At 38.6% G+C, this 576,716-nt stretch overlaps 3 protein-coding genes and 1 pseudogene across 17 annotated transcripts; all 4 read left to right on the top strand.

Annotated features, from left to right (window-relative positions):
* The first annotated feature begins 32,156 nt into the window (after nucleotides 1–32,156).
* On the top strand, nucleotides 32,157–32,652 carry LOC132372852 (zinc finger CCHC domain-containing protein 10-like; annotated as a pseudogene).
* A 137,627-nt stretch (nucleotides 32,653–170,279) lies between these two features.
* TMTC1 (transmembrane O-mannosyltransferase targeting cadherins 1) lies at nucleotides 170,280–431,428 on the top strand. 4 transcript variants are annotated; one of them, XM_059935562.1, is made up of 20 exons: nucleotides 170,280–170,739; nucleotides 190,352–190,529; nucleotides 199,334–199,407; nucleotides 201,926–202,102; nucleotides 206,136–206,342; nucleotides 296,161–296,242; nucleotides 297,391–297,494; nucleotides 321,348–321,537; nucleotides 348,034–348,155; nucleotides 361,909–362,076; nucleotides 369,432–369,545; nucleotides 383,429–383,572; nucleotides 401,740–401,848; nucleotides 413,093–413,195; nucleotides 415,516–415,651; nucleotides 416,253–416,397; nucleotides 417,314–417,451; nucleotides 418,839–418,961; nucleotides 425,223–425,300; nucleotides 430,051–431,428. In XM_059935562.1, the coding sequence occupies exons 1-20, from the start codon at nucleotides 170,438–170,440 to the stop codon at nucleotides 430,189–430,191; spliced, it is 2,835 nt and encodes a 944-aa protein (XP_059791545.1). In that variant the 5' UTR covers nucleotides 170,280–170,437; the 3' UTR covers nucleotides 430,192–431,428. The 4 variants fall into 4 exon arrangements, with proteins under 4 accessions (XP_059791545.1, XP_059791546.1, XP_059791548.1 ...); XM_059935564.1 differs by lacking the exon at nucleotides 170,280–170,739 and adding an exon at nucleotides 171,006–171,165; XM_059935563.1 differs by lacking the exon at nucleotides 369,432–369,545.
* A 7,534-nt stretch (nucleotides 431,429–438,962) lies between these two features.
* On the top strand, nucleotides 438,963–527,634 carry OVCH1 (ovochymase 1). 10 transcript variants are annotated; one of them, XM_059935554.1, is made up of 31 exons: nucleotides 438,963–439,386; nucleotides 440,007–440,122; nucleotides 440,402–440,499; nucleotides 441,273–441,445; nucleotides 445,606–445,701; nucleotides 446,310–446,461; nucleotides 447,966–448,152; nucleotides 450,512–450,599; nucleotides 456,538–456,671; nucleotides 457,880–458,020; nucleotides 460,125–460,277; nucleotides 461,796–461,870; nucleotides 462,977–463,157; nucleotides 469,497–469,569; nucleotides 469,998–470,193; nucleotides 473,797–473,951; nucleotides 480,821–480,977; nucleotides 481,300–481,401; nucleotides 484,015–484,239; nucleotides 495,545–495,670; nucleotides 497,101–497,236; nucleotides 497,974–498,113; nucleotides 504,311–504,436; nucleotides 508,083–508,130; nucleotides 509,482–509,706; nucleotides 517,678–517,851; nucleotides 519,619–519,886; nucleotides 521,290–521,450; nucleotides 525,035–525,133; nucleotides 526,474–526,607; nucleotides 527,285–527,634. In XM_059935554.1, the coding sequence occupies exons 1-31, from the start codon at nucleotides 439,293–439,295 to the stop codon at nucleotides 527,447–527,449; spliced, it is 4,398 nt and encodes a 1,465-aa protein (XP_059791537.1). In that variant the 5' UTR covers nucleotides 438,963–439,292; the 3' UTR covers nucleotides 527,450–527,634. The 10 variants fall into 10 exon arrangements, with proteins under 10 accessions (XP_059791537.1, XP_059791535.1, XP_059791538.1 ...); XM_059935552.1 differs by having other exon boundaries at nucleotides 441,255–441,445; nucleotides 446,313–446,461; XM_059935555.1 differs by having other exon boundaries at nucleotides 441,255–441,445; nucleotides 460,149–460,277.
* A 10,794-nt stretch (nucleotides 527,635–538,428) lies between these two features.
* On the top strand, nucleotides 538,429–574,244 carry ERGIC2 (ERGIC and golgi 2). Of its 3 annotated transcripts, none has more exons than XM_059935549.1 (14): nucleotides 538,429–538,505; nucleotides 547,446–547,588; nucleotides 549,108–549,216; nucleotides 551,103–551,149; nucleotides 551,923–551,993; nucleotides 556,918–556,958; nucleotides 561,174–561,275; nucleotides 562,263–562,358; nucleotides 564,819–564,874; nucleotides 565,775–565,873; nucleotides 569,538–569,635; nucleotides 572,234–572,396; nucleotides 573,472–573,554; nucleotides 573,745–574,244. In XM_059935549.1, exons 2-14 carry the CDS (start codon nucleotides 547,483–547,485, stop codon nucleotides 573,805–573,807), a joined length of 1,134 nt encoding a protein of 377 aa, XP_059791532.1. In that variant the 5' UTR covers nucleotides 538,429–538,505; nucleotides 547,446–547,482; the 3' UTR covers nucleotides 573,808–574,244. The 3 variants fall into 3 exon arrangements, with proteins under 3 accessions (XP_059791532.1, XP_059791533.1, XP_059791531.1); XM_059935550.1 differs by lacking the exon at nucleotides 538,429–538,505 and adding an exon at nucleotides 545,844–545,903 and having other exon boundaries at nucleotides 549,162–549,216; XM_059935548.1 differs by lacking the exon at nucleotides 538,429–538,505 and adding an exon at nucleotides 545,846–545,903.
* The last annotated feature ends 2,472 nt before the right edge of the window (nucleotides 574,245–576,716 follow it).

Below are 576,716 nucleotides of genomic sequence, written 5' to 3'. Positions count from 1 at the left end.
GATAAATTTGGGAATAAACTCAGCTGACTCTGAGCAGTCATGCAATTTTGGGAGCAGAAGTGCACAGGCTACTAGAGAATGTTTTCTAGGTTGTGGATATCCACTGATACGTTTTACAGAGGAAATAGGGAATGTTTATTAACCTGGTGACATGATGAAGCGGAGATTGTTTAAAAGAGTTTCTGCTGTAGGTGAAATATATCTATCATAGGTAAATTAGTACCAACTGTGAATTTTACTATTATTCAAACTCCCTGCATGACTTAATTATTGATGGATTAATGTGGGCTGGTCATCAAAAACCCTGCATCTAAGAATGTAAAATAGAATTCTTTATTGCGTGGTGGTTTGGAAGGTCTCAGTGCTGTCACCAGAAAATCATCCATGTTCCCTTGAATGTTTGTTCACCTAGACGCCCTTTCTCCAACCCCATTCCCATATGGCCTTGCTGCGCCCGTTGGTCTGAGGCCTGCTGATGTGTCCCAGCTGTTTGGTTACCAGCCATGTGCAGGATTCCTACCTGATAAAAGGGCTGTGATCCTCAGTTAAACTCGAAGGCCATTTTCTTCTGCCGAAGTATTGGTTTTAGCATTAAAATGTATAAATCAAACAAGATTTCTTTCCTCCCTGTTGTTTTGGACAAACAAGATATGTCGCCACGTCCTGAAGGAAACACAAATGTACTTACACAGTCATCGGACTGTGGAAATGACTGGTCAATTTTAGTAGAAACTGCAAACTGAAAAAAAAATGTGTTCAAAGAGTTTTAAGTTCTTACCTTTGTATTGGTAAACTAAAGGAAGGAATGTGCTTCTGCACAAAAGGAATCCTCACTCAATTTTTAATTTGCTAACCCAGGGGAAAGGAAAGGATTCAAAGAGTTTTGATTAAAACTCATTTAATACATAGAGACTTGTCCTGAGAATGGTATCTGCTAATATCTTATTGTGTCATCCCTCCTGTATGGAAATTTCACTAGACTCTGATAAAGGGACATTGAGTAAACAAAGTAACATATGAATGGATATTGAAGAACCACTACTGTTTGTATTGTAATGAAATCCACGAAAACATACCTAATCTCAGATATATATTTCCCTACTGTTCAATGATATCTTGTGATATCATTTAATAAGATTATTTTATTATAATTCCAAATGAAAAGTGTAGTCAATAAAATTAAAAATAAAATTAGAATTAGAATTTATTGAATATTACAAAAAAGCACACTTCTTTACATTGCTTGTTTGAAAGAACATTTAAAATAGCTCTCTCATGGTTACAGGTAGCCTTGGAGACCAACTGGCATATATTTCTGGAAGAATTAAAATACCGATGCCATTTGTTCCTTGCGTTTAATAAGTAGAGAGAGGTTCCTCTGCTGGAGTGGTGTTGCTATTTTGGGACTTTGTGATAGGGTCCCCCAAATGTCCTTTTAATATCACAATTAGAAACTTGAATTTATTTGTCTCTTCTTGTTAATAAAATTACATTCTCACTATATATGCTGTGTTAATTAAGTCAGTAAAGTAACAAATGTATGTTCATTAAATCAAAGAAATTAAATATCATTTAATTTTTAAAATGTTCAAGCATTTTAATTCATAGTGATCATACTTATAAATTAAATTTCAAAATCAAAGCACAATTTTTTTTTTATTCAAAAAGGGTTTTGTCCATAATGGAAAAGAATATGAAAAAGAATATATATATGTATAACTGACTCACTTTGCTGTACAGAAGAAATTAACACAACATTGTAAATCAACTAGACTTCAATAAAATTTAAGAAAATAAATTTTTTTTTAAAAAGTGTTTTGTTTTGTTTTGGGCTTCATTCCTCTCGTACACTTCAAAAATAGCTTAATTGATATTCTGTTCTGTAAGTCAATATGGCAGTTTGGGCAGGATATTCTTTAGACTGTTAAGATGGAGTTAGTTGAGGTACCCACCTCACAGAGTTATTGTGAGAATTAAATGAGTTAATTCATGGGTAGCTCTGGGAAGAGTCACTGGTACTAGTAAACTTTGTGCAAGTGTTAGTTATTACTATTTCCAGAATCCAGCCCCATCTCCACTGCTGCCCCCACTGGAGCCGCCAGGATCCCCTGCTGGATCACAGTATAACTTCCGCTGGTCTTCCCGCCTCCACTTTTGTCTCTGTCCCATCATTTCTCACCTGGGCAGCCTCGGGGATTCCTGGGTCCTTGGTTCAATTCACTCGTCTGCTTAGAGCCTGGCACCAGCCCCATCTCATCCAGAGTGAAAGTTGATGCCCTCACAAGGTCCAGCCCATCCTCTGTCCCCATCGCCTGTTGCTCCCTCTTGTTGCTTTAGCTGCAGCCATATTGGACTCCACAGGCCCTGCCAATCTGGGTTTTGGCGCTTAATGTTCCCACTGCCTGGCTTTTCCCTCATATCTGCATGGCTCACCACTTCCTTCTCCATGAGGCCTTCCCCTACCACCCTACAGAAATCACAACTCCCCACCCCTAGCACTTCCTCCCCTTCTTCCCTGATTTGTTATCCTCTGTAGCTCTCATCACCTTCTTATTGTTTTGTTAATTATCGGATACTTTTGTTTATATCCCAGTACATAGGACAGCATCAGGCCTACAACCAATATCTGTTGAATGAATGAATGTTGCACATTACACACATCACTAGTACTGTTTTGATTTTGTAATGTGTGAATTGTCTGAAATAAGAAGTATGTAACTGGTACACCCGGGGAATCAAAGTCATTGTAGGAGGAGATCCTCAGCTTCCTCATGGCAAATCCATAAATACACCCACCTTCATTGCTCTCCTCCCCTCCTCCCTCTTGTGCTTAGGATTCCAAGCTATGGGTTCTGGGGAGAGTGAGGGGGGCCTCACTTAGCAGTTCTACTCCCCCCTTTAAAATCGAATGGCTCCTTCCCATTAGTATTTAAATACTCTCAAGTTTCCCTCATCTTTAAATGAACGAATAAACACAGGTCTCTGCACCTCTTTCTTCCCTCCAGCTACTCCTCCACCCCCTCTCTCTTTTTCCATGTCGTGTCTACCTTTCTGGGGTGGTCAACTCTTCCTTAAGAGAGTTGCAGTGTCCTCTTCCTCTGTCCCTCTCATTGCTCAGCCACCTGCAGCCTCACTCCTGTTCCCAGCCCACCTCTGAAATGTCCCTCCAAGGGCCCCAGCTATCCCCATTGGCTGAATCCAGCTGACACTTCCCAGGAATCAGCCTCCTAACTGCTTAGCAACACCACTGACACTCTCTCCTCCTTCAAACTCCCTCTTCTCTTGGCTTAAGATACATCACAATCTACTGTTTTTTTTTTTCTTTTCCATTATAGTTTATTACAAGATATTGAATATAGTCCCCTGTGCCATACAGTAAGACCTTATTGTTTATCTATTTTATATATAGTGTTTGTATCTGCTAATCCCAAACTCTTAATTTATCCCTTTCCTACCCCTCTCCCCTTTTGTAACTATGCTTGTTTTCTATGTCTGTGAGTCTGTTTCTGTTTTGTAAATAAGTTCATTTGTATCATTTTTTAGATTCCACATATAAATGATATCATATGATATTTGTCTTTTTCTGTCTGACTTATTTCACTTAGTATGATAATCTCTAGGTCCATCCATGTTGCTGAAAATGGCATAATTTCATTCCTTTTTTATGACTGAGTAATATTCCATTATATACATCTATATCTATCTATATATACATAGATATAGATATACCACATCTTTATCCACTCACCTGTTGATGGACACTTAGGTTGCTTCCATGTCTTGGCTATTGTAAATAGTGCTACCATGAATGTTGAAGTGCATGTATCTTTTTGAGTTAGAGTTATCTCCAGATATATGCCCAGGAATGGGATCAGTGGGTTCTATGGCAACTCTATTTTGAGTTTTTTAAGGAACCTCCATACTATTTTCCATAGTGGCTGCCCCAATTTACATCCCCACCAACAGTGTAGAAGGGTTCCCTTTTCTCCACATCCTCTCCAGAATTTGTTATTTGTAGCCTTTTTAATGATGACAATTCTGACAGGTGTGAGGTAGTACCTCATTGTAGTTTTGATTTGCATTTCTCTAATAATTAACGATGTTGAGCATCTTTTCATGTGCCTATTGGCCATCTGTATGTCTTCTTCTCTCCAACTACTCTTAATCCTCTTTCTCAGTTGCTTTGTCAACTGTCTTCTCTCACTCTAAAATCCTTCTTCTCAAGCTTGCTTTTCTTGAGAGATCTCTTTAGTTTCAATAGCTTCTGTTACAATTTATGTGATGACCAACTTTCAAATCTTTATTTTCACCCCATAACTTTCCCCAAATGTCAGAGCCATGTATCCATCTAAAGTTTGCCCTCTGCACTTCAACCCAGAATATCTAAAACTAAGCTCATCATCTTCTCTCCAAAGCTTGCTTTTTGTCCTTTGTTCTCCTCACACCTACCTTGTGCCTCATCAGAGTGAAATGTTTTCAGTTGCCTGAGTTTTGCTTGGGTGTTGCTTTCTCTTTGGAAAGCATTCCTTCCTCTTCCTCCTTCTCCTTTTACTCCCTGACCCCGCCCTAGCTCCAACTCTTCTGCCTCTCCTGGTCCAGCATCATCTCCTCTGCAAAGACCTTGGTGAGTGCCTGGTCCTCCCCTGTGTTCCTCTCTCTTTCAGCCTTCATCACACTGTGTTGAAATAAATTGGTTTTCTTGTTTTTTTCCACCATGGACGCTTCTTGAGGGCAGGGACTGCATTCTTTTTTCTTCTGTGTCCTTTGCACCTAGCAGAGGCCCACCATTTTGTAGGTGCTTGATAATTGCTTGTTGAAAGAGAGACTGAATGAGCATGAATGCATAAGGGCCACATGGCCCTTAGGACAGATGACAACTTGGTAATATTAAGCAGTATCTCAATGGGAGACCTGTTGACATTTTGTGTGGAACAGCTCTTTATTTGGTAAGACTGTTCAAATCACGCCTCTGCTCAGAGCCTGGCTCCTGTCCTAAGCATTGCAGGATGGTTAACACTGCGGGCTCCTGCCCACTCTATGTTAGTCATGCCCCCAATCACTGGAAAACCAGAAATGCCCCCACACGTTTCTGGATGCTTCTTATGGAGACAGCTTGCCTTGAGCTGGGAAGCTCTGAGCTAAGATTGTACTCCAGGTGGTGGAGTGGGAATACTTGGAGAATCAAAAAGAATTAGGTCCCTCATTGAAACTATCAGATTGTATAGATCTCAACTGCTCTACTAGAAATCAGAAGGCTGATGCTTAAAGAAAAAAATGTACATCTCCACTAGAAATTGATGAGGACATTAAACTATCACAGAATCAGTTAGTTATCGGCACATATTAACTTTATGAGGTCTGGTCTCAGAAAAGGCATCTGTGATTGTGCCTTTTCTCTTCCCTGAGTCTATCCACCAACCAGAGAGCTAGCCATACTTTGAAGTATTATAACAGGGATTCCATGAGCACCTTGATCAATCACACAGGCACCTCACAGAACTTTGAATGTTACTATAACCTTAGATGTAGACATTTAGGTTGAGCAGGCCTGTAATTCTATTTGCTGTTGGCATTTCAGAGAGTCTTTAAGAAAAACCACTCAAGTGTTCATAAGATCATCCGCCCTGGATGATGAAGGATGACAAACTTTGGAGTGAGCACTCAACACGCGCTTTCTTACTGCCTTGAAATAGAGAGAGACAGTCACTCATCTTTCACAAACAAAAAGCACTTAGTAGAAGAGAAAGTTGTCTTGTGTGTCACTGGATTAGTGTTGGAGAAATAATGGATGATACCTTGACTGATGTGAGCAAGTAGAAGGTCGTTGACACCAGTGAAGAAAATGGTTTGGGGGAAAATAAATAAAGACTGGGGGAGAAGCAGAGCCAGGTGTATCAGCCTGGCACGGGCTCATCAGTGCTGTGGAGCCAGCTGAGCACCACTGCCCAGGGGTCCTGCAGTTGTCCAGGTGACACAGCCATGTGTCTTCCCCCCCACCCCGGGGGCAGGTTCAGAATGAAGACAACCACATTTAATGCACAGACTGTAAATATGTAAGAAGGAGTGGTTTTACATAAATCATTTCATTTGTTCACATAGCAGCCCAATAGGATATCATTGGCCCTATTTTTCAGGGAAAGGGTCTAAATCACAGACATAAACCCAAATCATGCAGCTATTAAGTGTCATAGTCAGAAAACTCACTTAGGGCTTCAGAATCTGAATCCAATTTCCATTTTATGTGTTTATTATGCATTTAAGTTTTCTAATGTTTTAATTAAAAGGCTTAAAATTCTCAGTGGATTAGAGATTCTTTCCATGACAACTAATTTCTTCCTTTTCCCTTCAGCACATTAAACTATATTTCTGTATTTATTTTGTCTTTTAAATGAAAATGAACTTTTTTCGACCTCAGAACTACTTAAAGCATCAAACACAGCACCGTATAATGAATTTTAAAAATTCAATTCACAGAAAAAAGTGAAAAAACAATAGCAAGAGGGTCCCCATAAACAATACAAATGTTGAATAAGACTGTAAGATGGAAAATACAGTGGCTATTCACACTGGTCTTCAAAAGAGGGCGTGAAAATCACCAGTCTGCTGCAGTTTGGTGAAGCTTATGTTGAGTTATATCAATGGGGCTCTGTTCTTTTGTGATGGGGTAGGAAATAAGTAACAGCAGGAATTTTTGTATGACACACCTATAGAAATCAAAATCAAGATGAGCTTAAATTTATTCAAAAGACATCTCTTGAATTATTCATCTTTCCAAAAGAAAATACCCTTACTTGACTCTTCTTGGAGACCTCAAGCCCTACTCCAGCTCAAACATGTTTAAAAGGGAAACACACAAAGTGTGTTTTGTTTCTGCCTGAGTCTGTGGTAAAGAAATAAATGTATATATGTATATGTTTTAAGAAAACATTATAGAAAATCAAAAAAAAGTGATACTTTTCCTAAACTGATAGTTAAGAATTATTTTAATGAAATAGAGCTTGGTTTCATAACTAATGTAATGCTTTCACATGATTAGATGAACCCCAAAGGAATTTTCACCTAATGAGATACCTGGTAAGAAGCCATTGCTTCCAGACATTTACAATTACCAGGAACAAAAAATATCTGCACTTTATCCATGTGGAGAGCTACACTTGGTAATAGAATCAGTAAGTTGCCATGAATACTAGCAATTCCATTCTTTGACACTCTGAGGCTATTGAAACAAAGTCTCTCCTTCACTGTGGCCATCCTGAAGTCCTCTCCCTGTAAATTTCATGATTCTGCAGCTGCAGAGAGAGTCTTTGTGCATAGGATACATGAAAAGCCTTCTCTGCTTTCAGAGTTTATATCTGTTTCTCTCTCCTAAAGAAAGGATCAGGCTTTAAGAAATTACTTCTGTGATGAGGGAGAAAAAGGTCCCAGGTAGGCTTGTATTACTGCTTGTCATGAAGGAAGCTGTCAGCATGGGAATAGCCTCACTGTGTTCACTGAACATTTCTTAAATCTGTCAGTGATCAGAGAGCTTAGCCTAGCTAGGTAAGTAGATTGAGATAGATAGATAGTAGATAGAGATAGATAGTTAGATAGTAGATAGATAGATGATAGATAGATAGTTAGGACAAACTTCTGAATTACATTCCTGGCTGTGCGGTGTTCTTATAAACACTTCCAAGATACAGCGAAGTAATTCTTAGACATAAGCTGTCCAGGAGAGTTTCTAGGGCAAGGCGTGGGTGGTCCAGCACCAGGGTATTTTGTGCTACAGTCATAGTTATGATATCCACTAGCCGCCTCTCAAAGACAGCACCTGGGATTTGCTGCCCCCTAGTTACTGCCTACAGTGAGATTGGGGGGATAAGAAGGCTCTTGAACTGTCTTTGTCAATTAAAGATGTCCAGAGAGAAGCAGTGGGGCCTTCTGAGGCTCAGTGTGCTTTCTTTGTCCAGCTGCCTCTTATATGTCTCTCAAAACAGTTTCCTAAGCTTTTGTGGGGACCTTTTAAGCTAATGAAACATGTCTTCCCTGACCTTTCAATAGAAACTTCTTCTGCTCCTTATTAAATTGATCTTCTTAGATGGGGCAATACAGGGGAGCAAGCTTGGCATTTAATTGTCCAGAGACTTGACAAGCACTGATCCTGTTTTTATTACTTGGTCATTGTCTGTCTTTGCTTGTCTGCATTAAAAGCCTTATTTCTAGTACCTTGAGAGAGAGAGAGATGAAGAGAAACCATTAAACGTCGAATATGTCTACACTAAATGTAGCAAAACAGCTAAGTCATGTAGGAGTGCTGATTTGGCTTTTTTATAGTTTGGAGTTAAGGAAGTAAGCTAATTCTCTTCCTTCCTTAATTGGTACAAACTTTCTTTACTGATGTACATACAACCAGTCTTCCTTTGCAACTGCTTCTGAACTTGGCGAATGTTGACCTAGTTCTGTTTCTGTTTTTATTTTTTTGGTTTTATTTTGTTTCCACATAATTGTGCATTGCTTAAATATTTTTAATAGTGTTTTGCCAGGATTTCAACGCTAAAAACTATATCATGCCAGGCAGAGTCTATTGGCAGAAGAAGAGGGAAATAAAACAAAACAGAATAGGAAATCAAGAGAAAGAACCATTTGGCAGAAATTTTGGCCATTTTCTTTTCTTCGTAAAGTACTTCCTCTACCCAAGGAATTTCCGCCATCTTGTGCAAACAGAGAGCACTGTATGAACAGGTGGCCAGCAGCCCCCAAAAGCCAGAAACTCAGAATCTGAGGACAGGAGGACTTTCTAATGAAAGAACTTGATAGTAATTTTAGCCCCAAGTGAACTAAAATTTATTTAATGCTGGTAGCTTTTGCCAAGTAGCTCCAAATCATGTATTATTGGATGGTTATTTAAAACTGTAAAATACACAGTATTTTAATACTGTGTCAATGGTTTTCTTATTGAGGGAAAATTTACCAATGTTTGATTTAGATAGTGGAATATCTGGGGACAAAAGAACAAGCAAACCATGCCTAACTTAAAGCTTTTTGTACAATCAAATGACTTACCATATTTACTTTTTCAGGGTATGTCTCCCCATGCAAGTGCCCTGAACAACCATGGACACCTTAGAGAAAAGAAGGTACCATCAGAGAGCTCCCCAGCTAGATCCATAGCACGACCAGGCCATTTAAATCTTGAAATATCCTTCAAGAAGTAGAAGGTCAAGGGGCATTGTAATTTAAACACCATTTTAGTTACGGTGCCACAGCCTCTTCCTAGGGCAGAATGATTCGGGTTTTCAAGCTTTAGGAGGATGTGATATCCGTCTGAATTTATTCTTTCCCTTGTGGATCAGCGACATTTCTCAAAATGTCTTCCTGGAAATACTAGTTTTGAGGGATATCCATAGCAGTTCTTTAGGGGGTGGAGTGGGAGGGGGGAGTTCGCTTGTCAAAGAAAGTTAGAAAATGTTGGGTTAAGCAAAGATAAGTAGATTCCTTTATTGCAGGAGCCTTTAGAGTGCTAATGAACTCTGTGAAACTTTAAGAAATAGAGACACAGGGTTTCCTGAAGAGTGATTTTTTAAAAAAATATCTTTATTGGAGTATAATTGCTTTACATTGTTGTGTTAGTTTCTGCTGTATAACAAAGTGAATCAGCCATACGTATACATACATCCCCATATCCCCTCCCTCTTGTGCCTCCCCCCCACCCTCCCTATCCCACCCCTCTAGGTGGTCACAAAGCACCGAGCTGATCTCCCTGTGCCATGTGACTGCTTCCCACTAGCTATCTGGTTTACATTTGATAGTGTATATATGTCCATGCCACTCTCTCACTTCGTCCCAGCTTACCCTTCCGCCTCCCTGTGTCCTTAAGTCCGTTCTCTATGTCTGCATCTTTATTCCTGTCCTGCCCTAGGTTCTTCAGAACCATTTTATTTTTTTAGGTTCCATATATATGTGTTAGCATATGGTATTTGTTTTTCTCTTTCTGACTTACTTCACTCTGTATGACAGATTCTAGGTCCAACCACCTCACTACAAATAACTCAATTTCATTTCTTTTTATGGCTGAGTAATATTCCATTGTATCTTCCTTATCCATTCATCTGTTGATGGACACTTAGGTTGCTTCCATGTCCTGGTTATTGTAAATAGAGCTGTAATGAACATTGTGGTACATGACTCTTTTTGAGTTATAGTTTTCTCAGGGTATATGCCCAGTAGTGGGCATACTACTGGGCTGGGTCATATGGCAGTTCTATTTTTAGTTTTGTAAGGAATCTCCATACTGTTCTCCATAGTGGCAGTATCAATTTACATACTCACCAATAGTGCAAGAGGGTTCCCTTTCCTCCACACCCTCTCCAGCATTTATTGTTTGTAGATTTTTTGAAGATGGCCATTTTGACTGGTGTGAGGTGACACCTCATTGTAGTTTTGATTTGCATTTCTCTAATGATTAGTGATGTTGAACATCCTTTCATGTGTTTGTTGACAATCTGTATATCTTCTTTGGAGAAATGTCTGTTTAGGTCTTCTGCCCATTTTTGGATTGGGTTTTTTGTTTTTTGATATTGAGCTGCATGAGCTGCTTGTATATTTTGGAGATTAATCCTTTGTCAGTTGCTTCATTTGCAAATATTTTCTCCCATTGTGAGGGTTGTCTTTTCATCTTGTTTAAGGTTTCCTTTGCTGTGCAAAAGCTTTTAAGTTTTTTTAGGTCCCATTTGTTTATTTTTGTTTTTATTTCCATTTCTCTAGGAGGTGGGTGAAAAAGGATCTTGCTGTGATTTATGTCATAGAGTGTTCTGCCTGTGTTTTCCTCTAAGAGTTTTAATACTGTCTGGCCTTACATTTAGGTCTTTAATCCATTTTGAGTTTATTTTTGTGTATGGTGTTAGGGAGTGTTCTAATTTCATTCTTTTACATGTAGCTGTCCAGTTTTCCCAGCACCACTTATTGAAGAGGCTGTCTTTTCTCCATTGTATATTCTTGCCTCATTTATCAAAGACAAGGTGACCATATGTGTGTGGGTTTATCTCTGAGCTTTCTATCCTGTTCCATAGATCTACATTTCTGTTTTAGTGCCAGTACCATACTGTCTTGATTACTGTAGCTTGGCAGTATAGTCTGAAGTCCAGGAGCCTGATTCCTCTAGCTCCATTTTTCTTTCTCAAGATTGCTTTGGGAGAGAGGTCTGGGCAAGCTGGCGGAAGAGTAAGAAGCAGAGATCACCTTCTTTCCCACAGATACATTAGAAATATATCTACACGTGGAACTGCTCCTACAGAACACCCACTGAACGCTGGCAGAAGACGTCAGACCTCCCAAAAGGCAAGAAACTCCCCACGTACTTGGGTAGGGCAAAAGAAAAAAAGAAATAACAGAGACAAAAGAATAGGGATGGGACCTGCACCAGTGGGAGGGAGATGTGAAGGAGGAAAGGTTTCCACACACTAGGAAGCCCCTTCACTGGTGGAGACGGGGGTGGGCAGGGGGGAAGCTTCAGAGCCACGGAGGAGAGCGCAGCCACAGAGGGGCAGAGGGCAAAGCGGAGAGATTCCCGCACAGAGGCTCGGTGCTGAGCAGCGCACACCAGCCGGAGAGGCTTGTCTGCTCACCCACTGGGGCGGGCGGGGCTGGGAGCTGAGGCTCGGACTTGGTCGGATCCCAGGGAGAGGACTGGGGTTGGCTGCGTGAACACAGCCTGAAGGGGTTAGAGCACCACAGCTAGCCGGGAGGGAGTCCCGGAAAAAGTCTGGAGCTGCCGAAGAGAAAAGAGACTTTATCTTGCCTCTTTGTTTCCTGGTGCGCAAGGAGAGGGGATTCAGAGTGCCGCCTAAACGAGCTCCAGAGACGGGCGCGAGCTGCGGCTATCAGCGCGGACCCCAGAGACGGGCATGAGACGCTAAGGCTGCTGCTGCCGCCACCAAGAAGCCTGTGTGCAAACACAGGTCACTCTCCACACCTCCCCTCCCAGGAGACTGTGCAGCTCGCCACTGCCAGGGTCCCGTGATCCACGGACAACTTCCCTGGGAGAACGCACGGCACGCCTCAGGCTGCTGCAACATCACGCTGCCCTCTGCCACTGCAGGCTCACCCCGCATCTGTATCCCTCTCTCCTTCCGGCCTGAGTGAGCCAGAGTCCCCGAAGCAGCTGCTCCTTTAACCCTGTCCTGTCTGAGCGAAGAACAGACGCCCTCAGGCAACCTACACGCAGAGGCGGGTCCGAATCCAAAGCTGAACCATGGGAGCTGTGCTAACAAAGAAGAGAAAAGGAAATCTCTCCCAGCAGCCTCAGGAGCAGTGGATTAAAACTCCACAAACAACTTGATGTACCTGCATCTGTTGAATACCTGAATAGACAACGAATCATCCCAAATTCAGGAGGTGGACTTTGGGAGCGGGATATATTAATTTTTCCCCTTTTCCTTTTTTTGTGAGTGTATATGTGTTTGCTTCTGGGTGAAATTTTGTCTGTATAACTTTGCTTTCACCATTTGTCATAGGGTTCGGTTCATCCGTGTTTGTTTTTGTTTTTGTTTTTGTTTTGTTTTTTTACTTAAAAAATTTTTTTCTTAATAAATTTTTTCTTAATACTTTTTGCCTTATTTTCTATTTTAAAAAATTTAAAAATTTTTTTCTTAATAATTTTTTTCTTATTTTTTATTTTAAAAAATTAATAAATTTATTTTTAAAAAAAAAAAAATATTTTCTTAATAATTTTTTTCGTAATAATTTTTTTCTTATTTTTTATTATAATAACTTTATTTTATTTTATTTTATCCTCTTTCTTTCTTTCTTTCTTTCTTTCTTTCTTTCTTTCTTTCTATTCTTTCTCCCTTTTATTCTGAGCAGTGTGGATGAAAGGCTCTTGGTGCTCCAGCCAGGCATCACGGCTGTGTCTCTGTGGTGGGAGAGCCAACTTCAGGACACTGGTCCACAAGAGACCTCCCAGCTCCACGTAATACCAAACGGCGAAAATCTCTCAGAGATCTCCATCTCAACATCAAGACCCAGCTTCACTCAACGACCAGCAAGCTACAGTGCTGAACACCCTATGCCAAACAACTAGCAAGACAGGAACAAAGCCCCATCCATTAGCAGAGAGGCTGCCTAAAATCATAATAAGGCCACAGACACCCCAAAACACACCACCAGACATGGACGTGCCCACCAGAAAGACAAGATCCAGCCTCATCCACCAGAACGCAGGCACTAGTCCCCTCCACCAGGAAGCCTACACAACCCATTGAACAAACCTTAGCCACTGGGGACAGATATCAAAAACAACGGGAACTACGAACCTGCAGCCTGTGAAAAGGAGACCCCAAACACAGTAAGATAAGCAAAATGAGATGACAGAAAAACACACAGCAGATGAAGGAACAGGGTCAAAACACACCAGACTTAACAAATGAAGAGGAAATAGGTAGTCTACCTGAAAAAGAATTCAGAATAATGGTAGTAAGGATGATCCAAAATCTGGGAAATAGAATAGACAAAATGCAAGAAACATTTAACAAGGACGTAGAAGAACTAAAGAAGAACAAAGCAACGATGAAAAACACAATAAGTGAAATTAAAAATACTCTAGAAGGGATCAATAGCAGAATAACTGAGGCAGAAAAACGGGTAAGTGACCTGGAAGATAAAATAGTGGAAATAACTACTGCAGAGCAGAATAAAGAAAAAAGACTGAAAAGAACTGAGGACAGTCTCAGAGACCTCTGGGACAACATTAAACGCACCAACATTCGAATTATAGGGGTCCCAGAAGAAGAAGAGAAAAAGAAAGGGACTGAGAAAAAATTTGAAAAGATTATAGTTGAAAACTTCCCTAATGTGGGAAAGGAAATAGTTAATCACGTCCTAGAAGCACAGAGAGTCCCATACAGGATAAATCCAAGAAGAAACAAGCCAAGACACATATTAATCAAACTATCAAAAATTAAATAGAAAGAAAACATATTAAAAGCAGCAAGGGAAAAACAACAAATAACACACAAGGGAAACCCTATAAGGTTAACAGCTGATCATTCAGCAGAAACCCTGCAAACCAGAAGGGAGTGGCAGGATATACTTAAAGTGATGAAGGAGAAAAACCTACAACCAAGATTACTCTACCCAGCAAGGATCTCATTCAGATTTGATGGAGAAATTAAAACCTTTACAGACAAGCAAAAGCTGAGAGAGTTCAGCACCACCAAACCAGCTTTACAACAAATGCTAAAGGAACTTCTCTAGGCAAGAAACACAAGAGAAGGAAAACACCTACAATAACAAAACCAAAACATTTAAGAAAATGGGAATAGGAACATACATATCAATAATTACCTTAAATGCAAATGGATTAAATGCTCCCACCAAAAGACACAGACTGGCTGAATGGATATAAAAACAAGAGATGTATATATGCTGTCTACAAGAGACCCACTTCAGACCTAGAGACACATACAGACTGAAAGTGAGGGGATGGAAAAAGATATTCCATGCAAATGGAAATCAAAAGAAAGCTGGAGTCACAATTCTCATATCAGACAAAATAGACTTTAAAATAAAGACTATTACAAGAGACAAAGAAGGACACGATATAATGATGAAGGGATCGATCCAAGAGGAAGGTATAACAATTGTAAATATTTATGAACCCAACATAGGAGCACCTCAATACATAAGGAAAATACTAACAGCCATAAAAGGGGAAATCGACAGCAACACAATCATAGTAAGGGACTTTAACACCCCACTTCCACCAATGGACAGATCATCCAAAATGAAAATAAATAAGGAAACACAAGCTTTAAATGATACATTAAACAAGATGGACTTAATTGATATTTGTAGGACATTCCACCCAAAAACAACAGAATACACATTTTTCTCACGTGCTCATGGAACATTCTCCAGGATAGATCATATCTTGGGTCACAAATCAAGCCTTGATAAATTTAAGACAATTGAAATTGTATCAAGTATTTTTCTGACCACAATGCTATGAGACTAGATATCAATTACAGCAAAAAAATCTGTAAAAAATACGAACACATGGAGGCTAAACAATACACTACTTAATAACGAAGTGATCACTGAAGAAATCAAAGGGGAAATCAAAAAATACCTAGAAACAAATGACAATGGAGACACGATGACCCAAAACCTTTCAGATGCAGCGAAAGCAGTTCTAAGAGGGAAGTTTATAGCAATACAAGCCTACCTCAAGAAACAGGAAACATCTCGAATAAACAACCTAACCTTGAACCTAAAGCAATTAGAGAAAGAAGAACAAAAAAAACCCACAGATAGCAGAAGGAAAGAAATCATAAAGATCAGATCAGAAATAAATGAAAAAGAAATGAAAAAAACAATAGCAAAGATCAATAAAACTAAAAGCTGGTTCCTTGAGAAGATAAACAAAATTGATAAACCATTAGCCAGACTCACTAAGAAAAAAAAGGAGAAGACTCAAATCACTAGAATTAGAAATGAAAAAGGAGAAGTAACAACTGACACTGCGGAAATACAAACGATCATGAGAGATTACTACAAGCAACTGTATGCCAATAAAATGGACAACCTAGAAGAAATGGACAACTTCTTAGAAATGCACAACGTGCCAAGACTGAACCAGGAAGAAATAGAAAATATGAACAGACCAATCACAAGCACTGAAATTGAAACTCTGATTAAAAACCTTCCAACAAACAAAAGCCCAGGACCAGATGGCTTCACAGGCGAATTCGATAAAACATTTAGAGAAGAGCTATCACCTATCCTTCTCAAACTCTTCCAAAATATTGCAGAGGGAGGAAAACTCCCCAACTCATTCTATGAGGCCACCACCACCCTGATACCAAAAACAGACAAAGATGTCACAAAGAAAGAAAACTATAGGCCAATATCACTGATGAACATAGATGCAAAAATCCTCAACAAAATACTAGCAAACAGAATCCAACAGCACATTAAAAGGATCATACACCATGATCAAGTGGGGTTTATCCCAGGAATGCAAGGATTCTTCAATATACGCAAATCAATCAACGTGATACACCATATTAACAAATTGAAGAAGAAAAACCATATGATCATCTCAATAGATGCAGAGAAAGCTTTCGACAAAATTCAACACCTATTTATGATAAAAGCCCTGCAGAAAGTAGGCATAGAGGGAACTTTCCTCAACATAATAAAGGCCATATATGACAAACCCACAGCCAACATCGTCCTCAATGGTGAAAAACTGAAACCATTTCCACTAAGATCAGGAACAAGACAAGGTTGCCCACTCTCACCACTAGTATTCAACATAGTTTTGGAAGTTTTAGCCACAGCAATCAGAGAAGAAAAAGAAATAAAAGGAATCCAAATCGGAAAAGAAGAAATAAAGCTGTCACTGTTTGCAGATGACATGATACTATACATAGAGAATCCTAAAGATGCTACCAGAAAACTACTAGAGCTAATCAGTGAATTTGGTAAAGTAGCAGGATACAAAATTAATGCACAGAAATCTCTTACATTCCTATACACTAATGATGAAAAATCTGAAAGAAAAATTAAGGAAACACTCCCATTTACCATTGCAACAAAAAGAATAAAATATCTAGGAATAAACCTACCTAAGGAGACAAAAGACCTGTATGCAGAAAATTATAAGACACTGATGAAAGAAATTAAAGATGATACAAATAGATGGAGAGATATACCATGTTCTTGGATTGGAAGAATCAACATTGTGAAAATGACTCTACTACTCAAAGCAATCTACAGATTCAATGCAATCCCTATCAAACTACCACTGGCATTCTTCACAGAACTAGAAAAAAAATTTCACAATTTGTATGGAAACACAAAAGACCCCGAATAGCCAAAGCTATCTTGATGAAGAAAAATGGAGCTGGTGGAATCAGGCTCCCTGACTTCAGACTATACTGCAAAGCTACAGTAATCAAGACAGTTTGGTACTGGCACAAAAACAGAAACATAGATCAATGGAACAGGATAGAAAGCCCAGAGATAAATCCATGCACATATGATCACCTTATCTTTGATAAAGGAAGCAAGCATATACAGTGGAGAAAAGACAGCCTCTTCAATAAGTGGTGCTGGGAAAACCAGACAGGTACATGTAAAAGTATGAAATTAGAACACTCCCTAACACCATACACAAAAATAAACTCAAAATGGATTAAAGACCTAAATGTAAGGCCAGACACTATCAAACTCTTAGAGGAAAACATAGGCAGAACACTCTATGACATAAATCACTGCAAGATCCTTTTTGACCCAGCTCCTAGAGAAGTGGAAATAAAAACACAAATAAACAAATGGGACCTAATGAAACTTAAAAGCTTTTGCACAGCAAAGGAAACCATAAACAAGACCAAAAGACAACCCTCAGAATGGGAGAAAATAGTTGCAAATGAAGCAACTGACAAAGGATTAATCTCCAAGACTTACAAGCAGCCCATGCAGCTCAATAACAAAAAAACAAAAAACCCAATCCAAAACTGGGCAGAAGACCTAAATAGACATTTCTCCAAAGAAGATATATAGATTGTCAACAAACACATGAAAGAATATTCAACATCACTAATCATTAGAGAAATGCATATCAAAACTACAGTGAGATATCATCTCACACCGGTCAGAATGGCCATCATCAAAAAATCTAGAAAAAATAAATGCTGGAGAGGGTGTGGAGAAAAGGGAACACTTTTGCACTGTTGGTGGGAATGTAAATTGATACAGCCACTATGGAAAACAGTATGGAGGTTCTGTAAAAAACTAAAAATAGAGCTACCATACGACCCAGCAATCCCACTACTGGGCATATACCCTGAGAAAACCATAATTCAAAAAAAGTCATGTGCCAAAATGTTCATTGCAGCTCTATTTACAATAGCCAGTACATGGAAGCAACCTAAGTGTCCATCATTGGATGAATGGATGAAGAAGATCTGGCAAATATATACAACGGAATATTACTCATCCATAAAAAGGAAATGAAATGGAGTTATTTGTAGTGATGTGGATGGAGTTAGAGTCTGTCATACAGACTGAAGTAAGTCAGAAAGAGAAAAACAACTACCGTATGCTAACACATATATATGGAATCTAAGGGAAAAAAAAAAAAAAAAAGGTCATTAAGAACCTAGTGGCAAGACAGGAATAAAGACACAGGCCTACTAGAGAATGGACTTGAGGATATGGGGAGGAGGAAGGGTAAGCTGTGACAAAGAGAGAGAGTGTCATGGGCATATATACACTACCAAACGTAAAATAGATAGCTAGTGGGAAGCAACCGCATAGCACAGGGAGATCAGCTCTGTGCTTTGTGACCACCTAGAGCGGTGGGATAGGGAGGGTGGGAGGGAGGGAGATGCAAGAGGGAAGAGATATGGGAACATATGTATATGTATAACTGATTCACTTTGTTATAAAGCAGAAACTAACACACCATTGTAAAACAACTATACTCCAATAAAGTTGTTTAAAAAACAATTGCTTTGGGGCTTCCCTGGTGGCACAGTGGTTAAGAATCTGCCTGCCAATGCAGAGGGCACGGGTTCGAGCCCTCGTCTGGGAAGATCTCACATGCCATGGAGCAACAAAGCCTGTGCGCCACAACTACTGAGCCTGTGCTCTAGAGCGTGCAAGCCACAGCTACTAAGCCCTCGTGCCACAATTACTGAAGCCCGCACACCTAGAGCTCATGCACCGCAACGAAGACCCAATGCAGCCATAAATAAATAAATAAATAAATAAATAAATAAATAAATAAATAAATATTGCTTTGGCTATTCAGGTTCTTTTGTGTTTCCATACAAATTGTAAAATTTTTCGTTCTAGTTCTGTGAAAAATGCCATTGGTAGTTTGATAGGAATTGCATTGAACCTGTAGATTGCTTTGGGTAGTAGAGTCATTTTCACAATGTTGATTCTGAAGATTGATTTTTAAGGAAAGGCATTTCTCAAGACCAGCATTCCATTTGGGGAAAATCATGCAGGATTATAACTCATTTATAATGCCTAGTTTATGCCATAAATAAGAAATAGAGTGAGCTGGGATTAATAGTGGTGACCTTTGTTCTTATGAATAATGTTTGGTTTTTGCTTACTGCCATGTTATGAGTTGGGAATGCAGTTAGGTCATTGAAGACTGGATTAGAATTGGATGAAACTTTTGTGTTTATTAATACAAACCTTAAATACATGAGTGATGTTGTTAGCGATGGAAAGGGTGGTGATGGTGTTTTACTTCAAAACTAGTCAGAATGAAAACAGCAACAAAAAATAGTAACTTTAAAAAAATGATTAGAGTCAAAGAAAGGTAATGAAATGTTTTTATATATCTTATTGAGAAGCCAAGAATTCACACAAATGATGGAATCGTTTCTGAATTTATAAACTTCTGGAGGGCAAAGAATATTCTTACTCATATTTGTACATCTTATGGTGCTTGCCCTGGTCCCTTGTATTTACTAGATAATTTATGATGCTTTTAACGGAATTAAAATATCTCATCAGTAATTCTGTCATCACACATCTTGCTATTGGAATATTCTGCTTTATCTACAAAGATGAAAAACTAAAATTAAACTTTTTTCTAAAATATTTTAAGTTTAAAGTTTCAGAAATAAAAATTAAAACATTTTGAAAGATTTTCTTTTGAAATTTGAAATTTACTAAACTAATTTTAATGAGACAATAAGATTATTTTTCATTTTTTGTTTATAATTGTTTTTGTCCCATCAGCATGAGTTATAATCCTAAACATTCTGGTTATTCTAAACAGACATAATCCTATTTTATTCTTTCTTGTAAAGTTACGGTTGCCCAGCTGAGCATATATATATATACGTTGATTGACATGGTTGCCTTCAGTTCTGTCTTTCATGAATGCTTTGTCAAGGGCTCTCTTCAAATAGCCCTTCAAGTTAAAAGGTTACTTGTGTTCTTCTAGCCTCTCTGTAATAGAACTGGGTAACTGCAGTATAATGCATCTGCCAATTTACCCTATGAATCTTGGGGTCATATTTACAGAGAGACTTGTGCCTTTTTACACATGTATGTGTGTCCATGTTTTTCTTTAATCCTATCAAATGGAAGCATTGATTTTGGTCAGTTATGGGATAATTGTAACATAGTATATGGTGATAACATTCATCATGGGTATGAAGTAAGTTGTATGCTCAGAATGACCTTAGGTCTCATGATGGAATACAAAATGAAGGGGACATACAACACAAAAAGTGAATGCCATTATTGTTTTATTGAAGAACACTTTAAAAGTAAAAATCAGTAAAAAAAAAAAATAAAAAAAAAAAATTTTAACTTAATTTGAATACCAGGTACTAATAGTTAATAGAAATTGAAAAAGATGAACGCTGAGGATAATTGAATAAGTAGATACTGAGACAGAAACGCCATTTTAGCACCATGAAGCTCCTTAAGAAAATAAAAAGAAATCAAAAAATGAAAGAAAAATGAGTGTAGTTATTATAGTATTTACTTAGAATTCAGTACTAGATGGTATTTATTATTTTATTCCACTAGTTTTGGATTTTTACGGCCACTTATTTCTTCATGTGTAGTTCTAAGGACTCATTTTTTTAAAGTTATTACTGTTTTTCAATCTGTTTTACTTAAAGCTGAAATAACAGAAAGTCTGGGAAAATTCCTTCTTATACCTTTTTGGGCCCCTGGATCATATAATACAATAAAAAACTGATTTCAAGTATCACGTAGATGTGTATTTTTTTTCTTTGCTAATTTTTTTCAAGAAAAGGAGCTTTAGTGGCCTGCCTACAAAACGATGTTTCATTCTTATGAAAGATACCCTGCAGTTATGTTATAACGTTGTGCTGAATGTGGCTCCACACGAGAAGGATGGCAAAGATTCTTTTAAATTTCATTTTCCAAGACCTAAACAAGATGTCAACACAATAATCTTCCCTTTTCAAGCCACATAAGTTTCCAGTAACTGTTTTCTTGAATTGGTACATATGAGTTCAATTTAGAAAAAAACAATCATTTTGAAGGGTGGAAATGTCTCCTTTTCACAATAAAAGGGGTTCAAGAAAAACCAACATAGGAATTCTTTTCTCCAATTCCACTGCGGTAAAGTCAACTCCTGATGACTATCCCAGCTAATGACTATGCCTTACATTTGTTTGGTACTTTGTTTTCAAAATATGGTCTTTTCTTTATTTCATGAGAACTACACAATGAGTGTGTGAAGCAGATCAGAATGAAGAGAAAGTGAAGTCCTGAGAGATGAAGTGGCTTGTAGAAGGCCACACAACTAACTGATGACAACACCTGGACTGTCACCCTGGTTTAAAGTCTGGTTTTTTGCTTGTTTGTTTGTTGCAAGCAGAATGGCTGCATTCTAGGGTAGATAATTCAATTCAGTAGTTTAAAATAATTATAATTGTTAACATCTGTATAATACCTTCCACTTTACAGCATTTGTCTTATTTAATTTTCAGGGTAACTTTAGCCATAGCTATTTTTATCATCCTCATTCCCATTTTACAGGTGAGGAAACCAAGGTTCAGAGATCTCATATGACCTTAGCCTAGGCTAGAGCAGAGCCAGGGTTGAACTCCTGCCCTTAAAACTTCTGTTCACTTTCCATTACCCATGCTGGCCAATAGCTCAGAAATCCAAAAAGTGCTTGTGTTCAAATTTAATGATTTGTGTTTCCCACATTGGAGAAAAGCACACTCCTAACTGTGTCTCTCTGAAGGAGATATTAAATTTGGTTTACATTCCTCTGAGCCAGTATCTCTAAGTGCAGAGAGGAGTGACCCAGAAAAGAGCAGGACTAATCCACATTTAGATAACTTTGAGCTTTACTTCCACTTTCCTTAAGATATTTATGTTTCTAAGTAGCAGTGGGTCAAAGTCTGGAAGCAGGGAATAATATTTTAACTTTGACTTGATTTGTTCTAGATGTGTTTTGTCTCTCTGCTTTACAACACCATACTGTTTTATTATTTTTTTAAGTATGTCCTTTAAAATCGTTGTTCTTTTTTAAAAATTTTTGAAACTTAATGTTCATTCCAAGAATCAAAGTTAACTCTTTTGATGTGAACAAATTAGATTAGATGTGGGCACCTCTACAAGGTAGAGACTGTCTTTATTCCTATTTTGTAAATAAGCAAACTATTCCCCGAGACCCCAGAAAGAAGACCTGGGAATAGAACCCAGATCTGTTCGGTCTGAGGACTCATATTCTTCACCACCTCATTCCACTGCTTCCCGGGAGCCACCTCAGAGCCGGAGTATTCCCCAGAATCCTTTATTAATGACTCTCACTGAAATAAATGTGAGATTTTTGACCATCCTAAATGCCCTAAAAATGAGAGGCTAACAGAACGTTCCATTCCTGTGGGGAAAGTGCTATAGTGCTGGGGACACACTGTATTTGAATCCTTGGACCCATAAGACAGTTCACTATGTTTGAGTCTTTTCACATCAAAAGAACTCTCTGAATCTTATCTTAGTACTTTGACTTCTTCCACAAACATTTGTGTTCTTTCATGAACCTAGAAGGTGATCAGCCAAGATTCTGTGCAGCATAGTTCCTGTGGAGAGATTGATAAGGAATAAGCTTTCATGAGATATTCTTAATTTATATTAATTACCATTAGCTTTGTTTAGAAATTTAAATATAAAGAAAAAAATTTTTTTCCTGAAAATAGGCAAAATTATAATTAGTTTTTGTAGATGAGCAGAAGTCCGTAAATGCCCAGATTAATGTAATAGAATATTGCACATTGGGATGCTAGAAAAAGTATTGTTGTGGATCCTTGGATAAAGTGTTGATGTTTGTTTTTGAAACCAAAGATGAAGAGTTCATGGTAGCATCATATCTTTCCCCATCCCTAAAACTATCTTTTCACTACATGCAATGTGGTTGTTATAATAAACCTTACAAGCAAAACTCAAAAGAAAATGTAGTAGTTTAATAATTGAAAAGTACAGGCATACCTCATTTTATTGTGCTTTGCAGATATTGAATCTTTTACAAATTGGAGTTTTGTGGCAACCCCACATCGAGCAAGTCTATTGGCACCATTTTTCCAATAGCATTTGCTCACTTCATGTCTCTGTGTCACATTTTGGTAATTCTTACAGTATATCAAACTTTTTCATTATTATTATATTTGTTACAGTGATCCGTGATCAATGATCTTTGATGTTACTATTATAATTATTTTGGGGGCACCCTGAACCGCACCCACATCTGATGGCAAACTTAATCGATTATTGTGTGTGCTCTGACTACTCCACCAACTGGCCATTCCTCTGTCTTTCTCTCCTCCCTGGGCCTCCCTATTTCCTGAGACACAACAATATTGGAATCAGGCCAGTTAATAACCCTACAATGACCTCTAAGTATTCAAGTGAAAGTAGTTGCACATCGCCCATTTTAAATCAAAAGTTAGAAATGATCAAGTTTAGTGAGGAAGACCTGTCGAAACCTGAGATAGGCTGAAAGCTAGGCCTCTTGCACCAAACAGTTAACCAAGCTGTGAATGCAAAGGAAAAGTTCTTGAAGGAAATTAAAAGTGCTATTCCAGTGAACATACAAATGATAAAAAAGTGATATTGCTGATATGGAGAAAGCTGTAGTAATCTGGATAGAAGATCAAACTCGCCACAGCATTCCCCTGAACAAAAGCCTAATCCAGAGCAAGGTCCTAACTCCCTTCAATACTATGAAGGCTGAGAGGTGAGGAAGCTGCAGAAGAAAAGTCTGAAGCTAGCAGAGGTTTGTTCATGAGGTTTAAGGAAAGAAGCCCTCTCCATAACATAAAAGTGCAAGGTGAAGAAGCAAGTGTTGATGTAGACACTGCAGCAAGTTATCCAGAAGATATGGCTCAGGTAATTATTGAAAGTGGCTATACTAAACAACAGATTTTCAATGTAGACCAAACAGCCTTCTATTGGAAGAAGATGCCATTTAGGACTTTCATAGCTAAAGAGGAGAAGTCAATGCCTGGCTTCAAAATTTCAAAAGACAGGTTGACTCTATTAGGGACTAATGCAGCTGGTGACTTGAAATTGAAGCCAAGGCTCATTTATCATTCTAAAAATCTGAGGACCTTTCAGAATTGTGCTAAATCTACTCTGCCTGTGCTCTGTAAATGGAACAACAAAGCCAGATGGCAGCACATCTGTTTACAACATGGTTTACTGAATATTTTCAGCCCACTGTTGACACCTACTGCTCAGGAAAAAAAAAATACTGCTCACTGACAATGCACCTGGTCATCCCAGAGCTCTGATGGAGATGAGATTCATGTTGTTTTCATGCCTGCTAATACAACATCCATTCTGCAGCCCATGGATCAAGGAGAAATTCTGACTTTCAAGTCTTATGATTTAAGAAATACATTTCAGTAGGCTAAAGCTACCATAGATAGTGATTCTCTGATGGACCTGGTCAAAGTAAACTGAAAACCTGGAAAGGATTCACCATTCTAGCTGCCATTTGGAACATTTGTGATTCATGGGAATAAGTCAAAATATCAACATTCACAGGAGTTTGGAAGAAGTTAATTTCAATCTTCATGGATGACTTTGAGAGGTTTAAGACTTCAGTGAAGGAAATCACTGCAGATGTGCTGGAAATATCAAGAGAAGTAGAATTAGAAGTGAAGCCTCAAGGTGAGATTGAATTGTTGTAATCTCATGATAAAATTTGAATGGATGAGAAGTTATCAATACTTCTAATGGATGAGCAAAGAAAGTGGTTTCTTGAGATGGAATCTACTCCTGGTGAAGATGCTGTTGAAATGACAACAAAGTATCTAGAATATTATTTAAACTTGGTTAATAAAGCAGTGACAGGATTTGAGAAAATTGACTCCAATTCTGAAAGAAATTCTGCTGTGGGTCAAATGCTATGAAACAGCATTGCATACTACAGAGAAATTATTCATGAAAGGAAGAGTCAATAGATGCAGCCAACTTCACTGCTGTCTTATTTTAAGAAACTGCCACAGCCACCCCAGCCTCCAGTAATCACCATTCTGATTGGTCAGCAGCCATCAACATAGAGGCAAGACCCTCCACCTGCAAAAAGATTTGTACTCGCTGAAGGCTCAGATGATGTTTAACATTTTTTAGCAATAAAGTATTTTTAAATTAAGGTATGTATGTTATTTTTTTAGACACGATGCAATTGCACATTTAATAGACTATAGTATAATGTAAACGTAACTTTTATATGCACTGGAGAACCAAAACATTGGTCTGACTCACATTATTGCCATATCCACTTTATTGCGGTGGTCTGGAGCCAAACTCGCAATATCTCTGAGGTATGCCTGTATAGAAAATTGATTTGATAATGAGCTATATTTAATGTTTCTTAATCTAATTCCTTGGCAAATTGATTTTCAAGACAAAAGATTGTGAAAAGAATGACAACCATTATATTTGGGGGAATATTTTTCTTTATAACTTTGGAACAAGCCACACAACTTTTCATTCTAAAAATGGATATTCAGAGACTCAAAATAGCAGATCTCTCTTTTCCAGCTCTCTTCCCAAAGCCCCAAAGAATCTGAAACTCCAGTCCCAACTGATATGACCACACTGTAATGTTGATGCTCCAACTAGAATCTGGGGTTGGCAAGTTATGCACACATGCCACCCCTTGATGGTAACACATTAATATTCAGGTTACCTCCTTCCTTATCCTTCATCTCACCCTCATTATGTTCTTTTCATCTCTTCCTTGTCCAAATTGTACATGGCCTTTTCCAGGGCTTTTTGCCCAAGTTTTTGAAGATTGCACCCCAAAGCACACCTACCATCCTCCTTGATGTCACCTCACAGTGTCCTGAACTTTCTCCCATATCTTACAACACTTAAGCCACAGGGCCACCATTTTCTGTTGTTATCTATCTTATGCTGTTGTCCTTGGTGACTGTCAACACTGATCCCCCAGCTCCTCTGCACCCTTCACTCTGGGGCCTTTCATTTCTATTCTTCTTCAGACACTCACCAGTATGGCCATACCACTGACCTCTTCATCACTGAGATCTTTTCTTCTTTTTTTTTTTTTTTTTTTTAAACATCTTTATTGAAGTATAATTGCCTTACAATAGTGTGTTAGCTTCTGCTTTATAACAAAGTGAATCAGTTATACATATACAATATGTTCCCATTTCTCTTCCCTCTTGCATCTCCCTCCCTCCCACCCTCCCCATCCCACCCCTCTAGGTGGTCACAAAGCACCGAGCTGATCTCCCTGTGCTATGCGGCTGCTTCCCACTAGCTATCTATTTTACATTTGGTAGTGTATATATGTCCATGACACTCTCTTACCCTGTCACATCTCACCCCACCCCCTCCCCATATCCTCAAGTCCATTCTCTAGTAGGTCTGTGTCTTTATTCCCGTCTTGCCACTAGGTTCTTCATGGCCTTTTTTTTTTCCTTAGATTCCATATATATGTGTTAGCATACTGTATTTGTTTTTCTCTTTCTGACTTACTTCACTCTGTATGACAGACTCTAACTCCATCCACCTCATTACAAATACCTCCATTTCATTTCTTTTTATGGCTGAGTAATATTCCATTGTATATATGTGCCACATCTTCTTTATCCATTCATCTAATGATGGACACTTAGATTGCTTCCAAGTCCTGGCTATTGTAAATAGAGCTGCAATGAACATTGTGGTACATGACACTTTTTGACCTATGGTTTTCTCAGGGTATATGCCCAGTAGTGGGATTGCTGGGTCGTATGGTAGTTCTATTTGTAGTTTTTTAAGGAACCTCCATACTGTGCTCCATAGTGGCTGTATCAATTTACATTCCCACCAACAGTGCAGGAGGGTTCCCTTTCCTCCACACCCTCTCCAGCATTTATTGTTTCTAGATTTTTTGATGATGGCCATTCTGACCGGTGTGAGATGATATCTCATTGTAGTTTTGATTTGCATTTCTCTAATGATTAATGATGTTGAGCATTCTTTCATGTGTCTGTAGGCCATCTGTATATCTTCTTTGGAGAAATGTCTATTTAGGTCTTCTGCCCATTTTTGGATTGGGTTGTTCGTTTTTTTGTTATTGAGCTGCATGAGCTGCTTGTAAATCTTGGAGATTAATCCTTTGTCAGTTGCTTCATTTGCAAATATTTTCTCCCATTCTAAGGGTTGTCTTTTGGTCTTGTTTATGGTTTCCTTTGCTGTGCAAAAGCTTTTAAGTTTCATTAGGTCCCATTTGTTTATTTGTGTTCTTATTTCCATTTCTCTGGGAGCTGGGTCACAAAGAATCTTGCTGTGATGTATGTCATAGAGTGTTCTGCCTATGTTTTCCTCTAAGAGTTTGATAATGTCTGCCCTTACACTTAGGTCTTTAAGCAGTTTTGAGTTTATTTTTGTGCATGGTGTCAGGGAGTGTTCTAATTTCATACTTTTACATGTACCTGTCTGGTTTTCCCAGCACCACTTATTGAAGAGGCTGTCTTTTCTCCACTGTATATGCTTGCCTCCTTTATCAAAGATAAGGTGACCCTATGTGTGTGGGTTTATCTCTGGGCTTTCTATCCTGTTCCATTGATCTATATTTCTGTTTTTGTGCCAGTACCAAACTGTCTTGATTACTGAAGCTTTGTAACCTTGTCCATAATAAGCATTGGTACTTTTCAAAAATGCACATTTAGACCTATGGTTATAACCTAAAACTGTCTTCTAGATATGGAGATACTAGCCAAGAGCCCTTCCCTTCACCCTTCCTCTTACCCCTCCTCCAGCATATCAGCGACTAAGTACAGGACTATATCTAGCTCCAAGAGGTGGATTAACATAGACGCTCCCAGAAGACACAGCCCTTCCTAAAAACCAACAAAAGGGCATTTATTAAGGGGTTATTTTACTACCTCTACTTTTAATATACTTTGGGCATTAGGACTTGCTTATTCTTTAATACACAGCAATTAACTAAAACACACAAATAGAACAATGGTTAGACAATCTGAACTTGTCTAAAGACACATGGGCACAGATCCCTTCTCTGTACTTCCTTCCCTGTCTGCTCCCTGCCTCCCCACCACCCAGTGAATAGTCAGCTTACTCTCCAAGACTCAAGTTTAACAATTTCCACTCCCCCAATACAACCATTCCTATGAATTAACAGAAAAAAAAATACTTAAAACGTGTTACTTTTAACTCTCTACTTTCAACATATGTTGTGCACTTTTACACATCTAGAAAGATTAGATGTTTCAAATACGGATTTAAGTTTGTCCACTATATATACATGTAGTAGCACTGAAGAAACTGCACACAAAGGGTATAGTCACAAAGTGTCTCCTAAACAGGAACACTCTGGCCTAGAAGCTTCCCCTTCTCATCTCTATCAACCCAGCGGACAAGAATAATAAGCATCTGTAATGCTTAGAGGGGATTTTAACAATTTTACTTCCTCCAGTTGTTTTCAGAAGTCTTTCCTATGAATTTTAACACAAAGTGTACACAATGTATTTATCGGCTATTTTTGTCATACACTGGCAACCTCTTTAACACCTAGGAAGACTAGATGTTGTAAATTTGGACCTCTGTCCTTTATGTACACTATGTACACAGCCAAGTAAAACAAAACGCAGAGACATACCGGACAACGGTTAGTCTTGGTATAAAGCCCTTTACACCTTCTTCTTTCTCCCTGAACCAGCACAAATAAAATAATGTGTACTGCTCAGAGAGGTGGTTTGATCATTTTGATCACTCCATTTCTAAAAGACAGTATTTCATATGGATTTTAACAAAGGATATATCTACAAAATATGTTACTTCACTACCTCTACTTTTAACATACTTTGTGCACTTCTAAACATCTAGAAAGACTAGATGTTTCAAATAAGGACTTAAGTTTGTCCACTATATACACAGTAGTGTTGAATAAACTACACATATGTAACAATGGTTAGATCTGGAAGTGTCTTCTACATAGGAACATTCTAATCTAGAACACTTCATTTCTCCTAGTACCTCCTTTCGGCCATCCATCCAACATTGGGCAAGTACAGGCACAGGTGTCACTTAGATGTGATTTACAATTTCACTTCCAAAGGTCCTTTTCAGAAGACGGCCTTTCAATGAATTTTAACACAAAGTGTACAAAATGTGTTAGTTTACTAACTCTACTTTTGTCATACATTGGCAACCTCTTTAATATCTAGAAACTAGATATTATAAAATTGGGACCCATTGGTCCAGTATATACAAAATATATACAGTAAAGTTAAACAAAATGCATGTCACATATAGAGCAATGCGTAAGTTGCAATGTTCTAGTAACTGCTAGCAAAACACCTTTTGCAATCTTCCCTCCCACCTCCATAAACCCAATGAACAAGCACAGAGTATACTGTTCAGAGAGGAGGTTTAACAATTCCATTTCCAAAGACAGTATTTCCCATCAGTTTTTAAAAGCTATTTACAAGAAGCATTATTCCACTAAAACTACTTTTAAATACATCAAGCACTTCTAAACATCTAGAAAGAATAGATATTTCATATAAGAACTTACTTGTCCACTATGTACACAGCACTGTTAAATAAAACTGCACACATGTAACAAGGGTTATAATCTGAGGTATCTTCTAAATATGACCATTTTGGCCTGAACCATTTCCTCCCTCACTTCCTTCTCTCCGCCGCCAATCCAGTGGACAAGTACATGCATGTGTAATGCTTAGAGATGGTTGAACAAATTCATATCCAAAAGTCATTTACAGAAGACAAGCTTTCCTATGAATTTCAATAAAGTGGACAAAATGTGCTAATTTTACTAACTACTTTGTCATACACTGGCAACCCCTTTAACATCTAGAGACTAGATGTTGCAAAATTAGGGCTCAATTTGTCCATTATATACACTATATACACAGCAAAACAAAATGAACATACAAAAAATGGTTTTGTATGAAAACGTCCAGGTATGAACACACTAGCATATTACCTTTTGCAATTCTTTCCCTCCCTCCTCCAAACCACTGAACAAGTATAGACAATAGTATACTGTTCAGAGAGGTGGTTTAACATTTAACATTCCCAAAGACAGTACTTCCTATGAATTTTAGCAAAAAGATATTTACAAAGTGATATTTTACTACCTCTATATTTAACATACGTTGGGCACTTCTAAACATCTAGATGGACTAGATGTTTCAAATAAGGACTTAATTTGTCCACTATATACAGAGCAGTATTGAACGAACTGCACACATGTAACAGTTATAATCTGAAAGTGTCTTCAAAATACCAGCATTCTAGCCATTCTAAGACCAACCCCCTTCTCTCTCTCCCCCGCCTCCAACCCAGAGGGCTATAATGCTCAAATTTTCAGAAGACAATCTTTCCTAGAAATTTTAACACAAAATGTACAAAATGTATTATTTACTAACTCTATTTTTGTCATACACTGGCAACCTCTTTAACATCTAGAAAGACTAGGTGTTGTAAATTAGGACTCATTTGTCCATTATATACACTATATACACAGCAAAGTGAAACAAAATGCAGGAACATAAAAAAGACAATGGTTAATCTTGCCTCACTATAAACACACTGGCACAGAGCTCTTTGCACTTCCTTCTCCTCTCCCCGACCTTGAACCAGTGCACAAACACAGTGCATACTGCGTACTGTTCAAAAAGGTGGTTTGGCCACCCCTCCCCCCCAAAACAACATTTCATACGAATTTTAACAAAAAGATATTTACAAAATGTCTTTTTACTACCTCTACTTTGAACATATATCAGGCACTTCAGAACATCTAGAAAGACTAGATATTTCAAAAAAGTACTTATTGTCAACTACATTACAGTAGTAAGGAATAAAATGCACACACAAAACAATGGTTCTAATATGGAAAAGTCTTCTAACTGTGACCAGTCTGGCATAGAACCTTCTTTTCTTCCTCCTCAACGTCTGCCATTCCATGTCCTCAACCCACTGGACAAACGTGGACCTCTGTGGCTCCTGATGTCGCCTCTAGAGGTGGTCAAACAACTCCATTTCGAAAAGTCATTTCCAGAAGACATTTCTTTTCTACGGTTTTTTTAAAGAAACAAATGGGCATTTACAAGACATGTGACTTTAACTCTATCATACGTCGGCAACCTCTTCACATCTAGAAGGCCTATATGTAGCGAAAAGTTTTCTTTCGAAAGGTTGAGGGGAAAGTTGAGAGCAGCTTTTTCATATTATATACACAGGCCTTCTATAAATGGCCAGTAAATCTTCCCAAAGGGTGGCGGGCACTTCCTATTGGCCGCATGTGGTACGTTATTCTACCATTTCTATCTTCCGACATCGAGGTCTTGGTAGAACGACGACCAACCGCCCGATGACCCGCTAACGTTCCACCCGTCGTCGACCGGGGCTCCGCTCACCTTCCGGGCCCGTTCAGGCCTTTGTCCGTAGTTGTCCGGACGAGGTGAGGTCTCGTCCAACTGGGACAGAGAGGTCACCTCAGGTCCCGGATCCGCGCGGGCTCCAAGGCCTAAGGGTGGCTGAGCTGGCGTCCACGCAGACCCCCCTTCCCGGGCCCTCGAAACTCTAAGGGCCCTCCGCAGCGTTCCAGTGGCCGCCATTCTTCTCGCCCTGCCACGCCCGACGCCCAAAGGCGCCACGTCCTCGGTGGCCTGCCGGAGGCTTTGCCTAACCCCTGCAGCGTGGGGTCAAGAGACCCGGCGGTGGGCGGGATCTGGGCTCCAAGGGGCCGCCGCCATTAGGTCGCGGACGTGGGGGTGGGGGAGAAGTTCGTTGCTGCTTCCAGGCTCGGGCCCTGCCAGTGGGCGGCTGCGGCGAGGGCTCTGGGACTCGGCAAGACACAGCCTGAGCCTGTCCCGGGGGCCCCCCAGTTCACCTGCCGACCGGAGGCCGGAGGGCCTGGAGGGCCCCGGGCTAGAAGGCCGCGATCCGCTTCTCACCGCGCTCTCTGCCGGAACTCTCTTTTCTTCTTTTAATACCTGAATATTGAAATGTTCCTTTTGACCATAACATCTTTTCTCTTGCACTCTTCCTTTCCTTCACTCCCTATCCCCTATCTACTCTGATCTTTGGGTCATGATTAAGATTGCATCTTCCATCAGCATGACAGGCCTCAGCCGAGCTAAGATGGTGACCCCATGCATGCCTGGAGACAAACTGAAGCAAATAAGCAATATATGTAAAATGTCAGAAATACTTGGAATTTGGACATTGGCTTTATGAGTGCACAGGAAAAAGAGTACCTACATAGGCCTTTAAGAAGAGCAGAATTAAAGAAATCTTTAAAAGAAAAAATAATAATTGTTATAACAAAGCATTAGAAAAACTAATGTAGAAAGACCAAGAAAAAAGGTCTAAGAGTATAACCATCCCCATAGCAACTGCAGTGACAGCTCACTTAGTGATTCTTCATTAGATAATGAAGAAACATCTACCTCGTTCTCCTCAGAGGGCAGTGACACCAATGAAAGCTCCTCCAGTTCATCATCTTCAGCCTCCTCCACAAGCTCTTCTTTCTCCTCTGATTCAGACTCAGATTCCAGCTCTTTCAGTAGCAGCAGCACCAGCATGGATGGCAACTCCAAGAAAAACCAACAAAGAAGAGATAGAATTACTCCATCCATATTGGACTGATGAACTGCAAACACTGATGTGATTCTTAGATGGGAATTTAGAATGTGTTAAGGCCAAATAGGTAAACTGGTCACAATTTTTAGAGTTTAAAAGTTTCTAAATTTTTGCATTGTAAGAACACAAAAAATATTAATAATGGAATATATATAAAAAAATTTTAATTGTAAGGGTGAATCTTGGTTTTCTTTTTTATCTTTAAAATGTATCTTTAGAACTTAATCAAAACTGAATTCCAGAAAACTTGTTTTGGGGATGAATTGTTATCTTTTCTCCCTGTGAATCAAATGCCATACTTTGGTATATGTTAGTGGAATGTATCAGACATGTTTCCAGGATAGTGCATCAGAATATCTGGCAGTGAATTTCTAATGAAAGATTGAAAGCTTTTCTTCTAAAATCAGTAACAAGACTAGGGTGCTCACTTTCATCACTCTTGTTCAACGTAGTGCTGGAAATCGTAGCCAGAGCAATTAGGCAAGAAAAAAATAAAGACATTCAAATCAGAAAGAAAGAAGCAAAATTGTCTGTTTGCAGATGACATGATCTTATGTATAGAAAAGTCCAAAGACACCACCAAAAAACTGTTAGAACTAGTAAACAAGTTCAGTAAGGTTGCAGGATTCAAAATCAATATACAAAAATCAGATGCGTATCTATACACGAACAACAAACTATTTGAAAAAGAAGTAAAAAAAAAAGTCCCATGTGCAATAAGATAAAAAACAATAGAAATACTTAGGAATAAATTTAACCAAGAAGATACAAGATCTGTATATTGAAACTATAGGAAAATTGATGAAAGAAATTGAAGAAAACACAAATAAATGGAAATATATCCCATGTTCATGGACTGGAAGATTTAATATTGTTCAAATGTCCATAACAACCAGAGCCATCTATAGATTCAATGCAAACCCTATCAAAATTTCACTATAGAAATAGAGAAACTGTATTAAAATTTGTATGGGACCACAGAAGACTTCAAATAGCCAAAGCAATGTTGGAAAAGAAGAACAAAGCTGGAGGCATCACACTTCTTGATTTCAAAATCTTGCAAAGCTGTAGTAATCAAAACAGTAGAGTACTAGCATAAAAACTGACACATATATCAATAGAACAGAATCAAGAGTCCCAAATAAACCCATGCATATATTGGGTTGGCCAAGAAGTTCATTCGGATTTTTCTGTAAGATGCGATGCAAAACCCAAACGAACTTTTTGGCCAACCCAATATGACCAATTAATATTTGACAAGGAAACCAAGAGTACTCAATGGGAAAAGGATAGTCTCTTCAATAAATTGTCTTGGGAAAAATGGATGTACACATTTGAAAGAATGAAACTGGACCCCATCTTAAACCATTCACAAAAGTTAACTCGAACTGGATTGAGGACTAAACATAAGACCTGAAATCACAAAACTCTTAGAAGAAAACATAGGGAAAAAGCTACTTGATATTGGTCTTGGTAATGATTTTTTTGGATATAACACCAAAAGCACAGCAACAAAAGATGTATATCTATATTTACACATCTGTATATAATGGAATACAGCCATAAAAAGGAAGGAAATCTTGCATTTGAGACAACATAGATGAAGCTTGAGGGCATTATGCTAAGTGAAATAAGTCAGACAGAGAAAGACAAATACTGTATAATCTCATTTATGTGTAGAATATAAAAAGTCAAACCTATAGAAACAAAGAGTAGAGTGGTGGTTACCAGGAGCTGGGGGGTGGGAGACTGGGGGAGATACTGGTCAATGGGTACAAACTTTCAGTCATAAGATGAATAAGTTTGGGGGAATCTAATGTAAATCAGGGTGACCATAGTTAACAATACTCTATTATATATTTGAAATTTGCTAAGAGAGTAGATTTTAAATGTTCTCACCACCCCCTCCACACACACACACAAATGGTTTAAGGAGACAAGCAAACTTCCTAGATGATTCATTTTTTCAGGAGCTACTGAAATGAAAAACAGGAGAGGGTACTAAAAAGACATACAGGAAATTTCAGGTAATCATTATGCTGTTTCTTAATATGAATGGCCTATTTACTCTGACAACAGAGATCACCCCTGAGATGGCATCAGCAATATTAAAACTTCCTAATGAATGCATTTTGACTGTGTAATAAATAATTTAGGGAAACTAGAAGCCAAGTATTGACTTCACCTCCATCTATAAAGGAGTATCATATGAACCATGTGAGCTGGATTGACAGGTATATTCAGAAAGGAAAAATAGTTAGTAAAATATAGCTTTCCCTGAATTGGCCAGGCAATTGTGGTATGTAACAAAGCGTGCATGTTGTTTTTTCATATTATATTGACGAAACCTGAAATCCCAAGGTCATTTGTGTTGAACAAATGAATAAAATAAGAATGGTTGAATCTGCTGTACAACTAGGTAACACGTCAGTACATATTCTGTCCAATTAGCCACTTTAGTCTGAAGTCAGAGAATAGAATGCTTGAGTCCCTTGTGAAAATCATGTGAAATTGAGGGCAACACAATAATGACTCTCAGAACTTCTGTTAAGGGTGTTGCAGTTGATACTGGATGGAACTAGGGAATTCTGGTTGCTGTGGTCTGAATGTTTGTGTTCCCCCAAAATTCATATGTTGATATCCTAATGCCCAATATGATGATATAAATAGATGGGGCCTTTGGGAAGTAATTAGGTCATAAATGAGATTAATCCCTTATAGAGGCCCAAGAGAGCTCCCATCCCCCTTCCACCATGTGATAAGAAGTCTGCCACCCAGAGGAGAGACCTCACCAGACCACACTATCACCCTGATCTCAGACTTTCAGCCTCCAGAACTGTGAGGAATAAAGTTCTGTGGTTTATAAGCTACCCAGTCTGTGTTGTTTTGTTATAGCAGTCTGGACTAAGTAAGATGCTGGTTAAACGAGATGAGCAGAGAAAAAATTATTCTATCGATAGGATAAAGCAGTATCATTTTCCTCTAGAAATCTGTACTTCCTTAGCCAATTGTGTAAATAAGTACTGATCTATAATTCTCTATGACCTTTCCCCTAGATCTACAGTTGTCAAATTTCAATGTCATAAGTATTACTTAGAGTACTTATTACAATTCATGGCCTCAGGCCTTTCAATGATACAGTGGGTGTGGGGCAGGGCCCCGACATCAGCATTCATAAAAAGAACCAAAGGGGATGCTGCTGGAGGTGGTATTTAGGCTACATTTTGAGAAACACTAGTATGTGGGATTTCCTGATCACTTAGTGCTTGATATCATACTAAATGTATCAAGATGGTAAGAGCAAACACATTAAAATAGATTTCCGGGGACAATTTGAGCCAAGGTCACAGCAGCTGGCTCACTTTCCATTATCATAATAACTGTGGTTACTTAGTGAGATGAGGCGGCTGGGTATGAGATGATACTGGGAAATGTTGCAATAACAGGAGAAATTTCTCTTTGCCGTAAATTTCTCTTTGTCCTGACTGTCCACTTTGACTTGGAAGCAACCAGGTCCTAGCTTTCATGTATCCAAATGTCTATCACAACCTGAATAAAAAATTTTAATGTTTTGCAAGCAAACCCTGTGACCCACCTCTACATTTCTTGCAGGAACCTCCAAAAGGTCACATCCCTCAAAGAGGGACACTGGGACCACGAACAGCTTCATCATAGATTTTTTTAGGAGGAACATTTACTAGAATTCAAAGTGTGTACATTTTCCCAAGGAACATTCACGGCTTCAAAGGGAATTTTCTCTTTGCTTATCATTACTGACACTTCTTTCTCATGTGCTAAATAAAAGCATTTGCATCATCTCAGTTGCTGGCTCTATCATAAGGACAAGAAATTTAGCAAAAGCAAATAAAGATTTTACCACATTGTTTTCAGTAATTAAGGACTTGTTAGTTTATCAATTTAGATCAACTTTTCAGCTTTCTGTCTAAAGTTTTTGAGACATTTATTTAAAGTGAAAGCAGATGCTTGTTTTGTAAAATTATTGACATTTGGGGAAAATTTAAGAAATGCCAATAAAAGAAATAAAGGGCTTTGGTGGTTCACTTAGCAGCAGCGATCCTGGTGTGCTAGGAACTCCCTTAATTACTATGCCCTGGTTGATTTTTGTTATTGTTGTTGTTGTATCTCAAAACAACATCTCTCTCAATTGAAAAAGATTATTGTTTTCTTTTGTCTGACAGGCTAAGTTATAAATAGAATGAGACATTACCACTTTTCTAAAATACCAAATTTTCAGAATTAAATTCTAAATAGTCTGACAAAGAATATCTTTCTAAAGCATCCATTTTTTTCTACGACTCGACCTCGCAGTTTGAATATGTTCTCCCGCTCAAAAAGAGGAAAATTGGATCATGTTCTGTGTAGCTTCCTTCAGGTTGAAGTTTACTGAGTGCATTTCTGGGCAATGCAATGGAAATATAGCACTTGCCCCCATTTTTCTGCTTGACTCTTTATAGAACTGTCTTGAGGACAGGTTCATGTTATGTGGCGGTGAAGACCGCAAAGCCACACTCACTATAGTTAGAATTATGAGTAGATCCCCTGCAATCCCCCCTCCCCCTCGCAGTGGGTTTGCAGGACGAGTCAGGTCACTCACCGTAGCCACAATGGGAGGCAGTCGGGTGTGGTGTGGGTGGCCTTTAACACCTCTCTCCCCAGCTGAAAGCTGAGGAAGGGAACGATGGACAGTTCTGACGCTGTCTCGTCGCACAGCTGCAGGCACGGAGACAGAGCTCACACAAAGACCTCACACAGGGGCTGGCACGGAGTAGGTCCTGAGGAAAGGTTCTGCCTGAGTCCCCTCCTCCCTTGCTCCTTTGGCTCTTGAGGTCTTCATCTGCTTGGTGAGGTCCCTGCCCTGGACCCCGGCAGCAGAACGCCTGCCCCCCACGGCCTTGCTCCTGCACCACGTGTGCATGGAGGTGGGCTGGGAGGGGTGGTGGGACGAGTCCCAAGCCAGCATCTCTTCAAAGCACACAAAATATTTATGCCAAGCTCTTCCATGATTTGAAGGAAAGCGTAGAAACAATGTCCCCATGTTGGGACCTGGAAGAGAAGGCAGTTGAGACTAGCCTGGTTTAGCCAGGATTCACCTACCCCGCAGATAAAGAGTCATTTTGATGATGCAGTGGAATGCACGTCCCTGGTTTTGGCTCAGGCGGGTTGCTGTCTGAATCCCAGCTCTGCCCTCACCAGCTGTATGACTTGGGTTAGATGTTCCACCTCCATGAGCCTCAGTGGCCGACTCTGTGAAAGGTGCACATTAATCTCTCTAGGCTCCTGTAAGGATGGAATAAACACGCACAGGCAGTGAGCTTAGCAGAGCATCAGGCACGTGGGACGATGCAGTAAATGTTAGCTCCATGTGCTCCTCCCTGCCCCTCCACCAATTCTCACCGAAAATTTCCACCAGAAGCTTCATTAGCTGATCTCCCCCCCCCCAAAAGGAGGAGCTATTACTATAAAGACAGACACTGTGAAATGCAAATGTTGCCCCTTGAAATGGGATGAATATTCCATTTTTTTCTTGTTCCTGTGCTAATAATACATAGTTAATGCTTATGGTATCTTAACTATGTTTCTGGCAACTGAGCCAAACATTTTACATCTATTCCTTTCTTTCTTTCTTTCTTTTTTGTTATATTCACTAGTTTTATTTTTTAGATTCCACATATAAGTGATATCATACAGTATTTGTCTTTCTCTATCTGATTTATTTCACTTAGCTTAAAACCCTTCAAGTCCATCCACGTTGTCGCAAATGGCAAAATTTCATCCTTTTATATGGCTGAGTAGTATTCCATTGTATGTATGTATGAGTGTGTGTGTGTGTATATATATATATATATATATATATATATATATACAGGAACATGGAATACCTTTTCATTTATTTAAGTCTTCTTTAATATATATATACACACCACATCTTCTTTATCCACTCATCTGTTGATGGACACTTAGTTTGCTTCCATATCTTGTTAATTGTAAATAATGACGCTATGAATATTGGGGTAATGTATCTTTTCCAATTAGTGTTTTCTTTTTTTTTTTTTAATATGTACCCAGGAGTGGAATTGCTAGATCATATGGTAGTTCTACTTTTAATTTTTTGAGAAACCTCCATAATGTTTTCCACAAAGGCTGCACCAACTCCAATAAAGATGTTTAAAAAAAAAAAATGGGCGGAAGACCTGAATAGAAATTTTTCCAAAGGAGACATACAGATGGCCAACAGGTACATAAAAAGATGCTCAACATCGCTAATAATCAGAGAAATGAAAATTAAAATCATAATGAGATATCACCTCACACCTGTCAAAATGGCTATCATCCATTCCTTTTTAATACTTATGAAATTTTTAGGATGCAGGCATTTTCATTATTTCCTTCTGTTTACTTTCTTTGGGCTCTATTTGCTGTACCTTTTTTATTTTCCTGAGATGAAAATTAAAATCACCAATTTTCAGTCTTTCTTCTTTTCTAATGTGCATTTAAAGCTAAAATTCCAAGCACTTCTTTAGCTGCACCTTAACAATTTTAATCTGTCAATCTTTATTTTTACTGACTTCAAAATATTTGCTAATTCCCAATGTGATTCTTATTTAAACCAACTGTGAAATTTAGATATATATGCTTAATTTCTAATCAGTTGGAGATTTCTAGTTATGAGATATCATTAACGATATCTACCTTAATTTCATTGTTATCAGAAAAAATACTCTAAGTGATGTCAATCTTTTAAAATTTGTTGATGCTTGCATTATGGCTTGGCATATGGATGGTTTTGGTAAATGTTCTATTGTGTACGTGAAAAGACTGTGTTCTGCCATTGTTGTCAGCTTGGTAAATTTGCTAATGTGTTATTCTGACTATTTGTATTCTTCCTGATTGTGTGTGTATATGCTTGTTCTATAGCAACTGAGAGAAATGTATTAAAGTCTCAAGTTGATGTGGTGTGTCTGACTTTTTCAATGTAAGCATCCTAGTGGGTATTAAGTGGTATCTCCTTATGATCTGGATTTACATTTCCTTGTTGACTAATGATTTGGGGCATTGTTTCATGTGCTTATTGGTTATTTGTACACATTCTTTGGAAAAATATCTTTTCAGCTTCCTTGCCCATTTTTAATTGTTTTTCTTAGAGTTTTGTACAGATCTTCCTTGATTTATGATGGGATTATATCCCAACAAATCCACTGTAAGTTGTAAATATCATAAGTTGAAAATGTGTTTAATACTCCTAACTTACCAAACATCATAGCTTAGGCTAGCCTACCTTAACAGTCCTCAGAACACTTACGTTAGCCTACAGTTGCGCAAAATTATGTAACACAAAGCCCACTTTATAATATAGTGCTAAGTATCTCACATAATTTGTTCAATACTGTACTGAAAGTGAGAACAGAATTGTTGTATGGGTACAGAATAGTTGTAAGTGTGTGAGTTGTTTATCCTTGAGATCTGTGGCCGACAGGGATCTATGCCTTGCTGTCCCTTCTCAGCAACATGGGGGAGTATTGCATCACTTATTATTAGCCCAGGAAGATATAAAAATTCAAAATATATTTCAACTGAATGTGTATCACTTTCTCATCATTATAAAATTGAAAATTGTTAAGTTGAATCATCATGAGTTGGGGATCATCTGTTGTTTTAGCTTTTACCTTTAAGTCTTTGATCCATTTTTGAGTTGATTTTTATATATGGTGTGAGGTAAGGGTCCAACTACATTCTTTCCTGTGTGGCTTTCCAGTTGTTTGAGCAACATTTGTTAAAAAAGATGATTGTTTCCCCATTTACTTGTCTTGGCACCTGTTGAAAATCAATTAACTGTAACATAAGGATTTATTTCCAGATTCCTTATTCTATTCCACTGATCTATATGTCTATTCTTATGCCAGTACAACACTGTCTTGATTACTATTGCTTTGAAATTAGTTTTGAAATTGGGAAGTGTGAATTCTTGAGCTTTGTTCTTCCTGTTCGTAGTTGTTTTGGTTACTTTGGATGTCTTGAATTTTCATATGAATTTTAGGTTCAGTTTGTCATTCTGTGTGAAGAATTCAGCTGAAATTTTGATAGGGTTTTCGCTAATCTGTAGATCAATTTGGAGAGTATTGCCATCTTCACAATGTTGAATCCTCTGTTACAGGAACATGGAATACCTTTTCATTTATTTAGGTCTTCTTTAATTTTCTCAACACTGTTTTGGGATTTTCAGAGTATAAGTTTAGCACTTCTTTTGTTCACTTTATTTCTAAGTATTTTATTCTTTTTTATGCCATTTCAGTGGTTTGTTTTCTTAATTTCATTTTCAGTTTTGCTCATTTCTATTGTATAGGAATACAGTTGATGTCTGTATGTTGATTTTGGTATCCTGAAAACTTGCTGAACTCATTTATTAGTTCTAATAGATTTTTAATGTACAAGATTGTCAGCTTAGTGTAGAAAAATGTATTTTATTTTCTTGCCTAATTTCCCTGGCTATCATCTTCAGTAAAAGGTTGAATAGAAGTGGTAAAAGCAGACATCCTTGTCTTGCTACTGATCGTAGGGAAAAAGCATTCAATCTCACCACCTTAGTTTTTTCTTAGCTAAATATTTGCCTTTAGTAATAATCCCACAAAATGTAGATTTACTCCCTTGATTATCCCTAAAATCTGTTCAGGGAAAAGTCAATCTGAAGACTTACTTAAATTTTCTGTAGGGTAATATGAGCTCCAATATTCTTCTTGATTTTATAAATTAATTAAGAAATATAAGTTAGGTTTTAATTGGTGATATTTAAGAATTTAAATAATAATAACAAAATTGCCTTATATATACCAGGCACTTTTCTAAGCATTTTCAACTGTTTAATTTTTAAGAATTATGTAGGCACTATTATTACCCCACTTTAGAGATGAGGAAACTGAAGCAAGTGCAAATAAAATAATTTACACAAGAATCTCAGCTAATAAGAAGTAGAGGGAGGATTTGAGTCCAAGAAGTCTGATTTTAGAGACTGTGCTTTTGATCACTAAATAGGGATAGGCAAATAAATTACTTAGTAGAGTCTGTTAGGTAGTAAATGCTCAAAAATTGGAGACGTTAACTGTTGTTATTATTATTCTAAATTAGGCTTAAGATTATTCTATTTTCTTTAGGAACATGTTTCTATGATTTGCAGTGCTACAACAATCCAGACACATGAATTATTAAAATGTTTCTCAATAGCATTCAAAAACAGGAAAACTTAGGGAGGTTTATAAAGAGCTAGAAATATACAAAATTATAACACTGTGTTTTATTTGTTTAGCAAATGTTTATTGAATTGCCACTATATGCAGATCACTGGAATAATCTTTGGATTAAAGAGGTAGATGAAATTAATATGATATGGGTCTTTCCCTTCTCAGAGTTTATAACCTAGCAAGGATCACAGATCAGTACATAACAACATAAGAGAATAAATGAAAGAAGGGGATGCTGAGTGTGGCCTACCCATAGAAATGGCAAGATGTGATGTTGCAAATGAGAACTGTGGTGCTATAGTATTTACAGAGTTAGTGTCATGCAGTGGTTGAGGAATTGGAGTCAAGTGCGCCCAGATTCAAATCCCAGCATTTTCACTGGGTAAGTAGCTGGGCTACTGGGCAAATGCTGTGACCTCCTAAACATTTTCTTTTTAATTTTAGAATGAGAATAATATTGCCAACTTCAATATGTTTAATGAGAATTAAAACATATTATGCATCATTAAGCATGATACCTGGCAAAAAGAAAATAGTCACTGAATAGGGAACTTTCTGGAGTGCTGGAAATGACTGGGGTGATGGTTACATGGATATATATATATGTGTATATATATATATATATATATATAATATATATATATATATCTCAAAGCTCATTGAACTGCACATTTAGTTGCACTTAATTGTATGTAAATTATCTAAATAATTTTGATTTTAAGATTCATCAGTTACCTCTTACAGACTTCTTGGGCTTGATGACTTCTTTTTAAAAAATTTTTATAGACTACTTTCAAAGTGGCATGGGCCAAACTTGTTAGCCTGAGTCTTCAGTACCTAATGACTCCCCAAAACCTCACAAGCAAAGATAGAGTCTTCCTGCAGTTCAGAGCCTCTGTGCCTCAGGCTCTGCATCTGGTAATACTCCTATACTGCGATGGTTAATTTTATGTGTCAACTAGGAGGGTGTTTTTGGATGAGATTAACATTTAAATTGGTGACCCTTGAGTAAAACAGATTGCTTTCCATTATGTAGTTGGGTCTCATCCAATCAGTTGAAGGCCTGAACAGAACAAAAGATGGGGCTCTCCCAAGCAAGAAGGAGTTCTCCAACAGACTGCCATCAGACATGAACTGGAATATCAGCTCTCTGGGGGCTTTAGCTAGCTGGCCCACTCTGCCAATTTTGGAGTTGCCAGTCTCACTACCACATGAGCCAATTCTCTTCCTTTATATGTGTACACGCTATTGGTTTGTTTCTCTGGAAAACACTGACTAATCCATATACTAAATTAAATTACTTGATGAGATATATTTCTTTGTGGTGGTTCAGACTTTTAGAGGTAGAGCTTCCTGTGAAAAAGCAATTTCCAATGAATGACTTTGATGACACTTTATGATTTGGCCAAAAAATGTGAAAGGGGGACCTGAAATACTTAAATTCATCATCTGTGTTTATGGCCACGTACTCTAGTGGGGTCATTACATAAAAGGTCAGTAATGGTATAAAATCAAATAAATTAAGCAGTGTTAAATCTTTACTATCAAATTGCTGTCTTTTTTTTTTTCTGCTGATTTTGAAAAGCACACAAGTATATTAATATGAAGACAATAAACCCTAGGAATTTTCAGCCTTTGTTTTCTAAGTCTACCCCTCCTTGGGGCAGATTTCCAAGGAAAAAATTGATTAAAAGTTTTCAAATACTTATGTTGGAAACTCTATTAGCCATAAAATTCATGGTCAATTTACCAACACTTTAAAAGCAATAACAACAAAATTTCATTACAAAACGATATGACCATTGAAGAATTACTTCAGGGGATATTTTAGTGTAAACGCTGAGTATGTATAAACATGCTGGATTTCTACAATGCTTTGCACACACTCTTTAAATATTTGTTGACTAAAGAAATGAACGACTCAACAAGAAAGCAACATTAAGAGAGCTGCAGATGCAATTTTATTATAAACATGCAAGTTTAAAATCAGGAATTGGCTGAATCACAAAATCAGGGATTACAGCCACCTCCCATGGGAAATCACTAGGACCTGCATCACACACAGGGCCTGGCAAAGAACAGACAACATAAATATTTGCTAAACTGAATCATGAATGTACGGTCTGCGTGGGAAATATAATTTTTCAATGTCTGTGACAGGAAACTGCTTCCTAGGTGATATCGCCCTGTAATAAGCTGCTCAGCACTTACAAACCAAAATTTATGGAGTCAAATTAGTTTTCCCTCAGCAGAACTTCACCCTGCAGAGACTGGATCCAAAGGGGTTCTGTAACAGGAGCTTATCTCCTCTGGGTTGATGATTTCTGGGGTAGTTCTGCTGAGGTCTCAGTGTGCAGACAGTCTGGGGTCTTGTTAAAATGCAGGGTTTGAGTCAGTAGGTCTGGGTGGGGCCCGAACTCTGAATTTCTAACAAGCTCCCAGGTGGTGCTGAAATGGAGTCCATGGGCCACACTTGGGCCAGCAAAGTCATAGAGGAAGGGGGGAATTTCTCAGTAGCCAGGCAGAATAAGTAGCTATGGGGTGATGGAAAGCACTGAACCTGGAGTCTGAAGGCTGGTTATATGACCCCAGAAGAATCACTTAACTTCTCTGTATCCAAATTGCCTCATGGGAAGAGGGCATCATCATAATAATAGGATGGTAATACCCACACTTTGTGGAATCTTTGTGAGAATTGATAGGTAACTTACTATAAACATGGAGAGGTGCACTCCATGCGCAGCCAGTGCTGGTTGGTAAACACGGGTTGTTTGCCGTCTGTGGTTCTAAGGGTCCTGCTCCTTGCTCTCCTCCCCACATGCCCAGGACAGTGCCTGGCACCGAGTAAGTGCTCAGGCAGCGCTTGATCAGCTCAGGTAGTAACAGAGCCACCAACACCTAGAAAGACATTACTACCTGGATGAAGTCTCCCTGTAGTGTCTTCACCGGGAAAGCAACTTTGAGGCCTTGGCTAACCTCCAGGTCCCTCTGAGCCAACAGTGGGAGACAGAACGAGCTTGTTCCAATAAAAATATGATATTAGAAGAGCTGATCTTCCACATTCTTCAACATAAATTGTGTATAAAATCAGCCACCTTTGATACATGGCCACGCCTGTCCTGGGCAGGTGGCTCAGCCACCCTGAGGCACAGCCTGCAGTGATGTGACTAGTACCTTAGAGGTCAAGTCATCCTCCAGATCACCGTGACTCTGACTCCAAGCCACCAGTATTACCCTGGACGATGTTTGCTGAAGGTCCAGTGAAGGTGTGGTGAACAACTTGTAAAGTACTGACCAAAACCCCCAAGCTGAACAGCAGGAAGGCAGATAGAAAATCCAGAGAATGACCTGCAGCTCCACTTAAATCTTAATAGCTCTTTCTAGTGAGGACTCAGAGACATAGAATCTATTGGCACCTTGAGAAAGCCTGCTTTAATCATCTTTCAGTGAAAATCTAGACTAAATGACTTAATGTTTGGTAAAAGAAATTAGATATTGAAATCTAATCAAATTATTTAGACAAAGTGTTTTTATTTATTTATTTATTTATTTTTATAAATTTATTTATTTATTTTTGGCTGCATTGGGTCTTCCTTGATGTGTGCAGGCTTTCTCTAGTTGCGGTGAGTGGGGGCTACTCTTCGTTGCGGTGCGTGGGTTTCTCATTGCGGTGGCTTCTCTTGCTGCGCTTGTTGTTAATACATATATATTTTTACATTCAGATGACTTTATAACTCAGATTGAAAATGTCAGTCAACATAAAGCTCTGTTCTTACAGTTGTTTTCTTAAATGTGAACATTTGTTAAGTTGTGTCTCATTCATACTGATATAAAACTGAAAGGACCCATACGTGTATTTAGTTTCACCATCTTGTTATCAGTCTGAAATTTTTGGTTTCCTGGAACTACTTCTTTTTTATAGCAGTAGAGTTCACTTACAATATTATATTAGTTTGAGGTGTAAAATACAGTGATTTTATTTTTTTTCAGTGTTGTATATTTTTATTACTACTTATTTTTAAATTAATTTTTTTTGAAGTATAGTTGCTTTAAAATGTTGTGTTCGTTTCTACTGTACAGCAAAATGAATCAGCTATATTTATACATATATCCCCTCCATTTTGGATTTCCTTACCATTTAGGTTACCACAGTGCATTAAGTAGAGTTCCCTGTGCTATACAGTATGTTCTCATTAGTTATCTATTTTTTACATAGTATCAATAGTGTATATGTGTCAATAACAATCTACCAATTCCTCCCGCCCCCCCACCTCCTTTTCTCCTTGGTATCCACACAGTTGTTCCCTATGGCTGAGTCTCTATTTCTGCTTTGCTAATAAGATCATCTGTACCATTTTTCTAAATTCCACATATATGAGTAAATATGCAATATTTGTTTTTCTCTTTCTGACTTACTTCACTCTGTATGACACTCTCTAGGTCCATCCACCTCTCTACAAATGACCCAATTTCTTTCCTTTTTATGGTTGACTAATATCCCATGGTATATATGTACCACATCTTCTTTAACCATTCCTCTTTGATGGAAATTTAGGTTACTTCTATGGCCTGGCTATTGTAGACAGTGCTGCTATGAACATTGGGGTGCATATATCTTTTTGAATTATGGTTTTTCTGGGTATATGCCCAGGAGTGGGATTGCTGGGTCATATGGTAGTTGTATTTTCAGTTTTTTAAGGAACCTTCATACTGTTTTCCATAGTGGCTGTATCAATTTACATTCCCACCTACAGTGCAAGAAGGTTCCCTTTTCTCCACACCCTCTCCAGCATTTATTGTTTGTAGATATTTTGATGATGACCATTCTGACTGGTGTGAGGTGATACCTCACTATAATTTTGATTTGCATTTCTCTAATAATCAGTGATGTTGAGCATCTTTTCATGTGTCTGTTGGCCATCTGTTTGTCTTCTTTGTAGAAATGTCTATTTAGGTCTTTTGCCCATTTTTCAATTGGATTGTTTGTTTTTTTGATATTGAGCTGCATGAGCTGCTTGTATGTTTTGGATATTAATCCTTTGTCAGTTGCTTCATTTGCAAATATTTTCTCCCATTGTTAGGGGTGTCTTTTCATCTTGTTTATGGTTTCCTTTGCTGTGCAAAAACTTTTAAGTTTAAATTGGTACCATTTGTTTCTTTTGGTTTTTATTTCCATTACTGTAGGAGGTTGGTCAAAAAAGGATCTTGCTGTGGTTTATATCAAAGAGTGTTCTGCTTATGTTTTCCTCTAAGAGTTTTATAGTGTCTAGCCTTACATTTACATCTTTAGTCCATTTTGAATTTATTTTTGTGTATGGTGTTAGGAAGTGTTCTAATTTGATTCTTTTACATGTAGCTGTCCAATTTTCCCAGCACCACTTATCAAAGAGGCTGTCTTTTCTCCATTGTATATTTTTGCCTCCTTCGTCATAGATTAGGTGACCATAGGTGCGTGGGTTTACATCTGGGCTTTCTATCCTCTTCCACTGATCTGTATCCCATGCTGTCTTTTTGGGTTTTTTTTTACATCTTTAATGGAGTATAATTGCTTTACAATGTTGTGTTAGTTTCTGCTGTATAACAAAGTGAATCAGCTATATGTATACATATACCCCCTATATCCCCTCCCTCTTGCACCTCCCTCCCACCCTCCCTATCCCACCCTCCATATCCCACCCCTCTAGGTGGTCACAAAGCACCAAGCTGATCTCCCTGTGCTATGCAGCTGTTTCCCACTAGCTATCTATTTTATATTTGGTGGTGCATATATGCCAATGCTATTCTCTCACTTCCTCCCAGTTTACCCTTCCCTGAGCCCCCGTGTCTTCAAGTCCATTCTCTACATCTGCTTCTTCATTCCTGTCCTGCCCCTAAGTTCATCAGAACCATTTTTTCTTAGATTCCATATATATGTTTTAGCATACAGTATTTTTTTCCTCTTTCTGACTTACTTCACTCTGTATGACAAACTCTAGATCCATCCACCTCACTACAAATATCTCAATTTTGTTTCTTTTTTATGGCTGAGTAATATTCCTTTGTATATATGTGCCGCATCTTCTTTATCCATTCATCTGTCAATGGACATTTAGGTTGCTTCCATTACCTGGCTATTGTAAATAGTGCTGTAATGAACATTGTGGTACCTGGCTTTTTGAATTACGGTTATCTCAGGGTATATGCCCAGTAGTGGAATTGCTGGGTCATATGGGAGTTCTATTTTTAGTTTTTTAAGGAACCTCCATACTGTTTTCCATAGTGGCTGTATCAATTTACATTCCCACCTACAGTGCAAGAAGGTCCCCTTTTCTCCACACCTTCTCTAGAATTTATTGTTTGTAGATTTTTTGATGATGGCCATTCTGACTGGTGTGAGGTGATACCTCATTGTAGTTTTGATTTGCATTTCTCTGATGATTAGTGATGTTGAGCATCCTTTCATGTGTTTGTTAGCATCTGTATATCTTCTTTGGAGAAATGTCTATTTAGGTCTTCCACCCATTTTTTGATTGGGTTGTTTGTTTTTTTAATATTGAGCTGCATGAGCTACTTGTATATTTGGGAGATTAATCCTTTGTCAGTTGTCTCATTTGCAAATATTTTCTCCCATTGTTAAGGTTGTCTTTTCATCTTGTTTATGCTTTCCTTTGCTGTGCAAAAGCTTTTTAGTTTCATTAGGTCCCATTTGTTTATTTTAGTTTTTATTTCCATTAGTCTAGGAGGTGGGTCAAAAAAGATCTTTCTGTGGTTTATATCAAAGAGTGTTCTGCTTATGTTTTCCTCTAAGAGTTTTATAATATCTGGCCTTACATTTAGGTCTTTAATCCATTTTGAGTTTATTTTTGTGTAGGGTGTTAGGAAGTGTTCTAATTTGATTCTTTTACATGTAGCTGTCCAGTTTTCCCAACACCACTTATCGAAGAGGTTGTCTTTTCTCCATTGTATATTCTTGCCTCCTTTGTCAAAAATAATGTGACCATATGTGTGTGAGTTAATCTTGGGGCTTTCTATCCTGTTCCATTGAGCTATGTTTCTGTTTTTGTGCCAGTACCATACAGTCGTGATTACTGTAGGTTTGTAGTATAGTCTGAAGTCAGGGAGTCTGATTCCTTCGGCTCCGTTTTTCTTTCTCAAGATTTTTTGGCTATTTGGGTCTTTTGTGTTTCCAGACAAATTGTAAAATATTTTGCTCTAGTTCTATGAAAAATGCCTTTAGTAATTTGATAGGGATTGCATTGAATCTGTAGACTGCTGTGGGTAGTATAATCATTTTCACAATACTGATTCTTCCAATCCAAGAATACAGTATAAGTCTCCATCTGTTTGTCTCGTCCTTGATTTCTTTCAAAAGTACCTTATAGTTTTCTGCAGACAGGTCTTTTGCCTCCTTAGGTAGGTTTATTCCTAGGTATTTCATTCTTTTTGTTGCAATTGTAAATGGGATTGTCTCCCTAATTTCTGTTTCAGATCTTTCATTGTTATTGTATAGAAATGAAAGAAATTTCATTATTAATTTTATATTCTGTGACTTGAGTAATTTCATTGATTAGCTCTAGTAGTTTTCTGGTGGCATCATCAGGATTTTCTATATATATAGTATCATGTGATCTGCAAACAGTGACAGTTTTACTTCTTCTTTTCCAATTTGTATTCCTTTTATTTCTTTTTCTTCTCTGATTGCTGTGGCTAGGAATTCCAAAACTATGTTGAATAATAGTGGCGAGAGTGGACATCCTTGTCTTGTTCCTGTTCTTAGAGGAAATGCTTTCAGCTTTTCACCATCGAGAATGATGATTGCTGTGGTTTTGTCATATATGGCCTTTATTATGTTGAGGTAGGTTCCCTCTATGCGTACTTGCTGGAGACTATTTATCATAAGTATGTGTTGACTTTTGTCAAAATAACCTTTTTCTGCATGTATTGAGATGATCATATGGTTTTTATTCTCAATTTGTTAATATGGTGTACCACATTTGATTGATTTGCATATATTGAAGAATCCTTGCATCCCTGGGATAAATCCCACTTTATCATGGTGTATGATCCTTTTAATGTGTTGTTGGATTTGGTTTGCTAGTATTTTGTTGAGAATTTTTGCATCTATGTTCATCAGTGATATTGGCCTGTAATTTTCTTTTTTGTGTGATATCTTTATTTGGTTTTGGTATCAAGGTGATTGTGGCCTCGTAGAATGATTTGGGGAGTATTCCACACTCTGCAATTTTTTGGAAGAGTTTGAGAAGGACAGGTGTTAGCTCTTTTCTAAATGTTTGATAGAATTCGCCTGTGAAGCCATCTGGTCCTGGACTTTTGTTTGTTGGAAGATTTTTAATCATAGTTTTAATTTCATTAACTGTGATTGGTCTGTTCATATTTCCTATTTCTTCCTGGTTCAGTCTTGGAAGTTTGTACTTTTCTACGAATTTGCCCATTGCTTCCAGGTTGTCCATTTTATTGGCATATTGTTGCTTGTAGTAGTCTCTTAAGATCCTTTGTATTTCTGTGGTGTGAGTTTTAACTTCTCCTTTTTCATCTAATTTTAATGATTTGTGTCCTCTACCTTTTTTTCTTGATGAGTCTGGCTAAAGGTTTATCAATTTTGTTTATCTTCTCAGAGAACCACCTTTTAGTTTCATTGATTTTTGCTTTTATTTTCTTCATTTCTATTTCATTTACTTCTGCTCTGGTCTTTGTGATTTATTTCCTTCTACTAACTTTGGGTTTTGTTTGTTCTTCTTTCTCTAGTTGCTTTCGGTGAAAGGTTAGATTGTTTATTTGAGAGTTTTCTTGTTTCTTGAGGTACGATTGTACTGCTATAAATTTTCCTCTTAGAACTGCTTTTGCTGCATCCCATAAGTTTGAGTCATCGTGTTTTTGTTGTCTTTTGTTTCTAGGTACTTTTTTATTTCCTCTTTGATTTCTTAAGTGATCTCTTGGTTATTTAGTAGCATATTGTTTAGCTTCCATGTGTTTGTAGTTTTTACAGTTTTTTTTCCTTTAATTGATGTCTAATCTCATAGCATTGTTGTCGGAAATATGCTTGATATGATTTCAATTCTCATAAATTTACCAAGTCTTGATTTGTGACCCAAGATGTGATCTATCCTGGAGAATGTTCCGTGAACACTTGAGAAGGAAGTGTATTCTGCTGCTTTCGGGTGGAATGTCCTATAAATATCAATTAAGTTTATTTGGACTACTGTGTCATTTAAAGCTTGTGTTTCCTTATTTATTTTCATTTTGGATGATCTGTCCATTGGTGTAAGTGGGGTGTTAAATTTCCCCACTATTATTATGTTACTGTGGATTTCCCCTTTTATGGCTGTTAGCATTTCTCTTATGTATTGTGGTGCTCCTATATTGTGTGCATAAACATTTACAATTGTTATATCTCCTTCTTGGATTGATCCCTTGATCATTATGTAGTGTCCTTCCTTGTCTCTTATAATAGTCTTTATTTTAACGTCTATCTTGCCTGATATGAGTATTGCTACTCCAGCTTTCTTTTGATCCCAATTTGCATAGAATATCTTTTTTTATCCCTTCACTTTCAGTCTGTATGTGTCCCTAGGTCTGAAGTGTGTCTCTTGTAGACAACATATATATGGGTCTTTTTTTTATATCCATTCAGCGAATATGTGTCTTTTGGTTAGAGCATTTAGTCCAGTGGTCCTCAAACTTTTTGGCACCAGGGACCAGTTTCATGGAATACAATTTTTCCAAGGACCAGGGGGGATGGTTCAGGCAGTAATGTGAGCAATGGGGGGGGGGCGATGGTCAGGTGGTAATACGAGTAATGGGGAGTGATGGGGAGTGGCAGATGAAGCTTCACTCAGTCGCTCGCCCGAAGCTCACCTCCTGCTGTGTGGCCTGGTTCCTATCAGGCTGCAGACCAGTACCTGTCTGTCTCCCGGGGCTTGGGGACACCTGATTTAGTCCATTTAAATTTAAGGTAATTATAGATATGTATGTTCCTATTTCCATTTTCTTAACTGTTTGGGGTTTGTTCTTGTAGGTCTTTTTCTTCTCTTGTGTTTCCCACCTAGAGAAGTTCCTTTAGCATTTGTTGTAAAGCTGGTTTGGTGGTGCTGAATTCTCTTAGCTTTTGCTTGTCTGTAAAACTTTTGATTTCTCCGTTGAATCTGAATGAGATCCTCGCTGGGTAGAGTAATCCTGGTTGTAGGTTTTTCCCTTTCTTCACTTTAAATATGTCCTGCCACTCCCTTCTGGCCTGCAGAGTTTCTGCTGAAAAATCAGCTGATAACCTTATGGGGATTCCCTTGTAGGTTATCTGTTGATTTTCCCTTGCTGCTTTTAATATTTTTTCTTTGTGTTTAATTTTTGTTAGTTTGATTAATATGTGTCTCGGTGTGTTTCTCCTTGGGTTTATCCTGTATGGGACTCTCTACGCTTCCTGGACTTGATTGACTATTCCTGTCCCATGTTAGGGACGTTTTCAACTATAATCTCTTCAAATATTTTCTCAGGCCCTTTCCCTTTCTCTTCTTCTTCTGGGACCCCTCTAATTCAAATGTTGGTGCATTTAATGTTGTCCCAGAGGTCTCTGAGACTGCCCTCATTTCTTTTCATTCTTTTTTCTTTATGCTGCTCCTCGGCAGTTATTTCCACCATTCTATCTTCCAGCTCACTTATCCATTCTTCCGCCTCAGTTGTTCTGCTATTGATTCCTTCTAGTGTGATTTTCATTTCAGTTATTGTGCTGTTCATCACTGATTGTTTGTTCTTTAGTTCTTCTTGGTCCTTGTTAAACATTTCTGTATCTTCTCGATCCATGCCTCCATTCTATTTCTAAGATCTTGGATCATCTTTACTGTCATTATTCTGAATTCTTTTTCAGGTAGCTTGCCTATTTCCTCTTCATGTATTTGGTCTTCTGGGATTTTACCTTGCTCCTTTGTCTGCAACATATTTCTCTGTCATCTCATTTTTTCTAACCTACTGTGTTTATGGTCTCCTTTCTGCAGGCTGCTGGGTTGTAGTTCCTCGTGCTTCTGTTGTCTGCCCCCTGGTGAGTTATGTTGGTCCAGGGGCTTGTGTAGGCTTCCTGATGGGAGGGACTGGTGCCTGTGCTCTGGTGGGTAGAGCTGAGTCTTTTCCCTCTGAAGGGCAGGGCCACATCAGGTGGTGTGTTTTGGCATGTCTGTGAGCTTAGTACGACTTTAGGCAGCCTGTATGCTGATGGGTGGGGCTGTGTTCCTTTCTTGCTTGTTTTCGGAGTGAGGTGTCCAGCACTGGAGCCTGCAGGCAGTTGTGTGGGGCCAGATCTTGGTGTTGATATGGATACCTCTGGGACTGCAAACACTGATTAATATTCCCTGGGCCCAGGCATTCTCTGGTGGTCCAGCATCCTGGACTTGGCATTCCCACACTGGAGGCCCAGGTCTGACCCCTAGCTGGGGAACCAAGATCCTGCAAACTGCACAGTGCAGCCAGAGAAAAAAGAAAGAAAAGAAAAGAAAAGAAAAGAAAACGAACAAACAAAACACAAGACAAATAGCAAAAACAACAGCAAACAAATAGCAGCAACAACAACACAACACACACACAGAAAAAAGAAAAAATAAAAGAAATAAATTTAAAAACAACTAGAGAACAAACAAAGGAATTAAAAATGAGAAAAGTCAATAAGGACTAAACTAACAAAAACTAAAAATAAAACAAAAACAGAAAGCAGGCAAACAACCAAAAAAGCAAAGAAAACATAAAATGTACACATAAAAACAATCAAAAACTAAAGAAAAAAGTAAAATAAAAACAAAAACAAGAAAAAACCACAAAACAACAAAAAAGTAAAGTAAAAATAGAAAAAATATATATATTTTAAAAATTAAAATTAAAAAAGCTAAAAAATAATAAAAGCAAAAACAACAGTAACTGAACAAAACAAACAAAAAAGAATAATAGTAATAAAAATATTTTCCTGGGGCCTTCTTCTGTCAGTGTCCTTGCTCCCACAGTGAGCTAGAGCCAATCCCCGCCTCCACAGGAAGCCTTCCAATACCTCTAGGAGGTCTCTGGACCTGCTGTGGGCACTGTGGGCCAGCTCAGACTCTGACCTGGCCCAACTTCCACATGTAATTGTCCCAAAGTCTACTGTTGCAAAGGCTAGACCCATCTCAGTTGTGGGAACACTCATTGTCTATTCAGGTATTCCACAGATGCAGGATTTACCAAGCCAATCTTGGGGATTTAATCCTTAGCTTGTGCAGCTGCATGGAATGATTTCTGTTCCTATTGCTTAGTTGTACTGCCCCTGGGGCTCAGCTTTGGTTTTGATCCCACCTCTGCATATGTGCCACCCTCAGGTGTCTGTTCCCATCCCAGGCAAGAGGGAGCGAAAGCAGCAGCTGCTTGAGGCACACTTACTCACTCAGGCCTGAGTGGGTTGTGGAAGCCAGAGTTGGGGTGTGTACGAGCTGCCTGTGATGGTGGGACTGGCAGGCAGTTGCAACAGACTGTGGTGCACTCGCTCTAGTGGGAGTCCCTCCCAGTGCCCACAGAAGCAGGAGCTGGCGTGTGCAGACAGTGGCAGCCCCTGCCCCCTGCACACCTCTCAACAATGGTTCCTCACTTTCCAGGCAGACCAGTCTTCCTCTAGGGGCATTCCCGGCCGCACATCCCCTCACTCCCGTCCCCTCTGCCATATCCACACAGACAATAGCACTCTTCTCCCTGGATCAGTTCTCCCAACCCCATGCTTCAACACTCAGCCCCTGCCAGCATTGGCAGACTCTCATCCCAGGCAGGGGTGCCCTGGGCTGATTCCCAAGGAGGCTTTGGGTTGGGTGGCACTCAGGCCCCCGGAGCCCATGCAGGTCGGAGGAGACCCCAGCCTGAGGGGCAGGAGGGCCCACTCAAATAGGAGCCCCTTCCAGTGTCCGCAGAGGCTGAAGAACCCAGAGGGTGGGGAAAGGGCTTGTAATGGCAGCTCCGCCCCTTCCACGCCCCTCAACAATGATGCCTTGTTTCTATGGTGTCCTGGGCTTTTTCCACAGACTTTCCCAGTTGTGGAGCTCCTTACTCCTGTCCCTTCAGGCTGTCTTTTCACAGCCAACTGCTCTCCCTTGCCTGGGTCCACACTCCAAACCCCACTTTCCAGCACCCAGCCCCCCTTCACAACAGGTAACTTACAACTCAGTCTGGAATGCTCAGAGCTGTGGGGTACACCATATGTGCAGTTCTTACTTTGTCCTGCCTTCCACACACCATCCACTGTGTTCTCCTTTGATCTCCCCAAAGGTCCTTTTCGGTCCCAGCTGATTTCCCCACCATGAGGGAGTTTTTCTGAGTGCGGAAACCTGCTCTCACCTTCAGCTTCCCACCAGGGTTGCTGGTGCCTTTTTTGATTCCTCTTTTCTTTTTTTCTTCTTTCTTTCATCCTACCTGGTTGTGATGGGATTTTTCTTGTCCTTTTAGGTGTCCAAAGTCTTCTGCTAATGTTCAGCAGGTGCTCTATGAGAATTGTTCCATTTGTAGATGTATTCTTGATGTACTTGTGAGGAGTGACGAATTCTGCATCCTCCTATTCTGCCATCTTGACTCCTCCCCCATAGTGATTTTATGTTTATAGATTATACTCCATATAAAGTTATTATAAAATAGTGACTATATTCCCTGTGCTGTGCATTACATCCTTGTAACTTATTTATTTTATACTTATGTACCTCTTAGTCCCCTTCACCATCTTACCCCTCTCATTATGCCTCTTCCCTCTGGTACCCCCTCATTTTATTCTGTATCAGTAAGCCTGTTTCTGTTTGTTATATGTGTCAATTTATTTTATTTTTTAGATTCCGCATACATATAAGTGAAAACATACAGTATTTTTCTTTCTCTGCCTTACTTATGTCATGAAGCATAATACCCTCCAGGTTCATTTGTGTTGTTATAAATGGCAAAATTTTATTGTTTATGGTGAGTAATATTCCATTGTATGTATGTATGTATGTGTGTATATATATATATATATATATATATATATATATATATCACAGCTTCCTTATCCATTCTTCTGTTAACAGTCACTTAGGTGGTTTCTGTATCTTAGCTATTGTAAATAATGCTGCAATGAACACTGGGGTGCATGGATCCTTTTGAACCAGTGTTTCTATTTTCCTTGGGTAGATACCCAAGAGTGGAATGGAAGTTCTAGTTTTAACTTTTTGAAGAACCTCCATACTATTTTCCATAGTGGCTGTACCAGTTTACATTCCTGCTAACAGTGTACCAGAGTTCCCTTTTCTTCACATCCTCACCAACACTTGTTATTTCTTGTCTTTTTGACAATAGCTGTTCTGACTTGTGTGAGGTGATGGTGATACCTCATTGCAGCTTCAATTTGCGTTTCCATGATGATTAGTGATGTTGTGCATCTTTTCATTGCCTGTTGGCCATCTGTATGTCTTCTTTGGAAAAATGTCTATTCTTTTCCTCTACTCAATTTTTAACTGGTTTGGTTTGTTTTTGATATTTAGTTGTATGAGTTCTTTATATATTTTGGATATTAACCCATTATCAGATATACCACTTGCAATTATTTTCTCCCAATCAGTAGGTTGCCTTTTGGTTTTGTTGATGGTATCCATCCCTGTGCAAAAGCTTTTAAGTTTTATTAGGTCCCCTTTGTTTACTTTTGCTTTGTTTCCTGGCCAGAGGAGACAGATCTGAAAAAAATATATTGCTAGGACTAGTGTCAAAGAGTGTACTGCCTATGTTTTCTTCTAGGAGTTTTATGGTTTCAGGTCTTACATTTAGGTCTTTAATCCATTTTGTGTTTATTTTTGTACATGGTGTGATAAAATGTTCAAATTTTGTTCTTTTACATGTAGCTGTCCAGTTTTTCCAACACCACTTATTAAAGAGACTGTCTTTTTCCCATTGTATATTCTTGCCTCCTTTGTTGTAGATTAATTGACCATACTTGCATGGGTTTATTTCTGGGCTCTCTATTCTGTTCCCTTGATTTCTATGTCTGTTCTTGTACCAGTACCGTACTCTTTTTGATTATGGTAGCAGTGTGATTCCTCCTGCTTTGCTCTTTTTTCTGAAGTTTGCTTCAGCTATTCAGGGTGTTTTGTGGTTCCATACAAATTTTAGGATTATTTGTTCTAGTTCTGTTAAAAATGTCATAGGTATTTTGATAGGAATTATGTCAAATCTATAGATTGCTTTGGGTAATATGGACATTTTAACAACATTATTTTTTCCAATTCATGAACACAGGGTATCATTCCATTTATTTGTATTGTTTCCAATTTCCTTCATCAATATCTTAGTTTTCAGAATATAGGTTTTTTACCTCCTTGGTTAAATTTATTCTTAGGTACTTTTTTCTTTTTGATGCAATTGTAAATGGGATTGTTTTCTTGCTTTCGCTTTCTTATATTTCATTATTAGTGTACAGAAATGCAATAGATTTCTGTATATTAATCTTGGATCCTGCAACTTTACTGCATTCATTTATTAGTTCTAATAGTTTTTCTGGTGGAGTATTTAAGGTTTTCTGTATATAGAGTATTGTGTCATCTGCAAATAGTGACAGTTTTACTATTTTCCTTCCAATTTGGATGCCTTTTATTTCTTTTTCTTGTCTGATTGCTGTGGCTAGGACCTCCAATACTGTGTTAAATGGAAGTATTGAAAGTGGACATCTTTGTCTTGTTCCTGATTTTAGAGAAAAAGCTTTCAGCATTTCTCCATTGAGTAAGATGTTAGCTATGGGTTTGTCATAAGTGGCCTTTATTATATTGAGATATGTTCCCTCTATAACAACTTTGATGAGAGTTTTTTTTCATAATTGGATGTTGAATTTTGTCAAATGCTTTTTCTGCATCTATTGAGATGCTCATGTGGCTTATATTCTTTCTTTTGTTAATGTGGTGTATCACATTGATTGATTTGCAGATATTGAACCATCCTGCATCCCTGGGATAAATCCCACTTGATCACGTTGTATGGTTCTTTTTATATAGTGCTGAATTCGGTTTGCTGATATTTTGTGAGGATTTTTGCATCTATGTTCATCAGTGATATTGGCCTGTAATTTTCTTTTATTGTAGTGTGTTTGTCTGGTTTTGGTATCACATGAATGCTGGTCTTGTAGAATGAGTTTGGAAGTGTTTCCCTCTGTTTGATTTTTTGGAATAATTTGAGAATAATAGATGTTTACTCTTCTTTAGATATTTGGTAGGCTTCTCCTGTGAAGCCATCCAGTCCCGGACTTTTGTTTGCTGGGAGGTTTTTGATATCTGATTCAATTTCAATACTAGTAATAAGTCTGTTCTGATTTTCTATTCTCCCCAATTCAGTCTTGGAAAACTATGTTTTTAGGAATTTTGTTAATTTCTTCTTGGTTGTTCAATTTCTTGACCTATAACTGTGCATAGTATTCTTAATGACTGTATTTCTGTGATATCAGTTTTAACTTCTTTTTCATTTATAATTTTGTTTATTTGGGGTCTCTTTCTTTTTTTCTTGATGAGTCTGGCTAAAGATTTGTCAGTTTTGTTTATCTTTTCAAAGAATGAGCTCTTAGTTTCATTGATCTTTTCTTTTTTTTTTTTTTTTTTGGTCTCTATTGTTATTTGTTTCCACTCTGATCTTTACTATTTCCTTCTTTCTGCTGACTTTTGGCTTTTTTTTTTGTTCTTCTGTTTTTAATTCCTTTAGATTGAAAGATAGGTTGTTTTACTTGAGATTTCTCTTGTTTCCTGAGGGAGGACTGTATCACTATAAACTTTCCTCTTATAACTGCTTTTGCTTTTTTTCCTGGGGTTTTATCTTGTTCTTTCATTTGTAACACATTCCTCTGTCTTCTCATTTTGTTTGTCTTTATGAAATTAGGCTAAACAGTTACTTATCCCAGTCTTGAAGGCATGCCCTTGTGTGGAAGCATCCCAATGCAGTGCCTAGTGACTTCGGTTGGAGAGCTGGATATGAAGTGAGCACAGGCCACATCTTCTCCCAGGTTGTGCTGGCTACCACCCCCTTGGTGGGAGGTATGGCTGGAGTCAGAGGGGCGAGACCCAGAGCCAGGTGTGAACCAGGTGTTCTCCCAGACTCAATGGCAGTTGCTGCCATGTTGTGGGGCAGGGCTGGGCCCCAAAGGGCTGGAGCAGGAGCCTGAGGTAGCTGGGATTCTCCCTGGAGTGATGTCAGTCTCTACCTTGGTTAGGGGTGGGGTCAGGGCCCCAGGGGAGAGAGAAGCATTTCTCAGCTCATTACCCTTTTCCCTGGTGCATGCATGTACACAATTGATTGTAATGGTGATCTCTATCTTAGTGGGGAGCAGTGCTGGAACAAGAGCTCAGCATGGGATGGGGTGGGATGCACTGGCAAGTCAGCCAGAACACGAGGAAATTTGCTATCTGTTGCCTCTGTGCTGGGACTGGGAGCAAGGAAGTCTGTGCATGCACCCTTTAAGAGCTGAATCTCAGTTTCTTACGGCTCTCCAGTAAACTCCACTGGTCTTCAAACCAGATAAAGGGGTTCATCTTCCTTGTGCCAGACCCCATGGCCGGGGTGCCTAATATGGGGTTTGAACTCCTCTTCCTTAGAAAGGATACCTGAGCCTGTGATATCCCCCTCCTCTTCTAGGTCACCCACTTAGGGGTGTGGGTTCTGACTAGATAACTTCTGCTCCCCTCCTACGAGACTCCATGTGTTTTTTTCTTTACAACCTTGGTAGAAGAGCAATTCTGCTAGTCTTCTGGTCATTCTCAGCAAGAGTTGCTCTATATGCAGTTGTAGTTTCGATGTGTTTGCTGGAGGAGTTGAGTTCAGGGTCTTCCTTCTCCATCATCTTGATCCCACTCATTTGGAACTTCTTGTTTTTTCTGCTTCTAATTGTCTCAGTATACTTTTCCAGGTATTTTAATTGACAAACTTGGTAAGAATGCCTTTTATATTTGTTTAAATCATTGATAAATGTGTTAAGCAATGCAGAACTAATGTTAAGCCTTGTGGTACGTCTGTAGGACCTTCTCTTCAAGTTGACTTCTCTCTCATTCAAGATTCTTGGATTCAGTTATTCCATTACCTATGAATTTACCTACTTTATTATCATCCAACTCACAGTTCTCAGTCTCATCTACAGTGATATCATGATTCTTTGTCAGGTATCTTGCTGAAAGCATTTGCCTGATCAAGGCTAATGAAATTATTAAAAATATGGTTAGTTCTGTCAATAATACCTCAATAAAGCTGAAAAAAATATATTGTTAGTTTGGAATAACATTCTTATTGTTTTACTGATCATATTTCTTATCCTTAGTGATAAGGGTGTTCTAATTCCTTCTAGTAGTTTGCCTGTGATTGATATTATGTTCACTAATCTGTTACTTCTGGAATATGACTTTCCAATTCTTAAAATTTGAAAAATATTAGTTTTAAGTTTTTTTAGATCTTTTCTATCAACTATAATTTTTTAAAATAATTATGCTATCCTATAACAATATCTTGCATAATGGCTGCATATCTTCAAATACTTTCTCCTATTGATCCTTACTAATATTTAGAAATTCCATGGAAATAAGCATCAAGAAGACCTAGAGTAAATTTTCATCAAATTGGCAGGTTTGAACAAGAGGAGTCAGACAGATGGACGGGTACATATCATGGAGGTGAACCCAGAAAATGTTGCTTAGCCAAAGTAGAGAATTTGAAATGGAGAAATTTTCAAAATAAGTTAAGAAGTTGAAGAAAGATTATATAAATGGAGTAGTAAGACCCACACTGGAGACCAAATTTGAATTAGTAGAGGACAAAAAGCAAAAGTATGTTTTGAGGAGGTAATTTTGAAGCAATATGTGAGGAATAAGACCCTTGTGGAAATATGTAGAATATGTGGAATTTATTGAATACATTCTGGTGAGAGTGGCTAAAAGTCTGGAGTTGGGCAGAAAGTGTTGAAATGGATTGAATCCATCATGAAAGATTTGGTTGCACTTGGGAACTGTTTGAATGTGAGGACAGAAAGAGTAAGAAACAGAAAATTAAGGACCCTAGGACAAAGAAGGGACTTTTAGAGGACTGAGAAGAAGTACAGCCACTGATGTCACTGATAGGGAGACTGGGGAGAGACAAGGTTTTAGGAAGCAATGAAATAAAATCAGATCAGTTTTTCATTTATACAATAATATAAAAATATAATGAAATATTTGAAAAAAGAGAAAGCAAAATAAATAAATAAATAGCCCTCCCACCAACCATAATATATATATATATACACATACAATTTATTATTTTAGTTCTTCCCTATAGAATATATGCTTGTGTACCATCATTAACCTTACCGTCTGAATCAAATTTTGCATGGGGCATTCTTCCTTCTTCCTCCCTTTGTGGGGAAATAAAGCTAGCTAGCTAATTAGTCAGGGGTTCTCCAGAGAAAGAGAACCAAGAGGATATATAGAGTGATATAGATAGATTGATTATGAAATATTGTTATAAGATATTGGCTCACACTATTGTGAAGGCTAAGTCCCAGAATCTGTCCTCTGCAAGCTGGAGATACAAGAAAGTCAGTGGTGCAGTTGGAAGGCCTGAGAGGCAGAGAGCCAATGGTGTAAATTTCAGTCCAGATCTGAAGACCTGAGAATTGAGAGCACTGAGGGCAGAGGAAATGGATGTCTTGGCTCAAGCAGTAAGGGATAGAGAGAGCAAGTCCAACCTTTCTTTGCCTTTTTGTTCTGTTCAGGTCCTCAGTGGATCAGATGATGCCCACTCACGTTGGGCATGGCCTTCTGCTTTACTCAGTCTATCTATACAAATGCTAATCTCTTCTAGAAACATCCTCACAGACACAGCCAGAAATAATGTTTAATCAGCTACCTAGACATCACTTGGCCAGTCAAGTTGACACATAAAATTAACCATCATTTATAGATAGATAGATAGATAGGTAGATAGATAGATAGATAGATAGATAGATAGATAGAAAGAATTCTAAACATGGCCCTGCTAAGGTGCCCATCCCCTGCTTATTTAGTCAAACACTAATCTAGGCACTGCCGCTGTGTAGGGATTTTGCAGATTTAATTAAAGTCCCAAGTCACTTGACCTTATGATACAGAGGTTATCTGCGTGAGCCCAATCTAATCACATGAGATCTTCAAAAGGCAGAAGGCAAAGTCAGAGAGATTTGACACGTGACAAGTATTCCATGGGTTTGAAGATGGAAGGGATCACATGAGAAGGAATGCAGCTGGTTTACAGAGAACAAGGAGATGGTGACGTTGGTCCAATAAACACAAAACCTGAATTCTGGCAAAAACCTGAATGAGTTGTAAGCAGGTCCTCTAAATAAGAACCCACACAACCAACATATTGACTTTGACCTCATGAGACTCTAAGCAGAAAACCCATTTGAGCCCCAGGCTTGTGACCTTACAACTATGAGATAAGAACTGGATTGTTTTCAGCTGCTAAATATGTGCTAGTTAGTCACAGTGCAATATAAACCAAATATTCTCTCTATATATGCAGACACATATTAAATTGTTTACAAATTTATATTCTTTTCTAGTCACTTGTCATCGTACTATATAAAATATTGCGTGCCTTTTATGTTACTACATGGCCTTCATAAATAATATCTTTGTAACTGCTTACTAGTTATTAAATTCATGTATTAGAGATTATTTAATAATCCCCCTATTGTTGATCATTTACATTCCTTTCTCTTTTTTGTGGAAATGAATATCTTCATGCATATGTTGACTGAAAAAAATACACAACCTAAAAGTTGAGAATTATGTTTTATTTGGTGAACAAAATTGAGGACTTAAGCCTGGGATGCACCCTCTCAGATAGCTCTAAGGGACTGCTCCAAAGAGGTCAGGGAGGAGCCGGGATATATAGGGGTTTTCGTAAAAAAGACCGGGTAGTCAGAACATCAAAAGATTACTGTTAATTAAAGAAAATCAGATATCTCAAGTTTAAAAATTTAACACTTTTCTATATATGGAAAGATGCAAGAGTGTGGGCTCCCTGAAATCATTCCCTTGATATGCACCTCAGCTATCTGGTGCCAGTATCCTGTGCTTTCTCATCCTGAGTCTCCTCAGGGTATACCACTGTTGGGGGGAGGGTAGTGGTTGCAGATACTGACTGCTAGATGGCAGGCATCCTGTTTCTATCCTGAGTTCCCTCAGGGCTCACCTTCTAGGCGGCTGTAATGTGATGATGGTTTGATGGCTGCAACATAATTTGTCTACTGATATGGCAGGCAACATTGTTTCATTGACACATATGATTTCTTAAAAATGGATTTGGGATAAACATGTTAAGATAGATTCCTAGTTGAATTCCTGGGTCAGAGGTAATAGGTATTTCATAGTCACCCATACCATTATATGAATGACCAGGTCAATCTAACTAATTCTTAGCTGAAGGTATCCAGGAACACAAACAGTAACTGTGCCTGAAAGTAGAATGAGGGTGAAAATGTCATGAGATGAATCTGGAGAAGTAGGAAGCTGCAATTGTATGCAAAATGCAGAAAGTTGTTTCTGTTTTTTCCCTTTTCATGGCCTCCTGACAGTGCTATAGTCTTGTGCTGCTGGCTCATGTCAAACTTTTTCTTCAGCTGTTTTTCAATAATGTTTGGCATTTCCTCTTTAAAGTGATACTTCTCGCCTGCTTAAATTGTCACAGTTTGATATTGATCACACCCTGCTAGCTGCTGAGAAAACCCCAGATTAGAAAAGAACCAACATTTGATGAGTAGGGGCATGGGGAGAATGCCAGATGAAATGATTCATTTCAGCCATATGTGAAAGATGAACTAGAGAGGAGATACAGAAACGGAGCTGCTCACGAAATGCCTGTATTGATCACAGATGAGTGTGAGAGCTATTTTGTAGAGGAAATAAATGCAAAAGTAGAGGATGCATGTCTATTGTATCATTTGAATTAATGGGTCTTGAGGGTATGTCTCTTAGAAAAATAATTTTTTAAATAAATAAACATTAATTCCCATTGGTCCTTGTTCTGGTTTCCTGTGGCTGCCACAACAAATTACTGCAAACAGTTGCTTTAGAAAAACTATAATTTATTTTCACAGACTTCTGGAGGCCAGAGTCTGAAATCAAGTGTCAACAGGGCCATACTCCCACTGGAGACTCTAGGCAAGAATCCTTCTTGCCTCTTCTAGGTTCTGATGGATCCACGCACTTGTCGGCTTCCTTGGTTGGTGGTCACATGGCTTCAATCTCTGCATCTGTCTTCACCTGAACTTCTCCTCTGTGTCTCCTTCTCTTCTGTAGCTTACAAGGATACTTATTTGATTTAGGGCTCACCCAGGTAATCCAAGATGATCTCATTCTAAATTCTTTAACCAATTACATATGCAAAGACTTTTTTTTTTCCAAATAAGGACATATTCAAAGATTCTAGGGGTTAGGATATGGATATATCTTTTGGGGGCAAAGGGGGGGGCACAGTTCAACCCACTACAGTCCTTAATTTACCAGAGGTCTACTATTTCAGAAAAGAATGTCTATGGGAGATATTTTATGACTCATCACTAACTAGAGTGAAAAATACTTCCAGAAAGTGGTTCTGCACTAGAACAACTTCCCAGTGATGGCACCCCAAGTCCATCTCCCTCTCTATAGCTCCTTCATGACTTTGAAATACCACCCCTCCTCTTCTAGGCAGGAAGCGTGTGTTACCAGAGATGATCTATTAAGCAATGCTTATATGTTAACATTTCTGGGTGTAGCATCTGCCAATATCCATGGCGTAAGCGCTCCCACCGTGGCTCATTTCAAGCCACCTGTGTGATTTCACTGAATACAAAGTTGAAAGAATATGCCGGGTTGGATCCAGCACACCGCTATAATTAGACAGTATTACTAACAGAACCAGTTTCTATGTCACATGCATTTTTAATTCAAGGTGACTTGTAAATATTTTATCTTCCTTTTCTTATGAAATCACAATGTCTGTATAGACCAAGAATGGCCATGTTTAGTTCAGGAATGTCTAACTTGGTAAGTTAAATGGAAGAAGAACTGCCTGAAATCAAGCTTCAATGCTTGATATTAGTACTATTTAGGATAAATGCACTGCCTGTACAGAGAACAAAGCAATAAATTGATTTTCAGTATATTATATATCATGTCTTTTCTTCCTGCCGTAATTTCTCTTCATATCTTTAAAAGTGGAGTCTTAATTCCTCCTTGAAATTCAGAGTTATAGGTGAAAGGAAAAGAAAGACAAACATGGAAGACGCAGAACTGCAAGACTATTCTTTGGGTCTAAGGAAGTTAGAGGTGTAGTTACACAATATTGATATGTGTGTTAATTTGAATTCCCTTGTTAATATTTTGGACTTCAAAATTTGCATCTCTAGTTAAACCTAGCTGAGTAACTCAGTAGGAGAAGTTTTAGGTGAAAAACAGTGCTCTTTTTGACGATTTCAGAGCAGCAAAAAAGTCAGGGAAGTAAAATTAATTCAGGTAGGAAAGTATTGCACTATTGTTTACTGTCATATTCTGTCTCCAGAAGTTACCTTATGAGGGAATTGATTTCAATCCTTTCAGGAAAAACACCTCCCCTGAGTTTATTTATAAGGCTGTCTTTGAGATCTAAAGTGTTCATGGATTTTTTAAAGCACGTGTTTATACTACACATGATGCTGGAATTAGTGCGCGGGAGAAAAGGGAGATGGGTCTTTGAGGAGTTTGGTGTCACCTCCGTTCCTTTCTTCTAATTGGTCTGGGCAGATGTGGGAGGTGACTGCTGGTCTCCTCCCGCTGCGAGCAGGATACAGAAGCTTTCTCCTATTTCTCTCCATCATCTCTCCTGTGAAATCCTAGTAGGGTCACTACCTTGTCCTGGTTATAAAACTGAAAAATCTCGCATCTCGGAGTCGCCTTCTGTCCCAGGTAAACCAGGAGAGGACATTTGGTCACCCTAGAGCCTGGTGGGGTTCCTGGAGGGAAATCCAGCAAGGACATGGGGCACTCCCCGTGTCTGTGGTCTCCAGAAGCACCACACTCTCCCAGCTAGCCCACACTCCGCCTTCAGCAGTTTGCTAACATTTCTGGTTTAATATTCCTACTGGTTTATATGGCGTTTGGTAGCGTCTTCCCTGACGCTGCAAGCATCCGTCTCTTGGGTTGGTTGTTTGCCCTGTGACCTCAGTCATCTGCGAGGCTCAAAAAAATTCATTAATTTGCAGTTTGTCCAGGTTTTTTCTCATTGTAACAGTGGGAGTGACGGTCTTTCCAGCTCTGCATCTTCCAGCTGAAACCGGAAGTCACCTAAGGGTTTAACTAACTAAATCTGAAGTAAACATGGATATGAATTGCAGGTATCTTTGCACAGTTAAATTGACATCAGTGCGTCCAAATATTTAAAGAGTGAATCATCATGCCTGGCATACAGTAGATGCTCTGTAAATGATAGTTCTCTTCTCATTTTACCCACACCCTCAGTGGAGATTATAATATTAAATTTTTTAATCTCTCGTGCATTTTCTTTGTTATTCTTCTTTTTTTTTTTAAAGTAATTTAAGGAAGATGAAGAAATGAATTAGGCTAAAATAAAGAATTGTCTAGGGAGCTCAGACTTTCACAGCTATGGCCTTTCTTAGTTGACACTGGCAAGGGAGATTAAGGAGAGCCTGTTGTGTTGAAATGAGATCATGCTGATCAGGTCTACCTATCAAACAAATGAAAATAACCCAAATAATGCCTCAGAAATCAAATTCATTGAGCCTGGCAGGAAGCTCAGAATGCTGACAGACATACTGAACCTTGGATCTGTGATTTCTCCAGCTCTCCAAATTCAGCTCCGTGAAATCTGCCCAGTGCTTATAATCATATCTCTAAGGAAACGTCTCCAGGCTGCAGAAAGTAGTACTGATGATTTATTGAGTAGCAGACTTCTTTTTACATCATTTATACAAGCTTTTATAAATCCACAATGAAGAAATGTTCCCCTACAGTGATACAGAAATTTCATCGACACTAGATGCAGGGTGGACACCAGCTTTCTACAGATGATCCAAGCCTCCATTATTGTTCTTTCTTTCCTTATTTAATATACATGATATAACCACATTTATAATTGACAGAATGTTCTTATATGGAGGCGCTCCGTAAAATGCTCTTACTACAGCTTATTTAAAGCAACACTGTTTGGAAAGGGATTTTTTTCCCTTTATTATCTGAGCAGGACCACAAATAATGGCATATAATGAGTACTTACAAATAATAAAAAGAAAAACTTTAGGTTTAATGCAAAAACATAACAACATTCTCCTTGCCCAGTAGACTCTGTGCCCTGCAGTATGATTCTTTTTTTAACTATTTTTCCAAACTGAAATGCACCCAGGATTTTTATTTTCTGGTAAATTTGAAACTCTCTTGTTTTCGAGAATATGTTTATATCTTGAATTTATTTAATGCTGACCTGCTTAAGAAGTTTTCTTAATTAACACTTAAAATTGTTCTATATTTCTATTCGCTGACTTGTTAGCAACATAATACAAATTAGTTGTTACACACATTAAGAAATTAATAAAAAACAGAAGAGAGTTTAGGAGGGCTTAGCCCTCTTCTACTTTATTGACAAACAACCCCCCAAACAGTCCACTAACTGCTCTACTTATCTTGCCAACAATATTCTTTGTCTTTGTGCATCCATTGAAGTTCCCCCAATTCTTCCCCTGCCACCTACTGTATATCTGTATATAGATTTGTCTCTTGTCACCTGCCAAACTTGCATTCGAAAATGGCAATCCTGATAAGATTACTATGTAGAGTAAACTTTGCATATAACTTATGAAAAGTAAACTTTTCATATAAGCCCAACATCCTCAACAAAAACTAGCAAGTTTTAAAATGGGAGTAGATGAAAGACTGTATTAGCCAACAAGTCTATCACTGCCGATGGGAATGACCCTTGGTTCCTATTAGTAGTCACCCAGTAGAGGGAGGCATCCTTATATCCAGAGAATAGTACCATAATTATTTTACCTTTTACTCTTTTCTTCATATAAACTCAAGCATCATGTTAAAGCATAGTTTCAGTCTCTAGATAGTCTCCCCAAATTTTTAATAGCTTTTAGAAATGTACTTTTTGAAAGAAAAGTATTGATTCTTAAAATTTGTTGCACTGAAGGTGGTACATAATTGGGTGATATTTTCTCTGGGAGTGCTCCACCACAGCACTAGCAGGATGAAGCAGCTTTGCAGATTTACTAGGAAGCTGCAGCACACAGGGACCTTGGTCTGGTACTGGTGAGTGGAGGGACTGCAGAAAATAAAGCTGGGGAAATGAGTAATATAGGGAGGATTTGATGAACCTCAAAGCTGGAACCAAAATGTTTACAGTGTATCTATTTACTAAATATTGAGGTGACACCAGTACTACAACCATTCACCAAAATCATAGACACCAAAATTGCTTTTTTTAATCTCAGTTTTCAGTTCCATGCACTTCCTTCTCATTAAATATACAGTCTGAATTTTTTCACCTACAAATGTGCTGTTCTCTTGAAAGCATGTGAAAGCCTTTGGTAGTGTAACTCTGGATCATGATTTGACATACTTAGTCAATTTTTTATTGAAAAGCACAAGTGATTTCTCTGAGTTTCCTTTGGGCATCATTACAGTCTCACACACACACACACACACACACACACACACACACACACACTGTAAACTGTGGTAATTCAACCCTCGCTAAGTCACAAATAGATGCTGAGCATTTTTGTTGGGAGTATTTCCTGAATGCCACTATTCAGGGATGCTTTATTTGATAAGGTGATAACCAAATGTCTTCTAAGCCAAGGTCAGTGTGGTTTTGCAGGCTCAGGTTTTGACCGTGATGGGTCAGACAAAAGAAGCTGGAAAAATGACCAATCACTTTGTGTGTCAGAGGAAACTGGATGCCTTGAATGCTATTGCCTGGTGTTTGCCATCTACAGCAAGCAGGAGCAGCACGACAAGGTAGAGAGGACACTGTCTGGAGTTGTTTGGATTCACAGGTAGAAAATGGGGTGCACCTGAACGACCCTGCAGCCTGCATGCTCACAAGGCTGAGCAGTCTTGAACATCGTCAGTTGGCATAGACTATTTTATGAGAACTTTTGACAGATACCCACTTAATTCCTTAGACTTCCATGTTGAAATAAAATTTTCTTGGCTTATTTTTGGTATAAAAATTTTATGGGTTATTATTTCAGTTTGTTTTTAGCTATTCCCATTATGAGAGATTCTCATATTTGTGTGCTTTATCTTTTGCCATGTTCCGCCTAATATACTGTCTCTTTTTTTCCTTGTAAAAGACAGATAAAACCCTTGTTAGGCAGATGAACCACCTTGTGTAGCAGCTATTATAATTATCTCCACTTTAAAAGGCACACAACCGTTAAATTCATGAAATAATTCAACAAATGTTTTTTGAACAAATGTTTTCTGCTGTGCACTAGATACTGTGAGAAGCGATAGGAATAGAGTAGCATTAACAAGAGCAACAAAACAAAAGGCACGGCACTTGTCCTCATGGAACTTACAGCCCAGATAGAGACAGTTGTCGACTAAACCATCACACCATAACTTATATAAAATTATAACTGCACTCAACCATGACATGAAGAATAATGTGGTCACAAAAGGGCAGAGACAGGGATAGAACATTCCAGGCAAAGAAAGTGTCCACACAATGGCCTGTTGGAGGAACTGAGGGTGAGAGAGGTGAGATGCGAATTCAGGGCTGGTCAGGGAGTGTGTTTGTTATCCTGGCAAAAATGGAAAGTTTAGTAGTTTTAAGAAGAGAAATGTGAGCAATTTGTGCTTTGAAGGGCTCTCTGGTTGCAGGGGGTGGGGCAGTGGGTGCTGGGGGCAAAGTGGGCACCAGGATCCCCAAGGAGGCTGCTGGAGTGGTCCAGATGGCCACATGGCCAGGGCAAGATGTCCAACCCCAGATCTGATTTTCTTTCAATTTTATAACATGACCCCGCTGTAAAGTTATCAGAGACATGTCATTGTCACTAATTTATAAATGGAAAATCTGTGAATTTGTGTCAGGACCATATTATTTCTCAAAAAGAATGTCAGGAACAGTATGAGTGCTTTGATTCTCACCTCACTGCATTTATTTCACACCATACCAACCAATTTATTTTCTATACAGGAGATTATATGTATAATATATTAGAATATATAGAGATTTCTATATTAGGATATTATATGTATAATCATATACATTATGATTAAATGTATAATATGTATAATAAATGCCCTAAACAGGACTGGAAGTTCCATGAGGAGACAGACTGCTTCTTTCTGTGTTTACATCACTGTTCTTGCATCTTGCAGCTCGGCATTCAACATATACAGCATTGAAATAAAACTCATACACAGCTTGCATGTTAATATGATATTTACAGATAAATGTAAATATTATAAAACACCATACCTTTTCTATATTTTTTCTGGTAAAGCATCTAGTTGGAGTTATTGAAGTCACAAGAGCACACAATTATGTTATATGCAAGGTAAAATTCCAAATGACAAAACTGTATCATAAAATTAATTACTGAGTTACTTTTAAAATATTATTAAAAAGAAAGTACAAAGACTTTTGGTGAAAGGGATTTAAACTTGAATGCTCAAGACAGAAAACCATGAGAGACTTGAAACAGAAATTATCTGAATATTCCTTCCCTGAAAAAATCTTTTTAACACGTGCCCATTTAAGTTATGTTCTATAACTAACAGTATAATTTTCTTTATAAATATGTATATACATACATGTATACACACATATTGCTAAGTGCATTAATACATTGATTTTGAAAACAAGGATATTAATGATCATTTTGTAGAGGACAGATATATAACGATTAGAATATTGGGTTATTAATGATAAAGTACATGTACTGTGTTTCAGGCACTATTCAAAGACTTTTACATGCATTAATTAATCTAATCTTCACAACAGTCCTATAAGATCAGTACTACTGTTAACTCCATCTTAAAGCTGAATCAACTTATACATAAAGTAACTTGTTCAAGGTCACACAATAAGTGACACAACCAAGGTTTTAATCCAGGATTTTGCCTCCTATATTCTACCCCCACCCCTGTTCAATATTAGTTAATCTGCCCGACCACGTGACACGCTGGCTGCGCACCACACGGAAGCTGGGGCCCAACACTTGCACTGGGTAACACAGATCGTGGAGCCAGATTTGCTGGGTTTGTACCCCAGCCCCAACATTTAAGCGCTCTATGGCTTTGGGCAACTCAGGTAGCATGAATCTCATCAGTACAGAGAGACAGCTTCACTGAAAACTGATTGCAGAGCAGTGGGGGAAGCCAGATTCCATGATGGCTGCAGCAGGGTTCATGGTAAGAATCATGGCTTGCAGGCCGCCCCAGGCAGTCTCGTCTTCCTGCAGCTTGTAGACCCTCAGGCTTACGAGCTGTTTCAAGCACACCACCTTGAGAGAGTAATGTGTTCTTGAGATCATCTGTACCAAATCTGCGACTGAACCCGGTGAAAACCTCGATACAAACGTTCAAGATTCGGGCAGCACATGCGGAGACCTACTCTTTTAACCACCAGCTGCTGGAGACAGCCTCGTAGACAAAGTGCTCCCAAGTAAGCCTGTTCTAGCTAAACAGCTATTGCAGACGCTCATAATCTGACTTCAGATTGGAGACCACCGCATTCACTCTCATGTAGTTGACAGGGTCTTAGTGCTCCAGCCGAGTGTCAGGCCTGAGCCTCTGAGGTGGGAGAGCTGAGTTCAGGACATTGGACCACCAGAGACCTCCTGGCCGCATATAATATCAATCAGTGGGAGCTCTCCCAGAGATCTCCATCTCAACACTAAGACCCAGCTCCACTCAACAACCAGCAAGCTACAGTGATGGACACTCTATGCCAAACAACTAGCAAGACAGGAACACAATACCACCCATTAGCAGAGAAGCTGCCTAAAATCATAATAAGGTCACAGACACCCCAAAACACACTACCAGACACAGTCCTGACTGCCAGAAAGACAAGATCCAGTCTCATCCTCCAGAACACAGGCCCTACTCCCCTCCACCAGGAAGGCTACACAACCCACTGAACCAACCTTACCCACTGGGGGCAGACACCAAAAACAACAGGAACTACGAACTTGCAGCCTGAGAAAAGGAGACCCCAAACACAGTAAGTTAAGCAAAATGAGAAGACAAAGAAACACACAGCAAATGAAGGAACAAGGTAAAAACCCACCAGACCAAACAAATGAAGAGGAAATCGGCAGTCTACCGGAAAAAGAACTCAGGATAATGATAGTAAAGATGATCCAAAATCTTGGAAATAGAATGGAGAAATACAAGAAACATTTAAAAAGGACCTAGAAGAACTAAAGAGCAAACAAACAATGATGAACAACACAATAAATGAAATTAAAAATTCTCTAGAAGGAATCAATAGCAGAATAACTGACACAGAAGAACGGGTAAGTGACCTGGAAGAAAAATAGTGGAAATAACTACTGCAGAGTAGAATCAAGAAAAAAGAATGAAAAGAATTGAGGACAGTCTCAGAGACCTCTGAGACAACAATAAACACACCAGCATTCGAATTATAGGCGTCCCAGAAGAAGAGAAAAACAAAGGTACTGAGAAAATATTTGAAGAGATTATAGTTGAAAACATCCCTAACATGGGAAAAGAAAGAGTCAATCAAGTCCAGGAAGTGCAGGGAGTCCGATACTGGATAAATCTAAGAAGAAACACGCCAATACACATATTAATCAAACTATCAAAAATTCAATACAAAGAAAAAATATTAAAAGCAGCAAGGGAAAAACAACAAATAACATACAAGGAATCCCCATAAGGTTAACAGCTGATCTTTCAGCAGAAACTCTGCAAGCCATAAGGGAGTGGAAGGACATATTTAAAGTGATGAAGGAGAAAAACCTACAACCAAGAGTACTCTACCCAACAAAGATCTCATTCAGATTCGACAGAGAAATTAAAATCTTTACAGACAAGGAAAAGCTAAGAGAATTCAACACCACAAAACCAGCTATACAACAAATGCTAAAGGAACACAAAAGAAGGAAAAAACCTACAATAACAAACCCAAAACAATCAAAAAATGGTAATAGGAACATACATATTAATAATTACCTTAAATGTAAATGGATTAAATGCTCCAACCAAAAGACATAGACTGGCTGAATGGATACAAAACAAGACCCATATACATGCTGTCTACAAGACACACATTTCAGACCCAGGGACACATACAGAATGAAAGTGAGGGGATGGAAAAAGAAATTCCAGGCAAATGGAAATCAAAAGAAAGCTGGAATAACAATTCTCATATCAGACAAAATAGACTTTAAAATAAAGACTATTACAAGAGACAAAGGAGGACATTACATAATGACCAAGGGATCAATCCAAGAAGAAGATATAACAGTTGTAAATATTTTTGCACCCAACATAGGAGCACCTCAATACATAAGGCAAATGCTAAGAACCGTAAAAGGGGAAATCGACAGTAACACAATCATAGTACGGGACTTTAACACCCCACTTTCACCAATGGACAGATCTTCCAAAATGAAAATAAATAAGGAAATACAAGCTTTAAATGATACATTAAACAAGATGGACAATTTATTTTATAAAACATTTCATCCAAAAACAACAGAATACACTTTCTTCTCAAGTGTTCATAGAACATTCTCCAGGATAGAGCATATCTTGGGTCACAAATCAAGCCTTGGTAAATTTAAGAAATTTGAAATCGTATCAAGTATCTTTTCTGACCACAACGCTATGAGACTAGATATCAATTACAGGAAAAAAAACTGTACAAAATACAAACACATGGAGGTTAAACAATATGCTACTAAATAACCAAGGGATCCCTGAAGAAATCAAAGAGGAAATCAAAAAATACATAGAAACAAATGACAATGAAAATACAATGGCCCAAAACCTATGGGATGCAGCAAAAGCAGTTCTAAGAGGAAAGTTTATAGCAATACAATCTTACCTCAAGAAACAAGAAACACCTCAAATAAACAACCTAACCTTAAATCTAAAGCAATTAGAGAAAGAACAAAAAAACCCCAAAGTTAGCAGAAGGAAAGAAATCATAAAGATCAGATCAGAAATAAATGAAAAAGAAATGAAGGAAATGGCAGCAAAGACCAATAAAACTAAAAGCTGGTTCTTTGAGAAGATAAACAAAATTGATAAAACTTCAGCCAGACTCATAAAGAAGAAAACGGAGACAACTCAAATCCATAGAATTACAAATGAAAAAGGAGAGATAACAACTGACACTGCAGAAATACAAAGGATCATGAGAGATTACTACAAGCAACAATATGCCAACAAAATGGACAACCTGGAAGAAATGGACAAATCCTTAGAAAAGTACAACCTTCCCAGACTGAACCAGGAAGAAATAGAAAATATATACAGACCAATCACAAGCACTGAAATTGAATCTGTGATTTAAAATCTTCCAACAAACAAAAGCCCAGGACCAGATGGCTTCACAGGCAAACTCTATCAAACATTTAGAGAACAGCTAAAACCTATCCTTCTTAAACTTTTCCAAAAAATTGCAGAGGGTGGAATACTACCAAATTCATTCTACGAGGTCATCATCACCCTGATACCAAAACCAGAAAGAGATACTACAAAAAAGAAAATTACAGACCAATATCACTAATGAATATAGATGCAAAAATCCTCAAAAAATACTAGCAAACAGAATCCAAAAACACATTAAAAGGATCATACACCATGATCCAGTGGAATTTATCCCAGGGATGCAAGGATTCTTCAATATACGCAAATCAAGCAATGTGATACACCACATTAACAAATTAAGGAATATAAACCATATGATCAACTCAATACATGCAGAAAAAGCTTTTGACAAAATTCAACACCCATTTATGATAAAAAGTCTCCAGAAAATGGTCATAGAGGTGACCTACCTCAAGTTAATAAAGGTCATATATGACAAACCCACAGCAAGCATCATACTCAATGGTGAAAAACTGAAAGCATTTCCACTGGGATCAGAAACAAGACAGGATGTCCACTCTTGCCACTCTTATTCAACATAGTTTTGGAAGTCCTAGCCATGGCAACCAGAGAGGAAAAAGAAATAAAAGGAATACAAACTGGAAAAGAATAAGTAAAACTGTCACTGTTTGCTGATGACATGACACTATACATAGAAAATCCTAAAGATGCTACCAGAAAACTACTGGAGCTAATCAATGAATTTGGTAAAGTAGCAGGATACAAAATTAATGCACAGAAATCTCTTGCATTCCTATACACTACTGATGAAAAATCTGAAGGAGAAATTAAGGAAACACTCCCATTTACCATTGCAAGAAAAAGAATAAAATACCAAAGAATAAACCTACCTAAGAAGACAAAAGACCTGTATGCAGAAAACTATAAGACACTGATGAAAGAAATTAAAGATGATACAAACAGATGGAGAGATATACCATGTTCTTGGATTGGAAGAATCAACATTGTGAAAATGACTCTACTACCCAAAGCAATATACAGATTCAATGCAATACCTATCAAAGTACCAATGGCATTTTTCACAGAACTAGAACAAAAAAATTCACAATTTGTATGAAAACACAAAAGATGCTGAATAGCCAAAGCAATGTTGAGAAAGAAAAATGGAGCTGGAAGAATCAGGCTCCTGGACTTCAGACTATACTACAAAGCTACAGTAATCAAGACAGTATGGTACTGGTACAAAAACAGAAATATAGATCAATGGAACAGGATAGAAAGCCCACAGATAAACCCACGCACATATGGTCAGCTTATCTTTGATAAAAGAGGCAAGAATATACAATGGAGAAAAGACAGCCTCTTCAATAAATGGTGCTGGGAAAACTGGACAGCTACATGTAAAAGAATGAAATTAGAACACTCCCTAACACCATACACAAAAATAAACTCAAAATGGATTGAAGACCTAAATGTAAGGCCAGACACTATTAAAACTCTTAGAGGAAAACATAGGCAGAACACTCTATGACATGAATCACAGCAAGATCCTTTTTGACCCACCTCCTAGAGAAATGGAAATAAAAACAAAAATAAACAAATGGGACCTAATGAAACTTAAAAGCTTTTGCACAACAAAGGAAACCATAAACAAGATGAAAGGACAACCCTCAGAATGGGAGAAAATATTTGCAAATGAAGCAACTGACAAAGGATTAATCTCCAAAATATACAAGCAGCTCATGCAGCTCAATATCAAAAAAACAAACAACCCAATCCAAAATTGGGCAGAACACCTAAATAGACATTTCTCCAAAGAAGATACACAGATTTCCAACAAACACATGGAAGGATGCTCAACATCACTAATCATTAGAGAAATGTAAATCAAAACTACAATGAGGTATCCCCTCATACCAGTCAGAATGGCCATCATCAAAAAATCTACAAACAATAAATGCTGGAGAGGGTGTGGAGAAAAGGGAACCCTCTTGCACTGTTGGTGGGAACGTAAATTGATACTGCCACTATGGAGAACTGTATGGAGGTTCCTTAAAAAACTAAATATAGAACAACCATACGACCCAGCGATCCCACTACTGGGCATATACCCTGAGAAAACCATAATTCAAAGAGTCATGTACCACAGTGTTCATTGCAGCTCTATTTACAATAGCCAGGACATGGAAGCAACCTAAATGTCCATCGACAGATGAATAGATAAAGAAGATGTGGCACATATATACAATGGAATATTACTCTGCCATAAAAAGAAACGACATTCAGTTATTTGTAGTGAGGTGGATGGACCTAGTGTCTGTAATACAGAGAAGTATGTTAGAAAGAGAAAAACAAATACCATATGCTAACACATGTACATGGAATCTAAAAAAAAAAAAAAAAGAATGGTTCTGAAGAACCTAGGGGCAGGACAGGAATAAAGAAGCAGACGTAGAGAATGGACTTGAGGACACGGAGCGGGGGAAGGGAAGCTGAGTGAAGTGAGAGTGGCATTGACATATATACACTACCAAATGTAAAATAGATAGCTAGTGGGAAGCAACCACATAGCACAGGGAGATCACCTCGGTGCTTTGTGACCACCTAGAGGGGTGGGACAGAGAGGGTGGGAGGGAAGGAGATGCAAGAGGGAGGGGATATGGGGATATATGTATACCTATAGCTGATTCACTTTGTTATACAGCAGCAACTAACACAACAATGTAAAGCAATTATACTCCAATAAAAATGTTTTTTTAAAATGTTTAAATTTAACAAAATAAAAATTAAAAAATAATGTTAATGCAAAGATACACACTCCACAATCTATTTTAACAGTTACCTTTAAGGGATTATTTTCTCATTTTGTTTTATATAAAACTGAAAGAGGATGGACCTGATTTTGTTTATTTGATGCATCTGTTCAGTTGTATTTTGATAATTAAAATAATAAAGAAGTTAAAGCATATTATTAATTTTTTTAATGTATAATCTATATTTCAATTGACAGCAACTATTAACCTTTGGCTTTAATCTGAGCTAACATGTTTATGGTGATCATGCTATTGAAATTGAACATGGTTTGAATTTCTTTACTGCAAATCAAACTATTTAAAGAAAATCCTCATAGATATTGCATTTAATATACTTCTTCTTTAGATAAAAATTTAAGTAGAAGATACCACATATTTCACACATTTGAAGATGTTTCATATGATCGGAAAAACTCATTGTATATTGCTCTAGACTAAGCAGTAAACTTTGCGTTAAAATTAAGATATTCTAGTAATTAAAACTTTCACCAGTGATTAAACAGGCTCCCAAGGAGTAAAGGGCATCCAGACGTGGAGATAATTGTGCACAGACTGGATAACCATGTCAGTGATGGTGTAAAAGGCGTGACTGCATTAAGTGCTGAGCTGGGTTAGGTAAATGCTCTAAGATTCTATGGTAATAAGAAATTTTTCTTACAAACCCCATATATAATGAAAACAGCTGAAAACCACAGTTTTCTTACAGGTCAAAGCCGGTGAGAAATGATGCACTATAATAGAAATCACCTGCATTCCCTGCAGGCATCTTCAGCCTCTTTTCATCCACAAGGTTAGCTCTGCAGGGAAATTACACATTTCAGCTTCCTCCACTTTGGAATCAGCAACTTATGCCGTATGTGGGACTTTAATAAATAATAGAAAGAAAATGGGTCATTTTGCGAGCTGGTAGTGGCTGGTTGCATGATGACGATGATTGCAATCATCATTTAAAATTTTGCATGTGAAGAGAGAGCTTTCCTCAAACCTGCAGGAATCTAGTTTTGTGGCATGATCTTCATGTATGTATGTTTTAAAATTTTTATTTCGAGCTATAAAGCAGTCACGGAAACAAATCAAGATCAAGCACAAACCTGGATGAGCATGGGTAGACTCCAACGTATCAGAGATATAAGAAAGAAATAATTTTTATATGGAATGAATTTTCTTGGTTTTTCCTTATATCCTTCTTCTCTGAAATAATTTAAAGCAATAGGTTATTTTCTCTTTGAATTATTTTGAAACAAAAAGAGAGATTTTTGAAAAGTGAATTTAGTGCGGTTTATGTTTTGCCAAGTGTTAACTAGGTACTGAATATCATGACTCCCTTGTTTTGTTTTGTTTTTAATATGTCTTTGCAAATTGGGTACCAGGGTACCATGATTTTATTGATCATAAAAAGAATTATATGTACTTATGGGAAGTATCATTTAATATCAGTTAAATGGAAGTTATTGAACTAAAGTCCTGTTTGGGCATTAATGGGGTTTTGCCCCCGAGGGAACATTTGGCAATGTTTGGAGACATTTTTGGTTGTCATACTTGGGAGTGCTAGTGGAGTCTAGTGTGTAGAGGTCAGGTATTCTGTCAAACATCTTAAATCACACAAAATACACTTATCCAGCCCCCAACCTTAATGTGGCCAAGGTTGAGAAACCAAGTGTTAGAGTCCAATGTGGTTCCTTTTCTTCACTTCTTGACTTAAGTGTCACTTCAAATATTATTTTCCCATTTCTCATGCATAGAACACTTGTTCTTTGTGGTAAACAAGCTTGCTTTATTCAATAGTAAAAGCTACACTTGACGAATCTTTCTGTCCAGGAGAACTGAAAACAGGAGGGCCACATTGGTTATATCTAATAAAAGCCAAGATTCCTAATTCATTTATTAATCCATTTATTCAACTAACGTTTATGAAAGGTATTCTAAGTGTCAAGTACTCTTCAAGGTATGGCAAATACAGAAATGAACAAAATTCTGACTTCATGGGGTTTTTATTTAATAGAAGAGGGTCCATCGATCAAAACATATGTAACATATGTGCATGCAGACAGATGTACTTATAGAGATACAGACATGAATGCTGCAGAGAGACATAAACAGAGCAGGGGGATGGGGAGTGATGGAGGTAGAGGTTGCAGTTAAAAGTAGGGTGGTCGAGGAAGGCCTCAGTGAAAAGCACATCTCAGTAAAGATTTAAAGGCCACAAGGGAGCAAGGCACTAGGCTATCTAGGAGAAGAGCATTCCAGACAAAGCGAACAGCAAGTGCAAAGGCCCTGTGTTACAGCAAAGTGCCGCATGGCTGAGGCAGAGTAAGTAAAGGGTAGAAAGTAAATCAGAGATGCAGGGGCCAGATCACTGAGGGCCCTGAAGACAATGGCTTTTATGCCGGAAGAGTTGGAGACCTTGAGAGGACTTTGAGCAGGACCTCTCTGGGTTAACCGAGCTATTGTGAGGCTTCATCTCTCTCAGCCTCTGTGCTCTTCAATCATATTCAAAAGTGTAAGCAGATGAAATGGCAGGGCAAAGATTCGAATGTCAGCCTTGGCTTGTAGCTGTGATGAATACAGTGCTCCCTGGCCGACAGGGCTTATTCATGTGCAGAAACTGGACACTCTAAAGAACACGACACAGCAAAACCCCCAGACCAGAAAGGTAATTTATAGCACTGGGGATGAGAGGGAGGCAGGTGATGTGGGTGTGACACTGTGACTGGCAGACCATGATCAAACAGAGAGCATGAGGGTGCCGGTGAGCAGAACCTTCATCACACTTGCTGAACCAGAACCCTGGTCTCAATGATAGTAAGCCTGCAGGACAGGTGCACTGCATCTGATGTGGCCCTGCTGATGCCACCAATGGATGGGAATTATTCTCACTTGACATAAAGGTTCACTGCTGTCTTGCCCCAGTCCTCAGCCTCCCTCCTTCCCTGAGACGGAACAAGGCTTAGGATGAGTTAAGGGCTGAGGAAACGAGGTGAGGGTGCAGATTGAAGTGAAGCTGAAGGTGGGGGAGCATGATGGGGAGCACTGATGTCTCTGGTTCAAAATATTTGGAAATAAAAATAAGTACTTTTACAGTTTGGGTTAGGGTTAAAAACTGGATCAAAAAAGCAACACCAACATTCTCCATGAAAAAATGATAGCATCAACCTATTCATATCATATTTTCTTCACAAAATATCCTATAGCTGTAGTAATATTACCTAGAAACAAGACTTAATTTCTTAGGACATAGGGAATAAAGATATTAAATCAAAGGTTCTGAACCTACTTTTAATGGCTTCTGTTAGGGAATTTGGGGAGAGAAAATACAAAAGGGACATTTGGGAAACTAAATAATGCCATATTCAGCCTGGATTTTGAGTGAGGGATCAGAAGAGAGAATCCTGGGGTGGCCAGAGGAGATTCCAAGGCCCCGCACTGGATCCTTCAATTCAGGGGAACTTCTTAGAAAAACAATTTGATAACCAACTGTGGCAGAAACATGTTTTGAAAATTGTCAGTTCACATGTGTGTGAACCTTAATAAATATCAGAAGCTACATGTAAGACAAATGTTTGGGTTGAAAAAAAGTAATGAAATGTGTTGTCCCAAGTTCTCACTTCTTCAGGATTTTGTTAATCCTCCTCCTTAGACTAAATATTAATAATAAGAACAAATTGTAACTGTGCTCGGTCACATAGAGAGGCTGAGGACACATAGGCTGAGGATTCACTCAATCACAAGGGCAGTTCTTTGTTCGTTCTTTCCTTCTCTCCTTTTCACCTTCTTGATGAGTGAAGCTATAAGGAACAGACACTTTGACACAGTGCCTGGGTGGTGATCATAGGACCAATGATGACCGCAGAACACTCTGTGGTCTCTGTGACTCAGGCTCTGCTCTGGCCCTTCATGTGTGGTCCCTCCTGCGGAACACAAGCTTCAGTAGATGTTAGTTCTTAGTCGCACAAAGTACTTTTACTCCAAGAGATATTTTAATCTATGATTGAAATACAGGAAGTTAACATTTCTCATCCATAGGTGAGCTTTTTTTTTGGCCACACCACGCGGCATGTGGGATCTTAGTTCCCCTACCAGGGATCAAACCCGTGCCCCTGCAGTGGAAGTGCAGAGTCCAAACCACTGGACTACCAGGGCAGTCCCCATGGGTGAGCTTTAAATAGAGAAGAAAGTGGAGGAACTCATCTTTTTGGAATAGGGAAAACTAAGAGGAAAACTTTGAGACTGTGCAGGAAATGGAGGGTGAATCAGATAAGGGAGAAAATGGAGTTACAGCTGGAAAGGGTTTGGAGAAAATTAGTAGTTGGCACTGACTGGTAATGACCTAGGGCCTGGTGGATCTGATGATGCTAGTTAGAGGGTTAGTTAGGTGGGACCAACAGAGGATAGGACAGTGTGTTTACCAGGTCAGGAGACAGACAAGTGGGGCTAGAGCACCGTGTCTTCCCTCCAGCATTAAGCATCACATAGGTATGTACTGCCCCATGTCTTGGGGACTGGGCAAATTTGCTACTGTTAGTCTTACTTATTCTGTTCATTTTAAGAAACTGAGATTTTCAATTAAACTATACCATGTAAGAGCTACTTATATGTACATAGTTTCAAGTAAGAAGCTTTAGAATAACTCCACTCACTAGGTATGATACACTTAGACTCTTTCATTAACACTCTTGTGGTTTCAGAAAACTATTTCCTTCCTTCCATCCTTCCTTCCTTCCTTCCAATAATTTGAATCTCTAGCCAAGACTCTAGCTGATGAGAACACTATGAAATTTTAGTCTAGCTGTTACTTCCAGAAGGTTCAACTGATGTCCTCATACCTTTAGTAAGCAGAATAAAAATCTGCTCCTCTGCTGTTTAACCTTGTGGTATAACTCTTTTCCTTCACATTCTCCAGCTGATCAGGGACTTAAAACTGACAATGAGTTTTTCAAGACATAAACTGGCCAGGATAACATAACTCATACAGACAGTGCTTTCTTGGTTCACCCCATTCCATTCTGAGAGCAGTCTGAGGGATGAGGATATAGCTGTTCTCTTCCTCTTCTCTCACAAGGGGACTGGGTGTCTACAAGGGCTCATTATGAGAAAATCTTACCACCGGTTTCAGATGGCAAATTACTAAAGAAAAACCTTGCCAAACTGGAATGCCTAGGAAGAAACAAAAACAGTTGGAGGAAATTCAAGAAAAGAGTCAGACATAGCAGTTCCTGTGCCCAATCCCATGAGACAAAGGGATAGAAGGTCTAATTCTGACATGGGCAAGGGCAAAAGTAATGAAGATTTCTTCTCATACTGAGTTCAGGGTGGTATATTTTGGAACATGTGCGCATAACCCTGGTGCCAAGAGATTTACATTTCCATGGCAGAGTATATAAAATGCAAGAAAAGATAAAGGATGAAGGAGGAATAAAAACAAAATGTTTTAGCATGATTTATGCTTGATTTAGCTTCTGGTTTACCATCAGACATTGTTCTGCCCTTGCAAATGGAACATGGAATTCCATTTCTGAGTAATTTATGTCCAAAAATGCGAAAGCTTACAGGGCTATGGAGGTTTGAGCCTCTACTCTTTATGGAGTAAGATATTTCAAAAATGGCAGATCCTCCAGGGATAAGGCATTTGGGAAATGCTATCAAGAGGAAGTGCATGCAATTCTCCAGCACCAGAAGTAAGGTGTCTGTAGTCTTTGTAGAACCTTTGGGATGATGTGGGGAAAGGGGATGATATTAATTGAGCCAGGAGTATATTATTAGAGCCCTGTTAAGATGTAAACTAAATTCCACTCTAACAGAAGCTTTTCCATTATCTCAATATATCAGAAGGCAACTACAAAGTCATAAATGGATGTCTTTGCCCCTAGGAAATATCAAAGAACTTGATACCACTAATTCTTTATGAAAATGTTTAAACTTATTTTAGGTTTATTACAGGTATCACTAGAATATTTTTTCTCATCTGAGGTTTTAAAAGTGCTTTTAAGATGATAAATGTTTCTCCGCCAACATATTATGTTGAAGGGAAAATAGTATAATTCTACAACAAAAATATTATACTATAAACTATACTTATAGTTATGTCTCTGATTTTGTTCCTGACACTGTTTCTTTGGACCTTCTTTGTGTTTTCAAAATTATCTTGGCAGAAGACATTAGTCTGCATTAATCTTGACTCAAAAAACTATCTTTTTTTTTTGATCCTATTGTGTAATTTTTTCCTGTTTTATTAATTTATGTTCTTATCTTCATGTCTCATTTCTTTTGAGTTAATTCTATTGTCCTCCTAACTTCTTGAGTTGGACTTTTATCTCATTAACTTTGTAGCCTTTCTTAATTTCTAATACAATCAACCTCTAATATATTAGTCTCCATTCAGGGAGTTTTAGTGTAAGGTGATGATTTTTTTCCAAAATTTATATATGAAGACGCTCATATATACATTGCTCATTGTTACAGCAGTGAAAAGATCTAACAATAAGGAAATTGCCTTGCATATTTTGTATTCACCTACTAAAGCATTATATAATCTAAAATGATCAGAAAGCCCATGTGGTAAAATGGTGAAATGATTTAATTGAAAAGTAGAGAGTATTAATTAATGTTTACCTTTATGAAAAAGAAGTTCATATGGACAAGGAATTAAAAGAACCAGAAAAATTGTCTCAATGAATAGAAATTTAATTTGGTTTTAAATCTTTTTTATTATAAATTTTAGATGAATAATTTTCAGAAATACGTGGAGAATTTTTGCCTTCAAGAGGAAATGTTAGTTATTTGGACAATCAGTTGTTATAGTCTACATCATTTTTCCAAAGACAGAGAAGTGAATTATTGTTATTCCTTTATATGGCATGAGTAGAGTGGGTAGAAGGACTTTTTATTTTGATCTTCCTCCTTTGGGTTGGCAAGACTATGTGAGACAAATGTTTCACATAAAGTTGGTTAAGCTGAATGTAATATCACTCACTGCTGGACTAAATTATAGTAACTACTCAGACGTTGAATGAAGATAAAAGAAAAGATGCAGAATGCACACACTAATAATAGGAGACTTGAAAACATCATTTGGCTAGTGGATAAAAAATAAGTATAGATATAAAACATCTTAAAAACCTAATAGGACAAATCTTTTGGATTTATATCAGACTACACCTTGACAATAGAGAATATACCTTCTTCACTGTTGGGGAAGGAAGTTACAAATACAAGAATGGGGAACACTAGAATGAACCCTTTTGAGGGCTGGGAAGAGTGACGTCCAACAATAATCTGCATGTTCTGGGAGGCACTGATCTAAATTCTTCCAATTCTGTAGCCTTAGCTTGAATTCCTTCTCCATAAGACTTCTTGTGGAACCCCTTCCTCCAAAATTTTTCTCTTTGGAGTTGATAGCTCTTATTGCCTTTACCAGTCACCTGAGGAAAAATCACCTGCTCATTATTTATTCCTGTGAAATTTGACTCTCACTCCAAACCTCTATTAAAACTCTTTTCTTGAAAATTTTCACCATCACCAAATTCAAGAGTGTTTTTCTCAGCTCTTAATCTCTTAACACCATTAGTTCTCAGGGCTCCTTGTAAAGGTGGCTAATTCCAGACTGGAGAAGTGTAAATATAAGATAGGGAATATTTTGTTATACCACAGAGTAAAGAAATATTCAATAAATTGATGGGAAATGTTGTTGAGTATAAAAGGTCCATTTTGAAGAGAATCTTGCTCACTAAATATGGTACAATTTGAACAGCAAAATAATTAGATACAGCAATGAGTTATAAACTATTAAAAAATTAAAATTCATGAGTTCATACTGATCAGAGGAGGATAGGGGAGAAGAAAGAGGCAGAGGAGGATGAGGAAGAGATGGCGAACCCTTGCTCACCTTAGAATACCATGTGTCAATGCTAAATGTGGAGAGAGTGCTAGAGCTCAAAAATCATTTTACAAATGTCATTGTAAAGCTTGGGTCAGGAAAGAATCATCAGTGAATGGTAAACCCAGGGGGAAATTTTTGATAATGAATGTAATATTTGTATAGTATTAAAGTGTCTCTCCACAGACTTCTCATTAGTTACAAGAGAGAAAAATAAGTAATTATATATTGGAGACATCCAGCAATGCTGATAGGTGATCAAATTACATCACCAATAAGGTAAATGTAGACATCATGTACCTATCCTCAGATGTGATACCTGAAAAGGACATGACATTAAAGTTACTTATGCAGTTTTCTGGGAGAGGGAATATAAAGTGAACATTTCTAGGTATATATTTTATATAGAGGATACATAAAAATGTATATTATATATATATATGGAATACATATACATATTCCATGTATTTTTCCCAGCTTTATTGAAATATAATGGACATATGACATTGCATATCTTTAAGATGTACAACATAATGATTTGATACACATATATATTGCAAGTGATTATCAGAATAAGGGTAGTTAACACACCCTTCACCTCACATGATTACCATTTTGTTGTAGTAGTGGTGAGAAAGTTTAAGATCTTCTCTCTTAGCAACTTTCAAGTATAAAATACAGTACTTTTAACTATAGTCACCATGCTATACATTAGATCCCTAGAACTTATTCATCTTATAAATGGAAGTTTTTGTACCCTTTCACCAACCTTACCTCATTTCCCCCACCCCCTGACCCGTGACAACCACGAACCTACTCTCTGTTTCTACAGGTTCAGTGTTTTTTAGATTCCACATAAAAGTGAGATCACACAGTATTTGTCTTTCTTTGTCTCACTTATTTCACTTAGCATAATTCCCTCAAGGTTTATCCATGTTGTTGCAAATGGCAGGATTTCCTTCTTTTGATGGCTAAATAATATTATACTTCATAGGTATATTACACATTTCCTTTACCCATTTATCCATGAGTGAACACTTAGGCTGTTTCCATGTCTAGACTATTGTAAGTAGCACTGCAATGAACATGGGGGTACAGATATCTCTTCCAGATAGTGATTTCATTTCCATTGGATATATATCCAGAAGTGAGATTGTTGGATCATATTCATATGGATTTATTTCTAATTTTCCAAGGAATCTTTAATGTTCTCCATTAGTGGATACACCAACTTACATTCCCACCAACAATGCACAAGGGTTTCCTTTTCTCTACATCCTGGCCAACACTTGTTGTCTTTTTGATAATAACCATTTTAACAGGTGTGGGTGATAGCACATTGTGGTTTTGATTTGTATTTCCCTGATAATTAGTGATATTGAGCACCTTTTCATGTACTTTTTAGTCTTTGGAAAAATGTCTATTCAGATTTTTTGCCCATTTTTTAATCAGATTATTTTTTTCTATTGAGTTTTATGAATTCCCTATATATTTTGCATATTAACCCTTTACCAGATATATGCTTTGCAAATATTTTCTCCCATTCCATAGGTTGCCTTTTTGTTAATTGTTTTTTGGTATTTTGTTGTTGTTGTTCTTGTGTAGAAGTTTTTAGTTTGATGTAGTCCCAGTTGTTGATTTTTGCTTTTGTTGCTTGTGCTTATGGTGTCATATCCCAAAAGTCATTGCCAAGACGAATGTTAAGGAGATTTCCCACTATATTTTTTTCTAGGAGTTTTACAGTTTCAGGTCTTATATTTCAGTCTCTAATCCATTTCAAAGTAATTTTTGTGAGTGGTGTAAGATAAGGGTCCAGTTTCATTCTTTTGCATGTGTGTATCCAGTTTTCCCAGCACCATTGATTAATGAGACTATCATTTCCCCATCAAGTATTCTTGGCTCCCTTGTCAAACATTAGTTGCCCATATGTGTGTGGGCCTGTATCTGGGCTCTCAGTTCTGTTCCATTAGTCTATGTGTTCAATGCCACTACTATGCTGCTTTGATTACTATAGCTTTATGATATAGTTTGAAATCAGGAAGTAGGATGCCTCCAGTTTTGTTCTCCTTTATCAAGATTGCTTTCACCATTCAGGGTCTTTTGCATTTCCATACAAATTTTGGATTGTGTTTCCTATTTCCCTGAAAAATGCCATTGAAATTTTACAACGATTGCATTGAGTTTATAGATGGCTTTAGGTAGTAGGAACATTTTAATAATGCTAACTCTTCTGATCCATGAACATGGGATATCTTTCCATTTATTTGTGTCTTCTTCAATTTCTTTCATCAATGTCATAGTTTTCATTATATGATTCTTTCATCTCCTTGGTCAAATTTATTCCAAAGTATTTTATTGTTTTTGATGCATGGATTGTTTTCTTTACTTTTTTTCTGATAGTTCATTGTTAGTGTATAGAGATGCAGCCAGAGGAGGAGCTTCAAGATGGTGGAAGAGTAAGACGTGGAGATCACCTTCCTCCCCACAAATACATCAGAAATACATCTACATGTGGAACAACTCCTACAGAACACCTACTGAACGCTGGCAGAAGACCTCAGACCTCCCAAAAGGCAAGAAACTCCCCACGTACCTGGGTAGGGCAAAAGATAAAAGAAAAAAGACAAAAGAATAGGGACGGGACCTGCACCAGTGGGAGGGAGCTGTGAAGGAGGAAAGGTTTCCACACACTAGGAAGCCCCTTCACGGGCAGAGACTGTGGGTGGCAGAGGGGGGAGGCTTCGGAGCCACGGGGAAGAGCCCAGCAACAGGGGTGCAGAGGGCAAAGCAGAGACATTCCCGCACAGAGGATCAGTGCCGACCAGCATTCACCAGCCCGAGAGGCTTGTCTGCTCACCCGCCGGGGCGGGTGGAGGCTGGAAGCTGAGGCTCGGGCTTCAGTCGGACCCCAGGGAGAGGACTGGTGTTGGCTGCATGAACACAGCCTGAAGGGGGCTAGTGCGCCATGGCTAGCTGGGAGCGAGTCCGGGGAAAGGTCTGGAACTGCTAAAGAGGCAAGAGACCTTTTCTTGCCTCTTTGTTTCCTGGTGTGCGAGGAGAGGGGATTAAGAGCGCTGCTTAAAGGAGCTCCAGAGACGGGCATGAGACGCTAAGGCTGCTGCTGCCACCACCAAGAAGCCTGTGTACAAGCACGGGTCACTATCCACACCTCCCCTCCTGGGAACCTGCAGCCCACCACTGCCAGGGTCCCCTGGTCCAGGGACAACTTCTCCAGGAGAACACACGGCATGCCTCAGGCTGGTGCAATGTCACGCTGGCCTCTGCCGCCACAGGCTCGCCCCGCATGCGTACCCCTCCTCTCCCCCACCCCAGGCCTGAGTGAGCCAGAGCCCCTGAAGCAGCTGCTCCTTTAACCCCATCTTATCTGAGCGAAGAACAGATGCCCTCAGGTGACCTACAGGCAGAGGCAGGGTCAAATCCAAAAATGAATCGCAGGAGCTGTGAGAACAAAGAAGAGAAGGGGAAATCTCTACCAGCAGCCTCAGGAGCAGCAGATTAAATCTCCACAGTCAACTTGATATACCCTGCATCTGTGGAATACCTGAATAGACAACAAATCATCCCAAATTGAGGAGGTGGACTTTGGGAGCAACGATATATATATTTTTTTCCCTTTTTCTCTTTTGTGAGTGTGTATACATATGCTTCTGTGTGTGATTTTGTCTGTATAGCTTGCTTTCACCATTTGTCCTAGTGTCTGTCTGTCCATTTTCTTTGGTTTAGTTTGGTTTGGTTTGGTTTTTACTATAGTTTTCAGTGCTTGTTATCGATAGTGGAATTGTTTTTTTGCATTGGTTGTTCTCTTCTTTCTTTCTATCTTTTTTTTAAATTACTTTAAAAAAAATTTTAATAATTATTTTTATTTTTTATTTTAATAAATTTTTTATCTTTTCCTTTCTTTCTTTCTTTTCTCCTCCCTTTTTGTCTGAGCCATATGGATGACAGGCTCTTGGTTCTCCAGCCAGGTGTCAGGGAAGTGCCTCTGAGGTAGGAGAGCCAAGTTCAGGACACTGGTGCACCAGAGACCTCCCAGCTCCATGTAATATCAAATGGTGAAAATCTCCCAAAGATCTCCATCTCAGTACCAAGACCCAGCTCCACTCAATGACCAGAAGGCTACAGTGCTGGACACTCTAAGCCAAACAACTGGCAAGACAGGAACACAACACCACCCATTAGCAGAGAGGCTGCCTAAAATCATAATAAGGTCACAGACAGCCCAAAACACACCACCAGACGTTGACCTGCCCACCAGAAAGAAAAGATTCAGCTTCATCCACCAGAACACAGGCAAATGTCCCCTCCACCAGGAAGCCTACACAACCCACTGAAACAACGTTAGCCACTGTGGGCAGACACCAAAAACAATGGGAACTACAAACCTGCAGCCTGCGAAAAGGAGACCCCAAACACAGTAAGTTAAGCAAAATGAGAAGACAAAGAAAGACACAGCAGATGACAGAGCAAGGTAAAAACCCACCAGACCTAACAAATGAAGAGGAAATCGGCAGTCTACCTGAAAAAGAACTCAGGATAATGATAGTAAAGATGATCCAAAATCTTGGAAATAGAATGGAGAAAATATAAGAAATGTTTAACAAGGACCCAGAAGAACTAAAGAGCAAACAAACAATGATGAACAACACAATAAATGAAATTAGAAATTCTCTAGAAGGGATCAATAGCAGAATAACTGAGGCAGAAGAACAGGTAAGTAACCTGGAAGATAAAATAGTGGAAATAACTACTGCAAAGCAGAATAAAGAAAAAAGAATGAGAAGAATTGAGGACAGCCTCAGAGACCTCTGGGACAATATTAAATGCACTAACATTCGGATTATAGGGGCCCCAGAAGAAGAAGAGAAAAAGAAAGGGACTGAGAAAATATTTGAAGAGATTATAGTTGAAAACTTCCCTAATATGGGAAAGGAAATAGTTAATCAAGTCCAGGAAGCACAGAGAGTCCAATACAGCATAAATCCAAGGAGAATCATGCCAAGACACATATTAATTAAACTATCAAAAATTAAATAAAAAGAAAAAATATTAAAAGCAGCAAGGGAAAAGCAACAAATAACATACAAGGGAATCCCCATAAGGTTAACAGCTGATCATTAGTAGAAACTCTGCAAGCCAGAAGGGAGTGACAGGACATGTTTAAAGTAATGAAAGGGAAAAACCTACAACCAAGATTACTCTATCCAGCAAGGAACTCATTCAGATTTGACGGAGAAAATAAAACCTTTACAGACAAGCAAAAGCTAAGATAAATCAGCACAACCAAACGAGCTTTACAACAAATGCTAAAGGAACTTCTCTAGGCAGGAAACACAAGAGAAGGAAAAGACCTACAATAACAAACCCAAAACAATTAAGAAAATGGTAACAGGAACATACATATCAATAATTACCTTAAATGTAAATGGATTCAATGCTCCAACCAAAAGACATAGACTGGCTGAATGGATACAAAAACAAGACCCATATATATGCTGTCTACAAGAGACCCACTTCAGACCTAGGTACACATACAGACTGAAAGTGAGGGGATGGAAAAAGATATTCCATGCAAATGGAAATCAAAAGAAAACTGGAATAGCAATTCTCATATCAGACAAAATAGACTTTAAAACAAAGACTATTACAGGAGACAAAGAAGGGCACTCCATAATGATCAAGGGATCAATCCCAGAAGAAGATATAGCAATTGTAAATATTTATGCAACCAACATAGGAGCACATCAATACATAAAGCAAATGCTAACAGCCATAAAAGGGGAAATCGACAGTAACACAATCATAGCAGGGGACTTTAACACCCAACTTTAACCAATGGACAAAAATTGGTTTTTTGGACAAAATGAAAATAAATAAGGAAACACAAATTTTAAATGATACATTAACAAGATGGACTTAACTGATATTTATAGGAAACACAAAATGAAAATAAATAAGGAAACACAAATTTTAAATGATACATTAACAAGATGGACTTAACTGATATTTATAGGACATTCCATCCAAAAACAACAGAATACACTTTCTTCTCAAGTGCTCATGGAACATACTCCAGGATAGATCATATGTTAGGTCACAAATCAAGCCTTGGTAAATTTAAGAAAATTGAAATCGTATCAAGTATCTTTTCTGACCATAATGCTATGAGACCAGATATAAATTACAGGAAAACACCTGTAAAAAATACAAACACATGGAGGCTAAACAATACACTACTTAATACCCAAGAGATCACTGCAGAAATCAAAGAGGAAATCAAAAAATACCGAGAAACAAAAGACAATGAAAACACAACGACCCAAAACCTATGGGATGCAGCAAAAGCAGTTCTAAGAGGGAAGTTTATAGCAATACAATCCTACCTTAAGAAACAACAAACATCTCAAATAAACAACCAAACTTTGTATCTAAAGCAATTAGAGAAAGAAGAACAAAAAAACCCCAAAGTTAGCCAAAGGAAAGAAATCATAAGGATCAGATAAGAAATAAATGAAAAAAGAAATGAAGGAAATGATAGCAAAGATCAATAAAACTAAAAACTGGTTCTTTGAGAAGGTAAACAAAATTGATAAACCATTAGCCAGACTCATTAAGAAAAAAAGGGAGACGACTCAAATCAACAGAATTAGAAATGAAAAGGGGGAAGTAACAACTGACACTGCAGAAATACAGAGGATCATGAGACATTACTACAAGCAACTATATGCCAATAAAATGGACAACCTGGAAGAAATGGACAAATTCTTAGAAATGCACAACCTTCCGAGACTGAACCACGAAGAAATAGAAAATATGAACAGACCAATCACAAGCACTGAAATTGAAACTGTGATTAAAAATCTTCCAACAAACAAAAGCCCAGGACCAGATGGCTTCACAGGCGATTTCTATCAAACATTTAGAGAAGAGCTAACATCTATCCTTCTCAAACTCTTCCAAAATATAGCAGAGGGAGGAACACCACCAGACTCATTCTATGAGGCCACCATCTCCCTGATACCAAAACCAGACAAAGATGTCACAAAAAAAGAAAACTACAGGCCAGTATCATTGATGAACATAGATGCAAAAATCCTGAACAAAATACTAGCAAACAGAATCCAACAGCACATTAAAAGGATCATACACCATGATCAAGTGGGGTTTATCCCAGGAATGCAAGGATTCTTCAACATTTGCAAATTAATCAATGTGATACACCATATTAACAAATTGAAGGAGAAAAACCATATGATCATCTCAATAGATGCAGGGAAAGCTTTTGACAAAATTCAACACACATTTATGATAAAAACACTCCAGAAAGTAGGCAAAGAAGGAACTTGCCTCAACATAATAAAGGCCATATATGACAAACCCACAGTCAACATCTCTCTCAATGGTGAAAAACTGAAACCATTTCTTTTAAGATCAGGAACAAGACAAGGTTGCCCATTCTCACCACTATTATTCAACATAGTTCTGGAAGTTTTAGCCACAGCAATCAGAGGAGAAAAAGAAATAAAAGGAATCCAAATCGGAAAAGAAGAAGTAAAGCTGTCATTGTTTGCAGATGACATGATACTATACGTAGAAAATCCTAAAGATGCTACCAGAAAACTACTACAGCTAATCAATGAATTTGGTAAAGTAGCAGGATACAAAATTAATGCACAGAAATCTCTTGCATTCCTATACACTACTGATGAAAAATCTGAGAAAGAAATTAAGGAAAGACTCCCATTTACCATTGCAACAAAAAGAATAAAATACTTAGGAATAAACCTACCTAGGGAGACAAAAGACCTGTATGCAGAAAACTATAAGACACTGATGAAAGAAATTAAAGATGATACCAACAGATGGAGAGATATACCATGTTCTTGGATTGGAAGAATCAACATTGTGAAAATGACTCTACTACCCAAAGCAATCTACAGATTCAATGCAATCCCCATCAAACTACCACTGGCATTTTTCACAGAACTAGAACAAAAAATTTCAAAATTTGTATGGAAACACAAAAGACCCTGAATAGCCAAAGCAATCTTGAGAAAGAAAACTGGAGCTGGAGGAATTAGGCTCCCAGACTTCAGACTCTACTACAAAGCTACAGTAATCAACACAGTATGGTACTGGCACAAAAACAGAAATATAGATCAATGGAACAGGATAGAAAGCCCACAGATAAGCCCACGCACATATGGTCACCTTATCTTTAATAAAGGAGGCAAGAATATACAATGGAGAAAAGACACCTCTTCAATAAGTGGTGCTGGGAAAACTGGACAGCTACATGTAAAAGAATGAAATTAGAACACTCCCTAATACCATACACAAAAGTAAACTCAAAATGGATTAAAGACCTAACTGTAAAGCCAGACACTATCAAACTATTAGAGGAAAACATATGCAGAACACTCTATGACATAAATCACAGCAAGATCCTTTTTGACCCACCTCCTAGAGAAATGGAAATAAAAACAAAAATAAACAAATGGAACCTAATGAAACTTAAAATCTTTTGCACAGCAAAGGAAACCATAAACAAGATGAAAAGACAACCCTTACAATGGGAGAAAATATTTGCAAATGAAGCAACTGTCAAAGGATTTATCTCCAAAATTTACAGGCAGCTCATGCAGCTCAATATCAAAAAAACTAACAACCCAATCCAAAAATGGGCAGAAGACCTAAATAGACATTTCTCCAAAGAAGATATACAGACTGCCAACAAACACATGAAAGAATGCTCAACATCATTAATCACCAGAGAAATGCAAATCAAAACTACAATGTGGTATCATCTCACACCGGTCAGAATGGCCATCATCAAAAAATCTACAAACAATAAATGCTGGCGAGGGTGTGGAGAAAAGAGAACCCTCATACACTGTTGGTGGGAATGTAAATTGATACAGCCACTATGGAGAACAGTATGGAGGTTCCTTAAAAAACTACAAATAGAACTACCATATGACCCAGCAATCCCACTACTGGGCATATACCCTGAGAAAACCATAATTCAAAAAGAGTCATGTACCACAATGTTCATTGCAGGTCTATTTACAATAGCCAGGACATGGAAGCAACCTAAGTGTCCATCAACAGATGAATGGAAAAAGAAGATGTGTCACATATATACAATGGAATATTACTCAGCCATAAAAAGAAATGAAATTGAGTTATTTGTAGTGATGTGGATGGACCTAGAGACTGTCATACAGAGTGAAATAAGTCAGAAAGAGACAAACAAATACCGTATAGTAACACTTATATATGAAATCTAAAAAAAAAAAAAAAAAAAAGGACATGAAGGACCTAAGGGCAAGACGGGAATAAAGGTGCAGACCTACTAGAGAATGGACTTGAGGACACAGGGAGGGGGAAGGGTAAGCTGGAACAAAGTGAGAGAGTGGTAGTGTATATATGGACATATATACACTACCAAATGTAAAATAGATAGCTAGTGGGAAGCAGCTTCATAGCACAGGGAGATCAGCTCGGTGTTTTGTGACCACCTAGAAGGGTGGGATAGGGAGGGTGGGAGGGAGGGAGATGCAAGAGGGAAGAGATATGGAGGTATATGTATATGTATAACTGATTCATTTTGTTATAAAGCAGAAACTAACACACCATTGTAAAGCAATTATACTCCAATAAAATTGTTAAAAAAAACCCCAGAAAACAAACAAACAAACAAAAAAACTAATCTGCCTCAAAATGAACGTCCAGGGACTTCCCTGGTTGTCCAGTGGTTAAGCCTCTGTGCTTCCACTTCAGGGGGCACGGGTTTGATCCCTGGTTGGGGAACTAAGATCCCGCATGCCAAGAGGTGCAGCCAAAAATTAAAAACAAACAAATAAAAAGGAAATGCAACCAGTTTTTGTATGTTAACTTTATATCCTGCAACTTTACTGAATTTGTTAGTTCTGACAGTTTTTTAGTGGAGTCTTTAGGATTTTTATGTATAATATTATGCCATCTGCAAACAGAGACAATTTTACTTTTCCTTTATGATTTGAAAAAATTTTATTTCTTTTTCTTGCCTGATTGCTCAATTTACATCTTTTTATATTCTGTATCCATTAACAAATTGTTGGGACTATAGTTATTTTCAATACTTCAGTCATTTAACCTTTATACTAGAGTTAAGTGACTAACAGTCCACCATATTACAGTATTGGAATATTCTAAATTTGACTATGTACTTACCCTTACCAGTATACTTTGTTTTTCATATGTATAATCCATGTCTTTATCTTCATGTTGTTGTTGTCATTTCTGGAAGATTTTCCTCAAATTTATCTTCCAGTATTATACTGAATTTTTAATTTTTGCCAGCACGTTTTTAACATCCAAAGTTTTCTTGGTCCTTTGATAATCCCTTTATATTGTCTTCTCTTGTTTCATGGATGCAATATCTATTCCTATCTGTCTGAGGACATGATAGATATTTTAAAGCTATTTTTTTCTCCCTGAACTATCTGTTTCCTCCATGAGCCTTTCGTTTGCTTGTCTTGGTCTGTATCTTTCATATTAGAGGCTTTCTTTTCTACTGTCTCAATTGTATCCCACAAAACTATCTCACTGTGAAATATTTTCAACATATTATTGAGCACCCACTCTGTGCAGTGTACCACAGAGGATATGAGAGAGAGGGAGGGACCTAATCTCTAATCTAATGCAGTAGCCTGAAACCCAAGAAAAGACACATGTAAACCATAAACCAAGAGGTTACACAGGAAACCTCCCTGCATCATATGTTTCATTTATTAAAAGGTAGAAGGAGGAGGAAGTAAAGAAAAAAGAAGAGGAAAAAGATGGAAGGAGAAGAAAAAGAGCTTTTAAAAAAGAAAAGAAAGCTAAGTATAATGTATATGTGACAAATGAGTGATAGAATATGTACTGTAGGAGTCAAAAGCTGAAAGAGAGTTTTATGGCTTGGATGATTGGGGGAAGATTAGGAAGCAAACCTGGCTTGACTTGGTCATTGAAGGACAGAAACACATCAAGGCATAGAACAAAAGGAAGGATAATACAGAACATGGGGGAAAACAAGCTTATTTACAAATATGGGATTAAAAAGTGTGTGCTATAAGATGGTGTATTCCAAACACTGGAATCACTCAGGAGGCTTTTAGATTTTGGGTGAGGCCTGAAAATGTGTATTTTAAAAATATACGTCAGATGCTTCTTAGGTAGTCAGCCAAGAATGTGTTCTTGTTAAAGAATAGAATGGAATTGGTTTGGAAAAGTAATCTGGTGACAAATTGTAGCATGCTTAAATTCTGGACTAAGGTGACCTTATGCCTTATCCAAGAGAGTATTGATTATGCTTTTCCTAAAGTTGGTGACTTTACACCCTTGTGAGTGCCCAGCAATATTATCAGGCAATTATATGCGAGAGGAGCTAAAGTGGGTAAACTCAGGAGCCAATAACGAGGAGGTTACTTTATTAATGTAGGAATGAGCCTATAAGTGTCTGCCCTAGTTTTGGAAGCATGTTTGATGGGAAGAAGCATATAGGAGAAAGACATTTTAAAAATCAAGATGAATGATTGTGGGCAGAACATTGTTGAAGATGAGAAAAGTATAGATTAGTTAACTGGGAGAATGATAGAACTAGTGATGGAAATGGGGAGAAAAGACGATTTTTTAGGTAAAATGTTGAATCTGGGCTTAAATGCGCTGAATTTCAGGTAACTAGCCAAACCAGAGTTAACTAGCATCACATTTCCATAGTGAAGAAAAAAACGAGTTTTAGACTCCTTATTGGTTGGTGCCCCAGGCCACACCTTAGTTGGCCAGCCTTATAATTGGGCTGTAGTTTACTTTATAAACCCTCCATCATTAACAGGCTGAACAACATTTCTTTTTTTTTTTTTAACATCTTTATTGGAGTATAATTGCTTTACAATGGTGTGTTAGTTTCTGCTTTATAACAAAATGAATCAGCTATACATATACATATATCCCCATATCTCCTCCCTCTTGCATCTCCCTCCCACCCTCCCTATCCCACCCCTCTAGGTGGTCATAAAGCACCAAGTTGATCTCCCTGTGCTATGCAGCTGCTTCCCACTAGCTATCTATTTTACATTTGGTAGTATATATAAGTCCATGCTACTCTCTCACTTCATCCCAGTTTACCCTTCCCCCTCCCCGTGTCCTCAAGTCCATTCTCTACATCTGCATCTTTATTCCTGCCCTGCCCCTATGTTCTTCAGAACCATTTTTTTTCTTTTTTTAGATTCCATATATATGTGTTAGTATACAGTATTTCTTTTTCTCTTTCTGACTTACTTCACTCTGGATGAAAGTCTCTAGGTCCATCCACCTCACTACAAATAACTCAGTTTCATTTCTTTTTATGGCTGAGTAATATTCCATTGTATATATGTGCCACATCTTCTTTATCCATTCATCTGTCGATGGACACTTAGGTTGCTTCCATGTCCTGGCTATTGTAAATAGAGCTGCAATGAACATTTTGGTACATGACTCTTTTTGAATTATGGTTTTCTCAGGGTATATGCCCAGTAGTGGGATTAGTGGGTCGTATGGTAGTTCTATTTTTAGTTTTTAAGGAACCTCCATACTGTTCTCCATAGTGGCTGATGAACATCATTTCTGAAGGCATAAACAAATGGACAGAGTACTTATACACTTTCATGTGTGTTCACCTAAAACCCAAGCTTTCTACCCAGAATATGGGATATCCTAAACCAGCCACAAATGAAGGTGGTGCTCTTCCCCTTACTGCTTTTTCATGATGCCACTCTCATGGTTCTCCTCACCAGTGGGTATCCTTTGTCTGGTTGCTATACTACAGACCGTGGTGAGATGGGATGTCTTGCCTTTAAATAAAGTCTGAAATACTGATTAATATACTGGACCAGATGTTCTAATTTCTGAGTCAAGATCATGTTTTGCAGCTTAAAGTGATTTACTACTACTTAAGAGCAACCACGAAAGTCACTGAAACTGCCAGAAATTTTATCCAATAGAAAGGGTTAAATAACTGTAAAGAGACCTCAGGAGATAAAATTAAAATTGCATTTTGAATATCTACCATGAGTTGTACTTGCTTAACGCACCTTTTACAATAGTATAAATAGTATCTAATGCAAAGCATCATATTGTATTTCAAATATAGCATATCATTCAAGAATTATTTATTGAGTCTCTGCTCTTTGCTAAGCACCATTTAGACACTGCAGGTACCGTTGTGAAATAAAGAGACATTGTGCCTACCCGGAAGCATTTTATCTATTCAGGGATTTCAGTTTCATAACTGCCTAAGTCCTTATCTATATTGTATAAACCAAGCATTATTATTTTTGTTTTACAGAAGCTCAGAGAAGTTATGGTACTTACATGAAATCATGCAACTAGCATGCGGTGGGAGATGACTTCAAATTTCATTGTCTTTCACTGCATCTCAGTGCATATACAGAAAATTAGGTTCACCCAGTTCAGAATGGATCTGGTCTGGTGCAGGGGGGCTAGTGCTCTGAAGTTAATGTTCAAACTGCCTCTGAGCCATGACGTCAGGGAGGGAGGAGTGAGGGTGGGGACAGAGGAGACGGTTCTCACAATCTGCAAAAATCACAGTCCCGAGGTGGAGGAATCATTCTGGCGGCACCATCTTCCGTCACCTTGTGAGACTCTGCTTCCTAGAACCAGTTTTAGAAAAACTGCTTTCTTATATTTCCCCCCATTTCCTGGAATATAAGTCTGTAGTAAACAAAATCCAAACTCCTTCAGGTATGCTTCGCCTCTGTAATTGCTGTTTATTTTTCGTTTTAGAAATGGTCTACTTTAAGGATGTCTATTCAATGTTAATGAGCTGTAGGATTTCAAGAAATACCTTATGAAATTCTGAAGCGTCAACATTTTCTTCAGGAATTTGTGGAAATGTAGAAGAAATCTGAGAGAAATATGGAGCCATCGATATTAGAAATGTAAGGAGTCAAGATTATTTTCTTTTGAAAGAGTGAAGTGTGAAAAGATCATTAGAAACAGAAATTGAACAAAAACAAATGATAAATTATAGATGTACGTATGCCTAGAGTGATTTTCATTTTGGTAGCAGTTACCTTTCTTTCCACTTGTTTGAGAATATAGAAGGGATAGCTTGCATTGCTTGAAACTGGGTCCTACTTTTTACTTAGGGTCACATAACCTCTCCTACACTTTCAAGCATAAATAACGACATACAAACCCTGAGCTATTAATAGTAGGTGTTGCCCACAGAGGAGCACCAGAGAGGGAAAGTCAGCCTCAGACGTGAAAAGGAAATAGATCATCTCCAAGGCTCCTCCCCCCTGAGATACTCTGAGAGGTTGGCCATGAAAAGTGAATGATGACTGGATTTTTCTAGAATGGTGTATCGGGTGTACTTTTAAACCATTATGCTTAAAAATAGCTATGACGTGAGACCAGTAGCTTTGGCTCAGGTTTACATCTGTTCAGCATTTGATCTCGGGGACGCTTCTTCTCCTCCACCCTTGCCACTTTTTTTTATTGTCACCTACATTTTTAACATTGAAACCTTTCTACAAGTGAGAAGGCATCATCAAATGTATACGTTATATGTATATGGTCATAAAGCCCTATTTGGAAAAACGGGTGATTCTTTTTTAAACATTTTCAGGCTTTATTGCAAGTTCACACTTGCTGATGTGCTCATTTGTAGCAGTAATAGATATGTTTGCTCGTGACTCAGTGGTCAACTCTACCACCACAGGTGACTGAATTTGATAACTGCAAACACTTGTAAATGCAGAGCAAGGGCAGTTCCTCAACAGAGTACATGGAGGCCTTGCGTTGCTGCAAAACCATTCCTCAGAATGGTTCAATAGTATTTGTGAGTCTGAACATGCCTTTCTGCCCTTGGGTTCTATTTTCAACATCTCATGTTTATATTCAACTTGAAATTTAATCTTCATAAATGCCTGGGTTTAAAATAGGCTGCAGGGTTTAAATATAAGAAAGATTTTCTGTGTAAAATAATAACCAGGCATTTGACTCCCCAGGTCTTTTACTGAGTTGTCATTTTGTGATAGTTGTTTGGTGACACCATTAATTTTATTCTGCCATTCAGAGAACCACTAAATTAGAATAATGTATTGTGCTTTCAATTAGACTCCATATAACCTTTTATCCCTTAATAACTGAATAGATGAGAAAATGCTATAAAGTATAATTCTTTACAATGGATCTATTTTCCTACTGCACACCTTCCTAAGATTATAAATGTGATCCCAAGGGAAAGTAATTCCATGACACTCTTCTAGCAAACATTAAGTATTGGATTCTGAAATCTTTGGTTACTAAACAAAAAAACATCAAGTCATAAAGGAGTATATTGGAGAAAAACCTACTTTTGCTTAACTAGCTCTCTTTTCAAATGTGCATAAATGAACAAACATCACCAGACGCAGAGATCGATTTATTAAGGAAGAACTTGCAAAAGTTATTAAATAAGAATACAGATGTGAGCTCGGCCAGCGCGGGATTCTGCCCTGTGCCCGTGTACACTGCGGGTGGGCAGGGAAGGGCCCATGTTCGCCTTCAACCTTCAGGGGCCACCTTCAGATTCTGTTACCAACCCAGGGCAGAGGAAGCTGCTTTCTTGTCCTTCAAATCTTAATGAAGTATTTTTACCGGCACATATTTCTTGTTAATCTGTAAAACTTTAGATGGGCCTCTAAATCTTGTTATATTCACTCTTGTCCATAAAAAGAAGCATATTTCTGAGGCACCATGCCACTCTAAAGGCTACTAACAGTATATTTGGAAGGCTTCAGAGTCCATCATTATCTTTTTCCCCTCCTATTTCCACTGTATCTTTGGGTGCCCCTTTTCTTCAGCTTTCTTCACTACTTGAAAATTTAGTTTGTACTAACAGACTAGCTATCTGTCCCAAACTCATTAAACACCCACTTAGATCTTGAAGATGGAAAGTTTCTTAATCTGATAAATACATTCTGAATATTTGTACTTTAGATATAAAACAAGGAAAAGATCAAGAGAGAAAAGTAAGTGTGGAAGCAAAGAGGTCATGGTGAAATTTTATGAACACACCATTAGGAAACTGAGAACAATGTCAAAATCTTTAAAGTAAAAAAAAAGAAAACAACTTAAATGGTTTCCAAAGTTCTGCAAGTTTTTGGCTCTAAAATCAGGCATGCTATGCTATATGATGACTTATCACATTGAATGTGCAGGGATTGGAAAATGATACTGATGCTGGGAATTAAATGATAAAGCACCTTGAAGATGATACATATATGTCTTCAAGATATAAATATATATATAATCTTCTCTCCTTCACCCTCTACTCCAATATTTAGTATTGAGCTGGGCACACACTCCAAGTATTTAGTCAGTACTTGCTGATTACTGAATCTTTAATTCTCTGTTTACTTTTCTCAGTAACAACAGAACACAGCCAAGAAAGTGATCATTTCTGTTTCCCTGGAGGGCATAAAAATGTAATTGGCTTCATCATCCATTTCTTATGCACATCACTCTTTTTGAAGATGAAAAGCTGGAGCGTAAACGTATGGCAGAGTTTTGTACACAACAAGCATGCCAGAACTGCTGCAGGATTTCTTTTTTATTATTAATTTAACTATTTCAGATGACAAGAAGTGTTGATGGCAACATCTTAAAAAGTCGTAAGTCAAACTGTTGTTATTCCTTTGGAAGCTCACTCTCCTCTTAACTCTACTCACTGATACAACAGAAATCAACAGAATGTGCGTGGTTTCAAATCTTAGGTGGACTCTGTAAATCAAGTTAAAAGCGATGATATAATTGCCAAAAACAATCCATTTCAAGCTTAATTTAGTTAAAAAATGAGTGAGATTACTATAATTATTGTGTAATTACACTAGAAAACGAAAGCTTTCACATTTTAAGTTCAGAATTAAGCTCTCTTTTGTACTTGATTAGGTCCTTTGTACCATTTGTGGAAGAAGCTGGTCTCAGTACAGTCAGCTCTTCCGATTCGGATGCAGAACCGCAGATACCGAGGGCCCGAGCATACTACGTCATTTTATATAAGGGACTTGAACATATGCAGGTTTTGGAATCCAAGGGGCCTCCTGGAACCAGTCCCCCCAGTGGATATGGGGACTTAAATAATGCATTTGGAATAACCTTCCCTGTAGGCCTGCTGGTTTTATCTGAACTGTTTCCCTTACTGCATAGTTTCTTATCCATCATTAACCTGTGGGTTCTCAATAAATGCCAGTTGAATGTATCTGGATGTTAAAGGCACCAAGTGAAGGAATCAGGCTAGAAATTGTCCCCCTGTCTTCTTTGTAGAATAGGTGCTCTTGGAGTAGGTGTTCATTTGACAAAATGAAATCAGGAGACACCACACCATGTGAATTTGGTTTGGTTCATTCTGACAAGAAAATTTCCAGTGATTAATCTGAGCAATATTTCTCCTTTTATGAATCATAGCTCTGATAAATGACAGTTTCTATTTATAAATGTTTTTGACCCCCTTGTTTAAGCAGTGGTGTGCTCAGAAAGAATGTTATCAAAGGTATACCATCTCAGAGTGTAGTACGTTCATCCATCTGTTAGCTTTACTAAAACTTTTCCTACTCTTGTTAGAAATTATAAAAGGCATGAATGGAAAATGTCTAATTTAGAATCAGAACCCCATAGAGGTCTAAAGAAAGAGTCCTAAATTGTTGCCAATTTTAAAAACAAAGAGTAACTCAGGGCAGGAGGATTAATCCCTTCATAATAATCTCACAGAGGTTTTATGGAGCCTAAAAAGCATGATTCATTATTCTAATTTAATGGTTCTTAGTACAGCAGAATAAATTAACAACTAAGTGCCAGGGATCGTCCTAGGCCTCGGGGCTACAGCAGGAAACAAAACAGAAAACTCCTGCCCTTTTCAAGTGTACCATCTCATACAAGGAGATAGGCAATAAACAAATAACTAAAATACCACACTTTATTTTAAGGTACACATTTTTGCACATTTTCACACCTCAGAGACTTGTTTGTCTTACAGCTGCTGTTGGCCTGGTGTTAATCAAGATGTAGCTGTTACTGCCTGTTCACATGCCTCAAAACTGATAAGAGTGAAGTTAGCATTTGGGGACAAAATCCTGGAGACACCAGCAGAGCACATTGAGAATGGTGCAACACCAAACTCCTGATGGCACAAAATGTGGTGCTGAGTGGAGAGATGCCATGTCAATGGGTCTGAGTTACATGATCCAGGGCATATTTAACTTCGTCTGAATATGATGAAGTTTTAGGAATATCTTAAATGATGTATTTTGCTGATATTTTCCTGTTTGGTTTGCACAAGAGTGATATATAATAAAACCAATGTGTAGATAAGTCTAAAACAGCTCCTTCAGGGAGTGTAAAGTAATTTTGAAGTAATAAAAAAAAGCAACATGTCAGTCTTATAGGTAGTAATTTTTAATTTAATTTATTTCATAATTAATTAAATTAACATAACATTATAGTGTTTCTTGTAACTGATGGTTTCTTTGGTGTGAGGAAATATAATATTTGTATATTACAGGGTAATAAGTGCTTTAAAGAACGCTAAGTCATGGAACAGTGAATAGATAATGTCATTGAGTGGGGCAGTTTGCAATTTTAATCAAGGTAGCCAGGGAAGCCCTTGAGAAAGTGATCTTTAAATAAGACTTGAAGAAAGACTGAGCTGTGCAGACAGCTGAGAAGAGCATTCCAGGCGGAGTAGACAACCAGTGCAAAGGCCCTAAGCAGGAGCATGCCCAGCTTATTTGAGAAATAGCAAAGAAGCCATGTGGCTGAAATGGAATGAGAAAGGGCTGAAGTGGTAGATGAGGCTGAAAGTTAAGGGGGACCAGCTCACACAGGACCCTGTAGGACACTGGAAGGAGGTACTTTTAGATATTAGGGATTTTCACATTTAACTCTAAATTATACAGGGATCCATCACAGGATTTAAAAGATCACTGAAACTGCTAGATCGAGAAACAGACTGAAGGGAGACAAAGACAGAATCAGAGAGAATGGTTAGGAGGCTATCACCATGAACCGGATGAAATATGATGGTGGCTTGGACCAGGGTGGTAGCATTGTGAAGATCATGAGAAGTAATGGAATTCTTGACTCCTTCTGAAGGTAGATCCAAAAGGTTTTGCTGATAATTTGGATAAGGAATGTGAGAAAATGAAGATTCAAGGTGACTCCAAGTTTTGTTGTCTTAGCAACTGCAAAGATGATGTTGGCATTAACTAAGATGGGGAAGACATCTAAGAAGAACAGATTTGGTGGGGATAGCAGGAGTTCATCTCTACACGTGTTCTGTTTCAGATGTCTATTAGCCATCCAAAGGAAGATGTCATAGAGACGATCAGATGTGTGAAACTGGAGTTCTCACCATCAGTCTTTTGTCAAAGTTTCCCCAGTCATCTATTCATTGGCTGCAGTGTGTCTTGTAGTTTCCTTTGAAAGAGTAATTGTTCCACTGGATACCATGTTCATATGAACAATATTCCCTGAGTTCTTACATATTCAAACTATCTGATAATACCAAGTCCTGGAGAAAATATCTTACAACAGGATCTGTCAATTGCAGCTTACAATGTAAATTGTTACAACTACTGTGGAAAGTGGTTTGGTAAAATAGTTTAAGATTGAACTTTTACAAACTCTAAGAGCCAGCAATTTCACAACAACATTTCCATCCAAGAGAAAATCTTGACAAATATATTTGAAGACAAGTGCAAAAATATTCATGATAGTATCGTTGCAGTAGCAAAACCTGGAAACAATCCAAAAGCATTCCAACAGAAGAATAGGTAAATCACAGTATATTCCCATAGTGGAATGTTATACAGCAGTCAAAATGAATTATCTACAGCTAAATCCAACAATGTGAGCCAATCAGCAATGTACCATATTTCATCTTTTCTAACACGTGCAATTTTTCTCATGACATCTCAGAAATCTTAGCTTCCTTGGCAGAACTTTTTTTTTGTTAGTGGTTGTGTCAGGTATAAAGGTGTTGTCCCGTAGCTCCAAGTTCACTCTTCTACAACCAGCCTTGTGATATAGACACTGAGAGACTGCAAAGCCCACTGCTTTCCCAGGGGTCTCCATTAAAAACTCTGTCAACAGGGGACAGTAGATGAGGCTTCAGTTCCAGGGGAGGAAGAAGGGGCTCCCTCCTCCTGTCGACTTCCCCTTTCCTGTCCCTGCCACCTCACCCCCAGCAACCCTTCTTCGCAGCAGCAGTGGCAGTTCACTCCTGAAGCAGCAGCTGAATCCAGCTTGTAGGTTTCCCATCATTTGCAGAACCGCTTTGGTAAGAGCACCTCAGCAGAGGCAACCACCCCTCCTCAGAGGCCTGGGGCCCCTCCTCCGGGCTCAGAGAGGCCTGCATCACCTGAGCCGTGCTGCCTCCTCAGAGGCCTCTGTCTCAGGCCCAGGCGACCCTTCTCTAAGTTTGTCCCTTAGTTTCCTTTGTTTTCTTAGCCATAGGGGACGGTAGCGCCTTCCTACAGTTTCTACCTCCGTGATACCTCAGGGTTCTCATTTTACCCTTTCAGTGGGAAACAACTTTATACCTGGTACCAGTGCTTTAGGTCAAATCTCTCTCATCAAATATCTGGTGTGGTTTCTGTCTGACTAATAAAATGGTATTAACTAACTGTACCCCTTATCATTCATGACATATTAGATTTGAAGTTTCAGAAGATCATATACAGCAAAATACCTTTACACAAAGTTAAAAGCAAATAAAACATCCACACACACACAATTTAGGATCGATCTTACGTCTGGTCTAAGGAGTCAGAGCTAATCTCATGTATACAGCTATGGATGCACACATGTGTAAGACAATGTATTGAACTTTGATGGGAGTATAAAAGAGCTCTGATTAATCAGATTCCCTAAAGATGACTTCAAAATAAAATAAAAATTTTCCCCTTTTTACTTAAAGTAAGGCTTGGTGGAGTTAGAATTCTTGACTCACTTTCTTTTCTTGAACATACTGTAGATGTTTCTTCACTGTTTTTCATACTGAATCTTTCTGTAACAGAAGTCTGATGCCTTCCTGCTTTTATTGCCCTCAAAAGTGAGTTCATCCTATTGTCTGGCTTCCCAAAAGGCAAGGATTCTTTCTATATCTTTAAAGGATTCTAAAAGTGCTTTGTTCTGTATCTTTAGACAACAATTTCACCAAAGTGTGACTTAATGTTGATGGTTCTGGACCATCTCTCTGTTGCTTAGTATGCCCTGAACTTTCTTTAATTATATGTTAAAATATTCATTCTGTTGCTCTCTTTTGGGTTTCTTCTTTGGAATTCCAATTAAGCATGTAGACTATGCTTTGCTTCACTTCTTCACTTCTATAGCTGTGATTTGTTGCTAATTCTGTCTCTTTATTTCTCTTTTATTTTGCTTGTTTTTCCCATTTCTATCCTCTGTGTCCTTCACTGTTGTCAAATCTCCCTCGTGCCCTTCCTAATTTTCTTGTTATTTCTGTAACTTTTTCTTTGCTTTCTTTCCTGAGTTCTGCCATTACCTTCTGTTGTCTGTTCCTCTCTTCCTTGAGTTTATCTATCTCGGCTTTGATGTTTGAGATTCATTTAATTTTGTTTTCAAATTAATGTTACAGTGTTTGGTTATGATTCTTGTCTGCTCTATGGCAATTTTTCCTGAAAACTTTTCTTTGTCTATAGAAATACCTTGCTGTTCTTTCCCATGTATTTTCTTAGAGGATTTTTGGATGACTACTATACATTCCCTATAAGTTTTGTTGTTGCTGTTGCATTGTCCTGAACCAGCTCTTGTAAGAGGTTAGAGGTGGAGGGATAGATGAGGAGGAATAAGGGCCAAGGTCACTTTCCTGGCTTAGCAACTTAGAGCGCTACCTCCTCTGTGTATGGTGAGGAATGTCTCCTTTCAACAATGACACTGTTGTGTAGCCACATCTCGTCTGCCTCCCTGAACTTACCCTGGTTCAAGGTGTCTTCTGCAGCCAGCTCTACACTCCCCTATGTTCCCTCACCAATTACTGCAACCATGACACAGAATCTGCCTTCCACTTTCCAAGGTGGTCCCCACACTTTTTGAGTGTCTATTTTGTTGACACTTTCTGAAATGTGCCAACTTTGGATCCCTCAGACACCTTGCACACCTTTCTTTCTCACCCTTTCCCAGCATTTCTAATCTCTTTGATCTAATCCCGACCTGCAGCAGTTCCCTGGTAGTGTAGAACATTCCCTTGCTGAGGAAACACTTCTCTAGAGACTTCTGAGATTCCCCTCCACTAAGCCCCCTGGATCTCCCATTCTTCCCTTGATGTGTCCCACCTGGATTCCTGTGGCTTGTACTGGTCTCAGCTGTTCTTGGCAGCTCTTTACATGTAAATGGAGTGGACAGGTTTTCTCTGGCTCCTGGCTTCATTGTAAACAAATTTTGTGACTTTTCAAAAAATTCTCTGTGTGGTCTCCAAGAGGAGTTGAAGCAAGATTCAGAATTAAGCTGGCAGCACATCCTTGACAGAAGTTCTACAACTGTGTTTAAAACAGAAAACAAAAACTGCCATTGTATTCTCTTCAAAATCTGTTTTTCGATCTTTCAAAGAAAGATGTGAAAGACAAATTTGGCCTGAGGTTTGAGGCAGACATCATGACTGACTTGTGTTCATCTCGCCAACTGTTTTTTTTTTGAGAGTTCGGGAGCAGATGGGTGTGGCAGGAATTGAGTGGGTGTGGCTAAATGGAATATTGGGAATGAATGGGCAAATGCCTTCCCAGGACCAAATTTGGTACACGATTACCATGATTTCGTGGTGATTTTCTTCAATTAAATATAGTGAGAGAAATCAAAGGAGCAGAGAAAGAGGGAACAGAGTGGAACTTTGCCACTGAGCCTGTGAAAAAGAATAGAAGTAGAAAGGTGCCTGAGGAGATTGGGTTCTGAGCCTCAATGCAGCCAGAAAAAAAAAAAAAAAAAAAAATCTCCCTCAGACAAAAACAGTTACATAAAATTTGGTTCCGAAATATAGTTTCAGAGCTGTACAGTCTTAAGGAAAATTTCACCTTAATTTTGGAAGCCTAGGTAAGTAAAATTGCAATTTTAATGTAAAGAGGTATGATGTTATTCACTTATATCTTGCTAAATGAAGTAGATCTTGCATTTACCTAGTATATCTTTTTTTTTTTAATCAAATGGTGGGAAAGGGTTAGCCACCTAGATTGTTAACCTCATGACGCCTCGGGATAGTCCAGGCTGAAATCATTGCATTACTCAATTATGTGCTTATCATATATCAGCATATATCATATGCTTAGTTCAAGCACCATCCATCTAGTGACAACCGTCAGAACTGCAAGTCTTGTGCCTTGAAGAAAGAACCAAGTCTCTTTAGCAACAGAAATGTTGAAAAGTTTGGAAAACCCTTAAGATCCAAAGGCCCATATCCTGTCAGAGGGCAGAGGATATGATTTTTGTTTAGAGACTATTTCCAGAATCTCCCAGATCACAGTTAGGTGGTCACTTTCCACCTCTAAGTCTGGCCCCTAATTATTCTGACATCCCTGGCCAGATGCACTGTTAACACATCCCAGGGGCCACTGTGAGTAGGTGTCAGTGTGACAGCAGGAAAGTGCAGCTGAAATGGATCTCCCAGTCCCAGGATCTTGTTCTGCTTTGCAAACACTGTAATGCTTGACTTTATTGTAGGGATTAAGACCTACGATTTAAGTGGTGTAACATCAACAATCCTCTGTTAATCCAATAATGATTCAACATCTGCTCTTTAGATCCTTTGATTTAGTGAAATGTAATGGGGGTGTTTTTAGATCCCTGAGTTCCAACTACATTAATTGCTATACTTAGACTGCAGCTGTCGAGCCTTTAATCCCTCTTTACTGCAATGATATCTAATGGAATTGAATTATATTAAATTACCCTGAATGTTCTAGTCATTGTTCATTTGTACTATATTAATTTTAAAATTTTTTTTATTTTGAAAGCAACCAAACTTTGAGCTACTGACCAGATTGCTGCATGTTTTCTCATATAAACCTAAAATATAGGAAATAAAATAACACACTGGTAAGGCAAATGGGGCAGTTTCTAAATATTGCTTTTTTTCAGGGAAATTTGTCGCTCCTTAATGGTAAGTCGTACTGTATGTATGCTGTATGTATGCTGCTTTTCAATAACATCTATAATCATTGAAAATTAAATAACATATCTCTCTCTTCCCTTATTAAATGAAAACTGCAACAACACATTGTGAATTGCAAAACACAAGGACAGAGAAATAGAAATAAAGACTAAAAATAAGTGCTGCTTAGAAGGCAAAAATCTAAGATAACATGAGGTAGTGAGTTTCTTTTGTGCTTAGGTAAGCGACCAAGCAAACACATCTATTTTGTAGAGCACAGCGCTATGGCAGGGCTCCTGGTTGCCCCTCAGCCTCTGGGTCACAGCCTTTCCCTCTCTGCCCCTCACTGGTCCGGGCCCTAGAGAAAAGTCCACGAGGCCATCTGCATGGCCACTCCACACCCTCTTCTGAAGAAAGCAGCTCCGGAGCTCTTTGTGCGCCAAGTTACTACAGCCTGAGCCAAGTCTGGGGAATGAAACCAGCCCTGCTCTCCTGGGCACCACTGATTGACCAGGGACTGTGCCTAAACCAGAGTCACCCACGGGGCAGGTGGGACATGAGGGAGGTCAGAAACCTCTGCTGGGCTTTGGCCAAACCCACCCTGTAGAGCACTTCCTACGGAATGAGACAGGCTGACTCAATCAGATCCTCTTTCTCCTAAAGAAGGAATTCCCAGAGTGCGCAGGGATGATGGCGATAGCCCAAAGCTCGTGGAAATACTGTTCTTCCTCCATGAGACCTGGTCTCCAGCCAAGTGCTGAAGTGTGTGTGTGACCAAGAGCGACTGCACAGCCAAGGAAGAAGTGATAACACTCCCTGCGTCTCAACCCTTATCACAAAGGTAACCCAAGTGCCTCTCTTTCTTGTGATCTTTAAAACCCCACCTTGTACACCAGAAATTAACCCTCTGTCTCAGGGCCTCTGTCAGCATCCCATTTTCCCTGCTAGACCATGGGGAGTATGAGAAAGCAGGAAGGGGACAAGCTGACATGGGCTCTATTTCTGATCTGGGGCTTACAGGTGACAGCCACTCTCAAGTCTTCTCTGAGTTTCAGATTCCGATCTCAAAAGTGGGAATAATCTACATGTGAGCAATGCTACACAGCTTTCCCTCAAATCATTTAAAATGATGACAATTTTGTAAGGTCTAAACTCATGTGCAGATATTGTTATTTCAATCCTTACCTAAACCATAAGTGTCTCTCATACTGTCACTTATTTATTTTTATCCCCTGTCCTGTGTTATAATGTTTGAGATCACCAGGTAAGTTTAATACATGCTTGTTGCATATGTCATTGTGTTCTAAACCATGATCCACAGAGGTTATTAGAGAGACTCCACATCCAAGAGGAAAAGTCCAACAGGAACTCAAACCTTCACTTATTTTCTTGAAGCAGGGAAAGCTGAAAGTTTACTCTTGCTGAAATTCCCTTCCCTTCATATGATTTCACATCCCACGTCTCCCAGTGCCTATCATCTGCCTTTCTGCTTTCATCGTCCACAACCCTTCCTAGTCGTCCCTCTGTCTCGCCCTTTCCAACCTCTACCCCAAGCTCTTCATCATCGTCATATCCCTCCACACTTTCATAGTGCCAGCTCCCCATTCTCAAGGGCCTCTGGGAAAGAAAGTCCCATGTTCCTGTTCCCTTTCACTACTGTTTCATAGGAATGGGGTGTTTATCTCTCAGCCCATTATCCTGACCAGTTCACCAATCAGTGAATCCTTCTCTGGGGGAGGTGGAGGGGACAGAAATGAGCAAAAGTGAGTGGCAAAAACAAAGCCTAATTTATTTAGCAGAGAGAAAAGCTGGGAACACTCACCTAAGCTGTCATTCTAATCCTATCCCATGTAGAAGAACTGCATGAGGAATAGGCAAGTTATTATGTTCCTACTGGGACTTGGACTCTAGTAATGACATAATAGAATTGGGTTACCTGTCCCTGTCCTTGAAAGCCTTGTGTCTTAGTGATCTGCGTAGTGCCTTATACGTGGCCCAGAAGGTGCAATATAGGCTCGAGAGAGTGATGATAATGAGGTACTTTCACAGGATCAACCTGGAAAGGGTTTTCCGGGAACAGGAGTTGCTGAGCTCACAATGATTTCTGGCAATCTTTAGAGAGTTGGCTGATGCCTGTGACAATTGCGTTTTCACTGGGGGTAAAGAGAGTCTGTCTTGTGTTTGGCAAGCAGAGAGAAGAGAAACTGATTTGGTTGAACTAAAATTCTATAAAAGTTTGGCATCTGTCCCTCTATAATTTGATGTGTAGAGAAATGTAAATGTTTTGGACCAGAAGCTGCTGAACCATCATTTTTCTGGTTCCTTTTGAATAAATTTTGCAGCTTCCTCATAGATGGTACTCAAATAGAAGTATTTAGAATTAAAGAAGAAAGTGCTAAGGGAACAAATGTCTTAGGCTGAGGACCTGTGCTGGTAGCATCCTTCAACTCAACCCGTTTTGTTGTAAATGTGTTCAAGTCAAGTAAATTCAGCTAGAACTGATGAAAGTTTCACTTTATACCCAGCACTATGGGAGATGCTGAAATAGTTTCTTCTTTATAAATTGGGGAAAATGATACTTCTCAACAATAATGTGACTGAGAGGATTAAAAGGATAATGAACATAAAATGGTAAGAACAGTACCTGATACAGAGCAGGAGCCCAGTAAGTATTTGGGGGAACTCCCTGCCAGTCCAGTGGTTAGGACTCTGCACTTTCACTGCCGAGGGCCCGGGTTGGGGAACTAAGATCCCACAAGCTGCCCAGTGTGGCCAAAATAAATAAATAAATAAAAATAAAAATAAATAGATAAATAAATAAATATTTGGGAACAAATGAATGAATGAATTATAGGAGTGGATTAACCTTATTGCTCTCTAAGCTATAAAATTTTCTGATTCTCTGAAATAAATCTGGGACTGAGGAGTCAAGAGTCATGAGTTCTGAAGTGAGATCAGCTTAGAAAAGTTGGCTTTGGACTCAGGTTTTCTGGCCTGAATCCAGGACCCAATATTTATCAGCTCTATGACCGGGGGCAAGTTACTTTATTCCTTCATCCTTCGCTCTCCTCACCTGTAAAGAGGAATAACAACAGAGCCTACCCTGTAGGATTATTGTTAAAAGCACTTGGAAGGTCTACCATAATGAAAAATCCCCTGCCCATTTGGAGCAATTACCATCCCACCCAATCACTGCTCTCTTCGTTTCCCTGTCGGGTCCAAGTGTCTTCCTCTCAATCATCAGACTTGAGCATCATGTTCCCAGTCTAACAGGACCCTCTGCTGCTGTGATATTTTGCCTGGAACACAGAGCTCTGAGCCAGTAGCCTGGCCTCAAAGGCCCTTGGTCTCTTACACTCTGGTGACCTTCACCTCTGCTCCATGTCAGCTATCCATTCCGATGGTCACACTGTGGACATTTTTATTCCCCACTCTTGCCCTCTGAAACTTTGAATTCCAGTAGTCCATCACAGTCTACCATATTTTACTCTCCAAAGTCTCTAACACCTTCCTCCCACTTCACCCACCATTTGACTTCTAACTAGTCTTAATGATCTTTTCTCCTCATTTATTCCTAGTCCCTCATTCATTTACTCTGTCTCATGCATTGAGTCCTCAATACATGTCAGGCACTGTTCTTAACACTGGGCTCTCAGAGATGAATACCATGAATGAGGCCTCTGTACTCCAGGCGTTTACATTACTAACAAGGAAAGAAAACAAATAAACAAATACAAAAATATCAAGACCTTTTCAAATAATGGTTTATGCTGTGCATACAGTAAAACTCAGAATGGTGAGGCCTAAGAGAGGAGAGAGATTTAGGGAAAGCATCGTCCAGGAAGTACAAAGGCTATGAAGTGGAATAAGCTTGATGGTTCCTAAAAATAGAAATAAGGCAAACATGTGGAGTGTGGTGGATGAGGAGGAGGGTGGTACAAGAGGAGGATGAGAGGTGACCATGATTCTGGCTTGCAGGTATCCGGGGATTAATCCTTGAGTAGTCTCTCTGACTCATCACCAACACTGAATCTACAAGTCCTGCCAATTTTACCCACATCCCCAGAAGTTCTCAGGTATGTCCCCTCTACTCCATCCCTTTGATCATTGTCCCATGTGAAGCCCTCAGCCCTCATCATCTCTAATCTAAACTCTTGGAAGGATCTCCTAAATTGCTTCTTGCTGTTAGTCTTCCCTTCTCAAATCCAATCCAATAGTCAACTGACCTTTCTAAAAAAAAAATCTGATCCTGTTACTTTCCAATATCTACAGGATATAAAATCCAACCTTCTTTTAACAATGGAAAGCTCTTCATAATCCAGTAGTAGAGTATAGTGATTAAAATTATGGGTTTTAGAAACAAATGGACCAGAATTCCAGCTCTTCTCCTTACTTGTGAGGGCTTAAGACAAATCATTTAACCACTCTGTGGCCCAATTTCTTTTTCTGATGAATAGGGACATAATAATAGTACTGTGGTGAACAGACTCTAAGATTGCTCCCACTTGTTCCCACCTCCTGGTTCTCGCACCCTTGTATAATCCACTCCCTTGGATGTAGGTGGGACCGGCAATGGTTCTAACCAATAGAATATTGTAAAGGTGACAAGATGTCATTCCATGATTACATTACATAAGATCTCAACACCAGCCTTGTTAGAGATTCTACCCCTTGCTCACTTTGAAGAGGGAAGCTGCCACTCTGGGGAGGCCCAAGTGACAAGGAACTAAGGGAGGCCTCAGTTGAACAGCCAGCAAGAAACCGAGGACCTCAGTCAAACAGTTCACCAGCAACTGGATTCTGCCAACAATCATGTGAGCTTGGAAACAGACCCTCCCCTAATCAAGCCACAGATGAAACCCCAATCCCAGCCAACACCTGGATTACAGCCTTCTGAGACTCTGAAACAGAGGATCCAGCTAAGCTGTGCTTGGACTCCTGACCCACAGCAAGTGAGATAATAAATATGGATTGTTTTGAGCCACTAGATTTGTGGTAATATTATTATGCAGTGATAAATAATTAAAATATTTGCCCAAAGCAGAGACAGTTAGTGCTCACCAGATATCCATGTGCTTCTCTGCACTTTGCAGCCTCTCTTGCGGTGAAGTTGGGGCTATGTGACTATCTCTCGCCCATTGACTGTGAGTAGAAATGACTATAAGCGGTTAGGAACGAGAGCACCTCCCTTATCTTTCTTTTCCTCTGCTGTGGTGGCCCAGGAGGCTACACGTTCCAGATGTCATGGCTACTAGAGATTAAAAAGGCTGCCTGACCCACAGTGAACCTTATGAGACGGAAAACAGACTTTTATTGTTTCCATCCAAGGAAGCAACAGCAACTGAGAGTTCAGGGTTTATATATTATGGCTGAATTAATTACCTTGACTAATAAAATTATCCCACAAATGTTATCATAGGGTTAACCATGATAATGTACAAAAGCGAATAGCATAGATCATACAAATCAACACTTAATAAATTATACTACTTTAACTTTATCCTGTCTTGTATTCTACCTGCCTGCACTTTTGAGCTGTTTTTTAGTTCTGCAAAGATACCATGTCATCTCAATCCTCCATGCTGTTCCCTCTGCCTGGAATGCCCTTCCCTGGCTGACATATTCTTCAAAATAGCATCTTTCTTGGGTTAGGTTCCCTTTTCTTTCCATAGCAGAATGTTCAGTCCACCCCTAGCACCCCTAGCACACTGTTCTCACCACCTCCCTGGACAGGTGGTGAGCACCTTGAAGGGAGGGGTCACTTCTGGGCACTTCATAAATGCTTGTTGCTTACCATGTCAGATTTATATCCTTCCTTATTACATATCTAGTTAACCTGCATTTTTTTTTAAAATTTAAACCATTCCCTTTCAGTATCTTCCTATGAACCACCCCCCAGGCACTATTCATAGGGCAAGAGTTCTTTATTCACATGAAGAGCATTAATTTCCCATTTTCTTCCATCACTCTCTACGTTAGACTGAGTTCCAATATTCCTTTTAATCTTTCTGTCATAACTTAAATTCTCAACACTATAATCATCTTTCCAAACTCTCTCCTTGTTTGTGGACACAAGAATCACACAGATTGTTCTAGAAAGGGTCGATCATGACCAGGGGAACTGGCAAGCCTATGTACTCTCTGTGACTTTTTTGTTCTTGAACTCCAGGATGCTCTCTTAGTCAGCTGCTTGCCTCTGGGGCCCCAGCACCTATCTGTCTTACATTTGTGTGCTCTTGCATCTTCTCCCTCCAACACTCCAGGCTCAAGGTCAACTTGTTGAGAAGGAAATTAATTCTTTCTATCTCTCCATTTCCTCTAAATGAGATATGTAATTTGAAATTCTAGTTCTAACCTTTAATGTGCTCCTTCCATAATGATCCTTGATAATTATGAGCAGAATCTCATAAAAAAGATTTAGCTATACTGAGCTCAGTCTCTCTGTGCCTCAATTTTGCACCTCAAAGTTGGCATAACAGTAATTGCTAACTCTTGTGTAAAACTCACAATGTTCTCAGGAGCTTGAAAAACAAGACTTGCACATGAACCTTACAAGCTTGTTAATATGTTTGCAACAGATTCAAAACAGGTAGAAGTCAAGACAGCTGTTCTGATTTTTTGCTGCATTTCATTTTGGTCTTGGCCATGACAATATTTTCTTCTTAAGATGCATTCATTTTCTTAGTCACTATTCACATCAGCTGTGCATGTGAAATAGAGTTCTCTGTAGACCTGCCATGGCCAGTGACCAGGGAAAAAAGAAAGTATCTCTCATTTAGAAAATTGCACTCCAGATGTGATAAATGACACCCAAGTATCAGTGAAGAGCTGAGATGTATCTAAAAGCACCTACATCATGCTCCAGCAGCTTAATAATGGTAGGATATTATTTTTAATAATATTAATGAAAATGATAACTTTAAATAGCATTGCCCAATTTTCCAAGCATTTTCACATTATTTCATTAGATCATTGCATAAATCCTGAGCTTAGGCATACAGTGTAATTCCTATTTTAAGATGTGGACTCAGAGAGAGGACTTCCTCATGTTCTCATAGCCAGAGCAAGTGGAGTTGAAAATATCACCCAGTATTCTCCATCCTGAAGCCACTTCTATTTTCACATAGTAGAGTATTTTTTTCACTATCTTCTCTAGTCACTAATAAAACCCTTTCCAAGTTGTGTCTGATTTTATTGCACAGGAACATCTAAGCAATGATTTCTCATTGGAGGCTTTACATTGGCCAATTATTGTGCTCAGGGCTACAAAGTGGGGGCCACCCTCAGCTTCTGGAGACTTCTCTCTGGTCCCTGCATGAGGTCCCTACACCTCAGAGCCAGCATGTTGAATCTTTCTCATTCCAGTCTCTCTGACTTACCTTCCTGACCCATCTCTTCTGACTTCTTCCAGCATGAGACTGTTCTGTGATCTTAAGAGCAGAAATTTTTCTTTGGGTAGGCTTTTCCAAGGTTTCAAAAAGAGAGCAGGGAGTATTAGCGAGTCCACTTGACTAGCAGATCCAAGCCCTGTTCTCCAATATCTACTTCACAGGTAATATGTTGCATTAATATTGTCGTCTCTTTATATTTTTAGTTTCCATCTGCCCAACTCCTATGTCTAACTTGCAATTGGCTCTGAACTCCAGTGAGGAAAAGGTTGTTATCTATTGTTTTCCCACAAATAAAACATGAACAAGACCAGTAGCTTCTTTAGAATTTTTTTGGTGATTATTTTGTTTGTTTGCTGTGCCTTCTGTATTAGATTTCTATTGCTGCTGTAACAAATTAGCTCAACCTTAGAAGTTTAAAATAACAAAAATTTTGTGGCCTACCTAAGAATTTTTTGTCTACTATGAGGTCACATATATTTTCCCATATGCTTTCTTCTAGAAGTTTTATAGTTTTCATTTTTATCTCTAGATCCATGATTCCTTTTAAGTTGACTTTCATGTATGGTATGAGGTAATGGTATGGTTTGCAAAGGACAAGGTACATTTTTATTTTCGTAATGTGTATCTAGTTGTTCTGTCACCATTTATCGAAAAGACTATTCCTTTCCTGCTGAATTACCCTGGCAGCTTGTCAAAATTCAATTGACTAAAATACAAAGGGTATGTCTAGTATGCCACCCTTTAAGTAAGAAAAAAAGGAATATGAGAAATTATACATGTACTTGCTCATTTGTACAACAGACACACAGAAAGGATAAACTGAAAACTAATGAGATTACCTTCAGGGAACAGGAAAGAATGGAGTGGAAAAATTGAGGAAATGGGAACAGGGCAGTAGGGACTAGGGAGAGAGGCCTTTCTAATCAGGAGTTTCTACATAGCTCTGACTCTTAGAACCATGACCGTGTTTCACATACATAATGAAAACGTAAGTAATTAAAAAGCAAAGAGGATATAGGAGAACTCAAAATGGAATACAAACAGTAAAAACTCAAACTTAACTGCATTACAAATGAATAACATAATTACACTAAGGGGGATAGGGAAAAAACCTAAGCAACTTTGAGAAACAGTATTTTGACTGTTTACTGTAAAGCCAAAATCAAAAAGAACAGGAACTGTACACAAATATTGAAAGAAGTGACAGATTAAAAAATGTAAGACCCCATGGTGTAGGATTAGAATTACAGATGTCAGAATGTGAGTTCATGGTTTTTAATATACACACATACAGAAAGATATAGAAATAAATATATGTATGTATGTCTTAGTATGTGTACATGTGTTTGTGTCTATATGTATGTATATATATGTGTATGGGTGTACATACGTACGTGTGTGTGTGTGTGTACACTTCTGGAAGAGGACAGGATTGGGATTGGGATTTGCACCTGGCCCTCTCACTGCAGGCCCCACTCCCTCCCTCTATTGCCCTGCACCCCACTATCTGCCTGCACCTTACCCTGCTTTGTGTCTTCTACCATGTCCTTGGTGATGTGAACAGATCTCCCAGACTCAAATGCTAAAGAAACAAGGGTGGAGGGTGTTATGGTGGGGGGGATCTTTTGCCGTGTTTTTGGAGTAAACTCTGTTTTTCCTTAGATTGATTAGCTGTGAGTTGAAAAGTTCCAAATATAATTGCCTTTAAAAATTGGTTAAATCTGGAAGGGGGTGGGAGTCTTCAGCAGTCTGGCAGTTGTTTGCAGATTGTTTGACTTCAATATATTTAAAGAAGCTGTGTCTGTCACCAGGCCTGTGGGAACGCTTGTACTATTTAAAATATAAATTAGAAAAATATGCTGATGTACTTGTCTGCCCTAAGGAATTTTCCCCTAATCACAGCCTTCATGCCAATGTAAAACACCCCACTTGGCTGTTCCTCTCTAGACAAGTTGGAGTACGCAGATGAAACTCAAAAGTTAGCTTATGCATGAAATTCTTTGTCCCAACACAAGTTCATTTCAGACTAGAGCTCCCAATAGACAGCATCGCCATCCTTCCTTCTGCTTCTGCTTTTCCCCAACCAGGAGCCGGACGCTCCGCCCACTCCCCTTCCCCACCTGCAGGCATCTGTGGCTTTGCTGTGCTGTCCCCCTTTGGAGTCTTCAGTGGCTCCTCCTGCCCACCCCTGAGGCCATAAGACCCCGTCAGGATCTGGATCCAGCCAACTGCTGGCCTCCTGTCGTCCCCTCCTCCCCTAGGCCCCCCCTGGTCCCCCCACATTTGCGTCTGCATTGTCCCAGATCCACCGCACTGCCTTCCCGGGTTTGGTGAGGACTCGATGGAACCCCTGTCAGAGGTCACCTGTTCTGCTTCACGAAGCCTGAGGTACTTTATCTGTAAGATCGGGGTCCTTTTATAGCGTCCTCGCTATTATGGATGCACGTTGTTTATATTCCCTGCTAACCCAAAACTCTAGGAGAGCACAGAGTCTGAGACAACAGAGGTAAAGCGCCTGGCACCCCACCTGGCAGGCCCACAAAAGGCTTTTGATAAATAGCAGTTTTCACTTCTTTCGCCTTCTACATTAAAAAAAAAAAACAGTTACCCACAATGTCTGGCTTTTAGTAGATGATCAATAAATATTTTTAAATAAAGAATGTGTTGTGGCAGAAGTTACTAGAGAGAAATTTGAAACAAGTATTTAAAAAACATCTCTGGACTCAGATTTTCCATTTGGGGAGTCCAGAACCTGGATATGAGACCAGGACTCTTCTCAACACAGCAGTCGTTCAATGCTGTTAAAATCACAATTTTAGGCAAATCACAATTGAGTTTGAACCCCAGGACACACCAGTGGCTATACATCCTTACATTGCCTACAGACCCCACGTGATTTGGTCCCCTACCCTCTCCAACCTCATCTCCTACTTGTTGCCCTCTTTCCCAGTCTGCCCCAGCCATTCTGCCTCTTTGATGTTCTTTTAACCTGTTAGGCATGGTTCTGCCTCAGGGCCTTTGCACATCCTACTTTCTACCCATAAGAAGATATTTACGTGGCTCTTTCCCTTCCCTCAGTTCAGTCTTCTCTCAATGTTACCTCCTAGTGAGGTCTTTCGTGATTTTTCTATTTAAATTTGCACACACACATTCACACACACACACACATTCCTTATCCTCCTTCCATGCTTTTCTCCCTAATGCCTTTATTTTCTTCTAATATACTACATAATATATTTGCATTGCATATTTTTTCTTTCCTTTCACTTCTATGAAGGCTCTCTAAGAGCAGTGATTTTTTTTTTCGCTTTATTATCTTCTACATCCCTAAGCTAAAACAGGACCTGCAATGTGGCAGGTCACCCATAAATATGTATTTATTCCATATATATGAATGAAAGGGATGAAAGCAATCAAGTAGAATACCAATTTCCCCTAGTCCTCTAAAGAGATACCCCTGTCATTTATGGCCGTCTCTGTTTGACTACTGTAGTCTCCCAAACACATTGGCTAATGAGCAGCATTTGCATTGCATTAAGATAAATCACTTTAAATGAATTAATTATTTTAAATTAATTTATTTTACATAAATTAAAATAAATACTTTCTCACCTCCCTGTGTCTGAACATTGTTGCCCAACTTTATTGTTACAATCATAAGAGTTGAAATAGAAGTCTGGAAAATACCAAAATTATAGAAAAAGTTATCATTTCAAGGAAGGCTATAAACACATAAAGCAGAATAAAATGTGTACTATAGACCACTTTAATTCATCAGTTCAAAAAGTATTTACAGAGAGTCCATCATGGTCCAGCGCCAGTTCTGGCTGGAGTCTCAGCGGTGAACATAGCAAGTCCCGTCCTCGTGGAGCTATGTCCACAGACAGTGAACCAATGTGATTCAGGTCAAGGTGAATGCTGGAAATAAAATTAATGTGACATAAGAAGATAGAGGGTGATGGGATCTATTTTGTACAGGCAGGTCAGGAAAGGGAGAATAGAGAGAATTTGAGCAGAGATCTGAATGAAGTGAGGCAGAAAGTCATGTGATGATAAAGATAGAGTTGTTTTGTTTTGTTTTGCTTTTTATGGCTAAAGGAGCAGCAAGTACCAGTTCCTGAGGCAGGAATGAGCTTGATGCATTTGCCAACCTCATCTCATTCACTGCTACCAGGAGTTTTGTGAGGTAGGCACAAAAGGTTAAGGGACCTGCCCATCTTCAGGGTAGAAAATGAGCTGGTCTCAGCCCCTCATCTTTAAATAGATGAAATCAGTGCCTTTCTAATGCAGTCCTAGGACTTGCAGCATCAGGAAGACCTGAGAGCTTGTTGTAAAACAAATGTTGGGGCCACACTCCATACTTAACTGAATCAGAAATTGTGGCGATAGAGCTTTTTTTTTAAAAATTTAAGTACGGTTTCCATGTGATTCTGATGCATCAAAGTTTGAGGAGTTTTGAAATAGATAATCTCAAATATCTAAGTTTCAATGTTTTTATTAAAACGAAGCAAAGAGGAAAAGCTAGATTGAGGCAACCTCCATGCTAGGATGGCAGAGAGAAAGATGTGGAAGGCACTGTTAATTCCCAGCTAACATTTCTCTGCCCCTCTTCTCAAGAAGCATCCTGCAAATCGTTTCTAGCCAGGCACTTCCAGTGCTGTCCTTTTAGAAAACCTCTCTAAATGCACAAATTACACAAAGATCCTAAATGCAATGAGCAGCTTTAGGAAATGAACAAAACTTAAAGGGTCAGAGAAAGTGGTATCTGTGGAATCAGCTGCCCTCTTGAATAATCCTTGGCATATACCTAACCTTTCATATCCTAGAGGTTCTGTCTTGTTTTGTTCATTTGGGTCCATGGTGGTTCAGGAACATGATAAGCTCCTTGAAATTTTGGGCAAAATGGTGTGTGTATGTTCATTTTTCACAGGAGAGGGTCAACAGTTTTCATAAAATTTTCAAAAGTGTCCATGACTCAAAAAAGATTAAAAACCACTGTATAAAAAGGGTGGTTACTGAACTCTGGCCAAATTGTAAATACGACTTGAAAACCAAAAAGATTGGCTTTCTTATCCCAGAGCTTCTCAGCTTAAACTCAGACATGGAAAAGAATCACCTCTGTGGGTGGCATTTTTCTTTGTATATACCGTATATCCTTTCAGGACTTATAACCTCATAAATAGCAATTTCATGCCTGTCAGTATTGTTTTGGCTTAAGAGGGTGGGGCTACAAATTCTGCTGGCCTCATTCCAGACCCATCATCTTGTTTCCAAGGCTTTTGTAGATAACAATAGGCTTTAGAATCCACCTTTTAAAAAATTCAATGTAAGGACACACAGGCACACAAAAATTATAAGTTCTTTTGGTCATAAATGCTCCTTTCTTTTTTTTTTCCTCCATATATAAACCCCCTTCCTTCTTTTATTCCACTGGCTTCCCTCTGTTCTAATTCTGCTCATAGCATTTCAGAGTTTTCACCCTAAAATCCAAGTGTCATAAGCAGGCTTGGTGCTGCCATGTGGTCATATAAGAATTCTTTTTTAGGTCATAGAGTCAGGCCACCAGAGATGGAGTTATTGGAAAAATAGTAGTAACCTTTTAAGGGGATGATCTGTACTGTTTGTGGTCTGATCCAAATAGCTCTCATTTAATGTCTTAACTGGGCAGATTTCGTGCCTTATTCTTCTGTCAAATTCTTCTAGATTTCTGGGAAGACAAACATGGTCAGGCTATCAGTTATGGGTTTTTATTGTAGAAAAGAACAAGGAAAAAATGCAAGCTGCTGCATACATAGGAAGCAGAACCTCATTCATAGTTGTTTATTTGTTTACTTGCAAAGATCTAATGGTCCAACAACCAATTTGGGGCAGGTGTTGGGGGTGGAAAGTAGCCAGCCCAAGGTATCGAAGTCCACTGTATCTCTGATGAGTTCTTGGGTCTCTGGCCCTCCATCTCCTGCTTTGCCTTTCTTCTGGACTACCTGTACCTACCCACTCTTCTCTCAAACTCATGGCTTCTGTTTACTGCCTTCATTCCTTGTACCTCCACATCTTCACCACTCTACTAACAGGCCATCTTCTTTGTGTGTCTGCAGTTCAAGCACCTCAAAGGACAGGATTTGATTGGCTTGACCTCTCTCCCTCTTGAATACAATGTCTCCACTGGGAAGGCCTCTAGAAGCAGTCCTTTGGATGGACAATCATTGAGTCAAGAGGCCCATTCCTAGGTGAGTGTGGCTACATTTATCACAATTAAAACACCTGTGAATACTTTTATAGTCCCAAGAAAGAAGTTATGAATGGGACTAAGTGCATGGCAAGCTATGATAGAACAATGTCCCCCAAAGATATCCATGTCCTAATTCCCTGAACAATGAATATATTGCCTTAAGGGGCAAAAGGGACCTTGCAGATTTGATTAGGTTAAGGATCTTGAGATGGGGATATTAGGCTAGATTATCTGAGTGAGCCCATTAAGAGAGAGATTTAAAAATGCTGCCCTTCTGGTTTTGAAGATGGAGGAAGGGGCCATGAGTCAAGGAATGCAAGCAACTTCTAAAAGCTGGAAAAGACAGTGTCCCAAAGGAATACAATCCAGTGAGACTGTCAGACTTCTGATCTCCAGAACTGTGAGATAATAAATTTGTGTTCTTTTAAACCACTAAGTTTTTGGTAATTTGTTACAGAAGCATTAAGAAACTAACAGAGAGACCCTCAAAACATTCTCTCTAAAAAAATTTGCGTTTATAAAAAGCAGCTTCCAAGGGAATTATAGATGAATACATCTTCATTCCATATTGGACATAGCTTATCTGCCACTTTCCTGCCTATCTACACAGACTTTTCCATTATCTTTTCTCATCTATTGTCTTGGTTCTTACCCAGTGGGGAAACTTTGGAGTCACTTGAAGTTTGGCTGGGGCCGACACTGCCTTCCCCTCCCATTTTCCTGTTCCTGCAGGGAGTGGGCATATATCCCAAACTTGGCCATAATTGTTGACCCAGGGATAAACACAGAACACAAGCAGCAGTTTCTCTGACAGAGCCATGGCAGAAGATGTTCTCTTTAAGTTAGTTGGTGACATATGCGCCATCAGTGTAGGGCTTTATGTGAAATCATGCCTGTGGTGTACAATGAGCCATCTGAGAAATGAAGAAGGATGGAGCCCTGACTTTATTGTTTTAGCCCCTGGACTGAGCTATGCCTGATGTCTGTCCTATTCCTGGTGTTTCTAATTACACAGTTCCACATTTAATGCATCAACACATCTTGTTAGTTTTATTTTCAAGATATATCCACTTGTCACCACTATGACGCTATTCCCTAGCCCAGCTCACCATCGTCTCCCTGGGTCACTGCAGCCTATTACCTGGACTTCCTGCTCTGCCATTGCCCCTCTTCACTCCATTCTCGGCCCAGCAGCCAGGAAGATATTCTAAAATGTAACTCAGATCACATCACTCCACCATCATGTCCCCTTTTTACTCAGGGTCAAAGTCCTTGCAGTGTCCACAGGACCCCATGTCATCAGCACTCCCCTGCCTCTTACCTCTCTGACTTCACATCCTTCCAGTCTTTACTCAGAGGCCATGTTGCTCATGCTTTAACTTTCTTTACAGTTCTCTAATGATCTAACACACTCTATATTTTATTCTTTTGTCTTAAAAGACATATTTGGTGTCTTGCTGCAAATTACAAAACAGTGACCTTTCCTCCAATCCAACAATGCAGCCCACTGGAATTCAAGGTGTGACTGTGGAGCTCAGATCTGATTTCAGCCCCGCTTTCCCTCTCATCTGAGTCCTCTACTGGGCATCATGCAAACTGTATAATGTGTAGTCATGGATATAGAGCTAGAGATAGACATAGATGTCGACAAATATATCAGCCTGTATCTTTTTTTATTATCTGTTTCCCTACTAGAATGTATACTCCATGAAATCAGAGATATTTGAATTTTCTGTGTGCTTTGTTAACTACTGTAGCCCCAGTATTTAGAACAGGGCCTGATACATGGTAGGAACTCAAGAAATGCTTGCTAAAATAATATGTTTGTAAGTTTTCTTTTTTGCTTGAGCTAGCCTGAATTGGTTTTCTGTCACAACCAAAAGAGTCCTAGTATACCCGTGAAATACTCAAATATTTATGTTGAACAGCAGTAGTGACATAAATTGCTGTCCTCCTGAACAACTCATTTCATGTTTCAATATTTATGCTTCTTTGAAAATTCTTTCTGGTTTTGAACTGAAATCTACCTCCCTGAAAATTCCACACATTTCTTTCTTACAGATTAGGCAACACAGAAGAAATTTAATTCTTCTACTACATGACAACCCCTCCAAAATTTGAAGGAACCCCTTCAATATTTGAAGGCAACTATTATCACTTTTGTATCTTCTCTTTCCTTGATTAAAAAACCCCCAGTTCCTTCAGCTATTTCCCCTACAATGTTGTTTTAAGAAATTTCACTCTCCTTATTAACTGTCTTTGAATGTCTCAGGTTTTTTTTTAATTCCTCCAAATCAGAACTGAATGTAATACTCTGAGTTGGATTCGACCACTATAGCAAAGAAGAACAGAATTATCACCTCTGATCTTGAAGATATTCTGCTTTGATTAATGCAGTCTATGATTGAATTAACATTTTTGAAAGTCAAAACATAATAATAATTCATGTTGAGCTTACCATGAATTAAAACCCCAAAGTCTTTGTCAAGAAGGCTATTGTTAAGCCATGCTACATCACATGATTGAACAATTGACACTTTGGACCAGAACTGTCTGCACTCAGGTGCTTGAGTTTCTCTCCTTTGCAGCTTTCTGTCAGCTTCATATGTTATAAAATCCTTCTATTATCTTCATCCAAATCCCTTCCCCCCTCTTCTTCTGACCATCTTTCTTTCACTTGACGGTTCTGAGGCAGAAGGCACCTAAGCTGTTCCAAGCTCACATTCTGGAGCTGGATGGCAAGTCACTCTTACCTGTTCTCTCCCTCATGTCCACCTCATGTCCAAGGCCCAGTATCCTCCATGCAGCACAAGTTACTTGTTTTCTGCCTTGGTTCTATTTTCTGTTCCATGAATTTGCCTAGAGCCTCAGTCTTCTCCTGCCTGTCTTGCTATGACCTTTCTGGGGGTATTGGAGCCTTTCTGCTGATCCTCCTTTTGATGAAAGAAAGACCTAGTACACAATGGTAAACCATAAGATGCCAGCACCTGCTTGCCAAGACTTGTGAACATTAGCCAACCCCAATGCCCCACAATGATATTCTGTCTTCCTATTGGAATACTTGATATTTCTACTGAGAACTATATTCAAACCATAATTAGAAATTATTATTCTTATATAAAACATGTTAAAAATATGAGTAAATGGAAAAGACAGAAGAAGGCCCAATTAAAAAGGTAGGAAGATAGATTACATCCAAGAGAGAAAACCGTTTTAAACAGAAAATTGTCAGCAATGCCAAATGTTGCAGAAAGACCAGAGAATTTAAGCACCATGAAACAGAACTGTGTTTGGTAGAGTGTCTCTGATAACTGCAGAGAGAAGTGTTAATCCCAGTCTTCAGTACAATGGGGCACAATCATCACACATCTTGAATACCAGTTCAAAGTTGTCACCTTTGTTGGATTGAATGGATCTGTCCTTGGTACACAGCTACAGTGACCCATCCCAGGCCATGCAGGTCTCCAATAGCAAGAGACTGAAATAGAAAACTAGAATTATTATTCATACTGACTACCTGCAGTTGACAGAATGAGTAGAATCCATTGCTTGCAGGAGACAGAAAATACTCAGAATCTCTTAGTCTTATCCAACAGAATTAGTACAGTCATGAGACTGTGAGAGATATAGAGGCTCCTCAGGACTTCTCAGATCTATGCACAAAGGAAAAGGCAGAGAAAGAGCTACTTACTAGAGGTTTGGCATGATAAGCGCTGTTCTCTGGGAGATGCCTCTGGAAACAGGCTGTAGTGTGTATTTATCACTTTCCTGCTGTGCAGCATCTAGTCTTTGATTTTAATAACACTAACAGTCTTTAAAAGTGCCCTGCCCTCATCTAGCCAAGGGTGGAAGAGTGACTCATACAAAACAGTTTGATTTTTTTTCCTGGAATTTTGAATCTTAAATGCAGTGCAGCAAAGATTGAAACAAACAAACAAACAAAAACAGCTGATGTTCAGTCACTGCTGTGATAGACTTCTGGTGTTGTCCTGGCTCCTGACCCTTCTTAAGGCTCCCTCTCTACCCTCTCTGGTTATCCCAGAGTTACCTACTGTCCTACTAATATAGTTCCTACATGATAGTCAGAGTTGGTTCTGTTGCTTGCAACCAAAGAACGCTGATTGACCCAAACACCACACCGAGAAGCAGACCAGCTCCTTTTTCAACCCCCAAACTCCAACCTGTACTTCTCTTAGGGAAGCCTGTAGAATAGAAAATCCTGAGCACATGCTCCCTCTTTCCTCTGATGGTAGAATTAAAGCAATTGTTCCTCCTCTAACATTGTTTCTCTTCAAGCCACTCACTACCCACACTCTTTTCTCACATGTTGTGGCTTAAGCCACAGCAGAAAACAGAAAGCCTGAAAATCATTTAAACGTAAATTGAATTGAATTTGTAAATGAGACAAAATTAGACATACACACATGCTATATACAAAAGTTGGTAATGAAATAAGAACAGACCACATAAGACAAAAACAGTATAGTGTGTCCCAGAAAGAAATGAGGTCATTGTTTTGCCAGAAAACCCCAGCTATAAGGAGGACCTCTTTATTATCACTTTTCTAGCCACACCAGAGTTTGAAGGAATGTTATATAGAATATATTACATTACTTTCTCTTTGTATTTTAGTCTGACATTGTTTCTGTTTACAATTATATTTTTGGCTGGCCTTATTAATTAGCACTGCCAAAACCAATCATGTAACCCCAAATCTGATCAAGTTACAGTCTACAATTGTGGTAGGTCCTGGGACATGCTGACTTTCCATCCAAGTTACCCTAAACTTAAATGGCATCTGTTTGATCAGTGAACATCCGGAGGGCATACCCAATGCTCAAGTTAATTAATGTTTGTATGTTTCATTTTTCCAACAAATTTGTAAGTTTTGAGAAGACAAGAACCAGTGTAGTGGAAAAAGCATAGACTTAGGAGACAGACCTGAATGTGAGTCTGTGCTCCGTGCTCTGCCACTTATCACCTGTGTTAAACTCAGGCAGGTTACTTAACCATCTGAGCCTGTGTTTCTTCATCAGGAAATGGAGAAAACAGTCACTACATGGTTGTCAGATATGTTACTGTATGTTAATCCCAATCCTGTTTCTTCTGTTTTCTTATCACAATGCCTGATGTAGTGTTCTGCATACAATGGACACTAAGTAAATATCAGGCATCATCCATTCAGCATTTATTGAATACTTTGTTCCAGGAACTGCAGTTGGTCTTGGGGACACATCCATGAAAATAGCAGCCTTTGATCAGCCTACATTCTCTCTCCATCATTGGGAAACATGGCTGCTGCTGGCTTGTGGCACATGGCCTTACATAACATTACAGTCAGAATGGACTGAAACTTGTTCTCTATGGTAAGATTCAAAATATCCAAGAACGGGACTTCCCTGGTGATCCAGTGGGTAAGACTTTGTGCTCCCAATGCAAGCATCCGGGGTTCAATCCCTCGTTGGGGAACTAGATCCCACATGCAAGCTGCAACTAAAAGACCCTGCATGTCGCAACTAAGACCTGACGCAGCCTAAATAAATAAATAAATCTTAAAAAAAAATCCAAGAGCACAAACTGATCAAATTTAAGTAGCGTTTCCACCCGGTTCCAATTAACAGTGGCTAGAGATTTCAGCTTCTTTACTGACTGTCCCAACTTGGATCTGTTCTGTACTCCAGAGATAATTAGTGTCTGTGAAAGAGCAGGTTCCATAAGAAAGCGATGCCTCCATTTGATTCGTTCAGTGGGTAAAGGGACATGTCCCAGAAGAAAGGGTGTGCATGAGGAGAATATTATTCTAGGCTGATAATACAGCACATGTCCATGTCAGCATTTCTTAACAGTAGGATCTTTGTCTTGCTGATCTTATTCATCTACATTCATCTATACCCAGCACAATGACACATGCATATGTGGATTTGTAAGCGTATGTGGAATGGAAGAATATTAAAAAACCAGAGAAGAATTAATTGCTAAATTACAGGGTGATGGTTGTAACTGCAATGCAAGCTCAGAGAAAGGAAGAACAGTGTGGGGTTGGACAGATCGAAGATGGGGTAGGACTTTAATTGGGCCTCCAAGAACAATTTAAGTAAGATTTGATTAAGTGGGCATGAAGGAGAAAGACAAATATCATATATTAATGCATATATGTGGAATCTAGAAAAATGGTATAGATGATATGTTTGCAAGGCAGAAATAGAGACACAGATGTAGAGAACAAACATATGGATACCAAGGAGGAAGGGGACATTGGGATGAATTGGGAGATTGTGATTGACATATATACACTACTATGTATAAAATAGATAACGAATGAGAACCTGCTGTATAGCACAGGAAACTCTACTCCGTGCTCTGTGGTGATCTAAATGAGAAGGAAATCTAAAAAAGAGGGGATATATGTATACGTATGGCTGATTCACTTTACTGTACAGTAGAAACTGACACAGCAGTGTAAAGCAACTATACTCCAATTTAAAAAAAAAAGTGGGGATGAAAGGAGAAGGCATTATAGAAATAAGCACAGCATACATGTTTACTATTTCCTCACTGTTCCAGTAAGGCCCATCTGCACCATGATTGCTTTCCCACAACAATCATGGTGCAGATGGGCCTTACTGGAACAGTGAGAAAATAGTGAATAAAGATGAAGAAATTGTTGGAGACAGACTATGGGAACCCCAAGAAACAGGCAGAGGCTTCTGCTCTGAATGTATTAGTGAAGAGACAGCCATGTAGGTTCTTAAGCAAGGGAGGGACACATAAACAAATTTAGGAGGAATTACAGTTGCAATGGTGAGGAGATTGGTCACAGAGACATTTATCTGGGAAGTTAACAATTGAGCCCTGAGGTGAGGCCCTGAAACAATTACTGAATTTGGGACAGATTGTATGTCTATAGTAGATGTTCTATTATTTCAGCAAAGGGAAACTCAAAAATAAGTACAAGGTTTCTATAATAAACATGATACCATGGGAATGAGTTGGATGGTACGGAAGGGAGCCATCTGGTGTGGGTTGGTGGGAGTAACAAACTTCACTTTTGACATGCTGAGCTCTAGGAGGTGACAGAGCATCTGAATGGAGAAGATCAGTAGATAGCTGGAAATTCTACCCTGAATTTCAGTTAAAACCTGAAGGTTTATTTTAGGAAGCCAAAATTATTTTGATAATTTTTTCTTTTTTTTTTTTTTTTTTGGTTGCACAGCGTGGCATGCAGGATCTTAGTTCCCCAACTAAGGATCAAACCCGTGCCCCCTGCAGTGGAAGCACAGAGTCTTAACCACTGGACCACCAGGGAAGTCCCTTGATAATTTTATTTAACAAAGATGCATTGAGTCTTTACTAAATGGAAACTTCTGGACTAGGTGTCCTGTCAATACAAGAGGGTACAATCTCTGCCTTTTAGCCACTTCCCTTCAGTGGGGGCGATGTGACCAGAAAATGCATCACCACAATACTAATAAGCCTTTGGCTTTAGGCGTAGGTTTGTGCTTCTTAATATTTTTTAACTGAAATGTGGGATTCTACACTTAAGACAACATTAGAAAGTGTTCCTAAAAACAATGGGGCAGCAACATTTGTTTTCATTAGTTGCCATGGCAATTGCACTTAGCATTTCCTGGGAAAATGTGTACTTAAGACTCTGAGCTAGGCAATATTAAAAAACAAACAACCCAATCAAAAAATGGGCAGAAGACCTAAATAGACATTTCTCCAAAGAAGACATACAGATGGCCAAGAGATACATGAAAAGCTGCTCAACATCACTAATTATTAGAGAAATGCAAATCAAAACTGCAATGAGGTATCACATCACACCAGTCAGAATGGCCATCATTAGAAAATCTACAAACAACAAATGCTGGAGAGAATGTGGAGAAAAGGGAACCGTCTTGCACTGTTGGTGGGAATGTAAATTGATACAGCCACTATGGAGAACAGTATGGAGATTCTTGAAAAAAATAAAAATAGAACTACCATATGACCCAGCAATCCCACTACTGGGCATATACCCAGAGAAAACCACAATTCAAAAAGACACATGCACCCCAATGTTCACTGCAGCACTATTTACAATAGCCAGGTCATGGAAGCAACCTAAATGCCCATCGACAGACAAATGGATAAAGAAGATGTGGTACATATATACAACGGAATATTAGTCAGCCATAAAAAGGAATGAAATTGGGTCATTTGTAGAGACATGGATGGACCTAGAGACTGTCATACAGAGTGAAGTAAGTCAGAAAGAGAAAAACAAGTATCGTATATTAACGCATATATGTGGAATCTAGAAAAATGGTACAGATGAACCGGTTTGTAAGGCAGAAATAGAGACACAGATGTAGAGAACAAAGGTATGAACACCAAAGGGGGAAATGTGGGGGGGGGGATGAACTGGGAGATTAAGATTAACATATATACACTAATATGTATAAAATAGATAACTAATAAGAACCTGCTGTATTAAAAAATAAAGTTTAAAAAAAAAGACTCTGAGCTAGGGCATTCTGAGGTGGCCTTTGTTTGGCTCCAATGATTTCTTAGATTTGCTATTATCTTTCACATCATGACCCCAAGTATGTGAGCTACTCTGATAAAGACAGCTTCCATTTATTAAGCTTGTGATTTTTGGAGCTATACACTCTATGTACATTATCTCTTTTAATTCTTGGAATAGCCCACACAAAGTCTCAAAGTGATGAGTAGCTAGGTTTAGATTACACAGATAACCTTTCATTCATCCACTCACTCAGAAGATATATATTAAGCACCCACTCCCACCCAGGCACTGTATTAGGCCCTAGGGTTAGACGGTCCCTGCCCTTACAGGGCTTACACTCTCAAGGGGAATGAAGATACTAAAAAAAATTATTTACAGTATTTGTCATACTGGGAACATATATGTTCCAGGGAGCTATGGGAATATATATCAGGGGCAGAAAAAGACTTGCTGAAGAAATAAGTAATCTTTAAGCTGAGACTTGAAGGAGAAGTGGTATTAGCTCAGCTCAGAGGGGACAGAAAGAGTATTCCAGGCAAATACATTGAAAAACATGTCTGCAAGCTTGGATGTGAGAAAGGACCTGGCTGATTAAAGGAAATGAAAAAAGTTCTGTGTATTTGATCTTAGCATTGGAGGGACACAGTGGGCCCAGCTGAGCCAAAAAGTTACTGAGCCAAGATGAGAATTCAGTCCTGATGGACACCAGTGCCTGCTTTGGACACCTCTCCCCTAAGCCCATTGAAGCTTATAAAGAATCTGGATTAAACTGCCATTTTCAGATATCCCCAAAGCCCGAAAGAAATGGATTTCTCATTTCAGGATCACAGTGTAGCCCCACTGTTCAGGTCTGAAGTTCTGAAAAGCAAGAATGGGTTTTTAAATAATGCTTACTCTGGTAAGTTAGGACTTTCCACAAGCAACCATGCTTTAAGATTCAAACAAAAGTCCAGTGGGTTGTAAGAAAATTCAGAGGGGAAATGTCCAGTGTTTTCTCTGGTTGATCATTTGAAACAACTTGCTGTCAATGTTCACTATATAAATGACTATATTAAGACTGAAGTTCTAGTTAATATTTTTTTCCCTGTGAAAATTATTCTCATTTTCAGAATGGTCCCTCTAAGAACTGATACTCTATATCAGACGCCATTATGGTGTCTTTAACCTAGAGAGGGGGTTTAATTTGTAATGTTAATATGATACTTTTCACAAGCAATGTTTTTATCTCAAAAATATAGGTAAAATGTTTGTGTACCATATAGAACTGTTTCATGTATTATCATTAAAAACTGATTAAACTGAGATTTCATTTTTGTTTTGCTCTTATAGTAAATGAATAAGCCTAATACTGCAAATTCTCAAGGCAACTTCGGGGAAGACAAGGAAAGTTCAGTCATTAATCATATTGTGAAACTAGACATAGCAGAAAAAGAATTGAAACAAAACTCACTGGACCAAAAATAATCCATATTGGAATGTGTAGGTTTGCCTAGTCAGATGTGAGCATCAAGTAATATTTGTTTTTCTGAACCATCTCCTGATCTAAAATAGATAGCCATGGTGCACAAAACATTATACATTTCCTTTCTGGGCCCAGTAAGTTGGGAAATAAAAAAACATGCCTCTTAAATTGGAAGCACTTCTTCAAAACTTCTTATAAAATTCAGCAGTTTAAGGTTAAGGTGAAGTGATCATTCATATTGGCAGAATTAAATATTATGAGGATTAAATAAAAGCAAAGATTTATACTCTGAGTTTATATATAATATAAATATAAAGTGATGGATAAAATCTGAGATTACTGAAATTATTAAACATAATAAATGGATTCTTCAGAGATTTTCATCAACAATGAGCTTTAGAAATTTTATCTTTAAAATTGCTGGAAAGGATTTCTAGATAAAAGTTTGGGTTATTTTAGGAACATGGTAAATGTAGAAGAGCTTGATAAAACTGGGGCTTGCCATGAGTAGATTTCTTTTGAAATTCCTAATAGTTAAGGTGCTCAAGAAATAATACATCAAGACCTATTTGCTTTGCTCCCTCCTCAGTGATGGTCCCTAAGACTCATGAGATCATGGTGAATGGTTCCATTTCCCTTTTCTTTTTCTTTTTTTTTTTTTTAAACATCTTTATTGAAGTATAATTGCCTTACAATGGTGTGTTAGCTTCTGCTTTATAACAAAGTGAATCAGTTATACATATACAATATGTTCCCATTTCTCTTCCCTCTTGCATCTCCCTCCCTCCTACCCTCCCCATCCCACCCTTCTAGGTGGTCACAAAGCACCGAGCTGATCTCCCTGTGCTATGGGCATTTCCCTTTTCTTTTCATTCAGCCCTTCCCCAAACCCCTGAATTGTCTCCCAGAGAATGCTTCTGGCTTGAGTCTCCTTGTCAAACCGCACAGCCCTGGCCGCTCGCATCAGCCCGACACTGGAGGGCAGTCCCCATCCCTCCCTCCTCCCTCTTTGCCAGTGCGTTCTACGCTAAACTTCTGGAACTACTTTTTCTCAGACAGTTTTTATCATGTCATTTCCTGGCTCAGTCTCCGCTATTTATTTTCTCTCTCTCTCTCTCCCCCCTACTCCCCTCTCTCCCACCCAACCCCCGGCTTTGTTTCACCAACAATCAGTTCTCTGACATGGATGGACTCCAGTACACTTTTCACGCGTTCATTTAGCAAATATTTATTGAGGGATTGGCGACATCAGACTCGTCTTTTGGAAGAGACACTCTGGCTGCAGTGTGAAAGTTGCCTTGGAGGGGGGTGAGGCAAGGGACCCCATGGGGTTGTCTGCTGGGGGCCAGTGCAAGAGCCCCGGCAGGAGGTGATGATGGCTTGAAGCGGGGTCTCAGTAGTGGAGATGGAGTGAAACAATTGGTTTTGCAATCTGTTTAGGGGGTGTGCATCCCTTATTCCTACTGAATGTGACTTTCCAGACATTCAGTAGTTGTGTCCCAAAATGTTTACCTCCAAGCTCCACTTGCTACTAGATGCATGACCCACTATTCTGTGTATTCTACGGAGAGGACTTTAACCCTCCATACCTAGTTTCTTTATCTGTAAAGTGAACCTAACAACAGAACCCGCTTCATAGAACTGTTTTAAGGCTTAAATGAGATGCTTTTAAAGTATTACGCTCAGTGTTAAGCCCATAGTAAGAGCACAATCGGTGTTAGTCTCTGTGTTACCACTGTAGCCATTCTTTCCTGATTAATCCCCAACATCCTCAACACTTTTTTTTTAATGCCTTCAGCTATATTTACTCTATATTAATTCGTGTTCGTAAAACATAAAATAAAGCAACTTGGAGGTGTGGCCCCTCTTCTGGTGGTTGGTTCCGGGCTCAGCCAGAAACCCACACGTATCTACTGCCCAAATGGTAATGTGGAAATGAATTCTGATGCCTTATGCTACAAATTAGGTTAAACGGATTTAGGGGCTAAGACATTTTCAATTCCTGCTCACCTTATAATGAGAGAGATTAAAGCACCCTAAACGATGAATACTTTGTCTAATGACCATCTTACTAGGAGTTCAAAGTCTTCTTAAAATAATCATCTAACACTCTCAGAATTGAACTATTCCTTGGGCAATTCTAGAACTGAGATAATACTGTTAAGGTATTCTGTGTACTCAGACCAGCACTTCCAAACGGGCTCTTCCTGCTCACTGGGGAGAATCCGGCTTCTGTCTTTTCTTTGGCGAAGCCCCTGTGGAACCAGAGTCATCACAAAACACAGACGCACGTCCCACTGCGCTGGGGCAGAGGCTGCTTTCTAATGCGCTTAACTGTTCAGCTTCTTCTAACTTGTCTGGAGTGTCTTTTCAGAAGTTTCAGAAGGAACCCAGTGGCAGGATTCCTCCTTTTGGAACTTTTGTTTTTCTAACATAGTGTGTTCTTCTTCTTTGGCTTTTGTAACCACACAAAACGTTCCTCTTAAGTGGCCTAATTGGAATCTTAGAATGTTTACTTTCCCAATGACCACAGACCAGGAGGTGAACTTCACTGGCTCAGTTACCTAAGACTCAGCAACACTGCGTTCATGGTTTTGAAACTCTTGGTGAAGAAATAAATATAATTACAAAGTCTTCTTGGAACACCTGTAGACCACAGTTCACTACATAAATTTTTTATATTATCATGTATCTGTTTTGACCCCCTCACCCATCTTTCTTTCTTACTCTCAGTTTCTCAGTTTTTAACTTAATTTTTTTTTACTTTTTTACTTTTTCCTCACCTTTTTTTAACAATTTACCCTGATGAAACTTTGTTGTTAAGAAATTCCCTACTACCTCCAAAATTACAATACCAACTAAAAGAGGAAAATAAAAGTATCATCATCTTATTCTTATAATACGTGACTCAGGGAATGTCCATTTACTTAGAATAATAGAATTTTAGAACAGGAAAGAGCCCTAGAAAATTTGACAATTAAAATACAATTTGGGATAACTAGAATGTTTTATGAATAGCTCATTTTAATTCAGTGAAGAAGTTTTATTTCATTTGTCAGAAAAGTTGTCAAAGCCTTGGAAATGGGCAAGAGAGATGACTGAGGTGTCCATGAAGTGCTTATGGAATTGCCTAGCACAATTTCCAGGGATTATCTGATTCTATGGGGTGTGGACCTTTGATTGTCTTTGACCAGGCTCTTCACAAATCTGTACTGATAGAGTTTTCCTTGGATAGAAAACTGATGATAAGGCAAGTATTTCTTGTCCATAGCAAAGCAAAAGATTGCTATTCCTAGTGACGCACATGAATTTTATCCAGTAGAGAATATAAATATCTGTAAGCTAATTTCTCATTTGACTCAGTTTTAATATCTTACTGCTTTCCTCATTTATCAATGAATTGAATAAAATATTTAAAGAAGCTCATTTTGTACTTATATGAGAATGATGATTTGGCCATTTTGAAAGTTATGCTTTAACACAATTTGTTCCAAATAAGTATACGCTTTAAGATTTTTAAGGATTTTGCAATGTTTCAGGGTTTTCATGATAGACACCAGTTTGCAGCTACCTAGGAGAAACAGTACAGTGTAATCTCTGGTTAAAATCCGGACTCTGCCCCTTAACAGCTGCTCTCTGGCCAGTTGCTTAGCCACTTTTTGTTCCAGTTTCCTTATCTTTAATATAAATTTGGTGTGAAAATTAAATATACGTAAAACACTTGGGACAATCATACACTATTTTATTGTGATCTGTATTAAGTCACTGTCGAAAACAGTGGAGTCTTACCAAGCATCGTAGATGTTTTTAACTTCTGAATGCTCAATCCTGTAATCAGCAGAGAGAAAACCATTTTTACGATGTGGGCGATTCTTGCCTACCCAGGAGTGTGTGAACAAATGTGTCTGACCAGAATCAGGGGTCAGTGATCTGGCAGCCCTTGGGTTCTCACCCTGAGCTACATTCCAACTTGGCCTCTGAGATAGCTTTGCAATGTGTTCACTTGGCTTCCATGAAATACATATCCAAGGATTCTTCTTGTGTATTTCTGGATAAGGAAGGTCCCAGGGGAGAAGCTTGTAAGATTTTTAGCAGGCAGAAGGGAAGCTGCAGCCATTTGTAGTTAACACACATGGTTGCTGATCTGCTGACTCCCCTCACTCAAGAGAGACAGTTTCTGGGCCTGTAGAGGCTCTACCTTCCCCTGAATCCTCCTTCAGTTTTCCTGAAGGTGTATGTGTTCAGTTCTATGACAAAAGACCCCACCTTCTGCAGGATACACTCATCACCAAGGAGAGGCAACAAGAACAGACAAAGGCTTCAGTTCATCCTTGTGGGATCCCAGCCTACTGATGAATGGCCCTTTCTGACTGTCTATCTTGTGAACTTAAACTCCAGCCCCAGTTCGGGGTTGTTTAAACAGTCTCTGTAAGGCTGCATGCCTGTTTAAACAAGGCTTGGAATAGCATAAGCCAATCCCCTGTAACAAATCCCCTTATTTATAGTATATAGATGACAGATGGATGGATAGATAGATAGATAGATAGATAGATAGATAGATAGATAGATATAGTTGGATAGATATATCCTACTGATTCTACCTTTCTTGTTGAATTGTGACTCATGCAGAATTTGGTACTGGGAATAGGAAAGCCAAGAGGAGCTCATTCAATTATTTATCTATTCACTTAAAAATGGAGTCATGCTATACATATACATACATTACACCTTTTTCACCTAAAAATGTATCATGAACATTTTGTTCTGTGTAAGTACCTCATCAATTTTTAATGGTCAGATAATCCCTTGAAAATAGGTACCATAATTTACTTAATAAAGTACCACTTCCTGAAACATTCAGTTTGCTTTTAATGACAATATCACAACAAACAATTCTATATATCTATCTCTGTATATTTTTCTGATTATACTCTTAGAATAAATTCCTAGAAGAGAAATTATGTAGTAAAATGATGTGCACAGTTCAGGTTTTGATACATTTGATCAGAATAGTTGTTTCAATTTACTCTTCTGTCAGCTGTGTATAAAAGGACCTAATTCTTCAGAACATCCTTGGTATTTTAAATCAGGGTATCCCCCAGTGAATTTCAATGGTTTGTTTTGCGGACTAAGCTGGATTTGCTGGTGCTTTTAGAGATCTCTAATTGTCAAAAGCTCTCTATCAAGCCAATTGCCTGCTTTCCCACTCAGGTGACACCTCCATAACCAATCTTTGAACTCTCCAGGTCAGCGAAGGAAGCCAGACCCACTCCAGTTCCGGTTCTCCTGCCCACCTACGGGAACCTCCATCAAGGCCACCTCTGAGCCTTCAAGACTGTGCTCATAGTGAGCAATAGCCCATTGCTAGCTGAAAATGTTTGCTGAAAGCAGCTTACTTGGGGTAGTGCTGATGTGCTTTCATTCACCAGTGTTTGCAAAGTTCTAAAGTAATTGGAGATCTTTAGCAGAAAATTCTTGCTGACTGAGAGAGGTGGAACTGCTGAAATCCTCTAAACTTCCACAGCACTTACTCAGAAGCATCCAAATGCATTTAAAGTATTTTTAGAGGATGCTAAGAGGAGTTTGAAAGTTGTCACCAGAGTCTACCCAGATGGCAGTGCTCACACAACTGTTTGTTTTCCATCCTGTTCAAAAGGATGTTCTCACACTGCAGGTTTAGAGGAGGCAAGGGGGTCTCAATATGACATAATCCATTTTAACTGTAAGCCATAAATATCCATTAAAATCTTATCTCACCCATACTCTTTTCCTTTCCAAATGTCAAAGGAAACAAGCCTCCTCTTTAAAAAGAAATCACTGTGAAACTTACTCCACAATAAGTACAGCAGTTGAAATGGCTTTACACCATAATCCATGGCCTTTTCTCCTCAATCTTTCTTCCCTGATTCTTGATTCAGGTGAAGAAACTTCATATCCTTTCTACAGACAGCCACATACAGAAGAACTTCGCATGGATAATGGCAGTATTTCAATGAGTAACGGCTTAAGGAAGTACTGGTTATCCCATGAGTACAATTAAGTGATTAGTCACCAGTATCAGTGTTAATATTAGATGAATAGATTTAAGAGGTTTTATATCTGGCTTGGAGACCAGGAAGGATACTGGAACTGGTAGACTAGGGGACTGAAAAGTAATTAAAATAATGGCTATATGACAAAGATACAGTAGCATTTTTTATTTCAGAAATGTGAAACCGAAAGTCTTAGCAAGTGAGATTTATTTAAGAGACCTGGGAAGTGTCCTACTCCTAAGTGGCTTCTTGGATGTAAGCTTGCTGTCTACTTATTAAGAAAAATGTTAGGGCGTAAAACACTGTGTGTTTGCATGTTGGCAGCCAGTTAGGTGAATGTGCCTCTGCTTATCAACAAGGAAAGCTCCTCCATCATTTGGAATCACCTGAAACATTTTTTGGTTTCCTTAAAAATTTCTGATCTCTGTTACCCAAGTGATCCAGAAATGACGTTCTTTTTCTCCTAACAGCTTCCCTACTGAGGAGCTCCTTTACAAGCTGCCATCTCTCAACAATATCAATTATTTTTAAGAAAGAAACTTTTTGTCTATAGAAATAAAGGGGGTCCTTCATGCTCAGATATGCTGTGCCTGGCAGCTGGTGGTCATCTCTGGAGACAAAGCAGCTTCTCATTGTCTTGGTGTCCTGCTTGTTAATAGGTAATAATCATTAGGATATTTCAGGATCTGGATCCAGTAATATTTTAAGAAGGAGAGTTGGGCAGGAAGAAGGAAATGGGTTGAGAAGAGGGGACTTTAGTTTTTTTTTTTTTTTAACTTAGGAGTTTAGCTAACTTGATCAATCTGAAGGCAACTTAGGATGCCTAGGATGAGTACTTGAAACAGATGTCTAACTCTGTTAGCAAATTTTAGAGGCCACTCTAGTTCAATTCCCTCATTTTATAGATAAGTTATGGAAGTGAGGACTTTGACATTCTATTCATCTATAAGTTTTGCCTGTTCACTCAGTAGGTGTTCAGCAAATACATGTGCAGTGAATGAGGACACAGATGGAGAAATTGGCTGGATGATGGAACAAAAGAAATACAGAAAAATGTGTCAGGCCTGGCTATAGGAAGTACTCAAGTTAATGAAATTGTTTTCTCAGAGAGTGCTGCCCTGTTCCAAGAATACACAAAAGTGAGCAGTGGAAATAATTTGCACTCTTCTGGTTTGAGGAGGCAGTGTGATTGTGTAATCCTTCAGCACATTTGTGAACATCCATCGTCACTCTACTGGTGGAGCTCTGCAAGTGTCATTGGAGATATTTCTGCTACATAGGATGTGGGGTCAGAGTTAACTATCAAACCAGAGCATTGCCCTTTAGGAGCTGACCAACTAAGGCAGGTGACCTCAGTAGAACCATTTATTCAGGGTGTGTAAACATAGGCCTTCAGGTCTGCTGCCAATGACATGGACTCACTGTTTAAGCAGGAAACATGTTCTACTAAGGCACCTTCAATTTCTGACCTGGTGCCATCTGCAAGATGGTACTGAATGGTGGAGTGAGCACAGCCTGTGACTTTGGGACAGAGTGTCCCTATTTGCAGAACAAAGTAGGGAACAAAGCCATAGTCCTGATCTCTAAACAACAATGCTCTAACCTCATGATCGCCAAACTTTTTTTGATCATGTACCCTTATCATGCCTTTTTAGCATGAACCCTGATGTATGTACATTTATCTACTTAGAAATTATAGGTGTCTTGTTTTACTAATACATAATATGCTTCCAAAGCAGAAGTTTAAAAAGATAAGATAAAAATAAATATAAATATATATCTAATGCTTTCTTCCTGCACACAGTGGGGTGGGTAAAATCCATGCTGTAAATAATTTCCAGTTATCTCTGAAGAACATTAATTATACCTCACTTTCAACCCCTATCACATCTATATATTCTGTTTCCTAAATATTAAATCATAGATTTAACCTTCAATAAAACATATTAAATAATAAGGAAAAGAAAGACAAAGAACGATAAAATAGGTAATATACACACACACAACAACAGCAAGCAAAGAAGAAACTATGTGAAGCTACTACATTTCTGTAACTCACCACGGGCTGTGGCTGATATTTATAACTTCCTTCTTCCATTACATAGCTCATGTTTCCTTCTCCACCAGTCAGGACATCAGCTGGTCAGTGTTCTTTACCTAAAAGTCTGAATCGTCAGTGGCTCTTTCCTTTATTGGTTGATGTAGTTTTCAGTTAACTTTTACTATAGGAAATCATGGTACTAAGAGTTATCACAGAGAATCCCCCTGGGTTCCAGAAATGGTCCTCTCTGTTCACATTTTCTGGTATCAGTTGAATTTCCTCTTGGTAATCAGGATCAACTACCTCGCAGATCAACTCCTTTCTTAGCCTGTTGGTGTAGTGGTAAGAGGAACTCAAAAAGATACAATAGCAGAGCCAAACTCCAGTTCCACAGAACCACTGTTCTAAGGGTTTCTCTTTTAGAAACCAAGACCTCCAAATCTCAGAAATGAAATTGTATTATAGTTATGGATGTAAAAGCTCTGCAAAGTGGGTTATTTGGTGTGATAATGAAAGGAGCCATTCCCTCTTCAACGCACTGATTCCTGGACAATCCATGTATTCTCACTGAGCAAGACAGCACTCCTGATTGTTCCCTGATCAAAAGTATGTACAGAATCCTATATGACAGAATCATAACACCTCAGGGTTTTGGGGGGTTTGATGCTATTATATATGGAAGTCTTAAATTTTATTTTCATGTTGTTTGCTGCAGTATATAAAGATAAAACTGATTTTAGTATACTAACGTCCATCCTGTGACTTTGACAAGTTCATTTGTTAGTTCCAGTAGTTGTTTTATAGATTCTTAGGAATTTCTATAGAAGCAATCACATTATTTACAGAGAGAGAGAGTTTTACTTCTCCCTTCTTGATCATTTTTCTTTTGTATTCCTTTTATTTCTTTTTTATGTTTTGCCTTATTGCAATGGCCAAGACCTCCAAGATGATGTTGAAGAGAAGTGGGGAGAGTGAGCATGCTCAGTTGGGTCTGGATCTCTGAGCTCAGAGAAGGGGTCTGGGACCCAGACCCATAAGGAGGGTGGGTGCTGATTGGCTGGCACAGGTGTCTCCAAAGGGTCTTATGAATTTGGATCTGCAAGTGTTACAAACTTACAAGAGGAAACTGCCACCGCTAAGGTCAAGCATTTGGAGGGTGATACAGGAACAGGAAAACTGGTGGGAAGCAGACAGAAAGGAGCAATCCTTTCTTCCTCTTCAACCTTTCATCTCCCTCTGGTGCCCCCTGCTGGCAAACAGAGCCTATCATGTAATCAGCCAGCAAAACAGAGGTGTGGTTTGCAGAGTCCCCGACCCAACATCACAAGGCAACTACAGACAGGTGGATTTGAGGCCAAGAGACAATACTTTAAAAACAGGCACCCAAAAAGTACACCTATGGGGCTTCCCATGGGGTGGCGCAGTGGTTAAGAATCCGCCTGCCAATGCAGGGGACACGGGTTCGAGCCCTGGTCCGGGAAGATCCCACATGCCGCGGAGCAACTAAGCCCGTGCACAACAACTACTGAAGCGTGCGCACCTAGACCCCGCAAGCCACAGCTACTGAGCCCGTGCGCCACAACGACTGAAGCCTGTGCACCTAGAGCCCGTGCTCCGCAACAAGAGAAGCCACTGCAATGAGAAGCCCACGCACCGCAATGAAGAGTAGCCCCCGCTCGCCGCAACTAGAGAGAGCCCGCGCGCAGCAACGAAGACCCAAAGCAGCTAAAAACAAATAAATAAATAAATTTATAAAAAAAAAAAAAAAAAGTACACCTATGGGTTGTTTAGATTCAAGCATGCCTTCTCTTCCATCCCAGAGTGAGTCCCAAGAGTCATTAGAACTTTACCTCTGTTGTTTTGTTTTCCTTATTCCGAAATTTGTTTGAGAAAGCCTATCATGCCTGCGATTAATGTGGTTTCATTCAGCCCCAAGATCTGCCTCCTAATGAGATGCGGGGAGCTGGTGCTGTGGATTTGAGCTGGCCACCTGAAACCTCCATCCAGTTTCACTGCTAATCTAAACTCAGCACCTCCCAAGTCTTCTCCTTTATTTTCCCCACACTTTCCCTGACTCATTGTAACTCCCTTTCATTATTCTTGGCCCAGAAAAATGAAAACATTCTTTTAGCAATTCCTGTGTTAAATAGTATGTTCCATTCAATATACTATTAGGGCGGCCATTCCACCCCTCCCTACTTCTCACATATGTGTGCATACACATTCACGTACATCTCAAGTGTACACACACCTGGGAACATCAGTATATAAAGCTTGACAGGTTTTGTTCAAAGAGGTTAAGCGAATTTCTCACAGTCACACAAGTACAGGGAGGCAGAGTTGATATCCAGCCTCCAGACTGATACTTAAGCTCTTACCCTTCCCGTTTCCTTACACTGTCTCTCTTCTTTTCTTTCTAATACTAAAAATAATAACTCCACTTACATCATTTCATTTTTTGAAGTGTTTTCACATATCTTCCTGTCTGTGATAATCACAACTCCTCTGGAAAGTAGGACAGGTCATATTATTTTGTCTATGTTACAATATAGGAAACTTGGCTTATAACATTTCTCAATAGAAAAAGGAAAACATTTCTGAAAGGAAACATCCAAGTAGCTGTTGATTCTGTCTCCATTTCAATGCACTTTTCCTTAAAGCTCATTTAAAATTTTAAAAAGTTAATCCTACTTTTATAATACCTGTAGTCTCTTTTACTTTCACTGCTTGTATACTATTGACCACTGTTTGTATTTTTATAGATGGTTTTATTTTCAGGGGTGGGGGTGCATGTGTAGGATGTGAATATATTTGCTGAGCTCTTCTGAGTCTGAAACATATTAGTCCAGGCAAAATCATTATCAGTAGTAAAGTCAGAATGAAATTTGTGTTGAGTTTACTAGTAGAAAACTTTAGCATTGTAAAAGTTTGTTGTCCATAGTATTAATCAGTGCATTTATATTTTTATTCTGGTACTCTGTTCTCTACTTGCACTATTTGGGGGCATATCTTTTGGAATATCTTTTTGGTTGTTCACTTTGTGAATGGTTTGGAAGAGAAAAATACAAAATGAAGAGTATGCACTTATTTCTTACTATGGTGTTGGCCTTGCATTACTCCAGAGCTAGGAGAGTGCAGCTATTTATCATTGATGAATCATCCTAAAAACCTCCTCTTTTTCTTATTGAAGTACAGTTGATTTACAATATTATATTAGTTTCAGCTGTACAACATAGTTGTTCAATATTTTTATAGATTATACTCCATTTAAAGTTATTACGAAATAGATATATTTCCCCATACTGTACAATATATTCTTGTTGCTTATTTATTTTATACATAGTAGTTTATATCTCTTAATCCCCTACCCCAACTTGCCCCTCCCCCCTTCTGTTCCCCACTGGTAACAGCTAGTTTGTTCTCCATATTTGTGAGTCTGTTTCTGTTTTGTTGTATTCATTTGTTTGCTAAAAATCCTCTCTTTTGTTTTACATTAGTGAGAGTTTGTAGTCCCAAATCCTTCCAGGGTCTTTTGTTTTTCTTTGTGAAATAAGGTAGTTAACTTGCTGGTTTACAAACAACTCTAGTCTTAAGCAGTAAATTGGCCATCACTCCACCTTGTCTTAGCCATATACCAGCTGATCCTTATCAGAAACTTTCAGCCAAAAAAAAACTTCTCTTAAAATCAGCAGTGTTACCCTCATTCCTTATGCCACTGGGATACATAAAATAATGAGAATTTTGTATTGAATGCTTATTACTCTCTGCCTCTCCCTCTTTGCAAATCTTACCTCACTGTGAAGGTTCATTTTAATTTGTCAACTTGGCTGGGCCACAGTGCCCATATATTTGTTCAGTCTTCTGGATGTTTCTGCGAAAGTGGGTGTTTTTTTTTGTATGAAATTTTAAAATTTGTACATTTTGAGTAAAGCAGATTACCCTCCATAATGTGAGTGCGCCTCATTCAATCAGTTGGCAGCCTTAATAGAACAAAAATTGACCTCTCCCAATAAAGAAGGAATTCTGTCAGAAGATTGCCTTTGTATTTGAACCGTAACTCTTCTCTGAGTCACCAGCTTACTGGCCCACCCTTTCAGATTTTGGTCTCTCTCTCTGTATGTACATATATACACACATATATGTATACATGTCTATATATACATATATATGTCTATATATACACACACACATATATATATTCTCTCTCTGTATATCTATATATACATATATACAAATATATATGTATATTTCTCTCTATATATATAGATATGTATATATAGATACAGATACAAATATTCCTGTTTCTTTGGAGAATTCTAATACACTCACATAATTCTTAAAATTGGTAGGTATTATTATCACATTTTCATACAGTGAAACTGAGGCTCAAAGAGATTATATAAATATTCCCAAGATCATACAAGTAATACGTGGCAGGACCAAGATTTAAACCTATGCTGTTTTCAAAGTCAGTGTTCCAACTATTACTCTATATATTTGTTCTATGATGCTATGCTATGCTATATTACAATACTAAATCAAATAATCCTCACTAAAACTTGGAAGTGCATCCAAAGATCCACTGGCATCTTACCTTCCAGAATAGTTTTTGAGTTACATGATACAACCCACATGCTATTTGGCATAAAGTGATTAAACAGTAATATCAGAGATCCTGTTGCCCGAAAATGCTTAATGGTGTTGTTCAGGAAATGCCACATCACTTGGCTAATGGGAGATCCACTTTCAGCTTAGACTCCAAACAGAAAGAAATGAATTCCCCAAAGATTTTAAACATCACTCTTCCTCACAGCTTTGAAAATACACTTATTACCCTCTGTATATAAGAGTATACTACACATTACATCATACTAATCATACTAAACAAAATTATAATAACAGAGAGAAAAATTTTGCCACTCTAACAAAACAAACATTTCATTTTATGGTTTTCTTTTCAGTGTGCCTCCATAAACATTGTTTGCAAGTTATAGTGATAGTAGTGATATAATTTTATATTCTCCTTTTATCAAAAAAAGTATCTCAGTAGTGGGAAGAAAAATGTTTCTCTTTTCCTGAATTTCAGAAAGAAATTCCAAGGCAAAAATGAAAAAGTTGGTGTTGAAACTTGGATACTCTGTGTAACTAGGCATCTAAGGATAACAATAAAAACAAATTGACCTCATTTTCTTTGATTTAGTTCACATAATTAGAACTTGATTTACACTGGGAGTGGGTAAAGAAAAGTCAGGAAACCCCAGGAAACAATACCTGCTCTACAAGCCATTGAGAACTTCATCTTCTCTAAAGTTAAATTTTAGCCACTTATGCAAGCTTCACAGCCATCCAGTAACCTACTTACTTGCATAAAGCTTCCTAATGCTAACCAAGTAGATGAACTGAAATTAGAAGCTTCTGTCAAATTGATTCACTTTACTGTACATCTGAAACTAATACAACATTGTAAATCAACCATACTCCAATAAAAATTAATTTTTAACAAAAGAAGCTTCTGCCAAATAGAAAAGGTAAATCAATGGAAAATTGTGATGCTGGAAAGGCATAAAAGGCGTATAGGATTATAGCAGAAGGATATAATCCTTCTGTTCTTCCAGAGACAAAAGTGAATGGATAAATGAGCCTGCTCTCTCTGATTAGTGGGGGCTGAGATTTTGTGGCTGTGTGTATTGTGCTGTATCATGTGGCCATCTGTTCTGATTCTATGAAAATTAGGAGTTCCTTGGGAAAGCATTAATTTTTACAACATCCTAAGTGTTTCTTGCAAAATAAGTTTAAATTGGTTTGGAATAATGAAGGCACCTATATGAGAGTGATGAATGTCTCCCCGGGGAGCTCTCAGAGAAGCCAGCATTGAACCTGGTATTAGGTCCAGTCAAAAGCTGACATCTTCACTAATGATATGGAAGAGGGAGTCAATGGCTCATTAATGAAATCCACAGTTGAAGTGAAATGATTGATTGGATGCAAGAAAGCAAAGAAAGTAGTTATGTTGGTCAAATGAGATGCATCTTATGGAAATTCTCGTTCATCCTTTAAGCAGAAAATCACCATCTGAAACTCATTTAATGGGACTAATCAGTCCAGAAAGCACCACTTCCAGCAGAGGCCTGGAGGTGATGCCAGGAAGAAGATTAGACAGGATATGGGAGGCTAAGCCAGCACAATCGGAGCTTCTCTCTGGAAAGACCTCAAGATATTTGGCCAGTGTCCACATGCTTCCCACAGCTCCTGACATCGAGCCACAGCCTCCAAAGTCCACTCTGCTGCTGCCTGGTGGCCAGCAGGTCCTCTGCCTTCTAGCTCTGGCTGGAAAAAATGGCTCCAGATGGGCCTTCTAGCATTGCATTCAACAAGGCAAAGTTGACCGTGTCCAACACTTTGTTCCTTTGAGGGTAATGACTGGGCCAAGGCCAGAGGTGTGGGTCCAGCAACAGAATGGAAAACTGGCTAGTGTTGCAGTTTGGATTGGGAATTGTCGTCTTCATCTCTGGCCCATCCTCCATTCTAAGACGGGTGTGTGTTCTATTACAGTCCTTCTTCTCATGGCCTTTGCTGCTTCCAAGCTCCCAAGGTTCGGGCACTGTGAGTTCATTGCCCTGGATTCATGTGCACCCCTTCACTGTCCTGTGACCTTCTGAGGCAATGTGTGGGATTGAAGAATGTAAGTGTCCATCAGTGAAAACCTATGAGTTTGAAAGGCCTGGTGTCAATCATCTGTTTCCTCCAGTCTCAGGAGAACCCAGTTCTGTCCTCGGGACTGGCTTTGCCCCTCCCTCTCGTCTCCTTGCTCCTTCCGCATCTTGAGTGTGAGTTTAACACAGGCTCCTAACCTTGTCCTGAGGTAAAGGGAGCTCAGGCCTCCTGGATTAATAGCCCTTTTTCCATCTTTAATAATGTCTCCACCCCATGTAGGGTTAGGCGCAGCAAATTTCTCTATCACATCACAGCATCATATAAGTTAATCTCATATTAGGTTTTTAAATCATGAAAATATAGGTTGTTTCCTCGTGAGAGCCAAAAATCCATTAAAGGAGACTTTTCCAACATTATTTTTTGGGGCCATCCAGAGACTTTATTTAAGTTTATATCAATAGCTATTTAACATTTGGAATAGTTACGGATTACTGGCTGAAACTTGGAAGTAAACTATTACATGATTGTTAGGTTACCAAAGAAGAAATAGCAATGGTAGGCAGAATTTTCATCATTTGATGCATTTAAAATCAGACAGTATCCGATGGGCTGTGGATTTGGATGGGGGACCCAGAATCTAGGTTCTTCAGGGTTACAGTTAATTGATTACTGTTACAAAACTGTCTTGGGAGACCAAAATCTCACTTTTAACCCCTCACATCACTTTGGTCTAGATTTCCTTAGCATGAATCTCTCTTTAGGGCACTTAGTCCAGGATGCACATCCCTTCTTGTAACATAAAGAGACCCAGTTTCGAGGCACAGGCCCCTGAGAATGCAGTAGAGTGATAACGCCCAATACACATTTCAGTCTGGCTCAGCTGTGATGGGCTTAACTGGGGAGGACCCTTCCCTTGGTTTGTAGCTGCTACTGGAGCTAGAACCATTGCTTGTCAAATCATGACTGGATGACCCCATCCAGCTTTTAAGAGAAAAGATCTGACATTTCCCAACCCTTGCAGCCTTTGCTTCTGTTGTTCATGACACGAAGCCTCCACTCTGGCCAGACCGGAGCCCAGTTCTCTGATTCCTGCTCCAGTGGTCTTTCCCTCGGAGCCATCACAGCGGCTGCTGCTGAGATTACATTTAATGTCACCCTCAATTAACGTGACAGGATCCAGTCCTGCCAAACCCCTCCTGGACTGAGAGAAAAGAAGAGGTTTTGAGTGGGAAACTGAAAAAGGCTCTTGTGTTCCTGGCTCCTTTGCAGGTATATCTCTCAGAAAATTGCTGTTTTATTGTTTCTAGGCCCTGAGCTCACATTATACCAACTGACGCCTGGAAGGATCTGTCAGGCTATCCATCAGCTTTTACGGGGTGAAGACCTTTGAGAAACATGGAAAGCACTCAACAAGTTGGAAATGTTAATGACATAGTCCAAGTAAATACCAGATCTTCATGTCTGGATATTACCTTCCAATTTCTTCTTTCAGATAAAAATATCATGGAACTCTAATGCAACAGAAACAAACAGGATAGTGTCAGAGCCAAATGCATGCGGAATTTTCCAAAGGAAATTAAAATGTAGTTCCTGTCAACGTTTTTCAGAGAAGCCATTCTTTCCTCTCTGGAAGTTGGATCATATGCAATCCAGAATCATTACAGTCTTTACTGAAGTAATGGGGTATTGGATATTTCATCATACACAAATGAGTTTTTTACTTAATTACTTACTTTTTATCCATACAACGAGTAACATTTGTTATCCAGAAAATGACATCAACAATATAACTGAAATATAAGAAAGGAACCCTGCTAGTTTGTTCAACCCCCTTTTAATTTAGGAATACATTAAGTTTATTTTACAAAATCCCTGATGGATTATGAACTATTATTTCACTGAATTAAATTAATCATTACAAGAGCAAGAGATAGAGTTGATGGATAAAGCAAATAAAAATACAGAGCCCCCAGTTAATTCTGCCTTTCAGATAAGTAACAAAGACTTTTTAGTACAATAAACAAATATTGCATGGGATATACTTATAGTAAAAAAATTTATCTGAAATGCGAATTTAACTGGTCATACTGTATTTTACAATCCTACAATGGCAATCCTACAATGTATTTTACCTGGCAATCCTACAAGAAACCAATTTCATCAGAAATGCTTCTAGTGTATCAAATACACTGGATTGCCTTTTAGAAAGTAACCACTCTTTGACAATAAATCTAACTACTTGGATGTCAGCAAGGAAAATATTAAGAAGGAATTTAAAAAGAGCAAAGGCTGACTATGTAGTCATTGTTTTCCAGGCTGTCACAGTCAATTTACTTCTCTTAATTCTTTATTCTATTTTTATAATAATGCACCTTGATAGTTTTTTTCCCAGAAGGATTTCTTGACCACAGTAAAAAAGTAGAAACATGAGCACAAAAGGACAAAACAACATGAAAAATGAGAATTTCATGCGGATATTTGAAATTGACTACATTGACTGCATTGTTGTAATTTTGTCTGAAAATCTGGTTTCAAATGAGGCAAGTAACATTGTTTCACTTGCTGTCAACAAGGGTACCTTAAATTTGATTTTTAAATGCTTTTTATAACTCTTGTTAAGAAGTTTTCTGAAGATTGTTTTCATCCAAAGAAATTAGTATTTCTAGTTTTCTACTAAGGAAAAAATAAAAATATATTTTGACTTGTAAAATTATGGTTTTAAACCATCTTCTGACATAATCTTGATGGTATTATGTTTGTTGAGTTAAATTGCAGAAGGTGGGGCTATATCACTCCGTTAGAGTTGATCAGAAGTAACTAGGTATGAGAGATCCTAAAACTTACAATAAAAATAGCATTTAATGATTTTTTTCTTATCAGTTCCAGTTACTCATCAAAAATAGTGCACCTCCAGCAGTGATTCTTAAAGGAGGGGTCCATATACTTGTCATTTTTAGAAAGTCTCCCTATTGTGACACAAATATTACTTATGATAAAAATATCTTTAAAAATTCAATTTGAATTAATCGTAGATAATTTCTTCATTCATTCATAAACTAGATTGTACTATCTGTTAAGTTGTTTTATAGGTCAAAATTAGCTATCTGGAATTTTCACATGGTTCAGCCAAATAGCTGATTATTTTTAAAACTAACTTTATTGAGATATGTTACCTAGTATACAATGCACCCATTTTAAGAATACAGTTCAAAGACAAATGTACACATCTGTGTAACTATCACTACAATCAAGATATAAAACGTTTGCATTACTTTCATTACAATCAAGATACAATTCATTTCATTAAAAATTTCTTTATGCCCCTTTCCAATTAATCCCTACTTCCCACTCCCTTGCCTAGCAAGCACTGATTTATTTTTCAATCACTATAGATTAGGTTTGTCATTTCTAAAATTTTATATAAATTGAATAATAAAGTATGTATTTTTGTGTCTAGCTTCTTTTAATCAGACTAACTTATCGATAGACATTAGGATTGCTTCCAGTTTCGGTCTGTTACAAAGCTGCTATGAATATTTGTGTACAAATCTTTACGTGCATATATATTTTTATTTCACTTGGGTAAATACCTACGAGTGGAATTTCTCAGTCATAATTTTCATAAGAAACTGTCAAACTATTTTCCAAAATCATTTGTACCATTTTACAATCCCATCAGCAGTATATGAGAGTTTTACATACTCTATATTCTTGCCACACTTGATAAAACACTTCTTAATTTCAGCCCTTCTAGTTTTTAGTGAATGTGTTGTGGTATCTCATTGTGTTTTTAATTTGCGCTTTCCAATGAATCAGTGATTTTAAGTACTTTTCCATGTGCTTACTGGCCACTCATAACACTTTCTGTGAAGTGTGCTAAAATCTTTTTGCCAACTTTTAATTGGATTATCTTGTTATTATAACTTCCTTATATATCTTATAAAGGAGAACTTGCTCAATATGTGTATTAAAAATGTTTTCTCCCAGTTGTAAGTGGTCTTTTCATTTTTATAATGGTGTCTTTGAATGAGTAAGAGTTCTTAATTTTGATGAAATCTAATTTATCAACTTCTTTTCTTTTTATAGTTCTTTATTTAATGTTCTAAGAAATCTTTGCATAACCCAAGGTCACAAAGATTTTCTCTTTTATTTTTCTCCTAGACTTCTATAATTTTTGCTTTATGTTTAGGTCTATGATCCATTTGAAATTGATTTTTGTATGTGGTGTAAAGTAAGAGTTGATGTTCATTTTTCTTCCCTATGCATATCAAATTCTTCCAGCATCATTTGTTGAAAAGACTATCTTTTCTCATTAAATTACTTTAGCACTTTTTTCAAAGATCTGTTGACCATATATGTGGGGGCCTATTTCTGGACTCTGATCTACATATTTATCTATAGGTCAATATGACACTGCATTGCATCTTTTTAACTGTTGCCTTATGATAAGTCTTGAATTCAGATAGTAAAATTCCTACAGCTTTGTTTATCTTTTTCAAAATTGTTTGATTTTTCTAAGTCCTTTATATTTCCATGTAAATTTTAGAGTCAGTTTGTCAAACCTACCCCTCCCCCAAAATACTGTCTTCTGGTGGTTTGACTGGAATTGTGTTGAATCTATTGATTAATTTGTGAAGAATTAGTATATTAGTCATATCAATCCATGAGCATGAATATGATCTATATCTCCATTTATTTAGGTCTTTAATTTCCTCAGCAATATTTTCTGGGTCTGTTTTTTAATTTGTTTTTACAAATCTGGATTATACTGTGTTAAATTGATCCCTATTCCGTGTTTTTGGGATATCACTGAAACGTATTTTTCTTCTTAACTTACTTTCTAATTTTTGTTGCTAATATTTAGAAATATATATATTTTTTAATTTGGGTTTGTGTAATGTGATCTTGCTAAATTTACTTATTATTTCTAGTAGATTTTTCTAACTTCCTAAGGACTTTCTGTATGCAAAAACATGTAATCTGCTTATAAAGACACTTTACTTCTTCCTTTCCAATGCATATTTATGTTACTTCATTTTGTTGCCTCATTACCCTAGAGAGGAGGATTATGTTAAATAGAAGCCATCAAGAGTCAGCATCCATGAGTTGTGCCCAGTCTTAGGAAGGAAATGGTCAATCATTAGTCAGTGAATGTGATGATTGTAGTTTTTATATAGGCACACTTTGTCAAGTTGAGGGAGTTTCCTTCTATTCCTGATTTATTGAGAATTTCTTACATTTGAGATGGTCAATTTTTTTTCTTCTTTTATTTTAATCTAGTGAATTACATTAATTGCATGATTGATTTCTAATGTTAAGCCCACCTTGCACTCTGGAATAAACATTACATGATCAGGATATTTTACTTTCTTATACATAGATAAAATTGACTTAAAAACATTTTATTCAATATTTTGCACTTGTGTATATGTGGAATTTTGGTCTCTGGTTTTCTTTTCATGTAATATCTCTCTGGTTTTGACAATAGTATTAGTCTAGACTTAAAAAAAAACTAAGTGTTCCTTCCTCTTCTACTTTCTGAAAGACTTTACAGTGTTGCTATTATGTCACCCATAAGTATTTATACAGTTCAATAGTAAAATCCTCTGGCCCTTGAGTTTTCTTTATGGAAATGTTTTATATTATGTATTCATTCAATTAATTTGATTTATTTTGATCTATTTCATTAATTTCTGCTACTATCTTTATTATTTCTTTCTATCTACTAACTTAGGGCTTAATTTGTTTATGGGTTTAGTTGAGAAGTTTTCAGGGCAGGATAGCAGAAACTGGCTGAGTCTTCTTAATTTTGGGTGATTTCTTAAGGCAAGGATTAAGGCAGGCAAGATGAGGTTCTGAGTGAAGAAGGAAGTGTTATGTGAATCACAAGACATTCTGAGATTGCAATTGCACAACTAATAGAGATGGTACTGTAGTTCTTAGAGCCCTCTTTTAGCCATTCTCCGACTAGTCCAGAGCTTGGCCACAAAAACAATCTCGCTCCAGATCTATGTTATTGTCAGAAACTCTAGATGATTCTGCATCTCAAAATAAGAGTTTGGTAGTAGAATGGGATCTGGCCTTGTTGATCTTTTTGTCAAGTGACAGTAACTGCATGGTAGCACTTAAAACTCTGGGGCTCTATGCTAGGGAATTGTAATATACATGAAGAATACGGGCAGGAGAATGATTAGCCTTTGTAGAATGCCTTGAAGACACAATCCCAAACTAGTGAACCCAAGCCAAGAACACTTCTCCCAGTGTCCATTTGGGTTTCACCTTGGAGATCCAGACACCATCTCCCTTAGTTTAGAGGTGATTGTTCTATATGACCAGTGCATCACAAATTGTTAGCAAAGGTACAGATGCTGCCTAGATTAGCTAATAAGAAGTCAAAAGCAATTGGATTATCCAATACTATGTGTTCAGCTGCGAAGTATCTTTTATAACTTTGGCCAAGTTAAATAATATATTTCTGACAACTTTTCCAATTGTATCAACCCTAATGTAGAATTGTGTATAAAAAGTTGGTAAATCTCTAGAGTATATAGTTCATTCTTCATTTTGTAAGTTACTGGATACACACTTCAATGAGATATGGTCCAGAGAAGGTGGAGGCATCTGGAATATGCAAAAGTCTCCAAAAATTACCTCACAGTCATAAATCAGATTTGTGTGTAGTAAACAAGTAAAGACTTAGTGTCCACATAAGAATAGTAGTCTAGAGGGGTATAGGTACTGTGGGGGTTAGAGGTGTTGTTTAAGGTGATTGAAATTTGCCAGCTAGACAGACGTCCCTCGAAGAGAGCAGAATTCTTGGTAAAGCTGAAAAACTCTCTGAGGATAACAAGTGGAGAAAAGATAGTCTCAATATGTATTCCTTACTTCTGTGTTGTCCCTAGCTCTAGAAATAGTACTGTAATTATTTTTGCAGTATTTTGCTGTTTGGGGCCAGGGTCCAGTATTCATATGTTTGGAGTGTAGTGTTAATAATATGGAGTCAGGAGTGTCTGAGGACAGTTACAGACACCTACCATTGTGGTCTTTGATTGATTTTGAGGGTGAACATAGCAGTTGGGTTTATTATCAGCAGTGTAACACTTATAAGAAAACTGTGAGTTTGACCTTAATAGTTTAAGAGAAAAAATTAAAGTCAGGTGCCACATAACTGAATTTACAAAGCCATTACCTCATTTTGCTTTTGTTCTAAGAACATCTCAAAGTGTTTGGTCAAATCTGGTGGGTATATTAGAGAAGCAATTTCCAATTCTAGCCCTTGCTTGTATACGAAATTCCCTATTTCTAGCTAGAGGCTATGCACAAAATTGAGGGTAATGCAGCAGAAGCAACTGCCTGTGGATCTATCTAGAATGGTGTCAGAGAGAAGTGAAAAGATGTTTTTCAAAATTTCCCACGGATTTACCCTTTCTTTGCTTATAAAGTAGGTTAATATCAACTTAGTCTTTACTGAAAATGCAACAAGTATGGCCCTAGTAAATAAGCCTTGTCCCTCATCTTATGTTTTTATTGTTTTTATTCTGTTAGAAGAAACCAGGAGTAGCTAGATCCTTTTCTGAGCCTTTCAGTCCACATTTTAGAGCCAGATGTTAGAATCTCAAGAACCTACTAATGCATTCCAGTTGATTTAGTTCAGGAGGCTGGTATTCTTAGTTTCCAGTAGTGTAGAATCTTGTCTTTTCTCTTGGGACTTGAGGAAAGCCTTTTGCTTAAAATCTACCTGTTCCTCATCCTATTTTGGTGGACTTATTTTTAGAAGAACTTGTACTATGGGGATGGAAACACAGCAGAAGTATATGTTAGGATAGCGGGCTTTGGGGGAAAGGGAAAAGCATCCTGGAAGAAGTGAGAAATAGAAGGAGTTGACAGCTGGGGGCAGTATTCAAAGGAAGAAGAGTTAGGGTGGGGTTAGGAAATGACAAGATTTTAGTGGAATCAAAATGTCTTAAGTTTTTCCACATTTTTTGTTATCTTTGTACAAAAAAAATTCTTTAATGAAGTTATATTGAAGTCAGAATTTTGGTTAGAAGCTTTTTACCACTAAAAAAAGGCAATGCAGTGAACACTAGAAATTGTCTTGCCCTTTTGCTCTAAGTTATGTTTAAGATGAACAATTTTGATTATATTAAAAGTTCCCCAAAGTGGCCACTTACATTCCAAATTATCTTCAGTGAAATTGCTCCATTTTGTAAGATATGCACAAAAATTTAGGTTATCATGAGAATACATATCTGATGAAGACATTTGGCCTGAGAGGTGTTAATATGTCATGAGATAATTCCATTAGACTCAACAGAGATTAGTTGCAGGTGTCACCTCTTCGCCCCTGTGTCGGGCCCCCATCAGTCTTCAGCCATCTCTGACATCAGACCTGACAACTGTCAGCCTCCAGTAGGTGGAGTTTTTGGAAATTTTATCTCTCAAATCAACTCTCAGGAACACAAAGATGGGTCAGAAAGACAAATAGAACTTGTAAGGTTTCCAGATAGTGACCCAGAACAAAGTTTATTAAGGGATGCTGGCTTGACAAAACCTTGAAATGGTCAGTTATCACAACAAGTACTGAAAAATAGTGACTGGTGTCCATATCACTGAGTTTTGGTTGGGACTTAACTAGAGGGACTTGTGAGAGTTCTCTCTTTTTTTTTGTAGTTGATATACTGATGCTGCAGATATGTAGTGTGGTCAGGTGGGTTAGGGCTGGACTAGAATAGAGTTGGCAAACCCATGGCACTTATTATTGCCACTACCCTTTCCCTACCCGTGGAGTGCACTGCTAGTCAATCACTGTCATTTTTTTTTCTGGTCTGGACAGTGTTCCAGATAACCACTATCAATAGATAATATTGGCTAAACTGAGCCCTTACTATGTGCCAGACAGTCTTATAAGCACTTTACAGGAATTAACTCCTGTAATCCTCACCTCAATGCTCTTTACAGATTATGTAACCCTGCCCAGAGTCACACAGCTAGTAAATGGCAGGTCTGGGGTTCAATCCCCAGCGAGCTGTAACCAGAGCTGATGTTATCAGGGTGCATTGTAAAACAGGTTGTTAAAATATTTAAATACTTCCATAAGGTATTATAAATAGCGTTCCTCTGCTGCCTTAGCCTGGCCCCTTTCTTCTGACCTCCTCTCCTAACTCTCTAACAATAAGGAGTTAATGCCCAGCACAGAGGAGGGCTTCCAGAAGCCAGATCCAGAACCAAGGCTGGGTTCTGTTCTGGTTGGACAGTGTTGGCCACTGTCCATGTCTCAAGAGTCATTAAAGATGGAATTTTAAATATCATCTCTGGGTGTGACCCTTTCAGATTTTGCCTGATACAATGTCAGTATTACTTACATAAAATATTTTTAAAGTAACATTAATTCACACATCATACTATAGTAAATAAAACCATAGCAAAATATAGAAAAAAATTAAGTAAACATATGATAACAACATTACTCTTTTCTAATGAACCCTTAATTATGTTTTTCTAAACCCCTTTTCTCATCACTAGCCAAAGCTCCTTTTCCATTGATGATATCATTCTAGTCACAAGAATGATAAAATCAGGCACTTTTTCTTAATTTTTTTTAAAACCAACCATCTGATTCCATATTCCTCAGTGGAATGAAATCTCACTTTTATGACTCATTTCTGGTGCAGACTTTCCTGTTCAGAACAATTTCCCCATCTATCTCTGAGCTGTGTCTTATTGCTTATCAGAAGCTGCTGGGTATCTTTGAAATGCCCCAGGACCAGAGTCCTTGCACAGACCTGGCAGGTCAGTGAAGGTCGGTCTCACCACAGCCCCGGGGAGGCGAGGTATATCCTCGGGGTGGCAGGTATTGGAGTTCCCTCTGTATTTGTCTTTCTGCACAAACACCCAACTCCTTTTCTATTCCAACATTCCACTTCTTTCCAGGACTCTGATTTTCTGGCTCCTACATTGAAATAACCACTGGCATTTCCCCCTGTGAACCTTGGCTGTGAACCCATTCTCTGTCTCAATTCCTCCATTCCTCTCTCTGCTGAAGACCCCACCTCATGGCAGCTCCCACCACTGACCCAACCAGGCCTGGACTCCATTTTTGCCAAGCCCCGTGAGGCAGAACTGGCATTCTTTGAGTTAGTTTCTTCTGAGATATAATTTAGATACAGTAAAGCTTCTACTGAGTTCAAACTCCTCAAGTTGAAGCTGAGCTGACTACTTGGTAAAATTGAATTTTACAGGGACCAAGTTCATTTTGACATTCAAGCAACATTGTTAAATAAGCAGAGAACCACTTAACAATAACTAGGAAAACAACAAAAAAAATGTATATTAGAAATTGTTCTCTTTTCACACTTGAAGAGTAATGAGAAATGGTCTTAAATTGTAGACATCGATTAATGTTAAAATTTCTCTTCTGTAAGTTTTTCTTTTGAGTAAGAAATTGTGAACTTTCCTTCTTTGGAGGTCTTAGAACATTTGCAGTCGGTTTAGGCAAGGCTGTCTGGAGGAAGAGCACTGACCTTGGGAGATTCCTTCCAAAAAGCAAGTAGAAGTGGTTCTAAATCAGAAGTCAGGATTTACATCACTTAGAAGAAGTAACAATGTAGAAATCGAATTGCATTTCTAGTGATAACTGTTGCCTACCTCCAGAGTGTGAATCAATTCAATTTCACTTAGAAATTTATAAAATTCTATAAATGTGTCACTTTTGGTTTTTTTAAGCTTTGAAGACATTTATAGTATACATTGCAATTAAAAAAAAAAGTAAATTTCCCTCCTTCCTCCAGAAAACCCTAAACATCCAGCTTCAGAATATCCTGTCTTCTATCCATTTATGAATGCATTCAAACATTTAGCCATTCCATCAATTAACAAATATCTGATTTGTTACTGTGTGCAGGCAATTTATTAAGCTCCAGGGGCAGACAGAACAGAGCTGGTCCACCCTCTTGCACTGTTGGTGGGAATGTAAATTGATACAGCCACTATGGAGAACAGTATTGAGGTTCCTTAAAAAAATAAAAATAGGATTACCATATGACCCAGCAATCCCACTGTTGGGCATATACCCAGAGAAAAGCAAAATTCAAAAACATACATACACCCCAATATTCACTGCAACACTATTTACAATAGCCAGGTCATGGAAACAACCTAAATACCCATCAACAAACGAATGGATAAAGAAAATGTGGTACATATATACAATGGTATATTACTCAGCCATAAAAAGGAACGAAATTGGGTCATATGTAGAGACATGGATGGACCTAGAGACTGTCATACAGAGTGAAGTAATCAGAAAAGAGAGAAACATAACATATACTAATGTATATATGTGGAATCTAGAAAAATGGTACAGATGAACCGGTTTGCAAGGCAGAAATAGAGACACAGATGTAGAGAACAAAAGTATGGACACAAAGGGGGGAAAGCAGGGCGGGGGTGTGGTGGTGGGATGAATTGGGAGATTGGGATTGACATATATACACTAATATGCATAAAATCGATAACTAATAAGAACCTGCTGTATAAATAAATAAATAAATAAATAAAATGAAATTCAAAAAACAAAAAAAACAGTGCTGGTCCAGCTTTTGGTAATTAAAAGCCAGTGAAAATGGTTTACAACAGTAAAACATTTATAAAACGGTTAAATATTTGTGAAGTCCTAGCCTTCCTACTGTAAGTTAGTTGTATCATTTAAGACTTATTTTTTCATTGTCTGGGGTGATCTGTATCTACTGTTTACTAAATTTATTCATACTGTACTGCTGCCTTACATATACCATTTTAGGCAGAAAACAGGAAAATTTTATCTTTCCACTCTGCCTGGAATCCACATCACTGTTTTGTTAGGGCTTCTTTAAGAAGGAACTGACTGGAAAACTGGACCGTTTGTTAGTATTAACCCCTTCAGCTCAGTTGCCTCTCATTCTTTTCAAAAAAATGTGTGTGTGTGTGTGCTGTGTGTGTGTGTGTGATATGACATGACACTCCTATAGAATGAGAATAAAATATAATTGTAAAGCCTAATGACTAATTCCTAATTTACCCTCTTTCCAGACAATTCAATGCTCTCAGAACACTTCAAGTCCATGTACCCCTCTTACTTTACATGCTATTGATGGCATACATTTTGTCTTCTTTTTGTTTAAAAAAAAAGTTTCATTGAGAGATAATTTACATACCATAAAATTCACCATTTTAAAGTGTAAAACTCGATGGATTTTAGTGTACCCTCAGAATTGTGCATCACCACAATATAATTTTAGAACATTTTCATGACTCTAAAAAGAAATCCTGTGCTCATTAGCAGTCACTCCCCATTAACCCATTCCCCAGCCCCTGGCAACTGGTAATCTACTCTCTGTCTCTATAGATTTGTAAGCAGGTAATTTTCAACTAGATTTAATCACATAGTACCACATTTACCATTTAGATTGCATTCTTGTTCTTCCTCTGTCTCTGTACTTTCATCTGGAATTATTTTCATTCTGCTAGAAGACCACCCATTAGTGTTTCCTTTAATACTGGTCTTCTGGTGATAAACTCTTCCTGGTTTTGTTAGTAAAAATTTTTCTTTCACCTTTACTGAGATGATCAAGATCCTTGGAAGCTAGACTGGAGTTAGAAGTGGTGGTGGACTTCCAGTTCCTCTTATTTCTAGGGTGCCTTCTACAGGGCCCCACCCCTATGCCTAGCTGGGGTCACCTTATACCTATTCTCGGTGGAAACTGAACTCCTTCTTGGTCCCCAGAGGGTGTCAATGCTGGGCTCTGCCTCTCACTCATCCCTGGGACAAAAAGGGCCCCAGGTGCTGGGCTCATCCTTTATCTTCTCCTGGCACTTCTCTACTCCTAAAAATCTGCTGTTATGAGGCAAGTGTTGTTGCTTAGTCTGATTTTCTATGTATCCTTGGATCTAGTCCTCCACTATAGGGAGGAAAAGTCTATGGTTTTTTATACCTATGACACTCCTACTTTCTCCAGGCTTAGTACAAGGATATCGGTTCACTGTCTCCTACCTCAGAGTTACAACAAATAGAGCAAAGGAGTGCAAGTTCCAGACCTGCAACTTTAAAGGAAAGAAACCCAAGACTTCCTTGAAAATCCTAGGAAATGAATATCCTGGGAAAAATAGATCTTTTCAATACATTCCTATTTTTTCGCTAGTTCATTTTCACTATAAACTCACCTTCCAAGGATTTAAAAAAATGTTTTAAGCAGATTGAAGAAAGGGATACGCGTTAGTGATAAATTGGCCAAATAGTTTTGCTAGTGATTCCTTTGTAACCATGGGGAAATCTAAAAAGTTTCCTATGAAGTAATTGTTAAAAATTTATGTCCTGTGATGTTAAAGATTAAAGTTTTGGAAAGAAGAATGATTAAAGTTTCCTTGGGAAGCAATTTGATCCTGGCAGTCAAATTACAAAAAAACAGAACAGCTGGGTGACTCATTGGTGATGGAGGCATTCTCTGGCACCAGGAATAGAGAAGCTTCATAATCTTGATCCCATGACTGCAGTGAGGCAGATAGCCTATGGTTGTCCAGAGTAAATCCAAGTTAGCTGATAGCCACATTCTCGGAATGAATGAATGAATGAATGAATAGCTGCTTAACAGCAGATTTTCTATTTTTCCATAATGGAGAAAAATAGAAGTAGCAAGATATTACTGAGAGAAAAGAGAGAGAGAAAAATCACCACCACCATTATCATAATCTTTCATCATAGCTAACTTCTACTGAGCACACTTACTATGTGTCACTATGTCAGGCACTTGGCAAAGCTCTTAACTGAGCTCATTCAATCTTCACAGTCACCCTCTGAGGCATTTTCACAGGCTAGGAAGACGGAACCCTGTACAGTACTGGTCAGACAGAGAAAGGCCCAGTTTTCTGTGCACATCCTGACTTTAAACCATTCGAAGCAAAATAGATTGATTCGTTCAAGAGCAAGTGTGAGTAGTTGGAGCATCAAAACTTTGCTACTTCTAGGGAACACAGATTAAATGGAATCCTCCTTTATTCAAAAACAAGTACTTTTCAATTTGGGGGCAGACAATAAAACTCAGGATTAGACTTAGTGATGATAAATTATAACTAAAACTGTATTAGCCATTAAGGCACTTATCTGTGCCTAAATTATTGACTTCCTTTATAAATGGCTCTAAATAGCATTTTTTCATGGATTTTTCACATTTTCTAGCCATCTTATTCATAGAAATACTTGAATATGGCAATTTAATTCTTGTGTGGTAATTTTCACTTATTTGGGAATTTACTTTCAGAATGGTGAAAATTCTTATGGGAGTCTCCTAAAAAACACCCCAAAATACAAGAAGTATAATCTTCCTAGACCTACTTAAAAATTAAGCAGAAATACATTTATTCATATAGAAGTCTTAACATCTAAAGCTAAAAAATTATATATATTTATTTCATGTATGAGATTATATATACTATAAAACATATTCATATATTTATATCTGTATATAAATTGAAAATGCTTTGTAATGCCAAACTTTTATTTTTATGCTTTCGCATTATTGCTTTAGTTTCCATGCCTCCCGGCAGACATATTCCACTGGCTCAGGGATAATAGACAGGCCGACCTATCCACAGAGTGGCAATCTGGAGGGTTGTCTTGAGAAGCATTCTAAGACTGCATCTGGAGTTCACATGCAAAGCTATCACAATTGATTAGTCACACTTTTTCATGAGCGTAGAAGGGAGGAGGATTTATGGCAAGTTTCCTAGGTTCGGCATCACTGTCACTCGTGCTACCACCTCCCAGTAGCTGTTATCTGAATTTTGGGCCACGTATGAAAGGAAAAAAAACAGCATTTGGGTGTTTCCGTAAATACAAATCGGTCGGCAATTCAGCATTACCACGACACTCTGATTCTTAGCTGGTAGATGTAATTCTCATTCTCTTAAAAAAAGTTTGTCAGATGGATAAAACACTCTCCTAATCCCTCCAACTGCATAAGAGGGAAAGAATGAAATCACTGAACAAATGGGAAATGAAAGTGACATGGTTTGTGAAACAGATTGCGAAGCAAGAATCTCCTGCCTTGTCTTCTGTCTGACCGGCCAGGCTACAGCACTCATCCAAGAGGTACAAAGAAGATTTAAAATTATTTAAAACTCCACCACCACCACCACAACGACCGCTGGTTATCTCATTCATAGAAACAAGGCCAACAATAAAATCCAAAGGACAGTTTTCATTTTTTCTGTAAGCTGCGGTGGGGCCTGAAAAGATTCATTCATATCTCTCTTGATAAATTCACATGTGGAAAAATAGGCCAAGAAATAAGACTTAGCAGCACAGTGAGGAAAGATGGGAGGTTGTTATTTCTCAAGGGAAATTGTTTATCTCCAGACAAAATCTTTACTTCTTGACAAAAAAAAAAAAAAAAAAAAATTGGCTTGGTAGGTTCTCCAACTTCTTTAATAATATAGGATGCAAGCAGAGTCATTGCCTTTTGCAGGTATTTTATCAAGTCCCTTGTGCCCTGAAATTATTAATTTTGGCTGTGCCCAGACCCTCTAAAGAGAGGGGTGGGGAGTGGACCTCAGCACCATCTGTGAGATGGGGAATTTCCTAGCAAAATAATTCTACAATTTAATAAAATATAAATAAATGTTACACATTAAACACATTAAAACAAAATGTTACTGTACTACATAGAACATAAAACACTTAATATTGATGGCTAATAAATATTTCATATAGACCAGGCAACATTCAGATTCTTCACGTTATTTGTTCTCCTTTTTTGAAAATAGTCGTTAATTTTGAGCCTCAACCCCTACAAACTGACAATCACACGTGAGTTCCTGAATTTAATCCCCCAGCAGCATTTATGCAGTGGATCTAGGTTTTTATGGTTTTCTTTATTCATTCATCTCCCTCCCTTCTTTCCTTCCTTCCTTCTTTTTGTTTTGTTTTGATTTATTCTTATAGCCTTTAAAGATTTTAAGTGGGCGGAAAAAAGAGAGTTTAACATTACAGCTTTGGGGGTGCCTATTCTTTCTTACATTCTTCTTGGCTGACAGCTATTACGATTTTTAAAGGAAAAAATTTTGCATTAAAGAAAAAATTTTAAAGTAGAAAAATAGTATTAAGGGGCATTTGGGCCAGTCTTCACAGAAATGCCCTCACTTCTGATACCAATTGCAAGTTTGGGGGGTTCCCAAAACCACCCCCAATTTCAATAGTTTGTGAGAAAGATTCATAGAACTCACTGAAAACTGTTATACTCAACAGTTCTGGATTATTACAGGGAAAGGATACAGATGGATATAAGCAAAGAAAGAAGCGAACAGGACAGAGTCCAGGAGAAACACCAAATGGAGCTCCTGTTGTCTTCTCTCCATGAAGCCAGGACACGTCACACTCCTGGAATTAATGTGTGACAATATGCACGTCGACTGCCAACCAGGGAAGCTCACTCAAGCCTTTGGTACCCAGAGTTTTTATTGGGGATCATCACATACTGCCTGTATGGCTGACCTATAGGCATCAGCCCCTCACAGAGGTCAGGCTAATATCTTCGAGGTCTGAACTGATACTGCGTGACCCAAGCTCCCATCATAAACTGCATTGTTTGGCTGTCTGGTGCCCAAAGCCCCCAGCAAAGATCCTCCTGTCAGGCAGGATATTCCAGGGTCCTAAAAATTATCTCCTAGTAGCCTAGGGTAAAGGCCAGACCTCTCTTTAGGTAAGGTTAATTCCTCACTACACAAGTATAAATGACCTCCCTGCCCTTGCCCGTACTTATCACTGAAATTTAAAATAATAATACCAATAGTGGCCAATCTTATTTCATCTGAAAGTGTGCCAGAGTCAGTTCATACTAGTTCACAAAAACTGATTGTTAAATATTTAGGAATTTTGTAAGCTGGTTGTTAAACACAGCCATTATAAAAAGTTTAGTTTTATAAACTTATATAAATTAAACACAAAGATAATAAATGTTCAAAACTCACCATTTTCTTATTATTTTACTATTAATATACTCTTGATCCCATCTACATCTACTGTATCTGTATGGTGAAAATTCTATAGAATGTCATGCATCTCTTCCCATCTCTGTATTCAGTGATGGTAGCATGAAATCGACTGTGGTTAGAATATTTACACTGTGAAATTCAGCAAATGCTGTGAATCAAGACTTTTTTGGATACTCTTTAATTTTGAGAAGCATCTTTCTGTTGATCCAACTATTACTAGAGCTGTTAAGAATAGTTTATAGGCTGTGACAACATTGGGATAAATTTCTGATAAATTATTTCAAAATATAGTATTTCTAGAGCTGATGATTCTGATAGAATAATTTTTCTAAAAAAATTAACTCTTCATGCAAATCAGTTTATTGTAAGTCTGAATTTAATTTTAAATGTAAATTTATACAATGGCATTTTAGTGTTTCCTCTGACATTTCCTGTAAATTGTGGAAGTTGTACAAGAAACTAAAAGTGACTTTTTGATTTGTATATAATTAAAATGTAAAATAAAAATGTATGCAATTAAAATTTCATTCATATGAAAATATTGTTTTTCTGTTGTGTACAATAATCTTACATTTTAATATCCTTTTCTAAGACCGTGGATATATGCTTTGCAATGTTGTGGCAGTTTTCAAAACTAGGGATTCTAGACTCTGAAGTCTAGTAAGTACTTCATGTGCTTTATTGCAATGTACCTGTGTATGCTTTTGTCTTGTAGTAATTTGTTGACAAAATTTATTGCCTGAGAGCCAGAAATTGCAAGATCACAGGTAATGTTTTATATTCTTTCGTTTTAATTCTGTGCACATGCCACAGAGACGAGTTCTGGGGATGAAAGGGAAAGCCGGTTTACCCTCACTAGGAGCCAGCCCCTCCTCTCCCCTGAGGCTGCTGCCACCAGTCAGGGCCCAGGTCTGGGCGCAGCCATTGCTCAGATCACGTGGCACCCCAGACTCCAATATTTGCCCTGCCAGGTGCTGGGTCAGCTTCTTAGAATGCATGTTGCCTGTCTTGCCATGGCCCAAGGGGTGGAGTGGTAGGTATATTTCAATTTCCTTTTTTTCCCCCCTATTTTTCTGTATTTTCTTTAAGAACAGGTAATAGTTAAATAATTAGACAAAGAATTTATTTTTTGATGTAAATTATGTTATTAGCACTTTTCCTGAATTTCTGTCTTGTAACATTGCATTTGTCCTGCCAACTAAAGAATGTTGCCCACCACCCAGTTCTACAGAAAAATCAAGTCATTAGCCACTATAGTCTCTGACCTACAATTCACCTTGAGAGGAATTCAGGGTGAAGCTCAGGATGAGGCACTCTGTGTTCTGGGAAAACTGGCAGAACAAGCCCTCAGAAAGTTAGATATTTTCAGGAGAACATTCAGTGAACCAAGATTCTTGCCTCTCTCCATACTTGGAAAAGCACTAAAAACTTTAACTGAGATATCTGTTTCTGTGACTAGCAGTAACCGTCTACAAAGATCTGTGCTTGATTGCACGTACTCTTTTTTTTTTTTTAATTGATGCCTTTTAATTTTTATTTTTTTCTAATTTTATTGAAATATAGTATTGATTTACAATGCTTTGTTAGCTTCTGCTGTACAGCAAAGTGAGTCAGTTAAACATACACATATATCTTCTCTTTTTTAGATTCAATTCCCATATAGGTCATTACAGAGTATTGAATAGAGTTCCCTGTGCTGTTCAGTATGTTCTTATTAGTTAAGTATTCTACATATAGTAGTGTGTGTACGTCAATCCCAATATCCCAGTTTATCCCTCCACGCCCCCCTTTCCTCCCTGGTAACCACAAGTTTGTTTTCTACATCTCAACCTCTGTTTTGTAAATAGGTTCATTTGTACCATTTCTTTAGATTCCACATATAAGCAATATGATATGATATTTGTCTTTCTCTGTCTGACTCACTTCAGCACATACCTCTTTGCCAAAATCACATGTATGCAGACCTCCCCACCAGCTCTTCCGAACAATTCCTCAGAACTATCTGAGAGGCTATAGTCCTCAGCAAGTCCCCAAATAAAACTAAAACCCACAGCTCTCACATTGTGAGTTTTTACTTTAGTCAACAGTTTCTTTATATCCCGGTACCTGAACAGGGTGTATTGGGCTGAAACTGCAGTGGGCAGTAATTTGAAATTTGTTTTATTAAATTATCTACTTGCCCTTGATTTATTTTTAGTTGTGTCCTAATTTCTTTCAGAGTTATGGTCCATGTTAATTTGTATGAGCCTCAGAGAAGCCCTTCATAATAATTTATGTTTTAAATTGCTCTGAGGGGACAAAAGGTGTCTTAGAAGGTAGTATTGTTCTAATTATAAATCCTTTAAAAATAATCAGAGACAAAGTAACAAGAATTAACTTTATTTGCTTTTGGGCCTCTTTGTTAGGCAAGGTGAGTGCTTTACACCTTAAGCAGAGGGATGATGAGGTGGCATATCAGTGTAGACCTTCTCTCTCTGACATCAATACTTTTACACTATTTTTCTGTAACACAGAACCGTATTGGATCAGGAAATGATGGGGCTGCAAAGGAACTGTTTATTTTTATTTTTTTATTATTTTTTTTAACATCTTTACTGGAGTATAATTGCATTACAATGCTGTGTTAGTTTCTGCTTTATAACTACGTGAATCAGCTATAGGTATACATATATCCCCATATCCCCTCCCCCTTGCGTCTCCCTCCCACCCTCCCTATCCCACCCCTCTAGCTGGTCACAAAGCACCAAGCTGATCTCCCTGTGCTAGGCAGCTGCTTCCCACTAGCTATCTATTTTACATTTGGTAGTGTATATATGTCAATGCTACACTCTCACTTTGCCCCAGCTTAGCCTTCCCCCCACTTCCCATGTCCTCAAGTCCATTCTCTACACCTGCGTCTTTATTCCTGTCCTGCCCCTAGGTTCATCAGAACCATTTTTCTTTTTAGATTCCATATATATATGTTAGCATACATATATAGTATTTGTTAGTATTTGTTTTCTCGTTCTGACTTACTTCACTCTGTATGACAGACTCTAGGTCCATCCACCTCACTACAAATAACTCAATTTCGTTTGTTTTTATGGCTGTTTTTATATACAATATTCCATTGTATATATGTGTCACATCTTCTTTATCCATTCATCTGTCGATGGACACTTAGGTTGTTTCCATGTCCTGGCTATTGTAAATAGAGCTGCAATGAACATTGTGGTACATGACTCTTTTTGAGTTATGGTTCTCTCAGGGTATATGCCCAGTAGTGGGATTGCTGGGTCATATGGTAGGAACTGTTTACTTTTAAAAAGTATTTACTTATTACTTTATCCTTGAGAGGACTTGAGGTATCTCATTATTTTAAAGTTCATTCATCCCAAATTCATCATCCGAACTAAATAGAATGGAAATGCCAGTCAATCTACAGCAAATCTTGATGAAACTCTCTGTGCTCAGAAACCTGGAATCCCACTAGAGGTTTCCTTCATCTTTTCTCCCTTTTATTGTCTTTTTGGAGTCCGGCTTTGTCCTTCTTCATTTCTCTCAATTATCATGGAGAATTCTGATAAGTGTTTTCTTCTAAAAAAGTTAACAACTCAGAAAAGAACGGGGAGGGCAAGCTGTGCCTCCTACAAGGGTGATTCAACGGTGAAAAGGCCTGCCCTCTTTAAAAATCTACAAATAGAGGTACTCTTTGGGAGTAAGATATTGTCTCAAGAAAGCCTCTATTAATTGTAGGTAAGGACTGATACATTGGCTTATTACACCTACTATCATTTCAGCAAGGACAAATTCACTGTCTTAGTCAGCTGTTAACTCAGAAGGTTGTTAGACTTTTATGGTATTAATCTTACACACACACACTTACACACATACACAATTTGAGCAGCTTTGGTCATCCAGCCCAGTACTTAGCATATTGTAGCACAACATATACTTTCGTATATTTTTATTAAGTTAATGGGCAGGTGAAGAAGAAAGGCTGTAGTGTGTTCTGTGGGGAGATGGTTGACTTAGGTGTGTGTAGGGTCTGGATATGAAAGCTACCCAGGGTTAAAAAGTTTTGATGCAAGGATGAATACATTTCTCAGTCACTAATTTCCAAGTCACTAAAAAACAAAGTGAAATGGATAAAAACATCCTGACTTGGAATATATTCGTCTTAATTCACTGAGTTTTCAACTGCTCGGATATATCTTAAATTTTTTAAGAAATAAATTGGTGTCCTAAAGAGTCACACAAACATTCAGTCAGTATAAGAGCAATTTCTGCCTTTTTTTCTACTTTTTTTTTTTAGATCATCGAAACTCTTAAGGATTTTGGAAGGATGATAGTAATATGGCGAATTTTGTATATATTTTAAGTTTCTCTATCTGGATGCATCATTTTCCAGGTAACTTCAATAACACACAGCAATAGAAATTTACAAGGGCCTCAAAGAGTTAACAGATTTTTCAAACCTGGACAAATTCTACTCATCCTCATCTTAATGGTATACTTAGCTTATTTACATATTATAATTAGTATTTTTTAAAAAAGAAAACAACTGTTCGGAAAAACGGGAAGATGGGGAGCCAAAGCCAGAGGCCTTAAAGCAGTTTGGTTTTTGTTTTAAATCGTATTGACTTAGCAGTAAGAGTTCGAACACGCTCACAGCGTAGGAAATAATCAGACCCAAGTGACCCACTTAGATGGGAAGAAAAAGTAATTTGCTTGGCATCTCCCAGATTGTTTTAAGAACCGTAGTAAAAAAACAAAACGAGGAGGAATGTTTCAGAAGCCAATTCGGAGCCCAAACCCAAACCAAAAATAGAACCTGAGACTTTATAAGGGCGAGCAGAGCAATGGGCGGTAAAGGAAAACAGCCGATGGCTCCTCAGAACAAACCGGGGCAGGGCGGGCAGGAAGCCCCCGCCAGGGAGACCCACGCTCGGTTTTCAGAAAGATGTTTCAGAAGCTCCATTTCCCTGCGGTTTCCATCCCCGGAGGCTGCAACCTCTGGTCGCGGGGCGGTGGGGACCGAAAGCCCGGGAAGGAGACTGCGGAGGGGACGACGGGACGCGAGCGCGAAGCGGGACGGGAGAGCGTGGCCCGCGGGCCGCCCCTGCTGTTGTCCGGGGTGCTGAAAAGCCGGGGACGTCCCGGGCGGCGGCAGCCACTGCTCCCTCCCGGAGGGCGGTGGGGGGGGGGGTTCAGGCTGAGCACCTGCTAAGCCCGTCCTGGCCCGGGGCCTGGAGGTGCCCACCAGGAGGCCCTCCCCGGACCCTGTTGGGGTACATGCTGGGAGGAGGAGAGCATCTCGGGCACAGCGGACAGGACCCCGGATGCCACTTCCCCGCCGCTCCGGGTAGCCCCGCGCCGCGACCCCGCTCCACCTGCTCGCTGACTCTCGCCGCCCGGGGCCGGGGCGCCCGCGGGCTGAGCGCGCGACCAGCCGGGGCGCGGGCGGAGGGTGCGGGGCATGGTGGGGAAAGCGGCGCCGGTCCCGGGATTGGGGGGATGGAGGCGATTGCGAGCGGGGCATGCGCAGTGGGGCGGAGGAGGTGGCGATGGCCAGGGGAGGCGGGGGGACTGCTGTTTATTTGCAGCTGGGCCAACTCGGCGGCGCAGGCGGCGGCGGAGCGCGGGGCGCTAGCGGCCGGTCCAGCTGCCGCCGACTATGCCCGAGCCCACCTCCGGGCAGCCGCCGCGCGCCGCCCGGCCCCCGGCTGGGGACGATGCCAGACGCCCGGGAGAGGCCAGGGCAGCGGCAGCGGCGCGATGGTAGTGACAAGCTCTGCCCGAGGCGGCGGCGGGGACCGCGCGCCCTCCAGGCGGCGGGGCTGCGGACTCTCGGCGACCGGGGCCGCGGCGCTGCTGGCCGGGGCGAGCTGCCTGTGCTACGGCCGCTCCCTGCAGGGCGAGTTCGTGCACGACGACGTGTGGGCGATCGTCAACAACCCCGACGTGCGGCCCGGCGCCCCGCTGCGCTGGGGCATCTTCTCCAACGACTTCTGGGGCAAGGGCATGGCGGAGAACACCAGCCACAAGTCCTACCGGCCGCTCTGCGTCCTCACCTTCAAGTGAGTCCCTCACCCCTTGCTCGCGGCCGCCACCGTTTCTCCTCACCCCCAACCCGGGCTGGGAGAAGTTGCGGGACTGGCTTGGGGGCCGTTTCTTTTCTCGCCGCCCCTTCCCCTCCACGCCTCCCTCCTCTCCAGGCTGCCCCCGCCCCTCTGCTCCGTGATCCTCGTCCCGGCTGCTTGGCGCTCCCGGGGCGGTTCAGGAGGCGCGGGCTGGGACTTGGGATTGAGTTTCTCTAGAGTCTGCGCTCTGGGCGGGCGGGTCTCTGGGGCCAGGGCTGGGAGGGGGCTGGTGGAGCCCACCCGCCTCCGCCCATCTCACCCCCGTGGTACGGTGGCCAAGTGAGACCAGCGCGGGCCGACGAGCTCCGGGCAGTTGGCTGTGGTGGTGAAGCTTCGAAGTTGGGGGTTTCTCGGCGGCAGCTGGTGAGCTGTGCAGACGGGGAGTGTGTCAGCTCCTTGGGAGTCGTGAGCTGCCAGGGCTTAAGTGGGTTTGGGGAGCAGCAGCACGGCGGGCAGAGGCGCTCTCCCGACCTGCAGACTTGGCTGCTCCTGGAGCCTCGCCGATCTGCGGGAAGGGCTCCAGATTTCGACTTTAAAAGGTGCACAGCAAAGGAAGGCAGAAAAGCGTGGGATCCTCTGGGGGTTCTGGCGTCCCAGTTGAAGTAGTTTTTCTTTTACAATCTCGGAGTCATGATTCAGCATTTCAAGTGTGAATAAGGTGCAGAGGGAATCGGGAGAACGCCAGGGTTTTGCGGGCTGGAGTATATTCTTGAATTTAAAAGAGGGCTAGCTTCAGGTGGAAGGGGAGAACGGCTGATGCCAGGGAAGTGCTGGCTCGCGCGTCATGAGCTTGACTCAGCTCCTTACAATTTGGCTCAGCATTTAAGCTTATAATGTGCCGGACAGAACTGTTGAAATAATATTGGTTCAGTAACATCAGCGTTTTAATCATTTTCCAGCGGGTGTAATATGAACCCTTCTTTGTGGTACTGGTCATTCGAGACAGGGTAAACAGCTTGAAAAGCCTGCCCAGGCCGGGAGGCCGAGGTCTCTTGACAGGTGGCTGATGAGTTAGAGAAGGAAACCAGAGCGATTGTACTTAATTCTTCAACTGAAAGTTGAATGTTTTAAGGCGGGTGAGGAAATAGCACATTTGACTCTGAAGAGAGTATTTTATAAACATTTATCCTTTTGGAAAGCGGTTTTGTTTTTCAGCTGAAAGATAATCTCAGCTACTAAGTTGCTCAGTCCTTTTCTTCCCTAAATGTTTTTTAAAATGGCACATTCTTAGATGGCACGATATGTGTGTAACTTCTAAATTGACCTGCTTTTTCATTTATTACAGAGAGGTTTGTTGGTTAGTTTAAGGTGTGGTAGCTCACAGCATGAGGTGTGCTGGGCTTATAACAGCCACGGAGACCATCTAGGTCCCTCCTCTGAGCTTTTTCCGTGTACAAAGATCAGGGTCAAATGCCTGTGTCCACTTGGTGGAGGGTGGGGAAGAGTGTCTTCACTTCTTGACTTTGTAAAAAAAATTTTTTTTTAATCCGTGCAGGAGGTGGCAGGGACAGAAGAGAGAGAAGGGGAGGAAAGGAGTAGACAGTGAGGCAAGGCCACTGATGAAGAGGAAAGCAGGCATTGTGCAGAACAGGGGCAAAGGAGAAGGAGAATTGAGGGGGCAGGGGGCAGCTCTTCATTTATGATGCTCACTGGTTATAAAAAGCAGCCTGGTTGCTAAGATGCATTGCTCTTTGTAGAGTGTGTCTTACTGGCTGTGTAAGATATACCTTTTTTTTTTGAGAAGATTGAGTTACAAGTCTAGAGTGCACTAACTGGAAAGCAATAGTGCCTCTTCAGAAAGAGAAATTTAACTAACCTTTCTGTACTCACAGGCATTGATTTGAATAAGACGTGGAGGCTTTCTCATCACAGTCACCTGAGGTGAAACTGCATCGTCCAGTGCAATAGCGTGAGGCTGGGCATGTATAAGGGACGACATTAATGATGTTAGGCCCACACAACTCTGAAGATTGTTGCAAGGAAAGAGAGAAAATCACATTTATTAACTATTCAGTGTGAACCAAGCATTGGCCTAGGAACTTTACATAGATCATGACTTTAATGATTTTTATTTTAGGCAATCGGTGAAAACACAAAGTGGTCTTTGAAATATACTCAAACTATCTTAACTGTATCTTAAGCCTGTTCGAGCAAAAATTTTGAGAATTGAAAACCATTCAATTAATTAATGATTAATTTTGTTGTAAGAACACCTAACATGAGATCTACCATCTTAAATTGTTAAGTGCACAGTACAGTATTGTCAGCTATAATGTTGTACAGCAGCTCTCTAGCACTTATTCCTCCAGTATAATTGAAACTATATACATGTTGAACAGTAACTCTTGGTGCCCCTCTCCTCTCACCCTGCCCTTGGCAACCACCATTTTACTATCTATTTCTATGAGTTTGACTACTTTAGGTACCTCACATAAGTGGACTTCTGTGACTGGCTTATTTCACGTAGCATAATGCTCTCCAAGTTCTTCCATGTTGGTGCACATTGCAGGATTTCCTCCTTTTTAAGGCTGAATAATATTACATCATGTATATATATCACTTTTCTTTATCCATTCATCTGACGATAGACAGGTTGTTTTTATATCTTGGTTATTGTGAATAATGCAGTGAACACGGGAGTGCATATATCTCTTCAAGATCCCGATTTCAATTCTTCTGGATATATACCCAGAAGTAGGATTGCTGAATCATATGGTAATTGTATTTTTAATTTTTTGAGAAACCTCTATCCTGTTTTCCATAGTGGCTGCACCATTTTACTTTCTAGCCAATAGTGTACCAGGGTTCCAAATTCTTCACATCCTTGCCAGTGCTTACCTTTTTTTTTCATAAAAGCCAACCTAACATGAGTGAGGTGATAACTCATTGTGGTTTTGATTTGCATGATTAGTGCATGATTTGCATGATTAGATTTTGATGACTAGTGATGTAAGCATCTTTCCAAGTATCTATTGGCCATTTGTATGTCTTCTTTGGAAAAATGTCTATTCAAGTTCTTTGCCCATTTTAAAATCAGGTTATTTAATTTCTTCTGCTTTAAGTTGTAGGAATTCCTTATGTATTTTAGATATTAACAACATATCAGATATTTGGTTTGCACATATTTTCTCCTCTTCTGTAGGTTGCCTTTTCACTCTGTTGATTTGTTTCCTTTGCTGTGCAAAGGCTTTTTGGTTTGATGTAGTCCCACTTGTCTAATTTTGCTTTTATTGTTTGTACTTTTGTTATCGTATCTAAGAAACCACTGCCAAGCCTAACATCATGAAGTTTTTCCCCTATGTTTTTCTTCTAGGAGTTTCAGGTCTTACATTTAAATTTTTGATACATTTTTGGGTTGATTTTTGTGTACGTTGTAAGATAAGGGTCTAATTTTGTTCTTTTGCATGTGGATAACCAGTTTTCCCAATACCATTTATTGAAGAGACTGTACTTTCCCCATTGTGTATTCTTGGAACCCTTGTTAAAGATCATTTGACCATATATATGTGGGTTAATTTCTCTATTCTTTTCCATTGGTCTATATGTCTGTTTTTATGCCAGTACTGTACTGTTTTAATTACTGTAACATTGGAATATATTTTGCAGTCAGGAAGTGTGGTACCTTTAGCTTTGTTCTTCTTGATCTATTCAGGTTCTTTTGTGGTCAGTATGAAATTTATGATTTTTTTCTTTTTCTGTAAAAAATGCCTTGGGATTTTGATAGGGATTACATTGAATCTGTAGATGGCTTTGGGTGATATGGACATTTTAACAATATTAAGTCTTCCCATTCATGAACATCGGATGTCTTTCCATTTATTTGTGCCTTTAATTTCTCTCATCAGTGATTTCTAGTTGTAAGTGTATACGTTTTTCATCTCTTTGGTTAAGTTTATTCCTAAGTATTTTATTCTTTTTGATGCTATAGTAAATGAGATTGTTTTCTTAATTTTGGATAGTTCATTCTTAGTGTATAGAAATACGGCTGATGTTTGTACGCTGATTTTTGTATTCTGCAACTTTACTGAATTTGTGTATTAGTTCTGATAGATTTTTGGTGGCATCTTTAGGGTTTCTACATATAAGATCATGTCATCTGTAAACAGTGATAATTCTACTTCTTCCTTTCTGATTTAGATGTCTTTTATTTCTTTTCCTTGCCTAATTGTTCTACCTAGGACTTCCAGTTCTATGCTGAATAGAAATGACAAGCGTGGGCATTCATGCCTTGTTCCTGATCTTAGCAGGAAAGTTTTCAGTTTTTCACTGTTGAGTATGATGTTAGCTGTGGCCTATTCATAAATGTTCTGTATTATGTTGAGGTAAATTCCCTATAAACCTAGTTTGTTGAGAGTTTTTTACCATTAAAGTGTGTTGAATTTAATCAAATGTTTTTTTCTGCGTCTATTTACGATGATCATGTGATTTTTATTGTTCACTTTGTTAATGTAGTGTATCACATTAACTGACTTGTGTGTGTTGAGCCATCTTGGCATCCCAGTGATAAAACCCGCTTGTTCATGGTGTATGATTTTTTTAATGTGTTGTTGAATTTGGTTTGCTAGTATTTTGTTGTGGATTTTTGCATCTGTGTTCATCAGGGAAGTTGGCCTATACTTTTCTTCTCTTGTAGTGTCTTTATCTGGCTTTGCAAACCCATTTTTTAAAAAACACGTTGAATTTTGAGATAATTGTACATTCCCATCCAACTGTAAGTAATAGTATAGAAATCTCTCATATCATTTATCCATTTTCCCTGGTGGTAACATCTTGCATAGCTATAGTACACAGTCACAACCAGGGGGTTGACATTGATACAATCACAGTTTTTATTCAGGTTTCATCAATTTTACATATATTCTTTTTCTTTTTCTTTTTGTTGAATGTATATTTAGTCTATGCAGTTTAATCACGTGAGCCTACCATCACAGTCAAGATATAGAACAGTTCTATCACAAAGAGCCTTCATGTTTTTCTATCATAGCTATAGACACCTAATCGATAACAACTATTAATATGTACTCCATCTCTATGCAATTTTGTCATTTCAAGAATGTTCCATTTAGAACCATACAGGGTGTAAACTTTGAGATTTTTTTTGCACTCGGAATAATTCTCTGGAGTTTATTCAGATTGTTGCATGTATCAATAGTTCATTCCTTTTTTTTGCTCAGTAATATTCCATTGAATGGATGTATCACAGTGTGTTTAGTTATTCACCTGTTAAAGGACATCTGGGTTGTTTCCAGGTTTTAGCTATTACAAATAGTGCCACTACAAACATTCATTTACAGGTTTTTATGTGAACATAAGTAGTTGTTTCTCTGGGATAAATGTTCAGGAGTACAATTGCTGGGTCATATGGTAGTTGCATGTTTAGTTTTTTAAGAAACTGACAAACTGTTTTCCATCCATCCTATCAGCAGTGTATGTTTCTCTGCTTCCTCACCAGGTTTGGTATTGTCACTGTTTTTTATTGTAGCCGTTCTGGTAGGTGTGAAGTTGTGGCTTTAATTAACATTTCCCTAATGGCTGATGGTGTTAAATATTTTTTCATGTGTCTATTTGCCTTCTGTATGTCCTCTTTGTTAAACTTTCTCTTCATATTTTTTGTCGATTTTCTAAATGGATCTTTTTTTAAATGTTGAGTTTTGCGGTTTCTTTATACATACTAGATATAAATCCTTTGTCAGATATGTGGTTGGTAAATATTTCCTTCTACTCTATAGGTTGTCTTTTGAGCTTCTTAACAGGGTTTTTCCCTGTGCAAAACTCAAACTGATTTTTTAATTAAAAGTATTATCTTTGATTTAGTGAATGAATGTCACACATACTAACGGCTAGAAATTCCCTTAAGAATAAACAATAAAAAATTTATTTATTTATTTATAAAGATGTGTAATGCTTTTTTTTTCTTCTTTATAATTTTTTGGCCGCACCAAAGATCCGCACTGGGGATCTTAGTTCCCTGACCAGGGATCAAACCTTTGCCCCCTGCAGTGGAGTCTTAGCCACAGGACCACCAGGGAAGTCCCTGTAATGCTTGTTATTATAAAGGTACTTACCTGTGTGGAAAGAGACTATTCACAGTTTTTCTCACATAAGAAATGGGCAGAAGTTGAAGTGAGGAAATGGATTATTAGAATGTCTCCTTTTACCAGTTTGGAGGGCAGGGCACAATGGAAAATGAAGGCAGCTTATGAGGATGCAGTGACTTTGTATCATATCAATTTAGCTAACTGGAACTGCGACTTAGAAATTCCTTTCCTGTGTTGTACGGGGCAAGAGTTGGACAGGAGAAATTTCTTGGAGGTTTGGAAAGTGAAAGTGAAGTTGTTACCGAGCAGGATTCTTGGCCTCCTTAATCAATAGAAATTGAACTGAGGCCAGACAAATTCAGGCAAGGCTTTATTGGGGCCCCTGCTGCAGCAGGGGGCAGTGAGAACAAGCAACAGTTTCCCTTGCCTGTTCTCGCTTCCTGAGGGGGGCGAGCTTGTTCCTTACATGGGGTGAGGGTAGGAGTGTGTCCAGGGGTCAGGCCAGAGGGGGTGGCTTAGGTGGTTTGCCCGCCCATTAGGTGGTGTTGGGTGCAGGGGGCCTGTGCAGTGTCCTGCTTTTGCTCAGGGCCCTTCAGAAGTGGCAGTTGGGTTTTTGGTCTCTTTGAATGTTTTATCCAGAATTTGCCCCAACTGGGCATGCAAGCAGTTATTTTTAGTCCCATATAGTTTCTTTGTATTTTGTTGCTCAAGGAGAGGTTTGTCCAGGTGCCAGCATTGCAGCACTGTGGCAAAGGGTCTTGGGTCCCAGCCTGTCTCAAAGTGGCCGTGTTCCCCAAAGTGCATTCCCACTGCTCACCGCTGGAAAGCCAATACTTGAGAGGAAAGGTTGGTGGAAAAGAAAGTTTGCTTATTTCGGAGGCGACAACTGGGGGAGAAGATGGACCCATGTCCAAAGGCCAACTCCCCACTGACAATCAGCGGGCAAGAGCTCTTAAAGGGGTGTTTCAGGGATGTATAGGCGGAGAGAGGGGGCTGTGTGCGGGAACAGCACAGTCAGCTCTGACAGTCATCTTGAACTTGGTCACGGGTGGTGGTCTGATCAGCATCATCCTGATTGTTTTAAACACAGGGTCGGTTCCAGGGTCGGTTTGTGCCCATTTCTTTGAGGCCATTTCTTTGAGGCCAGTTCTTGGAATTGTGGCAGCTTATGTGATGGCTACAGTCTGGTCATCACGTAGTTCACTTCTTCCGCCTGATGTGGGTTTCAGTATTTACGAAGCAGCTCAAAAGATATGGCTCAGGATATTATCTATAGCCCTTGAGAAGGAACTAAGAGTCCTTGACTTTGCTTAATGACGAAACTATTTAGTCTTGTTTGACTGCTTTCCTTTGCTTCTGCATTTTCTCACTTCTCTGATTAAATTTTTTCTTTGACTAAAGTTTTTCTGCAGACGAAAGGCAGGCGGAGGACATGGGGTCGGGGCGGGGTGGGGTCTGTCCTGGGAAGGCCGCACAGGGTCCTGCTCTGTTTCAGCCATGTACCCACTCAGAAGGTGTGTGTAGGTTTTGGTGTGTCGCAGCTCATGCCGGTTGCCCCAGGCTTGCTGAGTAACCTGCTCTGGTGTGCAACAGCAGTTAATTCTGCAGCACCTCCGGAAGTCTCCAGGTCTCCTTTAGCTGTTTGGAATCACGGTGCAGGTGTGTGTGCAGCTCTGTGGAGACTGCTGGCCTGTTTGCAAGCCACTCCCATAGTTAAAGGCGGAGCCTAGGAGGCTGCAAGAAACAGAAGTGTATTCCAGTTCATCTTTGTGGGTTCCAGTCCCTCCTTCCTTTCCCCTCCTTCAAGTCCATCCTTCCTTCTCGAATGCCTGCCCTGCTGGCGTTCCACTTGTTACAGACACAGTAGCAGCAGCAGCCTTGCATAGGCTATGTAAGGAGTCCCCGTGACTGTGAAAGGTCAAATCTCTGCAGCAAACTCCTTCTGCTGTGTCATTCCTGATAGTTCTGCTTCTCTGGTCAAACTTTAACTGATACAAATAATCATTTCTTTGTGTTGCTTGAAGTGAATTTAGAATTCTAATGAATTTCTGTCTCTAGTCAAATCTTCTATTCAGTCTTTTCATAATCTCGTTTCCAAGGGCACACAGGAATATTTTTGGACTGTTGTAGAGCAGAATCAAAACATCTGTGAAAACTTAATCTGCAGCAGTAACCTTTTTTATTTTTCTTCTTTATCCTTCACTGGCCATGACGTGTTTTTAACTGTGGAATCAGGAGAAGCACATTAAGTCACTTTGTAGACACTGAATTGACACAGAACCAAACCTCATAATGCCCATGACGCCCGCCTTGAAAAATGGTCCTGATTGATATAAAAGGTGCTTAGCTTTTTAAATTTTATTTCCTCTCTACCCCCCCCCCCTTTCTCTTGAGGAGAAGCTCCTGCTGGATTGTTAGCGGTACCATTCCATATCAAGAAGCAAGGAGAAGCTTCCTTCAACAAGAAAGAACCAGTGGTTTTTCCATGTTAAAGATGGGGAAGCGAAGGCAAATTAAATGACCTCAATTCTCTTTCCATGTTTAGGCTGTTAAATCATAGTATTCTACTAGTTTGCTATAAAGTTTTATTTTATTGAGGGCTCTGATGGTAATACAAACCAGATGAGTGAAAGTGGCTGGTTTAAAATGTCAGAGTTAAAAAATAGAATATCTTAATATATGCAGCTGTAAGGATTTGCAACATTTTAATGTTTGGATCTTGAGAGTTTTTTGCATCAGTTTGCATCTTTTAGTCACAAATGATATGCCAACCATGAAAATCAGCTCTAACCACTGTGCCCAAAACCTAAAAGAAATGGTGGCATGTTCCTTTTGGTTCTGTTCCTTTTGATTTGACCTCTGTGGGAATTCATTTTGAGATAGTCTATTTCTACAAGACATAATTTTGTTTTCTAAGTCTGTGATAGGAGACAAGTGAAGACTGTTTAGGATGTTTGACTAGATTGTCTAGGATGTTCAGTGATGGATGTAGTTAAGGAAAAATGTGATTGGAGGCAATAAAGATTTTATAGAGAAACATGAAAAAAAAAAAAGTCCTCTGAAAATTTCATGCCAAACTCAGGTTATCTTAGAAACCCCAAGAGGAGGAGGTCAGCATCCTTGACTGTTAGGATATGCTTTAGACATAAGATAGCCTTTAGACTACAGTCTGTCTGGTGGTGTAGGAGGAATAGAAAATGAGAGGAATATATTTCTGTATCATGAGGGTTTTTATAGATGAGTTCCTCAAACCAAGAAGGCTTGGAAAACATCTTCTGAAGCAGTCTTATTTTTTAAAATTAAGAATGTCTTTTCTATCATCCTTTGGAGCTACATTCATGTTTTTCCTAAGTTTGACTATATTATCACCCCACTTAAAAGGGAGGATGAGGAATGCTTGATCATGCCTCAGTAATGGCAGTGTTCCTTTTCCAAATGTTGAGATGGTTTCTGGTGTAAGAGGCCCTGTTCGATCTGACCTCCGCCACCTCTCTGACCTCTAGTCTGTCCGTCTCTACCTCATTCTGTCTGTGTCAGCATTCTAGAGTGTGTATTCCTGGTACAGGCCAAACCTGCTGCTACCAAGGGCCTTTGCACTTGCTTCTTCTTCCTGGAATGCTCTTCCCCCAGATCTGTGCATTGCTTCCTCTCTCACCACCCTCAGTCTCTGCTCAAATGTCACTACATCACAGTGGCCTGCCCTGGCCACCCGATCTAAAAATAGCGGCTGCTCCTCCATGTTTCATCCTTACTCTCCTACTCTCTTACCTTCTTTGCCTTGGTAGCCCTCATTGTTATCTGGCATCATATATTTATTGTTGCCTTTTATCTCTTCTCACTACTGTGTGAGCTCCATGAGGTGTATCTTAAGCACCTGGAACAGTGCCTGGTATGCAGCATAGGGGCTCAATAAATTACTGTTTAAAGAATGAATGAATCAATCCTGTTTGTGAATGCCTGACTTCTTCAGGTAAATATTTAGGTAGGGGTACACCCTTATAATGTAGAGGGAAAAGTCTGCTGAACTTATTTCTTGGCTTATGTATCTTTTCTCTTCCTCTATCAAAGAGAAAAGTGGAAGCAGACAAGGAATTTGCTGGACACACACAGAGAGTTCCAGTGGGTCCTGCTTACTGGGAGGTTAAGGGGCAGCTTTGATTCTGAAAGGGGCAGCGTGGCTCTGTTGTAACCGGCTGAGACTGTGACCCTCTGTGGAGAATGAGATCTTCAGCACTTTTGGATCATGCTCTTCTTGTGTGGTGTATTGAAGTGTAATGGTTGGGGGGGTGCTTGCTGTAAACTTTAAGGCTGGACACAGCAGCTGTACCTTCTGAGGCAAACCCCAGAATTATATGGGGTTCTCTCTACACCCTGCTCTCAGGGGACCAAAGTTCCTCCATGCCAGTTTCCTGCTGTCTGTAAAGAAAGGTCAATGACACAGACGTGAAATATCTGGAAATGTTGGATTAAATGGAGTATAAGGACCTGAAAATACTTTCTCAAGGGAATTATGGTGACAGTGACTTCCTCTCCCCAAGTGCAAGAGAGAATTTGGTCTTTTCCCAGGTTCCTGGGAGGGAGCTTCTAAACCATTCAAGTTTCCCAAGTGATAGGAGTGGCTCTGTTGTTCATGGGGTTCCCTGGGACCACACCAGAGTTTATGCTAAGGCGGAGGGGACTCATGGTGGGCCTCCAGATAGTTTCAGAATAGGGCTGGCGCTGCTGGAGGGACCAGTCAGTCATATGATTAAAGAGTTGGGACTTGGAGCCAGGTGATTTTTATTACCAAGCCAGGCTTGCTGATAACAATACCATGGCACCAGCTTTTGAGAAAAGGACTTTATTGTGAGGTTGACCAGCAAGGAGACAGGAGACAGGGTTCAAATCTGTCGCCGCGCTCTGGGGTTTGGTCAAGCTTTTCTGAGTTAGGGGAGGAGGGTTGGTGTGCAGAAGTGTTGGCGGGCGGGTCTGATTGGAGGGCTTTGGAACTTGGACGTTTGTGTAAGGTGTGGTGAAGGGGCTTCACACCAGGTCTACCTGGACAACGGACGCCTCGCTTCTGAAAGGGTTCCGGCATTCACGTTCCAGCCTTCACGTTCCAGCCTTGTTCCTGTCCTTAGTTCCATGTTGGGGGCAGGGGGTGTGGTGTGCGGGGAGAGAAACTTGGGTTCTGGGCGTAATTTGAGGTCAAAATGTTCTCCTCTGCGCATGCCTCAGCTACATAACTTGCGGTTTTGTTCTGTTGTCTCTGAAAACCAACTCAGTTTTTTGTTAAAAACAGGATGGCACCAGTTTGTGTTGGTTCTGCGGTTACAGTGTCTAGGAAGACCCTACCTTCCAACCTCTGGGAAGGGAAAGGGGTACCGGAGATGGCCAGTAATGGGATCAATTAGCTTCCCTCACGAAGCCCCAACTAAACTCGACACTGAAGCTTGGTTGTGCTACCCTGGTCGGTAATCATACATCAGTGTGCCGAGGGGCTGATGTGTCCTGAAGACACGGAAGTTTGTGTTTAGGACCCTTTTGGACCTGGCCCCATGCATCTTTTCTTTTGACTAGTTTTGGTTCATAGTTTTGATAATAAAACTGTAATCATAAGTATCATGCTTTCCTGAATTCTGTGAGTCGTTGTTGCAAATTGTTGATTCTGAGGGAATTGTGCAAACTCCCAAATTTGTGGCTAGTTGGTCAGAAGTGCAGGTGGCCTGGGGACCATCGAACTTGTAGCTGGTGTCTGAAGTGAGGGGAGTCTTGTGCAGGACTTTGTCAGGTAGTCAGTGTTGGAGTTGCATTGCACTGCATCCAGGAACTCCACCAAACATACATATCTTTGAAAGATAAAAACATTTGCTAAAAACTGACAGCTCAGTTATAGGTATAACTAACTATATTGTATTTGGTGTTGATCTGTTAATTTTTATTATTTACTGACTCTCTTCTGGAAGATTTTTCTTCGGGGACTTGCTTCCTCCTGTGGTCAGTGATCTTCCTGCCCTCAGCTTCCTCACCCTTTCTTTGATGCAGTCGCTACTCTCAGTACTATGTGACAGTAGGGACTGTAATGACCTCCTCCTGACCGGCTCCCCTTTGCCTGACCCCTCCCTACAGCTTCCTCAGAGCCAGCTGAGGATGAGTTTTGCTTTGGCCTCAGGGCACCATCTCCCCGCTGCACTTTTGTTTACATTGGTGCCTTCGAACCACATCCTTTGGTTCTTCATATACACGAAGTGATGATGATTTGCTGATTTATTCCTGGTACTGGAGGGAATGCGAAAGAAGAGCAACCAAAATGATTAAGGGCCTAAGGGATTCTCCTTAGAGGAAAAACCGAGAAGAACCAGATATTGTTGTTTATTGGCTGAATGATCTAAGACAATGGAAAACATTTAAAAGTATGAGAGTTGGGCTTCCCTGGTGGCACAGTGGTTAAGAATCCACCTGCCAATGCAGGGGACACTGGTTCGAGCCCTGGTCTGGGAAGATCCCACAGGCCATGGAGCAACTAAGCCCGTGTGCCACAACTACTGAGCCTGTGCTCTAGAGCCCGTGAGCCATAACTACTGAAGCCTGCGTGCCTAGAGCCCGTGCTCCGCAACAAGAGAAGCCACTGTCAATTAGGACCCAGCGCAGCCAAAAAATTTAAAAAAAAAAAAAAAAAAAAAGTATGAGAGCTGTAATGAAGGCAGGAGGTAAGAAGAAGAAAACTGAACGGTGATATAGGAAGACAGGAGAATAAGAACTGGGCTGTGGGAAGTCACCAGGAAGGTGTTGGAGAACCCATCATTTGAGACACCAAAAACAGAAGATGAGGAGTACATTTAATTTTTTCTTTTCCCCGGTTTATAGTCTTACTGGAAAAGAATGTATGTTGTGTTATTGCTGAGAAAACTGGATTTTTTTCTGGTAAGCATGGCAACCATATGCAGCCTTACCTTAAGCTTTGAGACCTGTGTATTGTTGTCCTGAGTATCACCTGTCTTGAATCACTGGGTTGCTTAGGGCAGACCTCTGGGCCCCATCTCAGATCTACTGGCTTAGAATATCTTGGGATGGGATCAGGGAATCAGCAGTTGCAACTAGCACACTGGTGACTGAGAATCCTGGGAACCACTGGGACTCAATGGAAGTCTACGCTTAATGAGGTTGAGATGCCAAAATCTCCCTGGCATGGTAGAGAAAGGAATCCAGAAGCTCGTTGATATAGGAATGTTGGGGTGCATTTATCACTTCGTCTGCACACCTCACTCCCACCCTCTACTGCATTCCCTGAGAGGGCCAGGTGCTTCTGCCTTCATTGAGACATTGAGAAATACATTAGTGAGGGAGTGCCTGCGAGGTTGGGAAGCTCTGTGTTGGCTCTTTTCTGTAGGCCGAGTGTGATGAGGGAGATGCTGCCACTGAGGTGGGCTTTCCTACTCCACTGGGGGTGATGGGATCCTGGAGTTCCAGAGACCAAGTGGCAGAGCTTAGATGCCAAAGACTAGGTGAGAGCATTTGCTATGACAGGCATGGGGATGTGGTGATAATCAGAATATTTTGACCCACAGGGATCATTGGTGGTGGCATGAAGTAGATGGGCGGCCCTCTTAAATGTTACTTGATCTATATACCAGGGAAATTCCAGGTTCAGGGCCCAGAACTAGACATGAGTCACGGCGATGGAGCGTCATGACCTCTCACGCAGTTTCCAGACCCCTGCCAGTTCATTGACGTACGGCTGTTTGACTGAAATAGAGTTGGGGTCCCCTTGAGGAGGGACCCTAGTATATTCCCTAGTAGAAGTCTCTTGCAGAGATACAGGCTGTTTTTATTTTTTTCCTAAACCAGAGGTATTTTTCAAAGAAGAAAACTAAAAGAGAGTAACGGGCTTTATCTAGAGCTCTAGGCTGTGAGGTGTGCGTTGCTGGGTGAGGGGCAACCAATGACTTTCTTCTCCGCTCCTACCCCTCCTCCTATGGCTGCTTGATGCCAAACTGTGTGACCCTGTGACCTTTCCTGGGAACAGGTGCCTTCCGATTGCTGTGAGCTCAGTATGCCCCCCCCCCCTTTCTGGGCACTTTTACAAAGAGGCCAAGGATTTCAGACAGAGAAGGGGCTATTTACGTTCTATTTGCCAAAATCTGGAAGGCTTTCAGCCAGTAGGCATGACTATTAAGATTATTTTAGAAAAAAACATTGTTTTACTTCCTATTGCTTGGCCTACCTTTAAATGAGAAAGGAAAGCTAAATCAAATAAAGTTAGAGATTCTTTGAATAGAAAAAGATGATCTTTTCCAACTTCCAACTTCATGTAAGTTTGTTCGTTCAGTAAACCTTCACTTAGAATCTACTGTGTGCTAAGTGAGATGGATACAGTGACAAAAAATTAATCTCTAAAAATGTATGAAAATGCTCATAACATTTGAGGAGTGTAGTAAAAGAGTTTTAAAAAACTGATTAAATCCTATAATGGAAGTACGTTCAGGGTGATGTGGAACCTGAGAGACTGTCCTCTCTAGATGGTGTTTAAGGTAGGCTGTTATCGTGTCTCTGTGTGGACATTTCTGGTTATCCCAAACACTGATTCTAGTTTTAGATCTTACATCTTTCTCTGAGCTGAAGTCTGCCTCTCAGTAGTTAGTTGGCAGGCCCGGTGGCAAACTGTGAGTACTTGAACCACCTAAGTGGGCACCCAGGTATGTCCATGCAGCCATGGAAGCCCAGAGTTGCCAGGTCTTCTAATATTTGAAGAGAAGCTGGAAATTTTTATATGAAATCACCTGTTTTATCGTGTGACGAGCATGCACCAGGCACTGTGCTAAACACTGGGGATGTAGCCATGAATATGCCAGAGAGCCTTTCCCCTGGAGAACTTGGTATCATTACTGTCTGAATATGCCAGAGAGCCTTTCCCCTGGAGAACTTGGTATCATTACTGTCTGAATATGCCAGAGAGCCTTTCCCCTGGAGAACTTGGTATCATTTCTGTCTGCCATCTTTCTCCAGGCTGAGTGTCCCCCATTTTCTCAAACCTATCTCCCTGAGACATCACTTAGAGACCCTTCCCCCAGCATCCTGGAGCTGTCCTGTGAAGGTGCTCTGGCGTTGAAGTAGCACCCTGAGGGGCTGCTGCCCCACATTGGATACCACCCACGTTCCCTTTCCCACTTGCACGGAGAACGCCTCCCTCTTCCTTATCTCTGTACCTGGTAGGTTCTCCTACTGCTAGAATTCTCTCACTTTTAATCATCCTTCTCTGTTTCTCCTCTCTTTCTCCTACTGTGCTGTTAACTCTTCAGTAGCCAATGCTGTGTCTTCTCTTTGTATCTCTGGACCCCACATTATACCTGGTATCTAGCAGTTGCTCAATAAATATCTGTTGGAGTGAACTGAAATGAAAAATATTGACTTAGGCAGTTCCCTAACTGTCTATTGGTGGTTTGGTCTGTTTCAGTAACCAGGACACAGTAAATCTGAGCTTAGGATAGACTAACAGCCCTTGGACATACCATGTGTAGAGTTTTAATCTGGATTGCGAATATCTTGTTCTCTTTTATACCCAAATGTGGGTCTTTACTGTTACCCATATTCTGTTGAATCCTGTTAGAATTAAGTAACAATTTCAAGTGTTTAAATTCTTTGTGAAGCTCAGTCTCCCAGTACAGTAACTAACTCTCCTTCCCAGATACAGGCCTTCTGCAGGCTTGGTTAGCATACACTAATAGATTCATTTAAGATTTTGGTAAAAATATTGGACAACCCAGAGATATTATCAGAACCCTGGAGGTCTCCATCCAAGGAGACATTGATTTATTATTCACCACTCTTTGTGTTTGATCAAACCTGTCTTATTCTATCTTGTGTGCAAGGAGATCCTGAGAGATTCTGATAAATGTCTTTGTTAAAATAAAGATGTGATGCATCTATCACATCGCCTCTCCTATTAACATGTGAGATTAGTCAGTTAACTCCCTTTTTGTGAACCCCTATTGGCTCCCAGAATCAGAGATTCTTTTTCCAGTGCTCACAAATAGAATAAGTTCTAAAATTTTGTCATCATTTCGTCTTAAGCTCACTTGTCTATAATTTGGAGAGTTCTTTCTCCATCTTTTAGACATTTAGAAAACTCTCCTAATTCTAGATTTTTGGTGACTTCTCAAAGCTTAGATTCACTAGTGTCAGGTACCATGTGAGGCTTTCACACTGCTACTTCATCACTGCAGTGGTTCCCCATTCAGCAATTAAAAAAAATATTTTGGCATCTACTTGAATTCACTTAAAACACCAAGCACTGTGTCCTAACCAATTTCCAGAAATAATCTATATGGATAATATCTGCACATTTTCAGATATGATACATATGGACACAAAGGTGACTCATACCTACTATTTTGTATCATTTTGGAAGGGGAAAGGAATGTATGTTAAGTACCTCATAAAAGTGTGGTAATATAGTAATATGGTCGGTCGTCTTCAGTGATGCTTTTTACTTTCCAAGTGGTTGAATAAAAAATAAATTAGAAAAATAATAGGTCTTTTGTCTTCTTTTTAGAAACAGCGCTATTATTTGTAATCCAGAGTTATGATCTAAAGTATAAGATGTGCGGGAATAGTCAAATCCATAAGGGTTTTGGTTTATTAGGTGTCCTTCCTTCTCTGTATTGCCGTTTTTGTAATTAACACAGTGAGCTGCATCTTTTAGATTGACAGGGACATTCCCCTCTCTTCCTCTACTCACACTCACAAGACTTCTTGTGGGAGTTTACTCCCACACCAAGCAATTCTCCGACACCTGCTGGGTGTCCTAGAATTCGATTCAGTCCTGACACTCCCTACCTGGAGTTAGCATCAGATCCGCCCGGGTAAGGGCTTGGTTCTACAAGATTGCCCCACTTCAGACACCAGTCTCAAGTACTGGGTCCCCAGGTTACCCCCATTTATGTCTGCCCTGGCTACAAGTTGGGGGTTCCCAGAACCCCCTCCTCAGCTTTGATAATTTTATGTAACGGCTCACAGAACTCAGAGAAACACTTATGTTTACCAGTTTATTACATAAAGAAGGGTATGATAAAGTGTACAGATAAACAGCCAGGTGAAGTGATGCACAGACTAAGGTCTGGAGGGTCCTGAGTGCAGGAGCTTCTGTCCCTGTGGAGTTGGGCTGCATCACTCTCTGGGCATGTTGATGTGTTCACCAAGCTGGAAGCCCTCCGAACCCCATAGTTCAGGGAATTTTATGGAAGCTTCATCACGTAGGCATGATCGATTATTAACTCAGCCTCCCTCACCTATGCCCTCCCTGAGGATGGGGGTGGGGCTGAAAGTTCCAAGCTTATAATCGCGCGTGATCTTTCTCGTGACCAGCCCCCATCCTGAAGCCATCCAGGAGCCCAGGAATAGTCGGAATAGTCACCTCATTAGAACAAAAGACACTCCTATCTCCCAGGGAATCCAAGGGATTTAGGAGCTCTGTGTCAGGAACCAGGGCCAAAGACCAAGTATTAGAACAAAAGGTGCTCCCAGTGCTCTTATCACGTAGGAAATTGCAAGGAATTTACGAGCCCAGTGCCAGGAACTTGGGGGCAGAGGCCAAATATTAAAACAAAAGATGTTCCTAGCACGTTTATCACTTCGGAAATTACAAAGGTTTTAGGGTCTCTGACCAGGAGTTGGGATGAAGATCAAAATATATATTTCTTACCATATCACAATATCACATATATATGTATATATATTTTTGAACACTTTTCTGGTTATTTCCTTACAGAAAATTCCTAGAAGTGGAATTTTGGGCCAAAAGTTGTGTAATTTTTAAAGCCTTTGATACATGTCGACAACCTAGAGACCTTTCAGTTTGGGCACCCACCTACCACATGTGAGATTGCCTGTTTTCTCTCATTGAGATGGGTGTGAATGAATTTTAAATGAATGGCTTAGCTGGTCTGGAAAACTCAGCCTGATGAAGTGAGAAACAGTGTAAAATCAACCTCAGGGGGACGGGCTGTCAAGGAACTGCACCCCCGTTCCCCGAGGATAGGGACTTGGTCTTGTCCTTCTCACAGCTCCGCCGTCCTGAGCTTTCTGATTTCCGGCAGCTCTGTCGGCCTGTGGGCGTCCTCTTGTACTGGAATGGGAGGGATGCTGTTCTCCCTTCTTTAGCTGGACCTGCCATTCCCCTAGTTCACTGCCCTTTCCTCTTTCTTTCTGAATGAGCTATTTCACACCGGGCTCCTATCTTAAGGACCTTGGGGTGTGTGCAGACTCATGGGTCTGTCAACACAGCTGTCTGGAATCTTGCATTGGAACCCTGGAGTTGGATCCCTCATAGCAATTCATTTTTCTAGGCTTAGGACCATGATTATTTCAGTGGGAATGAAAATTGAGTTGATTAAGTGACTATGACATTTAGATTCATATGTCCAAATAAAGCCTGAGATGTTTAAAATTCTGTAGGTTAAAGCTGTGTATGAATCAAGTCAAGTGTTTAGAATATGCATATACCATCGCTAAAGTTGACTTTTAGATTCTCAATTGTTTTTGGCAAACAGGAGGTGTTTGTGTAGGAGAAGCAGATCAGGAGGGTGAGAATAAAGATGTGGTATTACTGTTTTGGTGAACTGGGCTGGAGTCTAGACAACTGTAGGCAGTACCGCTTAGGGTGTGTATGCTCTCCCAAGAGAACCATTCCCTATACAATTGTATCTTTTCTATAACCCTACAGACTCAGTTGGGGACATTCTGTCCTGTTTTTAAATTAAAGGTTACCTTCAAAGTCTCTCTGTTGTGCATTTCTGTCTTAGGAAAGTGTTTTTTAAGAAGTTGAACAATTAATTTCCCTTCTCTTTGTGGTTCTCTTTTTAGTTTCTTTGTTGTAATCCTAGAATTCAGATTCTGAGATCTATAGGAATTTATGTTAGAAAACATTTAATACAAATTCTGAAATGCTATGTTCTTTCTCATCCTTATGATTTCCGCTACAGCTGGTAATTGTGGATAGGTGCCCTGAAGATCCCTTGTGAAGTGGTAATTAACGATGATTCCTTGTGTGTAATCTGAAAATTTGGCTCCTGGTGGCACCGTGGGTGAGAGAACACAGTCATGCCTGGTTTGTCTCAACCTTGACCACAGCCGCAGTTTCCTGGTCTCTTTCTCATCTGTGGTGGCCATGGCTCTGACCCACAACACTGTGGACTTGCCTCTAACACTCAGCTGCTTAGGAAGAGGTGGCCGTGATACTGGGGGGTGTTTGCATCAGCCAGGGAGTGAGGGAAAAAGGGGTTGCATGCCTGTCTGCCTGCCTTCTCAGTGAGGCCACAGTTTTCTGAAGTAATATTGTAGTGCATTTGCAGTGATTTCTGCAGATAGCAAAATTTTTAGATAGGAAAAAAATTATACTCAAATGTACAGAATCATCTGATATTGGGAATCATTTAAAAATAATTAATTGAATAACGTCTTTTAAAATGATGGATTCCCTTTGCTTGTGCTTATGTTCTGTTTGTAGCTAATTCAGTTTTTGTGTGTTTTTACAGGCTAAACATCTTTTTGACTGGCATGAACCCATTCTACTTTCATGCAGTAAATGTCATTTTACACTGCCTAGTGACCCTTGTGCTGATGTACACCTGTGACAAAACTGTCTTCAAGAATCGTGGACTTGCTTTCCTTACAGCATTGCTTTTTGCTGTGCATCCTGTTCACACAGAGGCGGTGAGTGTCATTGGAACTCAATGAAATAATGAAGCAAAAAAGTAATCCTTTTCCCCTTTCGAAACCATGTGAATTTAAAGCTCTACTAAAGTGTTTATATATAAATCATTCTGCTTGACAACTTTTCTTTCTGAATGTTCAAATGGCCTTTACTGAACCTTCAGGATTTCACTGCTTTTCTAAATAACCACTGTTATTATTACAGGTGGTAATAAATGACCACAGTTCTTTATTTGCAGAAAATTTAAGTCCTAATGTGTTTTAAACAGCAAGGGCCATTTTGAGATACTTGCTGAGTCATTGTTCATGCTCTACAATTTTTTAACCTTTTCTCACTCTGCTTTATGTTTATAACATTCATGATGCAGAACTGTAAGTGCTAGGCGGGAGACTATAAAAAGTTGAACTAACATTCTTCAAGTTAGACGCATTTAGGAGACTTACCAACAGTTTTCCAAGTTATTTAGTATGAATTGTAGTTATTTGGTGGATAATGAGAAATTTATTTAGAAAATATAGATAGTTTAGATCTGTGTTCTTATTTAAAATATGGACTTAATCATGCACCAAGATGGCGTCATCCAGCTACCTTGTTTCACATCTCAATAACCACAGTTGGTTTATTTCATGTGTATTGCTAGGGGTGGATGAAGACTTTCCAAGGGGTATGTGGGTACCACAGTTTTAAAAGAATTGTTTCCAGAGGCTCAGATTGCATCCGGACACTTTCCTACCGTTCACATCCGGGTCTGAGTGCACATCTGGGGGAAAGGTGTCAAGTTGATTCTCCTCTCCCTGTTCCCCTTTCAGTTGCCTTTTTCTTAAAGAAAAATAAGGAATGTCTTGCATACATTTACTATGCCCCAGGGGTACAAACAGGCACCTTACAATGAAACAATTTGATATATTGGTGTCAGCCAAGTCTCCTCTAATTAAGGCGTCATAAACCCAAAGTAGGGCTTCCTGTCTTTTTCTGTCTATACATATTTCTGTGAGGAATGCGGCATGGCATTAGAAGTAGGCTATGGTGGCCTGTGAGATTCTGGTTGTCATGGGGATGCATAATATGTTCATTTGATCTGACACAAGAAGTCTGATTTGGCCAATTGGTTTGATAATGAGGAATGGTTAGGCCATATGATGGACGTTTGCCACAAATAAAATTCTAAATCTGTAAGCTCAAGGTTTTGACACAAGTGAGAGTAATAAAGAGCGAGTGATAAAGAAGAAAATTATTTTATAAAAAATTACTTTCTTAAGGGTAGTTTTCCCAGCCCTTTCTGGGTATTTTGGACTGAAAAAGGTACCTGTAAGTGGAAGACTATTAAGTATAAGTCATAGTCCTTTGTAAAGTCTCGGTCAAGCCTTTTTGCTGTACTTCTGAGAAACTGTGAAAGCAAACGAATCTAATAACAGGTAACTCTAATGATGGGTACACTTCATTTATTTGCTTTCAGCCAGATTAAAGGAGAACCTGATAGAATTGTCAGCTGGTAGATCATTAAACATTATGCAAGATGATAGATCACTACGATTTTGCAGATAACTTGGGTGTTCAAAGAATTAAGTCACTGTATAACATGGCTACTTCTGTCCTCATTTATGTGAGCAGTGTTTAAATACAAAAGCTACGGATAGAACTGATGCCGCATGCTTTCTTATTCTAACAAAAAATAATATTCAGTCATAGATAACTGAATTTATTAAAAAGAAAGCTGCTGCAACTGTATTATTAAGAGGTGTATTTTTTATATTTAATAATTATTTATCATTTTTTCTAACTTACGATGTATTTAATAATTGAAAATAATAGTAATTTGGCTAATAATACAAAATTGAAAATTCAGCACTTAGGTGTTTTGATCACAGGAAATTTAAAAAATAAATTTAATTGCATATGTATTTTTACTACAGAGAGATAATAAATAGAATATTTAAAAATGTAACTATAACACATTAGGAAAAAATGCTGAGGGGGAAGTAAAATGGAAATATGAGTTTAAGGGGAAAGGGTGTAAAATGTCTATCATTTAAGAGCCTAGGGGTGGGATAGGGAGGGTGGGAGGGAGGGAGATGCAAGAGGGAAGAGATATGGGAACATATGTGTATGTATAACTGATTCACTTTGTTATAAAGCAGAAACTAGCACACCATTGTAAAGCAGTTATACTCCAACAAAGATGTTAAAAAAAATAAAAATAAATAAAATTTAAAAAAATAAACAAAAATAAAGAAGAGCCTGTTCATATTTGTGTAAGGGGGGAACATGACGAGCTTCAAATTGCTGTGGTATGTTTCAGGTGCATTTGGTACATTTAAAGGAGTAACATTATGGCATTATTTTAAAATGTCAGTTTCTAAAATGCGCAGGAAGTTAGATCCTTTGAATTATTTAAAATCATGATGAAACATTTTAGATGTGAATTTTAAAAGATGAGAGCAATGCATAAGTTTTCAATATGATTGTTAGATGAAGAGAAATAATCAAGGACCACTACTCCTAGCCGTATAGAATATATGACACCAGGTCAGTGGCAATGTTTTAATCTAAGCCCATCGACAATATTATGTTTCTGACAAATAATTTCTTAAGTAGAGTTAAAAATTCGTGCTTAGAGTGTCTTGGAGACAATGTTTGTAGGAAAGAACAAATGCGTAGAATAAGAACAGACCTAATTCTGTGCTTGCAGAGAGGGAGAGCATAAAATGCAGGTATCTCAGGCAGTGTGATCATGAGCTAGCTGGAGTTCTAAGAAAAAAGGAAAATCCTGTTAGCAAAATGACCTTTAAGAAAGGGTTTCAGGGCTTCCCTGGTGGCGCAGTGGTTGAGAATCTGCCTGCCAATGCAGGGGACACGGGTTCGAGCCCTGGTCTGGGAAGATCCCACATGCCGCGGAGCAACTAGGCCCGTGAGCCACAATTGCTGAGCCTGCGCGTCTGGAGCCTGTGCTCCGCAACAAGAGAGGCCAATAGTGAAAGGTCCGCGCACCGCGATGAAGAGTGGCCCCCACTTGCAACAACTAGAGAAAGCCCTCGCACAGAAATGAAGACCCAACACAGCCATAAATAAATAAATAAAAATTTAAAAAAAAAAAAAAAAAAAAAAAAAGAAAGGGTTTCACAAATACCGTATGCTAGCACATATATATGGAATCTAAGAAAAAATAATGGTTCTGAAGAACCTAGGGGCAGGACAGAAATAAAGACACAGACATAGAGAATGGACTTGAGGACATGGGGAGGGGGAAGGGGAAACCGGGACGAAGTGAGAGAGTAGCATTGACATATGTACACTACCAAATGTAAAATAGATAGCTAGTGGGAAGCAGCTGCATGGCACAGGGAGATCAGCTTGGTGGTTTGTGACCAGCTAGAGGGGTGGGATAGGGAAGGTGGGATAAGAAGGGTGGGAGGGAGGTGCAAGAGGGAAGGGATATGGGGATATATGTATATGTATAGCTGATTCACTTTGTTATACAGCAGAAACTCACACACCATTGTAAAGCAGTTATGCTCCAATAAAGATGTTAAAAAAAAAAAAAAAAAAAGGTTTCAAGCAGCTTTTGTACTAATCGGAAAAAAAAAATCCATGGTAACACAATTATGGGGACAAAGGAGCCTGAGAGCTAGACATTTATTTAGGGGAAAATGTTAAAGAAACTATTTGCATTCACAAGGAGATGGGGGAGGCATAAGAAGGCAAAGAAATTTGACCTATATAATAAACTATACTGGAAAGTAAAATCAAGAGACTGTTATTTAATTATAGATATTAGTTCAGGCTTCTAGAAAGGAGGGCAGAGAAATAGAGAAAAAGAAATGTGTGTTATGAAAACATAGTGATACATTATTTAAGAAAAAGAAAAACAGACCATAGTGGGATGAAAGAGGGAGTTAGTAGGATGTGTCTCCTCTTTGTTGTTAAACTAGAACAAGAATGAGACCATAAATTACAGCAGGAAGGATGGAGGGCTTAAACTGGGGGGGAGGGTTTAGTGTAAACATGTTGATATGATTAAGGATTTGCTTTCTTAATTACATAACCAACAAATTGTTAAAGGAGTGCTTGCTTAGTGCAGGCCCTCTGCTAGGTGCCAAGCGGGTATGTGGGTGGGCAGTGGGGTCCCTACCCACGGTTTGTTCATAAGCTCCTAGAAAAGGCAAAGAGCATACACATAAATACGTACAAGACAAAGCAATATGTTGTAATAAAACTGAAATTCCAGTGAAGGGAAAAATTATTTCCACTTTAAGTAGAGAGGAATAAATTCATTTATTTATGTAATTTTTCAACAAAAATTTGAGTGACTATAATACAGTCAATCAGTGCAGGGCTATAGCAGTGAATAAGGTAGACCTAGAGCTTTCCTCATTGAAGGCCTTGTGATTCTTGGGTTTCCTGACAGTATATTTCTTGGGAAATTTATGTTTTTCTGAATCCCGAATCATGAGAAAAATCAGTAGAGAAATTGGGAAAATGGGGAAATCATTGTAATTCTCCTATGAGAATTAAAACTTAACAATCATCATAGAGGCATTACTGTTTGAAGGAATGCACTTATGTCAAGTCAAAAGCAAGAGCAGGAAATGCTGACACACGGAGTTGAAGGTTAGGGTTGACGTTTCCACCGCTGGGACAAGAGTACTTAGGAGAAAATTGGTCATGATCTAATCAGCCAGTTAGGCTTTCAGCTGTTACCGTGTGTTAAGTGTGTGTTCCTGGCTCAGTCTGCCACCAATAGAACTCATTTTGCAGGTAAGATAATTAATAAATATAATATAATAGCGATAGTCCAAGAAATAACAAGTTTTGGGGGCAAATTAAGTCCTTACTTGGAAGTTTCCACATGTGGTTCTGTTAAGCCTGCTAGGAGATCTGAATGTTACATTATTTGAATTCTACTCAATTATGTTCACTGATTTTTTTCAAATGTTTGAATATTTGTTAAAGGAATACAGTTCCCAGGTTACAGCTACCTGCTTGGTGATGGAAACCTGAAGCTTAAGGGAAGAAATACGTGCTCTCCATCTCTTTGTATTTTTGACCAAGTCCTTTTGTACTTCCTTTGTAGGTTCAGCCTACACTGTCACGGGATCAAGCCCAAGGGGTGCCAACTTGATGTTCCATCTTTGCTTCCTGTTGCCCACTCCCACCCGCTTTTCATTTATTCCATGCTCTCATCACTTTAACCTCCCCTTCCAGGAACACCCAGTATGCTTTCAGGACTCTCTTTCCTCTGCCTGGAATGCTTCTGCATTCCCTCTCTGGCCCAGGATTCACATCCCGCTGTCTTGAGTTTCCTGAAGTCCTCCTTGCTTGACCTTTAAGTCTCAGTGAATAAGTCCAGCCTTTCCACGAAGCCTTCCCAGATCCTGCAGTCCAAATTAATGCCTTCAGTCTTCTCATGGCAGTAATTTCTCCTCTTTACAATACATGCAGTTCCCTTGTAACCTCTTAATACCCTCTTTGACTCCTCACCAGATGTTAACTGCTTGGGGCAGGTTTTATCCCTCCAGCTGGCATAATACCTGGCAAATAGGAGGCACTTGTTAAATGTTTGTTGACCGGTGTGAAACATGCAATTACTGAACAAGATGATGTTGACGAATTGACTCACTGTGTGGCTGGTCTGGACATATAGTAGTTGATGACAAGCACCTTGTTTTTAAGACACTAACCCCCTTGCCCCAGAGACCCCAGCTTAACAGGGATATAGAGTAGGTGTTCAGTGACTGCTTGGTGGTTTAGAGCTGGCAGCAGAGTCTCTCAGTGTTAGCACTGACATTTCAACACCCCCTCTGAGCTTCTGCTCCAAGGGACACTCCATTCTTCACATCTGGGCACGTCCAGCTGGCACACGCTGCTGTTTCCCGGCAGAGCTAACTGCCTACAGTTTGAGAAGCAGGGCTTCAGACTCCTTGAAGGCATTAGTTATGCTTGCCTAGCTTGTGATTGCCTCATTCCAGCTTGCCACACCCAATATCAGCTTGCGAGTCTTGCTGTTGTCTGAGTTGGCCACAGCAGTTGTGCTGTGATGGGTGTCCCCGTGGGCCCAGACGCCTGGGCCTGATCCCAGGACTTTGTTGCTGGCGAGCTGGGCTCTCTGTTTAACCTCCCAGAGGCCTTGCTGGTGATGCTGAGCTCAGTGCTCAAAGGCGCGGTGCTGTAGCCTGAGCAGACCTGGGCTTCACAAGTGAACCGTGTGCAGTTGTTGCTTTACGTACTGTGAGTCTGAGCTGGGCCTTGACACTGAGGTGAAACCACACTGTCACTAATAGACATATTAGATTATCTAATAGAGTTAACATAAAATATCATACATGTAAACCTTAAAGTAAAACGATGGTTTCCATACATCACGCAGAAAAACCCGTCTCATTGTTAAGAGTCTCACCCCCTTTCTCTGCAGGGAAAAAGAAAAAAGAAGGGCATCAACAATGAGCGGGCACTTTGTATATGTAACGTGACTTAGGGGGTGTAATACTCATTTTAAAGATAACAAAACCAAATCTCAGAACTTAAAGATAACAAAGTTGAATCTCCCTCAGATGGTTAGAGGAGCCTGTATTCAAGCCTTGGATGGTCTAGCTCAGCGGTCCCCAACCTTTTTGGCACCAGGGACTGGTTTCGTGGAAGACAATTTTTCCACGGACCAGGGGTGGGGGTGGGGGGATGGTTTCGGGATGATTCAAGCGCATTACATTTACTGTGCACTTTATTTCTATTGTTATTCTGTTGTAATATATTATGAAATAATTATGCAACTCACCATCATGCAGAATCAGTGGGAGCCCTGAGCTTTTGGTTGCTACTCACTGATAGGGTTCTGATATGAGTCTGCAAGCAATTGATTTATTATGGTCTCTGTGCAGTCAAACCTCTCTGCTAATGATGATCTGTATTTGCAGCCGCTCCCCAGCGCTAGCATCACTGCCTGAGCTCCACCTCAGAGCGTCAGGCATTAGATTCTCATAAGGAGCGCGCAACCTAGAACCCTCGCATGCGCTTGCACAGTAGGGTTTGCGCTCCTATGAGAATCTAATGCCACCACTGATCTGACAGGGGGCGGAGCTCAGGCGGTAACATGAGCGATGGGGAGTGGCTGTAAATACAGATGAAGCTTCATTCACTTGCCCACTGCTCACCTCCTGCTGTGCGGCCCGGTTCCTAACAGGACACAGACCACTACCATCCATGGCCCGGGGATTGGGGACCCCTGGTCTAGCTCCATGTGTGTGTCATTGCCTCTCCTTTATGACTGCAAAATTTGCTTATTATATGAAGATATTTATAGGTATATTTCCCAGAAATCTATTTTCCACTATTAATTGTTGATTGATTCTCCAACACACCATGGGCTTCAGGTCTTCTGTGATTTGGGTAAGGCTGTTTTCTGTGCCTGAATGTCAAGTCTGTTCATTTCCCTTGCGAATTCTTCCTCATATGTGACCTTTCCTTTGAAGCATTCTTTGAACCATACCCCGTTTTTTTCCTTTACAGTTTTATTTCCTGGATTTCAAAAAATTAAGAGAAATGTACACATGTTTTGAGTAGTGAAATAATACAAAGATTTATAAATAGCCATCTGTCCCCACCCTTCTTCCATTTCAGTCCCTATCTGAAGTAACAGAATAAAAAAAATAATTTCAAGCTTAAAAAATGTAGTGACCGATATACTCTTTATCCAGTCACCAATTTTTAACATTTTGCAGCATATGTTTTATCATCCTTCCACTCTTTCTCCTTCAATATATAAAAATATTACTTGTTTTCTGAAGCATTTGAGAGTAGGTTGCATAATTCATGCTCCTTTACACCTTAATAATTTCGTTGTATATTTTCTAAAACCAAGGCCATTAGTCACTGTTTCTTTTTAGCCTCCTTTAGTCTTAAGTTTGGAACAGCCACCAGTCTTCAGTGTCTTTCTATTTTATTAGTTATATCTTTAAATGTAATTTAAAATTTATATTAGGATTATATATAATATACAGTGTTATTAATATATTTGTCTTAATACTGTAACTGACAATGGTTTATCATTTATTGCTGTCCTTATTTATTATGATGTTCAAATTGTTGCATATTTGGTCAGTGGGAGCCCATTGTTACTGGCTTCTGTGTCCTATTGACATGCACCTGTCATTTTTTGAGCACTTACTTTCTAACATGAGAAGATGATCCAAGTCTTCTTGTATCTCCTGAGTCTCAACCCTGGAATCAGCTGCTTCTCCAAAGGGCCCATGTTCTCTTTAGTGGAACAATGGCCTGTGGTTAGTGCCAGGATGGCTCTTCGCTACTGGGGTATTTTGCTTTCAGACCCTTTTGGTGATGTTGCTAAGAAACACAGAGGCATGCACGTACACTCACACATAGCGATGATGAGTTCATACTCCTTCCCATTCTTGTCTTATTTTTTTCCTGGTGCCCTGTAAGCATCCTCTGTTCCATTAGCACTCTGGTGCCCAAAGACTAGTACAGTGTCCAGCACTCAGTCATTGCGCAAAAAAATGTTTTTGAAAAAAACCAGTAAATGAATATACTTTGATGCTGTGAATTCATCTTCAATAGAAGAAAGGTTAAAAATGAAGTTAAGCATGAAAATCTTGCCCCTTCCTTCCTCTTTATCTCCTTCTTTAAAATTATTGTTAAATATAACCAGAAGTGGTTAGTCGTATATCAGAATTTAAAGAATAATGTGTTTTCTAATTTATTATTCCTTTCATTCCTCTGAAAACAAATAACACTTCTGTAATGGGTTTCTGAAAGTGGTTTTCTGAGGTTTTTATTTTTTCACACTTTCTAGGTGGCCGGAATTGTTGGCAGAGCTGACGTGTTGGCATGCTTGCTGTTTCTGTTAGCCTTTCTCTCCTACAGTAGGTATGTACGGCTAAGAATGCCCTTATCTGTTTACAGTCATGCCGTCCCCTGGGAGTTTCTGCTGTGTGTGTGTGTGTGTGTGTGTGTGTGTGTGTGTGTGTGTGTGTGTGTGTTGACTCTCAGCTCCTGCCTGAGAGAGGAGGGAGGCTTCTTGGCAGTGAACTGCCCAGTGAGCTTCTTGGAGACCTGGGATAGGAAACCCTCTCCTTACCAAAAGCTAGGCTGTTCTCTCTTCCAGCCACATTCTGAACCATGTCATAGCCTTTTAAAAGGACTGCTCTCCCAGTGCTGGGAAGATAAGCTCTTGCTTCTTGATTTCTCTTACTTGTAGTTTCTCACTGAGAATGGAATTTGAAATCTTAGCTCTGAGCCAAAATATACTGGGTCTAGTCCTCTCTTCTATTTAACTATGATTTGTTTAATTTCTCCTTTTCATTTTGGTCCTACGTTTTGTTTTGTTTTTTTCCTCTTTATTATCCTCATTAAAGTAGCTCAAAGCTTAAAATAACAAGGCTGAATTGAAAGTAGTATTTTCCAATTTGCACATCCTTTCATCAAAATACGGAAGCTTCTTGCTTTGGTAGACTGAAAAACAATAAAACAATTTCCCATTATATTGCCCCTTCCCCCCTAACTGATCAGATTCTCACCTGAGTCGTGACATATCCACATAGGGAAAGGGGTGGGTAAAAAATGAATGTAATGGGGGCAGGTGACTCAGAGGGTGGCCCAGGAGTAAGGGGGCCAGTGAGCCACATTGCCCTGCTTCGTGGAGGGATGCCTGGTTAAGGATTTGTGAACCTTGATCTCTGGGTCAGTTCATTGGCCTATAATCTTATAAAACCCAGTGACTCCAAGGAACTCTGTTCTAAACCAGTGGTTCTCAACAGGGGGCAAATTTGCCCACCTTGCCCCAGGGGGACATTTGCAATGTCTGGAGATACTTTTGCTTGTCACAACTGGAGAGGCACAGCTGGCACGTGAGTAGAGGCCAAGGATTCTACAGTGTGCAGGACAGCCCTTGTAACAAAGAATCATCTTCCCTAAAATACCAGTAGTGCTGAAACTGAGAAACCTTGTTGTAAACCAGTTTAGACCTTGGGTCAAAGATGGACTGAATTAAGCTTTATGAAGTTTTGCTTTAAGAGCAGAGTCTCTTCTTAATATAGTACCAGGCTTCTAGTCCTGGCTTTGTAATCTCCCACTGCATTGCTAGGTATATAAAAGAGTGTTGTGAAAATATTAAAAATATAAACCCAAATTCAACAGTTGTTTCCTATTTGCTCTGGTGTGAGAACAAGATTAATAATCGCTTTTGAGTTTGAACTTGATCTCTCAGGCTTCTTCTCTGTGTTGATAAATTTGGGAGCATGAGTGGGCCCGCAGCATATCCATATCTGGGTGATAATAAGCCACACTGTTACAGCTTTCTGTTGTGCAGGCCATTCGCACTTTGAGTAATTTTAAGCTATAAACCAGCTTCGGAGAAAAAGCCTGTCTCCTACAAATTTGGCATATAATTTAGGTGATTGTTCCGAGACATAACAGTAAGGGTAAGACGTCACCACTTCAGATATATTGGCCTTCAAAAGAGTAGGAGCAAATTGGTGTGCCACCTGCGGAAGGAACAGTGGAATTTCTTGGTGTGGGGCTGACTCTGTTTTGTAAGGTGAAAAAAGACTTTACAGCAACTGGAGGGTTTTAGAAAATCCCTGCTGGAAATTATGCTGAGAAAAAAAAAAAGCTTTACCTAATACATTCTCATGAAAAATAAATTTAAAACTACAGTTTAGAAACTAATACAACATTGTAAATCAGCTGTACCTCAATTTAAAAAAAAAAAAAAAAAACAAAACAGATTAGCCAGAAGAAAAGAAAAAGACTAAAACACAGAAATGATGATTGTGTTTTGGTATATATCCACTGATTTCTTTGTACAGAAGCATATAAAACACCTTCACAGAAATAATAATAATGATAAACACTTAACATGTAATAAGTCATTTACTGAATCTTCCCTACAACCCTGTGATCCCATTTCACACATGAGGGAACTGAGGCACAGGGAGGCAACTGACCTGCCCCATGTTACCCTGTTAGTTAACAGCAGAGCTGTGATTTGAGCCCAGGGAACCTGGCTCCAGAGTTCATGCATGTGGGTTAGTAACCTGTAGTATTCACTTAAAATATATTCACCTAAACATCTTTCCATGTCACTAAATACATCTCTATGGTAGCATTTTAAATGGCTTTTTAGTGTTCCTTTGTTATATGCCATAATTTACCAGAATTTATATATGCCTTAATTTAAGTACCAAATTCAGCATTGTTGGACATTTACTTTTTTCCATCTTTGCAAATTTTAAATAATACTGTGATGAACATTCTTGAAGAAATCTTTGCTCACCTACTTACTTAGAACACAAGGAAATTGGTGCTAGATCTTACCTTTAAAAGGTGGTTATTTCTTAGCGACCCACATTTCTTAGAGTAAAAGCAACTCAACCTTGTTTTTCAGGAGTGTGGACCAGTGCTGTGTTGGGGAATGTGTCCCTCCCACGGCTTCTCCCTTCTTCCTGCTGCTCAGTCTGTTTCTGGGGACCTGCGCGATGCTGGTGAAAGAGACAGGCATCACGGTGTTCGGCGTGTGCTTGGTTTATGATCTCTTTTCTTTATCCCACAATCATGATAAATCGTAAGTCATTTTAAAGTTTTGCTGTCAAGCAGTCCATGATGTGCAGAGAAGAGTTGCTTAAATCAATAGTTTGCAAACTCTCATTAAAAAAATAGAGGTATAACATTTTGTTAAATGTAACCTCATCTTAGACTATCATATAGTAAGGCTTATTTCCTTAGGATAAATGCATTATGTATGTTTAAACTCTTCACACTTTTATGATAATCCATGAAAACTATAAGTTTTTGTGAGCCCCAAATTTGGAATTGAAAAGTATCAATGCTAATTGCAAGTTTATTTATTTATTTTTTAATTGCAAGTTTATATCACCAGATTGTTTTGGTTGCATACTACTGAGAAATCTTGATTCACACAGGGGAGTAGTTACAAATGGTAACAGTTTGTTAACAGCTTGACTTGAATCTCTGCCTTCAAATGCTAAATTAGAGTCTGTTTACTTGCTCTAGGGATGATGCTTTTACCTAAGAGTTTTGGAAGGGGCCTTTTGGAATTCCACAGAGGGCCAGTCTAAACCATACAGGAATAATTACATGTCATATTCAAGTTAAAGAACAAGTTTATTTAGTAGCCTATTTTCATTTAAAAAAAATTAAGGCATATTCATATTATCCTGTGGATTATAGATGATAAGAGTGACTAAGGCATATTAAAAGTTCAAGTACATGCTATAATTTTCTTCCTCTATCAAATCCATAATTACTAACAATTTGACATGCAGACACTATTTTTCACTAATTATAAGGCCCTTACATTTGAACTTTTAATAAATGTAACTGATTTACTCTCCGGCCTTGTCCGATGAAGAATTTTATCTTAAAAAAAAAAAATCCTGTCCTTTCAGCCCATTCCCTACCTCTTTACACTTGTTGACATAAAGATAAGAGCAGTGCTAGTGAGTGGCAACAAGCTGAGATGAGTCAGTAAATTCTGATCACCTTCCTGCCTGGGCGTACTTGGAGATAATTTAAATAGATTTTAGTGCTCTGCTGGCTCTCTGTAAATCTCAGAGGCGTGTAAAAGGAAGGAGCCCAGGTATCATTTTGATCCAAGCTCAAGCCAAGAAAGCTGTGAGCCAAAGCACCTCCCCTAGGCTTATATGAGAATGCCTTTCCTCTGTATCCTCTCCACCCGTGGCAGTAATTGCATTGCTGGCCTTACTATTTAGAGAGCAGCCTATCCACCCCTCTGGCTTTCCACTTTCTTCTGGCATCCTCTCTGTATCTGCCTCCCATCGTCTTTCTGCTTCGCTCTACTGACAGCAGAAGATGTGGCAAGTGCCTGCAGACACTCGCCTTTGGTTCAGTCCAGAGATATTTTAACCTCATATCGAAGGAAATAAAACACACAACTTGTGGGTTGAGAATTATGTTTTATTTGGGGACATTGCTAAAGACTATAGCCTGGGAAGGCAGCCTCTCAGATAGCTCTGAGGGACTGTTCCAAAGAGGTAAGGGAGGAGCCGGGATGTATGAGTTTTTGCTGAAGAAAAATAAAAAAGCAACTATATAGTCGAAACTCAAAAGATTAGTGCTAATCACAAAAAAATCAGGCATGTCAAGTTAATGATTTCAGTGCTTTTCTATATATGGGAAGATGCAAGAGTCTGGGCTCATTAAAATTGTTCCTTTGATATGCATCTCAACTCTCTAGGGTCAGTATCCTATTTTTCTCCATCCTGAATTCCCCTCAGGGCGCACCTTCCAGGCCCGCTGCAGAGGCTGATAACATGATGGCAGGCAGCATTCTTGTTTACGCTCATCTTTGAAGTCATATCTCCTCTGGTCTTAGGTCTCTCCAGCCCATGGTTGCTACACTCCTTTTTTCTTCATCTGGTCACTGTTGAGCTAGGCTTTTTTCAAAGAGAATAATTGTCTTTTTTATTCCTTTAATAATTGTTCTTGGCCTTCATTATACCAAACTGCTAGAAGTTCTATTCTATGAAAAAAACAATACTGCTGATATGTAGCTTGGATGTTGCATAGCTCATAGTCTGTGGAGTTTCTTTGTTTGTTTGTTTTAGTAACTTTTAGCCCTCACCACCACCAGAATCTCTGCATAGGTGGAGGTGCTCATTCTTTCCGCCCACTTAACACATTCTCATTCTGTGCCTGGCCAAGAATAAGACAGTTAAGATTCCTTCCCTCAAAGAGCAATACTGGGGAAAACAGACGTTACATAAGTTATCACGTGAGTAACTGAGTACAGTTGTGAAAGTGGTGAGAAGGAACTGAGAGCAGGTAATAGGGAGACCTGGTCGATAACAGTTTCTCTTGAGTGCAGGCCATGTGCCAGGCACTGGGCCACGCCATTTACAGGTATGAAGTCACTGATTGCTCACAACAACTTTTACCCTCGTTTTACACAGGAGAGAATTCAGGCAGGCATAGAAAGTAACCTCTCCAGAGTCACCCATCCCCTCTTGGAATTCTGTCTGTGTGACTCCAGAGCCACAGGGTTACCCCTGAGCCTCCATGGAGCACACAGGACAGGGATTTGGAGACCCCCCAGGGCATCTGCAGCTCAGAGCCTGGGCTCACATTCTTACCAGGAGACCAGCTCAGAGGATCTGTGTGTATTGTGGGGTCCTGACCCCTTTGAGAATCTCACAGAATCGTGTCCCCTTTTCCCAGAATAACGTACACGCAAATTCTTATCTGCTCATTTAGAATAAACATCTCGGTACTAGGTTGTTCTTGAGGTCTTTTCATTGTGTGATTCAGGCAACAGGAAAGAAATAACAGAAACAAGTGTTGGAAGCCCTCTCCTACATGAAGAGCAATTTATTCCTATATTTTAAGATTGGGTCACACGAACAGAGTTAGATTTCTTTTACTTGACATCACCTTTAGGAAGAAACATTTTCAGTAAAAGATCAGCTCCTGAAAGTTAAATTTCTTTCTTTTTAAAAAATTAGCATATAATTGCCAACACGCAGAGGATAACGTTCCCTGACCCCAGTCCCTACCCTCTGGCTAGAAATAACCATGATCCCGAATTTGGCATTTTTCATTTCTAGGATGGTTTGCTTGTTATTACTTCATAAGTATATACCACTGAATATCAAATAGCATTGTTTACATACTTGCAGACTTTATATAAATGGTGTCACTTGCTTTTCTTTTCATTTAACATTGGATTTTGAGATGCATCAATGTGGATACATGTGGCTCTAGTTCATTCATTTTAAGTGTTGTGTAGTATTTAATTATCACAATTTATCCATCCTTCTGGATTTTGAATTTAGGTTATTTTTACATTTTTGGCTATTATATAGCATGCTGCAGGCAACCTTTGTGTGCACGTACCTCCTGGGGCATAACCACAGAAGTGTTGCTGGGGCCACAGATGGATACACGTTCACTGTGTTGATCTCACTGTGAACTATGATTTCACTTGTTCACTGCGAGCCAGAGACATTGCTTTTGAAATGACTGGACTGCAGCAGTGGATGAGAATCCCCTTTGTTCCACATTCTCCCCATCACTTGGTAGTATCAGACTTTAAAATTTTTGCCCAGCTAGTGGTTATGAATTATATCATCTCAGAAGATTCATGAAGGAAAATGTGAGAATACATTGGGGTGGATCAGCTGTGAACAACATTTCACAAGATGATAATAATGTAAATCCCGAATATCACTTCAACTGAGTTATGAGAATTCAAATTATATTTATTATGAGAGAAATATATGTGGAAGATGAGAAGAGAAGAGGGTGGTTGTGAACGTGCGTGCATGCGTGCGTGTGTGTGTGTGTGTGTGTGTGTATTGGTGACCGCATAAAAGGGACTGAGTCCTCATCTTCTATGGTAGCAAGTCAATAAGACAAGTTCTAAAATTAGAAATAATATTATAATTTAATCATATTTTAAAAATATTGTGATGAATACCAGAAACAGAAGTGCTAAAAGACTTGTGGACGGTTGCTTCCATGGAACAGGGCTTGGCGATGGGACAAGGGATTGCTGTTCCTTGTTGCAAGTCTTGTCATTCTGTCTGACTTTGTTTCCCCTCCATTCCGTGCACAATTAGGAGCAATGGGGTCGTCCATCAGCGCAGCCCACAGCGGCCCGGGAGCTCCCTGCCCACCGCACCGCCAGCACACCCTCTCCGGGAGAATGGGAAGCAGCAGCGGTTCCCTCACAAAGGAGCTTGGGGTGGCTGCCACACTCCATTGCCGCCTGAACCCAAGAGCAGCGGATTCCCTGTGCCTCCTCGAGCTGTGTGGTCCTTGATGAGGTACTGGGCTGGGCTCCTTGACCTTGCGTGTTTTCACCATCCAGCATCACCTGTTGCAGGGGGATCGCTGGAGAAGTGAAGCGCCGAGTGGGTTCTTTGTGACACCCGCCCACACTTGTTTCCCTCCTTCTTTCTTTTTCCTTCCCCATCTCCCTTCCTCCTGCCTCCTTCCTTCTCTTCTTCTTTCCCTTCCTCCCTTATATTAGATCAGATGAGAAAGGAGTAGCTGGAAGAAGCAAGTAGAAGCCCTGCTGTCTGCTGTTATTTGGAAGAAGGGGGTGAGGCTCTGAAGTCTCCATTAAGAAGTGCAGACATATTGCTGCTTCCCTGGTGGAAGAGCCCTGGGCATCAGAGAGCAGGCCCCTCGGTTTTCTGGGGGAGGAGAGCTCTACCTTCTGCTGCTCTGTCTCTCCCTGCTCTTGGTGTGTGATAGGAACTTATTACAGCACAAGTATGGGAGGAAGCCCAGGGGACACTGCCTCTCAGAAATGTTTTTGAGGGTACAAGAAAATCTTTTTTTTTTTTTAAACATCTTTATTGGAGGATAATTGCTTTACAATGGTATGTTAGTTTCTGCTTTATACCAAAGTGAATCAGTTTTACATATACATATGTTCCCATATCTCCTCCCTCTTGCGTCTCCTTCCCAATCTCCCTATCCCACCCCTCTAGGTGGTCACAAAGCACTGAGCTGATCTCCCAGGGTACAGGAAAAACTTTAAAGCACAGGATTTTCTCTCTTTTTTTGAATCTTTTGACCTAGCCATGAAAATTAACATAGATTTATCAGAACTCATTAAATTAGCTTGCCTCTAAAATAGCTCAAGCCATGGGCAAGTCAGAATTTAATAAAGATGGAAATTTGACTCATACTATTAGCAGTTAAACAGCAGATTGCTATTCTTATTCTTCTGTGCCGTCCCAGAAAACTCCCTCTTTTCTCGGTCTTTGTTTCCGATTATTCCTGTGGAAACCTGTCTTTTGGATCGTGCTCCATTTATTCATTCATCAACAAAGATCTACTGTCTACCATGTGCCTGGCATGTTCCAGGCACCAGGGATGTCCTGGTGAATAAGGAAGACAGGGTCCTTGGCCCTGTGTAGCTTCCCTTCCAGTAGAGGAGGACACACACTAAATAACCAACAAAGAATGAACAGTGTGGTGGAGAGTGGTGGCTGGGCCTGGCTGGGGCAAATTCATGTTGGTTGGTCAAGGAAGGCCCACAGAATCCTCACGGAGGAACTAGCCCTGCTCAGATCTGGGCACAGGGTCCCAGACTTGGGGTAACGAGCAAGTGGGGTTTGGAAGGGGCGAGCTCAGGGCGTGGGCAGGCCCAGATGGTGAAGGGTGTGTTGGCCATGGAAGTGAGTTTGGATTTTATTTTGAGTGGAAAAGGGAGACTTTAGAGGGTTCTGTTTGTTATTGTTGTTGTTTGTTTAATGCGGAGGAAAATGGTTATATTAAGAATGTTCACACTGGCTTCTTGTAGTGGATGATTAAGGGGCAAGAGTAAAGCAGGGAGACTTTCATACAGACTGAGGGGAAAAGAAAGGGTCTTGGCCGAGGGTGATAGAGACTGAGGTGGAGGGGATATGGTGGATTTGGGATAAGTTTTGGGTACACATCTAACAGGACTTGCTGATGTTTGGGGTGAAGGGGTGAGGGAAAAGCAGGAAACAAGGATGTTTGCATTTCTGGCTTCAGTAGTTGGGTGCGTGGTGGTGTCAGTTACTGAGATGGAAAGGCTAGAGGAAAAATAAGTTTGGGGAAAGGATAAAATCACAGTAATGCTTGAAATTCCTGAGCAAGAAAGCAGAGAGATAAATAGTCAAAACCTTGAGGATATCTTGACTTTTTCTGTAACAGGGCATGAAGGAAAAGAAGACAGAATATTTGGGGAAATTATAAATTTTTTTAAGGAAGGCAAAGGAGGAGAAAAAACAAGAATTAATAGCGCATTATAGACTTTCAAGGAAGGACATAAGTCAGGCTGCAGTGTGACTGAGTTTCATCAGGGCAGGGACCGTGTCGGCTTCAGATCACATTTGTATCCCCAGTTCCTTTCATAGTGTCTGGCTAAGAGTAGTTGCTCAAATATTTGTGAAATGAATAAATTAATGAGTAGGTGGTAAGAAAGTATTGGAATTAAGCATAAATAGAATATTTTCAGTGAATTTGGTAATGAAGGAATGGGGCAAAGGATGTTAACTCCAGGGGTGTTAGGTTTTTGTTTTCATTTTTATTTTCAGTTTAATGGGTGTGTGTATGTAGATAGATAACTTGTGGAGAGTAGAGATGGAAGGTGCAGGAGCAGAAAGGAATAAGATGAAGTATGAATACCAGGGGTGCACTGGTAAATGCTTAATAACTGGCTCTCCAGAGAAAGTAAATCCTGACTGGTGTTGGCCAATTTCCATGTAAATACTCTTACCATGGCTGATTTGAAGCTACAGATGTGACATTGCTGAACGTGGAGCTGGGAGAGGTGTGCCATAGCTCACCATCATGAAGCGTTTCCACTGCTCAATGGACAATAGACGTAGTAACCTCAAGAGCATAGATAACAGTAAAATGAAGGAAACGAATTAGGAAGTGATGAGCCTTGAGTACTTATTACCTTTGTTTTTAGCATGATTTAAGTTTATATCATTTATTTTAAGATATATATTATATATTAATATAAATATATACAGTATGTTTACATACATAGGGTTTATTATAGTTATATAATTTAATTTTCAATAATGTCTGTATTTAATAACTGGCCTGCAAAATTTCTGAAAATTTAATAGTCATCTCTTGCAAGCCAGTGTGAGTCAGCTCCAGCACTCCAGTGAAGAAGGTCTTTCAGGAGGGGAAGAAAACTTTATGTCTGTGATCCATCCGCTATGTACCAGGAGGTGGGCTGGCATTTCCCACATGCTGTCCCACGCAGCCATCACAACTTTCGTTTAGGGTAGATCTTAGAGTTTGCATTATCAGGTGGAAATGGAAGAAGTTAAATGGTCATTTAAAACATTTGCATAGTTAGTAAGTGGTAACGTCAGGATTGGAACTCAGGCTGTTTGACCCCTAATCCTTTGCTTTTGCCTGTTTGTTATGCTCTGAAGTCCAGCTTCCCAGGTGAGGACTTGGCTTTGGGAAGGAGGCAGGACACTTGTTTCATGCTCTGTGGAGCTGGCCCCCCTTTTGAACTCTCGGGGGTAGAAGATTCTTGCAGCCGTCCTTGGGTCAACAAATGAGGCACCTTTTGACTTGCTTTGATATAGGGTGTTGGTGCTAATACATTGAATTAAATGACATGCTTTTTTTTTTTTTTTAAACTCCGAGCACCAGCCTGTTTTAGAAAGAATTATGTCTGGAGAGCAGTACATAGGACAACTGGAACTGGGTCAGGGTCTTAGTAAGTTAACATGTTTGTGGGCAAGAAAGACCGTTATCCTTTCTTGGAGAGGAAAGTTGTCATGTATTTTCCTTCTTTGGAAAGGAAAGGTGTCATATATTTGACTATAAATTTGATTAGTATCAAAATTATTTCTAAAAACTGTGTGTGTCCTTTTGTCAGAAGGTGATCAGGTAAAGAAAATAAAAGTTCAAAAAGGCAATGTTATCTTAGTTCTGAAGATCTCTGCAGACAGTGTTTAAATCATGGCTCCTTCACTTACTTGATCCTGGACAAGTTATTTTATCTCTGTGAGCCTCAGTTTTCTCATCTCCAAAAGGCAGAACTAATCATGGCACCTTACTCTCAGATTGCTTGTCAGGACTCAAAGCTATAGCCTGCATAATAAACATGTAAATAGGTGCCTGGTACACAGTGGCCATTCAGTGTGGCAGCCCACAGCATCATTAGTAGTAGCTTAGTATAATGAATATTATTATTCCTGTGTGGGTTTCTAAACACCAGGATGTATCCTGAAACTGGTGAACCTGTAGTGTGTAGGCAAGGGATAAGTTTGTGTGAGATTTTTTTTTTTTTTTTTTGCTTGAACTTCGAAACTATTTGCTAGTATGTATTTACATTGCATGCATGGCATTAGGCTGTCAAAAAATTGGACTAAATACTATCAGGTAAAATATTTTCTATAGTTACCAAACACAGGAGAATTCCAAAATCTTACTGCAAGTCATTTATTTAGTTTCCTGTTTTTCTGTGTGACTTAGTGATTGGCTTATGGGTAGCAAGTGCAATGAAGAACCTAGGACTTAGAGTATACACTCTGGAATCAGATGAAATTTCAGTTGATACCACCTTTTACTCAGTTGTTCCATGTGAAATGAGAAATGTTTTGTATGTAAACCTTCCTTCTCCCTACCCTCTTCATTATATCCAGTTCATTCACGCATGGACACATTTTCCCTTTCACCTTAGAAAACTCAGTGAATTCTACCTGAACTCTTATCCTTGTAACTCATACCTATATCTGTAACTATATGTAGTCATTTTCCATATATATAGACTTGATTGATTTCACATTTAAATGACAGTGATTATGATTGGTGTTGAAGACAGTTCTTGGCTGAATAAATTCTTGCTCTTTTCCTCTTCTGTTGCTCTGCAGCATCTGTCATGAATCATTCATTTGTCAGTATTTACTGAATGCCTCCTGTGTGCCAAGTAATGTTTTAGGTGCTGGGAATACATGGTAGTGAAGTAAACAGAGCTCTGCCCTCATGGAACTTAGCTGGATGATGATCATGATATTTTTACTTAAAATGGGCTCGTTTCCTACCTTTGTGGGTAAGACAGCGGTTATATTTTTCACTTCAGTGTGTCTTAAAAGTTTTTCTTGTATGCCTTGCACGGAGGCATGCAAATCAAGAAACTAAGACAGGTTTAGGATTAGAGAACAGGTTGGCACTAAAGTGAAACTGTTAGATAATTAACTTAAATTCAGAGGACTTAAGGAAGCGTGTAAATATTTTGACCTTCACTGGTGGAATGAGTCACTGATCTTTCAAGTGTCGTTCTAATGCTTTACTTCTGTAGACCTTGCATTGTATTCTTTTTCCCTAAAGTAAGAAATGCTTTGTAGATTAAACTCCTGTGAGTAGGGCAAATGTGTTTCAGATCATTATTAACAGCCTCACGTAAGCTTTGAAAGAAGCTTAGTAAGTTAGTGAAATGAGATTTTCAGGTGACAGGAAAAATTCTGTGTTGAAAGCCTGAATTACTGATGAATAATTGGGTTATCCCCCCACCATTTTACACACCTTTCTGGTTGACTGATCTCAGATGGGCCGTTTTCAATCTCATTCAGTTACTGCTTTAAAAAAATGAAATGACCAAATGAAAGTGGGGTGGAGTAAACTAATAGATCTACACAGAAAATATCTCCAACAGTTAAAAGTGAAGTTTGTGGGTTCGTATTAATAAATCCCCTCCCCTACTTTAAAATCTCTTAATGTAAGTGTAAAGCTCAGTGCTGAATCCACGCTAAGAACACAAACAACCCTATGGAAGTAGGTATGGACTAAGATCTTACTTCAAAGAGACTTTGCAAATTCTTTCATTGCTGCTGATCATCTTTCCTCATTTCCATTGCTTTGTTTAAAGATGAGCTGGGCCACATTTTGCTTTGGAATTCTCTCTCTTCTTCAATGGTGTAAATACTTCAGTCTTCAGATGTAGTTCTTAGGTGGCTGCAGCCAGATCACTATGACTTATTTTGGCACATGATGGTGGTGGACCCAAGAAAGCAGTAACTCTCAGGCTGTATTTTATAAAGACAACTGACCAAACCTACTAGCATAATTATTGTTAAAGTTATTTCTTATTAAACAACTTTAAAACTGTTTACACCCATGATTCTATCATTTGGACCCAATATCCAAAGGGTATCCTCTCTTGTTACCTTTGGCCCATACATGCGTGAGCTTTTTCATAGCTTGTCAATTTCTTTTTAATATACTGAACTGACCATAGCTTTTACTAAGACCGGGTAATGCCTCCTGGTGTGACTGAACTGCAGACTTGCTTAGTGGCTGGGAAGGCACTAGAGAAGGGAGGTGGGTGATTGCTGCAGGCATTTGTCCTCTTATGGAGAAGGACACATTTTCCTGGGAAGAGTGAACAAATGCTGCTGTTTTGCTATAGGAAGGATGAAAATAGTGGGAAATTTATTTTTAAAAACTTAAATAAAAAAGTAATTTTCCAAACGAACTGTCAGTTAGTGTTTTCAGGCTTCTTAATTTTGAACTGTGTTTATTGGGATAGTATCATTAATCTGCCTTTAACGTTCTTTGGTGGGTTGATTTACCCAAGATGGGCTCTCAAGTTCTTTTAAAGTAGCTTTTCTTAAACATGGAACTTACCAGAGAGGTATTCTCTTCTGTGGATAGAGAATTAAAAGAGAGTTTTTTCTGTCACTATTTCCTAACCATTAGTTGAGAGTGATGTTATTCCATCTGAACCAGACCCAGAGTATATGGTAAAGCAGGTATGACTTGGATGAGTTTGCCTGAAAGCTTATTGAAATCTGCTTTGCTTCTTGAACGGAACTCAGCACTAAAATGGATCATTTCAGTAAAGTGTTTCTTGGCTTCATTCAGAACTTAGCACTAAAAGCACTAAAAGCCTCTTCCAAATAAATCACATGCTAAAGAGCAAAATTCCTTTTAATTTACGGATAGCATTTGGTAGAGTTCCTAACTGCTGACAGCCCCTGGTTCATTCTGCTTAATCTTGACTGGGTACCGAATCTTGGCAATATTCTATCCCCTGTGAATTTCAGTCAGTGGATGATAAGTTCTTTCTTTCCTTTCTCAGTGTAGAGCTATCAAGCTTAGGCATCTGCTTTCCAATTGGATTCATGGGGACATATGTTGAAAGAGAAAACTATCAGAATGTAGGCATTTCTGGTTGGCATTCAATTTTGTCACTGCCACAGTAGGCTCTTAGAAGAGGATGTCAAGCCTCATGGTTTTCTGTCAGCTCACCAGTCACCATATGGATACTCAACCTCTGTCCTGTGCAAGTTAGAGCCTGGGTGACTTCAAGGACACCAAACACCTTTCTCTTCTTTTGCAGAACACAGGTAGGGCCCTTAGGGTGTTGTAGGGAGTCTGCTGCCAATTTCTTTGCTCTTTTAGTTAAAGCTGCTGTCATCCAGCTGAATTTTTTTTAATTTATCTTTTTTAATGTAGCCTGCTGAGAGGTTGTGGAGTGATTGCAGTAAAAGCAGTATCAGTTCATCTTAACATTGTAAACACTCAGGGTATACATAAATAATTCTTTCATGGGAACATTATTCTACACTAGGCAATAGATCATGATGGTTTCAGATAATTTGGTGGGATTTCCAGCTTGTTGCTCTGAAAATTGTCTGCCACATGTTTTGAACTGCTACTATGTTTTCTAGATTAAATGTGACAATGTTAAAAATGTAAATGCTTGAAAAAATACAGAAAAGGTGCTCTATGAGCTTATTGTGAGGAACAAATGAGTGAATACATGAAAAGAGCTTAACATGGCTATTAGTTGTGGCTTTTCATAAATGGTAGGGCTAGGACTTACCTTTCCCTACCAGCATGCTTATTTTATGCCAAAGACAGTGTGGAAGAATTACTGTTTAGAAATCTTTTTATAGTGGTCACTTTTCCTTTGTTGTATTTATGAAAGTGGTATAGTCTTGATTTGATTTGTTTATGATATTTACTAATTTTCTCTCTTTTTATGAGCTTACAGTATTTTAGAGGAAAATGACTGTAAAAGAAAAAAACATTCTTGTAACAAAGATGGATTTCATCAAAGTTTAGCAGGAAAACAGAATGCCTGTGTTAACACTTCTCTTTTTTTATATAAATTTTTTTATTTTTGGCTGCATTGGGCAGAATGCGTGGGCATTCTCTAGTTGCGGCTAGCGGGGGCTACTGTTTGTTGTGGTGCGCGGGCTTCTCATCGCAGTGGCTTCTCTTGTTGCAGAGCACAGGCTCTAGGCACGCGGACTTCAGTAGTTGTAGCACGTGGGCTCAGTAGTTGTGGCTTGTGGGCTCTAGCGTGCAGGCTCAGTAGTTGTGGCACACGGGCTTAGTTGCTCCGCGGCATGTGGGATCTGCCCGGATCAGGGCTCGAACCCGTGTCCCCTGCAGGATTCTTAGCCACTGCGCCACCAGGGAAGCCCCAACACTTATTCTTACCTGATGGATACCATCCTCATTATAAGTTGTATGTGTAAAGTTATTCTTAGTTGCTGAGACTAACAGTGGACTTTCTTTAATTAAAAGTTTTTGATGTATTTAGAATTACTATTGAATAAAGCATCACTTTAATACACAAACCATTAGGTTGAAAATCAAATAATAAAGACAATTTACTAGTTTTTTAGATTGATGACCTTATAGCCATATTGGAAGATGTGTTTCATGTTGTAGATTTATGGATTATTAATGCTATTCACATTATTCAAACCATGATCTTTACTACTTTATATATAATCTAGAAAATACATACTGATTTTGAAATCACCCTAAGCAGCAGTCTCCATGAGGATCCTGGCATTAAAGATTTGCTTTTAACGATTTAACCTCCAAAAGTATTGGTAAAGGGAACATAGTATGGGTTTTTAGGGGATGAAGGCAATTAATTATATCATAATTCAGAAAAAAAAAAACAACCACATGCAAACAACCAGCCAGAGTTGGACGGAGGGAAGGAATAATGTTAGCGTCTTATGTTAAGAGCTAAACATGCCCTCAGTTCCTAATGAATAACCAACCAATGCGTTTCAGTTTTCAAGTGGTAGAGCTTCTATTTCCTGACAGTTAAGTCTTTATCATAGATTTCTTTTTGTACTTTACCTTTGGTTCCCTTAAGTAATTTTTCTTTGTGAGAGGAATATCACTTTGTGAAAGGAATTATGATCCATACTGCATTTATGATGAAAATAATTTGATTTAAAAAGTTGTTTATTTAATTATAAAACTGCACTTGTAGTTTTCATGTGGAGTCAGGGAGAGACTGTACGTGTATCCTCAGTATAGGTTGTTTCTCTCTTCTTTAAATTTTTTTTTTTTTTAAATGAAAGCTTATTTATTTATTTATTTTTGGCTGTGTTGGGTCTTCGTTTCTGTGCGAGGGCTTTCTCTAGTTGCGGCGAGCGGGGGCCACTCTTCATCGCGGTGCGCGGGCCTCTCATTGTCGCGGCCTCTCTTGTTGCGGAGCACAGGCTCCAGACGCGCAGGCTCAGTAGTTGTGGCTCACAGGCCTAGTTGCTCCGCGGCATGTGGGATCTTCCCAGACCAGGGCTCGAACCCGTGTCCCCTGCATTGGCAGGCAGGTTCTCAACCACTGCGCCACCAGGGAAGCCCTAAAATTTTTAATTAAAAAATTTTTTAATTGAAGTATAGTTGATTTACAATGTTGTGTTAGTTTCAGGTGTACAGAAAAGTGATTCAGTTATGCATACGTATATATCTATTTTTTCAGATTCTTTTCCCTTGTAGGCTATTACAAAATATTAAGTATAGTTCCCTGTTCTATACAGTAGGTCCTTTTTGGTTATCTATTTTATATATAGTAGTGTGTATCTGTTAATCCCAAACTCCTAATTTATCCCTCCCCACCCCTTTCCCCTTTGGTAACCATAAGTTTTTTTTTTTTCTATGTCTGTGGGTCTGTTTTGTATATAAAGTTCATTTGTCTCATTTTCTTTTTTAGATTACACATGTAAGCAATATCATGATATTTGTCTTTCTCTGTCTGGCTTACTTCACTTAGTATGATAACATCTACATCCATCCATATTGCTGCAAATGGCAATATTTCTTTCTTTTTTATGGCTGTGTAATATTCAGTTGTTTAAGTCTATTACATCTTCTTTAACCATTCATCTGTCAATGGATGAATTGCTTCCATGTCTTGGCTATTGTAAATAGTGCTGCAATGAACACTGGGGTGCATGTATCTTTTCGAATTATGGTTTTCTCCAGATACATGCCCAGGAGTGGGGTTGCAGGATCATATAGTAGCTCTATTTTCAGTTTTTAAGGAACCTCCATACTGTTCTCCATAGTGGCTATACCAATTTACATTCCCACCAACACTGTAGGAGTGTTCCTTGTTTCTCTCTTCCTTATGGCACATAATTTATAGCCACAATAGATAGGTAAACCATTAAGATAAGTCAAGATTGGGTACCAATCTCCAGATATTTTTAAGCAGAAAATACATGTGTGATAATATCAATAGTTGACGACTGAGTATATGTCTTGAACAATAAAACTTGTATCATTGTCCTCATTGCTGTTTTTGAAAAGTCTGAACATTGTAGAATTGCTGAATTCTTTGAAAGAGAAGAGCTGTTTCCCAGGTTGGGCTGGACGTAAAGAAACGGACGGTAGTGTAAGGAGCCATGACCTGGTTGGGGGGAAATTGAGTTCTACTCTGATTCTGATTTGCTCTGCTACTTGGGCCAGTTATTTTACTTCCCTGGATGTTTGTTTTTCTTATCTGTGAAACGACGCAAGTGAGACAGGTGGTCTCACGTCATTTGGCACTCTCTCTGACTATTTGCCCAAACTCTTATGAAACGATGCTGTCACTTCCTTTTCTCTTTTAATCACTGCATTCCATCGGTGTGCATGTAGTTGGAAGTTGTGTGAGAGTCGGAGGCTGACCCTGAAGTGAGATATGATAATGGGCCACCCTCGTGAGTGACTAAGCAGACTGTGGAGGAGATTTCGCTAGTGTGCATTTGGCTATTTTTCTTTTCCTTTTCCATCTTGAATTCTTGACTACTTAAGTCTTTGGAACTTAAGTCAAATGTATTGATGAGAAATATCAATAGTAAAAAAGGTTAAAGTTTACACATATTTTGCCCTCAACCATCATAGAAGTCATCAAAGCTGTGCATTTGCAAACTGATACCTGTTGACTCTTCAGAGACAGTTTGTTGATTCATTTGATTAATAAGCATTTATTAAACACTATATACAGATGTCATAGGGATCATTTGCTTACAAAGAACAAAATTTTTAAAGAACTTGTTTAAGAAAATTGAAGTTTTCATTAGAAAGGTACACTGGACTCTAATGGCACCCCAGTCTGGGTATTGAACCTGATTTCTGGACACAGGAACTGGCAAACTCAAAACATTTCTTTTTTACCTTTTGGAGGGTTCATGGTCTCTCTTTTGCTTTTTAAAATGCATGTTGTTGTCCTTTCCTCCTCTTCTTAAAGACTGACTTTTCTCAATTTGGTGAGTTGCAGGGCTGCCTCAGTCCTGGCTTCATGTAGCCTCTCAGTTCAATTCTCTGTTACAGATGGACTGGAATTAATGTGTTCTGACTTCAGATTCTCAAAAACAGAGACTCTGATTGGGCCAGCATGGATAAGTTTACACCCCAGTGGGGAAGTCATACAAAGAACAAGATAATCTTACTGAGGGTGGCAAGTATGATGATCGATGTGTGTACCCTGAATTATGGGATTCACAGGATAGGATACCTTAGCCAGCCTGGGAGGTTTGGCATAAACTGAGTCTTAACAGATGAGAAGATGAACTAAAGGGAGGGAGGGCTGTCTTCCAGACATAAAGCACAGCAGGAGGGAGGGCACAGAGGCCTGTACCTGCAAAGTGTGCGTGTGTGTGTGTGTGTGTGTGTGTGTGTGTGTGTGTAACTACAGGCAGCACAGGACATGAGTAGTGGAGACGAGGCTAGGAAGGTAGGCAGGAGCCCTGTCATGGAGGAACTTGGCAGAGATGCCAAGGGCCTGACTCCTGTAAGGAGGGCAACAAGTGCAAACAGGCCCATCTCTTTTTTTAGATTTATAGGTAAGAAAACTCTGATCATAAAGCCAGATGGCACATCTTATTAAAGAGTGAAGATTTAAAAATTCAAACCACTTGATATCAATTATTACACTTTTGAGAATAAAAAAGCAGTAGTTGTGAGTTTTTACCATAAATGAATCCTGCATATTTGTGAAAGCTCAGTATCTTCTCTTTGTCTTTTAAGATTGTATCATATAAAATTTTCTTTACACATTTTTGTAATTTTGGTAGAATTCTCATATTTAAGAAAGATGGATAGGCGACTTAAGAGTACGTTTGCCCATGATAGGGTGAAGCTATGCTATTTACCCACACCTTAGTTGATTTAAGCCTTTTCCATTTATGATTTTCCTCCAAAGAACAGAAATTAATAGAAACTTCACGGAGGTACTAATCCCTTTCTCTTATACATTCAGTATGGTAAGTTTATAATTTTGACTTCCAGTTTCTGAGTAAAATCATCTCTTCTTCTTATGTGTATTATGCCCAGGCAGTTATATTTTGTATTGGTGCAGATAATTGCTTTTCTACTTGGCAAAGAAGGTGAGCAGATGCAAGATAAGTATCTTTTTCTGGCATGATCGATTGGAAGCTCTGCCACCTAATGTTGACTGCGTTTTCAGAAGTGATGTAGGAGGCACAGCTCAGCCTCAGACTGCAGCTGTTAGCTGTCAAGAATTCACTTTGGCAGAGGTAAATTCTGACCAAGTCTGGATGTCAGACTCTTAGTCTCAGAGCTTGAATGTAAGAAACAGAGTTTAGTTTTCACATAAGGAAAATAGTGTGCTAACTCGAAGGCCTCTGTGGATGCAGTTTTCTCCAAACGTGATTCTAGAGTTTCCTTCCTTGTTTCACCTTTAATAATGATGGAACAATGGCGTGCTCAGGGTGCGTATGTCCTAGAGTTACAAATAGTAGATTTACATCCGCGATTTCTATTCTAGTAGCAGTATGAACTTGGATTAAGTGATTGCCACATATATAAAATAGGGATAGTTAGTAACAATTATTATAAACGGCAGGAAGTATGAAGAGAGTTTAGCCCCGGGCCAGGCACAGCACAAGCACCCAATTGCACTTATAGATGGTGCGCTAATGTGAAGATGTCCAGTCTTTCTACAGTTGGGCCTGGGGGAGATAAGCTATCTGTCTCAATGTCTTGAGAGTTTGGCTTAATTGTTCATTACCTCTTTCCCACTGGGAGGAACAGGGAGCCAATATGGAATGCCTATTACAAGCCAGGAGATAAACCTGGATCAACCTGATAAACCTGAACTGTCACTGTGTCCTTGGGAATTATGTCTTCTCACCACATTTCATATGTGAAAGGCAAGGCTCAAGGGAGCTTGCATAATTTGCACAGCATTGTACAACTATTAAGTAGAAGATGTAGAATTGAATCCACACGCATCTGATTCTACTGTGTAGGCTGCGTCAGGCTGGAGAGGTCAAGCCCTTTACAATGTTTCCTGCAAGGATTTATGAGAAACTTCTAGAAAGGACTCTTCTGGGGAAAGCAGAAGTGTCCTGGGAGCATTAATCTGCTTCTCTTTTCTCTGTATCTCCTGGAGCCAGAGTGGCTTTATCCAATTTTGCATGTTCCATGTTATCAGCGCCCTGGAAATTAGGGAGTTTTTCTGTTTAGAGCACCTAGCTCAGCACTCTTTATGTGGACATTCTTCACCTTAACATGAAATGCTGGGTGGGATGTGTCACATTTCATCTGTAAGCAGACATTAAATACCATCGAAAGCTCTCTAAAGTGACAGTGAGCTAGTGGTTCAGTGATAGATGCAATCCTGGGCCCTTGATTATTGTATCTGCAGAGTTTTCTGTTGGATAGTTGTGCTACTCTGCAGTGAAACTTCTTTATGTATGAGATTATGAAAGAAGGACTGTGTGTGTGTGTGCGTGTGTGAGGTAGTATTGCATTATGGACTTCTTTTTTTAAATAAATTTATTTATTTTTGGCAGCGTCGGGTCTTTGTTGCTGCGCGCAGTCTTTCTCTAGTTGCAGCGAGTGGGGTCTGCTCTTTGTTGTGGTGCGTGGGCTTCTCATTGCAGTGGCTTCTCTTGTTGCAGAACATGGGCTCTAGGCACGTGGGCTCAGTAGTTGTGGCACGCGGGCTCAGTAGTTGTGGCTCACAGGCTCTGGAGCGCAGGCTCAGTGGTTGTGACACACGGGCTTAGTTGCTCTGTGGCATGTGGGATCTTCCTGGACCAGGGCTCAAACCCGTGTCCCCTGCATTGGCAGGCAGATTCTTAACCACTGCACTACCAGGGAAGTCCCCATTATGGACTTTTGATTGGGACTTTTCAAAGTTAATGAGTAGCTGTGAAAGCATGGTGGTACACTAGTAAGTCATTATATGTATTTTTTTAATTTTCGACTTTATTTTTAGAGCAGTTTTAAGTTCACAGCAAAGTTAAGAGTAAGATACAGAGATTTCTCATTTACCCCCTGCCTCCATACATATATAGTCTCCCCCATTATCAGTATCACTCACCAGAATGGTTCCTTTGTTGCCAAGGATGAGCCTACATTGACACATTGTATCACTCACAGTCATAGTTTATGTCAGGTTCATTCTTGGTGTTGTAAATTCTGTGAGTTTGAATAAATGTATAATGACACGTATCCATCATTATAATATCATACACAGTATATTCAGTGCCCTAAAAATCCTCTGTGCTCCACCTATTAATTCTTCTCCCCTCCTCAACCCCTGGCAATCATTCATCTTTTTATTGTCTCCATAGTTTCATCTTTTTATTGTCTCCATAGTTTTACCTTTTCTAGAATGTCATATAGTTGGAATCATATAGTATGTAGCCTTTTCAGATTAGCTTCTTTCACTTAGTAATATGCATTTAAGTTTGCTCCATTTTTTCATGGTTTGATAGCTCATTTCTTTTTAGTGCTGAATGCTATTCTGTTGTCCGGATATACCACAGTTTATTTATCCATTCACCTACTTGGTTGCTTTCAAGTTTTGGCAGTTATGAATAAAGCTGCCGTAATATGTGTGTGCAGGCTTTTATGTGGACATAAGTTTTTAACTCCTTTGGATGAATACCAAGGAGTGCAATTGGTGGATCATATGGTAAGATCATGTTTAGTTTTGTAAGAAATCACCAAACTGTTTTCCAAAGTGGCTGTACCATTTTGCATTACCACTAGCCATGAATGAGAATTCCTGTTGCTCCACAACCTCCATCAGCATTTGGTGTTGTCAGTGTTTTGAATTTTGGCCATTGTAATAGGTGGTATCTCACAGTTGTTTTTATTTTCATATTCCTCATAACATATGTTGTGGAGCATCTTTTCATAAGTTTGTTTGACATTTGTGTATATTTTTTTGGTGAGGTCTCTGTTAAGGTCTTTGACCAATTTTTAAATTGGGTCATTTTCTAATTGTTGAGTTTTAAGAGTTCTTTGTATATTTTGGGCAACAATCTTCTATCAGGTACATCTTTTGCAGATATTTTTCTTCCAGTCTGTGGCTTGTTTTCTCATTTTCTTGACATTATTTTTCACAGGGCAGAAGTTTTTAATTTTAATGAAGTCCAGTTTATCTATTATTTCTTACATGAATTGTGCCTTTGTTATTTTATCTAGAAAGTCATCACTGTAACCAATCGCCATAATCTAGGTTTTCTCCTATGTTGTCTCCTGGAGTTTTATAGTTTTGTGTTTTACACTTAAGTCTGTGATCCCTTTGAGTTAGTTTCTGTTAAGGGTGTAATATCTATGTTTAGATTCATTTTTTTTGCATGCAGATACCTAGTTGTTCCAATAGCATTTTTTGCAAAGATTATATTTGCTCCATTGTATTGCCTTGGCTCTTTTGTGAAAGATCAGTTGACTATATTTATGTGGGTCTATTTCTGAGCTATTTATTCCATTCCATTGATCTACCTGTCTAATTTTTTTAAATTAGTACCACACTGTCTTGACTATTGTAGCTTCACAGTAAGTCTTGAAGTTGGGTAGTGTCAGTCCTCCAGCTTTATTCTTCTCCTTTAGTATTGAGTTGGCTATTCTGGGTCTTTTGCCTCTCCATATAAACTTTAGAATCAGTTTGTCAGTCTCCCCAATATAACTTGCTGGGATTTGGATTGGATTGCATTGAATCTGTAGATAAATTTGGGAACAAATGAAATTTTGCCAATATTGAGACTTCCTGTCCATTAACATGGGCTGTCTCTCCATTTATTTAGTTCTTTAAATTCATTCATCAGAGCTTTGTAGTTTTCCTCATATAACTCTTGTACATATTTCATTAGATTTATACCAAAGTATTTAATTTTTTGGATGCTAATGCAAATGGTACTGTGTTTCTAATTTAAAATTCCACTTGTTCATTACTGGTATATAGGAAAGCATTTGACTTTTGTATATTACTCTTGTATCCTGCAACCTTGCTATAATTGCTATTAGTTTTAGGAGTTTTTTGTCAATTCTTTTATTTTTCTATGTAAACCATCATGTCATTTTTTTAGGTCACTAGTTTTTTATTTTTTAGGAAAGGCCATTTAAGTAAGGTTGCTTTTCTTTTTTCCCTGTTTTTGGTCTGAGAAACTTAAAATATTCAGGTGACTATGAAAAAATAATATAACAAACATTCATACTATGTATGGTCATATTTATTTCCGGTCCTTTTTTGGCTTTCCCTAAGGAATGAAGCTGTATTTGTAGAGTTGAAGTCTGCCTTAACATTGCCTTTGGTCTCATTCCCTTCACTGTCTCCTCAGGGGCAATGACTGTCCTGTGTTCTGTGTGTACAGGATATTTTTTATTACCGTACCTATTCCACCTAAATTATGCTTCAGCCTCTGGTTAATCTGGTCATACAGTCAATTTCCACATAGAAAATGAATTAGAAGATCTATATACCCATAAGAAGCTCCAGGTTTCACCTTGTCTTGATCTCATTAACTTGTTGTCTGTAATAAGCCTGAAGAATATCTAGAATGTCTGGATAACCCAGGGGCTGACTCTTAGCAATATTCATCTCACCTTTTGAGGTTTTGCACCTGAGTTACAGGTGCAGTCAACTTTCTGTCATGCCCATCAACTTTTATACTAGAGTATTTTATGAAATGTCATCACTTTAATGAGTGTAATTTCACAAGTATTTATTGAACACCTGCTAACCAATGAGGTAACAGTTCTCTTATTGGATATAATACTGAATTCCAATAATTAATCCTCCAGAGTGTACTAAGTGTAATTAGTAATAATAGCTAACATTTACTATATTCAAGCACTGTTTTAAGAGCTTTACATATATTAACTCACCTAATCCACATAACAACTCTATGTGCCATTTAATGCCATTATTATCCATATTCTACTAATATGATAATGGATACAAGGAGGATAAGTAACTTACCCCACATAATAAGTGAAGAACCTGGAAATCATAATTCTGAAGCCTGGCTGCTGAGTCTTTGCTCTTAAAACCAATTCACTATATTTTTCCTCTGCAAAGAGAAAGCTGGTTTTGGTGAGAAATCTCCTGACTTCAAAAAGTGATCAGGTTGTCAGTCTAAGGATGGTACCTCCTTGCAGAACGCTGAGTTATATGCCTTCATGCCATCATGAGGATCCAGCCTTCTGAGTGGGTGTTGGTATTTCCTCTGTCAAAGCCTTTACCCCTGCTCACCTAACCCAGACTCAGCTTAGTTCTGGGTTTTAATGAGAACACGGTGGGTATCTGATTGGCTGGTTATCAATTAGATATTTTTAACTAGCATGGAATAGGCTAATTCTTATGATGTAAGTGAAATACTCTTGAGAAGCAGAGCTCACACAAACAGATCTACCAAATTATGATCTGACTGTTTACTTAGAGTTGGAGTTGCTCCAGAGGTCCCAGGTAATCCCCTTAATCACAGTACAGATTAAAGTGCAAATAGATGTCTTGAGGAAGAGGGATTCATGCCTCCTAGAAATATCTGCCATAATGGCTTCCGTTGTAAAAAGCAAAAGAAGATAAAAACTCCAAGTAACCAATTATTGAAATTAAACTTGTTACTTTTTTAAAAAAATGAGCTTTGTGAAAAATTGCTAGTGGCAGTCCAACATGAAAGGCATGGGAAATGTTGTATACTTGTGAAGTCTTTTGCTCAGATTTCTCTATCATGTGATTCATAATACATATATTTTTCTCCGTTTGGTTTGTAGAGCTGTCAAGATAACTTACAGTCTTCTGGCTTCTTGACTCAGGCACCCATCTGCTTACTAGGGCAGCTCAAAGGAAGGGCGTGCCCAATATGAGGAAATGCAAGGGGAAGGCCTGACACTGTGGGAAGGGGTCAGAGGTTCAACCATATGAAAAAAATCAGAGCTTGCCAGTTGTTCTTCAAGTTAGAAAAGGCATGTGACCTTATTAGAGACAGGCAAACTCAACAGGGTGTTCAGGAGAAACAAATCATCCCTGTGGATGTCACACTTGTTCTTTCCTAAAGTTTAAGAGACAGGTGAAAATGTAAAAAGACAAAGGCAGTTTTGGATTAGGCAAAGAATGAATCGCAGTTTAAATAGATGCCTTTTCTCTGCTCAGTGAGAAAGCAGACGTACCAACATATATTTCAAGGCACGTTAAGTTCCTGGGTTAAGTGAAAGAGAACAGGGGATCTTTGCATTATGAAAAGGTACAAAGACTCCAGCAGTAATATCAGAAGCAAGTTATTTTCCCCAGTGAAGTGTTGGATATATGTTTTCAAAGGAAAATAAGTAAACAGCTTCATGGGCATTCATGTTCTGTGGAAACTGCAATGATAAAGATGGCCTTGGGTTGTCAAAACAATGGGAAGCTTCTCAAGAGAAACAGAGTGAGCAGAGCAGTACTGAAGCAGATGCAGAAAAGAACATGATGTGTTGAGTAGAGAAGAATTATTGATGGCACAGAAACTGAGGGAGAGACTGATAAGGAGTGAATAGAGAAGTAGCTCATAAGAAATTCAAGCTCACACTGAGGCATAAAGCCAACCTGATTGCAAGTTTTGTCAGGTTGCAGCTCGGAGAGGAGAAGGCAGAATGTATTCAGAAGAAGGAAATTTTTATCAAAACGTGTTAATTCTGGAAGAAAAAGAGACATGAGTGTGGTAACAGCTGGGACCTTAGCTTAACTCTTAAGACCTGTCTATACCATCAGAATGACTATTAATCTTTTGTATTAGGGATAAAAAAAATGTGATAATAAGTAAACAACTTCCTAGAGGATATTAAGGATTTCCCTTTGATTATGGCTTTTATGTCAACCAAAGACATTCTCACAGTGATTGAATGAGGTCAGGGCAGTCCTGAGCCTGGTGAGGTTGACACTGGTCAGTGTAATTACCCTCTTAGGGTTCTGAGAAAGTGGGAAGGAGAGAGTGAGGCAGTGCCAGAGTCAGACTGCTTGGTTCTGATGCAGCTCTGCCACCCATGACGTCTGTGACTTGGCAAATTTATATCTTTAAGCCTCAGTTTTATCCATAAAATGTGAATAATTACAAGCATGTACCTCATAGAGTTATTTTCAGTGTTGACTAGATAACAATCAGTGCCTAGCATTCTGTGTTGAATGATGTGCTAGTTGCTTTTAATGTACTTATCTCATTTAAGCCTCATAAAAACATATCCGGGGTGGTTTTATTATTTCCATGTTTTACATGTGAGAAAATTGAGCTCAGAAGAAATAGCTTGTCAGGAGGAACACATGTAGTCAGCATTTGAATCCAAGTCTTTCTTGTCCCATGGCCATGTTCACTACAGTGTGAAGCTTAGCAGGTACTGGAGCATATTGGGAGCCTACAGCTGTAGGTAGGTGGTACGGAGGTACGAGCTTGATTCTGGAGGCCCTTGGGTATAATGGAGTGATGTGGCTGGGTAAGAAGTCGGTTCAAATCTCTGTTGTTGGATTGACTTTACATTGCATTAAGAGAGCTGCATACAGGGCCCACGGGAAGAGTGGCCTCCTCCTTCTGGTCGGGACAATGTGCCTTTTTGCCAGATGAGAGATGGATCGCATCACTCTATGCCAGTAGTGACACAACAAGATCCAGTCCCCTCAGCATGGCTAATAATAGGAACAGACTTAAAAAAATTTTTTTTAATCTCTTGATATATGCTAAGCACTGTGAGAAAAGTGTTATAATTTATTGCTTATAGAATCTCTTTGAGACAGGTGCTGTTATTATCAACATTTTATGGGTGTGGAAACCCAGGGTGGTAGGTAGCAGAACCAGGTTTAGAAGAGGATCTGTTTGGCCTCAGAGGCAGTCCCTGAATCGTCATAGTACCTTTCTCTTGGCGTTTATAGACTGATTGGCTTCAAGCCCATCTGTTTATCTTCATCTCCCAATTCTTTCCTATTGGAAAGGTTTATTCCAGCCAAATGGCTCTCCTCCTTTCCGCTGAAATACACCTTGTGTTTCTGGTTGCCGTCATTTTCCTCTCTGGTCATTCACCTCTGTGCCTTCTCCTTTTCCACTCGCCCAATCATTTCTTCCTGCCTTTGAGTACCCTTTCCTGAGCAATACAGCCCCATCTGGTTGTCTCTTATCCTAAGGCCCATTGCACTTGGTATTGCTTTACTGATTTTGCAATTATCACTTGCTACCATGTATTTGCAACCTTTGTTATATGTGCCCTTTTCAAAAAGATTTCAAAGCTTTTATAGTGTGAATCTTTTTTTTTAAATCCCAGCAGTGTTTAATACCATGCCCTCTGCATAGATAATATTGAGTAAATATTCTTCAATTGACTAATTCAAAGAAAAGAATATTCTGATCAAATGAAATAATCACAATACATATCCTAGTTTATGGGAATTAGAATAAAGTTATTTGAATGTTGTAGTACAGAAAAGGGAATGAGCAAAAGAAAATAATAGCCAAGATGGGACTTCCCTGGCAGTCCAGTGGTTAAAAAGACTCCCTGCTTCCACTGCAGGGGGCACGGGTTCGATCCCTAGTCGGGGAACTAAGATCCTGCATGCCATGTGGTGTGGCCAAAAAAAAAAAAAAGAAAATAATAGCCAAGAAAAACTGTATAGGAATAGAAAGAATATACTGGAACCACATGGGAATCGATATTCTGGTTTCGAAGAAGAATTAAATTAATTAACTGTGTGCCCAGAATCTTTAAATGTATAACAAAAAGTGGTAACTAAAGTGCCTGGAAAAATCTGTGTACATTTGTATAGTCATATAGCTACACAATTCATTTCCCATTTTTGTATTTTAATGGATTCCAAGCATGAACATTTTTTATATATTAATATTATTTGGTTATCATCTTTCAAGTAAATGAGAGGGGAAAATAAAATTAGTATTAAATTCAGAGACTTTACAACATTTTCTTATAGTATTTTCTTGAAAAGGGGCCATTTCTAAAGAGTTTTTTCTGTTCTTTTTCTTATTTTTTCTTTTTTTGTTCCAAGGACATAAACTTTACTCTCCATTGCTTTGCTATTATGTTGCTAAAAAGAATCCATTTTGCTATACTTGTAGACTATTACTCACACCATTTCTTTGTTGAATTAAATTCTCTTTTAGTAAGAGCTAGAGTTCTCTGACAGAAAACTGCAGAGAATAGATTTTCATTGATTTGAATTTACTACTCACAAGTTACTCCTTCCTCCAAATTTTCATTCATGACCTTCCTCAAGAATATGTAGAATCCACTCCTATTTCATTTAGTGTTAGTAGAGATGGTCCTTGCAGGAGGACCTGCTGTACTTACTGCAGAAATCCCTTGCATAAAGCAGGGCATAAAAAACTCGTGCTTAATGCTAACAAATTCTAACAAAATACCAACAGAGTGAGAGCCTTCCCCCCTTTTTGAACAAATATGAAGTGGAATTCCTCATTATGCTTCTTCCCCTTTTTATATCCCAAGTGAATCAGTACTAACTTGACCTTTAAGATTTTAGACCCTAAGAAGCATTAGTACAGGTTTACTGGCCTTGATTCAAACTTGGGAACAGCTAAAGGAGGAGCAGGTGAAAACCTTTGCTGTCATCAGGAAATAATTACGTCGTCTTAGTACTAATCCCCACCAATCTCTACTGCAGGTGGCAGTGCTGTCAACCTCTGGCGATCCTTCTCAGAGACGGTTGTAAGTGTAGAGTCTCTACTTGCTTGCAGCAAATCTGACGGTTTGGGGGAGGGAAGAGTGGGAGAAAAGAATCAATAGCATCTCCTGGTCTCTAAAGAGTGGGTATTATTTTAATGAAACTTTCAAGCAGATGTGGAAAGATGATTTTGCAAAGCCTCAAGCTCAGAATTTTAATTGACACATATTACTCATAAGGCATTTGGCTTAATCCACCTGCCTCCTAAGAAACGTGGCTGTTTTCCACCAAGTACATTTTTTTAGAAAGCACCAGCCAGGATCTTTGTGCAGGGGATTCTTCTTTGGCAGATGATGGAATTATGCTGCTTGCAAGTGGTTTGATCTGAGGGAAAAGCTGCAAAACTCACTTTCCAGTGTTTATTTTTTAAATCTCACTTTCTTAGGTAAAATATTTTCGCAGACTTTGATTTTGCTAAATGGAAATAAGCAGATTTGGATTCAAATCCGTATAGCCCTTGTTTTAGCTGTGGCCTCCTTGAGGCTCTGATTCCCTTGTGTGGCTTACCCGCCGCCCTCCCTTAGTCCTCACTGGCATGTCTGCTGTGTGTAACCAGCAGGCTCTTGGTGTGCCCTGTAGCAAAGAGCTTCTGATACAGGATTAAGGCAAAGTTTTAATGAAAAGAGGAAATTATATATATCCATTTAAAAGGGTGTCTTCTCTGTGTCAGACACAGCATGAGGTCCAGAATATAAATTCCACCAGTGCACGGACTGTCATTTTAATTTTACTTCTGTATCTTCAACCACTGGCATGGGGTCTGGCAGGGTTGACATGCAGGACTATTTATTGGATGAGTGGATGGAGACATGGTGTGTTGGTCAGAGTCACATCAGCAAAGAGATGGTGCATTCAAGTTAGGATAATAGGGGGGAGGATTATTCGCAAAGGGACTGTTTACACAGGAGAAGGCAGTAACAGCAGAGGAGCAGTTATCACGCAGAACCTGGGAAGAGAGAGTCCTTCAGGAAAGGTCACCTTGAGACAGGCACCAGCCCACCTGAGGTGACCCAGCAGGGAGGGAGTCTGGGCAATAGATAGACTTTCCTCTTAGTCCAGGGCTCCCCACTGTGAACTAGAGAGTAGGGCAGCTCACTGATGGAGACCGTATCCAGCCTTCTGGCAAAGGTGGCTGGAGGACAAATGGGAGAGATCTGGAATACACAGATGAAATGCCCTGCCACTAAGGAGCTGCCACTAATCCATCAGGCGGACAGAGGAGTAAGTAGACATTTTAAGGTAGTTAGAATAATTTAAAATTATTGAGTGCCCTCACAAGAACCCTATGAGATGGGTACTGTGATGATTTTTACAGATGATGGAAACTGAGAGAGAGAGTTTAAGGAATTTACCTAGGGTCACACAGCTAGTAAGTGAAGGAGTTGAGATTGAACCCAAGAAGTTTGTCCGTAGAGTCTGTGCTTTGCTGGATTTGAAGAGTTAAACAGTGTGGTGCTTTTCAAACCTTAATGTGCATGGGATTCTTTGGGGGATCTTGTTTAAAAATAGTTCTGGGTTCAGAAGGCCTGCGATGGGCCTGAGAATCTGCATTTCTACCAAGTGCTGTTGATCTGCTTCGTGCAGTGAGAGATCGAGGACCTGCAGTTAGAAAAGTGGAGTCCACGTCCTAAGGGTAAGACTCTCACTCAGTTGTCTCTGTGCTGCTCCTTTTCCTGATGTGTCACATGAGCAGGTCGCGTGATTTTAAGACCCAGCCAAGCTTGCAAACCCCTGCATCCCCTGATTTCAGACTGGAGGTTCCTTCCAGCTGTCGTGGTGGGGCTCTCCTGGTCCTGATGGCCTAGGAGGCCCTAGAGGGGAGCTGGTGTGGGCAGCCTCCTCCCCATGGGCTGAGTTCACATGACAGGGCTTGAGCTTCTGGCCGGAGAGAGGCTGCTCCGCTATCAGCTGTTTCCTTCCAGAGCTGAGTGGTCTCCCAGCATCTGTCGCTTCTCCCTGTTGCCTCATGGATTCTCATTCTCTGTCACAGCTGATTAGGGGGCTGGATCTAAAAATGAGGCCTGGTTCTCAAGGTACCACATTATGTCATTTTTGTTGCTCCTGTCATTGGAGCCCCAAATTGTAATATTCTTGCAAAGCAACCTCTAGCATCTTAATAAAGCTCCTTATTCTTTTAAAAGTGTTTCTACTATTGGACACACCTAGAAGATGCTTAGCATTGTGTGGTTTAAATTTTAAGCAGAGTCAGTGCTCTGCTTAAAACTCGTAATTTTCCAATTCTTTTTCCTTTTGCAGTAACTGGAGAATGCCACTGCTGGCACAAGCACCTGCGAATGGAGAGGGATAAAACCCTCTCACTACCAAACATTCACAGCAGTGTTTTGGTTCCCTATGTTCCCAAGCTTTCTACCTGTGATTTGGGGCTCCCATTTCACTGTAATCCACAGCTGTATATACAATATGCAAAATCGCAGACTTCATGCTTCAGAAAATCAGTCTGGGACCACAATACTGAGCATTTTTCTCTTTTCCTTCCTTTTGCTTTGATCATGCAGTGCTTTAGCACACGTTCAATAAATCACACATTGAATTTTTCCAGATGCAGAGCTCCTGCAATATTATGTGTATGGTTTCCTTGTCGTATTTTGACACTTTGGGTGATTAAATTGCATCTGATGATGCTGTCAGACTAATCAGGCCGGAGCAGTGGTGTTATGCCCCTGCTGTGCTCAGCAGTGCCTTCTGGAAGGCTGTGGAGAAGGATGTTTGCTGTCCTGTTACCATGTTTACATGATTCATTATCTCTTAACTACATCTAGTGCTACTTATAAGTCATGTAGCTACTTGGAAGGGTTAATCATTATGTGTACATTTTAAAAAATAAATTTATTTATTTATGTTTTGGCTGCGTTGGGTCTTCATTGCTGCACGTGGGCTTTCTCTAGTTGCAGCGAGTGAGGGCTACTCTTTGTTGCGGTGCGTGGGCTTCTCATTGCCATGGCTTCTCTTGTTGCGGATCACAGGCTCTAGGTGTGCGGGCTTAGTTGCTCCGCAGCATGTGGGATCTTCCCGGACCAGGGATAGAACCCGTGTCCCCTGCATTGGCAGGCGGATTCTTAACCACTGTGCCACCAGGGAAGTCCATCATGTGTACACTTAATTTATCAATATAAACAAGTCTTTATGACTGTAGAATAATCTCTATGTTGAGGATATTGCCTTACTTGGCTTTCTATTTTTTTCTGATTTGTTCTCTGGAATGTTTTTATTTTATGCTGTTGACACCCAGTAAATACTCCTGTTGTGGTTGGAGAGCATCGTGTTGGTATGGGCAGCACTTTACTAGGGATGGGATTTTGGATCCTTAAAGAATAAGAGGTGCAATAGGGTCAGATATCATTCTAATGCTTGTGTGTAGAGAGAAGGCAGGAAGGATTCCAAAGCAATTGCAGAGAGGCTAGGGCCGGCTGCCTTCCTGGGGGAACACACTTGGTCTGCACCTCTGTGTATATGCTTGTTGGCCACTTGCCTTATTCCCTCTTGAGCTTAAAGAATCAGACTTAGGTAGCAGAGGGCTTTATTAAAAATCTAGGGAGAGCATCTCTGGGTTAATATTAACATTGGGAGATGGCATAAAATCTCTGTTACTTAGTAAATCACTGGTATTTACTAACAGAGTAAATACTGTGTTGAAATGTCCCTGGTGTTTATAAAGAGCAGCTTTCATGTTAATTGCTATGTCTTATGGTAAAGATGTCAAATACAGATGGTGAGCTGGTTTGAGATATTGAACAGGCAGAGATGGAGACAGAAATCTGGGATGTTTTCCTGAAACAGGCTGCACCCCCTTCCTTAACTCTCTGCATCTCTGGCTCAGCAGCCGAGTGCAGGCTGCAGCTCCCCCAGGCTTGCGGGGTGGGTGGTGTCCCCTGGGACCACATTGTTGTTTCCCAGAGCAGTGTTAGAGAAACTAGAACATGGTGTATGTTTTTTAATTCCGTTCAGGCCGAATACTTGGCAACCAACCAGTTGAGCTGTGGAATTCTGAGCCTAGGTGGGTCTGTTTATAAAGGCTTAGGTCTTAAAAAAGTTGAGAGGCTAGAATGGAATTCCACTTCCAGGCGACAGCCTGTTCTTTGGGTTCAGATGCACTTCTTTGAAATATCATTGGCAGAATTAAGAAATAAAGTTTTGAAGATTGGATTTTAACAATTGGGGGTCTTAAGTGTCATCGTTTTCCCCTGGAAGTCAGCTCCAGTGATGACTTTGAAATGCTGTTTATGGAAGATAGAATGCTGTAGCAAATGGTAGACTATTATGAAATAGCAGATCAAATAAATATCTTTCCCAAAATGACAAAAAACTTTATTACTGGAGCATCTTGTCTCTTTAGGGTATATAATTAATTATGAACCAGGCATAAAGAATATATATTTTATAGTACTTTTGTCATTTATCTGGGTTCTGTTTTATAAACACAGTTATTCACGTAGTCTTTCAATTCTGCCTTTATTATATGATCTGATAATTCAAAATGAGAAATTACTACATTAAGAACTTGGCAGATATACAGCCAAGTTTTATAATGAATTTTAGGTTGTCATTTATAATAAAAAATGTGAACTCTATGGCATTTTAGCTTGTGTTTGTTGGTTCTTTTTTTTTTTTTAATAAATTTATTTATTTATTTTTGCCCGCGTTGGGCCTTCGTTGCTGCACGTGGGCTTTCTTTAGTTGCGGCGAGCAGGGGCTACTCTTTGTTGTGGTGCAAGGGCTTCTCATTGCGGTGGCTTCTCTTGTTGCGGAGCACAGGTTCTAGGAGTGCGGGCTTCAGTAGTTGTGGCATGCGGGCTTCAGTAGTTGTGGCTTGTGAGCTTCAGTAGTTGTGGCACGCGGGCTCTAGAGCGCAGGCTCAGTAGTTGTGGTGCACAGGCTTAGTTGCTCCACGGCATGTGGAATCTTCCCAGACCAGGGCTCGAACCCATATCCCCTGCATTGGCAGGTGGATTCTTAACCACTGTGCCACGAGGGAAGCCTGGTTCATTTTTATATAATCTTTCTGTTTGTTTTACTTTGAAAGTTAAATTTTGGTTAGAGAATTTTATTAAAATTTATTGAAAGTATAAGAAATTAATAATACAGTGGTTCCTGTTGAGTTGAGCATCCTTCCTCCAACCCATTCTCTTCCCAGCCTCCTCAGAGGTAACATTATCCTGAATTTTGTGTTTATTTTCCCCTTTCTTTTCTTTGTGGTTTTACCACATATGTTTATATCCCTAAACAATAAATTTGTGTAAATTGTATCATACAATATATATTATTAGGCAACCTGCTTTTTTCACTCAACATTATGTTCCTAAGATTAATCTTTGTTATTACTGGTAGCTATATTCATTTCCACAACTGTATAATATTCTGTATAATGCTGTGTAAACTGTGTAATGGCTCTATCACTATTTATCTAGAATATGATGGAAAGAAATTTGGATTCCCAGTTTTTTCTATTGCAAATAGTGCTTTTATAAACATTCTTTGCATGTCTAATGCATATATATGCCCATGGATTTGTGTAGGTTGTATTCCTACAAAGGACATTTTTCAGGGTGTAGGGTATGTGTATCTTCATCATTAATTACGCCATTTTCCCCCAAACTGATTGTAACAGTAGATACTACATTCAGCAGGGTGTATGTACTCATAATGCTCCATATTCTTTTCAACACTTGATATTGTCAGACTAGCATTTTGCCAGATTGGTGTGTTGTAAAATATTGTCTCACAGTGTTTTAATTTTTTCCCCTAAATGCTAATGAAATTATTCATACATTTATATGATTATTATTGGCCACTTGCTTTTTTTTTTTCTGTGAAGTACCTTTTCAAGTTTTTTTGCCAAATTTTTTCTATAGGGTGGTTAATTTTGATGTAGTTGAACTTATTGATCTTTTCCTTTATGGTTTGCACCTTTTATGCAAAACCTTCTCTATTCTAAAGAAATAGAGAAGAAATCCTTCTCTGTTCTGAGGTCATGAATATGTTCTCCTACATTATTTTCTAAACATTTTTAAAACATAGTTTTGCCTTTTATATTGTCTTCATTTTACCTAAGTCTTCCTTCCTTCCTTTCTTATTTTTCATGTGAATAATCAAGTATCTCAGTATGATTTGCAAAGTCCAGCCTTTTATCATTGATTTACAGGGCCAGGACTGTCATAAATTAAATTTCTACATATGTGTTTTTGTTTCTGGTTTCTCTGTTGTGTTCCTTTGCCTTCCCAATGCTAATACTACCTACTCTTAATTATTATAGCCCTAAAACAATAATTCTAATATCTGCCAAAATAGCTACTCTGTAGTTCTTTATAGTTGTCTTCATTAATTTTATGAACCTTTACTGTTCCATACTAAAAGTTATTCAAGGGACTTCCCTGGCGGTCCAGTGGTTAAGACTCCACACTTCCAATGCAGAGGGCATGGGTTTGATCCCTGGTCAGGGAACTAAGATCCCACATGCCATGTAGCGTGGCCAAAAGAAAAAAAAAAAAAACACTCATTACCTAATCACAGGTAATAAAGATTAAAAAAAAATTATTCAGTAAGTCAAGAAATACAGTCACCCTCTCATGACATATGTCCTATTATTGTCATGTATTTTATTTTCATCTTTCTCATTTTTATAAATACCCCTATCTACACACACACACACACGCACACACACACACACACACACACACCCCTTCAGTATTTGACATCAGTTCTTTATTTCTTATTGGCCTCAGTCCTCCTATCTATAATCACTTTTCCGCCTGAAAAATATTTCTTAGGATTCCTGAAGTAAGTGTATGATGGTGGCATACCCCTTTAGATTTCTGTAGTTAAACTATCTTTATTTCAGTTTAATTTTTGAAGGATATTTTTGTATGTATTTATCTCTACATCTGTCTTTCTGGATTGAGAGTTATTTTTTTCTCAGCAGATTGAAGATAACGTTCTGATTTCTAGCTTCCGTTGTTAAGGTCAAGAAGTCACCAGTCAGTCTATCACTCCTTTGAAATATAATCTGTATTTTCCTTTTGACAACTATTTTTTTTTTTTTAACATTTTTGTCAAGGTTCCCTTGTTTTTTAAAGCATCTTGTGGATCTAGAACTCGTGGAACTTTAAGAAACCCCATCATAGTTGAAATCCTCTCAAGTTATCAAGTTAGCTCTAATCAGCACTAAAGATGTGATTGATAACAATTTTACCTCTACTTTCAGAATTTAGAATAGCATTTGGGAGTTGATTTTTTTTTTTTAATAGATTTATTTATTTATTTATGGCTGTGTTGGGTCTTCGTTTCTGTGAGAGGGCTCTCTCCAGTTGCGGCGAACGGGGGCCACTCTTCATAACAGTGCGCAGGCCTCTCACTATTGCGGCCTCTCTTGTTGCGGAGCACAGGCTCCAGGCGCGCAGGCTCAATAGTTGTGGCTCATGGGCCCAATTGCTCCGCGGCATGTGGGATCTTCCCAGACCAGGGCTCGAACCCGTGTCCCCTGCATTGGCAGGCAGATTCTCAACCACTGCACCACCAGGGAAGCCCACTATTTTTTTTTTTAAAACAGGATTTATATATTTATTTAATCTTATTTATTTATTTATTTTTGGCTGTGTTGGGTCTTCATTGCAGTGTGCAGGCTTCTCTTATTGTGGAGCACAGGCTTCAGTAGTTGCAGCACACAGGCTCAGTAGTTGTGGCTCGCGGGCTCTAGAGCACAGGCTCAGTAGTTGTAGTGCAAGGGCTTAGTTGCTCCGTGGCATGTGGGATCTTCCCAGACCAGGGCTTGAACCCGTGTCCCCTGCATTGGCAGGCGGATTCCCAACCACTGCACCACCAGGGAAGTCCCCCTTTTGACTACTTTTAAGATTTTTTCGTTGGTCATCTGCATTTTCATCTTGGTAGTTGAGATGTGGATTTATTTTTACTTATCCTGCTTGGGATATGTTAGAAGTCCTGAACCCATGGATTGGGCTTTTCACCAATCTGTATATTTGTGTGTGTGTGTGTGTGTGTGTGTGAATTTGTAGCCATTATCTACTTAAATTTTGTCTCTACTTCATTTTTTCTTATCTTTCCTTTAATCTCCTGTTGTTAAACTTTCTCACTCCTCCATTTCTGTTAGCCCTGCTTTCAGATATTTTTTGTCTCTTTATGTTCTGGATAATTTAATTAGGTTTGATTCCACTTCACCAATTCTTTTGTCATTTTGATTTGTTGTGTTTGTAAAACTGTCCATGGAGTTTAACATTTCACAACTTACTTAAAAAACATTTTATTGAGATATAATTGACATATACAAAGTGGTACATATTTAATATATAACTCATTGGGTTTGGGGATAAGTATTTACCTATGAAACCATCATCACCATCAAGGCCATAAACATCCACTACCTCCCAAAGTTTCTTCCCACCTCCTTTATTATAATTATTAAGTTTATGTGTGTGGTAAGAACACATAACATAAGATCTACCTTCTTTACAAATTTTACATATACAATACAGTATTCTATTATACTTTCTATTTCTAGAAGTTCTCTTTGGTTTTCATTCAAATCTTCTTAGTCTTTTTAATATTCCTTTCCTTCTTAGAAATATTTATAGATTCCTTAGACATTACAGAGCAAGAAAATGTGAAATACCTAAGAGTACACACCTTGGGCTACTGGGCACCATTTATATTGGGGGAAATTCACAGAAGAGCTGTCCATGTAGATGTGATCATCACCCCCCTTGCCCATTGTATTGTGAGATATGCTCAGAGCTCTAGCATGGAGAGTTGTAAAACAATAGGAAAAGGAGTATGGATCTAGGGTTGTGGAATGTTTAAGCTGCAAGACTGGGGTAATATCGCTCCTCTCCTAATATGATAAATGCATGGAGTTCAAACCTTTGGGTATAGCATTATGACATGACTAAACCTTGGCCTTCATCTCTGTTCTGCCACCTCAGTATTCATGGTCAGGGGAATACCAGCCCCTCCCTTAGCTTGATGAGGAAGGAGTCTGAGGTCCAAGCCTGGTTGCAGCTCAATAGCGACCATTGGCTTGATTTGTAGTCTCAGTAATCTACCAGGATTGACTCTGAAAAGCAGTGAGTTGTAAAAGGGTTCCATGGAGCTTTGCAGGAAGCCAACTGTCAGGGAATCGGTCCTAAACAAGATCATTCTTACTACTCAGTACTAACATACTGATGTAATAACTGCATATCAGTCCTCCTAAGATAAACATTTTCCCCCCATATTTGGCATCTCTGAAATTGGGATGCAGCTTACAGTTGTAATTGTCAGTGTTGTTTTTTCTCTTTGCGTTAAATAAAATAATGGTGCATTTTAAAATTGATGGTTTTTGGGCTTCCCTGGTGGCGCAGTGGTTGAGAACCTGCCTGCCAATGCAGGGGACACGGGTTCGAGCCCTGGTCTGGGAAGATCCCACATGCCGCGGAGCAACTAGGCCCATGAGCCACAACTACTGAGCCTGCGCGTCTGGAGCCTGTGCTCTGCAACAAGAGAGGCCGCGATAGTGAGAGGCCCGCGCTTCGCAATGAAGAGTGGCCCACACTCGCCGCAACTAGCGAAAGCCCTCGCACAGAAACGAAGACCCAACGCAGCGAAAAATAAATAGTAAATAAATAATAAATAAAAATTAAAAAAAAACTCCTCTAAATAACAAGCATGATACATAATAACTCATGCTTTAAAAAAAAATGATGGCTTTTTAGATTGATAAAATACAGAATTTTGTATTCTGTTTCAGGTAATTTTTATTTATGAAGTCTTTGTGGGTCTCACTTTGGCTTTTTTTTTTTCCTGCAGGCTCTCTCATGGTGCTTTGTTACTTGCATGTTTTTCGATGATTTACTCTGAGCCCGTATTTCTTGGAACTTTTCCTGTGTGACTACTTGGATGCCTTGGTTGCACAGTCTGCATTTCCTTCATTTGCTTGGAGGACAGTGCAAAACCCAGGAGTACTTTAAATTTCAACTTGAAGTTTTTTGGAGAATACAGGGGTATGAATTCAAGCTGTGAAACCTTATGCTTGTCAGTTTGTGATTACAAATTCTCAAGGGAGAATTTTCCCCCCCCATCCATTGCCAACGTTTATGTCAGTTCAGTTTCCTCGCAGTGCCCTTACCTTGAGAGCATAATCCTTTAGAATCCCAGCCTTATGCAGGGGAAGAGTCTCTTACTGACTCCCCATCTTGGGTGGTCACTGGGCTATTTTCTTTTATTCTCTTGTGCCTGTAAGGCTAAGGACTAGAAAGCTGTACTACAGTTTTGCTTAGCAAATGCTGTTGCAGTCCCCTTACCCTTTAGTGTTCCATTTGCACCTAATTTTTGGTCTCTGAGAAGTTCTTACTCAGCTCATCAATATATTTGCAAACTGGATTTTAAAAATATTTTATCTAGCATTTTGTTTTTCCATGGGAGGATCTAGCTGCCACACTACCAGAATGAGAAATTCACCTCTATCTGTTCCAGACTACAGAGATAATGTGGATTGAGCCCTGTGCTGCTTTACATGACAGCTTAGTGCTTTGAACCACAGTCGCATGTCTTAAGGAACATTCGAATCTTGGAAATTCCATCTGCAATCTCGAAATGAATCTACACCAGATATTCGGGTTGTTCCCATGAATTTCAGGGTCACACTTGTCCTGTTGCTATTCAGTGCATCCCTTATTTCTGTGCTCACCTTTCTGCAGGTTGTTAAATGAACACCATGCTGTTAAGATGTGTAGGCCGCACAGAGTAAACATCTCTTTGTCAGTGAAACTTTTAAATTTTTGGAGTGAGGTAACTGACAATCAAATCATCATCCACCCCTGTTCCCCTGCGGGAAATATTATCTTTTAAAATTAATTTCAGGTTACATACCTATTTTGTTTAAGATAAGAATGACAGCTTGACCAGTAAAGTATACAGTATCAAGATACACTTCTGTGGGAAAAGTATAATGAAAATACGAGTACAAGGAGAAAAATGAATTGCAAAATTTCCAACTGTTAAAGGAGAGCTTGTTTAAGTACCTTTTTTAAACAGCTTTATTGGAATATAATTCACATATAGAGTTCCACTTTTTAAAATATTTATTTATTTATTTTATTTGGTTGCACCTGGTCTTAGTTGCGGCAGGCGGGCTCCTTAGTTGCAGCATGTGGACTCCTTAGTTGTGGCATGGGAACTCTTAGTTGCAGCATGCATGTGGAATCTAGTTCCCTGATCAGGGATCGAACCCGGGCCCCCTGTATTAGGAGTGGGGAGTCTTATCCACTGCGTCACCAGGGAAGTCCCCTAGAATTCCACTTTTAATGTTTAATTTTCCTTTCTTTAAACACTTCGAGTTTATTTACATTTGAGAAAAGCCCTGGTGGAGTATATACATGGCACTGTGTGGCAAGGGAGCTTCCTTTTTCCAGAGCAGCAGATTGTAGCTATTGTAAAGCTAAAAAACTTTTGTACATTATTTCAATAGCTTATACTTATCAAGTTTAATCAAATAGAAAAATCATTGAAGATATTTTGCACAAAGACAAATTGGTTTTTAAGTGACAGGGTTTATATTAATACAGGTAATGCTTAATTAAAATGCTATATAACATTTATAAACATATATAAACATTTATTGATACTTTATTATGTGTCAGATACTGTTCTAAACAATTTAGTACTGTGCTACTTCATTTGATCTTTACAAGAATACATCAGATAGGTACTATTATTATTCCCATTTTCTGGATGAGGAAACTGAGGCATTTATCCAGGTTGCACAGCTAATAAGTGACAGAACCATGATTTGAAGCAATTTAGGCCAGCTCAAAACTGTGCTATCAACCATTATGCTAAGCTGCTTTTCTGGTAAAATGGTGCAGATAATTAAATTGTGGCTTTTAAATATGAAATCATATTTTTTTCTGAGTCTGTCATATACCTTGTAAAGGGAAGTTGCTGTGAAAATTAAATGCAGATTGAGCTTTCCTCCCAAATTCCAGACCATCTCTCACTATCATGAAGCTTAACCTGGTTTGTACTCATATTTTGTCCCCCTCAGTTGTGCTGACTCTACTTATCTGTGGGATGCTTCTTGTCATTACTTCTAGATTTAGTAACGTATATTTATTAAGGTATGTAATTTGGGGCCATTTCATTAGGAATGAAAAAGCAAATTCATAAGGAACATAGTTTTTCTATAACAGATGGAAGCACTTCTTTCTCTATTCTGAAGCCCAGTCCTGTGTTTTCTTGTATCAGTTTTTTCTCCTCAGTTTTACTGACTTCATTGACTTCTCTCTTGGGTGCTCATGTTCATTTCTTCTAGATTCACAAAGGTATATTTTAATAACTCTTAACAATATCATTAGGCATGAAATATCAAATTAAAAGGAACATAGGTTTTACAACAGATAGAAGATGCAATTTTTTTTATTATTTAGGCTTTAAAAATATTTAGTGTTTTTGAATAGCTGAATGGTATTCAGAAGTCAGTATGAAATGTACAGAAGGGCATTCAGTGAAAATTGAGTCCCCTTGTTGTCTCTATTCTGTCCTTGATAGAAGTGACCACTGTTACCATGTAGCGGGAGAGAGATTTTATCTTCATGAAATCATTTTGTCCTTCTCAGTTTCTTAGACTTACTTTTAAATGCCCCCTACTTGCTTTGTTTCAGCATTTTAATGGTAATAGTCCACGGCCTTATGTTGTCCTTTCTGTATTGTTGTTCCCCTGTATTTAATGTGTTATTTTCTTCTAGGTGTGGCTTTCTTTGCGTTTATACTTTATCGGGCTTACTGAATTCTTGAATCTTAAATTTATGCCTTTCACAAAATTGGGGAATATTTTGGCCATTATTTCTTTAAAAATTTTTTTCTGCTCTATTCTGTTTCCTCTTCCTCTGGGACTTCAATTATGTGGATATTAGATGTTCCAAATTGTTATTGAGATACTGTTCATTTTTCTTGATTTTATTCTTGTTTCTTCAGATTAGATTAATTCTTTTGATCTATCTTCAATTTTACTAACTCTTTAATATGCTGTTCAGCTCAGGCAAGGAATTTGTATTTTAGATTTATATATTTTTTTAGTTGTAGAATTTACATTTAGTACTTTTTAATCTATTTTGCATTTTATGCTGAGATTTCCTATTTGTTCACTCATTATGAGCATATTTTCCTAGCATAGTTACAATAACTGCTTTAAAATTCTTGTCTCCTAATAACACCTCAGTGTCCACAGATTGCCTTTTGTCTTGAGTTTGGGTCACATTTTCCTGTTTTTCATATGCCTAGTGATTTTGGATGGTATCCTGGATATCGTTAATGGTATGTTATAGAGATTCTAGGTTCTTTTATATTCCTCTAAAGAGTGCTGATTCTTTTCATTTTGGTAGGCAGTTAACATGGCTAAACAAACTTCTCAACTCCTTCTTCTGGAATGGGATGGCAGCTGAAATCTCTGTTCCAATCTTCTAGCCTATAGTCTGTTTGGAGTCGTGCTTTGCCATGTATACTGGATGCCAGCCAGAGGTTTGGGCAGAGTTTATATGCAGAATTGGGGACAGTCTTCTGTGGCTTTCTTCTTTATGGGATTCTCTCTCACGTTAGAGCCGACATGGTTGTCCTGGACTCTGTCTTACAGTTCTTCAAGCTAGTAGGACTAGGAGTTTCTATCAGTTTTAGCTGCTCTATGGAGTGGAGCTGATTTTCCCTCCCCTCAGATGAAGAACCATAAAAAACAGGAAAAAAAATAACATAAAAAACAGTGCTGTTCCCTTCCTCAGAGTATTGATTCCGTCTGATTTCTGCCTGCTTTTGATCACTCTCCAGTGCCTTCAGTAGTTATTTTTGATATTTAGTACAAAATTGAAAGTTGTTTTTCGTGGGAGGGTTTGTCCAATACAGGATACTTCACCATTGTTGGAAACAGAACCTTCCTGTACTTGTTTTGACATTTTAACTTAGAACATGTATAGTAATTGGGAAAACAGTGTTTGAGTGGTTTAATTTATTCCAAGTGATCTGCATTGTATTATAGAGTATTTCTTTTTGGTAAGTGCCTGTCATTGCTTAATCATAAATCACTTGCAAATTCAACATACATGTTGCCTAACTGAAGAGTAATTATTGGGCCATTAGTTTATAATGAAGTGCACAACCTTCCACTTATGGAAGGAATGATAAATCTCAAACTTTAAAAATCCCATAACAATTACTAAATGATTATGCTGCTATCAAGTTGAAAGTGAAGGTTACAGGATAGTACTACTTCATATCTAAAATGAAGCAAACTAAAGACTGTAATTGCTTCAAACCCTTAGAAATTGTTAAATTTATTTAGTTTTTATTCAGGAATACAGGTGTGTTGCACTTTGTTCATAAATAAAGCTGGTCACATTTCCAGTGGAATGCCAGTTGGTAAATAAGCAGTGATACGGTTGTCAACTAAGGCTGAGCCATCCTAGGTAAGTTCCACAGGCCCGATTCATTTCAGAGTTGAATGGACTTCAAGCCATTCTACCAAAATTCTTCAGGCCAGGGAGATGATTCTTGAAACTTATCCCTCATCAAGGACAGTATTCTAAACATTTTGATCCACATAGTCTCTAAATTAATTTTGAAAAACCATGGGCTCTGTCTACACTTAGATTGACATCTAAAATTTTTCTTCATAAGTTTTCAGCACTTGCAAAGACCATAAACTCCCATATATTATATATATTGACAATTTTTTAAAAATTGTTATATCCCTATTTTAAATATGTCTAATGGAATATAAATGCTAAAAGTGATTTGTTACCAGCCATCATACATTTTTAAAACACATCATTAATCTTCACTCTTATCAATTGGAATTTTACGTTAGTCTTTTCCACTTTGAACTCATGTCCATTCCATTTGACTTACAGGATCTCACTCTAATGTAATACAGTTTTATGTTTTCATTAATCACTATATCATATTTCTTTGCAATAAAAATCTGCAAATAAATTAATATGATTTTAAAATTTTCCATGTCCTTAGTCTTGAAGTATTAAAATTTATGGATTAGGTATATTTTTTCCTTTTTTTTTTTTTTTAAATAGATCTTTATTGGAGTAAAATTGCTTCACAATACTGTTAGTTTCTCTTGCACAACAAAGTAAATCGGTCATATGCATACATATATCCCCATATCCCCTCCCTCTTGAGACTCCCTCCCACCCTCCCTGTCCCATGTCTCTGTCTAGATCATGGCAAAACACCGAGCTGATCTCCCTGTGCTATGCTGCTGCTTCCCACTAGCTATTTTGCATTCAGTAGTGTATATATGTCGATGCTACTCTCACTTCGCCCCAGCTTCCCCCTCCCCCACACCGTGTCCTCAAGTCCATTCTCTATGTCTATGTCTTTATTCCTGCCCTGCCACTAGGTTCATCAGTACCATATTTTTTTTAGATTCCATGTATATGTGTTAGCATACGGTATTTGTTTTTCTCTTTGTGACTTCACTCTATATGACAGACTCTAGGTCCATCCACCTCACTACAAATAACTCAATTTCGTTTCTCTTTATAGCTGAGTAATATTCCATTGTATATATGTGCCACATCTTCTTTATCCATTCATCTGTCAATGGACATTTAGGTTGGTTCCATGTCCTGGCTATTGTAAATAGTGCTGCAATGAACACTGTGGTACATGTCTCTTTTTGAATTATGGTTTTCTCAGGATATATGCCCAGTAGTGGGATTGCTGGGTCATATGCTAGTTCTATTTTTAGATTTTAAGGAACCTCCATACTGTTCTCCATAGTGGTTGTATCAATTTACATTCTCACCAACAGTGCAGCAGGGTTCCTTTTTTACCATACCCTTTCCAGCATTTATTGTTTGTAGATATTTTGATGATGGCCATCCTGACTGGTGTGAGGTGATACCTCATTGTAGTTTTGATTTGCATTTCTCTAATAATTAGTGATGTTGAGTATCTTTTCATGCGCCTCTTGGCCATCTGTGTATCTTCTTTGGTGAAATGTCTATTTAGGTCTTCTGCCCATTTTTTAATTGAATTGTTTATTTTTTTGATATTGAACTACATGAGCTGTCTGTATATTTTGGAGATTAATCCTTTGTCCATTGTTCCATTTGCAAATATTTTCTCCCATTCTGAGGGTTGTCTTTTCGTCTTGTTTATGGTTTCCTTTGCTGTGCAAAAGCTTTGAAGTTTAATTAGGTCCCCTTTGTTTATTTTTGTTTTTATTTCCATTACTCTAGGAGGTGGGTCAAAAAAGATCTTGCTGTGGTTTATGTCAAAGAGTGTTTTTCCTATATTTTCCTCTAAGAGTTTTATGGTGTCTGGTCTTACATTTAGGTCTTTAATCCATTTTGAGTCTGTTTTTGTGTATGGTGTTAGGGAGTGTTCTAATTTCATTCTTTTACATGTACCATCCAGTTTTCCCAGCACCACTTATTGAAGAAGCTGTCTTTTCTCCATTGTATGTTCTTGCCTCCTTTGTCATAACTTAGGTGACCATATGTGCGTGGTTTTATCTCTGGGCTATCTATCGTGTACTATTGATCTATATTTCTGTTTTTATGCCAGTACTATACTGTCTTGATTACTGTAGCTTTGTAGTATAGTTTGAAGTCAGGAAGCCTGGTTCCTCCAGCTCTGTTTTTCTTTCTCAAGATTGCTTTGGCTATTTGGGGTCTTCTGTGTTTCCATACAAACTGTGAAATTTTTTGTTCTAATTCTGTGAAGAATGACATTGGTAGTTTGATAGGGATTGCATTGAATCTGTAGATTGCTTTGGGTAGTATAGTCATTTTCACAAAATTGATCCTTCCAATCCAAGAACATGCTATATTTCTCCATATGTTTATGTCATCTTTGATTTCTTTCATCAGTGTTTTATAGTGTTCTGAGTACAAGTCTTTTGCCTCCTTAGGTATGTTTATTCCTAGATATTTTATTCTTTTTGTTGCAATGGTAAATGGGATTGTTTCCTTAATTTCTCTTTCTGATTTTTTGTTGTTAGTGTATAGGAATGCAAGAGATTTCTGTGCATTAATTTTGTATCCTGCAACCTTACCAAATTCATTGATTAGTTCTAGTAGTTTCTGGTGGCATCTTTAGGAGTTTCTATGTATAGTGTCATGTCATCTGCAAACAGTGACAGTTTTACTTCTTCTTTTCCAATTTGTGTTCCTTTTATTTCTTTTTCTACTCTGATTGCTGTAGCTAGGACTTCCAAAACTATGTTGAAAGAGGGGCGAGAGTGGACATCCTTGTCTTGTTCTTGATCTTAGTGGAAATGCTTTCAGTTTTTCACCATTGAGTATGTTTGCTGTGGGTTTGTCATATATGGCCTTTATTATATTGAGTTAGGTTCCCTCTATGCCCATTTTCTGGAGAGTTTTTATCATAAATGAGTGTTGAATTTTATCAAAAGCTTTTTCTGCATCTATTGAGATGATCATATGGTTTTTATTCCTTAATTTGTTGATATGGTGTACCACATTGATTTGAGTATATTGAAGAATCCTTGCATCCCTGGGATAAATCCCACTTGATCATGGTGTATGATCCTTTTAATATGTTAGATTCAGTTTGCTAGTATTTTGTTGACGATTTTTGCATCTATGTTTGGCAGTGATATTGGTCTATCATTTTCTTTTTGTGTGATATCTTTTTCAGGGTGATGGTGGCTTCATAGAATGAATTTGGGAATGTTCCTCCCTCTGCAGTTTGAGAAGGATTGGTGTTAGCTCTTCTCTAAATGTTTGATAGAATTCACCTGTGAAGCCATCTGGTCCTGGACTTTTGTTTTTTTCGAAGATTTTTAATTACAGTTTCAATTTCATTACTTGTGATAGGTCTGTTTATATTTTCTAATCCTTCCTGGTTCAGTCTTGGAAAATTGTACCTTTCCAAGAATTTGTCCGTTTGTTCGTGGTTGTCCATTTTATTGGCCTATAGTTGTTGGTAGTAGTCTCTTACAATCCTTTGTATTTCTGTGGTGTCTGTTGTGATTTCTCCTTTTTCATTTCTAATTTTATTAATTTGCATCCTCTCCCTTTTTTTCTTGATGAGTCTGGCTAAGGGTTTATCATTTTTGTTTATCTTCTCAAAGAACCAGCTTTCAGTTTTATGGATATTTGCACTGTTTTCTTCATTTCTATTTCATTTATTTCTACTCTGATTTTATGATTTCATTCCTTCCACTGACTTGGTTTTCTTTGTTCTTCTTTCTCTAAGTGCTTTAGGTGTAGGGTTAGATTGTTTATTTGAGATTTTTCTTGTTTCTTGAGGTGAGATTGAATTGCTCTAAACTTCCCTCTTAGAACTGCTTTTGCTGCGTCCCATAGGTTTTGGGTCATTGTGTTTTCATTGTCATTTGTTTCTATGTATTGTTTTATTTCTTCTCTGATTTCTTCAGTGATCTCTTGGTTATTTAGTAGCACACTGTTTAGCCTCCATGTATTTGTGGTTTTTACAGTTTTTTTCGTCTAATTGATTTCCAATCTCATAGCGTTGTGGTCAGAAAAGATGCTTGATACGCTTTCAATTTTCTTAAATTTTCCAAGGCTTGATTTGTGACCCAAGATGTGATCTATCCTGGAGAATGTTCCATATGTACTTGAGAAGAAAGTGTATTCTGCCACTATCAGGTGGAATGTTCTATAAATATCAATTAAATCTATCTGGTCTATTGTGTTATTTAAAGCTTGTGTTTCCTTATTAATTTTCTGTTTGGATGATCTGTCCTTTGGTGTAAATGGGGTGTTAAAGCCTCCTACTATTATTGTGTTACTGTCAATTTCCACTTTTATGGCTGTTAGCATTTGCCTTATGTATTGAGGTGGTCCTATCCTGGATGCATAAACATTTATAATTGTTATATCTTCTTCTTGTATTGATCCCTTGATCATTATATAGTGTCCTTCCTAATCTCTTGTAGCAGTCTTTATTTTAAAGTCTATTTTATCTGATACGAGTATTGCTACTCCAGCTTTCTTTTGGTTTCCATCTGCATGGAATATCTTTTTCCATGTGTTCACTTTCAGTCTCTATATGTCCCTAGGTCTGAAGTGGGTCTCTTGTAGACAGCATATGTATGGGTCTTGTTTTTGTATCCATTCAGCCAATCTCTGTCTTTTGGTTGGGGCATTTAATCCATTTACATTCAAGTTTATTATCAATATATATGTTCCTATTACCATTTTCTTAATTGTCTTGGTTTGTTTTTGTGGGTCTTTTTCTTCTCTTGTGTTTCCTGCCTAGAGAAGTTCCTTTAGCATTTGTTTTAAAGCTGGTTTGGTGGTGCTGAATTCTCTTAGTATTTGCTTGTCTGAAAAGCTTTTGATTTCTCCGTCGAATCTGAATGAGATCCTTGCTGGGTAGAGTAATCTTGGTTGTAGGTTTTTCTCTTTCATCACTTTGAGTATATCCTGCCCCTCCCTTCCGGCCTGCAGAGTTTCTGCTGAAAAATCAGCTGATAACCTTGTGGGGATTCTTTTGTATGTTATTTTTTGTTTTTCCATTGCTGCTTTTAATATTTTTTCTTTGAATTTAATTTTTGTTAGTTTGATTAATATGTGCCTTGGTGTGTTTCTCCTAGTGTTTATCCTGTATGGGACTCTCTGTGCTTCCTGGACTTGGGTGACTATTTCCTTTCCAATTTAGGGAAGTTTTCCACTGTAATCTCTTCAAATATTTTCTCAGACCATTTCTTTTTCTCTTCTTCTTCTGGGACCCCTATAATTTGAATGTTGGTGCATTTAGTGTTGTCCCAGAGGTCTCTGAGATTGTCTTCAATTCTTTTCATTCTTTTTACTTTATTCTGCTCCTTGGCAGATATTTCCACCATTTTATCTTCCAGGTCACTTATCCGTTCTTCTGCCTCAGTTATTCTGTTATTGATTCCTTGTAGTGTATGTTTTATTTCAGTTATTGTGTTGTTCATCTCTGTTTGTTTGTTCTTTAGTTCTTCTAGATCTTTGTTAAACATTTCTTGTATTTTCTCAATCCGTGCCTCCATTCTACTTCCGAGATTCTGGATCATCTTTACTATCATTACTCTGAATTCTTTTTCAGGTAGATTGCCTATTTCTTCTTCATTTATTTGGTCTTGTAGGTTTTTACTTTGCTTCTTCATCTGTGACATATTTTTTTGCCATCTCATTTTCTTTTTTTCCTTTTTTTATGAGTGGGATTGTGTTCCTGTCTTACTGGTTGTTTGGCCTGAGGCTTCCAACACTGCAGTTTGTTGGCTGTTGGGTAGAGCTGGGTCTTGGTGCTGAGATGAGGGCCTCTGGGAGACCTCACTCTGATGAATATTCCCTGGGGTCTGAGGTTCTCTATTAGTCCAGTGGTTCGGACTTGGAGCTCCCAGTGCAGGAGCTTCAGCCTAACCCCCAGCTCGTGAACCAAGATCCCTCAAGCCACGCAGGTGGCAAAAAAAAAAAAGGAAAACAATAACGAAGTAAAAAATAAAATTAGGAAACTAACAGCTATATAAAAAAATATATAAAAAAAAAAATATAGATGAAACAACAACCGGAAGGTATAACAGAACCACAATGGTGAAAAATAGGAGGAGAAAAAAAAAAATGGTGGAAAAGGCCTTGGCTGTGGAGGGCGGAGCCTAAGCAGGGGTGAGGATTGGGCAGTGGGCAGGGCCTATGCTTAGTACCAACAGGGCTGGAAAAAAGCGGGGCTGGGGTGTGATGGGTGGGGCTTAGGCTCAACAGAATGAAAGGGGCCCAGGCATGCCCCTCCCCCCATCTCAGAGGTGGGGGGACCCCACCTGGGAGCCCAGCAGGCTTTCTTGGTGCAAGTGGGTGGGGCAAACGCCCTCTAGGACCAGAGGAGCGGGAAAGGAGCAGAGGGTGTTTGCCCCAGCCACTCAAGCTCGGTGAGCCTGCTGAGCTCCCAGGCCAGTCCCCCCCCTCCAAAGCCCCCTCTGGGCCATGTGGGTCCTGGGGGCATAGGAGGGAGGCTGGGGAGATCCTCTCTTGCTCCTCCTGTCCTGGAGCGCCCCTCCTGCCTGCCTCTCCTGTTCTCTCCTGTCCTCCCTTCTATGCCCGCAGGACCAACCCAGCCGGAGGGGACCTCTGAGGTTGTAGGACCCGGCCTGGGAGCCGGGCAGACTTCCCCAACTGATTGGGCAGGGGAAACACTGGGCCCACTCCCCCTTGATCTGAGCCCCTGAGGGTCCCTCTAGGCGTGGGAACCCCTCCCCTTTTAGCCACCCCTCAGGGGCGCCAGTCCTGTCTGGCCTCCACTTCTCCTGCCCCCTCAGTCCCATGTCCTACTGGTTTGCTTGGGGGTTCTTTCCATCTCCTTGGGCATCAGGGTCCCCCACCAACATCCAGCTGGCGCACTAGTTGTGCGGAGTCAAGAACTCTGCGTCTTCCCACACCACCATCTTGACTTGCCCAGATTAGGTATTAATATTCAGTTTATTAAAATATATTAAATAATGTATCAAAGTAGCATAGTACAGTAGTTAAAAACACACACTCTGGAGCCAGAGTTTAAATCCTGACTCCAACTCTTGTTGCTTTATACCTTCAGTTGCCTTATCTGTAAAATGGGGATTAAGTATGATATTAACCTAATAAAATATTTTAAGGATTAAGTGAGTAAATATATGTAAAGTGCTTAGAATAATTTCTAGCTCATAATAAATATTATAAAGTGTTTGCTTTATTACTCTGTTCATACTTATTAAAAATGAAAAGTAAAATATTATTGCAAATGCATCTTTTAATGAGATGGAGGTATCTTTTAACAATTTTTTTATAATTAACTCATGTATTAAATGATGAATATTATTTATTGCCAGAAGGAATCTGGGTTCAGCATCACGGTTATCTCAATTTTTCATTTATATGCTTAGAATGAGAAAACTTTTTATATAGATGGATAGATGAGAATGAAAGGAGTCTTGATGTAACAAAGTTTCTCAATTCCTTGAGCTCCTTTTGGATTATGTGCCAAAAAATCACTTACTGATCTTTTATCAAATATCATTTTAAATGATCTTTCAGTGAATGACTCCATTCGCTCCTGCTTCAATTTGTTGAAAGCATTCAATTGGAAACCACTTCACTTACAAAATGATTTTTCTCCAGTCTTCATAATCCTTTTCTTTTGCAGCACCAATACCAGCATTTCTAATTATACTTTTTGTTAGGTGCCCTGAAAGCATTTACCTTCCAGACAGTGCACTATTGTAAAACAGGATGGGAAAGAGATACCATTTCTTGTACAAAGAGGGTGTCAGGACTAATGTGAAAGGGCAGGTGGAAGCAGAGAACTAGAAATGGCATCTGGACTGTACTGCTTCTGAAATGAATCAATTTTGGGGAGTCTTTGTGTACTCTGGTCCATGTACCCTAGTTTAGAGATCATGGCTCCTGGGGCCATCCCTTTTCCGTGAGCAGTGTGAACCAGGAACTTAGCCATGCTCGGCATCTACATGCCAGCTTGGGTTTCCTCTCTGCACCTTGTTGGTTTGCGAGCTTGGGAGAGGGCAGGTCAGTTCTGTGGTTCTTAAACTGTGCTCTGCAGATGTATGGGAGGCCCCAGACTCTTTTAGGGGATCTGTGAGGTCCAAACCATTCTCATAATAGTAAAAGAAGGTATTTGTCTTTTTTACTGTTTTGATATTTGCATTGACAATGCAAAGGCTGTGATGGGCAAAACAATTGGCCTCTTATCGCAGATCAAGACAGTGGCACCAAACTGTGCTAATGGTCCTTGTGTGTACTGCCACACACACTTGCATTTTAAAAAGAATTTTCTATTTTCACTCAAAAATGTTCTTGATGAAGCAGTAAAAATTATTTTTGTATTACACCCTAACAGTTGAGTGTATCTCTTTTTAATATTCTGAGTGATGAAATTGGCAGTCTGCACAAAGCACTTCTGCTGTGCACTGGAGGGCAGTGTCTGGTGGAGAAGTATCCTGTGATCGTTTTGAGTGGAAAGCCATACTAGCCACTTTTTAAAAATGAAACATTGTTTTTAGTAGAAAGACTTACTGACAAACTGTGGTTATTCAGACTCTATTTTTAATAGGCATTTTCTCCAAAATGAGCAATGAAACTGACACTTCAAAGGAAACAACTGACAGTATTTATTACTAGTGCTAAAATTCAAGTTTTCCAGCAGAAATGAGAATTTTGGAAAACTTTAAACTGACATTGTGAACTTAACAAACTTTCCAGTACCAAAATGCTTTCAATGAAATCGGTTGTGACATTTAGCAAATAGAATTTTCAAGACATTGTATAATGAAATGTGTAAACATTTTGAAACTTTGTGTAATTCAGTGACCTAATATTTTTCAAATGACCAATGCATGATATTATTACAGAATCATGCATGGGCATATTACTCAGAGTTCTCCAGAGAACCGAACAAATAAGGTATATATATGTATAGCTAGAGAGAGAGGTTTATTTTAAGGAATTGGCTCTTGCAATTGTGAGGGCTGGTAAGTCTGAAGTTTGCAGGCAGGCCGGCAGGCTGGAAATTCAGGCAACAGTTTGATGTAGTTCTGAGTACAAAGGCTGGAAAACTCAGGAAGAAGTTTCACTTTGCAGTCTGGAAGCAGATTTCCTTTTTTCTCTGGGTACCTCAGTCTTTTTCTCTTAAGGTTTTCAACTGAATGGATGAAGCCCACCCACATTATAGAGAGTAATCTGCTTTACTCAATGTCTATTCATTTAAATATTGTATTAATCAAACCTACAAGAAACCTTCACAGCAACATCTAGACCGGTGTTTGACCAAATAACTTGACATCATAGCCTAGCCAAATTGGCACATAAAATTAACCATCACAATAGGTAAAAGAGCTATTCAGAGGTCAAGATAGACCAGTGGATTCTACATTGCAACTAAGCTCTAATAACACTTGTTGAGTGATGTAGTATCAAAAGATACCCACAATTACCTAAAAAACTATGAAAATACTCCCTTTTGCAAACTATACCTGAGGAAGGACAGATTTTATTCCCATACTTCCACCAAAACAACATATAGCAACAGATTGAATGTGGAAGGAAAGACAGAATTTTAGTTTCTAGTCTCTTCTATTGAGGCAGCTATTTAAAGAAATTTGCAAAACTATTTTAAAAAATTCTACTCTTTTCACTAATATTTTTGGTTTAGAAAATGTAGATTTTTAAAATAAAATGTTAATAGGCAATGGGTTTATTGTTATTGCTAAGGATTAAAAATTAAGTTTTTTTTTTCTTTTTAGTTAGAACACACAAAAATTCTTTGTTTTCTTCAGCAATTTTTGAATGAAAGTTGTCCTTAGACAAGAAAATTGTTTGATAATTGCTACTTTAATAAAAAGGAGGTGATAGGTTGGGGAAAGAATAATTCTCATTAAGACAGCAACACATGTGAGGATTAAACTTTTTCCTGAGGTGTTAGTTAACCTGTCGGAATACCTGAGCGTTTAATGAGTGTCTGTACGTAAAACTGACTTGCAGGTCCCACAATAGTGTTGGCGGTAGTGCTGCCTGATGTGAGATGAATGCTGGTTAATTGGAGGATTGGCTTCCTGGTAAGATTTGTTTGAGGAGAAATCCTTGTTCTGCTGGGGTGTAGTGACCTCCTGTGAAAAGCTTCCTAGATGCTACTGCACAGACTAAAACAGGGCTGCTTTGCAAAGTGACTCTGAGAGCATTTGCCAAGTGCTTGCAGAATTCCAACAGCTTTTTAAGGTCCTGCCCCCAGCCTCAAATCCCTGAATATCTCCCACTGCTGCTCCAACTATTCAATCCTCCTCACTTCATTATAGCAATGTTAGAAATATGGTGCCATATGCAGTTCACAGCTTGAGTTAAACCGGTGACATCAGTATTTCAATTCAGTGATCTTAACTTTTGGTATTAGAACATAGAGGGTAATGTAGATAGTATTGACGTGTTTCAGGGGAAAGGAAATCACAGTGCTAACGCAGGGGAACTCATAGAAACCCATTAATAATCCTTTATAGTGTTCCTTTCCAAATCATCACAGAAAACTAGTTCCTGTGTAAATACTTCTCCTTCTTACCTTATAAAATATTTAACTTTTATATTTCCTTCCGTAAGAATGGTTTTCTAAGGGTTCAGGTGTGTTTTGCCAAGGCCATTTGAGGTCCAGGTTGATGACAAACACTGGGCATCAGCATCATTTGATGTCAGTCACATGGTTCCTGAGACACCCCTGAGATAGGAGTGCAGTTCGATGGCTTCAGAGAAAGAGCAGCCCGCAGACTAATCGCCACGCGGCGGGAGCATGAGCAGCCAGATGACTTACAAGGCATCCGCTGTGTCCTAACGGGCATAAAGATTTTCTGCAGACCCTGGCAAGGGGGTGCAGGCTGCGTTTGGAGTAGCTCGGTCTGGAAGCCAGCTAGCAGTGTGGCAGCTACTTGATTAAAGAATGTTGTTCAGTAGAAATGAGGGAAACAAGTGAGAAAACAGAAATAGACTCTAACTTCTGTCTGAGTAGAGGTGGAGAGAGACGCGTTTCAGCGGTGAGTGTGATGGGGTGCAGTAGCACGACAGCCCTGGCTGATCCTATCCCTCTATCAACTCTTCTCTTGGCAGCATTTCAAGGTGTTTTACCCTCACTCTGTAGATCGTCTCTGTGATGACAGGGAGACTCCTTTTGTGCCATCGGAGTGCACTTCTGGCTTTTCGAGGTGCTGTCTCCACGGTGTCATTAGACTCCAGCAGAAACCTCAAGAAGCCTGTCTCTCAGGTTAGTGTACAGGAAAGAACAAGAAGTAAATTAGGAAAAGCATTTTTTTAAAAACATGTAACTCTAAAGGCATTGTAAAATTTTTAAACACGCTTTGGAAGGCATGTGTGTATCTGGCACAGTGTGGTCCAGTTTTGATCGGCTCCATTACTGTCTGGCATTTAATTCCTGCAGAGGAAAGAAGGGCAGAGAAAGATAGACAGGCTCCAGGAGGTGTGGATTTTCTCTGATTTCTCTTCCATTTTTCTTCTCTCTCTTTTGAAAGGCTTGAGATTTTTCATTCACAATTTTGCTTTTGAATGTGCTCGTATTTTAAAAAGTGGAACATGGATATGACTTCTTCTTCCTTATCTGTGTCTAATGTGGAAATATTTTCCCTTTTCTTCCTTTATTCCTTTTCACTCTCTTGCCTACATTATTTTCCTAACACACCAGGTATTGCACTGAAGCTCTTTTACATGGATTCTAGATGTATGTTTTGTTTGCTTTGGGGGTGTGTGTGTGTGTGCACGTGCGCACGCGTGCATGTGCTCTAACATGGAAAGTATTTTGTCTTTAGAATCTATTCTGCTGACCCAGGTTTTTCAAAGGACCTGCCAGTCTGGGTCCACTGGAGTCTGCTTGGAAATGCGCAATGTGGTCCTGTCCTGAGTGGGATTATGGGTAAAATATCGTTATATTAAGGGTCCTTAACTGGGTCCAGGGGCTTAGAGAGTCCCATTGCAGCTCTGTGCAGCTCTGATTTGTTTTCAGATTGTCAGAGGGGCCCAGTGGTTAGGAATCACTTTTGGTGGTTTTGGGTGGTCTCTGAAGGAACTTCCAACCAGATTGTTTGTTCCTTTGATTTTCAGTGTCCATTATAGCTGGATTTTCTCTGTGCCTTTCATGTTTTTATTTAGTAAATAAAGTACATTAAATTTTTTTTACCTTTCTTGTTTTAAATTTCTCATCCCTTAACTGTATTCATTCATTCACTTATTTATTAAATCCTTAATGTATAGGCACTGTACAAAAGCAAAGGCCATGTCCCCTTAAAGTAACTCAGGTCACCTTGTTATACAGTCCTTTTGCAATCCTCTTTCTTTCCATTTCAGCTGTTATCACAGTTCATAATTATGTATTTATGTGATGTCTCCTTAAGGAGACTGAAAGCTACCAGAGGTGAGGGCCTGTGTCTGCTTTCTGCTCACACGTATCCCACAGTGCTGGCGACACTGCCTGGCAGATAAAAGGATCTGGGGCAGTATTTGTTGCATGAAGACATCTTTGTGTCACTTTAGAGAGCCCAGTGTCTGAACAGGGGTTCGTTTCATATCCGTTGTGAATAAAGAATCACCAGGAATTGGAGTGCTTGGCTTGGCTCTGTGTGCTGTGGAGCTCGATCCCCACCCTCCAGGAGCTTGTAATGCAGTGGAGGGGGCGAGAGGATGTGTCTGAAACCGCTCATTTGTCAAGTGCTGTGGTAGGTGAGAGATGGGGGTGCCCAGCAGACAGGGAAGGTGTGTCAGTGGAGGTGAGGGGAGAACATGGGGGACAGAAGAACTTCAGAGACAACAGTTCAGGCCCAGCTGGAGAACAGGATGTGTGGTGGCCCCATGGTGCAGAGCCCTAACCCAGGGATAACCTAGGAGTCTACAGAGTTTTCCTAGTGTGGGGTTGTCTTCCATTGCCTGTCTCTTAAAATCAGGGCTTGGGTCAAGAAGAGCTAGCAGCTCTTGGTGATTTGTGTTGGGGAAGGGGCTTTCGAAAAGGAAAAAGGGAAGTGCTGGGAGTCATAGTGGCCCTCTGACCCCTGGCCTAGTAGCACAGGAAGCCTGAGCAGAGGAGGGCAAGATGGGGTGTGTGTGTGTGTGTGTGTGTGTGTGTGTGTGTGTATGGGGGGACTGGGGATGTGGGAGGGGGAGTGAAGATAGCACAAGGCAAGATCCTGAAAGAAATTGCACATGGTAGCTAAGCACACCTTCTTCTAGAAGGGAATGCAGAATATACGTCGGCCAAGCTACGTCATGACTCGGGGACTTCACGAGGACCAAAGAGATGGTTGCTGTGGCAGAAGTGGTCCCAGGAAGGGGTATTCCCATGCCTGCCACGGGGTTTGGGGTGGGCTGCAGCATGGCGCTAAAACAAGGCAATCCCCAACATATTCCCAAGCCACCTCTCAGGATCCACGAAGTAAAGCGCAGCGATTCTGTGGGCAGCGAATCTTCTGCCAAGTAATTGTTTGCCACCAGGTCTGTTTGTCCCCATAGGACCCAAGGCCTCCAGGCTGAACCGCTTCTCTTCTTTAGGGTCTGCGCCCTTTTGCTTTCTTCTGCCTTCACCCTAACACCCATGTTTCCCACGTAAAATGCAACGTATTTTTTCACTGCAGTTTTCAGTCCTCTCTCTCCACTGTTCCCTTCTTGATGCCCACTGTTTTTTCGGACACAAACATATACACAGGCATCATCATGAACAAAATGGTGTCGTAGAAAGAGAAATCTCAGCACAGAAACTAAAGTTTACCAAAAACACCTATGTGGAATGTCATCTACAGAATTAACAGAATTCATCTACAGAATTAACAGAATTAGCAGAGAACTCATTCTAACCATGCAGTGTGAAAAAAAATTCTTACGGATGTTCATCTCTATGTGGTGTACCATTCTTGGAGTTGGTGTTCCAGATGAAAGCATCTGCTCCAAACCCTGTTAAAGTACTTCCAGAATCACCGCTTCACATCCCCACATTTCAAGGGGGAAGCCAAAAATGTAAATTAATTACTCCAGACTAAATCCTGGCGCTAATGGCTTTACTGGCATTGTGGCTCATTCAGGAGCTGAGATACACTTTTTATTCTTTTGGAGCAGAAATAAAATGAGTGTGTAATGGTTGGGCAGAAGAAAAATGCAATTCCTTTATGTCTCAATATATAGGGAACCACAAAGGGGGTGGTATTACTTTTGTTCTTGTCTCTGCCTTTAATATCCCTGGCTGCCCTCTGGGAAGCTCTTGCCCTTTGGGAAATGCACGTCCCTCCTCACCTAGACCCTTCTCTTCCTGCAGGGCTCAGGTCAGATTTCGCCCTCTCCATGAAGTGCTTCCTGGGTACCCGTTGCACCTTCCCTGAATGCTGATGGCATTGTTGTTTGGGTACCATGTGCTGACTTAATGTGTGGGGTGACAAAATTCTCTGCTCCCTCTGAGCCAAAAGCAAGCCAGTAGATTGCTTTTATTTCTCGGAAGCCTAGGGAGAGTTGTAGGAAATATATCCTGGGCCCCAGGGGAACCAGTGAAAATGAGAAAAGAGAGAAATTGTAATGGGAATTACAGCTTTCCTTTTTATAGCTTTTTATAGTTTATATGATGCTTTTTTTTCTGGCCTGAAGCAGACATATCTTGGGGATTAGAAGCTTCAGTAATGTAAGAAGTAAAACACATGGTTATGATTCTTTAGGATCAACCTGCACATCCTGAGGTTTCTCTAGGGTAAGCTAGACCTAGCAGCCAGTGACAGAGAAGAGTTCCCTGAGCTTGGCCAGTGGGTCAGTTGTAGACTCTCAGGATTTGAAGAGACCTTGGTGGTCATAGAATCGACCCCTCCCATAGCACCCTCTTCAGTGTAGCACCATCTGTGCTTGGCCTCTGCTATGAACTCTGAACAACCTTGGCCTCGCTACTTCCTGAGGCTGCCCGTTCCTCTGGGATGAGGAAGATTTGTCTGACCCTTCATCTGCCAATAGTCCTGCAGATATTTTCAGGCAGCATTTTCTCTTCCTCAGTCATTTCTTTCGAAGGAGAAACACCTTCACATTCTTTAGCTTTTCTGCATATACCAGTTTTCCATATTCCATACGCCATTCTCCACAAACCAGTTTTCTTCGTATACCAGTTCTTATTATTCTGGTCGGTCTTCCTTAGATATGCTGTAATTAATCAACATCTCTAAGAAGTGAGATGCCCAGAGTTGAATTCTACTCTAAGAGGAGTAGAACTTGCTTTTTCTTCCTTACGGACTGGGGTTCTGTTCATGCATCTGTATGGGAAGAAAAATAATTTTCCTTCGACTTTTCTGAGTTCTTGGGTGAGACCCTATAATACAAAACAGATCAACAAGAGAAAAACAAACAGAAGTTTATTAACACGTACACCTCATGTATTCATGGGAGATACCTAGGGAAAAAATGAGTAATTCAAAACAGTTGCTTAAAACTCTGGCTTATATAGCATCTTCAACAGAGAAAAATAAATTCATAGAGAAATGATAAGACGAAGGAAAGCAGTTTTAGCATTCCAAGGGCAGCAAACTATGGGAAGGTAAATATATGGGAGGAAACTAACGGTAGAGAAAGGCCAGTTACTAAAGTTATGTAGATTCCTCTGGTGCTGTCTCCAGGTTGGTAAGGGTCTAAAGTTGTCTACAGTGATGAACTTTTGTCCTTCCTGGTAGAGAGGGGAGGAAGGACACCTTTGAAAACTTATGTCTTGCTTTTAGGCAAATAGTGGGAGGGCAGGGAGCTTTTCTTACATCTGCTGCTTCTCAGTTGCCTTCGGGTCAAAATAATTCTTATGCCAAAGTGGCATATTTTGGGGTGGCATATTCTGCTATTCTTCACAGCGTAGTGTCAAGTCTTCGGGCCAGACAGACCACTTGAGGGTCACAGCAAATGTACTGTTAGCAACACCCTGCCCCGCAAGATCTTACATTCCCGTTAAGCTTCATTTTCCTCCGCTTCTGCGCATTACCTTTGAAGTTATAAAGTTTTAAATTTGGATGCTAAAAAATTGTCCAATTGAATTTCAGTGTACTAGACTTAGCTTCACTCTTGTCTGTTTGAGATTTCTTTGGGTTTTGATTCTGTTACTCATTATGGTAATTACTGTCATCTCTCCCCCAACCTCCAAAGTTGCACCATCTTTAAGAATCCGGGGTGTTGAAATAACCAGGTAGGCAGTTTCTTTGTGAAATGACTTCATGTGCATATGCCCCTGAGATTCATTCTTTTCCATTCTGACTTTCCATCATCAATCATTTATTCACTTGTTTTTTAAATCCTTCTAAGTGCATGGTTTTAAATTAAGCCACTTTACTTTTTGATGCTAGAAAGCTGGACTCGGCAGAACTTGCTGTTATATTTTAATAAAGCATATAAATGTTTTCTCATTAAACTGTCATGGTATTATATAATGAAAACCAAGAATGAATTTACAAATATAAAATTGGTTTTAACTGAGGTAAGTGAAATCTATAAAATTATCATTTTTAGCTGATAATCAGGTACCAATTATTATAATAAGAAATTAATCTAAGTAAAGCCATGAGTCTTGGAACAAAGTAATTGTGACCTCAAAGTTAATGTTTCCCAAGAGGTGTTAATGGCAGGAAATATAAAATGGTTTCAAAGAGTTTGTACAAATTTATGAAGGACTGAGCCATGAAAGTTTAAAGAGAACTGCTAAAGGTAACCTCTAAGACTGACAGCCAGGAGCGTAAAGCAAGGGGGCTGGACTGGACGATTTCTAGTCCTTCTCAGCAGAATAAGTTCTGATAATTGTACACCTCTCATTGCCTCATTGTGGTTTTTGTTGGCAAAAAAATGCAGCTTGGGGTCAAGCAAAATCTAATCCAAGTTAGTGACACTTTTGAAAAACCAAGCAGATTCTTCATCAAATTAAGTCAATAAAGAGAACAGTTTACCATATTTTTGCAGGCTGAATTGGATGCTGCCAACGGTAAAATGCTATATGAATCCTTAAACCAATCATGGAAATTTGCAGTGAAATAATTGCTTTTTTAAAAAAAATATTCTCCTGATGATGACAAACTTCAGGCTTTTTCTGGGTTTAATCAATTAAGAGAAAATTCTTCCCTCTTGAAGGAAGATTTTCTAGGTTGCTACATATCAGTAAAAAACACTGACTCCCTGAGGACCTCACATGACTTTTTCATGCTTTCAAAAGGCAGTTTTCCTGATTTTGTTTTTCTCTTCCCACATCTTCATCTTGTACATCCCAAGCACTGGCTATTGGTTCAGACTGTTTGTTTATTTTTTTAATTTAAAAAGGGCCACAGTCCTTAACTGCTTGGTATGTTTGTTGTTGTTTTCAATGAATGCATTGTCCTGTGTTCTGGATATTGCTGCCATCAGATGACGAAGTCTTAGAAGACAAAAAAAAAAAAAAAAAAAAAAAGCGCACAGGCAATTCCCATATTAGAAAAATTGTACTTTATATTAGAAAAATAGGATTCTGTCTCATGGAGTAGAGATTGGAAAGTTCTTTAATTAATGTATAGTAGAATCCAGGTTCTTGTTATGTCCTCCTTTGAAAACTCAAATTAAGTTTCTTTCACCTTTACTATTTTCTTAGAGCTATATTACTCATTTTTATGTTAAAAGAATACATTTTTTAATTTAAAAATTAGATACGAAGTTCAGAGAAAATCATAAAATCGTGACTAACCATGAAAAAAGCAGAATTGTGTATGAGCAAATACTTCCAGATTGACACGGCATGAATATTTAGGGACCTTGCTTTGCACAACTGTTACCTGTATTTTTATATAATTCCCTTTAAAGAAAGTACTTCCTTAGTCACAAACCTAGTTTCTCCATCTCCTCCCATTTCTGCCTTGGAACACAATAAGGCATTCCTAAATTGAACATCTTGTGGGGTCCAGAATTAAAGATCCAACTTGTTCACGTAAACTCTCATCTCCTCTCAGTCTTGATGGTAGATTTATAACCCCATCTATCAAAAAGTCAAAATTCTGTTTCCCATTCATGCTAATAAAGCAGCAGGAATTTCCTGGAGGGAATGCTGACAAGCCTAATTGTTCCCAGATGGAGAGTAGAGAGGGTTGATTCCAGTGATGAGATTTTTAACCCTTTCCTTCCCAGTTTTCCTTTGATCTTATAGGGAGGTGTCAGGGCTCCAAGGATGAGTAAGAGAGATCATTAAGGTTTTCATGATAGTAATGATCTGTCCATACTCTGGCAAGACTGTGAGATGCTGACTTGGATTTGATAATATGGTGACGATTAATACCAGAGGTCTAATTTCAGGCAAGCATGTAGGTGCTGAAGTATGACTGTGTCTGGGGGGTTTGGGGAATCAATCAAATGAGACACTGGAACAGCTGAAGAAGAAACATCTCTCACTGGTGTTCTATAAAGTTCTTCTACAACTTAAAAACATGAAAGGGGACACTTTATTTGTAAACATCTCTAGCAGAGATGTGGTAGGACATGTATGCTAGATTATTTGTAAAGGTGGCTGTGTAGACACTGTACCCCTTAAATATAGAGAAGGCTTTCCAGTCCCCCATCACTGTCATCATCCTCGGACACTGTCTGAGATGTGAAAGGGTGCCGTGGTGGACACTGGGAATGCAGAGAGCCTTACAGTAGAATCCAGGGAGGCAGAACTTTGCAGGCAGGGGCTATTCCAAGTGCAAAGTGATGAGGGAAGAAGTGAAACTCAATTAGTGTGTAGTAGACAATAGAACCGGTAGGCTTAGGGCTACAGGACTGTGCTCTTGGTTTCTTTCATTTGACAAACACATGGTGAGAACCTACCACTTGCCAGGCACTGCTCGTGGTTCTGGAAATAAATTGATAAACAAAGCTATAAAGTCTCCTGCTTGCATGAAACTTCTAGTTCTAGTTTTTATAGTGCATGTGTGTGATTTCTAAGAAAACTTAAAGCGTACTTCTGTAGAATTTCATGGTTTTCAGAAACCCTTTTAGGTCCTTTCATTTTATCTTTCTTTAAATAAGAGTAATATTTCTTCTGTGTCACTTATTAATAAAGCTATTTTAAGTTCTTCAAGTGTATTGTAATGCAAATTAGAAATAAGGAAATGAAAATTTTAAACATTTAAAAATAAGTAATGTTAATTTGCACGAAGTACCTTCTCCATATATTAAGGGTTTATTTTTTTTTCTTTTCTTTTTATCATCCTACCCAACCTCAGCAGAACTTAAGTATCTAACTAGCACATTAATGATCCTAGGGAAACATTAGCATATGTATTTATAAGCTTTAAAAATTAAAGCTATAGGTTGATAAAACATAATAAGTTTTCATCCTTTTTAATAAGAAAAGTAAACAAATAAAAATCGTAGGTTTTAACACTTATGGTTAATTCCTAAGTTTATTTAAATTCTTCATCTTAATGTATGTTATAGTATTTGAGTCATGCAAATTGGGAAGGGGTCATGTGCTGTCTTTGAAAAAAAATAAGTCAGGAGCTCTAAAAGAAATTTAAGATCCATGGCTTTTTCTTTTAGTTTTCTTGGAAATGTGTATTATGGGAAGATTCAAGATCACCTGCAAATAGTGATGTAATGTGGTATAATTGGGGGGAAAAAGGAATAACGTTAGTATTGGTGAGATTGCCTCAAATTTTTGCAGACCAAAAGATTTCTTTTGCTATTCTTTCGAGTTTCTCAGTATCCTTAAAAGTTCAGATGGGGACTTACCTGGCCGTCCAGTGGTTAGGACTCTGTGCTTCCACTGCAGGGGGCACAGATTCAATCCCTGGTCCGGGAATTAAGATCCCACAAGTCCCACAGCGTTGCCAAAAAATAATAATAATAATAAAATTTTAAAAATTAAAGTTTAGATGAAAAAGTGTAGAAATGTATTACAGTATTGGCAAGGTTCCTTGTTTAAGGGTGGGGTAGTCAAGGTTGACTCTTTTTGATATCTAGACACATCCAGAAGTTAGGTTGAAAAAGCCGTTGGCTCATTTTTAAAACATTTAATAATATGTTATTCTTTTGTTCCCTCCCTTCTTCCCCATTAAAGCAGTAGAACTCTGTACTCATGTAAACTGTGGTGACTCAGACCTAGATGTGTGTGACTGGTCACATCCTTTCCCCAAACACAAACTAATACATATATAAAAGACTGAGATAATAGTGCTTCTTATCCTGACGGCTGTGATAAAATATCGAGATAAAGAGCAGAATTCCTTTTTATATTGTTCCTCAGTTAATTAAAATACTTTATTTCAGTCCAAGATGTATTCAAATATACCTCCGTGGAAAAACACCATTGGAAAGTTATAGGAGCCATGGAAAACAACTGCTATCAATCAAAAGGAAAAATTTGAAAAAAACTAAAAGCATGGGAGAGTAATATGCAGCTGACTCAGGCTTCAGTGAATTATTTTTATTTCAGTCATGGAAAAGCTTGCTTTATATGTTCCCTTTAGGCCATAGTCAATGCCATCGAAAGATTTACTACCAGAGCTTAGGTTGAAGACATAGGTGAAAAAAAAACGAACTATTTTCCAGTCAAAAGTTAATCAGTAGGGTGGCAAAGCTGCCTTATTTTAACGTGGGTATTGTCAAGTTCTTTAAAAAACTTTAAAACTAATCTTTAGATTATGTAGTACAATGAGTAGAGTGTGGCTTTCCTAGAAAATATGTCCTCATTCAAATCCTTGGAATCTGTGAATGGGACTCTTTTCATGGAAAAGGTTTTTGCAAATATAATTAAGTTATCTTGAGATGAGGTCATCCTGGATTACCCATATGGGCTCCAAATCCAATGAGAAGTGTCCTCATAAGAGACAGAAGAGAAGGTCCTGTGAGATTGGAGTGGCAGAGCTTGGAGTGATGTGGTCAGAAGCCAAGGAAGACAAGGAACGTTGACAGCACCCAGAAGCTGGAAGGCACATGAAGGGTTCTTCCTGAGAGCCTCCGCAGGGAGTACGGCCATGCCAACACCTGGAGTTTAGGGCTCTGGCCTTCATAAATGTGAGGGAATAAATTTCTGTGGTTTTAAGCCAGCAAGTGTGTGATAATTTGTTGCAGCAGCCACAGGAAACTAATACATACAGGGTTAACCAAGATTCATTGAATAGCAGTGGTATGTTAGTTGTGATACAAGCCATTGAGAATACTGCCTCGTGCCTACCAGAAGCCTTCCCAAGTATAGTGAGTCAGACATAGGATGGGCCATTACTGTACGGTGTGAAAAGGTTTATTCCAAAGATATATAGATGTATATGAATAATGGGAACATGGAAAGGATACCACCATTTTTCTGAAAAAATGCCAAATTTAGGTCAGCTGCAAGCAATGCTAGGTTTATAAATGAAAGCATTTTTATAAAATAAGCTATTCATAATATATCTATTAATAATATAAAAAGATGCAATCAATAACCTAAAACCTTGAATTTGATGAATTTATAAGCTGGAGTATATATACTACATGAAGGGGATATTTCAGTCTGCTCTATAAATACTAAGAGAACTAAAGTGTAACATCCAGTGTGCTATGAATCTGCCTGGGCATTTTAATGCCTTTCCAACTCAGACTGTCAGATTTTTTTTCATGAAAATATATCTCTAGTTTTACAATGGAATTCACTGAATAGATACTTGTCATAGTAATATTTATCACTACCATATAAAAAAGACATACGCATAGAGTGTTTTTAAAGCTTTATTGAGGCATGATTTACAAACTGTAGAATTCACCTATTTTAAGCATACAGTTACAATCTTTTAAATAAATTTATTGAGTTGTGCAAACATTACTACAATCTAGTTTTAGAACATTCCCACCACCCCTGTTTATTTGCAATCATTTCGATTCTAGCTCTAGGCAACCACTCATCTGCTTTCTCTTTGTAGATTTATCTTTTCTAGACATTTTGTGTAAATATAATAATAAAATAATTTTCTTTTGTATCAGACTTTTTTAACTTAACATAATGTTTTTGAGGGTTATCCATGTTATAGCATATTTCATTATTTCATTAGTTTTTATTGCCGAATAGTTATTCAATTGTATTTTGTTTATAAATGTCTTGTTTATCCATTCACCAATTAGTGGATATTTTGGGTAGTTTCATTTCAGACCATTATGAATAATTCTGCTGTATACATTTGCGTACAAATATTCATGTGGACGTATTTTTTTTTTTATAAATTTATTTATTTATTTTTGGCTGCATTGGGTGTTTGTTGCTGCCCATGAACATACTCTAGCTGCGGCGAGCAGGGGCTACTCTTCGTTGCGGAGCAGAGGCTCTAGGCGCACAGGCTTCAGTATTTGCAGCACGTGGGCTCAGCAGTTGTGGTGCACAGGCTTAGTTGCTCCGCAGCATGTGGGATCTTCCCAGACCAGGGATCGAACCCGTGTCCCCTGCGTTGGCAAGCGGATTCTTAACCACTGTGCCACCAGGGAAATCCCTGAACATATGTTTTTATTTTTACCTTTTTGGAGGAGTGAATAAATACCTAGGAGGGAAATGGCTGGGTTATATAGTAAGTTCATGTTTTCATTTTTGCAAAACTGTTTTACAAACTGACTGTGCCTGTTTACATTTCCCACCAGTAATGTAAGAAGGTTTCAGTTACTCTGCATCTTCACCAGTATTCCTATTGTTTGTCTTTTTGGTTAAGGCCATTCTAGTGGGTACGAAGTGGTATCTCGTTTTGACTAATGACTAATGATGTTGACTGCCTCCTTTAAGGCTATTCAGGTGAACTTTGGTTCTTAACTCCTGTCATTGGTCTTCAAGACTCAATTGTGTAATTTTTTTTCCTAACCAAGAATGGCATAGAACACACAATAGGAAAAGGAAAAGGTATGAGAGGAATTGAAGAGAAAAAAATGAAATAAAATGGATGGTGCGGGAAAGAAGTTATAATAAAGTACACGCATGATTATGGGAAAGGGCAGGAGAAGGAAGAGTATATAAAAAAGAAGAAATTGTGTTGTTTGGAAAGCCAAGTCATATTAGAATGGTATCAGTGAAGATAAAAAACACATAAGTACATTAGAACCATTGGTAACTATTTGAACTTTCTCTGTCTAGGGTAATGACAGTGTCATTAATTTAAATCAAAATGTGCTCAGGAGCTAAGAGTAATTTTGAGTTATTATCCATTACACTTGTCTAGTCTCTGCAAAAAGACCACATTATCATTTATTCATAGCTTCTTTCTTTGATTTATTAAGGCCTTCTTCTGTTATGCCCTGTCCTTTAGTGAACCGTCACCTTTTGGACACAGTGTCAGGCCTTCTGTGGTCACTGGTGTCCATCTGAGCTTCATAGTGTTGCGCCTGAATAATCCCTAATTTCATGTCCTTTCTTCCCACTAACACACGTGCATCTGTGCAGCCCATTCTGTCTTGCCCTTTCTCTGCCTCTGCTGCCTTCATCAAAGACATGAGTACATGATTTGGGAGGGCATGGGTTGTTTTTTGTTTTTTTTTTTTACTTTTGGGCTCAGGAGGTATTAACACATAACTTAACACATAATCATAATGCCTCATGAAACCTCAGTTATTTCCCCTGTGAATACAAATACTTGAATGATTGAGAATAGTTTCCTCAGTTTTGGCTTCAAGTGATGGTCAGCTGAAAAGTCATGGTAAAGAATCCAAGACTTAGAGTTTTCATCTTAAGCCAGCTATTTAATCCTGGCCTCAAAGGGCAGTATAAAGATTTTTCCAAAATGTAGTTGAATAAAATGCCTAGTCACATTTGAAAGACTTTCTTAAAAAACTCAAAGAATAGGAAAACACACATATTCTTCAGTGTTTAATTTTGTTTGTCATCAAATTAACATATGTGTATATGTGAGCTGTGAAGATCAAGTACTGTGACTATAGTTTTAATAAATAGACCAGAACTTACATATATAAATGAATGTCATGTATTTTGAAATGAACAATCTTGGCTATAAACTTATTTCATCCATTCTGCAATTCCTCCATCTTATTTTGGACTTTCCATCAGTGCCAGTTTACAAACCAAATGAACAAACTTATCTCATTACTTTATTGTCATACCTCATATATAAGATGCAAAAGCAATATGCCTTAGTAATTGAGATTATAAATAGAGATTCCTATCTCATATATTGCCTGGTGCTTGGTTCAGCCTGTTTTGAGATGGGAGCACATGTTTACCTTCCATCTCATCTCATAAGAAAAGCAATATGTTTCAAATGAAGAATGCAGGGATTGCAGCAGTTACTTCCTCTGCGACTATTACTCTCTTTACTAGAATTTAGTACCAAGGCCTTTTTACCACCTATTACAAAAAAGTTCTCTAAGATGCTATGAGAGGAGTCAGCATGCATTGTAACGGTAGGCACTTTAGCAAATTGTCTTCTGGGAGGCATGGGTTTCAAAAGGTGTGCATTCATTCCGTTATCTATTAGATTATCAAGCAGGGCCAACACTGATGTGTGAGTGGCTGTTGGGAGATGCAGTCTCGTTCAGGTAAAGGACTTTGTTAAATATGCAGTGATCTGTCCTATCACAGTCAACAACATTTTCAAGAACACACAGTTGTTACTGTGCAATAGAGATGTGAAGATTCAAGCCATTTACCTTGGCAACCGAGCAAGCCGTTGGTGAATGACTGGCTTCTGGGGGAAGGGGCTCCTTCACAGCAGATGAGAGAGGACAGATTACGGGAATACAGAAGTGGGTACGTTTACTCACTTATTCATCATAACAGTCCTGGAAGATAATTATCATTAATTTTAAAACAGCCAGACTTGCGTCATACATTTACATTTTCAATGTTCAGGGAAGTATTAAAAATCTCTATGCCTTAGTTTTCTCAACTATGTACCCTGTAAAAGTTATAAAAGAAAGCGGAGAGTTGAAGTTCAAGATCCAGAGCCAGCCACGTTATATATATTTTACTAGGAAAAGAATGTATGTGGTAGAAGTTCAGCTGCATGTATTGAAGACACACACACACACACACACACACACACACACACGCACACAACACACACACCCCGTGGATTAAACAAGATAGAAGCTTATTTTTCTTACGTTTAAATGAAGCCTAGAAGTAGGCTTCACAGAGTTGTCTAATTCTCTTTGTTCTGCCAGGTTTTTTCAAGTTCTCTGTTCTTCGACTGCTAGGTTATGAGGCTCAGGGCTCACCCTTATAGTCTAAAATAGTTGCTAGCACTCTGGCCATTACATCCAAGTTCAAGGAGACAGGATTGAGGTTGGACGCAAATAGGATTCTTCTCCACTCCTTAAGATTTCTTAGTAGGTCCACCTGACAATTGTGCTTATGTCTCATTAGTCACATGTCACACATAGCCATAAGGAAGGGTGGAAAATGTTAATCTTTTAGTTGGTCAACAATGAGTCCAGCTAAAAAGTGTGTTTCTACTACTAAGAAAATAGGGAGAATGGATACTGGAGGGAAGGGTATAATCAGTCATAAAATATAACTGTTATTTTCCTGTTTTTTTACTTAGCAGTTTCGTCAAGTTATTGAGTCTTAGTTTCTCATCTATGAGAAGAGGATAATCCTAACCTCAAAGGGTTGTTATGAGTAAGTAGGAAAAGAGGTAACACATGCACAGCACCACTGGGTAGCTGCTGTATCCCATATCTGGCGACACTAGGCTTAGGGAAGGCCCAGACTTGGAGCTTCCTGACGAGGGGCCACACTGGCTGGGCAGGGACATGGATACCTGGGACCTGACTGCTCCGATAGAGGAATTGCACCTCTCCAGGCTGCACAGAGTGGCAGAGATGGCACCAGAAGACTGGTTTATTGCTGGACTGTTCCCTGGTGGGGAGCAGATGTCTGGCAACCCCCTTTTTTGGGTTACCTAAGACTCATGTTTCTTGGTAGAATCAGAAAGGTGGAGGGAGTTTCAAGAGTGTGATATGGGACTTGGCCACCAGTTGTTCTAATGTAATTTGAGAAATGAGTTTGTTACTGACCAGGGTTCTTGGGCTCCTTAATCAATAGAAATTGATAAGAGGCTAGACAAGAAATTCAGGCAAGGCTTTACTGGGACTCATGATGCAGCACGAGGGAGTGAAAACGGGTAACAGATTCCCTTGCTCGCTCCCGAGGTGAGATGAGCTGGGTCCTTACATGGGGTGAGGGGAGGGGTGGGTCTAGGAGTCAGGCTGGAGGGATGGCTTGGATGGCTTAGGTGGTCTGCCCACCCCCTTGGTGGTGCTGTGTGCAGGGTGCGTGTGCGGTACCCTGCTTTTGGCTCCTGGCTCCTCAGAAATGGCAGTTGGGTTTTTGGTCTTTTTGTATCTTGTTGTTCATAATTTGCCCCAACTGCACATGTGCACAGTTATATTCAGTCACTTGTAGTTTCTTTGTATTTTGTTGCTTGAGGAGACATTTGTGTAGGTGCAAGCATTGCAGCAAAGGGGCCCAGGGCCCAGCCTGTCTCAAGTTGAAATTGTGAAAACCTAATACAGGGAGAGAAGAAGGTTTGATGTCTGAAACTGAAGCTCAGGGATGGTGCCTGGCAAGAGATATGGGTTGGAGAGCAGATGTGTGCCAGAGAAGGGAGCCAAGTTTGCACGTTCTTCCCAACTCCATCTTTAGTGCCATCACATGGATGCCTTGAACTAAAGTCATGGAGGGAGTGTTTACACCACATAAATCAGCAAATGATATGAACCAAGTCTTTCCGCCCACTTCTCATCTCCCCACCAGAGCCAGTTTACCAGTAGACCACTGTTGGGAGACATTGGCATATCTGTGACCGCTAAAGTCTTGAAACTGAATGAGATCGTTTAGTGCTTGTGTTTATTAATATGATAATAAAATATGGTAATGAAAGAAGTCTGGGAATGGCGTTTTTTGGGGTGGGTGGAAGGAGAAAAGCCATAGAAGAGTTTCAGAAGAAATGTTTAGGGGGAACTAGAGGTAAAGGGTTTCAAAGAACCAGAGAGAGTAGAGATTTCTAAGAAAGAAGTTTTGGTAAACAATATCACATGTAGGCAAGATGTCCATGTGGGTTAGGCTATTAGATTGTTTGGGGACCTTAGTAAAAGTTTTGGTTTAGTGACTTGAGCGGATGGATTGAGTTAGTAAAATTCAATAGCTGTGGATTGGTGAATGAGAAAAGTGAACACCTTTTTTTAAAAAAAATAATTATAGTATGTAACAGTCTACAGTTTTAGATCATAATAAGCATGAGTTGAAAGAATGGTTTGTTCTGTAGGTGCTGTACTACTTTGCTTATAAAGGAGGGAACCGATTTAGAAAGTTTAGAAACTTGATTTTAATCTTGGTATTGTGGCTACCCATCGATGTTGTCAGCATATACAACATAACACTTAAAAGCAATTTTCAATAAATAATTGTACTCATTTACCAAGCTTCTTAGGAGTATTATTTGCTATACTGTCTATCAGACTTCTTTGTCTTTTCTTGTTGACAGTTGTGTTTTCAATAGGAAATAATGCTCCTTAAAACAGTAATTTGCACTTTGAAAAATCAGTGGTCAGGTTTGTGAAAGTTTTTTGAGAACCGTAGGTATATAGAATGAGATTTTGTTCCTTTTTGTTTTTTTAAAAAAACTAGTTTTAATTTAGGGAGGAAAGCAAAAGTGAATTTTTAAGCACAAAAATCTTCATGTATTGCATTTAATATTGGTTTTAATATTGTGTCTTCCTGGAAGGTTTTTCTTTCTAAAGTAAATTTGGAAACACCAGATACTATACCATTGCATTTGAACAGAGAAACACAGGAAAAATTACATAAAAATAAATAGGACAGTTTTAAATTTTGGAATATAGACTTCTTTGTACTGTGCCTGGGAATTGGTTTTCTGAATCTTTGTGCCAACAATATGGTACTAGTTGCTTTATTTATTTATTTATTTTTAAAAATTATTTATTTATTTATTTATTTATGGCTGTGTTGGGTCTTCGTTTCTGTGCGAGGGCTTTCTCTAGTTGCGGCAAGTGGGGGCCACTCTTCATCGCGCTGCGCGGGCCTCTCACTGTCGCGGCCTCTCTTGTTGCGGAGCACAGGCTCCAGACGCGCAGGCTCAGCAATTGTGGCTCACGGGCCTAGCTGCTCCGCGGCATGTGGGATCTTCCCAGACCAGGGCTCGAACCCGTGTCCCCTTAGTTGATTTATTTTGCTGCTGCTGAATAATATTCTTTTTATCTAATTAGGAAAATCTTTTGCTTGAGTTGAACTAAGTTTCATTCACAATGTCCGTGAATACATTTTAGTTGTAAAAATAAAAATGTGTTTTGGAAGAGGTGATCTTTTCATCCTGTGCCCAATTACTCTTCTTAGAAAGTAGTTTCTTCGAATGGCAATGGAAAGAGCTGTTTGTAACAGAAAGGAAAACATTTTTTGGAGTTTTATTAAAAATAGCATGATATATGTGAACAACAGGGGACTTGTTACCACATTTTCTGTGTAACTAGTGAGTTGGAAAATTCTCTATGTTCACTGTAGCCAATCATTTGCAATAACAGTGTTGGCAAGTAACGATGATCACCGCGTGTGTCTATGTGTGTGTGGTGGTGGGAGCATGCCTTGTGCTCAGTGCTCTCACTGTATTTTCTCTCTTAATGCTCACACTTACAGCTCAGAGCTAGGAAATAGCAAAGTCAATATTTGAATCCAGGTCTATCTAACTCTAGAACCAGAGATCTTATACGCTATTTACACCAAGGTCCGAGCAGTATATCTTTAGCAGAGAAAGAGGGTCAAAAAATAAATAAACAAATGAAGCATTTCCTGATGAACCTAGTCTGATGTATCTTAACATTAGAAAATGAATCAGACATGAATTTATTCAAAGCCATTTAGGACTAATGTAGTTAAAAAGAAAGGCAGTGGGGCTTCCCTTATGGCACAGTGGTTAAGAATCCACCTGCCAATGCAGGAGACACGGGTTCGAGAAGATCCCACATGCCGTGGAGCAACTAAGTCCATGTGCCACAACTACTAAGTTGTGCTGTAGAGCCCGCGTCACAACTACTGAGCCCGCACGCCACAACTACTGAAGCCCATGCACCTAGAGCCCGTGCTCCACAGCAAGAAAAGTTGCTGCAATGAGAAGCCACACACAGCAATGAAGACCTAAACGCAGCCAAAAATAAACAAATAAATAAATAAATTTATTAAAAAAAAGAAGAAGAAGGAATAATGATTAAAAACAGAATTAAAATTAAGTGAAAAACAAAGGCAAGGCCATCTTTTTGTTGTTATAATTGTTATCTTTGGATGCGATGTATATAGTCAAATGAGTTCAACTACATATATTTTCTCTAATATGAGAAAATCTGGCTGAAATTATTTACTATTAGTTTTGCTTAAACTTGTAAGAGTTTACAAACATTTGAGGTTCAAATTTTCTTTTTAGCCTTCTTTTTCTCTAACTAGTCAATAGCAATAAAACAGCTCTGGAAATCCCATATTTTACTCAGAAAAAGAATAAAAGTGGAAAATTGGTTTCTTTTTTTGTTTTTTTGGTTTTTTTGGTTTCTTTTTTAACCATTCTGTCCCACCAGTGCTTTTTTCTATTTAAAGTGATAAGAAATAAATTATTTTCAGTTTACTAACTAGCTACCCTGTTAGTGAAAACATTGTAATTCTTTAATAATTAGGTAAGGCTATTTCAAGCTCTGCTTTTTTCAGGTATGTTAAATTCTTTTTATTTCTCATCTTTTGTTGGACTTTCTGCTTCCCATGAACTTGAATTATCTAAAAGAGAAGATTGTACAGTACATTTAGCAACACTTTTCAGAAGCACCCTGGCAAGAGAGATCATGATTTAGTGTATGTTTATGTTACACACAATTGACTATATATATATATAGACATGGTTAGCTGTTGAGGTTTATGTGGAGTTTTGGTGAGTATAATTTAGGTTCAGATGTTTGAAGGTTTTCTTTAAATTACTTCTCTCTGGTTTAGAATGACAATGTTTATCCCAGTTTTACACATCTTCTATTTTTGTGGGTCTTACATTAAGTTTCTGGATGCTTTTGGGAAGAGTAATATAAATAAGTTTGACTTTGCTCTTAAAAGTCAAAGTTTCCACTGATTTCAGTTGTAAACTGTCTGGGCAGTTGAATCCCAAATCTGGTATATTAAAGGATAGAAGCCAGGAGTTCTGAAAATTCAGTTGCTGACAACAGTAACCAAATTCAGCTTGTACTAAGCTTTTCAAAATAAGATAACTGCAGATGCTGAATCTATGATTTTTTAACACCTGTTCATGCTTTGAGCTTAATGTTCTTCGATGAGGCAGCATGACACAGGGAAACAGACATGAGGTTTAGAATTAGATTAGCTTGATTTTTTAAAAACTTTTTATTTTAAAATACCTAAGAGATTCACGGGAAGATACAAAGATAGTAGAGAGGTCCCTTTCACCCTTCACTCAGTTACCCCCAAAGATTACACGGTACCTAACTATGGTACAATATTAAATGCAGGAAATTGACATTGGTACAATGTGTGTGTATAGTTCTAAGCCATTTTATCATGTCTGTAGATTCATATAAGCACCATTACAATCAAGCTACTGAATTATCCTGTCAACACAAAGAAGTCCATTATGCTGTCTCTTGTAGTTATACCTACCCTCTACCCTATCATCACCTTAAACCCTGGCAACCACTAATCTGCTTTCCATCTCTGTAATTTTGCCACTTCCGGAACATTACACTAATGGAATCATATAGCATGTGGCCTTTTAAGATTTTTTTCAGTGTAATGTCTTTGAGATCATTCCAAGTTGGTGTGTATATCAATAGTTTGTTTCTTTTTATTGCTATGTAGCATCACTCGGTATGGATGTACCATATGGACTTACTAGAGTTTGTTTAACCATCACCTGTTGAGGGACTTTTTTTCAATTTTGGGCTGTTACAAATAAAGTTGCTATGAACGTTCATGTGCAGGACATATGTGTCAACATAAACTTTCATTTCTCTGGCATAACTGCCCCAAGAGTGCAATTGCTAACTTGTAAGTGTATGTTTAGATTTTTAAGAAACTGCCAACCTGTTTTCCAGACTGACTGTACCACTTTATAGTCCCTCCAGCAATCCTCCCCAGCATTTTGTATTGTCACTATTTTTTATTTTAGCTGTTTTAATAAATGTGAAGTGATATCAGTGTTATCTCATTCTGGTCTTGTTTTCATTTTTCTAATGACTAGTGACATTGAACATCTTTTCATGTGTTTATTGGCCATCCATAAATATTCTGTAGTGTAATGTCATTTCATGTCCTTTGCCATTTTCTAATTGGATTGCTTGTTGTTTTTAAAATTTTTTTAACTGATGAATTTGGAGAGTTATTAATGTAATATAGATACTAGTCCTTTGTCAAATGACTATCCTAATTAAAAAAAAACCACTATTTATTATGGAAAATTCCAAGCTAGTACAGAGTTAGATAAAAAAGAATAAAGAATCCTCGTGTACACATTTTTCACCTTCAACAATTATCAGTCCCTTCTATACCCTTAAATTATTTTGAAGCAAATCACAGACATTATATTATTTAGTGTATACACATGTCAATAGGACTCTAAAAGGACTCTTAAACACAACTATAATAGAACTGTCATATCTAAAAGAATACTAATTCTTTTTTTTTTTATTTTTACAAGAGATAAATAGACTGACACCAAGCATTGTACATGGATGACCACAACAAAAGCAACAATGATTGCAATTACCAAACATGAAACACACTCATACTATGTCATAATATTGACATTCAGTCCAGTAATCCTCCACTGAAGAACACTAATTCTTAATACCATCAAATAGCCAGTCATTACATTTCCCCTTTTTTTCATGTTTTTTCACTTGTTTGTTCTAGACAGAATACAAATAATGTCTATACATTGCAGTTGATTGATAGGCCTCTAAAGTCCCTATTAATCCATAAGTTGCTACTCTTTTACTTTTTCCTTTTCTTTCTTGTTTTTCTTTTTTCTTTTTTGCTTTTTTCAAAGATAAACACAGCCAACATTAGTTGAAGTAGTGAAAACAGATTTTATTCAGTAACTACTGATGGTAGGGGAAAGAGGTGAACTCCATTTCAATTTGTGCAAAGGTGATTGGGCATTTCAAAGGGAGAATGAGGTGTAGTGGGGAGGGGGAGAGAGTGGAGACTCAAGCAAAAAATTATGAAGGATTGGTCAGTGTAAATGTGATTAGGCTAGTTGTGTCTGCTAGCTGGTAATTACTGAAGTGAGGATTTTATCCTCCCACAGAGACTTTATCCTTCTCACTTTTGCTGTGGCTTTTTGTTTTTGTTTCTGTTTGTTGTTGTTGTTTTGTTTTGTTTTGTCCTTTGATGCTTCCCACAGTCTGCATTTTGCTGAGTGCATCTCCATGATGTCGGTTAATGTTTTCTTCTATCTGCTGTATTTCCTGTAAATTGATAGCTAGATCTAGAGGTTTGATTGCATTCAGGCTTTCTATTTTTGGCAAGAATACTTTGTAGATGGTGTTGTATACTTCCAGGAGAAAGTAAATAATTCTGGTTGTCTTTCTTTTTGTAAAGTGAGTTGCCATATGCCTAGATCCATTATTTCAGTAGGGATTGGAAAATAGTGCTATTCTAATTCTGTCATTCTCTCTTCATTCATTAGCTAGAATATCTACCAAGAGAAACATTCCTTCATGAAATATTTGGTTACCCTAGGGGTACAGTTTTTATAAGCAACACAGATGCTTGATTCTTGTGCTTTATTTGCCAGTTTTATTTCTGTCAATGTTCAAATGTCCATCTTTGGTCAGTGGAAGCTTTCTCCAGGTTGATCCCTAAGTCCTTTTGATGCAGCCACAGTTGTCTTCCCTGATATTCCAGATATTCCATGTTCATCTTTTCCATTTTCTACCCTAGACCTGGAAACAGCCACTTCTCCAAAAGCTTGTGGTTCATTTTGTGAGTGATGTATAGGACCAAAATTAGGGCTTTCACAGTGTTCATTGCTACTGAATAATGACTGTTTCTAGGACTTTTCAGTGGCAAGTTCTGTCAAAATTGATTATCTTTAAAATATGAAAGTAGGTAATGAGTTCATTCTGATACTTTCAATTCACATTTAGAACTGCAAGGCTTTTGACCTCACCGCATCCATGGTGCATCTCTGTCTCCCTTCCTGCCATTGAAAATTGTAGCTCCCAACACCACCAGCATAATTACATATTCGTTTTACCCCACATTACTCACATGACAGTCCCAAAATAACAAAACCAGTGCTACCAGGAACAACATGATTATTAAAATTAGTTTGTGAGTTTTTAATAATTCTTTTTGTTTTTAAAGTATATGGTATGAGGTATATACAGCACAATTACTGTTTTAAACTTACTTGATATAGTTCCTGTCTGTATGGTTATGGCTCATTTGTTGCATGCTGCTTTTGATTTTTAGGGTTTGTTATTTTCTTGGCTTTGATTTTGTTTTATAATCATATAAACACTGCTTCTAAATCTACAAAACAAGGTCTACTCAGAGAGGTCTTTCCCAGTCCTCTCTACTCTGTTGGTTCCCTCCATCTGTAGGTAACTCTTTCTTCTTTTTTCCTTCTTTATCTTCACCTTTTCCTTCTCTTTTTTGGTTTGGTTTAGCTTTCATTTAAAATAAATAACTCTCCCTCCTCCCATCTTAACTAAGCGGTAGCATATTATACTTTTTTCTCACTGAATAATATATCCTAGAGACTATTCCATAGCAGTATATTAGGGTCATCACTATTATACTGTAATAGCTCCTTAAGAATTACTGAGGTAGCCCAGATGATTTCATTTTTGTCTGCTCTTTAGCCTTTAGTTTTCATATCTGCTTTTGGAGATTCTATCTTTACTTATTTTTAACTTTCTTTGTAAAAAACTTTGTTTAAATAATAGAAAGTCACTGACTTTTTTCTGATTATAAAAGTATTTCATGTTAACTGATGAAAAATTTTGAACTACAGAAAATTATGAAAAAGAAATTAAAACCCAAAGGTAGCCTCTATTAATGTTTTGTTACTGCTTTAGTCTGCTTGGCTATTATAATAAATTGCCATAGACTAGGTGCCTTAAATAACAAACATTTATTTCTTACAGTTCTGGGGGTTTGGAAGTCCATGATCAAGGTGTTGGCAGATTCAGTTCTTGGCGAGGGCTGTCTTACTGATTTGCAGATGGTTATCTTTTTGTTGTATCCTCACATGACAGACAGCAGAGAGAAAAGAAGCTCTCTTGTTTCTTTTCTTATGAGGGCACTAATCCATCATGAGGTTGTTTAGCAGGTTTTCTGAGTATTGCAGAAATATTGGTTTATTAAATTTGAGTGTAATGATGGAAATAGTTCTCTTTGGCAAATGAAAAAGTAAATCATCTAGTTGTGTGAAAATGGCTCATATAATATGGATTAAAATTGTATTATTATATTTTGTTCCTCAACCAAATCATATTACATGAAGACAAGATGTTTTTCTTTTCCACGCACCGGGGCATACCAGCCCCCTCTGACAGGAGTTGCTGATTCCCCCGCTGTCCACACTGGTGGGGCCCAGCTTCAGGCCTCCTTCCAGCAAGTCCAGGAGATGCTTCATTTGGCCACCTGTGGGGACCCATCTTCTATCGGTTTCTTATAAAGTGCTAGTTAAGGAATATGTGATCAAGCAAGATTCTTAATCACCTGCCTTATAGAATTAGCACCGGTTGCCCCCTCCTCACATCTTGAAAAGGCTCTGCCCAGTCTCTCACCCCTGGAGATGGCCTTTCTTTGGTTTGCAGGTAGAGTGCAGGTGAGACCCCTGGAAATTGATTGTTGACTGTGACAGGGATCAGGTTTCCTACTCGGGCAATCAGGACATATCAAAACAGATTATTCTGGAGTTTCTTTGTCATGATGAATGTCTGTTGTTTTTGTCAGTCTAAAGTATTTGCTTAAGTTTTATTATGTGGTTCTTCTACATGAGTAGGAGATCACCGGACACTGGGAAAATCTGTTGATACTTTTAGCTTTATTAACATGGTGTTTACAGTAGTAGGGCCCAGGAGATTGAAACTTTAGGGTTTAAGGAGAGTGGGAAGGGGGCTTCCCTGGTGGCACAGTGGATAAGACTCCGTGCTCCCAATGCAGGCGGCCTGGGTTCAATCCCTGGTCAGGGAACTAGAGCCCACATACATGCTGCAACTAAGGGGCCAGCAAGCCACAGCTAAGGAGCCTGCCTGCCACAACTAAGACCCAGTGCAACTAAATAAATAAATAAATAAATATCAAAAAAAAAAGAGAGTGGGAATGATTTTGGATAATCCTGTAGTCATTAAACCTTGCATATGAGGAAAAGACAGTAAAAAAAAAGACAGGCCTGTAAGATAAAAACTTTCATAAACGTTTAAACTAAATTTTACCAATACTTAAAAATAAGGTTGGGGCTTCCCTGGTGGTGCAGTGGTTGAGAATCTGCCTGCCAATTCAGGGGACACGGGTTCGAGCCCTGGTCTGGGAAGATCCCACATGCCGCGGAGCAACTAGGCCCGTGAGCCACAACTACTGAGCCTGCGCATCTGGAGCCTGTGCTCCGCAACAAGAGAGGCCACGATAGTGAGAGGCCCGCGCACCGCGATGAAGAGTGGCCCCCACTTGCCGCAACTAGAGAAAGCCCTCACACAGAAACGAAGACCCAACACAGCCATAAATAAATAAATTAATTAATTAATTAAAAAAAAAATAAGGTTGGATATATGATATCTACCTATAGTAGAGTATAAATAAATGTATCAAAATTACAAGTTATGAGGATTTGGAACTCTAGTTTTGTTAGAGTGTTTGATTATGTTTGTTTACAGCTAAGATTGATCATTTTAGGTACCACGTGTAGATATGGGGTATTTTAAAATCAAGATTGTCAAATTCTTTTTAATTTCTGGTGTAAGCTTGATTTGAATTTAGCTGTAAAATATCAACCTCTACTACAATCAAGCAGGCAGCTTTATAGTCCAGTAAATACAGTCGTTACAGTTCCATTGATTGCACATGTAGGGGACTCGGTACAGTCTTAGTGGTTGTTAAACACTTGTTGCTTCCTGCTCTCCCTTCTTCTTTTTGTTGTTTTAACAAAATGATACTGTAAAGAATACCTTATATTGGCTTATCCAAGTAGAAAAGATTTGTCCGACAGCTAGAAAATATGGATGAGAAAATTCTAGTTCTCATGTTTCCAGAATTAACAAGCTCAACCAATTAGTAGATATCTTCCACCAGAGAAACACTTATTTTTGGTTAAACTCTCACTCATAAGGAACAGCAAGTCATGGATTAAGAGAGAGTGTGTGTGTGTCTATAGCAGGGAGAAAAAAAACTAATTTTGTGGAATTTATGGTTTGGTTACTCCTTAGCATTTTATTCTACTGCACTCCACTAACCTGCTAGAGGATGGCATACAGGGTGACCTTCTCCTCCTGGTTTTCCCAGGACATTCCCAGTTTGAGCACTGAAAGTCCCATGTCCCAGCAAGCTCCTCAGTACTAGGAAGACTGGACTGGTTGGGCACACTTGATGTCAGTCCAGCCTCGTGTATGGAAATCTCTAGGCTCGGGAAACTTCAGACTATTTTCAGAGGACTTTTAGTTGGGCTTTAGTTTAGGACAGGAAAAATGCATTTGTTAAAATAGCAGTCTCAAATTGTGCCCTGATATCAGTGGGGTTTGTAAAGGGAGTGTTAAGACTTACATGATTAGGATTTTTAAAATTTCATTTTGATGAATTAAATGCCTTCTGTGCAAAACACTAGGCTGAATCTGCAAAGGAAACTCAGCTGAGTTAAGACAGAAAGAAGCACTCTTCTTTAATTGAACATTAAGTGACTTTGCACATGGTTTGGTGATTGGAGATATAGCAACACTGTGATAGTATGTCAGTGAGAAAATGAAATTGGCTGCAAAGGAAATGGAAACTAGATTAAACAAGTGGCTCTGGAAGCAATTAGGACAATGAAGCTGTCTAGTGGGTATTAAATAATAATGGATCAGGGCTGCTGCTGGTCTGCAGCGGAATTTATATGAAGGGGAAAAAGCTGTGTGGGCACGAGGCATGGTGGGTGGTTGGTGTTTGGGCCAGGGCACATTTTGCTCTTTGGGGTGAATTAGGAGAAAGGCCCCCTTCCTCAGGGCAGATGCAGCCAGCACCGGGGGCGCACGGTTGTTGAATGGAGCATGAGCTGGATTTCAGCCCTTTTTGTCCCCTCAATTCCACTCCTCAGTCAGCTTGCTCGTGCAAGAACAACCTGCATTTGAGCATCTGACTTCAGTATCCAAGCTGAATTAAAGGAGCCCCATGAACAAGAAGAATTCCGAAAGCCAAATGAAAGCTTGGTCTTCTAGGAAAATATTTTGATTCTTTCCCTTCTCCTTCCCGGAAAGAGGGAGCTGATAGAACTTGAGAGAGATGAAACTCTTTTTCCATCCTTATCCTAGCTGAACTTCACATTTTTTTGTTTTGTGGCCATGAAGGATAAGCCATAGGGTTTAAGCATTTTCAGCTGGGTTGTGGTCACTATTATAAATGATGGCTACTTTGCCTTTATGAGCTGGGCACTGTTTTGACCACCTTACATACCTCACCTCATTGAAATCCTTTCAACAACCTTGTAAGGTAGAAATTATGATGACCATTTTATGGCTGAGGTTCCCGAGACCAAGGGAGATTAACGGGCTTGCCTCGTCTCCCAGGTTCACCATGTCCAGCATCCCCTGTATATCAAGGGAGCCATAATTTGAGAGCTTAGGATGAGGGACCCATAGAGATTTCACCTGGCAAACAAGGCATCATATACAGAGATAATTAAAACTTAGCAAACCTGTGATATTATAACAGTATTTTCTAAATGTTTAGTTTGGAACATATAAGCAAAATATAAATAAATATAATTAAATATGTGAATATATATATGAATAATATGACAGGGACTGGAAGTTCTAGTTCCTTTGGCAACTTTTCTACTTAGGCTTTTTATAGTATGTTTTAAAGTGTAACCCTTAGGTCTAGAAGGAAATTAGCAGAAAGTTTTAAAAATTATGTAACCAAAAGAAATATGCATTTGAAAAAAATATAGACAATTATTATGGATTCCTAACTTATGCAATAACAATAGACATTTTATGCAAACATTAAAACTCTGAAAATTATATGACTAATGATTGTTTCTACGTTATGTGTACTCTGTGCTAAGAACTGCTGTGATTGTTGTTTTTACTGTGAAATCTTAGTTATAGCTGTCTCCTCAGGAACTTTCAGTGTGCATGAGCTTTGGAATTTAAAAACAAAACCAGATTGCCCAGAGTTGAAGTATTAAGAGTTTTGAATTTTTAGTAAACGTCATAACGTACATTATCCTCAATGTAAAAAATGGACTTCCAAGGGAAATAAAACTTGAATCCCCCGAATTAAGATTCTTGCAGGAAAAGTGAATTTTAAAAATGTTTGCCAAAATCACGCAGGAATGACTGACCCCCCACTTTCTGGTCCTTGCAGCTCCGATAGTCAGTCCTCCTTGCCTTAAATATAAAGGGCTTTAGGGGTTGGAGCCGGGGAAATGGGATGTCTCTGGATGTTTGTTTCTCTTCTCCTGTGTCACCACTGCTTATGTCCCTGTGAATGGTGCTGTGTTTCCTTAGGCCACTTACTCTGCTGCAGGCCTTTGACCACAGCAAGGGCAATGCTGCAGGGAGGTTATCTATTTCAGGAGTAGCCATGGTCTGCAGGAAGCCCAGGCTGCCAAATGTCCTCCTTGGCCTCTACATGAACTCAATGAATGGAACCATGTGTGCTTGGGAACTTCTGGATTTACTGTCTGTTGTTACGAGTTGCTACAGAGCGTGTGCGTGAGGATGGGGCGGGGGGGCGGGGGTGGTGGTGATGAGTAAGCTATGCAAGGCCTTAGATTGAAAGCTGGATTGGAGAAAGTGGCTTTGTAAAGGTTTAAGTGAGACTTTCTTCTCTCCCTGCCCTAAATCTAAGCTGCCTGGACCTGTAGCACAGACCCCAGCCTAAGTTCCTCTCCCAGTTACAAGCATGAAAGTGGGATAGAGAGAGACCTAGCTGGGCCAGCCTGGCCTCTGTCCTACGTGGATGCAACAGTGGAGGAGAGACCAAGAAAGGATGCTGACCTGTAACGCAAGATGGCCTCTCCCATTAGCAGTGGTGGCCCAGTCTATGTCCTGGGTACCCAGGGAGCAGGTCAGAGTTGGGACTATGGGGAGAGGCAGTCCAGCTCCAGGTACTTAAAGAGCCCTAATGACAAGGGTGACACCAGGTGAGGAAGCTTAGGGGAAAGGTAGCTGCCTGGGTGAGATTGCTTTACCCACATGTGGCTGAGCAAAAGGCAGATGGAATCAACATCAGTCATATTTAGGTATATTCTACTGCTGTTCAAGCCATCAGGGCTTTATAGTTTCAATTTAACTTTTCTGTATTCAGATTTCGGACACTTGACTGTGAAACACTGAGGAGTGCACCAAGTACAGGAGTAGGGGCTCCTTTGCTGTGTTTGCAGGGAGCCCTCATTGCCCGGGGCAGGCTGTGCTCACCCCAGTCCCTGTGCAACAATGTGGGCACCTCTGCTCTCCCATCTTTTGTCCCTCTAGGCCCAGGTCGAGTCTCGCCTATTCCCCACATCCTCCCTTCCTTTTCCAGCCCATGTTGATTTCTTCCTTCTCTGAACTCCTTTAGTCCTTTATCAAGTGAACTGCTCCTTGGGGCTGTTAAGAAAGTACAGAAAGGTTGGTGTAGCGTTGAGACGTGGGCTAGGGAACCAGGTGCATAGGTTCAAGCCCCAATTGTACTAATTACTGGCTTTATGATCTCAGGCAAGTTCATTCACTTCTTTATGCCTCAGTTTCCCCATCTATAAAATGAGAATAACTATAACACCTGCTTCATAGTTGTTATTTGTTGTTGGTGGTGTGTGCATGTTTAAAGAGTTAATGCATGTGCTTAGAACAGTTTCTGGCCTATGTTATGCACCTAATAAATGTTAGCTGTTATTTAAATGTTAAATGTATGCATTTAATCCTTTCATATATTGCTTTTAATAGTCAATATTTTGCTTGTTAAATTGAATATTGCTGGGGAGAGGGTTTAAGATAGCAGCATTGGAAGATCCTGAACTCACCTCCTCTCATGGACACAACAAATCTATAGCTTCATGTGGAATAATTCCCCTGCAAAGGACCAGAAAACTTGATGAACAGAGTCTCTACAATAAAGGGTGAAAGGACAGCATTGAGATGGGTAGGAGAAACAGAGATACAATCTTGCCAAAGAAAAAACCACACCCCAGCTGCAGCAATGCACAATTGGAAGGAGCATGAAGGTAAGGATCCTTTCCCTGAGGAGAGAGGGATCCAAGCTCCACGTCAGGCGCCCCAACCCTGTAATTCTGCACAGGAGAGATGAGGCCCCAAAACACCTGGCTTCTTTGAAAACCAACGGGGAAGACATCCAGGAAACCCATAGAGCTACAGGGGATGGAAACCTGCTTTTAAAGGGCTTACATGTAGACTCACTCTAACCATAAACCAGTATAAAAACACTATATTAAAAAAATGCATGGGACCTAGGTGAAGGGGACCCACTTACTAGTCTTGAAGCATCTGCTGGAGAGGGACGGTCCCCAGGAACTGAGACAGTGGTGGGGATCATTTTTATGACCTCAGGCTACCTTGCTAATTCTGGCACTGGCAGGAGCCATTTTGGAAATCTCCATCTAACCCGTTAGCACCAGTACACACGTCTTTCTGAGAACCCCACATGCCCCTGCACCCTCAGCCGAGCCTCATAGCCTGCCAGGCCCTGCAACTGTTTTGGGGGCCAGCCCCACCCACCAGCATACCACAGCAGCAGCCATGGCCCCATCTCAACTAGAGGACACATAGCCTACATAGGGGACCTCCCTTGAATGGGAAGGTATAACATTTATAAATGTATATGCACCCAACAGAAGGACACCATGATATATAAAGCTAATATTAACAGACTCATGGGAGAAATTGAAAGCAATACAATAGTAGTAGGGGACTTTTAACACTCCACTTATATTAATAGATAGATCATCCAGACAGAAAATCAATAAACATCAAATGAAATGATACATTAAACCACACTGACTTAATTAGGTATATATAGAGAATATTCCATCCAAAAGCAGCAGAGTAGATTCTTATCAAGTGCATATGGAAGATTCTTTAAGAGAGATTACATGTTAGGTAACAAAACAAGTCTAAATAAATTCAAGAAGATTGAGATCATATCAAGCAGCTTCTCCAACCACAATGGTATGAAATTAGAAATCAATCACAAGAAAAAAATGGAAAAAACTACAAATGTGGAGATTAAACATCATGCTACTGAATAACCAACAGGTCATCAAGGAAATCAAAGGAGAAATAAGAAACCTAGAGACAAATGAAAACAGAAGTTCAACATATCAAAATCTATGGGTTGGTGCAGCGTTGGTGGTATAGTGGTGAGCATAGCTGCCTTCCAAAATCTATGGGTTGTAGCAAAAGCGGTTCTGAGAGGACAGTTCATAGCAATACAGGCCTACCTCAAGAAACAAGAAAAATGCCAAGCAAACAATCTAACTTTACACCTAAGGGAGCTAGAAAAAGAAGAACAAATGAAGCCCAAAATTAGTATAACGAAATAATAAAGATCAGAGTGGAAATAAATGAAATAGAGACTTAAAAAAAATAGAAAAGATCAACAAAACAAAGATGTTTTTGAAAAGATAAACCAAATCAACAAGCCATTAGCTAGACTAACCAAGAAAAAGAAAGAGGGCTCAAATAAATAAAATCAGAAATGAAAGAGGAGAAGTTACAACTGATACCACAGAAATACAAAGGGTCATAAGAGACTGCTATAAACAATTATACACCAACAAATAGGACAAAGTAGAAAAAAATGGATAAATTTCTAGAAACATACAGTCTTCTAAGACTGAATCATGAAGAAATAGAAAATCTGAACAGACCCATTACCTAATAAGGAGATTGAAATAGTAATCAAAAAGCTTCTAACAAACATAAGCCCAGGACCAGACAGCTTCACTGGAAAATTGTGTAATACATTTAAAGAAAATTTAATACCTATTCCCAAATTCTTCCAAAAAGTTGAAAAGGTGGAAAACCTTCTAAATGCATTTTACAGAGGCAGCATTATCCTGATTCCAAAAACAGACAATGACATCACAAAAAAAGAAAATTACAGGCCAATATCCTTGATGAACATAGATGGAAAACTCCTCAACAAAATATTAACAAACCAAATCCAACACTACATTAAAAGGATCATACACCATGATCAAGTGGGATTTATTCTAAGGAAGCAAGGATCATTCAACACCTGCAAACCAGTCAACATGATACACTACGTTAACAAAATGAAGGATAAAAATCATATGATTGTCTCATTAGTTGAAGAAAAAACATTTGGCAAAATTCAATATCCATTTATGATAAAATCTTTCAACAAAGTGGGTATAGAGGGAATGTTCTTCAACATAATAAAGACCATATATGACAAATCCACAGCTAACATCATACTCAACAGTGAAAAGCTGAGTGTTTCCTCTAAGATCAGAAACAAAACGAGGATGCCCACTCTCGCTGCTTTTATTCAACATAGTATTGGAAGTCCTAGCCACAGCAGTTATATAAGGAAAAAGAAATAAAAGGCATCCAGTTTGGAAAGGAAGAAGTAAATCTGTCACTATTTGCAGATGATGTGATACTATATATAGAAAATCCTAGACTACACCAGAAAACTGTTAGAACTAATAAATGAATTCAGTAAAGTTACAGGATTCAAAATCAATGTACAGAAATCTGTGGTCTTTTTATATACTAATGATGAACTATGAGAAAGAGAAATTAAGAAAACAATTCTATTTACAATTGCATCAAAAAGAATTAAATACTTAGGAATAAATTTAACCAAGGAGATACAAGACCTGTACACTGAAAACTGTAAGATACTGATGAAAGAAACTGAAGAAGAAACAAAAAATGGAAAGATAGTTCATGTTCAGGGATTGGAAGGATTAATATTGTTAAAGTGTCTGTACTACCCAAAGCAATCTACAGATTTGGTGCAATCCCTGTCAATATTTAAATGGCATATTTCACAGAACTAGAAAAACTAATTCTAAAATTTGTATGGAAACACAAAAGACCTCTCTCAGCCAAAATAATCTTGAGAAAGAAGAACGAAGCTGGAGGTATCACACATCCTGATTTCAAACTATACTACAAAGCTATTGTAATCAAAACAGTATGGTACTGGCACAAATACAGACACATAGATCAATGGAACAGAATTGAGAGTCAAGGAATAAACCCACTCATCTATGGACAATTACTATACAACAGAGAGCAAAGAACATACAATGAAGAAAGGACAGTCTCTTCAATAAATGGTGTTGGGAAAACTGATGCAAAAGCGTCAGATCAGACCATTATCTTACACCATGCACAGAAATTAAGTCAAAGTGGCTTAAAGACTTGAATATAGAAGACCTGAAACCATAAAATTCCCAGAAGAAAATGTAGGCAGTAACTTCATTGACTTTGATCTTAGCAATGTTTTTATGATTATGATACGTTTTATGATATGATTCCAAAGGCAAGATAAAAAATAAACAAAATAAAAAACAAACAGGACTACATCAAATGAAAAGCTTTTGCACAGTAAAAGAAACTATCATAAAAACAAATAGGCAACCTACTGAATGGGAGAAGATATTTGCAAATTATATATCCAATAAGGAGTTAATACCCAAGATATATTAAGAACTCATAAAACACAACAAGAAAACAAACCACCCAATTAAAAATTAGGCAGAGGATCTGAATTGACATTTTGCCCAAGAAGACTACACAACAGGCACATGGAAAAATGTTCAGCGTCACTAATTATCAGGGAAATGTGAATCAAACCACAATGGGATATCACCTCACACCTGTTAGAATGACATATCAAAAAGACAAGATATAACAAATGTAGAGGATGTGGAAAAAAGGGAACTGCTGTACACTATTAGTGGGCCTGTAAATTGGTGCAGCCCCTGTACAAAACAGTATGGAGATTCCTCAAAATAATTAAGTAGAGGGGCTTCCCTGGTGGCGCAGTGGTTGAGAATCTGCCTGCCAATGCAGGGGACACGGGTTCGAGCCCTGGTCTGGGAAGATCCCACATGCCGCGGAGCAACTGGGCCCGTGAGCCACAACTACTGAGCCTGCGCATCTGGAGCCTGTGCTCCGCAACAAGAGAGGCCGCGATAGTGAGAGGCCCGCGCACCACGATGAAGAGTGGCCCCCACTTGCCACAACTAGAGAAAGCCCTCGCACAGAAACGAAGACCCAACACAGCCAAAAATAAATAAATTAATTAATTAATTAATTAATTTTTTTAAAAATGTAGCGTGTTCCAATAATGGCTAAGAAGCAGAAAAATGTTTAAAAAAAATCACTGATTTAAAAAAAAAAAATAAGTGGAACTATTAATACTATATGAACCACCTATTCCACTTCTGGATATTTATCTGAATATCACAAAAATATTAATTCGAAAAGATTTCGGCACCCCTCTGTTCATTGCAGCATTATTTACAATAGCCAAAATATGGAAACAGCCTAAGCATCCATCAAATACTCCTCAGTCATTAAAAAGAATGAAATCCTGCCATTCGGACCCTGAGGGTATTTTGCTAAGTGAAATTAAATCAGACAGAGAAAGATAAGTAATGTATGATTTCACTCATGTGGAATTTAAAAAAAAACAACGAACAAACAAAAACAAACTTATAGATACAGAGAACAGATTAATAGTTACCAGAGGAGGAGGAGTTGGAGTGCGGGGGAAATGGGTGATAGGGGTCTACTGTATGGTGATGGATGATAACTAGACTTGTGGTGGTGATTACTCTGTAGTGTACACAGATGTTGAACTATAATGCAGTAACCTGAGACGTATATAATAACAAAATTAAATATTGTTGTTGGAATAGCTTCTTGTTTTTCACAGTGATGTAGTTGTAGCAGCCTTTTTGTTAATTTCCTGAATTGATCAGGTATCTTCTGGTATCCTGAATTAACATCCTTTAAAACATGTTATTGACACGTTTGTACTTCTGAGAGTAGTATTTGAAATTTAATCGTCTTCCTGGAAGGTGAAAACAGATTTAGTTGGCAGTGATTGAAGGATAGCAGAGCATTGATGGTTAAGAGGTCACGGTGGTTTTATATTGGGACTCTTCTGGCTTACTACCTGTGGGACCTTGGGACAAGTTACTTGACCATTAATGCCTCGGTTTTCTCCTTGTAAGAGGAAGATACTAAGAGTGTACATCTTATAGGAACGTGCTAAGGATTATACACATAAGAGCTGTGCCAGGGACACAAAACACTTTCACTACTATTATTGTTATTATTGTTAACAGAATGTGTGTTTCTTCAGTTTACTAGGACAATCCAATATCAAATACTCTTTTTCACTAGCTTAATTGTGCTTGAATTTATCAGCCCATTTATCCCAATAAAGGAGATAAAATCAGAAAGTGTGATTATAGTTTGTCTGTTTTTAATCTCTTTTTCAGTGCAAAAGTTTATTTGTGTATCTGCACAAATATCTATTGCAAGTTGCAGTGATTTCATTTCCATGGGTTTCTTAGAGACTCTGGTGTACAACAAGTTTGGACTGATGGGCATAAGGGAAAACCCATAGCAAGTGCTGTCTTTCAGCATCATTGAAGAGGAGACAGTTAAAAGGCATGCAGTCGGGCATCAGAAAAGTCAATTCTGGTTTGGATTCACTGCTCACTAGGTCTGGATCTGCAAGATGTGGCCAGTGCTGTCTGTCTGGCAACCTCATGTGGATCTTTGGAGGATTAAATGTTAGACTGGATTGAAAAGCCCTTTGACATAGAAAATGCCAGACAAATACATAATATGCATCTTCTTGTGATACATTCTTATTTTGGCAAATTAAATATTCTGGTTAGTAGAAAGATTTTATACATGCACTAAATTAATGACCAATTAACATAAAATTAAAGTGTGTTAAGAAGAAACTTAACACCTAAATCATACTGCTAAATAGATGTAACAACACAAGCTTTTCTTATTTATCCTTATGAAAAGGTCTCTCCACCTACTTGGACGAGAACCTCCCATCTGTTTCTAAATCTGATATCTCAGAAACTTCCAGAATAAGTTCTGTCCACCATGTTCCCCTTTGGACTTTGGGGCCCTTTGCTCTTTGTTATGGACCTCAGTGTGGACACGGTACCAGTGTCATACACTGCTGATGCCCCACTTCTGGAAATCAGATTGGGTCATCTCTGCCTCAAGCCCTTCACTGACTGCTCACAGCCATCAGAACAAAGCCCAGACCCCACAGTGGGATGTGAAGGACCATGGTAACGTGGCCCCAGCCTGCCTCTCCAGCCTCCCCACTCAGCCTTCTGCCACTATTAAATCCTGCAGCTATATGACCGTCTCTCATTTCCTCATCCTGCTTCCCCACTCTCAATCCTAGGCCTCTGTATATGTGTTTTTCACCTTTTCTCCTCGCCCAATTCACTCCTCCTCTTCCTCAGGTGTCAGCTTCGTTGTCCCTGTCTTGGGGCGTCCTTATCTCCCTCTCTGCTTCTGCTTGCTGCTCCTCCCTGTGGGGCTGGCTGATCACATCACGGCGCAGTCACACCCTCCTAGTCCTGCTCACCTTCTTCTTGTAGCCATCTCTTCTCATTTAGAATTTCTGAATCAACCTGCTGTACATGGAGTTTGCATTTCGACCTGCGGCAATCACTACATACATTAACGTTTAAATGCATACTTCTTAAAAGACGCCTCAAGAATTGTGCACTGCCTCAGCCCGCTCATTGGTATGAAAAATTTTTATTATAGGTTTTATTGTAGATCGGTACTAACTGATAAAGATGAACTTTATCATTTTTAATTAAGTAGAAGTCACTGTGTTGTTACCAAGCAGAAATGCCATTTAATAAATAATCCATGTTGAAAGTGTACTGAATAAAGCAACTCCGTTTTACTTTTATGCTGTATCGAGTACTGGGTGCTGTAGATTTGGGTTTGGGTCTCACCTCTGCCACTTGCCAGCTTCGAGATCCCGAGTGAGTACCTCCTTCAGCCTCATTAACAAGATGGGGACAAGTATGGACTCACAGCGCTGGTATGAGAATTAAATGAGATTTAAAAGGTAAAGCACTTAGCACAGTGACTGACATATATTAAATGCATTAAGTATCCCCTATTATTAATGAATTGAAACTAACCTGCTACTTTAATGACAAGCAAGAGTGATAATCACCAAAACTGAATTTTTGGTTTACATATAGAAAGATTAAGAATTGGTGCCTCCGACTAAATTCATTGCAGCAGGAATACAAATTAGCCCCTCTGACTAAATTAATGAAGCCTGAACTCACTGACCTTTGACACTAAAGGAACGTGACCTTTTGCAAGTCAAATAACATTTTTGGGCTTTTTTTCTTTTCACCTGTAAAACTACCTGAGCTGTTTCGATCCCTTCCATTTCTAACTCTGATTTTCAGAATGGTTAAAAGAACTGAAATCATATCCCCCTTTGCCTTCTCTGTCTTTATTTCCACTATTCTATGTGTGATAATCTAAGTAAATATTTCTTTGCAAGTAACTTGCTGAGTTGAGTTTAAATTTTCAAGAAGAAATGTTACCAGAGCCACAGAATGGGGTACTGAAAGTCACTTTGGGTTTCTGAGTAGATTGAACTTAGAAATTCATTTTGTCTTAAAACAGCTAGCTCCTTCCCTTTGGAATCTGCATTTGAATATCAAAGAAGACATCAAAAGTAGTTCTGCTCCTCTATAGAATGCCACTGGTTATTGCAATTTAGGTGAGGCACTTTATGGGTTCAAGGAGAGTGCAATCAGAGAGAAACCGAAGACACAAATTTCTTTTGTTGTTTTTGTTAATCTTTTCATGTTTTCTAATGTGAGCTATGTCTTTGCTACTTTGGTCAACTGAGAGATCTTTTCTCTCTCTGTTTCAAAGAGAAGCAGGATTTCTAAACTCCTACTCTAAAAAGCCCTGAATTCAAATTCTTTTTCTTTCTCTCTTTTTTTGGTCATAGTATGTGACTCTTTGTTAATTTTCTTTACTACCTTGAAAGAGCAGGAGAAATTAAATTAGTATGACAGGTGTTCCAGAAGGAATTTTGTATATAGCTTTCTATAATTTATTAGTATATTGATTTTTTTTAATATATATATTTATTTATTTATTTTTGGCTGCGTTGGGTCTTCGTTGCTCCATGTGGGCTTTCTCTAGTTGCGGCGAGCGCGGGCTACTCTTTGTTGCTGTGCGCGGGCTTCTCATTGCGGTGGCTTCTCTTGTTGTGGAGCACGGGCTCTAGGCATGCGGGCTTCAGGAGTTGTGGTTGTGGCTCATGGGCTCTAGAGCGCAGGCTCAGCCGTTGTGGCACATGGGCTTCGTTGCTCCACGGCATGTGGGATCTTCCCGGACCAGGGATCGAACCCATGTACCCTGCATTGGCAGGCGGATTCTCAACCATTGCACCACCAGGGAAGTCCCCAGTATATTGATTTTTTTTAAATTATTTATTTATTTATTTATTTTGGCTGCGACGGGCCTTAGTTGCAGCATGCAGAATCTTCGTTGCGGCATGCATGTGGGATCTAGTTCCCCAACCAGGGATTGAACCCTGGGTCCCCTGCATTGGGAGCACGGAGTCTTACCCACTGGACCACCAAGGAAGTCCCAATTTATTAGTGTATTATTAAATAGTAATAACTTGTAGCTGAGATATTTGCCACTGGAGCTGTTATTAAGGCAAAAGTTATCAGGTTTCTGAGAAGGGCTGGAAAGTCTAATATAATATTCTCATTTAATCCACCAGGAATCCTCCAGCTCACTGTCCAAACCCCAAGTGATGAGTTCGTATTTTGTACCCAGTCTAGCACTGGAGGGTAAGGAAAACACAGATAAAGAAAAGAGGGTGAGTGGGGGCAGATAAATATTTTTTAAATTCTGTTAGGGTCCGTAAACATTTATTGATCATCTTGCTGTATGTATCAATTAGCTATTAACACAATAATTCCGTGTTAACAAAGTTCAGTGACTTAAAATAATAAGCATTCATTTAACCCTCAAGATTATGGGGTTGGAGGCTTCCCTGGTGGTGCAGTGGTTAAGAATCTGCCTGCCACTTCAGGGGACATGGGTTCTAGCCCTGGTCTGGGAAGATCCCACATGTGGCAGAGCAACTAAGCCCGTGCACCACAGCTACTGAGCCTGCGCTCTAGAGCCCGCGAGCCACAACTACTGAAGCCTGCGTGCCTAGAGCCCGTGCTCTGCAACAAGAGAAGCCACCCAATGAGAAGCCTGTGCACCGCAACGAAGAGTAGCCCCTGCTCGCAGCAACTAGAGAAAAGCCCGCGCGCAGCAACAAAGACCCAACGCAGCCAAAAATAAAAATAAAAAAAAATAAAAATAAAAAAAGATTATGGGGTTGGTGACTTTGTTACCGAATTCAGATCTCGGATACGAGAGACAAGCGCTGGTAGAGACGGAAAAGTTCCTTTAATCAGAAAGCTGGTTATCTGGGGGAAAGGCGGACTTGCGTCCCAAAACCGTCTCTGAATGTTCTGCGTGGCCATGAAAATTTTTAAAGGGAAAAATGGGAAGTAATCTCAGTTAATCATTGAAATAGGGGGTCAGAGTCATCGCCATCCCCCACTGTGCGCAGGCCTGTGGACTCCCTGTGATCTTTTTTTAGATGCTTATCTTGTTCGCACAGTTTGTTTATGAGATTACTGAAGGGGAAGCTAGGGAAGAGATCTGGTCATCTGTTAATTACTTATTCTTCATTTCTATTTCTTTGATCTAAGGAAAGAACCAACAGGTTAGGCAAAATGTTGTGTGATCAAAAGATTTGAAAGGTTTGGGCCAGAAGTTAGTTAAAATATAGCTTTGCTAAAGTGACAAGACAAAAGGGACCTCCTGCAAAGAGCTCTTTCCTGAAAAAAGCTGCTTACAGCTTCGGGTGGCAGGTTGTCCTGGTCTCACCTAAGACCTCTCAATGGTATTTGAGGAATGAGTATCTATGGAGGGTAACTTCAAGGAGAAGTCCCAATTAGCTCTGAATATTTGAACATGATCAACTAAGGAGGTGGGTGTTAGCAGTTAGAAAATTTGGGGTCAGAAATCTTGGGGTGTGAGGAGCACAGGTTAGGAAATTCATTTTGGATAATCTTGATCTTGCTTTTATTTGCCTAAAATCAGAAATTGTTAAAAATGCAGAATTTGGTAATGCCTATACCCCAAACTCATGTTAAAATATTTTTTTCATGTGCAACAGCAAATTTCAAGGGTCTACTTAAAAGTGAGGGATCAACTAGTATTTGCTTCACCCTAATTGCTTGGCATTCCTTTTTAAAAATTTCAGTCGGTTTTTCTATGTTTTTCTTTATTTGTCATCTTTGATGTCATCAGTTGGTGAGAACATCCAAGGATCATAATATTTTGAACCTGAGACGGACCCTGAAACCACTTAATCTAACTGTCATTGATATAGCAAGGAAATGAAGCTCCTGTAGATTTCTACCAAGTCATGCAACAAATTATTTTGAAGCACAAGAATAGAACCCTGGACCCTTGCTTCCCATTCTAGTGGTTTCCTCGGTGCTTTGGTTTTGTTGGCATGTTCTCTGGCTTTGCAGGGAAAACAATGGAGAATTTGACTGAAGTTGAAAATTATCAGTGATGGCATTTGCATATCTTTGTGTTTATAAGTCATGCTCAGCTATATTAACTTGTGATTGAAATGAGTAGCTGAGATAATCTGATATTATGGTTAAGTATTACTTCTAGTTTTTCAGTGTCCTCCTCTATTAAAAAGGAATTATAATGTTTTTCCTCAAGGAATTGTTGAAATTACAAAGAAATTATAAAGAAATTAGTACATTTACATCACTTACGTTTGTATCTGACACATATTATTTGCTGTTTTTATTATTATTGTTATTATTTGTTGTTGTTTGTTTCTAATTCACAGACTTCATGGACTAAGGGGGAAAAAATTCCACTGTCCAATTTCGTTGTAGGAGGGGCAGGAGGAGGAGATGCAGAAAATTCAACTCTTACACTGCTCTCTGTATGAGCTAGTAATCTCAGCCTCTGACCTAGTGCTTACCAAAAAAGGGGGGCCATATCATTTTGGCTTATTATCTCATTTAATTTTGGTCAACAACTGGAAATTGAAATCTTGAAAGGAGGTCATTTTTTTCAAGCACTACTCTCTGTGTTGTTCTAGGCTTTCATTGCTTTGGGATGCTACATTTAAGGAGTAACTTATTTGACACCTTTAACTGAACTCTTTGAAGAAATAGAACTTCTCAAGGAGGAAGAATTTGCAAACAAAGGGACACTTTATAAATGTCTCTGAAATAACCATCACAGTGAGCTTTCAGTGAAACAAAATATGAATTACCTATGTTTAACATCTGAAACCCTGTGGTTTGTTTTATATAAGGGAATCCACTTCTAATTTTTCCACTGTGTTAAAATAAACAAGCAACAGAGGGAACCTGAGAAATGAAGTTTCTAAAAGCAGACCAACCCAAGAAGGACTTTTTCATTCAGATGTGTTGCAACCCTTTTCCTTCCCGCACTGCCATTCCCTTTCCCTTCCTGCTGCCACTTATTCACATCCTGTAAAGGAATAACAGAAATATCCAGGGTTGGTCTTTGTTGAGTTAGCCTGAAAATGATGGTGATAGAGGGGGAGCTGAGAAAATGCACGTAGCAGTGCTTTAACTTTTTGGAATCACAGACCTAGCTGACACTGGAGATCAAAGTCAAGGACTTTGCCTCAAAGAAATGCACAGATGCAGACATTCACAAAGTCTCCTGTGCAGTTTCAGGAAGTGGTAAACTCCCTCAAGCCCATTTCAGGACAGAAAAGACGCGCCTGTGTCCTGAGAGCTGACAGTATTCCTGGCCTTACTCCTTGCCAAGCTCTCTTTTGAGAGCTAAGGGAGAAGAAAGGATTTAAATGTAGTGCTTGGGGGTGGATCCAGTCCAGAGCTTGCTAAGAGGTGGCTCTGTGTACTGTTTTTTGGAAGAAGAAAAGGGAAGCAAGATGGAAGGGACCTGCCTCTGAGTGACACTGTCTCCTCCTTACAGAGCCACTTGGACGCACTTAGCTGTAACAAAACAGGAACCACATGTATTTTGTAAGCAGTCAAGTTAGACGTTTCTTTGTGAGCTGCTAACCCACTCAGGTCTTCAAAAGGATCTCTCTCCTTATAGAACATCTTTGCTGTGTGAAGATACCACACACATTCAAATGCAGATTTTAAGAGTTTCTGGGGGAGGATTCCTTTGAGGAAAAATTAGACTAAAAAAAGTAAAAGAAAAAAATGAAAAAGGGCAGGGGAAACAAGGATGAGGTGGGAAATGTTTGCTGGATTATGTGGTTCAGTTTGACTTTTTTCCCTACACTTTGTACAGAAATTTGCCTGTAGGTGAAAAGGACTTTAGGGTTTCCTGAAGTTTGTTGACAATCTCCTCTTGCTTCCCTTTCATCGTCTTTATTAAAACCAGCCAATCACATGTCTTCTATGTGGATGAGTACAAGTGGGTGAACTGTGGGAGATGCAGGGTCCACACAAGTTGCCGCCCCTCTAGAAGTGACATTCTTGTAACCTAGTTTGGTTCCAAAGGTCATAGGCAGATGAGGAAATTATCCATTGCATATGGGTGAGCTCTGTTTGATCACCAATGCTTAATAACTTTGTTACCTTGGATAAATTACTTAACCTCATAAAACCTTAGCATCCTTTTTTTTAGGGGTAAGACATTTGTGAGCTATTTTGTGGGTGGAAGACATTGTCCCTCTCAAATTACATTCAGTAGGCAAATTAAATCTTATTTTGTTTAAGATCATCCCTGTGACTAGTGTAATCATATAGTTGCCAGAATACCTGGGTTATTTGGGATTATATGGGATAGTAATATTTATAGCTAACTAGTTTACAGTTAGGTTGTGTTCCATATATTATCACACTTATTCTTCACAACTTTCCTGTGAAGTAGATACTATTATTTTCCACTCTTTTATAAGTGAGAAAGACGTGCAGAGATGTTAGAAAACTTGCCCAAGATCATCCAGACAGTAGGCAGCAGAGCTGGGGGATTGAAACCCACGTGGTCTGGTTCCAGAAGCCATGCTCTTAGCTATGATCCTTTCCAGCCTTCTCTTGAGCTAGTCTATTCACACGGAAAGGAAAACATTATTTGTGGCAGACTCTGACACTTATTTAAGATGTTTTTTCTTTCCTGTTTCAGGTATCTGACAGCAAGCAGCAATAGAAATTTCTTGCTTACCATGAGGCCATTCTTAAAAAGGGCCATTTTGGTCATAATTTATGTAAGTACATATATGCTTTTGAAATATCTGATAAGAAATATTTCACTTTAATTTGACTCAGAGACATGATCCAGATTGTTTGAGTCAGCAGTAGCGTCTAACAATATGATCTTAAGATCAAAGAATTTACACGCTATAAATGTTACAAAGCCTTGGAATGTATGTATGGAAGCATTCTAGGGATATGTGAACTCAGTGACACCAACAGTATTAACTATAATATTGTTTGTGCCATTCTCAAGGTGCTGACGCTGTGTTGTCTCTGCACACAAACCTGGCTGTATCAGTTATCTAGTGCTGCACTTTTATAAAAAGCATTCATGAAATAAGCCAGTGATATTCATGGGAAAAAGTCCAGGCTTAACTACCTCCCAAAATTAATCTTTTACCTTTTATTGAAGCAAAGATTTCCCTCTGACTTTAACAAAAACAATATAATTGGTCCTACTGAAATGAGAATAACATCTAGAAGGTCTGTGCGGGTGGCTTCTTCTATAAACAGAACTTATCACCACAGAAGTGTCCCTGGCCTCTGGTTTTCTTATGCACCTTTGCAACAGGATAGCGCCACTCAGTGGTAAAATTCCACTGAGTAGACACAAAAGATGTTTCCTGGGGTTGTTGAAATAACCCTTGCATGAGTGGTCTGCTCCAGAGCATTTGAGAGTTGGAGCATTTCCAAATGTATTTATTCAGGACACAGAAGTATCATCTATCATAGTTTAAGTTAACTTTCATGGGGCTCTGTGAGAGGGATGGTTAATAACCTGGGCATTGGAGACCAATGACATGGGTCCAACTCCTGGATCTTGCAGTTTACTAGCTGTGGGATTCTGGGCAAATTGGGAGGCCTCAGGTGGATGGAAAGCCTTTAGTGGATAACAATGGATAACAGCTAATAAGTGCTTGAAACTGACGGCTGTTATTAAGATTTGCTTGCCTTTCCATCATCACCTTCATTGTTTACTCTTCCCTCTACCCAACTACTTTCCTACTCATCTTCAATGTTAGGATTTTACAGAAATGTTCACTAGAAAAAGTGTTTGTAGATCAAAATATTTGTAAAGCATCTGAAAGTATCCTCCAGAAAGGTGGGGCTTACTCCCGACAATCAATGATTTTCTTACCAAATCTTCTTTTCTCTGAAGGTGATTGTTGTTCTGTACTTCCGTCTGTGGATAATGGGAGGATCTATGCCCCTCTTTTCAGAGCAGGATAATCCAGCTTCATTTTCACCTTACATTCTTACAAGGTCAGTAGAAATACATTTTTTTAACTTTACTTGGTATTTATCAGGTTGTTTTAAATAATCCTAAACGATATGTTGTCTTTGCATTTTAAGGAAAAAAAGGTTGTGTTCTATTCAGGGTGTGTGGAGAAAAGAAACTACTGTTTAGATGTTTGGAATTCTTTTCAACAAATGGTGCTGTTTTGTCAATATTTTTGGTATTGTTCTCATTTTGGTATATATTTGTTTACTCAACAAGCATTTTGTTGAGCACTTATCAATAATAAATATCTATTGAGGGACTTCCCTGGTGGCACAGTGGTTAAGAATCTGCCTGCCAATGCAGGGGACACGGGTTTGAGTCCTGATCCGGGAAGATCCCACATGCCGCAGAGCAACTAAGCCCGTGCGCCACAACTACTGAGGCTGTGCTCTAGAGCCCGCGAGCCACAGCTACTGAGCCCTCGTGCCACAGCTACTGAGCCCTCGTGCCACAGCTACTGAAGCCTGCACGCCTAGAGCCCGTGCTCTGCAACAAGAAGCCCACCCACTGCAACGAAGAATATCCCCCGCTCGCCGCAAGTAGAGAAAGCCTATGTGCAGCAACGAAGACCCAATGCGGCGAAAAAAAAGAAATAGCTATTGAGTGGCTCATATGGCAAATGTTACAGGACAGTGAGTGCACTGAGAGGTGTGTAGAGGTTGATTGGACATTACAACTACTTGTAAGGTTAAAATCAGCAGGGAAGTTGAAAGTGGCGAACAGAAATGAACAACAATTTTTGCTAAGATACAGTCAATTGTATCTTACCATTTGTCCTTAAGAGATTTAGGATAGTGGATCAAGAAGTGATGTTGACCAATGGATCTTGTTCATTGAGAGGGTTTTAATTCCTTACCCAATCTGCTGTGATGTACTTCTGACACTTTCAGATATAATTATATCTGACAGTTTTCATAACGTTTCTTCAGGATATATTATTCTATAATGTTTATACATTAAGGTGTACTGTTCTTAAATTTTCATAGTTTTATGTTCTTTTTAATGTCTAATATCATTTTTGTAATAGTGACCTTCCCTTTTCTGTGTTTGCAAAGACATAATAAATCTTAAACCTTGACCGACAGCACACTTATATTTCAACTTACTTGTATCTCTTAGGGATGGGAGATTGTTGGATTTTGTTTTTATAAAGCCAGGCTTGCTTTATTTCACTCATTTACTTTATATGTTTTAATTGATAAATTTCTACTCTCTTTTCATTGTATGCTCTTCTTTTTTGTTCTTAGTGTTTTCTTCCTTTCTGAAGACTATTTTCCATTCAAAAAGTATTCTTCCAATTTGTTTGACCCATTTTTCTAATAAATATTATGTCACAGTTGTTTGCATTACTTGCAACATCCATTTGTGTTAAAAAATCTTGAATATGCTTCAGAAACCATATGGTATACAGCCTCCAGTGTTGGCTTATCCCTTTGAGATAGTCTAGAGACTTATAAATTGTTGTTTATGTCTTATATTTTTCAAAATACTGTTTAATTAGTCCATTCATTAAGCTTGACATCTGTAGCCCAACTTTTTGTTAATATTGCAATCTACTTGTCCTTTTTAGGTTTCTCTCACTGGCTTTCAACATCTCCAGGGCTCCTTGTCTGGATATTTTTAGCTCATTGAGAAATTGTTTCAGGTTCTGCAGCTCCTTCAATAGCTATTTTCTGCCTTTAAGTGAAAAAAACAGCTTTGCCAGATCCTGTTCTTGCTTCTGGCTCCATTTCCCTTAGCCCTCGGTTGGTCTCCCTCCAAGCTTTCTTGTCTGCTGAATTTGAGCACTCATTCTTGTCTTTATAGTTAGATGCAGCCCATTCCCCGAACGTACCAGTCTCCAAACGCCAAGCTGGAGCAAAGCAACAGATGGATGAGAACAAGAACATATTGCTCTCAACTCACCAACCAGTCATTTCATTCTTATCTCTGTCATCAGCAAACACATGCCTGCCCCACTGTCCTTGGTGTCAAGACAAGGTGTCTTTGGTCTCTGGCTCACTGCCCTTCTGTCTATACCATCTTAGCTGCCAGGGGGGTCAGGTTGCATTTTCATTCCTGCTGGTGGTCAAAAAAATTCTTTGGTGGAACCTCTGGCAGAATTAGGACCTTGGGCCGGTCATTCACCATGTTCTGCCTTTCACTTCCAAGGTTTTTACGTATTTTTTCTGAGGGGTCTGATACACATTTCATCCAGGACTTTCCGTCTGTGAATCCATCTGAATGACTATTCTCAGGCGATTCAATCAATATAAAGTGATAGAACAGAATATCCTAACATCTTTATATTCTCCCCCTTGTAAAAAAAAAACACGTATCTTTCTGTTTTTGTGTTTCATCCTTAAAATACATAGATACCCTGGGACATTTCAGTGACAGTTGCTGTAAATGGCCTTTCACGTTCCTCTAAGACAGCTGCATTATAATTGACTCTTTTAAGCATCCAGAACATTGTCTTTAATTCCTTTCCTGAGTAAAGTTTCTACTCTTCTTGCATAATTGTTTGACCTCCGGTATAATGATGATTCTTAAACTGGATTACCTTAGTCTGTTTCCAATTCTGTTGGCTTTTTTTTTTTTCTTCTCATCAGCTGTACAGTTTAGCTATGATTTGGCTGGCTCTGTGAGTCTGTCTTTACCAATCAGAGGTTTGTCAGTCAGCTATGTCAATTGATCTCGTTATTGCTTCACCTCTTTTACTGGATTTGTAAACTGAACAACTTTTACAGCATCTTTGCTTCTATCTTGCAAGGATACCTTCTTTTAAAGTAGGTATAATAACTTTATTATCAGGTGAGAGTTTTCACACTAGCTTTCTCTTCTCTTAATAATTGTTATAGTTATTAATTACATGTAGTTTTAAAAAAATATCCTAATGGCTTTTAAAAGTTGCTTGGTCAGCTCTTTGTTTTTTGGTTTGTTTCACCTGACTTCTTGTGATTTTAGTTCTGAGATTCCTTCTCTTTTAGATGATCTATTCCCATGTGTTTAGCAAAGAGGAAATACCCTGCCATTTTCTGCCTAACAAAACAGATGCAAAATTGTTGTGGTATGCTCATGAGAAACCTTTGTTAAGAAAAATTATCTAAGACATGAGAATAAGAAAAACATGACCGTGGCATTCACTGTAATGTAGAACATTGTCTAACAAACCTAGAGGAATACAACTTTGGCTGACTTATTATTCACATTTACTGTATTTTACAACTCTGTCAACTTAGAATTTTACGTATAGAAATCTGACAGGTGTGATTATTTCTTTTCTCTCAAGTAGAAAATGAAATTTCAAATGTTAGTTTTATTGCCTTGCAAGACATTGGGCAAACTTGTATCTAATTCGCCAGCCTCATTCCTTTTTATTTTTTCATGAACCATGAAAACTTGTTTTTCAAATTTAGTTTGTATATATCGATACATATATACTTATATGTTTCTTATATATATTCAATTTATATCTATATTTAGTAACAGCTTGAGATATAATTTACATGCTATACAATTCATCTGTTTAACATGTACAATTCAATGGTTTTTAGTATATTCACAGAGCCGTGCAGCTATCATCACAATCAAATTTAGAACACCTCCCCAGAAAGAAACCTCATCTCCATTAGCAGCTGTTCCCTATTTCACCCCAGTCCCCCGGCCTTAGGCAACCATTGATCTACTTTTTATCTCTATAGAATTACTTATTTTGGATGTGTTATATCAATGGAATCACATGATGTGTGATCATTAGTGACTGGCTTCTTTTACTTAGTAAACTATATAAGTTAGTTTACTAACTTTAAACTAAGTTTAAGTTACTTAGTAAACTAAGTTCAAGATTCATCGTGTCATAGCATACATATATTAATCTTTATTTCTTTTTTATTCTGCAGTAGTATGCCATTTTATAGATACATCACTTTTTATTTTACCCTTTATCTGTTGATGGACGTTTGGGTTGTTTCCATGTAATAGAACGTTTTGGCTATTCCGTATAATGCTGCTATGAACATTCATGTACAAGTTTTTGTTTGAATGTATGTTTTGATTTCTCTTGCATATGTACCAAGGAGTGGAATTACCAGATCATATATGTTAACTCTATATTTGACTTTTTTTTTTTAGCACAAGAATGTTTATTTATTTTATTTTATTTTATTTTTTGGCTGCGTTGGGTCTTCATTGCTGCGCATGGGCTTTCTCCAGTTGCAGCGAGCGGGGGCTTCTCTTGTTGCGGAGCATGGGCTCTAGGTACGTGGGCTTCAGTAGTTGTGGCGCACGGACTCAGTAGTTGTGGCACATGGGCTTAGTTGTTCCGAAGCATGTGGGATCTTCCTGGACTAGGAATCGAACCCTTGCCCCCTGCATTGGCAGGCAGATTCCCAACCACTGTACCACCAGGGAAGTCCCCTATATTTAACTTTTTGAGGAACTGCCAGACTGTTTACCAAAGCGGTTTTACCATTTTACATTTCTACCAGCAGTCTATGAGGGTTCCAGTTTCTCCACATCCTCTTCATCCTCTTCTTCAACAGTCTTTTTGTTGTTGTTGTTTTAATTATAGCCATGCAAGTGGGTGTGAAATGGCATCTTATTGTGGTTTTGATTTGCATTTCCCTGATGACTAATGATGTTGAGCATCTTTATATATACATATTAGCCATTTCTATATCTTCTTTGAAGAAATGTCTGTTCATATCCTTTGTCCAGTTTTTAATTGGGTTATTTGTCTTTTTATTATTGAGTTATAATAGTTCTTTATATATTCTACATATGATATTTATATATTCTAGATATATGATTTATGAACATTTTTTACCTTTCTGTGGATTGTTGTTTCACTTTCTTGATGGTGATCTTTGAGGCACAAAAGTTTTTAATTTTGATGAAATCCAATTTAATCTGTTTTTTGGTTGTTGTTACTTATGCTTTTGCAGTTATATCTAAGAAGGTTTTGCCTAACTCAAATTCTCTTCTAAATTGGCTTTGTCAAGTGTCTGATTCCCTTATTAATAAGTTATGTAAACCTTTAGTCTTCACTGTGTATTTGTACAGGATTATGTTTTTAATATTTTTTAAATTGTACTTTGATACAGTTTATGTTAACAGCAGTTCAGAGGCCGTTTATAATTTGGCTTTTAATTTTTGTCCATTGGGCATGTCCAATCTACAAGATAGATACATACAGAATGGGGGGAGGGGGTCATCATTATTCAGGATACGCTGGCAACAAGCCCTTAATCTTTTACCTTTCCATTTTATTCCAAACATTCAGATTGTATTAACTGTCAGTAATTCTGTGTGACTGATCAATAACTTTTTTAATCTGTAATTGAGATTTGTGTGGATCAACTGAATGACATGACATTGAATGATACATGTTTCTGCTTTTGACTTGAGAAGAAAAGTGTCATTAGAAGTTGAAGAACAGGGCTTCCCTGGTGGCACAGTGGTTAAGAATCTGCCTGCCAATGCAGGGGACACGGGTTCTAACCCTGGGACATGGGTTCGGGTCCGGGAAGATCCCACATGCCGCGAAGCAACTAAGCCCGTGAGCCACAACTGCTGAGTCTGTGCTCTAGAGCCCACGGGCCACAACTACTGAAGCCTGCATGCCTAGAGCCCGTGCTCTGCAACAAGAGAAGCCACGGCAATGAGAAGACTGGGCACCGCAACGAAGAGTAGCCCCTGCTCGCCACAACTAGAGAAAGCCTGTGCACAGCAACGAAGACCTAACACAGCCGAAAATAAATAAAATAAAATAAATTAATTAAAACAAAAAAAAAGAAGTTGAAGAACAGAAGAAGTGTTGTATTTCAATTGCACAACTTTTTCTCGACAAGCAAGTTGGAAAATTTTGCCCTCATATGTCCAAATCCCTCCCATCCCTCATGGAATTTCTGTAGAAACAAGAGCTAGAAGTTTTCAGCAGAGATAGAAGGGAGTGAATGCAGACAAAAACCATGTACTAAAACAGACAAAAACCAAAACAAAACAGGTTAGCGATTTCAGAAATTTGAGATTGGAAAATTTTGAAATTAGATTTGAATGTAGAAAGGGGCTAGAGCCAAGTGTTGTGGGTAGGTTTTGAGTAGGAATCCCAAATTAAATATTAAACCAAGAACAGTTGCATGTTGGGAGAGATGGAGGGTGGGGCTGAGGGCCAGAGTGATTGTCTAGATCTGTGGTGTCCACTACAGGAGCCACGAACCACATGAGGCTACCGGCTAGTCTGAATTGAGATGTGATGTAAGTATAAATAAAGTACACACAGGATTTTTTTTTTTTAATTTTTATTTTTTTATTTGATTTTTGGCTGCGTTGGGTTTTCATTGTTGCACGCGGGCTTTCTCTAGTTGTGGTGAGCGGGGGCTACTCTTCATTGTGGTGCGCGGGCTTCTCATTGCGGTGGCTTCTCTTGTTGCAGAGCACAGGCTCTAGCCATGTGGGCTTCAGTAGTTGTGGCACGCAGGCTCAGTAGTTGTGGCTCATGGGCTCTAGAGCGCAGGCTCAGTAGTTGTGGCTCATGGGCTTAGTTGCTCCATGGAATGTGGGATCTTCCCAGACCAGGGCTTGAACCCGTGTCCCCTACATTGGCAGGCGGATTCTTAACCACTGCGCCACCAGGGAAGTCCCCACACAGGATTTTGAAGACAAAATTCTGTAAGAATAAAAGAATGCAAAATGCCTCATTAATACGTTTATATTGATTATACCCCATAAATTATATATATGTTGAAATGATATTTTGAGTATATTCTTGAAACAAAATATATTATTAAGTTAATTTACCATGTTTCATTTTCCTCTTTTTAACATAACTAATAAAACCTTGAAATTATGCATGCTTTTATTACATTTATTTTGGATAGCACTGGCCTAGAACAAGTGCTGGGGTTCTTGGCTTAGCTCTGGGAGAAGGACGGGGAGGTGGGAGGGCTGGCTAGTGGGGCACCCCCAGTGTACTCTGCAGCCTTCCTCTGCCTCTGGTTTGGGTGGTTTCTTCTAGTCTGCCAACTTGTGTTTCACTCAGCTGATTCTGAGTGGTGGAGGGATTTTATTGCACTCCATCTTTTGGTATAACGACTAACTTAGTCCCATCTGAAAAAAATGTCCTTTAGGGACCAAGACCACGGGTGCTCATGACACTTCTTATAAATTACCACCCAAGATTATGCCCTGACTGCAGCTGTCCCGGGCTTTATGAGTTTACTCCAGCCAGATTGCCAAACCTGCATGTGTCTCGAAAACACTTATGAATCATGCTGAAACATCAGTGCTGGGGTCCAGTGCCCAAAGATTCTGCTTTGGTGGTTATGGTGGACTTGCATTTGAGGAGTCATGGAATAGGTCTGTGTGCAGCTTGTTCTGTCAGAGAATTGTCATTTAGCCCAGAATTTACTTCTCTGTATGTGTCTCTTAAGAAATGTGGTACTTTGACATTCAATTTTGGAAATCTTGGATAAAAAATAAAAACAAAAGCGGAGGTTAAGTATGGCTTCTGCATAGGGCTGGAGCCTGCAGAAGGGATAACATTGTTTCTGCTATTAAGGTGCCTGCCTGCTGTCTAGTAACTGGTTTTCTGTCTTAACCAGATTCGAAGAGGACGGAACATAAAGCAGTATATGCTTGACCGAAGAAGTATTGCCTTTCTAATATTAAAAATGGTTGTCTTTCAAATCCAGGAAATAGATAAAATAGGATTATTCAGTGAATGTAAGGCCTCCTATCAGCATCATGTTTTTTCATGAGATGTGGTCCTGGATAAGCAGGTGGAATATATCTTCTTAAGTGGATAGATCTGTTTCTGCTGTTCAGCTATCCAGACAAAGGCTTGTATTACTTGTTGGAAGACATCAAGATATGAAATAATGAGATTAAGATAGAACTCAACATTCTCCTTCTAAAGAAGCTTCTTTTTCTGTCTCCATTTTCAGCTGATAATTTCAAACAGGCACAAAACCTTAGGTTTTGATTGTTACAGCCTTAGGGCACTATGTCTTAGTAATGTTTATAGCCCTTAAAGCCCCTAATATGGGGGCTATCTCATAACATAACGTATCTCTGAACAAACTGAATGAAAATTTAAATTATGTTTTAAAACAAACAAAACCACTCTGTGCTTAAAGAGGGGTGAGCAAAAGTCGCTGCTTTGTTTTTGCTTCAGCAACTAGCAGGGCCTTCACACATGAAATGAAACTGAAATTATTCTGATTTTCAAAGCAATGGTCCCCAAACTAGAGTGAATATCAGAGTCACCCTGGGAAGTATGCTAAAAATAAGATTTTCTGGTTCAGGTTGCAGAAATTCTGATTGAATGGATCACAAGGTTGGGTGAGAGATTCTGTATCTGATCAGCAACCTAATTGTTTTGGGGGGGAGAAGGAGGTGTTACCCTTTTTGAAATCCTCAGGTATGAACTGTGTCCTCTGTAGCTGAAGAGTGCGCTACAAGGTGGGTGTTGTCCCCATCGTGTAGTTTGTATTATGTTCTTAGAAACATAGCTTGGGGATGAAGGAGATGGTCAAGGTCACTGAGTGTAGTTTCCCCAACTGAAATGACACTGTGTAATAGTAATTCCTCTAATTGTCTTAGACCCCGGGAATGAAGGGGACAAAAACGAAGAAGAAAGAGGAGGGAGTCAGAAGAGGGAGACGGTGGTAGTAGCAGATTCTACCTGTGGGCTAGGGAGCAGGGCTGGAAAAGGCTGGTCTGGATCACTTTACTGCTTGAAGAAAATATAGAATACTTTAAATCTACTTATTGTGTTTCCATTAGAATATTTAATCCATGAGAAGCTGATAAAAATTAGAGACGATTCTTTTATTTTTGCTAACAATGGAACATAAAGGCAAAACTTGCTTTTCATAACGAATAAAATGCCAAACCCAAGCTTTTAATTTGCTTCTACTTCTTGCCGTATGATGCTCTAACAAATATTTCCATCAGTGCAGTCATCTGTTTACTCTGTTGGAGAGGTGACTACACACTGGTTTTAAGTTTGTCAGCCCTGCTTCGACTAAAAGTTAAAGGTTTGGGGTTTTTTTGGTATAAAAGCTCAAGTTCATCCAGGTTGCACTGTTCAAGGAATAAGTCAGAATCTCAGGCAGGTGTTTCTCCATGAAATACCAGTATTTAACCCATCATATTTCCTTTCTACATTGTATGTGGAGCCAGAAAACCCTGTCTTGTATGCAGGGTCTCCTATGGGTCTCTTGCGGGGCATTGAACAAGTCTGCCTCTCTAAGGCTGTTTCCCTTGCTGCAAGAAGGGTAATATCCAGTTCGTAGAGACTGAGTTGGGATCAGATAATCCTTATATGCAAATACTTTGTAAGCTAGAAAATGCTGTACATGCCTAAGGGATGTTCAGTGTTGTTGGATGTAGTTCATTAGTAGACCTCCGGGATTCTGTGTGGAATCTGGAACCTGCACCTGATGTATGGTCAGCAGTCGGTATGTTTGCTCAGTGGAAGTTACACCTGAACGTTGGTTTGAAATAAAGATGTTAAATGCTTTATAGAGAGAAACAGACTTTAGGTAAGAAATGAACCTAGTATTTATTCTGCAGAAGGAATTATTTACCTTTTTAGAGATAAATGGGTAAGAAGTTGTTGCTGGAAGTCTTAGAGGTTGAAATTCATATTTTCTGCTCTGAGGAGACTATCTCTGTTAATAAGATAACTGTATTAATGGTGCATTAAAAAGGTCAAAGAGACTTAATGACATTTCAGATTCACTTTATAGTTTATCCATGGTAACAAGAATTCTCATTTGAACTATTATTCGTTGCAGTTTAATGCAAAATAAGAAAAAGTAAGCTTGGCATAGCTTTATAAGGATGCGCTGTGACATGTGAGGGGAGTGAGTGCCTTTACTCAGACACTCCTCATTATTAGATGGTGTCCCAGGAGCCAGCATTACACAAGGTGCTGAGGGGGCTACACAAGGGCAGAATCTTCAGTCTGTGCCCTTTAACTACAAGCGTGGACAACTGGAAGCCTAGCAGGTATCTTTTATGGGACTAGAAAAATGTATGGTTGCCTCAGGCCAAACTAAAAGTATCTAATTTAAATATTTTTAGATTTTTAGGCATTATTTTACTATCAGGTTAATTTCTGAAAACCTGTCTACTTACAGAGCTGGGTGCTGGGGAAATAGCTATAAATAAGACTCAACCCCGTCTCCGAGGAGCTTCTGTTCTAGTGGGAAGACAGGCACGTCATCAATGGGAAGTTACAGGGCAGTGTGTAAGCCCCGAGGCTGTGGGAGCTCATATAGGGGACTCCAGCCTGGCCTGGGGGTGGGGGGGAGTGGGGACAGGGAAAGCCTGCCAGAAGAAGTGACACCTTTGTTGGGACTTGAAGGATCAGGAACTGGAGTTTGGCCAACCTGTGAGAGTTGATTCCAAAAGATGAGGTGAGCCAATCAGGTGCTGCTCTCAGGAATTTGAAACCTGAGAGTGAGGCTGTGAAGACTGAAGTGACAGGTGTGTGAAGGCAGGAGGAAAGGAGAGCTGGGCAGCCCTGACGACCATGCTCCAGCCTCAGTCATGAGAAGCATGACTAAGGAGCCCCTGAGAGGGAGGAGATGGAGCAAAGGCTAAGAGAAGCAGGGCAGCCGTGAAGAAGGCCTGTGGCCTAGAGAGAAGCCTACCTTTCTTGTAGCTGCTTGGTTCTGGTTCCTGAGAAGTCTGGTTTTGCTCTTAATAATTTCCTGTCTTCTGATTCTTACGGGAATTTTAAAAATAACTCTCCCTTTAACTGGTTTGATTAGACCATTGGTCCTTATAATCTGGAAGAACTTGAAAAACAAAACACAGTGAGAAACTGGCTGGAGAGCCCCTTGGATCTCTTCTCCTATTTCATGAGTAGTTGGAAATGGTCTTGCCATCTCTGTTCCCAGGTGCTAAAGCATCAAGTATCAGTACTCAGTGCTACTTACGGGCCTTTGCCCCATGAATGGAATGCCCCAAGGGCAGGCCTCAGCACTTGTCTGGCACCTTCTACTCTGTTGCCACCGAGGAGCTAAGGGATGAGGGCCGTAGACAAGCTTCTACACCAGCCATTCAGCTGGGATTGCCTTGGAGCTTTCTGTCCCAGCCCTGTGTGCTGGGGATCAGGGCCTGCTTCCAGTCATCCCATCCTTGTCTATAAATGGTTTTCCTTGATTTTCTTTTCTTTTGTGTCACCTGTTTTTGTTCCACATTACCCATTGTGACATTCATCCATGTTGTTGTATTCATTCTCATTGCTGAATGGATTTCCATTCAATGAATATACAATGTAGGTATTGATTTTATTGTAGATAGACATCTGGGTTGTTTCCCGTTTGGGGGTGTTAATACTAGTGCTGCCCATGACATAGAAACAACCTAAATGTCCACCAACAGAGGAATACATAAAGAAGATGTGGTGTGTGTGTGTGTGTGTGTGTATAAATAAACACAATGGAATACTACTCAGCCATAAAAAGGAATGAAATAATGCCATTTGCAGCAACATGGATGGACCTAGAGATTATCATATTAAGTGAAGTAAGTCAAACAGAGAAAGACAAATATCATGATATCACTTACATGTGAAATCTAAAAGAATGGTACAAATGAACTTATTTACAAAACAGAAATAGACTCACAGACATAGTGAACAAACATGGTTACCGAAGGGGAAAGGGGGGGAAGGATAAATTGGGAATTTGGGATTAACAGATACACACTACTATGTATAAAATAGATAAAAAACAAAGACCCACTGTATAGCACAGGGAACTATTTTCAATACCTGTACTAAACCATATTGGAAAAGAATCTGAAAAAGAATATAAATGTATAAATATATATATACATACACACATATATAACTAAATCAGTTTGATGTACACCTGAACCATTGTGACTCAACTGTACTTCAATAAAAATTTTTAAAAAATAATAGTGTTGCTATGAACAATCTTGTAAATGTCTTTTGGTTAACATATGTGTGCAGCATTGCTGGGTAGGAACTTAGGAGTAGAATTGCTACATCATGAAGTATGCATTTATTCTACTTTCATGAAACTTCCTGAACTTCTCCAACATGGTTTAATCAATTCACAGTAGTGTTTCAAAGTTCTGGTTTCTCCACACCCTAACCAACATTTGACATAATATTTTTCATTTTAGACATTTTAGCAGGAGTCATTTTATCATTTGTATATTACACATTTTTAATCCTGTACTCTAATTTACCCATATTTTTAACTGTCCTCAGAAAGTGTCATGTTCATTTACAATTTGAAGCCATTTTTATTTGGGGTTCCTGCCTGGATTCTCTATCTGCCATCTTTCCACCTATTTAAATTCTGCATAGATTCTAGGAGGGCATTTCTTAATCCTCTGTCCTTCATTAATCTGTCACTTCTTAGAACTCCATTGAAATTTGGTGTCTATATTTCACTATTACCCAACCATGTAATATATGCATGTCTTCTCACCACCGATGCTGTGAAAATGACCTTGTGGAAGACGAGGGCTAGCTCTGATTACCCTTCAGCACCTATAAAAGTTCACAGAATAAGTATTCAACATTTATTGAATTCATGTGAGGGTCTCCTGTTCATTGAGAACTTAGTTCAATAAATGGCTTTCTTTGGCTAGTCCCAGAGACGGGTATAAGGAGAAGATGCTAATGATGACAATAAGCAGGTTATGCCTACAAAGGCCTGTCATTATTGCTGGGATACAGTGAAACTATGGAGATCCTTTTGAAGCATCAATGGAATACAGGAGTTGTGAGGATGAAAATAAGGGACAGCCTAGGGAGGGGCAGGACAGATCACCAAAACCCAGTGGACAGAGGTAGAGTCAGGGTAAGGTGGGGTGCTCCACTCTGGAGGTACCATGGCTATTTTGACAGAGTTAGCCAGTGCCCTTCCCAAGAGGATGCAGTGTGTATACAGTGGACCCAGTGTCCCGTATTTATGAAATGGTGGAGGATTTTGTAGATGAAAGAGAAAGAAGGATCCTTTGCGCAGAAACATTTCTATATAAAACAAGCAAGTGCTGCGTGTTTCTGCTGGCAGTGCGTGATGTTTTCATATGTACCCATCATAGGCATCTTTTTTTTTTTTTTTTTTTTAATGTCTGAAACATTTATATTAACATATTTCCATACATATTTCCATACAAGTACAAATATAAGATTTTTAGTAATTTCATGTAATGTCTGAAACATTTATATTAACATATTTCCATACATATTTCCATACAAATACAAATATGATTTTTAGAAATTTCATGTAATGTCTGAAACATTTATATTAACATATTTCCATACATATTTCCATACAAATACAAATATAAGATTTTTAGAAATTTCATGTAATGTCTGAAACATTTATATTAACATATTTCCATACAAATAACCCAATGAAAGTTTAGTATTAGTTGTTTTGTTTGTTTTTTTATACTGCAGGTTCTTATTAGGCATCAGTTTTATACACATCAGTGTATACATGTCAATCCCAATCGCCCAATTCAGCACACCACCATCCCCACCCCACCGCAGTTTTCCCCCCTTGGTGTCCATATGTCCATTCTCTACATCTGTGTCTCAACTTCTGCCCTGCAAACTGGCTCATCTGTACCATTTTTCTAGGTTCCGCATACATGCATTAATATACGATATTTGTTTTTCTCTTTCTGACTTACTTCACTCTGTATGACAGTCTCTAGATCCATCCACGTCTCAACAAATGGCTCAATTTCGTTCCTTTTTATGGCTGAGTAATATTCCATTGTATATATGTACCACATCTTCTTTATCCATTCGTCTGTTGATGGGCATTTAGGTTGCTTCCATGACCTGGCTATTGTAAATAGTGCTGCAATGAACATTCGGGTGCATGTGTCTTTTTGAATTACGGTTTTCTCTGGGTATATGCCCAGTAGTGGGATTGCTGGGTCATATGGTAATTCTATTTTTAGTTTTTTAAGGAACCTCCATACTGTTCTCCATAGTGGCTGTATCAATTTACATTCCCACCAACAGTGCAAGAGGGTTCCCTTTTCACCACACCCTCTCCAGCATTTGTTGTTTGTAGATTTTCTGATGATGCCCATTCTAACAGGAGTGAGGTGATACCTCATTGTAGTTTTGATTTGCATTTCTCTAATAATTAGTGATGTTGAGCATCTTTTCATGTGCTTCGTGGCCATCTGTATGTCTTCTTTGGAGAAATGTCTATTTAGGTCTTCTGCCCATTTTTGGATTGGGGTGTTTGTTTCTTTGATATTGAGCTGAATGAGCTGTTTATATATTTTGGAGATTAATCCTTTGTCCGTTGATTCATTTGCAAATATTTTCTCCCATTCTGAGGGTTGTCTTTTCGTCTTGTTTATGGTTTCCTTTGCTGTGCAAAAGCTTTGAAGTTTCATTAGGTCCCACTTGTTTATTTTTGTTTTTATTTCCATTACTCTAGGAGGTGGATCAAAAAAGATCTTGCTGTGATTTATGTCAAAGAGTGTTCTTCCTATGTTTTCCTCTAAGAGTTTTATAGTGTCCAGTCTTATATTTAGGTCTCTAATCCATTTTGAGTTTATTTTTGTGTATGGTGTTAGGGAGTATTCTAATTTCATTCTTTTACATGTAGCTGTCCAGTTTTCCCAGCACCACTTATTGAAGAGACTGTCTTTTCTCCATTGTATATCTTTGCCTCCTTTGTCATAGATTAGTTGACCATAGGTGCGTGGGTTAATGTCTGGGCTTTCTATCTTGTTCCATTGATCTATGTTTCTGTTTTTGTGCCAGTACCATATTGTCTTGATTACTGTAGCTTTGTAGTATAGTCTGAAGTCAGGGAGTCTGATTCCTCCAGCTCCATTTTTTGGCCTCAAGACTGCTTTGCCTATTCGGGGTCTTTTGTGTCTCCATACAAATTTTAAGATGATTTGTTCTAGCTCTGTAAAAAATGCCATTGGTAATTTGATAGGGATTGCATTGAATCTGTAGATTGCTTTGGGTAGTATACTCATTTTCACAATGTTGATTCTTCCAATCCAAGAACATGGTATATCTCTCCATCTGTTGGTATCATCTTTAATTTCTTTCATCAGTGTCTTATAGTTTTCTGCATACAGGTCTTTTGTCTCCCTAGGTAGGTTTATTCCTAGGTATTTTATTCTTTTTGTTGCAATGGTAAATGGGAGTGTTTCCATAATTTCTCTTTCAGATTTTTCATCATTAGTGTATAGGAATGCAAGAGATTTCTGTGCATTAATTTTGTATCCTGCAACTTTACCATATTCATTAATTAGCTCTAGCAGTTTTCTGGTGGCAGTTTTAGGATTCTCTATGTATAGTATCATGTCATCCGCAAACAGTGACAGTTTTACTTCTTCTTTTCCAATTTGTATTCCTTTTATTTCTTTTTCTTCTCTGATTGCCGTGGCTAGGACTTCCAAAACTATGTTGAATAATAGTGGTGAGAGTGGACATCCTTGTCTCGTTCCTGATCTTAGAGGAAATGCTTTCAGTTTTTCACCATTGAGAATGATGTTTGCTGTGGGTTTGTCATATATGGCCTTTATTATGTTGAGGTAGGTTCCCTCTATGCCCACTTACTGGAGAGTTTTTATCAGAAATGGGTGTTGAATTTTGTCAAAAGCTTTTTCTGCATCTATTGAGATGATCATACGGTTTTTATTCTTCAATTTGTTAATATGGTGTATCACATTGATTGATTTGCATATATTGAAGAATCCTTGCATCCCTGGGATAAATCCCACTTGATCGTGGTGTATGATCCTTTTAATGTGTTGTTGGATTCTGTTTGCTAGTATTTTGTTGAGGATTTTTGCATCTATATTCATCAGTGATATTGGTCTGTAATTTTCTTTTTTTGTAGTGTCTTTGTCTGGTTTTGGTATCAGGGTGATGGTGGCCTCATAGAATGAATTTGGGAGTGTTCCTTCCTCTGCAATTTTTTGGAAGAGTTTGAGAAGGATGGGTGTTTGCTCTTCTCTAAATGTTTGATAGAATTCACCTGTGAAGCCGTCTGGTCCTGGACTTTTGTTTGTTGGAAGATTTTTAATCACAGTTTCAATTTCATTACTTGTGATTGGTCTGTTCATATTTTCTATTTCTTCCTGGTTCAGTCTTGGAAGGTTATACCTTTCTAAGAATTTGTCCATTTCTTCCAGGTTGTCCATTTTATTGGCATAAAGTTGCTTGTAGTAGTCTCTTAGGATGCTTTGTATTTCTGCAGTGTCTGTTGTAACTTCTCCTTTTTCATTTCTGATTTTATTGATTTGAGTCCTCTCCCTCTTTTTCTTGATGAGTCTGGCTAATGGCTTATCAATTTTGTTTATCTTCTCAAAGAACCAACTTTTAGTTTTATTGATCTTTGCTATTGTTTTCTTTGTTTCTATTTCATTTATTTCTGCTCTGATCTTTATGATTTCTTTCCTTCTGCTAACTTTGGGTTTTGTTTGTTCTTCTTTCTCTAGTTTCTTTAAGTGTAAGGTTAGATTGTTTACTTGAGCTTTTTCTTGTTTCTTGAGGTAGGCTTGTATAGCTATAAACTTCCCTCTTAGAACTGCTTTTGCTGCATCCCATAGGTTTTGGGTCGTCGTGTTTTCATTGTCATTTGTCTCTAGGTATTTTTTGATTTCCTCTTTGATTTCTTCAGTGATCTCTTGGTTATTTAGTAACGTATTGTTTAGCCTCCATGTGTTTGTCCTTTCTACGTTTTTTTCCCTGTAATTCATTTCTAATCTCATAGCGTTGTGGTCAGAAAAGATGCTTGATATGATTTCAATTTTCTTAAATTTACTGAGGCTTGATTTGTGACCCAAGATGTGATCTATCTTGGAGAATGTTCCGTGCGCACTTGAGAAGAACGTGTAATCTGCTGTTTTTGGATGGAATGTCCGATATATATCAATTAAATCTATCTGGTCTATTGTGTCATTTAAAGCTTCTGTTTCCTTATTTATTTTCATTTTGGATGATCTGTCCATTGGTGTAAGTGAGGTGTTAACGTCCCCCACTATTATTGTGTTACTGTCGATTTCCTCTTTTATAGCTGTTAGCAGTTGCCTTATGTATTGAGGTGCTCCTATGTTGGGTGCATATATATTTATAATTGTTATATCTTCTTCTTGGATTGATCCCTGGATCATTATGTAGTGTCCTTCCTTGTCTCTTGTAGCATTCTTTATTTTAAAGTCTATTTTATCTGATATGAGTATAGCTACTCCAGCTTTCTTTTGATTTCCATTTGCATGGAATATCTTTTTCCATCCCCTCACTTTCAGTCTGTATGTGTCCCTAGGTCTAAAGTGGGTCTCTTGTAGACAGCATATATATGGGTCTTGTTTTTGTATCCATTCAGCCAGTCTATGTCTTTTGGTTGGGGCATTTAATCCATTCACGTTTAAGGTAATAATCGATATGTATGTTCCTATGACCATTTTCTTAATTGTTTTGGGTTTGTTTTTGTAGGTCCTTTTCTTCTCTTGTGTTTCCCACTTAGAGAAGTTCCTTTAGCATTTGTTGTAGAGCTGATTTGGTGGTGCTGAATTCTCTTAGCTTTTGCTTGTCTGTAAAGCTTTTGATTTCTCCATCAAATCTAAATGAGATCCTTGCCGGGTAGAGTAATCTTGGTTGTAGGTTCTTCCCTTTCATCACTTTAAGTATATCATGCCACTCCCTTCTGGCTTGCAGAGTTTCTGCTGAGAAATCAGCTGTTAACCTTATGGGAGTTCCCTTGTATGTTATTTGTCGTTTTTCCCTTGCTGCTTTCAATAATTTTTCTTTGTCTTTAATTTTTGCCACTTTGATTACTATGTGTCTCGGCGTGTTTCTCCTTGGGTTTATCCTGTATGGGACCCTCTGCGCTTCCTGGACTTGGGTGGCTATTTCCTTTCCCATGTTAGGGAAGTTTTCGACTATAATCTCTTCAAATATTTTCTCTGGTCCTTTCTCTCTCTCTTCTCCTTCTGGGACCCCTATAATGCGAATGTTGTTGCGTTTAATGTTGTCCCAGAGGTCTCTTAGGCTGTCTTCATTTCTTTTCATTCTTTTTTCTTTAGTCTGTTCCGCAGCAGTGAATTCCATCATTCTGTCTTCCAGGTCACTTATCCGTTCTTCTGCCTCAGTTATTCTGCTATTGATTCCTTCTAGTGTAGTTTTCATTTCAGTTATTGTATTGGTCATCTCTGTTTGTTTGTTCTTTAATTCTTCTAGGTCTTTGTTAATCATTTCTTGCATCTTCTCAATCTTTGCCTCCATTCTTATTCCAAGGTCCTGGATCATCTTCACTATCATTATTCTGAATTCTTTTTCTGGAAGGTTGCCTATCTCCACTTCATTTAGTTGTTTTTCTGGGGTTTTATCTTGTTCCTTCATCTGGGACATAGCCCTCTGCCTTTTCATCTTCTCTATCTTTCTGTAACTGTGGTTTTTGGTCCACAGGCTGCAGGATTATCCATAGGCATCTTTATGTTAGGCTCATGTTATTTCTTAGCCAAAAAGGTTTTTTCAAAGACAGCAGAATTTATGTATATTTTAGCAGTTAAAGCACTCTAATCTTTTTCTTGATAAAAATGAAGATTTAGATTTAAAGAGTGCCACACTATTTACAATAGCCAGGACATGGAAGCAACCTAAATGTCCATCGACAGATGAATGGATAAAGAAGAATACAATGGAATATTACTCAGCCATAAAAAGGAACGTAATTGAGTTATTTGTAGTGAGGTGGATGGACCTAGAGTCTCTTATACAAAGTGAAGTAAGTCAGAAAGAGGAAAACAAATACCGTATGCTAACGCATATATATGGAATCTAGAAAACTGATACGACGAACCTAGTGGCAGGGCAGGAATAAAGACATATGTAGAGAATGAACTTGAGGACACAGGGTGGGAAGAGGAGGCTGGGACAAAGTGAGAGAGTAGCATTGTCATATATACACTACCAAATGTAAAATAGATAGCTAGTGGAAGCAGCTGCATAGCACCGGGAAATCAGCTCGGTGCTTTGTAACGACCTAGAGGGGTGGGATAGGGAGGGTGGGAGGGAGTCTCAAGAGGGAGGGGATATGGGGGTATATGTATACATATAGCTGATTCACTTTGTTGTACAGCAGAAATTAACACAACATTGTAAAGCAATTATACTTCAAAAAAGATGTTTAAAAAAAAAAAAGGGCCACAGTTTGATTAGGTGCCATTTGATGCCAGTTCCCACCGGCCTCATTTTCCCTTTCATGTATTTCATCCTGAAACCTCTTCATTCATTCCTGGATTATGAATGAAAATACCTCACTAAATTGTTTAAGCTGAATTCCTGGCTTTTCGTGCTGTATATTCCATTTTGTTGGCCAGATATTCTAGTGGCTTTCCTCCTGTTAGCAGAATTCATGGTAGAAAATTGGTAAATAATTCATTTCATTTTTGCCCCTGCTTTAAAAAAGAAAACCCAGTGGGACAGAGATATTCAAAGATTGTTTTATTTCTGAAATTTTAGCAGAAATAAACAAGGTGATTAGTTTGAAATGTAATTCATGGTCAGTGAGTTAAAAAGAAATACATCAGTTGCTGATTACAGCTAGCTCAACTAGCCCCCTCAAATCTAATTAGCTTTCGGGGTGATTCCAAGTGGCTTCTTTGTGCTTAAATTTGCAAAATTTTTCCAATGCTGTTTCGGTATTTCAAATAGTATTTAAGGAGTTTACTTGCAACATTTATCTGAGTTCATATGCACAAAAGGTAGGTGTATATCTCTGAGCTAATGGAGATAATATATATGTATTAAAAAGGGAAATTCCACTCCTGGGTATATATCACAAAAAAACCCAAAAAACACTACGTTGAAAAGATACATGCACCCCAGTGTTCATAGTAGTATTATTTACAATAGCCAAGATATGGAAGCAACCTAAGTGTCCATCAACAGGTGAATGGATAAAGATTCTGTGGTGTATACATACAATGGAATATTACTCAGTCTTATAAAAAAGAACAAAATTTTGCCATTTGCAACAACTTAGATGGACCTGGAGGGTATTATGCTTAGTGAAGTAAGTCAGACAGAGAAAGACAAATACTGTATATCATCACTTATATGTGAAAGCTCAAAAATATAACAAAACAGAAACAGACTCACATACAGAACAAACTAATGGTTATGAAAAGGGAAGGGGGAGGGGCAATTTAGGGGTGAGGAATTAAGAGGTACAAACTACTATGTATAAAATAAATAAGCTATGAGGATACATTGTACAGCAGAGGGAATATAGCCAATATTTTATAATAACTTTAAATAGAGTATAATCTATAAAAATTTTGAATCACTATGTTGTACACCTGAAACTAATATAATATTATAAATCACCTATACCTCAACAAAAATAAGGAGGGTTAGTTAAGTTAATAGTGTTGGGTTAAGTTAATAGTTTTGACCCTCCTAGTGTTATAGGAAGGTGAAGTTTCTTTTAGTTCTGTGGTTTACTTTTCTTTTTTGACCTATTTTGCTTATAATCTGTGTAAAAAGTCACAACTGAGCATTTAAAAAAAATATGTAAGTAACTACTTTGAGACCGTAACTTTTAAAAAATGTTATTCTTGATATTTGTTTTTTGTCAGTATGGTATTTCAAGTCTAGAAAATATAAGAGACTGAATGAAGACAACTTGCAGGGCAAGTTCAAAATGTGAACTAAACATTAAAATAAAAGTTTCTGCATAATGTTTGTAGCTATTCCATGGTCAAGCTGCAACCAGACTTAAGAAAGCATTCCTGTTGCAATTCTGTTGCCTTTATCACTACTTAAAAATTGTTTTATTATGAAAAATATTAAATATGTACAAGAGTGGAGAAAACGGCATAAAGAATCCCCACCTACCCTTTATCCAGTTTTCCCAATCATAGTTCATGGCCAATCTTGTTTCATTCATACTCCCACCCGGTTCTTCCGCGTCGCTTCAATCCATCATTTTGAAGCAAATCCCAGACATAATCTCATTTCAAATGCGTACATTTTCATATGTATTTCTGAAATACAAGGACCCTTAAAGACTAGAACCACAATACCGTTATCATGCTTTAGAAATTAACAGTGATTCTCTATTATCATATATCCAATCAGCGTTTCATTTTTTCTGTCTCATAAGCAGTTATTTTTAATAGCAGTTTGTTTGAATTAGCAGCTAAACAAAACCTGCACTTTGTTCGATATGTCTCTTAAGTCTCTTAATTTATAGGTGCCCTCTCCCATTTTTTTCCGCTCCCATTGCAATGTATTTGTTGAAGAAACTGCTGTCATTTGTTCCGTGGAATTTGTAACATTCTGGATTTAGCGTATTGCCTCCCTGTGGTATTATTTAACATGTTCTGGTGTTTTCTGTATTTGATGTAAACTGGTAATAAAGTGCTTTGTTAGTTTCAAGTTTAATTTTCTTTTTTATTTGACAAGACTGCTTCAAATAAAAAAGCAGCCCATCAGCTTTTTGTGTATATCCATCAGGAGTTAGTCTCCCTTTCTGTGATGTTAAAATTGATTTGTAAGTTCTAGGCACCTGATTTATCCTGATCCATCCATTATAAAATACCCCATCAGCTTTTCACCTAATAATTTCAGCAGCCATTTTTGATCATTGCCTAGATCTATTATAGCAAGAAGGAGAGATACTATTTTTTAAGGTAATTCCTAAGAGCTGGGATGTAACCGAGTGACATAGCTGTGTGATTCTCCTGCTAAGTTTGGTGGTTGAACATTCTCCTTTAAAGCCAAGTCATGAAGAATCTTTACTGAGCTAAGGAGTATATAGCATCAGCTTAGAAGCTCTGTGAAAAGAAGAAGCCCTAAGTGACCCAGTCATCATTCTGTGGAGTTGGCATTCTCACAAGGCAGTTTCACAGGCCCAAACCTAAAAGGGATAAGGTGACTTTTTTATTTTTGATAAATAACAGAGCTTGGACTTCATCAAACTTTCAGTATATACTGCACTATCTGTACATTCATATTTTATTTAAAATAACAACAGAGAGGGGAGTGTTGAGAAACACCATTGAAGTATCTGACCCATTTCTCTGTTGGGGTTTGAGAGTGGAGGCAGTGAATAATCCCCATCACTGAGCCTTTCCTGATCATTGCTAATGATTTTTCCACTGCCAACCTTGGAGGAAGAGGAGGAAAGGGAAGGAGATAAATTGGAAAGGGCTGGGAGGGGTGTTCTAAACTAGAGCTACTTACTGAGAGGAATTCAGGGTGAATTGACTCTTAACATTGGAAAGTAACCTAGAAATTATCTGATCCAACTTCTTTGCCCATCCAAGGTTTCCTCCAAAAGGATCTGGCAATGAGGGGGCTCTTCTCTGCACATTCTGAGCCCTCATGGCACTCATCTCCTTCTGCCTCTTTAATTCTGTGTATCTTATTTTCACTACTGGATTTTACATTCCTTGAGGGCAAGGGATTTATCTATTTCTCTGGTTTAGTCCCATGTAGAGTGTCAAAGATAAACACAGCTGGACATTAGTTAGAGCAATAAGAACACACTTAATTCAGTAACTACTGACAGTTCAGGAAACAGCTGAGCTCCATTCTGATTTGCGCAGGGTTGACTGGGTATTTTAAAGAGAGAATGGGAGGGGCGGCAAACGGGGGCTCGGCAGAGTCAGAGAAGTAAAAAATTACAAAGGATTGATCGTCTAAGTGCATTTAGGCTGTGTCTGCTGGCTGGCAGTTATCAGAGTTAGGATTCTGTCCTCCCATGGTCTGGGAGACAGGCCCCTTCCTCCTGATGATTACATTTTAAAGGAATGACTCTCAGTTCCTTGAGAAAGACTTCTGAGTTGTAAGAGATACATATTCCCAACTGTAAATCCTTTGTAGTAAATGCACTAAGAAACGGAGGTCAGGGGCCTTTTTGTCAGGGATTAGCTAGAAAAAGGTAAATTCTCCTGGCAATGATGATCTTTCTCAGGCAGGCATTTTAGTGGAGGGGCTGGGGTCATCCCAGGAGCATGGCCTTATGCTGCTAAAAGCCATACTAGAGTTTGGCCATCCCCTAGTGCAGAGGTTTGGATGGAGTTTGTTATATGCTGAAAGTTCTGCAGTTTTCAGGGGTCTAGAACACCAGTTGAAGAATTTGTGTTTACTGAACAAATTTAAGTAAATTTAGTTTCCTCTACGCTGAAAGGAAGGGGGTCAGTTAGAATGCCTTAGTGCCTAGACACAGCCAGGAAACAGGAGTAACATCCCCAATCATAAATTTCCTTCCCTAGGTCCACCTGGCTATTCTTATTATCAAGGACAGCTGTACTTCCGTCCTCTTAAAGGCTAGCCTCTCGATTTGTGAGTAAGAGACTTTATCTCCTTACCACAGATATTTTGATTTTTTTGAAATAGTTCAAAATGGATCAATCTATTATAAAATGGTTAATATTTTCATAATATCTACTGCAGGATTTGGGGCACTATTAAAAAGGGACAGGTCAAATGTCTCTTACCCAGGGAATAGTACCCAACAGGGCAGCGTTTCATGTCATATGCTTTCATCTATACCATTTATCTCAGTTGTTATGTATTTATTTATGATAATTTTTAAATATAGGTCATGGAAACTTTGTCTTATTCATCATTGAAAGGCCAGCACTTACCACAGTGACTAGCAGCTATTAAATAGATTCCAAAATGATCAACTTAATGACTAAATGAATGAATGACTTTCCATCTTACCTTGTCTTTTCTATAACATTGATAGTATAGAAGTGCTATTTAATAGAAACATGGTGAATGAATGTTTGCAAAATGTCATGGATCTCGAGTTATGTTTCAGTGACTCTTCTTCTCTTTGTAGATTCCTTACCTATTCCTACCTCTTGGCCTTCAACGTGTGGCTTCTGCTTGCACCTGTTACCCTGTGCTATGACTGGCAGGTGGGCAGTATTCCTCTGGTAGAGACCATATGGGACACGCGGAACTTAGCCACCGTCCTTCTGGCAGTTGTGATGGCCTTACTGAGCCTTCATTGTTTAGCAGCCTTCAAGGTAATTTTCTTAAGATTCAAATGAATTCTACATTTCAAGAGAGATACTCTATACTCAGTAACTCTTTTTTGCAAGGGGGTGTGGGTCTAAATTGAATTTACTCGTTCATCTAAAAAACTTTGTGTATTTAAAAATTTTCCAGAAAGGTAATATATATTTTAAAGACCTTATCAGGGTGAATAGACCAAGGTTACAATGTTTGCAAATGAGAAATTTTTTTCTTGCAGTGGTTGACTCATTTTTGACCTAATTCGTTTGATTTCATGTAATGATAAATGAGATAATGATAACATGTTCATAAGTGCTTAAATATGGTTAAGATTCTGCTTACACTAATAAATGCCTGCCTGAGTTGGTTGGGTGATTCTCACTTCAAAAAAAAGATAATAGCACAAAACTTTATTAAAAGTTTTAATATTGGGAACTTGGAAAAATATTGGAACGTGGAAAAAATTATTAAATGTAACCATTTCAAAAATGATCAAAGACAGTAAAGAACTTGAAAATATTTACTTATTAAAAACTGCTACTGCCTTGTGTAAGATGCTTCTTGCCTGAGGATATTCCCATCCCCCCAGATCTAGTGTTAAAAACTCGCAGGTTTACGGGCTGGAGGTGGCTGATTTGGTTTGGGAGAGTAGCAGAGCACCTAGCAATTTAAGGGGTAGATTTTGGAAGCAAGAGAGCTGTACAAGGGCTGAGATAATACACTCTCCACGCATTCACGGATGAATGAGAAAACAACATGTGCACGTGGGACATCCTAGAAAGAGCGAGCAAAACTGAAAGCCTGGGGAGACTTACTTATTTGCTGCAAATTTGAATGAATTCCTCAACACAAATGCAGGTTGGGCGGCAGAGGGTGGAAGTTTCACTGGCTTTAGTTGTCTGTATATAACCTCTGATGAAATAATTGGCTGATCATAAAGCAATGCAGGAGGAAGAGAGATTCGCCAGAGATCCAGGCAAAAGAAAGAAAGAAACAAATAAAACCCCACTAAGCAAAAATTTCGGCTCTCTACATAAAAACAGATTTTTCAGTTTGAATCCAGGCAAGTTTATCATATATTAAAACAGGAAACCATCAAATTTCAGAAGAACAAAATAGAATAGAGAGTCACTATAATGTATGACACACAATGTCGGGTTTTTAATTAGATTACTGGACATGTAAAGAAATAGGTGACCCAAAGTCAGGAAAAAATAGTCAGTAGAAAATGGAATAGAATTCAGATTCCAAAGATAAACTCACATTTACAAGCTTAACTGATTTTTGACAAAGTTACCAATGTAATTCAATGGGGAAATATAAGGTACTGAAATAAAGAATTATCTGTAAGGGAAAAATGTGAACATTAACCCTTACCTTATACTATACACTTAGAAAGTATTTCTAAGTGGATCATAGTCCTAAACAAAAGAGTTAAATAACACCAAAAATTCTAAAAGGAAATAATAGAAGAAAATCTTCTCGGTAAGGGCTACCATAACTACCCTATTTAAAATGAAATCACATACCCTGTGCTCCACATCTTACCTCCCTTTCACTTAACTTTTTCTTCACTATACTTCCAGTTTCTAAAATGCTATATAATTTTGTTATTTTATGTAATGTCTGTTTCCTCCAACTAGAGCATAAACCCACAAGGACAGAGATTATTTTCTGTTTTGTTCAATGCCATATTTCTAACATCAAGAGTTTGTCACATCCAATATTTGTTATCTAAATTTTATTGTTTGCCACTCAATATACATTATCTAAATGAATAAAATCATAAAAAGTTAGAAACTCTATTTTGATTTTGGTATGCAGAACTTTTTGCTTAAGTGAACTATATTTAAAGCCTAAAAAAAGACTGTGCTCAATACCAGTGTGAAATGTTTGGGAGTCAATATGAGGTTTGTTTCATTAGCCTTTCAGTGTGGTTTGACATGCCTGCTATACTGGTATTGATCTGCAAGAGCAAATGTAGTAGAGTGCTGGACTGGTATGTCAGGAAGGGGTTTTCTTGACTCTCTCCCAGCTAACTAAAGGGAGTGGTGCGTTCCCACAGGCTGTCACCTTGGTCAGGTTATGTTAAAGCTGGACCTTCATGCTAGCAGTAAACCCCTGCACATAGGCGAACCTTGGCCGTCCCCAGAGCGTCTGTGGTAACATGATGAATGAATGGAAACTTCCTTGTTGGAAGGCTGTTAATCCTTTTCTTTCATGGAATTTGTTCCAAAATCACTTTACTACACCAGGAAAAACATTAGCAAAGCATTCCAGCTGTGGTGATAGTAAGATTTAGCTCTTCTGTGATGGCTTTCATCTTGAAAATTCTTTGCGAACATTAACTAAAGCCTCTGGCAATTCTTGGAGGCTACTTGCACTTTCTACATTCTCTTCTTTCAGAGTTTGGAGGCAGAGGTTTGGCATCTAGCTCATGTTTATGTGGCCTTGCCTCTCTGTTCTTGATCTACTTACACATTGGAAGGTCTTAAAAATCAGATTCTCCTGCTAATTCGTAAGCTCTTGAAACTGAGATAATCTTGGTTATTCTATGTGGTGATTAGTTACTAAGGACATGATCCTAAGGGCTCTGACTCCAAGACAATACACAGTAGAATTAAGATTTTATGAAAATAGAGGTCTTGCTTTACCGACATTTTTCTGTGCTAAAAAGGAACAGTGGATGAAATGTTTACAATAATGTCAGCAAAATAAACACAGCTCTGTCCACCTAGAATATTTCCAAATGATGTGTGTATTGCATCAATGTGTTGGATTGAAATTACTTTATAATCCCTGGCTATTTCCTTAAATTTTGAGATAGTGAGTCCATATGATACATTACCAGGGGAAAAAATGATTGGATAAACAAGCATAAACATTGAGTCCAGGGAATCATGGAAGATATTTCTTTTATTTCACCTTTGATGGATTCTCAATCATACAAAGGCCACCCTGGCTTATATTCAGGGGAGAGCATGTTCTTTTTAGCCTCACTACTTCTTCCTCTTTAATTCTCTTAATGTTGATGGAGTGTCTACTTGTTGCCAGGATTACAGCAGGGAACAAAATGAAGGTCTTGCCTACATGGAGCTTACAGTTAAACACTTAAAATTTGTCGTTACATGCCAGGTGTTGGTAAGGGCTGTGAGGAGGTCAGGGCTGACCTCACAGATATTATGACATTGAGCAGAGATATAAAGGAAGTGAAGGAATGAGCCATTTGGCTGTTGGGGGAGGGGTATTTCAAGTAGAAGGAAAGCAAGTGCCAAGACCCTGAGGCAGGAAAGTACTGGAGTGTTCACAAAACAGCAGGGAAGCTGACACAGCTGCAGCAGAGGGGTCAAGGGTAGAGCCAAATGAAATGATGTCCAGGAGATGATGGAGTGTGTGTGTGTGTGTGTGTGTGCGCACGCGCAGGATCAAGCCTAGGTCTTTTAAGCCTCTGCCTACTTTCTTTTTACCTGCCATGCTTTTTCCACAGGGTCTCTGGCTCTGTTAACCGTTGGATGGTTTTGTCTGATTTTCTTGTTGATAAGGTCTGGCCATGGAGGGGAACGAGATGGGGAAAGAATTCAGGTCCTTTGTAAAGAATTTAGATGTTTCTGTGTATGTGTTTGTGGAAGATAAGAGGTGAGGGTTGAAGGAAAAGGGCAGCCTTGCAGTCCATAAGGCATCTATAAGACATACAAATCTTTCTTTTGCTAATATTAACCAGCTTTGGGGAGGGCATAACTTTGGGGCGGGCATAACTTTGGGGCAATATATATGCTTACAATCTTTGTTTATCCTCCAATTTACCAAACTCACTTCTTTCATCCTACCTTGTTATCAACTAGGGCACTGGTGGAGGGGGATATAATCTACCCTGATACAATTGTATTTACACCTAATTGAATTTTTTCTGGAAAATATTTTGACTTTACAAAGCAACAAATTACCACATGTAAGAAATAAAAGAGCAGTTATTTCCCAATTCCCAACCACGCCCCAAGACCCACCCTCTGCAGGCCTGCTTTGAACATTTGTCCTTGTACATTTTTACACTTATTGAAAACAAAAACAAATTCTCTCTTTTATACAAGTAAATTAAGTTACACACCATTATAAATCACAGACCCTTCTAGGCCACTTCCACAGCCAGTTGGAGTGTCCCTCTAGGTAAGCAGCTCAGAGAACAGATGTCTGAATTTTGACAAGCTTTTGTCCAGGGTTGAGTGGGAGAACTAGGGCTCAGAATCTGAGGGTTTTCTTTCTCTAGAAATAATCACAGAATTAATTTAAAGATTGTTTCCAATTTGTCCTATTTTCATGGCGTAAGAAATTTAAGACCTCAGGGAGTAGTTTATTATTTATCATAAAAGAGCTCACTTGCATCTTTGAGAATTTAAATGTGAAATTTCTCTTATTCTGTGCCTCTCCATCACCTCCTTCTATTCACACCCTTTATTCACGAGGAATACATTTGAGCTTATATTACATAATGTAGAGAACAATCTAGAAACTCATTATTGGATTGAATTCTTTTTAACAATGAATTTTAAAGTGAACTAATTTGCTCTCACTCATTGTGATGAGGATAATCTCTCTGTTGGAATGTATGTACAGTAGAGACACAGAGCACTTAAGCCATGGAGGCTGGTTATTCCATTCTCTCCTATGAATAGTGAATGTTTATATACCAAGAGAACAATAGGCCGAAAATGTACTTGGGTTTTTCTTACAGACTGCGCCAATAGTCATCAGACTATTGACTTGCAATAAAATAGTGACATATGTCAGGAATGTCAGGAAAGTTTGGATTAATTTGGATTGTTTACAGGAGTTAATACCGTTGGTCCTACTCTTTATACTTGCCCTTTTCCCATGTCCTTTAATGCGATTTCCTGTGTTACAGAGGAAACACCACTAAGTTATATTTAAGAGTAATTTATTTGTTATTGATTCTTTATTACATTCTCACAAGGTATCTTGAGATGTTAAGATTTTTTTTATATCTTTTATAATATCGGGGCATGCTTGTAAAAAAGTAAAACGTGAGGAAAAAAGAGGAAAGTTAATGATACCCAGCTTTCCCAATAATGACCTCAACAATGAGATGTCTTTTGAGAACAGACATTAAGCAGTGGAGGTCCGCTCCCCCAGGTATGAGGCTTTCAGGGTTGGTTTTGTTTGGTTTTTTTGTTTTCATTTTCAGTAGAGGTCACAGCTTTGCCCCAGATTTTCCATTCATAGTCTTCTACATCATTCCCTTGAAACCAGCACAAATCTTCGGCTACGTCTCTGGGCCCTGGAAAACAAGTCAAGTTCTCAGGTCTGCAAAGGGATGAATGTGCAGCCTGACCAGTGGAGGTGACCACCAGTGACAACTTGGTGGAAATGGAGAGGCGGGATGGAGTGGGGGTCCTGCATCTTCTCCTTCGGGAGGTGGCTGTGTTCTTCTCTGAGATTTCCCTTCATGTTCCCAGCCTTGCTCTTGATTAGCCTCCATGCTAGTGTGTGTCACAGCCTCCAGCAGCACACTCAGTGAAAGAGCAGACAGATGGACAAGTGGAGACTGTCAGCCTTAGATCTCTCTTTCATTAAAACGCCCACACAACTCAACAAGGAAGAAAGATCGGAAAGTGATTATTTTCTCATTGACATTCTTACCTCATTCCCAAAAGTACTTGGAACAGAAGGAGCTGATGAGAATAAGCATAGTACAATAGGGCAAACCAGGAGATGGCAAACTTTTCTCTTTCTTTTGGCAAAGAACCAGATAGAAAATATTTGAGGTTTTGTCATACAGTCTGTCACAACTATTCAACTCCACCAGTGGCGCATAAATTAGCTGACCCCTGCTGTAGAACATTGTACTACCATAGATTCATACAGTTGAACTGAACATGCTTTCAGATTTCTGGAAATTACTTTGCATTTAGCTTAGCCAAATAGTACGTTACGGTATTATTGTGTCACATAGATTGCTGTGGAATAACTCTTTTAAATTCCAGAATAGCCATTTTGAAACCTGGTAAAATAAGCATCGTGTTGTAATATTCCAAATGGTAAAATAAAATTGAACTTGAGGAATGAAGATTTCATTTAATGGTTAATGGCTTTGTGCCAATATTAATGGGGTTTTTTTCTTTTCTTCTGGCCTACATTTTTCTTTTCAGTTTCCATTCTCTGGAAGCGTCATGTTCTCCATCCTTTGTCCTCAATTCATGAGAATCCTCCTCATACTATTACAGGTCCAATCTTTCCAGCTCATTTACAACCCATCCTGTTTGTCCTGCTTTGGAACCCCTGCAGTCACTGATAGAAGAGGCCCTGTGATGTCTTGCCATGGTCCATCTGTCTGTGACCACCAGTGCTTTGGGAGGAGCCATTGTCTGGGATGTCTCTCTGTCTCAAATTTGGCCAGCCTAGTTGATCCAGGCTCTTCTCACTTCCCTCAGCTGGCCTCTCCACCTGCCACTTTTACCTGTGGTGATAATGTCCTGCTACCAGGTCACAGTTTTCCAAGGCAGTACCTGTAGTCAATTTTGGCCATGCTCTAAAGCTGAGATTTCTGTTTATGTCATTTTTCTGATGAAAGTTGGAAAATGAGCTTACCACTTCATCAGATGTGACATTGGAAAATGGAGAAGTTGAATTTGCACCTTATTTTAAAATGGAACCCATTTAAAGATCCATTGGTACTGCCTCTTCCCACATACTTTTACATCACTGCTTTGCCATACATGATACAAATTGTGACTTACATTCTGTCACTCTAATTTCATTTGGTAGTCTACTTTAAATTCATGACCAGCAACTTCAGGTGGGAGCCAGGCCCCTGCATGTAAGAGGCAGCCCAGGTGTGGAGGAGCACTGCCCCAAGTTCCAGATCCAGAGTCCCGAGACTGGGACGAGGGGAGGCTGCAGAGTGGAGTGATTAGCGCTGACCTGAGTCAGGCCAAGCTGTGCCCCTGACCCATGTGATCTCACCTTGTTCAGCCCTGTTCTTGCACCGTAGTTAGTTATTGTGAGGTTGAACCATGGCAAGCCACGCTGGACACTCAGCACAGTGGCTGGCATGTGGGAAACACTGAGTACCTGACAGCTGTTTTTGTAGTGCTTGTCACCATCACCATCATCGAGCAATCGTCACAGCTCAAAGTCAGGAGCACAATAAGGCCTCTTGTTTCCATTTTGTAGGAATAACCAGTCTTGAAAAAACGTAACCCAGTTGACTGCTTTTTTTTTGATTCTGTGTATTTCAATTTACAGTCATGCTTTAGATCATCAAAAAATATTTATAACACTGCTGAAGATTGATCCTGCCCTCCCACCTCCCTTTATTCCCCCATCCTAGGTAACAGAGGTTTAAATTCTTGACCTAAGAGCTAAGAGTAGTAACATACTTGCAGGTGTTTAATGTTTAAGCATATTTTGGAATTTGGAAGTAGATATGTTCAAATATCATATAAGGGCAGAATCCTAACATAAAACTACTCTATCTCGTTCAAAAAATGAATGTTTATCAAGAGAAAGAGAATAGTGACAAACGTCACTGACTTATGTACAAATGAACATTGGAGTTATCACCTAAACCTCCAAGCTATAGAAATATGATAGATGTTTTTAAGGGTATTTGAAAGTTTACCAGAATAAGCAAGATACAAGAAAAGATTCATTTTCTTTTATTGTTGTTCTTAAAACCTGTTACTGTCATTACCAGATTTCTCCATTCCACTCAGTGCTGGGTATTGGAACAAAATAGCCATTGGAGATGCATCTTTTTATTCAGTGGCTACCTGAAAATCAGAGGCCCTTGTGCAGTCTTCCCAAGGCATTCTTTGTTGTCTATTACTAATATGTCGCCTGGGAAGTCATTTTTCCTTGGCTGCATCCGAACCTAAAGCAGATCCTTCTCATGTTCTGTGTAGTACACAGTTCGGTTGCACTGCTCTGCTTGGCTTTTGATCTGGGCCTGGCAGGAGCTTTTTCACATCATTAAATAATTTGTTTTATTCCTTGCCTTCACATGGCAATTACATTTTCACAAGTCACACTCTTTAATAAGAAAATGACTTACCTACCCCTCTGATGTTTATACCTTAGATGGAAGACTCACTGAATTTATTAATGGAAGAATTTTAGATAGTTGCATAATGGAAAGAAGGAATTTTCAGGCATCAGTAACAGCTTTATTTATTTTTCTTGATTGTATGCTTTATGATTCTCAGCAAGATTTTATAGTCTGTATTATTATTTGCTTTTACTCAGAATAATTGTCACCTTTTGAGTGATAAGCTTAATTTTTAACACATTTTACTATTTCTTTTAACTTAATGATTTATACTCTCATAAAAGCAACTCATTACCACTTAGCCTTGCAATGCTTCTGATTGTTTTAAACTCTTAAAAAGGTCAAAAGACATTTTTGTAACTCCTGGAGCCATTCTGTCATTATTTCCATTGAGAATGTGACATTTCTATTTAAAGGAGCACACCCTTTCCATATTGTTTGAAGAAAACCATGAAATACATAATTTGGATGCCCAAAAATAAAAGCAGCTAAAACAAGTTCCTCTAAACAGAAAACCCATTGGAAATGCTTATTGCATTGGAAAATACAAAGGAGACTGAAGTGATTGATTGCCAGATTCTCTAGGTGGTTCACTGTAAGTACAAAGCCCAAGGAGCCTATAAAGGAGTGATAAATGCAGCGTGGGGAGAATCAATCCCCTCCTTAAAAACAAAAAAACAAAAAAACTAAAATGCCTTACTTTTACACATGCTTTGCCTAAAGAGGCAGCATGGAGTATTAGAAAGAAAACGAGTTTGTCATACAAGCTTTAATGTTTCTGTATTTCCATTATTACACATCAAAATGTTGACAATAGGGTCTTCAAACTTTGTTCTCACCTAAAATATAATCAGAATGAATGAAATAATATATATGGTACATGGGGTTGTTCAGGAAGGCAAGTGCTGTATAAATGCATTTCCACATGGTGTTTCAAGTCAACATTCTGAAATTTAACTCCTGAACTTACCCGTTCATTGTTTCCCTGACCGTGATTTCCCACCTTCGTGCGTCCTACTAGTTGCCCAAGCCAAAATTCTTGGGGTTTTCTTGTTGCCTCTCTGTCTTGCTCGTTAACATTACAGTCAACCCATCAATAAATCCTGTCAACTTTTGTTTCAAAATATGTCTAGAATCTGACCACTTCTCACTGCCGTCACTGCTATCACCCTGGTCCAAGCCATTCTCTCTCACCTAGATTATTGCCATAGCCTCCAACTAGTTGTCCTGCTTCTACCCTAGTGCCAGTGGTCCAGACTATTCTCAGTACAGTGACTACCATGATTCTTAAAAATGTAAATCAGATCCTGTCTTTCTTGTACTTAAAATTTTTCAGTGGCTCCTTATTTCTCGCAAGTAAAAGTCATAACTTTTATAATGGCCGAAAAGGTTTTACATGCTCTGTCCCCATTATTTTTCTGGTTTCTTCTTGAACTCATTTCTTCCTATGAAACGAATACTGTGGCTGACTCCTTCATCTCTTGCAAGTCTTTGCTTAATTGCCACCTTCTCAATGAGGCGTACTCTGTCCACCATGTTTAGAATTGCACCCCCCTTCTTGTCCACCCTCCTTATATTGCAGATACCCCTCACCAGACTATCTTTTTTTTCCCTCTATGGAAAGGCAGCGTTTTTTGTGTGTGTGTCTGTTTTGCTAACTGATGTATGCCAAAGAGCCTAGAATAGTGACTGGAAAATACAGAGAAGATGGAAGTTATTGATTGCTAAATTCTTTAAGTGATTGCCTGTAAGCACAATGCCCAAAGAGACTAAAAAGAGAAGGCAATAATACATATTTGTTGAATGAATGAGTAATCAGTGATGGTGTTTTACCAAGGGCCTCATTGCTGAGGTTGGAAAAGTTACCAAGAATACTTTGAGGAAGCAAATTATTAGGGGGAGTGTCCTCTAGTATCCTTGATGCTCCTGTAGTTTGTGTGTCTCATAGGTAGAGGCCAGGGGTCTGAGTAGCATGACCAGTCTCAGTCAGCAGCCACATATATAGCTGTGTGTTGGAAATGGAAACTGGTCTTAAAAGCTGACAAGGTATTTAGAGACAAGCAGAATAAATTTGTAAGTGCAAGAAGGTGCATTTAGAGAGGAAAAGCCTAGAGGAAATGATAACGTATTCGATATTTAATTTATTGATCATTCATTTGTTCCCAAAAATATGCTGAGTACAGAGAATAAAAATAGAAGTAAACCCAGTAGCTACCTTGAAGAGCTTGGTTTTCTCCACTTTCAGTCCATCCTCCCAGCTCGGAGAGAATTATTCTTCTAAACACAGATATGCCTCTCACCTGCCAAGAAACTTTCCTGCTCTTAGGACTTATCCTGGCGGGAGCCAAGACTATGCTGATGGGTGGCTTGATAAAGTTCTTTAAATGTATAGTGATTTTTTACATGGAAATCATCTATTCTACATCTACGAAGGATGAGCGACAGAAAATGTATTTCAGCTGTAGCGTGAAGGCTATAAAAGAGATGTAGGGAATATTTGGCAGACAGTGAGATGATTTTGGGGGCAGGTTATAGAAGCTCCTAAGATGGAAACTTTTCTTTTTAACTTCATTCTGCTTGAGCAGTTTATACCAGCATTTCTCAAAATATGTTCTAGCATCATATAGGTCATTAAGTAAGGTTACTCTAAATAAAGATCCTGCATTTCAGAAGCACTAGGTTTAGAGAAGTTAAATATATTTTTCTTTACTGAGGGACTTCACAAAACCTTTACTGTGCTCTAAGCAGCCTTTTGAGTTTTTTTTTTTTTTTTTATTGGAGTAAAATTGCTTTACAATGTTGTGTTAGTTTCTGCTGTACAATGAAGTGAATCAGCTATATGTATGCCTATATCCCCTCCCTCTTGGACCTCCCTCCCACCCCACCCCCATCCCACCCATCTAGGTCATCATAGAACACCGAGCTGAGCTCCCTGTGCTATACAGCAGGTTCCCACTAGCTATCTGTTTTACACATGGTCGTGTATTTATGTCAAACCTAATCTCACAATTCGTCCCACCCTCCCCTTCCCCTCCGTGTCCACATGTCCGTTCTCTATGTCTGCATCTCTATTCCTGTCCTACAAATAGGTTCATCTGTACCATTTTTCTAGATTCCACATATATGAGTTAATATACGGTATTTGTTTTTGTCTTTCTGGCTTACTTCACTCTGTATGACAGTCTCTAGATCCATCCACATCTCTACAAATGACCAATTTCATTCCTTTTTATGGCTGAGTAATATTCCATTGTATATATATACCACATCTTCTTTATCCATTCATCTATCTTTGGACATTTAGGTTGTTTCCATGTCTTGGCTATTGAGTTTTTAAATGGGGTATATAGTAAGTGGCATTTCTCAAATTTATTTGAATTTGGAAACTTTTTTAGGGCCTTCTTGCAGGATCAATGTTGTGATAGCATGTTTTGGGAAGTATTGACTTGGAGGTATCAGGGCTGGTGGCTAAGTGAATTTTGAGAGTCCATTCTTGAGCAGTGTTTAAACACTTTCTTGCTGCCATACATGTACCTTCAAAAACAATAGCCACCACCACAGCATCAACAAAACAATTTTCATATTATTATCCCTATAGCAATACCACCTGAAAAAGTGAGACGTACAGCCTTGGAACAGATTCCTGGAGACTTGGTTTTCATCAGATTGAGGCTGTAATTAGAAATTTGGATGTGGGTATTTGATGCAATGACTGTGATGGCTAAGGCTCATGATGGGATGAGGATACTGCATGGCCATCCATCAAATGCCATAGTTTGGGGAAGTGAGTATTACCTTGAGTAACTGATTCATCCATATATGAAGTGACAGTTTTCCAAGTGAAACCAAAGTGACATGGCATGTATCTCTGCACATGTAGTACTCCCTGTAACTGGAGAAAGCTAAAAATTGTATCTTTATTTGCTTCACTGTTGATTTAAAAAGAAAGTGCTTGACAGAGTACCTCTATGCCTTACCTGAGTGGAAAGCGAGCTGTCCTTCCCGCAGAACATAAGTCCTTTCATGGAAGCTTCTTGTAGAAAGGCTGGAGGACAGAGAAAAGACTTCCTGGAGCTTCGTGATAAGCCAGTGTGTGACTGTTTGATAATAAATGGTTGCACTTTTGGCAGAATTTCATGTAAAGCCTGCTTTCATTTTTGTGTCCTGTCTGGCTCTGATTGCCAGAGGCCAGCAGTATTTACAGAAGGACGGCAACTTTCCATGGCCAAATTGGCCTAGTCAGTTTGTGACCCAGCCCCCTGGCATTTGGTATTAAAAAGCGATTAACTGGGAAGAACATTTATTAACATCAACCTCCCTGGCATTGCCTTGAAAACTGTCTCCTTTCCAAGGCACCACAATCCCTTTTGATGTGGGTGACTTTGGCCAGTGAACTCTAGTTTTCTGCCTGTTACAGATTTGGGTACTCACTCTGACAGTGTCTTTGCTTGGGGAATAAGTGAATGCCAAGACTTGTTGGAGAAACACTTTCACCCTTTGTTTTTCTGTCTAGAAGATTTTTTTCTTTTACCTTGTAAGAATTTCCCAAGGGAAAAATGACTCTCAATTAGTGATACATGGTCAAATTCTTGCTTTTATGTCAAGCCTTATATAGATCATATTATGCTGCTTCTCTCTTAGCTACACTTTAGAGATTTATGCTGTTGCTGTTTGGTGGAAAGCAGGCCTAATGAAAAAATGATAATAGGTGTTGGAATGTCTGAATTTGGAAAATTACAAGTATTTGATACTATTTTAAAACCTAGAGCCTTTGTCTCCATCCTTTGTACATTCATTAGTCCATTAAATTTGCCCTTTTAGGCTGTGGTAGTTAGGCTGTTCAGTTAAAGGTAAGGGAAGATGCACAGTTAAAGGTAAGGGAAGAGCATTACTTAATCATGTCAGTTACTTGTAAAAAAGAGCTTTTAACAACTTTGATAAAAAAAGATGATCCACTAGGCTTTTATCACCATATGTTTCAGAATCAGGAAAGTGGATCTTATCCAATGAGATCCAACCTATTTTGATTATAGAAGGTATTTTAATTTTGGATGAGTACATTGACGGAAAACAGGAATCAAATCCATTATTCATAGCAGTTACTTCAGAAGCTCAATTGGACAAGTAAAAATCCCTTTTTTTAGCTGTTAAGAGAGAAGCTTACTAAATTTATTATTACTTTCATATCTTATAACCTTGAAGTAAGCCAAACATCTCTCTGTAATTTGTTTGATAAAGTAGGATGAATTATAGTCTTTAAGAAATGCTGCTCTAAAATATTTGCATCTTTACTGTGTGAAACTGTGTGGGATTTTTGTGGTTCCTTCTCCTTACTCATTTTAGATTACAGAGGGAAGGGACTGTCCTCTGTGTGACAATCCCAAGTGGGTAGATGAATCATACTTCTGAGTGAGTGTGACTCATGGTGTGAAAAAGTAAAAATCTTGTCTCTTTCTTAACAGAAAATAAGTCTATAGCATCCTGCTTTGGAAGGTTTTGGCAGAGGGACATCTTAGAAATATTTAAGCGGTAGTCATAGGTAGAAGACCACTTCTGCCAAGTGTGTATATTTTCACAGGAACAAAACTATTTATGAAAATGCATCTAATTTATCCTCTGCCTCTTGTTTCCTCATCATCAAAGCTAAATTCACGCATGACTTCATTTGCATGGTTAAATCCATCCTGGTTCTTAATGGAATTCTTACAGAGGGAAAAAATTGGTTAACTGCACCAGCCTCCCTCCCACCTAAGGTCACTTTATTAAGTTATACTTCTTTTTTTTTTAAGATTTTTTTTGATGTGGACCATTTTTAAAGTCTTTATTGAATTTGTTACAATACTGCTTCTGTTTTATGTTTTGGTATTTTGGCCACGAGGCATGTGGGATCTTAGCTCCCTGACCAGGGATCGAACCCACACCCCCTGCACTTGAGGGCAGTCTTAACCACTGGACCACCAGGGAAGTCCCAAGTTATAGTTCTTAACCAGGGATTTGGCGGCATTACCTGTGTCATCTTTGTTTCACTAGCCAGAGCTGGATGCGGGGAGCATGATGGAAGACCTGGACCACTAGGTGGTGGCCTTTTCCCCTCTGTGCTCTGGACAGGCTCTAGGCACAAGACTGAGCTTCTGCTGACAGTTTTCTCTCCTTGGTCCCACAGGCCCCCTGTCCAGTGCACCACTGATTCTTCTCTGGACAGGGCCTCCCCTGAAGGCAGAGGTATCTAATGGGGGTTCTGATGCCTCCCCTCAGTTCCTCCTTTCTCCTGAGTCCACCCAGATAGCTTAGGTCTCAACACAGATGAACACGTAGCTCTTAGAGCTACACTACTGTTGTGATTTTCCAAATCCACCCTCCTGAGCGAATACCTGATATAAATATGAATATCACAGATGCTACAAGAGTAAGTGGTTATCAGAGAAAGACAGATACTGTATGATTTCTCTTACATGTGGAATCTAAAAATCAAACATACTAGTGGTTACCAGTGGGGAGAGGGAAGGGGGAGGGGCTATCGAGAGGTAGGGGGCTAAGAAGTACAAACTATTACGTATAAAATAAGCTACAAGGATATACTGTACAACACAGGGAATATAGTCAATATTTTATAACTAAATGGAGTGTAACCTTTCAAAATTATGAATCACTATACTGTACACCTGTAACTTATATAATATTGACCAGCAACTATACTTCAATTAAAAAATAAATTTAAAGTTTTTTAAAGGTTAAAAAAAAAAGGAACGAGTAAGTGGTTATCACAGTATTACATTCCTGCAAGATTTAGACATAAACAGTTGAATATTAAAAATGGAGTTTAGAGCAATAAGCTCCAGAGCATGTGTAGATTTAAAATTTAGAAGGCTTTTGTCCACTCAGCTTATTCATTATGCCTCTGTGGTCACTAGAATATGAATGTTCTGTTATTTTCCTTAATAAGAGGGCGATTTCATCACAGTATTTGATTTCTTATGTCAAAAATAATCATTATCCCCCCTCAAGTCTTCTTAAATATAATTTTGACTTACAATTCAGTAACTAAGATCAAATAAATTATGTCTTCCCCTGTTGTGGCTGTGGACATGGACATGTCCGCTCTTCCAGAGGCTGGTTGTCAGAGTGAGTAGGTGGGCCACCTGCAACCATTTACTGAAACAGAATAATTGATAAAGAACCCACGTTCCATGCAGCATATCCTGCTGCATCCCTGCGGATTGTAGAATACTCGTGTCGGCGTTTATCTGGCAAAGGGACTCAGCGGTGAGATTTCTGGTCTAGCTCAGCAGTGCCTTACTAGGTAACCTCCAAATTGCTGGGTCTTATCTGCTCTGTGCGTTTCTGCTACAAAACTAAGAGGCAGCAAAGGGCTGAAATCACCCCCCTCCCCCCCCGCACGCACACACTTGACCTTGCCTTGGGATCCCAAAGCCACATGGACTGTGGGGAAAGGACAGGCTTTGGGGTGAATCAGACCTCAGTTTGAAACCCTTGTTTCTCACTAATTGGATCAACTTAGATAAGTGTCTTAAGCCCTCTGAGCTTCCATTTCCTCATCTATAAACTGGGGATAATTACCTACATCGTAATATTATCATGAAATGTCAGTGGGACAGTCTCAGTCAAATGTCTGGCATATGGTATGTGCTTGAGAGACGCTTGTTTTTCCTTTACTGTCTACCATTTGCAGCTTACCAGGTGACTTTTATTTCCTCCTCTGCATGAGTCTCTCCCATAGCACGTATTTAATAATTTACACGTTGAACACGACCTTAGAATAGATCTTGTCTTGCCCCTACCTTTCATCTCTCTAGTCTTCTTCACTTTTTTTTTTTAAATACACATGTTTCTAGTGCTTTTTCCATTTTTGTTCAGAACCACAGAGAGAGAGGAAGAAAGTTCATTCTCTACTTCTCCCATGTCTCCATAAATTCCTGTAATAGTTTCATTCTAATCAGGAAAAGTTTTATTGAACAACATTTTTCTAATTTACTTAATTCCCTTAACTCCTTACTAGTACTTGATTATTAAAATGAATGGTGACATTCACAGAAAAATAGACAAAATGAAAAGGCAGAGGACTTTGTATCAGATGAAGGAACAGATAAAACCCCAGAAAAACAACTAAATGAAGTGGAGATAGGCAACCTTCCAGAAAAAGAATTCAGAATTATGATAGTGAATATGATCCATGACCTCAGAAGAACAATGGAGGCAAAGATTGAGAAGATGCAAGAAATGTTTAACAAAGACCTAGAAGAATTAAAGAACAAACATCTAGAAGAATTAAACAACAAACAAACAGAGATGAGCAATACAATAACTGAAATGAAAAATACACTTGAAGGAATCAATAGCAGAATAACTGAGGCAGAAGAACGGAAAAGTGACCTGGAAGACAGAATGGTGGAATTCACTGCTGCAGAACAGAATAAAGAAAAAAGAATGAAAAGAAATGAAGACAACCTAAGAGACTTCTGGGACAACATTAAACGCAACAACATTCACATTTTAGAGGTCCCAGAAGGAGAAGAGAGAGAGAAAGGGCCCGAGAAAATATTTGAAGAGATTACAGTCGAAAACTTCCCTAACATGGGAAAGGAAATAGCCACCCAAGTCCAGGAAGCACAGAGAGTCCCAGGCAGGATAAACCCAAGGAGAAACACACTGAGACACATAGTAATCAAACAGACAAAAATTAAAGACAAAGAAAAATTACTGAAAGCAACAAGGGAAAAATGACAAGTAACAAACAAGGGAACTCCCATAAGGTTAACAGCTGATTTCTCAGCAGAAACTCTACAAGCCAGAAGGGAGTGGCATGATATATTTAAAGTGATGAAAGGGAAGAACCTACAACCAAGATTACTCTACCCGGCAAGGATCTCATTCAGATTCGATGGAGAAATCAAAAGCTTTACAGACAAGCAAAAGCTAAGAGAATTCAGCACCCCCAAACCAGCTCTATAACAAATGCTAAAGGAACTTCTCTAAGTGGGAAACATAAGAGAAGAAAAGGACCTACAAAAACAAACCCATAACAATTAAGAAAATGGTAATAGGAACATACATATCGATAATTACCTGAAACGTGAATGGATTAAATGCTCCAAACAAAAGACACAGGCTCGCTGAATGGATACAAAAAACAAGACCTATATATATGCTGTTTACAAGAGACCCACTGCAGACCTAGGGACACATACAGACTGAATGTGAGGGGATGGAAAAAGATATACCATGCAAATGGAAATCAAAAGAAAGCTGGAGTAGCAATACTCATATCAGATAAAATAGACTTTAAAATAAAGAATGTTACAAGAGACAAGGAAGGACACTACATAATGATCAAGGGATCAATCCAAGAAGAAGATATAACAATTACAAATATATATGCACCCAACATAGGCAATACATAAGGCAACTGCTAACAGTTATAAAAGAGGAAATCGATAGTAACACAATAATAGTGGGGGACTTTAACATCTCACTTATACCAATGGACAGATCATCCAGGCAGAAAATTGATAAGGAAACACAACTTTAAATGATACAATAGACCAGATAGATTTAATTGATATTTATAGGACATTCCATGCAAAAACAGCAGATGACACTTTCTTCTCAAGTGCACACGGAACATTCTCCAGGATAGATCACATCTTGGGTCACAAATCAAGCCTTGGTAAATTTAAGAAAATTGAAATCATATCAACATCTTTTCCGACCACAACGCTATGAGATTAGAGATCAATTACAGGGAAAAAACGTAAAATGGTGTTTTTTGCACTAGACTAATATTTTCCAGTCATGCCTCCTCTAAAGTGCCTTTTAAAAGATTTTTGCTTTTATTTTTCTTTAAACATTTAAAACACACACTGAATGTGACACATATTTCCAAATAAAGTTATGAATTAGTTTATTCTCACTTGAGTAAAACAATATGAGCGCTTCCCTCTTCATCTGATTTGATCCTGAAACAACGTAATTGTGTGCTCTTGTGAAGATAAGAAGTTTCAATCCCAGGATCTATTGTTGGCAAGAAGATTTAGACTATTGATTAAAAACAAATCAAACAAAAAACTCTGCAAAAAAATGAAGTCCAGAACCAAGGACCAGAAATCCAAAGTGTCGTTTTATTTTTATTTTTATTTTTTTAACATCTTTATTGGAGTATAATTGCTTTACAATGGTGTGTTAGTTTCTGCTTTATAACAAAGTGAATCAGTTATACATATACATATGTTCCCATATCTCTTCCCTCTTCCGTCTCCCTCCCTCCCACCCTCCCTATCCCACCCCTCTAGGTGGTCACAAAGCACCGAGCTGATCTCCCTGTGCTATGCGGCTGCTTCCCACTAGCTATCTATTTTACATTTGGTAGTGTATATATGTCCATGCCACTCTCTCACCCTGTCACATCTTACCCCTCCCCCTCCCCATATCCTCAAGTCCATTCTCTAGTAGGTCTGTGTCTTTATTCCCGTCTTGCCACTAGGTTCTTCATGACCTTTTTTTTTTTTTTCTTAGATTCCATATATATGTGTTAGCATACGGTATTTGTTTTTCTCTTTCTGACTTACTTCACTCTGTATGACAGACTCTAACTCCATCTACCTCACTACAAATACCTCCATTTCATTTCTTTTTATGGCTGAGTAATATTCCATTGTATATATGTGCCACATCTTCTTTATCCATTCATCCGATGATGGACACTTAGGTTGCCTCCATGTCCTGGCTATTGTAAATAGAGCTGCAATGAACATTTTGGTACATGACTCTTTTTGAATTATGGTTTTCTCAGGGTATATGCCCAGTAGTGGGATTGCTGGGTCGTATGGTAGTTCTATTTTTAGATTTTAAGGAACCTCCCTACTGTTCTCCATAGTGGCTGTATCAATTTACATTCCCACCAACAGTGCAAGAGTGTTCCCTTTTCTCCACACCCTCTCCAGCATTTATTGTTTCTAGATTTTTTGATGATGGCCATTCTGACCGGTGTGAGATGATATCTCATTGTAGTTTTGATTTGCATTTCTCTAATGATTAATGATGTTGAGCATTCTTTCATGTGTTTGTTGGCAATCTGTATATCTTCTTTGGAGAAATGTCTGTTTAGGTCTTCTGCCCATTTTTGGATTGGGTTGTTTGTTTTTATGTTATTGAGCTGCATGAGCTGCTTGTAAATCTTGGAGATTAATCCTTTGTCAGTTGCTTCATTTGCAAATATTTTCTCCCATTCTGAGGGTTGTCTTTTGGTCTTGTTTATGGTTTCCTTTGCTGTGCAAAAGCTTTTAAGTTTCATTAGGTCCCATTTGTTTATTTGTGTTTTTATTTCCATTTCTCTACGAGCTGGGTCAAAAAGGATCTTGCTGTGATTTATGTCATAGAGTGTTCTGCCTATGTTTTCCTCTAAGAGTTTGATAGTGTCTGGCCTTACCAAAGTGTCATTTTATGAATGCTCTTATTTTAATCTCCCTTCAGCTCTGTGTTCATTAGTGCATCTGGCAGAGCTCCTCAGTGAAGAAAGCTTGGCGTGGGAAAAGCAGTGTTTAAATTGGCTCAGAGAAAATAGAGTGTACAAATCTACTTTTGTCTCTGAGGAGGTATAATTTCTTCATTCATTTCCCCTTTAAAAATTTTTTCCATGTGCATTTATGAGTAAATTTTCGGGCACATGAAAATGAGGAAGTGATATCACCAGCTTGAACCAAGGAGCGTGTGGGTTGGCACCTATGCTCTTGAGATCCTGAACCAAAGCTATTTTCTCTCCCAACTTGACTTATTTTGTTGATTTCAGACCAGGGAAGAAAAAAGCTGCAAGTGGTACCTTTCCATGCTTACATGTGAGATGCAAATTGTGTTTATGTCATGGGTGGACTGTCCTTCAGCCTCTCGTACTGTGGCACTGTGGCCACTGGGCCTGACTTAGGGTCCCAGTTGACTATATAATCATCAAGGAATTTGGCACTTGCGACTGAGGCTCTGAGAATCAGCTTTCAATTTTTCTTATTCTCTCTACCCTTGAGACTATCCCAAGATTCCTCTTGCCTCCTGTGTTACTGAAATGGAGTTCAGATTCTAGATCTTGTTGGAATCATTAAGAAGTGGTCTGTTGCATTTTATATTGTAATAGCAGTAAAAATTCAAAACTTTCTCTTCTCCAGCTGTTGAGAGATTGGTCCCAATATCATTTGCCAGATAAAAGCTCTCTTAGATTGGTATTTGTCTTTACTGTTTTTATACAACATTTATAATTTTCTATAATCTCAGTGGCCTCAAAAAAGGGTGGTTCACCCAAGGGCTGAAACTTAATGGAAATACAACAATGCAAGGATGGGACCAAGTCAGGAGTGGTCTGGAGCCAGCTCCTAATAGCTCACAAAAGCCAGTGTCCTGACCCTTCTTTAGAATCCACATCTCTGCTTCCATCTGCACTGCATGCTCTTCCACTGTGGTCTATTAGTCAGAGCCCTGGCAGGATACACAGTGCACGGCCAATGGGGTGATTGAAGAGTTTATGAAGGGACCTTTGCAGTGATGTGGGCAGAGTGGAGCTAACATGCCAAGGGACACCTACCAGATGGCCTGAAGGGTCAGAGGAGGGAACTGTCACCAACACCAGGTGAGAGCTGTGACCATGGAGAGGATCCCCAGACAGGAGCTGTGCCTGGAGACAGGCAAACTGAGCCACTGTCAGGCAGACGTGAAGCAGGGAGGGGCTGTAAAATTCAAAGGAAAGTATAGACAATAGTGAAGGTCAAGTAGACAAGAGGGCACCCCGGGGGGGGAAAAGAAGTTCAAGGTACATTTGTGCAGAGCTTAGACAGAATCCCATTGCCCCAAACAGCCAAGCTCTTTCTCTCTCTCTACTTCTGGCTTGCCCCTTCCCATGCTGGTCTTGAGTTAGTGTTCTGAGACCAGTTCTCCATCCATTTCATGCAGTCTGTATTATCATCATTTGAGAGCATCTAAGGGCTTGTGTAGATTCAGAGATCATGATGTTTTAAATAAACCTGAGCCTCTGATTTGCTCAAGTGGAGACTCACCGATGCATTTCCTCTGGACAGTAATAGGGGTTTGGGGCTTCAAAAAATTCTTAAAATATACAGAAGCAGCACAGGGAGAGCCCAGGTTCCGTTTTGCAGGAAGGAGACCTGAAGTCCTGTGCAGCCTTGAGGAAAGTTTCTCACAGAAATAACGCAATACAGTTTTGTTGATTTGCAGTTGCAGCTATTGTGAAGGACCCAAAGGTCTCAGGCATTTGAGTTTACAACAAGGATAATAATATTCAACTCCACAGAATTGTTGTGAAGATTAAATAGAATTTTTTAAACTGGCATAAGTTTGGGTTGCCTGCTACAGGGTGGCAATTTGGGAGTCACTTAGCAAGAGAATGAGCCTAGCTCACTGCGCAGCACCCGCAGCGGAGTATCTGGGATTCAGAACAAGAGATGAGGCAGTACTGTGCAGTCAGGTAAAGCAGTGGGGATTTAAATTGATTAAGTAACTTGCCTTCCTCAGTTAAAAAGAATTTCCATAATAATAATAATAGTGATAAATTATTGACTATTTTAATACATTGAAATATTCACAAAATTAAAACTGAATTTCAGTAATGTGAAAGAGGTCACTTTTCCTAAGCAGAAACGTCCCACGACCTTGCGAGACCAAGTAGTAGTTAGTAGCAACGAATGCAATTAGAGAGACATAGAAGGTATGCATGTCTCCTGATTAAAAGTACCTCAGTGCTGTCGGTCAGCTCTGTCAGACCTTCGTGAGATACTTTGGATGTTCAAGGACTTCTCACCCCAAATTAACACTGAAAATACTGTGTTTCAGAGGGTTACCAAAAGTGCAAGTTTTCCTTAGTGAGAAGTCTCTAAAATGAACCCCAGTGATGTATATGCAACTTCCGTCACGAATCTTTCTTATTGCAACACAGTTCGCTGAATGCCAATTATGTATGTGCCAGGTATCTGGATAAATCTAAGTGAGACGGTGACTCCCATCAAGGAAGGCATAGTCTAATGGAGGAAGTAGAGCCATAAACAGATGAGAAAAGAGGGCCTGGAAAGTATGCAGCCCTGCCAGTTGTCAGCTTGGAAATGCCTTACTCCCAGGGCTGAAGAGGGAGCTTTACTGTCATCAACTTCCCTGAAACTGATAAATTAGATGCAGACAGCTAGAGTCTAGAGCTGCCAAATACATCCTTAGGATTGAAGTATAACTGTGCTCTATGCAGAACTGTAAGAACATGCTGATGCGCTGTATTATTTACCTGAGACCTGTTTAGAGGTGAGAGAAAACACGACGATAGGAATGATGGTAATAATCACTGTAATGAGGCCTGTTCTCTGCTGCTCTGGAAGGCAGCAGCCTGCAGTAGATGTTGTCTGGGTTGAATGGGACAGGGAGGCATCCTCTTCTCATGACCACTCATCCACACACTGCTGGCCACGTGCACATGCGTGTATCTGTGTGTGTGTGTGTATCTGGCTGTGTGCTTGTGTATGTGTCCTCACCTATGACTTGTTCTTTGAAAAGGAAGCCGGGAGTTGGAAGGGGATGGGATAAACCAGAAGCGACCAGGCTAGACTCAGATTCTGCAGCTGGGGCTCCTCTGAGGTAATTTATGTTTCTGAGAAGCTCACTGCTTTTCCATTAGCGTCTCGCTCAGATGCCTGACTGTGCCGATGGTGGCCGCGTGATTCTCTGGGCGCCCTAAGAGGCATGTTAAGGGATTTTTATCTCTTTGCAGCTCAGGGGGATGCTTTTCTGTATCCTCCCGAGCCAGGGAAAAAGGTCAAGCCTAACACCTATCAGAGTGAATCTATCACACATTTTTCCTACAGGTACAATAGGTATCAGTAACCTCTTTTTTGTTTTTGATCATCAAATTAAAACTCAGAGAAGTAAATTAATTTGTCTGAAGTTGCACAGTTAATCAGACAAATAATGTATATTATTATTAGCTGTATTATTAGCTGTTTTAATTCTCATGTCTTTTCACCCCCTAGTGTATTTGGAATAAATTTCCATTTGCCTCTTTTCCTAGAAATGAATGCACTCTGTGTACTTTGGAAAATGCCACACATTTTCTCTTTTTCCCCCACTCATATTTTATTTGCGTTTCATCTGTATCTGTTAGGCTGAAATAAGCTATAAATTATTTAGCCAACTTTGTCACATCTGTGATCCACAGGACACAAAATTGGATTCTCTCCCAGTCTTTCTCATTCTAGGAAATTCAGCCATGTTCATGACATATTTTTTCCCTAACTTTACAACTTTCTACTTGGCTGATCAACTTACGGTTTAAAGAAATATATTCTTGAATATTTTCTATCTCTCTTGACTGAACGGGGAGGAGAGAAGATTATCATCAGTTTAATTTGAGACTCAAGAATTTTTTTCATGCATATTATTTTTCTTGAGATAAATAGTGAAACTTCATTGAGTTTGGGCACTGTGCCACTGTCTTCAGTTGAATGTTCTGAAAGCAAAGAAAAACACCGCATAAGACAGCCCCTCTGGTAGCAGTGCGGAGTGGTAGCCTCTAAGCTCACAACTCCAATGACGTGGACTTTCTCTCTGATCAAGAAACCTTTGTGTTGATCCAACTGTGCTGAGCTGGGAGCCTCACTTACCTCATTTAATAGTTGAGGCAGGGAAGGGCTAATTTCATTCCTGCTCAAGGTGACTAGTGGTGGCAGGGCCACAACTGGAACATGGACATCAGCTTCTGGACACTGACTTGCTTTTCTTTCTATGCGTGTGGGACCCTTTACTCCATCCTTGTTGCCTGTAGGTAAAAGTCAACTCCACACAGAGCATACAACACCCGGATGATTTGTCACCTGCCAACATGTCCAGGGTTATTCCCTGCTTTGTACATTCTGTATCTTCTGCCCGAATGCACCTCGCTGTGACCCCCTCCCCCTCCCCAAGCCCACCACATCTACCTTGTGAGCATTCATTCAATTTTCAACCCCAGGTTGTCCCCTCCACCAGGAAGCCCTCTCTATCCTCTCCCCTTCTCACACCCAGTTTTCTCTCTCACATGGAACATTTATTGATTTATTCAACAAATATTTCTAAACACTCACTAAGTGCCAGGCACCGAGCTGAGCACAAACCACACGCCACTGAACACAACTGAGCAGCTCCTGTCCTCACGGAGCTTAGAGTCTGGGGGAGACATTAATTAAAGACAGTGAGCACACAGATAAACACGTAATCACAACTGGGATGAGGGCCAGGAAGGGAACAAACGCCGTGCCTGGAGCCTGCAGCCCCATCTCTGCATCTCCAGCAGCGGCGGCAGCTCTCGGGACCACCTGCTGCAGGGGTTCCGGGACTGGGGAGGGAGGAGGCCGAGGGGGCCTCTGTGCTCCCCGGACACCCAGCTCCTCCCGACCTACTGGCTCCCCAGCTCGGGCTTCTGCTGAGTAAAGGCCGGAAACGTATGACACCACAGTGAGGAAGGGCCTTCGGTCAGGCAGCAAGGGGTGACACTGGGGGTGTGAAGGCGACGCCTCTTTCAGATCCGCAGTGAGGGCTGATCTCCAATAACCGCAACGAGGTGGGAAGGCGCCTCACTGGGTAAAACACGATCCAGGGACCTGGATGGTGACCTGGTCAGAATTCTCTTAACCCCTGCCCTTGTCTTAATGCTTAGGATTAATTAATAGGGGGTATTACATTCTCTTTACAAATCTTTCTGGGAAGACACATGAATACTTTTGTAAAAGTATTGCAGTTTTTGAAAAGTGTCCAAAAAAGTCAACTATCTCTGAAAAATAAAAGTGCACCTATAAAAAGAGAACATCAATAATAGGCTCAGAGTTCATGAGCGACGCTTGACAAGATGCTCATTCTCTGGAATTTATTTTCAGCTTTGTCAAGAAATATTTGCCTTCATATTACAGAATTCTTATGAGGGTGTTTGTTCTTTTAAAAATTCTATAAACTTTAAATTCTTAGACTGAAATATACTCTGTAAACTGAAAGAAAAATCTAAGTTACAAAGACAGCTTGCAGTTTTTAAATGTAATGAACTTGTTACTTCTCACCTGTTTTTTTCCTTCAATTTAAGTGGGTCATAGAAAATATAACATTATTGCATCCATTTGAGTTGAAGGCTTGTTTTGCAAAATTTTTTCTTCTTCTTTCATCTTTTAATTCTAAAGAGTGTGGTTACTCTAGGTAAAAAATGAGATCATTACTTACGTTCCCTTACTTTTAAAGGAAATTGTCCAAATCACATTTGTTCATATGGAATTGCTCTTAGAAGCTTTATTATTCAATATATTGTAGTCAGCAAAACAAAGATTTTAATAAAATCCAGGTGACAAATGTCTCAAGATGTTTGAAATCTTTTACTTTGTCTACTTAAAATATTAGTAGTTTGTAGTAGGGAATCTTATTTATGCTTTTGAAATTATTTTGTTTAGTCTTTCACAATTATTAAAAGTAATAGGCTATTTAAAATGTTTATAAGAAAAAATTTAAAACTGTAACATGGAAAGTTCTATTTGGTTTTCCTCTTAAACTTTTTTTAAAAAGAAAAAATAATACCATCCAAAACATTTAGGTTTGTTTTAAATAGGCTTTCCTTCAAATATGTCTAGTTGGAAATACACACTAGCTTTTACAGTGCCCATTACAACATATTATTAGTAATAAATAGAAATATTAATATGTTAATTATAAGTGACAAAAATCTTTACAAATTAATATATACAATGTAAGAGAAAGGTGTTCTGTCAGTTTAATGATTTATTGTAATGAATTTTGATTCCAAAAAATTTCATGGAATAAATACTTGCTTACTGGCTTATTTGGAAAGATGCTAAAAACACCTCAGCTCAAATGATCTCCCTCATTGGTGCCCCACATTTCACCATTTGCATTTAATTTCGTTCATGCTAAGCTTTGCCTCTCCTGGTGGGCTTTGTGTGGGTTTTTTTTTTTTTTCTTCTTCTTTGTTGTTTTTGTTTTTTTTGCTTTTAATGTGTTCTGTTTCTGAGAGGACAAAAATTCTCCATGATGCCTTAGTGAGCTTGATCCCACCCAGCTGCTTTGCTCCCTGGAATGAGTTGCCTGGGGGCACAGGGACTCTAAAAGGAGGCAGACCAAGAAGCAGGATGGCTGTAGGGCCAGCCCAGAATAAGGAGTAATGGTCACTGATCATGTTAGGCAAATAGCAGATGTGCTGGGTGGTAAATGTGTGTCAGGGGTACATGCGAATATTTCCATGAGCCAGAGGTTTTAGCCTGAGGGCTTTCTCTGATGAATTCAGCACACTAATCAAAAGGTTTACATTGGTCTAATTTATTCATTCCTTCAATGAGAAGTTGAAAATGAAAGAGATGGTTAAATGCTGACAGAAGTGGAATTAAACCCAGATTAATTTGTCCTCCACTATTGTGTGTTTCAGAGACTGGAGCACAGGGAAGTTTTGGTGGGCTTGTTGTTCCTGGTTTTCCCGTTCATCCCAGCCAGCAACCTCTTCTTCAGGGTGGGTTTCGTGGTGGCCGAGAGAGTCCTATACATGCCTAGGTAATTACTGCTCCTGGATTCCTCTTTACGAGACCAACACTGATGGCTCCAGAGAGACCGTTCTTTGTGTGTATGACAGATCTTTGCGGAGCTAAGGTGTTTATTACCCCAGCTTTAAAAACAGCCGAAGAGGAAGCTGGATGAGAATATTGACCAGAGTATATTCAGAATTTTAGCAGCAATCATTTACCACGACTTACTTGTTCAAGTATCTGTGTTTATTAAACATAATTATAGTAACTTTCTAGAAATATTTGTTGATTTGGATAAAATTATTAACTGTGTTAAGTAGCATGATTTTAATTAACTTCTATCTTCTTTCTCTCTCTTTCTTTGTTCTTTAATTTAAAAATAGGAACAATCTGAAGGAAACTTGTCCTTCAGAAAAAAATTGGTTAAAATTATAAAGGGCATTCAGACATGTATGATGACATAATGCCACTTAGCTCTGAATATGTGAATCATGCTGAAGCTTGTCTGTTCTCTTGTCTTATTCAAATGTCAGCATTCCAAGGCCGAGTTTCTTTTCAAAAGCCTGAAAATGTCCCTGAAATGGTTCTGCCATTTATCCATTGTGTGACCTTCAGTAGCACATGAAGATTTTTTTTTTTGCACCCATGTTTGCTCATTTTTAAAATAAGGATTTTATTAAGCTTCCTAAAATTAAGTAATTTTACAAATTATACATAAGAATGAACTTTTCTCTTTTTTAAATTTTTTTAAGACCTTTTTATTTTTTATTTTATTATTATTATTTTTTTGGCCACACCACACAGCATGTGGGATCTTAGTTCACCGACCAGGGATAGAACCCATGCCCCCTGCATTGGAAGGCACAGTCTTAACCACTGGACCACTGGGGAAGTCCCAAGAATGAACTTTTCTAAAAGGCAACAAAATAAATACAGTAAACCAAAATATTATCAGGAAATTATTCATTTTTATTTCTTCATTTTGAGTTAGAAATTTAAGTTAATTTTAAACTTAATTTAAATGAAATTAATTTAAGTATTAAATAATAAAATTTATTTCATTTATGGATATTGAGTTAGAAATTTTAAAATGCATATAATTAGAAATGAATTTCATAACCTTCAATTCCCCCCAAAGTAAGTACCTAACAGCTTTCTTAAGACTTAACAGCGTCTTGTTTTGACTTGGTTAAGGAGAGGGTGGCCCTTAATTTTCTTTATGTGTCTACAGCACAGTTTGGGAAGGAGATTATTTCTTGATAAAAACTATTTGATGAGGACAAAAATACAAAATTTATTTGCATTCTATATTGCCTTAAAATAACAGGCTTACGAGGGCTTGCCAGTACTGAGGAATATGGAGGGCAAAGGAGGACCTCAGTGTCTGTTCTAGATGTGTTTTTGCTTAGAGCAGCTGAGAGTGGCTTCAGTCAGGTTTTGTCTGTAGGACTCCTGATTGCAAGTGGAGTCTGTATTTACTCTTCACTTAACAGATATTCACAGAGCGTCTGTCCCAGGCATGCTCTACTAGAATCTGAGGCTGCAAAAATAAGTGAATCTCAGTTTTTTTCCCCTCAAAGAGTTTATTAACTGCTGATTAAAAACAAAATGGTGTCTTCCACTCTAAACATTTAACAGATCTGGATATTCTTTAAAATAGTATCATACTCAGTAAGCATTAATTGTATCAAAACTTTTATTGAACCTTTATTATATGTCAGTCACTGTGCTAAGCATGTTATATTTATTTTATCAGTTAATTCATGCTGTATGTGGTGGTTCACAGCATGTTCCTGCAGTCAGCGTGTGACATGAGTGTGATGTCACAAAGCCTCTGTTTCCTCATCTGCGTCAAATGAAGATAATAGCACCCAACTCAGTGAGATTTTAATGGCATTAAATGAGATGGTCATTTATAAAAATGTTTTGTATAAAAAACTTATAAAATGCTTTATATTGTACATGATCAATAAATAGCAAGTGTTATTGTTGATATCAGCTTTCTGATGTAGCTAATACCATTATACCCATTTTACAAAAATAAAGCCTGGGCTCTGAGAGGTTAAATAACTTGCCCAAGTGACATAGCTAGTAAGTGGCAAAACAGTGGAATAGAGATCCTTGCCTGCTGACAGATCTGGCACCTTCCAGGTTATATTGCTTCTCTGATAGCAACGTCTTGGTATTCTCCTCAATTGAAAAAGATGAAGAAAATATGAACATAGTAAAGTACTTTCAGCTCAACTCCATTTGGAAATCAGCGCTGGATACTTTGAAGAGTCCTGAGATCTGAATCCACAGCACTTGGGGTTCTGAGTGCATGTGTGGTAAGCTTTTCTAATCCAAATACAAAAGAAAATTTTTTGAGGAAATAAAGGGCTGGAATTTTAAACAGGAGGTTAAATTTCATTCTTCTGGAAGAGAGCCTTAGGTAAACATTATAGAAGCCCATTAATATTGTCATCAACCATTTGTGAGCTGTCTTATTTAAAGTTAGGGATTTCTGTCACCCAGGTAGGTGTGTCCTCCAAACACCCACAGAATCATGCCAGCTCTGGCTCTTCCTGTGCTGCCATATCTTCAAGAGACCTTTTTGTGACTCCATTTCTTTTCTCTAAAACAGACAAAGTCATGCCCTGCCCTTTTTCCACTAGGAATAAGCTGATTTGGATTAAAATAAAAGTTTGAAATATAAAGAAAACATCAATATTACCAAGAGCAAGTGCCTGCCTCTCAGAACCTATTTGGATTTTGCTGCATTTGGCAAACTTGGTGCAGAGTCATCCAAAATCAATTTCAGGAAACCGGTCTTCATTAAAAAGATGGCTGTCCTTTTCTCTCCAAGTTCCCGCATCTATGCATCGTAGTGCTGATGTCAAGCACCCATCATTTTCCGAGGGTTTGTCTTTACTGCCCAGCGTCTCCTGGATTCGTATCCATATCATCCCTGTGCCCAGCCAGGCCTCTTTCCCCCTCCAGAGCTGTGGTCTTGGCAGATGCCAAGGCCATGTGACAAGGAGGTGGAGGTGTCTCCTGCCCCTTAGAGATGGTCCTGGAGGCTGATGAAGAGGGCACGTCACTAGTCCAGGTACACAGCTCTGAGCACAAACCTGAGAGTTTAACTCAAATTTTGGGGAACTGGGGTTGGAGGAAGCCGAGGAGTTTTTGAGAGAGCCATTGTACCTCTCACAAACCCCAGCCTTCCTTCACAGTCATTGTCGTAAGTAGCACCACAAGGGAGCCGTTTTAATTATGGTGCTGGATTCCATTGTTATCTAAAATTGTGCAGCTGAGTCAGAAATCAAAACCTATGTGGGGAAACTTCTGTGCTGTGGCTTTAGAGAGTTTCTAATGACTTCATCGGAGGCAATTTATACATGCTGACAGTTTTCATGAAAATGGAGCCTTTCTCCAAAAAAGATTTTACCCAGCAGAGACCAGCCACCCCCGTCTCAGTGGAGAATGGTAGACAGTTGGGTAAGGAGCTGCTGGAATCTTCCTCAGGGCTGCAGAGAATGTTGCAGACACTGCAGGCATTCCTTGGAAGGTGCCAGAGCACCAGGTGATGCCCGATGCATTTAATAAACCTACACGCTGGCTTCCACGATGCTGAAGAACGTGTCCAACCAAGCCTTTTATACACACGGGAATCTTCTCTGCATGGCTCTCCTTCCATTATTGACCTTGCCAAGAAAGAGCCATTCTCCACAGCATTCGTACCCAAGTGCTTTGAGGAAAACATGTACTCTGTGGCCTTCTTGAAAACTCAGATCATCATCTTTATGCAGAAAATCCGTGCTGTCTCGAAAACTTCAGCAAACAAGAGGAAGATGAAATAAAAAGCTCAGTTGGTAGGCGAACTTCCTACTCATTAAATGTTCAAGGTAAGGAGCCAGTTTCCAGCCTTGGGATCCCATCCATGAACACTACAGAGGTCGTGTCCACCCTCACTGAAGCCCAGGCGAGTTTCCTATATTTTTGGTATTAAAATATCCCAGGGAGCTGGTTTGGCCATTTTACAAGAAAAGCCCAGAATGAGTCGGACCAACAGTGCTCTTTCATCCTCCGCCTTTCTGCCTGACAATGAACAAGCCACTTAAATCTTCTAGCTTCTGTTCTCCCTCCATCCTAACCTAGCACAGACCCAAAATATCACCTGCCTCTCACTTGCACTTTGAAATCTGTGGATAAAAGGGACAGAAATGGGCAATTTATTTGGCACTGCATGGCTTTAGGGTCAGAGTTTTACCACCAAAAGAAATTGGAATAATCTTTTCTTCTGGTGATAAATGCCAATTTTATGGATGTCCTTTTTGAACAGGCAGGAGAGTTTGGGGCTTAAATCATTCTTTCACAGAAGTTTTGATCTCTTATTCTTATCTCAAGAGAAGCATATAATTTAATGGCTACTTTTTTGTATTTTATAAAAACCACATTAGAATGCTTCAAAGGACTAAAATTTCTTAGAATCGATGAAGCAGAAATAGTTGTTGAGAGCTCTCAAATAAACTTGTAGAGTGTGATCAGAGATCCATTCACATGCCAGATTAAGGGTGATTTATTTGCTTCAGTGCCAAAGAGCAAATTCCTAAACTACTTTAAGAAAACATGAATGAGTGGAGACGGGAAAAGAACGGACAGTAGTAAGTGAAGGCAGAACCAATAATGTGGATGGAACTGATCAAGAATAACTGGGACCACAGAAGGAGAAGTTAGACAACCTGTGTTTGAGGGAAGAAAGAAAATTTTTAAATGGCCCTACTCTTAGAAAGAGATGCCATTTGTGTGGTATAGTTCCTAAGCTAATGGACACATCAGACATGGAGAAATGGAAGACAAGTGACTCTTTTCCATATTCAATTTTGAGAAATACCTTCAAATCACACCTATTAATTCTAAATGGAATTTTTAATCTTACACAAGTTGCTATTGAAACAGTACTGCAGTATTTATTCCTCAGGATGCAAAGTGAGAAATGTCACCTCTGAAAGGACACTACCCCTGTTATCTGACACTGGGGACCCCTACTGATGAGCCATCTATGCATATGCTCCTTCAGAGCTGCTGGAAGAGAGTGATGATTATTTGAGAGCAAATCAAAGTTTTGCCAAATACTCAAATCATCAGAGAAATAATTTGATATCAATAAAACCTTACTTTAGCAAATCCAGTAGAAGGAGAACTGACCTGGGAATCAACACGGCCCAGTCTGTCCTGCACTGCCTGGCTGTGCTGGGGGAATCACTTTCGTATCTGTAAAACCTGAGTGTTGGCCTTGCCCAGTAATCCCCTAATGTTGCTTAGACCTTCGTGCCACGGTTGTCTCTGCACTGGCCAAATTGGGGGGTGAGGAGAGAAAGAAAGATAATGCAGTGAGTTTTTCATAAAGTTAGATCTGTTCATTTAAAAAATTATGAAATTATATGCTTCCTATATTTTTGGTATTAAAATATCCTTTCTCTTCCTGCATGATGAGAGCAGGAGGGGATATACAGCCCTCCGTTAGCTCCTCCTCCCCCACCCAACTCCCTCCTTTTGGACATTTTCCTGGCTTGGGAAATCTGAACTCCAGTTACCATAGCGCTGCATGGTCTCGAAGGTCCCTTTCAGCTCCCAAGTTCAACTCTTTGTGACTTAGAATAACCTTGTGGAAAGCATGAATTTTTCCTCTTAAGATGTGAAACACATATTCGTCCTGCTCAGTTCCAGCAAGATGCCCAAGTAGGGGAAGGGAGACGTGTCCCCTGGGGGGAGGCAGGAGCAGGAGGAAGTTCATCTGCCGTGAGGACAGGCTCTCTGAAGGGCCTGGCAGTGGGCACTGGGGGACGGTCTGGGCAGCCCTGGTGTGGGGCCTCCTCGGTGAGCTGATAGGGTGTCCTCACGAGCAGCAAGAACGTGTGCTGCTTAGAGGTTCCCGTGGGCAAGCAGCAGTAAGGGGTATGTGCCGGTAGGAAGTCGGAGCCTAAGCACTGGGGCGGGGCGACAGGAGCAACGGCAGACGCCCCGTCCATGGGGCGATGGTGCGGGCAGCTAATCAGGAGAGACTGCAGCCACGACGACAGGTCAGACGTCTGTGTGTCCGTATCAAGTCGCGGGGAGAGACTCAGGAATTGTGCTGAAGCCTAATATCTAAACCGGGCTCAGAGCACAGGTGAGGTTGCTCACAGGTACTGAGTCCAGTGTGTCCCTCTGTCCCCCTACGCTGGGTTTTCAAAAGTCCATTAAAGTTGTTCCTCAGAATACCATGGGATAAGGATGGGAATATTTGACTTCAATGTGTTCAGCCCCTTGAGACCTGAACTCAGAAGAGGAATGAGATCTGGGAGGTAGAGCTTGTCCGGTGAGGGCTGCTCCGCAGGGCAGTGCCCAGGTAGGGAGGGTCCTGGGGCTGCACGGGACTTGGTTAACAGTCACCAGGTCATGGTGAGGGTGAGTGCTGTATGAGTGCTTCCTTCCAGGAAGGAAGCAGCAGGACTTCGCTGAGAGACTCAACTGACTGTGTTATAAAACTGGAGATTGTAGGTCGCATAGAACAGAGCAGTGGTGAGAGTGAGTGAGCTGCGGGGAGGTCAGTGCGCTCACGGGCTGAGGATCAGTTGGCCAGTCTGTTGTGCTCAATTAACTGCACAATTAATTAATTGCTCAATTAATTGTTGTGCTCAGCCAATGGCACAAGGTGAGGATCAACTTGAACAGTTATTTACTAGACTGGAATCATGGCCTTAATGTTAGAGAACCCTGTTAGTTAGAAAAGATGAATGTTTATGTCTGCGTCCTTAATGGAGAACAGCAAATGTCTTGGAAACCAGGATTTGAACGTAAAATTTGGAGAGTAGACTCTGAATTCAGATGAGACTAAATGGAATAATATATGAGCAAATTGCTGTAAGCTATGCTAGGTAATTGCAAGTCATTATTTCAGTCTGCCTTGTACAAATGAGGAGATTGGGTGAGTCAAAGTGGAAGGAAATCAAAGTAGCAGAGTATAGGCCTCTCCTTCCTAGCCCTTTTCCCCCTCCTCCTTCAGTACGATAAACCTCTTTGTTTCTTTTTTAATCTCATGTGCTCAAAAGTGAACAACCCCAAAGGAAAATTAAAAAAACTCAGCTCACAGACAATGAGAACAGATTGGTGGTTGCCAGAAGCAGGGAATGAGGGGTGGGCAAAATGGGTGAAGGGGGTCAAAAGGCACAAACTTCCAATTATAAGTTAAATAAGTCCTGGGCATGTACTGTTTAGTTAATAATACTGTATTGCATGTTTGAAAGTTGCTAAGAGAATTAGATATTAAAAGTTCTCATCACAAGAAAAAAAAGTCGTAACTGTGAGATGAGGTGTGTTAACTAGAGTTATTCTGGTGCTCATTTTGCAATATACAGAAAAATCAAATCATGATGTTGTACACCTGACACTAATAAGACGTCATATGTCACTTATATCTCAATTTTTTAAAAAAGTGAACACCCCGAGCTTAGCAGGCTAGCATTCTGAAACATAATACTGGAGGAGGTTATGAAACGTGCCCCTGGGAGGGGAGGAGAGACTAGCTTGTGGGTGTCACACACCCAGTCACCTGCCTGGAGGGTGTGAATGGATTTAAGTGTTGCCATTTCAACCTCCCTTCCATTAAGACCCCTTGTCGTTATTAGTGAATCTGTTTCTTTCCTTCGCTCTTGGATTCCGTGCTGGGAAATATATCTCAAACCAGTGACTTCTTATACAAATTTTAGTAATCTTAAAATATCCTCCGCACTCTTTTAGAAACCTGGATTATCTTGCCCTCATGAGAGTTGGGACCACCATTTTGTATGTTTGTGTTTTCGCATAATACCCAGAACAATAGATGCTTCATTAGAGAGTATTGTAGAAAACTAAAGAACACTGGACATATGACACAGCCTGTACAGTCAGGTCTGTGTTAATATAGCGGAAGAGATGAGGGGACGGCAACAACTAGTGAATTGTCCATTAATGCCTTTGCTTCAAAAGTGAAGATGCCTGACTCTAGAATATGGTGGTTTATGGAAGAAGAAATGGCAGAATTCAGGTCCTAGAGCTGAGTATACTGTACGAGGGTTGAGAAGATTGTTTTTCTGACTTTTTAGAAGTAGATTCAGAGTGACTTGGGAGGTGGTTGGCTTTGGCCAAAAGGTCTCTCAGGCCCAGATGGAAAATTTGGTTGTGGCTACTGGAACCAGGCTGAGAGGGAAGTAAGCCAGGCTCGGGTGAAGGTGCCTGCGAAGGGAAACACTGCACCCTGAGTATGGACAGTACTCCTGGTGATAAGTCATCTTTGGGCTCGACTTGGATTGATTCATTTTTAAGTTCACTTTTGTTTCCATGTTAGTTTCTGATACCTTCCACCGCAATGTTCAATCACACTTCGGAAGCAGCCCTTCTTACATGCCGGTGCTTAGCCTGCAAAAATGAATAAAACAGTACTCTATCCTTAAAACTGGCCCGAACTTCCAAACAGTTAATGCTTTATTTCTTATCAAAGTTGAATACAAAAGCTTCTTCATTACGCATTCATTCACCGAAGAGTTTATACTTTGCATTTCCTTCACTTTCACAAAGATAGACAGAATAGAGAAAGATTTGAAATGGATCTAAGGGAAGATTTGCTTAGTGCTTTTTGTGGTCGAGGTTTATGAATGTTCATTAACTTAAATATATGACCATATGTGTTTCACATATGACCAGTGTACCTTATTTTCTGTAGTATTTTGTTCTATAAAAAGGATGTATGAGTCATACCTTTCAGAAGCCAACAATATCATACAAGGTATTTTGAAGTTTTAAGGGTGTTCTTGGTGGATGCTCCTAAAAGACTTACAATTGTCCTGTAGATTAGACAGTTTGGGTCAATCTGGACTTCAATAAAGTAGGTTTCTTGAGGTGTATTTACAGATCTACCACATATTTTATTGATGTAGTAATACACACATGAACACATAGACACTGCCCTTGAGAACACTGATACCTTGTATTCAGTTCACAGAACACACCCACATATATTATTTCATTTACTCCATGCAACAACCTTTCAAGGTAGCTGCATTTTAAGCTGCCTTGAAGGCAGGCAATATTTAGCCCTTGTAATACAAACAACTAAGGCCCAATAAGGCTCTGTAAGTAAATCTGTCGCACAGAGCTCACCAGTGTCAGAGAAGAACCCAGCTCTCTAGACCCAGTTCTAGACTCTTTATTCTCCAATGAAATCCTTTTCCTCACTGCAAACCCCCAAACTTAAAGTCTGCACTAGAATACTTTTGTTCCGTTGAACCTAGTAGTGCTCTAGTTACCTTAGGAAGTTACATTTACAAGAGCCAAATACAGAGTTATCTGTTTCCACCTGGAATACATGTAAACTTTGCACATTTCCTGCCTTCTACTCTATTTAGCAGAAAATAATGCCCTAATAATAATATTATTATTATAACATAATATTAATGTTATTTATTGTTTAGTGTGTTCATCAATTGTGCACAGTGTAAAATTATTATTCCCTTTTACAAAATAAGAAAATTAAGAACCAGGTAATAAATAATTTGTCTGAAATCAAACAACAGTAAGTGTCAGAATTGAGAGGCAAATGGGTTTTTTTCTGATCCAGACCCTGCCTTACTTACCACTGGAGGTCTCATAAATTTTAGAGCTGGTAGGTGAACTAGGAGGTTGAGAGGAAGCATGTCATCTTCAAAGAGGTAAAAGAGAATTAGCAGGCTCTCAGAAGGTGAAAGCAAAGGCGTTTTTCTCCCAGTTTGCTCCATAGGTAATGCCAAGAAAAGAACAGAACAAATCTATTTACGGAGAAGTAAATATAAAGAAGCTTTTCATACCCAGCCCAGCACCCCTAGGATGGGGAGCTAAGGAAATGCACAAGAGATACCTTTTTCTTGGAATGTGAATAAACTCTCACATCCAAATGCATTCAGTCTTCTGGGAAATTTCCCCATCCATCAAATGTTTGAGATAAAAAAGAAAAGGCAAGAAATGGGGACACTAATGAGTCTGGGCTCACAGAAGCCACCAGCTTCCAAGTTCAATCTGATCTGAGGAGCCACCATTGTCTCCCTGGGGCTTCCTGTGCTGTAGCGTCAAACACCTATTTGGGGCTTACGGTTCCAGGGCTTTATTGTTTAACCATTTGGGGTCAACGTTCATGAGACCAGAATAAGATCTGAAGGTCAGATAATTTGCGAGATGGGGATTCAACAGATCAACATGAAGTTCATTAGGGACATGTTTCAAAGTATCTAAAGTTGGGAATTTTTTAGAGTAATAAAATAGGAAGAATATGTCTATCTTGTATCATTAATGCTATTAATAGATACTCTCAGTGGGTTGTTTGAGCTTGTTAAGTTGAAAGGTAGAATTTCAATTCTACTTAATAGCAAAAAACTTCTCTTTGCTGCATATAATTAAACAAAAAGTGAAGCCGTAACAAACATCATAAAATGCTTGGCCCAGTCATAGAAAATTGTCATCTCTCCAGGGTTGATGTAAATGGGAAGGGAAAATGTTGTTCTCTTATCACTTAAGAACGTGAAAGTACATTTGTACTATTTACGCGACGATTAACAACTCACAAAGTTCTCAAACAACAGGTTTAAACATTTTCTATTCAAATTTGAAAGGACAGATGTTGTTGATTGATATTTCCTATTCAGTTCTCTTTGGATTTGCATTGTTTTAAAGGAGAGATGCAGCTTTCTTTAGTTTTTATAAGCACTGTGGGCTGAGCAGCTTGTCAGTAAAATCCATTCAAAATTGGAGATCCCTGTGGCCTATGAACAAGAGATCATCTCTGTGCTGCTTTCTCTGGGACAGCCATGGTACTTCTCAAGCGTGCTTTGAAAATGTTTCTCGGTACTGAACTAAGCCATTCAGCAGCCAGCTGGGCTCTTGGTTCTCCAGGTTATGATGTTGTCAATTGTCAGTGGTTTACACTGACTCCTTTGGGCTCTCTGTGGAGGTCTCTGGTCAGAGCCCAGATTTTCCTTAACCAGGTTAAGCAGGCCAAACTGGAATCTGGTTTCATTTCCCTGGAGGCCAGAAAAGTCCATAGTTTCTCATTTGCTTGATTTTCCACTTTCAAGATGAGGACTTGCCCTGCCCCAGTAATGGAGAGAGCAGTCCTACCCCCCTGCAGCTGAGATCTGCAGTAAAGCAGATGTTGAAAGATGAAATGTCATAATAGAAAAGCATCTTAATCTCTGATATTGTGTTCAAGTTTTTAAGAATGTGATACCCTCTAAGAAATTTGCAAACCTAAGTGGAGATGATTTTATATGGCTTCACATTTCTTTAAACCGTATGTCAATACAAGGACTTCTGAAAGAAAATGATCGTGTTACTTGATCCTGATGCCTGTGCTGAGTGGAAGGAATGGTATTCTCCTTCGTTTGGGCTGTAGCAGGGCTCAACAACTGTGGCCTGTGAGTGGAATCTGGCCCAAAGCCTGTTTTTATAAATACATTTTGTTGGAACACAGCCATGCCCATTCGTTTACATACGTGTCAATGGCTGCTTTCCTGCTACGAAGATAGAGTTGACTAGGAAGGACAGAGGCCATATGGCCTGAAATATTTACTCTCTGGCCTCTTACAGAAAAAGTTTGCCCACCCCTGAATTATAGCACGGGGTTAGGGCCGTGGGACTTCTGATCTGACTCTACTCCTAGCTTTTGGAGCTGTGGGCCAGTTATTCAAGTCCTCTAAGCTTTAGTTTCCTCACTTATGAAGTGGGGGAGATACTGAGGATTGAGTTTTTTAATTAGGTAATATATTTAAAGCCAGTACTGTCCTTGTTCCAGACCCTACAAATATTGGACAGGCCCACATAAAGATCTTAGCACAGTGCCCGACACATAGGGAGCACTCAACAAACATGCAGACGTATAAAATAGCTAATTTGGTTGCTGTTATCTTCATTATCCTCGTGTTCTGCCACTTTGTGGCCGTTGCTCTGGAGCTGTTGGAATCCCAGTATTTCCCTTCCCCACTGCTCTGCCAGATGGCAGCTGTTTCCTACGAGGAGGCAGTTAATGACCATTGAGTTGTCGTGTATGGAGTGATTGGGAAGGAAGTAGGTGAAGCTGTGTAATAGGTGTGAGGAACACAGGAATCAGCCAGTCAAGGCAGAACCCCAACGTCAGGACAGCAGTTGGAGTGTGGGCTCTGGAATCCGGAATTCCGGGGTGTTTGTCTTTGCTCTACTGGACATGAGCTGTGTGACCGAATTCAGCAAATGCGTTCGCCTCTCTTCTTCAGTGTCTTCAGGAGTTTAGTGCCGCTAACAGTGACCCCCAGGGATGTAAGGATGAACTGAGCTCCTGTAGAGAATGTGCTCGGCACATAAGATGTGCTCGATGAACATTGCTCCTGAGAGGTGCTGCTTTACGAAGGCAGGGGGAGAAGAGAGCGAGCACTGGGGACCTGGGTGCCTGCAGGGTGCACCCCCTGCCTTTCAGCACGCTCTTCACATGTCACCTTTTCAATGAGGCCTCCCCTGACCGCCCATATGAATATCTCACCTTCCTTCCCCTCCTGGTCTCCCTCCTTCACTTCCCTGCTTGATTTTTCTCCACCTAACGTATCATATTTGGTGTAACCTACTCTGGGTCTTACTTGCTTGGTGGCTGTTGTCCCATCCGTGTGAGTTCCAGGAGGATAGGAACGATTGTTTTATCCACTGATACGTTCTTGGTGCCTGTAACAGTGGCAGGCACGTAATCTGTGTTTTACTCATAATTGTATTTTTAGTGCTCAGCATACTGCCAGTCACATACTAGAGAGAGAACAAATAAATAATTGAACAAGTAAATGAGTTGTATTAATTTAGGGCTTCTTATAGTATTAGTGTCTGACTAATATAGGATTTCTTTACACAAGCTTGCTTCATTGTTAAAATATTCTATAATAATTTGTATTATCATCTTTGGAAAGAAATGAGTTTTGACTAAAATACACACAGCATAATGAGTGCAGACTAAATGTTTGTGTTTTTCTGAGGCCAGTGGGCAGGCAGGGAGCCTCTCTGCAGGTGCACAGATGATGCGAGGGACGACATTCCATCCACCAAGCCAACGCTTTTAGAGATGTGATATCAATGTGCCAAAGCCCCACTCCGATAACGTGAGGGATTCTTCGTGTCTGTTGGGAAAGCTGAGCCGGAATCAGCATGAGAATCGGATCAATGCAGCTTGTCTGTGATAGGCTCCACGCTGCGAGGCTCAGAGCCGGCCTGTGGGAGGATCCTCCTTCAGCGTTAAGGACTTTGGCCAGAATGGGGATACACTAGGCGGCACGTTTCCGGAGACCAAAACCAATGCCCCTTGGTGACCAGCATCCCTTCCAGGACCTGATAGTTCCCCCAGGGACTGTCTCCCACAAAGCCTCCGGGTCCAAATTTGAACACATGGTGCCAGTAGGGTTATACAATGTCAGGAACATAAGGGAGCCTGGGTCAGAGGGTCCAGTCAAGACCCAAGACACACAGGATGGACTTTTCTGGATGCCTGAGCTGCGGAAATTCAGGGCAACGTGAGCCTGCAAGATGAACCTGTTGTTCTCCACACTTGTGCCAGAGAACTAGCCAGTGTGCTGGTGGAGCCCATTTGAGCTCTAACATGGAAATGTGTCAGACAGGGCGGGTTACGTCTGTGTTTTCTATCACAGGACAAGCTCTGTTTGAAAAGTTAGTTGCATGGGGGGATGGAATACTCAGGGGCCTCCATCGCACCCCAAAGTCACCTGCTTCTCCGCCCTGTTTTCCAGCATGGGCTACTGCATCCTTTTCGTGCACGGAATGAGCAAGCTGTGCACGTGGCTGCATCGCTGTGGGGCTGCCACCCTGAGCGTGTCCACTGTGCTGCTGCTGCTGCTCTTCTCCTGGAAAACCATGAAACAGAATGAAATTTGGCTGTCGAGAGAGTCCCTATTCAGGTATGACTAGAGGGATGAAAGTGAATCTCTTCCCATTTATTTCTTTGCTGACGTATTTGTTTCCAAACAAACGAGGCGACATGGGTCTGGCAATATTTATTAATCCAGAAACGTTTTTTAGTAAAGTTTTAAATGGAAGATGTCATTTTATTTTGGGTTTTAACTTTAGTTTTTTAAATAGTATTATATAAAGTTTTACGGGAGCTCACTGTAAGTGAATTAATGAAGATAAGGCTCATGGGAAGGTTTTTGGGTCTGTGAATTGAGATGGAAAGTCTTGATAATGAGCTGGGCTGTAAAATCAGCCATAAGCAAAATAAGATTGGTCAGTAAGTCTGATTGCATTGTTCAGCTGGGTGAATGAGAAATGTGAGCACACAGCAAGAAGGAAGAGAGATGCAGAATATTTCAGGATATTGAGTTGTGTTGTAATCTAGTTGCTTTGTTTTGAACATTAATTGTGAGCAAGGGAATGAAAGACTTTTTCGTCTCCTGGTAGGTTTTTATGTGGTGTAGAAGCTGTTTCTGAATATAACAATGCCAATTTATAGCCCTAAATTGTTGTAAAGTATAATACATCCTTTGGGTTGCTCATCATGCTGTGTTTCTGGGCTAGTCTGTCTCCTTGATGTCACAGCCCTGGTGACCTTCACCTGGCCTCCCCGGCTCAGCCACACCTGGCCTCCCAGCAGCATTTCCCAGTCTCCCAGGGGTCCCCAGTCTTTGACCCCTTCCAGCTTCTGTCCTCACTTATGACCCAGTTGGCCAGTTCAGTCAATGTGGTTTTTATTTGGTTCCCTAATCAACCAGTACCCAACACTTATTCTTTGGAGGCAAACAACTGAAACAGAGTTGGAATCACTTTCAGAAGGAGAAAATACGGAAAGAGCATAGGAGAACGCACAGAATTGGGGAGTAGGTGAGGAAGCAAGCATGTAGCAGACGGGAAACAGGTGTCTGGATAGTCTGTCTTGAGGGGACCTGGGCACCTGCAAAAGAATGAATGGAGGGTAAATGTACCCCAGTTTTCTCTCTCTTCACATCACAGTCCTAGGAAAAGAAAATCCTCTGACTAAGCCTGAGCTTAGGTCGTGTGCCTGCCCCTTGTCCCCACTAGGGCACTGAGATGACAGAACTGATCAAAGATGCTCCCCTGACTTCCATGGGGGCAGTTAGGGGAGGCAGAGCCCCTGGGCTTCCACTGAGATGTCACAGCAAGAGGGAATTCCCCACAGGAAACCCAAGCACCGGAAAAGGGCACAGACTCTGGGCTGCCAGAAGTGAGTGAATGAGTGAATGAACGAATGAAGGAGTAAGACAAATGTTCACTGTACTCCTCTACCGTTTTGAAACAATATATCTGATTTTGCTATTGGGCAATTTAACTTTCTTTAATAGAAAAAAATTTAGTCTGGCATGCATGCATGTCTTATCAGTTTATTTACTGTTACTATATCATTATCATTGTCACCATCATTACTTCAGGGGTTACTATAGGGACCTGTTGCCCTGTGGGTTTTTTTCTAGGAATTGTATATCACTTTTAGGCTTCAGATTCTGTTCCATCCCTGTCATACCCCCCACTTCATTGCAGTTCTCACGGACTACAATGGACTTGTTCCCTCTTACTGCCCACTGCTGAGGTCATTCTGTAAACACAGGGGCATGGAAGTTCAGGAATATAACTTCCTCCTGGTTTCTGTTGGCTTAATTCATTTTTTCTTTCACTTTCAATAGTCAGTGCTTTTATGAGAAACTTTAAAATGGTTCTGCCCTGTGTTAAATCCTTTCCTTGAATAAAGGTACTAAGATTGATTGTGTTTTCTAATGATGTTTACTGCTTAATCAGTGCAACTCTGAGGATGGATTTTGGCAGACAGCATTTTATCTCAAGGATGACAAGTTAGTGTTCAAACCCTGTACAGCTGATGCCGGCGATTTTAAAAAAAAGGAAAACAGAGAAACAAAAAGCTCATTGACCTTGCATGCAGAGACTTCCGGTTTTTTAGATGGAAGCATGTAGGAAGTGAACAGTTGATTACTAAAACACAGGCATTCCACATATGTGCTTAAAGAGACTTTGTGTCTTGAGAGGCCTTTGGTGATCAAATGGAATTTTGTGTAATGTGCAAATCAAAGCTATCAATAATTTTTAGAAAACGTTACCTATTATAATTTATTTATGTCCTGGGAAAACTTTTAAGTATCTGAGACTTTAAATTTATTCTTTTTCCTTCAAGACCAGATGTTTATATGTATTCATCTTTCCTGAGTAATGTTCAAATCAGTTGAACATTTACCAAGAATCTTTGAGGCAAGATAGGATTAGTGGCTGGTGTGGAGTCTGGAATTAGGCTTTCTGGCTTTCCTCCAAGTTCTACCATTTAATAGCTGTGTGATCATGGGTGAGTTACTTAACCACTCCATGCCTTAGTTTCCTTATTTTAAAATTTAGGAGTTTGGGATTAACATATACACACTACTATATATAAAATAGATAACCAACAAGGATGTACTATATAGCACAGGGAACTATGTTCAATATCCTGTGGTAAACCATAATGGAAAAGAATCTGAAAAAGAATATATATATACACATATACATATATATGTATAATTGAATCACTTTGCTGTATACCTGAAATGAACACAACATTGTAAATCAGCTGTACTTCAATTAAAAAATAAGTTTTAGAAAAGGAAAAATTTTTTAAATTTAGAATAATGATAGTGTCTATCTTCTGGGTGTACTGTAGGAATAAAAGAGTATGTGAAAGATGCATAGGGCAGTATGATAAACACTGTGTAAGGCTTTCAGATTATTGCTCTGCACTGTGTTCTAGGACATGAGAGAGCAGTGGGTGGGGCGAGACACTAGAGGAGCCTGAAGTCTGGATGGGAGTCAGACACATGAACACATTTTAACGTAATGTAGCAGGTGGTAGACAGAGGCAGAGCAGGGTGCCGTGTAAGAGCAGGCAGGTGAATGGGACCAACCCAAGCCTTCAAGGACCGTTCTCTTGTAGGCCTGAGCTCAGTCTGGAAGGATAAGGAAAACCTCAATTAGCCATAATGGCCAAAACCAAGAGCTGGCCAACTAAGAAGAAGTTGCCGTGGTTCTAGATGAGGTGATGTCCTTGACAGAGACCCTGTTTCTGTTTTCTCCTCTGTTCCAGACTATCAACCCATTGACCATCCTAGGTCATATGGTCTCGTTGAGGCCTCTCTAATTATATAGAGTGGTTTTGCTTGGCAATACTATGAACGATCTTACAGAATATCTTAGGACAGACCTTTGTGTTAGAGAAAATCCAAATTTCAGTCAAATTCCAGGGTTTCCAGCTGAGGCCTCCTGTCACAAAAAAGATCCCACTGAATGATGTATTTTTAGGAGATACAGATGGACGTTCCCCCTCACAGCTTTGTACTTTTATTGGCAAAAACCTCACACACAAAAGCACAAGAACCCAGCACTTGTGTCTCATCAGAGGCTCAGAGAGAGAGCAGTTTGTCCAAGATGAAATCGCTGTGAAAAGGAGGTGTCAGGTTTGAACCCAAATCTGATATAAAAGCCAAAGAATACATATACTTCACCACACCTGTTTTTTGCTTTATGTTTTCTAACTTAAGTTAATCCCAATATAAACAGAGAAAGACAGACAGAGAGACAGAGACAGACAGAGACAGAATGAGAGATGTTCATAATCATAGGTGCAAGATACATTTTCTTTAATTCTCAGAACAGGAGATTATTCTGCTATCTAACCTGAGGAGAGGGTAAGTGCATAGCTCCTAGTGACAGCCCAGACTTTTATATTTTGGTACCAAAATAACACAATTTGATGAAATCTTTTCTTCCCATGCCCGCAAATCTTCAAAATACTTAGAAAGACAAAGCCAGCATGTTTTCTTTTGCATCCAGTTTGGGGTCTCTCTTAATCCCATTCATGAACTATTTAAGTGATCCGCGGACCACCAGTTAAGAATTTATGGCCTAGATCTTCTTCCCTCCCTGTAGGAAACACATTTCTCTTTCCTCCTCTCTGAATTGCTGAGCCAGAGAGATAAGCAGACCTCCCAGGGCAGAGAACATAAACCAGGGATTGGCAAATTCCTTCGTAAAGGCCAGACTGTAAATATTTGAGGCTTTGTGGGACCTATGGTCTCTTTTGCAGCTGCTCTGCCATTGTCTCGGGAAAGAGGCCGAAGACATCTATGTAAAAAGGTAAACACATTGATATGTCTGTGGCCCATCAGGCCGTAGTTTGTTTACCAGTGAAATTCTAATGTTTCTAGTATCTTGCGGTACCTTTTTGGTTTATCAAACGTTGACCAACTTCAGGAATGATTCTGACCTTATATTGACCTTGGTTGAAATCTCTGCTCAACTACTTACTCAGTCTGTAACCTTAGAAAATGGTCTTAATCTCTCTGAGCTTCAATTTCCTCATCATATGGGAGGTACAGTAATACTACCCATCGGATAGGTTGTTGAAAGGGTGAAAGGAGATAGCCCATGGAAATGGATGCTTAGCTCAGCACTTGATTCAAAATGAACCTCCATAAGCACTGGCTAACCTGATTGTGGCATTGGAAACCTCAAGTTAAACAGGGTCACAATTGAGGAGAGCCATAAATTCTTACTTTCCTTTCCTGTTAACCTCTGGCTGAACATTTTTTTTAATGTTTGTTTTCTAATCAGGAATTTGGGGGTGATTCTCCTGACCTATTGTTCCAGTAATGCCAACAAAACAAACTGATGTTCTACAAACTTGGAGAGATACCTGATAGAAGTGGCTTGATATCTCTGTTATTTGCCAAGTCTTCTGCAAACGAGAGGTGTGAGGGAGAAATGCAAAGTGCATGAATTAAGATCCTGAGTTCAGAGGGAGACCTTAATTCATAATCCTTGTTGTAGTTATTAATAGGATTTGGGATCCAGCCCCATAACTTATGAATCCTACATTTCCTTATGGAGTAAATATGTGTAAGGCTGCACGTTCTGTTAAGACAGTTGCGGCGACTCAATCACAACATCCCAAAAGCAAACTGATGAGACTGACCCCGGAAGGAGGAGCAACCTGGCCAGTCAGAGTGACCTGGAAAATTTTGCCTTTGGTCAATTGTTTATTTTCCTTTTTTCACAAACTGTTTATTGTAAAATGAGAGACTGGAAAAGCATAGCAGTAAAATATCACAGAGAGAACGTAAAGGTCAAAAACAACAATGGGAAAAGCAGTGTGTTCTTAGGATTTCAGTGACTCCACCCATGCCTGCTTGCCTGCTACAAATATGATTACTTCCATCCTGCCATCACTGAACAATGCCCTCGTCTTAGCAAGGACGCTTTTCCACAGGCTGAACTTGGGTGAAACATGGTAGAGCACAGAAGGGAGGATCAATTCCAATAAATATGCCAGTTATATCTATGCTGAAATCAAAGTTACTTTAAAATCTCCCTGTACCATGCACTATTTAGATCTGGATAGAAAAATCAGACACTTTCCTGTATAGAAATTGGATTTTTTAAAAAGCCATTACTATCATCACTCTGAACTTGGTCCTGCCCCCATGACATAATGTACTTTGGGTAATGTCCATTTGAAATGTTATATTAAAATTCTAGCTTTATGTGTTAGCTGGTGAGCTTCACCATAAGGTAATTGAAGGAGATTGATGATTTCACTGGAGCACCCAAATGGCAGCATTTGTAAATCTTTTGTCTTGGGTCAGTCGGTTTCCAGTGAGAGGATTCCTCCAATCTCCTCCATGGAGTCCAATCCTGGCTTCCAGTATGCAGAGTTTTACCTGGGGATAATGGGGTGAGGGAGATTCCACTGTTCAGAATATATATTTTCACTTAATCTACCTTGGAGGTACAGCTCTTCTGGCTCTCAACAGTACCTGTTGTTCCTGATTTCTCTGATTCAACTTCTCTAGAGAGTAAACGTCCTGCCTTTTGCTGGGATGGGGAAAGAATAGAGGAAATAGTCACCTGGATGTGCCTGGTGGGGAAGAGGATCTGGGGTCTAACTGCTCTTAATACAGAGCTACAGCCCGTCTGTTTCCAGCCACACCCCACACACAACAGAACATCCTAGCTACTGCCTTGCATTTGACATCACCATAACAGCTCTGTGTAAGTTGAAGTCTGCTGCTGTCACGTGATGTTGCCCTTGGGTTGGTTGCTAGCTGCCCACACTCCCTGTAAATTCTCTCCTCTGGAGAGTTCCTCAAGCACTTGGTCAGTGGATTTTAAGTGGAACAGTCTTTGCTGGTCCTAAGGGACTGGGCTTTTTTTTTTTTTTTTTTTTTGCCTTTGAACATTTTTATTTATTTCTTTTTAAATTAAAAACATTTTGTTTCTTGGTTTATAACGTTAAGGGGCTGTTATTTCAACAAAAATTCAACAAAGCTTACAATACCCTGACGTATTATCCTAACAGGTTTAATTTGTATGGAGTTCCCCTAGTGTTCTTACCTTTAAATTAAAAATTAAATGAAAATATGTCACCTAGAAGAGGAAGTGCATTTAAAGTTCAATTGCCTGGAAAGTAGGTTGTTATCCTTTCTACTTCCTCTCTCTCATCACCTGCCCCACTCCAGCGTTTAACCCATGTAGGTTCTAGGAGCTTTCTTTCCAGACAGCCCCCAAACCCATCTACCTTCATCACTCCCCTGCCACCACCTCCTTGCAGGTGAGGCAACAGGGACTCTAGGAGCAAAGTCCTCGGGTCAGAATCCCATCCCTGCCAGTTACCAGCTATCTGATCTCGTGCAGGGTAACTTTGTGAGGCAGTTACAAACGACAGCAGGTCTTCCTCCTTGTGTCATCTTCAAAGCTTCAGTGTTACCCTCTGGGGCTCCCCAGGTATTCTGTTTTACCAGCTCGAGCACACTAACACACTGACCACTTAAGCAAAGTTTTTAACCTTTCTGAACAAAACCTCCTTTCCTTATCTGCAGCTTGTAGAATAATTATACCTGTCTTTATTTTTTAAAAAATTTAAAAAAGGCTATAAGTGAAGGAAGGAAGGAAAAAACTGAATTAACCTGAGCATGCCGGGTTGTTCCCCCAAAGACTCATCTCTTACCACATCCTGCCACCTCTGCTTCATGTGCAGTTAGCGTGTTTGTTTAGTTGTACACAGTTGTGCACAGCCTTCACTGTTTACCACAGAAGCATGTTTAGTAACTCATATAATCCACAAATTTTGGAAGACTTGGCCTTGATGGATGCAATGGACATTTCAAATACAGGTTCATGAAACTGTGAGTAAAACATGAAAGAAACTGACAACATTCTTAAGCAGTACTCTTTGTTACTCATTTTTTTAAAATTTATTAATTTTTAGGTCTGGAGTTCAGACTCTGCCCCACAATGCCAAGGTTCACTACAACTACGCCAATTTCCTGAAGGACCAGGGTCGGAACAGGGAAGCCATCTACCACTACAGAACGGCCCTCAAGTAAGCAGCAGATGGGTGTCGGCTGTTGTGTTTCTTAGGCCCTTGTTTATTTCACTCACCCCTCCCAGCATTTGGGGGGTTGTTTGTTTCTCTTGACAGTGAACATCTCCTTGGAGGTGGTATAGATCCGGGACTCCAAGTCTTTTGGCTCAGTGTTTGAGTCTAAGTCTACCTTGCTTTTAACTTTTAGTGTTTTCTTGTAAAAATTTCCATTGCTACACATTATGCAGTGAAGTGACACAGTTGAATACACATATACAGACCAATAGAAGTTGGTTGTCAAAAACATACTTGTAAGTTCTCAGGATATTTACTCCAGTGAATTCTTCCCAGCTTAGGCTTCCCTCTTTACATAAATATCTAAGAGGGTTTCTATAAAGACATTGGAGTATAAAAATAAAATACTCTGATAATTGTATTAAAGAGAAGGAAAATGAGAAGACACTTGATACCGCATTGTGAATATGTTAATAAGGTATGTATATACATAAATATATATACAGTATATGTTTTTCTAATGTTTTAAACATTTTTAAAAATTTAAAATATGAACAGCCCTGACACTCTCATTATACTCATCCACTGAAAGAGAATACACCAAACATGGCTTTAGAGATGACTTTTAAGGGAAATTCAAATTTAAGGTCTGGTTACCAGCAGCTGTCTGCATTGCCCTTAGGTACTCTTTTAAATTGCAACTCTGACTTTCAAGGTAGTCTTCCCTAAGAGATCCCAGATAGTAAATGTATTTAACCTGGAATGTGTGGAGTCGTGATAAGCAAACACAGCCTTGGAATCTCCTAATGTGGGCAAATCCTCTCCTTTATTGAATAATGTGAAGCTCACAGGAGTTTTTCAAAGAGGTTTCCATGCCTCTGCAGTATGTCCCACATTTGGTTGAATTTTCTGATACTGTTTCATTTTGGGACATGCTCTAAAATATGTGTACCAAACAAATCATACATTTCACTGAAGTTCCCTCTAAGGATTGTCTCAAAGCTTAGTTTGAAATTGTCATTCTTAAAGTAACTGACCTAATTTTTAAAGTTATCTTTTTGAACAGTGTTCTACCTAAGTATGTTGTTCATCAATCACATCTTTTAGACTTTAGGACCTGTTATTTAGTATTCAATATGGCAAAAATTTTAAACTGTACACATGAAGTTCCTTACTAAATACCTTTCCAAAGATTACAAGAAATATAAGTTCAAGAGGAATAATTGTAACAAAGATTTTTATTGAGGAAAGAAGTTTTTATTAAGAAATAGAAAACATTTTTAAAGATTTAATAAAGAATCATATTTTTCACTGCAAGCCAGTTTATGCAGATATTTCCAATGCTTATCTCTGGTTGGTGAGATTATGGTTTAATTTTTTCTTTATACTTTTTATTGTGCTTCGGATGTTCCACGATGAGCATGTATTATTTTTGAGATGAGGAAATGTTATTTTTAAAAAGGCATGTTCCCCCCGCCCCCCAAAAAAAATGATACAGATGAACATATTTACAAAACAGAAACAGACTCACAGACCTAGGCAGTGAATTTATGGTTACCAGTGGGGAAGGGTGGAGGGGAAGGATAGATTGGGAGTTTGGGATTGACATGTACACACTGCTATATTTAAAATAGATAACCAACAAAGACCAATTGTATAGCACAGGGAACTCTGCGCAATATTCTGTAATAACCAGAATGGGAAAAGAATTTGAAAAAGAATAGATACATGTATATGTATAACTGAATCACTTTTCTGTACTCCTGAAACTAACCCAACATTGTTAATCAACTATTCTCAATATAAAATAAATTTTTTTTTAAAAAGGCATGTTCCTTCAAGGGACATTTAAGCAAATAAAGTGTGTTTTGGCTTTAATAATTAATTAGTGTTTCATGATTTTAGGTGGCATTCTTAAAGGGAAGAAAAGAGCAGTAAGTTTGCCTGAAAAATATTGGTTGGAGGGAAGTATATCAGTATCTTTGTAAATTTGTTTCATTCTAACAGACTATTTTCTGTGAAGTTCAAACAGAAAAATAAGGCAGACCTTAGGGCACAACTTGGGGAAAGGGTATAAATTAAGCAAAATTCTCCGGCAGCTGACCTTACAAAATTACAGTAGCTGGTTGGGACTTCCACTGTCAATAAAAATAAATGTTTGCTTCAGCAACTGTGCTTGTGGAAGAAACTTGTCCCTTGAGAAATGGGGTAAAGACAATTAAAGCTAAAAATATACTGCATAGTAATTAGTGAAATATTTCATCATCTCAGACCAAGCTCAAAATATTTCTGATTTAAAGTATCATCATTTTTGTTATGGATACCTCCATGGTACATTTTCAATGGATGTGGTTTTTTGTGTTTTTTTAAAATTTAAGTAAATTGTCACTCTTTGTGTTAGAAAAGGAAAATACTGGGACTATTCATCATTTTGATGATTATTTATCCTAGGTGACTGGAAGACTGCCCTTACTTGAATATAACTCTTTCTCTGTGGAGGTTGCTAACACAGGGATTCCTCCCCTCCCAACTGCTCCACCCTACTTCACCTTTGATGTATCTTGATGTTTTCCACATTTGCAACAGCAATAAAGAGAATAATTAGGGAAATGCAGGATTAAAGGTGGTATTATCTGAAATCAGCCCCAACAGTTATTCATTCCTGTGGTAATGACTGTATAGATTCCAAAGGCAATGGTGAAATTAGTCATTAGGATTGTATCTATACCAATATCTTTTTGGCTGGCTTACAGTTCTAAAAATAACACTATATTAAATTGGTAATTATATATGACACGAATATTCTTCTGCTTTTTAACTTCATTCTATTTTTTAAATGTAAAAATACCACGGACTGACTTCTCCATTTTGGTGCACCTCATGTATTACATTTCTGTAGTACAAGGGAGATCTCCCCTGAAAAATGCTGCAGCTGAGGATACAGAGTCAGATTAAGACCCAAATCATCAAAAAAAGTTGTCAGAATACTTTCCTTAAGTCCTCCATAAACACAAATGTAAGCTTTCCTTTCTGTGAGGAGTGGCTCTCATATTTATACCTAATGGGGTGTTATAAAGTTTGGGATTCTTTATGCTGGAAAATCAGAACACCACTGGTGGAGCTACCATATGCCTCCACAGCTTTCTGACCATTGAGTTACTCTCGACAAGGTTTCTACTATTTTCACCTCGTATAATGGGAGCAGAAATGTTACTGGAAGGGGGGCCCCTTCCCAGGCCCGGAACTGGGCTCTTGTCTAACACTCAGAAATGAATTGTCCGAGGAGACACATGTGCTGACAAAGCAAAAAACTTTATTGGGAAGGGGTGCCTGGGCAGAGAGCAGCAGGGTAAGTGAACCCAGGAGAACTACTCTGCCATGTGGCTCGCAGTCTTAGGTTTTATGGTAATGGGTTAGCTTTCCAGGTTGTCTCTGGCCGATCATCTTGTTTGTGCCCATATTTGGTCTGACTCAAGGTCCTTACTGGTGGTGTGCGTCTCTCTCAGCCAAGGTGGATTCTAGCATGAGGGCTTCTGGGAGGTGGGCAGGACATACTATGGCATCTCCTCCCTCCTTTCGGCCCCTCCTGAATTCTCCTGGTTAGTTTTTGATGGCAGCACTGTGTTCCTTATCGGGACCTCCTGTTGTGAGACAACTCATGCAAGCACTTATTAACATGCCTGGCCAGGGTGGGCGGTTTCGGTCAATGGTTCCCTAACAGAAAGTCCACCCCGCCATTCAGCTCTTCCTATACAGAAACTCACATGAAATGACTCATTCAGTAAGCCCAAAAGAAAAGATAGTGGCCCTGCCCAAATAAAATGCAGAAGATATTGAATGTGTACTTGGCCGGTAGCTTGTTGATTACCTTAAAAAGTCAGTTAAAAGTGAAGAATCATAAAACAAATCATGCTCACTCTTGAATGTTTTATTGTACCCTAAAATTTGACATGTATGTCCATTCACCAAGTCTTCTAATGTCAAACCAAGTTTTTTTTTGAGTAAGAGTCTACTGATTAGAATCTGCAAAAAATACAACCACAGTTCATTTCTGTGGTGATCATTTTTAAAGTAGAATAAAAATGTAAAGGCTATCTAAGATTTTTCTGATTTTTCTCCTCCAGTCTTTTACAATTTTACATCGAATTCAACAGCAATTTTTTTGAGTGACTTCCCTTTTTTGAGTATTTCCAGAGTACTTTTTAGTTTTCATAAAAATCACAACTCTCTTTTTTACTTTTATATTTTATCAGTTTGCAAGGTATTTCATTATATTGTGCAATTGCAATAAACAACTAGAATAAATCTGTTAATAAGAACAACTGGCTCTTAGCAGTCATGTAGCTTAACTTAAGGGAGCAGAAGGGCCCAGGCTTATAGAGAAGGTTTATTATGTTATAGGCATCCACCAATATGTTTTAGAGAGAATAGAGAACATCTGCAAATCTGATGACACAATTAAGAGACTTTTAAAAGAGTCTTCATTATAGGTGATAGAGTCTCATGGAAATTGTTTTTCATCTTATAATTAGATTTCCTGCAAGGCTCAATTACTGGTTGGTTAATACGGGCTGGTCATCAAGAACCCTGAACCTGGGAATGAGAATAGAGTTCACCTTTGTTCAGGTGGATCAACAAAGTCTCTTCACTGTCAGCAGGAAAATGCCCCATGTTCCACTGAACATTTGTTCACTTAGATGTCCTCTTCCCTCCAGCCTCCACAGTAAGCCCCTGCCATACCCAGACTAGCTGATGCACCCCAGGTGGTTGGATATCAGCCACATGCAGGATTTCATCCTTAGAAAAGGGCTGTGATCCTCAGTCACCCAGATAGCTATTTTCTTTTCACAGGTATGGTTTCACATGAAATACACAGAAATCATCTAAGATGTCCCCCCTCCCATAAGTCCTATTGAGTAGGAGATGCATTCCCCTTCCCTGAGGGAACTCAGGTGTGTTTTTGGCAGCCTTGGTATCCTTAGAGGGGCCTTGTCCACTCCTAATGTATCTGCTGTTGATGTTTTAAATAGAAAATCTGAAGGGAAAGGAAACTGTGTTCATGGGGGCGGGGTGGGGGGAGGTGGGTTGAAGTCCCTGACCAGGCTCTTCTTATTGGCATAACTAAAAGGAAAGAAATGTACTTTTAAAACTCCTGTACAAAAGAAGTCTACAACTGATATTTAATTGGCTAACGCATTGGAAAGGAGAAGCTAAAATCTTTCTGATTGGAATTTTTTAATGCATAAAATAGAGACTTGTCATGATAACGGTACCCACTGCTCTCATTCTTTGTATTCCCTCCTGTGTGGATAAGTGGAAGTCTACAGAGACTTCGTTAGACTATAATAAGTGTATGTGGGAAAAGGAAGTAATGAGACAATGATTATTGAAGAAAGCCATATTGTTAGAGTGTAAAGAAATCTAACTATGTCTAATGAACCCACTGCTCATTGATGTCCTGAGTATATCAGTAAGGTTATTATAATTCCTTTGAAAAATGTTGTCTATAAAACTGGTAGAGTTTGAACTTTTTTTTAAATCAGGATTTAATGATTATTTAAGAAGTCCTTCTTTACCCAGGCTATTTTGAATGAACATTTAAAATAACTCTCATGACTACAGGTGGCCTTAGATACCAGCTGCCATGTATTTCTGGAAAGATTGAAAATTCCAACACCATTTGTTAACCAAGTTTAACAAGTGGAGAGGGGTTCTTCCGTTGGTGTGGTACTTTTATTTATAAATGTCTAAATATGCTTTCCAGTAGCACAATTGAAATCATGTTTGTTCCTTTTTGTTGATGAAATTATATTCTCACTATGTATATTTTGTGTTAATTAAGTCTAGCAGCTTTATTCACTAAATCCAAGAATTTGATTTAGAAATTCATTTAGAAAACTAGAATTTTAGTCATATTGTGGCCATACTTATGGACTATATTTCAAAATGAAAGTTCTATAATTTATATTCAAAAACATCTGCTCTCTCTTTTTTCTGCCTTAAACCACCATTTCACTTCAAAACCTCACTGCAGTTCCCCAGGAAACAAAATCCAAGGTAGAGATTAGCAAGCGGGAAGTTCATTAAGGAGTGCTCTCTGGAACACCAGGGAAGGAAGCCAGGGAAGCAAGATGGGCAGAGGGAGAAGGAGAGATACAGTGCATTCGCAGGGGCTCAGAGGAGCCCTTAGGGAGCTCTGGAGATGGGGTGGCCCCTCAGAGTTGTCATGAAAGAGATGGAACCTTTATACCCCCTATCAACCAATCACTGGCCCCAGGCAGAGAAGAGTAGCCTCGGGTAAAGCAATGCCCAGAGAAGAACTCAGCTGTGAGCTGTCAAGTGCCTCAGACTTGAGGGGTATCTGGGTGGTATAAGACAGCACCCACTACACTGGCTTAATTTATGATTTCTTATATAAGTAAATATGACAGTTCAACAGAATATCATTTAGATTTTCTGTTAAAATGAGAATAGTGGTGTTACCTACCTCATAGGGCTGGAATAATTCACATGCAAGGTGTAAAGCAGTGTCTAAATACCTGGCCATGATAAACTCAGTGAATGTTATTCATACACCCCCAATCTGACCACTTCTCTCCGCCTCCACTGCCCATCTCTCTCACCTGGATTACTGCAGTGTTCTCTGGCTTCCCCCATTTTCACTTCTCCTTCCTCCCTTCCTTCAGTCTGTTCTCAACCCAGCAGCCACAGGGAAGTTCATAGTAATCCTGTGCTCAGAACGTTCTGCTTGCTTCCATCTCAGTCACGGTGAGAATCAGGGCCCCTGCAGGGGTCTCCACGTCCTGCACCGTCTGGTCCCCCTGCCTCTCAGACCTTACCTCCTACTACACCTCTTGCTGTCTCAGCTCCAGCCATGCGGGGCTCCAGGCACATACCAGTCGTCACATTCTTATGGCAACCAGAAAAAAATGCACGACCTAAAATTTGAGAGTTACATTTTATTCGGCGGACAAAACTGAGGACTTAAGCCCGAGACACAGCATTTCAGATAACTCTGAGAGACTGCTCCGAAGAAGCAAGTGGGGGGATCCAGGATGTATAAGGGTTTTTGCAACAAAGACCAGGTAGTCAGAACATCAAAAGATTACTGTTAATTAAAGAAAACCAGATATCTCAAGTTAAGGAATTTAGTGCTTTTCTGTGTATGGGAAGATGCAAGAGTCTGGGCTCACTGAAATCATTCCTTTGATATGCACCTGAGCTATCTGGGGCCTGTATCCTGTGCTTTCTCATCCTGAGTCTCCTCAGGGTCCACCACTGGGGGTGGCTGCAGCAGTTGACTGCTAGACGGTGGACATCCTGTTTCTATCCTGAGTTCCCTCAGGGCTCATCATCTGGGTGGCTGTAGTGTGATGGCTAGATGGCCACAACATCCTTTGTTTACTGATACAGCAGGCAACATTTTTCATTCACACCTATTACAGAGACTCTGTATTTGTCCTTCCTTCTTCCCAGAACACTTCCCCTCCTTCTCTAAATGGCTGCTTCCCTCCCTCCCTTCAGGACCCTCCAGGTGATGTCATCTTGTCTGCAAGGTCTACCCTGGTCTCCCTGCCAACCCCAGCATACCCTGTTCCTCTGCTTTGCTTCAATTTTCTCCACTGCAGTTTCCACCCTCTAATATGCTTACACACATTTAACACCCCTAGCCACTGCCCATTCCCATTACATGCCAGTGGTGACCCCCAATTCCTGAGGTGGATCTTTAGGATACACACGCCTTTCTCTCCCCACCCCTCCTGATGTCCTTGGTTGGCACTTATTAACTGCGAACATGGATACACTCTTCCTGCCCACCACTGTCTTTTTTTCCTAACTCAATCTAACAGCCAGAGTGCTATTCATGCTGCGAAGTGTTATTACAATAAAGATTCTACGAGCACATTGATCTGTCACATAAGACTTTGAATCTCCTTATAACCTTGGATGTAGCTCTTAAAATTGTGCGTGTCTGGAATTCCGTTTGGTGTTGAGCGTATCGGAAAGGCTTGGAGGAAATTGCTCTGGTGCCTTTGGGGATCATTTGCTTCAGATGATGAAAGATTGACAGACTTTGTTGGAGTGAGTGCTTGACAAGGAACATTCCTACATTCTTAAAATGAAGAGGGCCAAATGTCCTTCACATCTGAGCACCCGTGGTGTGGGACAAACAGATGGATACAAGACAACTTGAGTGTTCATTGGGTTAGTGATGAAGAAATAATGGAGGTTATTTTGACTGATGGAAGCAAGTCAGAGGCCTTAGCAGTAAGGAGAATGATTTTTTGGAGGATGAGAAGTCCACGTGAAAGAAGGAGAGCTGGCAGCTTCCTGCTGGCATGGGTTCATTAGGGCTGTGGAGAGAGCCAAGTATACCCACCCAGAGGTCCTGTAGCCAACCCCAGAACATCAAATGTATGGAGTGTATCAGGTATGAAGGTGGACATCTTATATCCACCATCCCATTTGTTCACCCAGAGAGTTAATATGTTATGGACCTTATTGTTATAGAGAGGGCAACTAAAGCACAGACATAAGTTCAAAATCACACAGCAAGAAAGTCACCCATGGCTTCTGACTCCAATCACAGTTATATTTCCACTCCACCAGAGTAATTTCCCATTCATCTGCCGCAAAAACCAAAGTTCACCATGGTCACCTGAAGCCCTTGAGAAAAGTTAAAATATGTTCACTATTTTCTATTTAAAAGAGCAAGGAAGTATTTAATTCAATACATTTCCCAACCTCCAGAGGAAAATTCTCAGGAATCAGGAAAATACAGCCACTTAAAATGAGTCATTTCCTGAGGGCGTGGTTTTACTCTAAATTGTCTTGAAAAATCAATTGGGCGGAGTCCTTCTGGATCGCTACTAGAGGTCATCCATTGTGAGAGATCAGATAATTTAGTTGGTCCCTCACTGGAGTGTGTCATACTTCCCTAAATTGCATTTGAGGTTTTTTCGAAGACTATCTAATGGATGGGAAGGAGTACGGTACCAAAAGAAAGTGGCAAGACTTGCTGCTGGGTGTTAATGGCTATTTCAGACAATTAAAGAAGCAGACTGGTAAATGATCAATGTCATTCTGGTGCAATTTAATGACATGATGATTCAAATTTTATAATCAGGCACTTGAGAAATGGCAGGGACTAGAATGATTGAAAATATGCTGCGGCTGCTGCTGAATCCTGAAATGAAGTTTACTTTGGGTATTTTTTAGTTCCGTGAAATTTAGATCTCGTGGTTGAATTTTTTTCCCAGTCATGTTTTTCTTTTGGATTCTTTTTTTTCTCAACAGGAAATAGAAAATAAATATCTGACCTTAGCATACTTCACCTCAAATAAATTAATGTGTGGAATGAAAATCAGATAAATAAATCAGGGTGTGTATATTCTGAAAGGAAATTGCAAACTGGAGCACATGATACATACACTCTTGCTTGAACAATGAAATGCCTTAGAAGGTACTCAAATAATGAAAAAGTAACAGAATTCTAACTTTTGAACAGAGTGTACAAAATTTAAAGTAAATAACTGAATAAAATATAAAACTAGACTTTAGTCATATACATCTTATCTCTATGGATCTTTAGTTGAGATTGAAGCTTAAGAACAGTAGATCGGAGAGCATGTATCTGTGCCTTAAACACTGACTGAATGTTGTTACTTCCAAATAGCTTCCCATAATACTGTGCTTTTTAGAGATACCATGAGTATTTTGTATGGCAGGAGACAGGTTTTCCCAGCGAAGAAGAATCTCAGCCACGTTTCCCGAGTATTGACTTTATTTCACTTCTGTCACTGAGAAGTAGTTCCTATAGGATCATAGCTGAATGGACTGGCCCAAGGATAGAAAGGGAAATTATTCTGAATGGAAGCTCTAATTGATAGCAGTATATTTATTTGCTGAAGGTTGAATGACTCATGGATTGTTCGGGAAAATACATAGATTTACAGGAACCATCTGACTTTTTAACACTTAAGAACACAACTCCTGAAATATTTTTTTTTAAAAAGTAATTTATTTTTTCTTTAATTTCTCCCATCCCCCATTCCTCAACTGTAAAATAGTACAATAATTCTACTTGAAGAATTAGAAGGTTAAATGAGATAGTATATGGGAAAGCACTCTAAAATGTAAAATATCACTAATACATACTAGGTTTTTTTAGACCCATTTTCTTTTGCTCCTGCCTTCTGTTTTTCACTTAGGCAACTGTTCCCTCACAGTGATGATTTCCTGTTAACATGTTGTTGATATTCATTCTTCAGAGATAAGTTGCCTGGGAATGGAGGAGAATAATAATGTCCTTAACTACCTACTTTATTAATTCTGCTTAAGGAAAGGCCACCAGATAAAAAGTAAGAAGCCATTAAATGCTCAAATGGGAATATAAATCATAGAGAATATAAATTGAGAATATAAATCATACAATACTTGAAAAATATTCTCTTCAACTCATAGAATTGTATCTCTATACCTAGATTTATTTTTTAAAGAGAAAGAATAAACTTCCTTATACCCCAGAACTATTTGACAATATTATACATTTTCCCTATAATAAATTTTAAAAATTTAACTCAGTGAAATTTTTAAAAATAATAATAAGTAAATAGCAAGAGAGCCCCCATATACAATATAAATGTTGAGTAAGACTAAGAAAGAAAATCCAGTGGCTGTTCGCACTGGTCTTAAAAAAACAGGCCTGAAAATTACCACTCTCCTTCTTTTCAGTGAAGCTTTTGTCAAGGTTCTTTACATGGGGAAGGGAATAATCACTACCAGAACTTTTGTAAAACATACCTGTAGGCGTCAAAGTCAAGACACACTTAATTTATCCTGACAATTGATGTAGCAACATAGACATCTCTTAAATTATTCATCTTTCTAATAGAAAATTCCCCTCTTGGAGACCTCAGGGTTGAATTAGACCCAAGCTCATTTAAACAACTTTATTTAAAAAGTAAACACACAAAAATAAGTTTCGTCCTTGCATAGGTCTTCAGTAAACAAGAGAAGCGTATATGTTTTAAGAAAATGTCTACATCTATATAAAAAACAAAATTAAAAGTGATAATTTTTTCCTGACCTGATTAAAGAATCCTTTTCATGAAATTCAGCTTTGTTTCATAAATAATGTAATGCTTGCTCATGATTAAGTGAACCTAATCAGATGCCCAGAGGGAAGGGCTGTTGCTAGCAGATCTTTACTATTACCAGGAGTAAACAATATCACACGTTTTCCAGGTGGAGGGCTGTGAGTGGCAATAGATTCAGTAAATCACAGTAGATGTCAGCAATCCCCTTCCTGGGTGGGTTGGGACTCTGCTAACACAAAGCCTCTTCGCTGCTGTGCCCGACCACAAAGCCCTGTCCTAAGCTTGGAGCACAAGGCATGCTAAAGACCTTTTTTTGCCTCATAGTATTTATATTTGTTTCTCTTTACTTCCCTTCTCACTGCTTGTTTCTGTTTTTGAGAGTTCAGTGTGAACTTACGTTCTGTTTCTGGTTTGAAAAAAAAAGAGAAACCTTTTTGTAGTCAGTGAACTTTGAAAGTATTATATCAATACATGCCATTCCTTTAAATTTATTTATTTATTTATTTTTGGCTGCGTTGGGGTCTGTTGCTGCTGTGCATGGGCTTTCTCTAGTTGCAGTGCGCGGGCTTCTCATTGCGGTGGCTTCTCTTGTTGCGGAGCACGGGCTCTTGGCGCACGGGCTTAGTTGCTCCGCGGCATGTGGGATCTTCCCGGACCAGGGGTCGAACCCGTGTCCCCTGCATTGGCAGGCGAATTCTTAACCACTGCGCCACCAGGGAAGTCCCCATGCCATTCCTTTAAATGGCAGTGGGATGGTGACAAAGTCCAAAAAGGCGGGCTGATAACCAGCGGGAGAGGGCAGCTGCGTGACAGGGAGCCCATCGTAGATGCTCTTATTGAATTTAGACTGTCCTTTCCCATATTTAGTGCTTTCACCTCAAACATTTATTTTGAGGGCTCCAAAGCCTATAAAGAAATGAGGAAAAGACCAAGTTTTAAGAAATTGCCTCTTCTGGGAAGGCAGAGGTTACCAGGATGCTTTCTCTTGCTGTTCGTCATCAGAGAAAAAATAAGAACTGTTCTCACCATGTTCACAGGACCCCCCCCCCTCTTAAATCTTTTGGAAGTCAGAGAGCTTTGCTCAACATCCAAACATTTTTTTTTTAATTGGAAGAATTAAAGTCCTGGCTGTGATATGCTCTCTGTAACCATTCCCAAAGTAATTCTTAGACACAGCTTCCCAGGAGGCTGTTCTGGGCATGGAATGAGTGGGCAGGTACGAGAGCATCTTCTCTTAGCTCTGATGTCCTGTAGAGGCATCTGTGAGAGAGCACCAAGGACTTGTGTACCCCAAGAACTGTGAGGGTGGGTGTTAGGGGACTGGTACCAGGTACCCTCAGGTTGTCTTTGCTAATTAAAGGTGACCAGAAAGAAGCAAACACGTTGTGTGTGTGTGTTTTTTCCCAACTTCCTCTCATAATGTATCTCTCCCAACAGCCTACAGAATTATTGTGAATAATTAGGGCTTTCAAGCCTTGGGAGGACGTAACATTCATCTGAATTGATTCTATTCCTTGTCAATCAGGAGGAGCATTACACAGATTGTCTTCCTGAAAATACTGAGGGATGCTAATAGCTGAGCTATAAGGCAGTAAGGAAGGGAGGATTACATGGTCCAATAAACTTAGGAAACTCTGGGTTAGGCAAAGATTAAAAAAAAAAAAAAGCTATGCAGCTTGTCTTCCTTGGCCTTTTAATAGGATCCCCTTCTGTCCCCAAATTAAATTGATCTTCTTAGAAGGTACGGAACAGGCTGGGAGGGGACAAGCATGGCATTTGATTGTCAAGAAACTTGACAAGTACAGATCCTGTTTTTATTACTTGGGCATTATCTTGCCTTTCCTACATTAAAAGCCAGCTTCACAGGCTTATTCAAAATCCTCTGGGTGACAGAGATGGAGCGAACCTGTTTGACGACTAAATATGTCTCCTCTGAGCGCAGCAAAATCAACTCAGCTGTGTATGCAGCAGCAGGCTGATTTACCTTCCTTATAGTTTCTAGTTAAGGAAGTAAATTGATTCTCTTCCTTTCTCAATCACCATAAATTTGCTTTACTGATGTGTACGCAGTCCTCCTTTACATTTGCTTTTGAACATTAGGATCGCTGTTTTCACGTCATCGTGCCTTTTTAAATTTTTATATGTTAGGATTTTCATTCCCAGACACTATCAGAGCAGGTGGTGTCAAATAACAGTAGTGGGGAAATGAGACAAAATGGAATAGGAGAGTCAAGATGGAGAGCCATTTGAGGGAGAAAGTTTATTTTTATGGGGAGACGTTTGTATCACCTTCTCAATAATGGCGGTTTTATTGATGCTCCAGTTCAAATATATTCATGAAGATCCCTCATCCAGGGAACTCCCAACATCTTGTGTAAATAGTGGGCATTATACAGGCAGCTAGTCAGCAGTCCCGCTAGGCCAGAAAGTCAGCACCGGTGGCAATGAGGATTTTCAATCAAAGGAAGTTGAAAGTAGGCTCCAAGCTGAATTTATTTAACCCCGGTAGCTTTGCATACTATTTATTTTTGCACTCTTTGGGGGTAATTTACTTATGCCACCATGTGTCAATTATGTGCTTTCCTGCCTTGTTTATTTGCCTGCAGGTGCACAAATGGTTGACTGTTAAGATGTGACATAGACATACCATTAAAATAAAGGAAGAATTCAGTGTTTCATTTTTGTTGTGGCATACCTGGGGTGAGGAGTGGGGGGTGAAGAACAAGCAAATTGTGACCAACTCTGAAGTTTTTGAACAATCATGGCTTAATATTTCTAATTGTTCAGGTTGTATCCGCGCCATGCAAGTGCCCTGAACAACCTTGGAACACTGACCAGAGACACAGCAGAGGCAAAGATGTACTATCAGAGGGCTCTCCAGCTAAATCCACAGCACAACCGGGCTCTTTTCAATCTTGGGAATCTCCTTAGGTAAGTAGAACGTGTACCTTTGATCAGAAGACCTTGTAGTTTCAAGAAATCCTTTCCTTTTCAACACTCATTTGGTTGTGGTGTTGTCTCCTCTTCCTAGGGCAGAATAGTTAGGGTTTTCAAGTGTTGGGAGGATGCAATACTCATCTGAATTAATTCTATCCCTTATCAATCAAAAAGAGTATTTCCCAGAGTGTCTCTCTGGAAGTATTAGTTCTGGGAGATGTTCATATGTTGTCTGTAGAGGGCTGGGAAGAGGGAATGGCTACACGGTCAAATAAACTTAGGAAATGCTGAATTAAGCAAAGATAGTTCCTTTATTGCCAGAATCCTTAATATGCTAAATGCCCTGTGAATATTTAAGAAGGGAGTATGGAATACAGCATTTCCCAAAGTCAATCATTTTTGGTAGGCATTTCCCAAGAATTTCATGAATATACTTGGGAAAAGTGCTGGTCTAGGAAAAGCAGCATGCTCTGAAGGTGAGCCAAAAGGCAAAACCACAGCTCATGCACAGTTTGTGCTATAGGTAAGAAACAAACTGAGGCTTTCTTGGAATTAGCAACGGTGACTCTTGCTCTCTGAAGACCTCCCAGGCATAATCACTGGTGTTTGCTTTTCACTCACTGCCCTGGAAAAGACTGATGGTGCAGTTAGTCTCCCTGAAGACAAAGGGGTACTTTTGCATCTTGTATTTCTATTAATATAAAGTCTAGGCAAGTTGGTGATGGCAACGGCAATGGTAGTAGTGGCGATAATCATAGTGGAAATGGTGGTGGCTATGGAATTTAACTTCTACGCCTTAAAAAACAGATTGACATTAGAGAAATGCAAATCAAAACTACAATGAGGTATCACCTCACACCAGTCAGAATGGCCATCATCAAAAAATCTACAAACAATAAATGCTGGAGAGGGTGTGGAGAAAAGGGAACCCTCTTGTGCTGTTGGTGGGAATGTAAACTGATACAGCCACTATGGAGAACAGTATGGAGGTTCCTTAAAACACTAAAAATGGAACTACCATACGACCCAGCAATCCCACTACTGGGCATATACCCTGAGAAAACCATAATTCAAAAATAGTCATGTACCACAATGTTCATTGCAGCTCTATTTACAATAGCCAGGACATGGAAGCAACCTAAGTGTCCATTGACAGATGAATGGATAAAGAAGATGTGGCACATATATATACAATGGAATATTACTCAGCCATAAAAAGAAACAAAATTGAGTTTTTTGTAGTGAGGTGGATGGACCTAGAGTCTGTCATACAGAGTGAAGTAAGTCAGAAAGAGAAAAACAAATACTGTATGCTAAAACATATACGTGGAATCTTAAAAAAAGAAAAAAGAAAAAAAAAGTTCTGAAGAACCTAGGAGCAGGACAGGAATAAAGACGCAGATATAGAGAATGGACTTGAGGACATGGGGAGGGGGAAGGGTAAGCTGGGACGAAGTGAGAGAGTGGCATGGACATATATACACTACCAAATGTAAAATAGATAGCTAGTGGGAAGCAGCCGCATAGCACAGGGAGATCAGCTCTGTGCTTTGTGACCACCTAGAGGGGTGGGATAGGGAGGGAGGGAGGGAGACACAAGAGTGAGGAGATATGGCGATATATGTATATGTATAGCTGATTCACTTTGTTATAAAGCAGAAACTAACACACCATTGTAAAGCAATTATACCCCAATAAAGATGTTAAAAAAAAAAAAACAGATTGAAAACATCAGAAATGGGAATAAAAGGGTGAACACGGTTGGAATCAGAGAGCAGTGATGCATTTATCTGTGCTTGTTAGGTTGCTGACGACCCACACACTTACTGAATTGGTTTCCTTGTCTCTGAACTTCACAGAGCACATTTGGTACCTTTAGGGCTAGTGGTTTGCTTTGTTCTTTTATCCTCTCCCTAACAGGATTGGCTTAATTGCCTCAGTACCTCAGTGGATGCATCTTCTTCACGTTCCTTTTTACTCCTTGAATTTTATTGTATTTATTTTTTTTTAAACATCTTTATTGGAGTTTAATTGCTTTACAATGTTGTGTTAGTTTCTGCTGTATAACAAAGTGAATCGGCTATATGTATACATATATCCCCATATCCCTGCCCTCTTGCATCTCCCTCCCACTCCTTGAATCTTATATATGCATAGAGATATTAGTCCTTTTTCTTGGTGTGCACATGTGTTAATGCATGTTCTTATTTAATCCCATTTGAACAGAAACATTGGGTAAAGTAATCACAGAATAATCTAACATCACATAAGGTGATAGATGCCATCCCAAGTCTGAAGTTTTGTTTAAGAATGGCTTTATCCATATACTGGAACACAAAATCAAGGGACTACTCTACCGAAATAAGGAAATGCAAGGAAAGTACAGTTAAAATGAAAAAAATAAAAGTATAAATCAGCAAAAACTAAATGAACTTAATAAATTTTTTAAATTAGATAGTTTAGGGAATTCCCTGGCAGTCCAGCTGTTAGGATTCTGCACTTCCACTGCAGGGGGCACGGGTTCGATCCCTGGTCTCGGACATCTAAGATCCCGCATGCCGTGTGGCAAAAAAAAAAAAAAAAAAATTAGATAGCTTGTTAAAATATTATACAAATTGAGAGTGATGAAAAACAAGTAAATGAAGAAGTACACGCTGTGACAGAAAAACCTTTTAGCACTAGTACGTTCTCTTTAAAAATAATAGCAAATCAAAAGCTGTGGGGAAAATGTGTTCTAGTTATTGTAGATAACAGTTTACAGGTCAATAGGGTGCTTTTATTTTACTATTTTTATGACGTCTTATTTATTTATGTGAAGTTCTAAGGACTCATTTTTAAAAATCACTGTTGCATCTGTATATGTCCAGCTTAGAGCCCAAATAACTTAATGGGTGGATAAATCCTGCTCATGTCTTTTGGGATACCAGCATTATACAGTACTGATTTCAAAAATAGTACAGATGAGTATTTTTTTTTTTTTTTTTTACAAAGAAACCAGTTTTGATGGCCTGGACACAAAATGATAGATCTTGTTAGGAATGATATCCTACAGTTGTGATTATTACACTGTGCTGAATGTGGCTCTACTTGAAAATGGTGGCAGAGATTCTTTTAAATTTCATCTTGCCCAGACCTGAACGAGACATGCATACTTCAGCCTTCCTTTTTCAATTCACATATTATTGCCTCTGACTATTACCTTGAGTTAGTGTATGTGAGTTAAGAGTACAAGGAAATATTTTTTGGAGCATAGCAATGGCTACTTTTCACAGTAGGTGGGGCTCCTGGATTTTTCTCTCTTTTTAAGTAAAATCAACTCAATGATTATCCAAACCAACAACGCTTCACATTTGTATGACTCTGAGTGCTTTTTTTTTTAAAAAAAATAAAGCCCTCCCAATGACCCTTTTAGATAGGGAAGAATAAGAACCAAGAATAGGAACCAAGGTTAAGTGCCAGGTACAAAGTCACCCTTGTTTACCTTCTGCTCTTTCACATTAAACAGAGAGCAAAGTGGCTCCATCTGTGTAGATGAGTCTTAGAATCCAGTAGAATAAAATCATGATAGTAGCTAATATTTATGTAACAGTTTACAGACAAGTGGGTTTTATATCCATTATTTAATTTAATCTTTAAAACTATTGTGAGAGGCATTCTCATCCTCATCCCCATTTTACAGATGAAGAAACCAAGGTTTGGAGATTTCATGTGACCTTGGCCCAGGCTCTGCTGACCCAGGATTAATTGCCTGCCCTGTCCTATTCACTTTCCATTACCCATGCTGCCCAAATAACTCTCCAATCCAAAAATTACTTAATATTTAGCTATTAAATGGCATGTGATTTCCTTTTGGGAGGAAGGAACTTCCTGTTTTTTTTTTAATCAGGAAACAGTAAGGTTTGTTTCCATTATGTCCTTTAGAAGCAGAGAGAGGTGACCCAGAAAACAGCAGAACTGATCCACGTTTACTCCACGTTGGATCTGCTTTCCTTAATATAGTTCTGCTCTAACTGGCAATGGGTCAAAGGCATAAAGAGGATAAGAATATTTTAAATATGTTTTTATTTGATCCGTTTTACTATTTAAGTTTTATACCCTATCTATTTCTCGTTAGGCAGCTAACTTTTTAAAATTGTGTTTTTTTTTTTTTTTTAACATCTTTATTGGAGTATAATTGCTTTACAATGGTGTGAAAATTGTGTTCTTTTTTGTAACCTAGAACTTCATGCTCCTTCTAAGAACCCAGGTGATCTCCTTAGATATGAGCAGTTTAGATTCCATCATCCCTGAGTGGAAGACACTATCACTTCTCCTCTTTTATAAATGAGAAACTAAAATTTGGAGAAGGTAAGTTAGGTGCCAAGGTCCCTTAGTGAGGAAATAGAATTTGTGGGAATTGAACCTCAAACTTTCTGTCCAAGTACCCTTGCCCTTAATCACCACACTCTACTGCCACCTTGTGGCTCATTGCAAAACTGAGATACAGCCCAGAGCAGCCCTGCCCAACAGAAATACAATGGGAGCCAGAATCTATAATTTAAATTTTTCAGGTAGTCATATTTTAAAATATAAAAAGGTGAAATTAATATTAATAATATATTTTATTTAACCCCAGTATATTCAAAATATTATCATTTTAACATAATTAATATGAAAATTAATTTTTAAATTGAACATGTAAAAATATTAATGTGATAGTGTACCTTCTTTTTTATAATTAATATTTGAAATCCAGTGTATGTTTTACACATACAGCATACCTGAGACTAGTCATATTTCAAGTGTTCAATAGCCACATGTGGTTAGTGGCTGCTATATTGGACAGCACAGACCTTTATTAATGACCTTGACTTTGAGAGAAATGAGTTTTTCTCCAGACCAGAAACTCTAAATAACATGTGATTCTGTCAGAGCATCCCAGAAACCTTAGAGCACTAAGGACAAATTCCATTTGAATTCTTGGAGTTATATGACAGACAGCTTTAAACCTGTTCACAGCAGTGCATGTCACTGACTCTTATCCAAATATATTTGACCTCTTTCATGACCATTTCCCCGGACTTTGAAGCTAATCTGTTATGATTCTGTACAGCACGTTTACAGTGTGACAGATTGATAACGAACAGCTTTCCATGCCAGCATTCTTAATTTATATTAATTATTGTTGGCTTTGCTTGGAACCTAAAATGTAAAAGAAAATAGGCAAGATTAGCATACAGTTTTTATGGATGAAAGAGCAGAAATCCCTGATGGCTCTAGAGAACATAATAGAATACTTTAATTCGGGGCATGGGAAAATGCTTCTGTGACAGCTTGGGTAAGACAGTATTTGGTATTTGCTACTGAAACAGAATATTTTCATTTTAAAGAATCGTATTGTCCCTCCCATTGCCAAAATTACCTTCTATTCACATAATAGGATATGGGTGTTATATGGGTGTTACAATAAATCTTATAATCAAAAGTCAGAAGAAAATGAAATAGAATTTCCAAAATTGAGCTATTTAGAAGATGAGTTTGATAACAATATACATTTTATTTTCTTCAGGCTAATCCTTTAGAAAATTGAATTTCTAAAGAATAAAAGGATGTGGAAAAAAGGGTAACCATTAGCTTTGAAATAAATTTCAATGTTTGGGATAAATTTCCTTATAGCTTTGGCATTAGCCACACTGCCTTTTATTTCATAAAAAGGAAGTTTTATACACTCAAGATAGCAGTTCTCCCCTTCTCTACCTTTTACCTGAAACCCCAGAGAATCCAAAATGCCAGCCGACTGGATAAAGAAAAACTTTTTGAGGTCCTTCTCACCACATTAGGATGTCAACTTTGGGTGGGCAACTTCTGCATCCACCTCTTGGAATAAAATCCTCCTCCCCACCCCCACTCCCATGGTGACCTGTTCACATCCAGGTTACCTCCAGTCTTACTTATCTGTAGTCTTAACCCCATTGCGATTTCTCCTCGGGGTCTTTATGTAGTTCACACTTGTCTCTCTCCAGGTCTCCTTCTCCAGCTCCTTTGAAGCCCAATCCAGCAGCTCATTGCCACCATCTCCATCCTCATCAGGGCCGTGTCACAGCCTTGTACATTCTCTTGTCGTCCTCAGGGACTCTGCAACCTTTAGTGAATTCAGTTGCATCCATCACCCAGTTCCTCTGCTGCCTTCCCTCCAGGGCCTGCCACTTCTGCTCTACCTTGACCATTCACCGACATGGCCATGCCATGGGCTTTTTAATTATGCACACCTTTTCATTCTCTAGTGCCTGAATTCTGAAATGTTCCTCTTTGCCCTTCACTTATTAACCTCTTCCCACCCTTCCTTTCCCCTCTCTGTCACTCCTTCTGACCCTTGGAAGGGGTCGTGGGATAACAACCTGCCACCTCCAAGCTCTCTCTGTGCTCACATTGTCTCTCCCTTTAAGATCTTGACGTTGACATGCCTCCCTTCTGGGACAAATGTTATTTCCCTCTTACTCCCTCATTCCTAGTGGCCCTGCTCTTTACCATTGTTAGAACCTCTGTTCTGATTTTTATGTTTATAATGTGTAATCCCATCTCTCATTTCTATGATCTATTTCATTAATGTATGTGACATCAGCTTAGACTCACACCTTGACCATCATTTACTTGCTCAACTGTGCCTCCAACTCAAGGTACCCCCCACCCGCCCCCATTGCCTGCATTTTGTAGGCAGACCAATAGTTCTCAACTTTTTCTCATTATCACTCCTCTCCCCACCCCGAGAATCATTTTAAGCCTTTTTCCCTAATCATTCCCTCCCCCAATTAAATAAATACTCAAGGACAAGATTTGTTAGGTAGTGTCAAGCTTTGAGAGACTGAAGACCACTGTAATAACTAATTTTATTTTTATATGTAATCTAACATTATCTTTCACTGCACCACCCCCACTCCAAGATGCAGTGTCTCTGTATGTGTGTCCTAGACCCTCATCCAGTCTCTCAAGTGTTGGAGGTAAAAACATACATCTGAGTTCAATGCGACCCTTACAAAACTCTGAAGACAGCATTGTGGGGGAAAAGCAGGATCAGGAGTTAGAGCTACTAGAAATTCATCCCTTATGGTCTTATAATAGCTCCCAAATATTTTCTGTTTTCCTAATATAAGTATCCTTTGTTCCCCTCCTCAGTGCCTATGCACACACCCAGAAGATGACATAATCCTTTACTTTTACTAAGAATATTCAAGTCATTTAAGGTTAATTTTTGCAGCTTCCCTTCTTCCTACCTCATTTCTTACATATTCACAGATGCCCTCTTCTTTTGTTCTTCCAAGGGAGGAAGGGTTGTCTTGCCTCCCTAATAAGCCTGGTGCTCACACCTGTGGTTATGTGGTTTTTTAAAACTGAGGCATGATTCAACGCAAAAGTGCACAATCTTTAGTGTTTGGTACAATGAGTTTTGGCAATTTTATATACTGTTGTAATTACCCCCAAAATAACACATAGAACATTTCACCCCAGAAAGACCCCTCATGCCTCTTTCCAGTAAATTTCTCCCTCCCCTGAGGCAATCATTGTTCAAATTTTTTCACCACAAACTAGTTTTAGCTTGTCATAGAACTTCATTTAAAGGTGAACATTTCATATATACTTTTTTGGCATCTGGATATTTTCATGCAGCATGATTTTTTTTAAGTCTTATCCACGTTGTTGCATGTTACATGTTTTTTTTAACTGATGAGTAATATTTCATTGTATGAATATGCTGTAATTTGTTTATCCATTTTCCTGTGGGTAGATACTTGGTTTGTTTATAGGTTTGTATGTGTAGTATTCTGGGATAAATACCTAGGAATAGAATTGTGGGTAGATGTATCTTTAAGGTTTTAAGAACCTGCCAAACAAACAGTTCTCCAAAGTAATTGTACTGCTTTTCACTCCATCAACACTGGCGAGAGATCCACTTGCTTAACATCCTCACTAACATCTGGTGTCGTCAGTCTCTTTTATTTTAGCCATTAGTCATTAGTGTAAAATCCACATGTGTTCTTGATTCTCTTTCTCTACCTTTCCCTGTCCATTATCATGGGCATTCTCTTAGGTCTTCAGATTCTTCCCATCCCACAGACTTCCACATGCCCCACATTCCCCTGGGGAACATCTCTCTGTTCAGCTACTCCCTCAAGTGGTTCCCCTCACTCCTTCCTTTCTCTGATCAAATTGGTGAGAAGAACGGTTAGCACTTGGTGCTTCTCCTTCCCCCCACCTGTTCATTCAGCCTCCGGTGGAGCTGCTCTCTAAACATCAGCTGTGAATTCCAAAGGTTCTCTGGGCTCTCACTCCCCATGATTTCTCTGAAGTGAAGAATATGATCCTGTTGACCTCCCACTGTTTTTGAAGCTCTTTATTTCATTTTTGTATTATAACACATTATGTTTCTTTTCCATTTCCAATATCTACTCTTCTTCCACCCTCCCTCTGAATGTCATTGATTCTCCATCACATACACACATACAGTCCAAACGTATGAACATTCAGGACTTCCCATAATCCTGCCACTTTCTTCCTTATTTTCTGTGGCTCCCCACACTGTATAAACCCAGACACCCAGCCAAACTGACCCCTGGTCACTGTTTGAGAAATAGAAACATGCAAACTACACTTGAGAGAATATTACAGAGGTTTTAAAGTAACAGCTCTTCTAGTTCACCCAAAATATTGTTTCATTTGCATTTCATCATCTTATATTCCATGTCTGTATAAAACTGAATTATCTAGGGAATGATGACAATGTTTACCTACTTCCTCAAGATTTGGGAGTCATTTGTATCTAAACAGATTAACAGGTTACTAATTATTAAAATATTTTTGTAAGTAACTCTCCCCCACCAAAACTCTTCTCAGTCATGCTGTGTTTACCAATGATTTGAGCATGAGTGAGTTGTTTTAAATCCATAGTGTGGTTTGCAAGGAAGAAGGCAGGGTCCCTTTTCTCAATCCTTGCTTTTGCTGTGATGGCTGCAATAAACACTCCTGAGGCCAGAAGACAGTTCTGCACAGGAAGTACTGTCAGGGAGAGCAAGCTTTAAAGGACCCTTGTTTTGTTTATACGCTCTTGAAGGCATTGGAAGGTCATCATTTTCTTTCCTTGCATAAATATTTCTGACAGAGGATAATTAAACAGACCAGACTGCTTTGTCAAGTATAGGAGTTTTCAGTGGTCTTTCCTGTCCCGAAAATCATTTTCCCACCCCTTTAACTCTCATAATCTTTCCTGGCCTCATTTGCAATCTAGTGCCCTTAAGCTCCTGTGCTGGGGAATGACTTGGAACAACTCTTGACTCATAGCTTAAAGAAGGTACAAATCAATTAAAAGAATACTAGAAATGCAGGTATTCACTGGAAATTTCTTCTTGCGTACATTGTCTTACTTTAGAGAACCAAGCACATCAACTTATTATCACAAACCCAGTAGGAGATCAACTTTGCCCTGACACAGAGGCTAAATTCACAATATAAGTTGTTAGAGAGCCTCAAAAAACTTTCAAATCTAAAAATGCTCTGTGTAGACCAGGAGGAGAAATACCAAGGACAGAAAGAGAAATATGCATGTTGTCTGTGTCCCCTCTGGCTCACGCTTGCCTGTGGCCTGCGGGGGTCTGTCCCAGGAAGCACCTTGGGGAGGTGAAGGAGGCTTTAAGGCTCCCTCCCTTCTTGCTGACTCCTTACTAATTCTGCCAACCTCCCTCCGTCGTACAGGGCCCACCCTGGTGCTTTCCTGTGGTGCCACCACCGCAGGGCTGTCTGCCCTCAACCTTTCTGCCACCTCTCCTCCTCCAAGTGAAAAGGACAGTAACGCTTGAATGACAAATTACAAAGCACCTCCTCACGTCTCATGAACCTGCCCACTGAGGGTTTGTGGAGGGCAGGCACCTTCACTCCCCTGTTACAGATCCGGGGACGGTGAGGGAGGTCATGTGACACGAGCTGTGAAGTGGGACCTCTAGAGCCAGCCATTCGGTTACATCACACAGCGGTGCTGACCGTCTCCCCATGCTGCCCTCAGGACTAGGAGTTGTGGAGCTCAGTGAGTTTGGATCTCAGCTCTACCACATAGCAGTGTGTGACCTTGGGAGAACAATTTGATCTTGCAATGGCTCCAATCACTCACTTATAAAGTAAAAATAATACTAGTAACCAGGTCCTTCATGAATCCTAAACAGGAGAATGCGTGTAAGTACTTAACGCAGGACCTAGCCCCCAATAAAGATGAAATAAGCCTTAGTTATTATTAATTATTACTAGCCCAGGGATATAATTCCTCACTTCAATTTGAAGCTCATCTTCTTTTTTTTTCCTTTTTTTTCTTAAAGATTATGGCAACCTTTTGGTTTTTTTTTTTTTTTTAATTTAATTTATTTATTTATTTATGGCTGTGTTGGGTCTTCATTTCTGTGTGAGGACTTTCTCTAGTTGTGGCAAGTGGGGGCCACTCTTCATCTCAGTGCGCGGGCCTCTCACTATCGCGGCCTCTCTTGTTTTGGAGCACAGGCTCCAGACACGCAGGCTCAGTCATTGTGGCTCACGGGCCCAGCCGCTCCGCGGCATGTGGGATCTTCCCAGACCAGGGCTCGAACCCGTGTCCCCTGCATCGGCAGGCAGATTCCTAACCACTGCGCCACCAGGGAAGCCCTGAAGCTCATCTTCTTAGTATAAAATTAATAATACATCAGAAGGAGGTAACACATTTTCTATTCCTGCTATTGAACAGCTTCAGGCAATATTCAACCTCCTTGAGACTCAGTTTCCTTCTCTTCAAAATAAGAGATGGGACCAGGTGATTCTGTAAAGCTGTCTAGCTGCAGGAATCTATGGTTTTAACCATGACTCCAAGTTTCTAATCTCTTTGCTGAAATGTAAATGGAAGATCAGAAAGGAATTTGGAAGTCCCTTTTCTTTTCAGAGGCAATACTACCTTGGAGCAGCATCCTGCCTTTGCTGAGAAATCAGTGAGGCTTCAGGTAGAAAATCCAGATGAGAATCCAGCTAGAGAGGGGGAGGAGCCCAGGGAGCTACCAGGGACTGCATCGTCCCACGCGCATGATGCTTTGCTAAGCACGATGCCCTTGCGCATTTATCCCACAATTACAGGAGCCTGGAGAGATTAATGTGCACCTTTCACAGAGTCGGCCACTGAGGCTCATGGAGGTGGAACATCTAACCCAAGTCATACAGCTGGTGAGGGCAGAGCTGGGATTCAGACAGCAACCCGCCTGAGCCAAAACCAGGGACGTGCATTCCACTGCATCATCAAAATGACTCTTTTTCTGCGGGGTAGGTGAATCCTGGCTAAACCAGGCTAGTCGCAGCTGCCTTCTCTTCCAGGTCCCAACCTGGGGACATTGTTTCTACGCTTTCCTTCAAATCGCGGAAGAGCTTGGCATAAATATTTTGTGTGCTTTGAAGAGATGCTGGCTTGGGACTCGTTCCCCCACCCCTCCCAGCCCACCTCCATGCGCATGTGGTGCAGGAGCAAGGCCGTGGGGGGCAGGCGTTCTGCTCCCGGGGTCCAGGGCAGGGACTTCACCGAGCAGATGAAGACCTCAAGAGCCAAAGGAGCAAGGGAGGAGGGGACTCAGGAAGAACCTTTCCTCAGGACCTACTCCGTGCCAGCCCCTGTGTGAGGTCTTTGTGTGAGCTCTGTCTCCGTGCCTGCAGCTGTGTGATGAGACAGCGTCAGAACTGTCCATCGTTCCCTTCCTCAGCTTTCAGCTGGGGAGAGAGGTGTTAAAGGCCACGCACACCACACAGGGCGGGGCGGGCATCCGACTGCCTCCCGTTGTGGCTACGGTGAGTGACCTGACTCATCCTGCAAACCCACTGCGAGGGGGAGGGGGGATTGCAGGGGATCTACTCATAATTCTAACTATAGTGAGTGTGGCTTTGCGGTCTTCACCACCACTTAACATGAACCTGTCCTCCAGACAGTTCTCCTATGTGGCTTCCATAAAGAATCAAGCAGAAACACTAGGGCAAGGGCCTGTAAGCTAGATTTCCATTGCATCGCCCAGTAAACTAGAACATAAAAAAGGCTACTCAGGGTAGGATCCAATTTTCTTCTTTTCCTTCTACTAGGAAAGACAGCAGAGCCACAGAAAAACATGCACTCTGAAAAGATAGCCTTAGTCAGACATTCATAATTTAACTTTCACAATTCAGTTTTTTCAGAGGAGCTGGTAAAGTCTATCAGCACCCCCTTCCCACCTCCCCCAAAATCACAGTCTTTTTCCTTTGTGAGAGACGTCATTTCTGGATCCAACAACAACAAAACACCCCAACAAAGGAATGGTAGTTAAGAGACTGCTCGGCATTCCAAGTTCACACTGTGGTTAATAGGAAATTTTACTGCTGCCAAGGGGATTGCCAAATCCATTTATTTCTATTATTGCATTTCCCAGATTCTCCCAAAATGTCAATACTCTTTCAAAGCAAGCATATGCTTTCAGTTTAAATGAATGTGTCATGAGATTCTACATAGGAATCCAAAAAGTTTTCTAAATTGACAAACTTAACAGGTCCTTAATTATTAAAAGAAAATGTGCTGAATTTTCTAAAAATTGCTTTTAGAAAATTTGCTTTTTCTAACTATCCGTCACTGAGACCGAGCCAGGAAAGTGAGATGAGGCAAATGTTGTTACTTAACACACCAGAAAAACAGCCCCACTGCTGTATAACCAAAGGGAAAATTCCCTGGGAAACTACAAATGTTGAATGGCGAAATTTGCATATTATGAACAAGATCTAATTTCTACTTAATGCTTCTCTTATGAACTCAATGAGGAAGATGTTATTGGTCCCAGGGACCCCTTCTCAGGAAATTTAGCCTTTTGGAAATTCCTGGGGGAGACTTAAGGGAGCGGAGTTTTGCTTGCAGAATATTAGGAGATTTTTACTTCTGTTGATGCCCATATGGCTAAAACACCGGCACTAAGACTTGGATGCACAAAAGCGGACATTTGCCACAGAGCTTCTACGGGAGAGAAAACTGCCTCTTCCAAATCCAGCGTCACCCTCCAGGCACCTCCACTGCAACCTCCCCACATCACCTGGCGTCCAGAAGTATCGCCCATCCGGGCAAATCAACCGGCCACTGTGACCCTTCTCTTTGGCTCCGATTGTTCCAGAAAGTCTTCTTTCTCCTTCTTTTACCTTTTCTGATCCTGTTATGTTTTAGCCTTATACCAAGGATCAACTGATCAGGCAGACCCCACATAGTAACCAGGGCAGAGTTTCTAAAGCATAGGCTGAAGACCACCTTCACCAGAATCACCTGAGGTGCTCTTTAAGAATAATGATTCCTTGGCCCTACCTCAGACCTATTGAATCTTATGAGGCCTGGGATCCTACATTTTATCAAACACTGAATGATTCTTAAGCACTAAAATTTGAGAACAGTTGATCTAAGGAAAAAGTGAAGATAGAATATTTTAGGTCATGGAGGATTGTCGATCATCAGCTGGTGACTTTCTTTGGCAGATGAAGACATTCAGGATGCAGACAGGCAATAAATATTTCCTAACCCAGGAGCGCTTCACTCCTCCCTGCTTCTCCCACCTACCCAGGGATCTCTAATAGTTCCATCAGTGCCTGCTGAACCCTTCACAGAAGCTCGGACAGGCCTCAGTGTCCTGAGTGTGACATGAGTTTCCAGAGGATCTCAGAGTGTTCCTTTCTGTGACTCCAGACAAAAGGTGTGCCCGTGCCTAATTGGACAGGGGATGTACTGAGGCATCATTTTGTCAATTTATTCACTTGTTATGAGCTACATACTTCAAGCTTTTTCTCTGGAATTCAGAAAAACAACCTGTGGACTTGGTTACCTGTATCACATGCTTGGTGAATTCAGAGGAAGATGTTATTTTCATATTTTCCCCCTTTTGAATTGACTTGTCAATTCAGTCTAAATGGCTAACAGAGTATTCCTATATAGAGGGGGCTTACATTGATAATGAGCTTTGGATTTCGCTAAATTGCCTGTTATAGAGCCAAAAAGAATGCATTAGGGAGTTTTAATACTGTTTAATGCTGGCCCAGGGGTGATCTTTACTGTCAGAATACATAGGTAATTCCCATTATTAAGAATTTTGTAAAGTCTATTTGAAATTTTCTGCCTCTCTTGTTATTCCTTTTTACATGGAAATAACTGCTTAAATCTTTCTTTTCTAAGACGCTTTCCTGGCGTGGCTGAAAAAGAGGTTCAAAATTACCCCTAATTCTTTCTTGCTTAAATATTCACCTTTAGCCGTCACCCCTGCAAGATGAAGACCTACTCCTTTGTGTGGCTCTAATAGCAGCTGAGTGGATTCTGAACTATCAGTCTGCCATTTAGGCCTCCTCAGCTTGACATTTGCCTTAGAATGAGGTTTTTAGAGGTTTTGACTCTGGTTATTACTGGGTTATTTTACATTTAGTGGAGTGCTATTCAGTTGTATATTTAATGATGATTTTTACACCCAAAATCCATTACGGTATAAGACCAGACACAGGAAAAATCACTCTAACATCTAACTTAAATTTCTCATGAATAGTTTGAAATGTGAAAGTATTGATATATTACTTTAGAAGGAATTTCAAAAACACCACATTTTTTAAAGTGTGTGTGTGAGAGGGAGGTGACTTCCCTGGTGGGGCAGTGGTTAAGAATCTGCCTGCCGATGCAGGGGACACAGGTTCGAGCCCTGGTCTAGGAAGATCCCACATGCCGTGGAGCAACTAAGCCCGTGCGCCACAACTACTGAGCCTGTGCTCTAGAGCTCCTGAGCCACAACTACTGAAGCCCACGTGCCTAGAGCCCATGCACCGCACCAAAGAGTAGCCCCTGCTTGCCGCAACTAGAGAAAGCCCGCGCACAGCAACAAAGGCCCAACGCAGCCAAAAATAATAAATTTTTTTTTTTAAAAAGTATATCAGTCAGTCAGTCCCTCAAGAGATTAATAGAGGTACAGTTTTTCATAAAGAATTCGAGTTCCCTGTACATAACTTTGATGCTAACTTTTCCAATATGTCACATAAATGTGAATGGACAACCTCAACTATTTAGATTCACTCACTGTAGTTAAGTGGTAATTAAACTCACTGAGTTTATATATGAAAGATTAAGCTGTCATTCTAACTGATGTGAGTCATAACAAATGAAAATCATTAACTCTTTGCTATCAAATTGTTGTGGCTTTTTCTCTGCTGATTTTGAAAAATATCCAAGCTAAATTATGTCCTGAGGGGCTTAATTTTCAGACTCAGTTTCCTAAATCTATATCTTCCTTTGGATTTTGGGAAAATTTCCAAATTAATGTTAATAAAGATTTACGAAATCCTTGGAGGAAGACTTCTTCTAACCATGAAACCAATAGTTAAATTACCAGGATTAAAAGTAAGTTTTCTTAAAAATAAAACTACCATATGGCCCAGCAATCTCACTACTGGGCATATACCATGAGAAAACCATAATTCAAAAAGAGACATGTACCACAATGTACATTGCAGCACTATTTACAATAGCCAGCACATGGAAGCAACCTAAGTGTCCATCGACAGGTGAATGGATAAAGAAGATGTGGCATATATATACAATGGAATATTTCTCAGCCATAAAAAGAAAGGAAATTGAGTTATTTGTAGTGAAGTGGATGGACCTAGAGTCTGTCATACAGAGTGAAGTAAGTCAGAATGAGAAAAACAAATACTAACAAATACTATATATGTATGCTAACACATATATATGGAATTTAAAAAAAAAAATGGTTCTTATGAACCTAGGGGCAGGACAGGAATTAAGACACAGATGTAGAGAATGGACTTGAGGACATGGGGAGTTGGGGGAAGGGTAAGCTGGGACAAAGTGAGAGAGTGGCATGGACATATATACACTACCAAATGTAAAATAGATAGCTAGAGGGAAGCAACTGCATAGCACAGGGAGATCAGCTCGGTGCTTTGCGACGACCTAGAGGGGTGGGATAGGGAGGGTGGGAGGGAGGCACAAGAGGGAGGGGATATGGGGATATATGTACACTTATAGCTGATTCACTTTGTTATACAGCAGAAACTAACAAAACATTGTAAAGCAATTATAAGATGTTTAAAAAAAAAAGATGTTTTCATTTAAAAACATGTGCCCATGGAAGAATTACTTCAAGGTATATTTTAGAAACCCAAGCATATGTAAACACAGTGGTCTTCCATAGGGTCTTACAGACACTCTGAATGTTTGTCAACTAAATGAATGAATTGACAAGAAAGCAGCATTGAGAGAGCTATAATGCCAGTTTCTTATAACCACGCAACTTTAAAGCCACATCCCAAAGATGAGCCACTTAAGGACACAGGTGTTACACCTTGATATCAAGGGCAGGACTATGCATCGAGAGGAGCCGAGTTTGCGTTAGTTAGACCCCATTGAGGAGAGGGTAGTGTGGACAGCCACCTCCCCTGGGAAATAGCTAACGCAATGACAAATGTTTTCACGTTTGCTACATTGAATAGTGTATTGAGTGCAAGAGAGACATTGAATGCAATGTCTCTGCTGGAAACATGGCTTTTTTTTCAAGGTCTGTGATAGGAGACTGTCTTCTACGTAAAATCGTCTTGTAACATGTTGCTTCTAGTACTTTGAACTCAAACATATGGAGTCAATACTAGTTTTCCCCTATAGATCTTCATCCTGTAGAGCCTGAAGCCCTACATGGGGGTTCTATGGCAGGAGCTACTCTCAGCTGCCTTTGATAATTCAGGGAGCCGTGCTACTAAAATCTCAATGTGAGTACAAATTACCTGAGAATCTTTTTGACATTCAGGGTCTGATTCTTTAGGTCCAGATGGGGCCTGAGACTCTGTACTGCTAACCAGCTCCTAGGTAATGTTGATGATACTGGTCCATGGTTCACGCTTCAGGCCTCAAGCTCATAGGAGGTGGATTTCTAAGCAGTTAGAATAAGCAAGTATAGTGTGATGGAAGAGCACCAGATCTTGACTCAGAACACTAGTTATGTGAACATGATGAGTCACTTGACTTTTCTGAATCCAAATTTTTCTCATTAGAAAAATGAGTATAATAGGACAGTAATACCTGCTGCATGGGATTGTTGTGAGATTTAAATTAATGATGTTATGTGAAAATTGACCAGAGCATTTGGTACATATTCATTGTTGAATAAATGATTGTTGACCCTACGTAGTAAAAACATAAGCACACAATTCAGTATTGGTAACTCATAAAGTTGGGGGACCCTTAGGCTGTGTGCCCTCCATAGTTCCGGTGGTTCTATTCTTCATTCCACCTCTTTTGCCAATTACAATGTCTAGCATTTAGCAAGTGGTCAGTGTTTGTGGAATTGTATTGATGGCAAAGTAGATCACTGCCAGCGTACATTTTTGGCTTCGGGGATGCTGATATCAGGCTAATGACCCAGTGTTTCCCCATGGCACTAACAGGAAAGAGAACTTTTGCCCAAAATAGTGGTAACAACTTTGAAGCCTTGAGTTCTCTTTAATCAAAAATGTAATCACTGGGAGAAGACTAAAATGAAGAAGATCATTAGCCCGATTTTCAATAAAAATATGAGGATAAAAGAGCTGATCATTCTTTGCCAGCCAGTAGTCACAGTATCTTCTAATTTCACAAATTATGTGTAAAAGGTATCTCTCTTGATATAAAAGCAAAGATGAACGTGGGCAGTTTGGCTGGCTTGTTGCTGATAGGTGGCTCAGCCCCCGTTAGGAGCCCAGCCTGCAGTGGTGCAGTTAGTACTGCAGGGGTTCAAACCATCCTCCACATCGTTGAAAACTGGCTCCCATGCCACCCAGGTCATGTGCCCAAAATTGCTCCTCTGAAGGTCAAACTTTCTGCTTAATAAACTTGTACATTTTTAAATAAAACTCTCAAGAACGCACAGCGAGAAATGGAAGGTAGAGAAATCAGTGAATAACCTGCAGTGTCATTTATATCTTAACATCTCTTTCCATTGAGAATTCAGAGACAGAAACTTATTAGCACCTGGAGGAAGTCTAATGTAATTCATTTGCAGTAAAATCAGAGTGAATCCGTTAATCTTTGCTAAAAGAAATGAGATTTTCAAGTCTAATCAGAGGATTAAAGTTTTATTAAAAGGTATTCTTTTTTACCCTCTTATAACCTATAGGTCTCAGGAGAAAAAGGAAGAGGCTATCACCTTACTGAAAGATTCCATTAAATATGGTCCCGAGTTTGCAGATGCATATTCAAGCTTAGCTTCATTACTGGCTGAGCAGGTAATTGTTCCCATTTAGTTTCACATAATATTTTTAAATGTTTCTGTTGAATGTATAAATTAATATTACACAGATTTTTATATATATCATTTAACTTGTAAGCTCATATTAGACAACTGATCTCTATGTCAGTTTTCTTCTTGATAGAAATTACAAACCTAGTTTTCTCACTCCAATATTCTTTGTGTATATAGGTGACCTCTAGACAAAGATGGTCCATTATATAGGCCATTGCTATATTCTCCATCACTTTGGGACAAAATCTATCAAGAACAATATATGGTATTTGCTGGTTTTATTCCTACTCACTTATATTTTTCTGGGGAATTGCTAATGGACTAAGATCTCTGAACTCAATATGGAACCAATTACCAATAATCTTATAGATCCTATGTCTTATAACTGTTAGAAGATCACAGAGTCTTGTAGGACAGGCTCCTAAGAGAGAACATTTCTCACGGCGTAAAGCAGAGGGGTATTTTGATTCCCCCTCCTTCTTCTCACTCTATCTAAACCATTTGATCCCATTTTTGGTGTCCTGGATGCATGCCCCCTGCTGTGGGGAAAACAAATATAAGTTGTCTTCTCTAAATTAACGATATAGTTTTGTTGACACACATAAGTGCCCTCAATAGAAGGTAGATTCTGCTATCACACAATTGCCAGATTGTCTTTAAAATTAAACTTAGCACCTTTGAAAGATGCCCTGCAGCATTGGCTTAAATATAATGAATGACTTGATGCTGCATGTCAGGTACAGAGGGGCGCAATTTGCGTTTCAAAAACTTTGGAGGTTTCACCCGGAAGCAAAATTAGGACATTCAATGAATATTTAAGTGTCAGAAATGATAAGTCTAGTTGTCTTGCTCTAATATTCTCCATATAGTGTAGGTGGGCTTTAGACAAAAGCCTGTGTCTGTAGTGGATGATTTTAATACATGTTTTAGCACAGGTTTAAGCTGAAATGATGGTCGTCATGTTCTATGGTATACACGGCAGTCCTCAGCTGCCTTTGGCTTGTGTTGAAGCAGACACAGTGGGAGTTTCCTGAAGAAAAGATTGATTCCATCATTATTCCCTTTTCTCACCTCATCTTGGCTCCTTCATTTTCATAGGAAGACCCTCCCTGCCTCTGCCTGGTTGGGTGTCTTGCAGCTACTCAGACAAGCCACACACAAAGTTAGGGCCTTTGCACTAACTGTGCCTTTTGCCTGCAACACTGTTCTGCCAGACATCTTAGAGTTCCTTCCTCATCTCATGCTGGTTTCTGCCCACGTAGTTCCGTATCAGGGGGCTGTCTGTGATTACCCTTTCAAAATAACTCCCTCACTGCCCCACATGTTTCTCTGTCACCTGGCCCTGGCTGATTTCTCCCCAGAGCATTTATCACCGTCTATCACCGTCTAACATACATCTATTTGTCTGTGATCTTTCTTCCACCACTAGAATATTTCCGTGAGCCAATCTCCATGAGAATGGCTGTCTCTTTTACTCAAGGCTTTCCCCCCATGTCTGTCACGTTGTATGCAAGCAGTAAATACTGAGTGAATAAATGAATGGACATGAACTGAAGACCATGTAGCTCCTCCAATCCAGTCCATGATCTAGATTTTACTCATATTTGAAGCAGGGCTGGGCATGTGGGCCACCATACTGTTTCATAACGGAACTGTGCCGCACGTCATGCCCTTGTCCTTCACTGAGGGACAGTGTAAGGACAGCTAGGTGAAACTACTCCTTCTAACTGCAGGGCTGGGCAGGGTTGAGGCCAACACCTGTTACCTGGTTCACTGGCTTCTGAAGGAGGACTCGAGGGAGAAATTTCTCTCATGTCTCAGTATTAGGAACGGCCAGTCTTCTCCTGAATTACACATTTTTTGCTTTATTTTTAATCTAATGCATGAAGGATCTTCCAAATGCTAAGAAAATCAATTCTAGTTTCGTCCCCCTTGGGCCCACCTCCGACTAACCGCCATCTGGACGGGATAGGCTGCTTTTCTGTGTGCGCTGCTTGTACTCGGTTTATCATTTTTCTTAAAAATTTATTTTATTCAATTTGTGTTCTGTATTTTTGAAAGCTGCCTCAATTTCTCTGAAAGTGAATACGTAAAGCATTGCACTGAGTTCCCAGTCATATCTTTTTTCACAACTTGGCAGGACAGATAGTAAACATTGAAGCGCTCTTCTTGATGCAAATTACCCTGAAGGTAAATGACAGAGTCACTCACCTAATACCAGTGATGACACGGTGTGATGTTTTGGGTGAGCTCTTTACAGAACATTCACGCAGTTCCATCTTCCTATAGTGTCGTCTTTTCTTTCTCTCCTTCTAAATCATCCTCATATTTCAAGATTCAGTTCAACTTTCACGTCCTCCCCCAACACTCATCCACCTCCCCATCGCACGGGAGTTAGATTTTCCTCGGAGCTCCTATGACATCTTTGGGAACATGCATCAACTCACAAACCAATCATATATTTTTATTTCTTGAGTTAACATCTGAACTATAGTTTAAACAGTTTGTCAGGTTTATTTTTCCTCACAAGACTGCAAGTTTCATTAAGAAAAACCTTGTCTTCCTTGTATGCCTGTTCCTTCTCTAGGGCTCCGGGTACTTCACTGTATAAAGCAGGCGGGAATTCATACAGCATCTCTGGACTTAATGCACTCTGGAGGTCCGTTCCCCTGTGCTGTGCTATTAGGAGCATTTGACAGTGAACAGGGCAGCAGCCTGGTTGTAGACCCCACTGCATAATACAGACCCCACTTCCTCGCCTGTACAGACTCTGGTGAGGAGCGCTTTACCTCTCTGAGCCTCAGTTTCCAAATCTGAAAATTGATAACTATATGGATCTAACATTTTAAGAGTGTCTGAAACTACCCCTGTAACACCCAGTGCTAATGAATATTTTCATGAATAACTTAAGGCTCCACTTTAATTAGTGCTATTGTTTCCATACAAATAAAGCATTAACATGTTAATATTGTGAAAAGCAATTTGTTTTAGTAAATACTGTATCCAAAAGTTTTAAGTTGTATTCCTTTTCTAAACTGATGAACTCCAAGTTCATGAAAAGTTACTTTTTTTTGTTTCTTTAATTAATTAATGTATTTATTTTTGGCTGCTTTGGGTCTTCATTGCTGAGCGCGGGCTTTTCTCTAGTTGCAACGCCCAGGCTTCTCATTGTGGTGGCTTCTCTTGTTGAGGAGCACGGGCTCTAGGTGCGCAGGCTTCAGTAGTTATGGCACACAGGCTCAGTAGTTGTGGCTCGCGGGCTCTAGAGCGCAGGCTCAGTAGTTGTGGTGCATGGGCTTAGCTGCTCCGTGGCATGTGGGATCTTCCCGGACCAGGGCTCGAACCCGTGTCCCGTGCATTGGCAGATGGATTCTTAACCACTGCGCCACCAGGGAAGCCCTAAAACAATACTTTGAATCATTTCCTAATGATAGATTCCTAGAAGTTGAATTCCCATATCAAAGAGTATCAGCATTTCATGACTTTTGAGATGTATTACTAAACTGCTTTCTAAAAGAGTGGTACCAATATGCTGTGCCACCAGCAGTGTGCAGCCTCTAAGTCTTGAATGTTAGCGGAACATTTAATTGGAAATAGCATGTGGACACATGGCAGTAGGAGAGATCAGGGCTAAAGATAGATTTAGGACTTCAAATAAATGAGTCCATATTATGAGTAGGTAATTCCTCCGAGGGGAATATGAAGAGTAGTGTGGGGGGGGAAACCTTAAAGAATTTTTAACCTTCTCATTTTGTAGATAAAAATATGAGGTGCACAGAATTAGGTGCTGCTCAAGGTCATACAAATAACTAGTGTCAGGACCAAGACTGGAGCCTGGTAACTTGATTCCTTCCCCACTGCTCTTTCACTGTATGATGCTGGGGTCCCATGATTGGACTGTGGTAATGGGCTGTAGTTAATGAGGTTAGGTATACAAGGGGCCAGGTGGGAGGGGGGAAGAAAAATGATAGAGGAAACCTAGTAGCATGAGTTGCCATAGATGTTAGATACTTAAAAGGATCCAGAATAAATTTGCCCCTCTGTGTCTACTGCAGCATAGAAGTCAAGAAAACAGGACAGAAAATAAGCTCTTAGATTTGAAGTCTGGATGGTCTCCGGCTTACTAGCCTTTTTTGGTTTTCTATTAGCATTCAGAGCTGGCTGTACTCCAGCTTCACAGATAGGATTGTAAACATTTACAAGCCCACCATCATTTTTAACCAACCTACTCTTGCCATAGATTATATAGCTTGCATTACACTAGCAGTAAAGGAAATGAAGTTAACATAATGACTTGATCCATTGTAAATTATTGCTAGCCCCAGGTTTATAGCCTATTGAAAAACTCAATTAATTAATTTGATAACACTTAAAATATTTTTCTTTTATATATTTTGGGATATGACTTCACCTGACACAAGAATGAAAAGAAAATTGGAACAGTAAAATATAAGTTAGAAGTATAGATCAAAAATAAGAGCAGTCCAGGGTCAGTTTCTCTCCTCTGACAAGTGCCATCTTTTGGGTAGATTCAGGCACATATACCATTGCATGTGTGGTCAGGTCACCTTGAGCTGAACCCTACCTTAATAATTTATTGATTTAAGTATTCAGCACATATTTATTGAACATTTAGGTATCACCAAGTATTAGAAATTGCTGAAGTAGCAAGGTATGGGCCTCAACTCATGGAACTTAGAGTCTAAAAGGTAAGGATACTCTTAAGCGAAGAATTACCACCCTTTCCCCAATGTCTAACCCAGTTGTGACAAATGGGCAAAGAGAGAATAGAGTACCAGTGAGAATGTTATAGAGACCTAACCTAATATAGGGAGCAGTGAGCGCTGGCCAAAGAGTGATATTTAGTCTGATACCTTAAGAACTTATAGATATCAACAAGATTAAAATTATTAGGTAAATCTTTCTGGCTACAGGAATTAGACCACCTGAGGGCTGTGGGGTGGGGAGCAGTAAGATCCCTTCTTATGGGAGGAAAGTCATGTGCCTGAAAGTGCAGAGAATGAGGACAAAAGGGCATGAGAAGAGTTTGGAGATAGAGAAAGCTGCAATTCTATGTAAATTTAGCTTCCCCTCACTCTTCCTGGTCTCTTGACAATGTGACACAGCTGTGGTCGCTTACACTTGTCATAGTGTTTTCTCTTTAGCTTTTATTTTATGATTCTTGGCATTTCCTCTTTAAAGTGATCATTTCTTTCTTTCTTAAATTGTCACAGGGTGATATTGATCACAGTCTGCTGGGCGATGAGAAAATTCAGGATTAGAAATACCTAACATGTCCTTGGTGAGGAGGAATGCCAAGTTAATTGATTCATTTCAGTTGAATGAGAAAGAGAATTAGACGTCAAATGTTGGCCGCGTGTTTCTTGTAAACGTCCATGTCAATGACTGATGGGGGAAGAACTGTTTTGTAAGGAAAGTAAAAGCAAAGGAAAGGGTGAGAAAGCAGGCATCTTTGCTTTATGTTTTGAGCCGCTGTGTCTTAAAGAGTTGCTTGGCGAAGTCATTGACATGAGTTTAAACATCCAGTGGTCCTACACTTCCCAGGTTTGTAATAGTCATTTGGCTAATGGGGAGATACACGATAGCTCTGTGTGATCGTATCATTGGCCAGAGTGAAAGTACTTCTGGAAAGCAGCTCAGACGCATGGCCATGATGTCAGAGCATAACCTTCCAGCCCCATCTCTGTAGGTCTTTCACCACTTTGGAACATCACACCCTATATCTGCCATACAGTAAGAACGTACGTTACAGGCCATTCATTACGCCAGTGGTTCACAAACGGTTGACTGGGGACGCCTGAGGTCCAAGAAGGCCTGTGCAGTTTTTATAATACTAACAAGTAATTTGCCTTTTTTTACTCTCATTCTCTTCCCAGTGTACAGTAGTTCTTTAGAGGCTACATGATATATTCACAGTCACGAAAAGAGTATGAAAATATTCTCCCCTTTCCAACTAAATGTTTGTGTGAGACCAGATTTCTTCACATACTTCAACTAAAAAACATATAGAAACAGATTAGTACAAAAATAGATACAAGAACCCAGCTGTCTTCTATCAAGCCAGACATTTAAAAGTCTTGGAAAAATAGAAAATAATGCCACTATTCTCACTAATTTTTTTGGCTTTGGAAAATACAGTTATTTTCTTATAAATGTGTTATATTTGTTTATTATTTTAAATAAATAATAAATATTAGTTTATTTATTAGTTTATTAAATAAAAATTTCTCAGCTTCATTTCTGTTGTGGTACACATTGATAGATGTAGACCACATAAACAAAGCTCTCTGGGGTCCTCAGTACATTTTAGAACGCAAACCAGGAAGTTTGAAGATTGCTGCATTGTGCCCATATCCCTTTGTCATCCTGGCTGCTGCAACTTGAACTATAAGAAATCTTTTCCAAGTGTATCAGTTGGCCCAAGAGAATAAATGACAGTCAAACGTCCTTTTTCAGATCTACTTTTCACTTTCTCTTCCTTGAGGTAGAAAACATGCCATGTCGGTAATTACAGCATGTAAAACATGGAGATGCTGATGGTGTTTTCTCTATCCTGCGAGGCCCATTTCATTTCCACCCCACTGAAAATGCTTTTGAGCCTTGGAGAGGAGCCCACGGCTGCATGCTGCCCATTTTTAACCATTGCCCTCAAAGGCCGATTTCATGCTGAGGCAGCGGTTGGTTGGGGATTCTGGTGACAGTATGATTTGTCAGAACCATTCTCTGGGTCACAAGCATTTTTAATTAAAGTTGTCCTATAAATAGCTCATATACATTTCCTCTGGATCTCACAAGTCTGTAGAGACTGGGAGTGATCGGCTTAGGTCAGGACATCTAGCCAGATGAGGTAAATGAAATTGAACTTGAGGGATTAAGGATACTCCTTTTTAAGATAAATGCATTGCCCTTCCAGAGAAGGTGGAATTTGTTTTAAATAAACATCCAGAAGGTATTTTTCTCCTGCAGTGGTGGTCCCTTTCGTTTTTTAATAAGTGGAGTTAATCATTCTTTGAAATTTACAGTCAAATGAAAGGACAAGAAAGATAGACATTGAAAACATTTGTCATAGAGCCAGAGTCTTGAGACTGCCCTTGGGGGTTACCGAAGGTATGGGATGTGATTCCTTGCTCTAGACATGGATGGTCTTTTAAATCCCATTACTTCTTTGGACTTTGAAAATTGCATTCCTAGTGGAGACCCAGCTCATACACCCCAAAATGAGTTTTAGATGAAAAAGGTGATCTCTTTGCCTATTCTGGAGCAACAAGAATGTGGGGAAAAGGTAAAATTAAATCAGGTATAAGAGTAATTGCACTTGAAAACTGTGGTATCTGACTTCAGCAAGTTAGAATGTGAGGACGTCATTTTTATTCCTTTCAGGAAAAACACCTTTCAACTCTCCCACAGTTTGGTTATAAGGATGTTTTAAAGATCTCAAGTAGCTGCAGATTTTTTTCATGCACACCTTCATATTACACAGCTGCTGGTGTTAATGGTAACCAGTGTTTCCAGGCATTTGGTTTATGATAGCTGTAGAGAATCTGTCTATATAAACACCAGTCTGGGTATCACTCCTGGTTGCCTTCCAAGAACCTTGTGCTTCTCCTTTTGTGACACTGTCACCATATATCACAGTGTCTCCTTGCCTGAATCCCTCTCTGTTGTCTGTGTGGGCAGGATTGTCTGTCTCACCCACTCTTCTGTCTCCATTATATACTTGACATGTAGGAGGTGCTATTACTTATACCACTGGGAGATAGATGCCAAAGACATGGGGATGAATAAAACAAAATACGTCTATTTAAGGAGCTCAAAGACAAATGAACAAAGGAATACAACTCAATGTGAGCAGTGTAATAAAGAGGTAAATACAGATGCTCTAGAGCTCAGGTGCCCTGGCGTTGTTACTGAGGCCACGTCAGGCATCACAACCCTGTCCACATGGCATTTTAACCTACAGTTTCAAACTCCTTTCCCATCAAATCTCTTTAGTTAACTCTATATGAGAAAAAAATAACTAACTTGGGTGTTCTTCCTTTTAATTTTTCTTAATCATCTTCTGATATGGAGGTCAATAAACAATTTCTTAGAGGCAACCAGAAAAAAAAAATACCCTGGCTAATCCTAAACTAGGTAATCAGTTCCTAAAAATCTTGAGTTTCTTGTGTTACCATTTGACCAGTGTTAGTGTTTGACACTAATGCCATCTGTTTTTAAATGTGCTCATGAAATACTACTCCTAGTAGTAGTAATAAGAGTAGAGGCTAACATGACAACGTGCTGACTATTTGCTAGGCATTGTTCTCAGGGCTTCATCTATTTTAATCCATTTAATCCTCAGAACAACCCTCTGAAATAAGTACTATTTTTATCCCTTTGTTACACTTAGGTACATAGAGGGTAAGTAAGGTCACAGGGACAGTAAATGATGGGGTTGGGATTCCAATCCATGTAGCCAAGCAATGACATCCCAATTCTTTTTTTTTTTTTAATTTTATTGAAGTGTAGTTGATTTATAATGTTGTGTTAATTTCTGCTGTACAGTTATACATATATATACTTTTTTTTAATATATTCTTTTCCATTATTGTTTATCATAGGATATTGAATATAGTTCTCTGTGCTCTACAGTAGGACCTTGTTATTTATCCATCCTGTATATAATAGTTTGCCTCTGCTGATCCCAAACTCCCATTCCCTCCCTTCCCTACCCGCTCCCCCTGCCTTGGCAGCCAAAAGTCTGTTCTCAATGTCTGTGAGTCTGTTTCTGTTTTGTAGTTTTGTTCATTTGTGTTGTATTTTAGATTCCACATACAAGTGATATCATATGGTATTTGTCTTTCTCTTTCTGACTTATTTTGTTTGGTATGACAATCTCTAGGTCCATCCATGTTGCTGCAAATGGCATTATTTCATTCTTTTAGAAGGCTGAGTAATATTCCATTTTATATATATATATATATATACATACACATACATATATACACACACTACATCTTCTTTATCCATTCATATGTTGATGGACATTTAGGTTGTTTCCATGTCTTGGCTATTGTAAATAGTGCCACTATGAACATAGGGGTGCATGTATCTTTTTTTTTAATAAATTTATTTATTTTATTTATTTATTTTTGGCTGCATTGGGTCTTCGTTGCTGCACGTGGGCTTTCTCTAGTTGTGGCGAGCGGGGGCTACTCTTCGTTGCGGTGCGCAGGCTTCTCATTGCTTCTCTTGTTGCAGAGCACGGGTTCTAGGCGTGCAGGTTTCAGTAGTCGTGGCACATGGGCTCAGTAGTTGTGGCTCGCGGGCTCTAGAGTGCAGGCTTAGTAGTTGTGGCGCACGGGCTTAGTTGCTCAGCGGCATGTGGGATCTTCCCAGACCAGGGCTTGAAACCGCATCCCCTGCACTGGCAGGTGGATTCTTAACCACTGCGCCACCAGGGAAGCCCCAGCATGTATCTTTTTGAATTATAGTTTTGTCTGGATATTTGCCCAGGAGTGGGATTGCTGGATCATATGACAACTCTATTTTCAGTTTTATGAGGAAGCCCAATTCTTAATTACTATGCCATCCTTTCTATAGCAATTACAGAAAACATGTGCTGAATGAATGAGTAAATGAATAAATATGCAACAGTACTCTCTATCTATTACTTCGATTGGAGTCATGTAATTTGTGTCTTGCCTGTCTCCATTTAATACACACGCATGCACACTCACCAATTTGCTAGACCTTCAGTGGGTGATACCTTCAGAAAGTTTTTCTTTTCTTCAGTAGATTGAAAGAAGACATTTTGAGATTTTTCATTCACCTCTAATTTTGAGTTTGACAATTTGTTGAGCTTGGCAATTAGAAAACACACTTTTAGAAACATGGAAATCCATTTTTGCTAGACTATGGATTTGTAATTCAAATAAGAGAAATTTGCCAAATTCAAACCACACTTTGTCCCCTAAATGGTACTTAAATATGTGGATTCGAAGAGATGGCATTAGTCATTCCACAGAGAGTCAAGTGTCTTCGCCTTTCTGAGTCAAATCATATTTAGGCTTCTTGGCTTATTGCTAAGCACTCAGGGCATTTTTATTCACAAGCTTAAGGTGTCAGGTCTGAGAAAAATGCTGCCGTACATTCCCTTTTCATGTGTCTGGTTGAATGCTTAGTAGTAGTAACTTCTGACAAAATTATGGACGGCGTCCATGATCAGAGCACATGAAAGGAAAAGTTGCTTTGTGTTTTATGCCAAACGACTGCCTTTCACCTGACCGTCATAGCAGTACTAGGAAACTAGGAGATGGTTTACTTGTGAGTAATTGCTAGAACCTGGGTGATTTCATTTCATTTGATTCATTAACTAGGTGTTACCTTCTACATTGTAAAAGAAAGTGTGACGTGACAATCTCAGATGGTTGTGAAAAATGTGCCTAAAAACGAATTCAGAATTATTAAAGTGTGTTAAAGTGGATTGTTAGAGTAGAAGACCAAAACAACTAGAAAAAGATCCATTGAAGCTGTGGCAATTGATCTGGGCCTTGCCACAAAGGGAGGAGTTGGAGGTGTGCCTTTTGAGGGGGCCCTATATTCCTGTTGGAGGGAACAGCTCAGAGATGGAAAGGGCGGGGTGATAAGGGAAGTAACAAATGGTTTGGTGGGCTATAGAAATATTTAGAGTAAAGAAAGATAAGGCAAACCCCTCCCATAACCAGCATCAGCCTCCCCTCCCACTTCCTTCCAAAAAACCTCCCCAAATAAATCACACAATATAGGTAAGAGGGCTAGCTATGCAAATGCAGCTGTGTCAAATAGTCAGGTCTCCCTGTCTCCCAGTGAGATTGCCACCTCGGAAGGCATTCCTATATGAATGGATCATACATATTTTCATCCAGAGAGTTACTGGGGTGGAGGGCATCCCATTCAAGTATCCATTTTGAGGCTTTTTCCAACTGTAGGGCAAATCCTTCCAGATACTGCTTCTTAGTAAACATCAGCTGGTTTGCGCTGAAGGAACTAAACACAAGTATGAGTCTTTGGTATGTGTGCAGTTGGCACTGACTTTAATTCAAAGTACATAGTGTTTGATCTTGGTGTCTGTTGCATAGCAGATGCTCAGTAAATTATTTTCTGCTCTTCCCACTTCCATTATTCAGTTTATTGTTGATTTTTTAAAAAAACTTTCTCATATATTTTTCTTTGTTCTCTTTTAAAGGAGAGGTTTAAGGAAGCTGAGGAAATATACCAGGCTGGAATAAAGAACTGCCCAGATAGCTCAGACTTACACAACAACTATGGAGTTTTCCTAGTTGATACTGGTAAGCGAGATTAAAGAGAACCTGTTCTGTTGAGATGAGATAATACTATCTATCAAGCTAAATGGCAACCACCCCAATAATGCCTCAAAAGTAGAACTCACTGGGCTTGGCAGGAAGCTCACACCGTTGACAGTCGCATTGTACTTTGGGGCTGTCGTTTCTCTAAATCTTCAAGCTCAATTCAGTAGAATCTGCCCAATTCATATAATCAGATTGCTAAGGAAAACTCCCCAGGTGGCAGGAAGTGGCCTTGATGCTTTAATGAGCAACGGTCTCCTTTGAATAGCATTTATACAAGTTTATAAATCTATGATGATGAACTGTTCTCTACAATGATGCAGAACCTGCCTCTGAATCTATTTACTGGCAGATGCTAAATACTTTTCTACAGCAGATTAAAAAGTCTTAAATTGTTTCATTGTTCTTTATGTGATACATACTATAGAAACTGTACCATTATAACTGATAGAGTACCCTTATAGGACAGGTGCTATATAAAATACACTTTATCTTATTTAATGTAAAACTTTACTGGGCAGGAATTCTGTTTTCTTTATGGTTTGTACCCCACATACTGTTGGCATGTTATGAATACTTGTAAAGAATGAAAAGATGCTTGAATTTAATACAAAAACACCACTTTGTTCTCATTGACTACTAGACTACCTGCCCTGCAATAAAATTCGATTTTAATTATTTTGTCCATATGAAATGCTCAAAAGGGTTTTTATTTTCTAGGATATTTGAAGCCCTTCTGTTTCTTAAGACATAAATTTACATTCTGATACACCTAGGAAACATCCCTTATTTTCACATGTAAAATTGTTTCTTAGTGCCACCTGCTGGTTCTTTGGCAACATAATAATAAATTGGGTATCAAAGATTAAAAACAAACAAACAAAAAATTGAAGAGACCTCTTGTTGGCCTGATCTAGCCCTCTTCCTTCTACTTCAACAACAAAATATCCCACCCCAACTCCCAGCCCCCCAAAATCTCACTGACCACCTTCTATATTTTCCCACCACTCCCACTGTATTCTGTTTTTATACTACTGAAATTCTCCCTATCAATCATGACCTATACATAGACCTCTACGTACATAGAGTCTTTTTGGGCACCTCCTAGTCAAACTTGCATTCAAAGAAGGTAGACTTGAGAAGATGTCTGTGTGGGTAATAAACATTCCATGCCATGTAGAACTTCAGACTTGTCCACAATTCATTCACTTACATATAATTTCACTAGGAAGCTTCTTTGGGGAACCTTATCATACTAGAGAGACTTGATAGTAGTTCTGACCTTTACCCTCACTTCCCCTGGGATTTTTGTCAAGTTTCTTAATGTTTTTGCACTTTAGAGCCTGTATCTGTAAAGTGATCATATTTTTTTAATATCTTTTAAATCCCAAGAGGCAACTAAGTGCTATCAAAAGGCAGCTAAATAGGATCAAAATACCTGCAAAAATCATGAGATCATTTAATTAGTGTTTTAAAATATACAATGCATTGCACAAATGCAAGGTGGTATTATTTTTATTTTAAAAGCCCCATTCCATAAATACCCTCTAAACAAAGATGTATGATTTAAAAAGAGATTTTCAAAATACAGCAGATACCTGCTTATTTAAAGCAGTGCCTCAATCACTAGGTTGTGGTATAGTAATTGTGACAGACCCTCAGAAATTGCTTCAGGACAGTTTTCTTTCTATAACAGCCCATTCCACTTTTTGTATAATGAGAAGCAACAATATCTTACATAAATACCAATCACTGATAATCTCAAAACATCATATTAACTAAGGCAATGGCCAGAAACCACTTTGACTAAAATAATACATTTAATAAAAGAAACAGGTTTTAGTTTTTATTGCTTTTTTATTACTAATTTCTTTGGAAGTGAAAATGAATAGTGAAATGGTCCAAAGTTAGGCAGTGGCAAGGAGAAGCCAAAATGTGAGCTAATTTACAAACTGAATAATTGGTGGTATGGCTGTAAGAAAAAAGATCATCAGAAGAGAAATTAAAGAGGTTATGTGTTTAGGGACTTCCCTGGTGGCACAGTGCTTAAGAATCAGCCTGCCAATGCAGGGGACATGGGTTCGATCCCTGGTCTGGGAAGATCCCACATGCCGTGGAGCGACTAAGTCTGTGCGCCACAACTACTGAAGCCCGCGCTCCTAGAGCCCGCGCACGGCAACCAGAGAAAGCCCACACCCAGCAACAAAGACCCAATGCAGCCCAAAAAAAAAAAAAAAAAGTCTGTGTGTTTTATAATTAAGGCATGTTCTGCTCTTACCAACCTACCACCTGTTGATTACAGGCTCTCCAGAGAAGGCAGTGGCCCATTACCAACAGGCCATCAACCTTAGCCCAAGCCATCATGTGGCCATGGTGAACCTGGGGAGACTCTACAGGTCACTGGGAGACAACAGCGTGGCTGAAGAATGGTACAAACGGTAAAGTTCCTGTTTTTCACTTTGTAAGTCATCCTAAGACCTCTGCAATTGGCCATCAAATTCTCAGTTATTTGGAACAGATGCTCTCAGAATACTAGCAAATTTTGCCAATGCAGGCAATACAGAGTCTCCTCTCCAAAGAGAACAGTACAATAAATGGCACTTTGGGGATAAATGATATCCCAGTTAATGACTTTTTTGCCTGCTGGTTAAAGCATAGTGCTAAACCAGGGTTGGAATTTAATTGCCATTTTAGTTAGTCCATTGTTTTCTGTTGAAGCTAAGGACTACGACCCAAACCACAAATAGAAACTCCGAAAACGGATCTAGATGAAAAACTGTGCATACATCAGAACAAGTCTATCGCCATAAATGGAAAAGGTCCTTGGGGCTCAGTTTACGTATTGGTGGGTCACTAGAGACATCCTTATAGTCAGAGGCTGGCACTGTGATCTTTTTTTAACATTCTTCTTGATATAAAAACAAAGACCATGTGGGAGCAGAGTCTCAAACCGTGGACAGTGGTCCCTAAATCTAAGTTTCAACCTTTGGAAATGTACCTGTTAGAAGAAAATTGTCCATTTGTTTTCTCAAAATTCAGCGCCTTGCAGGTGGCACGCAAAGCTGAGATATTATCACCGTTGGGAGCTCTATATTACAACACTGGCAGATATGAAGAGGCTTTGCAGATTTACCGAGAAGCTGTGTCCCTTCAGCCTTCCCAAAGGGAACTCCGCCTGGCACTGGTGAGTAGATGGACAAAAGAAAGAAAATGGAGTAGACTCATGGCATGCAATACAGGGAGCTGTAGTCAGTATGCCTCAAAATGGGAACTAGAACACTATACTATATCCATTTAATGAATATTCATATAACCAATGTTAGAGCCATTCACCAAACACATGGACCCTAAAAACACTGTTAAGTTTTTGTTTTGAAATAATTTCAAACTTACAAAAATTTGCAAGAATTTTAAATAACTCCCATATACTCTTTCACCCAGATTGATGAATTTTTAGCACTTTGATGCATTTGTTTATCATCCTCTCATGTATGTATGTATGTGTATATGTACACATATGTAAGTGCATATTTAGGTGTGTGTATGTACATGTACATATTATTAATACATGATATTTTGTCTTGAGCCATCTGAGAATTAGAGATCTCATACCCTTTATTTCTAAATAGTTCCTAAGAACAAGGACATTCTCTAACCTAACCACAGTACAACTATCAAATTCAGGAAAATTAATATCAACAATAGTTTTTATTTCAATTTTTCGATCATTACTCTTCCTTTTCCTTAGATTTTCAGTAAAACAAACTTGTTATCTTGTTATAAACACAGTGTTCTGTTGAAACCATAGGAAAATGTTTCTCTTTGACATAGTCAACTTTTTTAAAAAGGCACAAGTCACTGAATGGCTTTGATGTTCCTGCCATTCATACACAAATGCATGCGCATGCCTAAATAAAGAAACAAACAACAGAAGACTAAGCTTATATACTGTGGTAAGTCAGCCTTCTCTGTGAGTCACAAAGAGATGCTGAGCATTTTTGTGGGAAGTGTTTCCTGAATGCTTTATTTGATAAAGAGTGCTTTATTTGATAAGGTGATAGCCAAGTACCTTCTAAGCCAAAGTCACTGTGGTTTTGCAGGCTCAGGTTTTGGCCGTGATGGGTCAGACAAAAGAAGCTGAAAAGGTGACCAATCACATTGTGTCAGAGGAGACTGGGTGCCTTGAATGCTATCGCCTGTTGTCTGCCATCCACAGCAAGCAGGAGCAGCACGACAAGGTAGAGAGGACACTGTTTGAAGTTGTTTGGGTTCACAGGTAGAAAATGGGGTGCACCTGAATGACCCTCCAGTTGGCACGCTCACAGGGCTGAGCAGTCTTGAACATCATCAGTTGGCATAGCATATCTTCTGGGCACTTTTCAGTTACCTACTTGATTCCTAAGATGTCCCCTCGAGATGCTATTTTCTTGGTTCATCCTTGGTCTGAAGATTTTATGTGGTATTATCTCAGTTTGTCTTCAGCTAACTCGATAATGATAAAGACTAACATTTGTATGCTTTATCATTTTCCATGTTCCCTCAAAGATATTTTATAGACTCTTTATAACAACCCTTTAAGGCAGGTCAGGCCTCCTTTAAGGCCCTGTGTTGCAACTGTACTGTTTATGTCCATTTTAAAAGTCACATGACCAGTAAATACATGAACTGATTCAAAAAAATATTCATTGAATGCCTGCTATATGCCAGACACTGGGGTGGGCAGTGGGAATAAAGTGGTGTGAGAAAAAAAAACAAAAACATTGCCCTTGTCCTTGTGGAGTTTACAGTCGAAGAGGAGACAGATTGAGCAAGTAATCACAAAACCAGTGTGGAATTATAGCTGTGCCCAGAGATGTCGTGGAGAGCAGCATGGTCCCTAATGAGCATATAATCAAGGGACCCGGGTGGTCTGGGTGGTTAGGTTCCCTGCAGAGTGATGTGAAGTTGAGGGCTGAGTGATGAATAGGAGTTATTAAGCAAAAAGGGGCAGTGCAATGCGTTCCAGGCAAGAAAAAGCACATGCAAAGGGCCTGTCAACAGTAAATGGCCTGTCTGAGGAATGGGCGTGAGGGAGCAGGGCGCCTGTGAGATGCAGCCACCGAGGTCGCTGGGGACTCAACCCCAAGGTTTGGGACCAGGGCAAGGGTTTTGTTCCTTATCCTGGAAGAAGCTTTGGGGTCTTAAGGAAAAGAGCAACATATCAGATTTGTGCTTTGAAGGGCTCTCTAGCTGCAGGGGTTGGGCCAGTGGGTGCTGGGGGCAGAGTGGGCACCAGGGCCCTAAAAGGAGGCTGTTGGAGTGGTCCAGATGGACACATGGTCAGGGCAACACAACTGACCTCAGATCTTGTTTTCTTTCAATGGGATCGCACAGCCTTCCTGAAAAGTGATCAGGGACATTTCATTGTCACTAATGTAAATAGGAAACCTGGAGTATAGGGAAATTATTTTGTCAGGGCTATTTTATTCCTTGTTGAGAACATCAGAGAAAATGAAAAATGTGTTCTGATTGTTACTCACCACGCTAGCTAATACATAAGAAACAAAAAGTATAGATGTTAGCGTTTAAGTTAGTTTTTCTTTATCTAACCTACATTTATTGTGTCTTAATTTCCAAACTGTATAGGCACTTGATGCTATAGACAAGGCTCTGAAGCTGAAACCAAAGGACCCAAAAGTTGTATCTGAACTTTTTTTCACAAAAGGAAATCAACTAAGAGAGCAGAACCTTCTTGACAAAGCTTTTGAGGTATAAAGACTTAATAAAATTGTTATTAAATTCATGGATTAAAATTAATACTCCCTCAATCTTTAATGAAGCATATACATTAAAAGCTAAGATCATTGCCATGTTTTGTGGAGTGAATTTTCTGATTAATTGACATAATAAGTTTAATTTTTTATAATTCAGCCTCTGGTTTTTGACTATTAGGAGTTCCACAATACCTCTGCATTATTTTCTGAATTATCACCTTGAACCTGATGTTTAAAGCATTCTGCATTTTGCCCTCAAACCAGCTTCCCTCTCTCTCTCTCCTCCCCTCGTTCGCTCTTTTTCTCTCTGTTTGCCTTCAGTAACCCTCTATTTCAGCTGGACTAGTGCCTGAAGAGCTTTGGCGTTCCACACATCCTGTAACATTGTGCCCACACCACCCCAACCCCCTGCAGATTCCCACTCATCTACCAACACAGGCCTGTGTCCTCCTTCAGGAAGCCCTCCAGACCATCCTTTCTCCCAGTGACCTTGTTTCCTCTGAACTCCTAAAAAACACTGCCTCTACCAGTCATTTGAAAGTGTCTTTTTTTTTTTATACAGAAGGTTCTTATTAGTCATCCGTTTTATACACATCAGTGTATACATGTCAATCCCAATCGCCCAATTCATCACACCACCACCATCACCCCCCCGCCGCTTTCCCCCCTTGGTGTCCATACGTTTGCTCTCTACATTTGTGTCTCAATTTCTGCCCTGCAAACCGGTTCATCTGTACCATTTTTCTAGGTTCCACATATATGTGTTAATATACGATATTTGTTTTTCTCTTTCTGCCTTACTTCACTCTGTATGACAGTCTCTAGATCCATTCATGTCTCAACAAATGACCCAATTTCTTTCCTTTTTATGGCTGAGTAATATTCCATTGTATATATGTACCACATCTTCTTTATCCATTCAAAAGTCAATGGGCATTTAGGTTGCTTCCATGACCTGGCTATTGTAAATAGTGCTGCAATGAACATTGGGGTGCATGTGTCTTTTTGAATTATGGTTTTCTCTGGGTATATGCCCAGTAGTGGGATTGCTGGATCAAATGGTAATTCTATTTTTAGTTTTTTAAGGAACCTCCATACTGTCTCCATAGTGACTGTATCAATTTACATTCCCACCAACAGTGCAAGAGGGTACCATTTTCTCCACATTCTCTCCAGCATTTGTTGTTGGTAGATTTTCTGATGATACCCATTCTAACTGGCATGAGGTGATACCTCATTGTAGTTTTGATTTGCATTTCTCTAATAATTAGTGATGTAGAGCAGCTTTTCATGTGCTTCTTGGCCATCTGTGTGTCTTCTTTGGAGAAATGTCTGTTTAGGTCTTCTGCCCACTTTTGGATTGGGTTGTTTGTTTTTTTCATATTGAGCTGCATGAGCTATTTATATATTTTGGAGATTAATCCTTTGTCCATTGATTTGCTTGCAAATATTTTCTCCCATTCTGAGGCTTGTCTTTTCGTCTTGTTTATGGTTTCTTTGCTATGCAAAAGCTTTGAAGTTTTATTAGGTCCCATTTGTTTATTTTTGTTTTTATTTCCATTACTCTAGGAGGTGGATCAAAAAAGGTCTTGCTGTGATTTATGTCAAACAGTGTTCTTCCTATGTTTTCCTCTAAGAGTTTTATAGTGTCTGGTCTTTTAGGTCTCTAATCCATTTTGAGTTTATTTTTGTGTATGGTGTTAGGGAGTATTCTAATTTCATTCTTTTACATGTAGCTGTCCAGTTTTCCCAGCACCACTTATTGAAGAGGCTGTCTTTTCTCCATTTTATATCCTTGCCTCCTCTGTCATAGATTAGTTGACCATAGGTGCATGGGTTTATCTCTGGGCTTTCTATCTTGTTCCATTGATCTATGTTTCTGTTTTTGTGCCAATACCATATTGTCTTGACTACTGTAGCTTTGTAGTACAGTCTGAAGTCAGGGAGTCTGATTCCTCCAGCTGTATTTTTCCCTCAAGACTGCTTTGGCTATTTGGGGTCTTTTGTGTCTCCATACATATTTTAAGATTTTTTGTCTAGTTCCATAAAAAATGCCATTGGTAATTTGATAGGGATTGCATTGAATCTGTAGATTGCTTTGGGTAGTATAGTCATTTTCACAATATTGATTCTTCCAACCCAAGGACATGGTATATCTCTCCATCTGTTGGTATCATCTTTAATTTGTTTCATCAGTGTCTTATAGTTTTCTACATACAGGTCTTTTGTCTCCCTAGGTAGGTTTATTCCTAGGTATTTTATTCTTTTTGTTGCAATGGTAAATAGGAATGTTTCCTTAATTTCTCTTTCAGATTTTTCATCATTAGTGTATAAGAATGCTCTACTAGTTTTCTGATGGCATCTTTAGGATTCTCTATGTATAGTATCATGTCATCTGCAAACAGTGACAGCTTTACTTCTTCTTTTCTGATTTGGATTCCTTTTATTTCTTTTTCTTCTCTGATTGCTGTGGCTAACACTTCCAAAACTATGTTGAATAATAGTGGTGAGAGTGGACATCCTTGTCTTGTTTCTGATCTTAGAGGAAATGCTTTCAGTTTTTCACCATTGAGAATGATGTTTGCTGTGGGTTTGTCATATATGGCCTTTATTATGTTGAGGTAGGTTCCCTCTGTGCCCACTTTCTGGAGAGTTTTAATCATAAATTGGTGTTGAATTTTGTCAAAAGCTTTTTCTGCATCTATTGAGATGGTCATATGGTTTTTATTCTTCAATTTGTTAATATGGTGTATCACATTGATTGGTTTGCATATATTGAAGAATCCTTGCATCCCTGGGATAAATCCCATTTGATCATGGTATATGATCCTTTTAATGCATTGTTGGATTCTGTTTGCTAGTATTTTGTTGAGGATTTTTGCATCTATATTCATCAGTGATATTGGTCTGTAATTTTCTTTTTTTGTAGTGTCTTTGTCTGGCTTTGGTATCAGGGTGATGATGGCCTCATAGAATGAGTTTGGGAGTTTTCCTTCCTCTGCAATTTTTTGGAAGAGTTTGAGAAGGATGGGTGTTAGCTCTTCTCTAAATGTTTGATAGAATTCACCTGTGAAGCCCTCTGGTCCTGGACTTTTGTTTGTTGGAAGACTTTTAATCACAGTTTCAATTTCATTACTTGTGATTGGTCTGTTCATATTTCTATTTCTTCCTGGTTCAGTCTTGGAAGGTTATACCTTTCTAAGAATTTGTCCATTTCTTCCAGGTTGTCCATTTTATTGGCATAGAGTTGCTTGTAGTAGTCTCTTAGGATGTTTTGTATTTCTGCCATGTCTGTTGTAACTTCTCCTTTTTCATTTCTAATTTTATTGATTTGAGTGCTCTCCCTCTTTTTCTTGATGAGTCTGGCTAATGGTTTATCAATTTTATCTTCTCAAAGAACCAGCTTTTAGTTTTGATCTTTACTATTGTTTTCTTTGTTTCTATTTCATTTATTTCTGCTCTGATCTTTATGATCTTTCTTTCCTTCTGCTAACTTTGTGTTTTGTTTCTTCTTCTTTCTCCAGTTCCTTTAGGTGTAAGGTTAGATTGTTTATTTGAGATTTTTCTTGTTTCTTGAGGTAGGCTTGTATAGCTATAAACTTCCCTCTTAGAACTGCTTTTGCTGAATCCCATAGGTTTTGGATGGTCGTATTTTCATTGTCATTTGTCTCTAGGTATTTTTTGATTTCCTCTTTGATTTCTTCAGTGATCTCTTGGTTATTTAGTAATGTATTGTTTAGCCTCCATGTGTTTGTGTTTTTTACATTTTTCTCCTTGTAATTCATTTCTAATTTCATAGCGTTGTGGTCAGAAATGATGCTTGATATGATTTCAGTTTTCTTAAATTTACTGAGGCTTGATTTGTGACCCAGATGTGATCTATCCTAGAGAATGTTCCATGCACACTTGAGAAGAAAGTGTAATCTGCTGTTTTTGCATGGAATGTCCTATAAATATCAATTAAATCTATCTGGTCTATTGTGTCATTTAAAGCTTGTGTTTCCTTATTAATTTTCTGTTTGGATGATCTGTCCATTGGTGTAAGTGAGGTGTTAAAGTTCCCCAGTATTATTGTGTTACTGTCGATTTCCTCTTTTATAGCTGTTAGCAGTTGCCTTATGTATTGAGGTGCTCCTATGTTGGATTTATAATTGTTATATCTTCTTCTTGGATTGATCCCTCGATCATTATGGAGTGTCCTTCCTTGTCTCTTGTAACATTCTTTTTTTAAAGTCTTTTTTATCTGATATGAGTATTGTTATTCCAGCTTTCTTTTGATTTCCATTTGCATGGAATATCTTTTTCCATCCCCTCACTTTCAGTCTGTATGCGTCCCTAGGTCTGAAATGGGTCTCTTGTAAACAGCATATATATGGGTCTTGTTTTTGTATCCATTCAGCGAACCTGTGTGTTTTGGTTGGAGCATTTAATCCATTCACGTTTAAGGTAATTATCGATATGTATGTTCCTATGACCATTTTCTTAATTGTTTTGGGTTTGTTTTTGTAGGTCCTTTTCTTCTCTTGTGTTTCCCACTTAGAGAAGTTCCTTTAGCATTTGTTGTAGAGCTGGTTTGGTGGTGCTGAATTCTCTTAGCTTTTGCTTGTCTGTAGAGCTTTTGATTTCTCCATCGAATCTGAATGAGATCCTTGCCGGGTAGAGTAATCTTGGTTGTAGGTTTTTCCGTTTCATCACTTTAAATATGTCATGCCACTCCCTTCTGTCTTGTAGAGTTTCTGCTGAGAAATCAGCTGTTAACCTTATGGGAGTTCCCTTGTATGTTATTTGTTGTTTTTCCCTTGCTGCTTTCAATAATTTTTCTTTCTCTTTAATTTGGTCTGTTTGATTACTATGTGTCTCAGCGTTTTTCTCCTCGGGTTTATCCTGTATGGGACTCTCTGCACTTCCTGGACTTGGGTGGCTATTTCCTTTCCCATGTTAGGGAAGTTTTTGACTATAATCTCTTCAAATATTTTCTTGGGTCCTTTCTCTCTCTCTCCTCCTTCTGGGACCCCTATAATGTGAATGTTGTTGTGTTTAATGTTGTCCCAGAAGTCTCTTAGGCTGTCTTCATTTCTTTTCATTCTTTTTTCTTTATTCTGTTCCGCAGTAGTGAATTCCACCATTCTGTCTTCCAGGTCACTTATCCATTCTTCTGCCTCAGTTATTCTGCTATTGATTCCTTCAAGTGTATTTTTTATTTCAGTTATTGTATTGTTCATCTCTGTTTGTTTGTTCTTTAGTTCTTGTAGGTCTTTGTTAAACATTTCTTGCATCTTCTCGATCTTTGCCTCCATTCTTTTGCTGAGGTCCTGGATCATCTTCCCTATCATTATTCTGAATTCTTTTTCTGGAAGGTTGCCTATCTCCACTTCATTTAGTTGTTTTTCTGGGGTTTTATCTGTTCCTTCATCTGGTACATAGCCCTCTGCCTTTTCATCTTGTCTATCTTTCTGTGAATGTGGTTTTTGTTCCACAGGCTGCAAGATTGTAGTTCTTCTTGCTTCAGCTGAGCCTTTAGTTTTATTTAAGGTGACCACTCTTAAAATCAAGACTCAGTGGTGAGCATGCCCTTTGATGCAAAACAACAGGCAAAATATTAAAAATATACCTCACAGCTATGACATTTAATGGGATACATGTTATTCAGACCAAAAAAGAGTATTTGAGAAATAAGTAACTCTCTTCAAACATTTGAAGATCTTTCATAAGGCAGAAGAAAAAGAATGCCTTTCTAATGATTAAAACTATTCCCTGGTAAAATATATGTCCTTAAAGAGATACTGAACACCATTCTCTGCAAGAATTTAAGCATTGGCTGAATAATCAAATCAGATTTTGTGAGCGATATAAACTGTTTCAGAAACTACTCTAAGATTCTGTGATTATAAAAAAATTTTTCTTACAAACTCCATTTATAGTGAAAAAGGCCGAAGGGCACCATTTTCTTGCAGATCGAGGCCAGTGGGAAATTATGCACTGTTATAGAAATCACCTGGACTCCTGGCAGGCACCTTCAGCCTTTTTAAGTCCAGAGGTTAGCTCTGCTAGGAAATTACACATTTCATTTTCCTCCACTTTAGAATCATCGACTTTGAAAAATAATACAAATAAAGGGGACACCTGTGAACTAGAAGTGACTGTTCATTTTATTAACCATTTAAATTTCCACGTATGAAGAAAATGGTTTCCACAATCTGTAGTGTTAAAGATGGGTTCTTGTTTCCCAGACTGAAGATATTTCTTATGTATTTAGAGCTATAAAGTGGCCGTGGAATTAAATCCAGATCAAGCACAGGCCTGGATGAACATGGGTGGAATCCAGCACATCAAGGTAAGAAAATAATTCACTTCCATGTGAACCAGGTTTTCCCTTAGTATTTTCTCTTTCTTCTCTTTTAAAAGATTGAGAAACTGTTGTTAATTTCCTCTTTGAATTATTTGAATACTGAAAACATAGGTGTTCAAAAATGTAATTAGACAGTTTTATGTTCACTTTGTATTATCTCGATATTGAATATCATGAAGCCATTTAAAAAATAAATATATAAATTAGATTTCATAATTTTGTTTATCATAAAGAAAATCATATGTACTTAAGTATCATCACAGAGCAGATAAAATATGCTATATGAAGTAAAATTCTGTTGGCGCTATGCTAATGTAGCTTATTTTCCTGTGGCTTAACTCATTGTCAAGATAAAGTATTACTATTTCCTATACTTAATGTATCTTTTATTCCCTAACCTACTGAAAAACAAGGCTGTTTGTTTGTTTGTTCTCAAAAGAAAAAGCTACCTTTGAGTGAATAATTGAAAATTACCCTTGGGAGGACTATTGTCTATAATGAAATCAAAGATTCACTGGCATTCATTCATTCATCCAATTCATTTGACAAGCATTTATAGAGAATATCCTATGTGCCAGGTACTCTTCTAGGTACCAGGAATACAGCAATTAACACATAAGACAAAAATTTCTATCGTCATGGAGCTAACATTCTAGTTAGGGGGAAATAGGCAATAAGTAAATAAACACATACATACATACATACATACATACATACATACATAGAATATATCAGATGGTGATAAGTGCTATGGAGAATAAAAGAATGAAAGAAGATAGGGAGTGCTGGGGGTAAGAACTGAAATTTTAAATTGAGGTGGTTAGGGAAGGCCTCAGTTAAAAAGTGATATCTGAGTAGAGATCTGAAGGGAGCAAGCCACTTGGCAAAATAGGGAAAGTGCATGTGCAAAGGTCCTGAGGTGTGAGTGTGCCAGTGTATTTGAAGACTAGGGAGAAGGCAAGTGAGAGGAAATGATAGAAGCTGGGTCAGAGAGGTCACAGGGCCAGATGATGCAGGGCCTTGAAAGGAATTGTAAAGTCTTCAGCTTTCATGCCAAACAAGTTGGGGTCCTTGGAGGAATTTGAGCAGAGAAATGCCATGGTCTGACATGTTTTGAAAGGATCACTCTTGTTTAGCTAACTTATTTTCAGGCTTCTATCAGTCTTAACCCTGACAAAATAGCGAGATAGTGATTAGAATTTAAACAAAGGCTAAATAGGGTTTACGATTAAGTGGGAACTGGTCACTCTCAGAAACACAGTAAAACAAAAAGGTGATCCATGACTCTACAGATGGGAGGGGATAATGGGATAGTTACTCTGCAACTATTAGCCTTGATCTAATAGAGGAACATAGATGGTGAATCCAGTCATGACATTTATCAGAGCCCAATAAACCAAGCTCTGATCTTAATGACATTCTAGGGTGTCCAGCAGTATCTAGTTGGGAAACATAGAATGAACTTACTTTTAAAAACAGTAACATAATAATTTTAAATATTTAAATAATATATTAAATATTTGCACTTTCATTTAATACACTTAATATGTTTTTAGATGGAGTGCACCTGCATTTAAAGAAATGGGTTCAATTGTTAATTAGATAAAGTACAATAAATATACTCAAGAGTGTTCATTAAGTCTGGAAATAAAGAGAAAATAGTACATTTATTGAACTCTTTCAGATTAACAAGTGAACCCATTGCTTTAAATTTAGAAGTGCTTCCCCTGCAAAGGTATCTGGAGATTGAAGAAGGATCTATTGAGTGTATTATTTCAAAATATAACGAACACACTGATTAAAAATTAGTTTATCTTTTTTCATCTTTGCGGCCATCATGTATTAGGTTGAACAATATAAAATTGCCATGTTTGTAATTTTAAAATGTTTAATTTTAAATGTAAATTCATATGATGCAATCCAATACAAATATATAGACCAGGCACATAGCTTGGATGTAGTCGTTTTGATGTCACCGTTAGGATGCAGGATTATCATTATGACGCCTTCAAGAACAACCATTAACTTTCTGTGACCTTTGCATTGCCAGGAAGTGCATGCATCAAGCAGTGTTATCCCATTCCTGGGCCCCACTGAGCCTGAGCCTGGGTGAAGCTTAGGAAGGACTGAGGGCTGTGCAAGGCTGAGAGTTGGAATAAGGCTTTGCAAGGAGATGACACAAAGAGAGAGAAGAAGAGGCTTGACTCTTGCTCATACTACTTGGAAATAAAAGATGATATTTTTCATGAAGGTTTATGTAAAATGAAATGGATGGACCAAAAAGCTACAGTACATTCTTTATAATCAAAGAGTTGCATCACCTGGGCCATATCACAAAGTACTATTTTCAATCCTGCCTTATGACATTAATGCATTTTCTAGAATGGAACTGGCCAATAGAACTTTCTGAGATGATGGGAATGTTCTATGTCTGTACTGTCCAAGGTAGTAGCCACTAGCCCCACATGGCTAATGAGCACTTGAAATGTGCCACTGAGCAACTGAATTCTTAATTAATCATAATTAACTTACACTTAAATAGCCGCATATGACTAGTGGCTATCATAGTAACTAGCACATTTCTAGAAATTGGATAATTCAAATTCCCTATCTAGCATCTGGAAATTGAAGACATTGAATTAAGGGCTATAACTTGTTTTAAAAATTAAGGCTTCCAGGGCTTCCCTGGTGGCCCAGTGGTTGAGAATCTGCCTGCCAATGCAGGGGACACGGGTTCGAGCCCTGGTCCGGGAAGATCCCACATGCCATGGAGCAACTAAGCCCGTGCACCACAACTACTGAGCCTGCGCTCTAGAGCCCGTGAGCCACAACTACTGAAGCCCACGCGCCTAGAGCCTGTACTCCACAACGAGAGACGCCACCGCAATGGGAAGCCCGTGCACCGCAATGAAGAGTAGCCCCCGCTCGCCGCAACTAGAGAAAGCCCACGTGCAGCAAGGAAGACCCAACACAGCCAAAAATAAACAAATAAAATAAATAAATTTATTGTAAAAAAATTAAGGCTTCCAGTTGCATCAAGAAAAGAGCAACTTGACGGAGAAAATAACTCTATGACTAGAATTTTTTGTGAAAGGACAGAGAAAGCTGGTGATCAAAGGAGATGCCTGGCACCAGGCTAAGGCCTAAATTCAGAGAAACCTCTTGGGAAAACGATTTCAAAATCAACCGCAGTAGGAACACAGTTTTGAGAGCAATCTAAGAGCCACAGATGTTCAGTTATCTGCACCTATGTGCTAAGCTTAACATCAGGAGACACTCTGAAGATAAATACTTGAATTGAAAACAATAGTAATGTAGCTAAATCCAGGTTCTCATTTGTTCAGAATTCTGTTCAGCCTCTTATCAGAATCAGTGTTAATAATCAGAAATATTTTCATTTGTGCACATGCCAGCGCCTGGATTCCCAATGTACAGTTATCTGTGAGGTCATTTTTACTCTCCTTTTCACCAGTATGACAAGTGAATACCATAAGAAATAGACAGTGTTTACTCATTCACACATAAATAGTCATTTGATAATAACAATAATGACAGCATCGGATTGAGTGCTCATTATGTGTCAGGCAGGGTCTGAGGTCTTGACACTTGTTCATTCACTTGGGAGGTAGTTCAGCATTCAACAAATATAGGTCGCTATTGCTACATAGTACTTTCACTCCAAGAGGTACTACTTTAAATTGTGGTGGAAATTTAGAGAGTAACTAGTTTTCATCCACATGGAGCTGTAACTGAGAATACAGCAGAGCAGATGCTGGTTTTTTTGGAATGGAGAGATCTCTACCGATCTTGGTTCTGACACTTAGCAGCACACAGACCTGAAAGGGGGTCGACCATACGGAAGGAATACATTCAGTGGCAGAAAAGAGGCTGGAAAAAAGTTAGTAATTCTGACTAGTTTGTCAGGGACCTTCTGGGACCAGGCACGCATGGTTGCCAGTTAGGGAAGCATTGAACAAACCAGATGGGGGCCAACAGAGGGGTCTTTAGCAGGTCCAGAGTGACATACCTTCCCTCCGGCCTTTAGAGTATCCAGCAGACATATATTGTCACACACCTTGAGTATGGGATAAATTTGACTCCATATTATTTATTATCAGTTCTTTTTATTTTATAAAAACTTAGATTTGCATTAAAGCCTGTATTAGGCAAAAGTTGCTTTTATGTTTTAAGGTGAAGATTAAAATACTTCCTACCACTAAATAGCTGTAGTGGACTCCTGAACTATATACTTTTTAATCATTACTCTTGCAATTTCAAAAACATCTCTCTCTCTCTCTCTTTCACACACACACACACACACACACACACACACACCCCTCTCCCCCAACCCAACCCTCTTTCTGTCCCCCTCCCTCTCAATATGAATTTCCAGTGCCTTGGCTCCACTTGATTACAAAGGAATAGTGCTAACCCTATGAGAATGCTATGAAATTATAGCTTCATACCCTGTATTAGTAGAATTGGAAATCTGTTTTGCTGCCATGTAACCTTATCCTTCACATTCTCCATCTGGTCTGGTAGTTAAAACAAATGGATTCTCAAAGGCACCAACAGATAAGGATAAAATTACACATGCAGACAGGGTCTCCTGAGGTTATGAGGGTGTTAATGTTAAAATGGGCGAGAAGGTCTGTTTCTTAGTTAGTTTCCCCATTCTTCGAGCTAGTGTTCTGATGGATCAGAATATAATTATTCTCTTTCTTTTTCTCAACAGGGAAACTACGTGTCTGCAAGAGCTTATTATGAGAGAGCCTTACAGCTCGTTCCAGACAGCAAACTGCTGCAGGAAAATCTTGCCAAATTGGATCGTCTAGAAAAAAGATTACAAGAAGTTCGAGAAAAGGATCAAACGTAGCAGCATTTGACCAAGTCTCCAAGGGACAGTACTGGTGCCTTTGGAAGAGGAAGAACTGACAGACGGAAGCCTTGCTTTCACATCAGTTGGGGCACAACCGATGAAGTTTTCCTCTTACTCGAGTTCAGGGTGGCACATTTTGGGACACCTGCTGGTAACCCTGTGCTGGGGACTTGCATTTCCATGAAAGAAGACAAAAAGAGCAAGGAAGGGCTAGAAGGCCTGAAGGAAGGAAAACAGCAACTACACATTTTACAGATTTTTGTTTGCTTTAATTCCAGATTTCCTTTCATATGTTTGTCTGCTTTTCCAACCTGGAAATCTAAGTCCATTTCTTAGTGTAGATATTTGTGTCTCAGAAATAGAGGCTTGAAATGCTATGAATGCATGGCATCTCTTCTTTATGAGAGGAGATATTTCAGAGAGGATAAATCCTCTGGGATAAACCATTTGGGAAATTCTACCAAGAGGTAACTCATTTAATTCTCCAGAACCAGAAATGAGTATCTAACAGTTTTTGTAAAACCTTCTGGAATATATGGGGAAAGGGGCTATTGTAAGATAAAGCTAAGTAAGGTTTGTCTAATATCCTTCTGAGGATAGTGCTAGAGCCCTATTGAGAAGTAAATTAAATTCCACTCTGATACAAGCTGTTTCCCCATTGCCTAATATGTCGAAAAGGAAGCTTCTGGAATTGTGTATGAGTATTCTTATTCCTAGGGAAAAATCAAGGGTCTTGCTACCCCTGACTCTTCATGGAAATGTTTTAAATTAATTTTATTACAGGTATTACTAGAGTAGTGGTTCTGCTCTAAGATTTCATAAGTGCTTTTAAAACTCATAAATGTTTCTGCCTCCAGATATATTGTTATTTTGGTGGAGAAAAAAATAGTATATTCTACATGAGAAATATTAAAGATATTAATTGAGAGAAATGTTCTACTTTATTATCTTAACATTCAGACGTTCTGAGATTATTTTTTGAAAATATATTTAACCACTGAGGAATCTTTATGGTATATTACAGAAATCTTCATAGACTCTAAATAGATGGACAGCTCTATTCATTTGTCTTCCTAGGCTTAATCAGAATTCTGTGCTTAGAACATGAATGATAGAACCTGCAGTTCCTGGTTCTGTATTTGTAATTTTGGAGATTTCATGGAGAATGCTCAAAAAATCTAGGAAGAAAAGTCTAAATTCATAATTTTAAAATATATATTTATAGTTAAAAGATAGGGATGGCAAAGTTGAATTTACAATTTGACATTTGTCTTTTAGTGTTATTTATTTCATAACTTATAAAATATTTAATATATACATACTTTTTTTCCCTGTACATAGTGGTTTTAATAGCAGTTTTCACAACTGATCATACAAAAATTATAAATCTAAATTACAAGGTAGTTAAGTTTTAACAGCCCCTAAAAATATTTGTCTTGACTATTCACTTGCTAAAGCTAAAGAAATTAGGAATCAGCCTTCAGTGTTTGGGAGGTAATATATTTTGAAATTGAAGAAATTGGAATACTGATTCTCATTTGGTTTTCATCATAAACTTAAAAAAAAAAAAAAACCCACTCTGGTCAGTGCTGTTCCTGGTGCTAAGGCAGGTGTCATACACATGTAGGAGCCTGAAGGCACACGTATGTCACATGCTCAGGCCAGAGCAAGAAGCCTTCTGCTTCTTTTCAACCCCAGTATCAGAGACCACTGCCTCTCTATGTTGTTATTATGATTTTTTTGTCAAGGTAAATCTAGATAAAAGGAGGAAAAACTTCTTTGGAAAGGGATGATGCCAGGAATATTTTAAATGCAAAGGATTACAGAATTTGAATTAGCAAATTCTGTTTGTGTGTATTCTGTTTGTGTATATCAATAATCCAATAATGTATATATTACCACTCTGATCTCCTGTTTCTAATAGTCTTTTAATGTTATATATCATAAATGTATCCAAAATTTCATTTAAAATATTTTTATTCCCTCCCAAATTATACTTCTGTAGTCCTAAGGTCAAGAAATGTACTACAGTATTTATTGTAAAATAACTACTCCATCCCCAAAATGAGAAACATGAAGCCCTAGCTAAAAACAATATCTAGGACTTTAATTACAACTTTTTAGTTTTAGTGTAACAAAAACTCATACTTAGAAAGTTAATGGAAAAGATAGAGCCCCAAATTTTGAAAAGCAATTACGCCTTACTTGAAGGGCTGCTAAAGACAGGCGAGTACATGTGTTGGAATAATTGAAATGGCTATTACAGCCTAAAAGTTTCTGAGAGAAAATGGTCACTGGCCTTCAAGAGACTTTTCCTGCCTTCTGTTGGGTGCTTTTCTCTTTCTCTGTTCTCTGTCTCTCTCTTTCTCTCTCCCCCTCTCTCTCCTGCCCTCTCTCCCTCGCCCCTTCTCTCTCTCTCCCCCTCCCTCTCTCCGTCTTTCTCACCCTGTCACTCTGTCTCGTTCTTTCTGCACACACTGGCATCTCTTTGAACACTAAAAATAAGCCTGTTTGTTGGACCAGATATTTCTGTCCTGAGTTAATACTTTCACTTAGATGTGGCCAATGAAATACTTTTCATAGTTGAGTGGTGCCTATAAGAAAATAAATCACATATTATTTTTCAGAGATATTAAGTGTATTTTATAACTATTTTTATTTGTTCTTGTAACATGAAATAATATGTGGAGTTCATCCTTATCAAAATAAAAATGGAGAGCCCTGGCTGCTCATGGAAATGCATCCAGGTTCCCTTAACAAAAGCATGCTTGGCTGTGAGTTGATAGCCCCTTTCTGAGATGGAATTGCAAAGCCAGCTTCGTGGACGTGCAGTCTCTGTAGACCCTCAGAGTCCTGCATCCAGAAGCACCTTGTCTTTGGTTGAATTCTCTGCTTGAAGTTCTCAGTAATTTTTGAATAATTCCATTTTGCACTGGGTCTTGAGTAGGAGGGAAGGTGGCTGAGGACAGGACAGGAGTTGCTTCAGTTTTGCTGAACACTTGATCTAATGAGCAGAGTTTCGTTTGTGACTGTTACCCTGTGCAGCATTGTCTGTTTTGTCTCAGCTACACTTAGAGTTCCTTGTGTACATGTATTCCCCTCCTACTGCCAGTCTGTCTAACCTGTCCTTCTGTCTGACCAGAACCAGTTCTCCTTGCCTTCAAATTCTCCAATAAGTGTCAGTCCTTTCACATGTCCTTCGACATAGGAGCCACGAGAATGCCTTTACAAGTTTATGTTAACCTTAAGAATTATTCAGGATTTTAAAAACTGATTCAGATGTTTTCAACCTGTTAACGGCATTCGTAAAACATGGTTCAGTGATGTAACGTAAGTGGACTAAACCAAAGATTTAAATACCTTGGAGGAAAAGAAATTTTATTTTAGGGAATCCTGAGATATATCTTTTAGGCCTGTTTATTTTGCAGCCCATCAAAAAACAAAGAGGATTATCAGCGCTTTGATTCCAACTTCCCAGTACTTCACAGCCCCCAGCGTACGAGTCTGACGTGCCTAACACGTGGTACCTCGGTTTGGTGCAGGGTTTTGCAGTGGTTGTGCAACTGCGCTTCAACAGGACTAAGTGAGAAAATCCAAACCTTTCCATGCAAGGTTTTGTATCGCCTCTATTAAACATTCCAGGCCTCCCGGATTGAAGAGCGGCGTTCAGCTGGTAGCTGAGATCTCTCCCCTCACACACAGGTGCTCTCGGCCCTCGTGGATTTGAGGATCACCTGCGTGCCCACCTTTAGGAATCCCTGGACCCTGGCCACCCAGGTTATGATTCTAATGTGGCTGGAGAACCACTGCAGGCTAATGACTTTAATAAGAGTTTATGACTTTTACAAGGAGATGTTTATAATCTTTTAGAATTTTCACTTTTAAATTTAGACTAAAATGAGCCAAAGAATTCAAAAGAATGACTTAACGGCACAATTGGTTGGTTGAGGCTGCCATTCCAAGATTGACAAACAAGTATGCTGGCTGAGGTGGTTTCCCATTTGTGGCAACTGGACTATAATTTGACCTAATATTTACAGAATTCTTGGTTCTCAGATAGAGAGGGATTGCCTTGCCATTTGCACGTACCAGACGAGGTGCCCAGTATATAAAACTCATATTGTTTATGACTCATAGAAGGGCCCATGACATACAGCCATGTTCTCTATGTCTCCCTCTTTCTTTAGGTTACACACATCAGCTTTTGTTAATTATTTCTTAATTGTACTCATTAGAATCAGGTTTTTTTTTTTGTAAAAAAACTTTTTCTCTGATTTGTGATGGACTTGCACCTTAGATCAATAAATCCATAGGATATTAGTAATAACACTCAAAGCAAATGTAGTTATAGGTGTTTTGTTTATTTTAATTTTTTTCCTGGTTTCTGAATCACATTTACTTTGATTAAGTTGTATGTTGGTATCTCCCAATAATAGCAAAACTTAACTATCTAAATGGCATCTTTTGGCATTTTAAAAGTAAATACCTGTCAAATCTTGTAATTAGGCTGTAATTGAATAGGATAAAAACTTACAATGCCAAAAGTTATGGAGAAATATAACTGTTTATGATTATTCTTGAAGTTTTCAATGTGAAAAATATGTTGAACAGTTCTTCCAAAAATAGCATTTCCTTATTTTTGTTTTTTAGTAGTCATATAACTTAAAGAAATAATAACTTCAATCAAAGCTATGGTTTACTGTCAGTAAAATAAAATGTCACAACAGAATCAATATCTATCAATAGGCTCATATAAAAACGTTCCATTTTTATCACCAAGGATGCTTTCCATTAAAACCTTTAGGACATATAACTTGTAAGATTAGCACCCATCACAATATGCAATCATTATTAGTTTGTAAGTTTAGATCAGCATTTACCACAAACTGAAAACAGGTGTCTATGTCCAGAAATCCAGAAGTTTTTTCCCATTCTCAGTGGTGCACATGGTGCATATTTGTATCACTTTAGACTTTTCCAATGTGCATAATGTCCTTTTGGGGTTGTCTTGCTGGTCCATAGGAGGGGAGACCCAGTCCAAGAATCAGGAGATCTGCATTCTAGTCCTGCTCTGCCACCGAGGAGCCGCCTCACCTGGGACAAGTTACCAAGTGTCTCAGTCATGTTTATTGCCCGTTAAAGGAGTGGTTAGTTCTATGGACCTTTCAAGCTCTGTGAGTGCCCTGAATCCAAATGGAAAGCCCTCTGCCTCTGAAGAGATAACTGATAAGTGTTGCCTTTCGTTTTAGAAATTCTTAATCATTGCAGCCAAACACATACACAAACAACCCTAAAAGTGACTGAACTGCCCAAGTGCTTTAATATGGCAGAGGTAACTACTCTTATTTTGCAGTCTGTACACATAAAAATTAGCGATTTTTTTATGTTTCTAAGGAAAAAAGATTTTAAAAAATTTCCTCCAAAGGAACTAAAATATCTGTAGAAGCCATGGCTTGCTTTTACAATGTGAAAATCATTTGACTTGCTGTGACTCACCCATCCCTCCTTTCGTCAGAGGAAAATACTTTCATCATGTTCTTGATCAGTTGTATATAAATGTACATTTTTGTTACTTTTGCTGTGCTAGTTACAAATATATCTCCCATAAAGTATTTCTCCCATTTAAGTCTCATTATGTACACTTTGCCTAGATCTTTCCAAAATAAAATTTATGTAAATGTCTATTTTATATAAAATATGATGAAAATAATTATGTCTTGTTTCAATCTCTCAAGTGCTCCGTGATTAGTACCCACTGAAATCCATGTCACCAGTAGGTGCCTGCTTTAAAAATAAAAATGAGTATCCTTCTTGCTTTCCCCATTCATTCATTCATTCATTGCATTGTTCTGTGTGCTTTGTGTCTGCTCTCTTTTTCATATCTCACAACCACTGTTTCAGTGCTTACCCATTCCAGATCTTCTCCCCTCACCTTACTGAGGAGATGCCTTCACCTCTTTCTTTATGGAGTAAATACAAGGTAGAAAACCCTCAATATCCTGCACTGTCGTCTATAAATTTAACCTGCACCCAATTCTCCCCTCTCTCCTGTTGCTACAATGGAAGAAGAGGGCCCTCGGCCCTGGATAATCACATCTTGCAGAAATTCATTCCATCCTTTAATCTCTTTCTTCTTCTTCCTTAACTTCTTCCTTTTTCTGGCTCTTATCAATTTTGTTCTATTTTAAAAACACAGATACAGGTAGCCACCATCAAGATCACTGGAAAAAAATCCTTCCTTTATTCCTTTTCATCTCTGGCTGCTACTGCATCTCTTTATGTCCTTCATAGCCAGACTATTTTAAATAAATTGTCTTCACTCATTCTTTCTACTTACATCCTTCACATTTTCTCTGCAACCTAGTGAAATCTGTCTCTGCAACAAATATTCAAATAAAGTTGCTGTTTCTAACGTCACTAATGATCACTTTAGTGCTGATTCCTAGGTCTTGTGGGACTTGGGAGAGCGTTCGAGAGTTTAGACCAGTGGTTTAGCAGGAATGGAAAAACATACTTTTTAAACAAAATATTATTTACCCCATGATTTGCTCATTGTTCATGGGTTAGTCTCCTAACACTCCTAATTTTACAACTGTGCTTAGAGCTGGGGCCTCCATCAAGAGTCTTGGAAGGCCTCCAATAGCAGATCATTATTTTGCTGCCCTAATGAAGATATATGTTCAAATTCAAGGCAGATTTCCCAATCCAATTTGGGATAGTCCAGCCCACTCTGCTTGACATCCTTTCCTTTTCTGAAGTTTTTTGGTTTGTTTTGTTTTTAAATAAGAGAACCCTTCCATTTGGACCCTTCAACATCACCACAAACCCAACATATTTAAACCATCATCTTACTAGCAAATTTAAATCTAAAACTAATGACCTGGCTTTTGTTATGTATGCAATTCATATTGAATGGCTCTTTTTCTGCTTAATGGAAAGGCATTATTTTGTCAAGCCAGAAAGGGATCAACCTTCTGTATAGAAGGACAAGGTCTCACTTGAGGCTGTGAGTTTGAACTCTGGAAACAAAGGGAGCTGTGATGTAACAGGAAATGAGACAGTACCCAACCCCATGGAGACTCCCAGGTGTGAAACAAACCACTGAAGATCCTGCAAAGCTGTGTGTGTACCATGTGCACAAGACTGCTAGGGGACAGGGTCTGTAAGCTTCATGAGGTTAGCCATGAACTTGAACATCGTGGGTCCAACGTACACAGCACATGTTCATTTTTTCTTTCCTTCTATTTTATTTTGTAACAGCTTTGTAGTGGCTTTAATCTGACCCTCTCTTGCTAAGAAGAAAGAGAGGAGTTTGGGTCCATTTGGAGGGTCTGAGCTTTTATTGGAGAGTAGTGTGCCCCTGGGGCCATAGATGGTTATGGTAATAATCGTGAGGTCACTACAGTGAAAGCAAAACTCGGAGATGAGAGTGGTGAGGGCCATGGGTCAGACAGCCACTACCTGGAGAGTTCTTTTACAGCACTCAGGTGTAGCAGTGTATTTTCAGAAAAGAGCTGCTTACCTTACCAAGTCCCCTCCTGGTGTCCCCTAGACACCAAAGCTTGAAACCCAGGAGTCATCTACTCAGTCAAACTGCCATCCAAGTTGTGACTATTTTAAATAAAAACTTAAAATGGTGCTACTCTCAAGAACAATTCAGTCCAACAGAAGTATCTGTTGATGATGGCAGTGTTCCATATCTGTGCTGTCCAAAATGGTAGCCACTAGGCACAGGTGGCTATTGAGCACTAGAAATGTAGTTAGTGCGACTGTGGAACGAAATTTTTTATTTTAGTTAATATTAATTTTAATAACCATACATGGCTAATATCCACTCTGTTGGACAGTGCAACTTTAGAGCTTTTCAGTGTTGTAAGACTCGGGACATAAAAATCACGGAAACCCCTTTTAGCTTCATAAGACAAGAAAGCTTGAGATGGTGTGTTTCAAGTTTGGGTGCCAATCACATTCTCTAAGCTTTTTGCCAGAAGGTTCCCAATTCACCTTCTGCCCCCCTCTGACTGTCAGCTGCCTATTCCTGGACCTGCATTCCCTCCACCTCGACTGTCTCTGTGTTCCTGTCCTTCTGTCTACCACCTGCCTGTCTCCCTAATTTGTTTACCCTCCTACCTCAAGGAGCTTTTATTTCTATTTTATACAAAAGTGAGATAACTGGGGCTGGGGGACTGGTGTCTAGGTTAGTTAATATATATAAAATGTTCGCTTAGCCTTGCCCTCATTTTTTGATAATATAGTTAATATATATAAAATGTTAATATATATAAATATATATATTTTAGTTAATACATATAAAATGTTCGCTTAGCCTTGCCCTCATTTTTTGATAAATTATAAATCAGTTACAAATTCTGGCTTTATTTCTTTCCCAATCTCAAGCTAACTTGTTACAAATTACTTATTAGAAAATAATTATTGAAAAAATGCTGACATGATAATCCTGATAGTGAATTCATTTAAATAATCTTAAATGCTGGACCCTGCAGTTTTGGTCCATTTCCCTGAAGTTGATGATAACACTGCCACTCAGAAAAGGAACGGGGCAGAAACCTGATCTTTCACATCCAGTCCCTTTGAAAACTTGGGAGTGTCAAGGTCTTCAACAAGCTTCTTAGAAGCAGGGTGGTACCTTTAAATCCTCAAGTTTTCCTGAGTCCTCCTCCTTTCAGAGGTCAGCCTGCCTGTGTCTTGCATGGGTGCCCAGCTTCCTTGACCCTGGGCTTGGGCCACACTCCCCGGTTGGGGACAGAACTCACCTGCGCTGAGCGTTCTAGCCACTGATCCCCTTGCTCCCGCGTCTGGCCCAGGCTCACCCTCGAGGTCACCTCGCTCCCGTCTCCGGGATGGCGGGGGCGCTATGACACCTGGGCGGCCGGAGAGCGGCCAAGGCTCGGCTGGTCCTGAGGAGGGAAAGCTGTGAGCCCGGCGGCGCGGCAGGTGCGGCCCCTTGGCGCCGCGGGAGGGGGTGAAGAGCGCAGGCGCTTCCGGGAGCGGGAGCCCTGCGGCCGGAGCGCCTCTCCTCGCCGGGTCTGCACCGCCGGCGTCTGAGGAAGACCGACGGGGCCCCGCCCGCGGGCGCCATGCGGACGCCGCCTGGGGCTGCTTCGCTGCGGCTCCTGCTGCTGCCGCTGCTGCTGCTGCCCGCGGTCCGCCCCTGGCCCTGGCGGAGCAGAGGTGAGCCCGGTCCTGGGCGCCGAGGCTGCGGGCGGCTGAGCGCCGGCAAGGGGGCTTCATTCCTCCCCAGGCCAGAAAGGAGAACAGCCAGGGGTTGCCCAAGAAGGGCCTGGGCCGGATTTTCTTCTGCAGTCCTCTGGATTCTGCAGTTCAAGTTTTTAGGCACATCTGCTAATCATGCTTGTGCTAAGGATTCTCCTCCAAGGAAAGATAACCAAGTAGAAGTAACTTAAAACCTGATAGTTCTGTTCCGGAGTAGCATATGTTCTCCAGTATCTTTCATTCCACCTAAATTATGTGATGCTCACCGTCCCAGAGAAAGCCCCGAATCCATCACCAGAGGGAGAGGCCCTCATGCAGCGCCCAGGTCTTTTTTATTAAGCTGGCTCAGGCTGTAAAGGGCAGGGGGGGGGGGGGTCGCGAGGCAAGTTCTAGGCAACGAGTGGTATCGTGTCAGGGGTATCTTGAGAAAAGAAAGGGGATAGCCTGCAGCTGAGTGACACCAGAACACCTGAGCCAGGCCAGGAAAATCCGAACGTGGAAATCTTGATAAAGTGAACGCTTACATAAGGTACCGTGTGTGTGTGTGTGTGTGATCACACATATGCTCTCCCACGCAGGACTGAAGTGCGGAATTCGTGCAGTTGATTTGAAAAGTACGGAAACTATCTTGGAATCGGGGTTCTTCTCTAGAATTAGTTGGGGAAATTCAACAGTTGGTGGACACCCGTGGCAGGTGGGTATGACAAAGACATTGATTTCTTAATGAGAAAACGGTGAATTATTTCCTTTGTTTCAAATACCACAACTCCAGGTTAACATGTAATTTTTCTCTGGGCCCCACTTGACCTCACTATCAAAGAGTTTACTTCATAGGAAATCTCTTCCTAACCAATTTATATCAGTGTCTTAATGTGACATCATATTAGAAGAGTTGGTTTCAAATGTTTCTGGAGGAGATGACATCTGTGTGGAGATGTATATTAGTTGTGTTCATAACTTTTTTCTTGGGCAGGTCTCCCTGAAATTAGGTAGGCAGCACTTCTGTGGAGGAAGCTTGATTCAAGATGATCTGGTGGTTACAGCAGGACACTGCCTGGCTAGCCTCGATGAGTAAGTTGTGGATTTCCATTACTTATCAAACCTTGATCCATGGCAATAGGACTGGGAGATTCGATGCCCTAAATACCATACAAGGGTCAATCTTAGTCCCTTTCTTAATTTTTCCCTCTGGTCCACCTACCCACTGACCTTCCTGATTCCCAGAAACTTGTGTGTATCCCAAGATTTCTTGTGCTTCCTGCTCTACTAATCAGAGACCCCAAAGATCCCAGACATCATTTATGATCTGTGGAGTTAGTGGTGGGGTACGGGTGATGGTTACTTATTTTAATAAAGTATTAACATCAAATGTTAAATGAATGCACTAATGTTCTAATAATAATCTGAGTTTCAGTAATTAGGAGGGAAAAATACTGTGGAAATAACAGATACTTGACTAGATTAGAAGAGGGTGCTAGTAAAAGGAAAAGAAGGACAGTTCTAGGAACAACCTTTCTATCTTGCTTAAAATGGTAGAGCATATATAGACGGTTTATGTACAAAAGAAGACACAAATATTTTATGCAGAAAGACAATTGATGCTAGGGGAAAGGGTTCACAGAATGTAAACACTCTGTGATTGAAAACCATGACTTTTTGTAGATACCTGTAATTTACAGGGAATTATAACAATTGATAATAATCACTAATAAAGATACGTCTTCTTTTAAGACTTAGAAATGCTTAAAGGTACATTAATCACTTTCATTTAATTACATGAAACCAAGACTGTCTTTCTTGGGGGAGACAACTAGACTTATTGAAAGATTTTTGTTTGGTTTTAGGAAACAAATTAAGCATCTGACTGTGACTGCTGGGGAGTATAACCTCTTTCAGAAGGATAAGGAGGAACAGAAAATTCCTGTCTCAGAAATTATTATCCATCCCAAATACAACAGACTTGGATATATGAGTTTTGATATTGCACTGCTATATCTAAAACACAAAGCCAACTTTGGTAAGTAGGGAGTGTTGGAGTACAAAAAAATATAATGGAGAAAACTGTGTTTATTAATTCTCTGCCAGTTAACTTCAATTCCTGTGTATATATCTAGAAATATTTGAATAGCTAAGATTTGTTCCTTAAAAAATAATTTTGTTTAATCTATAACATATAAAAAACACTGTACCAGCCACGAATTACGTATGCTTAACTTAATCAACATTTTAAGTACTCCAGTGTCTTGACTGGGCAATATTCTAGGCCATCTACCTGTACTCAGCTCTAGCCAAGGAGTGTGGGACATTTGAAAATGTCCTCAGAGACTTCTCCTTTCTGTCACTGTTATGTACTAGATATCTGACACTCTGTCAGCACAAATAATCTAAACATTCTGGTTAAAATATTAAAAATCTACTTTTTTAAAAAACAAGAAAGGGAAGTGTTCAGTGGCCAGAAACAATGAAAGAGAACAGATCCAGAGAAGTTAGCCAGGCACTGAAGTCAGTGACTGCCCTTGAGGCATCTAAATGATCTTTAAGAACCTAGAGCCTTAACTGGCCATGCAAGGAGCCTGCATGGGAGTAGGATGGGGGATGGGAAAGTCTGATTGGAGCTTCCCATGGATGTAACCTGGGACTTCCTGAAAGCTGATGCTTTGAAAGATAGGGGAAAAAGGAAAATATACCACATAAAGTGAAGGAATAAGGAAATTTACATACTTGTACCTTGGCCCTAAATGGAGGGCTCTCAGAAGAATCTGTAGCCTGAGCCAGGCTTCATTCAGGTTTGATGCTGGCATTCACATTACCTGTCACCAAAAACTCCAAGCCAAGACTTTAAAGTTGTTCCAGGTGAGTAATTGGGTATCTGGCAGAAGCAAAGGTAGTAGATTCTCTTTGAAGAGATGAACCTTAAATCTCAGCTTGCATGTATTCCCATAAAGTTTTAATGAATGAGAGCACACAATTAAAAGCATGCAGAGAAAGTTGCCACCAAATAGAGAGTCCAAAATAACAGCAGCCAGAATCAGGCCTTCCAAGATTGCAGGCATTAAAATGAGGTACATGATATAAAGTATGTTTTACTTAAGTTTAAGTAAGTTAAAGTCTATCAAAAATGACTGAAGAACAAACTATTAACTGAAGAGGAAGACTTGGAAAAGAGTCAATAAAAAAGATATGAAAATATAATTGGAATTAGTAACACAATAGTTGGATTAGATAGCAGATTAGATCAAATATAGAGAAGTAGAAGATCAGAAATAATTATCCAAAGAGACAAAAAAGTGGAACAGAGAAGATAGACTGGAAGAGTATGGTAAACAATCAGTTTGAGCTTTAGAAGGCATACAGATAATGGGAGAGAGAGGCTATAATTTAAGGGAAAGTGAGTGAGGGTTAGTCATAGCTGCTGAGACACTAACCTTCAGACTTAAGAAGCCCAGAAATTTCAAACTATAATATTAAAAATAATTTTATATCTAGATATGTTGTGCTGAAATTATAGCATCCTAAAACCCCAGCGTGGATCTCAAAAAATCTAGAGAATACTATATTCCAACAGAGAAGTGACCATTAGATTTACAGCTAATTTTTTAACAGCAGTAATGAAAGTCAGAAGATGGAAGAACAAGATCATCAAAATACTGAGAGAGAATAACTGAAACTAGATTTATTTTTATATTTTTTTATTTTTGGCTGTGTTGGGTCTTCGTTTCTGTGTGAGGGCTTTCTCTAGTGCGGCAAGCGGGGGCCACTCTTCATCGCGGTGCGCGGGCCTCTTCACTATCGCGGCCTCTCTTGTTGCGGAGCACAGGCTCCAGACACACAGGCTCAGTAGTTGTGGCTCATGGGCCCAGTTGCTCCGCGGCATGTGGGATCCTCCCAGACCAGGGCTCGAACCCGTGTCCCCTGCATTAGCAGGCAGATTCTCAACTACTGCGCCACCAGGGAAGCCTCTGAAACTAGATTTGTATATCAAAAGAAACTATTTATTTTTTTCTATTCCCCTTTATAGAAAAACTCTATGAAGAGCCATGTTGGCATGTTAATTTCCTCTCCTCAATTCTCATAATTGCATGTATTAGGTTTGAGATGTCTATTAGACATCCAAGCTAATCACACTTTCACCCCCACCACTCTACCACATTTGCCCATCACAGTCACCATGTCCATGTTGCTAAATTCAAAGATAAATTCTCCATCCTCAGCTTACTTAATAGGAGTTTGGACAGAGTTGCTCATACCCTCCTGGAAACATTTTCCTCACTTGATTTTTAGGGGTCCCTTGGTTTTCCTTCTACTTCTTCTTACACCCTCTCTTAGTCTTCTCTGATGGCTCCTCCTCTTCTTTGTGACTTATTGTAGAGGTGCCCCAGGTATCAGCCCTTGGACCGCTTCTTCTTTTTCTATGCTCACTCCCTTAGGGATCTCATCCAGGATCAAGGCTTTAAACACCAATTACTTGAAGATAGCTCTAGATGTTATATATCCAGTCCAGGTTTCTGTGTATTATATATGGTACTGGGATTAATAGGGCTCTTATAGCCAACTGCCTAGTGATCTACCTGGATAGCTAATAGACTTCTCAACTTAATATGTTTAAAATAAAATCCTGATTATCCCCTACATCTAAATCTGCTCTATCCATAGCCTTCCATTTGGATTAATGACAATTCTATCTTCTAGTTGTTTAAGCTAAAAACTTTGCGCTCATTCTTCATTCTTCTTTCTCTCACACTATCCATCTACTCCATCAGAAGAATTCTATCGCTTTTGCCTCACCCTTTCCACTCCTAACATCCTGTTCCACGCTACCATCATTTCTTGCCTAGGTTAATCTGAATGGCCTCTTGAATCATCTCCAGCTTCCTCTTTTGCATCCCTAATGTTTATTATTAACCCAGCAGCCAGAATAATCCTTTTTGAAATCTAAGTCAGATTATATTACTCTGCTGAAAACACTTCAGTGGTTCTCCGTTACACTCAGATAGAAATCAGTGTTCCTATCAGCTGACATCACCCTCATCCTAGCCCTGTATCTAACCTCTCTTTTGTTTATATTTTTACTAAACTTTCTTTTGTTTAATCTGCTCCAGCCATCCTGACCTCCCCACTCTTCCTCAGATGTATGTGGCATGATTCCACTGCAGGAACTTTCCATTTTGTTTTTTTCTTCTTCAAATGCTTTCCACCCAGATGACTGCCTGATTCCTTCCCTCAGCTTCTGCTCAGTGAGGCTTGACACGACTACAGTTTTTTTTTTTTTAAAGCAGTTCTTTTTTTTTTTTTAAAGATTTATTGATTGATTGCTATGTTGGGTCCCTGTTTCTGTGCGAGGGCTCTCTCTAGTTGCGGCGAGCGGGGGCCACTCTTCATCGCGGTGCGCGGGCCTCTCACTATCGCGGCCTCTCCTGTGGCGGAGCACAGGCTCCAGATGCGCAGGCTCAGTAATTGTGGCTCACGGGCCTAGTTGCTCCGCGGCATGTGGGATCTTCCCAGACCAGGACTCGAACCCATGTGCCCTGCATTAGCAGGCAGATTCTCAACCACTGCGCCACCAGGGAAGCCCCTCGGCTACCATTTTTAAAATTGCATCTCCCATGCTATCTTTCCTAATCCTCAGACTTCTCTTCTTACCCTGTTCTGATTTTTCTGGAAAAATCTGAGCACATATTACCTAACAACTAAATTATTAGATTTACTGTTTGTACTCCCCCCACCCCGAACACACACACACACACACACACACACACACACACACACATATTCACTCATTCACTCACACTTGTATCTAAGTTCTGCCAGGGAAGGATTTCTTTTTTCTGCTCATTCATTGAGGCCCAGAAGAGTGCTTGCCACATAATAGTGCTCAATTACTCTTGAGTGAAAAACTATCCCTTAAGAACAAGGGCACAACCTAAAATGTTGCTAGTTTGGGGAGGGTCATTGTGGTATGTGTAACGTGTTTTTCCTTATTCTACTTGCATTTTTCTAAATTTCTGTAAATATGAAATAGTTCTCTTGAGAGAGAAAAACTTTTAAAATGTATGTCATTATTACATTTAGGAAGAAAGTGTAGAAACCATGAAATCAACCAGACGTCAGTTTCCAGATATATTTAGCCATTACTTGTCTGTGACTCTTATGGATTTTTTGTTACTGTTGTTTTTTCAGGAACTACTGTTCAGCAGATCTCTATTCCCCATAGAGGTGATACATTTGAAGAAGGGATTTTTTGCATGGCCAGTGGATGGGGCAAGATTTCAGAGAGTAAGAGGCATCAAAAGAATGTAATATTTCTTCCAGGCCCCTTTACATGCCCAGTGGAAGCAGGAATTTTGTTGGTCCTGAATAATACATTTATCCTGGGTTTTTTCCCCCTTGAGTTCTGGCCCAATGAAGACTTCTGCTTGTCTTCACCATAAAAAGTCTATACTTAAGGCTCTACATAAAATTCCTCCTACTGCCATTTTGGTTAGGTGTGTCAGATGAAGGAACCAGAGGTAACTATAATAGATGAAGAATAATACAGTAAAGTAACAATAGTTAAGCTTCCTTATCTTTAATATTGTGATTTTTTTTAAAAATGAAGAATTTTACAGAATATTGCCTTATTGACTAAAGTTTTCCTCTTGAGGAAACATTTAAGCATATATTCAGAGAAGCCACAATTGCCTATGTTACCTTAAAAATCTAAATTTTAAAAAAATGTCCTTTATCACATAGTATAAGATTTTAGGAAATAATATCATTCACAGCTTAAAAAAAAGCCTTCTACGTTTTGGTTAAACATCTACAAGTTTTAAACTTGTAAGCTTCTTATTGGTTTCTTTCAGCGAGGACAATTGTTGACTAACATATCAGTCCCTTCTCCACAGCAGCAGAATATTCAAATGTCCTACAGGAAGTGGAACTTCCCATCATGGATGACAGAACATGTAAAACTATGCTCAAGGGTATGAACCTTCCTCCCCTGGGAAGGACCATGTCGTGTGCTGGTTTTCCTGATGGGGAAAAGGATGCCTGCCAGGTAAAAAGCATAAACCAGTCCAGTTATTCACCCACTATCACGTGGGTGATAGTGGATTCTGTCTTTTTTTCTCCTGAGCTGCTTTTGGGGGGTTACTTCTTCAAGATTCCCTTTTCCCTCATCTTTCCATCTGGCTTCTACTGAAAAAGGTTCCTTGACCAGGGCTGAGAGAATTCTTTTCTGTCCCATGTCCATTCTTACCCCTGTACCTCTTTTTGGGGGAGTGAAGAGGAGAGGCAGGGAAGGTGGTTTCAATATTTCCAGCCTAATGGAATCAAACAAGATGACCACTTTGGCTAACTAATTAGGTCAGCTCTGAATTAGTTTTCATTCCACCTTTTGTTAAACATTGTAATTTTTCTTCAAGCTTTAGTGAAGAATGCAGTGTTTGCACGAAGTTTGACCAAGGATAGCATAGCTATAGTAACTATGGGGTAAAAGATGTTGTGAATGACAGTGACCTCCCAAGGCCAACATAACAGCTTCACAAAGAAGACCAATCCTGACAAGATAAGAAAGGAAAGGGAGGCCAATTTGTGAAAGACATGTGTTTTAAGTTTTAGATGAAGAAGATAATTTACTTGGAAAGTGGCTTTTTCTGTTTGTTTTTGTTTTTGTTTGTTTGTTTTTTTAACTGTAGGAGCAGGGATTCTTTATTCTTTGCCAGCAAGCAGCTTGAAACTGCCATGTGAAGGTCCCTAAAATTTTCTGTTGGAAAAATGTTTAATTTTTCTTCTAGGGGGCAACAGAATAAGGACCAGGAGGAGTTTGGGATGAAAGAGATAGAAATTTACAGTTATTCCACTTTCTAAATTGCAACATAGGTAGACTTAGGTTGCTTTGTCCTGTCTCATCCTTTATAAGCAATCATTTTTTGGATAAAGCTCTCAAACAACTCTGTGCCTTTTGAGGGGATTTAATCTGACACATAATTGACATTATGAAGAATTATTAAAGAAAGGATCCTGAAATTGTGGGTCCTTTATCCTCTAGTCTGAGAGCCAATGGATCCTTTATATATAGCCCCTGGGACAAAATTAGGTTCCCAGGCATTCTGTTTTTAAAGCCTTGAGCTATTGCATGACTTTAGAGGCTCTATTCACTGGTGCTGTGGGCTTGGGATGTGACACAGTCTTTCTGAGTAATTCCAGATGACAAGCTATAGTGGAAGCATATATCTGTGAACTCCCCCTTCTCCTTCTATTTATTTTGAAATATATATGATTGTTCCCAAAAGACTGAGAGGAAGAGAGGAATTAAGTGTTAGATTGACAAGATTGCATGAAGTGGGTGGAAGGAGGTTACATCTAAGCGAAAAGACAGTCCTTTGAAGCTAATGATGAAGAAACAAAATGATAGACAAAAAATGTTGATGAATAATGACCTTTGGGCTTATATGCCTCTACTTCTTCTCTCTCTGAGATGTGTGCTGATATTTTTGGACCTGATAAAATATTTTTAACTTGTGATTATTTTAAAATTTCCTCTTTCTCTATTATAAAAGGGGGACTCTGGAGGTCCACTTGTTTGTAGAAGAGACGATGGAAACTGGGTTCTTGCTGGGATAACTTCCTGGGGAGCTGGTTGTGCTAGAGGCTGGAATCCTTTCAGAAATAACCATAGAAGGGCATCACCTGGCATTTTTTCCAAGGTGTTTGAGTTAATGGATTTTGTCACTCAGACCATGACAGGTGGGTGTCATTTCTATGAATTCCTCCTTCCTCATTTCATTGCAACTCAAAAAATGGTCATGCTTCTTTCAAGGATAGTTACTCTATGTTGCAGATATAATCAGAAATAAGCTTTAAAATAAAGCAAGAATATGGCTTGTTTTCAGTTCCTAATACAATGTATATAAACTTCTAACTCTGAATTAATTAACACTGATACCCGTCAATTTAATTTGAGCATCAACTGGATCTGCACGTTTATGTTCATGTAGATTTTCATGAATGTGGGCTTTTTTGTACTTATGAGATTTTAAAATAGTTTTGCTTATAGACTCATTAGAGGATTCTTTCTGCATTTAACCAGTTGACATAATTTTTTCCTAAACTACTTAAGATCATTAAAAATAAATCACCTGGCATGGGTTTGATCCCTGGTTGGGGAACTAAGATCCCACCTGCCCCAAGGCCAAAAAAACAAAAAAAATCACCCTTTCTCCCTTTCACCCTTGTTAATTTTACTTGGCAAGAGTGGAAACATAAGAGAGGCTTTGGAGAGTTATTTTTGTTCTGTGGCACTAAAATCTAGATTCGGAAAATAAGTATTGGTCTGCAGATGCCAAACCTGTCCTCAAGGAACTTCCCAACTACTGGGGGAGACAAAGAAGTAAATGGATAGTTGTGATAAAAGGTGAAGTTCACATAAACCCAGAGAGCTATAAGAACACTGAGGGGGGGCCTAGGGGGCTCAGTTCTGAGGGGCCAAAAGGTTTGCAATGAAAAGGGACAGCATCTGCTCAAGAAAATGGCACAAGGGACAGCCTCTGCAGAATAAAGAGGCATAAGGAAGCACAGCTTACAGGAACAAGCGGTTGACTGTAAGAACCAAATGTGTTAAAGGCCAGGACCCAGAGCAGCAGAACACAGTGTTTCCGCCATCCCTCCCTCCCTCCCTCCTTTCCTCATTGTAGTCCAAGACCAGCCACCTGGCTGATGATTTGAAAAGCACTTCTGCTGCTGGTCCAGCTGAACACTAGTGCCTCCTCCAACAAGAGCCCACTCTCAGCTCACTTTCATTTGGTCTTCAGAGTAAAGGTGTTCTGTTCATTGCCATTACTGCAGGGGGAAATTTTTCTCCTGGTAACAATTCTATTCAGTTTTCATCACCTAGAAGAGAAAGTTAAAAAGGTTAACAAGCGCTGAACAAAGGTTAATGGTAACAATATTTTAAAACGGCAATGAAATCAGGCAATAACCATCAATTCCACAGTCAAATGAATATCAGAATGTGACAAGTAATTTATTTAAATAACGCCTCCTTAATATCATCTTTCTAAGCTTCTCATTCCCTAGTTGCCTGTTCTAGCTTCCAACAATTAAAATGTGACACAGGAGTCTGAAATTTCTGAGCGAATGCTGGAGACTTGCCATGTCATTGCTAAAAGTTGTGTACTTTTACTTTAATATCATTATACAAAGGTATTTTATTATAACCCAGGAAATCCTAGTTAGAGATGGGAAAACACCATATTAGTTTCATACACTATAATTTGACAGCTTCACTATGACTCATGATTTGAGAAAATTGGGTAATTGTTAAATCTGAAGAACTCAGATAAAGAATATTATGAATACTCTTCAGCCATAAAAAAGAATGAAATCTTGCCATTTGTGACAACGTGGATAGGACCTTGAGGGCATTATCCTGAATGAAATAAAGAAAGGCAAACACTGTGTGATCTCACCTATATGTGGAATTTAAAAAAAAAAAAAAAAAGCTGATAGATACAGAGAACACATTGGTGGTTGCCAGAGGTGGTGGGTGGGCAAAATGGGTGAAAGGAGTCAAAAGTTATAACTTCCAGTTATAAAATAAGTCCTGGAGATAAAAATGTACAGTACAATGACTATAGTTAATGATACTATGTTACATAGTTGAAAGTTGTTAAGAGAGTAGATCTTAAAAGTCCTCATCACAAGGGAAAGAAGCTTTGTACCTAGGTATGGTGATGGATGTTAACTCCACTCACTGCGGTGGTCATTTCACAATACATATAAATAACAAATCGTGTCATAAACCTGAAACTAATATAATGTTATATGTCAATTATACCTCAGTAAAAGTGGGAGAAAAAGTATTGTAAAGAATATCAGATGGTTAATTAATAAAATTATTATATATTTTTAAAATTATGATTTAGAAATTTTCCTAACAAAGTCTGCAAATACAAAGTATAGGTCATGGCACCTACAAACAAATGCATTTCCATAAATACGAATTATATAATGTAAATTATATAGCTTCAAGCTGACTCTGTACAATATGTCTTGAAATGTCCATGGCTGAGCAAAATAATCAGCTTTTTTTCCTATGTTTTGGAAGATTGTAGACCTCAGGGAACAGTGTTATTTGGAGAAAATGGGAAGATTCGTTATCCCCATTCGAAAGAGAGCAACCATTCTCATAATCGGTACGTAACCCTGGTAGGAATGATCCCTGGGTTTTTCCCCCAAATCATGCCATTTTAAGGGGCCATGTTTTGGCAATTTTATCTGGTATCTCAATTACTTTATTTGATTAACATAAAAGCCTAAATATTTTATCTGGTATTGGATGACAAATATTTGCTAATTGGTATTTCTGATACCTGTTAGTATGAATCATCAGCATTAAGACTGTAGCTTACGAGGGTAATTCCCTGGCAGTCCAGTGGTTAAGACTCCAGGCTTCCACTGCAGGGGGCCCAGGTTCGATCCCTGGTTTAGGAACTAAGATCCCACAAGCTTCGGGGCACAGCCAAAAAAAACAAAAAATATAAACAAACAAATAAAGGCTGGAACTTAACCTGAATTGATGTATTCAAATATCTAACATTAACAGCAGCTGGTAGTGAGATTGTTTTGGGAATCTAGTGGTTAATCCTGTCCCACTTATTTCTGTAATAATTGTAATACTTTGTTCAGTGTTGCCTAGAAGAGGGAAAATAGTTCATGATGTATAAGCTTCAGTATCTTAAAAATTTTTTTACCTACCTTGTCCTCTATATGGCTAAGAATATCTTTAAGCTTTAAAAATTAATTTTGCAAATATCTCACTTTCTTAAGTGTTCTACATTCATTTTTAAAATCGCATTGAGCATTGAAAGGTATTCAAAGGTAGATGAGAGTTCTATGAGTTTATAATCTGGTAGGAGGAGAGAGCTGGACAAAAATAACTATACTATAAAACAAGGTAAAATAAGCTTTATAATCCACACTACCACGGTGTGTTGGTACTATTGACAATGGAGAGAATAGTTCCTATTGCAGTGATTTGTGAGGTGTGTGTACTGTGGTTGGGAGGGGTAGAGATGATTCAGTTAAGGGGATGGTATTGAAACTAGACAGTGAAGTATTGTTATGAGTTTATTCCTCATGAAGTCTTTTGTAGCTCTAACATATAAGAGATTTCTACAGATCATGCCAGGCAGAGGGAATTGTATATAAGAAATGTCAGGAGGTGAAGAATATCAGGGCTGTTTGGACAGTGTGTCCCAGTGCAGCTGGAGAGCAATGTTAATGTAAACAGGAACTGGGGTAGCAGTGGACAATGAAGATAAAAAGGCCTTAATTGTAGAGGACCTTGAATTCCATGTGAAGAAGCTTAGACTTTATGCCATGGGAAATGGGAAGTCAAAAGGGTGGTGAGATTATAATTTACAAAATTAATGTAAAATAAATGTAAATATCCATTACAAGTATAGGACAGAAATGATGTGGCTTAATTGCAGCCCATATTTAAAAGGCTTATTAAGAGTCTAAGTTGACATTCTGTGAGTCAACCTAGTAATAATATAATACCAATAAAGCCTTTGCCATCTTTGCTTAAACTTTTAGAAGAATAGCATCCAGAGTCCTATTCTATTAGAGTCCTGGGCTGGGGTGTAGGCAGGAGGTCTCTAGATACAATCGTTAGAGAGGAACATTGATAGGCTGGAAATTACCTGAAGGGCAATGACCAAGATAAAAGGGAATTCAAAACAGTGCCTTGGGAGATGTGGTGGAGGGAACTAGGAATATATTCATTCCAAAGAAGACTTGACGGGGGGAAGGAACTGTCTTGATTTATCTGAAAGGCTACCATAGAAGCAGAATTGGACTTCTAATTAACTGCTGAGCTGAGAACAAGAGCAGAGGGTAAATGTTAGAAGAAGGTAGATTTCAATACAATGTAAAGTAGTTTCTAATTTGAGAGATTTCTGAGATTTAATGGCCTGCGCAGGAGATAATGAATTTCCTTTATAAGTGGATATTTGAGCAGAGGATGGATGGCTATGCGTGAGATTCTAGAAAGCATTTATCTATTGGATAAGAGATACACAGATGACAGACAATTTACCCTCAAAGACAGAGAACTTGTGATTCAATTTAGATGAAGTATTGAAGAGATCTCTGCAAGAAAGACTTTCAAGACAGAGGGTGTTCTTAGTAGTATCAAACATTGCAAAAGTCAAAATGAGTTCAGAGAAAATGCCGTTGGATATGGTAATTCAAAATTTAGGAACTGATTCAGTAGAATTGTAAGGTTAGAAGCTATATTCACAATGCGTTAAGTGATTGCTGAAAACTTGGTATCCCTTCACCAAATAGTAAAAATTAATTGAGGCCCTAAGATGTGTCAGGCACTATTTTAGGTGCTAGTTATACAGTAGAGAATGAAACAGACAAAAATGTTTTCCTTTGTGGGGCAAGTTGTAGGGTGGAAAGTGGGGATAATACAGATAATATTACATACAATAGAAGTTGGTAAGTGCTGTACAGGAAAATAAAGCAAGAAGGAGGGGTAGAGAGTGCTGAGTTGTGCAATAATTGGGGATGATGTTCAGGAGGACTGCACTATGAAAATGATATTTGAACAAAGACTTGAATGAAATGAGTGAGGCCATCAAACGATCATCTTGGGAAGGGATATTCCTGGCAGAAAAAAAAAAAAAAAATAGCACTTAGCTAGAGCTAAGTGAGAGAGGGTGAAAGTGGTCATGATAATGAGTGGCCAAACTTCTAGAGCATAAGAAGGACTTTGGATTTTACTGTGAGTAGGATATGGAGCCACTGGAGGACTTTGAGCAGAGGAGGAACATGATCTGACACATTTTAAAGGATCTCTTTGGCTGTTGTGTTGAAAATAGACCATAGAACAGGCAGGAGCAAGAGCTGAAAGACCAGCTCCTGCAGCAATCCCAGTAAGGATGAAGATAGCTGCGACCAGATTTGTAACAGTCGAGGTGGTGAGAAGTGGTAGAGCCACAGGATTTGCTAACAAGTTGAAAATTTGGGTTTCAAGAGAGAAAGACTTAAGATTGTGTTGAAGGTTTTTGACCTACAGGAAGGAAGGAGCTGCTATTGTTTGAGATGAGGAAGACAGTTGAGCAGTGAAGAGAAGGAGGAAGATGGGACAGTGGCTTTGGGTAATAGGGCACTAGGATTAAGAGAAATGGGGATTTTGTTTTTTGAAGGGTAGGGCTAACTGTTCTTATGGGCAGAAGAGAGAGTAAGAGTGATTAGTCAAGAGAAATACATATATATGTGAAGGAAGTTTCATGAGAACACAACAAATAAAGATTTAGCTTTAGAAAGAAGGAAGATAATTCCTTTCCTGGGAAAGTAACAGAAAATGTCAAGGTAATCTATGGGAAATTTGAAGGAATTTGCACTAGATGCTGTCTTAGTAATTGTGAGCTTTGAACTGCTTCACGTTTAGAGAATGAAGTTAAGATTAAATAGTTAAGATATTAAATAGCTTGTAGGGACTAAAGTAAGAAGTCAACTAAAGAGAATAAGACTTTCAGCTACATTACAACTCAATATTAGCATGAATTTATACCATATTTCAACACATCGAAAACAGACTGTTTGTTCATTGTTATTTTATGTACCATCAATAAAGAAAACAAAATACCCAAGATTAGGAGATCTCCATATAAAAGTGGGACACCTATACCTTCAGTGTAAGGCTATACCAGGCATAAGCCCACTCATGTGGAAAGTTACATGCCTCAACCTTGGCAATGGATGTAGGGAGGGGTACAAATCTTCCTGAGAATTTGAATCATAAGCTAATATTCATACAAGTATGTAGTCTAAAATTTTCACCACTAGTGTAGTCTAAAACACCTCAAGCAGAAAAATTAAGTAGTATGCAGTCAATAGTACCCCCAGGTGACTGGCCAAAACTATTACAAATACTCTCTTGAAACACTCTTTCAATCCATTGATTGTAAGACTAACATTGTGAGATTCTTCTAACCCAACTGTAAGACTCCATTGTAAGATCCTTCTGATTTTAGAATGTTCAAACGTGAAAAGACATGTTTTAGAAATGTAATAAGGCATGGAGCCAATTTACCTACTTAGTGACTCCAGCATGCTAAGCAAACTTGAATGATGGAAGAATGGTCTTTTAAATTCCAAATGGAGTTAATTAGCCAATGGTAAGGGAGAAAGAGATAATGTGAAATCGAAGCAGGGAGTTATAGTCTCTCCAAGCCTGTCTTTATTCTGGTAGGTGGTAGCTAGACTCTCAGAAATGACAGATTCATGGCATTCAGATGGTCTCCTTCCATGGAAGATATTACAGCTTTTAGAGCCTAGAACAGTGCCTGGCATATAATAAATGCTCAATAGATATTTGAATGAATAAATCAATGATTAATTCTGGTACCCCTCTCTCACTCAGCTTGACTAGACCTCAGAATCCTTTTAATGCAGCAATCACTAACAGTAAATCAAGGTTGGCATGTAACTTGAAATCTATTTTCCATCTTTGAGTTAGAGATTTTGAATTAGAAGATAATATGATGAAAACAGGAGAAAGCAGTGGCCTTTGAAGTCATGAAGCCTAAACTATATTTCCCATTATATGTGAGATGTGATGACTCTTTCAATATCAATGCCAGTTTTTCTATTTGGAGAAGGGGGAGTAATTTCTCTCCTGCCTACCTCAGAGGCGGGTAATGAATCCCAAGAAGGAAGATGGATACGGAGCGCTTTTCCAACTAAAGTGCTTAGAAAAGTGGGCATCGTAATATTTTAGACAGCTTATTTCTTTTTAAATCAAAGTGATTAAAAAGTGATTTTAATAATATTTTAGGCAGTCTATTTTTACATCTAGTTCAGGATGATGAGCTTGAATAGAAAAAGAGTAAAGCAAGGAGTTTCTGGTTAAGGAGAAGATGTTTGGTGAGAATTACAGTGTTTGGTTTTGGAAACTGGGCATAAAAGGGTGGATAACTCCTACAGTCCTGAGAAGTTATTACTTGGAGGGCAATGGGACAGTTAGCAGGTCTAAGGTTGTTGATAAAGACTATGGAGTTTTAGAAGGAAGCTCGTTCTGACATGGTAGGTTCCAGATAAGATTGCTTTGCACTCACTCACAAACATAGAAAACAAACTGTGGTTACCAAAGGAGGGAGAGGGGTGAGGAGGGATAAATTAGGAATTTGCGATTAGCAGATACACACTACTATATATAAAATAGATAAACAACAAGGACCTACTGTGTAGCACGGGGAACTATATTCAATATCTTTTAATAACCTTTAATGGAAAAGAATGAAAAAATATATATGTATGTATGTATAACTGAATTACTTTGCTGTACACCTGAAACATTGTAAATCAACTATACTTCAAAAAAATTAAAAAATAAATACATGAACAATGAAAATCATGACAGAGGGTCACTTGTCAATTAAAAAAAAAAAAATTGCTTTGCACTCACATAAATGTGAGCCATAGAAGACCCTGAGGATGTCTGGCCCATTGGGATTTCTTTTCTTGAGTAAATAGTATGAATTCATATAGAAAAATAAAGGTAAAGGATTGTGTGTTAAATTATGTAAACTACTTTCAAAATGTTTAAACATGTTTCTAAGGATATTTGTAAAAGGTCACAGTTTACCTCACTGGAAGTTGGCTAACATCGCAACTGCAGGGATTATGACTTAGGCTGACCTAGGAGGATGTGGCTAGTTTGGGTTAAAATATGCTACATGGTCAATCCATAATTCATAATCCATAATTCAACTTCTGGGTGAATATTATGAATTTTCAATTAGACTAATAAATTACAGAGATGAATCTTAGGTTTCTTAAATTCGTAGATCAAAATTCTTGCATTTTATAACTAAGTGAAATTTAAAGGGTGGTTTCTGACCATTCTCTAATTAATACTGCTCCATTTGTTGGAGAAATGCCAGCAATTTGAGCATAAACAAATTATTCTCACATAAAGAATTTCCTTTGCCTTTTACCTTCTAATATCCTGTAAAATTTTAGTATTGAGTTATGAGCTAAACCTCAGATATTAGATCTTATTTGTCACACTTGACTCTGCCATTTATTATACTTCCTTCACTTTCTCCTCTGCAGCTTATGTATCTGGAAAATAATGGTACCAGAAAATAAAATTATCCTAATAAAATTTACAAGCTTAGACATAGAAAATCAAGTTGAATGTGACCATGACTATGTATCTTTACAATCAAGCAGTGGAGTGCTTATTAGTGAGTATGCTACATTTATTTTCATTTGTCATTTTAGAGTATCCAAACAACCAAAGAGGGGCTAAAGGATCTGAAATTAGATTTCTGCACACAGGGAAATTATTTCATCTTACAAACTGTGCCCTTCTTGAAGGGGCCAAGAGTGTGTGTGGTAAGAGTGGAAGCAAAGACCAGCATATTTCCTGAGGTTTATCGATTCCTTTCTCAAGTTTAATAGCAGTATTGAACGAAATTGATCTCACCATTGTCAGAAACTTCCTTTCAAGGCCATGTCGGTTTTTTCCTTCTTACCACAAAAGCAAGTCACGTTTGCCAAATCTGGTACAGACAGAAAGCATATGGAAGAAAATGTAAACCATTCATAACCTTACCACCTAGAGGTAAATGCTGCTAACATTTTGATGTATATTTATCTATACATATTAACTGTACACACTGAACTCTACATTGTTTTATAATTTTCTTTTTTCTTATGACAATAGATAATTTCATGTCATTTAATTTCTTTTATTGAATACCTCTTATAAGCTATATAAGCATAACTGATATATTTACTTTAATTGAAATATTATGTGTTAAGCGTGATAGAAGGTCTCTGGAGCTGGCATAGACCTCGGTCTCTAGGTCTCCATATGGCCAATGATTAGGACAGATATCTCTTCAGCAGTATTTGACAGGATGCTATAGTCAAGGTATTGTGCTAAGGGTTATAATATTTATTGACTAAATGATTTCATGCTTCAGGCCTTTTTACCCAGTAATCATTCTTTAAACCAATCATTAAACCAGATATCATACCAAGTACTGGATGTATACAGAGTAAAAGTAGTCTCTGCTCTACTGAGCTTGCAGTTTGGTGAGGTAAATAAAGGTGTACCACAAAGTAGGAAATGGCATAGAATAGGATATGTGCTATGGGGTTCAGAAAAGCTCTCGTTTCCACTGGTTGTCAGGGAATGTCTATGGAGAGCTGGACTTTGAGTTAGACCCTGAAGGATGAGTAGAATTTGGACATGTGAGATTGGGTATGCGGAAGTAAATGGAGTATAAATTATTGAAACAGAGTGTAGAATGAATTAAAGGGACCACTGTATACTTTGGTGTATTTAGAACAGAGAGTTCATGGAAGGTAGTATCAGAAAAGCACGTGTCTAAGTTTGTTTCCATCATTTTTCAGTAATCTTATTTCAATTTCTTTTGCTTTTAAGGTAAGGTCTGTGGAAATATATTGCCCTCACCATTGCTGACAGAGACCAATGAGGCCACAGTTACCTTTGTTTCTGATACAGACAACAGTGGCAGCAGCTTTGAGCTTACCTTTACTGCTATACGGAAGAACTCAGAAGCAGGTAGGTATTAAATCAGGCATGCGATTCCCTGCTGTTTTTCCGTGATATGAGGGTGAGGAAGAGGGAATGCCTTTGGCTATTCACCTAGGATTTCCCCAGCACTTCCATAGGTTCAGGATGTGGGAGTGGGGCTCTGCTGGTGGTGGAAGGGATGATTCACTCTGTGGGCTATCCTCACCTGTAGCCCAGGAATGTAGGGTGTCACTGGTTGATTCATGCTCCAGAGAAACATATTATAAAGGTAAGCAACTAAGGAGGCCTTTACTTCATCAAGAAATTAGCTGTGTGTGTTTAGTAGAACTTGCTTCATCAGAACTGTTAAATTGTCATATGATTAAGATCTTCTATTTGCTTTTTTTTTTAACTCTAAAAGGGGATCTTTGTATGTAGTTTAAAATGTTTTAGCAGTTTAAAAGAGACTAAAACAAAAAGTAAGTCTCCTTCTCATCCAACTCCCATCCTACTTCCTGGAATCAAACACTGATAAGTTTCTGGAATATCCATAGAGAGAGATTCTGAGCATTTACAAACATGTATATATTCATATTGCTTGGCAGTGCTTTCTCTACTTAAAAATATCTCAAGGATCTTTCTAGATAAGCCCAGAGGGCTTCTTTATAACAACTGCATTAAATTGTATTGTGTGATGTCCCTTAATTTCTTACACCAGTTCCCTATTAACAGACTTCTAGTGAGTTGCCAGTCTTTGCCCATGCCAGCAATGCTGGTATGTTCCTGTGTCACTGTTTTTGGACGATGTGGATGTATATAATTCCCAGAAGTGGACTCACTGGGTCAAAGGGTTTGTGTCTTTAAATCTGGTAGTAATTGCCCTCCAAAGAGGCTGCAGTTGTTTACCCTTCTACCAACGGAATATGAGGGTGTGACTGAGAGCCCTTTAATGTATAGAGGGAAACTTTAAAAGTTTGTATCTTCTCTGTGACCACTTCTCTGGTTATGTTTATAATTTATACAGTTGACATTTGAAGACCTTAGTATTGAATTTAACCAAAACTGTACTCATGCTGTTGTGATTTATGGTGATCCTGAAGAGGAACATGGGGTGGGTGGATAATATTCTGTCCTTTAAATTTAATCTGAAAAGTATGAGACAAACCAGAGGAGTTGGAGCATTGGCTGGCTTCCTTGGATACCATGAGGTAGAGTGGGATATGAATTTCTTATACTGGAAACTCATGATGCCATAAAACTTTAGCTTTAAAATCTATCACTTCAACTGATTTACCAGTAAAGTTTTTAATAGAAACATGCAAAATTTGAAGAATGTTTCAGAATATTTGGAAGGTGAAAAGGAGGTCCCAGGGAAAAACGAAAATGTTAACACTGAGTAAATTTTTGGCAGCGATTTAAGGTAAAATTTTAAACTTTTTTTTCTGTATTAATCCCTTCAATTGCTGATATATTCATTTTTATGTCCAAGAAAAGTAACCAAAAAAAGATTATTCAAAGCTATAATTTCTACGTGAGCCCTAGAAGTTAATTTTTGAACTAAATCTTCAAATATACTTTCAGCTTTGACCTGCCAATTTACTGCGTTTGAAAAATTATCCCTTCTGGCCATGTTGCCACATCCTTAACACCTACTATGTGTCCCTCAGCTAGGTGTAGTGTGGGTTGGAGGCCAGGAATATAGATAACTTTGGAATGTTTATTTGGATAGTCAGGACAGGTGAAGGGAGCCCAATTCCTTGATGCAGCAGATCGGGACCCATATAGAGTGGGGGTTAGGTGAAGCAGATTTCAGATGTGTTACCTATTTACATGAAGTATAGCCATGCTCTGTTTGGAAGGAGGAATACCAAGTTTGGGATTTTCTTTAATTCACCTCTTCTTATTGTCTATAAATTAACAGTCAACTGAGGTTTCTATGCATACTAAAAGTCAGATATTCTTACCCTATCTATAGAGTTTTTCTTGCGAGATAAAATTATAGTACATTGTTATCTTAAAACTAGTATTTGATTCCCACATGAAATGGAAGGGTACAAAGCAAAGTTGGAGAAAACAAAACTTTTTGGAAGAAAATTAATTGGATGATGTTTTACCTCTGTTTTCTGATTTTTAATTTTTTGTAACTATAAAGCAAAGTTCCCTAAAACTTTTACAGCTAAGCTTTGTGAAATCTTGAACCCTACTCGGGTATTCAGTCCTGGTAACATGATGGTGATTCATTTTAAAAGTGATGGTGAAAAGAATTTCCAACGCTTCAAGGCTAGATTCAGCATTTTACCCTCAGGTGAGTATAAACACTTGTATGATCGTGATATTTTGCTTATGAAAATGGTTATAGGGAAAATAATTTAACCATGTTTACCTAAATTTAGGGTGCTTGAATCACCTAGGTAGCAAAATTAAAATGCAGATTCCTGGGCCCAGCCCCAAAGATTTTGATTCTGTAGATGTGGAATGGGGCCCTGGAACCTGTGCTTTAAGAAGTACTTCAGATGATGCCAAGAAACTATGTCCACTAGATGATCAAAAAATATTCCAAGCACCTTATATGAAACGTAGATAATTCAGATTTGAGAGTGTAACTCAGAAATGAGATTGGCTCTGTTTTGGGATATTTGAAGGCTTTGAAGGATTAGTAGGATTCTAGTCATTCTAGAAAATAAAGTAGCCTTTACTCAGACAAAAGGAATATCATATGCAAAGACCGTAATGTGAAAGAGAATGGATGATGTACAAAAAACTACAAATACCTCAACATTGTTGGAGTTTTGGAGGGAATGATAAAAAAGGCGAGAGTTAGATCATGATGGACACAGGACATTAAATGTTAAGTACCACAGTGACAGCATATCTAGTTAACATTTATTGATTACTCACCCTGTACCAGGTATGGACTAAGCATTTCACATGTAATATTACATTTATTCCTCAGTACAAACCTAAGAGGTTTGTATACTCTTCCCCTTTTCACAGATGAGGGAACAGAGGCTTAGGAGTTCAATAACTTTACCAAAGGTGCATAGCTGGCAAGAGGTGGAGCCAGAATTCAAACCTTAGTGGTAATGTAGAAGATGGCATTAGAGGTTAAGGGTGAACTCACTCACAAGGAGAGTAGTGAGGAAATCATGGTAAGAATTTATTCTGACATTGCTTGATTAGTTATGTTGTGGGGAAGGAGATATATGAAGAAGAAAAATTCCAGCATGATTTCCAGGATTCTAGCTTGAGTGGCTGCATGGATGGTAGAGTCATTAAATGATGCAGAGAAACATAACAAGACCATCTTGACTGTTAAAATCAATTGATTCCATTTGAGATATGTGGATTTTTATGAGCTTGTGGGAGATTCAGATGGAGGTAACCAGCAGTCCTAGAATTAGTCCTACATCTAGAATTCAGGAAGGAGATTTGGATCAAAGACAGACATTTGGAAGTCATATATATGTAAATGAATAAAAATAGGGCTATGAACAGTACTTTCATGGAATATCTTTCAGAATGAATAATAGGATCCTGAAATAAAGACTGACATTGGGAAAAGATGACCATAGATATATTTCTGAAAAACCAAGAGAGTAATTTCATGGAGCCAAGGAAGGAAGAAATGCTTAGAAGGATACAACAGGGATATTAAGAGATATACGACCAAATCACATATGTGGGATCTGGCATTTAACATTTGAAAGATAGTAGTAGTTAGATCAACTTAAGAGCGGTTCTGTGATTGACCAGTGTAAGCAAGTAGGGTCAGCTAGTATAGGCTACTCTAAATATTTTCAATTAATATTTTTTTCCTCTGCAGTCTCTTTAAACAAAATTGGATCAACATCATCTTCCAAAAGCAATGCTGTATCTTCTACAAAAGATATTCCATACGGTGAGTTGATGACCATGTGATTCTTATCTGTTTAATTTCCTTTCTTCTTTAACTAGATGTCTCTTTACAGAAACCTCATCTTGCATTGATATAGCTTCACAGTGAGCAAGAATGAGTTTTATATTTAAGCCTGTGAAATTTCCAGAACCCTGTTTGGGTTTGAGTATAGACTTATAAATAGAGGGAAGAAGAAATAAGCTTTATGACAGGAAAATAGAGATACAGAGAGCAATCCTTGTCCTCATTTATTCCTATGCAAGCTTAATATTTAAAATATCTTCCTAAACTCTGTGTTTAATATGATTTTGCATTTGGGGGCAAAGGGTGAAAACAAAACTTTTGTTTTCATTTTTTTAACACACTTGCAACTTTTTTTTTTTTTGCAACTTTTAACTTCATTATAATCTTAAGTGTCTGGTTAAATATTACGAACTTTCATTGCTCTGTATGCATGTATTTCATATGTTCTAGTTGATGGGTTTTAATATCAATAGAAAGTTGCACAGGGAGCTATAAAGAGGGGAAATTGTCTGCCTCTTACGGGGGAGTCAGAGAACACTTCATGGAGAAGATAGTACTTGATCTGAGTCACAGCAGTATTCCAGACAAGAGAACAGCATTTGGATGTCTGAGCAAATTTGGTATGTTTTGGGATTGGTAAATGGTTTTATACAATGAGAAAGAGAGATTAAACAAGGATGTATAATAAAGAACCTTGTATCCTTTGCTAACAAACAGAATTTTCCTACTAGAATGTAAGTTCCATGAGGGCCAGGATTTTTGTCTACAGTATGCTATTCATTGATATGTCACCAATGTCTAGAACAGTGCCTGGCAACACCAAACATTAAATACATATTTGTTAAATGAATGAATAAATATAATTTTTTAGGCCAGTACCTAGAAACCTGATTGCTTAGCAGAGTCACCTAGGCAAGCTTTTAAAATCAGATTCTACAGAGATGGGTCTTAGGAATCTATATCTTCGTGAAACTCATCTGGTATTTGGGAATTACTACTGTTGGCTATGGCAAGCCATTGCGGGAAGAGTGTGTCCTTAATTATTTCAGTTGGATGGGTCATTAGTTTGATCTCCTTTGCTGTAGGTGTCTGTGGCATCCCTCCATTTAGTCCCCAGTGGCTTTCCAGGAGAATTGCAGGAGGGGAAGAAGCCTGCCCCCACTGCTGGCCGTGGCAGGTGGGTTTGAGGTTTCTAGGCAATCACCAGTGTGGAGGTGCCATCATCAGCTCTATTTGGATTCTGACTGCAGCCCATTGTGTGCAATCGTGAGTGAGACTGATGATATTTTACTAATGTATTTATGTACCATACCTAGGACATAAATAAAATTGTCTAACTTCTAAAATCATCCAGACTAATTCTAAAGCATGAATCTTCCTTTCAGTGTTTCTGCCCCAGGTCCATCTAGCCTCTATTTAAACAATGTCAGTGAGGAAAAAGCAAATCAAATCTTGAAATTGTTCATCCATTTATAGGGATCTCTGATTATGTTAAGCCCAAGTCTGCTTCTCTGTAGTAGAAACTTATTGATCTAAATTTACTGCAATTCCAGAAAACAAGAACTCAATCTCTTTCTTCTTTCACATAACAGCCCTTCCTAGACTTCAAGAGCCCTCTCACACTGCCCTTAACTTAATCCTTAAGCTAAATGCTCATTGTTCTATTGTTTGTAATTCCAGAGGCCTCACCATGCAATGCACCTTACCCTGGATTGGTTTAGTGTTGTTCCTTTTAAAGTACGGTTCACGACAGTGGAGAGCACAGTAGGATAATCCACACCTTGATCACTGAACTTTCAGTGTTTTTAAATTCTAAACTATGCCATGATATGAAAAACTGTACATAATATACATATGTAATCTAAAGAATAGTTAGTAAATGTATATTTGTGTCCCTACTACCTAGCGTAAGAAGGATCTTTACACTTTCCTTTCAAAACCCCTTATTGCCCCTCCCAAAGAGGTAAACACTATGCTAAATTTTGTGTTCATAATTCCTTTGCTTTTTTTTTTTTTTTGGTTTTAACGTCTATGAATCCCTAAAACCAGTATATCGCCTTGTTTTTCCTGGTTTTGACATTAATGTAAAAGAACTATAATTTATATTCTTCTGTGATTTGCTTTTATCTTTATAACATATATAGATTAAATCATGTGGATGTGTGTAACTGTAATTAATTCATTTTCTGTCCAGACTAGTTAAGGCAATCACTTGTGGGTTGGTTCTGGACACTGTATATTTAAATACTCCCGAGGATAAACAACAAGGTCCTACTGTATAGCAGAGAGAACTATATTCAATATCCTATGATAAACTGTAATGGAAAAGAATATTTTAAAAAAGAATGTATATATATATATATATATATATATATATATAACTGAATCACTTTGCTGTACAGCAGAAATTTGCACAACATTGTAAATCAACTATACTTCAAAATAAATAAATAAATAAATACTCTCCAGATGATTCCAATGTACAGCCAAGGTCCAGAACCCTTCCCTATCCCTGACTCCATCTTGACCCCTCCCCTGCTTGTCCCCAGTGGACCCACCCCCTTCCTCAAACATGCTGTGCTTGTTCCTTTCTCAAGGTCTGTGTAGTTGCTGTTCCCTCTGCCGTTCAGGACACCAAGGTGCATTTAGTTGTCCTGTCTCCTTCGCCTCCTCTTGGCTCTGAGTCTCACTGACTTTCCTTGTTTTTGATGACCTGGACAGTATTTAGGAGTACTCATCTGGTATTTTGTAGAATGTACCTCAGTTTGAGTTCGTCTGATGTTTTTCTCATGGTTTTACTGGGGTTATGAATTTGGGGGAGGAGGAACACAGAGGTAACATGCCCTTCTTATCACATCATATCAAAGGTACAAGCTGTCAACATGACTTCTCAATGATGACGTTAACCTCCATCACTGGCCCAGGCAGTGTTTGCCAGGTGTCTCCACTGTAAAGTTACATCTTTACCCCATTCTTACCTACTCTTTGGAAGCAAGTGGGTAAGGGTAGCCCACACTCAAACAGTTGGGCATTAAGCTCCACCTTCTTGAGCGCAGAGTTTCCTACAAAAATTATTTGAAATTCTTCTGTATGGGAGATTTACCTCTTCTCTTCCTTTTATTTATTAGATCATGTATTTATACCAATGCGGACTTGAAAATATTTATTTTTATAAATACCGTATATTTATTTTGTTGCTCACATTGTTCCAGCTTTGACTACTGTGAGTTCTTTCAGAGTGGCTTCTTGTCTTTTTGATATGCCCCCATCCTTTGTGACACTACAGGATGATCCAGGTTCATCTTATATATTCCCCTCTCAGTCCTAGAATCAGCCATTTCTCCTGTGAGCCCTGGTTCATTTTATTGGAGAATGGCCTGAGAAGTCAAGATCTGGGTGCTGAGCACCCTGCTTGATACTAGGGTGTTATTGCTTCTAGGCCCTCTTAGCTGAAAGAGCTAGAAAATGTAAGTATGCATACTAACTCACTTATATAAACATATTTATCTATCTGTACCTATATTAAAGTAAACATGAGTTCATATGAATATTTCCAACTCAATCCAGTACCACATGGTTCATTCTAGCACCTCCTGCCCTTGGAGAATACATGTTATAAGAATTCTATCAAAGTGCATTTTTATGTACCATGGAAAAGCCTCAGTTATAGCTGACTAATTAGTGAAAATTAATGCATTGGAGAAAACAGCTATTAGTATTGATACCAGAGGCACAGAAGAAGCTTTGGCAGACTCCCTTGTCAAATAGTTTAGTCTGTTCCTGAATTTATGTCATGAACCATGACTCCTTGCAGCAAGATATAGACCACAGCAAACCATTCTTCACAAGGTGGAGTATTCAACTTGATGAGTCAATTGAGATTAATAAACAGAGTCAGCTAAAAATGTTTGTGAACCATTTAAGTTAACCACAAAAAGAACTTGTGTCCAATGTCATTAGTGAACCTTCTTGGTTTCTCTGTAAAATTTTATTAAAATAGTAATAATGTTTGTTTTAAAAAGGCAGTTAAATATAGTTATCAGGTAAAATCGAAACTACCTTCTCCATTTCACTAATCCATTCCGCCTCTCTAGAAGTAATCAATATTAAGAATGTTTTAATTATCTGGTTTTCCATTAATGTTTATGCACATTAAATGTATTTTGTAGTATTTTATAATTTTTTGCACAAAACATTGTGCCTTGTATTTATACTGATATGAAAAATGTCTATGCACCTCATTTTTTCTTTAACTTTTCATAGTTGCCTAACTTACTTGACCAGAAAAATATCTTTTTGAAGCTTGAACTATATAGATCTTTACCCCAGAAGTGTTTGATATACTGGTATAACAGAGGTAGTATGTTCCATTCATGCCTTGCCTTTAGGGAACTCTTCAGCTGATTCCTTCAAGGACTTGCTTCTCCCTGCCTCATCTTCATCAATCTTATAGACATCCAGGGCTCCATCCTCCATAGAAGGGGGCTTCTGAGTATCCAAATCCACTGAGAAGGCAGGTTTGCCATGTGGGATAAGCCAGTTGAGGAAATGTGCAAAATCTGGGAGCTGAGATAGACATCATTTTTGCTGAAGGTCACCAGGTGCCAGGCTGGCTGGCATTGTTGGGTAGTGCTCCAAAGACAATAAGGACAACTGACAGCAACACTGTATCACCTCCCAGATACTACTGTCCCTGACACTGGTTACCCTTAGTATTAGTTCTCAAACTTTAGCAAACATCAGAACTGCCTGGAAGGTTTCTGACTTAAAGTCTGGTGTGGGGCCGGAGAATCTGTATTTCTAACAAGTTCCTAGTTAATGTTGTTCTATCCTTAGGAAAAACCTGGTGTGTTCTTCTTTTGCTGACTCCACTCTGGTCTTCGTGCTCATGTGGGATTTTTAGCTTACTTTAGGGCACTAAACTCACTTTGCAATTGTACATTGGAATCTTTCTGTCTCAAACCTAAATCAGCGGTTTTATCAATATCAGCCCCTTTCTGTAATTTAGCAGTTACTCTTTCTTCTCCTGTTGCAGTAAGTGATACATGCCCCATTGTTGCATTGGGAATAAGGCCATAAGGATGTAAGAAATGAAGCTTGATCATGGGCAAGTGGGAAGAAAGGCTAGAGAAATTCATAAATTGATACCTTCAGCTATTGTCCCATATTGGAGAAATCTCAGGCCTTGTTGCTTTATAAAGTGTACGTTGTGTTGTCATATGCTTTTTACAGTGTTCTCTACCAAATAAAAGGATATTTGATGACTGTGCACAATTTCTTCACTAGAGATTGTGAGCTACATTATCAACTCTACCTTGATGTTTATTATTTCTTTGTATTGTGGACACTATTCTCTGTATAAAAAAGTAGAATGAATTTGTCACCAAATTGGTCACCTGGACACATGCCGGGACACCCCTTGTCTCAGCCAGGGAGGTTCTTTTTCCACTCGGATTCACATAGCCAATCATGAAACCAATGCTGAGACTGGGACAGCACAAGCTTTGTTCAATGGCAGAAGAATGGAGAAGTGGGAATTTAGTTCAAAATTCAACTTGTTAACCCAATTCTGGTGGAGACACCATATATATAGGAGGGTCGAAGGAAAAGGGAGGGAATTGGAAAGAGTGGGAGGAATATTCATGACCTATCCGAGAACAAGGGTGTGGTTTGGACCTGGAACTGATGCAGCACTCCTTTTCAGTTCTTATATGGGCTTTTCCAGTGTTGTCATGGCAACCATTAACTGTCATGGCGCTGGTGGGTAGTCATTTAGCTATTGTATTATAATGAGCGTATAATAAGGTCCAAGGTCTACTGGAAGTCAAATCTTCCGCCATCTTGGGCCTAGTTGGGTCTAACCAGTTCTTGTTTTTCTCTTTGCAGCTTCCTCCTGAGACTTAGATAAGAGCAATTGGTTTCCTTTCAAGGGAAGGGCAGGGGTATTATTCTAGGACAACAGCTTGGTAACAGCTTTAAGAAATAAGTTAATTTACTACCAAGTAATGATTTAGAGGGTGACTTTGAAAATAAAGTTGATCCTTCCATTAGAGTGCATGACAGATAATAACAAGATAATAATAAATGGCTACCATTATGGAGTCATTACCATCTGTAGAGTACTTGCCAGGCACTTTACCTAAGTTAGTTCCCTTAATGAAGGCACATTGAAACACATGAATGAGTCAGACTCATCATGCAAGAAATTGAAATGAGCATGGTTATGACTAGAGAGAAGATGCCTATGTGTATTAAGAAACATCTCCTTTGAATAAAGTGTATTGGAAAATAATTTCAATAAATTTTACTGAAGAAACAGTTTTGAAAAATGAAAAATTAATCTCCAAGCTGAAGTGACAGTGTATTTCTGGCAATTGAGAGACTTTTTTTTTTTTTTTTTTTTTAAATATTTATTTATTTGGCTGCACCGGGTCTTAGTTGTAGCATGCGGGATCTTTAGTTCCCTGACCAGGGATCAAACCGGGGCCCACTGCATTGGGAGCCCAGAGTCTTAACCACTGGACCACCAGGGAAGGCCCTGAGAGACTCTTTACTTGGATATTTTTTCAACTGGAGATCTTTTTTTTAAATTTATTTATTTATTTTTGGCTGCATTGGGTCTTCATTGCTGCACGCAGGCTTTCTCTAGTTGCGGCTAGCAGGGGCTACTTTTCGTCGTAGCACGCGGGCTTCTCATTGCGGTGGCTTCTCTTGTTGTGGAGCACAGGCTCTAGGTACGTGGGCTTCAGCAGTTGTGGTTCGCGGGCTCTAGAGCGCAGGCTCAGTAGCTGTGGAGCACAGGCTTTGTTGCTCCGCGGCATGTGGGATCTTCCTGGACTAGGGCTCGAACCCATGTCGCCTGCATTGGCAGGCGGATTATTAACCACTCTGCCACCAGAGAAGCCCTGGAGATCTTGATGTGGCAAATTAATGGTGTATATTTAAATTTTTAAACATCTTTTTGAAGTATATCAAATGTGTGCAAATCTTTAGTACAGTTAGAGGAATTTACACAAAGCGAACACCCATGTAACCAGCACCCAGATCAAGAAACAAAATAGGGGCCCCCCACGAGCCTGTCCCAATAATCACCCCTCTAAAAGGAATCAGTGTTCTGATCTCTAACACTATACATGAATTTTACCTATTTTTGAATTGACAAATTCTTTTTTAACCTGAGTTTCATCAATTCTGGTTCCTGTAATATAATGTTTGGATACTTTTAACAGTAAAACATGGACCAGAATCTACCTCATTATGAATGTATTTTTTTTCATGCATTCCTAATGTCACTATGAAATTAAAATAAGCTCTAACTTTTCTTTTTTCCTTCTTAACTTAAAAATAGTCTTTGGTGATATTTGGTAAGGGCTCCAAAGACATTTTATGGCCAAAAGAAGGGGGCAAGATACACAATTAGGAACTTGTCCTCAGGTAGGTCAGGAGGCAGAATGCAGCATTGCTGGTTACACAAAGGTGCCAGACAGGGCAGTGGGTGGCCCCTGACTGAACTGAACAGTGCATGTTGGTAGGGCCAGACGGGGTTAGACCAAATGGTGAAAAACGTGTTTTCATGTCAAACTTTTGTTGTTCTTCTCTCTCCAGGAAAAATAATCCACTCTTGTGGACCATTGTTGCTGGAGACCATGACAGAACCTTGAAGGAACCAACTGAGCAGGTGAGAAATGTTTTTAATGGTTATTCTGCCTAAATTGTCACATGCCAGGGAATACATTTAGCTAAAACATGTAGTTATTAATCCCCTAATGCCCTCGTATACTTATCATTTATACCAACATTTAAAGATACCATCTGAGATCACATTTAATCTGAAAATTAGGTGAGGTGAGTCAGGAAGTGCAAATTCAGGTCCATGTACACAGGTCCAACATAGTCTGGTTTTTCCAGGACCACCAGTCCTCAGAAAGCGGTGCATGGACTCCTGCAAATTATTAACAGAGATTGCCCTTTCTAATTTAGTACAAAGTCATCTTCATTACTGACGTGTGGAAATGCAGAGATTTAAGATTATTTTGGACCAGTATACAAGGAAGTTGTTCAACTCATTGACTTTGCCTTGTAATCTCTTGCTTGCTAACAATACAGGTGAGAAGGGCAAAACACATCGTGGTGCACGAAGACTTTGACAGACTGACCTTTGACTCTGACATCGCCCTAATACAGCTGAGCTCTGCTCTGGAGTTCAACTCAGTGGTGAGGCCAGTGTGTCTCCCGCACAGCACGGAACCTCTGTTTTCCTCTGAGATCTGTGTTGTGACTGGATGGGGAAGCGTTAGTGAAGGTAAACATTTTACTTTTGCGTAAACATCACTGCTGGTTGAGAGTTTTGAGAATGTGTCATGGAAATGATATCAAGTAGTATCTGCTTTAGCCCTTCTTCCTTCTGAAAGATAGAAACCATGTTTTATGTAGCTGTAAAGCTCATCAAATTAGAGAATGAGCTGTTTTATATTTTTCCATCAGGGTGACTTAATCATAGGTAGGCTAGATCTGTGAAAAGCCAGATAGAAGTATTTAATGCCTTGTAAGCCACGTGGTCTCTGTCACAGCTATTCAAATCTGCCATTGTAGCACAAAGCAGCCATGGACAATATGTTATAGAATGGAGGTGGCTGTATTCCAACAGAACTTGTCCATGAATCTTAAATTTTATACAATAATCTTGTCACAAAATGTTATTCCTTTTTAGATTTTCTTTTCAACCATTTAAAAATGTACAAATCATAATTAGTTCATGGATTGTAATAAATAGGCTTGGGGATGTAATAAATAGGCTTGTAATAAATAGGCTTTGGTTAGGGCCTGGCATGAAATTGGCCTGTTGGCTGGGGTTTGATGACCCCTGGGCTAGATTCTAGAGTTCTTAAAGCCATAGTGAAATACTGAAAGATCTGAATGGCTTGATGTTTGTGTCCTGCTTCTTTTCACTGTATAAAGTTATTTTCTTTTATATTTTCCTTCTGTTTATATGTCATTTAAAGTCTGTGAGCTTGCAGATGTAGAAGACAAACTTATGGTTACCAAAGGGGAAAGGGGGCGGGGAGGGATAAATTAAGAGTTTGGGATTAACATATATACATCACTATATATAAAATAGATAAACAACAAGGTCCTACTGTATAGCACAGGGAACTAAATTCAATATCTTGTAATAAACTATAATGGGAAAGTTTATATATAAACTATAATGAAAAGAATATATATATATATATATATATATATATATATATATATATACCTGAATCACTTTGCTATACACCAGGAACTAACACAACATTGTAAATTAAATATACTTCAATTTAAAAACAAATAATGGTAAAGTCTGTGAGCTTGAAGGAGGTGAGATATCTTTGACCTCATACAGTATTCATGTTCTCAGCTTACTGTGCTACCTGCAGCTGAATTGCATTTTTCTAAAATCTTCACAACCACCATATGAGGAGATTTTATCCTCCCATTCTGCAAATGAGGAGATTATGGCCCTGAAGTCTAAGTAATTTGCTAAAATTCCATGGCTAATAAATATCAAAAGTGGGATTTAAAATCAGTGTGGCTCCGCTGATAAACCTTGAATGGCTTATTTGTTGCATTTGGAATACAATCTGAACTCCTAGCCCAGCACTGAAGGCTCTGCATTGGACCTCCCCATACCTTTCCAGCCTCAGTTCCTCCTTTGTCCCCTTGTTGGCTGAACTTCAGGCACTGTGTCTTCTTTCTTTCTCAAGCTCTGTACTTTGTTTCCTTGGCCCCGGAGTACTCCTATTCCAGTCTTCTCACAGCCCCTCCTCATTACTCCATCCTCAATTCAAATCTTCTCTGACCCCTTTCTTGCAGCAGGACTGTCCTTCCTTCACTCTCTGGTTTTATCATCTCCTTGCACATAAACAGACTTGATATAATTTTACAGAATCATTTTCTACATCCCACCCCTTAGAGCGGGAGCCTCTCGAAGGCAGATCTCTGCCTAATTTACTGCTCTCTCCCCAGGAGTCAGTGTCTACCTAGCATAGAGGAAACGCTCAGTAAATTTTTATTGACTGACTGGCCTCAAAGCCCTTGAATAAATGTGCCTGTTCTTTAACATCTTCAACCTTCACCAACTCCGTGACCACCAGACGACGGAGGTGGTTACAGTTTTATAAAAGGTGAATTCAGTCTTTTAGTCTCAGAGAGAAAACAAGTTCTCAATTTTGAGACATGATAATAAGCAACATTGTTAGGGATGGTCCCTGAAAAGAGGATTTTAAATACATTAAATTATCTATGTATTAGATTACTACATTAAAAAAATAATAAGATTTAGAGTCGGACCTAGGCTAGGTCCTAGTTCTGTCCCATAGGTGCTGTGTGATTAAATCTTCAGAGCTCTGGCTTTTTCATGTGTGAGATTAGTGTGACAGCCCACCTCACAATGTTGTTGTGAGTATTAATAGCTTAGAGTAAAAAGCTTTATAAATATAAATATAATATATTAAGGAACTATTTACATAAATGTACATATAAATAAAATATAATAAGATACTATTTACATAAATGTAAAGTAATTTTTATTCATTTTTTCCAAAAAGTTATAGGGCTATCAAATACTGAACTTACCTTTTTTTAATTAGTCGTAAATCTAAAGTGATAGAATAAGTCTCGCAGAACACATGTTAACATAGGCCTGCCTGAGGGCCAGGTGGGAGGAGAAATTCTTTAGTGTTCATCATCAGTGCCATCTTAAATTAGAGTTGAGGTTAGGCCTCAGTGATAATAAAGGAACAAGAGAAATATGGTTTTGTTTTATATGAGCGCTACCGAGTCCAAGCTCCCTTTGCTCGCCCCACGACAGTCCAGCGAATCAGAGACGAGGCGTTGAGGCAAGGAATATGACTTTATTCGAAAAGCCCGCAGACCAAGAAGACGGCAGACTAGTGTCTCTGAAAAACCATCTTATGGGGTTTGGATGCCAGTTTCTTTTATAGCACAGAGAGGGGGAGGAGATGAGGAAGTAAAGTAAAATGGCCATAAGTTTTGCAAATATCCCCTGGAATGGCCAGCCTCGGGGAGGGGATGTGTTACTTTCTTCTTTCTTGTAGCCATCCACAGGTGGACAGGGTCCGGATGCTCCCCCGAAAAAAGGCACTTTGGTTTAACATTCAGGCAGAGGGGCAGGGTTCCCCGAGGCAGGCCATTATGTACAGACAGTATCCTTTCAGTGAACGAAAGCTGCGGAAAGCAAAGGTTAAAGTAAAAGAAACAGATCCAACATGTAGTCTGATTTGGCTCTTCCCTGTTACAATTGGAAATCATATAAATATATTGTTGTTATGTAGTTATAATATATGTTTATGTAAAATATTTACAGTTGACCTTTGAACAATGCGGGGGTTAATTCAAGTGTCATTTATAGTCAGCCCTACATACCACAAACCGTGTAGTACTGCAGTATTTACTATTGAAAAATATCTGAGTATAAGTGGACCCGTGCAGTTCAGACCTGTGTTGTTCAAGGGTCAACTGTACCTGTATAAATATATAAACATATATATTTATAATATAAATTATCTGTGACACCAATTCATATCTTACTGAATTTCTCTTTCTGAATTCTTAATAGCAATATTTGAAACACTAAAATTTAAATCAGAATTAAGCTAGAAAAAAGGTGTTTCTGATCTTGTTTCTCCTGCCAATGGATTTTCTTCACCAAGATGTCACATCTGGAAATAAAGATATCCTGCACAAAACACTGTGTTTGGATTCAGAATTCTGCATCAGCTTAGGCAAAACAGAATGATGGCAGCTGTGTCAGTGTAGAGCAAGTCTGAACTTAAATATATTTCTTTAACACCACTTGTTGCTTACTTCATTATCAAGCTCTCTTTCTGAATCTATTTCTTAGATGGTGGCCTAGCGAGTTGCTTACAGCAGATTCAAGTGTCTGTGTTAGAAAGAGAGGTCTGCGAACGCACTTACTATTCTGCCCATCCAGGAGGGATTACAGAGAAGATGATCTGTGCTGGCTTTGCAGCATCTGGACGGAAAGATGTGGGTCAGGTGAGAGGATTCTAATTTTGCAGAGGAAGATAGGAAGAAGTTGTCATCTGTTGGAGATTCTCCTTAGACAGGAAGAATCTACTCTCAAAGCCATAGACAAGCATCTTGGCCTGGGCCTGCAGCATCACGCCACACCCCTACTCGAAAGCCAGTAGGACAATAGGAAGAGTGAATTACTTAGTCAAGCTTGCTGAGATGGCAGAGAGGAGACAGAAGCAGCCATCAGTCAGAGGGGAAGTGGGTACATAGAGGAGCCCATGAGAAGGCAGGAGAGGGCAACACCACTGAACTGGTCTGCAGGTGGGAAGACGTGTTCAGATATACTTAAAGCTTTGGTAAAAGGGGAACGAGCAAATAAGGATTATAAGTTAGTGTATCCTACTTATGCCTTAAGAGTTTTATTGTTTCAAATTATTACTAAACTCCTGGGTACTCACACTTAATTTTCTACCACAGAATAAAATAAAATAATCATGAAGAAAATGAGAACTTTTGAAAAAATGGTCTTCATATGCAGCGGAAAACAAATCACAAAGCAGTAGTTTAATTTTAGTGATATCCTATAGGCACGAAGCTGTGCAGATGTATTCACACGTCAGTTGGGCAAGCATGCTATTGCCAAGTTCAGAATCAACTAAGAAAAAGACAGGATACAGGCAAAAGGATTACAAAACACCAGCTTTAATATCCACAAAGCTGACTGAGGAATATGCCTTAGGTATGCAACCAAAAAGTGTTTCCAACACTAAGCAGCCCACCTTGAACACCTAGTCTGGACTTGAGGCAGCCTGCCTAAGGGAAAGTTGGGGTCTGTAGAGCAGACACACTTCTCCAGATTGTTGTATCATTTCATACTGGACTAGAGTAGAGAGGGAAGAAAGAATGAATCTTGAGTTGCAGCTTTTTGATAGTCCTCCCCTGCCCCTCCGCAACCGCTCCCCCCACCCCCCTGGCCACGAAGAAACAGAAACCAATGGATACCACCTCTATGGGGAGAAAACTGGGCTTTAATCTGGATAGAAGTCTTTCCATTGGAAAAAATGAGGAGAGAAGGAAGGAGGTCCCCTCTTAACATTGAATATAAATTTAGTGTAGTTAAACCCTTTCCTTGTGTCAAGCACTACCCAAATTCTGTTTTATGTTGCATATTGTAATTTGCATTCTTCAGAAGCAGACTCTGAGAGGAGGATTCAAGGGCAACAGTCTGCTTAGAAAGTACAGATATCACCGGTAGAAATGTGAGGAGGTGGTACAGGGAAGGGAAGGCAGCCCATCTATTGATGTGCTATTAATGTGCTGTGAAGCCAACTACCACAGGGAGGGACTGAGCTGAATCCTGCAGCGAAACTCTGGCAGTGATGCAAAACACACGCAGTATATTTATCCCCTCCCCTCGGAGGGGTGAGGGAGCTTCCCCGGAGTCACGGTTGGAGGGCTGCAGGGGGGCAGTTCCCGCAGTCTGAGCTGCCTTATGGCTGGGGTGGACAGGACAAGGGCCCTCAGGCACACAGCCGGCATGGATTGGAAGGTCCGAGGAACATGGGAAGGGCACTCACACCCTCTGCTAGAGGACATTACTGTTACGTTATAAAAATCCAATAGAAAAGTACTCTGAATTAATGGGTGCATTCTCCCCCTTCTGAGGGATGATTTTTCTTTCTTTTTCGCATCAGGAAAATTACAGATGGCTCTGCTGTCTCTGTCATGTTTAACAGCATGTAACATTAAGGGAAGAGCTTAATCTATCAAGAGAGCAAATAGGTCCGTGTCAGAGGCGACCCAAATACCATAATCTCGGTTGGTACCTATATTTATTTCAGCTACATCCAGCTGTCACTTTCGCTGCAGTGTGACCAAATTTACAGCCACTACAAAGAAAGGAAAATAGGAGTAGAGATTCTGACTAGATGTGGCTAGCTTTCTTTTCTAAAGAATACTGAATTACTAAAAGAATGACTTCAGAAACTTGCTTTGATGAAATGGACTCTAATATTTCTATCAGGTAATTGGTTTTTACCCAAAAAAAGGGTTTTTACCCTCCTGTGTGTACTCAGGATTCAGGGGTAATGGACCTGCTAATGTAATTTCTCATCCAGGAAGGTGAACATCAGAATGTTGGAATGCAGAGACATGGGAGTTTCAGATACACAGTGTAGAATCCTGTGGTTCTTTGCTCACAACAAATTTTAGATTTTTTTTTTAATCTCAAGTTCTTTGACCTACCATTGATCTTTGTCTTCACAGAGTGATGCATGTTCTGCTCTTGCTGACTTTTCCAATCTAGTTCTTATTTCTCTCCTCTTGCTTACTATTTTTCAGCCACATTGATTGCCTTCTGACCTCAAACTTGCCACATCCTTGTCTAAGTTGGGCCCTTAGCCCAGATATTTATTCTGCATTAAAATGCTATTCCTCCAGGTTTTTGAAAATCCACCTCCTTCTTATTTTTCATGTACAAGCTCAAATGTTATTGAAACTACAAATATATACATGCACGTGTAAGCATACACACAGCTGCCATTGTTCTCAACTTTTCACTCTATTTCCTTTATGGCTATTATCACCATCTAACTTGTTTATATTCTTTTCCAGAATGCCTGGCTCACAGTAGGCACTGAATAATTTTTAAAATAATCAGTAGGTACCATTTGTTTCTTGAAGATTTACCATGTGCGAGGCCCTATGATAAGTGCTAACAATAAAAGATAAATTAGATAGGCTCCTTCTGTATCACAAAATGTTTGTAATTGATTGAAAAATTCTATATTGGGTATGTGTTCGTACTGAATGAATGAGTGAATAAAAAAACACCTGATTTGACATATCAGACTATTTTCAAACTGGAAGGGGCTCCTAAGTATAATCTTAAATTATGTGGGAAAAAAATTAGGCCCAGAGAAAATGTTAAGTGTTCTACATTACAGATTAAGGAATCTGTCTCCTATTCCCAGTTCAGGATTTCTCCTGTGAAATTCTTCATATAAAATAAACAGCTATATCAAATATGTTATCAGCTCAGTTGATTTTATAAGAAGACAGTTATAGCTACTTTATTTATTTATTTATTTATTTATTTGGCTGTGTTGGGTCTTCGGTTCGCGCGAGGGCTTTCTTCAGTTGCGGCAAGTGGGGGCCACTCTTCATCGCGGTGCGCGGGCCTCTCACTATCGCGGCCCCTCCCGTTGCGGGGCACAGGCTCCAGACGCGCAGGCTCAGCAGTCGTGGCTCACAGGCCCAGCCGCTCCGCGGCATGTGGGATCCTCCCAAACCAGGGCCCGAACCCGCGTCCCCTGCATTAGCAGGCAGACTCCCAACCACTGCGCCACCAGGGAAGCCCGAGAAGACAGTTAAATTAAAGGTTTAGTTTGGTCCTAAGTACATTTGTGTCAAAAAAAAAAAAAAAAAAAAGTTCTGATAAAAAATCAGAAAGCCTGTCTTTTTTTTTTTTTTTTTAATTTATTTATTTATTTATCTATTTTTGGCTGTGTTGGGTCTTCGTTTCTGTGCGAGGGCTTTCTCCAGTTGCGGCAAGCGGGGGCCACTCTTCATCACGGTGCGCGGGCCTCTCCCTGTCGCGGCCTCTCTTGTTGCGGAGCACAGGCTCCAGACGCGCAGGCTCAGCAATTGTGGCTCACGGGCCTAGTCGCTCCGTGGCATGTGGGATCTTCCCAGACCAGGGCTCGAACCCGTGTCCCCTGCATTGGCAGGCAGATTCTCAACCACTGCGCCACCAGGGAAGCCCAAGCCTGTCTTAAAAAAATGCAAATCCTATGTTTTAAAGCTTGGGTTTTTTTTTTTTTTCAGCTTTATTGAGATATAATTGACATATAACATTTTATAAATTTAAAATGTACAATGTGATGATTTTGATACACTTATGTATTGTGAAATGCTTACCGTAGTAGGGTTAGTTAACACCTTCATCACCTCACATAATTATCATTTCTTTCTTGTGCTGAGAACACTTATGATCTACTCTCTTAGAAGCTTTCACGTAAGCAATACAGTATTGTTAACTACAGTCACCATGCTGTACATAAGATCCCTAGAACCTGTTAATCTTACAGCTGGAAGTTTATACCCTTTGACCAGCATCTTCCCATTTTCCCCATTTTTTAGGTTTCATGTATATGTGATATCATACAGTAATTGTCTTTCACTGTCCGACTTTTCACTTAACATATTGTTCTCAAGGATCATCCATGTTGTCGCAAATGGCAGGATTTCCTTCTTTCTCATGGCTGAATAATATTCCATTTTAGTATTCAGTATTCTCATGGCTGAATAAATAAACAAATAAGTAAACAAATATACATATAGACATATATATATATAATACACACACACATATACTCCGTACATCTTTATCCATTCATCATTTGACAGAAAAATGGGTTGTTTCCATATCTTGGCTAATGAGAATAAAGCTGCAGTAAACATGGGGGTGCAGATACCTCTTCAGTATCCTATTTTTATTTCCTTTGGCTATATACCCAGAACTGGGATTGCTGTATCATATGGTAGTTCTATTTTTAATTCTATTTTCCACAGTGATATACCAATTTATATTCCCACCAACGGTACAAAAGGATTCTCTTTTTTTCCCGCATCCTTGCAAACACTGTTTATTTCTTGTCATTTTGATGATAGCTGATCAAACAGGTATGAGGTGATATCTCATTGTGATTTTGATTTGCATTCTCGTGATGTTGAGCACATTTTCATGTACCTGTTGGCCATCTGTATATCTTCTTTGGAAAAATGTCTATTCAGATCCTCTGCCTATTTATAAATTGCATTTTTTTGTTATTGATTTGTATGAGTTCTATAATTTTGGATATTAACCCCCTATCAGATATATGGTTTGAAAATATTTTCTCCCATTCCATGGGTTGCATTTTCATTTTGTTGATTGTTTCTTCTGATGTGCAGAAGCATTTTAGCTTGATGTAGTCCCACTAACTGATTTTTGGCCCTGTTGCTTGTGCTTTTGGTTTCATATCCAAAAAAACTGTTGCCAAAAACAAAGTCAAAGGAGCTTTTCCCTATGTTTTCTTCTAGAAGTTCTGCCATTTGAGGTTTTATGTTTAAATCTTTAATCTATTTCAAGTTAATTTTTGTGGTGTAAAATAGGGGTTCAATTTTATTCCTCTGCATGTGGTTATCCAGTTTTCCCAACACCATTTATTGAAGAAACTAGTTTTTCCCCATTGAGTATTCTTTGCTCCTTTGTCAAATATTAGTTAACTATATAAACGAGGGTTTTTTCTGGGCTCACAATTCTGTCTCATTGGTCTGTGTGTCTGTTTTTATGACAGTACCATACTGTGTTGATTACTATAAATTTGTAATATATTTTGAAATCAGGAAGTGTGATGCCTCCAGCTTTGTTCTTTCTCAGGATTGCTTTGACTATGCGAGGGTCTTTGTGGTTCCATGTGAATTTTAGGATCGTTTTTCTCTATTTCTGTGAAAAATGCCATTGAAATTTTGATATGGACTGCATTGAATCTATAGCTGGTTTTGAGTAGTGTGGACATTTTAACAATATTAATTCTTCAAATTCATGAATGTGGGATATCTTTCCATTTCTTTGTGTCTTTAATTTTTTCATCAAAGTCATAGTTTTCAGTATAGAGACCTTTTACCTCCTTGGTTAAATTTATTCCAAAGTATTTTATTCTTTTGATGCTATTGTACATGGGATTTTTATATATATATGTGTGTGTGTGTGTTTTGTTGGTGTATAGAGACACAGCTGATTTCTATATGTTCATTTTGTGCCCTGAAACTTTACTGTATTCATTGATAAGTTCTAACAGTTTTTTGGTGGAGTCTTTAAGACTTTCTGTATAAAAAGACTTTCTTGCCTGATTGCTCTGACTAGGACTTCCAGACTATATTGCATAGGCATGGTGAGGATGAGCACCTTTGTCTTATTCCTACTCTTAGAGGAACAGCTTTCAACCTTTCACTGTTGAGTAGAATGTCAGCTGTGGGTTTGTTATATATGGCCTTTATTATGTTGAGGTATGTTTTGTTTATACCCAAGTTGTTGAGAGTTCTTAATCATGCAAGAATGTTGCATTTTGTCAAATGCTTTTTTGTACTATTGAGATGATGATACGATTTTTAACTTTTACATTTATTAACTTGCATATGTTGAACCACCCTTGCATCACTGGAATAAATCCCACTTGATTATGGTGATTGATCCATTTAATATACTGTTGAATTCAGTATGCTAGTATTTTGGGGGGATTTTTACATCTATGTTCATTAGGGATATGGGCCTAATTATCTTTTTTGTAGTGTTCTTTTCTGGCTTTAGTATGAGGGTAATGCTGACCTCATAAAATGAGTTTTGGAGTATTCCCTCCTCTTCAGTTTTTGGGTAGACTTTGAGAAGGATTCTTGTTTAAATGGTTAGTAAAATTCACTAATGAAGCCATCTGGTCCTAGGCTTTTCTTTGTAGGGATGTTCTTGATTATTGATTCAATCTCCTTTCTTGTATTGGTCTGTTATGATTTTCTTTTACCTCTTGATTTGGTGTTAGTAGGTGGTATGTTTCTAGGAATTTATTTCTTCTAAGTTTATCCAATTTTTTGGTTTATAGTTGTTCATAGTGGTCTCTTATGATCCCTTGTGTTTCTGTGGTACCAGTTGTAATGTTTCCTCTTTCATTTCTTTTATTTGTGATTTCATTTATTTAAGTCTAAGTATTCTAAGGTATACAAATTGATAAAAATAAATCTTTACGAAATTAAAGAAATATATTATGAATAAATTATTGATTATCCCTGTTCCAAAATTGAAAGCAGGAGTTCTGTTTAAAGCAATTTTAGAACATGTTTTCTTGGTGTTTCAGGGAGATTCTGGTGGGCCATTAGTATGTAAACATGAAAAAGCTCCCTTTGTCCTCTATGGCATTGTCAGCTGGGGAGCCGGCTGTCCCCAGCCAAGGAAGCCAGGCGTATTTGCCAGGGTGAGTGTCTTCTTGGACTGGATTCAATCCAAAATCAAAGGTAAATATTTTTCAGATATTATAAAATGGTGCCTCTTTTTTTTAGAGTGGGTTTGGGAGAGGTGAGAGTGGTGGAAATCAGCATTATGAAAGAGAAGACCATAATATAGTATTTTATTTATTTTAGTTTCTAAACACATTAAAATACACATTAAAATTCTGTAAAAATAAGTTCTTCCTTAGGCAGGTTATGGTAAAACTGACATTTCCTGAGGCTGCTTTAATCCTAGATTTGCATTCTCTTTGAAAAAATCTGCTCTGGAACAGACTACATTTTGTCCTTAGGCTTTCATCTTTATTTACTTTTAACATGTTCTCCCCAGATGCAGGTCCTGTTTTACTTCAGATAAATAAAGAAAGCAAAATCTTAACAAGACAACAATTGCCACCACCCACACCTTCAAGAGACAGTGCATCTGGGCCAGGTAGTAGATGTTCATGTTATGCCATTAATATAGCTAGTAAGAATTTAGCAAAAAACATTGCTCGTCTGGGTTCACTAATTTTCTTTGGAATACCGTAAACTGTGTCTTCATTCTGGTTGGTAGTTTAAGCTGAAAGACAGGAGAGTTGTTATTGTTACTGTCTAGGGATCTTTTCTACCCTGTAGATACAGCTGTTGCAGGTAAAAAAAAAAAAAAGTCTTGTGGTTGTGAACAGTGCTTGAATTTTGGAGAAGTTCACAGAATTATTCTGACCTCTGAGCTATTTATTGCTACATGAACAAAGGCCCTTAGGCTTTCAGGTATCTTGCTAGATAAAGACTCTGGATATTAGATGACCAAGACCAGTATCAGTGTTAGTGTCTCTCTTAATTCTCCCCCAATTGTCAGTGTCTGTTTGCTAATAGGATTTTTATTTTTAGTTAAAAGCAAAAAGGAACTGGAGATTTAGATGTCTGTGATAGATTTATAAGGAGATAAAAGTTCCATGATACCATCATTCTTGGTTTCCAAATGGTCAGGGTCTTTCCCTTTTCATCCATCTCTGCCCCATCCATCCCCATATACACTCAAGCCCAATAGACAACTAGAAAGAGTTGGAGGAAAATTGAAAAGGATGCAAGAGAGAAGGGGGAGATTGCTAGAGTGATGACCTTCAGTAGAAGAAAATGGATGAGATATAGTGTCCAGGTGGAAGGGTTGGTCTTGGATAGGAGCAAAGTGCAGTTTATCCATAGTTGCCAAATGGAAAACAGAATATCTAGGCACTGCTGCTTTTGTATGGGTACATGTGGGAATGGGAATGGCAGTTCTCCTGTAATTGCTTATATTTTCTTAGCACATGAAACAGAGGATTGAGGGAGAGGCTCTGAGGGTTTTGAGAGAAAAAGGAGAAAGTAGTAAACAGTTCTCAAAAAAAGTGACCAAGTGCATGGACTACGAAAATGTCGTAGAATTGTTTGGCAGCATAAAAGCCTCTGAGATGAATGATCATAAATTTAGAGGGAGACTAATCAGTTAGTTTGGTTGTATGTTTTCCTCTGGAGACACTGAGGCATACCACATAGATGCAGCCCAGGTGGAGAGTAGATTCAATCACAGTGGGTTTTTCCAAGTATACAAGAGTATAAGGGAATTGAGAATGTGTGTGAGGAATAGATTAAAATGATGGATGGTTGGAATTTAAGCTAGGAAAAGAGTGAAGCAAGGATGAAAAGTTAAGGAACAAGAAAAGGTGGTGGGGTAGATGAATTACAAGTCTCAAAAGGTGAAGGAATGTTGGTGTAAGCTGAAAAATAGAAGGTTGTGGTTGGAGATGGTGGTTCTTGAAACTGAGTTTATGCAAGGCTTGCAGTTATTGTTAATGACCAGGTCTCTAGGGGCTGACCCTTTGGAGGAGTGAATGAGGTCAGGTGAAGAACAAGATCATTGGAGGAAAGTTGAGAAACTGAAAATATTCAGTGCTGGAATCATCATCTGTATGGCTATTGAAATCAGCAAGATATATGGTAGGAATAGTGTTGGAGAAAATGACTGCTAAAATCTTCTAGGAATGAAGTGGAGTAACTCAGGGACCAGTTATGGGTGGTACGTTCTGACAACACAAGAGTCAGGAGTCAAAAAGAGTCAAAGAGCCGTATTTAGATTAAATTAAATCTGGAATTGGGATTGAGATGGAAAGCAGACTTAGGTTTAAGATCATCATAAAACCTAGTGATTTTGATGGTTTAACTGAATAATTTCAATGAGTGCCAAAGTAAGTTAATGCATGTTAAGCACTTAGAATAGGGATGGTATGACCCATGATGAGGGTCAGTAAGTGTTGTGGTGTAGTGACCATCAAGTGTGTTCTTTGAACTGTCCCATTCAGACTATTAGAAAATGAACATTGTTAAAATGCAGAGAAGATATTTCTCATTTGTATGTGTTCAGAAATACTTATGCATACCAAAGAACTTCCAAAGTTTTACATATAAAAGGGTATTGTTTTATTTTACTTCTATGAATATTCTATGAGAAAAAGTGTTAGGATTCTGCCATATTTAACACCTACCCACTCCCACCACTTGCTTTTTATACAAGGGAATGAATGAATCTTAGCAATGGTTTTTTGAAATTGTTACCCCATTTACAATAAATAGTGAGTGGTTGGGAATTCATGACTTTATATGATTCAGTTCCTTTTCTTGATCTCAGTCACAAGCTCCATGAATGTAATCATTTGTCCCAGCAAGATAAGTGCTCAGTGAAATCAATGAAGCTTTTAGGAACAGATCTTCAGTTGCATCTCAAAGAAGGAAAAAAAACGAAAACAGGCTGGATGCAATGCAGTCCACTGTGCATTTTCTAAGAAATTGTTAAAATTCAGTTAAAAGTCATTTTAAGTAATTATTGTTTAAATTATACTTCTACAGCCTCATTTCACAAAAGTAGGACACATTAAATGGGATGATCATTTTACCCAAGAACTTGTAACTGATGGTAATTGTTTTAATTTTCTTCTTGCAAGCCTAAATTATTCAAGTTTATGATAAAATCTCATTTTTCTTTGTCTTATTTGTGTGGTCCCTGGTGTCCCTATGTTCTGAATCATAGGCTGTTACTCTGAAGTGGAACTGGAAGAGCCCAGAGGCTTTTTTTCCTCTCCAAGATATCCACTGGATTATAGAGGAAAACTGGAATGTTCTTGGGTGCTCAGAGTTTCACCAAGCAGTATGGCAAAATTTACGGTTGAGTATCTGTCACTCCCTGGGTCTCATGTGTGTCGCGATTCAGTTCTGACTATTTATGAAGAAAACCACAATGAGAGAAGGATGTCAGGTAAACCTTAGGGGCATTTATACGTTGTGCTGGGAGCCTTTTCTGTGTAGGCGGCTTACGATGAAAGGGAGAGTTTGACTTGGTAATAATACTGAAATGTTGATTCATGTAGTAGGCGTGACTTTTTTCCTAGGCACATTTAATATTTTCAAAATTTGAATTTACAAAACAGGTATACTAAAGGTTGAGTGGAAGTGTTTGTATGTATGTGTATTCGGAAAAAAAAAAAAGACGGGAGAACCCAGATTCTTCAAACATAACAGAACCATGCCAGAATGCCAGGAATGTGTGTAAGACAGAGGAGGGGTTAAGATAATTAAAAATCATGCAGGGGGTAAGGTGCTGAATTTTCAAATAAAGCAAAATACATTAAAGGTTTTTAAAATGGTAGAATTAAAAAGATTTGCTAATAACATACCAACTGTCATTTCATTTCCTGTACAGGCAAACCTGGTTTTGTTCAGCAAACTTGCCACCTGTTCTTTGTATAGGTGTAATACAGGCTTTTTGGCTCTCAGTAAAGGGGGAGGTGGGAAGGTGTTGGAAATAATTTGGTTGATAGGGATACCTGGAAAGAAAAGTTTATGTATGTTACTCTGAGTGTGTGTGATTCACACACAAGTGCACGTGCTTGATTCAGGAGTATACGGAGGCCAGGGAATTGCTTTGAGATTGAGATTGTTTTCTCAGGATAAATTCTGAGAGATTGAATTATTGACTTAGAAGGCTCAAACATTTATTTAAAGGATCTTTCTTTAGAAATACTATCTCATTTAGACTGCAGAGAAAACGATTAACTGCCTATCCCACATTGCACATTTTCCCCCTATGATCAGGTTACCGTCCCCATCCACCCTGAATAAAATGGCTCGAGATCTCCTGGTAGCTGCAGTGAAATCCAGACTCCCTAGGATGACCTTTTGCCTCGCTCTCCCTTAGCTCATCTTGCTCTCCCCTCAGGGCCCTTGTCCATCTACCTCTCCCAGCTCTACAAAGAACTCTTCCTCATCCATCTATTCAAGTCTTGACTAGAATGTGCCTTTTTTTTTTTTTTTTGATTTGACATTTTTAAATATAATTTGAAAGGTTACTTTCCATTCACATTTGTATAGCTAATACAAAATACTGGCTCTATTCCCCATGTTCTACAGCACATCCTTGAGCCTATCTTACACCCAATGGTTTGTACCTCCCACTCCCCCATCTCTATATTGACACCCTCCCCGCTGGTAACCACTAATTTGTTCTCTATATCTGAGCCAGCTTCTTTTTGTTATATTCACTAGTTCTTTTTTTTTTTTTTCCATTGGAGTATAACTGCTTTACAATGCTGTGTTAGTTTCTGCAGTACAATGAAGTGAATCAGCTATATGTGGACCCATATCGCCTCCCTCTTGGAGCTCCCTTCCCCCCACATCCCAGCCATTTAGGTCATCACAGAGCACTGAGCTGAGCTCCCGGTGCTGTACAGGAGGTTCCCACTAGCTATCTATTTTACACATGGCGGTGTATTTATGTCAAACCTAATCTCCCAATTCGTCCCACCCTCCCCTTCCCTGCCTGTGTCCACATGTCTCTTCTCTACATCTTTGTCTCTATTCCTGCCCTGCAAATAGGTTCATCTGTACCATTTATCTAGGTTCCACATATATGCATTAATATACGATATTTGTTTTTCTCTTTCTGGCTTACTTCACTCTGTATGACAGACTCTAGGTCCATCCACATCTCTACAAATGTCCCAGTTTTGTTCCTTTTTGTGGCTGAGTAATATTCCATTGTATATATGCACCACATCTTCTTTATCCATTCATCTGTCGTTGGACATTTAGGTTGTTTCCATGTCCTGGCTATTGTAAATAGTGCTGCAGTGAACACTGGGATACATGTGTCCTTTTGAATTATGGTTTTCTCAGGGTATATGCCCAGTAGTGGGATTGCTGAGTCATATGGTAGTTCTATTTTTAGTTTTTCAAGGAACCTCCATACTGTTCTCCACAGTGGATGTATCAATTTACATTCCCACCAACAGTGCAAAAGGGTTCCCTTTTCTCCACACCCTCTCCAGGATTTATTGTTTGTAGATTTTTTTGATGATGGCCATTCTGACCGGTGTGAGGTGATACCTCATTGTAGTTTTGATTTGCATTTCTCTAATAATTAGTGATGTTGAGCATCTTTTCATATGCCTCTTGGCCATCTGTACATCTTCTTTAGTGAAATGTCTATTTAGGTCTTCCGCCCATTTTTTTAATTGGGTTGTTTGTTTTTTTGATATTGCGCTCCATGAGCTGTTAGTATGTTTTGGAGATTAATCCTTTGTCCATTGCTTTGCTTGCAAGTATTTTCTCCCATTCTGAGGGTTGTCTTTTCATCTTTTTTATGGTTTCCTTTGCTGTCCAAAAGCTTTTAAGTTTCATTAGGTCCCATTTATTTATTTTTGTTTTCATTTTCATTACTCTAGGAGGTGGTTCAAAAAAGATCTTGCTGTGGTTTATGTCAAAGTGTGTTTTTCCTATATTTTCCTGTAAGAGTTTTATAGTATTCAGTCTTACATTTAGGTCTTTAATCCATTTTGAGTTTATTTTTGTGTACAGTGTTAGGGAATGTTCTAATTTCATTCTTTTACATGTAGCTGTCCAGTTTTCCCAGCACCACTTATTGAAGAGGCTGTCTTTTCTCCATTGTATGTTCTTGCCTCCCTTGAAATAAATTAGGTGACCATATATGCATAGGTTTATCTCTGGGCTATCTATCCTGTACCATTGATCTATATTTCTGTTTTTGTGCCAGTACCATACTGTCCTGATTACTGTAGCTTTGTAGTATAGTCTGAAGTCAGGGAGCCTGATTCCTCCAGCTCTGTTTTTCTTTCTCAAGGTTGCTTTGGCTATTCGGGGTCTTTTGTGTTTCTATACAAATTGTAACATTTTTTGTTCTAATTCTGTAAAGAATGCCATTGGTAGTTTGATAGGGATTGCATTGACTCTGTAGACTGCCTTGGGTAGTATAGACATTTTTACAATATTGATTCTTCCAATCCAGGAGCATAATATATTTCTCCATCTGTTTATGTCATCTTTGATTTCTTTCATCAGTGTTGTATAGTTTTCTGAGTACAAGTCATTCACCTCCTTAGGTAGGTTTATTCCTAGGTATTTTATTCATTTTGTTGCGATGATAAATGGGATTGTTTCTTTAATTTCTCTTTCTGGTTTTTCATTGTTAGTGTATAGGAATGCAAGAGATTTCTGTGCATTAATTTTGTAGCCTGCAACCTTACCAAATTCATTGATTAGTTCTAGTAGTTTTCTGGTGGCATCTTTAGGATTTTCTATGTATAGTATCATGTCATTTGCAAACAGTGACAGTTATACTTCTTCTTTTCCAATTTGTATTCCTTTTATTTCTTCTCTGATTGCCATGGCTAGGACTTCCAAAAATATGTTGAATAAGAGTGGCAAGAGTGTACATCCTTGTCGTGTTCCTGATCTTAGTGGAAATGCTTTCAGTTTTTCACCATTGAGAATGATGTTTGCTGTGAGTTTGTCATACATGGCCTATATTATGTTGAGGTAGGTTCCCTCTATGCCCATTTTCAGGAGAGTTTTTATCATAAATGAGTGTTGAATTTTGTCAAAAGCTTTTTCTGCATCTATTGAGATGATCATATGGTTTTTCCCCTTCAGTTTGTTAATATGGTGTATCACATTGATTGATTTGCATATATTGAAGAATCTTTGCATTCCTGGGATAAATCCCACTTGTTCATGGTGTATGATCCTTTTAATGTGTTGTTGGATTCTGTTTGCTAGTATTTTGTTGAGGATTTGTGCATCTATGTTCATCAGTAATATTGGTCTGTAGTTTTCTTTTTTTTTGATATCTTTGTCTGCTTTTGGTATCAGGGTGATGGTGGCCTCGTAGAACGAATTTGGGAGTGTTCCTCCCTCTGCAATTTTTTGGAAGAGTTTGAGAAGGATAGCTGTTAGCTCTTCTCTAAATGTTTGATAGAATTTGCCTGTGAAGCCATCTGGTCCTGGACTTTGTTTGTTGGAAGATTTTTAATTACAGTTTCAATTTCATTATTTGTGATAGGTCTGTTTATATTTTCTAATTCTTCCTGGTTCAGTCTTGGAAAATTGTACCTTTCCAAGAATTTGTCCACTTCTTGGACATTTTATTGGCATATAGTTGTTTGTAGTAGTCTCTTATAATCCTTTGTATTTCTGTGGTGTCAGTTGTGACTTCTCCTTTTTCATTTTTAATTTTATTGATTTGCATCCTCTCCCTATTTTTCTTTATGAGTCTGGCTAAACGTTTATCAATTTTGTTTATCTTCTCAAAGAACCAACTTTTGGGACTTCCCTGGTGGCACAGTGGTTAAATATCTGCCTGCCAAGGCAGGGGACACAGGTTTGATCCCTGCTCCAGGAAGATCCCATGTGCTGTGGAGCAACTAAGCCCATGTTCCACAACTACTGAGTCTGTGCTCTGTAACCCACGAGCCACAACTACTGAAGCCCATGCGCCTAGAGCCCGTGCTCTGCAACAAGAGAAGCCACCTCAAAGAGAGGCCTGTGCGCTGCAACAAAGAGTAGCCCCCACTTGCTGCAACTAGAGAAAGCCCACATGCAGCAATGAAGACCCAATGCAGCCAAAAATATAAATAAAATTTTTTAAAAAAGAAACTTTTAGTTTTATTGATCTTTGCTCTTGTTTTCTTTGTTTCTATTTCATTTATTTCCGCTGTGATCTTTATGATTTCTTTCCTTCTACTGACTTTGGGCTCTCTTTGTTCTTCTTTATCTAGTTGCTTTAGGTGTAAGGTTAGATTGTTTATTTGAGATTTTTCTTGTTTCTTGAGGTGAGACTGAATTGCTATAAGCTTCCCTCTTAGAACTGCTTTTGCTGCATCCCATAGGTTTTGGGTCTTCATGTTTTCATTGTCATTTGTTTCTATGTATTTTTTTATTTCTTCTTTGGTTTCTTCAGTGATCTCTTGGTTATTTAGTAGTGTACTGATTAGCTTCCATTTATTTGTGTTTTTCACAGTCTTTTTCCTGTAATTGATTTCTAATCTCATAGCATTGTGGTCAGAAAAGATGCTTGATATAATTTCAGTTTTCCTAAATTTTCCGAGGCTTGATTTGTGACCCAAGGTGTGACCTATCCTGGAGAATGTTCCATGTGCACTTGAGAAGAAAGTGTATTCTGCCACTTTCAGGTGGAATGTGATATAAATTTCAATTAAATCTATCTGGTCTATTGTGTCATTTAAAGCTTGTGTTTCCTTATTTATTTTCTGTTTGGATGATCTGTCCATTGGTGTCAGTGGGGTGTTAAAGTCTCTTACTATTATTGTGCTACTGACGATGTCCCCTTTTATGGTTGTTAGCATTTGCCTTATGTATTGAGGTGCTCCTATGTTGGGTGCATAAATATTTATACTCGTTATATCTTCTTGGATTGATCCCTTGATCATTATGTATTGTCCTTCCTTATCTCTTGTAACAGTCTTTATTTTAAAGTCTATTTTATCTGATACGAGTATTGCTACTCCAGCTTTCTTTTGATTTCCATTTGCATGGACTATCTTTTTCCACCCCCTCACTTTCAGGCTGTATGTGTCCCTAGGTCTGAAGTGGGTCTCTTGTAGACAGCATATATGTGGGTCTTGTTTTTGTATCCATTCGGCAGTCTGTGTCTTTTGGTTCGACCATTTAATCCATTTACATTCAAGGTTATTATCGATATGTATGTTCCTATTACCATTTTCTTAATTGTTTTGGGTTTGTTTTTGTGGATCTTTTTCTTCTCTTGTGTTTCCCACCTAGAGAAGTTCCTTTAGCATTTGTTGTACAGCTGGTTGGGTGGTACTGAATTCTCTTAGCTTTTGCTTTCCATAAAGCTTTTGATTTCTCCGTCAAATCTGAATGAGATCCTTGCTGGGTAGAGTAATCTTGGTTGTAGGTTTTTCTCTTTCATCACTTTATCCTGCCACTCCCTCTGACCGGCAGAGTTTCTGCTGAAAAATCAGCTGATAACCTTATGGGGATTCCCTTGTATGTTATTTTTTGCTTTCCCTTGCTGCTTTTAATATTTTTTCTTTGAATTTAATTTTTGTTAGTTTGATTAATATGTGTCTTGGTGTGTTTCTCCTAGGGTTTATCCAGTATGGGACTCTCTGCGCTTCCTGGACTTGGGTGACTATTTCCCTTCCCATGTTAGGGAAGTTTTCCACTATAATCTCTTCTAATATTTTTTCAGACTCTCTCTTTTTCTCTTCTTCTTCTGGGACCCCTATAATTCGAATGTTGGTGCGTTTAATGTTGTCCCAGAGGTCTCTGAGATTGTCTTCAATTCTTTTCATTCTTTTTTCTTTATTCTGCTCCTTGGCAGTTATTTCCACCATTCTGTCTTCCAGCTCACTTATTCGTTCTTCTGCCTCAGTTATTGTTATTGATTCCTTCTAGTGTATTTTTTATTTCTGTTATTGTGTTGTTCATCTCTGTTTGTTTGTTCTTTAGTTCTTCTAGATCTTTATTAGACATTTTTTGTATTTTGTCGATCCGTGCCTCCATTCTATTTCCAAGACTCTGGATCATCTTTACTATCATTACTCTGAATTCTTTTTCAGGTAGGTTGCCTATTTCCTCTTCATTTATTTGGTCTTGTAGGTTTTTACCTTGCTCCTTCATCTGTGACATATATTTTTGTTGTCTTTTTTTTTTTTTTTGATGGGTGGGATTGTGTTCCTGTCTTACTGGTTGTTTGGCCTGAGGCTTCCTGCACTGGAGTTTGTAGGCTGTTGGATAGAGCTGGGTCTTGATGCTGAGATGAGGACCTCTGGGGGACCTCACTCTGATGAATATTCCCTGGGGTCTGAGGTTCTCTGTTAGTCCAGTGGTTCGGACTCGGAGCTCCCACCACAGGAGCTCAGGCATAACCCCCCACTCGTGAACCAAGATCCTGCAAGCCAAGCGGAGCGGCAAAAAAAAAGGAAATAAAAGAAAAAAAAGGAGCAGAACAAAGAGTAAAAATAAAATAAGATTAGAAAACTAACAGATATGTTAGAAAAAATTAAAAAATAAAAATGTAGATGAAACAACAACTGGAAGGTAAAACAGAAGCACCATAGTGAAAAAGAGGAGGAAAAAAAGCTGGAAAAGGCCTTGGTTGTTGGGGGCTGGGTTTAGGCAGGGGTGGGGTTTAGGTGGTGGGTAGGACCTATGCTTAGGACCCACAGCACTGGTAAAGGCCCTGGGGGGGGGGGCGCGGTGCTGAGGTAGCAGGAGGGGCCCAGGAGTGCATCTGGCCTTGGAGGGTGGAGGACCAGGTCTGGCACCCCAGTAGGCTCCCTGGGCCCAAGTGGGCAAGGGAAACACTAGACATGTTCCCCTTGATCCCCTGGTCCAGGAGGGTCCCCCCGGTCCGCCTCTCTTCCTCTTACCCCCTCCTCCCTCCCTCCTATGTCCCTAGGTCCCCTGCAGCTGGAGCGGGCCTTGGAGGGCAGAGGACCCAGCCTGGGAGCCCAGCAGGCTTTCCAGAGCCTGACTGGGGGTGGGGAAACACCCTCTGCACCTCCCCTGGTCCTCTGATCCTGGAGGGTCCCTCCCTATCTGCCTCTCCTCTTCTCCCCCCATCTCCCTCCTATGCCCCTAGGTACAACACAGCCCGGAGGGGGCCTCAGAGGGCAGCGGACCCGGTCTGGGAGCCCAGCCAGCTTCCTGGGGCCCAGTTGGGCAAGAGAAATGCTAGGCATGCTCCCCCATGATCCTCCGAGCCCCTAAGGGTCTCTTCAGGCAAGGGAACCCCTCCCCTCTCCCAGCCACCCCTCAGGGGCACCAGTCCTGTCCAGCCTCCACCTCTCCTCCCCTCTCACTACCCCTGTGTCCTACCTGGTCATTCGAGGGTTTCTCCCATCTCCTTGGGTGTTGAGGTCCCCCACCAGCGTCCAGCAGGTGCCCTAGTTTTGGGGAGATGCAAACTCAATGTCCTCCCATGCCACCATCTTGACTCCGCCCCCCCACTAGTTGTATTTTTTAGATTCCACATGTAAGTGATATCAAATAGTATTTGTCTTTTTCTGTCTGACATATTTCACTTAGCATAATGCCCTACAAGTCCATCCATGTTGCTGCAAATGGCAAAATTTTGTTCTTTTTTTATGGCTGAGTAGTATTCCATTGTGTATATATATCACATCTTCTTTATCCATTCATACTTAGGTTGCTTCCATATCTTGGCAAGTGTAAATAATGCTGTTATGAACTTTGGGGTGTATGTATCTTTTTGAACTGGAGTTTTTGATTTTTTTGGATATATACTCAGGAGTGGAATTGCTGGGTCATATCGTAGTTCTATTTTTAGCTTTTTGAGAAACCTTCTTACTGTTTTCCACAGTGGCTGCACCAATTTACATTCCCACCAACAGTGTTCAAGGGTTCCCTTTTCTCCACATAGAATGTGCCTTCTTAATGAGGCCTACCTGATTGATGTGAATTGCATCACTCCCACCTCTGTACTTCTTAGTGGCCCTTCTCTTGGCATTACTGTCTTCTAACCTATGGTGTTGTTTCATGTTTTCATGTCAGTGTCTTCCCTATTGATATGAGCTTCTCAAGGACTGAAACTCATCTCTTCACTTCAGGAATCCCCAGTGCTTAGAACGGTGCTGGACAAAATGAAGGCATTTAATAAATGAGTGACTGATTAAAAGGTCACCTCCTTAAAGAGGCCTTCTTAGTCTAAAGTAGCATCATCCTTCACCTCCCACAGTCGTTTTCTATCATATTCTGTTGGTTATTTCATTTGTAACAGTGGTCTCTATTTGAAATCATCTTCTTCACTTATCTGACTCACATGAAAGCATCATGAGAACAGCGATCTGGCTATTTATTTTTCCCTACTATGTCTCCCCAAACTGGGATAATAGAGACGCAGAACATTTTTTTTTTTTTTGGCATGAATGCATACTGCTAAATTATTCTTCAGAAAGACTAAATCAGGGACTTCCCTGGTGGCACAGTGGTTAAGAATCCGCCTGCCAATGCAGGGGACACGGGTTTGAGCCCTGGTCTAGGAAGATCCCACATGCCACGGAGCAACTAACCCCGTGCACCACGACTACTGAGCCTGTGCTCTAGAGCCCACGAGCCACAACTACTGAGCCCGCATGCTGCAACTACTGAAGCCCACACACCTAGAGCCCATGCTCCGCAACAAGGAAGCCACCACAATGAGAAGCCCGCGCACCGCAATGAAGAGTAGCCCCCGCTCGCTGCAACTAGAGAAAGCTCACGTGCAGCAACGAAGACCCAACGCAGCCAAAAATAAATAAAATTTTAAAATAAATAAATAAATATATTAAATACTTGTTTTAAAAAAAAGAAAGACTAAATCATTTTTCACTGCCATTAGCAATACATAAGAGCCTCTTTCACCATGCCCATAACCTGATATTATCAATTTAATAAGCATTTGTACTTTTTAAAAATCATTAATGGGGATAAATTTTTTTCATGTGTTGGTTAGCTATTTGTATTTTTAAATTTGTTGTCATTACCATCTATTTTTAAATTTGAGTATTGATCTTATTATTGGTTTATAAGAGCTATATATATGTATATATATTATATATATATAATACTTTTTCCTTTGTCATAAGTTACAAGTACTTATTCATAAGGTTGTTGTTTGCCTTTAAATTTTGTGTATTTATATGTTGATGTAAATATTTTTAAATTTAATGGTTTAAATATATTCATATATATCTTTGATCTTTGATTTATCTCTTTGCTTTTATTTTTAAAAATTAATTTCCCAATCCGAGGTCAGAAATTTTTTAATTCAAAAAAGCTTAATCCTGCTGAAATATATTTTCTCATATGGTAAAATGGCCTTATGACTGCTTCCTTTTTTAAAAAAAAACTATTTTATCTCTAATTTATAGCTATCTTTATCATATACCAGATTCTCATATAGAAATAAATGATTTCTGGGAAAACTTGCCTTTATCATTATCCTACTGAAAACGATGTTTGACTTTGTTGTGGATTACCTGGGGAACCCCTATAATTTTTCAATGCAGCATTTCTTTGATTTGAAATTGTCAGCTTGAAACTTGTGGAATTGTTCTCTCCTTCAGATGATAGCTAGTGGAACTGTAGGACTATGATAGAAATATTACCTCTTACTCAAGTCAGGTAGTATTCTAGTACACTGTAAAATGCTATGTTTTTCCCTGTGGGAGCCAGAAACCATTCAAGAGCTGCGTTCATCTCTTCTTGCTATAAATAAATATTTGCTTATTCTTCAAATAGTATTTCAACATCATTTACCCTAAGATGTTATGCCAACTAATGTTTTTTTCTTCTTGTATATAATCTTCTCCCTTCTTTCCTCCCTATAAATATATACGGAACACCTACTGTGGGCCAGGGACTGACCCTTCTCAGTTGTGGGCATCAGTAGTGAACAAAATGGACAAAATAAATCCCTGCCCTTACCAACCTTATATTCTAGTTGGGAGAGGACACATAGTGCAATAAAATATATAATATGTTAGACAGAAGGGCTGGGGGAAAATGAGGTGGGAAGGGAGAGAAGAAGCATCTGGGATGCAGGTGCCATAGAGTTGTATGCAGTATAACTGGCAGAAGTCTTACTGAGCAGGTGACATTTAAATAAATGTTACAGAATGATACTGAATTATTCTTAATAGTAGGTGACTTTGATTCTAAGAAAGTCAAGGGTTCTTTCTATACCTTTTTAATCAGCCCTCTGAATCATTTTAGAATTATGGTTATAATTTTATGTTCTGTCTTTGACTTAGGTTCTCAAAGTAAAGTGGTCAAAAGAAGATTGGATGTAGGGAAAGAATAAATTTTCAGGTAGAAAAAGTTTTCCATCATGGATTTTCACAGTGATATATTTTTAATAAATAGGTTACTTTTCTAGGAGAAAAATGGCACATCAGCCTTATTTTAAAGATAAAATAATTTGCTACCTATTGTCCTTCAAGGGAGCAGTGTGACATAGTGGACTGTAATTTGCTACCTATTGTCCTTCAAGGGAGCCATGTGACATAGCTGACTGTAATAGGTATTGAATTTTTGAACCTGGCTTCCAATCCTGACTCCCCACCATCAGTCTGTGACTTTGGGTGAGTCATTTGAGTTCTGGAACCCTGCTACTCATTTGGCAGAGTGGAGTTTAAGTAATTGCTACGCATAAATTAGAGAACTGTTAAAGAAGCAAATGTTCTTGTTTTTTATCAAATTTGATTTTTTTTTTAACCTAGGTGAATTATGTGGGAGAAGGCTTTACCCAATGATTTTCATGAGCTCTGGACCACTGGTGAGGGTGACACTTCATTCCCGTGTGCAAGGTGCTTTTGCCATAAATTATATTGTCTTTAGAGTCCAAGGTATGTTTGGTCATTTAGTAAACTTATAAAGTTAAAAATCAATGTTTTTCTTTTTAGGAATATTTCAAAACTTACACATTGTTTTGTAAGAAAAATTATGTTTCTGTGGGGAACAAGTTTATGTTTGAAGGGAAAATCTATTTAAGTGATTTGAGATTGGTCTGGTCCAAGAGGAAAAACTACTCAGTAAATAAGCTGATTGACTTGTAAATCATTCAGAATTGTGATTTCTGGACATGGCTAAGATATATTGATTGCAAGATCGCATTTTTTATTGTGATTGTGATTTTTACACCACACTGATCCTTTTCTGTAGCCATAATTCTTGTGGATTGAAAGATTTGAGTTCTAAATCTTAGCTGGCTGATTAGCTCTGGACAATTTATTATCTCTGTATTAGAGTTTTCTTTATAGTGATATTATAATAATAAAAGGTTAGAATGAGTTGTAAAAACAAACTAAACAAATAGTAGATGCTAGCATTATAAATGTAAACTCATGCAATTCAGGGTTTTCAGACTGCATTTTCAACCATGTAATTAGTGAGGTTTCTGACTCTTGAACATAGGTAACCAAGAGTTAGGTTTTCTCTTTGGCACTGAAAAGCATTTCAGAGATACATTTGGAAAAAAGTTAAGTGAGTAATAAAAGCATGTATGTCATATGAAAGTTTTTTCCTAAAGAACTATGTTATGAATATTGCTTTTTAACAAATATCAAATGATATCACTTATACGTGGAATCTAAAATATGATACAAATGAACTTATTTACAAAACTGATACAGACTCACAGACATTGAAAACAAACTTGTGGTTACCAAAGGGGAGAGGGGGTCGGGGAGGGATAAATTAGGAGTTTGGGATTAGCAGATTCAAACTACTGTATATAAAACAGATAAACAACAGGGACCTGTATAGCACAGGGAACTATATTCAATGTCCTGTAATAAAACATAATGGAAAAGAATATGAAAAAGAATATGTGTGTGTATATATGTATGTGTGTGTGTGTGTGTGTGTGTGTATATATATATATATATATATATATATATATACGTAAAACTGAATCACTTTGCTGTACACCAGAAATTAACACAACATTGTAAATCAATTATACTTCAATAAAATTTTTTTTCAAAATGAATATTGCTTTTAGATGGAATTGTGCAGGGAACCTGCATTTTCTATAGTTATCACACTTTATCTTCCATAGACCCTAGGCTGTGCCAAAGATAATTTGAGAGAGGTGCTGGTTTTCTGTATCTTTTGAATGTTGCAGATAGAAAATTTTCAGTGAAACTAACCATCTCCTGTTAACTTTTTTCTAAAACAATTAGGGAGGAAAGCTGATAGCTCTGATCTGAAAAGGCATATAACAAGCCTCTTAAAAATTAGTTTTACCTCAGTCCCTTTTCTTCTTTATTTCTAGGTCCAAAGGGCAGTAAAACTACCAAATTTCTTCAGAGTTCAAACCAAGAGCATGTGACCACTTGTGACGATGTTATTCTGACCAAACCAACAGGAATCATAGAAATCCCAAGATATTTTCACAGAACCACTATGAGGTGAGGAAAGAATGTTTACTACAATGGAAGTTGATGGATGATCCCTTGACAAGCAGGGGCATTTGTTATTTGCTTAAGGCATTATTTTCCACTTCCTTCCCTTGAAGAACAGACTTTGAGATAATCCCTGATTTGAGGCCTTCAATATATGAAAACTGAATATAAGATTACATTAATAAATACTGTTGATAAATTGTACTTTCCTAACAAAAGAGACTATTTATTAGGTAAAGTGGAAAGCCAAATCTCTATCAAAGAGTTTTGGAGATTGAAATAATGTACATAAAAGCTTCTTGCACACAGTAGGTACTCAATAAATGGTTCTTAAAATGCCACAGTGGAAAGAGAACCTTCCCTGAATTAAACATTAGAATAAATTTAAAATGAGAAACAAAAAAATTGAAGATTCATATAGTATCAATCCTAAGTAAATTTATGTGATTTGGGGAAGTTTGGGAAAAGAATATTCTTTAACTCTTATAGGCTGCCAATCAGAATTTATAAAATACAAGTGATTGACCAACCATTCACCATAATGGGTGAACTTTTGACAAATCCAGTATTAGAAAATATTTTTAATTGTTATAGTTTAACTTTTTCTTTCACCTTAAGCACAGAAGAAGCAGGTAGAGTCAATAACAGTGACTCACTGAGTGATGCATTGAATTATGAACAAAGTAAACAACAGCATATGCTATTAAGAAATCATTTCTGACTTTATTTCATCTGTGCTACAGCTGCCACTGGAGATTATTAGCCCCTTTAAATCACATCATTCGCCTTGATATTGTCAACTTCCAGATGCAACCAATGCCCTTGGCCTGTCAGGGTCACCTGTGGGTTTACGAAGGATTTGGATCAGGCAAAAAATTAATAGGTAACTAATTTCCTGTGAAGAACTATGCTATTGATTTTCTTTTACAGAATATTCTTAGAGCATTTTATATTCAGTGTGTGAATTACAGATGACATAAATTAGTCTCTTCTTATGTGATATTGAAATAGCCTTACTGTTACTATTTTTTATTGTAATTGAAATTAATGTAACACTCTCTGATTAAGTTAAAAAGGAAACCCAACTATATGTTGTTTACTTGGGTCATACCTAGATTATACTTGCCCAGAAATACTAAAAATAAAGGATGAACAGTCTTAGACAAATGTAACGCAAGAAAATTGAGAATATAATATTAATCAGGCAAAATAACGTTCACAGGAAAGGCATTAAATGCATTTGTCAATTAGATAGTAACCGAAAACCTGATTACAGTGACTTAAATTTATTATTCTGAAAGAAAGAGAAATCCAGAGGGATGCAGATGCACCACCAGCTCAACAGTTCAACTCTGTGAAGACTGGCATTACTGCAATTCTCTTGGCCTTTTCCTAGTGGTGCCATAATGGCTATCTCAGTTGTCACCATTACACTGGAGGAAAAAGGAAGAAGGGGCACAGGGCAGGATTATCACCAAGGAGAAAGCAAATACATTTCCAGGAATCCTGTAGCAAATTTAAGTCACTTTGGCCAGATTTGTCACATGGCCATACCTGACTGGGAGATGACTAGAGAAAAGGGAAATGGAAACAGGGTTTGAGCTGGCTGACTGATGTTACCCAATATACCCGGATATAGCAGCCTAGAGTTCTGGAATCTGACGGTCCTGGGTCCAGTAGATCACAGTTCTACCACAGAGTAATTCAGTGACTTTGGGAATGTTCCCAAAGCTTTCTAAGAATCACTGTCCTCATTTGTGACATGAAGATAATCTACCTGTAACTTTTTGTGTGATTTAAAAGAAGAGACACTCTACCATCACTAGCACACACAGATACATGGGCATTAAAAATTCCCAATTTGCTTAAGTCAGAGATACAGATGCCTAAGGTAACAAGGTGACTCCCAGAGGGAGAGGATGTGTGGCATTTTGCTGGCCTTTGACTCTTTAGAAAGGACCCAGATGCCAGTGTCACTCTCGACGTAGGTAGAGCCCTGCCAGAGTTGATAAAATAGCCAATTGCTAACCCACTGTCCTTTTATTCTTCGGACTTACATTACCATCCCAGAAGCAGGTGTATTAACAATCTTTGTGTTTCTACTTAAGAGAATGTTAGTAAACATGGAGCTTTCCTGGTCCTGAGTCAACATAACATCAATAAGGGCTTAGCTTCTTGTGGGGAGAGTATAGCATCTAGGCCCAGTATCCTTGGAAATTATCTATGCTTCTTGCTTTCTTGCCTTACAGAATACCTGTTACTTGTACTGCTTCATGAGATTACTTTGAGAATTAAATGAGAGAATGCATGTTAACCAATATAAAAGAAACCAAGCTTCTGCTGTGTTTGAATTAGAATTATACATTTTAATTCATATTCTTAAGATTGTGGTGCTTAGAAGAAAAGATTAGACTGTTGTTTCCCTATTGCCTCTCCATCAATGGGGTGTTGGAGAACACACAGTTTGGAAGAACAAAGAAATAAAGAAAAATGGAAAACAGTACATTAGTTATATCAGTTATAATTTATAGAATTAATGAACTATATATCTGTTGTTCTTTACTTAGAATTTGTTCTTTACTTAGAATTAGTTCACAAAACATATGTAATATTTCCTATCTTCTTCCACAAAAATTTTATGACTCTATTTCAATTTCTGCACATAAGACTCACAGCCTCTAGGGTTAACTCAATTTTTGAGGTCAATAGGTTATTGAATGAATATTTTTAACATAACCAACTATGCTATATCCCAAGAATGCACGAATAGTTTAATATTGAAAATGTATTATCTATCTTAAAACTAGGTCAAATTAGGAAAAAATAGATATAAATTAATGATACAATAATCATATCCTTAAAACCATCCCAGTAAAAATTAGTTAAAAGATATAATGGAAAAATCACTTCAGTCATAATTAGCAACAAAAACCATGTAACTAGGAATAACCTTAAAATGAAATGTGAGTTTTATTGTGCAAATGTGAAATTTACACACACACACACACACACACACACACAGATCTGAATAGAGAAAAGACCATGTTCTAAAACTGGAAGACAAAATTAACATTAATTCACCCCAAATTAATTTAGAAATATAGCAAAATCTAGCAAAATCCCAATGGGAATTGTTTTTGGAGAGTGAGGAGGAAATTGATAATAACTAAAGTTTATCCTTAAAATAAACAGAACTAGCTGAAAATGTTTTGGGGGAAAAAATGACCAGATGATGAGGTGAATTATCAATATTAAAACATACTTTAAAATAATGATAATTTAAAAAGGTAGTACTCTTACAAGAATAGACACACATGACTAGAAATAAATAGACCGGAAGGGGCCCAAGAAACTATAAGGCATTTATATGTGATAAACTTGGCATTACAAATCAGGGAGGAAAATATAAATTATATTCTCTCTCACCTCATAGAACAGTTGATTAAAGAGTTAAGCATTTTTCTTAAGCCATTAAAAGTTAAAAAAATAAGCAATTAGTTATGGATGGAGAAGGATCTTCTCATGTAAAAGCAATCGAAGACAATAGGAAATTATCAATAAACTCCTTTATAACTAAAAATTGTTCTTCAACAGAAACAAAATTAAAAAGCAAATAACAAGATTTTCAACAACTCTGAGAAAGGCTTAAGGTAATTAATATAGGGAATGTTTACAAATCAGTATTAGAAAAGCCCAAATCTGTAAAATAAAATTAATTTACAGGCCCAAATATCTTTGACTCAGCCTTGAATGAATTTCAGGTTAAAACCAGAGTTCCCAAGGCTTTTGAGTCTTTTGTTCATTTTCCAAAAGAATTACAAACTATTGACCCAAGTGATTTTGAAAACAAAAAGCACTGGATTAACCTTTAACCTCTTTTGATAGATAAGGAAGGTTAATGAATATTTGCATATCAGTTACTATACAATCTAAATTACATCTCTCCTTATTTTGCCTCTTGTCACAATGAAGTGATCCTCTGGCCATCTGTTTATTAAAAAGGGCAGTTTTCCTATAATAGTGAAAAGCTTAATAGTTCTAGAATTGTTGACTTGAAACTATGTGTCTTATAACTGCTTTTGTTAGAATGTTTGTTTCAGAAGTATGATCAGTTAAACTTAGAAATGGTTTGTCACAGGGAGCAGATTTGAATTGTCAACCTTATGATAATAAACCCTGACTCAACAATTGTAAAGCACAGCTATATTCTTTTAGAAATAAGAGGATCCCTAACATAAAACAATTTTTAAATAGTACAATAAGAGTTTAATCAATTAATTTTAAAACGCAGTTCAGAATTACTATTTTCCTAGATATACCTTACTATAAAAATGGGCAAGTGATCTGAATGAGAAATTCATAGATAAATAAATACATGTGAGAAAAAATACTTAGCCTCTTTAAAACGGAAATGAAAAAAATTTTTACCTACTTAACTGACAAAAAAGATTTGAAGAATGATTATACTTAGTAAACAAAATGCAGTGTAACAGACATTTTCATGTTGTTGTTTAGGTATAATATGTCGTATGCTTTCTGGAGGAAGACATAGAAATATTTTTCAAAAGCTATAAATCTATAACCTTTTATTCAGCATTTCTATTTTTACCCATATTTATAAAAAATATGCCTTACATTTATGTGTAAGATATTCATTCAGCTGGTGTTATTTATGATAATGGCCAAAAAAAAAAAAAAAAGGATCTAAATAGGAAATTGGTTAAGAAAAGTATAGTAAATCCATAGGATAAAATGTTATGCCACCACTAAATAAAATATTTTCAGCTAACTTTTTTAGAAGACAGAAAAATCTTACATGTAATATTGTAACTGAGCAGGATCCTATAGGGCTTTCCAGGGACAGGCCTTCCCCCCATACTCTGCAAATTTCCTGAGTTGTTTTAGATGTGGACCACCAACACTCCCCCCAACCCCACCAAATGGAAGATGTCAACTACTTGATGACCATGAGCACAGAGCCCCAGGCCTCCTGGAGCCTAAGGACCTGGCTTTTAAAAATGCTTTCCCTAAACCCTTCGGGGAGCTTGAGGCTTTTTAGGGCATGAGTCTTGCATGGTCTTGCAATAAACCTTTCTCTGCTCCTGACTCCGACATTTCAGTTTGTTTGGCCTCACCATGCATCGGGCACATGAACTTGTGTTAACAATATTAAGTGAGAAGATTGGAATGAAAAAATTACACAGTATATTTTAATTTTTTAAAAAAGTGCTATGTATGACTTAAGTAAAGGTCTAAGGGGAAACACACCACTATGTTTAAGTGGATATTTCTAGATTGCAAGATTATAGGTAATTGTTTTTAAAATTCTCCAAATTTTCTTCAGAGAATGGTTAAACATTCTTATCTTAAAGAAAACTATAAAGAGCAAAAGATGAGAGACTTCCCTGGTGGAGCAGTGGTTAAGAATCCGCCTGCCAACGCAGGGGACACAGGTTCGAGCTCTGGTCTGGGAAGATCCCACATGCCATGGAACAACTAAGCCCGTGTGCCACAACTACTGAGCCCATGTGCCACAACTACTGAAGCCCAAGTGCCTAGAACCCGTGCTCCGCAACAAGAGAGGCCACCGCAATGAGAAGCCCACGTGCTGCAACTAGAGAAAGCCCGTGCGCAGCAACAAAGACCCAACGCAGCCAAAAATAAATAAAGTTATTAAAAAAAATAAAAAGCAAAAGACGAAAGAAAAATGTTTTGTTCTAGAAGCTGAACTAGATTCATAGGGTAGCAGTTACAGAGAACTTCATGACAGCAGTCTGGCTATTAGCAGTCAGCCTCACAAGAGAGAGAACCATCAGTGAGGATCAGTCTCCATCATCTTCTGAAGGATGCTTTAGAAGCCCAGGGGTAATGGGAGGTTGAGCGAAACCATTGCTAATTAGCCCTAGGATTCTGATTCACAGGAGACCTCTAAGAACTATTGCCTAAAAAAATTTCATTTACACCAGCTAGTGGTTTTGACTTTCATGCCAATTACTGTACCTTGCCTCTTATTCATTTGGCTGTGCTGTGGATAAATGAAGGCTGTATGTAGCTAAGGCTCAAATATACTCCCTCATATATAGTTATTTCAGTTGGGTGACAAAAATATTTTTTTAGTTCCCTGATGACCTAGCTAGACTGAAACCAGCCTCTGTACCTCAAGACCAAATTAAATCTTGGAGACAGTTTTGGGTGAGGTAGAAAAGAATAGCTTGATTGCTTTGCCAGGCAAAGGGGGTCACAGTGGGTTAATGCCCTCGAAACCGTGTGTCCCCACTTGGAGAGGGTAGTGAGAAGTGTTACAGTAATGGTTCAAAGAGGGCATGATCAGCTCGTGGACATTCTTCTGATTGGTTTGTGGTGAGGTAGGTAGGAGTCAGCATCATCAACCCTCAGGTTCCAACTAGTCTGGGGCCTATGTGCTTGTGAGCAGCATACCATGGTTAATTGTTAACTTCTCCCACCTGGAGGGGGTTTCAGTATCTGCAGAACAGCTCAAAGATATTGCTGTGGGTATCCGTCGATGGGGAGCCAGGACCTTGCCCCAACCAGGCTGTACTATTGTTTCTCTTGACTGTTTGTTTCTCCCTGGTTTCACATCCCCTCCCTTCCCTCATTAGCAACTGCTTGAATCTCCCCTTTGAAACTCAAGGAAGGTCATGGAGGCTGAATGGAGGCTATTTCCTGTAATTCAAGAAACGGGGGACACAGAAAGCCTTTGTGCCCAGGAGCCCCACAGGGCCTTGCTCGGTATCAACCATGTTACCTTCTTTTATATTATATGGCTTTAAAAAGATCTACCTAAGTATTTCAGACAGTATAAGAACTGGATACAGTGTCCTAGTTGGTTTGGAACCACTTTCTTAGAACTGCTTACACTCAAGAATCTGGAACATCTCTCTCTATTCTAATTGGGTTTTATTTTGCTTAATTTTCCCATTTTTATATTGTTGGTACGGGATACAGTATAAATTTGTATTAAAAATAGGATTTTTTTTTCCTTTCACTTTGCTCAATAACCTTTGCCTTGATGAATAGTAAGAATTTTTTTTTTTTTTTTTTTTTTTTTTTTTTGTCTAGGAGATCTATGTGAAGGAGATTCACCTTCATTAAAATCTCATGGTCCTCTTATGATGTTGATTTTCACATACAATGTCAGTTTGGCCATGGAAAAATTTTCTTTGAGATATTCTTTTCATATGTCTGGTAAGTCTATTACTTTTTTCATATTTGTTTTTGTGTATGTTTGTTTTATTGTGCTTTATTAGAAAATATGTGTTATCAAATAAAGAGATTTGAATTCTCTATTTCATTTGTCAGCTATAGGGGAGAAGAAAAAAACAATATTTAAGATTGTGATTTCTATAATCTGTGGAGGTCTCAAGCTAAACCTCCTTAAGGCATAAGATTGATCAGAATTTTCATTTTTTCTTACAGCAACTAATAATTTTGTCTAATTTTCTGTATACTTGGAATATTGTAAAAATGCAGGAGGAAATTTTTATCTCTAGCCTAAAAGTTTCAAGTAATTTTTCTATTTTGAAATTCATTTCCTTAATGTACTAATATCAAGAGTAATTGATTCTTTTTTTAAAACTTGTTTGGTGGATAGTTCATATATATTAGTTGTAACCAGATTATTGAAAAATATGTTTTGCCCAACATTCCTATAGTTTTGGTGAAGGCATAGACAGCATTATGGAAATTGGAACTTTTGCAAATTATGGAAACTGGGTATCATGGAAAAAGCATTTGCAATTATGCTTAATTCTGAATAGTTATTAGAACTGCTCTAGTCCTTAAGATTAATCAATTCATACTCATTAAAATTGTTAATTGGAATACAATTGTAGAAATATTTCTGCAAAAAACATTATACTTTTTTAGTCTGATAATGTGAGAAATGTTGGATGGAGAACACAAAGAAGATTTGCAACAAGTTCAAATTATGTAAGTGAAAGTATACCATAAGGGGCTAACATAAAATAGAATAAAATCTCACATTTAAACCTTTAATTATTCAGACTATCAACAAATTGTCTTAAACTTATGCCAGGCCATGTTTAAAGCACTGAGGATTCAGCAATGAACAAGACAGTCCCTGCCCTAGAAGAGTTTACAGTCTAGTGGGGGAGATAGTCAGTAATCTGTAAACAGAGAAGGACAGAGACTGTTGCTTATCACCCAGTTCTGCCATGATTAACCCACTGCAGTAGCTGATGGACAGTGTACTCTGTGCTTCAGAGGGAAGAAACTAAGGTGATAACAGGATGCTCTGTGCTCTGGAAAAGCAGGCCCCTTGCATAGTTAGATGTATATCTCAGAAAGAATTTTAATGAACCCAGATTTTGCATTTTCCCATACACAGAAAAGCACTAAAATCATTAACTTCAGATCTCTGTACTTTGTGACTAGCAGTAATGTTTTATCAAGACATGCGCTTGACTGCACATATTCCCTAGCCAAAATCACATTTAAGCTGGCTTTTCCCCCTACCTCTTCGGAACAGCTTTCTCAGAGCTACTGAGCAGTTGTCTTGCGGGTTAGTCCTCAGTAAGACCCTGAGTAAAACAAACTCATAGCTCTTAGGTTGTGCATTTTTCTTTCAGTCAACTAATCAAATAATCTCATAGAAAAATATAGAGTGAAAAAACAACTATATTAAGTTTTGAAGGAGGGATCTTATTTAGTTCGGTAAAGGATGGGCATGGAATTCTAGGAAAACTGTCTTTGTTCTCTTACAGCAAAACACCTTGAAATGTATTTCTACTCACTGTCTACCCTTTTACCCTTTCATTTTTTCTTGAATCCATTCCCATAAGGCTTTCTTTCTTACCATTCCCCAGACGGTGTTCTTGCCAAAGCTACCAGTGACCTCCACAGGTTCAGATCCAACAGTCACTTCTCAGTCCTAATAGCTGCATTTGGCACGGATAAGCTCTTCTTCCTTCTGGAGTTTCATTTGTCATGGCCTCTAGGAAACCACTGTTTCTTGGCTATCCTCTTACTTCATTGGTCTCCTTGGAGTCTTTTTGCTGGTTGCACCTCCTTTTCTCTACTATTAAAAGTTGAGGTGTCCCAGGACCCAGTCCTTGACTTTCTTTTCTTCTCTACCTGTAGTCACTCTTAAATGATCTCACCCAATCCCTAGTTTTAAATACCGTCTTTACACAGATAACTCCCAAAGTATATCTCCAGTCCCAACTTCTTTTTTGAACTCCAGTGCTATATATCCAATTGCCTCCCTTTTCATTTGGATATCTAATAAGCATCTCAAACTTAACATGACCAGAATTCAAGTCTTGATTTCCTACCCCTGTCTCCAAATTCTTCCTCCACCAATCTTCCCCACCTCAGTAGATGGCAACTACAGTTTACTAATTAATTGCTCAAGCCATTATCTTGGTAATCCTTGACTTTTTTTTTTTTTTTTTTTTTTTTAATTAATTTATTTATTTTTGGCTGCGTTGGGTCTTCGTTTCTGTGCGAGGGCTTTCTCCAGTTGCGGCGAGCGGGGGCCACTCTTCATCGCGGTGCGCGGGCCTCTCGCTATCGCGGCCTCTCTTGTTGCGGAGCACAGGCTCCAGACGCGCAGGCTCAGTAGTTGTGGCTCACGGGCCTAGTTGCTCCGCGGCATGTGGGATCCTCCCGGACCAGGGCTCGAACCCGTGTCCCCTGCATTGGCAGGCAGACTCCCAACCACTGCGCCACCAGGGAAGCCCAATCCTTGACTTTTCTTCTCACATCTCTCATTGGATTTAGTTAATCTGTGGGCCTTCCGCAAAACTGATCTGGAATCCAACTACCTCTCAACGTCACTATAACATTCTGATACAAGCCTTTGTTTAGTCTGTTTTACTAATAGCCAGACTAAACAGAATAATCATTCTACCCAGAATAATCATTTTAAAAAGAATAATTCAGATCATGTTACTCCTCTGCTTATAATCTTTCAATATTTTCCCAGCTCACTCTTAGTAAAAGTCCTTACAGTGACCTATAAGATTCTATATGATATGGTTCTTGGCTACCTCCTTGAGTACTTCTCCTGCCATTTTCCCCAGTGCTCGCTCTACACCATCCTTCCTGCTGTTCCCCAGACACACCAAGCATGCCCCACGGCTGTTATCTCCAAAATGTACAACATGCCTAGCAAATAGATGATGCTCAAGAATTGTCTGAATAAAGGAAATGACATTCTAGCTGGGGTAGATTAGTGAGTAGAGAGTAAGGAGGTAGCTCCCTATCTAATAAATGGATAAGAAATACATCTGTTTTGCTTATAGAGATCCCTTTGGCTTAGAGCTAAAAGATGAATAGAAGTCAACTCAGCAGACTTCGTACACATGTTCAATTTCTGTTTTCAGATAAACACAGAAAAGCTTTAGTGCAGACATTTTTCTAAAAACAGCAGAAATGTAATAGATTTACCCCATGTGTGAGGTTTGTTAAAGATCTGACTCATCATTCATATTCTTGAGATTACAAATTAAAATATATCAGTAGAAATTGTTATATCTATGTGAGTAAAAAATATAAAACCATAAAATGTGTGTGCAATATTTAGTAGTATGGAAAAATATTCACAATTGGGGGGGTAGGGGAGGTTACAATGGTGTAAAATGAAATACAATTAAAAAATGTATATACTATAGCTTAGGAAAAAGCAGGAGTTACATTAAAATATGAGTATTGGTTATAGGATGGGACTACAGGAGACTTTTATTTTCTCCTTTGAAATCTGTTTTTTTTTGAAATTTTCTACAATGTAAACGTATCACTTAAACAAAAGAATAAAGAAATATAAAGTATTAAATAGGATATGTTGACCTTGAATATTCTCTTATTCTAGATTCTGTGAAAGGAAAAATTAAAGTTAATGGTAAAGAGGAGAAAGGAGGTAAGGAATTGGCTTCATTGTCTTGGCTTTGTTTACCTGATATTATGGAAATAGAGTGAGGAATATCTTTGCTGCTAAACACTGTTCAGGAAGAAGTATACCCTGGCTGCTATCAAAAACTTTCAAGTGTTGTGTCCTTATTCTATTTGCTTTATAGTGAAATATGAACTTGTACTAGTTTTCTGAGTGTCAAACTTTGGGGGTGGTGGAGACCTGGGTCAGATCAGGGAGTAGAGAGTAACAAGGTAGCGCCCTATCTAATTAATGGGTCAGAAACACATGTTTTATTTATGGGAGCTTCCCTAACTATTTGAATTCTATTATTCATTAACATTCTTTCCATATATTTTATGTCTTTTGGATTGTGCATGTATCTCTGTCTCTCTCGTTTTCTTTTTTGGCTGGGCCATTGCATAGTGAAACAAAATGATAAGATTATTGATAAGTAAATGTTTTTGGATGACATTAACTTTAGGTTGGGTAATACCTAGAGCATTTGGAGTAAACTCAAAATGTCACTGAATTCCTCAATTCTCTTTTTGGTGTAGTAGCCCCTTGGCCCTTGTGAACCTTCATATCCTGGTTTCAACTATCTGAGAGTAATCCAAATTTCCCTACCAAATAAATGATTGTAATTTGAAGTGTAGGCTGAATTTTAGGAGTGTTTAATTTACTCGGGGATTTAGAAGATTGTGTGCTAAAAATGAGCAACAAAACTACATTGAAATATAGATATGGTTGACTTAGTGGTTCACAGTTTGTGAGTTAAACTCAAAGAACTTTAATCTGTCTTCTTTTGGGAGGTGTCAGATTTTCAAAACAAGTCATTTAAACCCTGTGTCACCATACATAAGGAGCTATGGAAGCAAAAAAATAGTGACAGAACTTTATAAAAGTACACTACAGTTTAGGTTTTTTTTTTTTTTTTAATTTTTAATATATTTATTTATTTATTTTTGGCTGTGTTGGGTTCCCGTTTCTGAGCGAGGGCTTTCTCCAGTTGCAGAGAGTGGGGGCCGCTCTTCATCGCGGTGCCCGCTCTTCATCGCGGTGCCCGCTCTTCATCGCGGTGCCCGGGCCTCTCACTATCGCGGCCTCTCTTGTTGCGGAGCACAGGCTCCAGACGCGCAGGCTCAGTAATTGTGGCTTACGGGCCTAGTTGCTCCGCGGCATGTGGGATCCTCCCAGACCAGGGCTCGAACCCGTGTCCCCTGCATTGGCAGGCAGACTCTCAACGACTGCGTCACCAGGGAAGCCCTACAGTTTAGGTCTTAATGACCTAGTTGTAGACATTAAAACCAGATCCTTCATTATTGTATTAAATATGTTTTTTTTTTCTTTTTGCCTCAAGGATGTCCAGTATTGGATTTGATTCCAGTTAGTTCTATTGAGATCACATCTCCCAATTATCCTAACATTTATCCTAACATGCTGAACTGCACTTGGACTTTTTATTCTATGTCAGGAAATAAAATGAAGGCAGTGATTAAAGGCTTTATAACAGAAGAATCTTGGAACTGTGAATGGGATTACTTCAATATTTATGACGGACCAGATCAGCAATCAAGATTACTTGGTAAACTGAACTTTCTTAAATGTCCTACATTGAGTGGCATTCATATAAGCATTTATATAATCATATATATGGAAACCATGACCTACATTTGCCTTTGGAATGATATAATTTGTTGTCAGTGATTTTCCATCAGATCCTTCAGCAGAATCCTGAGTATTATTATTTTTTTTAATGTACATCAATTTTCTTCATGTCATGCTTATTTATGTGATGTGCTTGTGTTCTCTTTCTTACTCTTCTATTTTCTCTCTATTCTTGCTTTACTATTTATTTATTTATTTATTTATTTATTTATTTATGGCTGTGTTGGGTCCTCGTTTCTGTGCGAGGGCTTTCTCTAGTTGTGGCAAGCGGGGGCCACTCTTCATCGCGGTGCGTGGGCCTCTCATTATCGCGGCCTCTCTTGTTGCAGAGCACAGGCTCCAGACGCACAGGCTCAGTAATTGTGGCTCATGGGGCCTAGTCGCTCCGCGGCATGTGGGATCTTCCCAGACCAGGGCTCGAACCCGTTTCCCCTGCATTAGCAGGCAGATTCTCAACCACTGCGCCACCAGGGAAGCCCCTGAGTATTATTGAACACAATGAGATGAGCATGAGACCATACTCACTGGATCTTGACCTTTAATTCCAGCTCTTTTTGATTTCATCCAGTGATTCCTATCTCATTTTACCATTAGGGAGCACACTAATTTTGTTTTTCTCAGGAGGTCATATGTTTTAAGAGGTTTTATTTCCTAAACTGCATTTTTAGGTAACTTTTTGAAATTTGTTTACTCAGATTTCATCCTCACAGTAAAGGTGGTTCTCTTTAGGCCCAGGGTAAATTATTAAAAGGTAAAGGTCAATTATCTTGAATAATCTTTGGAGATTTATTGACCACATGGTGTCTACCATGTTTGGATGTCAGGCAATATCCTGTTCTAAGATTGACACATAGAGGGAACTTTTCCAAAGATTTTGTAATTCAATATTGTATCACCTTCTCCAGTCTCCAACCAGTTATGCCAATCAGGACACCTTTACAATCCACCTATCACAAAGGGCAAGAGGAGAGGTTTATTTTTATTTTTTAAAATTTTTATAAATTTATTTATTTATTTTATTTTTGGCTGTGTTGGGTCTTCGTTGCTCTGCGGGGGCTTTTCTCTAGTTGCAGCGAGCGGGGCTACTCTTTGTTGTGGTGCACGGGCTTCTCATTGCGGTGGCTTCTCCCGTTGCGGAGCACGGGCTTTAGGCGCACGAGCTTCAGTAGTTATGGCATGCGGGCTCAGTAGTTGTGGCTCATGGGCTCTAGGGTGCAGGCTCAGTAGTTGTGGCGCACGGGCTTAGTTGCTCCACGGCATGTGGGATCTTCCCGGACCAGGGCTCAAACCCGTGTCTTCTGCATTGGCAGGCAGACTCTTAACCACTGCACCACCAGGGAAGCCCCAAGAGGAGAGTTTTGATGCTATCTTTTTCCAGGGGCCTTAGCCACTCCTATGATATTCTAGGATTTATAACACCAGTAAGTTCAGCAATGTGCTTTGAAATTCCAAAGTTATCTAAATATTTTCTTATCAACGAGTTTGGTTCCTGCCAAGGATTCTAAAGCAATTGAGAGTATGGAGGCAGAGGAGATACAAAATATCAAGCTATCAGTTCTCCATAAGATTAATATGAGGTGTCTATAGCATCCAACCCTCCAACCCTAACTCTTGTGAATGCTTTTCAACCAGAGACCCTTGGAACATACCTGGAGTTGAACAAGTTAGATTTATTACTCATTGTGGAGAGGGAAAACACATATCCTGGAAAACCATGGGTTGTTAAAAGGGTGGTAGAGAGAACCTATTACAGTATTTAGGCTTTGGTCAGGTAATTTTGGAGAAGGTCTAGAGAAGTGTACTTTGCTCTAGATTGCTTGCAGGAAGCGGGGCAACTTTATGATTGGGTATCTCAATCATAGGGAGCCCTGACTAGAGTAAGGATAAAACTGTGATTGGTAAAGAAGTAGCAAGCTGTCATTTCAGCCATGAGAGGTCAATGTTTGGTATTTTTGTTGGTTACAGATGACCTTGTTTTTGTCTCATTTTATCATAGATTCAGAGTCTTGTCTGATGTTGATGTCCTGTGAGATTGTTTATGTCCAACAGGAGAACACAGTCCAGCTGTGAGTGTTGGACCAGCTCCTGGATGTCAGGGCTGCGTTTCTCTTTCTCACTCTTTAGTATTCCTCAACCTGACAACATTATTCCTCTTTAAAAGTTCTGATTAATCAAAAATTCATGGGTGTCAAAAGATTACAAATGAGACAACTAATATTTCTATAATTAGCTTATACAATTCTATATAAAAGTGAGGACACTACCATTTGTTTGCTAGTTTATACAGTTTTATTTCATATACTTTTATGTCCTTACATAGTTTTAGTTCAGTGAAATATGCAATTTCTATAAGCATTGTTAAACTGTTGAACACTGAGCCCCATTGCTACTCTCCCAGCTAGTTAGAAGGGCTAGCCCATATGTGGAACCACATTGTCTATATTGTCTCAGTTATCTTTTCTTACTAAATCTTTTCGCTCACCTAAATAGAATTTATCAGTTTTTAGCTAGTTTTTAATTATTTCTGTGAATGTAAATGGAGTGGTACACAGCCTCCAAGTTGTCTTCATTGCAATGCTTTTACAATATTTTAATGAAAAGAACTTAGCAAAATTAAGGTTCATCTGGTCTTCCTTCTTCCATTTACCCCATGAGGGTAAGACATCAGTAACTAGTAAACACCATATTAAATGTACAGGTTAAATTCATTCATGACTGAGCATTTTCTAATGTGATAGGCACCTTGAAGAAACAATGGTAAACAATTCAGAAATGATCACTGCCACCTTCTTTTGGGAAGACAGATGATAAAGAAGAAGAAAACTAGTAACAGTATTTAACAGTAAATAATAATCAAATAATTATTGATTGTCAACGTAATCTGAAGGAAATAAGTTGAAGCAGAAGTATGGAATAATAGTGGGTAGACAGTTGCTTTAGTTAAGATGGTCACAGAAGATCCAAAGAATGAGAAGGAAACAGCCAGGCAAGGCCAGAATAGCAGGTGCAAAGGTGTCTAGTACCTATCTGACCTTACCTCCTACCATTCTCCCTCTCCTTCACCCAAAACCAGGCACACTGGCTTCTTTATTCTTCCTCAGACTAACCGAGCATATTCCTGCTTGGCCCCAAGGTGACTTCAAGGTTCACTTCCTCAGTTCATTCAGATGTCTGTTCAAATGTTACCTAATCTAAGGCCTCTTCTATCACACAATCTAAGTAACCCTCCTCCACTTTTCCTTCTTGGCATTTATCATGACCTGGCAGCGTATATATCAATATTTATTTGTTTAGAATCTGTTTCCCTCCACCAGAATGAAAATTTCCTGAGAGCAGGACTTAGTCTCTTGTTCACTGCTGTATCTCCAGTGTCTAGAGCACTCCTAACACTTAGTAAATATTTGATGAAAAAATAAGTGAGAAAATGGCCTTACAGGTGGGAAGAGCTTGGTAACCTAGGAAACTCTCAGAGGTCAGAGTGGCTGGAGATTGAGTGAGGACAGACTGGAATGAGGTGAGGTTGTAGAAGATGGAGGCTTTGCCTAGTTGTGCAGCTCAGGTTATCGTAAGGAGTTTGGATTTTATGCCAGTGCAATGGGAGGTCATTAAAGGCTTTTGACAGGGGAGTAAGTTGAGGGCTGCTATGACTGCCATGTTGGGAGTGGATTTTAGGGTGACAGGGTGAATTATGTCTGCAGCTATGAGGCTATCATGGTAATCTAGACCTACACTGTCTAATCCATGTTGTCATTTAAATTCAAATTAGTTAAAATGAAATGTGGTATTAGCCATACTTCAAGTGCTCAATTGCTACATGTAGTGAGTGATTACCATACTGGACAGCACTCATATTAAACTTTACATCATTGCAGAATGTCCTGTTAGTACTGTTTTAGGTAATAGATAATGTTGCCTTGAAAGAGGATGGCAACAAAGGAGTACAAGTGACGTGGACAGATCTGGAGATAGAACTGATAGGATTTCTTGATGGATTGAATGTGGAGTTAAATCTGCAGATCAAGGATGGCTCCTAAGTTATGGTATGAGGTTTTTGGAGGTGGTGGCATTTACAGAGATGGGAAATACTAGAGGGAGAAATAGATTTGTGGGGAGAGATCTATCCATGTTAAATTTTTTTTTAAAGATTTATTGATTGATTGATTGATTGATTGCTATGTTGGGTCTTCGTTTCTGTGCTAGGGCTTTCTCTGGTTGTGGCAAGTGGGGGCCACTCTTCATTGTGGTGCACGGGCCTCTCACTATCGTGGCCTCTCTTGTTGCGGAGCACAGACTCTAGACGCGCAGGCTCAGTAGTTGTGGCTCACGGGCCTAGTTGCTCCTCGGCATGTGGGATCTTCCCAGATCAGGGCTCGAACCCGTGTCCCCTGCATTAGCAGGCAGATTCTCAACCACTGCGCCACCAGGGAAGCCCCCATGTTAAATTTTTAATGCCATGATACATTTAGGTTGAGTTAGCAACAGGGAGCTAGAAGTAGAACTCTTAAAGTTTGGGCTTGAGATATAAATTTGAGAGTTGTCAGCTTCTTATAAGTTTCCTTAAGTTATTCATTCTCTGACTTCATCAGTTTCCTCTATCATTCTCATCAGTTTCAAACACATTCTAGTATTACCCATAATTCAAAACAAAACAGAACAAGAAATTTAGCTGTTGCCCCATTTCTCTGCTTCTCCTGACAGCAAAATCTCTCACTTTCTTAGAGGGTGATGGATATAGAAAGTTTATGGGATTAATGGCGAGAAGGTCATGGAGAGAGCAAACAATTACAGCAGGGAAATACTAACGGATTAGGATAGATAGGAAGTGGTGATTTAGAAAGTAGGATGTTTGAAATCAAAATTTCAGAAGTCTCAAATGATTACAGAATTTCAGAGCAGTGTTGGTAAAGAATGATAAGATAAAAGAAATAAGTTCCCTTGTGTGGTCAAAATTAGGGTTGGCACAGAGCTGGCATTCACTAGCTCAGTCTTACAAATCTTCATAGTCAACGTCCAGTCTGTCTGGCTGTTGCTCCTGCAATACTGGCTATTAAATATCATCCTTGGTCAAGCAACAATTTTAAGGAACATTAACAAACTGGAACACATCCACAGAACATAATGACCAGGATGCTGAAGGGTGTGGACACCTGGGCATGTTTATCTTGGAGAAGAGAGAAGACAGAAGGATCATAATTTCTTCCCTTCAAATATTTATGGAATTCTCACAGAGACTCTCAGGCCAGGTATGAAACTTGTTCTGCCTAGTAACATCTAATAGTTATTGAATGTTTACCATTATTCAGACATAGTCTTAAGAAATTTTAACTCTTAATCTTCTTAATAGTCGTATGGAGGTAGGTTACATTATCCTCATTTTAAATATAAGGAAACACAAATATATTGAGTAACTTGCCTCCAGTGACATAACTAGTAAATAGAGAAAGTTGGATTAAAGCCCAAGCACTCTGATTCAAACACTTATATCCTTGGCCACTCCACTAACCATGTGGCCATCATTACACTGATGCCTTTTGATTCAACATGAGCAAGAACTGTCAAGCAATTAGAACTGTTCAAAAAGAGAAAATGCTCATAAGTTCCATGTAACATCTTCAAATCCAGGTTTAATATGTCCAAGGGTATTTTAGAAGGAACTCCGTGTTAGGGGCTTCCCTGGTGGCACAGTGGTTAAGAATCCGCCTGCCAATACAGGGGACACGGGTTCAATCCCTGGTCTGGGGCAGATCCCACATGCCGCAGAGCAACTAAGCCTGTGCGCCACAACTACTGAGCCTGCACTCTAGAGCCCGCAAGCCACAACTACTGAAGCCCACACGCCACAACTACTGAAGCCCACGCACCTAGAGCCTGTGCTCCACAACGAGAAGCCATTGCAATGAGAAGCCCGCTTGCCGCAACTAGAGAAAGCCCACATGCAGCAACGAAGACCCAACGCAGCCAAAAATAAATAAAATAAATAAATTTTTAAAAAATTAAAAAAAGGAACTCCGCGTTATATGAAAGCTTGAACTAAATTATCACTAATATTCTATATTTAACCTAGTTCCTTACTTCTCATTCAGCCACCCATCTTAAACCTACACATTTTGTAAATGTGTTATCTGTATTTCTTTCTAAGCCATTAATAGAAATACTGTACTTGGCAGAACCAAGGATAGAACCATTTTCATACCATTAAGACCTTCCCTTCAGGTTAACATTGTATGGTTATTTAATCAGCTGTGAAACTTCCTAGTCATATAATTATCCACTTACATTTTATATCTGTTCACAGGGACATAATAAGGTACTCTATTAAGTGCCTCACTGAAATTAAGATTCATTAAGTTTATCTCATTTCCCCTAGCCACCATCTAATTAACTCTAAAAATTAAATTAGGTTAATTTAATATGGCATGTAAAGGATCACATGCTCGTTGCTTGTGACCACCGATTCCTTCTTCAAGTGTTCAAAACCCATCTGTCTAATAATTTGCTGTAAAATTTTGCTGGTTTATTTTTATTTAACAAACACTTATAATGCTTCATAAATACAACTTCATATAATTCCATGTGAGTATTTTTTCAATCTCCATTATACAGATGAGAAAATTGAGGCAGAGAGATAGGTTAAATAACTTGCCTAGGGCTACATAGCTAATAAATGGCAGAACTAGCCCAAACCAGCAGTTTGGCTATAGAATCTGAGCCTGTAAGGGCTAAGCTACACTACTTCACTGATACAAGACTTTGGAAATCCTCTAGCCTCTTTGTTTTTCTCTGTCTCCTACCCATCCCCCTCTGCCAACCCCCAATCTCCTTTTTGAAAAACAGAGTAACATTTTCCCATTTCCATTATTTTAAAACTTCCAGAGTGTTAGTTGACTCTATGCAGAATGCCTTTACTTGATATGGTACATCCCAAAAGTTCCCCATCACATCCAATTCACCAAACAGATTCTCTGAGCATAAGAATGATGTAGAGATTAACTGTTGTCCTATTCCCCATCTTTCTCAGATTTCTGAGATAACATTATCTTTAAGACAAATCAGTAGTGTATCATTGTTTTATTTTGAGAGAATTTAAGTTACAGCCTGTACAGATAAATTACAGCAAATGGCCTATCACTATCAGGACCATCTTTGTGACAACTTTTGTGTTTCTGAATTAGGAAAGGATCATCACTAGTCTGTATTTGGGCAGCCTGTGAGTCTTAGTCAGTTTTGGATACTATAACAAAAATGCCATAGTTTGGGTAGCTTAAATAACAAACATTTATTTCTCACAGTTCTGAAGACTAGAAGTCCAAGATTTGGTGTCTGGTGAGGGCTTGCTTCCTGGTTCATAGCCGTCTTCTTGCTATATCCTCACATGGCAAAAAAAAAGTTGGGGAGGGGGGCTAGAGAGCTCTCTGGGGTCTCTTTTATAAGGGTTTATAAGGCTCCACCCTCATGACCAAATCACTTCCCAAAGGCCTCACCTACTACCATCACATTGGGGATTAGGATTTCTACATATGAACTTTGGGAGTATGCAAACTTTTGGTCCATAGTACTGTTCCATTACTTCTATTTCTCTGTCCATTTATCTTCATCGAAATGCCTCTTTACCTATCTTTATGATCAAAGATTGCCATATAATTGTATATCATTTCCATATCAATTGCTAGCCCAGTCTTTTCCCTTTATCTTTTAAAATCTATACCCTTTTATCGTTTCAATCAAATCATGAATTTCATCCCACAAATCTTGATCTTACATTATTGATAATCATTCCTTTGTCAAGATTTGTTTGGAATTTAATGTCCCCTCTCTCTCTTCTCCCTCTTTTACCTATGTAACTACACAGGAAAAGTATTTTAATTATCGAGTATATCTCACATTGCAGCTCATTTATGTGGCTCCAAGAAAGAATTTGTCTTGATATCCAGTGGTGCTTACCTAACTGTGAATTTTAAGACTGATGAATCTGTGGGAGAAAGAGGTTTTAAACTTATTTTGGAAGATATGACTCAGAAGCAATCACAGAAAAGCAATATTGGGATCCAACTGCCTATTAATGGTAAGAAATTGTTTTAAAACATTTATTAAAGCAGGTACCATATATGCCTTAAAGTAGAACCTGGGGCCCACTGATTTAGGAGTCACTGGTAGTCAGTCACCTTGCTCTAATACTAAAAATAGGATAACTTCATTTCCAACCATTCCTTAAGGCATGAGAATTTGGTGGTTCCGGTAGATCATGTGAGCTAATAAAGTTAATTGGGGTGAGTATGTGTCTATATGTGTGTATGTTATTTTTATTTAAGAAATAATGATAAACATAAAAGTCAGTCAGTTGCTATTTAAAAGATCCACTGGGGTCATTCAAGCTGAAACAAGGGTAGAGTTCAGTGTGTTTCCATGTCTCTGTTAACATATTTTTTATTAAGTAACCACCTCCCCACCCCCATGAAGAGCCCTCAAAAGGAATATTTTAGCCGAACCTATACTACTCTGCATAAAACAGAAACAAATGTGCTGATTTTTATCTACTTATCCTATCTAATTTTAAGCTAGAATTCCATTAGTTGTGCTTAAGACTAAAAAACCTAATGAATCTATTATTAGGAGATATTCTTGATTGGAGTGTAATTGCAGGAAGAATTTAATCCACGTGAACACAAAGTTCTTTTTGATGTCGGTCTGTCTTTCCTAGGATAGTGGAACGAATGGGCTCTCCTAAGAGTCCTGGATTTGAGCTGTAGACTACTGAACCACATCATCCTATAGGTGTGATTTTTAATTGTTAAAGGGATGCTCACCTAACTGACCCTTCTTCTGTGTCCATTGCTTTTGTCTTTCATCACTATATCTCTAAACTGACCTTTTATTCTCACAGTAAAAATATTTAGCCTCATTTCTTTTTTTAAGTATTTTAAAGTAAGTTGAATACTAATAAAATATTGCTGTTATACATGTGTACAAACAGCCCAGAAGTCTGAGTTACCACATATAATGTGGATTACAAATGCAATAAAAAACATGCAGTAATGCAGTAAACCTTAATGCACTAAAAACATGTTTGAGTAAATACCTTTTGTGGGTTTTTTCTCCCTAAAATCTAGGATAATCTTAATTTTGAAGAGTGCATATTTTTTAGGCATATGTATTTAAAAGGAAGAGGGAATCCATGTGTTATACATATCTGAAAAGAAATTAGAAATGAGTTTTGACATAAGTATTGAATAAACACAAACCCACTATGCTAGAAACTTTTTGTTTTAAATAGATTTCTAGTGTAAAAAAAATCTCAAGTAAAGAATTCACAAGTGACCATATCTTATCATTCTGAAATTATATGGCTATGGAGATGCTTAATTTTCTTTATATTTAAGTCTCTTGTTATTCCCTGGTAAATTTCTTTATAAATCTGAGAATGGAGTAAACACATTGGTAGAAATTTTCCCTATGCTTTTCCTTTATATAAACATTTTATTTTGAATACATGTAGCATAAAGTATTTTGATGTGTCTAGATACGTTATACTGGGATAACACAAATGATGCCACAGAAAGAACAATCTCCAGTAATTTCATGATTAAGTGCAATTTTTAATTTCTTTTTTAAAAATTGATTTGTGTTCTGATTCATCTAAAGATGTATATATTAATGCTTTAGTTAACTATTGATTTTTACTCATTTAAAAGCAATGGAAGAAAAGATGAGTCTCATCTCTTGCAAAGAATCCTAGTTTTGAACCTACAAAAGAAATAAATGCCTCCATTCTGAGATTTTAATAGACTTTCACAAGTATTGCTATCTGATGTTTTGTTGTTACTTTTCTAAGGGCTAACAGTAGAAAACAATACCAGAAGACAGCCAGCCCAAGACAAATGTGGAATTCCTGTTGTTGACCCATTTCTCATGGAAGGATCTGAGAGGAATACAAACGTGTTGCCAGCCAAGCTTGGGAAGCCCAGGGTGGTTGGTGGCCATGCCGCCCCTGCGATGTCGTGGCCCTGGCTGGTCAGTCTGCAGTACCAAGGACAGCATTACTGTGGAGGTGCTCTGATTGGGAGACAGTGGGTCCTGACAGCGGCACACTGCAACTTCAGGTGTGTGCCCAAGTGGTGCAGGGTTGCGGAGAGCAGGGTGGTGAGGAGCTATTTGAGGGTCCACAGTGGGTGCACTCCTTGTGCTCTCCCCAAGTCACAAGAAACATTAAGCATCAGCTCCCACGGATACAGTCCCCATCTTGCAAATGAATTAAAGTGTTAGGTTGATGAAACTTTCTGTGCTTCACTAATACACTTACTACTAATAGGTTGAATTTTAAAAGCAGCTTCCTGCTTCTAGGTATAATTTAATTAATAAGTAACTAACAACACCCCCCCATCCATAAAAATGAAGGTAATGATGTCTCAACATTTTTGCACCAGTCTCTCAGCATGGTGCCCAGAGCCGAGGGGTTGCTCAAATGTGGCTTCCTTTCCTCCTTGCTCTCCTCTACGGACTGTCTGATGATCATACCCAGTCCTGAAGTAAATGTGTAAAGTTTCAAAGAATTTTAAAGAATGTCCTTTAAAGGAACATTTTTTTTTCTTTGACTTTATCTGAATCTTGGTCTCAATGTAATATGGAAATATCTGAAAACTCCTTCCTCAAAGGAGTCTTAGCTTGACGTTTTTAATATTATCTCCCAGAAGTAGTGAGACAGTTGACATTGTCATACAATGTCCCATAGCTGAATGAGTAGATATGACATTTTCAGGGTCTCTAAAATTGGCTTTATAATGAAAGCATCTGCTCAAATAACATGCTGAGCAGGAAGCTTCAATGAACCAAAAACTCAATTTCTTTAGCATTCCCCAACTCTTACTTTTGATATAGCTAAATCACAAGAAGGCATCCTTATTAAGGCAGTTTTCAGACTTTCATGTGCTTAAACTTACCTGGGGAGTTTGCTATAAACAGAATCTTAGAATATTAATCCTGAATTTTGATTTGCTGAGTTATGTCTGGGATTCTGCATTTTTAATACACAAGCCAGATTTAATGCATGGGGTCCCTAGACATTTCTTTGAGAAACATCGTATTAGGGAGTAGAGTAACTATAACTTTCAGGATAGTTTCAGTGACCATCACATAAGTACATCATATAATGCATAATGATTATAATACATAAAATCATTATCTTGAGGCATCATGAATCTTGTCAAAAAAATATTGTACTAAATCATTTTATTTGATGTTATGAAGGCAAGAAAGTAGATACTTTAAAAATTTTCTCAAGGATTGAATTAATGAGAAACTCCCATTTTCTAAGAATTCAGGATAATAAGGATATTAATGTGGATTGAAAATTTTAAAGAAAGTTTTGGGGACTAGATTTTGGCAATAATATAATTGGAGTATAGAAGCAAAAAAAATGTTAAAGAATACATTTTTAGTAATTCTGAAAAGTGATGGCCTCATTAAAAGTGGTATCTATTTCCTCACTCCCTTTTCTTATGACAAGTACTGTCACAGACAACCTGGTAATAGGAAGAAGTTACCTGTGGAATACAGGAAATAGAGATTTGATACCAGTGAAAGCTGTATACACTCACCCCAGCTTCACACAATTTCCTCCCAATGATGATCTATGCTTGTTGCATCTGGAAAACCCTGTTGAACTAGGTCAGTACGGATAACTCTTTTCCATATTTTGAACCTTTTATCTTCCATCTTGCTTAGAAGTGCTGTGTGTACTTTTGAAGTTAAATAATTATTTTAAAATTTCCTTACATTCTAAGATGCTTTCTCTAAAAGCTGAAGTATCTGCATAAACATTTTGCTGTTCTGTGTATTTAATTGACAGAGGTCCAGAGAAGATTTCAGAGAAGTATGTTTTTAACTTTGTCCTATATATTCTCCTGAGACTCTTTATGTTCTATGAGGTTATACCAAATACTTAGAACATCAGTTTGAACCACCACATGTTTAATTTTCTGTGCCTTCATAACTTAGTAAAATCTTGGTTTTTAAAAAAATAGTTACTTAAGCCAAAGCTAAGTGAAAGTGAGGCATTGTTAATCCTGGCTCTGTCACGACGTAGCCATGTGATCTTGGGCATGTTATGTAACTTCTGTGACCTTAGCTTTATCCTTTGTAGAAAGGGAATGGCAGTAACCCACCTACCTACTTAGCACAGGTGAGCATTCAGTGGGAAGGTGTATTGGGGGGGATGTAACTAAGATCTGTGGATAGTCCCTACTTTCACACCCAAGCCTTTCCATGGCATCACAGGGTTCTGGGACAGTTTTCTTTCTTTGCTCCAATTCTCTCCTCTGTTTCTGCCTATAGACCTCCCTTTTTATGTCTTTTCGTTGCATCCATCCTACAAACCCCCAATCATGGTTCAGTCTACCATTTGCTATTTATTTATTTATTTGTTTGTTTGTTTATTTATTTATTTATGGCTGTGTTGGGTCTTCATTTCTGTGCGAGGGCTTTCTCTAGTTGCCACAAGCGGGGGCCACTCTTCATCGCGGTGCGCAGGCCTCTCACCATCGCGGCCTCTCTTGTTGCGGAGCACAGGCTCCAGACGCGCAGGCTCAGTAGTTGTGGCTCACGGGCCCAGTTGCTCCGCGGCATGTGGGATCTTCCCAGACCAGGGCTCAAACCCGTGTCCCCTGCATTGGCAGGCAGACTCTCAACCACTGCGCCACCAGGGAAGCCCCTACCATTTGCTTTTTATGCTTTTAAAACTGAGTCAGTGAGAGCATTTAGAACAGTGCTTCTTAACCTTGACTATGCATTATCATCCTCTGAGTTGCTTTAAAAACAAAACAAACAAAACTATCAGCCCAGATGCATTTTGGAACAGTTAATTACAATCTCAGGATTGGAGCTCTGACATCAGTATTTTTTCTCTTCATCATGCTTCTTAAATTTATTTTTAGTTAAACTTTCAATGCTGAGATAATTGTAGATTCACATGCAGTTATAGGGAATAATACAGAGAAACCAAAGTACTTTTTAACCTGGTTTTCACGAATGGTAACATCTTGCAGGATTTGACATTGATGCAGTTGAGATACAGAACACTTCTGTCACCATAAGGATCATTACTGTTGCCCCTTTAGAGCCACACCCGTTTCCTTCCTCCCCATTCCACCCTCCCCACCCAGACTTCTGTCCACCACAAATCTGTTCTGTTTCTATAATTTTGTCAATTCAAGAGTGTTACATAAATGGAATTATATAATATGTAACCTTTTGGGATTGACTTTTTTCGCTGGGCATAACATCCTGGAGCTTCATTTATGTGGTTGCATGTATGAGTAGTGCATTCCTTTTAATAGCTGAGTAGCGTTCACAATATGAATGTTCAACCACTCATAACGTTTAACCATTCATTTGTTGAAGAATATCTGGGTGGTTTCTAGCTTTTAGATGTTACAAATAAAGCTCCCACAAACATTCGTATAAAGGTTGTTTCCTTTTTTTTATTTAAATAATGCTGGATTGACTATCCTTATGTGTACATTTTTCCAGGTCTATGATTGCCTTAAGATAAATTTCTCAGAAGCAGAAATGCTGGATTTAGGGCATAACTGTTTTCAAGACTCTTGACATATTTCTAAGTTATAAACACAGCTGGATGTGGAGTACAAGTCAATACATCCCCCTCCTCCATCCTGCCAAATGATGCAATCTGGCAATATCTGTCAAGTTTTAAAGTGTGTGCCTTGTGGTCCAGCAACTCAGTTATCCAGGAATACTGGCACAAATGCACAGATGCATGATCTGGGAAACTTGATGCAGCTTATAAGGGAAAAAATTAAAAGTCTAAATGTTTGCCAATGGGATTTAATAAATCGAGGTACATTCATTATCTGAACACTATATGCTATTAAAAAGAATGATGTAGTAATGATGCCATGTAAATGGCATGATCATAATCTAGTAAATGAAGAATATCAGAATAAGAAAAATGGCTGATTAAAAAAATATGTTGTTAGTAGGAAAATGTTATTTAGCTCAAGGAAATTTGGGAGAAGATACAATAGAGCAATGATTATCTGTGAAGGCAGAATAACATAAGATTTGGCACACACGTAGAGAGATGAGTAGGAAAAGAATAGACAAGTTACAAACAGTTTTATTTAATTTTATTAAGAGATAGCAGTAAAAATAAAGAACATATCATTGAAATAAATGGCCTATGATAGCAGATATGCTGACGCATTTAAGTATGTAAAAATCTGGATGAAAATGAAGTTAAACAGCCTGGGAAAAAGGGAAAACAAACACAAGAGCACTGCATTCAGTGTGTGTGTGTGTGTGTGTGTGGCATATATACACACAGACACACAAACCCACAATATTTATATATACACAGATTTTGGTGATAAGAAAAAATGTAAATGTTTAAATGTATAATGTATCAATATATTTTATAATAACCTGTGAAGATAGAATTAGATATAAAAATACTTATTAGCTATAAAAATACTTTAACAGTTAAATTGCTACGTGTTTTTCCCCGTTCTTCATGTAACATAGTTGAAAAAAGAAGACAATTATAGGGACTTCCCTGGTGGTCCAGTGGTAAAGAATCCGCCTTACAATGCAGGGGATGCGGGTTCAATCCCTGGTCGGGGAACTAAGATCCCACATGCCGCAGGGCAACTAAGCCCGCGTGCCACAACTACTGAGCTTGCGTGCCTCAACTAGAGAGCCTGCGTGCCACAAACTACAGAGCCCATGCGCCCTGGAACCCGAGAAAACCCACATGCCACAACTAGAGAGAAGCCCGCACGCCACAACAAAGAGCCCGCGTGCTGCAACTAAGACCCGACACAGCCAAAAATAAATAAAATAAATAAATAAATAATAAAAATCTTTAAAAAAAAACAATTATATTCTTCTCCACTCTCATCTCAAATTCAACAAGGTGATGTCCTGAAGGCACATAGGCAAAAAGACAGATGCACTTTAAAAAATGGTTATGGATGAGAAGCCCCACATTTCAGTGTAGGGCATGTGTTTCTGTTTTCCTAGGAGGATATGGAAATACCTGGAGCAAAGTGGTAACATGTATATTGGGATGATCCCCTCTGAGTAAATAACAGGTGAAATCTTCTGGAAGACTTATTAAATTACAGGGTTAGAAAGGGTACTGTTAGGTCAAAGTAGGTATTTCTAGAGCCATCACTGAAGAGCAAACAGTATTGACAATGTTAATATGCATTTTTCTTTCTCATCCTTTTAATTAGGAAAGTTTGTATCTCCAATCTGTTTGCCAGGGAAAGATGATAAAATAAATTTACTTTCCAAATGTATGACTGCTGGATGGGGAATAACTGAACCTCATCGTGAGTATATTTTATTACCTCTTCTAAAATTAGAATGCAAACAAATATATGTGAAGTCTGAGTATACTGTTTACTCATTTTCAATTTTTCTGTATTTTTAATAGGAATGATAGTGGAAAAATTTTTTTCATAATGGACCTAAAGGTGACTGGTTGGGTTTTAGGCCATCATATTCATTAATACAAGTTCACTGATACTTTTAAAAACTGTGTTGGTAAATATCTAGTGATGTTATTAGCTAATAAATATTTGTGTGTTTCACTTATATGTATTTATTCTCAACTGCACTGTGAGTGCACACACTCACACACACATAATTGTTTTCACAACAGTGTAGATGTTGCTATTGTGAAAACCCATACTTGAAGATATATGAGCCTATTCTTAAAGCTGTGAGGCATTTTTCTGAAATGATAGGCTGGTATAAAAGGTAAATGGGTAGATATGATATCATTTATATGTGGACTCTAAAATATGACACAAATGAACTTATTTATGAAACAGAAACAGACTCACAGACATAGAGAACAGACTTGTGGTTGCCAAGGGGGAGGGGGGCAGGGGAGGGTTGGAGTGGGAGTTGGGATTAGCAGATGCAAACTATTATATGTAGAATGGATAGACAACAAGGTCCTGTTGTGTAGCACAGGGAACTATATTCAATATCCTGTAATAAACCATAATGGAAAAGAATATGAAAAAAATATACATATGTAATAACTGAATCACTCAACTATACTTCAATTAAAAAAAAAGGTAAATGGCTAGAAAGATTATGTGCAGATATTCTAGTCCATATAAAGATCAAACCCATGACTCTGGTCTCACATACACCCTATTTTGCAAATGAATTAACTACTTACAAATATCCAATAAACTAAAGAGTTATTTAGAATGCAATTTCAGTTGTCAGCTTCCAGTCAGTGTCAGCACTTAACCAGAATGTCTGCTCAGCAGAAGTCAAATCAAAAGAATGAGAATGTCGTGAAACCAATGAATTAAAGTATAGACTTAATATGTAAAAAATGAATTATATTGTTTGCTTTATCAACAACTGATTTGAGTGTAAACTTTGTCTTTTTTTCGGAAAGTGATATTTTTATATCTTCTGAGGACTAAAGACAAAAGAACCCACATAAAATGTTTTTCATTGTTTCTGTTGTATAAGCCACTGTGAAGTGATTATATTAGGTTTTTAGAAGTCACCTAACAGCATCACTATAGCGCTGAGAGGGGAGAATGGGTGGGATTTAACCCTTGGAGTCTGTGTATATATAAGGCTATTTTTGTTTTATCCTTTAATATCATTTGCCTATGTGTTTTTATTCCTTTTCTACTAGAAGATGAATTTCCTAAAACGGTGCAGCAGGCAAAGGTACCACTGATTAGTAGTACATCTTGTCGAAGCTACTGGGGACTGGATATTAAAAACACCAATATATGCGGAGGGGCTGCAGGATCATCCTCCTGTATGGTAATGAAGGCCTGCATTGAGGAGGGCAGGAGTTTTCTTCTCAGTGTGTCTCATGAATGGGTGTTTGCTGACCATAAAAAGGTATAAATGTATGGTAGTTTTAAAATGAAAAGTGAGAGGAGTAAGTACATTGCTAAATTGATGTACTGTGATTGCTAATTTGATATTTTTGTGGATTCTATTCTCAAAAGGAATTACTTGTTCAATTGCTAGGTTGAACTATGTGAAACTGATAACTTTCAACTGTTTTTGATCCACAAAAAAATGATTTCTTGTGGTTCAACTTCATAGCTGAATTGGGTAGCTCAAACTACTTACTTCCAGTAGCACTGAAAATATAAAGATGCTTTCACGTAACTCAAAACCATCATTTAGTCATTTATATTTATTAGATGCTTGAAACTTTCTGCATGGCACAGTCTATTGTCAGCACAAAATGAATTTATGCTAAATGTTTCTTTCAGCCTCGCCTTGAAAATATAGATTTTGATCTGATTCAGAGATCTGTAACATCAGCCAACAACTTCAGTGGTTGTAGTTCCCTATGCTGTTATGAGCAGAAATCAGAGATGAGAGAGTGACTTACACACTGTCGGATCATCCCCTGCAGTTGGGGGTTAGTGTCAGCCATGAATCATGCAGCCAGGAGAATGAACTTCTCTTTTTGCTGGTTGCAGGGAGATTCTGGAGGACCACTGCAGTGTGCCCAGGATGGGCAGTACAAGCTCATCGGTATTGTGAGCTGGGGCAGCAGTAACTGCCATCCTGCCGCACCAACGGTCTTCACCAGAATTTCTGCTTATAGAGACTGGATCACATCTGTCACTGGAGGAGAAGCATGATCACTGGAAGAGCAGCATGGTGGAACTGTGTTCCTAAGTGGGAAAGGAAATACATGACTGCCTACCTGAAAAATATGTCTCTTGTCATTGCTAAAAAACTCAATGTCACTTCCCCCAACCCTTGTCATTGAGGAGCTTGGATTTGGTGTGTACATACATTCAATATTAAACATCGGTCACAGAAAGCTAATGTTGGTTCATGCCTCCTGGGAACTTACAATCTTAAATGTCATTAATTTCATGTCTAGTGTACCATGTACTATATGTCAAATTTGAATACCATCATATATACTTTTACTATTTTTTTTAATTTAGTTAACATTGGAAGATATGAAGGGAGATGTTATTCACTCCATATAGTTCTTTTTTTTTATTTTAAAGATTCTTTTTTTTTAAGCTTTTTAAAAAAAATTATTTACTTTATTTACTTATTTTTGGCTGCACTGGGTCTTTGTTGCTGTGCGTGGGCTTTCTCTAGTTGCGGCGAGTGGGGGCTACTCTTCGTTGTGGTGCGTGGGCTTCTCATTGCGGTGGCTTCTCTTGTTGAGGAGCACAGGCTCTAGGCACACAGGCTTCAGTAGTTGTGGCACGTGGCTCAGTAGTTGTGGCTCACGGGCTCTAGAGCACAGGCTCAGTAGTTGTGGCGCATGGGCTTAGTTGCTCCACGGCATGTGGGATCTTCCCGGACCAGGACTCGAACTGATGTCCCCTGCATTGGCAGGCAGATTCTTTTTTTTTTTTAACATCTTTATTGGAGTATAATTGCTTTACAATGGTGTGTTAGTTTCTGCTTTATAACAAAGTGAATCAGCTATACATATACATATATCCCCATATCTCTTCCCTCTTGCGTCTCCCTCCCTCCCACCCTCCCTATCCTACCCCTCTAGGTGGTCACAAAGCACCGAGCTGATCTCCCTGTGCTATGCGGCTGCTTCCCACTAGCTATCGGTTTTACATTTGGTAGTGTATATATGTCCATGCCACTCTCTCACTTTGTCCCAGCTTACCCTTCCCCCTCCCCGTGTCCTCAAGTCCATTCTCTAGTAGGTCTGTGTCTTTATTCCTGTCCTGCCCCTAGGTTCTTCTGACCATTTTTTTTTTTTTTTTTTTTTTTTTAGATTCCATATATATGTGTTAGCATACAGTATTTGTTTTTCTCTTTCTGACTTACTTCACTCTGTATGACAGACTCTAGGTCCATCCACCTCACTACAAATAACTCAATTTCGTTTCTTTTTATGGCTGAGTAATATTCCATTGTATATATGTGCCACATCTTTATCCATTCATCTGTCGATGGACAGGTTGCTTCCATGTCCTGGCTATTGTAAACAGAGCTGCAGTGAACATTGTGGTACATGACTCTTTTTGAATCATGGTTTTCTAAGGGTATATGTCCAGTAGTGGGATTGCTGGGTCGTATGGTAGTTCTATTTTTGGTTTTTTAAGGAACCTCCATACTGTTCTCCATAGTGGCTGTATCAATTTACATTCCCACCAACAGTGCAAGAGGGTTCCCTTTTCTCCACGCCCTCTCTAGCATTTATTGTTCGTAGATTTTTTGATGACGGCCATTCTGACTGGTGTGAGATGATATCTCATTGTAGTTTTGATTTGCATTTCTCTATTGATTAATGATGTTGAGCATTCTTTCATATGTTTGCTGGCAATCTGTATATCTTCTTTGGAGAAATGTCTATTTAGGTCTTCTGCCCATTTTTGGATTGGGTTGTTTGTTTTTTTGATATTGAGCTGGCAGGCGGATTCTTAACCACTGCGCCACCAGGGAAGCCCTCACTCCATATAATTCTTAATTTTACTCACATAGAACAGTGCCCTACGCGCAGTTATACAGGAATGGTCCCTGTAAGTTTCACAATTTCAGTGAGCAATTGACATTTAAGAAATTATTTATCAGGCTTATCATTTGATTTTTAAATTTTTAGATAAAATCTTAGGATATTTCACTTGTTTACAAAACATTTATCTGAACTTCAGCTGACCAAGACCCTCATCTCCCTAGGCTTAGCCAAAAACTAAGGAAGGCCCCTGAGCCTGGATACTTAATGCCAAAGCCCATCACAGAGATATATAATATAGAATAAGAAAGAGTCTGAAGCAACTATTTTTTCTTACTTTCCACCAAAATTTATCATTTGCTTTCCAGAATTACAGCATTCAAAAAAGGAGGATAGTTTAACTTTTTAGGTAAGCACAATATAACCTAATCAAAGAACAACTCATAAAGAAATAAGCAAAAAATAAATACTTTTTTCTTTCTTTCTCTGATCTCCCTTTCTCTCACCCCCTTGTCCCTACCTCTCTCTTCTTCTCTTTCTGTCTCTCTTCTCTTTTGCAAATGCTATAAAGGGAAAATATTTTGAATTTCCCAGTATTTACTAAAAACCTCTTACATGAATATTGGTCTAAACTGCTTTAATTAATTTAAATTATACTCTTTGATAGGGACTCAGTAAATTGAAAGATGAGATTTACAATAAGGATTCTCTAATTCTTATGTTAATTTGTTTGTACCATGTTTACTTTGTCTCATTGAATTTCTCTCATCTTTTCAATCAGATGACATTAAGGGGGGTTAAAGATGGGCTGTATTAAAATGTCAGGCCTGTCTAAAGCTTTCTTCTTCACAGTATGATCTGAAGGTGGTTAATTTTGGTACTGGCACAATCTCTGACCTCCTGGGACAGTGATCTGGTGGTGATGCTTGAGGGCTCTGTCAGCAAAGGACGAGGGGTTAGCATTCCATGTACTACCTAAGGAAGCTGCCTGACTTTCATACGAGGGTCAGAGACTGGTGCTCTGTTTTCAGCTTCAGTTGGCAGTAATTTTCAAATTGTTCTGTATTTAATCTTTTCTCTATTGAATAGAACTGTGTTAGACTATTTTACTATGTTAGACTGTTTTACTTGCCCTTTCTCTAGCTGAAAGCCAATTTAACTCAGGAGGGACATATGCTTTATTTCTTACTTTGACTGTTTCTTCTTCCCAAGAACTCTTTTTTATTCTTTCATTTCAACGTCAAGTTCTATGTGGATTAGGTTACAATCAATTTTGTAAATTGATATAGTCTCTAAGGGTTACATAGCCAAATTTAAAAAAATTAGAGACCTAATAACCTAAGTTTTCACTCATGTGTGTATTTAAAAATGTCCTCCTTGAGCACCTACTGTGCGGCAAGTAGGGGCACCTTGAAAAAGGAAGTTTCCCTTATCTTTAGCATCTCATTCTAGTGGAGAAGAACAATATACAAAGATAATTCCAATTCCACATGCCATGGGAGCTGCCAGTCTAGGAGGGAACAACCAACATTTTCTGCAAGGATGGATGGAGGTTTTGCAGGAGAAGTAATATTTGAGCTGAGTTTTAAAGCTCAGGTATTAGTTGATTTGATTTTTGTTTTATGTTTTAATGTTTTATACACCAATATCTTATGTTAAAGAAATCTGTATCAAGCTGTTTTCCTATTAACAATTACACGGGGGCTTCCCTGGTGGCGCAGTGGTTGAGAATCTGCCTGCCAATGCAGGGGACACGGGTTCGAGCCCTGGTCTGGGAAGATCCCACATGCCACGGAGCAACTGGGCCCGTGAGCCACAATTACTGAGCCTGTGCGTCTGGAGCCTGTGCTCCGCAACAAGAGAGGCCGCGACGGTGAGAGGCCCGCGCACCGCGATGAAGAGTGGTCCCCACTTGCCGCAACTAGAGAAAACCCTCGCACAGAAATGAAGACCCAGCACAGCCATAAATAAATAAATAAATAAATAAATAAATAAATAAATAAAGAACGTGAATTTCTTAAAAAAAAAAAAACAAAAAACAATTACACATACTCTGAATCTCTCCTGTCATTTGGAGTGTTGGAACATTTTGTTGTTCATTCTTAAGCCATAAATTGCATTACTTCATTTTCTCTAACCCTCCGTCTTTTTTTTTTTTTTTTAATATTTATTTACTTATTTGGCTGTGCTGGGTCTTAGTTGCGTGGCATGTGGGATCTAGTTCCCTGACCAGGGATTGAACCCAGGCCCCCGGCATTGGGAGCGCTGAGTCTTAACCACTAGGGCACCAGGGAAGTCCAAGGGGTAATTTTTTTAACTCCTTACATGATGCTAATGTGCAGTCAGGTTTGGGAACAGTGTCCTAGGAAAGTGATGCAACCATGACCACTAAACATGTACAGGAAAGTTTATAGAAACGTGAATATCAGCAAAAGCCGGAATTCCAAATGTCCACTAGGGAAGCATGGATAATCAAAATCTATATAGTATACTCACACAGCAGTAAAATATATGACATTCCACAGGCTCTTTAGGTGAATCTTAAAAGCAATGCAGAGTTTAAAAAGCAAATTTCAGAAGAGTAGGTACCCTATAAAGCTCAGAAACAGGCAAAATTAAATTGCTTAGGCTTCATATATGGTTGAAAAAAATGCCAGGGAAAATAACCCACCATTCAGAGCAGTGGGCGGGGGGTGTGGGGATAGGATGAGGAACCACACACAAGTGGTATTAATAATTTTCTAGTTAAGTTGGGTGGCGGTTTTACAGATGTTTACGATCTTGCTCCATAACTTACATATACTTCTGTGTATACTGAATACTACACAGTATAAGTATACTTACAGACCTTTTAAATAATACTAGCCCTCAGCATAGAACCTATTCTTCTCTCCAGGTAATTAGAGTTCCACACTCATTCGGAGCATTATACCCTTGCATTTTCGGCAGTTCCCTTTGCCTAGAAAGCACAAATTGTCACTGACACTTGCATTCCCTGATGTCGCTATTTAACTTTGCTTAGTTAACACTGGCAATTACATTTTCTACCATCTATTCTCTTCCAGGGGAAAAGGGTTTAAAATTTGTTTATCTCCTAGGTGCCAGATATTACTTGACATTTCCATTTAGGTCATTTAATCATTAAAGCTAATCTTATGAAAATGTTTTGAATGTAATATTAATAACCCCTGGGAATAGGGATTAAGTGTTGGTTCTGAAACCAGACTTCTTGGGTTCAAATCCCGTCTTCATCGTCAACTAGTGTTATGACTTTGGGCAAGTTAATCTCCTTATACTTCCACTTTCTCATCTATAAAGTGGATGTAATAAAAAAACCTGTTCATAGAGATATCCTATAGTTAAAGGAGTTTATAAATTCAAACCACTTTAAAAAAGTGGCTGGCACCTAGTAAACTTTCAATTCATGTTAGTTATTATTTTGTGCATTTTTCTAAAATAAAGTTTTAAGAGGATTTCCCCCCCAACCTGACCTTGGATCCTTTAAAAAATATTTGAAGAAAAGAGAATAGTTAAAAAATTGTTACAAAAATGGATGAACCTCAAAATCATTATGCTAATTGAAAGAAGCCAGTTGCAACAGACTACATGTTACGATTCCACTTACATGGAATGTAGACAAATTTATAGAGGGAAAGCAGAACAGTGGTTCCCTAAGGTAATGGGTAAGTGCAAGAAATAACAAAATGGGCGTGATGGAAATGTTCTAAAATTAGATTATGGTGATGGTTGCACAACTGCATAAATTTACTAAAATCATGGAATTGTACACTTACAAAATTTTTTTTAAGGAACAGTTTCAGAATTTTTACTTTAACAGCACTTTTATCAGGATGGGTAAAATCTGATTAAACTCTCATGTTTGAATGTAGTCAAAATCCAGCAATACACTGTTATGTGTGGAAGGCAGAGGCTATGTCATATGTTACTTGGGGAGAGGTTGATTTTATTAAGCCTTGCTGTTCAAGAATACAGATAGCTTTCTAATTTTTCTGTTCTTTTTTATGTCTCCATTTTTTTTTTCAAAAATTCTCTTCATAATTTCCCTAAGGATTTAATTGGGGAATGACAATCCCATTAGGCTACCTTAGTAGCTTTCCATGTGCCGACTTCTTTACATATATTAATTTAATTCTGAGCACAATTGTATCAGAAAGGCATTCTCTTTCCCATTTTACCAATGAGGAGATTGAAGCTAGGGAGGTTGACTTGTTTTACATCACACATCTGGTTTCAGAGCAAAATTAACACACAGATTTTTCTGATTACAGACTTTAATTACTATATCACATGGCTGATGGGTGTTTTCAGAAGATAATGTAGGCAAGATTGTGGAGTTTGGACTGGGGAGATGATAAGACTGGGAGCATGGAGAGATTGGAATTGGGCTGGCTTCATTCACACACTTGAACATGAGAAGGAAAATAAAATGGAGAGAGGTAAAAAGAAGACTTACATGTAATAAGGGAGGTTCAGTTTTCAGAGAGCTCAAAAATAGTATAAATTTCCTTGAATCCACCAGGAATTACTTGCCAGCTGCTGGTTAAAAAGACTTTACTACAGTAGTTTGAAGGAATTAGGATTTTTATTCTCTTACCTAAATGAAGTCAGGCAGCTGATAGGCAGCTCTACAAAGTTAGAGGGCCTGCAGCTTTTCCTGTCTTCCTCCTCCACCATCCTCAATGTATCGATTCAATCCTCAAGTCATAAAATTGCTGCAGGGCTCAGGTCATTGCAGTCACATTCCAAGATGGGAAATGAGGGAGGGCAAGGAGAAAAGGGGATAAATGGCTTTCATAAAAGCCCTACTCCGTGACTTTTACTTACATATCTACCTGCCAAGCCTGGGAATATAGTTCTTCACTTGGGTTTACTGTCCAGGATTCTTATACTAAAGAAGGAGAGAAGAGTATTTACATGGCAACCAGAAGTCTCTCCCACATCCCTAATTATAATACTTTGCATTAATTTTACTTTTATCACCTTTTCTAGGAATAAATGCAAAAGAAACTGTGTCAATTAAAAAGTGATACTGTGGTTGTATAAAGCAAAAATTATAATTCTTTACTTCACTGCTATCCTTTTCCCATTTCCTCTAGTTATCATTTGTAATAGTCCAGGACATCTCATAACAATAATAGGAGTTTCAGAAGGAGAAAACAGAGAGAATGGAGGTGAGAAATTAATCAAGGAAACAAATCAAGAAAACTTCCTAGAACTTAAGGGTATGTGTTGTCAGGTGGAAAGAATGCACTGGTGCCCAGCACAAGAGTGAAGACGGACCCAGGTCACAGATGTCACTGTGATGCTTAAAGGCACTGGGGACAAGAAAATTACATAAGATTCCAGAGAAAAACAGGTCTGATACAATGGGTCAAGAATCTGAGTGGCTTTAGACTTCTCATCAGGAATATTTAAATGCACAAAGGTGCTTTGCCATGTGGACCTCTCCACTGGGCTTCTTGAGTGGGCTGATGACAGAACAGCTGCATTTCCCCAAAGGATGATCCAAGAGAGAGCAAGGGGGAGCTGCACTGTCCTTTATGGCCTTTGCTAGCACCCTTTAAACTTTATAATAATTGTTTTTTTAATTCATCCTTGACAAATCATATAGTTCAACTGAATCAAGCCTATTTGCTTGGTGTATAGACCAAAAAAAAAAAAGCAAAAGAAGTACTAATTTCCCAGCCTCATTTTTTCCACCTTTTGCCTCCAAATGAAAGACTCTAATGGGTTCCTGTGGGTTCCTTCAGCGTGGACTTGGCTTAGGATAGACATGATGTTAATGGCGTCTCCTACCTCGGACTCAGCAATCCCCATCTCTGTTATGATGGGGGTGCCAAAGAGGATTGATCACTGTGCTATAGAGCATCACCCTTATAGACGGATGTGATACCAAAGCAGCAGCCTCAATCTGTGTCAAGGACTCAGATCTTTAATGAGGTTCCCCCAACCTAACTACCCTCCATGAGAGGAAAAATCAACTTCTGACCAAGTTTACTCATGCAAAGACTGGTTCATGGGAAGGTGGAGGGCAGGGGGGAACAGGTCTGACTGGCTTCTTTCCTTCTAAAACCCAGACAGGGAGGAGGGGGACCTCACTATTGTTGGTTCAAGTATCCTTTACTTAGAAAAACAAGTTTAATACATAAGAGTATTTGTCAGGTTAGGTCCTGTTGAACAGTAAGATATACAAATGTATTCACAATTTTTAGTCAAAGCATCTGAACTCTGACCATATATTATTTACATATTTAGCTGCTTCTATATTTTTTACATGATAGGAAAATCAACTTATGGACATATCTCATATATGGGATGGAAATTATTTGACCTTTTTAGCTCAACATCAATGGTATATAATCATATCAGAAAATGGAAAAATGTCTCTGCTGTGCTCAGTTGAAAGTTGATTTTCTTTCTGTCATATCATCCTGGGTTTTTTTCCTTTCTAATTACGATAGTTTGTCACATACATAAAAATCACACAGTCTGGTGTATAGCATGAAACTGGAAATAGTCTTAATGAAGGAAATTGATTGGTCATTGGGATTGGTAGCTAGTGACTGAATCTGAGGTTAGTGGTGCCATTGACTTTTGTAGATACAGTGCAGAAGAAATAGATTTGGGGTAAATTATAAAATCCACTTGGGATATATTGAATTTGAGGTGTTTCTGGGGCATTCATATAGCAAAAAGTATTAACTTACCTTAATTTTGTTGCTTACTTGCTAAAACTTTTATGCAAACTACAGAGAACTAAAAAAACAAACAAACAAACAAAAATCAGCATGAAAACACCTTTTGATCATTTGCACAAAATACAGGTTGTTTAGCACCAGTTGTTAATTCCCAGTCTAACACCTATCTCCCAGTTCTCTTCTGTGGGCAATGTTACCAAACCAGGTTCGTTTTACCTAGCGCACAGCAAGCCCAAATGCTGAGATGCTGAGGTCTGCAGCAAAGGCAGGGTTTTTCCACACAGCAGCCAAGTGAGGGGGCTGGAGGGCAAATCTCAAATTTGCCTCCCTGAAGGCAAGGGGCTCTGGGTATTTCTGGAATAAAGAAGGAGGGCGGTCTCAGTGGGGGAGCATGGAGAAGGGTGATGGGAAAAAGGTGAGGTAACAGTCATTCTGTGCAGGCCTAACTAAGCTATGGGCCACTGCGCCTTCAGAAGGTCACCAAGTGGATACTCCACATGCCCAGTTGAAGGGTTGGTGGTCCCATCCAGCCTTAATCAGCTCAGCTTGAGCTAGACACAGATGACCCCAAGTTCCTTGAAAATAACTCGGGCAAACATCTTATTGTTTAGGCTATGTGCTGCTTGGAGGACAAGCAAGTCTTAAAATGACCTTGATTAGTGAAGGCAGATGAAACGGATTTGACTAATCATTACCCACAGTTTCAGTAATACATAATACAATGGACATCTTTTTTTTCCTTGGAAGCAAACTGTTTTCCAGATATAACTCCACCAATAACATAGGATTAAGTACTCGCCCCTCTTTCAAGTTAAGCAAGGTTTCAATCTTCAGGAGGAAATTTAGTCTTCACTGAGTATTTTAGAAGATGGTGAGCTGCTTTTTAAATAAGCAGGATCAAATTAGTCAGTTTTGTTTCACTGGGACATCCAACCCTTATGGGATAGTTGTTACCCTGAAAGTAGACTACTCTAGAGACCAGGCATCAGGTGTAACTAAGTGAACAACAACCAGCTTCCAGCCACACAAGACCTCAAACAATCAGACCTACAAAGGAAGGGCTGATGGTGCATTTGTGGCTAAGATAAAGAAGCACTTTAGATATGTATTAACTCATTTAGTCCTTATAACAATCTTTGAGACATTATAGTACAATTTTATAGATGAAGAAAAGAGGACAAAAAAATGAAATAATGTGCCCAAGGTCACATGCTAGTAAGTGATTGAACTGGAATTTTAACTCAGGAAATCCTAGCTACAGTGTCTATGATCTTAGACATCACATTATGCTTCTTCTTAAATATGTGAAGGAGGCAGAAACTTTATATCAGTTTAGAGTTGGTTTAAAGTTTCTGGACTAATCCTGAAATGAAAGTCTGGAAATGAAATTGCATCAGTGGAAACTCTTTATCTGCCCTTATTTTCTAGGATAGTTTAAATTTAGTAAAATTTCATATTTCGATAAATGTTAATTCAATAAACAAAATGATGACTGCTCCTTTGAAAGGCAGTTTAGTCTTGTGGTCAAGATTTCTCTGCCTCTCCCAGCTATCTGACTTTGGGTAAATCACTTAACTGCCACTTGACTCAATTTCCTTATCTATTAAATGGGTAAATAATGTTATTATCGTACACAGTTGTAAAAGATTGAACGAGATGAGGAAAGTAAAGCATATACATATTGCTTACTGGGGAAAAAAAGCAGTGCTTACCCTTTAAGAATTAGTCATTATTACGCTTTTGTTAGAATTTTTGGTCAATAAATCATAAAATTAAAAATCTCAATGTTTGGAAAATCTGGTAACACATGGGCTTGCTCTTGAGCCCTTTTTTTCCCAAAGTTCCCTCTGTTATCTCTTATAATATGAAGTGTTAGGGAAAAAAGGTGAATGAAGTATTAATTTTCTTTCTCAACAAATATTTGAGTGCATAGAGAAGTATTTGTGGTATAAGAATGAGGAAGACAGATGTAATTTCTTACGGAGCTTACCATCTAGAAGACAAGAAAAACATTTAACAAATAATTAAAAGCGTTACCTGTGCCTGGAAAAGAAAGTTTAAACGTTCTTGACAGAAGAAAATAAAGGGGCACAAAACATGGTGCAGAGATTGGAAGAGTAATACGGATAGGGCTGCAAATGTTAATTCCTGCGCCCAAGTATCTCATTCCTAACGAAGTACTATTATAGGATTTGAGATTCTTTCTGTGGTCTCTAAGTATCCGTTGGTAGGTAACAAATTTCTCCTTGGAGAAGTTAATTCCTTGCTAGCCACGTGATCACAACTGAAATAAGTTTAAACCGCGATTCTGTTTAGCCACGCCCCTTTAACTTGGCTCACACCTCTTGATTCACAAAGCACTTCGTCAGCGAAAGGAATATCGCGAGAACTCTACACCGTTCCCCCCCCCCCCAACCCCGCTGACGTTTTTAACGGTGGTAGTTGCTTTTGTTCTCGCGATATTTCCGGGTAAACGGGAGCCCGGGCGACCGGGCTTCTGTGAAACATGGCGGTCGGCTGGGACCGTAGCACAAGGTAAAATACTGAAACCTCGCTGGGTGCTGTTTTCTCGTTTGTTCCAGGGCTGTTCAGGGCATGAATGTGGTTAAAGGGGTGAGAGCCCGTCATAGCGTTGGCTCCCTGTCTTAATTCCTCTCTTCCGGAGAGCGGGCCGGACCGGGGAGCCGGTCTACCTACCTTCCCCCGGGGTCGTTACTGGCATGGACCCTGGGCAGCGCTGCGCCTGGAAACTCCCCTTTTCCTGGTCCAGTGTCTCTCCGCTGTCTTCCAACTTGAAGGAGTTTAGCTGCGTTCCCATAGCTGCTGACCCTGGCCCATTGCTTCTCACAGTGCCCCGTGCCCCGGTGGCTCCTCCCGTCCGCAGGGGCGGAGGGTCCCGCGTTGTGAAGACCAGCCTGATCGTGTCCTGATCCTCCCGGGTGTCTGGCTCCCATCCCCATTCAGATACCAAATTCTTCGCAGCAAGTTGCGCTCTCTAAGAAAGACCGAGATCTTGGCCTCGCCTCGGGAGGTTCGCACGCCGCTTAGGAAATTGAGAAAGGGGCAGGGCAGGGTGAGATGCTGTAGAAGAGACAGGTCCGAGTGTCACTACTTTTCTGAAACCCTCGGAGAATTAAGAAGCCCTTGTTAGATAACGTGTCAGGTCGTGGTAGAGAATAGCCTTGGGTATTGGTAGTATATAGAATTAATAGGTCATTGTTTGAGAAAACACGTTCTAGTAACTTTTATATTTAGGATTTAGTGCCCTCGAGACAACGCAAAATTACAAAATATCGGTTAAAATGATGCAAGACTGGCTTTCAGAATCAGTTAAAGATGAAGATACAGAAGCAGATAAAGATACAATTAAAAACGGGATTTATTTATTTGTTTGCAGTTGTACTTAGGTATTTCATTGAACTCTAGTGTACAGCCATTATAAAGAAATGAATTAGGCTTGTTCACTGAAGAATTCAGGACTTATATTTGTGTACTTAATTTGTTTATTGCTATCTCCAAAGTGATGCAATTATTCCAGTTCTCTTAGAGGAAAAACATGAAAAAAAGAAATTTCATGGTTTTCTTCGGGGGGAGAACGTGGGGCGGAATTTCTTTCTTTTTGATGATGAACTTCAGTCACAACTGACTGCTGTAATTGTTTGAGGGTACAAATCATAAACATATATCAATCTTGAAAGTCTCAGAGGAAATCAGTACTAGTCTGGAACAACAGCAACAAAAAAGAATTAGAAAAAATGATAAATTTCTTTGAGGATTAGTCATTTAATTGGAAGAAATAGTGAAACATTTTTAATAGAAGTTACTTTTTAGGCAGTCTGTGCGTGCTCCAAATCCTATTCAACAGTTTTTCTATATTTATTCTGATTCTGCCTCTTAATGTCATGATGGGTAAATTAACCTCTTTCTGTCTTAGTTTCCTTATCTATAAAATGGGAATAATAATAATAATACATAACTCAGAAAGTGAGTGGTGATGATCAAGTGAGCTAAAACATACAAAGCACCTAGAACAATGCCTGACATACAGTTAACTTTCATTAAATGTTAGCTCTTGTTATTTTTAAATTTTTGTTTTCTAACTTCTATACCTACTCACAAAATGTTGCCTTTGTTCTTAGTCAAAATATAGACTGAAGAAGACGCTTTTATAAGTAATTTCTTTGATTCCAAAATTGATTAAACTCTTCAGTCTATATGGTTAAAATGTCCTTAAACTCCATCTTCCAATTGCTTGCTTTCTTGAGCCGTTATCCTCTCTTAATTACTAAGGTACACATTCCTCCTTCTACTACTCCATGCAGTCTTACTTCAATCTAGGTCAGTTCTAGGTCATTTCTGCCCTAGGTGCCTTGTTAACCCATTCTCCTTGCTTTTGGGGACCTTCGTTCTGTTGTCAATATATTTCATGTGTCTCTGACCTTTTCCTCACACTTTCCTTACTTGTTTAATTCAATTAATTTAATTCAGTTTTGTATGCTTTTATTGAGTAGTAACTGTAGTCAAACCATTCTTTGAGGAGGATGATGTTTGTCTTTGCTTCATCTCGCTACTAGGTACTTCCAAATTGTTGTGTTGCCATCACTCTATAGTCTCTTCTTTTAACTTTCATTCTATCCATTTATATAATCCTCAGTCTATTCATGTTATTATCACCTAACTTCAGATACTTTCCCACCTTCCTGAAGACTTTAACATAAACCTCAAATATCCTACAAGTCTTTGCATTTCTTTTGAGAATTAGAAACAGATATTTATCAAATGACTCATTTTTATCTTGATTAAAAACTGTGAGGTAACCATTATGTCTACGTCCCTCCTTTTAAAACAAAATTATAAAAGAGAATTCTGAGAAGTTGAGGATCTATTCAAATTTGTCACATAGCTGGTAAGTGCCTAGAAGTACCCCTAGTGTTTTTGATCACAGAAAACTCACATTTATACCATCTTACTTGGCTTCCAAGTAAACCTTTTTTTTTTTAATCACTTGGAAGTTTATTAGATTTGTTTGAATTATGTTAGTGTAAATAATTTTAAAAACAAAATTTAACTCTGTTGTAAAAAGTTTTAAAGTAAAAAGAATGAGTACTTTTTTGATATCTGTGTTTGTAAAGTGAAACTAAGTTATCTTTCATAAAATTTATTGTATTATAATGCAATATTGTCAAGTAGTTTAAAATTACATATAAGTCCTGGTTTTGCTTTTCGTTTCTGAAGTTCAGTGATAGCCTGGGTAATATTTGTTCCATCTCCTTTCTCATTGTTATTAATGGCTTGTGTTAGTTTCATAGGACTGCCATAACAAATTACCAACTGGATGGCTTTAAAAAATAGAAATTTGTTCTCTTACAGTTCGGGAGGCTACCAGACTGAAATCAGGGTGTCAGCAGGGCCATACTCCCTCTGACAGCTCTAGGAAAGAAACCTTCCTTGTCTCTTCTAGCATCTGGGCAATCCTTGGCTCCTTGGCTTGTAGATACATCACTCTAATCTCTGCCTGTCTTCACATGGCATTCTCCCCTGTGTGTCTGTGTATCCTCACGTGGCCTTGTTATAAGGGCACCAATCATTGGATTTTGGGCCACCTTAATGCAGTATGGTCTCTTAACTAATTACATCCTTAAAAACCCAAGTATTTCCAAATAAGACCCATTCACAGATACCAGGGGTTAGGACTTAAATGTATCCTTTTGGGAGACATAGTTCAACTCACAACAATGGCCATGTGTATTAACCAATTAAATATTTCTCATATTGTTAAATATCATTAAAAATAGAAGTTAGCTCATAAAGTGTGGGTAGCAGAAGATAAATTGTGTCTCCATTTTTGTTTGAAGAAGTAATTAAACTTAATTGAGCAGACCATAAAAGTGTCATGAATTCTATATTTTAATCTTGGCAAAGCATCTGATAGTTTCATTATATTCACGTGGACACAGATGATGAAATACTAGCTGTATGACATTACTTAGATTGAGTGTTGATAATGTGTCTCTGTGTTCCATCATGAAAGGTGGTTTCTTATTTCTTATGCAGTTTTTCAAAGCATTGTCTTAGTTTTTATCAGTGACTTCCTGGAATTTGCTTGTTTTATTTTTTAGTATACACAACAGTTCAGGAGAGAAATTGAAGCTATGGTACTGGACTGGAGATTGTCAAAGTATGAAGAGCAACACCAACCAATGGGCAAAGGAATCTAGCATAATGGCTCCCAAATTTTGTTAACCAGTACAAAAAAATGTATAGAAAAAATCAGGGAAAGGGGCTGGACTTAAGGACTGATATAGAATTGCAGTTTTTAATTTTATTAAAGGAGGATATCCAAAAACAAAACAAACAAAAAACTTTCTATCTACTTTTATCACTTCATAAAAGAAAGGACATTCGACACATTAAAAAAAAGGAAGGAAGTAGTCTCAGAATACAAGACAGATTTTTAAACTGAATAAATTTAACTTAAAAAAAATCCTATATTGTCCTTGTTTTTTTCATTTAGGTACAGACTAGAAACTTTTGTAACAGAATGGCAGTTCTGTGGTTCTGGAAACCACTGATCTAGGGTCTTTCTAAATGCGTTTTTGAAAATGTCTGACCGAGCTGGATGGAGAGGCAAATAGAGTGGGAATGGGAGCAGTGGAACTGGATGACTGGGAGGAATCCAAGGGATTGAGAACACAGGGAAAATGAAGAGTAGATTCTTCCCTAGTGAGGAAATTAAAGAGCTGGAAGGATAATTGTTTCTGCTCAGAGAGGAAGATTGGTGATTTGGATATTAGAGGTGGCACAGTTTTAAAAGTTAAGAGGAGCCAAAGCATGGCCTTGTTCATGTGTGGCTTTGTATAGAATTAAGATGGAAGTCACTGGAGAATATCTGTTAGGCTTACATGGTAAAAGGATTATCATTTTGAATGAGTGCCCAAGAATGAGCGTCATAGGGTGGTGATGGAATGGGGAAGAAGAGAAGTACAGTGAATGATCCAGGTGCTGAAGTCATTAAGGAAATTCTAAATATATCCAGGTGTTAATGGAAGATGAATCAAGTGCTGAAGTGAGTTAGTGTACACTATGGGTTGGAGCATGGGCTCTGGAACCAAGCTGCTTGGCAGTGAATCCAGTTTCTACCACCTGCTGTGTGGCCCTTGAAAATACTTGACTGGGGACTTCCCTGGTGGCGCAGTGGATAAGACTCCGCACTCCCAATGCAGAGGGCCCGGGTTCAATCCCTGGTCAGGGAACTAGATCCCACATGCATGCAGCAACTAAGAGTTCGCATGCCAAGGAGCCTGTGTGCTGCAACTAAGGAGTACAGGAGCCACAACTAAGGAGCTGGCGAGCCGCAACTAAGGAGCTTGCCTGCCACAACTAAAACCCAGTGCAACCAAATAAATAAATAAATATTTTTTAAAAAAAGAAAATACTTAACTGTTCTGTGCCTCAGTTTCCTTATCTATAAGTGAGAATAAAAATAGTATTTACTTTGTAGAGTCCTTTAGAGGATTAAATGAATTTAATATATAAAGTGCTTCAAATAATACCTAGCACATAATATGAAAGTTAGCTATAATTCTATGTAGTATGTGTGTTTATTATTATTATTAGAAGATAGACTTGAAAAGGGAAGAGATGGTTGAGATATCATGTTAAAACATGCTACTTCTTTACCTGTGAGTCTCAGAAATGAAGTATGATTCAAAGAGAATTACCACCAGGAGAATGTCATGTTTCATAAAGAGCAGGTAGAAGGATTGCTTTTAGAAAAACTGGAAGTTATTGGATGACTTGTTCATGTCAGAACAGTGGCTCTAGAGAGTAGATTGGCAAGTTTTCGAGGTGGAACGAATTTCTTGGGTGTAGGTTAATGCTGAGCTAACAGGAATGGGACCGGAGCAGCAGCAGAGTGACAAGGTGCTCCACTGTAGAATAGAGCTGTCTTAGCAGAAGGTGAGACACACAGCCTGCTGTTGTCCACCTTTCTATCCCGGGATGGGGGAGAGGCAATGAGAGTGCACTATGCATGCCCTCAGGGTCAGGCCGTGGAATCTTGAAAACTAGGAATGGAAGAAGCCAGAGGCTGGGAAATAGCCAAGTGAGTGCACTGGTTAGATGATTAAGGGAGGAGTGCCGGATAGGTGAAGTGTTATATGAAGTGTTAGAGGGTTGGTAAAACTAGCTGCTTGCCATATCTTTATACTTACATATAATTTACAAGAAAGCATTTATAGAGCTCATTACAATATAGAAAGTTTAGAAAGTAAAATTCACAGTTTAATTCATTTGCTCAACAATGCTATACCTACTATGTGCCAACCACTGTTGTAGGTGCTAGGGATATACTGTAGTGAGCAAAACAAAAATTCTTCTTGTAGAGCTTATATTTTTACATATTTACTTATCTAAGTATGACTGTTTTGATTGGAAAGCTGTGCTACCATGAGTTTTTCTGGGGAAATTTCCCACCTTCCTTCTTTCCTTCCTTCCATAAATATTTATCAGGTAACCTGCTGTGCATTGGAGATACAAAGATTAAGTTAGACATAGTTCCTGCCCTAAAATTACAATGGAGAAAACAAAATTAAACAAGCAAGTATAAATAGTGTGATAAAGGCACAATGTCCTAGGCGCCCATGCTATAACTCATATGTTTGAGGTCATAGAAGTTTGTTTTTTTTCCCCTGAGAGAGATATTTAGACTGAGACTTGAAGAGTAAATAGGAGTTAGCCACATGTAGACGTGGGGGAGGGGGGGAAGGATATTTATAGTAGAGAGAATAGCATGTTTAAGGAATAGAAAGTGATTTAGTATGGTTGGAACTAAGACTTTGAGGGATTGGGTTTTGAAGAGAGATAAGCAGGGCCTGTGTTTTGAGTGCTTTGTAAACCATGTTAGGATAGGGTCCAAACTCTTTAAATGTAATGGGAACCTATAAAAATACTTTAAAATAAAATTTATATGATCAGTTTTATGTATTAAAAATATTATTGATTGTAGTGTGGAGAGTGAATTGAAAGATTGAAGATTGAAGCAATGCAGAGATAGATTATGGCAGCTGAGACTAAGCTCCTACTAAGGAACTTCTCAATGGGCCTGGAAAAGAAATGACAGATTTGAGAGACATTTAGGAAGAGTTTAAGTCTAAGGATGCAACTTATGTTTCTAGCTTGTGCATTTGAGTGCATGTGTCATCATTAACGAATATAGGGACACAGGAGGAGAAACAGGTTTGGTAGGGTGAAGTATTTATTTTTAGACTTGTTTAGTCTGAATTGTCTCTGGAATGCCCTAATGAAAATGTAATAGAAGGCAAAAAGATATACATGTCTGCAGAAAGATTTGGACTGGGAACAAAGATTTGAGAGGAATCAACATGTAGATAGAAATGGAAGGGATGGGAGATCACCTGGGGAAAGTGTGGAGGTTGGGAGGAGGGCCTAGTGCCCTCTGAGAGGAAGAAGAATCTGCAAAATAAGCCAAAGAAGGTCTTAGAGGTAAAACAAAAAATCAGGAGTATAGTATTACCTAAGCCAAGGTAAGAGACTGTTTCAAGAAGAAAAAGAAGTGATGAATAAGTGAGAAAATATATTTTCTCAGAAGCAAAATTGATTAAGGGCTAAAAAGTGTCCATTGGATTTGGTATTAAGCAAGTTGTTAATGACCTTGCTGAGAGCAAATTTAGTTGAGAGGCGAGGAAGTAGTCTCAGTATATGAATATGGACAACTCATACCTTTAAGTTTTGCTGTAGGTATGCAGCTGGAGATCTGTACAGTAGTTGGAGTTGGACTTGAGCTTAAGTGGAGAGTTTTGTCTTAAAGATAAGTGGCTTGAACATATTTATTATTTAACTCCTGTAGGAAAGAATGAGTATAAATTGAAAGATGGAAGAAGGATCAGTCTTGGTGCTGTTACTGCTAAGCAGGTACAGAAAATAAATTTGATTATTGAGTTGAACAAACTTGAGGAGCATGGCTTATGCTTAATAAACACTCAGAAGCTTAATTTACAGATGAGAAGAGCAGTTCTATAACTGTCATGGGGATCAAACACTGTCATCTCTTGTCTACATGTTCTTTTTTTCCTTAGGAAAACCATATACATGAAAAGCAAAATTATATTCTGAAGGCCACTTTTGAGCATGGAATCAGCAAGGGGAGTTAGTTGGGTGTTTATAATGGCAAATGAAATCAATCCATTAATGCATTTAGCTTCATTTTAGGGCAATGGCTCCTTCATGGACTGATTAGTAGTGCACCTGGTTAGGGCCTGCTCTCTTTTGGACAGTGTTCATGATTACTGCCAGTTTTTACTTCCCTGAGTCTCATTTTTCTCCATGAATGCTCTTTCTGTGGTCTGTTCTTTCTGTATTAATCCTACTTAGATTTCAGACAAGTCTTTCTGGCTTCTTCTAGAGACATTCTTTTTCTTTTAGTGACTTTTGCAACTATTTAACTTATTCTGTTATGTGTTGATTTTATCAATACAACTTTGATTTCTGGTAGTGCTTGTAGTATCACCTATAATATTATTTATATAAATCAGTCATATAAAATTATAAATATTTGAGATTTCAGTTATTTTTATGACTAGCATATTTTAGATGTAGTTGGCATATTGATCAAAAAGAGAATAGCAAGCAATTTTTAGATAATATTTTTATTATAAAAACATAATTTGGAAAGTCCATAATTTTGTAAAGAAGACAAAATCTTCCCATGATCTACTTATAACATTTTGTGTATAGGCTTTCTGTTTGTTTCCCATATATCTTTTTCCCTGTCTCCCATAAAACTGGAATATGGCCTTCTGGTCTTTGCTTAATGTATTATGAGTATTTTCTTACATCATTAAATGTTTTCTTTTATAAGATTTTCAGTGTTTACATAGATTTAGAACTTTTAATTCACTGTAATTTGTATATTGGATACGAGGAGTTCGTTTCTATCTTCATTATTTAAAAATAGCCATACAAGAAATATCCTCATCAAATTTTTGTGCACAACACAGATATTTTCCTTCGGATACATTCCTAAAAAAGGAATTTACGTAGTCAGAAGAAGAGTGGTGAATATTTATATTCTTGTTAGCAGTGTATGAGCATGTCTGTTTTACTTCATTGTCATCCATTATTGGGAATGTATTATTTTTATATGTTTTGTTAATTTCATAGGAGAAAAACTTTCTTATTTTAATTTGTATATTCAAATATTACAAATGTGATTGAATTGCTTTTCACTTTTTTTGGCTATTTAATGTGTGTGTGTGTGTAAATTGCCTTTCATTAGTACTTTTTGTCAGGGTGGAAGTGGAGAAAAAAGAGATGTGGATAAGTGTTAAGCTTTTTTTTTTCTCAAGGAGGAATGAGAATGTTACGTTGTTCCAAGGACATTTGTCAGTTATCTAAAAATAAAAGAAACCTTTTAATCTTTTTGGAGGATTCATTTATTCATTTTTTATTCCTTAGCATGACTATATGAAAGAAGAAGAAGGTTTTCCTGAAGATGAGGCGACTGAATCGGAAGAAAACCTTAAGTTTGGTGAAAGAGTTGGATGCCTTTCCGAAAGTTCCTGACAGCTATGTAGAGACTTCAGCCAGTGGGGGTACAGGTGAGTATCAGTTCAAATTAAAACTCCTTCAGTAAGCGCAACTTCTAAGTTATCAATCAAGAACATACAGAAATGTAGCCATGAGGAAGAACTCATCAATGAACTGTGCAGTAACTTTATAGTTGGACTGTCCTCATGTCACACTATTTGCCTTAATTTTATTCTTATATATATTCTTTTTGGCATCCAACCCAGTGCAGTCTGTGCATTTAGCAGTGTTTATTAAAACATTACTGAACAAATTAATCCAGTTTTACTGCTTTGGTGCTCTTGAGTTATGTATACGTATATTAACGAGATTCTTATATGTAAATAGAATTGAAGTTATTTAATGATGTTGAAACTGCCTCAGTCTGTTTTGGTTAAGAATAAGTCAATTTAGACATTATAGACATTCACATTACTGAAGAGAGGCAGCATAGGGTAATAGTTAAGAGCTTAGACTTTGGAATCAGATTGTCTAGATTTAAATTCCACCTCTGCCCCTTCCTAACTACTTGATCTTGAGGAAGTTAATCTGTCTATGCTTTAGTTTCTTCTTCTATGAAATGGGGATGATATCAGTATTTACCAGGTAGAGTTGCAGTAGCAATTAAATAAATTAATATTTATAAAATGCTCAGAGCAGTGCCTGGTACAGATAGTAGTATTTGTTAAATAAATAAATAATGAAATATATCAGAAAAATACGCAACTGTAACAGTATTTACTATTATTTCTTTCCCCATGAAGAGCTGATAAGACAATATACTTCCCATAAGATTGACATTTCATTTTGTAAAATGTGTAATAAATTGCTTGCTATTTCTAATCTCTTGTGATTAACTTTTGTTAATGAAAATAGTACAAGTTCTTGATGCACAATCCATTTTAAGTGTAGTTTGTCATAGTATATGATAGTGCTTTTTCTTTTTGTTAGATCTTTTACTTTTATAAATGAAGTGAAATACTTAGGAGCTTTCAAAGTAGAAAGAGTTTTATTAGAGATTTGGAAATGTTATTTGAGTTTCCGACACAGATTGTTGTGGTTTCTCAGGATCTAAGAAATTAAGCTAGTTTTTTTTGTTTTGTTTTGTTTTGTTTTTAATTGGACTATAGGCATGGATACATTTTTAATTATGAGGGGACTACTTTCAAATTTGTGTTGTAAAACTTATGCTTACTTTCATCATTTATCTTATCTGTGACACTGCTATATATAACAAGGTAAAAGTTTTATGTATTGTAGAATTTTGACAAATCCATTTAGTGAGAAATGTCCTTCATATTGAAGAAATAAAATGCTTTCTCAGTAGTGCAAATGTTTGTGTTCATGTTTGTGTTCATTAAATCTTCATTTTTGAGCTGTTTTAGAAAAAAATTTATAATGACTATTTTAAGAAAAACCTTTTATTATATTCGTTCACATGGCAATCATATTAGGGTATTCTTTGCTAATTTTAATCTTACTTAAAATAGTTTTCTGCTGTTTACCTTTTAAAAATTGTTTTAATTCTTTCTTTTTTTGTTGGTTTCTCAGTTTCTCTAATAGCATTTACCACTATGGCTTTATTAACTATAATGGAATTTTCAGTATATCAAGATACATGGATGAAGTATGAATATGAAGTAGACAAGGATTTTTCTAGGTAACTTTTTTTGAAATACCTTTAGATTTAAATTGCTCTGAAGGTAACATATTAAAAAAAAATGTCTAACCTTTTATACTTGGTTTATTTTAATTCTGAAGAAATAGTACTGAAAAATCCTCATTAATTGTATGCATTAGGTAAAACATTTTAGAATAATTTGAATACTGGTTAAATTCTAAGAGAAACATTCTCTGATTGAATGTGCATTTATTTAAAAAGGTTAGGAGAATATGTTTTTCCTTAGATGTTGAAATGACGGAAATTGTTTGATGTTTTGAAATTGTTTACTCTTTAGATTTTGAAATATCTTACTCATCTGTGTGAGCTGGAAAATAAATTGTCTAAGGTTACATTGTTTATGCTTATAGCTTGATTGTTGTAAATTGTGTATAAACTATATTTTAAGGTAAACAACATCACTTTTAAACCTTTGAATATATTAGTACCTTAATTAGGAGACAAAATATACTTTATTTTAATTTTTTTGTATTATTTGGATTTTTTAATTGATTGAAGATAACAGGTTTATAATACTTAGATTGCACTAGATAGCAGGAAACATTTACTTCTCAATTTCAATCCCAGCTCTGCCATTTAGGGAACTTACTAAATCTACTTCTGCATGTGCTTCAGTTTCCTTTTCTGTAAAATGGGGATAATAATTATAGTACTTTCCTCTTCAGGTCAGTGAGAATTCAGTCAGTCAACATTTGTAATAGTTGCTGTGTAACCTTGGGCAAGTCATATAACCGACTTCTTTTGGGCCTCAGTTTCTTGATCTATAACATCAGTGTTACTCTTAATGCCATTAGTTTTTAAGGAATTTGTTGTTTTTCTTATTTTGGTTTTAGCACCAATGAAATAATTTTGATTCTTTCCAAATGAAGTCATGTAGTTCACCACATAAGTGTAGTGGGGATGCCCAGAAGCCTGTCTACTTGGCCTCATCCTCTTCCTATAAAATCTCCTGAGCCTAAACCCCAGGGTTATTTGGAACACAGTTTGAACTCCAGACTACTTTAAGACTCTGTGAAGTTCTAAAAATCTGTACTCCCTATTGAAACCAGATGAAAATTATTAGAGTGAAAAAAAGTTTAGATAGGAAGCACAGGACAGGACTGATCCTGATTGTACTCATTCTGTTATTCATGGCGCTGATTCTGATATTTGAAAATTAATTTGATTTGAACTAAGCATTTGAAAATAAGGCATTGGTTGAGCCTTTTTAAAAGGCCATACAAAGCTTTAAGAATCAGGTTTTTTTTTTTTTTCTGGTAATTTGGGTACATTTATCTTGAGTCACACAGACCTAGTTTCCAATATGCCACTTCAGTGGTTATGTGGTCTTAAGCCAGGCATTTATTTAAACTGCCGTAAACACCATTGGCTTATTTGTAGAACTGAAGCTATCTACTTTATAGGTCCATGGTAAAGAATAAGGAGGATAGTATTTGTAGGACATCAGGTACAATGCCTGATGTATGGTATTTATTTGGTAAATAAGGAGAGAAAGGCTTTCAATTCCTAACTTTTGATTTTGAAAGTTTTGTATTGTTTAATGGCATAGTCTATGTAAGGTTTATGTAAACAGAGGTTAATACTTTTCTCTGAGTTGCTTGGACTTACTAATTGTAGAATTGCCATTAAAATGAAGGATACTGTGTTAAAAACTTGTGAAATAAGAAAGGCTTTTGGAATAATTACAAAATAGAATTTTTACTTTTAAAGTGCCTTTGTTTTGCCCATATGAATGCTATCCAAGTTCTAATTGACATATTTTATTCTGTATGAAGTCCAGGTTTTTCATAGATCAGTTGATTTATATATTGCTAATGTTTTGTTGATCAATTGGTAGGTTCTAATGTTTCCTTTTTGTCTTTTAGCAAATTGAGAATCAATATAGATATTACTGTTGCCATGAAGTGTCAGTGTAAGTACATGTTTAACCTGATGATTGCATATATAGATTATGGTTTAAACAGTTGCTAGTAAAAAGTAAAAGCCACTGGTTGTTTTAACTTTATTTTTCCTTTATGATATCTTAATTTAAGAATACAAATTGTTTTTCTCCCCAGCTTGTATTCTTTAAATTTCTTCTCCATAAAGAGATTTAACTTTCACATTAGTATAATTAAAATGAAAGAAAATTGGAGGAAATTTTTATAAATCGAAGTTCTAGTTTAGGGATATCCTTTATTTCTTTCTTGTTTGGCGTACCGGTTTTTACACCCACATTCCAGAAACATATCCTGTTTCACAGTTTCAATTTACTACCGTTTACTTTTACTTTTGCATATTAAAATACAGATCCAAATCTTTTAAGTTAATGGTGATGTTACCCTTTTCTGTTTTCTTCGCTGGCTTCACTTAATTATACTGGTAGAAGTGGAAAAATGTTAATATGCTAGATAGATAATGTTTGAGTCAGTATAGTTCTCAAAAATGAAGATGCTTTTTCATCTTAAATTGTGTCTTAAATTACTGCTGGAAAAGTAGAGACCAAGAATTCAGTAGTTCAGACAAAATTTTTTAAAGTGTGAAATCATTTTATCCAATTAAGGAAATTAATTTCTAAAAGATTTCATCTAAGAACAACCTTAAATCTCTTTTCCTTTTCCATTTATTTTTTCTTATGTTAGTGGTTAGTGGATATAGTTTGACTCTCAGCATAGAATATAAAACTTCTAATTCTTTTTTATGCAGATATTGGAGCAGATGTATTGGATTTAGCAGAAACAATGGTTGCATCTGCAGATGGTCTAGTTTATGAACCAGTAAGTTTGATTTACATGTTCTTTTAAATAGTATGCTTTGAGGAATTGTTCCCTTGAAGACAGTTTTTTTGCTTTTAATTTTGTCTGAGCTAGTTTTTTAAAAATATATTTTCTTAATTCAAAAGTAGTATACAACATTGTAAATCAGCTATAGTTCAATAAAAAATAAATGAAACAAAAACAAAACAAATAAACGGAAGTACTCCATATTCTTTGTAAACATTTAGGCGGAAGAAAAAATTATGTCTAATTACCAAATTATATAGATATAATTACCAAATTATATCTAATACCAAAGCCTTGTTAGCATTCTGGATAAGCCTCTATAATCTTATACTTATTTTATATTTTTTGTTAATGCTTCCTAACAGTTTCCTTTTCTCTTTTATACAGTTGCTATAGTGATGAAATTTTCTTCTTTTCTTCTAACGATTTGGAAATTCTGTGTCTTATTTGTATTCTTCTTTTACTAAATTTAAGTTCTTAAAAACATTTGAGCTATATTTCTCTTGTAATCAAGAATGAAGCATTATCTAAGAGGAGAAATTTCATATGCATTTACTTCTTCCTCTCTCCTTCACACCTTCATTTCCCAGACCTAGTGAAATACTGACATTCTCTTATTGTTTTCATAGCACAAGTTGTGTGTAATAAAATTAATTTGTCAGAAAACACCATCACATTACAGGGGCAGGTATCACATTACAGGGGTAGGTGATAACAGATCATGATCAGAACTAGCCCTAAAGAAGCTTTAGAGAACAAAGCATGGAACTCCCAGCTTCTCTGCCTTGCTGACTGCTCTGTTGGCATTGTGGTACTTATGTTTACCCATGCATTCTTGAGTTGTTTTGTTTACCATTGACAGTTGTGAACCCTCTTTAAACAAAGTTGCAAAGTGAAGACTAAAGGTGATGGAGGAGGATTAGAAGTAACTGAATGTGTGGAGGAGAAAAAAAGGAAGCTCTTAGGTCAGTTTTGATTACCAAATTATTTTTAGTTTACATGAACAAAATATATTTATGCCTTTTGATACACACTTTTTAAATAAAATTTTCTAAAGAAAAAGTAACTTGTTACTGCCACTCTGAACCACCCTACTTCCTAACTCCTGTATTGCCACTCAAAAAATTGATATCAGTAATTTTTAATGAGGTTAGGAACCTTACAAATTCAGGTACCATGTTATTGCACGTTAAACTGTTATCTGGAAATTTAGATCTAGATGGTTATTATCAGACACTAACATTTGCATTCTATTTCATACTATTTTAGGAATAATGATTCAACTTTATGTTTTATTGCTTTTATTTTCTACCCTTCTTAGTTTCTTTATTTTTGTTTATCGTTTTGTGAGGGACTTTTTGTGACTTCCTTATCAAGCAAGAATATGTGGGTTATGTTTTATGACAGACTGCCTATGTCATTCTGTTCTTAATACATGTAAGGTTGGCTGAGGATAGAATTCTTGCTTTATGGTGTTTTACACTCAAAACTTTATAGACATTCCTTTATTGCCTTCTGGCATAATTTTTTTTTTTCTTTGCAGGTAACATATTTATCTTATTATATGCTTTTTTCTTTTACTTTTGAAATTCAGATATTTATCCTATATATCCAAGTGTGGATCCCCTTTAGTTATTTTTGGCTTTTGATGGTATTAATGATCTGAAGTTTTAAGTGTTTTTTGCTTGTTTGTTTGCTTTAATGATGTTCAGAGTAATGGTTTTACCTCTTTTTCAAAATTCTTATCAAGTGATGTTGAATTTCATGGAGTGGTTCTCAATATTTTTATCAATTCTTGCATAAGATGCACATTTTGAACTTTGCCTGTGAGTTCTGGGAGATGACCTTGATGAAGCAGGATCAATCTTTTTTTTTTTCAATGCCTTCATTATGTTTTAAAATTCAGTGATTATATTTTCCACCTCTGATATAGTGCAGATCACTCCATTTTTTTCTGTCTTCATGATGTTAAATCTCATTGAGAAATAATTAGAAAAACTTCACTTTTCTTCTTCTTTTTAGAAATGGTATCACAGAGGAAAATTAGCCCTCGGACCTCAGATTTACCACTTCTTTCAAATTAATGAATCTTTTTGTCTATCTAGCTATCTATTTTCTTGTTCATCTTTAGGATGGGAAAATAAATGGCCAGTTAACTGACTGAGAGTTGAGATAGACTGTTGAGTTATGTCGGTTCCCTTTCCCTCCCTGCCCCCACTTTTTTTTTTCCAGACCTAAATGAAAGGAGAAGGATATATAGTTTAGATATACTGTGTTTCTTCTAAGCAAAATTAGAGCTTCAGATGCTTTTGAAAAGAAAGCAGGAAGTCACATTGGGTTCAGGATGGCAGAGTGGTTCACCAAGGCACCCCAAATTTCCTTTTCTGTATTTGTTTTGACAGGTTAAATTTAGCTAGGGTAATTCCTTTTTTCTTTAACTGGTGTGACTGTCCTCATTAGCAGCCAGCTGTAGCAGTATTTTTGCTTAATTTAGAATACAGTCCAGGTCACATGTAATCTGGGAATAATAATGCTGTGGAATGCCCTTTGTGATGTGGTCTCTGGCACTCGATTGAACTGCTAGAAGTCTTCTTAGGATGGTGGCTGTCTCTTCCTCAAGTGTCTTGTTATCTTTTATCACCTGTTTTCCTCTGTTACTCTGAACTGGGGATTTACTGCTTTCATGGATTTTCCTGTCCCATGAAATAAATTATGTGTTGGGCTCTTTCCTCAATTTAGTCTCCCTTGTATGCTGTCTTGCATAAGTTTTTGATAATTTCCAGCATATGGATGCTAATTTAAAATGATTTAAAATAATGATACAGTTTGTGTCCTCATTTTTCTGTTTCTTTGGACATTGTGAGAATTTGAGGAGATAATCATCTTGAACTTATCCTCTAAAATTTATTTATGCTGTTTTTCTAGTATTCTCTCCATACTGAGTGTCTGTCACTCCCACTCTCTTCACGTTTATTTAAGTCTCTGATTTTTTTAATAAATATTTTTTCTGGACAGCTTGTCTCTTCAGCTAGATTCTAAGCTCCTGAAAAGCAATTACTTTATTTTTTCTTCTTTATAGCTCACAAAATGTAAAGCATAATGAATTGCAGGTATTAGGCACTGATGAATATGTTAGAATTATGTAATTGTGGCAAGATCTTTGATTATTCCATTGTAACAGTTTCTGCCATTTCTTTCAATCATTTGTGGAATAGGAAAGTTTTATTTTAATTTAACTGTCATGAACTAAAAGTCATGTCTTAGCCAGAAAGTTAGAAACTTAAAAATATGTCATTGTATATTTTTATCAGTAATTTTTAAAACGTTTAACAGTGTTTCGTAAGTATTCCTTCCCTTGTCCTAATTTATATTAAAATATTTAAGAATTATTATTAATGTAAAATTATTTGAGATAATTTTTACTTGTTTTTAAATTTTCACTCATTCTTTTCATATGCAGTCTGAATATTAAAAACTTAATTCTAATAATTTTACTGGTTTCTAAACCATGATCACACAATATGCTATGATAGCTACTATTTATTTAAAGAAAATAACTACTTTTAGGGATGTGAGAAAGTGAGGAATCTGACATAGTTGGGTTTATATACTGACCTTCATTATCTGTGATTTTTGAAAAAAATTTTTAATCTTTTGAGTTCTTTTTTATATATAAAAAGGAGAGAATAATAACAAACTCACAAGGTTGTTACGAAGGTTAAGTGAGATAATGATTTAAGTAGCATAGTGCCGAGCACAAAGTAGGCCACTCAGTAGTTCTTTACCCGCTGTGTTAATAAGCACTATACCGAGCAGTTGGGGGAAGTCAAAGGGAGAATCACATAGTCCCTGCTGTCAGTAGTTTTATTCACAAGGTAACTGGGGAGCAGTTGCATGTAGCCTCATCTGTTTGCCATGGTGTGTTTTATAGCATTTTCTTTGTGTGCTGTGGTGTGAAAAAGGTTGGGAGGCAAGGTATAGACAAGTTCAGCAGGAGGAGTAATCAAAGTATTTCATTATAATCATTAACCTAGAGCAAATGGTGTATAGAATTTAGACTGACATTAGGGTCACAATTACAGGAGAGGAAGGTTCCAGGTTGATATAATTAAATAACCAAAGGCACAGAGGTAGAACTGTCTGATGCAATGAGGGGTTAAAGAGAGGATTTATGTGAGAGAGTAGTAGGTTAGGGCATGATTATGGAGGGATCATTAATAATATTGATAAGTTAGAAAGTAGAATTAATATGCCTTGTTATAAATTGCCTTTATAAAAAGCAAAAGTGGACTTTTTGTTGGAAAATTAAATTGTGGATATTGCCACAAACTGTGAGAAGCTTGCCTTTTTTCCTCTGATTCTACAAAGTCGCTAAGTTTGTCTTTGAATTGGTGAACATAGTGCCTAGATAAAATTTCTTGAATTATTCTTTCTTGATTAATACATTTGGGAATTATAGTGACATTGTTAGGTCATTTCAAAACTTTTTGATTTTATCATGGTATTTTCCTGGCAAGAATATGGGCTTTGGATGCTTGAATATTATACTTAAGATGTATGTCTTTTTCATTTCTTCTTCTCTTTTAAATACTTAAGTTTCATGCTGGCATCATTTAAATGATTTTAAGTCTTAAAATATCATTTTGTACATGTGATAGATTGCATTGTATCCATTCCTATAAATGTAGATAACTGTAATAGAAAAATATTCGCAATTAGTGAAATCTCTTTATACTACTTTTGAGTAAAATTTTAAATGTTTTTGGTTTGACTTATGGAAGATTAAATGTAAATAACGAATACTTGTTTTTAATGTTATTGTAAATTTGTTCCTTGGTCAAAGAAAATTTTTAAAAATTATGATATAAGAGCCAAGAGAAATTGACAGTGCTAGTGATTATGTTTTCCTTTATTTCAGGCAATATTTGATCTTTCACCACAGCAAAAAGAGTGGCAGAGGTAATAAGTAAACAAAGTATTGTGGTCCATGGAAATTAGATCATGCTTTGTCTCTTTTGTCTACTGTAAATTATTCATAGATTAATATATTTCTCTAGGCATTTCTTTGGATGAAATATTAGCAGAATATAGTATATAATATAATCTTTACACTTTCAAAGATTTTATCAGATCTTAGGAAAGTCCTATAATCTTTAATGCACTATGAATCATAAATACACTTTAGTTTTCATTTAAAATTGTATTAACTATTTAAAAAAATTTAAAAGCAATATATGATCATATTTGAATATAAAGGATATAAAGTGAAAGTAAAAGCCTCCTCATCATTCTCTAAACCTAGTGCCACTGACTGGTGGTAATAACCAGAGTTAAATTTCTTGTGTAGCCTGCTAGAAATATTCTGTTTGTGTATAATTTTCTACATGTTTCCATATTTGCTTATGTTATTTTTTTCCTAATACAAATGGGGTCATTCTATACATTTGTTTTATAACTTTCTTTTTCCAACCTAACCTTATATTTTGGACATCTTCCCACTTAAGTACATATAGTGGTACCTTTTATGGATAAGCTATAATTTATTTAATCAGATACTTATCGATGGGCATTTAGATTGCTTGCAGGATTCTAATATCAATGCTCAGTGAAAATTCTTGAATCTAATTCCTTGTGTGAATGTATATATATATATATATATATATATATATATATATTCCTTATGTACTTGAGTGAATATATGTATATGTATATAAAGTTTCTAGAAATGAAATTTATCTTTTAGAGTATATTTAATGTTTTGCTAAGTTCTCATCACAAGGAAAAAAATTTGTAATGGTGAGGTGGTGGTTGTTAACTAAACTTATGGTGGTAATCATTTCACATATATACATCTGTCAAATCATATATTTATACCTTAATCTTATACAATGTTATATATTAGTAAAACTGGAAAAAAATTTTGATAGATAATGCCAAACATCTTCCCCAAATAGTTTCATTTATATTCCAAAGCTATCAGTATGTGAGAGTACTTGTTTCTATACAACCTCGCCAACAGTGGGTATAACCAGACTTTTTTTATTTTTGCCAATTTGATTGGTGAAAACTGGTATTGCACTTGTTTTAGTTAACATTTCTTTGTAAATCAATTGAATATCTGTGGATTTTTTTTTCCCGTTTGTATTTTTGTGTGTGTGAAACTGCTTGCTCATGCCGTATGCCCATTTTGCTTGGTTGTTGGTTTTTTTCTTAATAACTTTAAATAATTTTTTGGTTGTTGTGTTTTGTTTTGTTTGTTTTTTGGCTGCATTGGGTCTTTGTTGCTACGCGAGGGCTTTCTCTAGTTGTGGCGAGTGGGGGTTGGGGGGCTGCTCTTCATTGCGGTGCTGGGCTTCTCATTGCAGTGGCTTCTCTTGTTGCGGAGCACAGGCTCTAGGCACACGGGCTTCAGTAGCTGTGGCTCATGGGCTCTAGAGTGGAGTGCAGGCTCAGTAGTTGTGGCACACGGGCTTAGTTGCTCCGTGGCATGTGAGATCTTCCTGGACCAGGGCTCGAACCTGTGTCCCCTGCATTGGCAGGCGGATTCTTAACCACTGCACCACCAGGGAAGCCCGATTTTTTGTATATTAAAGAAATTAGTTCTTTGTTATAAATGGTTACCCCATCCCCATTCTTTTCTTTCTTTTTGTTTTCTAGACTATGTCTTATGCTTAAAAAGGCATTACCTAACTTAAGGTTATTACAACAAAATTCTTTTAACCTTTTTTTTTTTTTTTTTTTCTTTCTAGTCCCTAAATACATTTCAAAGGCCTTTCTCTTTTAATTTCCACTTTCACCATTTGGAGAGCTTTTAAAATTAAAGTTGAAACGAATGTGTTGAACAAAATAACTGAATATTAGGTGTCTCTGGGCTTCTAGCGTTTTTAGTAGAGAGCCATCCAGAAGTGAAATACATTACTTTATTCCAGAAATGTTAAAGTGAGAAGTCTCCTTTCATCTAGAATTTTATTTAGTGTTCAAGACCAGTAGTAAGTGAGAGAAGAGATTGTAATGGACATTTTCCATTGTAGTAGAATTTTCTACATCCTTTTATATATGGAATATAAGCTCGGGTATTTATTGGTATATTTGAGGCAGAAGTTATACACGTACACACACACACACACACAAACACAAACACACACACACAGTTTGGTGTCATCAACCTCTTTTCCCACTGCCCAGCACTAAAACTTGAACTCTGGAAACAGAAGACACACAGTTTGGTGTCATCAACCTCTTTTCCCACTGACCAAGCAATAAAAGTTGAACTCTGGAAATACAAGACATGCAAAAATATGAAGCTTTCAATTTCTGTTAGCATTAGATCTAAAGATTTTAAGTCTTTGTACATGTAAATCTGAAGATGGGATCTGGCCTCTTGAAGCTTCCTAGATTATCATGTTCTGCTTCTAAACAAATATTCTTGAATGGACTAGAGATGCCTAAGGCCTAACAACCTGAATAATGTGCATACCAAAACGTTCTTTACCTATAGAATTTGCTAAAAGATATTTAACTTTTCTTTCAATTGTTCTGCTTTCTTAAAATATTTAGGATCCCAATTAATCTCTTTCCTTTATTAAAAGGAAATCTCAAACCCTGGACATAGCCTTCCTGATTACTGTTTTTTATTTCTACTAAATTTACAGTATAAAAATGACTTTTTATTTTAAATAGGCCTGTTACCAGTGTTCTTAGTGGGTGGTGCATACGTATTTTATCTTTATCTCTCACTTGCACTTCTAAAAATTGTTTATTATATCATTATGATGGGATGTGAAATATATTCTGATTTACATTTGCTTCTTCTTTAAGTTCCTATGTTTGTTAATAATTTTTCCAAGTTATTTATGTGTATGTATGTGTATATAAATATATAAAGACTTTTTAAGAGTAGTTTTAGGTTTACAGCGAAACTGAGTGAAAAGTACAGAGTACCCAAATACCCCCTGCCTCCACCCATGTACAGCCTCCATTGTTATCAATACCCCACACCAGAGTGGTACATTTCTTACAATCTATGCACCTACATGAACACATCATTATTGCCCAGAGTCCATAGTTTACGTTAGAGTTCACTCTTGGAGATGTACACTCTGTGAGTTTTAACAAATACATAATGACATGTACTCACCATTACAGTACCTGTAGTTTTACTGGCCTGAAAATTCCCAGTTTTGTCTATTCATCCCTCCTTTCCCTCTGGGTATAAATTTTGTACTTGCTGAGTTTGAACTCTGATACAGGTGACTTTGGATGTTAGTTATATAAAGATATAGATTAAAGGATATAAAATAGGATTATATCTAAAGATACAAAGTTATTGCTGAAAATGTTAGAAATATTAGGAGAAGAAATACTTTTATTGGTTTTGTTCTTCAGAATAAGTAATTTCATGAGTTATTGTAAATGTAACAATTTTGTAAAAAAAAATCTTCAAGCAACTAATGTGTTTTTAGTGGCTAAGTATATTTAAAAAGAAAATCTAAGCGTGAGTTCTCAAATGTATACTTTGTTCTCTATAATCCTATACCTTATATGCTGATATTTTTAAAAATTATAGGTAGAATATAATATTTCATTTAGAATGGTCTTGTCAAAGTTCAGGTTTCTTTGGAAAAGGCAGACACTAGGTGATATTAAATGTCACTGTGGCCTGGTTTGTAATGAGAATTGGATGCTCCTGTGTGGGTTTAACCCCCAGTAATCTGCCCCTTTAAGTCCATCAGATCTATTATGTGGCCTCTTATTTGTCTCGTTCTTTGTATCTATAACATTTTATTCAATGCCCGACAAAAACTAAGAATTTTGTTATTGCTGCATGCATGCATGAAAGCTGAATTTAGATATTCAGGTGAACAGAAGTTCTTTCTTGGTGACCCTGATTCCACCAATAATGGACCTGTAATTAGGGTCCACACGTTCATTACTGATGGAATTAGACAGACATAAGGAGCCCAGCTGTTAGACCTCTAGCCATGCTCCCTCACTTTTCCTACTTTCAAGGAAATGACCAAAGAATACTTAGGACTTTATTTTAGAATAAAGTTATGTAATAATAAATGTATGGCTTAGCTAAGTCAACTACCTGTGTTATTTTTAAAATAGTGTTGGCTTTCTCTGTGTGTCTTACTGTATTTTTTAACTATTGCTTGTTTGTTTTGTATTTAGGATGCTACAGCTGATTCAGAGTAGACTGCAAGAAGAACATTCACTTCAAGATGTGATATTTAAAAGTGCTTTTAAAAGTACATCAACAGCACTTCCACCAAGGTGGGAGATTTTGTGAGACTATTTATTAAGAATTTACTGTGACATAATTTTAGTATTGGTTTATTCCTCTGAATCTTATATTTCTTAGAGAAAATGTAATCATTCTGTATGATGAGATGTCTTTTTTTTTTTTTTGGCCGCACCGTGTGGCATATGGGATCTTAGTTCCCCAACCAGGGATTGAACCCGCGCCCCCTGCAGTGGAAGCGCGGAGTCTTAACCACTGGACCGCCAGAGAAGTCTCAAGATGTCTTTTTTACTCTTAAATTTATGGCCTGTGATATTGATCAGGATTATCCCAAATATTATTTTCATTTAATTTTTCTCTTTTATGTGTGTATGGTGTACCTTCATATAAAATTGTACTAGGTTTTAAGAACAAATTAATTTCATTTACCATTATGAGGATGTATAAACTTTGGTTAGGACTTTCATATTTTTATTTCACTTTTTGTCTCTTTTATAGATTAGAAGAGCTGATATTTGGAAATGCTATAATCATGAAAATGATCATTTAAATTTAAAACTAAACAGAGGTTTTACATTTGCTTAGGAAGAAAATGTTAATGTCTATTTGAAGTTAAGCGGCCTGCCCTTCCCTTACTCATTCTTTTTCCCAACCCTTCCTGTCCCCTAAAGTACCAGAAACATGATAAAAGCATGTCTTTGTTGGACTAGTAATTCTTTAATTTTTCTTCTTTCATTAGACTTAGTCCTCTGGTTAAATTTGAATAACCTTGAAATTTTATATTTATGTAAATAAAATATATATATATAATAATTATGTAAGTTTTTTCATTTTGTAGATGTTTTTTAATAAATGTGTAGACTTTAAAAAACTGCTATTCTACTTTTGACATTTAGAACATTACCTAAAAATTGATCTTTAGGGATTTTTTTTTTCCCCTCTATAAAATTTTCTCACCAGAAATATGGTGACTTTATTGAATATGCTGTAAGTAATTCTAATATATCTTGTTGTAACAGGGAAGATGATTCATCACAGCCTCCAGATGCTTGCAGAATTCGTGGTCATCTATATGTCAATAAAGTAGCAGGGAATTTTCACATAACTGTGGGCAAGTATGTTCTTTTCACTTACTGAAAATACTTTAAACAAGTTGGCAGTTTGGTTAAAAGTAAATTATCAAATACAGTATGCTAACACATATATACGGAATCTAAGGGAAAAAAAAAAAAAAAGGCCATGAAGAACCTAGTGGCAAGACGGGAATAAAGACACAGACCTACTAGAGAATGGACTTGAGGATATGGGGAGGGGGTGGGGTGAGATGTGACAGGGTAAGAGAGTGTCATGGACATATATACACTACCAAATGTAAAATAGATAGCTAGTGGGAAGCAGCCGCATAGCACAGGGAGATCAGCTCGGTGCTTTGTGACCACCTAGAGGGGTGGGATGGGGAGGGTGGGAGGGAGGGAGATGCAAGAGGGAAGAGAAATGGGAACATATTGTATATGTATAACTGATTCACTTTGTTATAAAGCAGAAGCTAACACACTATTGTAAGGCAATTATACTTCAATAAAGATGTTTAAAAAAAAAAAAAAAAAGTAAATTCTTTGTTAATCAAATAATATATAACTAACCACTAGAGAACTCTTAAAATGTATATTTTTGATGTCTTCAGCCTTCAACCTCAGGATAGAGAAGACTACTAACTTTAAAAACTACTGCTTCAAAACAAAAGAAAAACAGTCATGTCATATTTCATATATTAAAGTATATAAGCTGTAGGTAGATATGAATTAAAACCTTCAGCTTGCCAAGTTTTAGTAGCCAGAAAGCTCTTACCTAGACATTTCATTAATTTGTTCATTTTGTTGGATATTAGGTTTTTGTTTTGTTTTTCCTTTTGGTGATCCTCAGCAAAATATAATCCCTGACCAGTACGAGACAAGTATTTTGATGTAGTTAGAAATGTGTCTGGGATAAAGTTAAATTAGGTAAATGTTAAGGAAAAATACCAGGCCACCTGCCTTCATGAGCAGAACCCAGCACAGAAACTGTCATATAATAAACACTTGGTAAATTCCTGAATGAATAAATAGATTCTCTAATTATCTCCTCTCTCTTTCTCTGCTTTTCTCCCTCCCTTCCTTCCTTCCACCTAGACTTGCAAAACTGAACAATTCTTCATTGCAAAAGACATTTTTTCAGTACTTGCTATGTGCAAAGTACCATGCTAGATACTAAAGATGAAACAGCGAAAAACAGAGAAAGGGTTTTTGCCCTTATGATGCTGACATTCTATGAGAGAATCTGAATTTTAAACAGTGAATTACACTAATAACTATTTAATTATAGTTGTATTGAAGTTATAAAGGAAAACTATGTATGGCTGATAAGAAACTATGTAACAAGGTACCTGACCTACTCTGCAAGTCAGTGGAGGCTTTATTGAGGAAAACCTTGGAACACTAATGGATGATTAGGAATTTTATATATAAAAGGAGAGAATGGCATCTAGACTGAGGGAAAGGCCATAAAACAGGACAGAGCATGGCTGGAGATTTTTTAAATATATAGAGACAGTGTTAGACGTCTATGCAAAATTATTTCAGTGTTTACAGTGATCAGATCAAATCAAGCATTTGCTTTGTCTTTGCTTTTGTTTTGTTTTTTTTGGCCGTGCCACATGGGTTGTGAGATCTTACTTCCTCAACCAGGGGTTAAACCCGGGCCCTCGGCAGTGAATGTGCTGAGTCCTAACCACTGGGCTGCCAGGGAATTCCCTGCTTTGTCTTTGTTATCCCACTCTTCTTAACATTCATGTTTTGTTGTTTTGTTGCTGTTGCCAGGACCTATTCTCTCCATCCCCAACCTGTAGATGGGAACCTTAGAATTTCTTGATATCATATAGTCAACAAATAATAGTTGGCTCAAAGAAATTTAGAAGGTTTTATTGCACTTCTGGATACAAACAATATCCTACTCCAAAACTAACTGAAAGAGGGTAACGTTGACAGATATTGTAAGAACTCCTATATTTTGGCCTTTGTTCTCAATTTCACTTACCTCTCCATGTGATAACTGATATTATCAATAAGAGAGGCCAAATGGAAAAGCATTTGGTTTGTATCCTATCCTTATCCTATCTGGGATTTTGAAAATAGAGAATGTCAACTCTAAACCCCAGTAAAGCAAAATGTTATCTCCCAGCAAAAATACCTGGATTCTAAAAAAGTACTCAGTTACTACTATTATCATCTGAATTTCATTAATAAGTTTGTGAAAATTTGTTTTCTCTCTTGTTATGTAACTACATAATATCTTCAGTTTTGCATCTTGGCCCACAAAACCTAAAATATTTACTGTCTGACTCTTTACAGAAAACGTTTGCCAACCCCCAGTTTATTGCATTACTGAGATGAGATTTACCTACTTAAATCATGGGCCAAGTATGTTGTTATATTATTTTATACTAAGAAAATTATATAACTTAGGAAAGATCCCTTTTATGATTTTAATTAGTTATGTATTTAAATGTTATTACTTTAATCTTTTTTTCCTCCTTTCAGGGCAATTCCACATCCCCGAGGTCATGCACACTTGGCAGCACTTGTCAACCACGACTGTAAGCAGTTTCTGAAATTTCTTTCTGTGAAGATGTCCTTGCAAAAAAAGTGTGTTTTTTAATTTTTAGTGCTGGTGCAAGGTAGGGCTTTGGAAGTGGGGTATGCCAAAAGAAGATATCTAAAGGAGAAAATAAATGATCTAACTTATTGACTAATCCATTTTCTCTTGTCTTTAAGCTACCTATATTTCTTTTTAGTCATAGCTCAGAAGTTGCTGAGGTAGGGAGAAGCAGCCTTGGTGTGCTTTATATCACTTAGTACACATTTCTGCTGTTTTTTTTTTTTTTTCTGCTAGTTTTTACAGATAGTGAAGAGAATATATTTGAAGCTTGTTTCAATATGTAAATTTAAATATGGACATTTACACACATATATAAAGTATTCAAGATAGTTTTGTGTAATGATTATCATAAAACTTAGTTTTTAAAGTCTCCTTTAGACAACAAAAACAAATAAGAAATTCCATAATAAACAAGTTTAGTTACAGAAATGTGCTAAAGCAATAGTGTGTATTAAAAATATATCTGATCAGTTTCATGGACATCATCTCAGTTCTTCTAACAACACAATCCTGTTTCTATATGATGATTTGGACTAGAAAAGACTTATTTTTTTGTTTATCAGAATTAGATGTCATATTATTTCTTTGATATTACTTCGTATATAATTATGAAATTTGCGATATAGCATTTTATCAGAATGTGTTTACCTCTATACATATAATTCCCACATATTTGCATGCATTTTTCTCAAAATAATATGGTTTTAAATACTATATTATTATACCAGCAGATTTTAGATATTTTCATTTGAGAATAGGTAAGAATGTGAACTAATCTGTAACATGTAGTTTCGAATAATTTAATTTCTCTACTTAATTGGTTTTTTTTGCCTCTTAGCTTACAATTTTTCTCACAGAATAGATCATTTGTCTTTTGGAGAGCTTGTTCCAGGAATTATTAATCCTTTAGATGGAACTGAAAAAATTGCATTAGATCGTAAGTATTTAATAATTACTGTTGGAATTTGCATGTAGGCAAATTGTTCTTATAACTTTGATATTAATACATTTTAAATAATCCTCTTCCTAACCCCCTTGTAACAGATAAACAGATAAATCTTGAAATGGTTTAAATGGCTGATCATCTTTAAGTGGAGCTGTGTGTAAGAGCATTTGTTCTAGTAGTGGATGAATTTTAAATGGTAAAAAATGAGCCATGGAACAGAATAAGAAATTAGTCAGAAGTAATCAGGAGAAGGAGTAGAATTTAAAAGCTCTCTAAATATATGAAAGGTTAATGTGTTAAGAGGGCATAACTGCTTTTCCATATTCAACAAAGAAAGAATAAGAACAAAAGAAAGTTTGAACATTATAAGAAGAATTTTCTTCTTTGTGTAGGTTCGAAGTTCTAAAATCTATACTGTATTTACCATATCAGAAACCTCTCTAGAGAATTTTACAAACATCAGAAACCTAGAGTTTTTCTAGAATGGTTTGGTATTAACACAGTCAGAAGTAGTACAGATACCTTTTATTACTGTTTGTTTTAACCATCTATTCCATTTAAAATTTCAGTTTATGCAAATATGGATGGATTATTTCCTTAATTTTGTACTAAGTTATCTGTTCTCATGTTTTTTGAAGATTTTTGGTTGCCTTTCTTCTTAAATAATCATATTATATGATATGCCTTAAGGACGTCTAAAGCTTCCTGTGCCACTAGGAATTCTAGCCTTTGCAAAACTGTAATTAAGGATTTCATTTTTTATTAATTCAAATAGATTTATTAATGTTCTTTTCAGTATTTTACTCTTTTAGCATAGTGTTGTAATCAGATACATTAAAGATGTTTTATTTAGAATTCATGAGTATTTTATGTTTGTGTAGGAATGTTTCACTCAAGGAAGCTTGAGTGTACTAAATTTGGAAATGTGTGAGTAAAAACATTCTGAGAATTACAAGCTTTGTTCTGTGTAATCTCATCTTTATGTGTTCATTCTACACCAAAATACATTAAATATTACAAAAGATGCTCAATTGAAAACATGTTGGTTAATACTTTGTTTCAAGATGCTAAAATGAACTATACATTTTTGTAAAGAAGCAGATCTAAATATGAACAGATTAATTTTCAAAAGACTCTTTAAATTTACATGTTCAGGAAGACTAGGAGGTGTTTAGAGTTATTTTATAAAATGGCATGAGATGAATGTCAGTAGGTTATTCAAAGCTTTAAAACAGGTATACTCTGCTCCTTCCTAATATATGTTCTATTGGGCCTCTTTTTCGAAAAAGAAAAAAATCAGCATTACGGATCTGTTGGATTCAGGTAACTACCCCCTCCTTCATGTAGGAATTTTGAGGGGATTACTTGGCAGTGACATCTTTAATGCTGTGCAGATTTGGACAGACCTATAACCTTTGGAACAATTTGTGGCTTGCAGCAAAATCTAATGCAACAGCATTTTCCCCCTGCCTGGCCATTAAGTTATCTAACAGACTTATATATTAGACAAATAGGTCTTCAGCAGTTCTCTCTCCATAGCTTAAAAGGTTTCCAATTTTCCCTGTCACGTTTCTTTGACCCACATTGGCTACTATTCATTGCATTGGACTTCATTCCTCACGTGGTGAGATTTCCTTTGTCTCTCATTTTTTCCCTCAAGTCTAATTATCCCACCCATGTGTACAGCATTGGTTATAACCTCACCACTCTCAATTTCATCTTTTTTTTCATAAATACTTCATACTTGAACACCTTCTTCTCCGATCACTTTCAGCTTGTTATTTTTGTTTATGATATAATAGAGATATTTGTAAAACACCTTAAAAATAAGCACAGATTGAGCAGTTCAGTTTACATCAGAGAACAACTCAAAGGATGAAAGATCGTCCACAATTGATAAGCCACTTATTAGTGGTGGACAAAGTTGACACACTTTTGCTCTAATATTATCTGTGGTAATATTTAGGATTTAAGTTGAAAGTAATAATAGAACTGGCCAAAAACTGTCTTATGTTTTTGAAAGTTATAGTGGTACAAGTGGTAGTTATAGTGGTAGGTGAAATAAGAAATGGTGAAGTTGAAACAGGCTTTGCTTTATTTTGTTAGAAACTTGTTTAATGTTAGTGTTGAAGAGACTATTACTCTTACCTCTCCCTTCTATCTACAATTTTACCTTTCCCTCTACTATTCTGAATTACACTGAGAGACAGAGAAATTGAACTGATGGAAATAAAAATAAAAATTAATTCATGCTAGACACATGAAAATACATACTGTATACCTCCATTTATATGCAATTCTAGAATAGGCAAAACTAGTCTGTAACAATGGAAGGTAAATTAGTGGTTGGCTTAGGACCAGAGGTAGAAGGGATTGACTGAAAAGGGGTTCAAAGGAACTTTTTGGGGTGATTAAAATGTTTTATATTTTGATAGTGGTGGTGATCGTATGGATAAAAACGTTTGTCAAAATTTATCAAACCATACATTTAAAACTGATATATTTTATTCATGTACTCAGTTATCATAGACGATTATCACCATGTGACGTGAAGTACATCGCAAACGTAATGAGGCCCTATTCACTTACCTAGCTGAAACTATAGATAGATATATCTAGTTCTAAATTTTCTAGAATGTAGACCTAGAGAATTAACATGTTTTGTATTATGTGAACTGTTAATTGTTTAAAATTAATTAATAATTAGTAATATACTGGTGTTTATGACTTGTATTAAACCTAGAAATGCCTAATGACTATATAAATATGATCATTTTGATTACATAGTAACCCCAGGCCATCATTGAGTAGTTTCTTTGCTTATTTTCCTACTGTGGTATTGATTCTTCATATTTATCCAAAGGCTACATTTTGGTTTATATATCCAATAGCTAATTCAGTTTTGGTTTATTTATTTCTCTTCAGATATTAGTAGAAACTGAAAATGTGTCTTGTGGTGGTTATGCTATTATAACTTTATTTTTATTAGTTTCTGTACTATAAAGAAATGCTTTTATTTTCCATATTTTATAAAAAGATGATAATGATTATAAAGGATATCTAACTAGATCACTAGCTCATCTTTTTTGACATCTTCTAATAGATGTGTGTGTGTGTCTGTGTGACTATTTTTTTTTTTAACTTTTTTTTTTTTTTTAAGTGTTTTTATTTATTTATTTATGGCTGTGTTGGGTCTTCTTTTCTGTGCGAGGGCTTTCTCTAGTTGTGGCAAGGGCGGCCACTCTTCATCGCGGTGCACGGGCCTCTCACTATCGCGGCCTCTCTTGTTGCAGAGCACAAGCTCCAGACGCGCAGGCTCAGTAATTGTGGCTCACGGGCCCAGCTGCTCCACGGCATGTGGGATCTTCCCAGACCAGGGCTCGAACCCGAGTCGCCTGCATTGGCAGGCAGATTCTCAACCACTGTGCCACCAGGAAAGCCCTGTGTGACTATTTTATGCTTACTGAGAACTTGTTTTACCAAGTGTGAATATATTGCTTTCATTGATTCTTTTATAATATTTTTTTGTTAGACATTAAGTTATAAGTAGCATTAAATTTCAGATTAGATGTATTTAAGGGAAGGCTGATGTATTTGGCAGTAGTTTCATTGCTACTGGATTGATGAAAAAAACTACATTTTGTTTTTATTCTAGACAACCAGATGTTCCAATATTTTATTACAATCGTGCCAACAAAACTACATACATATAAAATTTCAGCAGACACCCATCAGTTTTCTGTGACAGAAAGGGTAAGTTGAATCCAACTGGTAAAATTATTTATTTAAAGCATTTTATAGTCCCTCTACAAAATTAGTTTGGAGTTCCAGGTAATGCCCTCCTCCATTTAAAATTTGAAATGCATTGACATTTTATTTTAAGTCAATAAAATATCAGAAATGGGTATTAAGTATGTTTTAGAGTAAGAAAAGAAGTAGATTTTAAAAATCTGGAATGTTTTCAATTAGTAAAAAGTTATTAAACTATGATATTAATTATTTTACTCTTAATATCTTAATTTTTAATGTTTTCCCATGTATTGGTATAAGCGGTTTTTTTAATCTGCCAGCAGATTTTCTGATTTCTCTGTTATTTATTTTTTAATTAATGTATCTACCCTGGGACACACATGGTTATTGTGACTCAGATAGCAGATTTAGAGGGTTTGCCTTCCTAAGTTAGGGCTTCATATTCATCTAATTGAGAGGACAAATGTTCTGTAACCTTAGGGTGGAGTGGCCCTTTATAAGTAAATATTGACAGTGAGAAGCAGAATTTTGGAATTGGGCAGTTTAACAGATTTCTCACCTACTCTGGGGCCATGTTTTCTTTCTTTCATTCTTTTTGTTGTTAATTTTTTATTTTTATAAGCTATGTTTTCTTATTGTGTTCAAGAATGGTGAATATTCAAATACTAGTATCCAGAAGAATTCCAAAATTTAAGTGCTTTTAAAAATCTGCTTTCCTCCATATGAAATTTTCCTTTGATAGTCTTATAACTTAGGTTGACTATGTCCTCAGTAATTGTAGAGTTTTCCTTATTCTTGGAAAACTAAATACTAAAGTTTTTAGGGGTGAAGTGTCACGTGTTTATAACTTTTCAAATGGTTCAGGAGGGAAAATCAAGTATGTGTAACTCCGTGTTTGTGTGTGTGCACACGCACACTCACATACAGAGAGAAAGAGAAACTAGGTAAAGTGTCTACAAGTATATATTGTGCTTTTTAGCATTTCTTTATGGGTGGGGAGATACCATTTCTCACTAAGGTTGGCAACACCTGAAGGTCAGGCAGTCTACACAGCAGCACGGCTTTGGGGAAAACAGGCATGCATACATTGCTAAGGAAGTGCAAAATGGCATAGTCTCTTGGAAGGGAGTTTGGCGATATTTGCAGAATGACATATGCATTTACCTTTTGACCCAGCAATCCCACTTCTAGAAATTGTATCCAAAGATACAGTGGAAAAAAAGTGATGTTGTATATGAGATTATTCGTTTTGTTACTTGTAATGGCAGAAGACTGGAAACAACCCAAGTGATACATCGACACAATGGAGGAACATGCAACTTTAAAAAAGAGAGAGAGAAAGATATCTATATACTGATATGAAATTATCTCCAGGATGTATTTTAAATAACAAAAGTAAATCAACAAGAAAAAAAAAATAGAATCCCAGAGCATTTGACCTTTGTGGGGTGTGTTAGTACTGACAGGACAACTACAGTAGTTGTATTTCACTTTAAAGAAAAAAAAAAGGAATAACTGGAGTTGGTAGAGTGGAGGATGAGAAGGACAGGGCTGACCTTCATTGTTCCTAGACCAAAAGTGAATCATTATGAGTCTTTTGTTACGTAGACACCATGATCCCTAAAACAGTATCCACTCACATAGGTGGTGACAATATATTTATAATTTCGGCAAAATATTGAACTTATCAGAACTTTAAGATGAAGTCACTTTATATTGGAAACTTGATCAATGGCTTATAAGGCTCTGTTGTGCTAATAAGCAAAGAGGTTTTGTAATGCCCACATGAAATTGTTTTAATTTCCCATGTTACTTGTCTTCCTAAAGCTTGCAGTTTAGTTACAGCTTAGTAAAAACAGGTAGGGCCTGACACAAAAATCATGACAAAGCACTGTGGTAGCATAGTTGTTTCATGCTATAATAGAAATTTATTAGAAATTTGCAAACTTGAGTTTTGAAGTGTAAACAGGATGGAATGAAACAATATATTCTCACTCAGTGTGCACACTGTGGTAGGTTTATAATTTTAGTTACACTCCTTTCAAGAAAAAAATTCCTTTAAAAACTGAACCAGTAGCTCAGATATTGATATCTTTCAAATTAATGTATTATGTTTTCTTCCTGTACTCTATCTCATATAGTTTAAAAGGAACAACAGAAATTGAAATTGGTTTTAAATCTTATCGTTCAAATGACAGGAAGTAGATAGAATTATTTTGTAAATTCTTAGCAAAGGAATAATACAAAAAGTATGTCAAAATAGGAATGTAGTTTTCATTGACTTGGTCAATGAAGAATGTGCCATATAAACTCTTGAGTTTAGTAGAAACCTTGTAGTATGTAAAGTGACCTTTTTGAGAAAATAGTAAAAAATGATTCTGTTCTTTTGATTGCTTCAAAAGCTAACCATACAAAGAATACAGAATAATTTGCTATTTCTGGAGAGCTTGGTCTAGTAGGACAATTCGTAAAGAGATTTGGTTGTCCCTCTTGTTCAGGAGGGCTGGAGGGCTTCATATTGACTGTATACAAGTAACCTAATGATGTGAATCCTGTTTGTCTCTTCCTCCTATCTCTCCCCTTCCTTTTGCCTTCCTTTAGGAACGTGTCATTAACCATGCTGCAGGCAGCCATGGAGTCTCTGGGATTTTTATGAAATATGATCTCAGCTCTCTTATGGTGACAGTTACTGAGGAGCATATGCCATTCTGGCAGTTTTTTGTAAGGCTTTGTGGTATTGTTGGAGGAATCTTTTCAACAACAGGTTAAGATTCATTCCTTTTTTTGTCTAATTTCTAAAAGTTCTGCTAACAGTAAAAATCAAGATGCTTTTACTTAAAAGGGGAAAGAAATATACACATTCTCATGTTTTGATACTTAAAGAACTTTTTCTTTAAGATTTAATTTCAGACCTCAAAAACTGTATTGATTAAGCGTTGCACATAACTCAGTTCACTGCATTCAGTGATTTACGGGAGATTACTTAGTGTGCTAGAGAGAGCCTAGAATTGGACCCAAGTTCTGTCATTTACATGGGGATAGCCTTGTGTAGGTCACCTAAATTTTCTGAAATTGTTTTCTCTATATAAAAATGAGAATAATAATACCTAACTTGCAAGTGTGTTGTAGGATTAGATGAGAAAATGCCTAGAAATAGTAGATACTTTGAATGTAAATTTTCTTTTTCAGTTAAGGTATTTTTAACTGTACACAATGTAAAATTGTATCTTATGGTATGTTGAACTATGAAATATGTGAAAACAAATTTTTTAGTCAGTAATGTTTTTATGACTTTTGGTCTTTTCGCCCTAAGATTATGGGATTCTCTCAAAGATAACTTGCAGAATTGTAATTGTGAAAATTTGAGAGTTAAGTATAATAGATAAAGAAAGGAAACAGTTCCTTTTTTATCCTAACCTCTATTTAATATTACATGGAGTTTATATAGTTTGGATTATATTTTTAAAATGGATGAATAGATTTTCTTATGAAAGTTCCTGTTACTGCTTTATTTAGATTCATTTAAATTTGTGGTGCTAGTAGTATTTATTCTTCAAAATTGTGTGGGTGTGAGACATATTAAGCACCTTTGAAAAGATTGCTTTGTCAAGGTCATGAATTATGTGGCCTTGTGATTTTGAAAAGAAATTCGTTTATTTTAAAATTCAATTGTCTTGATATTTTTGACTGTGGAAGTGAATAAAGCAAACTGTTTCCTTATCTATTCCTTTATAATAGTTTTTTATTCTTACTTACAAAATTAGGAAATGAATAACTTAGGAAGAAATTTTATTAAAAGCATAATTTAATTAAAAACATAAACTTATTTTTTATTACAGGCATGTTACATGGAATTGGAAAATTTATAGTCGAAATAATTTACTGTCGTTTCAGACTTGGAGCCTACAAACCCGTCAGTTCTGTAAGTGGTGTAGTATAAATGGTGCTGATCTCTAAGTCATAGTATCATTGATACTATGATAGTATAGTATCATATATCTAAATAGTAGCTCTTGGCGCCCAGAAAGAAATTGCCCAAAATAAAGTGTTGTGTTTAGAGGAAATAGTGTAAGGAATAAAACTAATGCTTTGGTCTTTTTGTTCCTCCCTAGGTTCCCTTTGAAGATGGCCACACAGACAACCACTTACCTCTTTTAGAAAATAATACACATTAGCACCTCCCAAGTAAAGGAGAAAAACTTTTTGCCTGAGACGTGAAACCTTTTTTAATAATAAAATATTGTGCAATATATTCAAAGAAAAGAAAATATGAATGAGAAGCAGGAATCACCCTAGGGGGGAAAAAAAAAAGAAAAAAACCCAAACTGAAATCCTATTTGTGTTGTGTCTCTTACAAATGTCCTAGAAGAAATTATGCAGCTAATCTAATCAGTGAATAAGCCCACGGGAATATTGCGTTGAAGATGACCCCTTCTGATATTTTCATAGCAAATGGCAGTATCGAAATCAAACCTTGCTTCTTGATGACAAAGAGCCTGAAGGAAGAAGTCAAACCACATCTAAAGAAAATGGCATTGATAAGTGCAAATGTTTGCATCTGTTTGTTTTTAAAAGATATGATGTCAGAATAAAATATGTAAAACGTGGAAAACTAGTCTAGACTTTAAAAAGTGTGGTCAGGTCCCATTGTTAATAAAAGAAGAGAGGGAGGGGTCCCTGTGTTATAGCCACATGACTGTTAAGCCATAACGACAAGACCATTTATCCAATAATTCAGTCTTAGGACGGTTACTGCTTTTCTTTAAACTCTGGCGATTGACTTTTCTGATCAGGGCAGGGTCATGAAAGACTAAGGTGAATTCTTACAGGGGCAGGTACATAGATGCTATAATACGTAACAGAGATATCATTTACAAATTATATAGTGGGCACTTATACAGGGAGAAGAAAGCACATGTTTAAAAAAGATGCTAAGTTTCCTAATCTGATCCTTATTATTGGTATACTTTGGGAGCAGGGGGTGAGTAATAAAAAGATCCACTACTAATGATGAAAATTACCAGTCTGTAAAAGATTAAGAGGATAAGTAGCATATTTTGTATGTGTTATGGTGAGTGGGCAACAGGGTAACTTTAAATAAAATAGAAGTATGAGGCAAATATTTAAGTAAGACAAGATAATGTCGGATCTGAGAGATTATAATATTAAACAATGTCCGTTAAACTGTAAAACTGTATTATGAAAGACGTGTCTGCATTCAGAATGTCCTGAATGTGATTGATTTTGTATTAGATTGTGTTGGTCTAGCTTTCTTACTATTTAAGGATTGATTTTAAATTTATAGACTATAAAAGATTGAAAATAATGAGAGGGGTATATCACTCAGGTGCTGTTAAAAACTAAATTTGGCATATGTGTGCCAATATCATTTTTCCTTTTGTAATACTTAATGATAGTAGAAGAATCATCAACCAATTCTCATGGTTTAAGTCATTTAGGGAAATGGGGAGACAAAATTCCAGGTAAGTAACAAGGCCAAGATTAAAAGACAAGATTTAAAATGGTGGTTTTTTGAGAACAGGGCATCACAAGTTAGAGTTTTTCAAATTGCATTCTTTTAAAAGGTAAAAGAAAAGTCAAACAGTTGGGGCAGATAATGTAATGGAGAGAAGGAGAAATACTGATAAAGCTACTTTTCATTCAAGCTTATGTGGAATGGTATTTTGCAGATAATAACAGAAGTATCATTGTTTAAGATATACAGTTTATCATTGAGCCATTAAATTAACTGATTAATATAGGTAACAAACATGCTTTGAAAGGTTTTGAATTCAGAAAATTCCAAATAATGAATGGCTGTCTCCGTATTTCTGATTTCTTTTCTTCAGATATTATTTCCAATGAAGGTAGACTAGGAAAAGGAATTTTAATTAGAGAGAATTAAAATTTTAGCTGTTTTAGACTGAATGTCGGTTCTGTGAATCTGCTTGTCAGAAAGTTCAATTAAGTTTCAGGGAATTTTTAAAATAGGAGGAAGAATATTGATTTAAAATTATTTTCTTTCAGTTAGGATTGTAACAGTTAAGTATCTTTAAGAAGGATTTTAAAAATTATTCTGGTACTTATATATGATTTTTAATTGTTTCCGTGTTTTCCAAATACCATATTAAAATTTTAATGGAATTAATCCGTCCCATTAAAACTGACTATAAAAGGAATTTCTTTGAAGCACAATCCTACTTTGCCATTGATTTCCATTTTATAAGTTAAAAAAGGTTTCCACCTGAAACTCCTCAAATAGGGTCAGATTTTGGGCAATCAAAGTACTAAGATTCTGACCAGCCCTTTGTATGATGAATGATGAAGTATACTTGCATGTTAGGATTTATTAGGAGTTTTTGACCTCACCAAGTGTTTCTTTTCTGTTGCAGAGAACAGTGTACTGGCCTGTTAGGTAGCCTTGGTGTGTGCCTGTGGTGCCTCCAGTAGGATACCCAACTTTATTACTCAATCCTCTTTATTTTATTAGGGTATTCATAATATATATGTATACATATTCCATCCTAAATATTTTTAAGAGTTGAGATCTCAAATTATGTGAAATGTGTTTTTTTTTAAACTGTGTTTGCATATATTGGCCTATAAAAGGAGATGAAACGTTTAGGTGAATAATTCTCTGCTACAGTATTTGTACACCTCAGACTACCTCTTGGTAAAAGCTTAACTCAATATGAGAAATACAAAATTATTTCTAATTCTCAACTTAGGTGATTAATAACTACATTTTTCTTATATACATTTTATGATATAAAGCACTGAATTTTTATAATAAATAATTTACTAATGCAGACAAAGTTTACAATCTTTAATACTAACTTAACTTTGGAATTCATAAAGGAATGACTAAGATCTCCTAATTTTTTAATGGTATAAGTAGACATATGTTATGCATTGTCTTTTTATGTCTTAGGTTAGTAATTCAAGTAACAAAAAGTAAATTTATATGCAGCCTCCTTGCTTCAAAATTTAAAATTTTGAATCTTAAACTTCAGTTCGAGATGCATATTTTTGAATGTTCAAAAATTACTTAAACATGAGCCTTAGGATCTTTAAAATCTCATCA

This window comes from Balaenoptera ricei, chromosome 10 (assembly GCF_028023285.1).
Source record: "Balaenoptera ricei isolate mBalRic1 chromosome 10, mBalRic1.hap2, whole genome shotgun sequence".
NCBI classification, from domain to species: domain Eukaryota; kingdom Metazoa; phylum Chordata; class Mammalia; order Artiodactyla; family Balaenopteridae; genus Balaenoptera; species Balaenoptera ricei.
This window is presented reverse-complemented; position numbering and strand designations above follow the sequence as displayed.

Excerpts from the sequence above, each read along its gene's own strand:
- ERGIC2 (XM_059935549.1), top strand. The coding sequence starts at position 547,483 with ATGAGGCGACTGAATCGGAAGAAAACCTTAAGTTTGGTGAAAGAGTTG. Across the intron at positions 561,276-562,262 it reads TCAACAGCACTTCCACCAAG|GGAAGATGATTCATCACAGC; the intron begins GTGGGAGATTTT and ends TTGTTGTAACAG. Across the intron at positions 573,555-573,744 it reads CCTACAAACCCGTCAGTTCT|GTTCCCTTTGAAGATGGCCA; the intron begins GTAAGTGGTGTA and ends GTTCCTCCCTAG.
- TMTC1 (XM_059935562.1), top strand. The coding sequence starts at position 170,438 with ATGGTAGTGACAAGCTCTGCCCGAGGCGGCGGCGGGGACCGCGCGCCC. Across the intron at positions 383,573-401,739 it reads AATCTTGGGAATCTCCTTAG|GTCTCAGGAGAAAAAGGAAG; the intron begins GTAAGTAGAACG and ends TATAACCTATAG. Across the intron at positions 425,301-430,050 it reads GTGGAATCCAGCACATCAAG|GGAAACTACGTGTCTGCAAG; the intron begins GTAAGAAAATAA and ends TTTTCTCAACAG.
- OVCH1 (XM_059935551.1), top strand. The coding sequence starts at position 439,293 with ATGCGGACGCCGCCTGGGGCTGCTTCGCTGCGGCTCCTGCTGCTGCCG. Across the intron at positions 481,402-484,014 it reads AGACAGTGCATCTGGGCCAG|GCTGTTACTCTGAAGTGGAA; the intron begins GTAGTAGATGTT and ends TCTGAATCATAG. Across the intron at positions 508,131-509,481 it reads TGGTAAAGAGGAGAAAGGAG|GATGTCCAGTATTGGATTTG; the intron begins GTAAGGAATTGG and ends TTTTGCCTCAAG.